The sequence below is a fragment of the Talpa europaea genome (genome assembly GCF_964194135.1).
Source record: "Talpa europaea genome assembly, chromosome: 7".
Classification (NCBI taxonomy): Eukaryota; Metazoa; Chordata; class Mammalia; order Eulipotyphla; family Talpidae; genus Talpa; species Talpa europaea.
The window spans coordinates 110,280,198-110,856,913 of NC_140074.1; the positions used below are offsets into that span (position 1 = coordinate 110,280,198).

Here is a 576,716-nt window from a genome sequence, read left to right on the forward strand (position 1 = left end):
GGCAGCCTTCCCATGATACCCTGGCATCACTTGAAGGAGCAAAGTTACAGCACCTGAGGGGGAGGGGAAGCAGTCACCGGGAAAGGTTGTGTATGTTCAAAAGATGATCCCAAAGAAAGGCGCCGGAGGTTACATCCTCCAGGGTGTAAACGCTGGTTATCTCAAGTGAGTGGACTGGGCAGAATAGATGCTAAGTCAAAAATTCTGTGTTGCTTGACTTGTTAGAATGAGCACAAACTGTTTTTGTAATTGTAAATAGTAATAACGTTTTTTAGTAGTGAGGAAAAGAGTTCAGCTGTGTCTCAGTGTTAAGGGGGTGAGGAACGATTCCTGCAGGCAAGTTCCTGAGTTCAGACCTATTTGTCCCTCCTTCTCTTCTATTCAAATGAACTAATTAAACAAACTCGAGATAGCTTTCATTTCTTGGTTAAGTGCACCGCCACCCCGGGATAAATTCAGCATCATTACATATGTAGTGACCCTCCCTTTATATCGGTGAACTCCGATAATAAATTAATTAGAGCCATCCAGCCCCAGTCTGCCTCCCCGAGGACACCTTCTTTGGGCGCATGCATCTGTCTGAGCCAGGCTGGGGGCGCGGGGTATTGTTAAGGCAGCTACCCTGAGCAGCGGGGTGAGCCCAGGGTCAGCTCCGAGCCTTGGAAGTTGTTTGAGCACTTTCCTCACGTCTCTAAGGAGAACCTAGTTAAAAATTTGCCCCAATGACCGAGGAGAAGGCCATTTGCATCGCAGCTCCAGCTTCTTAGCCACACTCAGGGAAACTCTTTCTTCTGAGCTGGAGCTACTCTGAAACTCTGGAGGTCACAGGCCCACGGTCACCATGACAACGCCCTTCAGGGTTTAACTGAGGGGGCTGAGGAAAGGAGTGAAAAATTTACCAGGCCCCCACCTCCACCCCAAAAGCCTCTTTCACAGGGGAAAGATTTCAAAGTCTCAGTTACTGGGTTGGTATTCAGGGCACGGCTTTATATAGGATATGCTATTTCTGAGAAAGTTGCTCTAGGTCAATGTTTTGGGTAAAATTTTGTAATTTTATTTTAAACACACAAGTGGAACTCCCTATATTTAGAACCCTGTTGTGAATTCTTTCATAAAGTGAATGAACATTCCCCCATCCACCCCCGGGAGTATACTTTCGTACAAGCATAGATGTTCAAGTGTAACTTGTTTTATTAAAATTTGGCACACCTGTTTGGGGGGTTGGAAAGTGGGGGATAATGGTGCAGGTTAAGAGTTGGGGAGACGGTGGCGCAGCGGTAGAGCGCTGGGTTGCGAAGCTGCCCGCGGCCTCTGGGGCGCCGGTTCGATCCCCGGCTGCTCCCCGGCCACCGGAGGAGGGTCCCACATGGCGCGCAGACCTCTCCTGCCGCCCGCTGCTCCCCTCAGCAGTGTGCTTCGGTCCTTCTGCCTGCTCTGCTCCCCGCTCTGGCTCTGGTGAATTCTCTCACCCTCCCGCGCTTCTGACTGTATCCAGTGCATGTATAAACCAAACAAACAAACAAATAATAAATAAATAAATAAATAAATAAATAAGACATGCCTCTAGAAAATTAAAAAAAAAAATAAAAAAAAAGAGTTGGGGAGAAACCGATTTCAAGTAATACTTTGGGAGGTATTTGGATTCTGTCTTTTTTTTTTTTTTAAGATTTATTTATGCATGCAAGAGCTGGTGTACAGGCCAGAGATGGGGGAGGGGGGTGAGAGGATTTACCAGAGACAGAGTGGGGAACAGAACAGGCAGACTGACTGAAGTACACTGCTGAGGGGAGCAGCGGGCGAGTCAGGAGAGATCTGATGCACCATATGGGTTGCTCCCTGGCCGAGCCGGGGATCAAACTCGTGCTGCAGAGGCTGTGGATTGCTTCATAGTGCAGTGCTTAACCCCTTGCGCCACCAGGGAGGCCCCCTGGATTCTGTCTTAAGGTCAGGGTGGTACCAAAAGAAGGACTGGGGCAAGAATTCCAGTGCAAGTGATTGATAAAGGAGCTGCCCTAGTAGAAAGGGTGAAGGGAGAGGCAGGGTAAAAGGGGAAGAAACCAAGTGAAGCTGAGATTTTAGCTCCCAGATTCAGCCTGATTCCATTGGGAGCTCTGGAGTGTAAACTGTGCCTCTAGCTTATACCTAGAATCAAAGGGGCTGAGCTTTCATCTCGTCAGTGAGTCACTTATTGGCTAGAGACTGCCTAGGGGAAACTGTAAAATCCCCAGAGTGAAGCTGTGCCCAGGGTCAAGCCTCTGCCAGTCATCAGTGGAGCTGCCAGCAGCAGAGCACAGGAGGGGCAACCCGCATGCGTTCCTGGTGAAAGGGATCTGAGAGGATCCAGGAGTAGTTTCACTGGCAGCCATTACACACACAGAGTAAAACCTGCAAAGGGATCTCTAAGGTCCCCACCCCAGTGAAATGTATTACCTTCCCACAAGGTATTTAGAATGATGCTAAAGGAGAAAGGTGATGGTATACTGAGGTGATACAGAGCTGGTTAGACAAGCATTTCTGAAGGGCATGGAATGAACAATTCTTGGCTGGAGGAATAACTCCAGGAGTAGCCCAAGGGCACCTGTATTGTGAAATGTTTATATCTGTTTCTTAGAGAAAGATGGAGAGCTTGCTGTGGGTTCCCTAAACCAAGATGAAAGATATTAGAACAAAGGGGAATAAGTTGAAGAGGAGATTCCAATGAATGGATATCTATCCATGAGATTAAAATTAAAGAGATAAATGTAAATGTAATGTGAAGTTAATTCGTTATGGTCAGCCAGACAGTGGAATATTATATGACTACTAAAAATATTTTGAAGCATAATAATGACATGGAGAAGTGTTCATAATTATTTTATTTTAAAAAGCTCTTCTAAGGTATGTGGAAAATATTTTGAAAGAAGTTCTAAGATGGTGAGTATCTATTTAGTGTGGGACTACAATAGATTTTTATTCTTTTGTTTTTGTTCATCTCTATTACTATTGTTTAAAATTAGAATCTATTAAAAATACAGTGATATATGTTTTTGCTTGTTTTAATGGTAGGAAAAAGTATACAGCATAAAAACAATTTGAGATCAGAGCGAAACTAGTAAAAGAATTTCAAACTACATGAACCAAAAACATACAGAAATAGGGCCTCCCCTGGTGGCACAGGCGGTTGAGCATGGCGCTGCGAGGCTGTCCACAGCCTCTGCAGCGCCGGTTTGATCCCGGCCGGCCAGTGAGGGTGCCACATGGCGCGGCAGACCTCTCCTGTCTTGGCCGCTGCTCCTCTCAGCAGTGTATTTCATCAGTCTGCCAGTCTGCCTGTTCTGTTCCCCACTCTGTCTCTGGTGAATCTTCTCACCCTCCCATGCATCTGGCCTGTACCCCCTGGTTCTTGTATAAAATAATAAATCTTAAAAAAAAAAACAGAAATAATCATTGGCAATGATTGGTAGTTGATAGAAAGATATACAGAAAAAGCAAAATCTCTAGAAACATTATTAACCAAATCAACCTAATTTGTGGAATTCTGTCCTGAGCAAGAACACAGAGGTCTTCACCAAGATAGACCAGACACTGGGCAATAAACAATACAACAAGACTTGGTAACTTTAAAGGCATTGACATAGAGTATGTTCTCTGACCTCAGTGGTAGTTGAATAGATTTCAATAATCAGAATCATCTGAAATATATCTCCAATACTTGTTAACTAGACAACAATTAAATAACCTTTGGATCAAAGAAGAAATCTCAAATATTTTGAAGTGGTTGATAATGGAAGCAATATATTAAAATGTCTAGGAAGCAAGTAGCTATCAATAAAACAAAGCTTAGAGAAGCTTTAGAACTTTAAATTCTTATGTTAGAAAATAAGAAAAGTTTAAAATAAATAACTTAAGTGTGTACTTAAGAAGCTAGAAAAAGAAAAGCCAAAAAGATTCAAAATAAACAGAAGAAATCAGAGATGAGAACAGAAATAAAAGCAATAAAAAACAAATGTCAGAGAAAATAAGATGAAAACTAAGCTATTTTAAAAACAATAAATGAAAATGATAACCTCTAGCTAGAATGATCAAGGAAAAAATAGAGAAGACACAAATTACTAATATCAAGAATGTTAGGGCCTCTCCTGGTGGTGCAGTGGTTGAGCGCTGGACTGCGGATCTGCCCACAGCCCCTGAAGTGCCAGTTCGATTCCCGGCCAGCCAGCAAGGGTCCCACATGGCGCGCAGACCTCTCCTGCCGCGCCTGCTGCTCTCCTCAGCATTGTATTTCGTCGCTGCCTATTCTGTTCCCTGCTCTGACTCTGGTGAATTCTCTTACCCTCCCACGCTTCTGACTGTACCTAGTGCTTGTATAAATAAATAAATAAATCTTTAAAAAAATCAATTAATGTAATATTACTAGTAGATTAAAGAAGGAAAACTACATGGTCATCTCAATAGAAGTGAAAAATATATTCAACATAGTTTTCTCACTTATGATTGATACATATTCTCAGGCAATTATCAACAGAAGAAAACTTCCTCAATTTGATAAAAGTCACCTAAGAAAATCCTACGACTATCAGCATAATTAATTGAAGTCTTTCCTCCTAAAATTTAATAACTTTGAAGGGATGGACATAATACAGAACATGTTCTCTGATTACGATGCAATTAAAATAGATGTCAATAATGAGTTATCTAAAATATCTTCCCAATATTTGGTAATTAAACAGTAATTTTTTTCATAGAAAGATTTCTATTCAACATGTAGTAGAGGTCCTAGGAAGTGCAATGAGGCAAACAAACAAAACAAAAAATCGTGCATACAGATGAAGAGAGGAAACAAAGCCATCTTTGTTCACAGATGACATGATTTTTTTTAATGTGGAAAATCTTAAGAAAAGCTATGAGAACCAGTAAGTGAGTTTTGAAAGGCTTCAGGATACAAAGTCTATTAAGTATAATAGTACATAAATTGTATTTCTATGGTCTAGCAACAAAAAACTGGAAACAGAAGACTTCAAAAACATCAGATATAATCCCATCAAAATATTAAATACATAGGGATATGTTTCATGAAAGATGTGAAAGACACTGAAAATTGTGCTGGTGTGATGAAACACCAGACACCGGGTGGTTCAAACAGCAGAAGTTTATTTCTTATGTTCTTTAGAACGGGCTGGGAAGCCCAAGAACAAGGTGCCTTTTCTCAGCTTGTAGACAGCTGCTCTCTCTGCGTGTGCTCATCCAAACTGAGCTGTAGACTCAACACAATGCTATTTAAAGTCCCAGAAGACATTCTTATAGAAATTGGCAAACTGAACCTAGAAAAATTAACCTAGAATAACCAAAACAATGCAGAAAAAGAGCAAAGTTGGAAAACTTCTATTCTCTGATTTTAAGAGCTTATTCTACCGCCACAGTAATCAAGGTTGTGTGCTACTGATTAAAGATAGCCACCTAGATCAGCAGGTCATAATGGAAAATCCAAAACACACTGGAGCAGTCACTTCCTCACAAAGGTGCCTTCAGGTGAAGAACTGTTATTCACTAAATGCCACTCTCAAGAAAATGTAAGTCAAAGACTAGTCAGAAGACAGAAATAATACTGATTACATGACAGGGATATTTAATATAAAGAAATATAAATAAGGGCCTCCCTGGTGGCCTAGGGGTTACATCTCAGGGTTACCACCTCGACAAACCTCCACTCCTACAGCCTGAGTTCCATCCCCGGCCACGGAGGTGACTTACATGGCGCAGCAGACCTTTCCTGTCTCGTCCTCTGCTCCCCTCAGCAGTGTATTTCTGTCAGTCTGCTCCCCACTCTGTCTCTGGTGAATCCTCTCACCTGCCCTGACTCCCCACCCTGCATCTCTGGCCTACACCCCAGGTCTTCTATGCAAAAATAAATAAATAAAAATCTTAAAAAAAAAGAAATATAAAAGAAAAGGGAAAAGATGACTCACTATTTAAGAAAAGTAAAAGAGAATGTTAAGATATAATAAAAATAGTAACTTCAGGAAGCAGCTACCACCCTAGGGCTGTGGGGAAAAGTGAACAAGAAGATTCAGATCTCCGAGTAGGGGGCATGGCTGCCACAAAAACACCCCATCTGCCACTGCAGAACAAAGGAAAGGACTGGGGAGCACTGCCATTGAACCGGGAGGGCAGGCTACCCCCGGGGGAAACACAGCTGGGACCCTGCATTCCGCTCCCTTTGCTGTTCCATCAAAAACAAGACAGAAGGAAAAAGCATCTCTTCCCCTTCCAGCCTTCCTTGCCATGAGCCTCCAGTATCTCCCACTGACAAAGCAGATCATCCATCCAGGTAGCAAAGGAGAAATACCATCTTCAAAGGCCAGCTCTAGAATCACCAAACAAAGCAAAGAGATTTACAACTGCAACAAAAGTGAAAAAGCAAACCACAGATAGTAGAAGAAAATCTTTGCCATCTGTCTATCTGTCAAAGGACTCACATGTAAAACATATGGTGGGGTAGGGAGTAGGATCAAAACAAGGGTGGTGGGAATTGTATGGGGATGATAACCAAGATGAAAATGCATACATTGTGCAAAAATGAAAAATGATGTAAAAATATATAAAATAAAAAAAAGGAATTCTCAGAAATCAATAAAAAATACGGACAACCCAATAGAAAATGTGCAAAAGACTTGTATAGGCACATTACCAAAGAAAACTTCCAGATCGTCAATAAGTATAATAGTATGTCATCCTGGAAATGCAAATTAAAACTGCAATGTGATACAGTATATACCCACCAGAAGGATTTTAGTAGAAGAGTCTGAAAATACCACTTGAAGATACAAGTAACCAAAATCTTCATACATAAAGATACCTATGCTTCCTTTTAGAAGCTTAATTCTTTTACCAGTCACATTTACATCCATATTTTGTGTATATGTATTAGAAGGGGTCAGGTTCGCATTTTCCCCATATGGCTATATAATTAACTCGGTGCCATTTTGGGAAAAGATCTTTTTTTCCCTATCATAGTACTGCAGTGTCATCTTTGTTGTAAGTCAGGTGATCAATTATGTATGTGTGGGACTATTTCTAGAACTTCTGTTCCATTGGCCAATATCATATGGTCTTAATTAGCTTTAGATCTTGATATCTGATAGGGCAAGTCCTCCAAATTTGTTATTCAAGATTCACACGATTACTCTTGACCTTTTTATTACCTCAATACTTTTTTGAGTCAGCTTGTTAATTTTCATATAAATAATGCACCTGCTGAAATTTTGGTTGGGATTGCATTAGTGTCATATAGCTATTTGGGGGGAAATGACTTTATAACATTCTTTTGATCCCTCAAATATGGTATAATTCATAAATAATGTTTTCCAAATCTATCCTTGTTATGGTCATCGTTTCCCTGCCTTCTTGAGTATAGGGAATAATAGCTCTTTTAATGCCCTGTACTAATTCTATCATCAGGGTCACTTTGGATCTGTTTCTGGTGCTTGGCTTTTCTCTCCATTATGGGTCATAGGTTTTTGTTCTTTTTGTGATTGGTAATTTTTGAATTCTTCCCTCTACTATGTCCAAGCCTGATTCTTCAAACTTCATCTTGTTGATTCTAATTCTGTCCATTAGAATTAGGTAAACACTGTAGCACCTTTATTCATAACGCTTCTCAACCTTTTTTTATTTTTATTTACTTATTTTTTAAAGAATTGTGTTTATTTATGCACACAAGAACTGGGGTGTAGGTCAGAGGTGCAGGGGGCTGAGAGGATTCACCAGAGACAGTGGGGGGTAGAACAGGCAGATCCACTGAAAACCACTGCTGAGGGGAGCAGCAGGTGAGACAGGAGAGGTCTGCTGTGCCATGTGGGTCAGCTCCCTTGCTGGGGATCAAATTCATGCTGCAGTGGCTGGAGATGACTTGATAATGCTGAGATTTTAACCCCTGGGCCACCAGGGAGACTGCTTTACAAACTTTTAAAAGTCACATTTACTTGCTTGATCATGTAGCAATGGCTGCCTTCCTTGCCAGACTCCTTCTATGGCACAGGCTCTAGGCTAGATCTTTGTCCTCATCATAGCCCATTGTAGGGCACGCCTAGTGCACTTGAGGTCCTTGATAAGTATTTGTCAAATGAATGAATAAACGGATGCCTCGCTGTGATTTTTGGCATCTGCTAAGACTGCCAGTCTACCTGCCCTAAATTCAGATGTTTTGATCTCAGAATTTGCCTTTTGTCTTGAGACATGAAAATCAATCACAATTGTAGGGTCCTTATTTAACTTGACTCAATTTTTAAAAAAATATAGGAAACAGTCAGGAAAAGTTAAATACTATATGGATATCTGATGTTATCAAGGAATTATTGTTAGCTTTTTTTTTTTTTTTGTGGGACTCTCGCTGGTGGCCGGGGATTGAACTGGCGCTGCAGAGGCTGTGGGCAGCCTCACAACCCAGTGCTCAACCGCTGCGCCACCAGGGGAGGCCCTATTGTTAGCTTTTTAAAGTTGAGCATTACAATGGATTTTTAAAAAGCTTTATCTTTTTGACATCTATCCAAAAGTCTATAAATGAAATGATGTAATGTTTGGGATTTGCTCCAAAATAATTGATGGGGAAGGAGAAAGTGGGTGGGAGTACAGAAAAAACAAGGTTGTCTGTGAATTGATAATTATTGAATATTAGAGAAGAATGCATGGGATTCATTACACTTTGAACATTTTTTAAATAAAAATAAAAGTAATTTTAATTAAAAGTTAAAATTCCAGCTCTTTGATTGAGCAAAAGGTAAATTGGAGGGATGGTGTTCAGGCTGGGAGGGATGTGAGTGAGGAAAGAAGTCAGAGAGGTTCAAAGTCTCAGGATCCCGGAGCTGCCAAACCAGGGGTGTCCCTGAAAAAGGGCAGGGCTTGAGGGCAAACCCCTGTTGCTCATTTGCTTTGTCATGCATTTATCAATGATTCCCTTTCATTTTAATAAACAGAACGGTCATAATTAAGAGACAAGTCTTTCAGACTATCCAAAAACAGGATGTGAAAAAGTGCCCTTTAAACAATAATTCCCTCTGCCAGGAGCTCCCTCACCAGACTCCCGTGACTGCGACTTGCTGATTCTTCTTTGACAGAGGGCATTAGCCCTTTGGAAGAGGAATGCAGAGCAGGGGCTCAGGTGCACTGCTGGGGCTTCCTGTCTCCATCCCTCTAGTTACTGCCTGACAGCAGCTCAGTATCTCTAGGATGCGAGGTGGTGGGGGCCAGGCCTTCTCGCTGGTGTTTTTCCTTTTAGCAGGGGCTATGGGAGGTTCAGACCAGACTCCAGCTGCTCTCAGCACACAGGGCTGGGGCTGTTTTCCCAAGGCCGAGGGAATGATTTCTCATACTCAGAACCTCTTCCTTCCGTACCTGCCACCCATCGCTGCTGGCCCAGAGCACAGGAGGGAACTGCTATGAGATGGGACCAGGAGAGCTCGGTGTTTTAGGCAAATCAGGTCATCCCCTGGAGGATTTTATCTTAATTTCAACATCCTCTCTGCTTGGATGTAAAAGCTAAGTGATCACCGGCGTTTTGAGGGAGCAAAGATGCATTCATATGCTTGCAGTGGTAGAATTTTACCACTCATAGACTATAACATGGAATTAAAAAAAAAATCTGGTAAAATGACCTCCATATAAAACATCTCAGTTTGATGTTAAAGTAAAAAACTCGTGATGGTTTTCTAATTTATAGACCAATAATTATTTTCCACTTTAAAAGTGAAACATTGCATTGAAAAACTTATGGAAAATAGAAAAAAAAAAAAAAGGGAAAAACTGTAGCCATGATCCCATCACCCACACACAAGCAAGTCTATTTTTTTCCACTTATTTTTTTTTAATGCACAATGACAGCTTTGGTAACTGTCATCTCCCACGTTGCTAAGAAAAGCCTCTGTGGTGCCATGTCCTCTTCCCAAGAGGCACAATGCTAGATGGTCCCCCAGAAGAGGTGCCTGATTTTTCTTTTTCTTCCCCTACAAGTGGATAGCCAAGTTGTTTCCATTGTGCTGTTTTGCTTTTGTGAATATAAATAACACCGTAGCAAACATCTTTCTCTGTATTTGGAGCAATCGCTGTAGGATTCAACCCCAGAAATGGAATTTCAGAGTCTAAGAGGTTGGATACTTTTGTGGCTCCTGACTCAGTGGCCAATTTGCTTTTCAGAGATTGTGTGTGAATTTACACTCCTGTGGGAGTCCTAATTTGAGTCTTCAGATTTTGAATGACATTGTCCCATGTACCACACCTCCCAGAGTAAATCTCTTCCTGCTTAGATATAAACTTAAAAAAAAAAAGATTTATTTATTTATGCATACAAGAATTGGGTTGTAGGCCAGAGGTGCAGAGAGGATTCACCAGAGACAGAGTTGGAGCAGAATAGGGAGACTGAAATACACTGCAGAGGGGAGCAGCAGGAAAGACATGCGGGTCAGCTCCCGGGCTTCAGGTCATGCTACAGTGGCTGGAGATAGCTTGATAGCACTGAGACTTAACCCTTTGGGCTACCAGGGAGGCCCCATGCTTAGATATCAATATTAAACGAGCAGACACCCAAGGCTGTCTTCTATTTTAAGCCTCTGACTCTTCTGTAAGTCTGGTGCTGCAGTCTTCCTGGTAGTCCATCCTTGATTAGCTTCCATTCTCATCTTCTAGTGGCCTTCCTCCTAGGGGCAGTTGCCTTCACTGAAGACTGCAACAATTCAGAAGCCAGCTGCCCATGTCCAGGTCAGTCTGTGGCCACACTGGAGATTCCCTGGCTCAGGCTCCTGGTTCTCAGAGTCTGGTGGAGCCAGTGAGGAGGGATTAGCAACAACTAAGGGGCAAGGAGTTCAGTCTAGTTTCCTGGCCAACTAACTTACCATGTCCCTATTCCCCAAGGGTAGGAAATAAAGTTGTTTTCAGGTGCCAACTTTAACTCTGCCCGGAAGGGAAAAATCCCCTCACCACTCTCTGCTTCTTTTGACAATAGGAAAGAAAAAGAGAGATTAAAATATTTACAAGTAACTGATCACCCCCCTCTGTTGGAAGGCACTTCCTAGAGGAAAGCAGACAGACATCTGCGAGCATTTAGAGAGTGGAATAAACACCAGCAGGTTTCAACCAGAGTGGTCAGGTGGTTGGTGCTGACTCCTGGGGGGATGGGGTTTCTGGCCTGAGCATACTGTTTCCTTCTGCACCCAGGAGAGACCTGAGACTGGATACAGAAGGAGGAGAGTGCGGGGTGGGGGAGAGTGGGGGACTCAAGGAGGGCCCTCAAGTCTAATTCAACTTAAAGTGTGAGTTAAAATCTTGTGATAAAAGATTCTCCATTGTAGAAATTTGAGGTCTTGAAAACACCAGAAACATGAAGCTTGAAAAGATGCTATATTGTGCACAGGCCTGGAGGTGTAGACCCAAGAAGTGGTGAGAAGGGAAGGAGCACCTAGAGTTGGGAAGGAGCATAGGGGGTTCAGGGTCGGCGGCCGGGAGACCAAAGATGATGATGATGATGATGATGAGGAGGAGGAGGAGGAGGAGGATGAGGATGATGAGGATGATGATGAGGATAATGAGGACGATGAGGAGGATGATGAGGATGATGAGGATGATGAGGATGATGATGAGGATGATGATGATGATGATGATGATGATGATGATGATGATGAGTGCAGCTAACGTTGCGTGAGAGCTTATCACATCCCAGGTACTGTCCAAAACACCATACATGGACTAACTGTCCCTCGCTACGAACCTCTGTTGTCCCCATGTGTGGATGAGGAAGCTAAGACAGATGGTGTGTGAGGAGGTTGGTAGGCTGATCTGTGAAAAGCTGGGGACAATTAGGTGAACTGGAGCCAGAGCCATGGAAAAGAAAAGAGGAGTGATGGCAAATGAATTTTTGGATGTTCAGTCATCTAAGCCCCTAATCTGGGAGTCTCCCCACATTTACCCCTCCCCTTCATTATGACTCTCACTCTCTTTGGTTCAGTCCACCCCAGAGTACCATCCCCACCACCCAACACTGCTCTACCAGTTTCTGACCTGGACCACAGCAGTAACTGCCCAACTGAGAGTCACCTTTGGCCTGATCACCCTGATCCATATTTTATTTTATTATTTATTTTTAAAAAGATTTATTTATTTATGCATACAAGAACTGGGGAGTAGACCAAAGGTGTGGGAGATGAGAGGATTCACCAGAGAGAGTGGGGAGCAGAACAGGTGGATCTGAAATACACTGCTGAGGGGAGCAGTGGGCGAGGCAGGAGAGGTCTGCTGTGCCGTGTGGGTAGCTCCCTGGCTGGCCAGGGATCGAACTTACACTGCAGTGGCTGGAGATAGCTTTATAGTGCTGTCTTTAACCCCTGCGCCACCAGGGAGGCCCCTGATCCATATCATTCACCCTCTCAGAGCAATGTAGTTTTCCTTGGCACCTTGTAAATACCTACATTTAGTATTTCACACACTAATGGCAACTGCAAGTTTTTGTAGTTGTCTATCCAGTCCCGTGTTTGTTGAATGAAAGAATTAGGTCACAGCCAGAGAAAGGGATTTACATTTGAAGCTGGAGAGAGGAAATCTGGGGCCCATGTAGGAAAGGACTTTGCATTCCCAGGGCCAAATTCCCAATAAGAAATAAATCAGGCCTTAGCCTGAAAAAGGGTGAACTAGCAAAGAGAGAAGCTAGGGATAGAGGAACCACATGAATCAGGAGATTGCAGGAAGATGCCAAGCTTTTCGCCTATGCCAGTAGAGGTGAAGAACAGAAGATACTATTCTGACAAGTTAAAAGTGCCGTGTGAGTATCAGGAAGAGCATCTTCTTGCATAATGGCACCTCAGGGTGCTCCATAATAAACAGAAGGGGGAACCAGTTGAAACACAAGCTATCTGGAAATGTCTCCCTTTCCTAAAGACTCTCCCTCTTTCCAAGGTGGATCTGGGAAAGCGATTGTGCACATACTTCCTGGTTGGGAAGTTGATTGGTTCTAGGCAGGGAGCAATTTGCGGAGCAGGGGATGCTTATAAGCCATTCTCTTTTGTCACTAACCTCTGTATATATTCTTGGGCTTTCTGCAGCACACACAATTCTCTATTTTTTTTTAAAGATTTATTTATTTAAGCATACAAGAACTGGGGTACTGGCCAGAGATACATGGAGTGAGAGGATTCACCAGAGACAGAGCGGGGAGCAGAACAGGCAGACTGACTGAAATACACTGCTGAGGGGAGCAGCAGGCGAGGCAGGAGAGGTCTGCTGTACCATGTGGGTAGCTCTCTGGCTGGCTGGGGATTGAACTCGTGTTGCAGTGGCTGCAGATAGCTTCATAGGTTGTGAACCAACCCCTTGCGCCACCAGGAAGGTCCCCACACACAATTCTTTAGTTGATTTTCAGGTGAAACAAGAAAGGAGATTTAGACTTAGAAGCATTGACCCCTTTCCTCCCAAAATTTGCTGCAAGGTCACATGCATCTCTTATTTTAAGAACATTATTGAAAACAACCAGGACTACCCTGACCCAGCTGCCATTACTCTAAATCTTCATTTCATTGAATGTATGTTGGAACAATGAAGGCTAGAGATTGATGGCATGATACAGCAGAGAGGAAATCAGGGGTATTCTGCAGGTTTGTCTCTGTTTCGTGATGAAAAAAAAAAAAAAACAGCAAAGGAGTGGAAGAGGCCAGTTATCGCAGAAACTTCAAGCCTTCTGTAATCATTATTTTTTGAGAATGAAAAGACAGGCATTATTATTGCTTCTATTCCAGACATAGTCCTGTCTAACAGATTATTGATGCCCAGGAAACTGCAGAACCATGAACACATCTTTGAAATCAGTGCTGAATCAGTGCTGAGGTTAGCTTTGGGTCTTTTGCCTCCTAAGCATGTGAAGAACTAGCTAGTATGAGCTGATTCATTCCTGCAGTTTACATATGTTTACTGAGCAGCTACTATATGCTGAGCACTGTACAAGTAAGTGGGGGTATAGCTGTGAGCAAAACAAAATCCTTACACTCATGGTGCTTAGGAGCTAGTTGGAGAAGACAGAAAATAACTATTAAATTTATATGTCAGGTGGTGATAAGTGGCTACCAAAACATCACAATAAGAAGTAAGGGGTTTGGTGGAATTTCTGTTTCATGAAGAGTAGTTAGGGAAGACCTCTCTGCTAAGATGAGCAAAGACTGAATAAAGGAAGGTACTCTGTGGTGGCCAGGGATCAGAGCATTCTGGGAAGGGAGAACAGCAGGTGCAAAGGTCCTGAGGCAGAATTGTGCTTAGCACATTTAAGCAACAGCAAGGAAGACAGCGTGGCCCAAGTGAAGTGAGCAGAGGGTAAGAGATGAAGTTGGAGGAAAAGCCAGGGTAAGATCACATGAGGGCCTGGAGGCCACTGCGTTCTATTTTTAACAAGAAGGGAAATCTTCGGGGGACTCAGCAAAGAAGTGACTTGATTTGACTTTGGATATAAAAGACTGTCTGTACTTCTGTATGGCGATATCTGTAGGAAAACTTGAGTAGAAACTGGGAGACTAGGCAGAAAACCATCATGGCTTAGACTGGGAGAAGGAGTAGAGATTTCAAGAAGTGGTAAGATTCTGGAGTCATCTTGAAGATGAAGCTGACTAGAGTCACTGACGGATTAATGTAGGATGTGAAAGAATGAGAGGCAGTAAGTGCCTCAGTGTTTGACCTGAGCTGCTGGAAGTGCGAAGTTGTCATTTATTAAAACGAGGAAGAGGGAATTAAGAGCTCCACTTGGACATGTCAAGCTAGATGACTAGGGGACCTCCACGTGACAATGGTGAGGAGGCTGCTTGGATGTGCACGTTCAGAGACAGAAGGAGCTAGAGACACAAAGGTGGGCATCATCAGTGCACAGTGGTGAAAGCTGGGGCTGATGGGCATCATCTAGAGAGTATGTATGAAGAGGACTGAACAGTGAACTTAGAATGTCCCAACATTTGGAGGCTGAGAAGATGAGCATCCAGCCAAAGGAGACAGGACAGGAGAGGCAGGAGGAAAGAGGGTATTTCAAAGGGGTGGGAGAGAGGTAGAGTAATAAGCCTGAGAACCCATCCTTGGGTGAGCTGTGTGGAGGCTGTGGGTGGCCTTGATAAGCGGAGTGGGCACAAGCAGCTGAGTATCTGTCAAGAACTAACAAAAGGAGTGGGAGTAGAGTGGTTGTTGAGAACATTTGAAGAGTCTGGTCTTATAGGGAAGGAAAGAAATTTGGGGTGGCGGGCTAGCTGGAGGGGTATGAAGTCAACTTTTTTATTTTTTTGTAGGAGGTGTTTCAGCATGTTTGCACTTAATAACTATAACCCGGCAAAGTGGGAAAAATTGATAACGCAGCACAGAGTCTCCCCAAACATAACTTTTCTCCCTTTCTTCCCGGTATCGCTTGGAGCGCTGATCAATGTGCTTAATAATCGTTTATGGTTGATGTTTCTGTGAATGTCTCTGGCATTTATTTCCCCTTTAGGCAAAGTTGTTTCCCTCAAATATGCCCATGGACCTGGATCAGATCTATTTAGTGATGAAAATACTTTGAACAAAAACAAATCCCTTGACTTTCAACCATGGGATCTTGTCAGTATTCTCTCATCACTGAGCTGGAGAAGTGTCAGTTGAATCAATACTAATAGTTACGACGACTGAAAGCTTACAATGTGCTTTACATGAATTATCTCCTAAAAACATCTCTGCGAGGTGCAGTACTATTGATGATGTCAGATTAACGATGAAGAAGCTGCAGCTTCAAAAATCAGACCATAGGCCCAGAGTCTGGCAGGCAGTGTGCTGTGGATCCAGGTTCTGAACCAGACACCAAACCCTTAGCCACGCCACCCTAGAGAACTGCCACCCAGGAGGGGCCCCTCGGAGGCGGAGGCCGGTCCATAGAGACTGGACCCTCTGTCTAAGCCCCTGCAAGGCTGCTCCCCGCGTGACACGCAGCCCTGCCCGGTGCCGCGGCGCGCGCAGCGTCCGGACTCGGGCAGCAGGGGGCGCTCTCCTGTCACGAGAGGCGGCCGCGCCGGCCACAGGCTGAGAGGAAAACTGTGCTCCCTCCCCCAGCACCCCACTAGCCACTAGCGGGGCTTTCCCCTCCAGGCTCATTCCCCATCAGGACATATTGCTGCCGTTGCTAGCAAAGCTAACAACAGGATCAGGAAAAACCGTCTCTATGGAGACTCGTGAATAACCTCAGCCCAGTGAAAGGGTCAAGGGTAGGAGGGGGGTAGAGGTGGGAGGAAGGTGCTGGCCCTTGGCTGGGGGGTGTTGATGTTAAATAATAGGGCGGAGGGTGGGGTGTGGGGGGCCAACAAGCGGAGCCCTCTTCTGGCCCTGGCGTTCTGCTAATAGGTGTGGAGTCCAGCTCCAGCAGTGGTGTCTGATGCTCTGCAGGCACTCAACAAATATCAGATTTCTCCCCCAAGTTCCTTTCTGAGATCTCAACCACTAGAACTGCTGAAATATGAATTCTCATCCGGAAAAAGCAGATTCCCATGACTGCAGGATTCAACAAAGAAAGGGAAGCGCAGTCCTGTGACTTTGAAGTGCATGTCACAAGAAGAAGGCGGAAGGGGGGCAGGTGCTGTTAACCCTTCCCCACCCTCCCCCGCCCTTTCGTGAGGACCCCGCTGGCCATTTGCTGTGCTGGTGAGAGGTGGGGAGTGCGGGGTGGGGGAGCAGCCAGCCCAGGGGAGGCCAGAATCAAAAAGGAAGTCATGTGGTTGGCGCCTGAGCCGGGGCACCCCCACAGCTGTCAGCTGCATGTGATTGCTCTGGCCCTGAATGGGGGCCTCCAAGTCGCACAGGGAGGGAGGGGACACAGCTGCTCCCGCTGCTGAGCGCATGCAGTCCTTAGCCCTCCCTGCGACCCACAAGGCCAGACCAGGGAGCAAAGATGAGAGGGAGGGGGAGGAACCAGTCTAAATGGTTCCAGATCTGCCTTGGCTTCCTGGCCCTTTATCCCCTGTGCTTATGGAATATGTTTGGCTGCCTCAGGGCAGCCACTCCCTGGGACTCCTAGAAGCCGCTGTGGGTGGCAGGAAGCAACCAGTGTCCTGGCATCACCCCAGACATAGATCTAGCCTTTGATTTGGTACCACTGGCTTCCTCCCTCCTGCTTCATAGTCTTTACCTCTTTGGAATTAGCTGGCTCCAGAGCGTTTGATAGGGCCACAATTATTCCACCCCATACCAGTCAAGGGTTGCTGTACTTGCTCTGGGCTAGACCTAAAGAAACACAGAAATCTAATGTGGAACAAGGAAGTAAAATTGCCTACTGAAGAGAGAAATAGAGCAAGAAATAGAGGAAGCAGTCTCGCCCTCGAGGGGCTTGTAATCTAGTTGAAGAGATGAGCTCCAAACACAGGGCGAGTTGGTACCAGGGAACCGTGTAAGTAACAGTTTCAACAGCAGGAGAAGAGATGTCACAGGTCCCTACGTGATTAATTACCAAACGAATGGCTCCATCTGTAATTGCTTTCCTGGCCCAGGGGGAGAGAGAATGCTTCAGACCTGCTGGTCGGGAAGGGTCTAGGGAGGGTCCTGGTGGGGGACGGAGACCTAGATTTGAATTGTTTCTTGAAGTCTGAATGCATCAGATATTAAAAGAATTCATGATTCTTTTTGCTTTGGAAATGATATGGGACTAAAGGCTAACCATCTTTTCTAGACTAGTGCCTGGTTCCAGGGCACTGCCTTTACCTCTTCAGAATACCCAGAAAATGTAAGTATATTAAGAATGACATTTTATGAGTACCAGCTATATGCCAATCATTGCATGGGGCACATTAAAAAAATTATATCTGATGTTTACAACAACACTCATTGAGAGATCACCAAATGCAAGCACACAGGTCTCCAGGGTATAGCCATCCTGTCCCAGATTGTGGTGCTGAGTCAGCAAGAAGCCAGCTTTGAGACCGGTTCCATGGCGATGTGCAGAACAAGGCCAGCCTGTAGCTGCTTTCTGAGGGGTTTCCCATACGTGTGCCTGCTTTCCTGCGTTTGACATGACCCGGTTTCTTGGAGTCCTCCTAAAACACTGCGCGGGCTAGCATCCAGCTTTGATATGACTTTCTTGACACTGTTTTAGGATAAGGGAAGAGATATTTTGCTGCTAAAAGAAAGCAAAACATTATGGAGGAGAGTGTCTAGAGGTTTCAGAACTGGGCAGAGGGTCTGAGCCAGAGGAGGGCATTCAAAAGGCAGGGTCTCTGACTCAGAGGCTGCTTGAGGGAACATGAATGACTCTCTCCCCAACTGCCCGACCCCCAGTCTTCCTGTCTATCTTGGGCACTCTCTGCCATGGATCTCTGCTGATACACACAGAAGCAATGCTGATGAACTTGACCTCAGCTCCTGGAGGAAACAGAAACCTCCCTGGAGATGAAAGAAGCCAATCCTTCAAGTCCTTGCCCTCCAGGTCCTAGCAGGGAGGATGGGCAGGGGCAGACGGTACCCACCCACGCACAGAACTTGCTTCTGACCTGACACTTTGGGGGAGTGGAGTGTTAATCTCTCCCCTCCCCATGCTCTGCTTTCTGCCTCTACAAAATAATGTGATTAACTCCCACCTCCTTTCTGCTCCCATGGAACCTCTGGTCCACTTGGCTCACCATGAATCTTTCAAAAGTCCCAATAGTTTAAGATGATATACCTGTCCTCCATTATGAAAATAAAACCAATATGTTTGTTCTACGGAAAAAAGATATGAGCATAAAGAAGAGAATCATGAATCATCCATTTCTCTCAAGACAACTACTGAGACATTTGGGAATGCCCAGGAGGTGATGTTAAAATTTTTATATACAGCTGTGATGAAACTACTCTCAACTGTATCCTATTTATTTACTTAGCATTTCTCTGAGTTGTTTATAAATTCTTTGTGAATATCACTGTAATGATTATATAAGATTCCAGCATATGGATGCATCATCATTTATCTACCTCTGATAGGACTGGCTATCTAAACTGCTCTAGCTTTATGTTACTATTAGTCATCACAATGGACACATTTGTACCCAAAGATTTTTGACATTTTGGTTTATAGCCTTAGGATGGATTCCCAGGAGTGGAATTATGAGGCCAAGAGTATGAACATGGTTAAGACTCTTGATCTGTTTATCCAAATTGCTTTCTAAAAGGGTTATAATAATTTGCACTTTATTAGGAGTCTATAAAAGTGTTAAACAAGTCACACTCTTTCCAGTAATCAATGTACTCTTAAAAATTAGATTTTAACTACCCAAATCTATTCTCCTTGTCGAACAAAACATTACAGCTTTGGCTGATTTTGTCTGTGACCCTGTTCTCACTCTGTTCCCCCTCCCAGCAACACAGACAGCTCCCAGATACTGCCAGTTTCAACTTTAAGTTCTTGCAGACCCTTCTCAGCGTCTTCACAGACATCCGTTCAGTGTCCTGTTTGATCACATACATCTGCTGGTTCCTTTCCTCCTCTAGAGTAGAGGTTGGCCAACTTTTTCTGTAAATAGTGAGCGAATATGCTAGTAGGCTTTGTGGGCCCGCTCAGCCATGTGTGCCAAGGCAACCTCAGGCCATAAGTGGGTGAGTGGCTGTGTGTCAGGAAGACTTTACTCACCAAACAGCCCTTGGCTGGGTTTGGCCTGCAGGCCATAGTTTGCTGACCCCTGTAAAGTGGATGTCCTGAGCTCTTAGAATGTGATTCCGCAAAACTAGGGTCTTGACAATGACTAGATGGGACAGTTGGTATTTTTAACGCTAAACTTGGGGTTAAGGTAGGTAGAAAAGGGCCTCCCCTGGTGGCGCAGCGGTTGAGTGCTGGGCTGCGAAGCTGCCCACAGCCTCTGCAGCGCCAGTTTGATCCCCGCCCGCTGGCGAGGATCCCACATGGTGCGCAGACCTCTTCTGCCGCGCCCGCTGCTCACCTCAGCAGTGTATTTCATCGGTCTGCCTGTTCTGTTCCCTGCTCTGGCTCTGGTGAATTCTCTCAACCTCCCATGCTTCTGACTGTACCCAGTTCTTGTATAAATGAATAAATAAATCTTTAAAAAAGAAAAAAAAAGTAAGTAGAAAGGATGGCAGGTATCATTTTGCATGAGCTCCTCTGTAATCCTGGCACCTTGGCCCTTCTAGGGAGAGAGGGAAATGAAGGGACTTGAGTTCCTTTGGCCCTGGGAGTGGGAAATTAAAGAGCTGCCCTGCAATCTTTCTCTCCCCTCCTTCTCCTCAGCTGACCACAAGCATGCTTCCTCTCTGTGGCTGGGTGGAAAGCTGCACAGCAGGCAGGGGAGCAGGTGCGGCATGGAGACTGTACAGGTAGAGGAATAGCAATCATCTGCATTTGTCGAGCACTTACCACCAGAGCTCTGCATATTCCCAATAATTGAACACTAATAATATGGCCAACGATGAGATCAGGATAATAGGCTACTCCTATGATATACATGAGGCCTGAGAAGGCAGAGAGATTAGGCTATTTGCTCAGGCTCTCATGGCTGGTGAATTAGTGGAGCCAAGGATTTCAACTTTGGTGTCTGACATCAGTCTACCTTCTTATGCCCACTGCACTGACCGCCTCCAGGACAGAACCTCCCGCTTGCTTGCTCAATATCCTTTCTCCTCTTCTACCAGTGTCAGGACCCTGGACAATATGTCCAGCTGGCAAACCAGTTTCCAGTCTCTTTTGCAGCTATATGTGGTTGGTGAGCTCTAAGTGGAAGCTCATCAGACATTCATTCAATGTCCTATTTGATCACATACATCTTTGGCTGGTTCTCTTTTCTGCTGTTTGGGATACAAGCACGATGACTGGAGCACCAGCAGCCACAATGAGGAGCTGTCCTTTGGATGGGAGCCACTTGGTGGGGATGGTGGAACAGAAGCACAGATGGAAGATGGAAGCTACCAGATCAGCTCTGAGATGCCTTATTCTGGATTCTTTGTGTGTGTGTGTGTGTGTAACATGAGAAAGATATAAATCTCTATCTTGTTTAGGCCACATTGATCAGGTCTCTCTTACAGGAAGATAAATGTAATTCCTAAGTGTTAAAGCCTCGGAGAAGAAACCAGAGCTGCTCTCATAACACACAAGAGATTCGCTAAAAGGAGTCCATCTGGCAGGGCCCAAGCACATGTCTCTTACCCCGTCCCCCAACTAGACAGTCATCTAATGCAATTGTTGATATATGTACCAGGGCTTGAATAGGAGTGCAATGAGGAAAAGGGCAGAAATGCTCAAAAAGGAGAAGAACCCTTCCAAGGAGGGAGGGATTTTCCTCATCGGCTCTGACAGAGGTGAGCAAAGAGCTGAGGTGGAAGGTCTTGTGTCCTTTAAGGAGCAAGAGCCCAACTTCTCAGTGACTCCTGCACACATTATATAATGCCCCTTGATCCTGTAACAAAGGACTACGGCTTCTGTGTTCCAGATCCCTGTGGGTTGACCAATAAGGCAGCTTAACCAGGACGTGCACCCTCCCTCCCTTCCATTGTCCTGCACACTAAAACTGAGGTTACCATTTGGTGGAAATTAATCCCGAGCCTTCCAGCCTGAGGCCCAGCTGAAGAATAGCCATGCATTCTCATTACAGGGGCAACGTGCAGAATCCATGTGTCAACAAACCTGTGCGGCCCAGGGTTATTCAGCGAGGCCTCCACTCAGAAATTTAGTACAGCATCCTGCTATCACTTTTACAAGAACAGATTTTCCTCTGTCATTGTCTCCATGTGACCAAGGGAATAACACAGTCAGAGGAGAGACTTTCCAATTCAAGCACCTCAAGATTCCAGGCAGTAGAGACAGGGATTTTCTTTCCAATTGTGATTTTAGGATTCCACTGGGCCATATTTGCTTATTTCCAATTAATGTAAAAATGGCATGGTGGTGTCATGCAGGGAATCTGAAGCTTAGGCACTCAGTGGTCAGTGTTATCTGAGTCCATGTGAGGGCCAGGTGAGGGCCTGACCAATTCTATGTACAACTGAGACAGTAGAAGGTTTGGTTCTGAACTGAAACAAAGAGGAGGAAAATCCTCACAAGTGCTTTTGGAAGAGGCCTGCACAATGTATTCACCTTGAGGAGAAAGTCACTGACTGAAGTCACACATTTGGCGGTGTCCTCTGGCAAGCGTCACTCCTGAGTCTTCCCTCAGATGGTTCCCTATCAAGACGATCTGTAGATTTCCTTCCAGTCGGCATATTGGCTACAAAGATAACATAGGTATTTTCAGACAGCCCGGAGCAGGAAAGATAAGGGAGGAGAGCTGGGGAAAAACTTGATTGAATGTCCAAGATAAATTTACTGTACCTCAGGAAATCGAAATGCAAAAATAAGAATCAGGAGCATCTGAAATATTTAAAAAGATAGAGCAGGGCTGGCTATCTCAGGCCTCACCCCTTCATCGCCTGAGCTCCTGAATATTGCAAAAGATAATAGGGTGGACAAAGTCCCAGAATAGAAACTGGCCATTAAGGGAGACAGAATGACAGGGTCTGGCTTATAAATGGGATTATAATTAAGAAAAGAGGAGAAATAAGAGGAGTTTAAGGGTTTATTCTTCTTCACCTCTGGTCTCACTTAGGTTATGTCTTACAGAGAACTCTCCCCTATATTGTGGATTCAACTTCGAGAGACTTCCTCTTCTGATGAGTGAAGGGGGGAGGGTGTTCTTGGTTTGCAGGCACGAGCAGGCCACTGGTGAGGAGCAAGGCCTGGCTGCGGCGACCCAGACACCCAGCAGTACCTGAGGAGCATACATGAGATCAGAGTTTTCTCCTCTGTTCTGTCACAGTTTGGGGGGAAGCCATATTCCTGTCCTCAGGCCTTGGTTTTGTCTCCGGGGTTGAGATTGGGCTGCTGTGATCCAGCCACAAGGGAAAGGAAATATCTGGGGGCTACAGATTTGGCTCAGGCTGGGCCCTGGGGGACAGCAGTCTCTGGGAGAGCTGCCCCTCAGCCTGGGGTCCAGACTTCCCCCTCTGGCAGTGGTGCCACAGTGGACAGGCAGAGTCTGGCGGCAGAAGCACTTGGCAAAGGTCTGGTAGTGACTGTCCCCAACTCCTTGCAAGTGACTGGCCAGGAACCTGAGCTCCAGGAAGCTGACTGTTCATTTGCACTTAGATGAATGGGAAGTGTCATCTTTACAGTCTATCTCTTATCCTGCCTAACTGAGGGTAAAGCCTAGGCTGGAAGGAGCTGTGTTTAGCCATCAGCATCTAACAGGGACTATGCTACCTGAACCGGCCTTTCAGGAGGGGAGTAGAGGTCCCTGGAGCAGAGGCCAACCTTGAAATCACCAGCGAGGGGGATGCTCCAGGCCCCAGTCAGCGGAGAGCCAGCCTGCTCCTCCTCGGCGGGGGCGCCTGCAGGGGCCTGGCCGGGCACATGCGCGTGGGTGTCAGGCACTGGCCACCCCTGCCAAGCCCATGGCTTTGGCTTAGTCTTCACAGTTTCTTTCCCCCAGTACGTTGGCGCCACAATCAATATGTACACTTGATGAGGAACTGGCTCTGGGCAAGCCAGACCTGATGGCTTCAGCAGCTGCTCCCCTACATAACCTAATCCCCGCTCTGTTTTTAAGAGTAAAATCAATGCACGAAACACTCCAATGATACAGAGGGCGTGGTTCAGCTTATCTGTTTTTCCCTTTCCTATCATCAGGTTGGCATTTCTTTAAACAATGAAATTATTTTATTTCTTTAGACATGAAACACGGCCTTGGAGACCTTGACTTGCAGTGAGCCACTCCTGACTCTCCTGGGGTCTCCAAGAGAACCCATTCTGGCTACCAGTGGGTCCTGGTAGCAGCTGAGTATGCCACCCGGGAGCAGCTGAGTGCATGTTTCTCAGGAATTTGCAAGAAAGCTCGGCTGCTCCAGTGTTCTATGAGTTGCCAGCTACTCCAGTGAGCCTGGATCCCAGGTTCCGGGCAGCTCGTGCATCCTCACAGCTGAACTTGTTTTTCCTGGAATCTGTGGTCTGATTCAGATTCAAAGCCTTGAAGACACCTGCTTCCCAAGTCCCCAAAGTCTAACTCATCTCCTTCCTCTCAGGCCTCCTCACCCCAGGTCCTGTTAGGACACTTTGTCATTGATCTGGACACTTCAAGATGTAGAGCTCCAAGCTCTTTCTTTAAAAATAAAACGAGTTTGGGCCTCCCCGGTGGCGCAGCGGTTGAGCGCTGGGTTGCGAAGCTGCCCGCGGCCTCTGCGGCGCAGGTTCGATCCCCGGCTGCTCCCCGGCCACCGGAGGAGGGTCCCACATGGCGCGCAGACCTCTCCTGCTGCCCGCTGCTCCCCTCAGCAGTGTACTTCGGTCCTTCTGCCTGCTCTGCTCCCTGCTCTGGCTCTGGTGAATTCTCTCACCCTCCCGCGCTTCTGACTGTACCCAGTGCATGTGTAAACAAAACAAACAAACAAACAAATAAATAAAAACATGAAAAAAAAATTTAAAAAAATAAAACGAGTTTATTTTTCACTCTTTATATAGGTCACAGGTTCAATATGAAAAATGGAGAGTAAGGAGGAACAGGGGTTTGAATGAGCTGGGCTGGGTAGGGGCAAGCGGAACACAGCTTTCTTGCCCCACTGTCCTTGTGTACTGCCCCAGTGGATTCACGTTCCCTTTCTTTCGCTGTTTACTCCCAGGTATTAACAAAGAGTTTCATTTATCCAGGTAATAAAATGTCAAGTCCAGTCTCATATCAAATTCTCATGCAGTTTGTAACTTCTCTCCCTGAGTCTGGCCTGTGGGTGCAGGGGTGTGGTCGCCCTTTCTCTGATTTCTCCCCTGTTCTGCTCCCCCATTTGCATGACTGCTGCTGCCTCTGCCCCAGCTGGTAGGAGACAACGAGGAGGAGACGGTTAAGAGGCTGGCAAGGTCCCGGTTGACAGGGACACTTGTAACTTAGTGTCCCCTGGGTGCACTTCTCTTTCAGGCCCTTGGGAGACACCGGCTCCCCCTAGGGCTGAGATGATCTAATTGCCTGGGAGGGGCTTCCTCCTGCAGATGCTACAGCACTTTCCAGTGGCCCACTCCTCTGGCATGGTCATCTCACTTCTCCAGAAGTGAGCACCCTTTTCTTCTTTTAGGGGGTCCATTCTGATCTGTGTGAGGCACCTTTATGGAGGGCAGTCCAGGTCTGGCCCATGGGAAACACACCTACCTCCTCCCACCTCCAGCCTTGCTCCCTCCACTGCTGTCTCTTGACTGCCCAGTTGGCACTTTGTGTTTGATTTTTAGGCATGTGACAGGTTGCATCCCTGAATCCCCCAAGTTTCAGGAACCATGGTTCAACTTCTCTGAGTGGTTCTCTCTACGATTGCTCTCCCCTTGCATTTAATAACTCTCCTTTAATAACTCTCTTTTCATTTAATAACTCTGATTCACAAATGTTAAACAGGACTGAGGTCAGTGACATTCTGATGCTGACCAAGCTGGAAGTCCAGCATCTTGCTTTACGGCACCTGTTATTCTCCACTTTGGGGCCTCAGTAGAAACACTGAGATAAGAAACCCGTTTTAACATCTATTTGCAGTAGATATAGGAGCTTTTTTAAAAATGACCTCACATTCGTTCCAACACAGGTTCATGGTCCTTTGTAATAGAGGGTTGCTGCTCCCCCCATGCAGAGATGGTCTGCTTCTTTGCTCATTGCATCTGGATTTGCTTTGAGATGTGCTTTGTCCATATAGCATGGGGCAGAGAGAAGACCATGCAACTCTCCTGGCTAGGTAGGCTTTATAAGTCCATTGCTTTCTTGGAACACTGCCCGAAGACACCATCCATGAAGAAAACTGGGATGAAAGATCACAGTAGAGAAAGGTGCTGTTATCCTCCAGCACTACCTACCAACAGTAAGAGGGGAGCCATCTTGGAGCTCCTGCTCCAGCCGAGCCTCCCGCTGAGTGTGTCTGCCTGAGAAATTCCAGACAAAACAGCCAAGGAGCCAGGCCACCAGCACATAGAATCAGGAGAAGTAATACATAGTTGTTTTCACTCACTAAGCAAAAAAAAAGAAAATGAGATATAATAAGTTGATGTAGGTTAAAGTCTCTGGTCTTCAGTTATACAGTTATAGGAGCAAGACAGTAGAATATCAGAAAGAATCAAAAGTCACCCATAGGCCCATTACATGAAGATGACAATGTTAAAATTTCTGAGCCATTTCTTTCAGACCCTCTTTTGTACGCATATTTTCACAACGTTTTTTTCCCAAAAAACTTTCAAACATAGGTAAAAATGGAAAGAATTTAACAGTAAATATCACATACCCACCACAACTTCTTTTAAAGGGGCCAGGCTGACATGGGGAGCATGTGGCTTTTCTCAGGACCTCAGACTCTAATGCTAAGTCTTGCTGATTTCATCGAGGTCATTGTCTTCACTGTTATCTTCATCATCATCATCATCATCACCACCACCAAGAGCATCTTAAAATTCTGGAACAATGAGACTTTGTGGTATTAGGACACCCCCACAGAGCACCCCCTTCCCCACCAAGGTTACATTTGGTTATTCCTTACTCTTGCCCCCTAAGGAAAGGAACATTTTGGGCCTCAACTATTTTGTAATATTTTCTTCTTAGAGGACAAAGCGGTTGGAGGCCTCTTTCCTGTGAGTCGCCCAAAGGGGGAAGCTGTACTATAACTCTTCTCCACCTTTATCTCCATGATTAATGGGAAAGAATCAGAATTTGAACTCAACATGGCACCATTTAGAAGCCTTTCACTTATTGTTAAAAAGGCAGAAATTCCTCTTCTCTGGGATTGTCTTCTCAAAAATTTTAACACAGTCACATTTATTAGACATCCCAAAATTTTGAGCCTTAAGTAGCAACAAAACTCCAACTTTCCAGAGAGAGTTAGTGCTTTCAACCCAGACTTCCTCCTTTTTCATCCAAATTATCCAGAGGACAGAGTGGGGATAGGTTAGAAAAGAGAGATCAATCTGAAATGTTGAGGCTGATGGCTAATGGCCTTTAGATTGCAAAGATTGGGTAAACAGATTTAGCACACTGATTCAACATATTAATTGTTTGTTAACCTTTGCATAACCTTTAGGAAGCCTCTGAATGTGTGGATTTAAAACCCAGAGTACACTCGAGGTATTCCCGTGGCACAACCCACTTTTGCAAGGTGTTAAAACTCATTAATTTTCTGTTGAAGCTGGGCAGGAAAGGGGGGTTCGGGGGAACAAAGCATACCAAATAGAGAACTAATCAAGCAAATTAATGCATGCAAAAGGCTCTCTCCCAGGCTTGCAGAAATATCCATTTGTTACCTATATAAGCTATAATTACATAAAATGCAAGCGATCCCGAGATGGAGTGTGATTTAAGGGTTGAGAGAGCAAACATAATAACAATAGCGCGATACTAATAGCCCTCATCACTCTAATAATGTTGGCCCCTGGCTAACGCCCTCGTTTAGGGATCTCCGAGCATGTTAGCCACATTAATTAATCTTCTCCCTGTATGGCTGTGAGGGTTGCTCAGAACCATTAGCCTCTTTACCTTCAGGAGGAAGGAGGGCATCAGAGTGGGGAAGAAGTTGTAGAATTCCACTCCCCACCTCACTGCCCTGTCCCCCTGCCTAGCCAAACTCTAAGCTGGAAGAGATCTGCCAACCCAGTGCAGATGACTTGGATGAAGGAATGACTCACAGATGGTCTTCTAGTAAATGGGTCAATCAGCCATTCAACAAACACTCTTCAGGTAAAGAAAAACCCTAAGAAGCCATCAGATCTATCTCATTGTCTGTAGCCTTCAAGCTTTCTCTAAAGACATCGTATACACTGTCCATCAAGTCTTAGAAAAACAGATTGCTGATTCTTTGGGTCCCTTGGGCATCTCTGTGTGATATCTGAGACCATCTGCCTCTTTTCCAATCTAAATCCTACCAATTGCAATTTCGTCTTAGTCTATCCTGCCCAGCTGACTTGAGGTTGTCAGTCTTCCCTGCCACCCCCAGGAAGGGAGTGATATTAACACCTTATACTGACTCCCATCAATTCATTTCCCCAAAGTTACCTGCCATATAATTAGCAATCATCAGGTTGTTTTTACTGAAGCCGGGCCTCTGGAGTCTACCCCATGTGATCTGGCTTCCCAGTCTATGTAAGAGGTCTTGTTGGGTCAGAGCGGCTTCATAATTCTAGTTGGTCATTCATCTTGATAATAATCCTATTTTTCTGAATAAGTCAGATGAGGACTTGGGTCACTTTCCCTGTGCAGATGGCAAGAGCAGGCTCCGCAGTCCCTTCCCTGGAGAAGCGTTCTCTTCCAGGCTCTCGCTCCCTCTCCCTGCCTGCCTCTCCCTCCCTCCTGTGCAGGTCTCTTTCCCCTGAACCTCACCTCTTTTAATTCTTTAATCATTTGCATAAAACCTGGCTCAGCCCCTCCCTAGCTGCGGTGACTTTGAGTTTGATTCTTTCTGCCTTGGTTTTGTCTCCTGCAACACAAAGTATTCGACTGAGGTGACTTCCAGGGCTGCTTCAGGCCCTTGTTGTAGTGCCACAGGGTCTCCTAGAGCGGCCTTGCCTGCGTCCCACCCTTGCAAATGACAGCCTGCCCTGTCTGCACACAGGTGGCACCAAGTGGCAGGGCTTCTGGCTCTCACAGTCTTCAAAACCAGCAGCAGCTCATGTGGCCTTTGGGACCTGGGGTGGATCACCCTGTCCAGTCCAGCGTCCTGCACACCCCCCAATACATCACCTCTCCCCCTTTCCATCAACTGAGACCTCCCTCTCCCCATATATGACTTCAACACCCTGTATGGTGATGGCTTTTCAGCTGCTCAGTCAGGACCTGGGTCCCCTTGGGCCCCTCTGCAGTCTGGGACCTTCAGAGGAAGACCTTGACCAACATAAGTGATGAGACGAGATCAGCTTCCAAAAAGCTCTACCCTACCTCTTACTTAGAAAACCAAACAAACAGCAAAAACCAAGCCTAAAACACTGAAAAGAAAACAAAAGGAACGCTGTCTTCTAAACTAAACAGAAGTCTTCTAACCAGACATGGACAGAGCATGGGGTGGGAGTCGGGAAGCCAGCTTGGGGCGGTGGGGCCTGGGCTCCCTTCTTGCGTCTTCTCAGCCAGATGACTGACTGCAAAGGCTGCCTGCAGATTCAAGGTCAAGTGAGTTAAGGCAGGGAATTGGAGGTTGCCCTTCCATAGGAGCCACGAGGGAAGGGCCTGCTGTGTGCCAGCCACTTTGCAGAGGGCTTGACACACACCATTTCCTGTTCTGCCCCCAGCCGCCTTCTGAGGTCAGCAGCAGCCTTGGCACAATTAGCTTCCCTAATTTATAGCTGGGGGAATCAAGGCCCAGACAATAACTTTTCTTCAGTCACATGTCAGTGTGGGGCAGGGCTCTCTGTTCTTAGGCTCCCTAACACGGAATCATGACGAGGCGGTTGACGTTTTTTGCAAGGCTGTCTCGGGCTTGCATTGTTCACTTTGACTGGAGATGAACAAATAAAGGCTCCAGCTGTAGGTGGTGGCAGAGACACAGGAAAAGCAGCAAACACAGTGGTGTCCTTCCCTGGTGAAGCTCACAGCACTCTCAGAGCTGGATCCCCTGCCTCAGGAAGAGGCTCCTTGCTGTTGCTGAAGCTGCTGTTGCCTGGTGAGCTGGCCAGGTCTTCTTTAGGGCTCAAGCAGCCTCAAATTCCTGGTTGTTTCCTGCTCCTGCCCTGGCTCAGCACTGTCCTGCCTGTGGCTACAGCTCTTTGTTGGCTCATTTGCATCAGTTTCAAGAGCTGTGTCTCCCGGCTGCCCCCCAGTGCCTGGCCTGGCCTGCTACTACTGGCTCACCTTCCACCCCTAAATTTGGATGTTTTTTTTTCTCAACTCCCTGGTCCACAGCACTAGCCCCTACTCCAGCACGCTGCATACTGGGATCGCAGCCCAACCCTCCAAGGAAAGGGAACTGGCTGGAAGTCGAGAGCCTCACTGTCCAGTATGGTGGCTACAAGCCACCAGCTCAGAGCACTTGACATATGCCTAGTCCTCCCTGAGGTGGGCTGGGAAATAAAACACAGATTTTTGAAGTGTGAAAAATGAGACTATAAGCTCATTTAACTTTCAAAATGGAGATCATTTTTATGTAACATTGTATGTTTTAAGGATAACATAATGATTTGATCAATATATCTACTGTGAACTGACCACCAGGATCAGATTAGTTACACTCATCATCGTATGCAGTTGCAAACTTGTTCTCTTATGATGAGGGTTACTCTTTCAGCAATTTATTTATTTAAGATTTATTTATGCGTACAAGAGCTGGGGTACAGGCCAGAGGTGTGGGGGGTGAGAGGATTCACCAGAGACAGAGAGGGGAGCAGAACGGGCGGATTGAGTGCAATACACTGCTGAGGGGAGCAGCGGGCGAGACAGGAGAGGTCTGCTGCCGATGGAACTCATGCTGCAGTGGCTGCGGATTGCTTCATAGTGCTGATGCTTAACCCCTTGCGCCACCAGGGAGGCCCTCTCTCAGCAATTTTAAATATACAAGACTGGATTGTTAATTATAGTCACTGAGTATCGACCGTATGCTGAAATAATACCTTCGATATAGTGTGCTAAACAGAGTCTGTGATTAAAACTGCTTTCACTTGTCTCTTTCTCCCTTTGTTATTTGGCCACTAGAGGATTTTAAACAACATGCTTGGTTTTCATGGCAGATCTCTTGGACAGTTCTTGTCTGGAGACTCAGAATCATACTCTGCTGGGTCACTCACTTGCTGTACATCTCTAGAACCTTTTCTGGACTGGAGTAGGAAGGAGAGACCCAACACAGGCAAGTACCTTTCTCCCTGTTCACTCTGAGAGGCCTCCTGTGAGAATAGCCAGACACACCTGGCTTTTTTTAGGGGTGAATCTTAGTCCTTTCTCTATTTTTCACTCAATCCTTCATTATAGACTGAATAAACACCAGCTATGACTGTGGATCCCTCTGTCTGCTCAATGGATAGATATGGTGGTGGCTTTACCAACATAATATTCTTTTGGGACACAGCAAGTCACACCAAATAGGAATGAAACCCCATGACAGCCAAGGACCTATGTTGTCCTAAAACCTTACCCTTGGGAGGTCCCTTGAAAATACAGAGGTATCAGTCCCCCTGACATTGCTCTGGAAGCCCAGAATGCCAATGCCTGCTGCTGTCCCCTGAATTCAGAAGACAGGGTGGGAGGAGATCCACCCAGGCCTGTCTGGCATGAGACAAAGAGAAGTCAGTAGCCCTTTTGTGTTAACCTTTGCATAACCTTTGCAGGTGTTTGCAGGTTCAGTTTGCAGGTCTCCCCAATTCCTCGCAGATTTTTGCTCTGATTGGGTGGGGTGACTGCCAGGCTCCTCTTGCTCTCCTGGCTCTCAGCACTCCCGGGAGCAGTGGGGCCTAGGACACCCACAGCTACTCTTTACTGAGAGCTAAGCAGGTGTGAGACATTGACCTCTGTGCGTAGCTCATCAAAATCTTTCAACAACCCCTTGTGGTAGGTCCTATTCCTGCCCCAGCCCAGGGGAGGCCACTGAACCTTAGAGAGACAGAAAGTCATAGACTGAGAGAGGCCTTGCTGGTCTCAAGCCTCAACAGACACGAAAACATGCTTACCAAAACTGACATTGTTCAAATGTATATTTTAATCCTCTACCCTCCCCTGATATTTTAATTTTTAAGTTACGAGAATGGTGCACAGGTATTTTGCATTGAGAAAATTGAAAGTTGAAATGTGAAAGAGCTCCTTTCCCACCATTCCTTTTTTAAAGATTTATTTTTATTTATTTATACAAGCACTGGGTACAGTCAGAAGCGCGGGAGGGTGAGAGAATTCACCAGAGCCAGAGCGGGGAGCAGAGCAGGCAGAAGGACCGAAGTACACTGCTGAGGGGAGCAGCGGGGCGGCAGGAGGGGTCTGCGCACCATGTGGGACCCTCTTCCGGTGGCCGGGGAGCAGCCGGGGATCGAACCAGCGCTGCAGAGGCTGCGGGCAGCTTCGCAACCCAGCGCTCAACCGCTGCGCCACCGGGGAGGCCCTTCCACCATTCCTTTTTGCCCAAAGGCTCCAAAGGTGATGGGCTATGTATTACATAGATTGCTCTCGTGTCCATATTTAACTACTTGTTTGAAATACATGTTATCATACTAGTGTGTCATTTTTTGACCTGCTTTTCTCCTCTTGACAATATGTGCATTCACTTCATCATGCTTTTAATTACCACAGAGTGTTCATTGCATGGATGTGCCATAGATTTCCCGAATGCTGATATTTAGGGCTGCTTCTCTTACATTACAAAGCCTGACGCCATGAACACCCTTACACCGCCAACATGCATGCACCGGTCACGCAGCTGCAGGGTGGATGGGGGTGGATCTGGGGACTGCAGGGTCAAAGGGTGTGGATGTTAATTTTTGGATTGATTTTGAAACATTATTTTGGAAAAGATCTTTTTTTCTTTCTGCTCCCTCCACATGAGAGTGCCTGTTTCCCCACATCTTAACGAAAACTGTGCATTTCTCAGCTTCTTTATCCTCTTCTCCAGCAGGCTCTGGTGTTGCCCACTAACCCTCCTGCCCCATTTGCCTGCCTTAAACCCTTCAACTGTCCCACTGAAGATTTCTGTCATCAGCAGGGTGAACAGGTCCCAGTCCTGGAGCGGGCTCCAGCCCCTGGGGGTGACATGTTGTCCCCTCCAATGAAATCTGGACTTATCCCTGGCATCCACTGCTGAATATTTATTGGGGCCTGCTGTGTGCTGGGCCCGCACAGCTACCAAGAGCTTTGGGAAGAAAACATGCAGTGATTTGAAAGGCAGAGATTACTTAATAAAAAGTGACAGCCCCATCAGAGGCCACAGAGATGCCACTGGTTCCCTGGGCGTCTGTATGTTCCCAGTGAAGCAGGTGGGGGTGTGTACCCCTCTGAGAAGCTGCATTAATCCAGCAGCTGGTCTCCTACAGGATGTCTGCGTGGACGAGGGAGCGCATCACTTTTCTGTCTATGAGCAATTAAACTGCACCAGGAAGTGCTGTATCTTTATATTGCTCCTTAATGACTTGGGGGGAGGGGTGACCACAAAGAATTCACCTCTGTGGTTAATCAGCAAAATGATCACCTTTCTTCAGGAGCCAAATGTCCAATGCGTTTCCAATTCCTCTCCTCTTGCCAAGACCAGAAAACAACTGGCTTTGTCCCTGGCGTGCACCTCTGGAATTAAGTGTCATTTGTAAAGCCCAAAATTGCTGGAACAGCCAACCGTTTTGTTTTTTTTTTTTGTCTTTCTCAGACTCTGCTACCTTTAACCCGACCCACTCCCACTCCAGCTCCTCCCCCCCCCCCATAGACTTTTGTTTCCCAAGTCCCATCCCAGAGCCTGTCAGATTACATTTTTTATTGCAGTGAGACAAAACGCCATCTGGAGCTCCCGTTCTCCACTGTCAGTGGGCAGCCGTTCTCAGGGTCTCCTGCCAGGTCCCCACTAAAAGCCACCCCCCACACTGGCCCTCTATTTCTCGCCGCCTTGCTTCCTTCTCCTCCCCAACCCTCCATCTCCAGTGCTTTGTCCCTGGGCTCCCCTCACCCCATCGCTGGGATATGGCATACCTTGTTGGGGCCGAACAATGCGGGCTGTCATCTTGGATTAAGCATGTGGGGGAGAGCGCTACAATTCCAGGAGGCTGAAAACTTGCAGATTCTTCATTTTGGTTCTATGAACCTGGAGTTCCTCTTGTGGCCACTGATATACTTATTTTGGGCCTTAGCTATTCCTCTTGTCTTTCCTGCTTGACCCCCACCTAAATGGCACATTAGGGAAGAGGCTTTGTAACATGGAAGCCAAGGATGGGAGGGAGGTGACCTCTTTGTTCCTTGGTTCCTACCCTTTGGGGGCCAAATCTGAGAAATGCTGCAGGGTGATGGTGGTGGTGAGAGGCCACTACTCCCTCCCCAGGTGGGGTAAAGATTTAAGCATTATGCTTAGCTCATAGTACATGCTCAATAAATATTGGTTTAGAGCCAATAAATATGATTACATCCAGGCCCCTCTCCCTTGATCCTTACTTAGTGGTGCTGTCTTTCTTCTTCGTGCTCCTGAGGTTGATGATCACGCTTGGGAACTTTCCTCAGAGTGGGAATAATGGGTCAGCGGTTCCCCCACTGGGCTGCATGGTGTGTGCTCCCAGAAAGTTCTCCAAGGTCTAGTACCTCACCCTAAGCTGGTTGTCAGGAAGCACCCCCCACTCCTTGCCCTTTGCACAGCATTTCCAGGTGGTGGAAAGATTGCAGAAAGGTCAATAAATTCAAAAGAACATGCCTAAACAGAAGCTCAGTAAGGTCTCCAACTTCAGATTCCAGAAAGTTCCATGGAGAGTGTAAACACTATTTAAACAAACCTACAATTGGCATTTAGAAGCTTAAAAGGGGCACAGAGCATGAATGCGTTTGTTCATTTTTCTGGCCTCTCGTGGGATGTTGATCTGACATTGACTCTGAGATGGCCACCTGAGCACGTCTGGGTCACTGTGTCCAGACTGGTCCACTGATCACATGGCCCTGCTCCCTGTAAGCAGTGGTTCTACAGGAGCACAGTGAGGTAGGAGGGCACTCTCAGCTCCTGAGCACATGCATTTTATGCCTAATTCTCACAAAATCCTAGAAAGTGGTCTTATTACCCGAATTTCACATATGAATAACTGGAAACTCAGAGAATTTAAGAAATAAATTCATGCCCTTCAAGTCAACTCAAGGGTCAACATCTGTCCCCAAATCGATCTAACCTCAAATCTGGTCCTTCTACTCCACACCAGCAGTCTTTAGTTCATCACCTAATAAAGGCAGATATGATACCTGTCACGTTTCATGAACAGTTAACATGCTCACGTGTTCAATTTTCATGAATGATCAACTAACTTGGCCACACTGCTCCAGTGTCTCTTCCCAAACCCTGAAATTACACTGAGGCTCATCCTCTCACTAATGATCTCCAACTGCCTTGGGAACAATCATTTTTAAAATGAAGCTGGTCACAAATTTGCAGTGGACAAATATGGCTTTGAGCTGGCCCATAGATCTTTCTTTGATGAACTCAGGAGTGGGGATGTTATAAGGTGAAGGCTACGATCACATTGATGAAATATTCAGGAGCCCGAAAGTTTGTAGGGCTTTGTTTTTAAATCTGTGTATAGTAGAAACTTTTCTTATTTTTAGCAAGTTCACAGTGGAAAAACAAATGGTGACAGAAGCCATTGGAAGGAGGGAGAGTGAGCTGTGTCTATAGGAAAGCAGAGGTTTTCATGGGTGCGTGTTGCAGAAAATAAACTTGTCCAAAGCTGGACCTGCAATTCTTTCTATGATTAGGCAATTGTTCTAGAACATTTCTAAGGTTCCTTGCATACTTAACATCCTGTATGTTCACTCTCAATACAAGCCACCTTTGGGAATGGAATAAAATGTGATTATGCAATATAACAACAGCAACAGTAGCCACAGCCCCCCCCACCACTACAGCCATGGCAACTGACTGAGCATTCACCACCTGGCACACTCTATTCTGCGCCACTTTTAATCTCCACAACAAGCTCCTGATTGATAAGATATTGTCATTCTCCTTTTAAAACACAGAAACTGAAGCTCAGAGAAGTTGAGTAACTTGCCTGAGGTCACACAGCTTATAGCTTGGCAGAACTAGGATTGGCTCCTGAGCCTCAGTAATTTGCTGTGGACAAGTGAATAAAACATGCATCAGAGTTCACAGCCTGAAGCCAGAGAGGGCCAGAGAGCAGTCCTCCTTGACTTCCTGCCCCAGACCTCTAGAGCACCCTCACAGAGAACACTCAGAGTCAGCTGGTATTAAAGGGGCAACTTCTCATTTTGTAGTAAAGTTGTAGGATCTAGTTTCTCCTCTTAGTTCTGATTAGTTTTATTGCCCATGAATAAATGTACCTGTTTACTGATTACATATGTGTTCATATATTTAGGTCTGGAGCAGAGAGCACTGGGCTGGGCATCTAAAGAACCAGGCTCTCAAACAGACTCTGCCTCAAACCAGCTGTGTGAACTGGCAATTCCCAGCCCCTCCAGGCCTCATGGTTCATTTGCTCTGAGGCAGGTAGATTAGATCAGTGTCACAAACCCCAGGCTCAGGAGCCAAACTGGACCCACCTACAGGTTCTATTAAGTATGCATAGTGATTATACTCGAATAAATTGTCAACACTTAAAATGGAGTATTCACATAAAAACCCAGGTCTCCAGAATCTCACAATGGATTATTCAAACTCCCCTTCCCAAGAGGGAACCGTGGGCAGAGAATCAGGCCATGCTGCCCTTTGGGCTGGCCAGGTGTTCTCCTACAGGACTCCTTACCTCTCTCTGGGGGTTTACCTCCGCCCCCTTGCTTTCCTTGTTGGATTCTAGTCTAAGCCCTGAGCCCTCCCACCTCTGGCTTACTAAGCTATTCACACTTCACCTCATCTCTACACTCCAAGAGGCGGGCGAGCACCCTCCCTTCCCTTCCGATGTCCCTCAGGGGCCACTGCGGGAGGGCTCGGTGGTGGTTGAGTGGCCGAGTCCAGTCACAGAAGGGGGGAAGTGGGGAGCTGTGTGCTGAGCCCCTTGGGTGTTTTGCTTTGTGCTGCTGCTGCTGTAACAGGTAGGCAGAAAGTTAGCAGAAAGCTTGGAAGCTTTTCACTCTTTCAGCAGCAATTATCAAGCTGACCCCGCTGCAGACAAGGGCTGGAGGCTTGAGGCTGGGTCATGCCACTCCAATGTGGCTCTCCAGAAGCCCCTGGACACATCTCTGCCTGGTGCTTTTTACAAAGCCCCTGCTTTTCAGAGATTAATTGTTGTCAAATGCAACTTATTTTCTAATCCTTTCAGGCGCTGTTTAAAACCTTCTGCTTTATTTTACCTTTTTTGATAAAGTCGGCGAGGTTCTTTTTTCTTTTTTTTTATGGCTTTGCCAATGATTGTCCAGTTTGACAAATTGGATTCCTAAAGCTGATTCTTTGAAGAATAGGATGCAGTGTGACAAGACAAGAAAAAGCTCATTCTCAAATCAGGAGGATAAATAAAAAAATAAAAGCAACCCCATTCTCTGGCTTCCCTGTGACTCAAAGGGTGTCCCAGTTGTCACTGATAATCTAATCTCTCTATGATAGGTGAGGAGCAGGACAATGGCGGCCCAGCCAGGCTGCGGGTGTGATAGGCCTCTGATTAATAGGACTGTCCAATAAGCCCCCAGTCCCCAGGAAGATGATTAATGACATTTGATGTGAACTCTGACCTCCCCCCGGAAAGAACAGAGGAAGAAAAGGGAGCTGCCCAGACAGGATGGTGCACTCTGCAGAAATTGATTGATTCCTGAAGCCTTTGTTAATCTGAGGATGTGCGAACGGTGGGGGCAGGCCCTGCACCTTCACTACCTGTTCTTGGTAGATGTCCTGGCTTAGGATCTCACATTCTAGCCTTTCATTGCCCCAGAGCACCGTGTCTCAAAGGCAGTTCCCTGTGGAGTCTTGGCCAACCTGTGCTGACCTGTCATTCCCCCATGTTAACACCACCCCAACCCCAATGCCTCGAGTCAAACCAAAGAGGATTTGGAAGCCAGCCCCTTAAGCCCGGGGCGGGGCGGGTGGGGGCTGGTGAAGGGGGTGGTGGGGGGGGTGACCTAGGGTGGCTTGCGGTTACTTGTCTCAGGGCAAAAAAAAAAAAGTGTTTCCATGCAGACAGGGTGCAGCTGCAATACCCCAGCCTAGAAACCAGAGGGCAAGGGGATGCGGCATGAGGTGGGCGTTTTAACATCTAGTTGCAGTAGATATAGGAGCTTTTTTAAAAATGACCTCACATTCGTTCCAACACAGGTTCATGGTCCTTTGTAATAGAGGGTTGCTGCTCCCCCCATGCAGAGATGGTCTGCTTCTTTGCTCATTGCATCTGGATTTGCTTTGAGATGTGCTTTGTCCATATAGCATGGGGCAGAGAGAAGACCATGCAACTCTCCTGGCTAGGTAGGCTTTATAAGTCCATTGCTTTCTTGGAACACTGCCCGAAGACACCATCCATGAAGAAAACTGGGATGAAAGATCACAGTAGGGCCTCCCCGGTGGCGCAGCGGTTGAGCGCTGGGTTGCGAAGTTGCCCGCAGCCTCTGCAGCGCCGGTTCGATCCCCGGCTGCTCCCGGCCACCGGAGGAGGGTCCCACAGGGCGCGCAGACCTCTCCTGCCGCCCGCTGCTCCCCTCAGCAGTGTACTTCGGTCCTTCTACCTGCTCTGCTCCCCGCTCTGGCTCTGGTGAATTCTCTCACCCTCCCGCGCTTCTGACTGTACCCAGTGCTTGTATAATTAAATAAATGAATAAAAAAAATGAATGAATAAATAAATCTTTAAAAAAAAAAAAAAAAAAAAAGAAAGATCACAGTAGAGAAAGGTGCTGTTATCCTCCAGCACTACCTACCAACAGTAAGAGGGGAGCCATCTTGGAGCTCCTGCTCCAGCCGAGCCTCCCGCTGAGTGTGTCTGCCTGAGAAATTCCAGACAAAACAGCCAGGGAGCCAGGCCACCAGCACATAGAATCAGGAGAAGTAATACATAGTTGTTTTCACTCACTAAGCAAAAAAAAAGAAAATGAGATATAATAAGTTGATGTAGGTTAAAGTCTCTGGTCTTCAGTTATACAGTTATAGGAGCAAGACAGTAGAATATCAGAAAGAATCAAAAGTCACCCATAGGCCCATTACATGAAGATGACAATGTTAAAATTTCTGAGCCATTTCTTTCAGACCCTCTTTTGTACGCATATTTTCACAATGTTTTTTTCCCAAAAAACTTTCAAACATAGGTAAAAATGGAAAGAATTTAACAGTAAATATCACATACCCACCACAACTTCTTTTAAAGGGGCCAGGCTGACATGGGGAGCATGTGGCTTTTCTCAGGACCTCAGACTCTAATGCTAAGTCTTGCTGATTTCATCGAGGTCATTGTACATATGAGTGGAAGAACGACCGGCTAAAGTTACTGTTATGGGCCTCCTGCACCTAATTCAACCCAGATGAAGAGGCCTGGGCTTGTGGGTCCTCAGCGTCCAAGGAATAGTGTGCCCAAAGTCCCTGGGCCTGGCAGGAAAATACTAAATAAGTGGCAGGAATTGTTATTTTTTCCCCTTTTAGTAAATTGTTAATAAAGTGATACTCATTGAATGATCATTTAACAGTGTGCCCAGTTGTGAAGAAAAACAACCAAATTCAGGAGCATATGTGAAATCCTGAAAATTATTGTTGAAGGAAGTATTTGAAAGAGGAGCTCTAATTAGGGATTTTATAATTTCTTTTTTAGTTAACTGACCATGGATCCCCCTCACAACGTGAAGTTTGTTATTCAGTTTCTGTCAGCTGGACTCTCACCGGGGTTTTGACCAACTCACTATGTGGAGAAGTAGGGGATTACCTGGTGTATTATAGGCCAGGGGAAGCAGGGCTTCCCTGGGGAAGGAAGAGAAACTGGAGCTGCCAGGACCTCCCATTACCCACTTTCTGGCAGCCTGCAACCCTGCAAGCGTGCCTGATGGGAGGTGTTCGTGGAGGATCTGAGTGCTGCCCCAGGATTACTGGACAGGGGTGTTGACATCTATTCTGCCTCCTTAGCCACTGGGTCTATTATGTCCTCTCCTGCTCTGGTCAGGCCTGGCCTGGCCTATCCACTCTTATTGCTGCTTAATAACAGCGGCTAGTAAATCTGACCTACGGATTAAAGAAATTTCATGCAAGAATATCTGGGGAGGGACTAGGGAAGACAAAGAAAAATCACAGAAGATGAGAAGACATACTTCTTCATTTTCCAAGTGATGCAAAGAAGCAGAGGTAACATGAGTTAAGTTTAAAAGTCTCATCTGGAAGGTTTTTTTTGTTTGTTTTTTTAAAGATTTATTTATTTATGCACACAAGAACTGGGGTACAGGTCAGAGGTGGGGGGGGTGCGAGGATTCACCAGAGGCAGAGTGGAGAACAGAGCAGGCAGATGGGCAGGAGTACACTGCTGAGGGGAGCAGCAGGTGAGTCAGGAGAGGTCTGCTGTGGATGTAGGTTGCTCCCTGGCCGGCCGGGGATGGAACTCGTGCTTCAGAGGCTGTGGATAGCTTCATAGGTTGCATCTCAACCCATTGCGCCACCAGGGAGGCCCTCATCCGGAAGTTTTTTAAGTCTGGTATTAGTCAGGGAATCTCAGATATTGAATAACTCACTGATTCTTAAGTTTTAGCAGCCATAGGAATCATCTGGAGGTCTTGTTAAAATAGATACTGAGAGTGACTGATTTAGAAGTTCAGGTGGGGCCTAAGAATTTGCATTTTTAAAAATTTTATATATTTTTTACATCATTTTTCATTTTCATGCAATGTATGCATTTTCATCTTGGTTATATAGACCCCGTAAAATTCCCACCCCACTTGTTTTGATTCTACTCCCTTCTCTCCCCCTGTAGTGTATCTCTGAGGGTTTATAGTTGCCTGTTGACTTTGATTTTTGCTTTATTATAATTAGTTTTTTCCCTGGTCCTGTATTTGGGAGAATTTGCATTTTTAATGAGTTCCCAGGATAGCCATTGCTGCTGGTCCTAGGACCATACTTGGAGAACCACTGGATTAGCTTGTTTGGCAGATCTTATTTTGGGGAATGATTTGGGGGATCTTGTTTAAAACACCAGTTTCTAAGCCTTTTGTAACAGTCATAATTGGCTGCAGTGAACAGAATACCAGGTGACCATGGTTTGAACAAGAAAGACATTGAAACGCATAGCAACTAGACTGGAGGCAGATAATTTAAGGTTTGTGGTAGTGAATTGGTGACATTAACATTGTATGTAGAAGCTCTTTTTATCTTTAACACAGCTGAATTTTCAACCTTAAATTTGTTACCTCATGACTGCAGAATGGCTGCCACAGTTCCAACCATCATGTTCCCCACAACTACATCCAAGACATTAGCAGGGGTAGGCATATATCTGTCTCACTCTTTTACATTAGGTGCGGTCCTTGTCCATAAATCTCTCAGTGGTGTGAAGTGTGTCCCCTGCCCACCTTAAACAACAGGTTTTCTGAATGCATCCAGGTTGTTCACCTGGGACTGAGTGAGGGCCCACCTTCCCTGAGGGTGTTACTGCCTGATTAAAATTAGGATTCTATGACTCAAGGAAGAAAGGAATGTTAATGGGCAGAGACAAACAGTGACTTGTCCTGATTTCCCGGGACTCTCCTGGCTGTAATGGAAAGTCTCACATTCCAGGAAATCTTTGGTTCATTTGGGCAAATCAAGATGGTCAGTGACCCTAACCCCAATCTCCCAGGATTCTGAATTAGAGTCTCTTGGGGTTGAAATCTAGAACTTCACAGTGATTTTTAACATTCTCCTGAGATGATTATAATGTATACTGAAATCTGAGAATTATTGAGCTTAAGTTTCCATGAAGGCAAAATAAGGAACGCAAGATTGTCATATTCCCAGCTACTCACAGGGCAGGAAGCAGACCTGCTTGAAGGGACGTGCGTATGATTCCAGACTGGGGTATCTCAGGGGTCAAACTGAACTCAGCTTGAAGGTGGGAGGACCTCCAAACTCTACCCCAGCTGCCTGCTTTGTCTCCACTGCAATAAGGGACAATTTAACTTAGATTTGCCCTGCTCTGGGTGGTCTCGACACCGGGCAGCTTCCTTTTTCAGGCCCTTGCTATGCTGGACCTGCTAAACTATCTCCAAAGTAGATTCTAGCCCCCTTAGGGCAGAGGTCCCATTTTTGCCATTTCTGATCCTGAGCTGTTGGCACCATGCCAGTCTTACTGGATAGACGTGTGACAAATACAGGAAGGAGTGAATGAGTAAATGAATGGGAGGCTGCATTTTTGAATAAAAGGTAAACTCTGGCTACTAGACCCCAAATCCACCTTTGTGAGCAGCCATGGGCCTGGCATCTGAACCCTCTGCCTATGAGTGAGTGGGTAGGATGATGGGTGGGCCTGGGTGGGAGCGGGGTCCGGCTCTGCCCCAGGACACTGGATAATTGTCCTGCCATCTCCCTGGCCCTGGCTGGCCAGGCTTCCCAGGGAAGTGGTGTGTCCCCACTGCTCGGCGCTGGGTAACTTTCCGATAGTTTGAGCTCATTACTCATCATTAGGAGTCCTGGTGTCTGGAGTTTTCCAGGTGATCAAAGCTTCTCTGTCTGGAGCAGCCAGGCAGGCCCTGGTGTCTGTCACCAGTAATCCCCTGGCCTTGCCAGGCAGACAGTTAAGTAACCCAGGAAGGAGAGGATTTGGTTTTTAAGCTCACATAATTCAGCTTGACACCCCAACAAGCGGGCAGGGGCTCTGGCTGTGCTCTGAGGAAGTTGTCCCTGTTGGGGTGGGTGCGGGGGTGGGAGCAGAGAGAGCAGCAGCTTGTCTGATCACAGGGTTACTTTAGAACCAGCAGTGCCCCTCCCTTCCCTGCTCTCCTAGAGGGGCTGCCAGCTGGAAAGGGGATCACTCCACACTGGGTGACCAGCTCCCCTTCTGCAATGCTGTCTATTCTTCCCAGAGAATGACTTCTAAGCAGCACCTCTGTCCCTTGTTCCCCTGGAACAGGTGCTCCCTCAGGGCTCTCCTTGGACCCTGGTTTCTGGCTGGGCTCAGGGTCTAGTTGGTCTCCCCAAGCCCCTCAGCATTCCCCATAATCTATGTCAGCACTGAGAAGGTGCAACAGGTCCGACCACAGCCAGGATATATGTGCCCGTTCTGACATTTCAGTAAAAATCAGCTTCTTCCACGAAGCTGGGGTGGGGTTGTGGGGGTGGGGGGTGCACTGCTTACAACAACATAGTTCTCAATTTGAAGAAAACAAGGTTGGTATGGAAACTCTGCAACTGTATAATTTTTTTCTGATTTGGCTTTTGTGCAAAGTTGTGCTCGCTCTAAATAGCACACAGCACCTACTGCTTCCTCCATCAGAGAAGGCCGTCTGAATGAGGGGTAAACTCAGTGCTCATGAGTTTGGGGAGTGGACATGGCTTTGCTGAAGAGTCTATATAAATGTCTAGGTGCCAACTGCACAGTGCGTTGTGTAAGAAGCTGGGTGCTGAGAGTGAGGACGGCATATTCTAATCCCAGGACTAGCAGCTGGGGTGATGCTGGGCCTTTCCCGACTTGTCCTTGGGGTCACCGTGCCAGCCAGTGGCCTCTGTGTGGCTCTGATTTTTCGCCACGTTCAGCCCCAGCCGAGTCCTGTGCCCGATGGAGTGGGCGAGTGGTGCAAGTCAGCGGTCACCATGCCCCAGCCTGCTTTGGAGGCCCTCCTGGTGCGGTCCTAGGCTTCCCGGGCTGGAGAGGGGCCAGCTCCCCGGGCTGGGCCGGCCCACGCTTCTCTGTCCAAGCACCGCTCCCGTGTCTCCAGATCCACTCCCACCAGGATGTTTTACATATTTTAATTAAAGTGCCGCCCTGGGCTGGCAGGGCCTCTGATAGATAGCTCTCATCCGAGTGCAGGGTTGCAGTGGTGTGAAACATGGCATCCGACGATGAACTCCTGCTCCTGGAAAATGCTTTGGCTCCCACCCCTGGAGGCGGGTCCACCCCGTTCCGGAAGGGGAGGTGAACCTGGCAGGCGGTGGGCAGGTGGCAGGTGCAGCCAGGGGTGGCCCACGCGGGGCTCAGGGGTGGGAGAAGACTTCACGTAGGAGCGCGCCATGGACAGTTTCCGAGGACCAGCTGGCTAGTGGGCTGTGGATGAGCCCGATTCTTGCAGACACACAGCCCCGTGGACACTCCTTATCAGTGTCAAATTATGACAAATGGCAGTGGGTAAAAGTTGCTGGGTGGCAGCTGCCGCATCGCAGAGGGAAGCAGGTATTTTTAGCACGGTGCCTTGGGGCTCTGGCTCCGGGTTAATTAATCATGGTGAACAGTGCCGACTTTGATTCTTGATGCTGGTCACCACCCCATCCCAGTGGTGCCCCCATTCCCCAGACTGGAATACCAGCTGCAGAAGTAGAAGCCATGCACAGTTAAGAGTAGCCCTGGAAAGTCTTCCTTCCCTCCATAATTCTGAGTCATGGGGAAGCTGTGAACAGCTGAACTGGACCAGGGACAGAGCAACTTCCTGACAGTGGCCCCCCAGAAGTGTCTTACAGGAGATGTTAGAAAGCTTTTCTCCTGATAGCTTGAAGTAGACAAATCGATTTGCTGTCTTACTTTCCTAGGATATGTAGAAGGACATTTATGAGGAAGACTTCTAGAACATTCAGAGTGTGTGCCCATGCCGATGCCCCAAGTCTCGGGTCTTCTGCTGACATGGCTCTCCTTTGCCCTCAATCTCTTCTGAGAAAGAAGACTGCAGAAAGACTGTTCTCCCTAGCTGGTTCTGAAACCTCATTAAAAACACCAGAGAAATTGAAAAATTATAAATCTGTTTTAACTTTTCCTGCTTTTCTTTCATAACTTTGGTTAAGACTTCCACCATTCTCTGTGAGAGATAGACATAGGGGGTACGGGGAGGGAGTAGAGAGAAAAGACAAAGAGGCAGAAACAGAAAAAAAACAGAGAATGATAGAAACCAGAAGACAGAAAACATTCTTCTTTGTGCTGATTCAAGAAATATTGAGAACCTACTATGTGCCTGACCAGCACATCCCCTAGTTATTACTCCACAAGACCATATGCTGTTTATATCTTCTCCCATTCCCATCAGCATCTTAGGCGGGGGAGTGAAGAGGGTGCTGTTTCCGTTCAGACCAATAGGTGTCAGCCTGTCAGAGGGAAAGCTAGGGGCGCCCAAGAATTTGATAGCCACCTACAAAAATAAATTCTATTTCGTCTAGTTATCAAGTGCATTATTTGCAGGTTATCAGATGGACACTGAGGGCACATATGATGACAAATGCACAGACCCTGTCCTCATGGGATTTACTGCGCCACTGGGGACCTGGAAGGACAAGATCCTAGGTCACAGAAAGAGGGAGAAGGCGCCAAGTGCCTTGGGGGACACTTAAAGGGACAGTGTGGTCTTAGAACACCAGAGACCTCAGAAAAGCCAACTCTCACCTTCTTTCCTTATAGCAGAGCAAATAAGCTCAGAGAGGGGAAGTGACTGATCTGAGGTCACACAGCATTTTCAGACTCCAGATCTCCTGGCTCCTGGTGCCTTTTCTCCTGGGATGAACAGTGCTCTTCCCACCAAACATTGTCTCAATAATTGGAGTTGCTGTCCCCATCTTGAGATTCAAAATTCCACTTTAGTTCAGCCATGAATCTCCCTGAAAAATGCCCTCTTTGAGCTGACTGCAAGGCACTCTGAATAGGTCAATCTGTATCTCAAGAAAGGCAGCTGTCCACAATGTGGTAGTATTTACACCATGGAAATCAGCAACAGGTATAAATCAGAGCTGCAGTGTCTGTGCACCATTGACTTAGAATCCCTGCTTTATAGATGAAGAAACTGAGGCTCAGGGAGCTCAGATATTGTGACAAAGAGATACAGTTTGTAAGTGGGGAACTAAGACCCCAACCCAGTCATTGGACACTAGAGTGCTCATAGCTGGTAGAGCCAGTAGGACTCAAACCCATTGGATGTGGAGGGCTTGAGGTGGAGACCAGGCATCTTGTGCGGGCACTGGCATGGTTGCTGCCCCCACGTGTGGGCGGAGGCTTGTTATTCATCTGATGGCAACATTCAACTTTGGATGGGTTGAATTTGAGGCACATGGTTGGAAAGACATTTGGATTTGGAGACCAGGAGAGAAGTCTGGGCAAGAGATTGAGATCTGCAAGACAGAGTCTCATTCTTAACCAACTGTAGGTGAGCTAGGTACTCTTCCCCTTGTTATGGTGATCAGTTAAAAAGTACAATATCCATCCTGTTTTTTCTCATTTGGTTGAAATTTAGACCTGATCCCGGAGGGCAAGGAATGGGCACCAAGCACTCTTGCTGACACTTGTTGCCTGATGCATAGTTGAGTACCAACTAAGTACTTACTGAGTTAGCGAATGAGTGAACCCAGCATATACTGAATCAGCCACTGCTATGGGCCACAAATCAAAACCTAATTTCATTTCTCAAAGTTCCCAGAATTATCTAGAATTCTGATATCATTATAAGTATGGATTTGGAATCAGAAAAAAACCCTTTTAACATTTGAGAGCTGGAAGTGGGATTTGGCAGTATTTTTTTTATAATGTCCTAGTTTCACAGGGGTGGCACCAAAGCCCAAAGACTCTTCTGAGACCATCTAGACCCCTTGCAAGTGTGACAGATCCCCAGACTTGGCCAAGCGAGATCCTGGACTCACTTGCTTTGCTCTGGCCCCTTTACTTCCCTGTTCTGGGGCTCAAGTTTGTTCCTCAGATTTTTTTTTTTTGGCATGTTTTTATTTATTTGTTTGTTTGTTTGTTTGGTTTATACATGCACTGGTTTATACATGCACTGGGTACAGTCAGAAGTGCGGGAGGGTGAGAGAATTCACCAGAGCCAGAGCGGGGAGCAGAGCAGGCAGAAGGACCGAAGTACACTGCTGAGGGGAGCAGCGGGCGGCAGGAGAGGTCTACACGCCATGTGGGACCCTCCTCCGAAGGCCGGGGAGCAGCCAGGGATCGAACCGGCGCTGCAGAGGCTGCGGTCAGCTTCGCAACCCAGCGCTCAACCACTGCGCCACCAGGGAGGCCCTTGTTCCTCAGATTAAAGGAGAGATTGAGCTCTGGTTCTGGAAAGGTGATGACTTACTCAGAATCCACATCTCGGGAGAAGGAGCTTGGGTAGGTGAGCAGATTGGTGCTGGGTAACCAAACAAGGGGGCTACAATATGCAAATGAATGGATTGTGGCTTTCTTTCTGGTTGGCTGCAGGGGACTTGATGTCACAATGGGCAGGCTGTCTGTGCTCCTAAAGACTGTGTTTGTAGAACCCCACCCCCCAAAAAAAAAATCCACTGACCTGGCCAATCTCTTAACTCCTTCTCTTTGCAGGATGGAACCACTCTATCAAGCTGGGTCTATTCTCATGAAGGTGAATACCTTACAGGGGAAGAAGATGGTGGAGAGTGGCCTCCACTCTGGAGACTTTTCCCTCCCCCCATCATGGCCCTCCTGCCTCCCACCACCTGCTGACTTGGAGATCTTGCAGCAGAAGGTAGCTGGTGTGCAGCAGGAGCTGGAGGACTTTAAGAATGAGGCACTGAAGGCCATCCGCTATTTGGAAGACGCTTTCTGCGAGATGAATGGGATCCTGGCACAGCAGGAGGAGCAGGCGGCCCGCGTGAAGCAGCGACTCAGGGAGGAGGAGGACAGGGGCATTGTTCGAAATAAGGTCCTCACCTTCCTGCTGCCCCGGGAGAAGCAGCTCCGGGAGCACTGCAAGCGGCTGGAGTGCATGCTGCTGGGCCGGGGCCGCGACACGCCCTGCACCCCCAGGAAGGTCCAGGAGCATTGAGGGCTCCTCTAGCAGAAGTTGAGTCTCTAGCTGCGCAGTCAAGTAGGAGACTTTCTATTTTCCAATGGAAGGACAAATCCTTAGCCCCATCTGCTTCTCCCCCCTTTACCCATTTCCATCACTTTCCTTCTACCTAAATAACACCTTGCTGAGGCGAAAAGACCCTGTATGTTCTTTTGGTGAAGCTCCATTTATCCAGCATCATCAAAGAAGGAAGCTCCTTTATACTCAGTCTTTCAGACACTTGTAACGCTCACCTTTTCCTGCTTGTAATGGTAATATTGCTCCAATGTACAGCATCTTTGGTTTTCTGTATACTTAAACCGTGTTGAACAGATTTACCTTTCTTTTAATGACTTAAGGCGTTCATGATTGTTCCTTAATGCAGAATCAGCGCTCATGGGCTCAAGGGCCCTGGAGGAGTGGACTTCTGCAGGTCTCACCCTGGCTTCGTTGGCTTCTCTGCTTGCACTGTCAGAGGGTCGACCTCACTTTTCTTTTCTGCCTTTGCCCACCTTCCTTCCTCTCGATGGACTCTGCAGACTGTCAATTAGAGCGAAGAGCTTATCGGGCTCTGGTGGGTGGAGTCTGTGAGCTCAGTGCTGATGGTGACACCTTCAATGTGGGGCTACAAAGTAGTGAAACTGACTTTCCTGTTTGATGGAGCAGTGACTGTAATGGGCCCTGGCCATTCATCAGGCATGCGCATACACCAGCCCACTCACGTCCCCGTCCCCAGGCACCTGTGGAAGCAAGGGTTGTTTTCCCATGGAGCACAGGGGGCAGCTGATCTCAGGAAATCCGTCTTTCCTAAAAGTTTCTGTGCTAGAAAGTGGCAGAATCTTGGTTGAAGTTGGGTCACCTGTGTCCCTCTGGAATCACCTCAGGCTATTCATGAACCTGTGCTTCTGGGAGGCTGAGAGGTCACCCAGGTGACTTTGAGGTTCCTTAGCTGTCATTAGTCATATGAATTCTTCATCCATTCATACAACTTCTCTCTTGCCTCCCCAAACACTGCCATGCAGAAGGGATTCTCCACTAAAAGGCAAAAGTGAAGTACCTGGAGGCCAGAGTCAGCACCTGAGCCCTTCTATTCCCTCAGCCCAGACTTTCAGTCTATGCCATACCCTCTAATGTTCTAGATCAAGCCTGCCCTCTCTCTGTTGCAGGATCTCTCCACATAGGATTTTCACTGAAACCATATGAGGCTATGGGTGTACTAGTGACAAAGGATGGATGTGCATGGGGGCAGATGTCAGCCCTATGTAAGAAATACAACATGGGTGCTTCTTATGTGCAGTAAAGGGGGCAACTCAGCAGGCCTGGGATGTTCAGATCTTGTACATTTCAAAGAAAGGTCTGGCCCTTGACTGCCTCCTGGGAGATAACCTCCAAGCTCTTGCAATATGCTGCCTGATAACAAGTGTGTTTGTTTACCTGGGGCCTTGGGCCACGCCAGTTAGTTCACAATCTCTGTGTGATTTATGCAGAGACCCTGGGTGAGACCATATCAATTTGGCTTCTGGAGGGGCTAGAGATTGAGTATGGTCAGCCATGGAACTAGGTACCTCATGCCTAGTGATAAACCACCAAGATTCTCCCTGTTTGACAATCTTTTGTATATATCACCACTGCTGGGAAAATTAAGCATTGTCTATACATTTCCAGGCTAAACAATTCCTGGCTGACTGAAAGCTCCAGGCCATGAAAGCTCATGCCTGGTCTTCATTATATTCCTTTGCATAGATCTTAATCTGTATTCTTTAGCAATAAAAAACTGTCATCATCTGTATGACAGTTATTCTTAGTCTGTGAGTAGTTCTAGTGAATCATTGAACTGGAGGGCCCGTGACACAGTGTCAGGTACACTTGACATTTCCTTAGTGTCCTCACAATAACCTAAGGGCTGGCACCACTGTCCAGAAGAAGTTGGGGCATAGAGATGACGCATGACCGTGTGCTGCTAATCTTCTTCTCTTGACTACCACCCACACCAAAGGAAGGAACTTGGGGTGATGGATTGGGCTCCCTTTGCTGGAACGTCCTGTGGGGGTGGCCCCATGGTCCTCCTACCCCAAGGATGATGTCGAGGAAGTGCTGGAGGAGGAAACTTGTGAATTTCCTGACTTGGAGAGTTTGGGCACCCACGATGCTCATCTGTCAGGTTGGGCTGGGCAGGTGTCTTACCTGCACAGAAGGTGAAAATCTAAGTGTCCTCTCATGACTTTCTCTGCTGCAGGACTTCAAGTTGCATCTTCTCATCCTTCTAGAGTGCTCAGTTGCAAACCATAGGATATCCATTATGCTGACTTCTTAAAGAGGAGTCTAGTTTTTTTCACATAAGACATCTGAAGTAGAGCGTTCGTTCAGTAACTCTGCAATGACAGGGTTTGGGTTGGCTCCTCTGTAATCCTCTTTCCTTCCTTCCTTGCTGTGTGCCTGCCCCTGACCTTTCATGCTCACACAATTATGACTGAGAATTCCAAAATTTTCTTATCACTTCATGACTTCAAAGCCAGGGAGAAGTGGCAGAAGTTTCCTTGCAAGCCTCCTTTTATCAGAGAGGAAAACCTTTTCCAGAATTCCCCCAGAAGATTTGCTTTGACATCTCTTTGGTCGGGCCTGGTCAGCTGCCTACCCTAAATCAGAAGTGAAGAGGAAAGCAGCTGCCACCGCTCAGTGCCTAGGGCTGGCCATCTCAGTTCTGCATGCCCTGAGGCTGGGTAACTGATTGGTAAATCAAACTTCCTTTAGTGAGGGTGGCCTTGGGAGGTAACTAACCACAGCAGCTATACCCAAGCCTTACCTTCTCTAGCTAATTGATACTGAAGAGAGCTCTGGGGGATGGCATGTCTGGGCAGGGTTGGATAGTGCAGGTGGCTGTCACACAGCTATAGACCTGGGAACTGGGAGATGGGCTGGGTGGAGATGTGGAGTGACACTTTAGTGCTATGGGTGCAATTCCACTGCTTTCACTTGCCCCACCCTCCCCTGTCCTATACACGGTCTTCACCCTTGAACTCTGAGACCTAAGATATCCAGAGGATGCCAGGGAGACTTTCAACCCCTCAGTTCTTCAAATCAGTGATTACTCTTGGAGAATCAACCCACAGGTTTTGGTCATCACTACTTGGGGTGGCCAACTAGTTCTGGTTTGACTGGGACTGTTCCTGTTTCAAAATAACACACCAGGAGCCCTCTTAGTCCTGGGAAAACTGGGGTGTTTAGTCACCTTGCATTAGATACAAACTTCCTTGGGATGATCCCGATGAGGCTGTGGGTGCAGTGAGTCACAGGAGGTCAGGGCAGGAAACGAAACTGGTGGCCTTCTCTGCCAGGTCTTGCTTTCATTTCCTACCAGAGGCCACCTGGCCTGCCTGTTCTGTGGCAGGAGGGGCTTCCCCTGGAGTTGATTTCTCCTCATCAGGTCCTGGCCTGTAGCCTCACATTGGGAAGGAGATATGAGAGGTAGGCCTTTTCTGAGCAACTTTTGAGATCCTCGTGTAGCTGTTTGGGATTCCTGGCCAGGCCACACCTCACAGCTGCGACTGGAGTCCTGTAGGAGAGTGGACTCCATGGTAGATCAAAGGCCCAGCATCTAGAGCAATGCCAAGAAGAGAAGCTTCATGTAGCTTTGGAAGATGGAGTTCCTTTTTCCCAATGCTTCTCCTCCTGACTGAGAATAATTAACGTGAGCAGCCCAACTGCTTATTTTCTTTGAAATTCTATAACAAATAGAAGATAAAATAACAGTTTTCTCCCCATCAATGGCCATAGTTCTCAGAGGTTCTCCCTAAGCCGTCATGCTCCGCTTGCTTCTCCAGAGGACTCCCCTCAGGCTGAAGGTTGCTGAGACCTTAGGGAAGCCCGTAGTGCCCAAGCGAGGCCATCTGAGACCCCCAAGCCCTGCGTCTGCTGCAAGCTGGGATGCTTTGGGGTGAGGCAGATGCCTGAGGTGCAGGAGAGCTGAATACACAGTGTGCACATGGGGAGGCCATGGCCCCCCAGTGTCGCAACTTCAAAGTTATCTTTACTACTAACTAGATGTGCAGGGCCAGGAAGGAGAGCTCTGGGGGACGAGTGGCTGGACAGCGTTGGTGGCATGTGTGGGAAGCAAGGGTTGGGGCCTGGGAATTGGCTTTATTCCATACAGAACTTTGCCTCCCAGTCTGATCCAATCCACTAGTAATTCTTGAAGTGTTAAGAGCAGCAAGCCCTAGAGCTCTTTCCTGACATCCACCAGGTGTGGGTCTAGACTGACTTTCCCTGGAAAACCAGCTTGGCAGTCTCTTGGCATCTGGAACATAGAGTTACCATGTGACCCAGCATGCCACTCCTAGGTCTAGACCCAGGAGAATGAAAACACACGTCGATACACAGCTTGGGCAGGAGTGCTCACGGCATTACTCCTAGCAGCCTGGTCCAGCAGCTGATGAATGGGGAAGGTGTGATGGGTCCATACCCATCACAAATGCTATTTGCCAACACAAATGAAATGCTAACACTTGATAAAATATGATGCCAAACGAAAGAAGCCAGTCACAAAAGGTCACATGTTGTCGATACCATTTGTGTGCGATGTCCCATGGAACAGGCTCATCTGTGGAGACAGAAAGTGGATGGATGGTAGCGGGCAGGGGAGCTGGAGTAAGGAGGCGGACTGCAGATGGGTAGGAAGCTTCTTTTTTGAAATGACGAAGGGTTTGAAAATTATCATGCGCTTTAAATAGGTGAATTGTATGGTGTGTGAATTATAGCTCACTAAAGCTATTTAAAAAAATAAAGTGTAAGTTCATATCCACAGTGCAAAAAAAAAGTGATGCTATAATCTGTAACTCAAATCCCTTTAACATTGAAAGGTAAAGATCAAAATAAATTATTTCAAATTGCTTTTAGTTCATGAACATTCTGGAGCCACATGGGCTCCAGAATTTAGATTATATATGTGTAAAGCGCCTAAATCAGAGAACTGCCCAGGAGTGTCATAAATGATAATCGACTCAAAACTGCAAGTAAAGCACAAAATGTGCTCGGTGACCTTGAGTGACCTCAAGTGACCGCCACCATCCCCAGAAGTCTCGGGCTTGTTAGCTCATAAGACATTCTTTTGAGCTCAATGGTGCTTGAGCCCCCTCTCCAGGGGCATAGGAGGCGGGAGGGCCGCAGGGAAAACAGGGCCCAAGCCTCCCTCCCGGCTGGGAAGACATCTCCACTGGGGTCAAGGGCAGCGTCAGGACCAAGTTGCCCAAGGTGCCGTGGCCAGCAGCCGTGTGGTTGGTGAAGCCATCTGGTCTCTGATGTGCCTCCGGAAGACTTCACTCCGATGAGATCTCTTTTTCGACCTCTCGTTCATCTCATCGCTTTGCTCTCTGAATTACTTTCAACAGCAGGCGAGGGCAGTGGAACGGCTTTTGGGCTCTGCTGACAAACTGGCCTGCTTTAAATGCGGATTCTGCTACTCCGTGTCCGTGTGGCTTGGATGTTACTCTGTGCCTCTTAGAGCTGTCCAACAGAACTTTGTGTGAGGATGGAAACGTCTTATGATTCTGCACTGTCAATATTGTCACTGGCCACGTATTGAGTATTGGCGTGTGGGATTTAGGAACTGAAATTTTCATTTAGTTCAATTAGCCTCAGGTAGCCAGTGACTACAGCCTCCTCATATCTCCCGGTGGGATAGTGATACCACATACCTTGTAGAATCGCTGACTATATTAGCAGAGAAAATGCAGGTATAGCAGGGTAACAGGCTGAGATTTTCATTACAATTTGGTTTCCTAATTCACAGAATAAGTTGTGTCCCCTGCTGCAGGGACTCTGGTCTGTAGGGTCCCACACGGATGTTGCCAGAAATTCGAGAGGGAACTTTTGACTTTTGTGCGTGAAAGCAGAGATCATGGAGATATTAAGTGGGGTCAACCCAGCATGCAAAGTGATGGAAGCAAGTGCTTCTGAGTGTGGAAGGAGGAGGTCAGCTCCAGGGATGGGCCGGACAAGGAGCCGGGTCTTCTGACCCACCTGGTGCGTGCACAGGCTGTGTGGGGACGTGTGGCTCCTGTCCCCAGCGTGTGCCAGGTCAAGTCTATTTGTGGGAGTCATACTGATAAGAATAAACAGGGCTTCCTTTAGGGGACATGCAGTGTGTTGTCATTCAGAAAAGCTATCAAGTCCAAGTTCACTGGGGCTGAGGTTAAAAACCAGTGTCCAAATGGAATTGTCACCTTCCTGGGCCAGAAGCAGGACTCCAGGGAGCGGCTGCAGACATTGAAGGTCAGAGAGTTTGGGAGCAAGTGCCCCAGAATGTGAGTACACTGGGAACAAGCAGCAAAGGCTCCAGCAGTTCACTTCACAGACCCCTAGGGCTTGAGGCTGTGGGTGGGGAGTCTCCCTAGCACAGAGTGGACACTTGGACTGTCAGACATCCCTCCTCCTAGGAAGGTTCTCAAAGATACTCAGACAACCTGGTGAGAGGGAGACCAGAAGAGCAGGCCTGTTCCTAAGCTCAGAGGGTTGCCGTGTCCTTGGCTTATCTGTCACTATCCTAGATGGTTATTGCTTCAGGAGGGGCATGGCCCCATTTCTGGGTTTGACAGTTCTGGTGGAGTTGAACCTGTCTCTACTAAATAAATTAGATTTCTCCAGGGCAGATCAATATTTAATGCAGGGTTTAAAAAGCCCGACTCAGGAAATGAGTTTAAAACTGGAGAATTTGCCTTAGGTAGCAATTTCTGAAATACAGTAGTATCAGGGGACAGATTATTCAAACCCAAGTTATGGATAATAATAAAAAAAACAGTTGAACAAGCCAAATGCTGCTTCCTGTGTATTCCTGGATTCTGAATCCCCTGGTTTTCTGTGTGTTGCTCACAGAGAATCAGTGACAATTTGCAAGAAACCATCAACTACTTGAGAAGAGAGCATCTCCTTACTTCAGTGATGGAAAACTCCTCCCATAGCTTCTACCCTCACCTGTGACAGGCATCACTAATCAATCCCAGGCCTCTTTCCTTTTGAGTTGGCTGCAAACATATATTTTTCCTCAACACCACAATCTAGGCAGTCAAACCACCTATCTGTCAGAATGTACTTGGTGTGAAATTTACTTCCTCTCCCCATCTAATCCAAATTCTTCATTTAACAGAAGAGAAGCTCAAGACTAGACAGTGAGTTGGTGACTGATCTAGGATCAGGGCCCAAGCCTTTTTGCTCCTAAGATGGCTTTTTCCCCACATGAATGTATAAGAGGTTGCAGTTCCATCAGGGATCCTTCTACTGAACTTTCTGTGAATGACACAGGGATTCCCTTGAGTGGCATCAAGTTCTTTGTTATAAAGATAAAATTAGAGCATTTCCGAGCTAGAAAACTGCTAGGAGAACACCATCTCTACTCATTCTATCATGGAGAAAAGAAAACTCAGAGAGGTCAAGTGACTTGCCTGAAGACACACGGGTGGTCTTTTATTCTTTTCTCTACATCAGTAATATGCATTCCACCCCTGGAGCTCTCATCTTGGGACTTTGGACAAATCACTCAAATGTTTGAACATCCACTTTTTGGTTAGAATTTCAGTACCTAAGAGTGTGCATTCTAAGAAATGTGCAACATCTATTTTTGATATATTTTGATGTTTACATATACACCCTCAGGTTTATGTATATCTAATAATATTTTGTCTCGCTGATGCAAAAATTGCTCACACTCACTCAGCCAGGAGTAAGTGGGAGCCTGGATTTGTGCTGGATCATAGAGAGGTGTCCATTTTGTGTGAAAATCTTTTTTTTTTTTAAAGAGGCATGTATTATTTATTTATTTATTTGTTTGTTTGTTCGTTTACACATGCACTGGGTACAGTCAGAAGCGCGGGAGGGTGAGAGAATTCACCAGAGCCAGAGCGGGGAGCAGAGCAGGCAGAAGGACGGAAGTACACTGCTGAGGGGAGCAGCGGGCGGCAGGAGAGGTCTGCGCGCCATGTGGGACCCTCCTCCGGTGGCCGGGGAGCAGCTGGGGATCGAACTGGCGCCGCAGAGGCTGCGGGCAGCTTCGCAACCCAGCGCTCAACCGCTGCGCCACTGGGGAGGCCCCATGAAAATCTTTTTAATGACTTTTTGGTGTGTGCGTGTGAGTAGAAAATGATAGTCTCTGAGACAGGAAAGAAATGTCCACTCCCTGGGGTGGGGATGGGGGGGCAGGGAGGTGCCTCTCCAGTCCTAGGTTCAACAAGACTTCTGTGGCCTCCATTTCCTCATCTATAAGAGGACAATAGTTATGACGCCTGTCCTCCCAACTTCAGACGCAGATTGTAAAGGTCAAATGGAATAGCTTCTGCGAAGGAGTTTTGAAAAGTCAGGGATTATTGTGACAGGCAAGGGGGATGGTTCTGGCAGACTGAGATGAGGTTCCTGGGAGTGGGGTGGAGGGGGGATAAGATGCTGCCTTGGCATGAAGAGGCTGGCAAGAATTTCTATGCCCTCATTACACTGGGTGCTCCTGTCAGATTTAAACCAGCTCTGCTTTACTGCTCCACACGCTGTGATATTTTAGGAATGGCAGCCCAAAGGAACGCCATGCTCAAAAAAGGTCTCTTTCCTGAATTTGCCACTGGTTATTATTTTTATGCCACTGTTCTGTTACCCAACTTCAAAATATATATCATATTTATATTGCCTCTGCTAAGCATATATTTTTATTTTATTGCTTACCATGTGGGTGACATTTGGTTATTGAATGTCTGGAGAATTGGCCCCGGTTGTTGTTTTTTTATTCTTCCTTTCGTAAGTGCTTGCTCTGATGTATTAATCTTTACAAAAGGAACGAGACAGGGACACATAAGCATTCGCACTCACACACACACACTAATCACATTGCCATTTTATCTCACTTTGCGGGTGTGTGGCTACATTTATAAGAGCCGACAGATCTGAAATAGGTGGTCTGAACTGATTCAGGTGGGGAGCGATGAAGCCAGCAGCCTCCTTGGGGGAAGCGATGAAGGGAGGGAGGGAGAGAGCCTTTTGTCTTCTGTTTATGAAGGACACACCAGGCAAGAAGCAAGGATGGAGCCATTATGAGTCTGAGCTGGAAGGGGCCCTGGGGATAGATTTCTATGTCTATAAAAATATAGACATGTGTTTTATAGATATTTCATATCTTATGTATCCATATATCTCTATCCAGAACCTCACATAATTCCTGATCCTGGGCTCAATAAATGGTTATTGAATTAAGGAACAAAAGAATAGTTACACGACCATGTATTGAGGTTACACTCTGTGTAAGACATTTTGTAGGCACTCTCTTTGAGCCTCCTGGCACTCCCCAAAGTAATTTTATTATCCCCCATTTAAAAATAAAGAGAAATGGGTTCCTTACATAATTAAATGTGGAATTTGACATGTAACCTAGCAATTCCATTCCCTTTGGCGGGGGGTGCGTATACCCAAAGAAACTGAAAACAAGGACTCCAGCATGGATGTTCCGGTAGCACTCTTCACAATATCCGAGATGGAAACATCTCCTATATCTACCAGTGGATAGATGGATACACAAATGATGGTCTCTTTATACAATGGAATACTATTCAGCCACAAAAAGGAATGAAATGCTAATACACTACACGCTAGAACAGCAGAGATGGACTTCAAAACATTGCAAATGTTTTGCCTGCAAACACAAAGGATCACATATTCCATTTATATAAATATTCACAACAGGGTATTCCAGAGAGACCTAAAGCAGATTAGTGATAGCCAGGGGCTAGAGGCCAGGTGGATGGGGAATAACTCCTTAATGGATATGGGATTTTATTTTGGCGTGATTAAAATGTTCTGGAACTGGAGAGAAGTGCTGGTTGTACAATATTGTGAATGTACTAACTGCCATTTAATTGTTCACTTAAAAAATGGGTAATTTTGTTACGTGAATATCACCTCAATTAAAATAAAAGGAAATGGAGCTTAGAGGGTGTGGTAGGTGAATTACATTGGCATCCCTAACTACTTCCTGCCTTGTACCTTCTTAAGCCTTGGCCGTTCTGACTCAGGCCTTGGCCAAATGACTCTTGGGCCAATGGGACAGCAGCAAACTTAATGGAGATGCTTGAAAAGACCCACATGTGTTTCTCCTCACTCTCTTGGACTTGAACACTACCATGAGAATGAATCTGGACTGGCCTTCTGGAAGATGACCCAGGTGGAACAGAGCCAAGTTATACCGCCAAGGCCATCCTGGACCCGCCAGAGCCCAGCCGACCTGCCAGCCGCCAGCAGATGCATGGGTGACCTCGGCCAAGCCTGGCTCACATCAGCAGAACCACCTAGGCTACTCAGAGATTTCTGAATAACTGATGGTTGTTTTAAGCCATTAAGTTTTGAAGTGACTGGCTGTTCAGTAACAGCTGGCTGGTACAGAGTGTTTGCATGGCTTGTTGAGGTCTCACCTCTAGTAAGAAAAAGGACAGCTGCTTCCAAAACCTGGTCCTCAAGGGCCTGTCTTTCTCAATTCTTGCCTTCATTTTACAAGTGAAGAAAACGAGACTCAGAAAGGTTGATGGTGGGCGCGGGGACAGTGGGAACAAGAGCATCACTGTCAGGGTGGTGGGAAGCATGGGGTGAGAGTCCTTCCCTGTGCTTGGTGATGAAGGAAGGGCACATTCAAACCCCTGTGCTTCCTCCAAACCTCAAGCCACTATCTCAGGAAAGTACTGAAATGTTGGTGTCTGTTTCCAATGTGTGGCTCAAGCAGTATCTCTCAGAGTTGTCTCTCTTTGGCGAGGCCCACACTAGGAGCCGTCCTGCCCTGCACTGGCAGGGAAGTAAGAAGGATTGCTTGTCTATGTGTATCCTTCTCGAAGCTGTGCCAGGCATTTTCATGGCTCTTCAGGAGACTTAAATTTTGTGAAGCAAAATTATTGCCTTAACAGCTGTGGAAACAGGGTCCCGGGGAGAACATGCAACTCACACGGGCCAGAGAGCTTATAGGGTCAGGATCATGATGATGAATGAGGTGCTGTCCCCAGACGTCCTTCTCATACAGAGACTACTGAAATTATCAGTGCACCCCACCACCTGAAAGTGTGGCTTCTTGCAGGAACAGAGGCCAAGTTGATCTCCACAAGGGAGTGCCAGGAGGCAGGGAGAGAAGATGGAGGAGTTGATGGGCTAAGGGCGAAAGAAGAGCTTTTCCCAGGATCAAGAAGAGTCACACCTGAGCTGAAGAGTAAGAGGAGAACGAGAAGTGCTGTTGGGTCCATGAATGTGAGTCTCCTTTAGTGGACTGGGAATGGCTGGATATGCTCTTGGCCATCAGACTGCTTTGAGATAAGTCTCACAAACCCAAACTTGGGATGGGACCGAGCCTACTGAGAACCAAAGCGGGAATTCTCTCTCCAGCTCAAATCCCAGCCACCATCCTGGCTACCTGGGTTGGGAAGAGACAAGGGCATGAGATTTGCTCAACTACTGCCCGCTTACAGCCAGCAGCACCCTGCCCACTCACAGGACTCTGCCTGTCTTCTCCTTGTTGGCACAGGGGTCTCGGGACTGAGAAGCCCTCCCGGTTCTGTTTAGGCTCCACCCCAGTGTCCCGTGGGCAGGCTGGAAAGCAGTGTGGCATCTCAATGACGAGTCTGTTCTTCCAGCTACATGCGGAATATGGCGGCCTAGGCCGGTGCGCTGCGGACAAGTAGGTCTGCTCTTCCGCCACAACTGCCTCTCCTGCCCACGCTCCTTTCCCCACCAGCAGCAGTGCTTGGGGTCTGGACGTATGAGAACCTGAAACCCGAGCTGCATGTGATGTGACACTGTGACAGTGTGGCACTGTCAGCGGCCTCCGAGAACCCAGCTTTAGCCCAGGCAAGGGTTGGTGACCTTTTTCTCCCTGTGCTGGTGGCCTAGGACAGTGGCTGATACTACTCCCTCTTGCCACCTCTGTTGGGGATCAAGAGGCAGCTTGTGTCTTGACTCTGCAGTGGTAGCGTGTGCTGGTGTACAAGTCCTTCTCCTCTGCCAAACAAGGGTTGGGTCTCACTGGTCTGATCTACTGACTTGCAGTAACTGGGAGTACAGCCCCGTCTTCTTGCTCAGAGGCTGGGTGACACCACCCCAGCGAGCCAGATTACCCAGTGAGAGCAGAGAGGCCACACTCCACTCCGATACCAGGACAATCTTGATGGGGAGCACAGATTCTCCAGGATTTACTCCACTGGTTCTTAGGGTTCTGCTGAGAAATGGACAAAGCTGCTCCCTCTCATTGCCTCTGACCCTGGGGGCAGAGTGGCCTTGGTCTGTCCTGCCTAAGGGCTGAATCAGAATAGAATGCTCCCCTGGGGTCTTTGCCTCCTGCCCCAAAGCTGATGGTTGCACAGGACAGGCCAGGTCACTGCCCTAAGGCCCGAGGCTTGGGACACCCTGCTTTCCTACCATCTTGACAGCACGCAGCGCCTCCCAGCATCCCCTAGTGTTCCTCAGGGCACTCTTCTTTTGAGGACAAAGAGTTAGCAGTTCCCTTGGTCCCACCCAAGCTGAGATGGCCGAGACAGGTGGCAACCCCACTCTCCCCCGACTCCCCTCCCAAACAGATGCAATCAAGCCATCAGCCTGTCTCTCTTTCTCTTTTTTAATCAATTCCCATGACAAATGGGTCTGTGGAGGAGGGCAGTCTGCCCCGGGCATTCTGCACTTCAATCGGGACAACAGAAGGAGCTGGATTCATAAAGCTATTAATGCACGGTTTGAGCATATTTCCCAGTAACTGGACCCTGCAGAAAGGGAACTGCCAGGGCCTTCCCTTCTATTAGGGGAGGCAGTTTAACCCTTCACCCCAAGTGCAGATGGAGCAGTTCATGACCTCCTTATAGGACCAGGAGTGAGTCTGTGTGCTCAGTTTATCAGAGGGTGCTTGGGAGGGGAAGAGGCAGAGGGAGGGGTGGCAGCTCATGTGGGAACTTGTGGTCTTTGGAGCTGGGCGAGCCTTTGTCTCCTGCAGCTGTGTGGCCTAACTTCTCCGGTCCTTGTCTATACGATGGAGTTTGTAGTACTTTTCCTTCTGGGTGCTGGGGAATGGGCAAGATGAAGAACATGCCTGGGACAGATTGAGTTCAAGCCTCACACAGAGTCCTTATGAAAGACCTGAGTAAACTGGGCTCAGCTCTCCATAAAGGCCTGTCTGCATGCATAGGCTGAGCCTGGAAGCTGTCCTTCTGTCCTAACAGCACCTGGAAAGAGGGACAATTTGAAAATCAACAATTCTTCTTGGGTCTGTCACAGAATGGAAGTCACTGGGCTAACTACCGTCCCTTGCCCCCCAAGCTGGAAAGACAGATGGGTGAACACACACACTCATCTGAGCAGAAACTGCCGCAGGAGCCAGCGTCAGCGTAGGGAAGTGACCGAGGCATGTTGGAGGCTCAGTGTGAGCAAACTGGAGAAGAAGACCCGAGTCTTAGGAGCCCCCACACATATGTGAATTTTACCTCCAGGAGCTTACCAAGTCCTTACAGCGAGGGCTGGAGGACAATCTCCTTTTGCTTTCCCCAGGGGGAGGGGAGAAGGAGCCATTTTGAATTACTTTATTACATTCTGTTCTTAACCAGTCTGGCCCTCAAGAGTAAGTAGTTAACCAGGGCCTAAACTGCTGGGGTTTTATCAGAGCCTGAGTGACCTGGGAAGAGGGAAATATCCAAATGCAGTTTCTCTAGCCTTCCTCAAGGGGTGGAAACCACTGAGAAGCACTGTGAAGACCACTCCCAGGGGCACAGGCTCACTAAAAGACTGGGGCCTAATCCTAGGGCCACCCCTAGACCACTTCCCCTCTCCCACACTTCACTACCACAGGCTTATGCTCTAGATGCATGACTGGCTCGATTCTGCAGGAGGCGCTGTCGTCACTGTGTACACTGGAGGGAGCTCAGGTGCACAGGGATTAAGGGGCCTGCCAAGGGCCCCATAACTAGCAAAATAGGATATTGGAGTTCTCATCCCCAGATCAAGGGCAACAAGGAGACACCTGCCTGTCTCCGGCCCACACTCCATCCCCCTTGCCCTGGAGCATCTTAGAGCAGAAACTGCTCCCTTCCCAAACGTGCACATCATGGCCACACAGGCAGCCCCAAGCAGCTTATTCCTGTGTGACTCTGGGAAGCCCCTAGTGATGACCCTAGTGGATTTGGCTCTGCTCTGGGGTGTATGTGGCAGGTCACACCCTAAGCTCCCTTGGGTCACATTTGCCCCAGGGAGCAGATGCATTATTCTAAGTCCCTTTTGGGCCTAGCCCAGCTCCATCCTGGATGTGCAGCTGAGGCCTAGGGGCTGAGGGGTATGGGATACTCAGCCAGGGCCCTGGGTCTCATGGCCAAGCTGCCTAGAGCCAGCCCCCCCACCCCCAGACCGCCCCCGCCCTGCTGCCAGCACACCCTCAGGCTAAGATTCTAGGACAACCCTCCCCCTGGGACCTGATGCTCAGAGTCCCTGCCAGGGCTCAAGGACAGCCTGTCTCCTGACGAGGGGGATACCCTTGTGAATGTTTCCAGAAATAATGTGTTTCCAGAAATAATTTGTGTTTCCTGGCAGAGATGAAGGCAAAGAACTTCAGGGCTCCCACTTCCTATTTATTTTCTCTCTAGATTGGAGAAACCAAGGCTCAGGGAGGTTAATTTTCTCACCTGAGGTCACTGTTAGGCGAGGCGGGGCAGGATAAGAGCCCAGGATTTGCTGGGGTCTGGGTGTGAGCCCTGGTTCCGGCTGGCACATCTTGAACCAGCTCTTAAGCCTCTGCTTTGCCTTGTGAAAAGTGAGATTATAGCCAGATTCATGGGTGCTGCCTTGAGGAGTAAGTACAATAGTTATGCAGCATTTTAACTCCTGGCACCAGGGGCTGATAAGCAAACGGTAAGTATTGTTATGGCTGGGAGCCTTCTTCCTGGGAAATCTTCAGACAGAAAAGAGTTCACAATAAAGCAAAGCTCAAGAGTTTCCCCATTCCACAAGCCCTCTCTGTTGGGTGACCTTGGGCCAGTCACTTGACCTCCCTGGATGGAGCTTCTCCATCTGTGAGCAGGGAGCGGCCTTTTGCAATGGCTGTCTGACAAATGGGCTCATTGGCAGGAACTGGAGAGGGCCGGGGAACCCGCTGAGCCCTCGGGATGCTCCGCGCTGCCACAATTCAAGATATTATTGTTTGTGAGTTTGAAATTTCCTGACAGACAGAATGAGCCATCTGAAGCGAGAGTTTCATTTCCGTTGCCGTCCAGCCCGGTCATCTCCTGGGGAAGGCGCGTGAGTGACAAGCTATAATTAAAGCCTCAGCGCTCGTCCAAGTCAGAGAAGGACGGGCTTTTGGTCATGCTCACTGGCGAGGCCCGACCATCCCATCTGTGTCTTGGGGGCCTTCTCCCTGGTGGCGCTGTCCGTCTGCCGGGGCATGTTGCCCATCCTTGCGACCTTTACTGACCTGGCGGAGTTCCCCTCATTCTCTGGCGCCGGCCCATCTGCCTGGTTTCCCTAGAAACGTGCGCTGTGTGGCTCTGCTCTGGTCTTTGTGCTGATGTCCCGGGAGGCCGCCTTCCCTGGGGTGGAGAAAGGGCACAGGACAGATGTGGGAGCTCTGCAGTGGGGAGAGTGAGGCCTGGGTCTGGGGAAAGGAGTGCCCCTCTGGTTCCCATCTGCCTAGGGCTCTGGGGCCTGCCTTGTTTGTGTGTGAGTTGGTGGTGGGGGGTGGGGGGAGTGGGGGAGCACTAGGCAGAGGGTTCCGGGCTCCACCCAGAAGCCCCTGTCATCTGGGGCTGCCTGTCTGATCTGCCCCCCTCGCACCCCACCCCCCCAGGTACACCCAGCCTGTGACTTCTCTTTCTCCAGGCACCTCCCTCTTGGCAGTGTTCCCCCTCCCCCTCTCTTGGGCCTTTTCATCTGTTCAACAATATTTATTAGGGAGCTGTGCTATGCCCCAGGAAGACAGTGTGAACAAGAGATGTTTCCTCCAGCTTCGGAATGGATGAAGAGCAGCTCGTGGCCCACACAGAAACCCCACATAAACCAGGCCTCCTCTGAGCCTGATGGCTGAAAGGAGGCAGACAGCCGCTCCCTCCACCCAGCTGCCCTCTCTGGAGGCTTGCTTCCTGCTCCAGGGCCCTGCCTGGGGATCCCCACCCTCCACCCCAGAGAGGGAATTTTCTCTCTCCCTCTAAGCCTGAGAAAAAGTGTCCAGTGCTAATGTTTAGTTCACCATGATCCCATCCACACCGCCTTGGCCAGTCCACCTCGACTGCTGACCTTTTCTGCTAGCTCCTCCTGCAAGGAAGCAATATACCTGTAAGGGCCAGGACTGGGCACAGTGCAGGTTTTCTGATCCCATGCAGACCGGGTAAAGGAGGAGCCAGAGTCCTCAGTAGTTTTGCAGGTTTTTTATTTGGGGTTCACCAGGCATATGGCAGGCAGGGGTGCTGGCTGGGGGACTGGGAGGCTGGCAGGCCTCCCAGCCCCCAGCAAGTCTTCACTCTATCTGGGCTCTCTGGAGTTGGTTCTGCTGCTTCTCGGCTTCTCTTTCGGCTTCATGCTGCTGCTACTGCTGCTGGTGCTGCTGGCGTCCCCCCGTGACGCCGCCCTTAAAAAAGCACAGTCTTAGCTCAGCTGAATCCCATCTACCTATGCCCACACCCTATTCCAGGTGCCCGCCATCAGGCATGCATTCAGGACAAGGATCCATCATCTATCCTGATGGTGGAAGGGCAGAAAAACCTGATATTTTCTTTACCCTACAATACCCATTTTAGGGCCTCCCCGGTGGCGCAGTGGTTAAGCGCTGGGCTGCGAAGCTGCCTGCAGCCTCTGCAGCGCCGGTTCGATCCCCGGCCACTGGGTGAGGGTCCCACATGGTGCAGCAGACCTCTCCTGCAGCACCAACTGCTCCCCTCAGCAGTGTATTTCGTCAGTCTGCCTGTTCTGCTCCCAGCTCTGGCTCTGGTGAATTCTCTCACCCTCCCATGCTTCTGACTGTACCCCGTGCTTGTATAAATAAATAAATAAACCTTTAAAAAAAAAATACCCATTTTATGCCGAAGCAACAGGGATCACATAAGGAGGTGTGGGAAGGGGTCTCTGGCCACTCTGCCTTATGTGAATCACAAGTACTTATTTGTCTCATGTATTAATACTCTTGTGCTTTTTCATGCATTTATGGGGTCCACAGAGTCCCCAAAGAGCAGAAACTATTCCTTCCACTTTTCAGGGTCCTTTCCTGAAGCAGCCCGAGGCGGGAGATGTGCTCTGGGTGTGGCAAGAGAGTCTGCTAGGCGGTCTCCATGGCTCCTCCCGAGCCTCACTCCTGCCTCCAGCGCTTTCTCTCTGGCCCAGGGAGCCGACAGCGGCTAACTGTATCACCCTTTGCTCTCTTGCCTGCTGCTCTTCTTTAGGATCAACTGTTGGGCAACACTGCAGGGAGGCTTGGAGAGGAGAGAGGGGTTAGGGCTTTGTGTGGATGAGGGGTCCTTCCTTTAAGGACTGTGATGGGCAGTGGCTGGGTTTCTGCTCCTGTCAGGCAGCCCCTCTTCTGTGGAAGCTGCTGCCCGTGGACCCCTATAACACATGCCCCCAGAGGGCAGGGTGCCCACCACTGCTAGGACTGCAATGCACAAGTTGGTTAAGCAATAGAAATATTTTCTCTCATGTTTCTGGAGACTAGAAGTCCAAACAAAATCAAGGTGACAGCAGGGCCCTGTTCCCTTTGAAACTTCTAGCAGAGAATCCAGGCTTCCCTCTTTCTAGTTCTGGGGGTTCCCTGCAGTCCTTGGCATTCCTTGGCTTGCAGCACACTACTTCAGTCTCTGCTTGTCATTCCACGGCATTCTCTGGGTCTCTTCTTATAAGGATTCTGGTCCTCTGGTTAAAGGCCCACCTTCTCCAGGGTAACCTCACCTGCACTAACTACATCTGATGAGCTTTTTCCAAATAAGATCACATTCTGGGGGTTAGGGCTTCATTAGGGTGCTTCTCACTCCCAATTAGTTCCCTTAACATTGCCCCAAGCTCTTTAAAGATTTCCTTCATTGAACATGCTTCAGTGACACCTGTGAATATGCTATTTGTTTCCTGCTCGGACCTGGATCCCTGCTCTGATCCCTAGCTGTATGACCTCAAGTCATTTAACCTCTTTGAGTCTTGGATTCTCTACCGCTAAAGAGAAAATACTTTTTTAAAATTTTTTTTTTAATAGAGGCATGTTTTTTATTTATTTATTTGTTTGTTTTTTGTTTATACGTACACTGGGTACAGTCAGGAGCGCGGGAGGGTGAGAGAATTCACCAGAGCCAGAGCGGGGAGCAGAGCAGGCAGAAGGACCGAAGTACACTGCTGAGGGCAGCAGCGGGCGGCAGGAGAGGTCTGTGCGCCATATGGGACCCTCCTCCGGTGGCCGGGGAGCAGCCGGGGATCGAACCGGTGCCGCAGAGGCCGCAGGCAGCTTCGCAACCCAGCGCTCAACCGCTGAGCCACCGGGGAGGCCTAAGAGAAAATAATTTTAAGTTTGAAATGCTGTGTTGCTGAAGGCTCTTTGCAAGTCAAAGAGGCCCAGAGCACTAACTGGGCTCATCATGCTTTGTGTGTTGTAAAGCGGGAAGGGCTGGATCTAGATTATTCTCTTTGATCTGAACCTAGCACCACGTGCCAAAACCTGCTGCCTAAATGCTTCTTGATGCTGTTGACGATGCACCTTGTTCCTCCTGGCCCAGCCTGGAGAGGTTAGACATAGTTGTTCCCCAGAAGACAATTCCTCCAGGGCCATTTTTTAGGGTCCTTTTGGTTTGGTCTTCAGCTAAATCCTGACATCACAGACTCCTCCATCACCAGTCCTTGGAGAAGCCAGTGTCCCCCCTGAGCAGAGCCCTTACTTTTAGTGCGACAGCTATTTTATCTGGGCCGCAGGGAAACAGAGATATTTTAAGATGAGCGTGTCAGCTGGGGTCAGTTTCCGCTCGGCTATCACTCGCGCTGTCAGGAGGAGAGAGGTTTCAGCTGTCCGGCGGGAGCCCATCAATCACTCCCGACAGCCCTTAATCAGACACAGGAGCCCTCGCCATGGTGTTTCAGAGAGGGAGACTGTATTATTGTTCACACTCAACAAATAATTTTGGACAGGAGTTTTAGGCCAGCGAATAAGATTCCTTGTATCTTTCAAGCATTTGGATCCCCAAGGTAGTAGATGGCCTTCCTCGCAGGTCTGAGCATCTCACACTTCTCTCAACCCACCCCTTCTTTCCCAAAGTTGCTTTCATTCATTCATTCAACAAACCCACGGAGCCCCTCTGATGTGCCAGGCCTCTTCAGGACCTGAAACAGTCCTAGAGAGGTGAGAGCCTTGTAAGCAAAAAATTTCAATGCCTGGAGAGGTGCGGGGGACAAAGTGGGGTCATTCTCAGTAGGAGGGGTGATTGTTTCGGGGGGAAGGCACAGGACAAAGCCTTCCCACAGAGGAGCAGAGAAGCTGGGCCCTGAGGACTTCTGCAGGTGGATGAGGGGAGTGAGGTCCTCCAAGGAAGATGTAACAGCAGTTACAGCTATGGGCAAAACACTCAGGGTTTTGAGTGGCTTAATAGGTGGGAAGGGCCTCCCCTGGTGGCGCAGCGGTTGAGCGCTGGGCTGCCAGGCTGCCTGCAGCCCCTGAAGCGCCAGTTCGTTCCCTGGCCGCTGGTGAGGGTCCCACACACACACACACACAAAACCCAAACAAAAATATGTGGGGAGTGGGAGGCGATGAGGGTTTGGCTGAAAAGGCCTTGTACACTTGGTGGAGTATCAGCTCTATGAAGGCAGCATCTCGTCTGCTTCACTCATCACGGTTTGGCCCCGTGCCTGGAATGGTGCCTGGACGTGGGAATCGCTCAGTAACTACTCCCGGTCTAAATGAAGGAATTGTGAGTGCCTGCTAGGAGGCTGATGCTGAGCCCATGAGTGAGCTCACCATTCTCCAGTGTAAACATCTTCCAAGGTTCCCAAGAACCATTCAATAAAATTCATTTTTTTCTCTGGCTGGTACTCAAGGCTTTACTTAATCGATTTTCCACCACCACCTTCTTCACCTGAAAGCTCTAAGTCAGGAGTTGGCAAGCTATGCACAATGATCAAATCTGCACCCCACATGCTTTTGTAAATAACTCTCAGGGAGCAAGGCCATGCCCTTTGGTTACATATTGCCTGTGGCTGCCTCCTTTTGCAACGCAGAACCAAGCAGTTGTAACAGAGACCTTAGGACCTGCCAAGCTGAAAATATCTGCTACTTGACTCTTTCCAGAAAAAGTTTGAAGACACCTGTGCTAGTCTTTGGACCTAGTGCACTGAACAGAGTGGATGCTTGTGCCAGCAGGCACAGGGCAGTTTCACTATGGATTTGGGCAGGTGCATAGAGGAGAGTCCTACAGCCTTCGGTGGATTTTTCAGGCCTTCAATGCTCTCTCAGGGAACCACATACACAGCACACCAGGCAGAGAGGGTGGCATGCAAGGAGGCTGAGGCAGGGGACCTGGGAGATAGGCAGGCAACGGAGCCTCCCAGCCCCCTGAGAATCTTTTTGCTTTCTTTTCCCTAAGCTCTCTCTGTCATTCTCTTGCGGCCCTGCCTCTCTGTAGTCACATGTCTTCTCGTAGAGGTTTCCCGTCTCTCAGTGACGCTGCCCTTATATCGCTGACCTCTAGGCTCATGTGTGCACACTTACGCATGCGTGCATACCCATGCTTCAGGGTCCACTCTCAGTCTTACGGGCCCTGTGCCCAAGCTCCCAAGCCCCTTCTGCATCAACACGATCAAGGCCGCAGGTGACAGTCACAGAGGCCAATGGTGTAAAATGCCTGATCAACTTCATTTACCCTACAATGCTTAATACGTGGTTGTCGAATAAGGAACAAATAGTTTAGTGAGTGAGTCCACCTGTCTTTTAGCTCAAGCGCTATCCTGCATGCTCTCAGGTCCAGGCACAGTGCCTCCTGGTAAACTTTCAGCAAGATAGATTGGGACTGGACAACCCACACCGCCACCCGCCCCTGCCCCGACATAGACACACACACACACACACACACACACACAGCGCCTGGCATCCATCAACATTGTGCCTGCTGATGGAAGGTTTTGGGGACCAGGGCAGTCATGTGGCAATGTGAAAGGCTGGGCTATCAAGCAGGACCCTGAGCTACAGCAGACAGAGACCTTATCTAAGAGCTTAGGAAAAATGGGGATTCAGCAGCAGGAAAGTGGGGGTCAGTTTTCAATGATGAGAAACTACAGGCAACTGGGTAAACCCAGGCTCCAGAGCAGAGGAGGCCATGACTGGCTCATTCTCTAAATAAATTCAAAATGAATTAAAGATTTGGATGTAAGACCTGAAGCCATAAAATAGAAGAAAATTTAGTGATACATTCCATGACACCAATGACTAGAGATGCCTTTGGGGAGTTAACCCCAGTGGCAAGATAAGTGAAAGCAAAAATAACCAATTGGAAACATATCAAATTAAAAAGCTTTTTCACATAGAAAGAAAATATCAGCAGACTAAAGAGACAGGTTACTGAGTGGGGGGAAGATATTTGCACATCACGTATCTGATAAGGGGTTAATATCAAATGTATAGAAATACTCATTCAAATTAACAACAGCAATAAAACAACCCAGTTTAAAGATGGGCAGAAGATCTGAATAGATTCTTTTCCAAAGATGTTATACAGATGGCCCATAGACATATGAAAAAGTGTCCAGGGAAATGCAAATCAACCACAGTGAGCCACCACCTCACACCTGTGAGAATGGCTTACATCAAAAGGCTGCTAACAAGTGTTGGCGAGGATGGAGAGAAAGAGGAACGCTTGTAAACTGTTATGGGAATGTAAATTGGGTCAGCCATTCGGGAAAGCGGCACGGCCCTGCTCAACAAACTAAAAATACAACTATCATATGATCCAGCATCCCACTTCTGGGTATCTAGCCAGAGAAGAGGAAATCATTGACTCAAAGAGTTACGTGCAGCACAATGTTCTCTGCAGCCTTATTGACAACAGCTAAGTAGGGAAGCAACCTTCGTGCCCACTGAGATGCGTGGGTTAGGAAGACGTGGTGCGTACACAGAAGGAATGCTCTTCAGCTGTAAGAGAAGATGACGTTTTGCCATTTGCAGCAAAGTGGAAGAACCTGAGGGGATTACAAAGTAAAATTAATCAGAAAGATAAAGACAAATACTGGATGATTTCTCCTGTATGTGCAATATCAGGAAACCAAGTGGATAAATGGACAAACCGATAATAAAAATTAAGTAGTGGCTATTGGAAACTTAAGTGAGGTTTACGAGGTGAAGAAGGTGGGGGGGTGGCAGTATGTGGGGAGGGGTATAGTGGATGGTGGTGGGTGTTTTGTTTTTACAAAAAGTAAAGCATTCAGTACAGATCCCGGGACACTTAATGAATGTTATTTTATTTATTTTTCCCCTCCCTTGATCTGACTACGAACCTTGCCACGCTGGCTTCTACCTAGCTATCGTTTTTGCCTTTAAGCCCGGGTTCTCACATCTGATGTTTATGAAACCTTTTTTAAAACCTAAATGCAGGAATTTACATTTATCCCTTTTACATGTTTTCAGCTCATTATTTCAACCTGTCAAGATATTTTTGAATCTCCATTCTGCCGTCCTTTCTATTAACAATCCCTCCGGCTTTGTGTCAACTGCAAATTTGATAAGCGCATCTTCTGTTCTGCTTCATCCAAGTTGCTGAGAAAAGGGTTGAGGCGGATGAGGCCAAGGGCTGAGTCTTGGGGTATTGCTGGATAAGTCTGCGGGCTGACCCCTGGGCCCCATCTCTGCTTCCACAGCTCCTGAGCCACCAGGCCAGCCACACTTCGCCTGAGAGGCTTTGACGAATGTCTTAGGCGATGTCACGTCAAGCCTTTGTCAAGGCACCCCCTCATCCCCAGGCCCCCATCCTACTTGTTCCCTCAGGGCCTGAACCCAGTCGGGCGTGGCTCCTGCTTGGCGAGCTCCTGCTGGCTCCCATATCTCGCCCTCACACTTAGGAATCTGCCAAGCGACTGTTATCAGCTCACCAGCCCGTCCTTACCAGGATTTAATGTTTTGTTTTGTTCTAAAACACAGTATGTGGCTGTCAGTGGCCCAGCATGTCTTCACCCTGTAATGCCTCACAGATGCCTGTCAGGGTGTCTATACTCGCCCCTCCGGGGTTCAGTGTCTGGAGAGCTGAGCTCCCCGAGGAACCAAAGCCACTCTGACTGTGTACACGTCCAGTGCAATTTCTTCCCTTTTTTTTTTTTTATTTTCCCTTCTTTTCCTTCCCTCCCTCTCTCTGCTCCTTCCTTGCATCCTCTTCTCCCTATCACCCTCCCTGTATTTCTTGAAGTAAGAGTTTTTAGATTTTTTTCTCCCCAATATTGAATAATAAAGACATACCTTCTGTAGATAATTTGGAAAATATCCACCTTGGAGACGTTACCTAATTTACAATTCAATGCATTCTTTCCCCATTTTCTAGGCATAGTCTGTTTCAGATCATGGTAAACATATGGTAATATAGTTCAGCTATACCTTATAAATATTTTGAAATTCTGTGTGCCACAGCTTTTCTAAGGTAAAGGTGATACATGAAAAAGAACACAGTCACAGAAAGCATGAGAACTGTATAAGCAAGTTTGAGGCCTGTTGTTTTGTTTTTTGCTTCGTATGTCAGCCTGCATTTTTCAGGCTCATACAGACTCTGAGGTTTTGACGACTTTCTAGGAGTCCACAGGCCAGATTCTCCCTCGTTGCTTTGTCTCCTGTCTGGGGTCCTCCTTTAACTTGTTTGAGGTTTTTCTTTGAATAGTGCTGAAATGAACATCTTTGTGTGTCTCTTCCTTACTCTATTTCCATTTGCTTTCTTTGCAAAGAGTTCCAGGAAGGGTCAGTTCTCTCTTAACTGTGTTTGAGCCTCTGATGTCTGAAAATATACCTCCTCTATGACAGAGACATTTGGAACAAAGCAAAAAGTTGGGGTGTTCTGCTTACTCTCTACCCTGCAGCCCCCTTACATCATCTGTCTGAGCAGGCATTCTCCTGATGTAGCTCAGAAATCTCTGGGTGGTGGACCACAGTTTTGCATGTTTACAAGGGCCCTGATTGAAATCTCCTCCCCCCACCCACCCCCGTTCCTCCTGATTTTATTCTCCATGAAGACCTGTTTAAATAGGTCTTGTGAATGCAGACTTCATCCTTTTCCTGCTTATTTTGAACAGGAAATTCATGAACAGAAATACATTTTACTAAAGGAATTTCAAAGAAAATTTTCAAAGAGAAACAAAAAAATCTTATGGTTGATGTCCAAGAAGCCTTGGGGGATGAAAGATAATTGGAGGTGCTCTAGCTCCTGCCTCCTGGCACCAGGACTTGAGCTTAGGGCAAGCGTGTGCCTTTCTGTGACTCCAGATTCCTCACCTGACACCCCTGGACAACCCAGGTAGGTCCCACCCTTGACATCCACCAAGAAAGGTTGAAATTCCACTGGCTCTACAAGCTGGGGCTTTTTTAGATTCCACATAAAAATGAGATCATACCGTATTTGTCTTTCTCTGTCTTGTTCCACTTAGCATAATGCCCTCCAGGTTCATTCTTGTTGTCACAAATGGTAGAATTTCCTTTTTACTCAGGCTGAATAATATCCCATTGCGTGTGTGTGTGTGTGTGTGTGTGTGTGTAGAAAGAGAGATCGAGTAACATCCATCTGTCTCTATCTGGCCTCACAACTTCTTTATTGGAGGGCAGGGGAAATAGGAGATGTTGTTCAAAAAACCTAAACTTCCAGTTAGAAGATAAATCAGTTCTGGGATCTGTCTAATAACAAGCAGAACGATTCTAGTTAACAATACTATACTATATACTTGAAAGCTGCTGGAAAAGTAGATTTCAAACATTCTCACCCCTACAAAGCAATGATAATTATTTGATGTGATGGAGGTGTTCATTCACTAGCACAATGCATGATCATATCGTAATATATGAGTGTATCAAATCAATACATTGTACACCTTAAACTTAGGCAATGTTGGGACTATTTTATTTCTAAAAAACTGCAGTAGCGCGTGGGGTGTGTATGGAAGGTCTGATATTATTTTCTCTTCAGAGTATAGTCATAGGATTGCAAAAGGTGGTGGGTAAAACCCTCCTGAATGAACTGACCCAGACCACCTTCACCATGGGGAAGATGTGACTGAACTGGGGTATGTGTGCAGATGAGGGCCAAGGCAAGTCGTCCCTAACAAAGAGTGCTCCCTGATGCTTTCCACCATGGGGATTATGTCTGTGCCATCCTCTGCCAGGTTTGGAAATCATCCTACCAGACTGTTCTGCCTCTAATAGCACCCCCAGTTGGTCCTTCAGCACCAGGTACTCTGCCTGAGCCCTCACTGCCAGCTGCCCTCTGCATGACTTCAGGCACCCCTTCCTTTCTCCAAAGCCCCAGTTTCCTTACTTTTGCAGAGACGACAAGGGTAGACCCAGGAGCACACAAACTTCCCTTCACCCATGCTGTGTCAAGGGGCAGCCCCCAAGCTTGCCCAAGCCTATAGTGGCAGACTGGGGACTAGTTGATCGATTCCTCCATGGAACTACCCATTGCACGGAGCCCCTCTCTGCCAAGCTGGGGCTCTGGCAGCTTTATTATAAGTTTATTACATGCTAATTCAAGCAAATAAATTTGCCCCAGCTGTGAAGCAGAGGAGATTAATAACCTCAAAGATTACTTTGCTGCTTTGATGAGTTTCTTGAGCAGAGTATATTTAGGAAGAGCAACTAGATTAGTCAAAACCCCCTTTAATTATTAGTGACACTGTGCAAACGACTCTATATGACTGGAATACCAACTACTTAACTCCCTGACCTTCGTATTCAAATAAACACATCTTATTATAGCAACATGCCTTCTGCGTCCACACACTGCTCTAATTGCTGGCCGAGGACCTGGCGATGGCACAGCTGTCATGAGGACTCCATTAAAGGTGGGATGACACACTTAAAGGTCTACATCTCCCTTTCCCTGTCTTCACCCTTAGACTGGGCCACAGAGAATGCTCTGGATGTCCAGGAGCTAGAAGGATCAGTTCACAAATATTGGGAAATGACTTGCCCAAAGTCATACCATGAATTAGCCATAAGGTCTCTATAATTCTGCCACCTGGATCTTCCACTCCAGAATCAGTTTTGCAGCAAGAGGCCAGGTCTGCCACGATTGGAAACTGAACCTACCCAGGTCCAATTGCAGGGACACTCTTAACCCTCATTCCTACCCGTAGAGGGGAATTTTGCTTGCCTCCATCTTAGTGCTTTTCCTCCAAGAATCCTTAGCTGCTTGGAAATCCCACCTCCTGGTGTTCAGATAACCAAGGACAAAGGAGTCATGTAACCAGGGATGCTGGCATCTCCTATTAGGGAAGGGACTAGCACCCTTATGTTGATCCCCTGTTGCACCACAAACCCAGATCAAGACTCTTGCCTGGCCCCATACCTGAGTTCCAACAAAGAATCCATGAAGGAAACACGAAGCCTGTGTTTTCTAGATGAGAAACCAGGATTCAGAGAGTTCAAGCAATTTGCCCTGAAAATGTCCTTCCTCCCCTTGTCTACCTGGAAATTATTCCCTGTTTTTCCTGCCTCAACTCATGTGTCACCACCTTTAGAAGATTCCAGGTTTGTGCCTTGCTCCAAGCTGATCCTGGCACTGATTACACCCAATGGTACTGATTTTCTTATGATTTGTCTTCAATATTCAATTGCCTCTTAAAAACAAGAACTGGCAGAGATCCTGGGATATACTAAGTATTCAACCAACATTGACAAAGACATTAAATTGTTCTGGATAATCTGGGTCCTATGGGCACTCCATGCAATACCATCTGTCCCATGCCTGACCCTCCTGATTGTCAATTTGGAAGAAAATGCCTGTAATTCCCTGATACTATTCAACAAAAACTATAGATATAAAATTTAAAGAAATGACATAGAAAAACAACTACAGAAAAAGGGTAAACATATATCTCAACTAAGTGGAGTCTGCCTTTCTCAATACATAAACAAAGGTAAAATTCATAAAAGATAGATTGGACTATGTAAAAATTCAGAGTGTTCCTTAGGCAAAGCATAAATTCCCTTCCCTTGTTATCTGCAAGTGTTCCTGGCCAGCCACTTGATTTGTCCCAAATTTAGAAAATCATAATTGGGGTGAAAATTCACTGGCAGAAATGTTTGGGTTATATGATGCTTTGACTTATTATTACTGGAACATGTAGCAAGGACAAGCCCACAATATTTTATTCATTCCTTCCCTTAGTAATGGAACTCCGAAATTTTAGCTGATCACCAGCTTTCCAGCAAACTACTATAGCTCCTAATTTTCCTTGCAGCTAACTGGTTGACAGAACATAAGTGCAAGTTGTGTGTGCAACTTCTGGGTCCTGCTCTTTCTACTTGCTATCTGGCAAGAGACAGGGTCTGGAGCAGCTGGCTAGATCATAAGGAGGAAATGTGTTGAGGGCAGTGGAGTAACTAGTCCCTGGCACCACTGACCCATTGCATCAGCCCCGGAGAACTTACTGAGGATTCAAGATTGTTGTTATTTTAGAGTCTTTGTCACAGTATGGAGCCTACACTGTTACTACAGAACACTGTGATATGAGTGACTGAGAACAGAGTATTGTTATCACAGAACATGGAGGATCTGGTGCCTCCAACACTTTGAGCCTGTTGAGGAGTTGCTGAAGAGCAGACTGCAATTTGAAGACTTCTTTTAAAATTATTTGCTTTAATGAAAATGCATACATTGTGCAAAACTGAAAAATGATATAAAATTATATAAAATAAAATAAAAAATTAAAAAAAACTGATAAGACAAGCGAAATATTTAAAAAAATTACTGGCTTTGTAGATGTAACTTAGAAAGTTTGTAAGTACTTATTACAATTATAAAAAATTAATAAAAACCCTAATCTAGAAACAAAAAGAAAATAATCTAAAATTGTGAAAACAAAGAGACCTGTGTATTAATTGGTTTGGTAGCATAATTACACCGAGAGAACTATTTCAAGTGACTTAAAGACAAATCAGTTTGATTATTATCCCAAGGGGGCCATGTTGTAACATAAATAACTGCAAAAAATTCTTAAATTGTTTTTCAGTATGTATATTATTGATGATAGGGCTGGAATTGTTCATTTGAGACTTTTTAGTGTATATTGTGAGATAAGGAAGTGAGTAATTATGTTGTTTGGTGATGACTGGGGTGTTTAGTGTGAAAGAAAGGATTATATGAATGCAAGACTGATGAGATTAAGTAAAAGCCATATAATTCAGAAACTAAACTGGAACCCACAATATAAATTCAGGAGGTATGGTGTCAATTTTGGCTTTGTCTGTTTTCTTCCTTGCCAACCCAGTACCCCTACAGACAGATTATGGCCTCTAAATACTATTATCCAAAAAAATAGGAATCCACGCTTTTTGGAGAAATGACAGATTCCAGTTCTGAGCACAAAATGTAGAACATGACCCCATAATGATTTGTCACATCAACAGTTACAACATGAAAGAATCTTGAAAACATTATGCTAAGTGAAAAAAAGGTAGTGGCAAGAGGTTCTTATTGACCAAAAGTGGACCAATTTGATCAGCAATAAAAATTATAACTGCAATGATTGAGATGTACTGTATTTAGTCATAGGGATACTCTGTCCCATTCTGACCCCACTGGTTGACAATTTGGGCAGAAAATTTAGATATGTTTCAATCCATGAGTTCATATCAGACACATTAGATATTTCAATTCACAAGTTTATAATAAATTTTGGAAGATCTTAGGGAAATGACTGATAATTTTGAAAATAGACAAATGAAGAGAAAGAATCAACTATTTATCTGCATTTCCTGTATGATCTGCAGGGTAATAAAATGGTTGATGAGAGGTCATTCCTCATATGAAGAGTGAGATATAGAATTAGAATAACATCATGATGAAATGATGAACAACATGTTCATCACATGAAATGATGAACAACAAATGATGAACCAGACATCATGTGCTATCTGATGGAAGAACACAGCGTTAACCATGAAAGCTTACTGCTAAAAAAGTTTTATCAGATCTCTGTATCAATCAATTTCTATTGAAAGTCAAGGAAAGACATATTGAAGGACACTAGGGGGACACAATCAGAAAAATCCCAGCTGTGAAAAGCCTGTAGAACCTAGAACATAGTCTTTTCAATAAACAATGTCTATGTGTGGGGTAGGTCCTAGATGGCATCATTTTGCTATAAAGAACATTCTTGAGACAACTGGTGAAAGTAGGATTGGATGGTTGAAATGATTCAATGTTCATTTCCTAATTTTGATGGTTGCATTGTGATTATGTAGGAGATTGTCATTGTTGTGGGAAATGCACACTAATGTATTATATGTGGAGGGGGGAGTTATATTAGCGTTGATTAGACAACATCTCAGCCATTCATTCTCATATGGTTCATTAAAAATATAAGTTTCTCATAATAGCTCCAAAGCAGAACAACCCAGATGTCCATCAGCAGATGAACAGATAAATAAAGCGTGGTATACCTATACAATGGAGTATCATTTGGCACTAAAAAGGAATGAAGTACCAATACATATTACAGCATGAATGAACCTTGAAAATATTATGCTAAGTAAAAAAATCTAGTCATACAAGGCTATCTATTGTATCATTCCTTTATAGGAAATATTCGGAATAAACAGAAAATAGGTTAGTGGTTGCCTGGGGATGGTAGGAATGGTAAGTGGGACATGACTGCTAATAGGTTTGGGGTCTCTTTTGTGGGGTGATAAAAATGTTATAAAACTAATTATGGTGGTAGTTGTATAAATCTGGAAAGATAACTAAAATCTATTGAATTATACACTTTAAAAGAGTGAATTGTCTCAGATATGAATTATATCTCAATAAAACTGTTACCCAAAAATTTTTAAAAGTTAAGTGTATACACTTGATGCACTGATAGGTAAATTCTGGTATAATCCTAATCCGGTGAAATTTATTTGGGGAAAAAAATGAAACTTCTATCACATTCAGTTAAATTTAACATGTGTCTGTGGGGTACCTACTACAGAGTTAGAATTTAAAAAAAAAAAAAAAGTTAACTGTAACCAGGCTCCATGTTGGCAGCTGGAGATTCAGAAATAGGAGATATTCAGCACCCATGCCCTTCAGAAGCTCAGGCAGGTAAGCAGTTCCACTGCTATGGATTTCTCCTGTTGCTGAAGAAAACAGAGGCAAGGGGATATGAAAAGAACACTCCATCCACTCCTTCTAGAAGGTTCCCCATGACAGAACTGTGTGGAAAAACCCGAGGGAGGGGTTTTGTTCAGGGAGGGGCCGGCACCTCCATCTGGAGCATTGGAGCTACACGGAAGCCCACAGGCTTCAGTTGAGGAAGAGTTAGCCAGGTGGAAGAGGCAATCAGGGACACCCGATTGAGGCAGCAACAGGGAACTGATCCTGCATGGTATGTCCTGAAGCTACAAGGAGTTAGGTAAGGGCTGGGATGGAAGGTGGGCAGGCGCCCCTAATGGAGGCCATTGTGTGCCAAGGCAAAGGGAGGTTGTAAGTAGACTAAATCCAGCTAGTGTGAGCTTCCAGAATGCTCTGAGCAGAAAATTAGGAGCCAGTTGGCCGTGCCCAGGAGCGGAGAGCCGCAACCCAAGCCCTAGACTGTCCCTGTATGGGTTAACTGCCCACCTGCCAGGCTCCCAGGCCGGAAGCCTTCCCTGTCACTAAGGATCACTCCACAGAATTGGTCTCACCAGCCTGGTTCCCTGGAGTCTGGCTGTCACTTGATTCCCCTGGAAGCCAGCTGCCATGCGGGTGGGAGGGAGGGGAGCAGGCTGAGGACCATCTTTGTGTGGGCTTCAGTCCGGCTCCCTGCTCCAGATGGAAGTGCTGGCCCCTCCCTGAACAGAAGACAGGCTCGAAGCTGTCAGGCCAAGTTGGCTCACCTTAGGGGCTCCTGGGAGCCGGAGTTGGAAGCGAAGAAAAGAAGTAAACAAAGGACCCCTTTCATCCTGCTTGGCAAGATGTAGCTCAGAGTGCTCCAGGTCAGGGGTGGTGGGGGTGAGCTGTGGGGGGCAGGAGGAGTGTGTATCTCAGGATCCATTCAGATGAAGATTCTGGAAAATATTTACCTTCCAGGGCCCTTCTTTCTCCCTCCAAAGCCTGTGCGACCAGTAAAAAACCTACCCCATCTGTTGTGTGTCGCTGGCAGTGGCACGATTCCTATTTCACAGAAGGATCAGCTGAGGCAGTGCAGGGAGGCGAAGTATCTTGCCAAAGTCAAGAAGCTGGCTTAGCCCTGGAGTGGCTGGTTCCGAAGATTGCATAGAGCAGGCCTGGGACAAACAGGCTTGGAGAACCTCCTGGAACTGCAGAATCAAGAAAGGGGCTCCCCGAATAGGCTAAAAGGCCAGAAGGTCCATCATCTGTCCCCTCTGTACATTTGAATTTAGGGTCTGCCATGTTACAGCTGGCCTGCATGCTCGCAGGGACACAAACTTGAAATAAGTGATAGTACTTGCCTCTCGGCTAGATGAGAAATGAATGTGTAACTCCCAAGTGCAGGGGCAGAAGTGGGTGCTGCTCCAGTGAGAAGGCCTCGGAGGTGGGGATTCCCAGGTCAGGCATGCATTGCCTGGGGGGTTATCCTCTCCTGCACTTGCAGGGTCTGCACAGGCCTTGTGAGCACTCTGAGGTGGGCCTTTTCTCACCAAGCACACAAAATGGAGGGACTCATCTGGGACTACCTGGAGGACGGATTACCACCAGGAGTGCTGGGCATGTTTTCAGAGCAAGGGAGCTGAATGGAGTGAATGTTAACCATGTCAGCTAAGAGAGGTCGAGGCCTCTGTCTCTCAGCAGGGCAGGGGCGAGGGAAAATACCAGGAACCCATCAGCTCAGTACCTGCATCTGCCCCCATCCTGCATCCGCCCTGCCTTGTTTAGCGCTTCCTGTCCCCACGAGATGAACCAAGGCCCAACACTCCGGTTCATTCCACACGTCCAAGGCTGAAGGATGTCTGCACCCACTTCCCAGTTTACAGTTTAACTGGAGGGAGATCTTGATGCCTTCTCTTGCAAGCACTTCAGGAAAGTAAGACTTTCCTTTAATGATTTACTTAAGTAAATCATTATGAAGTTCCTGAAGTAACTCATTTCATACCAACATATCCCATAACCAATGCATCCAGTGGGCCCACTTCACCAAGCTACTGAATTTACCCATTCCACACACATCCCTGGTTTCTTTTAGATAGGAGCTTGACTGCAATTCTTGGTGAAAGAAAGTTGTTCCACATCTAGTCTGGGCAGGGCAATTCTCCCATCACCCCTCACTCCAAATCTGCACAACTGAGATTCAAATCGGCAAAGACCAGATTCTCCCTGGGAGTCATGGGGGTGGTGGAAGCTGGGGAGAAAAGTGATTTTTTCATAGGTTCATTCATTGAACTTGGTGACCTCAACATCAGCAGATTAGACTTATCACGTCACGCTCTCACGTGCCCAGATACCCATGTCTCTCAATTGTTTAATGTGACTTCCTTCACCTAATTCTTTTAGGGATAATTTCACTCTTCTTCAATACCAAGTTCTGATATCATAACCAAGACGCTGATTAGTGCAAGACTTCAAAGTCTTTTGAATGATTAAGGAAAGATTAAATTATGCTCAGGATAGTCTCAGCATTAAGTGCAGCTGAGCTAATTCAGACTCTTTCAAAACTGGATAAATTGCAACTTTAGACAAGCTAGCGTATTTCAGTTAGATCCCCCTAAAAGCTAACAGAGCTGGATCACTAGGCCATGAGTCCACAGAAACCCATAAATACACAGGCACATCTGGGCAGGAAGCGGGGCCAGCATGCCATCCAGCCAAATGCTGTCACTACCCCGTAAATCTCCCAGAAATTCCAACAGCCGTTAACATTCGCCGACGTTGTAAGTGATGTCTCATAATCACTCCCATCTATCTGGGCTTGGCCATGGATAGGGTCATTTGGTTAATGTAGGATTCCATCTTCATTGCTTTGTAACTAGTTTTTAATCAGCGATGATGGCTGAGCTGGGATGCTGCGGGCCGGCTGCTCTCAGGCCTCCTTGGAGAGTGCCGTCCGTGTGTCACGGCAATTAACCACAGACCCAGGGGAGGGTGGCCAGGGCACCCAGAAAGCCAGGTTGCTTCATGTGGCCACAAGTCCGTCTACCTCCCTCAGGGGACTTTCTGGCCCTCATTCATTTTTGGGGGGGTTGATGTTGGGCATCAGCAGGTAATGGGTGCCTCAAAAAAGCATCTATTCCAACTGTTGCTTCTGATGTGCCTGATGGTTTAATCTGGGGGGTGGGTGTAAAGGAAATGACCAGTGCTCTGGCCACTCTGAATTCAATTCTAACCATCAAAGAAAAATTGAATGGCCAGTGGAATGATATGAATCCTGGGAAAAGAGTCTTGAGGGTATTGTAGCTGCAACAGACCTGGTGGAGAAGCCTTAGCACATGGAACTACCCCTTACACTAGAGAGAGGCAGAGCATATACAACATTCAGAAAATAATAAGGGAGGATGGTGTGAGGCGAGGGAAATGTTCTTACAAATGTACTTCTGACTGGGCAATCTTAATGATCTGATCAGGAGAAGGTAGGGATGCCCCTCAAGTTTCTGATGATAGCTCAGTAAGCTTACCATGTTCGTTCTCTCTCTCTCTCTCTTGCTCTTGAATTTTGAAACACATCAATGATCACACATACAAATAAATGCAAAACATGAAATAAAATAATGGACATTCATAAAAGCTAGGAAGAAGGGCACAGATCCAAGGGAGAATCCAAGGGAGAATGTAAGAGGACAGTCCATATACCTAAGAATAGACCAGCGATGACCGAAGTCCCAGCCAGGAGAGGCATATTAACGATCTCCTAAAACCCTTCAAGCCACTTGTCTTAGTCTGGTCCGGTTCCTATAACAAAACATGGCAGACTGGGCAGCTTATAAACAACCAAAATTTATTTCTTGGGGTCCTGGAAGCTGCAATGTGCAAGATTAAGGCACCAGCATGATTAAGTTCCTGTGAGGACCCTCTGGGGGTTCACAGGAGGAATCTTCTTGCTACTTCTTCATGTAGTAGAAGGGGCTGGGGAGCCCTCTGGGGTCTCAAGTTACTAATTCCATTCATGAGCATGCCACCCTTAGGATAATTACCTTCAAAGACCCCACTTCCTAATAGCGTCACCTGGGGGGCTAGGATTTCATATCAAATGGTGGGGGGGCACAGGCATTCAGTCCATGGTAGCACCTGGTTAGAGCCTTGGGTTGTTCATTTTAACAGCTGCCTTCTATCCCATGATGTGGACACGCCATCCTTGACGCAACAACTTCCTTCCTGACAGTGATGATGTTTTTTGGCACTCTGAACAATCAATACTGGAAAAATATATATACATCCTTACTTTTACTTCTCTGGGATAGGTATAGAAGCAATATGGCTGCACTAATGGCATGGGATTTTTTTTTTTTTAACAAGTTTACATTTTTTATTGAGGTAGCATTTGTTTATAAGTTTCAGGTGTAAATATAACTCAACATCTGTAAACACTACATTGTGCTCACCTCCGAAAGTCTAGCTTCCACCACCATACTATTGACCCCCTTTATCCATTTCATTCACCGCCCCCCAGCTCCCTTTGGTAACCACCAATCTGTTCTCTGTATCTAAGTTTGGTTTTGTTTGAATAAGTGTTAATTTTTAATCAAAGTAATACATACATATGTGGTTTTTTAAAAAATCAAATACAAAAAGGCATACATGAAAAGCAGTAACCTTCCAACCCATTCTCAACTGTCAGCTCCCCAATCTAGAGACAAAAACTTTTCCATGTCTTTTGGTGGTTACCTCCATTTTCCTTAATAATATGCTTTTATTACTATTTGACTTTATGACATAAGGCACTTCCTGCTGGCCCCCTCCAACTCTCCTCCCATATGGTTGCCTCACTATTTGAACTCTTCTGTTGGCTACTTGTCCATTTTAATAATATAATCCCTAAGCCTGTCTTGTTCCTTCAACCAGAGACTGTATCTGGACTTCCTGCTGTATGAGAATCACACCACTACTCCATTCTGGTATGGGAATTTTTAATATGGGAATTATAGTAAGATATGGCCAGAGTGCTTTCCAGAAAGACCAATCACCACATTTTAATTATTTTTAAATTTATATACTTTCCACATTGTTATTCATTCTCCTCTCAGGTATCATCCCCATAAAATTTCCACCATCGAGACACCCGCCAAACACATTTTTAGCAGAGATATGTGAGCACCCTTTTCCTCAAAGCAACTAGAAGGACAGCTCTTCATTTTTTTGCCAGACCAAGTGTAGCTTTAATTTTTATTTCCCAACTAATTTGTGAATTTGAGCCTGTTTTCATGTTTCTTAAGTCATTTGGATGGGTTCTCCCATATATCACCTATTTCAATCCTTTGCCCATTTATCCTTATCTTGTCAATTCATAGCACTGTATATATTATATACATGAGCACTGTATGTATGACCTTTGCCCTCTGAGTTACAAATATTTCCCCTCAACTCTATTATTAGTCTAAGTTTCTTCATTTTGTGTTAGAATATTAGATATTTTCTCAGTCTTCTGTAATTCTGATTTTACTGAAAAGCTCCTAGATTATACATGAATGGCCTGGATTTTCTTCTAAGAGTTTGTTTTACATTTAAATTCTTAACCCATCTGGAATTTATTTTTGTGAATGTAAGTTGGAAGTAACTTTTATTTTTCTCTAGTTGGAAAGGCAGTAGTGATTGCGTATTAAAGGCATATATTAAAAAATTCACCCTTTTCAACAGACCTGAGCTCCTCATTATATTTATTATAGTTATTACAGTCTTTTTTTTTTTTTAAAGATTTATTTATGCATACAAGAGCTGGGACACAGGCCAGAGATGCAGGGGTGAGCGGATTCACCAGAGACAGGGTGGGGAATAGAACAAGCAGATTGACTGAAACACACTGCTGAGGGGAGCAGTGGGCGAGACAGGAGAGGTCTTCTTCACCATGTGGTTTCTCCCTGGCCGGCTGGGGATTGAACTCGTGCTGCAGAGGCTGCGGATTGCTTCCTAGTGTGGTGCTTAACCCCTTGTGCCACCGGGAGGCCCCCCCAGTGTTCCATTCTTAAGTATTCCAAAATGCATTCCTAGGTTGATGATTGTCCACTAATCTTCTGGGCTCTTTCTACACATCTGCACACTGATGAGAATAAAACGACTTGGGGCCTTGGGAGTTTGCCCTCCATGAATTTATCTCAGTTCTTTTGCTCTCAATTATTTGATAGTGAGGAGGTGGGAAATATTGTAGATGATCTCTCCTTTACTTTTAATTTTGTGACTCTACAAAAGTTTTCATTAGGCAAAACTCAACCACCTGAGGGCAAAGGAATGTGGTTCAGAGCCTTCTCCCTCAGGCTGCTGCTAACTAGCTGAGCCACTTAGCTCCTTCAGCCACCTGGATCCTACTTTTCACAGGACGCTTGGTACTTATTCCCTGAGGACTGCCCCACAGGCAAACACACACACGCATGCACGCACACAGGTTCTGAGGTGTCTCTGGCCTGTTCTTTCAAGGCCATGTTCTCACCAGTGCATAAAAATAGTTCCATAAACTCCCTGGGGAGAGTGAAAGGGCTTCTTTTCTTTCTTTTTTTTTTTTAATAGAGGCATGTTTATTTATTTATTTGTTTGTTTGTTTTGTTTATACAAGCACTGGGTACAGTCAAAAGCACGGAGGGTGAGAGAATTCACCAGAGCCAGAGCGGGGAGCAGAGCAGGCAGAAGGACCGAAGTACACTGCTGAGGGGAGCAGCGGGCGGCAGGAGAGGTCTGCGCGCCATGTGGGACCCTCCTCCGGTGGCCCGGGCGCAGCTGGGGATCAAACCGGCGCCGCAGAGGCCGTGGGCAGCTTCGCAACCCAGCGCTCAACCGCTGCGCCACCGGGGAGGTGAAAGGGCTTCCTTTCTGTTGGAAGCCTGTGAGCAGCTTTCATGCTGAGGGGTGAGGGAGGCAGGCATGATTGATGACAACCCCCAAACCGAACAACAAGCCCCACTCCAACCCCCTCCTGAAAGTGAAAGAACACCAACAACTCTGTTCAAAACAGTTTATTTTATTTTATTTTTTTTTTTTTGTCAGACAAACACATTGATTTCTGGACCACAGTAGAGGATGGAAACCTTTCACAAACTTATTTATTTGAAAATACAAATATAAAATTATACTTTCCACATCTGTGATGTGAGAGACTGCCATCCACATAGTAATTTTTTACAACAGGGCTTTAAGAAAGCCACACACAAAGACCTGAAAGATGCTTGAGATATATATATATATAGATACATATATATGTATATATATAAAAAAAATACTCACTACCAAAGTTGTCATCAGTTTCATACTAAAGTATAAAAGTAAGGGTGAGGTCAGCCACAGTGCTAGGGAAAGTTTTATTTAGATACATTTATGTCCACATGAAACGTTTAGACTTGCATCCTATTACATATGGAATTCCGAGTTTACAATACACCATGAACGGCAGATTGGCTAGCCCACGCTACGCAAGAGGACACTCACAGATTCCACACAGGATGGTACAGTATGTACAGAATACAGTAGCGGAGAGCCTTCTCGGGAGGCTCCGAAACTTCTGTCTCAGTCCCCATCCCCCTCCCTCCTCACCCCCCTGCCTCCCAGAAATGAAATCCTGTCCGAGACAATACATTCTGATTTTCTGAAAGCCAAGTGTTTGGATTAAGGTTACTTCCCCAGAGGGGTGGGCTTCATTTATGTATTTTTTTTGTGTGTTTTAGTTTACGGTTGTTTTTTTTTTTTTTGGTTAAAAAAAAGAAAGAAAAAGAAAACAAACATTACAGTATTAAAGTATTGCTTAACTTACAGCGTTTCCTTGTGTAGTGTCTTTGCCCAGGACTGGGCTGAGCTGACTTCTGCTTCTTTTCTGCTTAGGGTGAGGGTGGGGAGGCCCTCGGTGTCTCTCTTCAATGTGCTTGCCCCTGTCTGTCCCTCTCTCCTCCCTTGCTTTTGCCTTCCTTGCCTGACTTGCGAAGCACATTCAAGAAAGAAATCTCTCTACTCCTACCCAACCCCCGCCCCCGTCTCTCTCTATCCCTGCGTGCCACTCCCAACCGATAAAGAGAAATATGAGTTAGTGTTTCTTTTGTAAACAATTTCATATGCAATATAATACAGAAAGCATGGCTGACCTTCAATAAAAAAATGTAGTAAACTATATTGCTTTATTCTTGATTATGCTGCAGTGAGTGAATGGCAGAATGAAGCAGTGTGGTGGTGGTGGCTAAGTCCCTAGCCCTCGTTTGCACTAAAGATCAAAATAGGTTCTGCTTTTCTATTTGGAACCAAAAAAATAAGTTTTTTTTTCTTTCAAAATCCCCAAATGAAAAAGAACCCCAAAGGAAAAAAAAAAAAAAAAACAACCCAAAAAACAAAACTGAAAACAGAAACTGAACACCTTTCAGGTCATTAGAACCAACAATTACCCAATGATTTTTATACTAGTCTAGCAAGATGTGTGTAACATTCATTGGCTGTGAATCGCTGTGCAGTGAAACATTAAAATTGACAGCAATAGAGCCATGCTACCTTAAAGTCCAAGCTACGAGTTCAAATTAAGATGAAGGTTATGAAGGATAGAAACGCAAAGGCCTGTTGGGGCTTCGTTTGAATCAAGCCAATGAGCGACTGGGACAGAGCACGAGGCTGTTTGGTTTTCCCAATGGGTGTGAGGAAGGCCACAAACCGGGTCTGCAAGCTCTGGAGAGGACGCCGAGAGCTTGGTCATCCCCGTCAGCTCCACGTCCAGGCAGAACCAGGAATGGTCCAGGAGCTAATGCCACTCACTCTCCTCTGCTTGGGAGAGGAGGAGAGGAGTTTGGGGGGCCCCAGGCAGATGGATCTGGAAGCCAGAAAGTCACCCGGTGGCTATTTTATGATCCCGGGGAAAAGCCATCAGCCAAGAGGGTTTCTCCCCCAGGGAAGGCTAAAGGTGGTTCCCACGTTCGCCATTGAGCTCGACTGAAACGAAGACGAGGCTGAACATCCGAGCTAAAATAATTTACAAAAATCTTTCAAAATGGACTTCTAGATGAGTGGGGGACTAACGTGAACCTTAACCTAGGTAGCCACATTAAAACATATCAGATTTCCACGAGATTTGTGCTATGGGCTACTGGGTCTCTTCAAAAGGTATTATAAACATCTAAAACATATTCACACAGATTATCAATTTCTTCTGAGCATTCTTAAAAAAATATTTTTTTTCTCTTAGTAAAATCATTTTAATATACCATGCCTCCCTCTTTTAAAAAATAAATTAAAAAAATCCAGTTTTGCATATCTAGCATTAGCATTTAAGGTAGTATGGCACACCCCTTCACAGTTGGGGGGGGGTGGGAATCTACAAAACGCCGTTGAGTCTGCCGGCATTTGAACATCGTGACACCTTGGGTTAGTTGAAACCACATCAGATCAGCAAAATTAAAATCAAAACTTGAAATTGAAAAAAAAAATTGAAAAGAAAAAACTGCCCCAAAATTATTAGCATTTTTTTTTTCATAAATAAGAGAAAGTTCTATCCTTACTGGTCCTAAATCTGAATAACTATGTCTAATTTTTTAAACCTTAATTACGTTATACCTATCAATATGTACTAGAAGAAAGAGGAGAAAAAAAGTCACTACACTAGTACCAGGACAGCACGCTTACGAGATCGCCATTTTATACATTATTAACAGACAATGATCAACAAAGAGTCTTCTATGAGGTGACGGGATGCAGCGAAAGGAAGGTAGTACATCACCAACATGGACAAAATAGTCATCAAATTCCCTAGTCTAGACACTGAATTTCTGGGAATTTATTGTCTTTTTTTTTTTTAGATTAAATTTCTATTCTGTTATTTTATTACTTGAACAAGTTTTGATATTTTAAAAGCGCCCAGCATTTTACTTAACCTGGTTGTTTGGAAATAAAAAAAGAAAACAAACAAACAAAAAACCCAAACCAAAAAAAAAAAAAAAATCTTACCAAACAACCTAACATTTTATTGGAAAAACAAAGGACATGATTTTTCTTTTTTTTCAAATGTTGTTGCTGTTTAATTAGAATTGAAAAAGGCTTTTTTTTCTTTCTTTCTGCGTTAGCATATTGGAGCCTTTTGTTTGAAGATGCTTTTGCCCTACCATGTCTGTGAATGCCTACATCAGTCTACTTTGTTAGTAAAATTTATAAAAATAGGAGTGCAGCAGCTCTTTATAATAAATGTCGCATTCAGTGTCTCATACTGGCTGTGCCTTAAGTACCAAATTTATAAACGTAACAATTTAAAAAATATTAATAAAACGTCAATATCACATTTTAAAAAAGAAAAAATATATATCCACACTACAATATGTTTTAATGCCATCTGTCGAGTTGTACTTCTATAGTTGCTGTTGCCGACCTATTACCAATATTAAAAAAAAGTTAAATTAAAAAATATCCTTCATCATAAGTATCTTTCCCCAACCGAGGACCATATATTATAACAGCCAAATGTTCAACATGTGCAAACAGGAAACTGTCAGTTTTTCCCACCAGTCACAGTGCAGCGATGTTTATACTTTTTATTTTTAAAATTCTGTTTACATCTACAATAAATTAAAAAAAAAATTCTTCCATAGCCTCTCTGATGATACTTGCAGCACTGAGGTATTGAAAAAAATATATAAACCAAAAGTTTGATTTCCTAATTTGTAAATAGAAAGTGAATGGAGAAAGGTTTCATGAATGCAGGCTTGTCCACTCCTGGCCCATGGGTCCCCAGAGTGGTGGGGGGGCGGCGAGTGGGGGGGTGGGGGGGAAGAAGAGAGGCCAAGTGTCCTAGGGACCTTTGGAGGTGCTGAAATGATTGGACAATAGAAAATGATCAAATATTTAAAAATTAAGACTGAAAAAGAATGTCCCCCCACCCCTCCCCACCCAAGCCAAACAGGTGTGCTTTGAAACTTTAAATATGTTAAATATTAAAATTGTAGCTTTGTTTTTAAAAAACGTCTTGGGAAAAGCAGTTTTTCATATTTTAAATAAAAATCTAACTAGACGGTAACATTTGAAGCTGTGCACAGACGAGAAGATAATATGCTGGTATGACACTAATACAGTTCTTAGGTCTATCACACAGACGAAAGGAGCTAAACAGTGTTCTAACTCTTCTGGGGTCGGTCTGGCAGCTGGTGTTCTAGACTCAGTAACTGACTTGGTTATAGTTCTTTCCCTCCTCCTTCCACAGAGCATCAAACTGCCCGGGACCGACGCCCTCACAAAAATATTTTTGATTCTCTCTTTCTTAATAGTTTCTATGTAGTTAATGGAATTGTATTTACAACATTTCTTTTTTTTAGAATTCACAATTTCAAAAAACCTTATAATATCACCTCTTTCAACAGAAAAAAAGCACTTATAGAAAAGGAGGACACTCAAAACATTGTCGTCCTTACCTTATTGCCGAAAATAGATATACTTAGGTTAACAAAGAGACATCACAAAAAAGAACCGCTATAGAGTCTGTTAATTAGCTTACTACATCTCACTTCTTATACAATGCAAAGTGGAAAGTTCATGTCCACCTCCCGCTCCACACTTCACAACTTCGCTTCCCTGTGTGCTAAAGTTCCACCTGACAGTTCAGACAGTCTTGGAACTGGTACCAAAATATTGAGAGTATTCATTTTACCATCTCAGCATCCTTTAAAAGTGAGAACAGAATCATAACAAGCAAAAAAATTTTAAAGAAAAAAATACCTTAATAATAACAATTATACTATGGTTAGCTTTGAACTAGATATTAAAGCTATATGACTACTGGACTAAGTCAAAATCACTACCAAATGTGATTCAAAGAGATTTAAAAGGAGAAAGGGGAAGGGAAACCATCAAGAAAAAATAAAACAAAACCAAAATCATGGGTTATATACACATTTAAAAGCTGTTGTCTTATATTACAGCAGATTCGTGAGATGATGAGATGTAGTCAACCCTCGATCCGAAGTGAGCCATCTCTGGTTGGGGTGAGGAGTGAGGCTGGTGGGGGCCCAGGTCTGATGACATCACCTAAACAAAGGGCCACTCAGAAACTTCGCCCAGTCTTGCCTGGACATCCAGGTATGCTCTGCAGGGTGCACGAGGTTGGGGTGTCAGGAAGAGAGCAGAAAAGTGGGGGTGGGAGGAGAAAGAAGAAGTGTCAGGCAAGCAGACAACACATTCCAACTTTTTAACTAGCGCTTTTAAAGTGTGACTACATCGGGCTCCTGGCCTGGCTAGCAGCTTACTGGGGTCACAGCTGGGGACATATGACATCTAAGCCATGCCCGATGCTTGGCAGCGGGTGCCCTATAACCCTTTGTTTGCTGGTTTGCTATTTTGCTGATTGAGACTTATAGAATTCTGGAGGAAGGGGCCGAAAGGTGGTCAGCAAAAGCGGCCACGCTGAAACTTATTTTCAAAGCTAAATGTTTAAGAAACTTCTGCCTTTATTAGGTACCCACCAATGACGGTCAACTGAAAGTGTACGTTTCTACTAAAAACATCATCTGACGTACTAAGGATTTAAGGTCAGGACACTTATAAAACCGTACACAACAAATAACCAGGGGTGGCCCTGGAAATGAAAACAGGGTACCCAGGCTTGTTAACGGAAACTCCCAGAACTGACGCTGAGCCTGGATGGCACTAAATATAAGAGGGTCACCTCTCTGGGGAACAAAGTGTATGTTGTTGTGCCACCAGATGACTCCATTTGGCTCATGACCCCATTTGGCTGGGGGTGGGCTGATAGCTCCCACTGACCCCCCCTCGGCTAGCTCACCCTTCTCTGGAAATTGAGTCCTAGAGCTGTAGAGGGTGATGGGCTGGGAGCACCCCTTCTCTCCCCACCCCACGGAAAGGCCCAAGTGACCTGGAGGGCATGGCAGGAGGGAAGCACACCTCACTTCTCATTGTCCCGGGGGCAGGGGGAAGAGGGAGGCAACACGGGCAATCCCAGCATCTGGCTTTCCAGGGAGCTGCTGTGCCTGGTGGCGATTAAATCCCCTCAACATCTGACTCCACAGAAGGCTGGAGCCACCTTCAATCCCCAAAATAATTGGCTAGATCAGTCCACCTCGCTCTCAGAGGAACATTACTTCCCTGGGCCCCCAAACCCAGTCTCATTAGTAGTGAGTAGCTCTCCTTCAGACTGTTAGTGGCCTCTGGCTCTGGCCAGCAATGGCTGGGTCAGTGCTCGAAGGGAAGTGGAGGCGAAGGGTGGGGAGATTTCACACACGGGGTTTATTTGGTTAAGAGAGGCAGTTGCGTTAGTTGAGGTGATTCCTTAGCAGCAACATTAGAGAAATCCAAGAGATTTATGGAACTCAACTCAAGTCGCTCCCCTGACTGGGCCCAACCTACAGGGCCCGAGAGCTGGCTCAGCGGGGAGCCACCCCTCCCTCTTCAGGAGAGGCACCCTACTGCTGTAAGCCAAAGTGGCAAATTCACTTCCTTTGCTCCTCCTGTGTCTCAACTCCAGAGTGGAAGGCACCCCTGCCGTGCTGAGATTTTCCCAGTGGGACCTACCCCAGGCCTCAGCTATCCCCCTCCTTCTTCCAAAGACACAGACCCGTGTTTCAAGCCCCCAAACTAATGCGCTGACACATTTTGTTTTCCTTCGAGAACCCTTCTCCCTTCTTGGCGTTCTTCCCAAGAATGACAGATAGGATTTTCAAATGAGAATGTGGCGAGAGGCTCCCTCACTGATGGCTCAACCTCCCCTCTCCTCCACTCCACCCCTTCCATATCCCCATCAAAGTGATTAAAAAAATGTTTAATTAACTTGAGCTCAGTTTAAAAGGTTAGGAAACTGGCAGGGATCCAAATCCACGTTATGCAGGTGATGTCGTTAATTTAATTTGCTTTTCGTGTGGTAATCTGGATAATTACTCAGTAGTTACTGGCAAAAATGTTTTCTTTTCACTAAAAGATGGAGTCTGGCTGTTTGACTGCAAGAACCCCATTGGCTGAACCTGGTGAGCTCAGAGGAGCTGAAGGGACCCAGCAACCCACAAGGCCTTCATGCAAGGTCCTGGAGAGCGGCCCTGGCCCTCGCCCCCAGGTTGGCAGGAGCCCAGCATTTCCCTGCCTCCACCCCCCAGGGACGGGCACAGCATGAGGTCGCCTTCCAGTTTCCCACACTCTTGATTGTATTTCAAGACAGAGAGAGATGAGGGGGTGGAGAAAATAAAGGGATCAAAAGAACCAAATCAAGAAAGAAAGAAAAAAGACAGTAAAAAAAAAAAAAAAAAAAGAAGAAAAAGTAAGGGGTCATGATTAAAGCTGGAGAAAGGGATGAGAGATTAAAAGGCTTTTTTTTTTTTGCCCCCCCTCCCCCACCCCGAAAAGGGGTCTGGAAAGAAGAGAGAGAGATGTTGGCGCGATGAGGCCAGGCCGTGCGTACGTGCATGCCCAGTGCGCACACAGGTACCACAGGCCCGCGGGCGGGAACACATGGCAGAGAAGGTAATACCTCAGAGTGAGATGGCAACGAAAGCACCTGCTCAATGGTATCCATTTGTAAAGGCCGTTGCAATCAAAGGTCCCTAAAATTGCACAATTGTTAAGGTCATCAGCACGCTATACATGGGAACAGATTGTCATATTCTGGGAAAGGAAATTATCTCTAGGACTAGACTGTGGTTGCCAGCATGAATATGTAATTCTGAGACACTGTGCCATGGGGGGCCAGGATGACACCCTCCCCAGCTCCAACCCCTCGGGCTTCACTTCCCACCCAAAGCCTGTCTGCTCAGCCAGAGGAAAATCGAGAGCCAAATTGGGGGAGGGTGAGTGATGGGCAAGGGTGGCTCTTGCCCCCGATGACAGGCACTGCGGCCCGGTTCCCCGGAGGGCAAAGATAACAGTGTCTCTGTCCATAGTCCCATCTGCTCCAGCGGGGGAGAAAGCCCGGCCTGTGCTGACAAGATGTGATGCTGCGTGGTTATTTCAGAAAACCATCACAGCATGCAGGTCAAAAGACCCAGGTTTTTAAGAACAAATAGGGTCTGTATTTCTGGGCGCTGAAAATGGAAATGAGTCGTGTTCTAAGTGGTGATGGACGGTCTCCCAAACTGATGCAGCTCAAAGCTGAATAATAGTTGGGATCGGGTATTCTGTGGATCCAAAGTGACTCGACTCTTCAAACTACTGACTGAAGTGATACTAGCTTCGGAGTGCAGTGAATAAGGACCCAGTCCGCATAGGCCAGGGCTGGCAGAAGTGTGTGTGTGTGTGTGTGTGTGTATGTGTGTGTGTCTTCCACTGCTGGGGTGCAGCGATCCAGCTGCCCCGGGGGTCCAGCCTATCTGGACCAGCCTATTTTGTTCTCCCCGGTATAGCCTCTGAGGCAGGCTCTTCTGCTTTCTCCCCCAAGCAGAGTCTGACAGGTGTATGACCTGGGACAGCAGACACTCCCATCTTAACTCAAAACTAAACTGCCTCCAAAATGCTGAGGTTGGCCAATTTTCTGTTTCCCAAATGGCAGGGACGGAGAGCGAGTGGGCTCAGGCACATTCATGCTCACACACACCGGGAGGGGGAAGAACAATACAATCTGAAAACAGCATGCAAATCTGTTAAGCAAATTTCCATTGCCTGGATTAGTCAGATTATAGAACCACAGAGCAATACAATTATCAAATGCATCTGGCCTTCGGGGGGGCCACAGCTAAAGAATGCACATGGGAACTTACTTGAACCTGGAAACTGCAAGAAATATTAGCGGAGGGAGTTTCCTGGGAGGGGGCTCGCACCACCCACCGTGCCCCTGGCACCAGTGTGGCCGCTGGGCCTTAGGTGGGGACTCTACCCACTAAGGCTGCTACTGTCAGACCCCGGCCTGCATGGCAGTCTCCCGATGGCAGGAGAGGGGCTGACATTGAGGCCCGAGTACACGCCAGCAGGTGACAGACCCCATTTCCACGAATTCTATCTTTCCAGGGAGGCATACTTATTTCATTCTGCAGCCAGGGGGTTCTAGAAGTGGCTCAAGGTCCCATGGGCTGGAGGGGTGGAGGGATGATCTGAACCTGACCTGCCCACGCTCCTTCCATGCCATCACCTGGCCACACAGCGTGCCTGGCCTGCTGGTGCTCAGGGACCATCCAAGCGAGTAGGCATCAGCCCCAGCCTATTGATGTGACCTTGACAGGACCTACTGCCCTTTCCTTGGCTCCCAACTCTGGGTTTTCCTGGCACATCCTCCCCACAGACCACAGGAGATGGGCAGGAAGGAGGCAGAGGGAGGGCAAGGGAAGGCAGGTACTTACAGCTATGCCGTGGCCGAAGCCCGAGCCTGGCTGTGGGCTGGCCGCACTTATGTAATTCCCCACTCCGGAGTCCTGGCTGGCAGGGCCGTAGAGATCGGCGACAGGTCCTGGGCTGTTGGCCCCCGGGAAGCCTCCGGGCCGCGCCGGGTTGGAGCCTGCCGGGGAAGCGGGCGCGCCAAAATTCGGTTGAGCACTGTAGCTATTCAGGACTGGTGTGCAGAGAATAGAGCTGGGTATGAGGCCAGAAGCCAGGCATGCACCGGTCATTACAAGCCAAACACTCGAGAAAAACAGCTGAGGCCCAACTTCTAACACTCAACCAAGGCCATGCGAAAACATCAGCAGGGACTCAAGAATACTCAGCCCAGGCTACTACTAAGAAGCTTGGAGCTCCAAAAATAGAGAATAAAAAAACAATCATTCAACACACTACGGCAACCAACCGGAGGTGCTTCACTGCCCACCAAATTATCACAATAGAAATAGAGATATATATGGAAGAGAGAGAGAGAAAGAGAGATTTTTTTTCACATCTGAATTGATGCTCATGCAGTCTTGTCTAGATTTGGGCACGTTGAGACAGCATTCACATCCCATGCAAACTACAAAGGAACTAGTTTTAGACTACACATTGTGTTAATATTGATATTAAAACGTGACAGGAAACAAAGCAATTTGTGTCCAGGAAAAAAAAAAAATCTTTGGGGAGGGGATTTTTTTTTTTTGGTTTGGTTCATTTTTTTTTGTTTTTGGATCCATTAAATGACAAATTTGTTTTTTTTTTTTTTTAAAGACAAAAAAAAGATCTCCATTCTCCAGCCTCCCCCCCACCCCAACCACTTCCCTCTCCCCACTGGCTACTCCCTCCCTCCCCACCCCTCCCGTTTTACATCCCTGCATGGAAGTCGTCAATACTGAACGTGGCCGTGGTCGGAGGATGGGATATGTCATGAAAATCTGGGCATCTTAACAGAACCGTAATGATGGTGGCAGAGTTTCCCTTTTGGGGTGGAGAGCAGGGGATGGAGGGAGGGGATGGGGTGGGGATGGCGAATCTGGAGACAGGGGCGGGCCAAAGCCGGTGAAAGCCAATGAGTCTAGAGGATACCCACACACTCACCTCCTGCAGTGGAAGGAAAGGGGGGGTTTAAACTTTTTTTCCTTTTGTTTTTTTTTTTAAAAAAAAAGACAAAGAAGTATGAATGCAGAGCATACTCGCTGAACCGACTTATAGGTAAGCAAAGATCCTGCAATGCCTGCTTTCTGTTAGTTTTCCTCTCATAGAAACTCCAGACTGAGAAAAAGAACTAGGAATGCACCTTTGCTACAGAGATGGGACTTCGCACCCAGGGATCCTGACAACACTGGGGGGAGGGGCAGTGGGAGGAGATACTTGGGTCCCCTCCCTCAACCTCCCCCCAAGTCAATCGTACCTCCCCACCATGATGCCACCCTCTCTCAACCAGATAATTTTGTCTCATCTTTGTTTCCCCTTAGTAGCTTTAACTTTTTCTTTTCCAAAATGGAAATAACACATTTAATTGTAAAAGTTAGTTCTCATTGATTAGCCTACAGCTAATCCATCTCCCAAAAGCAGACAATCTGTGCCCCATACATTTCCTGCTCCTTGCCATGATTTTCTTCACACAATCTCTGCTTCCCTTTGCTTTTCCCTTTCAGCTCCCTCCCGACCAGCTGCCTTCAATGGCAGAAGGAGAAAACATCTGTGCCCCTCTACTAGCCACGGTCTTGTCTCAGGGGCCCGAGGTTGGGGCCTCCCACTTCTGCTGAGGCTGGAAGATTTCCACCCACTCGTAATAGGGATGGGAAGAGCGTGATGCACCTAAGCTAGGCTGAGAGAAGGCCGTGAAAGGGGTGGTGAAGATACAAAGGAGACCAGAGCAAGCTGGGCCTGGCTCCTGACTGGGCCCACAAAAGGAAACTTCCATCTCGGGATGCCCTCTGGGGCAGGAGGCCCCAGGGTGAGGCCCCTTAAGGCATTCGCTGAGAAATCGGTAAAGTGACCTATGGAAAGAGCCAGTTAAGGAGAAAAAAAGCATTACAGAGGCTTAGAGTAAGTGAAAGGCTGATCTGGGAACGCACTGGCAGACAAAGGGGACTGGGATTTTTGAATACAGAAGATTAAATTGCAGATAACATTTGGCCCGTCTCACTCCTGGAGACAAATATCAAGCTGAGATATTCAAAAGGCAGTATTATCGAGGCCTAACACGTTCTTCCTCTGGGCCAGGAGAAAACAGAAAAACAGTGGACTCCTGGTTCACCCAGGCAGCTGACTCCCCACTCTACAGAGTAACTAACAAAGTGACTTGGCTCTTCTGTTTCAGGGTAACAGAATGGGCAGTTGTAGACAGAAGACAGACCGTGTTGGCTTCTTCTCCTCTGGCCAGATGAGGATTCCAGAAGCTGGTAGTCAGCCCGACCCATTGAGGGGCTGCCGAAAAGGAAGTTTGGGTCTTGGAGAGAGCCACCCAGAGACTCGTCCAAAGACATGATGCCGCAGGCCCACCAAAGGATGCTGTCCAGAGCGCACCCCTTTGGAGACTTAGAAGACAAAAGGACTGGTGATATTTGCCCCAACCCCAGCTGCTTCCCCCATTCCTGTGTGCCCAGGGGGCCTGGAACTTAAGAGTTGGCCTGTAGGGAATTTCATAATAAGCTGCTGTCTTGTGCTTATAGTGCCCCTCCCTGCCCACACTGAAATCACTGTGAAGGCGCTGTATTAAAATGCAGCTTTAAAGCTCCAAGTCTTGTATTATTACACACTTGTACCTTACAATGCCCAAGTCCTAGCTCAAAGACACCTTGCAAATATCTCCCCTCCCCCCAACCAGGGGCGAAAGATCAGAGCGCAGGTCCCCGCCAGAGGGCGCAGTCGGCGGCAACGGAACCCAAGTCCTGGGTTGTTCCCCTTTCTCAAGGCTTCTGTTCAAGGACTGGGAGCATATAGCTGGTCTGTGTTCAATAGTCAATCATTCCCTCCTTCCCTCCCCGTGGATAGAGCACCGGCACTCCAGAAAGCAAGTTAAAGTCCCCGAACAAGCCACCTGGAAACCCATGCATCTCTGGGAAGACCCACAGCCAGCAAAAAGTGCTGCTGTGTAAGCAAGGACCAGGAACGCCGCTTTGCACGTAAACATGTCTAACAGTGTAAAGGCACTGGGGACAGAGTTATTTTCTTTCAGAAAGCTTATACTGAACATTGGAGGGTTATACACTACAGAGAATCATTTGAGGAGCCCCCTCGCCCTCTAATCTGTGACCTCAAAAGGAAAGGAGGTAAGGAGTGGGGTGGGTGAGGATAAAGCATGACGTTGCTTCCCTGGTTTGAGGGTGCTTCATGTACAAGTCACCCTCCAGTCAATTCTCAATGATGGGCCTTGATGGAGGGCACTTTCCTCCAGGCACCAAAGCTCATTTCCAGGGGTCAGGTCAGGTCCCACGTGCCAGCATCGGGTCAGGAAGAGGGGACGGGCTATCACTTGTCATGGACAAAAGCCCCTTGTCTACTGCTGAGCTGTGTGTGCACACGTAGGGAGCGAGGGGTCTTACTACATGTTGCTAAGTAAACAGTGCTGAGGTTTAGACACTGAACATTGTGATTCCTGTCCCAGAAAAATCACAGAATCTTGCAAACACCTTGACATTCTTGCAGCAGAACCTAGAGTAAGCAGCCAGCCCTGTACCAGGTTGGCAGTTTGGGGACTCACTGTGAGGAGTGGGGTCACTTCTCTATCAGCTGCTCTGGGCAGCACCCAGAGCATTTTAATCTTGGGCGGGCTCTTCTTTATTCCTCACCACCGCCCCCAGCATCCTCTGGGTTTTCTGAGTACAGGTAGCAGGTATCCTCAGGGCAGCTCTGACATGGCGGGAAGAAGCACTGGACTTGGAGTCAGAAGACCTGAGTGTGACCCTGGTCCTGACTGACCTTAAGCAGTGTGCTTAGGTATAAGCCCGTTCCCTGGAGGGATGCCACCCCTCCCTCCCCCAGAGTCCTCCTCTGAAACATGAATGCCTTGGGCCTTAGTCTCTCAGTGGACCTCAGTGAGAGAAAAACAGAAGCACCCTGAACTTGTTACATTTAAAATGAATGCACCGATTGTTGAAATAGTTGTGTATGCTGAACTCTATAAGGCAGGCATTTGCAGATTTAGGAAAATAGGATAGAGGAAAGCACAATTCACTCCCCCCTCCCCATGCAAATCAGAAGGCCATTTACAATAGGATCAAATTCATCCACCTGGTACATTTAATTATCTTGAATTAAGGATTCCAGGAAATGAGGAGCATGAAAATTCATTGAGGCCAGCAATGATGGGGGAATTTTGCATTGGATAAAAGGAGGAACTTCCTATCCATCAAGGAAAGCCCCACCTGGATGACTGGCCTACGGTCAGTCTATGAAGGGAATGGAAGTCCAGATATGTCCATCTGATCATTGAATGATGTCACTGGACCTGAGACAGAAAGCTAGAGTCCAGAACTAGGGGGAGGGGCACCCCCAGAAGGCACCTCTGGCTCTCAAGACCAAAAGTTGGATTATTACTGATCCAGAGAGAGAAACTGTTTGCAAAGTCCCTGCCAGAGGCACTCAGCCCACGTAGCTGGGATGAGCCAGGGCCCCTCCAGTGCTAGCACTGGACCAGGGCCTGGCTTAGTGGGTCTCATGTTTCCCCCAAGGGCAGGGCCAGCCTTCAAGACAATTTAAATCATGAGCTTTCTCGAATTATCTGTGGCTTTCAGATTTAGTCTCAGGCAGGAGGCCCTGGTGGCCCCCGGCCCATCTCTGGGAGAGAGCCTCTTCCCTGCACCCGCCCTCCCCACATGTCGCTCTGGGGGAGACAAACAAAATGGTGGCCCGTCCTCACCAAGTCCCATTCAAAATTCATCACACCGTGCATTTCAGCGCCCGACAGAAGGGAGTTTAGGCTCGCTGGTGTCATGGCCTGCATTCTCCAACCCCAGCCCCAACACAATAGAGGACGGAGGGCTAAGCCTGGATGGTATTCTTTATGGGCAGGGTTGTGTTAATTCATCACACTGAATTTTAGAGTTTTTAGTTTGTTTTAGAGACACGAAAGAAACTGACTGAAAAAGGAATGAGTAGACAGGCTGGGCGCGCTCAGGGTGCTCGCGGGACCCTCTGTTCCCAGTCAGACAGCACGTTCTCCATTAGACCCACTGGCTGTCCTCAGAGAAGCACACGCTCACTGGTGTGTGCCCTCCCGACAGTCAGCCGCTCCTTGCTCGAGGACTCTGAAGAGCTGGGTAGCCAAAGGCCTTCCTGAGAACAGAGTCAGGGGGCCCCAACCTGCAATCACATTCTGTGACCTCTGACGGTAGTGCCGGTATAAATTAATGCAGATGGTCAAGTGGGGGAAAGTCAGCATGAAGAGATAAACCTGTTCCTGAATCAGAAGGAGAAACCTTCAGCTGTGAATGTTTATGGCCAATTTGGAGCAGAGCAAGTGGGGTTACGCTCCCGAAGTCTGCCAGGCCAGCTATGTCCCCGGGGCCCTAGGCTCACACTTTTCTTCTACAGCTCACTTGGCCTGAAAGAGCGGGGAGAGAGGGGGCCAGTAATGACATCCAACCTGGGAAAACTGTATGACACATTAAATTAAAATTAGTTCAGGAACCCAGATGCAGGGACATTCAATTTTATATACTTCAAAAAAAAAAAATCTGCTGAGATTCAGGTGTAGTGGACAAGCAGACATCCCAGGCCGGGCAGGTAGGCCAGGGGGGCTGGAAGGCTGGGAGGCAGGCAGGCAGCTGAGCCTCTGTAGGGTAAGGAAAAATGTCAGGCTTTTCTGCCCTCCTGCCATCAGGATAGATGACGGAACCCTGCGGTCCTGAATGCAGGCCTGATGGCGGGCACCTGGAGTAGGGTGTGGGCCTAGGTAGATGGGATTCACCTGGGCTAAGACTGGGCTTGTAAGGGCGGTGTCATGGGGATGCCAGCAGAAGCCGAGAGAGAAGCCGAGAGAGAAGCTGAGAGAGAAGCAGAGAAGGCCGGGGAGCCCAGAAAGAGTGAAGACTTGCTGGGGGCTGGGAAGCCTGCCAGCCTCCCGGCCCCCCAGCACCCCTGCCTGCCATGTATCCGGTAAATCCCAATAAAAGCCTGCAAAAGCCACTGAGGGCTCCAGGACTCTCCTTCCTCTTTTACCCCAGTCTGCTGGATCAGGAAAACTTGCCCTGTGTCATTCCTGCCCCTACAGCCTCTCAGCACCGCCCCCCAAATTTTACACTCTTTCTCTGGCGTTCTCAGTTTCGGGTTATATCGTGGTCTCACCCCAGCGTGGTCCCCCCCTTCATAGTCCCATCTCGGAGTGACACCACCCTTTTATCCCTGGCCTTCGGCCCAGGTGCCTGCATTTACACATGCGCATGCCCATGCTCTCTGGGGCCAGGTATCCACAACTACAGGTGCACGGGCCCACACCCCTCAGCCCTGGGCATCCATGCTAGTGGCACAAAGACACCGGATTTTTAACTTCATTTACCCTCCGTCAGGCTATTTCAGAGGAAAGGACACTTTAAAGCAGGAAGAATTAGGAGAGCAATGTAATGGTATTTCTTTTTCACTCTCTCTGTGATTAACAAACTTACTACTGAGAAGTACACACTCAACCTGGTGTTAACAAGTCTGGACATAGCTCCGGGCCCGGTTCTTCTGAAATACCGCCCGGGCCACGTGGCGTGTTTTGCTCCTCCGCTGGCCTGATGGGGAAGTTGGTGTCCACACACAGACACACGGGTGCCAGTTGCAGAGATCACAGTCCTCTAAGCCTGAAATTTCCACTTGTTTTCTCAAAACCAGAGGTGCTGATGTCTGCCAGTTAATGTTGGCACATTTTAGCAGGGAATGGGTGGGTGGTGGCTCCTATGACTTGGGACTGATTATTTTGTAGAATGGTCTAAGTTTCTGGTCAAATCACACTCCCCCTAAAGAGAGAACTTGGCTACTGGCTGGTTCTAAACCTCTCTGGTCATGTGTTCATGGTGGACCTGGGGATCCATGCCATCCCACCCTCAGATCAGCGCAAGGAGAAAACCCCGACACCCAGAACAGACCCTCCCGGACAGCGGTATGGTTGGGACTCTACACATGTGTCAACAGTAAACAGCTCCTTCTTTTTCCATCTTGATGCTCTTTTACAATGGCCTTGGTTTGGGTCTGTGGGTGTGTCTCCTCCTCACAAGGACCAGATGGGGTGAGCTGGGAGGTGGGAGAGGGGAGGAGGGTAGCTAATGGTTGATGGCCATCAGCTCACAGTGTGAATCCTGGGGATGGAGCAGCCTTGAGTGACCTCAGCTGGTGGTCAAAAAAAAAATCAGGTTTTTGACCTGAGGGCAAACAAGAATTTTCTGGCGCCACAGTCAGTTTCCTGTTTCTCCCAGACTTCAAGGGTCCTGAGGGATTGACCTTATTTGCTTATTTCTACGGAAGGAAAGATCAAGAAGGGCCCCAGGAAAGGCAAGCCACAGTGTGAATCCCTGGGGCATCATGAAACACCTGGCTGCCCAGGCAAGGGTGCTGCTCTGCTGGTGAGAGCTGTCTGCCAGGCCGCAACTGCTTCCCTAATGCAGGGGCCGCCACAGCAGAAGATGAAGAGGAAATCAACCCAGGGGACAGATGTTTACGGTCTGGCTGAAACAGGTGATGTTTCAGTACTCCTTTCCCTAAATTAACCTCTTTCAGACTCCAGGCCCACACAGGTGAGAACTTGCAAGGGCAGCAGAAAGGAGATCCAGCAGAAACTACCAGCACCCTGAGATGCTACGTAAGGACAGGGAGAGTGGGGTCTGGGAGTGACTCCCCCTTTCTCTTGAACCTGTGGCTTGGTTGCTACAGGTGTTTGTTTCCTAGTTTAATCCCGAGACCACCCCCGCTTTGTTTTGATCTGGCAACTGACATTGTCCCAGAGGTGTATCCATCTGTCTTTCCAACCAAGAGATCAGGCTGGCTTTCCCCCTTGTATAACCAGTCACCCTCTCGTGCTGCTGCGTGTGTTCACCGAATCCCAGCCTGATCCCCGCTGCCCCCTGGCCCCCACGAGAGTCAGGTCCCTGCTTGTAACTTGGGCCTCCCCTGTGCTGTGTGCTGTGACAGAGGACAGCGCTGTGAACCCCACGGCCAGGTCTACAGAGCTGCAGTCATCTCAGTCACTGTGAGCTTTGTCAGATTTAGATAACCTCTAACTGTCTGATGACAGTGGGGCGGGGGCAGTCTCACACCAGTGGGGACCAAACAGAGTCTGGAAACAGGAGTTCTAGAAGCTTCTGGAGGTGTTAGGCTAGAAAAGAACTAGTATTTGTTGAATACCTACTGTGGGTCAGCTGCATTAGTAGGTATATAATACCACCTATTTCATGCTCCTAACAACTTGTAAGAGTGACTTTATTACCCCTGGTTAAGATGGGAGATGTGAGGGTTGGAGCAGTGAGGAAATAACCCAACATCATACCATGCCTCAGAAGGCGCTGACCCTGCCTCTAACCTGGACATCCTGGGAGCCCCCAACTTCTGTTTAATCATAGTTAGACACTGTTTATTTGGATTTCTCTTTACCTAAGAAAGGATGCAAATTCAAAGACAGGGAACTCTCCATTCCTGGAGTGGTAGCTCCCAAGGGCATGGACCTTGCTACCCTTTCTAAACTGGAGCTCCCTGGGGCTAGAGGTATTTCCCCCATTAGATTGGGGCTCCCTGAGGTTGGACCATTCGTATCCCTTGAGATAAGGGACTTTGACCCCAAGGACCAGACCATCCTCCTCTCTGCTAAGTCCCTGAGAACAAAGCTGGTCACAAAGCAGGTGTGCCATAGTGCTGGGATCAGGGTGAGGTGTAGGGGGCACTGGCAGTGAGAAAGGGAGCCAAGGAAGCCCTCCAGAAAGTGCAACTAGAGGTTTAGTTCTCAGCCTGACAAACCACTTGGTTCTGCTGAGGGTAGTCCTATGGGGAGCTGGAATGTCTCAGCCCATCAGTATTTACTGTCCAATCACATTTAATGGAAATTCAGTGCCCAGGGCTCTAGTAGCCAGGGGTACAGTCGGGAGGATGCCCAAGGGGCAGCCCCTTGAAGGCCTGCACAAAAGGCTTTTCACTTGTACAGCCTGTCTTTAATGATTATAAAGGCACAGGAGTTTAATCCATTTTTGATGTAAGCACTAATAGCTCTGTGTCCTTGAAGTTCAAAGCGGGCGCATACATGTCACTAATTAGCCAAGCACAGAGCCATTCAGCTCCCGCTCATGTTTCTAATTAGGTCTTTAATAACAAACAAACTCCGACCTTACCAAAAGGCCCCCATTCGTCAGACAGTCAAGGAGAGCTGACTGTTTACGGCTGCTCTGGGCGGCTGGTTCTGAGGACACACGCTTAATCTCAGCCAGGGCAGGCCTGTTCTCAAGGTGGGGGGAGACTCATCTACGAGGACAAAAACCCCTTCAGCCCCTGGCCCTGGAGGGGTGGACTTATGGGCCTTGTTTTGGGAGGGGGATGACTAGCAGTGGCAGGAGAGCCCTGAACTGCAAGACTGTAGGATAAAGATCCTTGGCCTCTTGCTGTACATTCAGCTCTCCTTACGTTAGAGAAGGCTGCGACAAGCTGCCTGGAGTGGTATTATTTCTCCATTTCTGAGGTAGGAATGTTGATGACAACAAAGTCACAGAGAGTGTGAGATGCTACATCTGGTAAGAAGCTGGTGGTACTTGAGTCCACAGTCACACATTAGACTTGCCTGGGGAGCATTAACTTCTACTGAGGCCTGGGGCCTACCTGGTAGATTTTGATTTGATGGGTCTGCAGTGCGTGGCCTGACACTAGAAATTTTTAAAAATCCCCAGGTGATTCTATCATGCCACAAAGTTCCAGAACCATTGCACTGGCCTCAGACTTAGGGCTGGTCTGTGAATCAACAGCAACTATGCACAGGCCCGCCTTTATCAATGGCTACCAACCAGAGAACCAAATTCAACTCTACCGGAGGATGGAAAGCTGACTATAGGTTTTTTGAAACGATGCTCAATTCTGTAATTATTTCTGTCCCTCTCACTTCCTTCATGCATTTTAAAAATGCCTGTCTGTTTTCCAGTGACAGTCTACCAAGTTGCATCATGACTTAGAAGCCCCTGGCTTTCTCTTCAGTCACTTACCTCAGATCTTAAGTCATGGTAACTACCACCTCTTTTACACGCAAGGACAAGGGGTAGTGAGCTTTGGAAGCAGCAGTAATACTTAGCAGAATGGTCCCCCAGATCTCTCTAGTCTGAAATCTTTTGCCCCCAAATCACCCAGTCTGTAGGTGCCAAAACCAGACTGAAATCAATATTCCTTCCGTACCCTTAATAGTGCCGCCCCCCTCCCACCCAGCTGCTTATCCTTATCTGATTAATCCCTAGGAGGGAAAGGGACATGAGGGAAGCCTTGTCTCAAAGGCCAGGGCACTGAAGTGGAGGGGTAACTCCAAGTAACCCTCCAGCCAGTCCTTCCCAAGCTGGATTTTTCCTTCAAGTTAGGCAAGCGGGGACACACTGAAATTGCCGGGTCTACCGGAGAAGAAGGTCTAAAGACTATTTTATGCACCTGGAACTGCAAAGTCTAGGTCCCAAAAAGTCAAACAAGGGGCCAAGGAGCTATTACAGAACCGAATGAGGGGCTTTCTCCAGCAGCGGGCCCATGGATTCTGTTTTTTGCTGATATGTTTCTGGTCATTTCTCTGGAGGTTGGGTGGACACTGCCAGAGCCTATGTTGTGATGAGCCAGTCTTCTTCCGCCCAAGGGCTGGAAAACCAGGTACTGTCAGGAAAAACTTCCAGAAAGCGTGGCCAAACGGGTTGGGCCGCCGGTACCTCCCACAGTGGGCTCTACCACAGACATACAGGTTTGCATTAATTGTTTACCGCAGACCTGGACAGACCATTTTATTAATATTAATAAGTAACCAGGAACAAAGGCTCTTTTATTTTTAGCTTTCTCTAATTGCGTAGTAATTACTCATCTACAAAACAAATGAGCCCCTGCTCGCGGTTGCCATGGTACCGGGAGCCCAGCCTCCGTGAAGGCTGATTGGTTGAAGAGCCCCTGGCTCCAGCCTCTGCTCCTGCCCCTCCTTAGCCATTGGCCCAAGGCACAGCCCCAGCAACCAGATGGCCAATCCCCAACCAGTCCTGCGACGGGGCTGGGCTTCCCGGCGACCTTCCAGATAAGTCCTCACAGCTCACCGGAAGGACTGTTGACTCATCTCTACAGAGAACGTCTATCTTACCAAAGAGGCCCCCCCTGGCTTCATTGCCTAGTGTCTTTTGAGCAGTGGCTAACTTCCTGAAGTCTTGTTTGAGCTAAAGGCTCTTCAAATAATTACCTTCAGGATGGCTCCCTCTAACCCCCTCCAGCTTCCTCTGCGCCCCTGTTGTCTGACTTTGGTCTGAAAGGATTCAGAGACCAGAAACCAAACCAGAAATGTCAACCAAAGCCAGACAGTACCGTGTTGTTCAGTCTGCAACAGCAGAAGCAGGTGCAAAAATAAATACATATAATGCCTCCAGAGGCCTCGTGCAAGTGACTTTAAGCTATCTCTTCCTGCAGGGATATGGAGAATGGAGTTGATGGCAGCTGTGGTTTCGGGGTTATATTTAAAAGGGCATGTATTATAGATGCAGAGCTTTGCCCAGGCATTTCAGGGCTGGATGATGAAGCATCCGTTGATGGTGATTGAAAGCACAGATCAGATGAGACAGACCTGGATTCAAATCTGCTCTCTGTCACCTCAGGCAGCCATCTAAGCCACAGTTTTATACTCTTTAAAATGGGAATGGGTGTGCTCATGTCACAGGCTTGTGAAAATTAAATGGGACAAGGTGGGCTGGTTTAGCAAAGTACTTGGTTCAGTCATAATACATGTGAGATACTATTAACATTTTTATTATCGTATTAAATCGGGGGCTGGGAAGTGTCTGTAGCATTCGATTGATTACTTGCAAGATCTCCTTCCTCTTAGGACCCCCCAGGTGGGTGCGAATTTTTAAATGCTGGCTGGAAGATCCATGCCCTAGAGTGGATTTCACCACTGCACGCTCATCCTCAGAGGTCTAATTCCAACAGCCAACCACAGCTATTTGAAAGCATTATTTGCCCACCTCTTGTTCTGCAGGATCTCAAGCTGGGAAGGGGGAAATCCTTTTATTATATAAATAAATATTAATAAACCCCCAAGAACAAAGGGCCCCTTTATTTTCTGCTTTCTCTAATTGCACAGTAATTACTCATCTATACAAGAATGAAGGTGACTGTGCCTAAAGAGAGAACTAAAGGTTTATATTGCTGGGGGAGGTGAGTGCTACCCTGAGAAACAAGGCTCCCAAGGGCTCAAAGCCCCATCTTTTATTCAGAACTCACCAAAGAGCAAGAGGACTGGGGACAAAGTCCAGCCAAGGAGGTAGACCAAAGGAGGGGGGCATACCAGGTAGGGCTAATCAGCTGTGGCTCTGGTCGTCTGAGCCAGATTTAACAAAGGAAACAAAAACAGAAGAGGAAGGGATGGGCAGAAGGGCGGGGCAGTGGCTGCCATGAGGGCACAGGAGTAGGAACCAACAACCTTAAGCAGGGAATGAATAATTTGTTGGCAGAAGCAAAGGAGAGTCACAGGAAACTAAGGTGGCGCCCCAGCGATGGAATGTCCTCTCATGGCTGCCTTCTGGCTGCTCTGCTCTTCTCCCTTTGCTCTAGGTCACAAACCCAGGCCCAGGCCCAGGTATTAGGGGTCAGGCTGTGCTTTGTGGGGCACCTGCCATGTTGATCTCCCATAGCTAGTTCTATCCTTACCGAGCCCCACTGTCATAAAAGTTATGAACCTTTCTCTCCTACCAACATGATTATATTAATCTGCCTTCCGAGAGCTCCCAGAATCTAGTCTGTCTCTACCTCTTTCAGACCATACCCCTACTGCCCAGTAGAGAGCCTCCCACTGTCTCCTCACCATTGACCTGTCCATCCCATTGTTATCCCTTTCTCCAAATTCTCTCATCTGACATGAACTTTTGAATCCCAGTCCAAGTCCTTCAAGGCCCACTTCAAGTCTCGCCTCCTGTCTGAGCTTCCCTGCCTGCTGGGTACTCTCTGACTATGCAGGAATCTAGACTTATTAAAGATTGACTGTGTGCTGTGTCTTCCCCATAAGATCTAGAGCTCGTTGAGGGCAAGCTCCAGGCCCTGGCATTCTGTATCCCACCCAGAATGTGATATTAATCAACTAATGGGTAAGAGCAAAAGGCTACAGCATCTCTCATTGGGCAGCTGTATTGGAATATTTATGGACTGTATACAATGTTCATGAATTATTTGTCACTCATCTTACGACCTTCAGTCCCATGTCTCAAATCACCCTGGACATTGTAGTCAAGGATTATCTGACATACAAATCTGATGTCATGTTCTGGTTTTAGGCCTCCCTGAGGTGCCAGGCCCCATTGTGAATCCAGGCCCCTTAACATGGCACCGACAGCCCCCTCTGACTCTAGCTCTGCCCAGATTTCTAGCTTTATCTGCTATTGCACCTCCCCTTCTACTTCCCATTTTATTCTTCAGCCAGAGAAAGCCCATTTGCAAGGCTTCAGATTTATTGTACTGTCTGTTCTGGGCTTTGGTGGCTCTGCTAATGCTGTCCCACCTGGTGAATTTCCACGTGTCCCTTGAAAGTAGAAACACTCAGTCCCCTGTGAAACCTTTTCTGACTTCCCAGACAAAGCTGATCACTTTCTCCTTTGTTCCTTCTGTTACTGGGCTTATGGAATCATACTGGGAGGACCTGTTAGTCTCCACACCAGTCATGGGTCTCACAACTGGCCTCAGTCAAGCAATATAGAATCTGATCTTTTGCTAGAAATCTGGACCATTTGATCCCCCCTCCTTCTAGACAAGAAACTGTTACAGCCACTTTGCCACTCCAGGAAACCAACATAAAGACAATATTGAAATGAGATGGAGGGCAAAGCTAGAGAATTGCAAAGAGGCCTGAATGTCTCTTTGCTTCTTTAGGAAGCATCTAAGACGTCAGCCAATAAATCCCTTGTCGTTAACCATGCTGAGATGGTTTTCTGATATAACCAAAAGCACCCTGATTCAAGACCTAGGACAGTGCCTGCCACATATAATAATTGTTGATAAACCATAAACATCTGCTGAATTAAACTCCATGGCAGCTGTGTCCTGAGCCCAGTTCTGAAATAAGTCTGAAAGATCAGTCTGTGAGGTCTCAGGCTGGGCCAGAGTCCTCGGCTGACACAGCGCTGGCAGCAACAGCCTCTCCTGGCACATCTCCTACTCGTGTGTGCAGAGCGCCTGGCCGCAGGCAAGTCCTCCCGAAACAAATATGGCTACTTCACAAGGCTATTTGAAAGAAACCTGGGTTCAAGTCCATGGTTCTTCACCCTGGACCAAAGCCTTGCTTCACAGATAACCAACTGTGTGACTTTGGATAAGTCACATTCTGCAGTCCAGTTTTATCATAAAAACAGACATATAAAACCAGGCCTCCCTGCCTGTCTTTTGGGGTAGATGTGATAATAGCCAAGATAGTCTAAGCTCTATGCAACTATGACGTACTCAGAGATGTGCTCCTCTGGTGGCTCTCACCAATGTGTGGCTACTCCTATTTTCAGAGCCCCTCAGACCCTGCAATGCTCCCACCAGCCCAGGGTGCAAGAACAGGGTCCCTCTGCCTCTCTCTGTCATGTGCTATGCATTCTTGACATAGTCCATGGGCACCAGCACACTTTCTCCACCCCTGTTTCTGAAAGCACCCCCTCCTGAGCCAGCCTGAGAGTGAGGGCCAACCAGCTCAGGGGGCAGCCACGGATGTGTCATCCACTGAAAATCATTCCACTGATTTAAAAGACCATTAACATTCCCCCGCTCCATTCACTTTAGGATTAACTCATACTTAGGTCTGGGCTTCCAGGCTAGTCACTAATTGCACTAGAGTTGATTTATCAAGTGCATGGTATTTCTATTACAAAATTATTGATTAGAGCTGATGTATTTTATCCTCAACAGGGTTGGTCTGAAAGCCCTTGGAAAATGAATGAAGCTGAGGTCAGCGGCGGGCAACTCTGCACATTATTATAAATTCACTGGAGTTACTGAAATCCAATGCTGGACTCTTTATGGTACAAGGCCTGCCTTTCCCAGAAATGAAAATTTTAATGACAAACTGAGAAACAAGGTACCATCCCCAGGACACAAGGCAGTGGACGGACAAAGATGCGTTTGGGTGAGTCTGGCTGGCTGCTGCAGCTGGTGCTCACAGGTCAGACTTGCTCTCCCCCTGGGCTACTATGCTGGCCTATTCCATAGCCACAGCTGGGGCCCCACCCCAATGAGTGGGTGTCCCCCGACCCTACCCATAGATGTGATCTGGGGACGCTTGCCGCTAGCCCAAGGGAAGCTGGGTGGGAAATGACTGCAGGTCCTGCCGAGGAAGGTGCAGGAAAAGCCATCTTCAGAAAGGAGGCTGCAAATCGATCCATTTTCCTTTCACTAATGAAGCGGACTGTGCCAGCAGCAATGCACTTTGGGAAAGGGCTTTCAGGAGAAGAGAACAGGATCCTCAGGCCTCTGAAGGCAAGAAGTGTTACTTGTCTTTATGTCCCTTGATACCGGGCACAAAGCAACCTCCAATGAATGGTTACTGCAGGCAACACTTGAGAACCCGGCTTATGCCCCAGCTGATGCCAAGAGTTCCTGGGTCCCTCTAGAAGGTGGAGGAGCATGCGGGGGACAGTCTTTGATGTCCCCAGCTCCTCACACACAGAAGGCAAAGGGGGTGATTGGGAAGGCGGAATTTCTTCTCCAAAACATTTTCTTTCATGGTTCAAGTTAAACTGTTTATTCTGTCCTCAACCTGAATTTTACTCTTGCTCATTTTACTTACTGGAACCAAAACTTTTAGGGTGTCCAGTCACAGGGCAGCACACACATTTTCCCAGTGGAGCCAGACCAGGATTTAGGTCCATGGGGGCAGGAGTGTTGCTGCTCCTGTTGCCTTCTGTCCTCACCTTTTTCTCCTAATCCCCAGCCCGGATCAATCTGCAGCTTCAGCAGCCCCGGACCCTGATAGTTCCCACCATCTCCCTCTACCCCTACCCTGTGAAGGCCAAGCCGAATGACAGCTCTTCCTGGATCTTGGTGGTGTCATTCTGTCTGGTGGCTGACAGGCTGAGCTCACATTCAATCCTTGTTCACTCAACTGCTACCTCTCCACGGACCTGGCACTTTGCTCTGACACTTAGTATGCTGTTGAGGACTTCACAGATTGTGACTTTCTGGGCTTCTGTCTCCCATCACAAATAACTTGCTCCCTGAAGGTTCCGATCCCACCTGTGACCTCCTGCAGTATTGAATCAGCACCACCAACCAGCCTGACTTAAAGAGCAGGTCCTGGCAGCTCTCACCATCAACTTGTAAAGATGAGAGATGCCTGCAAAAGTTCTAAGACATCTGGCACCTGCTTATGGCTTGTCACCACACATGTAGGGGAGACAGCATGTCCAAAGTAGACTGACTGCATAAGCCACTGACCCGAGGGCTGTAGGACTGGAAATCTTCCTGGGGAGATGGAGGAAAACTGTGGCTTCCTCTTTGGATATTGCAGAACCACCTCCTCTCCCCATGGAGTCAGGCTAACTTAGCATGGAGAGGCTAAGAATGCCACCACCCTCTTCCCACCTGCCCATACTTGCTTAGAGAGCGCATCTAAAGATTTCTCCTTTACCTTCACCGACAGTAAGAACAAATGCCGACCTTCGCTGGGACTCAATGCGTAAGATCGTAATCCTTTCCCTATCCTGTCTCATTTCCCCTCCACCCCAGGAAGTAACCACACTGAGAGGCCCATCGACCCCGTAGGGACCTGTAACCCTGAAGGGCTGGACGTGAGCTGGCAAAGGACTCAAGGTGTAGAGGGGCACGAGGGAGCCTTGGTGCTCGATTTTTAGAAAGAAGATGATCTGTTCTGTTCACGACCCATACGAGGAAGACAAGAACAAGGAAGAATGTTTAGATTCTTTCCAAATCTGGTTCCACCCTCTTTCACTGTAGTTGGATGCTACTGACAGAGATCTCAGTGGGGAAGGCTAGAGCTGAGGCTGGACTCGGGGAGCAGGGAGTGTGAGGGGAGGTGGTGGTGGCTGATGGCGAGAACATGGATCCAAGCCCATTGGCAACATTGAAAATATGGAGCCCTTCTCTCCCTGGTCCCCCACGCTATCCTTCAGACAGCTGTGCTGTGCTGAGCTGAGCCGTCGGAGACCCTGTAATATCAACTCAACAATGCATGTTCTACAACTACAGCTACAGCTACCAGTACATCTACTACAGTGCATGCATTTAGTTCAGTCCCACAGATACATACAATCTAAGAACAGGCAGGGGAGGTGTGAAATGTTTTACTGGACAACAGGTGTTTTGGAGTTGTAACTAATAAAAAAAAATCGAAAACGAAAGTGTACAAAAAAAGACATTTCTCGAGAGTTGGATATGAGTTTGTTTCTTGAACTTTTTCATCTGAACAAGCAAAAACATGCAAACCAGCTGGTACTAACAGGAAGCTGGACACTGAGAGAGGATTAATAGGTGTGGACAAACCTTCCCGCTGAGCGTGCTCAGAAGAGTGTTTGAGAGGAGGTGTGCAGATCCTAGTGTAAGAGAGGCGGGAAAGTATGCCTCAGAGACACTCTCTCACCGCAGCCCCAACCAAGCAAGAGAAAAGACAACAGAAACATGACTCTCACACTCACCACCACCGTCAGGAGCTCATGCTACTAGATTGGAATAAAGCTGGCAAGTATAAAGTACAGTAAGGGGTCCTGGCTGGGGCCGGAGATGGGCTGGGGGTGGGCGGGGGCTCCAAAGCTCTAAGATTGATACACAGACCCACCCGGAATGTCACCCAGAAATAAACAGCCTGAAAACCCGAACCACTTCCCTCACCTGTTGGGGGACTCGTTTACCAAACTGGATTTAGATTTGGGTGGAACATGATGGGGCCACTGGAACTGAATGGATACGATCAAAATAAACAAACAAACTCTCGACTGAGCACAAGAAAAGATGACATCTCAAACTACCAGGTGAAGGTAAAAGAAAAGTGACCACTGATAGTGAAGTTATCTAGGAGTTGGCAGGGATCGCCCCTGCTGGGGTCACCTGAGCCCTGCTCACCTCAGGCCCTGGGTGAATTAGGCAAAGGGGGGCCAGCAGGCCCAGAAGAGGCAGCTGAGGTAGTGCAGAGCTCAAGGCCGCCCTGGCCCTCCTACCCTGACACCATAGCCCTGACAGATACGAGTTGCCAACCTGAGAAAAATCGAAGCTGCTTCCCACCCCACCACCCTCAGCAGGTGCTTCCTCAGCAGGAAGCTCCCCCAATAAGTCATCATGGAAGCAAAAAAATAGCAAAACAAAACTGTGGAGTTAGACAAAAATGGAAGGCAAAAACGGGCCTCCCATAGGATGCCTACTCCCTCAACCGAGCCCCGGAGTTTCTGGGGAGCACTGCTTTGAGTCACCTGTACGGTACCGAGCTCGAGACTGGGACTCCACAGCCTCTCCCTGAACCAGCTTCTCCCTAGAAGAAAATTCAACTGAACTTGTGATGACCTCCAGGTGACCTCCAAAAGCCAGGCTGCCTGCTCTGGAGGTGGAAAGAGCATCTCTGTCCCCTGGGGAGGAGCTGGGTGAGGTAGAGCAGGGCTGTAGGAGTGGGTAGAGGGAGAACCTGGCAATCAACCTCGGTGAGCCACGGTGGCCTGGGCTGGCACACGAACCCAAACAAGGCTGTGTAGCGCTCTTGCATACATGCCAAGGTGCCAGCCAGGGGAAGCTGCACCAGGAAAATAACTGGCTGGTCTTGTTCTAGAGGGAGGGAGGGAGGAGATAGTCCTCACAGACCAAAAATGGACTGAAAGAACGAAAGCAGAGGTCTTCTTTCCCCAACCCAGTAACCCTGCTGCAGATCCGGAGATGGAGGAATGCTCCATCTGGGCAGGGGTGAGGGGTGGCTACCTTGTCTACATGCGGGCAGATGGGCAGATGCCTGCCAGCCTGTGTGGTGTTCTGACTTTGCCTGGTATACCCCTAGTTTCTGACCTCCAAGCAGCGCTGTGCTGTGGGTCGCCCTGCAGCTTTCTGGCTGAGCCTGCACCTCAGGGGGTAGGCACCTCTTTGTTGAGGATTTACTCCTGTACTAACCCAGGCTGGTGTGGGGCAGGCGGTCTGGGCACACACTCCTGAATACAATTCACTAACAGTGCAGCGATGAGCATGGCTGACCTAGAATGGGCTGTGGGAGACTTTGCTCCCGATGGAAATGGCTACAAATAAAACACCACTGATCCTGAAAAAAAAAAAAAAAGCGTGGTTGGAGATGGCTCTGACCCTTAGGGTTAGAAGTTAGAGGGGATGGGTGGGACTCCCACCTGCTCTGGGGGCCGTGGGCGGGGATGGGGTGGCAGAAGAGGCATAGGCCATGGGGAGACCACTCTCAGACTCGCAAAGAACCCCATGCTGCCCTTTAAACTTGCCATGAAGTCAAGGAGAATGGGGGTGGGGAGAGAGGCAGGGTTAATTTCTGGTTAAAGTTTAGTTTCATAATCCAAGTTATCATAAGAAAGAAACTGAACGGAGAAAACAACAACCAACAACACTCAAAAATCTCAAGATTTTTCTTTTCATGGTCCCCTCCCCACACCCCCAACCTGGCACAGGTAGAACAGAGGCTCATTTATAACAATACTAAAAAGCACTCAAGTTAAAAAACCAAACAGAACAGGGAGTCACGAGGCGGCTGTCAACCCCGCTTCCTGGGTGGGGGGTCGGGGGATACCGAGGGATGCTGGCCAGAGCGGCAGGTGGAGGCTGGGGAAGTGCCCAGCTACCTGGACCCACCTGCCAGTCCTTCCAGCTTGCAGGCCAACTGCCCCTCTGCAGCCCCCTGAGAACTCCTTGCCCCTCCAAACAAAACCCCAGTGGGTGATTTAAGGGAGTGAATCCTTTGTAGCTCAAGGCAGTGCCAGTTTGCATGGAACGGATTTTTACTGATGGTTCTAATGGGCCTCACTGTGCCAGTTTCTTATCATCGAGGGTTTGGGCTTTGGGTATTTGCCCTCTGGGGGTTTAATGCCCCATTTCCTGGTACCCTCACCATACCACCCCCCAGACCCGACCCTCTTCAGAGCTGTTACAGCAAACTAATTGCTTCTCTGGGTACTCCAGTGCCCTGCCCACTGGGTGTGGGGGGAGAGCTATAAACCATGACTTCTCAGCTTAGGAGGAATGGGGCCTTTTGCGGGACCAGGCTGGGGGGGCGGGGTGGGGGAAAAGAGGCCTCACTGAGAGTCCAACACACAGCAGAAGCCCTGCTTGCTTAGGAAGGCAGCGAGCCTCTAGACAGAGGGACAAAGGCCCCAGGGCCTGGACGTGGCCCAGTTCCACCCGACCTCTGGGAAAGTGTTCCCCCCTTACTTGAGGGGTTCCCTGCCTCCCAAAAGGTTGGATTTGGAGACCAAAGGATCAGGGCAACCTCACGGGAGAGAAAATCCCGCTTCCCGTAGCAATGGGAGTCTAGCGGCTCTTAGGCCTCTGCTAAGAAGTGAGCCTGGGATGCAGCAGGGACCTGAGGAAACAGCAACTTCATTCATGAAGGCCAAGGCTGGCCCCACTTTGGGTCTTCAGGGACTGGGGCCAGATCAACAAGCCCACTTGCCAGGTGCAGCAGGGGCCGAGAGGGCTGGTCGAGCCAGGTCCGAGACTTGTGGACGGGCTCTGAGCTCCCCTGTCATGACCTAGAACTTCCGAGGCTGGGTCAGAGACCAGAGGAAGGGAGTCCTGAACCAGCAAAGGAAGGGAAAGGACCACAGGTGCCCTGAAGCCAGTTGTCAGGTGAAGGGATCATCCAGAGTCAAAAAGAAATTCATTTTTCCTTTTTCACTGAGAGGAGAATCATCTACTTTGGACCCATGACTGACCCCCTCTGGGAGTGGCCTGCACCTCCCTGCCCCACCCTCCGGGCTGTGGTGGGAGTAGTGGACAGACGCAGCCACACAGATCCAACAGGGCCTTTACCTTCCCCTGCACACTGGGGCATGCCTGGGAGCCGCCTGTCCCATACACCTTCCTACCTGATCCTCTAGCCGCTGCCACCGCCGCTGCTGCCACTGGTCCGTAAGCCGCTGCCGGGAAGCCTGGGGGAGAGAGAGGAGCTGCAGTCAGGAGAGACCCTGGAAAGGCCACGGACAGACTGTCCACCTCCCCCCCTCCATACAAAAGATGGGTGTGGGGAGGCATCTCCCAGGTCAGCTTTTAGGAGGGACATGAATCGGTGGCTCTCAGGCTTCTGGAAGGCACAGCAACTGTAGGTGTGTTTGATTCCCAAGCATTTGTCCCTCCAGAAACTAGTTTTAGAAGATACACCTAAATAATTCAAGTGGGTTAGGAGGAACTTCTGGGGGTGTGTGTGGGGGGCACAACCCACTTGTTCAGAGCAGTGCTGAGTGGGAATGTCCTGAGGAGCCCTGCAGGGATCCCAGAGGATCGGGGTCCCGAGTCACAAGCAGGACAGAACAAGCATCTCAGCTAGGAGACTGAACTCCAGCTGTTCTCCAGAGGTCTGCAGGCTTGCTTGCTATCTTAACTCCAGACTGTCAAAACTTCATGTCCACGGCCCCACAGCCCCAGGCATAAGGGGGAAGCATTCTGGGGGTCTCTGCTGCAGGTATACACAATGCAGCCCCAATGGGGAGGGCTGCAGGGCTGTGGGGACCTACATGGCGTGAGCCTGAGGCTTTTTGTTATCACTTTCTGTGTTTTCTCTCTCACAACTTGTCCCTGGCACACTACGGGGACCGAGATGTGGCTCTTCTGTCCGAGCTCCTCCATTCTAATGAAGCACCGCACTGAAGGGTCTCCTAGGGGTCTTCAGTCCTCATGCTATCCAGTATCGCACCAGGCGGCAAGGCTGTCCCAGCTACGGGAGTAAATGACAGAAGGCCAAGGTGACCCATGGTGACTGCAGAATGTCCAGGTGAAGGAAGAGGTGGGTGAGGCCCCTTGCCTGGGCTCCTCCTGGCCACCAGCAGGTGCACACACAAACCCTCAAACACCCAGGCACAGAGAAGGACAAACACCCTCTGCCAACTAGGCAGACGCTTGGAGGCCTGATCACAAGCTCCATTTCCAATCTGTGTTTTTGAATGATGTGCCAGAAGCCAGCAGCACTCAACAAGCGGCCTGGACAGAGCTGTGCTGCTTCGGCCACTGAGCCTTCCAAATCAGGAATCGCTACAGGATGAGAGGGGGAAAGACATGCACCACGAAGGGCAGGGAGCAGAGAGGAGAGAGAGAGCCAGCCCCAAACAGAGCAGACTAGAAGCCCACTAAACTCTAAGACTATTGTCCTAGCTACATAGAGCTACTGGGGGGGTGGGGGAGGGAGAGACCGGGGAAGTTCAAAAGGGAACAAGCTACTCTAAAAAGGTCACGCTAAGCTACTTAAAATGTCAATGAAAAGAGACATACTTGCATTTAAATATGGTAATAGGGCTGTTGAAGGGGGAAAAAGAAAGATCCAGGTGAAATAAAGGTACAGGTCGTCCCTGGCTCCCATGAAGACCACGCGCACACGCCTGGTCCCCCCGAGGGTAGCAATGACCCTGCCGGAGACCAAGGAAGGGACTCCCCCACCAAGTCCTCTCCCCATTTCTTCCATGCAGGATCTAGATGTGGGTGCTGGCGGGAAATGCTGAAGGAAAATAAGGAAGAGCAAGTTATTTTTCCCTGTCCCAACTTTCAGCAGACTGGCCCCCCCCCCCCCAACAGGCAGAGAGTAGGGTTAAGGGGAGGGGGCTGAAGGAGGAGGAAGCAGGAGTGGGAGAGATAGATGGTCAATTTCTTTATTCTTTTACTTGAAACAGAAGGTTTCCTTGGAAGCATGAAAAGGTGGGAGGGGGCAGGGGCACAGAACTGGGAGAGGGGAGTTTAGTCAATAAAAAGACTTTAGCAAAACGTCTATTTTTCTCGAGTTGGGTGTATTTTGGACAAAAAGTCCAAGAGAAAAAGGAAGGGAAAAAAGCTTATCCAAGAAAGGAAATCCATTATCCTTAATCTCAGATAAAGGCTCCTGCTGGAGACTGAGCATCAGACACTGCTCAGAGCTAGAATTTAATCTCAGCCATCAAAATGGACCAAGCAGTATCAGGTGAGATGAGAGGGGCCTGCGAGGAGAGTCACCCCACCTGCTCCTCACAGCACAGTCCCATGGCTACCTCCCCCACTCTGCATCTGCATCCTCCTTCTTAGACACCTGGACCATAGCCCCCAGACCTAGGCTGGCCTCCTTGGGGATCTCCCAGAGGAAGGAGCTAGGGCCTGCACCAGCACCTTGCATGGGCCTGTTGTCCTGGCCAACTTCCCCAGCTCTCTGCCACCAGCCACCTGTCCTGTTTGGCTACCTGTCCTCATTGGTTACCCCAAATATGTTCTGTAGATGACCTGTAGTCAGAGATCTTGAAGCTATTTCTAGGGCCAGGGGTTCTTCTTGGTGGCTGGGTTTGTAGGGGATGGGCCAGCACAGATTCTGGAAAGGGGTGTGTGTGTTAGGGTCGGGTTGCCCCACCTGGGGGCTGTCTGAGGCCATGACCCTGCCTGAAGCTGTCCTGGAGAGGCTGGAGACACAGGAGAAGCCTGGTAAAAATGAGCCCTCCCTGGCTGGACCTGGAAGAGCTGGGTAGTGCAGGAGGAGAAGCACTTGGCATTCTTCACCAGACTGGAGGCGCCAAGGGCAACTTCCTTGGGGAACCCCTCTGCTCTTATTTTGAGGGGACAAAGTCTGGGCCAAGGAGCGAGGTACTCAGGCAGGGGGTTCAGGGGAAGACCTAGGAAATTAGTCAGTGTCTGGCTGAACTCAGGGCTGCTTGCTAGGGCTGAGGCCTAAGCAGAGCCGTGGCAGAGCTCCCTGGCCTGTGAGTGCCGAAGGCTGCCCTAGCACCTCACTGCTCAGAGTGGGAGATGACCATTCCCCACCGGCTGCTGGAAATGTGGAGTGGAGATCCCTTCTCACACAGCCTGCCACGTGAAGGAGGCGACCAGGCTGCTCCTTGGGAGGCAGGTGGGGACCATCACAAAATGCACAGACAAGGAGCCTGTCTGGGCTCAAGTCCTGGTTCCGTCACCCACTAGCTGTGTGATTTGGGCAAGTTGCTTAAGCTTCCTGTGCCTCGATGTCCCCATCTATAAAGGGCATGATGTTATCAGCGAGGGATGAATAGGTGTCAAGAGCTTAGATACATGACTACAGGGCATAAGTGTCAGTGATAGTTGTCATTTGATTGAGATCATCAGGGCTCTGCCCAGTCATCAGCCCTCCTTCAAGACAGGACACCCCTCCCCGCAACCTGTGTGCTCCTGTGGACATTTGAGTTTGTTCCCCTGGGATGGAGGACCCAGGGGTGGAGGACCTAGGGAGCAAGAGGCTACTGGGGCAGGCAGTGCAGCCTTTCAGCTGCAGTTCGGCCCTGGCGGTGTCCCCAGCCTTGTCTCTCATTCCCTGCATTGGGGCATCCTGGGCACCATCAGCTGATGCTCGGTGAGAATCTTCTGTGGGGTGGACTCTGGGCTACATGCTAAGTAGGACATGTGACTCAGTCCTGCCCTAGAAGAATTTATCACCCAGCAAGAGAAATAAATGTGCATGTAAAAATAACTGTGCTTAGGTAAGGCAGATACTGGTAAGTGCCACAGACACAGTAAAAAGTAGGTGTGGTGTCATATAATTCTCAAAAAAAGAAAATGAAAAAATGCCATTGACTTCTGACTTGCAATCAAGAGGAGGCGAGAGGGTCTGGGGTCAAGAGCTCCAAGGTTGGCGGCACCCACAGCAGACGGATGGCACAACAATTGCCCCTCCCTTTTTAAAAAAAAATTTTTTTTTTAATAGAGGCATGTTTTATTTATTTGTTTGTTTGTTTATACAAGCACTGGGTACAGCCAGAAGCGCGGGAGGGTGAGAGAATTCACCAGAGCCAGAGCGGGGAGCAGAGCAGGCAGAAGGACCGAAGTGCACTGCTGAGGGGAGCAGCAGGCGGCGGGAGAGGTCTGTGCGCCATGTGGGACCCTCCTCCGGTGGCCGGGGAGCAGCCGGGGATTGAACCGGCGCCGCAGAGGCTGCGGGCAGCTTTGAAACCCAGCGCTCAACCGCTGTGCCACCGGGGAGGCCCTGCCCCTCCCTTTTAATTACAATTGTTTAGTTTAATTTTATAAATTATGTAGCTCTTTGACTATTTCAATGGGGGCTAACAGAATAGCATGCAGCAACATCAAACCTTTTTGAGGTTTTATGAAGTTTTGTGGTTGGAGAACCTTTGTCTGGAAAGTTTTGTAGAAGCATAAAAACAGAAGGGACTTGCTCCAAGAACAAGAGGAAAAGTCCCAGAAGAGGCGAGCTCCGACCCAGTCTGCTGGGCCGTGAAGGGGAGTCTACCATACCCCCTCCTGCATCATCGTCTCAACCTGGCTGGACTCTCCTGGGGAGCTAAGGGAAAAATAACAATGCCTGGGCCTACTCCCAGAGATGCTGAAATAATCTGCCTGGGGGTGGACTGACAACAGAAACTTTTAACAGGTCCCCGGGAACACCAGAGCACAGCTGGAGCAGAGAACATGGCTTTAGGAAGTAATTCCCAGGGATCCTTGGGAGGCAGACAGCTCTGTCTGGGGACTCTGGCCCAGCACTCTCCTCCCTGGGCCTCTCTACCTCTAAATTGCTCATTCCCTCCCAACAGGGAACCAGAGCCCAAGTACCTAGCTCACCTAGAGCTTCTGCCAAGAATCATGTTAGATCCCTCCTTAACTCCATATAAGACCCGATTTAAGACCCTTAACTCCTTAACTCGATATAAGACCCGAATATATAAGACCTGATCCTTATATATTCACTGAGCACCTACCACATACACGCCAGGCACTGCACTAAGCCCTGGAATCACAGTAGCCAACAAAACACAGTCTCTGCCCTCACAGAGCTTACATCAGCTGCTCCTGGTGGGGTCCTGGGCCCCAGGACCAGGCTGCACACAAACCAACTCCCTGGGATGGAGAAAAAGTTGGCTAAGATAAGCTTGAGATAAAGGGATGCTCTCTGGGACCCCCCCCGCCCCCCCCCAACTAGGAGCCAGGTTCCAGCCTATGTCTGCCTTTGGGACTTCTCATAGCTAAGCTTAAGAGCTGGGTGTGGCTACTCTAATCCTGCTTGAAGATGGAGGCAATATCAGAAGATCCAGTCCTGAGGGTCAGGGGAGTGGAGGGGGTGACCATCCCAATTAATTCTCTTCTCCAAGATCGAGGAAGCAAAAGGACCTGCAGCTATGGTCTTGATCTAGCCCCCTAAACTCTCACTGCTTCAATTTGATTCAGCTTAAAAAATGACCGAGCTGGGCCCCGGCACACATAAACTTGACACAGGTGGGTTCCTCAAAATTCTTTCAGTCACTAGCCAATGAGTTGGGGGCATGCCTCTTGGGATTCTAGAGAGCTGCAGCTTTGCTAATCCTTGGCCAGGGGATCCAGGGTCTTGGGGTTGAGATGAAATTTCTCTGCAGAGCTGGCCAGAGGGCCACCATCAGGAATGGCTGACACATTCCGCACACTCTGGCACTGGCTCCTGGCTGCATGGGAACACTCTGCTCAGCATCACTCTCTTTCCAGTAAGACCTCGAGTACAAGACTGGCCACAGGGACATCACTTCAAAGCCAGTGGCACTGCCCTGTGCCAGCACTCTCTGGTTCTCGAAGGCTCAGAGAAGCCCACTCATTCACAGAACAAACATCGGCTGGACTCTCTGAGACCAAGAGCAAGCCTTCAAAGGCAAGAGACTCCAGACCACAGTTTCGATGCAGTCATCAGCAAAACTATCTTGAGAGTTTCTCTCTTCATATTGTGCATGGGGTCCTGTTACCCAAATCTGAATTTCTGCTTTTGAGACACTGTCCCATCCACCACCAACAGGTAAGAGGATAAACCACTGGTCTGACAACTGTCTCTTTTAGAGCTCACTGATCAGATGGCTTTTACACTGCTCCCTGTTTCCAAAATTTCAGCTGCCCAATTGCCAGAGAAAAAGTCAAAATTTTGCTTCCCCAGCTTCATGCTCCACAGACTTTTGCAATGGTCTGCTGCACAATGATTCTAAACACCGGCCCTAGGGCATCTATCTACTCTGTGGGCCAGAAAGAAAACACTCAAATCTTGAGCCCCCCCAAGACTTCTTGCTGAAGGACCCAGGCCCCATTGTGGCCCTAACCACCTGCTGTCAAATGATTTAACATCTGTGATCTCGGCTTCCCTTCCTGTAAAATGGTGGCGCTGCCTCTTTGGGCCTCACATGTTGCCTGACAGACCACTGCCATGCTGGGCATGTGTTGGTGGATGGTGGGATGGTCAGGGTATCCCGGGGAGGGCACAGTACTTTGGGGAGGTGGTCTGGGAGCTCAGGGCAGCTGCTATTTACCAGTGACAGGTACAAACAGATTTAAAATCTTAACACAGAGTAGGTCCTATCATCCAGACCAGCTCGAGCTGAAAGGGGGAGCTGTAGGACAGTCTTTCTGGGCCGTTGCTTCCTCACCTACAAAATAAAAGAGCTTGGCCTGGGTGGTGAGAAAGTCGTCATCACAATGACGACAGTAACACAGTCACCACGGGAGCCTGTACCTTGGCCAGGAAGTGTCCTGCATCATCTCAAAGAGCCTTCACTATAACTAGGAGCAGGAAGGTATCCAGTTCCACTGAACACATGAACTCGTGGTCCAGAGAGGAAAAAGCACACAGCACACGAGGTGGCTAAAATCCCCGATCTCATGCTAACTAGTTGTGTGACCCAAGACAAGTTGGGGAACTTTCCCTCAGTCTTACTGTGCTCCTCTGTAAATGCAGCTAAAGATGCCTCCTTTTCAGGCTGCTGTGAAATTGAATGAGATGGTGGCGCTGGGCGCTCAGCACGGTTCTCTGGCACTCAGCAAGCACTCAGTAAGTGGAATAATAACTTTTATTTCTATTTTTATTATTATTGCCCAAGGTAATAACAGTAGTGGAGCTGAGAACTCCCTTTGGTGCCTTCCTATTCTAAAATCCTATTAATTTACATGACATTTCACATCCAAAGGACTTTAATAGATAACATTTATAATTTGCTTGTGAGTGATAAGGGTGCATTTTATTGGAAATGCAAGCTCTAACTCTGGTGAGGTAATGTGACAGCAGGAGGAAAGGGGCTTGTAGGGGCTTAGGCAGGGTCTGGCTGGGGGCCACCGCCCTGTGATGTGGTGACCACAGCTGCAGACGTGGGTCCTAAAGCCCTGTGCTTGTGCTCGTCAGCTGGACTGGCAGCCATCTCTAGTCCTCTGGCCCTGAAAGGCTATCCTCAGGCTGGTCCAGCTCCTCCAGCAGCAACCTGGCTAGAGGGATCTTCCTGAGTCCTTCCAAACAAGTGGATCCTGTTTGTTCCTCTGCCCCCTACAAATACCCTATAGAGGAGGGTGCTCCTTTCTGGGTCACCACTGGAGGGAAGACACACAATGCTTTCATGCCATTACACCTCATGGTCCTATGATATGGAATACCCCTTTCTCATCATCTGTCTGGTGAACTTCTATTTATCCTCCAAAATCTCAGTTTAGATGTTGCCCTTTCCCGAGAGCTTCCCAGGCTCCTGTTGCATACCTGTCAGACCACACAGGAACACATCTGGCCAATGTGGGATGCCCCTCCAGGCTCCGACCTCCTTGCTCAACATTCCCGAACCCCGAGAGCCCCCAGCCTGGGGCAGGTCCTGATGTCTTTCTCTGACACTGCTAAGAATGTTCTTGCCCATTCTTGTACAAAAGGAACAGGGAGCAGAGATGGTGACTCCCACTGAGTGGGGTGTCTCGGGGCAGCAAACAAGGTGACCTGGACTCAGGGAAAACATCTGCAGGACTCTGCTCTTCTTTCCTTTGTGTGTGTGTGTGGGGGTGGGGTGGGGGGGGGGAGAGGCCAGGCCACCCCTTTGCCTTTGGTTTGTCCTTGGCTGTTCTAGAGGCCATGAGCTGCCCTTTCCTTAGGCCTGGTAGTGCCTTCTGCCTATGATTTCATCCTCTGTAATTTGTTGATGTTGGTGGTTTGTTTTTAAGCTGTAACATTTCGCTTGCTTTTGCTGATGCAAATTAAAACTGAAGGGCTTGAATGTTGATTAACTTTGTGCTGGCAGGCTGACGGGGGTACAGGCACCTAAAAGGTGTGAGGGGGAGCTGAGGATGGCAGTGCTGGGGGAGATGGGAGCCAGTGGGCCTGGGGCTCAGGCCACATCCACAGCCCCCTCACTGCTGCCCCTACTGCAGCTGGCTGGACCCTCTGCTCTCACATGGGGCTTCCCAGGACAGGACACTACCTTTTCTCAAAACACTAGGTCATCCTAGGTCACCCTCTCAACTACTTGTGAGGCAGAGGGAAAGGACAAGGGTCAATAACCGCATTTGACAGATCCATTCGGTAGATAGGAAAACTGAGACTAGGAGGAGGCTTTCCTCTCCCAGCCCTCTTGGGGCAAGAACTGTCTCCCGACTTCCTGCCTGAGGATACAGTGCTCAGGGCATCAGCACTGGGAGCTGAGCCCGCCCTCTGCCACGTTTCCCTTCATTTATGCAGAGGAGCTTCGAGAGCTACAGCAAGCTGATCGAAAGTGAAACCCGCAATTCCCGTCAACTCAGATTGCTCCAATTCATTTCCACAAACATTTATTAAGTGCCTATTAGGCATCTCGCTCTGCTCTCATCTGGGAATAGAGTCAGCTCCTGATTTTCCACGCCAAGGGAGGCGTGGAGTGCATGGCCCGTCCACAGTCCCGACAATCCTGCTGCCAGGATTTGGGGTGTGCTGCTGAATTCTACTTTTCCATCTTCTTTTAAAGCAGGGGATAGCTTTCCTGACTAAGCTTGCCTTTAATATTCAAATGAGAGGATAAGCCCCAAGTACACAGGGCCAGGTGGCACTGAGTGGGCCGGCCACAGGAGGAGCTGGCTGGTGAATTAAAATCTGCCTGTGGATCCAATCTGCGAAGGGGGTAATCTCTAGAGACAGGCGGAGCTTTAGGGCTCAAGGGATGTACAGATTAGAGGGCTGGTGATGAAACAGATGTGCAGGGACTACGTTTGTCAGGATGGGTTCCCTTTACTCTGAGGTTTCTGTTTATGGTGCCCAGGTCAATGGTTATGTCATGTACCTGGGAAGCCAGTCACCCTGCCCTGGCATCTCAAGATCAGTTTCCCTGGCAGGGGCACTGGCCGAGCCTGAGGGTTTGCCACTTTGGGGGTCCATAAGAGTTCTTCTTAAGGGCACTTGCAAGAGCCTCCCTGGTGGCACAAGGGTTAAAGCACAGCGCTATGAAGCAATCTGCAGCCTCTGCAGCATGAGTTCGATCCCTGCCAGGGAGCTACCCACATGGCACAGCAGACCTCTCCTGTCATTCCCGCTACTCCCCTCAGCAGTGTATTTCAGTCAGTCTGCCTATTCTGTTCCCCACTCTGTCTCTGGTGAATCCTCTCACCACCCGTACCTCTGGCCTGCACCCCAGTTCTTGTATGCATAAATAAATAAATCTTTAAAAAAAATTGAAGCAGGAGGGAGAAATCCTGACATTTAAGTTTATATCCAAGTGAGGGGTCATCCTAAGCCCTGGTCTGCGATTCCATCACAATGGCCTGGAACTGCCTCCCAGACAAGGCTTCAGAGACTGGGGGGAGGCTCCTCTCCCTCCAAGAAGAGGCCAGAAAGAGCAGCACTTGGGAGAGACCCAGATGGAGGCATGAGCCAGGGATGGCCTCTCCCAAGTGGGGCTCAAGCAGTCTCTGCCGCTTGAGCAGGCTGGAGGGGCGGCTGTGTGGAAGGGCCCTCGAACCACTGCCCAGGGCAGCCCAGGTTACCAACACTGGCAGAATCCTAGGCTTTTGGCACCACAGTGAGAAGCATTTCTGAACACTCTGCAAAATGTCATGAACCGGACAGAACTGACGGTGGGTTACGAGCTGGCGCAGGAAGTAGCCCCTTCCCTAAGGTCAAGGACAACTGGGATCATCCTATAAAGACAAACTCCCTCTCCTCTTGAGAACTTGAACCAACTGCATTCTGCTTTCCACATTCAAGCCACTCCCCTGAGGATAAGTCTCGACACTAACTCCTGGTCTGTGCTCAAAGACCAGATGACTTGACAGCCGCTTACCTGAGCCTGCCGGTACAGCAGCCAGGCTCCGGTAGCTTCTCCTCCAGGATATCCCCGAGCTATGGTATCTTCCCTGAGGCTGTGCCCCTGCCTCCCTCCCTCCACATGAAACAAAACAGTCATCTTCAGAGTGACCCAAGTACCATCATCACACTGGAATCCGAAAGGCACAATCTGTGATTTGCCCAGCCAGCAACCGTGCAGGTACTGTGCATCAATCACAGCCCTTTTTCTGCTGAGCTAGGACTTGGCCTCAAAATCATTCTTAAGTCAGTTCTCCAGGAAGCCAGTACTGACCAGTCAACAATGGCCCCTGACATGAAACCGGTTCCCTGTCGTTGAAGAGATAGGAGGACCAACTGGCACCTCCAGGCCCAGAATCGAAGAATCCCAGGTCTACTGACGTGGGATGTGCACTGCCCAGCTATTGAAGGGTGACAGCGTCCTGGGAGGGAGGTGTGAGCACTGGGCCATGGGATGCCACCTGCTGCCCCAAGTGCCTGTGTCTGAGGGTTACGTCAGTAGCCAAGGCTTTGGCTCACAGCCCTTTCAGTGGTTGGGGCTGTTTTACCCAGTAGAGCTGAAAGACTCCAAGGGCCACCAGGCAGCCCAAGGCAGGGGGAAAGGAATGGAGTGAAGAGAGGGTGAGACAGGGAGGAGAGGTGGTGGCATGCAGAAAAGAGACAACAGTTTCTGAACCCACCCTTGCAGTTTCTTCGATGCCCCCCTATGTCGCCAGACCCCTCTGACTTACTTTGGAGATCTGACCATATCATATCACTCCTCTACTTCAAATCCTCTAAGCCTTTTCATCTGGGTTGACAGTCAAACTGGAATTCCTGAACCTGACTCACAAGGCCTCCATGACTGAGCACAGTCTCCTGCTTTAACGTTGTCTCCCCCCAGCCCAGACGCTCCTGCAAGCCCCATTCATAGGCCTGCTCATCATCCCTGGGGCCTGCAATGCTTCCTCTCTGCTTTGTGCCAGAGACTGAGGTATTTCCTAGTATCTGCTGTACCCTTCTTCAGCTGGGCACATGGCTGCCCAGGATAAAGGCTGCCCGGGATAAAGGAAACCTTAGAAATGCCTAAGGCTATGAGACTAAGGTCTGACCAATGGGGTCTATGCAGAATGTCACATTTGGCTTCTAGTGTTACTAAAGGGAAGAAATATGCTCTTCTGAGATGAATATGTAATGGCTGGGGCTTGAGCAGCCTTTTTAGACTCTGAGGTAGAGTCTATGTTGAAGAGGATAGAATAAAAAAGAAGATACCCAGGGCCTCCCTGGTGGCGCAGGTGGTTGAGCGCAGCACTGTGAGGCTGTCTGCAGCTTCTGCAGTGCCGCTTTGATCCCCGCCGGCCTCGGAGCAATCCACTTGGCAAGCAGACCTCTCCCGTCTTGCCTGCTGCTCCCCTCAGCATTATATTTCGTCAGTTTGCCTGTTCTGCTCCCCACTCTATCTCTGGTGAATCCTCTCACCCTCCCATGCATCTGGCCTGTATCCCAGCTCTTATATAAAGTAAATCTTTGGGAAAAAAAAAAAAAGATACCCAGATTCCTAATAAACTGATGCCACATAGGCTTATTTTACATGGGTGAGAGAAACAAATTCTTATTTTGTTTAGGCCATTAGTTTCCTTTTTTCTTACTTTAAGCAGGTCATTTCTCTGAGATATACTTCTTTCCCTCCCTTACCTAGGAATTCTATTTGGCTTTGCAACACCCAGTTCTGGTATCACCACCAGCAGGGGGCTTTATCAGGGTGACAAGGAAAAGAAAACCACTCTGGGGGGTGATATAACAGCATCGGAGCCCAGTGTTTCCAAAACTCCTAGTTGTTTAGCATTGATCAACTTTCAAGGCATATTCATATGTACACATTATCCTACTTAATTCTAACAAAACAACTGAGCACTATTATTACTCCAGGACTTTATCCCTCAAGGTCACATGGCTACTATGTGGTCACATGGGGCCTGGAAACCAGGTCTTAGAGCTTCAGGTCCAGTTCCATTGTCTTCTGGTGCCTCTTCCAAACTGCACTGTTCAGGGCAATAGGAAAGCAAGGCATGGGCAAATCATGTGTAGATGTACACAAGCACGGGCTTGAGCTCACATACACCTGGTGCTCAGATGAGAGGTCAGACGAGTGGGTGCCAGATGTCCCAGTGGTGTTTTCACGTGAGGGCACCAGTGACCATAGAGGGGAGGGCTTTGGGGTGAATGTGCAGCTGCTGCACACAGATGCTCTGTCTCCTCAAGAACAGACCACCCGGAGCAAGAGAAGGGCACACCACGCAGTGAGAGGCCGCCAGGCGGCAGCCACAGTAAGTGCACATGCTTCAGACACTGCACTACGCTGTTGTGGGTACCAGCTATTCAGTGCATTCACCTCCCCCGAGTGAGAGCCGTCAGGTTAGAGACGGCAGTACACAGCATGTCCGTGGTAAACAATTTATTTTTCTACCTCAGTTGCTTACAGGAGGAAAAAATAAACGTCATCAGGGAGATGCACAGATGAACTATTTACAGAGATGCAGAAAATTCGTAACAGCTAAAACGCTGGTGAGGCAGGCCGACTAGGACAAGTTTACCAAAGCAAAGTGATTCACAGCAGAACAAAGTCGGATTTAAAAAAAAAAAAAAAAAAAAAAAAACAACAAACACCATTCATGAAAAAGTCTGTGGGAAAATAAAAGTAAACTAACCCATTATTACATCAAGCAACTTTAATGGGATGAACAAACCGAATAGTTTGGGTCTCAAGGACACTGACATTCAAATGGATGGATTTGTTCATGTCAAATGCATCCTAGGGAAGCAGGCGAGTCACTTCTCACAACTGTGGAGTGTGAACAAAGGGGAGACTCCCGAGGGCCCAACTTGGCTGTACTTCAGTAATCCAGAGAGTGGGGGTACTTTAAATCGGGAAGTAGATGAGTCAGGATGGTGGGAAAAGATGCTTCTGTGGGGCCACATGGGGGTGCTGACATGATGGGGATGGGCCTGGGTTCTATCTCCTTTCATTCCAGTGGGCCACGAGGCCCTTGGTGCCAGCAGGGAACACAGAGCCCGCATGGGCAGGGAGGCGAGGGTGGGGGTGCTGGGGAAGGAGGGGTTGGCCTGGATTGGTGCCCACAGTGTGGAAGACATGGCAGCACCCGATGACCCCACTGTTCCCTCTTGAGGCAGATGTGTTTATTATTATGGCAACAGCCACTGAGGGCCTGGCCCTCAAGACAAACCATAGCTTTACATAGCTGCTCTTCCAGACTACATTTTCCATGTTAGTATTTACAGAACAACCTCCGAGTGTGTGTTCACTTTTCACCCTGCGTTCCCCATGGGACATAGGTGCCACATGTCCCCAACACTGTGGCCAACAGCATTTAAAATCCTACCCCACAGGTCTGTTTGGTCATTATTTAAAATAACCGGATCCCCCTGGGGAGTCACTAGAAAGTTTTGAGGCCTTTCCTCTGGTCCCAATGCATTCTGGGAGAAGGGGGCACGTGGGGGGAGGGGGGATGTTCCCGGTGTGCACAAAAAGCAGAGTGGGAGGGGACTGGAGACTCAAATAAACAAAAAAAGAGTGAAGCAACGAGGGCATGAGTCTTTTCCCAAAAAATGAGTAAAGAACATTCGGTCAAACAGGCAGCAAGGGCAGCTTCAGTGGGCGCTGACAGCAGCTGGGGTAGCCCCGGCCGGGACTGTGTCCTCTCTCTAGTAATGGTAGCAAACCCCAATTTGTTATGCCTCTCTTAAGAGCTAGTTGATAAAAATTATGTCTTGTGAAATCGGCAAATAGTCTGCAAAGTGAAATAAGAACAGAAATTAACAGATTAAGTGGAAACGAGAAGCCCAGAGGGGTAAAGAGAGGAAGCGGCAGGGCTGTGGGGTCACACTCCTTCCTGCTGGGGGGGCAGGTGCGGGTGGGGAGGGGCACACCTTCCGACCCTGGGTCTGGGAAGACGGAGCCATTTCCACCATGGCTGGTCATCGCTCCTAGGGGGCAGAGGCAGGCGCTGCTTCACAGCAACTGCGTGGCCTAGGCCTGCTGCAGTGACCCCACGGGACAGGGTGATTGGGAACCCACTGTGAGGGACAGTGGACACCCTGCCAGGTGAACAGGGCATTCAGAGGGCCAATTCAGGTGAAAGGGGGGAGTCCTTCATAGCAGGGTAGACTGTGTCTTCTTGAAAGGGGGCCCAGGAGTCATGGTTTGAGAGTGAAAACACACAGGATAAAGAGTCTCAGAAGCTCTGAGGACTTGGCGTCCCCTCGTTCTCTCGGCCAGCTTCCTCTCGCTGTCCAGAATCAGGGCAGATTCTGAAAGGGCTGGGAGAGGTGCGGGGTCCACCTGCATCACAGGAGGGGTAAGAGGTGGGGACTGGGTGAAGTGGGCACCTGGAATGTGGCTAGTGTGACTGAGGAAATGAATTTTTCATTTACTTTTGATGAATTGAAACTACATTTTAGTAGCTACATGTGTGACTGCACAGAACAGATGAACAATAGCGGGGTGAGGAGTGTGTCAGTTAAGGCCCAACCACTTAGGAGCAAATCCCAGTCCAGCCCCCTGAAAGACTCAGGGAAAGAAAAACCACAAAGGAAAGCAGGACAGCTGGGTAGTGGCACGAGAGCTCTGTGGGTATCTGACTCACAGGGTCCAGACATGGGGAGGGGTCAACAGTCAGCCTGACACAGTTAAGAGATCACAGGTGGTCGGGCTGCCCCTCATCTGGGTCTCCCCACTACATCCTGGTCCTCACAGCCAGATCCACTGGAAACATTCCTTCCGGGCACGAGGCAAGAGATGGCGGTCAGAACGTTTTAAAGCTTTCATGACCTGGGGCCCTGCCCCTGAGGTCCAAGCTCCAGGAATGTCACATCTGGCTTCCAGGGAAGCCACCACCTGAACTTCCATGACTGGAAAACCACAGAGGACACCTAGGTTTTGAAGCTGGAAATCCCAGGCTGCTAGGAAGGTGTCTGAAACAGCGGACAGAGCCACCACTCCACAAGCTGCAGCTCCTCCAGGAGTGAGGTCTCCAGAGCTTCACACAGGTGTGAGGTCCAGCCACAGGGGCCACTCCACAGCCTGACCCTGAGAACAGGCAGCTACATGCCTGCGGCCGCTGATGGCCCCTTTCTGAAGATTGGTGGGGACAAACAAGAAGCTTCCAGGGGAGGAAGGGGAAAGGCGAGGAAAGAGAGAGGATGAGTCCCATGGCTCCGGGAGCCCGTCTGTACAATTTCATGCCTGATTCCTGCCTCCTCAAACCCAGCTGGTTGTGTGAAGCTGTAGGAGCTGGCGACCGTGATAAACAGCTGGGCTCTGGTCATCGCTCCAAGCTCACTGCATGCTCTATCACCCCTTCTTCCTTGGTCTATGGTAAACGACTGGGTATTGGGGGGCTCTGTGTCATTCTACCCAGGCTCGGTGGTCCCCCATGCAGGGCAGGTCCCTGAGAGAGTTCTGCCAGATGTTTCCTGGCCTGGCCCACAGGCAGCCAGAACAAGAGCACAGGGCTTCTGTCACCTGTTGATGGTGTCCCCTCTAAGCAGGGCTCTGTCCCAAATGCCTCCTGATGTCCCTGTCTCACCCCAATGCTCAGTCTAAGGCAAACACTGAGCCAAATCCCTGAGCCTGCACTTCTCTCCCCACTGGCTTCAGAATAGCGCCCTCACAGGCTGCATCCTTGCTCCCTCCCGCCTCTTGGGCCTGGCACTGCCTGGCTGCAGGTCTAGGCAGGATGGCCAACCAGGAGTGACTCAGCCTGAAGCCCAGGACCCTACAGGGCTTCCTCCCTCAATACAGAACCTAAAAAGACAAACCTCCCTTCTTAAAGCCTGCTCCAGAAACCCCAGTTGTCCTTTGCGCACATCCTCCCCTCCCCTCACCCCGAGTACCTCAATATAGTCTCAGGTTTGGGAAAGGCTGGTGATTCGCACAGGGGAAAAGCAAAGCCCCATAAGACATCCTCCAGCACCCCTGGCCCATCCCTACAAGACCGTGCCTACCCTTGCTGCCCAGGCTCAGGCGGGGGTCACAGCCTCCCTGCTACATCAGAGCTGGAGCAGCCTGGGTGTGTGAGTGGGCATCACCCTGGAGTAATGTCTGGAGCCTCTGCCGCCCACACAGGGGAGAGAGAACGCAACCCCCCACCCAGAACAGAGAGCAAACCCAAGCCCCAATTGCACCCCACCAACATACACCAGAGGAAACCAAAGCCAGAGCCGGGAGCCTCCAGGGATGCTGAGGAGGGAGGGGGAGTGAGAGAAGCTGATACCAGGCAGAGGAAGCGGAGGCAGGTGAGGGGGAGGAATGAGGAGGAGAAAAGCCTGGCTGGAGTCCCCAGTGAGAAAGGTGGAGTAACAGGCTTCACGAAAAGCAGCCGGCCCACCCTCCCCGCCCAGCATTTCCTTCTCTCCCTCAGATATCCGTACAGTGACCTGCTTTAGTTAACCAGAACTGAGGTACAGTCAAATGGACTCTATAGTCAAATGGACTCAAAACTTATCACATCCGGGGGGCTTCTCAAACATGTATGGATGATTTGTCTTCTCTTTAGGGGTCCTCCCCTCTTGCCCAAAATGCAGCCCACCTCCCATGTTTCCAAAGTCCTGGGGGGACAGTCACTCACCTGGAAACTGGTAGCCATAGCTTGGAGCAAATCCGGGGTAGCCGCGACCATAGGTTGCCACAAAGTTGGGGTAGCCTGGAACACAGAGATAAACACCACAGTCCCGTTAGTACAGATGCCTCAGGTCTGGGGAGGGCAGGAATGAGAAACAGCCAAGTTCTTTCCACCACAGAAATGATTTGTCTCCCGTGAGGGTCTTTACTCAGGACTTGGGTCACCTCTCCCTGGTGGCCGGGGGTGCTTCTGTCGGCCGGCTGGTAATTAACCCATATTTGGGCAGAGAGACCCCCACAGCCCACGCGCTTTCTCAAACCGGCAGAGTAAATGCCACGCATTAGCACTAGACACAGGGCCTGCGCCTGGCTCTGACATTTGGAGAGCTTACCCTGAATGTACTTTACCTTAAAGGTATTGACAGTAGGAGATTAAAGTCCTTGTAATGCCGCCTCCCAAGGCAGCGGACAGCAGCTCCAGCACCAGACAGAGCATGAGACTCAGGGATCACCCTTCAGCATCAAACCCACGGCTGACCCTGCGCTTCTGGGCCACAGCCAAGTAAGGGTGCCGACCCTTCCCAAGGCCCCTGGGGAATGGTGAGAGACTGCTGGTCTTCAAATGTGCCCTGAGAAGCAAGGCCCCACGCTCTGCAGTCTCAAGCCACGTGTTTTGATGGGCGCCAGAGCGAACATGTTTTCCCCAGCAGACAAGCAGAGGGTGACTGGTGAATTGAGGGCGCTTGTGGAAACTGTTGCTGGGCTGGGTACGGGTTCAAGTTCCAGTGCTGTTGTAGCTTCTGTGGGCTGCTGGGAACCCCCAGTAAGGGTCTCAACCCTTCACTGCGCCTGCTCAGGCCACCTTACTCTTTACATTCCTGCCTCTTGATTCCAGCCGCAGAGAAGCCTTCTTGGAGTGAAATCCCACAGGCCACCCTGTTTCCACCCTGCCAGGCCACTATAGCCCCCTCTCCTCAATGTATGGTGTCTTGGTACATCATACTCTTTAATCACCGCTCTGGCCACCACCCACAGGCTTGGTTTGCTTCGACCTCTGAGTGGATGTCTCAGGCTGTCTTTTTATTTTTATTTTTTTAAAGATTTATTTATGCATACAAGTGCCGGGGTACAGGCCAGAGATGCGGAGGGTGAGAGGATTCACCAGAGACAGAGAGGGCACAGAACAGGCAGACTGACTGAAATACACTGCTGAGGGTAGCAGTGGGCGAGCCAGGAGAGGTCTGCCTCACCATGTGGGTTGCTCCCTGGCCGGCCGGGGATTGAACTCATACTGCAGAAGGTGTGGATTGCTTCCTGGTGCCACCTTGCACTAGAGAGGCAGAGCGCAAGGTCTAACCCCTTGCGCCACCAGGGAGGCCCTCTGGCTGTTTTTTGGCTCCCTGCACCTGAATCTTCTCCCCTAGGTTTGAGAGAGGCCTGCCTCTCACTATGGAAGCAGAAAAGGCCTCCTGATCTCTGAGTTAAGCATCTGGGAAACAGGCAAGGAAGCTAGGCTTGGCCAGTGGAAGCTTTCTATGTACCTAGGGTGAGTGGGGCAGAGGAGAGAGGGTGGCTCAGAATTTGTCCTGGGGGCAGCAGCAGAGTCCAGCATCCAGTGGTGGCAAGAGTGGACCTGGCTTTAGCTATGGTTCTGACCTTCCCGATACCAGGTTCCTGTCTGTTCTCCAGCCTCCTGACAAGTCTGTATGCTACCCACACCCCTTCCAATAATCTCCTTTGCTGCTTAGAACAGTCAGAGGTGCTTCTGTTGCTTCCTACCAAAACAAAAGCTGGAAGAAAGCTGCTTTGAAGGGAGGGTTTAAGACAGTACTCACACCGTTAGCCTTCAGGGCAACAAGTGACAACTGTCCACATGTGTCTCTGTGGTTCCACACAGTCCCTTCCTTATACAGCCCTGAACTCCAGCTCTTGGGTCTCACTGTCCACCTCCTCAGAGATTCTCATGGGTTACAAGCTTTCCCTGACCCTGCAGGCGAGGTTTAAAGAAACAGGATCAGTTGCTAAATTTCATCTGTGCATTCTGGCACACGAGTGAGTATGCTGGTCATCTTGTTTCCTATTCATAGAGCTCATGTGCCTCAGAAGATCAGAGGTAGATCCCAGCCTCCCTCCCTTTCCTGTGCTTGTGGTAACTTCTGGCCTAATTAGTGGAGCCGCCATTAAACCCAGAATGGAACCTCATTGGACTGGACACCCAGACCTGGGTTCCAGCCCTGCCTCTGGACAGAGAGCACACCCTTGGGGTCTTCCCTTTCCCCCAGGAGCTTGAGCTCTCCTCTTGTCTCCTGCAGCACTGATGGACACTAATTCTCAACTGGGACCAGTTGTGTTTCCTTTCCCTTGCTTTAGCCACAGCCTTTCCAGACTTGTACTCATAACTCACTGGTCAAATGACCTGTTTCTGTCTCAACAGGGTCTGGCTACCTGCTCCTTCACTGCGTGCTTTTTCCCCAGCACTCAAGTCTCTTCAGCAGAGAGGTGCCCAGGTAGGACAGGATGATGGCCTGGCAGGTCTATCCTGACTGCTGAGGAGAGGACCCAAATGTGGCCTTGAGCTCTGGTACCTGAGGGGGGAAGGCGGGAAGGAAGAAGAGGGAAGAGGCAGAGGCCAAGATTAGATTTGGATGCCTTAGTGCTGGCTCCTTCCTTGGTGTATATTTCATGGTGAGGCAGCTCAGTTCTCCTCCAAATTAATCACCTGCTAACAAATCAGATCTTTCAACACTAGATTTTTTCCTACCATTATTTCAACAATATTGATAAGCAGATTATATGCAAACTGCCAGATCACCGCTGCCTCGGGGTTTTTCTCATGAAAAATGACTTCTTTTGCTTCTACTTTCAGCACTGAGGTCTTAAATATTTTAGGTTAAGCTGCTAGCAAAAGCAGAAGTCCATGGGTCACCTTCAAGACCACCTCAAGGGTGGGTGTGGACGGAGGACGCCCCATCCCTCTCTGATTTGGACCACCTAACATTATATGTGCTCCCCTCCTGGCACACTCAAAAGTCTTCAACAAGAGGGAAGAAAAGTGTGGTCAAGTTCACCCCAATTTGGGGCCTTACCCCTCTCTTCTGGGACGGGTCAATATTGACTCTGGAACAACAAAGACGGGAATTTGGCATCTGCCAGAAGTGGGGGATCTTATCTCCCAATCCCCCCCCCCGCCCCCAATCACCGAACATCCTCTGGGTCAGGCAGATGAAATCATAAATTTATAATACAACATTACTTCAATTTTCCTCTTCATTTACTGCTGTGCAGCCCAGCTCTGCTCCAGCAACTCACAGCCCCAGCCACACGGGGGAAATTGGCTGGCTGCATATCAATAGCACATTACAGCAGACCCACGTGGAAGCGCCATCAAGCCACATTAGGGTGAGATGACCCAGCCACTGCTTCCATTAGCAGCCGGACCCCTCCTGCACTGGCCGCTGCACAATTTATTTGCTCCAGTACTCTGGACGCCTGATCAATCCCACAGTAATTATCTCTTGTCACTAAAGAAAAAACCAAGCCTTCTGCCTGGGTGACTACCTTTCTTGCAGATAGGCTTTCCATTGTGGAAAAAAAATTCAGAAATCAACAACAGAATTTGAATTTGCATTTGCCACTCGCTCATTTCAGGGCCCTCTTTTGGAGATGCTTGGCAGAGTTCTCAGAACTGTGGTTCTAAATCTTTGCTCCAGCCCTAGAAGATATTTGCATTCTAGATGGGCACATGATTCATCCTCTCCTGGGCTGTTACTCAGCTAGCCAGCGTCATGGAAAACTGCTCGCACCGGGCCCCTGACTTGAAAGAGACGAGAGACAAGGGCTGTTTATCCAGGGAGCTGCCAGAGTGTGACGTATCTGCTGCACGGTGTGCAGAGCATGGCCCGGGCATCATGTCAGCTCCGTGAGGTCTGCAAACAGACGCAACACCGAGTGCCAGGAATCCTTCTCAGGCGAGGATGTGAAGGCCAAAGGCTGCAAAGACATTCAGCCCCCAGAATCATCTGGAGTCACATTTAATTTCAATGATATAAATTGTATAAATTGGAATTAAATGCTGTAAAACAAAAACTTCAGTTCCTCCATCACACGAGCCATATCTTAAAAATGCCCAACAACCACATTAGCTAGAGATCGCCATCTTGAGCAGCACAGATAGAGGCTATTCCCACCACTGCAGAAAGTTCTACTGGGCTGTGCTGCTCTAGAAGAAAAACAAAGAAGTGAATTTTGAATTTCCTCTGAACACCAGAAACAGCTGAACCAAAAGAGACCTCCTTGGGAACGACCTCAGCAAATAATTTTTGGGGACACAAATCCCAGCTGAAGTTACAAATGGGTCTTGACATGTCGCTTTCCATTCCAGCCAATCTCCTTTTGATCTGTTAGTGGATGCCAGCAGATTACAGCTCCCTTTGGCTTTCAATTCGGAGGGGCTTAATGGCAGGGAACACTGGGTCAGGACTTCACAGGGGCTTCTCGGTACGGGCACTGGGAAGAGCCAAGTCTCTGGCTTTCTCGCGCTGATCAGTAGTGCATCTCCATTTCTGGGGCTGCCAGGGTGAAGCTTTTCTTTTAGGCTTTGGCAATGAGGTATTTATTTCTCCACCACTGGTATCAAACAAGTTAAATAGTGTGTGCTCAACAAGGTCAAGAGAGTTAAAGGCAGTGGGATTATGTGGCTGAGGGCAGAGAAGGCCAAGAGGAATCAGATATATCAACTATAATCATGTTGTTTGCTTTTATTAAGTCCACTTTCATTAAGAAAAACCAAGGAGATTCTAGTGCATGGAGAGAATCACTGCACACCCTTCTGTTGCTGCGAGGCAGCAGGACCAGGCCTGAGGGCTGCAAAAGGATCTTTTCTAAGGGTCTTTGTTGATTTTGGTTCTGCGCAGCTCAAAGGCAGGGAGACCCAGACTAAGGATGACCCTCTTCTTCCTATATTAATTTTTTTTAAAAAAAGATTTCTTTATTTATTAATACAAGCACTGGGCACAGTCAGAAGCACAGGAGGGTGAGAGAATTCACCAGAGCCAGAGCGGGGAGCAGAACAGGCAGAAGGACCGAGGTACACTGCTGAGGGGATCAGCGGGTGGCAGGAGAGGTCTGCGCGCCATGTGGGACCCTCGCCGGCGACCGGGGATCGAACCGGCACTGCAGAGGCTGTGGGCAGACTCGCTGCCCAGCGCTCAACCGCTGCGCCACCAGGGGAGGCCCCTTCCCATATTCATTTTAAGGAATTCCCATTTGGCAGATTATGCCAAGATCCTGTCATAGGCTGTGAAAGCTAAAACCAAAACAGCTGTAGTTCACCCCTAGGATGTTTGCCACTCTATCAAGAGAGATCAAGAAAGATAACTACAACTATATGCCCATCAGCCTCCCTTTGATGAGCCCTCCCCAAGAATGGAGAAAATTTTACAAGATGCTTAAAAATTAGTTCCACCATTTCCAGCGTGTCTGTTGTCTCACCAGAAGGTCAGCACCCAGAGATCAGAGACTTTATTCTCTGCTATTCTCAGTGTCTAGAACAGCGTCAGGCACTTAGAAGGCACTCAACAAATATTTGTTGAATGGATGAATTCAAAAGCTTTAATGGTTTATAGTCTCATTTCTAAAGATCTCTATAAGGGGTATATAGCTTTCTGCTCTTTGAACAATACCAGTTTAAATCATTGAAACCTCATCTCAATCTATTTATTAATGGATTTTAAAGATGTTTTTCTGCATGAGCAGAGGCCATCAGCCAAACTGTTGCTGGGGGTAATGGCAGTGATTCTAGAGCTGACATGAGGCCTGGAGCGCATGGAGCATGTGAGACAGGTGACTGATGGTGACAGGTGAGGCCATCCTACTGCAGGATTAGACTCCACCTGATGCCACCACTGTAGAGGGAAGAAGAGGCAACGCAGCTGGCATTCTTCTTGTCCTAGGAGCCTGGAAGCCCAGGGAGTGAGCAAAATAGAGGGCAGTTCTGGGAGTGTCTGGTGAGGGCAGAGAAGGAAGGGCAGGGGACTAGGGTCTGGCAGGGAGGCAACAGGCCCACCAGACCTTGGACTGTGAACTTATCCCCTGGAGCTATGCCTGGTTTATCTCTTCTCCCTGCAACTCAGGTTGAGCTGGATCCTGGCTGGGGGCACATTTTGGGCCTCCCCTGTAGGCTTCTGGATGCCTTACCATAGCAGCTGGGGAATTCAGGAGCACAGGGGACTGACAAAGTCCGGAGTCCAGCATAGGATCTTCATTGAAGGGGAAAATGCAAGGCTCTCTGTCTCCTTAGGCTGGGGATCTGAACCAAGGTAGAGGCTGCAGTCACTGCAGCACAATTCACCCCATGAATCTGGCTATGCTCTTAGCCACCCCCCAATTGAGAGGGTGTCTGGGGCTCCCCAATACCTTATGAACAACATCTCCCAGTGTGAGCACATAGACATGACTGTATTTTGTTGCTTGTAAGACCTGCATTTTTATCTCTCCTAGTTTTCTATCTCTGGAAGTGGGCCCTGTCTCATGGTCAGGCAGTAAAGAAAGCCTCAGTGTGGCTCAGTTAACAACCTGTACTTTCTCTTTCTGAATGGCACATGAAGGTATGTCTTACTTTTCATGGGAGCTGGGATTTGACAAAATACAGCAATTGCTGGGCATGGTAATGGTTTCATTTATCCTCAAAAATCCCAAGAAGTGAGATTATTATCCCATCTATGGATGGGGTAACTGAAGGACAGAGAGGTGTCACTTGCCCCAAGTTACACAGCTAACAGGATGGGGAGTCTGGCTCTCCCAATTCCAGTGTCCCCAACCCAAAAGGTCCCCCTGCTGGGGGCAGGGCTGATGCCATCAATTCCACCTGAAGGGCTCTCTGCTTGGTTGGGGGAAAGAGGAGAGCTCTGTAATCTGAGGGGGGCTGAATGAGGTCTGGGGGTTCTGCCTGGTGGCGGTCTCAACCAGATTATGTGGGCAAAAGGCGAAAGCCTTAATGGAGGGAAGGGGTGGGGCTGGGGAGGTTATAACTCAAGAGTCAAGAAGTAATAGTTTAAAATGTCATCATGGTTAAAGTCTAACAGTTACTTCTTCATGGTGGCTCAGGGAGGTCAGAACTTGAAACTTGAAAGGATGGGGAGGAGTAAGCATGTGACATTCATCTCGCATCTGGGTGATTTCTGTTCAGAGATCTGAGTTTGGGTGGCTGTATAGACCTGGCAACAGGTCCTGGCGTCTGCTACTGAACACAGCTGCTGTACTTCTGTCTTTGGCAATTGACACAAGGGAGCAAGCTTCATTTCATACCTCTGCTTCCCCCTAAAGAGTCAGCTCATTCTTTCTAGCATGTAAAGGGTGTCTCCAGTTAGACTCAAAGGTGGGGTGGGGGCACCTCCTGAAGATTTGGAGCCTATAAAGTCTCCCATTTTATGTACTAGGGATGAACACAACCCATTATTTAAATTTCAAGGGCCCAAAAGTCAGCAGGTAGGAATGGGCTCAACTTTTTTTCTCTCTAAGGTTTGGTTTTAAAATTTAAAACTATTAGTCCATTCAGAGTTTCTTTTGGTATACAACATAATGGCCACATTGAAATGATTTTTAAAAGCAAGAGCCAAATGTGTCTTATGGTCAACCAGGAAATAATTCTCATTGATTTAAGATAATAATTTTATAATAATTACACTCTCAATAGAAATTACACTCTTAAGCAGAAATGTAGTTTAGTCTCTAACTTTTTCTATCAACAGATGCATTCCAATATGCCACTCTATTTTAATTACTGCAGCTTTGTGTTATGCTCTGATGTCCAGTCAAAATGGTTTTCTCTCATTTCTCTTTTAAAGAAATTTTCTTATTCTCATTTGTTTATTCTTCTAGGTAAGTTTTTAGAACCATTTGTCCAATTTTTAAAGAATTATAAGAGAATTTTCCTTAGAAACTCTGTGAAACGAACAAATTAATTGGAGAAGAATGAACATCTCAGCCATTTTCAGTATTCTCCTGGCTTCTCTCTCCATTTTTTAAAGTTCTTTAAAATAACTTTACCTGCCCATGTTATTTCCTCAGATAAATAGATACAATTTTTAAAAGAATTTATAAAACCAAGAAAAGCTTTATAAACTTAAAACTAAGCCAGGAATGATTTAAACAGCAGCAAATCTGAAAATACATAAAGAGCTTATCAAACAATGTAGAAGAGCAACTCTTATCCGAAGCAAATGAAAACCCATTAAAACTAGACAGATCATGTGCCTGAATGGAATTTTACCATTAACTACCATTTATCCCATTTAATTAGTATTTTCTCGAAACACAATAACTTGCACTAAAATACCGTTCTCTTGCCTTGAAATTTCTAATTATTGTTGCGACCCATGCCATTACGCTTCTCCACTGCTTTCTCCATCTTTCATGCCATTTAAGCGGTAAGATTTTCAATTATCTATGCAGGACGGACAGAGATACCTTTAAGGAAGGGGCATAATATGCAACTCAATTTCTCTAAAAGCCAGGAGAGATCATTTTTTGTCAGAACAAACACACTTTGTCTTTCATCATTTTTTTTTTTTTGCAAATAAAGAGTAAAACAGGCTATTTAAAACATCCATTTAAATGCAAATTTTGATATCCCAAGAGAAAAATGTTAATCATTTAAATAGACAGGATTATCACCCACTCTCACCACTACCCCTCCTCTTTCAAGTTTTAGAAAACACTGCCTTGGCCCACACAAGTTAAGCCAGCAGGAGTCTTTAGGTCTCTAACTCCAGTCAGCTGAGAGGGCTGATGCAGAGAGGGATTTGTGAAGGAGAGAAAATAATATCCACTACATCTTATGAGCCAGGTATGGGACAAAGAGGTGTCTCTCTCTCAACCTCAGTGGTCACAGTCGTTCTGCAAGGAGGGTTCCATCCTCATCTAAGTTGAGGAAACTGAGGCTCACATAGGTAAAGCAGTTTGTCCAACTGGTAGTTGGCCCACTTGGGTATACAGGCCTCTACAGTCCCTAGACTACAGTCATTCTGCTGGGTCCCCAGGATCCCATCTAGACTCACCCAGCATCCCCATGCCAAGCATGAACGCATCCATGGTGTAAGGCAGTCCCCGGGCCCGGCCTCTCGTCCCAGGTGGGAACATGACTTCTTTCGGCTGAGCTTTCTTACATTCTACCTGTTAAACAGAAAGGTGAACAAATGAGATGTAAATGAATTCCACGTAAATGTCAAATGCAGAACCGATTTGGTTACGAGCTAAGCTATTTTTAGCCTTGCTCCTTACTCACTGTAAAAATAACCGTGCGGAGTAAATGGCCTGCAAAATAAATATTTAAGAAAACACACCACTTGTGCAAATCCAGCTTCAGAAAAACCTACAAGGGTGAAACTGGGTTTGGAGGGGTGGTGAGGAAGTAAGCTAAGATACACAGGCATGAATGGGAGCTGAGGCTGAACTTGTGCAGAAGGCATAAGGGTTAAGGAGGCAGAGGACAACTGTTTGATGAGTCTGGGAATAATTACAATAGCAGCGCTAACAGCCCCTCACTGTTGGTTGGCCCTTTACAAGTTTACAAATTCCTTTAACGTTCCTTCAGGTCAGAGATTGGTCAGATCATACCATCTGACTGTACCTCTTATTAAACAGACAGGTTAGTGAGTCTTAGTTCCATTTCACAGATGAGAAAGTTGAGTATCAAGGGCTTGTGTAAGGTGCTACTAGCCACCTCCAGCAGGTGCAGGTTTGGAAGCCGGATTTTTAATATTTTTAGGTCAGCAATGCCCCTAAATCTATAAAACCTGCCCCAGCACACTCTCGAGGGAAGTAATAAGATTAAACACTGATTCTGTTCATCTGGATTGCTCACTTCTCATTTGTCAGCTATGTCATTAAGTGGCTGCTAATCTTTCCTTTATTCCCCTTCCGTCTACCAAGCAAATTCTGTTTCTCTTGAATGTCCAGTAGTCACTTATTTTATAACCTCAACTATACATAATGCAACACCCAGGAAATAAGTGAAACAGCTACCTGCTGAAGTTCCTTCACTGCTTTTTTAAACTAGAGTTTTCTTAGGCTCTTGCTGGGCACTTACTTGCATTTAGTCACAGATCAACTTAACAAGCATTGTTAGTTGGTAATGAATCCCACTGTTGATGAAGATGGGATGTTGTAAGGTAAGGCAGGGCTCACAGCAGTGAAAACTAACTGCACAATAACAGCCTGGTAGTGATGGGGAAGGCAAAAATCGGGTATCTTATTTAAAAACCAGCCTGGGTCCATATGGTACAGGAGCCAAAACTCCATGTAGATCAACAGCTGTTGAAGTATCACTACCACATAGAGTGAATTAGTATTGTTCACAGAGTGAGATATGAAGGAAAAGTTGTGGAGTATACATTGTTTTAGAGTGGATCTACGGAGTAGGGGTAGGGGTGAGGAGTGCATGAATTATTCTCTGCAGAGATATCCTCAGCCCAGACACTTCAATTGGAAAAAAAAAAAAATTAGTGATTGAGGTTGGGGGGAGTTTTTGTTACCTAAAATATTAACTTCTTTTTCTTCAAAGGCACCAGAGAGCAGATATTATTTACTCTTGCTCGTTACAAAATGACAATGATAAATGCTTTTAAAAGTGGTCAAAATGGTTCAACATTTATGATGGAGATGCTTAATACAGAGTTTTCACATATTAAAAGCAAAGAAACATGCATCCCAAAAGAGAAATGGTAAAACATGAACAGGCAATTCACAAATGGCTAATAAACACACATCTGCAGATATCTTCCACCTACAAGGCTGGCTGTGATGAAGGGTTTGGTGGCCGAGTTCCTGAGAGTAGGGGACAGAGGTAGAGAGGCACATATTTTTATTTTTTCTGGAAGGCAATTTGACAATATATCAAGCCATACATGTACACATCCTTTGACCTAATAATCCCATTTGCAGGAATTTATCTTGTAAGGGTGTCTGGAAGGGGCTATTTGCAAAATGCAATAATTGTAATTAAAAACCAAAAACCCTAAATGTCAGAACTGGGAGTTGGGTTTGGCTGAGTGTGGTTACCTAAGCTGACAACAAGACTGGACTGGGAAAACTTCAGCCTCAGGCAAGCTGGGATAGGTGTTCACCCCAACTCCAAGAAGGGGGAAAAAGCAAATTACAGTGACTTTGTGGGAGAAAAAAACCCCAAGTGTATATAGCCTACACAGAAAAAAACTCTAAAAGAAAGTACCAAAGTTCTTGGTTCTTTCCATTCTACATTTTTTATTGTTGCTAATTTCCCAAATTTTCTGTTTTGGGTATTAGTGTGGCAAGTGGGGGCGGGGAGAGGTAATTAAAAAGAAAGAAATTCATCAGAATGGGGTCTTTTAGATTTCTCTGATAAGCCCAGGGGTAACAATTTGCCTCTCTATCCCAGACTCCACCCCCAGGACTCAGAGAGAAGCCAACTGAGAAACCTCATTTGCAAGAGCCTGCCAGAGCCTGGGAACATGGGTGTGTTCCGCAGAGGCAGACAGATAATTACCTAACACCAACACCAGGATCCGGAATAATGCCGCTAACCAGCTCACTTCCTAATAGCCCTATCGGTGACAATCTACTGCATTGTCTTATGAAAACCTGCTGCCTGTTCCTAGGCAACCTGATCAACGAAAATTTCAGGTTTATACAATTTTCATTTAGGGAACATAAAGGTTAACTGACTGTAATGGGAGTATTTTAAACAAACCCACCTACTCTTCCTCTCACTGAACAGGGCTGGCAGCTCCGTTTAATTCTGCTCAGTCTTTGCGGCTGCTGTTTTGGGCAGCACAGACTGGTCTGTCAACCACCTGCTGTGTCCACCCTGAGTGCTCCCAGAGGCCAGAGGTCTTGGCATACGCACTCCCTGGGGGACCCTGGCAGGTCTTGGGCACTTGAATGACAGGGAAAGGCAGCAGTCACACCAGGGAGCCGGGCCTGGCCTGCAGTGAAGGCTTCTGGAAAGATTTCTGGGAACCAGAAGGCCGATCTACCCAGCCCCCAACTCCTTTGATGATCTTGTATGAAGAAAATATATAAAAGGGGAAAGAGACACGGCTATAGCCTGCCGTGTCCCAAGGCCTTGCTGAGGACGAAAACCACAGCCTTCACCTATTAGACAGGCAGAAGCCCCACCTCCCTGATCGGACTGCAAGTGCTCAGTGCAGGGTCTGCCCCTGCTTCCCTGGTCCCTTCAGAGTGTTCCATCCAAAGCATGGATTGATTTACATGCTTGTCAAGGTCAAGGAGACCCAGTCTACTTAATTCAGCAGTGTGATGATAAATAAGGCAAGTACCACCGCCAAGAGCTCTCACTCTGTTGGAAAGAACAGGTATCTGCTGTCTTATTCTCAAGTACATTAACTCAAGTACTCAAAAGTCAATCTGCCCCTTGTTACTTTGCTCAAGTCCCCTCACCCTTCTTTGCCACCCACCCCGCCCCGAGATCTCTCTGGGCCCTGTGCAAGCCACAGAACTTGACACGAACAACCAGAGTTACAATCAGAACCTAAATTGGAAAAGGCAGGCTCTCTCTGTAGCTCTAGTCATGCACTTAGGTCATCTGGTCACACACTATGTCCTAGTTATCTACTGCTGTGCAACAAACTACTTCCCAACTTAGTGGCTTCCAGCCACAATTTATCACTCTTTGCTGTGGTTGTGAGAGTTGACTGGGCTCAGCGGGGCCCTTGCTTGTGGTCTCTCATGTAGTTGTGGTCAGATGGTGGCTGGGGCGGGAGCCAGACAAAGCCTGGGCTCAGCTGGAGGTCCAAGATGGTTGCTGCACTCACATGGCAGGCAGTGTGTGCTGGCTTGGTTGGGGCTGGCCAGGGGGTCCTCCTCCTGCCTTCTCCCTGGCACTTGGTCTTCTCATGGCATAGCAACCAAGCCCCACGAGGGAATGTCTCAAGCACGAGCATTCTGGGATACCTAAGCAGAAGCTGTAGGCTTTCTGATTGCCTAGCCTTGACAGTTGAGACTCCACATGGGAGGTGAACACACAGGGGTGTGACTCCTAGGAGGTTTTGCTCACAGAACTTTCTCTGGAGACCAACGACCACATGAGACCAATGACGAGCAGTGAGCAGCCAGGATGGAGGAAAGCATTCCTCCCTCACTCGGTGTTGACTGGTTGAGTTTGGGGGCACAGGGTAGGGCATGGGAGCTCCCAGAGAGGTTTGTCTGGCTCCCCATGATGAACAGAAGCAAATGGAAGACCAGGCCTTGCCCCAGCTATTCCAGCACTGCTCCCTAAGGCCCGCACGTCGTTGCCACCCACAAAGCGCTGTTCACAGTGGCCCATGTTCAGGGCAGAATCTGAGGAAGGAACATCCTCAAGTCTTGGTCCTTAAGTTTCCTCAATCAACAGTTCAGACTCCACCATAGCAGCTTCTGGTAACAGCTGCTAATGCCACGGTCTCAAATGGCAGCAGGAAAAAGCAGTCTGGCTGGACTGGCAAGAGTTTGTGGGAAATCCTATTTGGATCAGTGCTTGTAAGACGCTTCAGAGGCCACTTGTCACCAGCTACTCACACTGGGAAGATGAGGTCTCCATTTGTCTTTTTTTTTTTTTTTTTTTTTTTTAAGATTTATTCATTTATACAAGAACTGGGGTACAGGTCAGAGGCGCCGGAGGGTGAGAGAATTCACCAGAGACAGAGCGGGGAGCAGAACAGGCAGAGGGACCAAAGACACTGCTGAGAGGAGCAGCGGGCGGCAGGAGAGGTCTGCCGCGCCACGTGGGTTTCTCCCAGGCCGGCGGGGAATCAAACCCGCACTGCAAAGGCTGCGGACAGCTTCACAGCACCGTGTTCAACCTGCCGCACCACCGGGGGGCCCCAAGGTCTCCATTTTTCAAGTTCCATGCTGGCAGAGTTCATCCAGCAACAACTGCCAAGGATGTGTCAGGCCCCCCCGGGCCCCCAAGGTAGGCTGGAGATTAAAATATGAAGGACAATCCCAATAGGCTGCTCTGCTTGGCAAACTGGCCTTGGAGGAGAGGGTGTAGCTTCCTTCTAGCCCCTGTGGTGATGGGTTCAGAACAGTGACCCACTGGACCCCCCTTTAATGACAGGAGAGGTGGGAGAGGAACTTTTTCCCTTTCAGTGAATCTGAGGCCTGAGACCCTCTGTGCCAGCTGCTCTTTGGTGAGATGCCTCTTCCCATTAGCACTTACAGCAACGCAGCAAGGAGGCCTATTGTTTCTAACTCTTTATTCAGAAATAACTTCAAAATTAGAGAAAAGTTACAAGAATAGCACAAAGAAATACCCTTTAACCAGATTCACCTATTATTAACATTTTGTCCCTTTGACTTTACCATTTGCACACTCTCTGGGTCTATATTTATATCTTCCCTTGAGTCTTTTTTTTTTAATATTTATTTTTTAAAATTTATATATATATTTTTAAAGAGCCATGTATTTATTCATTTTATTTGTTTGTTTGTTTGTTTGTTTATACAAGCACTGGGTACAGTCAGAAGCGCAGGAATGTGAGAGAATTCACCAGAACCAGAGCGGGGAGCAGAGCAGGCAGAAGGACCGAAGTACACTGCTGAGGGGAGCAGCGGGCGGCAGGAGAGGTCTGCGCACCATGTGGGACCTCCCTCCGGTGGCCGGGGAGCAGCTGGGGATGGAACCGGCGCTGCAGAGGCTGTGGGCAGCTTCACAACCCAGCGCTCAACCGCTGCGCCACCGGGGAGGCCCTTCCCTTGAGCCTTTTGAAAGTTGCATACATTATGATATGTGTTTCCTAACCATAAAGACGTTTTCTTAGAGAACCACAGTATCTTGCCAATCTCAGGACGTTCAGTACTTACAAAAGACTTTAATCTAGTCTGCTTTCCATATTCTTATTTTGTGAGTGGGCAATGATGTCCTTATCACTATGTATCTATTTTCTAGAACAGGGAGCTGAGGCCCAGGGCTGTCAGACCCCTCTCCTGTGGTTGCAGACCCAACGCACCGTGGTAGAGCTGAGTGTGAACCCTGGTTTGCAGGATGCCATGGCTGATGCCTGGGAACGGGGCCTGTGCTACGCCCTCTCCCGAGGGGGAATGCTTGGCATTGGGACTGCGATGGGGACTGCTTCCTTGCAGCTACTCCCAGCAGCCGTGCTGCCCAACTGGCCCTAAGCTCTCGCTGAGGGCACGCTCAGGGGCAGGTGTCTTTGGGAAGAGGTCTGGGAAGTGAAAAGGCTTTTGTTTTCCTGGTCTCCATACAAACAGCCCCAGTCAGCACACAGCCTCGGGCTGGGAGGGAAACTGGGTGCAGTCTCAGCCTGGGGAACCCCAAGCCCTGCGCCTGTGGTCTTGATTTACTGCCTGGACAAGGCGACTCTATGTGGCCTGAAGAAGCCAGTGTTTGCAGCCTTATTTCCCACCTCAAACAGGCGATGTTAGAAACGATTTAGTCCTTCAGGAAGAGAGGGGCCTATTTTAGAGGATAAAATCCACCCTGCTCTTGTAGAGATCCATCTAGACTATGTGTCCTGCTGGTAGGAAGGAGTGGAACAGGTGAGTCTCTAGGGGCAAGATCTTACGGCTTCCTTGGGGCGGCCTGTCCTTCTGGAGAGCTTTCTGGAAAACACAGAGGCCTTACTTGGCCTTGCCCTGAGATCAGCTCCTCCTCTGCCTCAGCTGCCAGATGGTTCTGGCAGATTCCAGCCAGCGCCTCTTCTTGAAGCCCCAAGTTGATCATCTCTGAATGCCTTCCAGGGGAATGAGAGGAAGGGGAGACAACAACCAAGTGTAAAGACTCAGGGCTCCTGACTAGAACCAAGCAGCTCCCGAGATCTCTCCAGTGAGGTGAGGTGGGGGTGGGGGGAGCATCCTGGAAACAACACTGCTCCCTGTGCAGCCTGGTGTCTTGGGACAGCAGCTATCCTTGCTCTTGCAGGTTCCTGACCAAGGTTCAGAGGGGGCCTTCCCTCAAGGAACCAAGCAAGGAAGACAAACACAAGGGGAGACGGTTGGGGGAGATGCCTTGTACGCAGTGCTGGAGTTGCACGGCGCAGACAGAATGTGTGGGCAGCTGCAAAATGATGAGGGACCCCTTTGTTCAACCATTGCTAAGACTTGCAAGACACAACTGCAGAGCATTAAGCTAAGGTGAGGCCACGCGCAGGGTCTCATAGCTGCTGAGACCTCAGACCCAGGAAGCTGGTTGAATGAGAGTTGAAGAAAGAGACCAACGCAGGTCATAGGCGGGGGGATAAAAAGCACACAAATGGCCACTGTGGAGAGGCCCAGAGGGCTGGCGGGACCAAGGCTCTCCTCTAATGAGTGCTCACAGCATCACTTGAGTGACCTTCACAGTCAGGCTGCCTCTTCTCAGGTCTAAGGTCTAAGGGTTCCCATCCCAGTGAGTTGCTCTACTCGACCCTGGCCAGTGTCAGGAAGGAGTCCCCGTCAGCAAGAGTAAGGGCAAGGCCTGAGACACCATCAAGGGCAGGGGCAGCCACCACACCCAGACATCCTGGCAGCTGCACAGGGAAGACCAGCCCTTGAATCCAGCATCATAGGGAGCCTTGCCACCCGGCCACCCCTGCTTACACCTGCACCAGCCCTTCTGCCCTCAGCAAGCTTAGAGAGGCCTCAGCTGGGCGTTGTAGATACTGGAAAGTGAGTGGAAGAGGTCCATGTTTCGTCCCCCTACCCTTCCTAGACATCAGGCATTGTTCCTACAGACAGGGGGTGGCCAGGTACCAGAGCACCCATTTGTACATGGGGTAACTTGCAATATGGGACACCTCACCCCCATCCATGGAGTCTACAGAAGAAGGGGTTACTGCACAAACCAAAATGGATATGTCAGCTTAGGAGGCAGGGGTGCCAGGGGAAATATCTACCTTCAGAGGACATGTGCTTGCTACCAACAGCCCAGACCGCTTGTGAGAAGCACCAAGTGTCCCCAGGACATAGTCTCCCCCCTGGCATCCCAGTTTAGCAGGACTATTCTGAGGAGTAGGGAACATCATTTACCAAGCACTCCCCATGCTAGGCAATGTCAGAGCACCTTCATGTGTGCTAGTGTGGAGGGCATTTGGTATGTACATCATGACATGTAATGCACACACAGCATGTGCCTGCACACATGCCCTCAGAGAACACCCTGTCGTAACACCCTTGCTGAACTGACTTCCAATTTCCTCTGTGAATAGCCCTGATTGGCCAGTTACAGTGGAAAGGGTAACAGACCCTGAGGGTTGATTCGTCCAAGGTCATAAAGCTAGGTGACGACAGCTGGAATGCCATCCTAGGTGCCCCGCACTTCAAAACGTCTGTTCCACCCACCTTTGGGTCTCTGGCCTTCCAGGTTCTTCTCTCACAGGGTGGCTTCCCTGCCATCCCCGATCCAACCCTCATGGCCCTTTGGATGCTTCTTTCCTTCCACAAAATCATCTCTGATGCTAGTTCCAGAATTTCCCCGCCATTTCTAGAATTAATTTCATCCACTGTTTCCTCTGCTCAGTGTTTTATTAAAATCAGCGATGGCAAAATGAAGGAGGTCATAAACCAATACCACTTAGTATCTCCTATTTAGCAGGCAGGGAGGGGTTGGGGGTGGACAAGTGGATAAATGCAATGAGAGATGGCTGGGCCTCAGAGAAGCTCTGAGTCTGGGCAAGGAGTGCAGAGGAGCTGGCCCCCACACCCTCTGACACAGCCAACTAAGGCCTCTCACCCCAGAGGCTGGGTTGCCAGGGTAGGGCCTTGTCTGCCCCCACTCCTAAGTCTAGCCTGGAGGCTGAGGCTCCTAGCATTTGACCTCTGCTCCACTGCTGGCTCCTGGCTAGGAGCAGCTGCCAGGCTTCTCTGCACCTCAATTTTCTCATCTGTAAAAGAGTAAGAGTAGTGCCTACCACCCAGGGCTGCAGTGAACCAATAAATTAAAGCAGCTAATCCTGGTTTAAGTTGGTTGAGTCACACCTTTCTCTCCTCCTCATGGAGCCTGGCCCAGGGCCTTTGAAGGTGACAAAGCCAGTTCCTATCTGTGCTGACTTATACCCCAAAGACCAAGGACAGAGACCAGTCCTCCCTCTCCCCCAGCTCTGGACACCACTGGCAGCTGACTGCCTCCCTAACCTCCCCCACCCGCCAGCCAGGTATGGCCCATTTCCTGCTTTCTTCAGCAAGGTGTGCAAAGGAAGCTTTGCGCTGCACTATTTGGGGAAAAAGCTGATGGTGGCAGCAGCAGCCGTTCTCCTTCCTTTCGCAGGAACCTGCAAGGACATTTCAAAGTGAAAAGAACCCGCGGCCTCCAGCAGGTGCCCAAATTCTGTCACAGGGCTGGCTGCTTACCCCAGGCGGAGCGAGCTTGCCAGAGACCCTGCATGGGGCCTCACTTCTCTATTTAAAAGAGTGAGAAAATAAAGGGTCCAGCTTGAGCATTTGCTGGTACCTCCCAGACGTCAGGCAAAGAGCTGCTGAATAGTCACCGAAAGAACAGGCCCCAGAGAGGACACAGGAAGGGAAGCAGCCTCTGCACGACCCCTCCCCACACTGCACCTGCGGGTGGTGTGCAGGGGTATGCAAGGTGGAGCGGGCAGCATGTGGAAAAGCCCCAGAGGTGCCGGGCACCCAGGCACTGACAAGATGCTCCGCCCTCCCTGCAGTGACCTTGCCAGGACAGACCAAGGGCAAATAAGCCAGAATTCAGGAAACTGGGAGGCCACCTCCTTATTGGCCAAATTAGCTCTGCCTAAAGAGCAACAAACATCTACCACCCAAACACGCCAGCCTCCCCACCCCAGCATGCAAATCCCTCTGTTCTCATTAACAGAAGCAGCATGTGTGTGACGGGTGGGGGGGCAGGACCTCTCCCCCTCCCACGTCAACACAAGATTCATTTATTAAGTGCCTCTGTGGCATTTCCTTTTTTGCCTTCCTCCTGCTTGTTTAATATTGCATTTGACATTCTCATTTTATAAATGGTAACAGAAGCAGAATGGATGGCTAAAATTAGCTTACGAGCAAGAATGATGCTACAAATAGGACAGTGAACACAGAAGCAGAGTTAATTCCATCCACACCCCCTCCCCCTTTTAGGCTGGTTCCCTACTGAGCAATGGTGCGCAGTCTTTGAGCTGAGGAGGAGCAGCCTGAAGGAGGGAATGCAGGCCCAGTCCCCGGGACACCCCGCTGGCGGCAACATTTCATTCTGCCCCTTGCCAGGCCCTCGGTGAACCCTGGTACACCCTCCTGCCAAGTCCAGCAGGCCAACCCAGGATTCCTCCTGTTCTCTCTCACTTGCATCCAGAAGCCCCTGTGCTGGGGAGGTGGGGGTCAATCCCCTAGGTGTGCCCAGGGCGAAGGGGGGCAGACCTCAGATCCATCAGGCTTCGCTCTCAAAAGTGGCAGCTTCTGGAACCTCCCCAAAGGATGACAAAGCTCAAGGGTCTGAGTCACTTTCACTGGGACCTAGATCACATCTGTGAGCGCCGGCTGCTCAGTGTGGCAGGCTGTGCGCCTCTTCCCCACAGTACCCCCTTCGCACTGGAGCATGAGGGTGTCCCTCTCACAGCTCTTCCCTGCCCGAAGCCTCAGGTCCCAGCCTTGCGCAGGACCCGACACCTGCGTTTCACTGACATGTAATCTGTCCAGATATGTAATCTTGTGATTACATTTACTTTTCCAATAAAAATGATTCTAAGTATAATGATAGTGATGGTGATACTAATAAAAAGACCTATCACTTTGATGGCTCATGCTACGGCCTGGTAAAAGCCCTCCACAAGTCATACCTCAGGATTCTCCGAGGTGAGTGCTATTGTTTCCTGCCTTAGAGAAGCTCAGAGACTGAGTAACTTGCCCAAGGTCACAATGCGTAGCCACGAGTAGCTCCACTGATTGAGGCACACCCTGTCAGGAAGGCCTCTCAGGTTCCAAACATCCCACTCTGGCCACTCCTTAATCCCCTACCTGCTCAGTGCTTGGGGGTGCCTAAGAATGAAGGCATTGATAGGATACTTTCTGCAGCCTGCTCTCTGTATGGAGCATCCCCACCCTGCCTCTGATGAATAAAATGCTGACTCAATACTGAACCTGGGTGAACATTTGGCTAAAAGTCTTTCCTTGGGTCCCCCGAGACAAGCAGAACATGCCTGTTTTGAGCTACATTAACTTCAGCCAGGAGTCAGAAACTCTGGTCCATAAGCCAGATACAGCTGCCACTTGTTTTTCTAAATAGGGTTTTATTTGATCACCGCCACGCCCACTCATTTACATGTTGTCAGCGGCTGCTTTTGGCAGAGTTGAGCCAGTATGAGACCTTAGGGCCTTAAAAGCTGAAAATATTTACTATCTGGCCCTTGATGGAAATGTTATTGGTCCCTGGGTTAGGCCAAATGGAGGAGACCTGCAATTACCAAGGGGGTTTGTTTTCAGAAGGGCTGATTCCTCCAAGGCTACCAGATCATTTGCCCTGCAAAGCAGGCCACGCCTCCCAGGGCCAGGAGCTGGCTGTGCCAGGGCATCTATAAGCTGCAAAGGACAGTGGGCATCACCCCTCCCACCTCAGAAGTGCAGACCGCTAGGGGACCGTGGTCACCAGTTAACCAGCGGTGGGTCTGGGATTCAGGATCGGGTCCATGTGCCCCGAAGCCAGGGACGCCTAAGTGACAGGCACACGTGATTCAGAGGAGGCAGCCCTCCAATGGAGGTCCCAGCCAGGGATTGGTAAAGAGGGATGCCAGCACCAGGGGGAGTCCCTAGCACTGAGAGCTCCATGGGAAAGGAGAGCTGGCCCCTCTGAGCTGGTGATGAGAGCACCAGACTGGCCTGGGACCTGGTGCTCTTGGGGCCTTAGTTCCCTCACTTCTATGTCTGACATGGAAGATTTATGACCTGTAGCTCCTATGTTATCTCTCATTAGCAAGGACCCTCCCGCGCCACTTCTGACTTTAATGTGCATGCGAATCATTTAGGGATTTGTCAAAATGCAGCTTCCGGTTTGGTAGGGGTGGGTGGGGCCTGAGACTCTGCATTCTTAAGCTTCCAAATTGCTCAATAATTTCCACAACTCAGATCCCCCCCAAAATGAATAACGACCATTTAAAGGATCGTAGTGTAATCCTGTATAAGGCAAATAAAATGCTTCGTGATATTTCACAAGTCGAATAAATTCATTTTTTTCAACCATCAGGTTTTCTTAAACGATAAAATGGGAAGAATACAGGGTTCAAGTCCGAGCACCAGTTTTCAAATATGGATCTGCCTCTCCGAGCCGTGGGCAGTGCAAGCCCCTTCACTGCTGAGCTCCAGCATCCCCGCCTGTAAAACAGGACACGCACCTCCACATAAGGACAAAGGGAGGTGGCCTGCATGCGAAGCACCAGTGCAGAGGGCCCCAGAAAAGCCCATTTCTTCCTGCTGAATGGGGGGTGGGGGCATTTTCTAATGGCCCACATTCTCCCCTGCTGGCAGGGGTAGCCTCCCCACCTGTTTGAGGTGGGGACGAGCCAGGCCTCCCAGGAAGCGGGAGCAGGTCTTTGTCACTCCAGCCTCCCTCCCTGCGGCTGTCTCGCTCGCAGGGAGGCTGTGCTGGCGACTAATCAAGCAGGTGTCCCTGCTGCTCGGGGGCTGCTTCAATCAGGGGCGCGCAGTGGGAGGCATTATTAGCTGTGCCCGCACTGGGGCTAGCCGAGTGGCCAGAGCGGAGCCCCTCTTGGGAGGGTCACCAGGTGGCTCCACATGTGCTTTTGTGTGTGTGTTTACTGATAAAGAGCAACATCTGTGCTGGCCTGTGCCAAGGAGGAAGGGACTGAGGCTCAGCAATGGTGAGTTCGGCCCTGAGCGTGGGTGTGGGCCAGGGGCTCACCTGCCTGGAGAGCCAGGGCCAGCAGGGACCCCTTACACCCATGCCTGGCCCCTGGCCCCAGTCGGGTGTCTGGTCCCTGAGCGAATCTATCCACTCTGCCCTCACCTAGGAGAACATGGGACCTCATGGGCCACATGCTGGCTGACTTGGGAGGGGGTGGTCAGCTGGCAGCCCAGCTAGGTGACCTTCAAAGTTCCTGTCTGTTGGAGGGGAAATAATGTTCTGGGTACAGCTGTGAGCTCTGGGCTTGAATCTGGTGCCACCACTTGCTGCCAATGACCCTGGGCAAGCTGCTTCACCTTCCCTCTGCCCCATCTTGCACATCAGTAAGATGGAGGAGATAATTAGTACCTACACTGGACAACGTGTGCTGGTCAGAGGAGAGAGGTGTGGCGCCCACCACATGTAGCTGGCACTCACAGATGTGGAAAGCACCACATGGGGCCTTTTTGTGCAGGCAGGGCCTGTGGGGGAGGGGCGGAGTTCCTGGGACCTGCCTTCCTGACCATCGCAGTCCTGCTCCGGAGGGGAGGCAGCAGCTCCGCTCTGCTTCTGGCTCTCCAGACGGCGGAGAAGGGTACTCATTTTTCAAAATGCCCAGAAGAGTCACCAACCAAATTAGATAGGAAATGGCTTTGGGAGCGACGGTGCGGCTGCCACATGGTCCCTCCCCTAATCCCTTACTCATTCCACAATGATTTATCCAGGAGCCACTGAGTGCCAGGCACAAGGGCACTGGATCAGGGATCAAGTCCTATCTGGGGCTAACCAAGTGGGAGACCTTTCTTATCTGTGACTATGAGAAAACAGTAGCTCCCCAATAGGGTGGGGTGGGGTGGGAGGTGGTGCGGCCACCTGCGCCTTGCTGCCCATTGACCAGGACAGGAGACGGGTCTTCAGTTCTACAGCACGGTTTCGCTTACAACAGTCCTCCTGACCTTCTACAACTGTCCATGCTCCCGCTGGGCTGTCTGAGCGCTCAGTCCTTCCGGATCTCTCATTTGAATTCTGCCCATAGCACACAGTTTAAATTCATTTCCTTTCCTTTGGGCTTTGGAAGTAGAAACCGGCATCACAGAATCTAAAGCAACTAGGGATTCAGGCTCCTCCACCATCACACTTTAAACTCCTTCCTTCTTCAGAGTAGTGGGCTCACTGAGGTCCTTTTGGTGATGATGGTGATGGGGATAACGACAGAGTCTATCACACCTGGCCCTGGGCAGGCCCTGAGCCAAGTCTTTGTTTGCGGGGTCTCCTCTAGGCTGCGGGAACCCCACAAAGTGGCCCCTACAGGCCTGGTTGTTCTGGAGCTCAGTGTGACCCAGTGTCCTCTAAATTCCCCCAAGAGCTTCTAACTGGTGGGGCTGGACTGGGCACCTGAGTGATACCCCCAGTCTGTGAGCCTACCCACACACCCTTACTTCTTCCTCCTGTCTATTTCCATGTTTGCTTATTCTCTTAAAGAACAAATATCAGGCCCAGATTAAAAATAAAACAGAAAACCTCATACCACGAACACGGCTACCTGTACCTTCCAGGCGCAGCCTCCACGTGGGTGGATAAGGCAACAAATGGGACACAAGTGGGGACAATGGCTGCACACCTCTCTCCCTGGCTTTGAGACACTGGTCCAGCATTTTTTCCCAGGGCTGCCACACTACCTTCTGATTGCCCCTGGGGCCATCTGGGACTCACTCTCCCACCCCCAGGCTCAAACAACAGACCCTATAATTCATCCGGCAGTCAATAAGCTCGAGACCTTCAGTCACTGTGTGGGTAGCACCGGGGCATATCCCAGGCCTCAGTTGCCCCATAGGAACCATGAGGAGAATGAAGTCTTTTCCACTTGTATCTCAGACTTGTCTCAAAACTTATCAACAGTGACTCCAGGCAGCACACAGCGTGGTCTCTTGCCAGTCTACTGGGGCCTTCCCGATGCACCACTAAGGCCTGGCAGGATAGTGGTGCTCTCAGCTGCCCAGGCGGGGTCCATCAATGGCATGCCCTGACTAGGACAAACATCCTTTAAAGCCCCATCTCACTAGTTTCAGAAATAGCAAGTGGTAATTTACTGAAAGAGAAAAGCACCAACTGAAACGCACCAACATTGGGGGGTGGGGGGAGAGCAGAGAGAGCCTATGAGGGGATCTGTTATTTCTACACACTTATCTCCTCTGTACCATTTTAATGCCTCCAACCTATAGTATGCAAAGAAACAATATTTTCATTTCAGATGCATATGATGGCTAGGAACAATATGAACAATATTATTTTAGTGCCCTGGGAAAAAATTAGCAAGTCAAATATTGAATCAGGCCTGTAGCACCACATGCTAAGCAGATTGCTTTGATCTTATCCACACTAAAAGCTCTATTATTGAATTTAAAGTCGGTGAACACATATCAGACCAATACACAATGCATATCTGAATGCATGTTTCAGAAGCAAGGAATGCTTTGACTAAAGGAAGAAAATATCGAAGTTACAGCTATGATTGAAACACAAATTTGTCCTCTCTCTTCTCTAGGGGCTGGAGGCTCTGCTGGCCAACCAAAATATTTGGGCTCCAAAGGACCTGCTGAGGGCCCCAGGAACTTGCCGAGCTCCCATCTTTCTGGAACCAATAAGAGGTTTGCCACCCACCTACTCAATTTGAAGAAAGGCATTTGATATGCTGAGCATCAGTGTGCACCTTCTGCACATGGTATGGCGCCCTCTGGTGGCCATTTCTCTGGGTGGCCCACCTGGCTCCCCAAACTTTCAAGGATCCAACCTCCCTCAGGGTTGAGGGTGCCCTGCTAAGAAAAGGAACTTCGAGCCATAGCGGGGGACAGAAGCAGCCGAACATGAGAGTAAAACCAGTCAGGTGATCATAAGGGTATAGTGTTAATTACCCAGTAGGATCCAAAGAGATAATTTGGGTGGTAAACTTCCTATCTAGAATCTACCTCTTAAAAAGCCAAACCAAACAGCAAGTGCATTCATATGCGAAGTCAGAGGTCAGCAATCTAACTACTTGCAGGCCAAGCCTGGACTCCTGTATGCTTTTGTCCAGCCTGAGTGTTAAGAATGGTTTATACATTTTAAAAAGGCATTAAAAAAAACCAAAACTATTTAGTCTATGGATGCTACAACAGCAGAGTTAAGTAGTTGCGACAGTTATATAATGATCTGCAAAGCTAAAAATATTTACTATTTGGCTCTTTACAGAAAAAGTTTGTCAGCTTCCTGCCGTTCATAGGTCTGAACTCCTGAGTCTGGTCCCCATGCTTACCCCGCCCACCATCAGCATGAAGGCGGAGTGGCCTGCCTGCCAAAGGTGTGTATTATGGAGGGAAGCATCACGTTTTGGCGTGACCCTCTACCTAGACTTACCATTTTATTATTGATTTCATGGAAATGAATCTCACAGACTTTCTCCACAACGTCTTCATTCTCAAAAGTGACAAAGCCAAACCCTAAAGGAGAAAGGGAAAAAAGAGAGAATGGAGAGGTGAGTTTGGCTTTGGACACCTGCCTGCTTTCTCTGATGTCCTGCAGAGGTGACAGGCTCCAGATTTGAGGGTTGGGGCGGATCCTGATCCTGGGAAGGGCCTCCTGATAGAAGAAATGGCTTCTAATTTGTTCGGGGCACCCTTCCCACAGTGAGGAAAAGCTAGTGATTTCACCCCTGAAGCAAACAACTTACTTGTCTGTTATTTACCAGGGTCAGTTATTTACCAGGGTCAGAGCCTGGGGCTCCCTGCAGGAGGCGGGCGGGTGGGTGGGCTACCCAGAGTGTGAGGGCTCCCCACAGGGCCACACTCGCCCTTTCTGCAATGAAACGGCCAGCCCTCTGGTCGGCCTCCAGACAGAGGCTGTTATTTGTCCTTTTCTTCCTGAATTACTTCCTCTAATACCTCATCAGGACATCCTGAGGCATGGAAGAAACTATTAAAAGTTTCGGGCCTCTGTTCTGCGCAGGCATCCTTTTTCTACTGCTGCTTCAAAAGCACTGTGGATTTGGGGCAGTTTAAGACTGTTTGATGCCTGCTGTCAGCCCGTCAGCTATCCACTGTATTTACTCGGCTGGAGACCGGCTTTGCTAGACAAGCCGCACTGAAGGATTTTGGCAGCCGACCGCTGCTCAGCATCCTGAGTTCCTCTGCGACCCTCCTGCCCCTCTCTTTCTTCTCCTCTTGCCCCCGACAGGGCTTCCAGCATGCTGCCCCAGCTGTGACCACCCCCTGGGTGAGCCCCGCTGTCACACATGGGACCATTCATGGAATGGCACCCTACCTCAGATGAAATGCAATTGTATGCCAACCCTAACACCAGGAGGGACATGCGCGGTGGGTGCAGACACCCTGGCGGGGAGGCAGCAAACCTGGGTTCCAGTTCTGACTTGGCACTAACTTATGTGTCATCCCTGGAAGCCCCTTTCCCTCTCTGCACCTGCAAATTGAGATGGTGAGACTGGATGATGGGTCCCACATTCCATTCACAGCTCACATCCAGAATTTGCGAGGCTCTCTGCAAGGGACGGAGAGACTTAAGACCTTTCTGTCTCCAACTGTGACACCACCCTTTTCTGAGATACATGGAGCCCCTAGGTCATAGCTCCTGCTGGGTCTAGAAGATTCCTCGGGAAAGGAATTGAAAAAGACTACTTTTTCTCAATTTGCAGTAAAACAGAGGGTTAGGACCAGCCCATAAATGACAATCATGATCTTTATGATGGTATATAATTTAGCCCCACATCAAATATTGACCGATGCTCTCTGCCTGCACTTCCTGGTCTATTATAGACACTGAGGGTGAAGGTCAAAAGCACCATTAGGGGTACACGAGGATTTGCTGCAGGTGCTCAAAGTTGCCGAGTTTCTCCCAGCGTCATCCTGGAGAAACCTGGTTCAGACAGTGATGTTTTGTTTGGAAGAGACGCGACTAAACACCTTTCACCAAGTTTTTACAACCGCCCGCCCCCAAAGCCAGGTCCCATGGAGAGTGCTATACCACCATCCCTGGGTTCTGTTTGGGCATCTCCTCTTTGGCCCTTGGACCCATTTATTATGTGCAGTAAGAGGAAAGCCATAACCAGATGTGTCTCCAACGACTGCTCTTTGGGCTCTGGTGTGCTGCCTGCCCATACCCCCCTTCAAAGGGGCCTGAAAACCACCAGTTAAACTTCTCACCCAGGCAGGGCCTTTGCATGGATTTGATTAATCCCCTCCTTCCTGCCCACCCTCTAGAGCAGATCCTAGCAGCCCTTCTTCAAGTAGGGATTAAGATGCAGGCCCCACAAAAAGCGCCCAGGGGCTGGAGGGGCAGCACGGTGGAGGATGCAGGAATCACAAGCACTGATTTCAGGGATAAGGACAGGGCCTGGCCTCATTCAATCTGGGTCCCAGGAAGCAGGGGATCTTAACTAGAGTGCCAAGTGGCTGGTAGCTGACAATAGCTGAATGACTGAATGAACTCTTTCTGCTCCTCCGAGCATTAATCCATCTGCATTATTACCACCTGCCTCAAAAAGACTGACTGGACCCTCTCTTCTGGCTCCAACCAGTGTCAGGCATCATGGGGGATGGAGCATCAAGCAATTTGCTCTCTAAAAGGCACAATACAGAGGTCCCCACTCAAGGACAGCCTCACCCCTTTGCAGACTGCATCCCTCTCACAGCCCTCATTTCTAGCTTATGGGTCACTCAGGTCTCATTTCTCTCTGAAGTTCATCCCTCTGGCCTGGACTAGGCAACATGTGAATACCTAAATAAGCCAGGATGGGCCAGTCCTCAGGGGAGACCTCACTGCTAATTAGGATTAGCATAAAGGGTTGAACAGTGGCCACCAAAAAGAACTGTCCCTGGGACTTAGGAACATGGCCCTATTTCAAAAAAGGATTTTTGAAAATGTAAAGTTAGGGATGTCAAGAAATCATTTGGACTTAGGGTAGGCCCTACCTCCAGCAACAGGTGCTCTCCTAAGAGAGAGAGAGAGAGAGAGAGAGAGAGATTGATTCACTGAGGGGCAAGTTCACATGAGGCTGGAGGAGGCCGGGAAAGATTGTCTCTACACTGTCAGCAGGAACATGGCCCTGCCCACACTTTGATTTTGGACTTCTGGTCTCCAGACTGTGAGAAAACACATTTCTGTTGCTGTATGTTACGCAGTTGCCGGCCATTTTCTATGGCAGCCACTGGAAACCGATGCACAGCAAAGCCACCCAAGGGGGGCGGTTCCCACAAGTTCCCCAGCCGGGCCAAGCATGTGCTTTGGATAGAAGACAGGAGAGAGTGCTGACGGTGGTGCAGACCCATTTGCACCATCGGGAAAGAGCATGAAAATCAGTGCCAGGCCAGGGCACCACTCCACATATCAAAGAGGACAGCCCTCAGGAAACCATCCTGCTGCTGAGCTCACGCATGCACGCATGGATGCACCCACCCACGCACGCCCTCCATCCTGGAACAGGGCCCAGTCAGTCAAGTCGCCACAGGGGTCTGGGGCCCGGAATTGGCCTTTCCAATGTGACCTACTCCTTCCGGGTCAGCTGTGCAAATCGCTGTGTGAACTCCTGACCCAGCACCATTCAGGACTCATGGTTGTCCCAATTTCCCACTTGGTGCTGTGGCTCAGAGACAGCCAGAACGCGATGGAGCCAGGAGACAGGAATTAGAATGCAGACTGCTGCACCGGAAGGGTGGGGGCAGGACTCAGCATCATCTCCAATTCTGACTCTGCTAGTCTCCCTGCTGGTCTCTTCCCTAACCCCACAGGACTCAAAATCCAAGTATCACAAAAATGATTTTCCTGATCAAAGGAGATGGCCTGGATTCAAGCCTGTGTATCTTGGATGCATAACAATTCAGCAATGTCAAGACTCATTTGCAGGATTTTAAAGATCTATATTGTTTCAACATCCCTGTCTGTTTGGCCCGAACAGAGAAAAACAAACTTGATTATGTCTAAAATATTTATTCCATTTGGAGAAAGCAAAGAAGCAATGAAACAATTATCAATAAATGTTATTCCTTAACATATAATCATTTTTATCTCACAGGTGCATTATCATTTACAATAAATTAGTAACTCACTGGCAAACAACCCCCTCACTAAATGAAACTGAGGACTGAAGGACAAAACACTTAAGGTCAGAAATTTGGGAGGGACAAATCCTTCTTGGTCTCAAAGTCCTTTTCTTTTTTGTAGTTAATTTATTAGGTAAAATATATATCCTATAAAATTTGCCATTTTAATTGGGTGCAATTCAGGGCATGAAGCACATTCACAGTGCTGGCAGCCATCACCCACACACATTTCCAGAACTTTCCCCCCATTTCCCTACTTTCTGTCTCTGTGAATTTGCCTATTCTAGGTACCTCCTCGAAGTGGAATCTCACAGTATTTGTCCTTTTGTATCTGGTTTATTTCACTTAGCATGATGTTTTCAAGGCATTGTTTTTTGAGCAGTCTGCTGGGTGTATACATTCTACAGGAGACTCGGAAAGGCTATGCCTTCCTGAGAAGGGGTAGAAAGGACTGATGATTCCCTGTCATTTGTCCAAAAAAGAATTCCACAGAGAATGAGAAATACAGTCTCAAGTAAGTCCATCAGAGGTGGAACAGCCAGGTGAAAAAGCTGGCTCCACACTCCAGAGCAAAGGTATAATATGAGCTGTGTACCCCTGAAGAGTTCCCTCACCGCTCTTGGTTTCTAAAAGAAACAGGAAGGACCCAGTGTGGTGTTGGCTGCGGGAAGGGAGAGGGTCAGGGCTGGGAAGGGTGGGCAAGAACTTTGAGCCACACTCCCTCTTCAGCTTCTCATTTCCCTTGGCCCTGAGACACCAGCCCAGACCCAGAGAAGCCTTCCCCAGGTATTTAAAGTCCCTCAAGATACCACCCAGAACAGAGAGGAGCTCATGGGACTGACAACTGGGGTCGGAGCGTGAAAAAGGCCCAGAACTCGGGACACAAGAGACAAGTTCACCAAAGGAACCCTTCTCACCTGCCATTGGCCAAATGGCACCTGACCAGCCTCTCATGGAGCCCCCATCTTAACTGCACCCTGTGCTTCTGAGGGGCTCTAGGAGCTAGCGAAACTGGGACAAAAACAGTGGTGGGAAAGCTAAGTCCCCAACAGGGATTTAAAAAAGACAAATAGGGTAGCCGTTGACAGGGAGCATTGAAAAATGAAATTTTACAGCATTCTCCTGAATGAAGCTATTATTGGAAACTAACAAGTAAGCTCTATTTAAGAGATAAGCATATAACAGTCAAACCTTTTCCCCTCTTTTATTCAAATGCACAAAACTGAATATTCATCTGAAAAATACAAAGCTATATAAAACACACACACGCAAGCCCAGAAGAGAATAGGAATTTGAAAACAAGAGACATCAAAATTACAATGACCTGCTCCAAGCACCGTCACTGAGGAACATGGGGCAGTTGACTTACAAAGAATTTTTTTCAGGTCAGGGAGGGCAAGACGGGAACAGCCTCCTCATAGTCTCAAAATGTTCTTTTCTTATCATACGGGTCACTGACCACTCATAAGCAATCACACAGGTCTACTGCATTGTTGGTTAAACAAAAAAAAAAAATCAACGCAAGCCAGCAGTTAACATACTTGGTTAATGGGGAAAAAAAACGAGGAAGGAAAAAACCCCTAGGTTGTCAAAGTTATTCTGAGTATCCCATAAGGAATTTAAGGTATGTGTACGCAAGTCTATTTATAACTCACGCAACCTCCCTCTCTCCATAATAACCCAGCATTGGGGGAAGCGGTGGATCTGTGAATGTGAGTTCCTCGGGTTTGGGTGTGAGGAGTACTTTCTGGTTTCAAAATGCTTGTCATACATCTTCCTACTCAGTCACCACAGCAAGCCTGCGAGAGGCAGGGCAGGCTCCGCCATTGTCACGAGCTCAGATGCCCTGCACAGTTAAGTGACCCATTCATGGTGACATGTGGCCATGAAGCCACAGCAGGAGCTGAACCTGCAAGTCCTGCTCCAAGCCCCCTTTCATTGCCCCCACCTTGCTTCTCTGGAGCAGGTTGTCAGGGACGCCCTTGGGTCAGCACAGGTAGATTTGAAGGCCTTATGGCTCAGCGAGGGTGATGGGCCAGGCGCGAGGTGACTGGTCTGTTTGCTTCGCTACAGAGCCAGCCCCCACTTAGCTGTGTGCCCATCAGCCCCTCATTAACTTGGAACATCTCTGGGTCACCTCTATGGTCTATAGCAGGTTTAGCAAATCGGGTTCATCTGCCTAGAAACATCTGGTCATAAAAGGTCTGGTCCATCCACTGAGAAGAGCAAAGATGGGTAGTACATTCAGATGCATGGGGGGTGTATATGTGTGTTTTCACATGCTAGGTTTGCTCTAAAAAAATATAACTCAGAAGATTGATCTGTTGTAAGAAAACCACACAGGTGTCTTTCCAAAAGAAACAAGATGCTTCTGATTATTGATGGCCACTTTGGGGCACTCACTGCACATTACCTGGACACGAGGAAAGCCCCACCTGAGCATCCATCAAACTTCCCTGAGAATCTTCAGATTTCAGGTTTCAGGCAAGGCAGGGGAAGGAGTTCCACTTCTGCTCTGGCTGCTTTCATGCCACTTCCCACCTTGCTAGTGGTGGGATCCCTGCAGTTCTCTGTAACGCCTGGTGTCCCCTGGGCAGTTGTCAGTCCACACCCTAATAATAATCTTAGAAAAAGCTTCATCTCTATTGAGCAGCCATTCTTTAACTCCACCTTAACCTAAACTCAGCCTTCCCCATTGTTCCCACTTTACAGATGAAGAATTGAGGCCCAAATGGGGGCCTAGGTTCTCTCCAGCAAACCCTTCCACCTGCTTTGTTCAAAAGAAGGTGGGATCTTCTGAACCCGGTATCTCCGGGATTCTAAACCTGCCCTGCTGCTTGGCTCTAAAATCCTAGCTCATTTCTCTGCAAGAACCTCACCAAATGAGCAAGCAGCCCAGCATCTGGATGACCCAGCAGAAGGAGGGCCAGGCAGGTGTGCAGAAAGACGTCCATTGCTGTTAAACACCAGCTTCCCTGCTGCCTCATGTATCTTCCACATAAAGGCAGCTAAGGGGATGCTGTGGGTTGTTCAGTGATAAACAAAGATGACTTTTATGACGAACAATAACTAGGGTACCGAGCTCCTAAGCCACTCTAACCTAGAGTGGGCACAGGGCGGGTGACTTCTCCGGACATTTGCAGACCCCAGGCATGACCTGCCTCCAATGGGCCTGGTGACCAAGCACGATGCCAGAGACCTCTTGCAGCAAAGGGCCTTTCGAATGAGGGCCAGCTGCCCAGAGGGATACAGAGAAAGAGTCTCTGGGCTTATAAAGAACAGAGAACAAGGACAGGCACAGTGACCTGTGATGGACACCAGGCTCAGCCCCCGGGCTGGTCAGAACAAAGACTAGCGGGCCAGGAGGCAGTCAGAGGCAGATGCTGCAGCCACCTTCCCCATGGCCGACAAACAAGCCTATAATGGATTGAGGGGTCTGCAGATAGCCTCCTCTTAGCAGGCCCTCTCTCTTCCCCCATGCCCTTCCTCCTCCCTGACCCTGAGCCAATGAGCTGCCTCTTTTGGGGGCACTTTCTGGCCCAGGCTTTCTTCCCTGCCATGTCCCCTTCAAGGTGGCCCTGCAGTCCTTCCCATGATGGCATCACTCATGCACCTGCTTCCTCGTTTACACCAGTAGTTTGGCAGCTGGTTGCTGTAAACTATAATAAAATGCCTTTCCAAAAAATGAAGGAATGTGACCAGACACGCCAGACATCATGATATTAAAGCCGTGTCAATTAATTTCTCCCCCTGCTTGATAAACGAGCCCCATTCCATCTCTTAATAATGAGAAGAGAAACAAGAAAAGTTGACACTTAGTTTAATTTATTTTCTCAACTTGCCTGGTCATATTTCTTTCTGCCTTGCAGAGCTGACTGGGGCTGTGGGGAATTACAAGTGGCTCACATGCAGGCAAGGCATAGATCGGTGCGAATCGACACGGGTCTCCTGTATTCCCACACAACACTTAATCAGGAGGGGGAAGTGACTTGGTGAGCCAGCTCACACCTGCGCCTCTCCAGCCACCTTTGGGGGCTCGGTTGGGGGAAGCTGTGTATGGGGAGGGGAGCGATCTCAGGTGTGTGGGGAATCAGATAACAGAAATGGCACTATCAGATTTCCAATCTAGTGGGGAGGAAATGCAGGAGACTGAATTCCCTAAATTAATATTAAGCTATGTTGGCGGCATTTGCCAGAGAGGTGCCAATTTCTCAAATGGAAAGGCGACTTTCTTTCCCGTTCAGCCTGAGGATGTGCTAGCCAACACCTGACCTTGAAATGTGAGCATCAACCTTCTAGAACTCAGATGCCAGCTGTGAACCAGCAAGTGTGTTATTACAGCTTTAGTATCAAGTAATTTTTTCATATGGCCATTGTGACCTCAGGACCGTTTAAGAAGGCCCCAAGACCATAAGCCAAGTTGGAGGGTGAGAGCAAAGTGTGCTCCTAAACCAGTGCTTCCCGTTGCAGCCCTGCATTGGTCTTCTGATGGGGAATGCCCCCACCCCAGCTCTCTACCCTCCCTGCGCCGCCCCCCCCCCATGTGGGCTGTTCGTGGCCCAGGAGCCTGCATTTTAACTATCTCTCTGGTGACTGTATGCCCACAAGTCTAGCTCTGCTCCGTTTCCCAGTTCAGGGCGAGCTGAGTAGAGACCACTTGGTACAAAGGAACACAGAAATTTCCACAGGCATGAAAATCTTGGCACCTCTCACATGAATGGGGAAACTAAAGCTGCTTTTTTTAGGTTTTTTTTTTTTTTATGAGGGAACATAGTTTAAAATGCAGCGTATGATTCAGAGGTGTAAGTTCATACCTCTTCAGATGTCACCCCGGCCATATCCACCACCAGTAACTAAAGCTGTTTAAGAAGGCTCTGAGAGAGAGCTGGGTCTCTCAGCCCCGTGGGTGGCCTTCATCCAAGGGAAGAGGAGAACAGGGCAAAATGAAGCTTCTTTCTCCTGGGCTCAGGAAAGAAGCGGAAGCCTGTTCATACTGAAGTGTAAATAGCTGATCTTGAGCTTCCACCCCCAGCAGTACTGGTGAGTTACCCAGATCAAATGAATTCCAAACAGGCATTCAGGCAGTATGAGAGATATAACTTTTTCCAGTGGGGGTGGGAGAGTTTTTTTTTTTTATTGACTGAATCTGAAATTATATGTATAGAGAGCTTTACAATGTGTGTGTGTGGGGAAGGGGCAAGGGGGGAGATCTGGAAAAAAGCACCCAGAAAGGAAGATGTTAGAGATGGGGAGAGTGGAAGGGAGAGAATAGGAGTGGAAGAGATTCTGAGAAGAGAACTGGATTGAGAAAGAGAGACAGACAGAGAGAGAGAACGCTCTAACCATCCCCAAACCATTTTTCTAAGAGAGAAATCTGCCATGAATACTGATAGTGTGATTTGAAAGTGCCTGCAGCTTCAGGGAAAGGGTGTCTCATCCCAGACTCTTGTTAACCGAGGGGGAAAAAGCACCTGTGATCCACGCCAGAAAACCCCAACCTCATTTCATTCCGAGTGCGCTCCATAGCAGTGATTCTGTGAATGACACTTGTCAGGGCAGCAGATTAGTTCACAAACCTATTTTTTTGTGCGTGGTGTTCCATCTTGGTCGGGAAAATAGTCAGTTCTTGGCGAGAGAGACACATATTACTGCTGTTAAGTGCCAATATAAACTCTGGGACGCAGTGGTAAATTCACCAAATTAAATCGCTAGACAACTGGCTGGGATCAGGACCCCAGCAGAAGGTGCCAGGACTGCAGCGCGCGCCCAGCGGGCAGAGGCGGCTGAGGTCGTGCACGCAGCTGGAGCAAGGGCACGAGGACGCACTGCCTCTGCGTCTGCTCTGGAAACCAGAGCCTGGGGCGGCTTCAGCGGACTCTACAGGCAGGAGTGTGTCCTTCAAGTTTAAAATGCAGAGGCTTTCTGGACTCAGGGTAGATGGGGCACCAGATGGAGGCATCTCCCTTCAGAGGTGGGTATTTGGGTTGGTACCCCCCGGAAAGTAGGTGTCAAATCTGTCACCTTTACTCACACATTCTCTAATCCAACCCATGCATTTTGCATCCTGCATGGTAAGAGGGAGTTTGTCTACTCTTAGGGTGGAAATAGGATCGGGCTTGAACTTTGCAGGTAGATTTGGGCTCAAACTCTGGTTCCAGCAAGAACTGGCTGTGTGACTCAGCCGGTCATTCAACCAGCCTGACCTTCAGCTTCCTCCAAGATGAGACAGAAATAATAAGAAAACCCACATCGTCTGCCAGCAAACAAGAGTGCTGAAAACACTACACTCTTCCACCAAGCAGAGGACACTTTTATGGCTTCTCCCCTGTTCCAACCTCTGCCTTGGGCCTCACTTGTGAGAACTCATTTGACAAAAAGATGTCCACGGTGCTTCATCTAGACCACAATACAAATAAGCTTCAGGACAGGCAAACAAGTCACTTGATAAACCCCTGGGTATTTTCATTAACTCAGAAAGACTACTGTGCACCCTTTAGGGTGGAAAACAAAAGTACTGACCTGCAGGGGTCCAGCCCTAGGCTGGGTGAGCAGGCAATGGCCATTCTGGACCTTGCCTGGACCACTGATGGACCGCTGGCGGCGGCTCCTGCCTTTGCACCAAGGTTGGGAGTCTCTAGTTTGGCTGCCAACAAAAAAGGTCAGGGCCTCTGTTCCTGAGGGGGTGCCCTGGGAACCCTCTGAAGAGGGAAGGTAAAGGAGAGAGATGAAAACCAAAGGGCAGGTGGGGTGGACAGTGATAACAAAACCCGCTATGCCAGGAAGGGCCAGAAGCAGCCCTGCATCCCACTCACCCTAGTGCCAAGAGAACCCCCCAGGAAAGCTGCAGCCTCCCCAGATGGCCACCCTCTTACCCCCAACTAGTTCTCGGGGAACTGGCCTCTGACAAGGTTCCAGAACTCCATCAAAAACCACTATTTGGATGCCGCTTTTCAGCGCTGCCACAAATTATGGCTTTTATTATGAGGCATGGCTTTAGAACAGTCCCAAATGACAGAGCGCTGGCTGCATGCCCGCAGCCCCGCCGCCCGCCCCGGGCCCCTGCCGAGGGTCACTTCTGCCAGCATCGCCATGACTCCGGCTGGCCGTGCTGACAGAGAGCCTGCATGGAGTCTGGGGTAGGTGGCTGCTCACCAAGGTGTCTCTGCAGGAGACCTGGGCCTAGTCAATATGTGTGTGTGGGGGGGGCCTATTTTACTTTCGTTTTTCTGGTTGTCAAAGGAACTATTCTGAACACCTGGAGGCCAGATCTCTCCAAGAAGCTGAGACCAGCAGCCACAGCAGCCCAGATGGGGCAACAGCTCCGCAGGGAGCCCCTGAAGAACCACTCTTGACGCACCAGACAACCCTCCGGCGGGTGGGATGGGGGTTGGGGGGAGGTGGCGTCTGGAGGCTTGCTCCTCAAATGTTCCACTAACCCACCACATGGACACTGCCAGGGCTGGCTGGAATGCTTGGTCTCAGGCCCACCCCAGACCTCTTGAACATGAACCTGCATTTTTAACATATCCTCAAGTGATATTTATGCAAATTAAAATTTAAGAAGCGCTGATCTAGAACAGTGATTCTCAACAGTGATTCTTACATCAGAATCCTTTGGGAAAATAATTTTAAAATATGGATGCCAGGGTCCTACCTGTAGAATTAAGTCTGGGGTAGCACCCCAGTATCTGCATGCTTCCAAATCTCTCCAGTTGATTCAGATATAAAATTAGAGTTAAGAAACATTGGGGAAAAATATATAATGCCTAATTTTTGTCTTTTCATCTAAAAATAATTTTAGCACCACTAACATTTAATATGTAGACTGCCTGGTCTGAGTGCCCTCACACATCTGGGTGTCAGAGACACACACTCCTAGGCAGTATTTATAGACCACGGGGTGGTGAAGAGGAAATGCTACAAGGGGGTGAGGTCAGAGGCCCTCACTGACTCACCTGCTGCTGCAAGTGTATATAGCTGGCCCCTCGGGCTGTTTAGATGTGACCCAGAAAGGGACATACAGATTATGTTCGGGCTCTGAGAAAAGCAACCCTCAAACTATGGGCACGACAGAAAAAACCCAGGTAGGACGTAAAGCCCATTATAGCTTAATGCTATAAGCACAAATCACAACCAGGAGATGGCAAGCTGACCCTTCCCTGCCTCTCACAAGACACCTACTTCTCCCCAGCCACATCACACCCCCAAAATGTGTTCTGATCAGATGGGACAAGAGGCAGCCGAGGGAGTGAGAAAGAAGCTGCTTTTCAACAGCAGCCTGTGTTGGTTGTAGAGAAAGCACCTGGAAAAGCAAACGGCTGGGAAATATTTCTGCTGTGATTTTGTTGCTGAAAAATGACAGGACTGGGTCATCTACAAAAGCGCTTGTATCTGTTGAAACAGAACTGGTTTTAAACTTATTTTAAAAAAATGAACCATTTCAGTGGATTCTGAACCCATTTGTTAAAATTATAAAAAATGCAACACTTGATTAGTTTGCATGAAAAACTGATTGACATCAGGGAAGATGGAAATTTACAAGCTGAATTTCAACAAAATCCTTTGCATAATTGGAGGATGGGATTGAAAAATTAGTATCATGATTTAGTCAGCACAGTGAATGTGCTTCTTCCACTGGGATCCGTGTATCGCGCGAGGTGTATTTTTCAGTTATGACAGGTGTTTTAACCAAGTATCAAAATAAATTAAACTTAGAACCCATCCTTTAGAGCTGGGTCACAACATGTTAAATCAAGAATTAAAGGGAAAAAAAAATTCAATCACATGGCTCTCACTAAAAATATTTTAATTATTAACATTAAATTCTAAATATGGCTTATTTCAAATGTATCCTATTATATTCCTATTTATATAGGTCTCAGAATAGACATGACATATTAGCACAGCGGTACATGTGTAGAAACTGAAAATTAAAGATACATTGGAGGGAGTGTGCATTTTTTTTTTCCTGCTCTAGAAGGAAAAGGTATGGCTGTCATGAATTCTGGTTCTGAAGTCAGAGACTATTAAAAACAGGGACAGGGTGGGAGTTGGTGCCTTCAATGACTGCCAGCTGGTATGGACCCCTGCCAACCCCTCCAGAACTGCCTTTGGGTGAGATGCTCATGGGAGTCAACAACCAGCCAATTCCAGGAGCTCCTGGGTCCTCCCAGCTTGGTGCAGAGTGCTTACAAGACATCCAGGGATTCACCCTTCAAACGGAGACCTCTGTCCCCTATGTGTTAATGGCAGCGATACCTGAACTCCTCTCAATAAATGTTTCATAGCATTGTATCTTCATTAAAATTTTATTCTATTAGTATTCTGAATCCAAACCACTAAGTACATAATTGCTAAAACATGTGTTAAGCGACGACTTACGAAATGCCGGTTTTATCATATTGTTAATTAACAGAAAGTAGGATTAATACATTCACAGATCATTAGGAACATTCAGTTCAATTTCACCAGCTCTTCAGCGGGTGGGGCGGCTGTTGGTGGGCAACCCTGGGAATTCACAGCAAGGGCATAAGCGTTCTCTGTGGCTCAGCCTCACCCAGCTCCTCTGCAGGTTCTAAGAAGATGAGTGGGGAAACTTAAGAGACAGTGACTCAAGGCCTATTTTACCCAAAGGAAATGATTGTGAGCAGACATCACGCAGAACAGGCTACTCACAAGGGGTGGCGTGGAAGGGTTGGGAGAGAAAGAGCAATTACACTCTTTTCTGACAAACCAGTGAGACCCATGGACCACTGGGAAGGTTCGAGTCTTGCACCAGAACATGTGGATGAGCTGCATGGCTGTATGCAGAGCAAGCCATTAACTTCCCTGACCCTGTGTCTCCTGCAAAACAGGAGCAACAGGAGGAATTCATGGGGCTGGAGTGAGGACTGAAAGAGATAATGCGTGCTCCTGTTATCATCTACTGGACAAGTTTGTAGTTTTAGGTAAGGATTTTTGTACCCAATATGGCTTCGAGCGAGTGGGCCGCCAGCTGAAAATAATTTAGTTACCAATAAATGCTGACTGCAGTGGGATGGGCTCTGTTAAGGTCTATTGTTTAGTGCCAAACCCATGTGATTTGGAGGTGGATTTGGATTCACCTTGCTGCCATCTCCAGTGGAAACCAGGTCATACGATCCCTAGGCCAGAGGGGTTTTAGTCACAGCTCTGCCCACCCTGTCCTGGGAATTACAGTGGCATTCATTCAGGCATGAAATGGACTAAACACCGTCTCTTTTCTTAGCCATCCAAATTGCTTTAGCCTGGCCCATTGGTGGTACTTCCCAATTCTTCATGCTTAACAATGAAACAGCCTGGCTGGGCAGCGTGTGAAACCAGCTCTGGAAGCCAGGGCTGCAAGAGCGACAGCAGGACGGGGTGAAGGAGAGGGGCAGGCATGGGCAGTGAGGCCACACACGGGGTTTCCAGGAAGCTGGGGGGTGAAGGCAAGTTTTGCAAGTCAGAAGTCAGGGGTAAAGGTGACGTCCCAGGTGAGAAATATAAAAGCAGCCAGAAAAACCAAACAGGTCCTGCCTCACATTCACTGGTAAACTTTAGCCTGGACAGGGGCCCTTCCCAGATGGTGATAAAGGCAGGATCAGGATAAACTTTGAGAGTGATGATGAATGTGCTCACTTAGCTAGAGCCAGAATACACAGATCAAAGCTAAGGGAAAATAAAAATAATAGCTGCAGACCAGCCTCTGCCAGGCCCAAGTGGGAACAGAGAGAAGTCACCTGGCTGCATTTTTTTTTTTTTCCTGGAGTATTCCTTCCAGACTCTAGGTACTTAATCAATTAAGTTTCCCGTGGTGAAGCCATCTCACATGTGGCTTATTATTTGTGGGTTGTGACTGGAAAGAATTCCCTTGTTTGTAGAAAAGGTTATGAGTAGGAGGTATCTGGGTTTTGGGGTTAGATGTGAGCTGTATCCCCACTTCCATTACTGACTGGCTGTGTGGTATCTGTCTGAATCTGTTTTCTCATCCATAAAATGGGTATAATGATACCACAGGGTGGTAGAGTTGAAACCAGACAGTGTGCATAAAATTAGTCCCTGGCTCTAATCGGATGCAGAGGCACTCATGTTCCTCTGGAAATCTAGTTTTAATTCTAGTGACTTGCTGTGTTGATTAATCATCTGACTGTATGGGATGAGGGTTCCAGAAAATGACTGCCCTTAAGGAGAAGTGGCACAGGATTCTTGTGTTTTGAGTTACACCTTCGTCGCTGACTAAATAGGCAAGGAGCTAGAGACTGGTGGAGAGGGGACGCTCGCATAGGGAGGGGTCCTCAGGATGCTTAGATGGACACCTGGCACAATGCTGCCCTCAACTGGAGCTGGGCTCTCCCGCTGCCCAGGGCACACACCTCCAGGCCAGGTAAGAAGCACGGCCCGGTTCTCACACCTCTTCCCATCGTCAAACACGAGGCTCAATGTTCCCTAGACAAGGCACCTGGGACAGCAGCGCTGTCCTCAACTGGAAAGTCAGAGAACCGAGTTGTGGCCGTTCTGCCACTTGGCTGCAGAGACCAGAAACTTCAATTTATTTGTGTCTGGGGCCTTAAGGAAGCTCAGCTGTCATCCCTTCCTTAGTTTATTACCAAATTTCTAAAATATTACATTCTTTATTATATCCAAATTCACTTTATTGCACTTGACAATACAGATAATCACATACCATATGCTCTAATGTTTTGAAACCAATGCATGTTGACAGCGGTTTTTATTCATGATGCATAATTCCATCCCGAGCTCACAATGAGGCCTCTGAGCACCCAGGCTGGTGTTAAGACTGTTGCCTAATAACAGATTAACAATACAGCGGGTTTCCGAAACACAATCCATTCCTTGCCATTCTCCATTTACAATGGGAAAAATGTACCTGAGCTGAAAAGATGGATTTATCGAAGAGAAGGGAACCCCCTCCCCCCACCACCCACCCACCATTCCCGGAGGGTTTATAATGATTTGTTATTGTTCCACGCTTATGAAACTTGATATTGAAAAGAGGGATTGGTCTGGTGCCAAGTAGCAAGGCAACTAATCATACCAACCCACACTGCTGGCCCCTGAGGACTGAAAGCACAAAATGCCCCCAAAGCTCTCATTAAGAGTCTCTCTTGTTTTTACTCTTGTTTGGCTACAAGCAAGTATTTGTCACTCCTCTACCTTGGCAAGACCCTCCCCTGCTCTCGTCCCATCCCCTCATCCCCTGGGCATCCCTTCTGTTCCCAATTAGCCCCAAGCTCCTGGCAAAATGAACACAGCTGGGGATGATTCCTACCCCCAGCACCCTGGCACCTCTCAAGCAGAAAGGCCAGGATGCAGGAACCATCTTCAAGTCCCTCGGATAATTTGAAGATGATCCTCCAGCTCTGCAGCGGCGCCCGGAACAAGCCACGCCATTTCACGGCGTCCCTAACCAAGCACTTTAATTTGCTTTGGAGAAGCCCTCCTACAACAGTGAACCCGTTAGATCATGTCAGAAGTGGTGGGAAAGAGCTCGGGCTGTCACCAGCAGAGAAGTCAGATCTGTAGATCCTTAAAGCTTTAATATATAGATACCCGTGTTTGCCCTGCAGACAGACAAAGGGACAGGGCCGCGGTGGAGGGAAGGGTTGCCCACCGCTCGGCTGCAGACAGACTGGGGTTTCAAGAGATGTTATCAGCAACACTTCTGGTATGCCCAGTGGTCTGCTGTGAACAGAAGCCACGGGTGCCAACCAAAGAAGGGATGGAGTGAGAAGATGCAGAAACACTCGGTCACCTACAAAAGAGACCCAATGAATTAAGAGGCCTTTGACTCCCGTTAACTGCTGTGGTCCGGCACAGCCAACGTTAGGATGCGTTTACCTAAGTAACAGCCGGTTTTCTCTTTGGCTTTATGGCACGACTCCAAGCAAGGCTTTTCTTTCTTTATTAATCACCTTTAAGAGGCAGGGGCTCCTCCCATTATCTCAAAGGATTTGGGTGTTTATTATTTCGTCTTTTTTCCTTGCCTGTCTAGCACATAGCAAGTGTGGAAGTAAAGAACTAGTCACTGAGCCAGAATCAGACACCAGAGCTTAAAGACATGATTTCACGAAGAATCCTCCTAAATGCTATTGGTTGGTCTTGAAATGCAATGGTTCGGGCCACTTCATCAAGACCACCTGTGGTCCAGAGTGAGCAGGAAAGACACTGGTCCCTAGTCCCATCTCACCCCATCAATTCTATCCTGACCGGATATTCCTGGAGAAAGGGACACCGCCCCTCATCACTCCCCAAAGATGGCTTGTTAAAGACCTGGACACCTTGAGGCCTCAAGATCAATCTTCCTCTAATAACCTCACACACAGTCATCTATAGACAGACAGGTGCCCAGTCCCACACCCATTTCTGGGGCAGTCCTTCAAGGCCTGGCTTCCTCATCTGGTTTCTCGAGTTTTAATCGAGTCTTTTCCTGCATCTCTCTAGTCTCCAATCAGATCTCCTTCGAGCTTGGCAGTGTCCCCCTGTAATGCGACACCCAGAATGGAGGACGATGTCCACACAGGTGCAGAGGCTCCATACTGGACTGACCTTTTCTTCACGCGGCTCCTGTTGCTTTCTCAGCCACTCCATCATCCTGTTGCTTCAAAGAAAGCTTAGGTCCATGGAAAATCCAGGGCTTTCTGGAAACCATTATCAGAATCTCTCCCTGCCCAACCTTCGTTTGTTTTCCTTTCTTTGGACTATAAATTTTCAGTGTCATTCGATTATAAAAGTAACGCACATTTTAGAGTCTTAGGATGAAAAACATTTGATGGGATACCTACTAGATGAAAAAAATGTAAGCAGGCCTTTCAGAGACAGCAGAGAATGAGACCTAGACTCTGCCTTCCAGGTTGGGAGAAACACACACCATCATCCCCACAGCGAGTGTGCAAAGAATGGAGTTGAGCATGAGCTCCAGGACAGCTATGAGCCTTTTCACTCAGCCCCTTTGATTAGAACCCAGCACACACATCCCCTTTGATTAGAACCCAGCTCAACAAATAATGGCTACAGGGGTGAGTGGCTCTGGAGGACAGCTCCAACAGCAGACCAGCCTCTCTGTAGGTACAGATGATTCCCCAACACCCCCCCCCCCCAACCAAAGATCTAGTCAGTTACCACCAAGGCAGTAAGGACCAGATCAAGTTTTAAGTAAAGAAAAGGAGCCTTGGGTCTGTCCTCAGTCTGCAAAGGCCTCCTTTTCCAATTTTCACCCAGGGCCTGGCCCTGAGGACAGAATCTGCTGAAGTGATGGTCTTAGGTGGAGAGAACAGTAAGGTGGAAAAGGAAAAAGAAAGTCAAGTCTAGAGTCCCTGGGCCTGGCCAAACAAAGCCATCTTCCTCTGGAAAAGCCCCTTTGCAAAGGCTTAGGTGAAAGTTCCATTTCTCCAGGAGAGCAGATGGGAAGAGCATGCAGAGACTGAAGGATGAAACTGGAGACATGCAGCATCCTCTCTGCTCATTGAGCCAAGTCAAATTTGGTTATGCCATTTCCACCAACAAGACAGGCTATATGAGCATCTGGGGCAAACAGTGCCATGGAAACAACAAGCCAGACAAAGTCCTGGACCAGATCTTCCAATCACAATGCCCATCAATGAGCTGCCACGGAGGGGACAGCACCAGCCAGCGGGCAGCCAGACAGGAATCTGCTCTGCTGGATCTTTGTTACAAAACAAAACACAGCATTCCTGTCTCTTTGAAGAATGGCAAAGCTGGCTACCCAGCTCATTCCTAAGGCTGATAAACTAGAAACTTGTGCACGAAGCTCTGCTGTAAAAGACAAAAGGCAGAAGACAGGACAGAACCCATGTTCAGAGACCCAGCATCATCTGTTGCTGATGCGTCTGGAACACCGTGCCCTCTGCGTGCACCTGGCCTTTCCTTCAGAATGGCAACCTTCCAGACAGGCTGGGGGTGCCTTGGAGGTTCAAGTATGGGGAGAGGATAGGACCTATGTGCTTCACCTGGGATCTCTGGAGCCCAGCCTCTTTCCTACCTCAATTCAGGACCACCCCTTCCCCCACAACCCATCCCTCAAAGGAGAACATTCCTATCCAACAACTTGTGGTGCAGACTTCTGGAGGCCTTGCCTTCTGGTTCTTCATTCTTTGGTTTTCTGCCAGCCAGAAAGTATAATGGACCCACTTATTTTATTTCATTGGCTTGTAAAGGAACATAACCAAATTATGATGAGGAAAGAAGTTGGCAGTGGTGGAAGCCTCAGCAAAGGCTGGAGACACACCAGGTGTTAAATAATGCCTTGGCCATTGACTCCTCCCTGCCACTCCCCTAAACCCCAGACTGCTGGGCAGGGCTGAAGTTCATGTCCCAGTCTCCCAAAATCCCAGTCCAATGAGGCAGGATGGGGTTACTGCCTGACTTTCCTTCCAGAATGAGCCATCTTCCTTTCCCACCTGACTGCTGCTTTTTATGGGGTTATCATCATTATCATCACAACCACCACTACTGATTAAGTATGTGAGTCTGACCAAGGCCTTTTGTAGACATTTTTCTAATCCTTCCAAGCTGCCCTCAAGGTAGTATTATCCCAATCTGACAAATGTGGAATGTGAGGCTCAGCAAAGTGAAGCCACTTGCCATGATCTCTCCATAAGTGACTAGCTAGGCCTGGACTCCCCTCTCCATCAGCCACTGGAAAGGCAAGCAGAATAAATGGACGGTTTAGTGCTTACCCAACCTAGGTTAAGTCACCATACAGTGGAGACCAAATGACTTGTCTGAGATCCTGGCTGGTAAGTGTGGTGGTCAGGGATGCTCAGAGTGGCTGCAGTGATGGGGACCAATCTCCAGTTTTGTCCTCATGGGCTGTATCACCCAAGCAACTCACATGACCCCTACAGATTCTGCTTCCTCACCGAGGCCTGAGATTGCAATGTGCATTGTTCACTGCAGAATTCCCTGTGCCTAGAACTTGCACTCAATAAAAATTTCTCAAAATGAGTGAATCTGAAAAACGGAAATCCTAGTAACATTTGCATCTCCCCATCTTATTAATAACAGAGCACTTTGCACAGGGCATGACACATACCAAGGGATCAATAAGTAGAAGTCCCTGGTTATCAATACTATTATTAAATGCTCCTATTATTGCTTCACAGAGATCAATGCATTTGAGAACGATAAATATAAGCCACTATTGTGACCATAACTAGTAACCAATGAGCAGACACTGATAAGTGGCCATGGTTAGTACAGAAGCAGCCTGCACGGAGGCATCCCAGGGAGTTGCCCTGGCCTTCCCAGAGGACATGTGCACTCAGGGCCTAGCAGAGGGAGCTCGTGCCCCAGCTCTGTCCCAAGTCACTGTGCCCAGCTGGGGTCCTCGGAATGAGCATGTCCACACTTGCTTGGCGATTCCTGTATAGAGGCCTCCTGTTGCCACTGCACAGGTCACCTAGTGGCCGTAAGTTACAGCCTCCGCGGCAGGTCTTTGCTCAGCTTAGCTAAAAATAGTTTAAAACAGACACCAGGCTCCTTTAAATCAGGGTGGCAGGGGAGCAAGTGCAGCACAAATGTGGCGCCGTGCTGACGTGCAGAGGGTGATGGTCTCCATGGCAGGAGGAACAGCTCTGGGGCAAGGAGGGCTCTTTACACAGAAGGTACCGCATTCCCTTCGAAGTGCCAACTCTTTTGACTCAGTCAATATTGGCTTAGCACCTGCTTATGTGCCAGGAGGGACCTGAGGTTGACTCAGCCATGCCTCAAGGTGACAAAATGGACTGAGATAAGCAAGCACAGAATAACTCTAATTCAGGACAGGTTTCCTTAAAGATAAATAGATTGGTGTTTTTTAAAAAGGCAACTCTGCAGAGGCTGGCGTTCTGAGACTGCCCCATGAAAACTGCTGGTAGCTGGCCTTGGGCTCTGGATCTTTGCACGCTTCCTTAATCCTGGAGGCTTCCATGGCAAGTGCTCACTCTTTTCCAGGTTGCTGGTGCCAAATACAATCTTATTTAGCGAACCCAACATTTCCGGAACAGGGTGAGCTCAAAATAATTCTCACAGTTAGACTCACTGGGACCTAAATAGCTTTGCTGATTAAACCTCTGAATCCTTATCCGAACCTGTGCATTCCTCCTTGGTGATGCCAAATCCTTTACTGCTTCCCAGCAAGCACAGGTCCGAGGGTCTGATTCCGCTGCACCTACCTCATAAGTTCCCCTGCCATTAACTGCCCATAATCTACTGGTTGATTCTTTGGAGTTGCTGGTCAGCTTTCCAGCTCCCCCATCACACCCAGAAAGCAGAAAGGAACAATTAGTCCTAATTCTACAGCAACCTTCTTTGGGAATATGGAAAACAAGGGCAGCTATAGATAGGTTGGGACGATATGGGGGGAAGCAGGCACTTGCACGGGGGGTGGGCTTGGAGCCCTTTCCTGATTCCGGGGTAAGAGTAGCACATGCTCAGCTTTCCTACTTGGTGTAAGCCAATCACCTGCCCAGCTGGTAGCTGAAAGAAAAAGAACTGATGAGTGTCTGGATTTGTTCTGGATGTGTCATTATTATAATCACAGTTATTTTACCACTGTCTTTTCAAAGCCATTCCCATAGCTTATTTCACTTATCTTACAATCATTCAATGAGGTATCTCAAAAGGGATTATTATCCCCACTTGAAACCAAGAGGAAACCGAGGCAAAGATTGGGTGACCCTTGACATTGGCCCAATTCAGGGTAAGGTAAAAGTATCAGCCTTTTCTGCCCTCCCGCCATTAGGATGGATGACGGAACCCTGTGTCCTGAATGCATGCCTGATGGCGGGCACCTGGAGTAGGGTGTGGGCATAGGTAGATGGGATTCACCTGGGCTAAGACTGGGCTTTTAAGGGCGGCATCACGGGGATGCCAGTAGAAGCCGAGAAGAAGAAGCAGAGAAGCATGAAGAACCACGAGAGCCCAGAAAGAGTGAAGACTTGCTGGGGGCTGGGAGGCCTGCCAGCCTCCCGGCCCCCCAGCACCCCTGCCTGCTCTATACCCAGTAAATCCCAATAAAAGCCTGCAAAAGCCACTGAGGGCTCCAGGACTCCTCCTTTACCTGGTCTGCATGGGATCACAGAAAACCTGCTTTGTGGCCATTCCTGCCCTTACACCCAAGCAGGAATCAAATGTCAAGGACAAGAGGAGGCATCCTCCGTCTTCCTTCTGACCAGTATTCAGCAATATCTGGGGTAAAGAAAGATAAAAACCCTACCAGGCGGACTGGAAACGGGCCTCAGGGACAAGGCAGGAGGGGAGGCAGGCTCCTTGGGCCCTGGTGTCTGAGGCGTGTCCCTCTGAGAGGGCTGCTCACTCCCATTCTACATCCTTTCCTCTCACGGTGCCACAATCAGGCCACTAGGCCTGTGACGTGAGAAGATTTAACAAGCGACCAAAGCTAGCGGCGGGTTGATTCTCCCATCGCCGGGGGTGGGGCAGCCCTCCTCCTCGACTGACAGGCAGTAAAAGGTTAGTGGTGTGCCCTGCCGCTGGTTCCTCAGAGCTAAACGATAAAATGATGTCAGGACTGGGCGAAAGCTCGATTCCTAGTTAGAGCTGCTGCGGCCTCGGAAATGAAACACTGCTCAACATCCTGTCCTTCTCGAAAGCTCTGAGCGAGACCCGATACATCAGCAAGGCAGCCAATTATGGCTGATTGCACACTCCTGCCCTGGTCTGCACCAACGAGATAGCAGCCAGCCTCCAGCCACAGCAGGTGGAAGCCCCGGAACCCACCCTGTGGCTCACGCTTCACCCTTATCTGCAGGGGCGAAGGCTGAAATCGCTGCCCTAACCACCTGTCCCGCAAAGGACCTTCTCACACGAGTCCCGGGAAGGAAGGCTGAGCCGAGCAGGGCCTCACCCACCTGCCCGGCAGGCCTAGGAGAGGAAACCTCACCTTCTGCAGGGCTTGCACCCCAAGCTGCCCAACTCTGGTGACACCTTTTTGAGCAAGGGCAGTGGGGACTGTGTTGGGTTCCCCCTCTGTCTTGGGTTGGTTTTGGTTCTTTCCCTTATAAACATCCTAAATAAGAACTATGGCCTCCTTGTGCAAAGCATCAAAAATAAATGTCCAAAGTCAACAGAATCTGAAGGACATGGGATAAGAAAGAGGGGAGTGGTCTGATGGGTTATGGGCTGGCAGGGGCCCTCATTCTATTTATGGTTCCTGTATTGCCCGTATAACTTTGGAAAATTCAGGAATGATCAAAGCACAGACTTAGAACCTACCCATAAATCCTCTTCTGGAGAAAACCACTGGCAACAATTTAAAGAGTTTCTCTCCTTCCACCAATACTGCTATTACACTTAACTTTCAGCCTGGGCTACACATTCTGATCACTTAGGGAGCTTGAAAACATACCGTGTGCAGGCTCCGCCCTCAAACTGATTTCCTTGTCTGACTGCGGTCTGGGAATTGGTATGTGCTAAGAGCTCCCCAGCTGATTCTGATTTTAATGTGATTCATCGTGTATACACATTTTATCACTTTTTTCATGTAATATGTCATCAGCATTTCCAAATGTCATTTAAAAATTCCCTGTAAACATCACTTTAATGGATGTATAACCCATCACACGAACGTCACACCATTTCCTTTCAGTTGGCTTTTGTAGGAGTTCTCCTGGGTGTGTCCACAAGTGACCTGGGTCCAGACTGAAGACTCCCCGGCCCTCCCAGTTCTCAAAGAAGCCACAGCACGCCCCCAGCTCTGAGTGGGCTGAGAGGTCACTCAGCCTGGCCAATGGCACATACACCCAGGGACATGGGGACTGGGCTCCCACACAGCCATCCTTAGGCTCCTGTCCTGCACCCCGGGGTTCTTTACCAGTGGGGTAACTTGACTGTCTCTGCCAGGAGCAGGATCCTGGTTCCCAGGTGTAGGGTAAAGAAAATGTCAGGCTTTTCTGCCCCTCCGCCATCAGGATAGATGATGGATCCTTGTCCTGAATGCATGCCTGATGGCGGGCACCTGAAATAGGGTGTGGGCATAGGTAGATGGGATTCAGCTGAGCTAAGACTGCTTTTAAGGGCGGCGTCACGGGGAGACGCCAGCAGCAGCAGCAGCAGCAGCACCAGTAGCAGCAGTAAAAGCAGAAGCAGAAGCCAAAAGAGAAGCCGAAAAGCAGCAGAACGAACGCTAGAGAGCCCAGATAGAGTGAAGACTTGCTGGGGGCTGGAAGGCCTGCCAGCCTGCCAGCCCCCCAGCCAGCACCTCTGCTTGCCGTATGCCTGATGAACCCCAAATAAAAAACCTGCAAAACTACTGAGGACTCTGGCTCCTCCTTTACCCAGTCTGCATGGGATCAGAAAACCTGCACTGTGTCCAGTCCAGCCTCTACACCAGGGGAGGCTACACCTCAGGCCCTATGAAGGGTTGCATGTCCATTAATCCCTTGTGAGAGCCTCACGAGTTTCCAAGGACTCACTGGTTTAGAAAGTGACCATCTTAAAAGACTTTTTAAATCTTTTCATTTGGGGCCAGAAATCCAGTCAGGATCCGATTCTTCGTTTCCCTGTACCCATTTCTTTTATTGCTTCTTCCTCTGAGCATCTTAAAAATCCTGCATCTCTTCAGTAACACGTGTCTTGTCAGCACAGGCATGCAAGATGCCTTGTTCTGGAGCTCGGTCCTGAGAGTTTGAACTTTGAGCTGGATAAGAAGGGGTCCTTTTGGGGGGTTCTCATGGCTCCTGTCATGAGCAGAATGTCCAATGAGACAGGTGACCCCCACGATGCCAGGCTGAGGCAGAGAGGCCTCTTTACCCTCCTTTCTCCAGATGTTCTAGGAAGGAGCAAACACCTGGCAAGCAAACTGGGGACCATTTCCAATTCCAAGCTACTTGTTCCCCATCAGGGAACTCTCAGACAAGGCCCCTCCATTTCCCACTCCGGGAACATCTGGCAAGTAGATGATTAGAAGCACATGCTTGCAGTTACTACATGCTTCCCCGCGAAACCTAAGCTTAGTCCCAGGAGCCCTATCTTTCCTCCTCTCTCTAATCTACCGCCCCACCCCATTTACCTCCCCATCCTAGCTTTGCTGAGCTTTACTGCAAAACAGATGTTGCACCTGACCCAAGCTCTCCCAGGCGCAGGGCCAACTTTTTAAGAGGCCGCAACATGAAAGTTTCCCCAGTCTAAGACCACTCTGGGAATATTGTCCTCTGCCCTCCCCCCTTCCCCATCCTCCTCCAGTACCAGCCTGACCCAGGAGTGGTCCTTTACAGCTCCCAAACTCTTCTCACCAATCAACACCATCACAGCTCTCCAGCCTCCTAGAGGCTGGCCTTGGTGTAAAGCCTGTCATTCCCACTCAGCAGGCATTACAGTAACCAGGCTACAGGTATTCCCCTTTGGTGGAGAGTCTGTCAAGTTCAACGTGAAGGAATGTGCTGAAAAGGACCCTCCAGGAGTTTAATATCACTCATTTCCAGTAAACCAGGTTTAGTGTGAAGGTTTCTATCAAGAAAAAGAATCAACAGGGAAGAAGGGAGATTAGAGGCTGGAGCTAGGTGTTAACAGTTAAGAGTTGAGCCATTAGAAGTTGCTAAGAGAGTTCTAGAATCAGAATGACTTAAGCGCCTCCTGCTGTGCTCTGTGGGAGCCTGCCTTCTACCAGATTCATACCCTTAGTAACAGACGGCAAGGAAGTCTTTGCTACTGACAGGCTGGGAAAGGTCCTCCTGAATTTGGCCACTGGATTATCCCAGCCTTGGGGTCATTGATTTATATCCTGCACTCACCTTGCAGATCATCCTAACTCATACCCACCATGTCCAAAGGAGTAGGAACATGGGGAAGTGATTTGGGGATTTACGCCCCCTCCCCAAATAGCATTCCTGTGTGAACGCACAGGCCTCCTTCCAGAATAGGGCGGATTCCTGATGTCCTCCCTCACAAAGCACAGGGGGCTCGTCCTGCATCCCTCCTCCTTCTCTAGTTCCCCTGCCTTTCAGTTGTCTTCCAGACAAACACTGAAAGAATACAGGTCTGGGGGGGGGGGGGGAGATACAATCAGTTCCCAACCTCCCACTTCTTACAGGAAGCTATTGAATCTCACTATGCCTCAGCTTTTTCATCTACAAGCCCAGAACAATACTTCCCTTACGGGATTGTTGTGTGGCTTCAGGGAAGGTATTAATCATATGGCTGGCACACAGCAAGGTGCCCAAGACCTCTTCTATATCTCCCCTGCCCCTTTTAGTGGTCCTGGGTGGCCCTGTGGAGCAAGAGGGATGTTTTCGCCGGCCCCTTGCCCCGTCCTGGGGCACCGTTAAGCGGAGCGTGTCTGCGGCACCAGGCTCAGGCAGACAGCTGACTTCCAGTGGTGTCCGCAAACCACGGAGGAGTTCTGCCACTCTGGCATGTCCGTGGCACAGCCCTGCCGCGCGAGGCAGGCAGGCACGCCCCGCCGGAGAGAGGGGACCGGCGGTCGCTGGTTAACTGCCGGTTAAGGCAGCTGTACTTTACAGTAACCCAGCGTGGACAATATTATGAATGACACTCACAAGCTGCCAGCCTGGGGACTCATTACAGCCAAGGTACAACACGGCAGCCTGCCAAGCCCCCGGCTTCCACACTCGCTATGCCAGAACATCCACACACAATTTAATTGCATTATAATTTCAAAAGTGCTTTTCAAACTGGAAAAAGGCATTCACTGATTAACCAGCGAAGAGCAAAATTGTTTATGAAATTGAATACAAAAAGCTACAGAAATGTAATTGGGTCGTTCTAGCACCTAATTTTCAAGCCATTTTCCCCACTTATTTAATCACGAGATACAAAAGGAGCGACTGAATTGACTTCATACTAATTAGATTACTCCCTGCGATACTCCGGGTCTATATTCCAACTGGTTGATAGCAATGTTCTAGACGGAAACAGAAATGCTGCAGCAGCGTGTCGGCGGGACAGATGGATTGTTTTGAATAGACCCTTCGGTCCGTTCATAGGAGGAGCGTTTGTCCTGAAAACCTGCCAAGCAACTCGTCCAGGTAAGTGTCCTTGAGGAAACATCACCCCGGGGGCGGCGTCAGGGGAAGATCTTCGGCTTCTCCTCCAGCATCCCTGCAAGAATGGGTCTGAGCATGTCCCTTCCGCTAGATCCTGCCACCTCCCCAGCAGGACACTGCCCCGGCTGAGGTGAGCCGAGAAAGCCAGGCAGTGAATGGCCCCAGTCCTTGGGGGAGCCTCTCCACACTTTTCCCTCCACTGTTCCACCCAGAGACCGGGGGCCCCAATGGGATGCGTGGCGGCGTCACGGGCAAGCCGAGTTCTTTGCTCACTTCTGCCCCGAGCTCAGAGAGCTGGACCAAATAAATCCTCATTCCCTCCTTGACTGAGCCGAGTGAATAAAACCGTTTTCCTCTTGGAGAGCAAGGCCCTGCGGCATTCTCACTGCAGGCCTGCCCCCTGGAGAGGCGGGTGAGTGGGGGTACACGAGAGGCTTTCTCACAGGTAAATAGGGCAGAGGCCCTGCGGGTCACCCTGGACGCGACACCCCGCTCACTGAGGAACAGGGCTTCCTCACACCCATCTGGAGACCTCTTTTTTTTCTTTTGCTATATGGTGCGGGCTTCTCGTGACTTTTTTAAAGCTCATTTTAAATTTTATTAGGAGAAACATAATTGATTATATAATCAAATGTAAAATGCACATTATCAAGATATCTCAGCACTTCATAGGCCATTTAATCAAGCTCTCTGGGGCCGTGCCAAAAGGAATTAACTTACACGAAGCCTCAAGTACGTATTGCTCTGCCGCCTCGGCTTCCACCCTGAAGACGGTCGTGGTGCTCAGGCTTCAAGGACTGAGCCGCACGCCACGTCTGGGGCTGAAGGTCCTCCCTGCCGCTTCTCACTTCTCCAGACAAGGAGAAAGCCCAACAGGCCACTCAACGGCAAACCCTATCTGCCGATGTGACATCTTCACACAGCCCCCAATTTCTCTAGTCTGTGAGGAGGTCTTTGGGGGTCTGCCCGAGTGCCCCAGCAATAGGCAGGCAGTGAAAGAAGAAAAGGGGCTTTTTCACTTCTATCCAGTCATCATCAATTGCTATTCTCCCTGGGAAAGTAAACAGATGTCATTTAGGAGGCAACAGAGGTGTTTCAAGACTACAGCCAATTTTCACCAAGCCCGGGGAGCCTGAAAGAGAAGCGAGTCGAAAGACGGGGACCTCTGCCTGAAAGACCTTTTCCTCCCTCCAGTGTAGGAGCCGAGGCTCAGCTGCTCTTCGGAATTCACTCCCGTCCAGAACCCTCTGCTGAGTCTGGGATGGTGCTAGCACTGGGGGTATAAAAACAGTCCATGTCCTCAGCGAGCCCTGCCCTGAGCAGGAGGAGGAGAAAAACACCAACAAGACTGCCACCGCTGAGACAGGGCTGGGACAAAAGCAAGGAGGACCGTCTGCAAGAAAGATGGCTTCCAGGCAGGTGGTGCCCCCTGTTCAACCGTTATCCTGCACCAAGAGGAGCCTTCCAGGCACTGAGGGGCACAGGACAGCATCCGGGTGGAGAGAAGGGCAGGGACCAAGGCAGAGGGCGGGTTTGCAGGATCATGGTGTATTGGGAAACAGCAAGAAGATGTGGCTCAAGAACCAGGGATAGTAGCAGGTGAGGTTGGGAGGACTGGCCAGAATTGGACTAGGAGAAGCTGCAAATGCTGTGCACTAAAGCCATCAGCCCTCATCCTACAGAAAAGAGGAAATCCGCCATGATGTCCCCCTCCTCCTGAACCATCAACACTCTCCAGGTGCAGAGCCAGGACCTAGAAGAAATCCTAAGACACCAAACAGGTGGCACAAAGCCTAATGCCAGTTGCCCCGGCTCTCAAATCAGATCCCGTTGGGGGCACAATGGGTGTGGTCTTGGACAAGAAATCTTATCGCTGCGCATTTTCTCATCTATCGAAGAGGAGCTCTGTGGGAGTAAATAAGGCAACACATGTGGGACAGCATCTAAGGTGCTCTAGAGGGTTGCTAACAGGTAAAACACGCACATGGAGCCAACAACCCCTGGCGCCATGACGGCCACCAGGAGACAGATGAGAGCTGGCAGGGAGCACGGCACAGATGTGTAATAGAATTGCTTGTACCTACCGTGTGCTCGCACCATTTATTGGATAAATGAGCAAATGAAATAGCATAAAATCAAGCAATGACCACACGTTTAATGATACCTTTAGTTCTTGAGTTAAGGACCACACTTTATCTTCTGGTAAGTCCTGTTTACTCCGTAAATGCAGCAAGTGGTTTCCCATTAGGGCAGGTGCTGTGGGCAGCGTGGTCTCTAGAATCCTACCAGCATTCGGGGGGCAACAGTCTTCCAGTGTCCATGAGGTGAGTGAAGATGGGCTCAGAGGCTCCAACCTCAGGCCTGTCATCACCATCAGTACAACCTCCTGGGCTTACTGACAGTCTTTAGGCCACCCGCTTGGCTCCAGTGAGGCCCCCAAACACTCCTCAAGCAGTGAAAGGATCTATACACCCAGAAATTTTGCAGTGAAAATAAAGACACACGAGGGCACAAGGGCAAAGGATGAAGCTCAGGCCACAAGACTGTAGTCATGTGATGTTCCTCATAGGTGACCCTCAGGCTGTTCCACAAATGTGCCAGCTCCTGGACAAGTCTTCATTATTGCTACATCCATGCCCCCCATTCAGCTGCACAGGCAGGGAGGATGGGGAGCCAGGGACACAGGGCCTTTGTGTCTTGGGCATGAGTCAGCTGCACAGCAAGAAGCATGCACTGGAAGCAGGGGCACCTGCCATGAAGGACGTCCTAGGCACTGGGCTGTGGCCATGCTCCACATCAGTGGAGGCACCAGGATAGTTCTGGCTTAGGTGGTCTGTTCAGCAAAGCATGTACAGCCAGACCATGGATCTTTGCAAACTTGCTAACCAATAGCATCCTTGAGGGGTGGGGGCAGGCCTGAGGGCCAGGAAGTGAGGAATGCAAGGAAAATGCATTTCCCATTTTGGGGACGGGCCACCTGTACCCAGAGGGGTGTGTGTGTGCATGTGTCTCACACTAACATATGGCTGTTACTGGGATACTAAATTCTGGGAAGGAAATGGGCTTTGGGTTCAGGAGTCCTAAGCTCACTCCTAGCTCTGCTGCTGCTGCCTGGTTTAGAATCTTGGGCAAGTGGCTTAACTAATGATTCTCATCTACAGATGGGGTCCCTGTCTCACAGGGTTATGGGACGCCTGACCAGCTAGTGTCTGAAGTGCCCAGCAGTGAAATGGTCCCCAAGTGTAGGGCTGGAAAGGAATAGAACTTTCCATGGGCAATAACATGAGGCACAATTAGATCACTAAAGAGAACGAGACTGTAAAGCCTGCAGCCATTGGTATGAAAATGTTGCTGTGGCAAGGCTTCCCTCTCCGTGAGTGCCCACCCCAAGGCTCTGGCTTGCTGGCCACCAGTTTGCGTGACATCACCTGAAGTGATGGCATTTCTGGAAGCTAGTGAAATAAGGACAGGAGTGCTGGCCAGCACATGAGGCAGCAGGTGCCTTTCACTGCCCAGCAGTCACTGCTCTTCTGTAACCACAGATCTAGGGAAGGGCCACATCACACAGCTCTCTACTTCCACTCACCCAAAAGACTCCCACAGGGAAAGCAGGACATGTGGCATCTCCCAGGGCAGAGTCCAGGGTGGATGGACTTGGGACCAGCAAGTAATGAGGTCCTCCAAGAGCCGAATGCTCCTCTCTGGGCAAAGATCCACAAGCAGAGACATCTACAGGCTGGGGTATGACCTGGGCTATACAAGCTCCTAGAAGAGGATCTACCTATGAACTTCGTGGGTGCCCACAGCACTTAGCATACAGAGGGGCTGAGTCACTTAGTGGGTGGATGGAAAGTGACAGCTGCCACTTTTGGACATCCCATAAATCAGCCTCTTTATACATGCTGCGTCCTTCCATCTAAGGTGATCTCCATCTGCAGAAATATTTGTATCCCCGTTTTACACATGAGGAAACTAAGGCTCAGAGGTTAAGAAGCTTATGCAGGGCCTCCCCGGTGGCGCAGCGGTTGAGCACTGGGTTGCGAAGCTGCCCGCGGCCTCTGCGGCGCCGGTTCGATCCCCGGCTGCTCCCCGGCCACCGGAGGAGGGTCCCACATGGCGCGCAGACCTCTCCTGCCGCCCGCTGCTCCCCTCAGCAGTGTACTTCGGTCCTTCTGCCTGCTCTGCTCCCCGCTCTGGCTCTGGTGAATTCTCTCACCCTCCCGCACTTCTGACTGTACCCAGTGCATGTATAAATAAAACAAACAAATAAATAAATAAAACATGCCTCTAAAAAAAAAAAAAAAAGCTTATGCAGTCAGTGGAGAGGATCAGAATTTGAATCCAGGACTCCAAAAATACATATTCAAATAATGAAAACAGCTGTCCTCTGTGGCCATCAGTTTCCTCATCAATTAAATGAGGGCATGGTCATCAGTGGGTGCCTGGGAGGGCAGGGTCCAAGCCTCCAAAGTTCTGATTCAACATGCAATCTGGGCCTGTATAGCAAATGGAACACTGCCACAGAGGAGCTGCGAAGACTTAGTGGCACAGGCTGCCTCTTCCTGGGGTACCAGGCCCTGCATTTGTCTTCCCCAGAGCTTTCCTGCCTTGACTTCAGCCTCATGTCTCCTCAGGGCACAGCCTCTTACCTAGAGGGGGGCCCAGTAACCAGAAGCAGCACCAGGCGGACAGCTCATGTCCGCAACCTAGACATGAGGCTGAAGGGGGTGAGGGTGGGAGAGTCTGACCCAGGGGCTCTAGTCAGAATCAACTGCACACAGTAGGGATGGAAAGCAGCAGCACTGGTGCAGGCTGAGTGGCCTCAGGGAACTGAGATGTGGGCAAAGCAGCTGCTCCCATATACCCAGCCCCACCCCCGCTGGCATTTCCCCCTCTCAGGCTGTAATTTCTTCTGGGACCATGGGGTCTTTTCATCACTCAGAACAGGCAGTGGAGGAACATGAGGTTTCCATCCTTGATGCTGCAGATGTGTGGATCAGACGACGCAGAGGGTTCTCATGAGAGGCCAAGCCACCTACCTCACTGCGTCATCAGCTAGGAGGGCCCTGGAGAGGGGCTTTCCATCATCCTACCACAGTTCCACTGGGGTTGAAAGGACTTGCCTCCTCCCCTGGAAGCTCACAAAACAGAACCCCACAGGCAGCCAAACCAACCTGCGAGGTACATGAGCTAGACAAGCACCCCCTCTGTGGAGCTCTGCCTGGGCCTGCTAGGAACTGTGCAGGACAGTCTGCATGAGGCCTCTCAAAACCCTAGAAAACAGATGTGACTGTTACCCCATGTTGCAGGAATCAGGCTCAGAGAGGTTGTGTGACTTGCCTAAGCTTGCACAGCTGGCACATGGTTAGAAGCAGGGATTTCTGGAAGTCAGGCAGTCTGATGATCAGCCCTTGTTTCCCAACCACCCTTCTTCCCAAACACCGTGTCTTAGAGTGGGTGGGAGGGAGCAGCACAGATAGAGTTTTGGACAACGTCCATGAAGCAGATCGTGTAAATCCCCGTAAATCCCCTTGGAGTCTGGTGCAAATCTTCCCACCTTCCCCCATGGTCCCAAGATACAATACAGGCCACTGCAACTTCCCACCCCTGGGGCTTCAGCAGAGGAACTCAGGACACAAAAAGTCTCCTCTTTTGACCACCACCCCCAAAATTATTTTAAAAGAGCAAAATTCCCCCAAAAGACTTGAGAAAAGCCAGCTGGCAAGACAAGTTATGAAGATGTCATTACGCAATGAACCGCTTCTGTGTACTGTAATAGCTTCTCACGTTTGCTACTGTACTGGGATACCAAACAGCAATTTTAAACTGTCTCCTCCACTGCCCCATCTCGAGTCTTCCAGAACCACACATGTTTCTACTTTAAAACCTGTTAACATGGTATGTTCAGCGTACAAATCCAGATGGCCAGGGGCCCTTAGAAAGCCCACTTGGCATCTTGCAGAAGTGATTTTACAACCCTACCTTCCTGCCTTCACACTGAAAAGATGGACCGGGCCCAGTCCCGAGTCCCTGCTTTATTGTCCTACCTCCGAAGGGACGCAGGACAGCCCATGGAGGTGCTGACCATTGGGTCACTGCAGCCAAACTCCAGACCCCGGCTGCCTTGGCCCCTGAGGTGAGACAGGCTGGTGCCGAGCAGAAGCTGGAGGGAAAGTGGGGACAGGCTGTCATCAGTAAAGCTGGTCCCTTCAGTTGCTCTCAGCCCAGGATTGACCTTGTCACTGGCCACAGGATTGTACCCCCAAGGTCTGTGTGGCTTGGGGCAGGGCGAGGCAAGCCCTGGGGTGCAGGCACCAGACTGCCTGTGCACATGTCCAAGTTCATCACCTTCCAGCCAGTCCGCACCAGGGAAGCTTGCATGTCCCTCCCCACCATATCCATCTCTGCAGCAGGGCAGCACCAGTCTCACAGACGAATCCTGGGAAACCAGCTCCTTATCAAGGGCCAGGTGGGGAGAGAAGAGGTAAAGGGAGCCAACGAGTGGGACTTGTCATCTGTCTCCCACCACCCTCTCCTTTCCTCAGCTTCAACTTTTCCAAACACTGTCTTCACATGTGTGTCTTTTTAAAAAAAATATTTTATTTTATATAATTCTTATATCATTTTTCATCTTCGCACAATGTATGCATTTTCATCATGGTTAACATGTGTGTCTTTTAGCCCTAAGTTTCCCTCCGAGGCAAAGAGAGCAGAGGCAAAGAGAGCAGATATCACTCCATTTTGTAGTTCTGTGGATTGCGTGGGTATTTTACATGGTAAGGAACGTTCCTTCTGTGGTACATGAATTAAAATGGTGTCGAAGAGCCTCCAAGTTCTTGTTATACACCAACCAAGAACCACTTGGAAGCTCCTGGGACTTAGGAGTGCCACAAAGAGCTGGTAGGGCCTGGGGGGTTGCCTTTGCTTTTGGCAGGGTCTGTGGTTCAGAGCCGGCAGAAGGGCAGGTCTGGGGACGGGGTGAGGGGCTTACAGGGTGGCTCTGCTGTGCCACCAGGAGAGCAGAGTTGCCAAAGACAGTGAACAGGCAGCTCAAGTCAGCCAGGGTCTTGAAGCGATGCTGGGGTCTCCAAAATTTCTTCGGGGAGGCTCCTGCACACCCACCCCACCCACTTACCCTAGGCCCACAGGCCCCAACAACAGAGCCTCAAGAGCCCACTGTCTTCAGTATTTGTCGGAAAGACTATTTATAGCTCCGGATCGTTAACTGCCTTTTAAAAAGACTGTTCTTGGGGCCAGTTTAGAGCACCCGTCTTCCCTCGGATGGCTGCGTGGTGACTAGAAATGGCAGTGCTGAATAGGTGTAATTATAGAGGCGCCTAATACGCTGAGACCATAACTGCGAGGAGTTTCACTTCGTAATCTAAGCATGTCCTTTTCCCCAGAGCCTTTATTTAAATATTTTGTCAGTTCCCTAAGCCAGCAGCAGGCAAGCTCCATCCCCCAGTAATCTCAGAAAATAGGAGGGGGGTTATATAAGAAATGCCACTCCTCTCGCAATTCTTAACAAAGTAAGTCATAAAAACCAAAGAGGGGGGTGTAAAAGGCTAAGTCAGCTGCCATCCTGGGGGCAGCAAAGCACCCAGGGAGATGGTGCTTTCTGGAATGCCGACAATCTGCTGACTTAGCTGCCTGGTTATGGACCTGAACGTTTAGAAGAAATGTTCAGCACCCAGAAAAACAGCTCTGCTGTTTCACCTCATTAACTCTGACCAGAATTGGGGCTGCTTCTCCCTCATCAATGGCTTTGTAGAATGAGGGACTCCTAAGGGACTCTGGGGTCCCTATCCCAAACAGGGAGTGCCTACAGACAGATGTCTGCAAACAGTTTTGCCTTGTGGTGGTTAGGGACAGAGGGAACACCTCACCCAGGGATGGGGGGACCTGCCCTTGGCCCCCAGCACCCCTGGGCAGGGTTCTCCTGTGGCAAAGCAGACCTCATGGCTTCTGTGAGGACAGAATTGAGACTCAGAAGTGAGCTCTGTGGTGTTGGCATTACCAGATTCATTCCAAACAGTATTCATTAGAGGCAGCACAGGGGGCGGGAAATAGGACTTGGGCCCAGGGCAGGGCCTTAAGACTCCATCATGATGTCTTGGAGACAAGCTTCCAACTCCCAGGTGACTCCTGGCCTTTTCTGAAACACTTCTGGTCTTGTAGCTCATGGTAAATTGGGGAAACACCCTGGTAGTAACCCTTCCTTCCTCTCTAGAGAGAGCATGACTCAGCTCCTCCATTGCAAGTCACCCAAAGCCACCCAGAGCTTCCTGGTTACCCAGGGGGCCCAGTAGCAAGCACCTCAACTTAGGAGTGTGTTAAGGAAGATGGTGTTCTGATGCGTCCCCTACCATTCCTTTGGCTTATTTCTTAACTTCTTTGCTCCGCAGGCAGACAAGGGGCACCATTTATCAGGCACCCTAACTATCCTAATCATGGGGTTCACACTCTACCCACTGAAACTTCTTGGACAGGTCTCCCTACCCACTCAAGGCTGTCTCCATCTGTGACACAGGAAGTCCCACATCCCATGTTCTTCCTCCAGAAGGCGGTCAAGATAGACAGTGCTGGACACCAGCTAAGGGTCAGATAATGTCCACTTAGTTAATTTCTATATAGTAGTATTGGGAGGATGTCAAGTTATCAAAAGTAAAAAGTGAAAGTCCCTTGTAGATGGTAAAACACTTTAAAGGTAAAGGCTAAAGAAACAAAAATGAAGCCCCTAGCCACTCACTGACACATAACCCCTCGGAGCCAGTCAGTCTACTTGGGAGAGCAACTGGGTGACCTTTGCTCCCAGAGGGCCAGATGGCCACTACCTAAATCCAGGGACCAGGAGGCTGTGATATCACAGGACACTCTGACCTCCTTCCCCAGAGGCTGATGTGTTAGAACAGACGTGTTCTGCCCCATAGCCTACATCCCTCGTCTGTCCACCTCAAGGAAGATGCATTCTTGCGTTTCTAACTGATGTTTCAGGGAAATAATTAGATGTCACTACTCCAACATTACAACTTCCTTGCAGATGCTGGAGGAAGGGGAAATGAGTTACGGTGAACAAACCCAGCTAAATACAGTTGGTAATTGAAAAAGTGGCCAAGGAGATCAGGAGAGGTAAAAGCAAGCCAAGTCGGACCTAAACGGATTATCAATCATTTCCTTTTAGGGCAAGCTCCCACTGCAACTTAATCAATTGCTATTGCTTCCCGAACTCAATAAGAAAATTGATACTGTGGGGAAGGAAAAAAAATTAAATGTTTACCATCACATTCTTGATGGATACTGGACAATTTCCCACATTCAATTCTAATCCAGTTCCAAGTTTATCAGCATAAAAAAAATTTACAAGCAACCAAAACTCAGATAATGCGTTTCCATTATGACCAAGGGTATAAAGTGTCTGAGGCATGATCTCTAGCACCACTGGGACAGGGATTTAACTTTTACCACAGGAAGTGGTGGTCTGAGACCAGGCAACCTGATCCTGGCTGCAGGGGGCAGGGGACTCCAGGTGGGGCTTGAGGAGGGCAGTGGTGTGACCTCTAAGGTCAAGTCACTTGACCTCCAGTAGGTTTGGAGCCTGTTGCCATAGCAATCTGGTGAGACCAAGTACCACCCCTTTATAGTTAACAAACAAGTACCAAGTACCTGCTACCTCTCAGGTACTGGGGACACGAAGACCAGAACCTGGTCTTCTAGTCTTAAGGTCCTTATACGTCATCTATTTGGGCAGTGGGGGGAGCATGAGCAATGACAGGTCGACTGGGGTGGGTCCAGGGCAAGTCTTGGAGACCCTCAGAAGTTTATCAAAGGAAAAAATGGGTGCAGATTAGTATGTGCAAAAGCTGAGAGACCCTGGTGGTTAAGGATTTGCAGGGGACAGGGGGCATTCTAAGTAGGTGGCCCAGACTGACAGGCAGTGGAGAGATGGCAAGTTTCAATCCTACAGCACCTTGGAGGGCCACAATAAGGCACTTGGCTGGGAAGCCATCAAACTTGGCATGATCAGAGTCACGGTTCAGAAAGATCCTCCTGCTGGAGCAGGAAGGGTGGATGCAGAGGACAGGGTAAGTTAGAAGAGGACTGTAGAAAGACTGGCCAGATGGGAGGGAGGCAGGACCCTCCCCACCCTCACCCCTGCCACTCTACATCTCACCCACAGTCCTCAGAACCTTAAAATACACATATGCTTTTCCAAGGAGCTCAGCGCAGTGCCCGAATGCCACGGAGGGAAAGAACATGAGAATAAGTCTTAGGTTCCCTGGTGATTCTAGGCACGTTTGGGCAGGAGATCCCAGCAGGAGCTGATCATCATCATTCAAGAATGAGAATTACAACAGCAGGCGGGTGGCTGTGAGCAGAGCTATGAAGCTCAGCCCAGGGGCTGCAAGCTCAGCCTCTCTGGTGACACCTGGGTTTAATCCCCAGCTCTATGACTGGCTGGCTGTGTCTCCATGGGCAGATCCCCTAAACCCCATTTCTTCATCTGAGAAATGGGCACAGTATCAGCTACTCCGCACAGGGTCAGCCGGAAGACACAGTAAGAGCAAGGAAAATGCCCAGCATCAGGCACGGGGAGTGTTTTCTGACCAGTTGGCTGTTCATCATCGTTTAAAATCAATACCATCCTAGGTGCCAGGCAGGTGCAGAACATCCCCTTGCAGCTCCCAGCACCTAGAAGCTTCTTTTACCCTCCCAAGCCAGGAAACCCACACCCTGATTCTGGAGAAGAGGAGAGGGAAGGTTAGGGTCCCAGGACACTGGCCTCACTGCTGCAACTGGCAGCAGATGCCAGTGGCTCTTTGAGGGGATACTGTTCCTGGTACTTGATGGAGGGTGACTTTGCAAGCAACAAGGCACTCTAGGCATGCTCCATGAAACTATAAATTTACTTTGAGAGCACCAAGTCTAATTACCTCGCCGAGACTCTCTGCATTTTTAAGAACCTTTTTTTTTCTCCTTAAACTCTTGATCATAAGGACTCTTGTTAGCAATACTCGGCATCGGTCTTGTTTCGCCTGTTGCCGTGGCAACAAAGCAGTGTTTACCAGCCTTTCCAAGCTGGTACATCTTTATTAGCACCCGGATCCCATGAGGAGCAGGAAGCAGTGCAGAGGTTTAAAGAGCATTAATCCCCTTAAGCTTTGCAAACCTCTCTAGTTAGGGAGCCCAGAAGGGGGGGGAAATTGAGGTCTCTGCCATTTTCAGGGACCTACTAGAATTGTTAAGCCTCCACAAAGCACCAAACTGAAAAAAAACTTATCTCTCTGGACTTCACTTTAAATTTCTTCTTCTCTTGAAAAAGAAACTTGTGGACTGCCTGTGCCTCACAAGAAAAGTTTGCTACCCATCCATCAGAGAAGGACCGCTGGCTCTTTCCTCGCTGCCCGACCAGGCTGCTCTCTTGTGATAAACAGACTTTCAAATGCGGTTATCTCTTGGCCAGAAGGAGGGACGGCCACAAAGGCCCACGGCTGGGCCACCCGTGCACCCTCCTCTCTGCCCCTCCATGATGAGAACCAACGATGATCTGAGACGAGATAGATTTCCAGCAATTTCAAAAAACCAGCCTCAGAAAGCAGCTTGAGAAAGTGCCCATCTCAGTCTCAGCCTCTCTAAGAAGGTTTTTTCAAAGTCTGCACCACAGAAGTGGGAAAGAGGGAGAAGAAACGGTTTCTTTACATCATTTTAAAGCAGTTCAACATCCCAATCCCCCTCCTACCAAATAAATGTCTTTCATCTTTCATCCCAACCTAGAAAAATCAACCCCCAGCCAGGGCCCTAGGAAGACCTGTGGCTGAATTTTGAAAAACTGCACAAGTGAAAGATGATCCCAACATTCATTCTGGCTTCCCAAACAGCTTTCAAATGGGTCATTTTGCACTGGCTGAGCCTTGGCATTCTTCAAGGCCCCTGGTCCAGTGTGCGGTGCCCATCAGTCCAGTTCAATCAGGACCGCTCAACTGAAACACAGGAACCATTAAGAGCTTGGCCTTGGGGGCAATGTGTGGCGGGGGATGGGCAACAAAGGGCGACCTTTCCAGATTCCAAGTTTGAAATCTTCCAGACAGCTCCCCTTATTCCCAGGGGAACTCAAAACTTAGGATCCTGTTTCTTTTAGTGAGATACACAGGTTGTTCAAAGACCAGTTAATCAGCCTCTCGAAGGAGACTTCCTGGCCACACATAGGACAGTTTGGGGCTCCAACTTGACAAATTCTGGGTGGCCCAGCAGTCATGTGATTGAGGTACTTTTACTGCATGTCCCTCCATGTTTTCAAAAGTACTTGGGGTGCCAATACTGGGATAAAAAAAAAAAAATCAAAGTTGTAAAAGATTGGCTATCACAGAAGAGACTGCCAGGGCTCAGAGCGGGTACTCAGCAGAAGGATCCAAAGGCCTATAACGGCTTCTGATTGTAGAAAAAATAGTAACATTAAGTTTTTCCATGGAGCCAAGGAAACATGTGAGGTGATCTCTAGCTGGAGTTGGCAACAGGCTTAAGACAGACACTTTTTTGGGCTAAGAAAGCAATCAGCCAAAACCAGATTGGTTAACAGCTCACACCTGGCCTGATAACTTCAGGTTTAGGGTAGAGAACGCTGCAGGTTGATAACCTGGGGGTGGGGCTGAGGCAGCAGGGTGTCAAATTGGGGCCCGGGATGCAGGGGTTGGCTGGCCTTCATTCTCAGAGACCAGGAGCAGGCAGAAGGCAGGGCTTCCCAGGACCCTCTCAGAAAGGGAGTTAGGAATTACAGACCAGTGAACATGATTCTGAACTTTAATTAAACCAGTGAAACTCCCTCATGAGTTATGCAGGTTATTCTGTGGCGTTAGCAATAAAACCTTATGACCAGATGGTGTGACTGATGGTGTGGGGGTCCAGGGGAGACCTGGGTATGTAGCCAGTCCTGGGTCAGCACAGGAACACCTACTGGAGGCCCACGGCTGGGCCGCCCGTGCACCCTCCTCTCTGCCCCTCTATGACAACAAACGATGCTCTGAGACGAGATAAGATTTCTAGTGTATTTAAAAAACCAGCCTCAGAAAGCGGCTTGAGAAAGTGCCCATCTCAGTCTCAGCCTCTCTAAGAAGGTTTTTCAAAGTCCGCAGCCACTGGAGGGTCACACAGCCTGGTGCAGGGCCCTCTGCATCAGTACAGGCCCTCTGTGTGGCAGGTGGAGAGGGGTGAACCCTCCTTAGGCCAACTCAGGCTGGCGGCCCAGTGCAGGTGCTACAAACCCATGGTGAGAGAAGGCTGGGATGGGCTGTGCACCGCAGAACTCCTGGGTAAGCGGCTCTTCGAACAGCAGCAGTGTATGAACCATCTCCCAAGCCCACCCTTGCCGCTGGCAGTGGATACCATCATTTCCAGCTTTGATATCTGTGGTCTCTTTAAATCTTTTCCTTTAGAGCCCAGTGAGAAGCCTCCCAACCAAGGGCCAACTGGGAAATATCTTGTTATTAATCCCAACACCTGCACTTGAAAGCTAAGATTTCAGCAGCAGGTGGGGCAAGGTCGGTGGGCTATGGCTGTGGCAGGTGGGGGGCAGGGTTTGAGGGCATGCGTACAGTGTGACCCCCGGGTGCATTCAGGAATCGACAGACTTCTCACAACAACCAGTTTGCCTCACGCACCTGAGTTCTACCCTTGGCTGAACATCAATTTCTAATCCAATTGCCACCTCGTCACAGGCTATGGCCCATGTGCCTCCCCCACCCACATGGAGCGCCCCCGGCAGCCAGCAGTGAGGCACACCCCAGGTTGAGTCTGTGGCCAATCCGATTCTCAGCCCTGGCAAGTCTGAGGAGGCCCTGACTTAGTGGGAAGGTAAATTAGCAGGCAGAAGTCAGGATGTAGTCGGGACACGAAAAGTGAACCTTTGTATACACATAGGTTCAGACTCAAAGAAGGAGGCTCTATTTAGTCAGAGATATTGCATTAAGGTGCTCCATTTGCCCCCCTATCCATTTACCTCAGGCACTGACAGAACTTTATTCTTTCTCAGTCCACGTGGAAGTCCTTGGTGTTTCCCAGAAGTGCAACTATTGTTTGAGTTCTAAGCCACTTGAACAAACAAAAAATCCTTTCCAAAAAAATAATCACCGGGAGGCATAACCATTCTTTCTCTTTAATTGAAACAAACAATTTAAAAACTTATATCTTCCCCTTTTCTCCAATTCCTGCTCTCTGGTTTAACTGAAAAATGGCTCCTGAAAACATTGTGAGGTGAGGCCAGGGGTGGAAGACGCCTGTCTGGCATACTCATTGGAAACACTCAGCAAAATGGATCTGATCAGGTGACAGACAGGAGACGTGTGTGTGTACGTGTGTGTAGGAAGAGAGACACGGTCCCAATCTCTCTTCCCTAGGGTGAAAATTTCCAAATGTCCACCCAGGCTTTAACTACATCAGCAATGGGTAAAAACAAGAGGAGAGGGGAATTAAGGAAGGACAGAGAATTGTGGATTTTTGCCTAACTTTCACTTCTGTTCCCCAAATTCTTTTCGGAAAAGGTAACAAAGAGGCAGAGGGAGAGGAAGGAGAGACTTCGTGTTCTTTTCCTATGACCCAAAAAAATCCAAACCTTGCTATTTTAAACAATGAAAAGCACAGTGTGTGAGAACAGCTTGCACACAGCTGAAGCCGGCATTATTTACCTCAGGTTTCCTATATCAACTCAACTTTTACTTCTTAAGCACTTTTGCTACAAATGGGAAGTGTGAAAGGCTCAGGTGAGCAGGTATGAGGCGGGCTGAGCTTGCATGGGTGCTGAAGGTTGCCCAGGACGTTCTCCAGCCAAGCTGGCCCTGACGCCTCCCCAGCTCCTGCTTCCAGCTGCGAGTCAGTGTCACCAAATCTGCTCTGCAAACAGTTCTGGAAGGCCCCACCCCCGCACCACTCACACTTACAATCGACAGTTGTCTGCAGCATTTATTCTAAATCCTGTTGAGATTTTTCCTCACTGGCTCAGAAAACACCACGTTCTCACACTGAAGCTTGGGTGGGGCAAGGAGAAGAGGCAGGCTGCAGCCCTCTCGCTTAGGGATGACCACGCCAGGGAAGCTGCTGCTCCAGCATCAACTGGCTTGTTCATGCTTGGAGGCCAGTTCCAAGAACTGGCCCACTAATGGACAGCCCCCGATCCTCTTTAATTTCTTACATCCTATAGGACCTTGAGCATCAGGTAACATCTTTGCCAGCTGCAGGTGCCTTGTTGCCTAGCACAGATGCAGAAGCCTATCTGGCTGTCAAGGAGCTACTGTTAAAAAGGATTCCTAGGTTCAGATCCTACCTCCACCTTCCACTGGCTGTGTGACCATGGGCAAATTACTTGACCTCTCTGAGTATCGATCATCTGTCAGATAAAAGGAGAGGCTGGACTGTAAGAACTTCGAGAATACACCAAGAAGCCTCAGCCTAGTCAGTCAATTAAAAAATAACACAGCTTTTAGTTCTTAAAGCTGAGGAGAGGGGTGCAGATGAAGGGAAAGGCAGGCAAAGCTAGGACAAAAGAAAAGCCACAGTGGTGAATGACCAGAAATGAAGACTGGAGTCTTTTCTCGTATACCCAACACATGAACTGCAGCCCACACCACACACTGCACACCACACACTGAACGCATTTGTCACAGCAAGGGAGGGGGCTGGTTTCCCTATACCCCGGGTAGGGGCCAGACCTACACACTAAGCAAGTCTTAGAAGGTGCCATACAAGCAGGTGTTAATACAGCCTCTTGAATATCTCTTTAGAAAAGTCGAAAAGCTCAGGGCCTATGGGCGGGCAGGCGCCTTCTAGAAGTGGGGAGAAAAACTGGAAATTTGAAAAACCATTTTGTTGGGAGCTTTGTTCCCCCCTTTAAGGAAACAAGAAAAGGTCAACACATCAAATGTGCCGAGCGCCTACAAGCCACTCATTAAAGGTGCTTCTTCCCTCCGGGTGACCTTAGGTGACTCCTCCAGGTGAAGCCGCTGGTCACTGACCCAGGAAGCTCTAGGCTTTTGCTTGGCATTGAAGCGGCATTGGAGAGCAATCCTTCTCCCTCCCTGCCTCCACACCTAACTTATTTGGTCCTACTGTTTACAGCTCACCACACCACAAATCTTTATTTCCTGTCACCCACTGGCCCGAGCTGTCCCCACTCCCTGTTTCTCCCAGACAAGTTAATAAGACGGAAGGCTCCCTAGAGGCCTGGAGCCGGCGAACATTATCACTTGGAAGCAAGGCAGAAATCCTGACACATCGGAAATGACTTCAAGCCTATTAATTACCCTTTCTTCTTTGGCAGATCTTTTGAAAGAAAGCCTGACAAATTGAAAGGAAGGCTAGCACTGCCTCTCCGCCCCAATTAAGCCCCCATTCCCAACCCAATAATGCAAATCTGATTTCCGTTTTTTTTAACCAATTAATTTGTCAGAGCTGAATCCACCCCAGGGAGTCCCACCTATGATCTGCATGGCTAGGGACACAAAGGGTGAACTCCTCTTTATGGTTTAAGTCTTTGAAATTTAAGACACCCGGGGGTTAGAGAAGCAGGGAGTGGTCAGGGCCTAGGGACCCAGGCTCTCTTCCTAGGATATTCACAGTAAACCCAGACCCCTTCAGTTCCTGTTAGGGCAGATGCAGTGAGGCTTTGATTCTTGGACGCAGATCCTTCCCGAAACCCTCTAGATGAATTGCTAATAGAGAAGCACAGGGGGAATTTTAATGATAAAGTGTTTCTGGGACCGATGACTCCAGCTTCAAGTTTCACTGTAAGACCCTTGCAGGCAGGGACTTTGTTCTGTTCTTAATATATTCCCAGTGCCTAGATCAATGCCAGGTGTTCACGATGTATTTGAATAAACTAAGTATACCAGGGATTAGCAAACTCAAATGGCTGTAAGGTAATGAAAATGAGGAAAGAGGGCCAGCGCTATAAATGACAGGTACACACTGTGACAATGACATCAACCCAGGGCTCCTCTGAACCTCCTTTGTGAGGTTTATGTAAAAACAATTGGTGGGTTATTTTAATTCTTTTTTAATTTTATTTTTATATTCCCCATACAATTGCAAACCCCTTATTTTGACCCGATCCCTCCTTTCCCCGCCCCCCACCCCCCATAGAGTGTCTCTGGTTAATAGTTATTGATTTTGATATTTTCTTTCTTATAGTTATTCTTTTTTCCTGGTCCCTTAAGTTTTCTAGATTGGGTTGTTTTAATTCTTGAGGCCAGTTCCGGAGTGCATTTTTGTGGATCTATGCAATGTCACCGAAAGGAACCAAATGGAAATTTCAGATGAAACTATTGCTTTTCTGCCTGAAATGTGTTCCTCCCACCAAGCAAGTCCCCATATCATTGGATACTCCGTCAAATGGCTGACCCAAGAACCCAGTCAGCCCCAATTTCATTTTTCCTTATAACCCACGTTCCCCCTACCAGAGAACATCATGTGTCCCCCTCTCCAAAACATACCCGAGCTCGCCGCCTCTCCCGTTGCTACAACGCTTGCTAAGATGCTATCGGTTCTCACCTGCCTTTCTGCAATGAACTCCAGCTGGCTTCCTTGCATCCAAAAGTGCAGCCTGCCCTCCTTCCTCAGTCCCAGAAGCCAGTGGAATCTTTCTAGCATGTAAATCACATCACATACTTTGTGCCCTCCTTAGCTCCTTCCAGTGGCTCCCAGACACCTTTCTTTGGTGCATGGGCCCTTCATGATCCCGCCCGTGTCAGCATCTTCCGCTCATCACCTAACTCTCCCTCTCGTCCCACCACCTACCAGCCCTTCAAACACGACACATTCACTCCGACAATGGGGCCTCTGCACTAGCCGCTTTCATCTTTGGAAGACCTTTTCCTCAGTTCTGCGCCTCCTGATTTAAACACTTACCCTTCAGGGAGGCTTTGCTGCTTATTTACCTAAATAGAGCTGGCCCTAGGCCCCCTCACCAACAGCTTCCTATTTTATCTTCTTTAGGGTACCTTGCAGTGCTGTTAGCATGTGACCAAGTGGCACTGAGGAACCCCCACACTTGCATAATCTAGAGGGAGCCAGCCATCCCTGCTGAGGTAAAGCAAACTGTCAGTGTGAAAGACCTTTGAGTTAGTGTGCATAAAGAGGATGATATTCCTAATAAGTTAGTTTCCCAAAAAAAATCCCTAAACCCATCCCTTCTTGATCAAATGCTCATTTAAATGGAGTCAGTCTGAAGCAAGCCACTGAGGTCCGAAAGCTTGCCACAGTCTAATGTACCGTCTTGCGGGGAACCATAATAAAGGGGTTTTGATGCAGGTCCCAAAAAGCTGGGGCACAAGCAGACACCACGTCAGCATTCACATCTGCTATTGTCAGTCTCCCAGTGTCTCTCACCCACATGCCTCTTTCCAAGTGTCTCTACATGTCTCTCCTTCACATGTCTCCGTCCCAGCAGTATCAGGGTGTAAATTGGGCAGAATAGGGGTCCTTCCTTGTCACCTGCTTCCCTGCATTATATCGCTTCACCAGATCCCAGTAGCTAGTCCAAAGCAGCTACATTTTAAGTGGGGGCAGGGAAACAAGGTACCTCCTCCTAACCGCACTGGAGATCGCATGATCTACATATCCTCTCCTAGAACTAGAACATCGCCAATGCACTGTGGTGCCGGCGCACAGCTGGCACGGGACTGGCCCATGAAGCCTAAGATCCTCCAGCACAGGCTGTGCCTTGACCGATACAGTGGGAGGGTGTCAGCACTCTGGCCCTGACCAGTCTCGGAAAACCCACAAGGAAAACATGGCTGGATCAGTATAACTGAGTCCCCCAATGTAGGGTAAGGAAAAAGTATCAGGCTTTTCTGCCCTCCCACCATTAGGATAGATGAGGGAACCCTGTGGTCCTGAATGCAGGCCTGATGGCAGGCACCTGAAGTGGGTACACCTGGGCTGAGAGAATGAGTTTATAAGGGTGGTGTCGTGGGGATGCCAGCAGAAGCCAAGAACGAATGGAAGCAGGAGAGCAGAGAAGCAGAGGGAACAGAAGAGAAGGCCGGAGAGCCCAGATAGAGTGAACGCTTGCTGGGGGCCGGGAGGCTTGCCAGCCTCCCGGCTCCCCACCACCTCTGCCTGCCATGTGCCTGGTAAATCTAAAAAACCTGCAAAAGCCACTGAGGGCTCCAGGACTCTCTCCTCCTTTACCCTGGTCTGCACGGGATCATAGAAAATCTGTTCCTGTCCCTACACCGAAATACCATTGACTTCGAACTGGAATAATGCCCGGGTCATGATAGTCTGCAGGTTCCATACTGCTCCCTGGGGTATTCTGGATTTGAACCTTCTATGCCTGAGGTTGAGAAAAGCAAGGCCACCCACCGGGGCCCTGTTTTTTTCTGAAGCATTTCCACCACACCTCATTTTAAACTCAAAATCTTTAAGCCATTACCCAGGAAATCATCATTAAATCATTTGTTCATTTTTATTAGTGTCACTGTAATTAAAGAGAATCATATTTCTGAAATCTTCAGCTGTACTTATCAAAACCCACCCTCCAACCAATCAATTAGTATTACAATAACTGCATTCCCTTGTTGCCGCCGCTATTAGCATTTTGATTGAATGTCTGTTGAAAAGTGACTGGTAACAGAAGATTGTGTTCAGAAAGTAATGTTTCTTTATTCGTTACCATCGAACCTTGTCTGGTTGTCTCCAGTCTCGACTCAAAAGAGACAAGACAGTTTCCAAAAGCAGTAATTTTTGGTGGCGGATTATATTTTCATGAGGTGTGTGATAGATTGGGCATAATTGCTCCAGCATCGCCAGCTACATATGGGGCTCCCACTGGCCGTGACCTCAGTACCCAGCAGCTGCCCCTCGGCTGTCAGTGCTGATGGGGTGCTGTGCGTCCCTTCCGCGGCTTCCCTCCCCCCACCCCAATAATCTAGGACAATAAATACCAGGTCTTCACACACGCCTCTTCAGAAGACTGAGATGTAATCATGCCCATGCCAGAGAAGTCAGTGGCCACTGTGATTCCTCCAGATCATCATCATTACACATCCCCTCCTCTGCCAGGCACTTGGGAAACCTGTTATTCTAACATAATAAGTTCTCCAGTCGTCATAATAATAAAAGCACCAGCCAGTAAAGAGATGGGTTAACAAGCTCCATTATGGGGAGAGAATGGCTGTCTTTCTCCACGTCACAAGAATTAAAGACAAGAGTTCATTAAATTGCTATATTAGAATTTAAATGACCCGCTAGTACAGACAGCTCTATTTAATGATGCCCCCCCATCACAGATGCCTTTTGTGGATAAATGGAGATCTCTAGACACTACGCAGCCGAAGTTTCCATTATAGCACACACCCTTATTCTAGCAAGGGGGCCACCATAGCTTTGTAACTAAAGAGTCTGTTGTAACCTGCCTTAAACAGAGCAGCACAGGAGCAGGGGAAGAGTATGTTGGGAGAGCATGTGCTCCAGGCTATAAACATGGTTAAATGCCAGCCAGCTGTCTGTTCGTCTGTCCATCAAGTTTCAATTCACAGCACAGGCTATGCATGAGTTTCATCTGCACAGATTACCCTTGGCCAAAGCACCCCCCTTCACTGTTCGATTTACCCACTTTCCACCCACAGTTCACTACACAATAGGGACAGACACTGGCCAGGTTGGACTAATGTTCCATTAAAAAAGCTTCCAGAATCCAGGGGGAAAACAGTACTAGACGGTGCCTTTAAAACTCTTCCCTTTTTCTGAACTCGGTCTTTTTCTCCCCCCCAATCTTGTTTCTCCCCTGGCTGCCAGCCAAGATTTTATAATAGTGTCAGGTAGCAATTTCATTTTTAAAATGCTCTTATCAAGGATTTAAGGTGAAAGATAAGAATAGCATAGTAAATCATCATAAAGGAGTGTAGTGTGAGGCATAGCATTTTACAAATCAAAACAGTTAAGATGAAAAGGCAGGGACAGGGAAACAAAGTAAGTTTAAGCTTTGTCTGCAAGAGAGGGCGGGGGCAAAATTAAATAGAAAGATCATCCTTTAGATTTCCAAGCTCCCTTTGGTAATGGTCTTGGCATATTTGCTAAGACTTGCATGAGCAGTCCAATTTCCATTTTAAAATAGGATGTTTTTAGAAGGCAGATATATTGTCAAACCATTACACACACTTAACTGGGGGCTTTCATCGAAGTCATCTGACCTGCAAGCATGTGTTGCTAATATCACTGCTTTATTATTTATCAAATCAATTTCTTCGTGGAATGACTAATAACACAACCACAGCTGCTCTCCTCTTTCTACCCCAGCTGCTACCGCCCTGGCAGCAAGATTTGCTAGGCTACCTGCAGTGCCTTACCCCCCATATTTTGCTAGAGAATCATATACATTTAAAAAAAAATGAAATGAAGGAACTGGAAAAGGAGGTGCCATTTAGGATTCAACCCACTTTATGGAAGCCACTTGTACCACACACAGGAAAAGTTAATACTGCTAATTGACTAGGCCAGCTTATGCATCCATTTTACTAGGGAACTTTAATTAGCTTCATAACAAAAGAACCACAAAACTAAAATAAAGTAAAATAATAGAGGACCTAGTTTCCTACTTTGATCATTTATATCTTTTTAATATTTGTTTTTTTTTTTTAAGCCATGCAGGAGCCACCTCCAAATCAAAGGGCACTACACCCCACTCATACACAAGCAGCTGTGATGCAAACCAAGTGGGACACCCAGATTTTAACTTCTGAAAATCAAGTCATTAAGATGATGGGTAACTTTTTCGTATGTGCTCACCAGTCTCTTCTGGGGCCTACCTGAACATTTTCAATAAATAAAGCACATGCAATTAGCCGATTTCCCATCTGCCAAGGAATGATTCAATTGTCCATTACAAACTAGAGCTCTAAAAAAATACATAAAGGGACATTATTAGGTATTGTTGATACACATGTCTGTTGTGAAACAGGATTAGTACTATGGGCAAAATGAAACTTTTTATAAATCCTATCCGTTTTTCAAAAAGGTAAGTCAGCATGGGGGAGGGAACAAATTCAACTATAATTTTCAGACTGTTTCCTTATTGTCACTCAGAAAAATTGCCAGGTGTTTCCAGAGTAGTTTATACATAAATATACTAGCTGAATCAGGAAATCTTTCCAGGGCAAATGAATCAAACTTAATTAAAAGACTTAAGATGCCAAGCCTGTGATTTTGGAAGCGGGGAGGAACTTTAGAAGCCCATTTGCAAGTACACCTTTTTCTACCTGGCCTCAGAGGGAAGCACATAGTGTTTGAAACCCCTGGCTAAGCACCCCTCCTCCCAGTTCCCCAGTCCCCACCAGAAATTATAGGTTGGAGGTAGGCGTAAAGGACTGATTTTTGCTTTTTAAAAATTAAAGTATTTTCAGTTTTTCAAGTCTGCTAGAAAGAGCAGCTATGCCACCAAAGGCAGTTTTTTTCCCTTTGAAGAATGAACTTGTTTGTGGTGATTGGTTTTCCCAATGCCTAAGAAAGAAAGTGTTCTGGACCCCTCTCAGCTCCCCAAAAGCACTTCAGCAAAACTCCTGTAGCTCCTATACTACCCTCCAGAGGAGACTGCTGCACTCCCATTTTGCTAAAGTTAAGTTTTAGCTTGGGGATGGAGCACACAGTAAAGAAGTTGAGGTGAGCAGTGAGGTTTTTTTTTTTTTAGTCAAATGCAAAGAGAGCAAGGTGAGGAGAATCTGCCTCCCACCCACCCTCTTGCCACATATTAATTCTATTTGCCAGCCACTGGGGATAAAGGGAGAGAGAGAAGATTCAAATAAGCAAATAGCATCATCATTAAGAACTGAGTAGAACAAAGCACATGAACAGAGTGGATAGGTGTTGAGGAAGATTTTCCCAAAGGAAGAACACTGAAGCCTAGTCCTGAGAGAAAGACTGTTCCTGGCAGCCCAAGGAATAACCTTCAGGGCCTAGGAGTTAAAGAGTTAAAGAAATGCCCAGGAGGTCAGTGAGGCTGACCTTTAAGGGGTGAAGCTGGAGAGGAGAGAAGCCTGGCCCCACAAATGCCACAGACCAGCAGCAGCCTTCCGGGCCTGAGCATCGTCAGCGCCCTCGCTTAGCCTCAACCCCCTAATGTGAGGGCAAGTCGGCAAAGCATTTTTGGTGAGGAGGAGCTAGATTCACGGCTACAGCGCAGAACAGCAGTTGTTTATCGTCCTATTCCCCACTGGCGTCACGGAGGCCTACTCATCTGAAGGAGCTACTTGCACCCTCCCAGCACCTCCCAGCCAAGCCCTCCACCCCATCGCCCAGTTGCAGGTCAGGATCAAAGACCTGGTCAGCTGAGCTGCCTTGGTGGGTTTTAAAGAGGGAAGGGTCGTGGGCGATCACCTGACCAAGGGGTGGGGCAGCGAGCCCACCTTGATTGTGCACACCAGTTAAACTTCTCAACCTCCAGGCTCCATCCTCGGGCTTCACTTAATTGATCTGAGGTGCACTGAACATCAGTATGTTTTAAAAACTCCCCAGGTGATGCTAATGTGCAACCAGGGTTGAAAACCGCTGATGTGGTCCAAACCTCTGACAAGACAACAGTCATCATCAGGGGCATCTAATGCTGGGCTGTGGGATGACTGATGTCACCCAGACCTTCTCAACCACCCCTGCCGCTAAGTGAGGCCATTCAAGTTAAGCAACCTTTGGGTTAGGGGTGAAATCTAAATTCCAACCAAAGGAACACAAGGGAGAGAAGGGACCTGGGGAGAAGTCCCCTTCTCTTCTTTACTGTGCAACTTCAACAGCACTGAAATAGGTTGCTGACTGCCCACTAAGGAGACTGGTCTAACAGACTCTGAGGGCCCACAAGCATCCTGCTTAGCAAACATGCAGCAGTTGGGTGTGAGGCCCGAGGGAGCCCAGGGCTGGCAAGAGTCACAAAACAGGGGCCACTGTTGCTTCTGTGTCTATTCTGGGCCCAAAATGGATGATGTCACCTCCAGCGGCAGTGAAAGCAGAGTCATGAATCATCTCAGAACCGGCCCAGCCTCTGAGATAATAAATCGGATGTCAGCATTGCGTACTTTGCAAATTTGGTGCAGAGGCACCGGGTTTGCCTGGGGTGCTGGAGCACAAGCACCAATGCTGGAAACATTTGGAGAGAAGGAGGGGCTTTCAATTGTTTCCTGATCTGAAGATGGAGTGGCAAGTTGAGGGAGACATTTCAACTCTGCAGGGAGTGCTCAAAGGCACACAACTTTGATTGTTGTAAAATCATGGCAGTTACACACGGCTGGGTCTGCCAACCAAACCTGAGGGTTAAGAGCAGCACATCCACATGGGTGCTGAAGTTATTAATTACTGCTGTGCCCACAGGATCCTACAGCCGTGACCTGTAGGTGTTACCACTCTGACCCTCAATCACATTAATTTAGTTCAGAAACTCACTCTAGGGCTGAATTTGGCAGATATTCCTGCCTAGAAGGGTTTCTGGGACAACATAAAGAAACCAAGAAATACGTTTGGCAGGTTTTGAAGTTCAGTGTTCTCTTGCTGTGCTTTCTTATTTTTTTTCCAGGGTGGATGTCAAGACAGGAATGTAAGGATGGCAAGACTTTTGTTATCATTCTTATGGGCTCTCCTGGTTTCCTCATTTTCTTTTTCTTTTGTCTTATTTCCCTAAATAGGCAAGTTGAAGGAATGAACCAGCTGGAAACACTGGTCATTAATGAACACAGCTTGCATTCTTGGAGTTGGAGGTACTGACACCTTTAAATGGATTGGTTCTTCCTGGGCTTATAAAGAAATGACTGAGTGAGCCCCAGAGGTCACTAAGTTGGAAATTAAACTTCAGAGATGCTCAAGTGTCTCCCCCAAAACTGTCTTGAATACCCTGAGGTCAGTTTCAGGGGCTTCGCCTAAACTAGACTCAGGTAAGCCATAAATTCTGTCAGGATTTGGGGGCATTGTTCTGAATTAGGCAAAAAGTCATTTCTCCTATTTCTCTTGCTTCTAATTCTGCCAAGGGAGCAGGTGTTATGTGGAGAGGACGCTGCAGAGAGTAAAGGCTATGCTTGTCCACTGGCGCCCCACCTGGTGGTCTGAGAGAAAGCACTGCCCCACCAAGCACTGGGGTGGGAGGCTTAAAACAACAGAATGTTCTCTCATAGTTCTGGAAGCTAGGAGTCCGCAGGGCTTCATTGTCTCAAAGGTCCTAGGATAAAATCTGTCCAGTGTCTTTTTCTTAGCTTCTGATGTTGCCAGCAATCCTGGGCTTACAGCTGCATACCTCCCATCTGTCTCTGCAGCCACACGACACGCTCCCGCATCTGTTCTCATGGCCTCCCTCCCCCCCCTCCCCCCTCTTAGAAGGACACCGGTCACATTGGATTAGCCTCTTCCAGCATGACCTCATCTTAACTTGATTACATTTGCAAAGACCCTATTTCCAAATAGGGTCACATGCTGAGACACCGGCAGTTAGGGCTTCAATATATTTAGGAGGAGGGGATACAATTCAACCCACAATACCCTCCCTTCTTGGAAAAGTTGACAGCATCTGCCAACAGTGCTCTTAGAAGTGGACATTTCTCCAGTCAGCAAGCCTGATCCTTCATTCCTCAAGTGACGACAGTCACAATCTTCTTAGGAGTAAATGACTGCATGATAACAAAGCTAGCATTTTCAGTCTTTTCAATGTCAGATGCTTTGCACAGATTATCTCACATAAACCTCAAATCCAGAATTTAGTAACACTAGTCCCATTTAACAGATGGGAACCCCAAGGCCAGGAGATGTTTAATAACAGCTGACGGGGGCTGGCACTGGAATGTGAACCCAGCAGCATGCCTTTAGGCCTAAGCTCTCTAAGCAAAGGCCTGCCTTTGCTACAAGACCGAGACATTTCATAAGCTTCAAGAACTGGGCAGTTGCCATGACTCTGAAGCTATAAATATCAGGACATGGGCGGATTCTGGATTTGCCACATGGTGTAAGGTCCCAACGTGTTTATTAATAATAACTTAGGAAAATGCGTATAGCTTTTTTCTTTAAAAAGACTCCGAACTGGAAATGGAGGGTCTACCTGCTCTGACATCTCTCCCCTCCGACCTGGGTTTCTTTTCATATGGGGGCCAGCCTGGCCAGTCCATTTAACAGTATGTAGTCTGGAAGGTGCAGAAATGACTAAGAAAGCCCTCATCTATCTATGTTTATGTAAAAAAAAAAAGACAGAGGTGACTCAGAGGCAACAGAGTCTCAGCTTCATAGAGTTCTGTCTTGTGGTCCTGGAACACCTCGGTCCCCCTTTTGGAAGGACAGAAAACTCAGATGAGGCAGGGCCCAGACCTCACTCAGCAAAGTGCGAGACAATATACGCACCCCAACCCCATGACAGCCATGGTTTTAAAATACGCACATGTCAGGAACAAGGTAGAAGTGAAAACAGCTATTGTGTTAGAGTGCTGGGGAGGGTTTTTTTTCTTTTGAAAATTTCTCATGTTGTCATATCATTACATTTACAATTCAAATTGACATAAACTTTAAAAGCTTGCACTGAAAAAGGTAAATATTTAAATAGGTAGTAACAAATGCACATGGTACAAAAATTCAAAAGGTAAATGAGTCTGGCCACTTAGTTGTCTTCCCCAGAAGCAGTGCTGTTTTTCTGTTTATGTCTCTGCGTCCATGAGCAGATGGACATGTGCATAAAACACCCAGGCTTACTTTGACCAGAGATGGTGCCAAGTCCTTTGCACTTATTATTAATATCAAAATAAGCTTCAGGCTAATGTGGTGTCACCCTTTCTATTTTATGGATGAGGAACCTGAGTCTCAGAAGGGGTAAGTAACTTGTCCAAAGTCACGCGGTTATTAAGTCAAAGATTGGATTCAGCAGACTCCAGAGTGTGTGCTCTTAATCACTGTTCCGTTATGACTCATTGTTGCTAGTTTTGTGGGGTCCCCCTGCAGAGATACCTGTGCACATTGGAGCATCTGTGTTGATGCAAAAGGAGAGGGAAAATAGCCACAAAAAACATTATTTTTCAATAAGAAAAAGGAGCCTTTAGCTCGGTGACGATTAAATATTCAAATACAGATTGCCGATTGTCAAAAGTTTAATGAATGGTCTTCTTTAAGGGGGCAGGAAAGAACTAAACTACTGGGCTCTGCCCATGTGCTGTGGGCAATACCAAGGAGACTCATTAACTCTTACAGAGCAGGTGTGCTGACCTCCACAGGGGCTCAAAGCCCTTCAAGAACTTGCCCGAGCTCAGACCAGGGGAAAGCTGTGATTTGAGATCAAGTATGAGATCAAGTATCAACCCTATGCCGATAAAGAGGTACAGAGAGCTTAGGTGTGTCCCCGGATCCTCAAAACTCGAAACAGAAGCCCAGGTCCAGAGCTGCATGATAACTGGGGCTCCGCTGGGAACCTCAAGTCCCAGTGGAGGCATCTTCCCCCAGCTTCTGGCTCCCCCAGATCAGCCCTCTGTAGCCCCTAGCAGCACCTCAGTACTAAGAAAGAGGGAGTTTTTAATCAAGTCACCAAGCTAAAGTTTCTTTTCTCTTTGGGCTCCACACTCCGCCCTCACCAAGATCTGAACCATGTCATGAGAGCCAGAGTTGGGCCTCTCTGGGAACTGGGCTGAACAAAAGCCTCATTGTCCCTCTCCACAAAAACCATTTCTGGGTCAATGAAGTTGCTGACCCCGGGGCCCACTCCCTTTCTGCTTCCGCGGGCCACAGCCAGGAGGGAGGCAGGAAGATCTATTAGCTCACCACCCTTTCAGTGCCAAGGCTTTTATTCCAAGGAAAAGAAGTTTAAGATTTATGCTTTGGCTAAAGTACACTACACACCAGTGCATCCAGGGTGCCAAATTCCCCTGGTTTTACCCGCCCCCGCTGGCACTGGGTACCCTTATCCCCTGGCCCTGTTGCTAGGGAGTTGAGAGCTTGGTGTTCTTATTCTGAGTCAACAAAGGAAAGCAGGTGAACAGAAGCCATGCTATGTGTTGATTCATATCTCAAGAAACAGCACCAGAATGGGCGCTTCTGGAATTTAGTTAGCTCAGGGGGAAAAAAATTAAAGTGTGCTCCTCGCTTTCCTGTCAGAAATAAAATTAAGGTCTTAGATCGATGTTTCCAGGGCTGGGGTATCTACAGGAATCTTTAATGGCTCCTCTACATGTTTTCAAATTCACATTCCCCTTCAACCCTGCCCTTTTAATTGGTTATTTGCGAGGTCTTGTTTGCATCAATTCTTGGGAAGGCTAATGGTGTTTATTTAACAAGAAAATAAAATGTGCTGACAACTCCAGGGGCTGGTTTCTGAGAGAGTTCAGGGTGGGGGGCCAGGCTCTCTACCCAGCTCCTCTCCTCTTCCTCCATGGCCACACAGTCCTCAAAACTGGATAAGTCCTGTTGTGTGTCAGGTGACGGATTAGGCCTTAAAATGAATGTGTGTGTATGTGTGTGTGTGGTGGTGGGCAGCGTGGTAAGACTGCATGGCCTTTGAACAAAACCCCACAAGGATGTGAAGAGGCCGGGGTTGTCCTCATGGTAGGTGCGCACAAGCATGCCCACCCCCGCTTAGCCTGGCTTTGGAATGAATCCAGCTAGAAATACAGAGCTCTGGACTGGCTTCTAAGAATCAAGTGGCAAGAAAGTGGCTGTCCATTTATACCACTGTTGGATATTTCTTCCTCAGTCTAACTGCAGTGTGTACCCCACTTCAAGCTTGCACATAACTGTTTTGTAATACGATTTTTTTTTTTTTGTGGGACCCTCGCCGGCAGCCGGGGAACAAACTGGCGCTGCAGAGGCTGTGGGCAGCCTCGCAACCCAGCGCTCAACTGCTGCGCCACCAGGGGAGGCCCGTAATACAATCTCTTCAAGTACCCAAAGGCAGCAATTGATGCCCACAACACAGCCAGCCCCCCACCCGCCCCTAGGTGCAGGATGTACTGGGGAAATTCAAGCACTAAGTTTCTACCCCATTCTGATGACTGTCTCCTATGGTTCTGGTTTATCAACATCTTTCTTAAATAGCAGTTCACACTCTGGAAGGAAAACAGGTTATCACCTAACCCAATTCTACCCTCTCTAGTTGCATTAAAGAGCCCAGCCGGCGTGCTCCGTGGCCATAGCACACTACATACCAGGAGACCTCTGTATAGTCAAGACCCTTTGGCTGCCGCATCTATGCCAGGTTGGCACTTTTCTCTCACCTGGCAGAATCCAGGTGCAGAATTAAGATCAATACCAATAATGATCCACTATTGGTTTACAGGTTTCCCATAAACCTTTTATCACATCTCAAAGTTGAGTAGAGTGTAATGGGCACCTAACATCATCAGTAACTACCACAGGGGAGGAGAGAGCAGACTTGAGAGGTGGGGAAGTGGCAAGAGCATGTCTCCAGCAGGACAGACCCCAGCCACCTGTCCTGCTCTGGACCCTGACCCTGCTGGGTGCCCTGGTGTCACATCACCACTCATGTCATCATCACCAACTCCGCAAACCCTACCCAACAACCCTTTCCTACCCAAAGGGACTTGGCCTCCTTGACAAACACACTTCTTCCTCCATCCCAGTCATACCATCCCATTTCCCTAGGAAAAGTCTGAATTTTGAATCTCATTAGGAAAAACATGCACACATTATCCTTGACATCATTTAATTTATGCCTTTTTACACCCCCCCACCCCTTTTTGGGGGTAAGGAAATAGGCACCAGTAAGTAAATAATTATAGCGAGATTCTTAATCACCCTGAGTGTACATGAAAGAGTCAGCCTGGACTTCAGAGGTGGATTTCAAAAGTGAGTGTCTGGCAGATAGTCAGGACATTAAGGGTTGTTTTCTAGAGAAGCATTATCTTCTATCACAGTCTCAGCTACATCTTACTGGCACCATTTTAACAAATAAACTGATTATGCAAATTACAGAGACCTTAAACTCCAGCCAGCTGCTTTTCTGGAGCAGGAGCTGTGCGGGCTTTGAAAAGCCCAGTCGGGCCCCACTGCCTTGAGGTGGGCCTGCAGAGCCTTGCTCTGGCCGCAGGCACCCACGTCGGTGCACAGACCACAGTCACCCGGGGAAAGGGCCCTCTCTGTCCAGGGGTCAGCAACGGTGCTTCTGAGGTTCACAAAACCACTGGAAGCTGAGGTCAGTACGCGAAGGGGCCCTGTTGCAGGCCGGCGAATGTCTCAGAGCTGTGGTTCCTCTCCAAAGTCATTAACTTTACACTTAATAAGCGACTGCTAACCATTGAGAGAGGACTCATCCATCACCCTGATCTGCATTTTGCTCTCAGTCTATCCTGTCCCTTTGCCTCTAGCCATGTTCTGGAGCAAACAGGCCTGCTGGGTAATGGAAGCCACCGGGAGTGAGAAGGCGTGCCTCCAAGTCTCCTCTGCCAAAAGCCATTCCCTCCCCAGCTGACCCTTGCTGGGGGAATCCAATAAGCTTCAAAGACAGCTCATTTTCCACTGGGCCCCCAACTGCCCAACTCTCCCCTGAAAGGCCAGACTTGGGAGGACCAGCAGGGCAGGGTTCATGATCCTAGAGCCCTGGAGTGAGAGGGAGAGATAGCTGAGGTTCCCCTGGGAAAGGCTTTGGGAGCCTACCTCACCCCCTAAGGAGGGGAGCATGAGATGTATTTCAGCAACAATATCTCCACATTCCACTTTTTCTTGGGACTGAAGTGGAAGGAGAGAGGGAAGAGAGCTCCTCCCTTACGTCCTCCCTTCCTGGGCCCTTGTCTCTTCCTGCCCTCCTCCTCCCTGCCAGCCCCTCTGGGATCAATACCGAATGCTGAATTTAAGATCTTATCTGAGTTTTGCAAGGACCTACAACAAACTTTCCCCCAATGATTAAATCCTTTGACGATCAGTCCAATATTTTTCAGACCACCTGGAGCAACTTTCAGAGAGCAAATGAAATGACTAAAACAAACTGGAACGCTGCTACTCTCTCTCTGACCTTGGGCACAAATAATCTCATGGCAGGTCACCAAATGAGGGGATGGGTGGGGTCAAGGAAGACACCAGCTCTACTGGCATCTCAGCTCCTGCCTGGCGGTGGGAACCTGCCCTGCAGTATTCCCAAACTCGACATGCCTCAGTTTCCCCATCTGGAAATAAATGTGCACAATAGTCCAGCAAGAGGGCATATGCTCTGGGTCAGACAGGCTGGGCGTGCGTCCAAGTTCAGTTCTGACTAGCATGGACAGTGGGCAGCTTGGTTCACCCATAACTACCTGCCATAAAGATTTGACAGTGCATGCACATACATATAGGATACTTGGTATAGAAATTGTGGCTGTTTCTATTGAAAGTGTTAACCAGGGTCTCATTAGCAGAACCCATGATAGCATGTTGTGTCTGGGAGCCCGGCCAAAACCTGGGATTGAGGACAGGCAATGCCCCAGGCAGCCCGGTGGAGCCTGGTTAGAAGTTTGAGAATTGCTGAGCAAGGGCTGTGGCAACTGAGGGGTTAATAGTCTGAGCCTCTTTGAGAAGAAAGCTGGAGGCAGTGCCAGCCACAGAGGTGTCCTCAACTTCTGCCACTGCAGCATTTTCCTCTTGATAAGATAATGGAAAACAGGAAGCTGAGGAGGTGAAGGTAAGGTTGAGGCTAGGTGGCTGCAGAAGGATTTGATTTTCTTGTGCTTATCACCTGACTCCAAACACACATTCCCCAGGCCAAGGATGTGGGCCCATTTGCTCCACATATATGATCTGAGCGTCTATTGTGACAGGTTTTTTTTTTTTTTAATTCTTTCCTCCCCCAACTGCTCTGAATCACTAAAGTTTTAGCCCAGCTTTTGCACCCAGTTCAAAAAGAAACTCCTTCTTGGTTGTTCAGAGGAATGGGGAAGTGTATACAGGTCGGGCTCCCACCAAGCTCCACAGAAAGCACAAGGGAAGCAGAGTTTTGGACAGGAAAAGGGAGGCTGAACCTCCCTGGCACACCTCTCCTGCATCTTTTCAGCCCCAGCAGCCTGCATCCACGCAGGAGCCTTCCTGGGCGGGTGACCTGTGCACACGGCCCCACGCTCAGTAAGGCTCCGCTTGTGGTTGAATGCTCTGCTGTCATCTTGATAGTCTTTAATAATGAGAATAAGAGACCCTGCATGGCATCTTGTCCTGGCTCCAGGAATTATGTCAGTGGGCCTGCATCCACCACAGGCGTCTTAACTCTGGAAGGCAAAAGGATGCTTGAGCAGGCCTTGCCTTGGCTGGGGGCAGGACCCGGCATGCACCAGGGACTCTGCCCCACTCCTTCCTGCTAATGCTTACAAAAAGCTCCGATGTGGGTTGTGAGAAATGATGTCCCTGAAGCCATCCCAAGCACTGGGTTGTAGAAGGGAAACATCTCCCTTGCCCAGTCACAGAGGCATGGCCTACCCCATCACTGCACCCTGTGCCTTCAGAAAGAGGCTTCACACATAGTCAGAGGCATCTGGGTTAGAAACAGGGGAGAACTTATTCTGGTGCCTCCTCTGGGACTGTGCCCAGGGAGCCCGAAGTCCCTAGCCTGAATCCACCTCTGTCGCTGACTAGCTGAGTGATCTGACACTGAGTCACTGGCCCGCGTAGCTGTGAGAGTAAAAGGAGATGAATTATCATCTCCTCCAGCGCAGGGCCTGACACAGAGCAAGAGATCAAAACACCTTTATTCACTGATATTCAAAAGAGAGTGACAAACACTGCCTGGAGCCGCTCAGGAACCTTCCTGGGTTACCAGTCCTAACACTGAGCACAGTGCCACTCCAGAGGGGCCTCGCCCACCCTGCAGACAAGCAGCTAGCTGAAAACACTCTTCTTAACAAACCCGCCTGCCCTCTGCAGAGACAACAGAGGGAAAGCAGAATTTGTAACCGTAACTGGCAGTCCTGGGGCTCCTTCCTGCTCTGACCACAGGGGAGTGTCTGCCCTCTGAGCTTTGGCTACCTCAGAGGCACAAGGGAGGTGATGGTGATGATGATAAGAGGAAATGTTGCAAAGCAGACCATGTGGTCGGCACGCCCCTCCCCAGATAATCTCTTCAGGAAGGGGTACTGTTATCATCCACATTTCATAGAAGAATCATTTGAGGACTTGCAAGGAAAATGGGTTAAATCAGGCTATTTCGTCTTCCCACCGCTGGTCATGATGGCTGCCACCTGCGGCCTTGTTTTCCCGCTAGGTTTTGTTGCCCACACGTGATAACGTGTTGTTACAAAAAGTGCTTGGGAGCACAGGCACGGGGCATGCACACCAAGGAGCGTGAGCAAGGAGCACGCGTGCTATGATTGCAGACACCGAGAGCACGGGGCGCATGTACTTGTAAGTGCGGAAGCCTGGGCCAAAGAGTTTTACAAAGGAGAGAGAGAAGTCAGAGAGGGATCATGGAGATCGTGGGGGCCGGGAGGCTCCGTTGTTGCCTCCCTGCCCCCCTACCCGTTGTTGTGCCTATGCGTCCTGCCCCCGCCTCAGCATTAAAGACCCATTAAAGACTTAATGGCTCCATGATCCTTCATCCATTTGCCCGAATCAATCATGAACCTGCCCTCCCTGGGACATCTGCCATGCAGGCATAAGGAAGTTAGACAATTTCCCCAAAGTCACAACAACCCTCCAGGGGGCTGCTGTGAGAACTAGTTAGACGATGCTATTGCAAGCAGCACTTGGAAAGCCACAAAGATGGACAAATTTGGATAGTGATGGAGGACAATTCTGACTGCCCCTCACCGGTGACACCTTCCTCTCCCTCTCTGGGTTGCGACTCCAGAGCAATAGAGAGGACAAAGGCAAATCATCCTACACCTTTTCTCTCTCATCTCTGCACCCCTCAGCTTCCACCCCTCCCATCCCTTCCCAACATACACATCACGAATGCCCAAGTTTTCTACCTAATCTTCCTTTTCCCTCTTGAGTATGCTGCAGATGGAAGCAGAAGTCAGTGGCCAGGCACACTCAGGACTGTCCTCTCCTCCCCCACCCCTGTAAGCAACCATGCCCGCCCCACTGCTGCTTCCCTTTCAGCCTGTTGTCCACTTGCAGCAGAAGAATGTACAGCCAGATGGGTAACTGCTTCTAATCACAGGTGACAGCAAGAATGTAAACAACACTAGAAACATCTAAATGCAATCCAAAATGGCAAGGAAACACTGCTCACTCGGCTCCGTCTCTCAAGAATGCTGCTTCCTGCCACCCCATTTTGGAAGCTTTGCTCATTAATACCCTGTTAATAGTAACCCCAGAAACCAGGAGCTTCCGGAGAACAGGAGAGTGGAGCTAAACCATAATCTTTGCTTCCTCTGGGGACGGTTTTCCAGATTCATCCAATTTTCTATTTAAAGTAGTAACTTGAATGTGTTCTTTTTTTGGAGGATGGGGTCAGAGAACACTTTGCGAATCTGTTCAAAGCTCAGGGTTCTCTTCCAAGAAAAGTGCAGACATAAAGCATTTTGTGTGTCATTTCAGGGATTCATGGAGCCCTAACTTGAGACCCATTTTCTAAAACATGGGCGGGGTAGGAGTACAGAACACACCAGTAATAGAGATGCCTTCCACACACTCGGGAGGCCACAGGGCGTTCCCACGGCTGTAATCAGAGTGCACAGGGATAAATCTACAAGGCTTGTGCTTTTTGTTTTGTTCTGGGGTCCTTTAGATTGGCAGTCTGTTTCTAAATCACCTCCTTCCATGCAAATTGAGAACTTAATTGAGTAATTGCTATGAATAATTTCCACTTGGATCACTTAGTGCTGAGGTTTAGCAAGGACTAAGGAAGCCAGGATTGGAAAGGTGCATCTGGCATGTTGGGTGTGGCTGCAGAGTCAAGTACAAATCCCCAAGTAGAAGGACATGGCTTCCCAACTATCCCGGATCTGGACTCTGTGCAACTGTGGCCCTCCACTAATATATCTTCAAAAGATGGTCAACTCTGCCTGCTTCATCCTGGAGCAGTCACTGTATCTTTTACTTGTGGGACTGACGGCTAAGAAGGGATGAAAGCCAGGAGAGGATGAATGGATAACCTTCTTAAACTGGGGTCTTACCTCTGTGCCTGTTGGTCGTCTTATCAAACATCAGCATTGCATCCTCCACCTGCAAAACAAACAGGATAGAGACTGCTTTAGGAACTGTGACATGATATTTAAAACTCTTATCTATTTGGTGGTGGTTTCCATTATAGAAGTCATGGATGCTTATTTAAAACTATTTGAAAATACAAAAAAAGCAGAAAGCCACGAATCACTTTTCACCCAGCACAACCATAGTTAATGTGGTGTATTTCCATCCAGTTTTTCCTTTAAAAAAAAACTTTACGCCTAGTTTAATATATTTTGAATAACTTTCCATATAACTTAAGTTATATTGTATATGGAACTTCCCCCATTCTTTATTTTTCAACGTTTTGGGCAACATTACAATATTGCAAATGATTCCCAGTTATTAGATGAATACTACCGTTTCTCCCCAATTTTTAAAGTTTGTGGTAAAATACATATACATCATGTAAAAAAAAAATCAGCTTAACCATTTAAGTATATCCATAGTGTTCATTACTATCTCCACCATTCATTTGTACCTCTTTTTATCTTATAAAATGGAAACTCTACCTGCAAAATAAATCCCCGTACTCCATCCCCGCTCAGTCTCTGGCAACCACCATTCAGTTTTCTGTCTCTGCTTTGACTGTTCTACGCACTTCAATCTAAGCAGAATGGCATGTATTTGTCTTTTTGTGACTAGCCTGTTTCATTTAGCATGATGTCTTCAAGGTTCACCCATGTTGTGGCTGTATCAGGACTTGTTCCTTTTTAAGGCTGAATAATATTCCACTGTTTATCTTTACCCCGTGTTTTGCTTATCAATTTGTCTATCAATGGATGCTGGGTTTTGACCATTGTGAATAATGCTACTATGAACATGGATATAAATATCTCTTTGATACCCTGCTTATAATTCCTTTGGGTATATAAATTGCTGGGTCATATGATAATTTTATTTTGAATTTTCTGAGGCACTACCATACTTGTTTTCCACAACAGCTGTGCTATTTTACATTGCTACTGACAGTGGGGCAAGGCTTCTAAGTTCTCCATATCCTGGCTAACACCATTTCCTGATTTTGAGTGATTTAATGCATGTAAGATATGGCAAATGCTATCTTGACTGTTCCTCCATATTTCATGGAGAAGCTATGGCTTACTTAATTATCCTTGTAATGGATATTGTTTCCAGTTACAAACAATGAAACTAACATTATGGCTATGGGTGGAACTGTGTCTCCTCCCCACAAGGCATATGTTTAGTCCTACTCCCTAATATCTCAGACTGTGAGCATATTTGGAGATAAGTCTCTTTCTCGCTTTCTTTTTAAGATTTATTTATAGAAGAACTGGGGTACAGGCCAGAGGTGTGGGAGGGTAGATGAAAGGATTCACCAGAGACAGAGTGGGGAGCAAAACAGGCAGATCTACTGAATTACACTGCTGAGGGGAGCAGCGGGTGAGACAGGAGAAGTCTGCTGTACCATGTGCATTAGTTCCCTGGCCAAGGATCAAACTCAGGCTGCCAGGGTGGTGACACTGCTGAGATTTAACCCTTATGCCACCAGGGAGGCCTCTCAGATAGAGTCTCTTAAGAGGTAATTAGGTTAAAATGAGGCCATGATCCAGCATAACCCGTGCCTTTCTAAGGAGAAGAAATCTGGAAATAGGTATAGAAAAGAGACCACTTGAGGACACAGGAAGGTTATCGTCTGCAAACCAAGGAGAAGGGTTTCTGAAGAAACCAATTCTGCCTTAATCTCGAACTTCAGCCTCCCAGAACTGTGAGGAAATAAATTTCTGTTGTTCAAGCCACTCAGTGTGTGGTAATTTGTTATAGCAGCCTGTGTAGGCAAATCCACTGATGCTAGAGTCTTTTCAAATACATCAAACAGAAGAAGATACCAAAGACATGGTCTGTTTTCCTGATCCCTTCCTCAGCCCTCCCATGCATCCTGAAACCCTTCTGGATACTTCTTGCAGCAAGATATCAGGATTCACACTCTAACCATGTAGCTCTCAAGAAGCTCACACTTAGTGAAATAGACCTGGTCTCAGATTCCACTCTTTTATTTATGACCCAATTCTCTGCTGCACAAAACGCACAGCTTTTGGCTACATGTGTCTGTCCTAACCAATGAGCGTCTCACCTGGGTAGGCCAGGTAAACAGCCTGGTCTCTTCGTTTCATTTGTGTCCAAGGTTGGCAGTAAAAATACAACCCAACCCACATAGCTGCGGGCAGACAAGACTGTTAGCTGGAGCTTGGAGCAATTTCAGTGTGTGTATGAGGTTGGGAAGGACCGGCACTGTTCATTTGAGCTCAAAGGCGCACAAATGAGTTTGGGGCCTGAGCTAAGCCAGCTGAAAAAAGGAATCTTCATTCCTCTCTCCTCCCAGACTACAATCTCTGATAGAGGGGAGGACACAGGGAGAAGCAATAAACCGGGGTTTAAAATGGTGCCTACTGACAAATCTATTTTTTCTAAATGCTATCAAATATAATAGGGAGTAAAGAAAGTCAAGGTAAGAACGGAAGAAGGGGGTAGGCCAGCCAGACACAAACCCAGAAGGTTCTGGCCTAGCTTAAAATTCCCTTCTGGAGTCAGGGCCCCCTTTTGTTGCTAAGCAACCGAGCCTGAACAAACAGACTCCTGGGGCCTTCCCCTTCTGGTCCCCATTTCTGAAGTCAGTGACTGGGAGGAAAATGGCCTTGCTCGGTGACTGCTCCTCCTGGGCACCAGGCTGACGGGAGTAAGTAATGCTAGTTTGGAGATGGGGGCGCCTTCACCAGACCCCTTTCTAGCCAGGCAGGGTTGACAAGTCCCCCAGGCACCTGCTGAGGGCATTACACAGCCCAGCCGTCTGCCTTGCAAGCACCACTCGAGCAAAACCACCAGAAGATCAACTGGTTTGTTTGCACACAGAGTAGTCACACTTGAGCATATGGTATCGCAGACTCAGACCCAAGCCTCAATTAGAATTCCAGTGCCTGGGGTGCGGGTGGGTGGGGGTGAGGCCTGCTGGGTATCGTGCAGGTAAATGTGACATCTGTTTCACACCTATCTCCATATTTTCTAAGATATCTGCCAAGTCCTTATTTTGAGCTGAAAATGCCTAACAGTAAGAAAAACAGCCTCCCTTCTGTGTTGGCCATGTTTTGGAACTGAAACTCAGATCCCCTTAGGAAATAAATATTTTGAATTGGAAAAAAAAAAAAAAAGGATTTCCAAGCCCCCCTTTCAACAGTGCGTAATTGGCCCTTCTTTCCTTCCGAAGACTGAATGTTTTCTGATGCCCCCCCAGCATTTGTTCCACCCTGGCGAGCCGGGGGAGGGTCCGTGGCTGCTTTTTAGGGCAGCCATTGTGGTAGAGAATAGCGCTCTTTCCTCTCCAGTCCCGTCCTACAATGGGACTTGCAAAGACGCCCTGAATAGATAAAGTGTCAGGGAGAAAGAAAAATTCTATTAACACTTTACAAAATAAAATATCTAAGAAGTAGTGATGAGAGGCAAGAGAAAGAAAGAGAAAATCAATATGGATAAGTCTCAGTGCTTGGGGGGAGAAAACTTTTCAGCGATTGCAAAACACTTATTAATTCAGAGAAGCCATCAGTGCGATGGAAATCTGGCAGAACAACAAGAGCTGAAACTGGAAGAATTTGAATATACAATGACTGAATAGAATGAAAAACACGGCCTCGCATACAGGGCTGTTTCTCACGGTTCTATGTGAATCAAACAGAAGAGGCTGTGTGAGTCTCCGCTGCGGACAAATGAGGGGCACGGGGAAGGTAACTGGTATTCAACCCTGAGCAAGCAAACCGGCAACTCTCTCTGTCTCTGTCTGTCTCTCTCACGCACAGGAAACCCACACAGAACCATCAACTTCAACACGTAGGCCAGGCCTTATTCAGGGTGCTAGAAGAACACAAAGGGTAGGGGAGCTAGGCTTAGGAGTTTTTTGTTAACTGTGTGAAATGCCTTCCACACCACCCGCTTCCGCTTGATTGGCACTGGTATGTCGTAGGGTAAATGGACGTTATCAGGCTTTTTCCACCCTCCTGCCACTAACATCTATGACCGGCACCTGTGGTCCTGCCCATGTGCCTGATGGTGGACACATGGAGTATGGTGTGGGCATGCATGAATGTGCACACCAAGCCTGGAGGCTGAAGCTGTAAGGGCGGCAGAAAGGAGCGACGGCGGAACGGCTGTGAGAGGGAGAGCAAGAGAACGCCAGAGAGAGCCCAAAGAGCATACAGACTTGCAGGGGCTGGGAGGCCTACCAGCCTCTCGGCCTCCTGGCCCCTCTGCCTGCCCTGCACCTGGTTGCCACCCTACATATGAATTTTGTGTTGACAGTGCCCTCACCAGCCTTGCAGGTTTCCTTGCACCAGAGGTGGGGGCCCACAGGCCTAACAGTCTTGCAGGTCCCTGGAGGGGTCCAGAAGGAGAGTTGTCTAAGCCTCAGCACTCTGTCCCATGTCTGGTCTGTTTCAGAGATGTGCCTTGTACTCTTCAGCAGGTTTAAAATACTGTCCCAACATCCTCAGTGGTGGATTATGTGATTGAAAAAGCAGGGAAACTTTTAAGTAAGATGATGGGGATGCTGCTGCGGCCCCCAAAAATCTTCATCTCTTTCTGCATGCCACAGGTTCAAACTACACTGTAACATCCTCAGAGGTGTGTACTACATGCATACTCCACATCAGAGGGTCAATGATGGGGATTTACACTGTATCTATGGCCCAAGGGGGTTCAGATAGGCGTCTCAAACTTCATTAGCATCACCTAGAGGGTTTGTTAAAACACAGGTCTGGACCTCACCCCCTGAGCTGCTAATTTAGTCACATTTGCATTTCTAGCTAGCTTCTGAGCTGTGTGGGTGGATGCAGCTACTGGCCCCTGGGCCCCACTTTCTGTGAATTGCTCTAAGGGATGAGAAATAAGAACAAAAGTTAAAGACACTGGGTGAAGGCCGCCTTTTCCACCTTAGCATACACTCAGCGCTCAACACGGTACAGGGAACAAAATTTCTCTTCCAGAGAAAGCTGATGTACTTTGGTGTGTCAATAGTTCTGTTTCTCTTCTCACTGACCGAAAATACCAACAGTAGAACCCATGTCAGAAAAGATGACAAGAGGAGGGGTTCCTTAGTGGCAACCAAGCTGTCCCTGCACCCAGTGCAGGAAAATGTAAACTTTTTTTTTGCATACTGCCAGGATAATGCAAACTTTCCTTCTAACTGATTAACTCCTGTAATATCTATACCATTTGGCCAACTCAATCTTGATTAGAAAATAACTAATGTTAACTTTATTTGCTTTTATGTGACATATATTTATTAGGCACTATTAGCAACGCATCAGCCTAAGTACAATTAAGAGGCAAATTATATAGGTTTGTGGTAGACCTGATTGCATTAATGGCCCACACCCATTATCCTATAATTTTGCAGTTCCTTTTTCAAAAGAGGTGGAGTCTATGTCCCCACTCATTGAATCTGGACTTGACTTTTTACAGTAAATAAAATAAAGTGGACAAAATGGGATGTCTATTTGGGGTCTGGCTTTGAGAGGATGTGAGTGATTGTGCACATCTTCTCTTGCACCTTGCCACAGGACATACCCAGGGCTAGCCTGCTGAATCAGGACAAGAGATATGTGGAACAGGGCCAAAGCCACTCAGTTGCCCCAGCTGCAGCTAGTTTAGATGGGCTGACAGTTAATCAACTCCAAAACATGCAAGTAAGCCCAGCCAAGATCAGCAGAACCACTCCCAGTGGACTCCAGACATGTGAAATCGAGATTGTCCACCACTGAGGTTTTGTGGTTGCTACATAGCATTCCTGTGACAACAGGTAACCTAAATAGAGTCCCTGTTCTAAAAAAAAAAAAGAAGAGGCAGCTTTTAATCTATCAGAAGATACACAATCCCAGCAGAGAGTGAATAAAGGCAAGGAGCAGGAAGTGAAGAGGAGCATGTGGATTCAGTAGTAACCTATCTGGGTCCCCATTCCAAGCAGAATACCTGTAATAGGGTGTGAAGGGACTTCATCTACATCTCACCCAGCAGCAAGGTTGGAGACAGAGCCTGGAAGCGCCAAAAGAAATTGGCAACATGTTCCTCACTAAATGAGCACCATGAAAATCAGCAATAATTAGCACTCAAGTCAGTGGGTGATGCCTCTCTAATCCTAATTCATTTAATGAATGAGCAAACCTATTTTATAATGAGTCAAAAGATTTATTGTGAGCCAAACACCCTTGCTGGGTGACTGTAGAAGTAGCCAGATGGTACTGACCCTATCCAGAGGTTAGACTGTAGCCAGTCCGGCCCATGGCTAGCTAAAGAGAAAACCTGGTCAAGTCACAAATTTCCTATAGTGAGATCCAATGCAATTCTTTGTCAAGTTGGTTGTGCCACGGTTCTCGCCCTAGAGTGCCCCCAGATCACCGTTTCTTCTGCCTGCAGATTTCACTCCCCGAGTACAAGGTGAGTGAAGTCAAACTGATTTGGGGACATAGTGAACTTGTCCTAGGACGTGGCTGGGGATCACGCAGGGCTGGGAGGCAGCTGAGCGTGGCAGGTGGTGTTGCACAGAGGTCATGATCCAGGTTCTAATCCCAACTCCACCAGGATCTCACGGAGCGAGGACAAGTCACCTCCCTTCTCTGTTGTTAGCATCTCATCTGTGAAAGGAAGGAACTGTAAGAGCCATCCGTAAACACTCCCTGCCTAGAATGTTAAAATGAACTGCAGAGCCCACTGGGACAACATCTGGAGCATCAAATTCCCCACTGGTCTTCTGCAAACTCTCTGCTCTTCAAGGATATTCAGCGCTTTCTGTGGCCAGCACACCCTGAGAATATCTAGTCCTCTTGGGACACAAATACACACACCCACATACCATACATATCAAGAACAAAGCAGGAAATGGTACTTGAAATGATCCTTAAATTATCTGGTCAGACATAAGGAGGGAGGAAAAGGGGGTGGGGAGAAACCGATGTTTCAGCCTCCCCCAGAACACATTCCCTTGAATCTCTCTTCCTGTTCCCACTCAACACTGCAAGCGTTAGTTTAAACAAACGCCCTTAAATGCAATACCGTGATACTATAGTGCGTAGGGCTTAACAGGCCTTATTATGCGCTATAAACTCAAGCACTCAAGTCACAGATTGGAGACTCGTACACGAGGCAGGGCTGCCCAGAATCGAAGTGCCTGGAGTCTGCGCTGGAGACACAGGCTGCCCTGTCCTGGCACTGTCTCAGGACGCAGGATGACACTGCTCTCCAATTATTCCCCCAGACAAAACCAAAATCGGGTCCTGCCCCAAAGCTCAGAAATGGGGACTAGTTTATTGAAATAAGACTTTTTAGTATGCTCTGGTCTTGCAATGAGTGAGCCCTATCTTTAATCAGTGCCCAAAGGGAAGACTGGAGGAGGCTGGAAAATCCCATTAGTTCTCACTGAAATCCAGATCAGTGGTTTTCAGCCTTGACTGCTCACCAGAGTCACCTGAAGAACTTGTAAAAATCCCTGCTGCTCAGGCCACACCCAGACCTGAGAAATCAGCACTCTGGAAGGCAGAGACAGCGGAGGAGTGTTTACAGCTCCCCAGAGGTTCCAGGGTGCAGCCCAGGCCAAGACCCCTATTCCACATGGTTGAATACAACTAAGTTTAGCCTTAATCACAGTGTAAGTTGTGGACCCTAAATAAAAGGGGTGTTACTAGGGTTTTCGGCTGCCTGCAGGGGGGTGAGAGTGGGGGCCGTTGACCACCAGCCAGTAGTCAGGACCGGGCAGGCCACTCACTTGCTCTCTCAGGGCAATCCTCACCTTGTCTAGGTCTTAAGACGAGAGAGCCACAGTTTTGCCCTGGAAGTAGCTCAGAAAGGCCAAAAATGAAACACAGGACTCTTTAAGAAACCCTAATGAAATGCTCATTTTTCACTGAAACGACCGCCAATATTTTCCCATAGATTATGGCTTTGGTCCTCATACCACCCCAAGAGACAGATTATTATACATCCTCTGAGCCTCAGTTTCCCCACTGGAACCGGCAGGGGTTGGGCCCAGGACTCAGGATCCAAGAGTCCAAGACTCACCCCGACTGGCTGCCCGCCTGTCTCAGGTTCTGATTGCCTCCTTGCTAACAGTTTCCTGGCCACCCCACGCCGGTGCATTCACCCCTGGAGGATACTGCGAGGTGCTCATTCACCCCAAGAATCAAGAATCAAAAAATTCTAGTTTGCATCCACCTGAAAGTTTGTTTTAATTCAAACTGATACATTAGTTGACTAACAAGAGAAATCGTCTGTTTCGTCTTCTTCTAAATTCATTTTATTGAAGTAAAATATGCATAACAAAGCTTATGATTTAAATCATTTTTGGGGTATACAATTACGGTTCCTAAGTGTTACTATGGCCAGAATGTGCTAGTTCCATTGTTAAGACTGGGCCCTATTTTTTCCCACCTTTTTTTTTATTCTTGTGGAGTCATTCCATTTTCCCATTTAACTAAAAAAACAAAAATCCCTGAACTGATGTTCATCAGATAGCAGTTATGAATTTAACAAACAGATCCTTGCCTGTGGGAACTGAGAGGTGACTCATGCCATCCCAGGGAGTCCAACATTTTACTTACCTAAAGGCAAAGCCTCCTGCTCAGAGATTCTGATTTCCCAAGGAAATATCAGGCTCTTAGTTATGAAATACCAAGTCCCCCGAAATAATGGTTATTATAATAGCTACTATTTACTGGAGTTTAATAGGCAATTTGCAAAGCTCATTTAACTATCAGAATAGCTCTGAGTCAGATATTATCATACCCATTATAGAGGTGAGGAAGTTGTGGCTCAATGTGATTATGTGACATGTTTAGGACCCCACCTGCAGTCAATGGGGAGCCAGAACTGACAACCAGAGGTGTTCCTATGTCTCCCTACTGGCCTCCCTTAACTGTCTTCTATTTCAGACTTAGCACGGTGCAAGCACTGCCTTAAAACTCAACCATCAAGTTCAGAGAGGTGATGGGTCCCCGAGTAGACAGTCATATATTGGTGGGCTCACAAGAGGAGGCTGATCATAGCAGCAAAAGGAAAAGGAGGATGATGGAAGGTCTCTTCCATCATCAGAGATCACCTAGCAGCTCCATGTTCACAGAGAAGGCAGGCAGCAGAGCTGGACATGCAGGAGTCACAGAACTCAGCCTCAGGCTGGACTCACAGGTGCCCCTGCTGTGCGGGAGTGCTAAGGATGTAAGTCCTCTGTGCTGGCGCTCTCAGGAAGCCTTAACTGCTTTCAAGCAGAGACTAACTCAACGAACATGCTCATCGTCACAGGTATCTTCCCAAGTCATTGTCCACCCAGGCAATCCCCTTGGGGAGCCTGTGCACTTACGTGTGTGTGTACCTTGAGTACACGTACACAGAAACACCATGCAGTTAAAGCGGGGAGTCAATACAGTGCATCTTTCCACTACAAGTGGGTCATTCCAAAGGACAGTCACAAACAGAATGAACATGTCCTGGGAAAGCAGTCCCAGGAGGCTCATCTCAACGCTGATGGAGGAAAGCAAGAGCGGGCCTGCGCTGGGCGTGGTTGGGGCAGGTGCTCCTTTCTAGATGTGCCGGCAAAGCCCAGGGTCCCAGGGCCAGCTCAGGGAATATCTGAGCCATGGCTTGGACAGGCGGCCAGGAAGGAAGGGAGGTGGCAGGAGAGGGAGACCATGAGAGGACGGGCATGAGCTGCTGGAGGAGAAGCAGTTGGTTCTGGCAGGCTAGACAGCTGTCACACGGAAATGGCATCTGGCCTAACGGCCTCTTCTGTGAGGCGCCTTCGAGTGGCGGCTGCTGTGCCCAGGAAACCCACAGCCCGTTTACAGCCTTGGTTGTGAGTGCGTGCGTGCGTGCAAGTGTATGCCGGGGGCAGGGGGAGAGGCAGGCAGGCTGCCTAATGTTCCTGTCTCCCCGCTTCCAGCCTCTCCCCATCAGGCCTCACCTACCGTGAAAAAGGCCCAAACCTGCCAGCTCCAGAGGAGACAGGCAAATCATTAGTGGAGCACTGATGTGCCGTAACACTCTCTTGCATTCCCATTAAACAAATACTAAACTGCTAATTGCCAAAATAGATCTCCACGACTCTGACCGAACAGGGGAAGGATTTATAATTACCAAGTGTGAAAATGCACAGCCTGTAAATAACCACCTCATCTGTCCTAATACGGGCTGATATTGATGGGCATGAAATAAACATCAGGACCAAATGGAAAAATCATCCGCATCTCCTGTGGCCAATGCAATCTCGAATGGTGACAAGCGTAGCTGCAGCCATGCGCTCAGCGAGGGGAGGGGAAAAGGGAGCTTTGTAGACTTGAAAAGTCTAGGTTCCAATCCTGATGTCTATCCCTCAGGCCATTTGCACCTTTCTTTTGTGTGAAAAACAGTAAGAGTAAACGGCATGGCTTGATGATGGGATGGAAAGAGCGTGTGCATCTGGAAAGACAGGAGTCCTGGATGGGGATTGTGTGTCCTTTAATAGATAGGCTGGTGAGGACGGAGGATGCAAGAGGGAGAATTTTGCCAAGATGACACAAGTACTCATTTACCAATATTTATCAAGGCGCCACTGTCTGCCCAACACACAGAGTTGGTGGAAAGAAGGTGGATTTCGAATGACCCTTGGGCCTCCATTTCCCCAACTGTGTCCTGCCACTGAGTGTCTAGCATATTGCAGAGCCCCATATCTGCATGGGAGACAGCACCTGGGAGGAGCAAGCTCCAGCCCTTTGCTCTCCAGCACTCTGAGAGTCTAGGGGTTTCAGCTGGGTCTCAGAGTACATGTCCAAAACTGGAAGAGAGGAAGTTTCATTTGTCTCAGAATCACAGATTCGGGAGGTAGAACTGACCCAGAGGTTACCTGGCCACTTCCCACCCAGTACAGGAATCCCTTCTCCAGGCTCCTTTGAACCCTCTCTGGAGCTTCAAAGACACAGAGCATTGCTGCACCATCTCTGTGGGCTCAGCCCTGCACCCGGCAGCAGTAGCACTCAGATGCCCGAAATAGCAGCTTCCTCTGATCTGAAGCCCAATTTGGGCATAGGCCAGACCTCTGTGAACTCCACGGCACCAGCCACCCAAGTTGGGGCACTAAGTACTACCCACCCCAAAGCTTCAAAGTTTTATGGGCATCAGAAAAAGCTCCTGCCCTTTCGGGCCATCTGAGAGCCCATCTCCTGGGTCCCCTTGTCTACAAAGGCACCCACCCAGGATCCTGGGTCAAACACGCCATTGGTTGTTCAGTTCAAGCCTTGACCCAAGGCTTTTGTTAAACATCAGCAAAGTAAAGGGAGGTCTGAAGTACAGGCAGCTTTTAAAGGAATTCCACTCTGTTACTTCTAAATTCCCAAAGCATCTTCCAATAAAGGTTAATAAAATGCTGCCGAGAACAAAGTTCAAGTGCAGCAACAGGCTAAAAGATTCAGTCACTTGGCCAAGTTACTTCTTGTTCAGAAAGGATCATAAAATCATTGCACCAACAAGGCCCCAAAAGATATGAGACCAGCCCACTCTTCTACCAGAAGAGTAAACTGACTCTCCGTGATTCTGCGGCTCAGGCAAAGCAGGAGCGGTGGTGAGAAAGGAGCCTGATGTGGCATCAGAAGTTGCAAGATGCTGCGCATGGCTTGGCAGGTGAGCTGGGTCTCCTGGTGGGATGGTCACTATCCACCTCATCCCAGCCTTGAGAAGTAGGAATTATTGACACCATAGACGGGAAAGCACTTGACCAGTGGTAAATGCTGTCACCAGTACACAGCGCACTCAGGCACTCAACAAATACTGGTTAGGCGAGAGCTGGATAATGGAATAACAGACTTTGTATCGATTACCACAGATTCCAATTTAGTGCAATCAGTATGGATGAGTGAGGTTTATTCTCCAAAGGGTTCCTTGCTTTATGTCCTATACTGTAACGAGTTAAATGCAAATAAACCATAGTTTAGAGAGCAAGGGGAATAAAAGAGCAAACCATCTGATACATCCCACGGTGGGATAAATACAACTCGATGAAAGGAAACAAACTACTGGCACATAATTTGGCTGGATCTTGAGGGAATGATGCTGACTGAAAAAAGTCTGTCTCAAAGGCTTATTCCATATTGTATGATTCCATTTCTGCAACATTCTCAAAAATGACAAAATTACAGTGATGGAGAACAGATTAGTGTTGCCAGCGGCGAGGGATGGAAGAAAGGTGTGTCTATTTTTTGAGTTTCTTGGTGGTAATTCAAGATAGTTCGTTATCTTGAATGTGGTCACTTGCATTTTGATAAAATTTCAAAGAACTGTGTGTGTGTGTTCACACACAGGTGTGCACATGCACACATGCAGGTGCCCATTAAAACTCTACCAACATCAAGTTCCAGTTTTAACAACGTGCTTTGGTTATGAGATGTATCACCATGGAGGGAAGCTAGGTGAAGGCTACACAAGAGCTCTTTGTACTGTTATTTTCTACAACTTTTCATGAGTCCTGCACTATTTAAAAATAAAAAAATTATAATAAATTTTTAAAAACCACAAGAAGTCATTATTTACATAAACTCAATAGCGGATCAGTCCATGATACAAACAATTATGTACTGATTTCTCTTGATTGGGATAAAGCAGCCATAACTAAAATATAGAGTAGAAAGATCTGTCCCTGGCCTGTGTCTTGTATTTGGGGCAGGCACACAGAGCTCTGAAATACTATTTTGTCACATGAATGTCTGTATCAGTAGCCAGCTCCCACTGCCCCTGCCTCATCATCTTCCCTGGTCCTCAGGATATTTCATAGACAGCTCTACAACCCCACAGCCCCTATTAGAGTATCTAATACAAAAGGGAACACACAATACATGCTTTCTGATAGTGTTTCAGGAAGATTTTGCAGGAAAAGAAAAAAAAATCAGCTAGAAAAGACCCTCACTGCCTGTGGTTTCCAATTTTTCTTTTTTAAGCCATCATTTCATTTTTGAAACACTGATGTTATGTTTGGAGAGATTTCAGCTAACAAAGTATGCTCATTATGACACTGGAGGTGTGAAAATCTATCAAGCCTTGTCCTAAGTACAAACTGGGGTTTTTGGCAACATGGGGTGACCAGGGAAGATTAAGTTGGGAGCCACTGTCTAAAGCAAGCATGCCTGGCATTTTAGTGGCTGGCATCCTGTTTGGGGTGCGGCAACTATGATGCCTGGTAAGTTTTTTGAAGTAATGGAGTCAACCCGAGGGACCCACATTCCTTCTATTGACCCTGAGGTTGGAAATCTCTGCCCTGCTCTTTTTCAAATTTTCAAATCATAACTCATATCTTTGCAAATTGGTATTGACAGAATAGCCAACCATCCTTCTTAATCCCCAAGTCACAAAACACCCTAAAAGGGGACAAGACAGGGGAGAAAAATCCTCCTCTATTCTTAAAAAAAAAAAAAAAAAGGAAAAGAACCAATTCAAGCTGCTTCAAGACCCAACAAGCATGTTTTTCTTTCATTTATTTCTACATCAACACTCTGAAGGATAAAGATCTTTCTCATTTCAAGAGCTGTCAATTTGCTTTAGTGCCATGTTTTTCATCTGTTTGAGGTAAAGAGGAATTACAAAGCAGGCAAATGAAATAATGCACTGCAATCTAACATATTTTGGCAATTCAAATTGGGACCAGGGAAAAAGGAAATTAAACAAGGATGACAGGCCACACAGCACACCTGTGTTGTACCCCACGGGCCACCCCTGCCTTCCCTCTACCAGCTAACTTTATGATTTGATGAAGTCTTCAGTGCTTTGCTGAAAATGGTACTATTTGCTGCACCCTAATTCTTCAAATCATTTATACATGTTGCACAACTCATACAATATTTTGCTTTCTGAAGCAGAAAAACCTCTTAGCTGCTGGTAAACTGTCAGGTGCTGTTACTTTAAATACCCCTGTGAAATAGCACAGAAGCCAGCAGCATGTCCCATAGATGCACTACCCTTACCCATAAAAATTAACAAAGACAAATGCTTGCTACACACCAGACTGTGAGAGAGTCTTCCTTTGTCAAGTCTAAGGGTTCCACTGCAACAAGAAATACAAATAAATAAAAGGAAACTTCCCCTCTTCTCGTGGCTCTTTTCTGCCAAGGTTGATGCCCCATGAAGATTTTTGGCAAATTCATGCATATATTTTTTGCCCTTAAGTAAACTGCTCTTTAATTGCTCAGATGTGAAATTTTCCCTCTTCAGCTCCAGGCTGGGGATATTCTGAGAAAATGATAGGAATGTCCAAGCCAAGATGCTTAAGCGGACCTCAGGTGTGATGTGGCATTCAAGAAACTGCCCTTGACCATGTTAGGTGACCCACAAGCAGTCAGATGAGGTTGAGAGCCCAGGGGCTGAGCTCCTCTGAGATACTAAAAGGCCCCCTTCTCCAACCCTTAGCCCCCAACCATCACCAATTTGAAATCAAATGATATGTGATAGTGGGCCTATGATCCTGTCTTAGATTCTAGTTTTACACAAGCCAGCACCATTCTTATACCAATGATACAAGTGCACACTAAAGCAGTGTTTGCTGGGCACCTGGGCCTGGGCCCCAACTCTGCAGGGCAGTACTGATAAGTGGGAAAGGCCAGAATCTCTGGAACCAAACTCCCCAGGCTCAGATTCTGGCTCACCAGCTATGTGGACCTTGGGCACAGAGGGTGTGCCACTGTCAACCTCTCTGTGCCACTGTTACATCACCTCTAAGTTGGTTCCTCCCTTGCAGTGCTGTTACAAGCATTAAGGAAAATGGGTTCGGGGCATCATTCTGGCATACATGAAGAACTAAACAGCTGTCATCCACAATCACTCTCACCTCAGTGAGCTGCTGGTCAGGAGAAATAACCAGGCTTGTTCATCATACCCGAGCCCTTCCTATTTCAACCGTTAGGATGTTGGCATCAAGTGAAATTAAAACTAGGGGAGAGGCTGGCTTTACCAGAGCAAGCAGTACCTAGGATGAAATGACATGCTTGAGCTAGCCGCTTCCTCAGACACCTGTCCGGCCACATGTGGGGCAGCCACGCTCCACCATGAGGGTTCAGAAGGATGAGAAAACCAGCCAAGAGAGAAACAGGCTTGTGCTAGCATGAGACTGCTCCCAGAACTTGCCACCAAGTCTTAACTCATACTCTTCTGCTTCTAATTCTAAGTTCAGTTGTGAGTAAATTCACTCCCCAGGTCACCCCCTGGATCTGAGTCTGAAGCCCAACACCAACGATGATCTTTCTGTGCCAGCCCGGGCAGAGAGAAGACTCCGCCCAAAGTGCAGAGGCTGCTGGCAGCAGGGCTTAGCAGGCGACAGGACTTCAGGGTGTAATTTCCACCCTAGGCCAGCTCCTATCCTAACAACTGGACTGGATGAGCTCCTCCTTTTCAGCAAATGGGTAGCCCATAACCTAGAAAAACTGAGTGTCAGGAGTGTGTCACCTGCTTTAGACTCCATTTACTCATTTTCACTGAATGTCTGCTATGGTAGGCATGAAGATGTTAAAATAAGGAAGACTTGATTTCTGCTCCTGAGGTTCAGATGTAGAGACAACCACCGCTCAAACGTGACAAGTGATCTGAGAGAGGGGTTGCCTCCTGGGGAGCACATACATTCACTCGTGCCCTCAAGGGCTCTGAAAGCTCATGGTAAAATAAAAACCACTAACTAGGCGGAGGTTTGTCATGGAAATGCAAGGCATCCCAAGTCCAGAGGCACAGGGGCCTAATGCTGCTGCAGCAGGTGTGGGGTGGCAGGGAAGCAGAGGAAGCTGGCCAGGGAGTCAGTTGGGAGCCCAGGCCACCATCAGTGAGGGCCAGCCTGCGTGAGCCAGAGCAGCTGGGCCTCCCTCCTGAGGGTGTGGTCCCAGCGCTGCAGAAAGGAACCACAGGACACAGAATGAAGCCCGAGAGCCCACACTCAGATCTGCTGAAATCAACCCCTTCAGATGGTCTGGGGAGCACCCATGTGCCAGTTGGGACTGAGGGCTCAGAGGTTCAACCCTGTGCTGCCCAAGGTTCCACAGTGGGTCAGAGGCTGTGGCAGTCATGGGAAAGGGCATTGCTGTGAACAAGAGAATGAGGCAGAAAGGAGCCTGCCTCCTCAAAGCCAGACCAGACCACCTGGCATGCCTCGTGGGTAAGCGATGCTGGCTCTGAGCTGGCAGGACTGTAATGTTGGGAAGCCTACCTCGTGCAAGCCCCATCTCGAGGCAGGCAGGACAGAGAGGTGATTATTCCAGCTCATTGAGCCTTCCTAAGTCTCTGGGGGTGCGTGATGGGGGCCGAGGGAGAGGAGCCTACTCAATATTTTGGTGAGTGTATCACCACTCCTATGACTTTTCTCATTCTGAGGCTGTTAACTTGCATCCCTTACCCCACAAATCATTACCTTTACATCTGCGGGACTGGGATGTGCTCCTACTGGAGGGTAAGTTCCCTGAGAGCAGGTGCATGCCCTCTCCACCTCCCAGGCTGTTTCTGGGGCCTTGCTGTGGCATTCAGCAGGCCATGCTGGCTGACCCACTTCTGGCACTAGGCTGGGAATCAGTGTAAATCACAGTGGCTCCACCCCTAGGGGCCTGTTTGTTGTGGTGATGTCCCTCAAAGGATCAGAGGCTGAATACCACCCCAGAATTTTTGATCATCAAACAAAAATGGCATCTAAGGCTAAAAGCATCTGACTTCTGGATGCAGCCGCAGGCACACCTCCACCCCATCTCCTGGAGAGCGGAATGGAGAGTCGAAGCTGGAGGAGAGCGACTTTGGGGATTTAAACTGCCTGTTCCTAATCCCTGTTTATGTGCTGAGGCTAAAGCCCGAGAAAAATGCAATGTGCCGTAATCCTATTTTTAAAGGTATTTCCGGAAGCACATACCTGTCCCAGCTAGCTCTAGCAGCCTCTGAGCTTGCAGGACTTTTAAAACTGAGAAGTGAGAGACAGAGCTTGCTGGCGTTTTGTCATAAAGTATCAGGCTAGGAAGAAGTGGGGATGGGGACACCACTGCCAACATTCCCTCCATGCTGCCTTATCAAGAAGGCCCCAGGGACCCAGGACCCCACCCCCACCCCCACCCCAGGCCTGAGAAAACCCAACCAACCAAGAGACTCCAAGTTCCCATTGACTGTGGCAGAGGAAGAAGAAAGAGAAGCCGCAGAACAGAGTAAGAATAAATGGATGCTCCACTACCGGCTGCAGGTCCACATATGTCTACCTCTCATGCCCAGTTTGCAGAGGCAAACTGAAACAGGCATTTCCAAACCAAAGGACAAAAACAGTGGCCTATGGTGGCAAACTGAAGTGCTGGAACCAGGGGAATGGAGAAATCACCATGTGACCAAAATTCAGGCACAGCTTCCCAGCAGGAGATGGGAGGAAGCCAGGTCTTGAAGGATGAATAAGTTTAAAAAAACAAAACGAAACAAAGAAGACCTTGGGGAACTGTTTCCAAGGAGGGGGGCGACTAGTGAGTATTGCTGGGGTTGCATCTGGGGGGAAATGCTGGGGGGTCTGAGTGAAAGCTGGGCACCCCTGGGTGGGAAGGCTCCCTGGCACGCATCCTTTGACTTCCCCTTCCCCCCCAGCCCCCCCCCCATGGGCGGGAAGATGCGGGGGGGGGGGGGGGGCTGAATGCTCCTGCCCAATCCCTCACTCCTGCTTTCCACTTGAGAGAAAAATATTTAAGAGAAACACTCTCTAGACAGCTTAAATTTCCCCCTCGATAGCCCGATTTAGTTATTTATCAGAATGCTTCAGCGAGGTTATTTTCAGGCTTCCACATGAAATAGTAATACTTAGCACTTCAATTCATCTCCCAGGCAGTTTTCAAATGTCAGCTCATTAATCCTCAACACACTGGCTTCTAGAAGCAGCGCTTTACCCCATCTCTCAGACTGGAAAGACAGAGGCAGGGTGCCCTAGGATCCCGGTCGGCTCCTGAAGGGCCTGCATGCTGATCTGACACAGGTGTCCCCTCTCGTGCACTGAGTTCCATGCAGATGGGGGCCTTCAAGATGGAAGGAATTTGAGACTACGGCCCTTTCCACACTCTGGCCAGGTGCAGGCCTCCCTTCACCAGGGTCTGCCAGCATCAGCAGGGGCCCTGCGTCTCCCAACCTAGCTTCCTCTTCTCCAGCCGTGTGAGCTGTCCTCTTGTTTTCCTGTGTCAAGTCCATCCCACACACATGATGTCATTTAGAATTAAAACATCACTTTCTGGGACTCTGGAGTCTTCAGAGAAGGCCTTCTAAAAGAGGACTTTTGTCCTGTAGTGTGGTTTTTCTTCTCTCCCTAAAGAAGATACCTCTGGACATCTTCACAGCCAGCATCAAAACCATTCCAGCCCTACTGAGGACCTGAACTTTAGCCTTCAGATGGATTTTGCACTCATCACTTCAAAATGAGATTTACGGTTGCTGCTGTTTGAGTCTTCATTTTATTAGTCATTCCTGTAGCAAATCGGCTGGTTTTCCCAGGGGCCTGATGAGGAAGAATGGGCTGTCATTGTTGCTACTTCAACATCTTTGCTCCTTGGGGTCTGAGGTCTGGGCCATCCGTGAGGGCGAGAACAGCAGGTGAAGGGCGAGAGTGCCAATGTGTGGCCTGGCGGCACAACTAAGTGCCCAGCCCACTGGAGCGGCCTTCCCAGAGCTGCCAGCCTCTCACTGCCCTCAAGGAAAGGAATGTGTGATGTCGTGCTCACATCCTGGCTTCCAAACATAGCCACTGTGACCTACAGTGGGAGTTCCCAAAGGTCGATTTCTGCAGCCCACATGCCCTTGAACTGGATCTTCACTAGCTCATAAAGGCCCTGGCCTTTTATCTCATGTCAGCTGGCTTGGTCTGATGTCCACTGCTCAGCAAGGATTAAGTAAAAACAACCTGTCCTGTTGCCTGATAAACGAACACACCAAATGGTGATTGTGCCCTCCCTAGAAGTCCTTACCATAGAAAGCCCTTATCTTTATTTATTTACAGTATTTGGGTTTTTTTTTTTTTGTGAGGGGAAGGAACTTGGGAACTTTCAGTCAGTTCCCAAGTCAGGCAAGACATCCAGTCTTAATATTTTGTAGTCTTGCTGCATTTGGGTCCAAAAACAGCATAATCAATTTGGCCACAAGTCATTTGGAGCTAAGGCTGGTGAGGGTTTCCAAAAATCACATCCACTTTCAAAGGCCAAAGATTTATCACTGGTGAGGATATTCAGAAGAAAATGCCACAGAGTCTGAATATGATTCCACAGTGAAGACTTTGAAAATGCTCAAAGCAAAGGCAAGATCTCTGGAATAAGTACACAGAATTCTGCTTTGAAGAAGACGCACTGCATTTGTAGGAAAAGGCCTGGTCTTAATGCTTCTTGTCATTGTGGGGGCCGCAGGGGCAGCAATGCAGACAGGGAGACGGAAGGTGACAGGGACACGCAAGCAGAGAAATACAGACAGACAGGGGAGACCGACAGAGAGACTGAGAAAGACGTTACCATCAACAGAATCCTGGAGAGGAAATAAAAGGAAGATAAATAAGACAGGCTTTTCCACAGCTAATTCCAAATAAATTATGAATCCAAATGTAAGAAAACATTCACATTCTCAATGCATGTTAGCATCCTCAGGGTGTGCTTACCAAAGCACCGGGAGGTTTGTGAGCTAGACTGGGCCACACTTGCTTAAAAATCTCTCCTGGGTCTCCCCTCAGCCCAACACACACCATTTCCACGCCTTTCCTTGCTCTCAGAAATCTGCCTTCCGCAGACTGAAGTCCTGTTCCTGCCCAGCCAGCCTCTCTCTCCCTGCCCTATAACCTGCGCATGAAGGAGGGGACCGGAGGGTTTTCCCTCAACAGACTTGAAAGACAAGCTCCGGTTTTGTTCAGCTCTAATCAAACAGGCTGAACACATCCAGATGTTCCAAGAGCTCAGAAGAGCAGGGCAGCGCCCTGAGAGCACGCAGCCTTCTCCAGCAGGCGGCTTCTCTGCACTCCAAGGCCAGGGGAAAACCTCCTCGGGCAGAACGGCCGTTCCTCAGAGAGAGAAAAATGACCACCAACGCTCCCAGGGAACACGTTGTCATGAGCAAACCAAAGAGAGTACCTGCAGCCAACCAAAGAAACGATGCTTACCCACTCGTGAGACATCTGGAAAATGAAAGAGGCTACAAGCCGTCTTTATCACATCTCTGTGCATACAAATACACGTGGAAAATTACAGATTCCGCTCATCTACCAAATGAGCCATAATCACCCCACAGGTTTCCCCCCAGTCCTTAGGGCTCCTCCACTCCTTAGATCCAGGCTCAGTTCGGAACGAGGGAGAAGCATCGAGAATCTGTGAAAAGGAAGGAACTGGAGCACTGAAGCTCTGGACGCGGTTAATTGCCCTGTCAGGGTCTCGCCCTGAACAGACCCAGGTGAGAATTTCTCAAAAGGAAATGTCCAACCTGCCCTCGCTGTGGAGATATCTAAGGCTTGCCCACTGTCTTTTTGTAAATGCCTGCTGGGTAAGTGTGAAGATAAGACGAGTATTACATTATGATGCTTCCTCATGCATGAAAGTCTATTTTAAAGAGTCTGGAAGAAGGAGGGGGTCTGGCAGGAAGGGGGACAAGGCTGGAGGAGGGGAGGTTAAAAGGAAGGCTGCTTTATTTAGAAAAGTCTCAGCTATAGAATAAAATTGTGCTTTACCTGCAAAGGAAAACTCATTAAAGTCTCTCTTTGGTTCCACAGAAAGAAATCTACAACCACAGAATTTCGGAGAAACTGCTTTTATTTCCTTATTTGCTTTTCACCTCATTCCCCATCCCACCCCAATTTACAAACTAGCTCTTGAATAAATATACAACATTCCCAGCCCAAACCAAGATGCGCTCTAACCATGCCAAGTAGGAACAGTTTTTAGTTTAAATTTCATTCTCTCTGGGTTCTACCTCCCCATGCAAAACAGGGCATACAGACTACAAATTTGCACCAATTCCTCTTTAAGGACCTCTGGTGAGGCTCTCTTTTGGGAAAGCAAGAAATATCTGCATATATTAGGGAATGATGGTTTGCTTTGTTAATTTGTTCAGATAAATCCGGACGGCCCTACTCCTTCTGACTAAATAGGAAAACACCCTGAAAACTCGAGTTTAGCCCAAATCCAACTTCTGTTATGCACACCTGCAGACTTTTGCTTCCAGGGTTTCAAGGCACTGCATGCTCTGTGCCTCTCTCTCTGAGGTTCCACGGTTCCCCTTTCTGCTCCCAGTCCATACATCTCCAACTTGTCATCGACCTGCCCCATGGAACCCCCCACTTCTCCATCTGAGCTCTTGTCCATGCAGGAACATGGCTTCCATAGTCCCCACACCTCTGACGTCTCCTCCCACACCTGTCCCCAGAGCATCAACCTCACTGCTCTACCCATTGTAGGTTTCCTGACACCTCCAGAACCTCAAATTCAAATGTGTCTCAACACGGATGTATACACCAAACTCCATTTCCATGAATGGGGCACCCCTTCCCACCAGCTGAGAACTTTATGCCCTCAGTCACGTGACCCCTGTCCCTGTCCCATTCTGTCATATTTCCCTTTGATGTGTCCTTCCTCAGCCTTTCCTAACTTTGTCTATATTCCTCTTACTTTCAGGACCTTGTCATGGCACAGCTGGACCTAACACAGGTGGCTGCCTTCCTACCATCATTGACCAGACTTTCTCCCCGAGAATTGATTCTACTCAATGCAGCCTGGAAGGTCTAAGTGCCCACAGGGAAATTTCCAAGAGCTCATGGCCCAATACCTGGCTCCATCTTTCCTCCCTCCTTGCTACAGGTGCACATCCCAGGCCGGTTCCCCTGTTAATCACTCTGTCCTGAGTTTCCTCCAGCCCCTCCGCTTACTGGGAACATGCCTTCATCAACCTCCTCGGTGGGGAGAAGAGAAGAAAAGCCACAAGGACATCCAGATGAGATTCCTGGGGAGATTGTTCTGAGGCCATGGTGGCTGGCTTGGGGGCTTTGAGCAGGGGGCTGGCGGTGAGCCCACCTGAAGGGAGGGGACTGTGCAGGAAGCAGCAGGACGGAGGGGACAGCAACCAGGCATCGGCTACCTTGAGAGCATCATGAAGGAGAAACCAAAGTCTGGGGCAGTGTAGAGGTCAGAGGCCCGGTCAAGAGACGAGAACGTTTCCACAGAAACCTCTCCTCCGAAGCCGAAAGCACCTTGTGAACAGGAACCACGTCATAGGCCTTCTCTGCCCCGTGCCCTAGAGCAAGGGCTCAGGACTATTTTCTAACTGACTGACAGATGAAGGGCAGCTCTGGGGACTGAACAAATTGCTCTGGGACTTTAAAGACCTGGACTCTTGCTGATGTGTGGGGTGACCTTGGGCTGGTTGACAAATGTACCGTGCCTAATCTGTTATAAAGGAGGGCTTGCCAAACATTTATTTTTTAATACATGTGTTCATTATGTGTACATAGCAGGAACTGCCAGCTAACTGAAAGAACACACAAATCACCAGGGTTAACACGTTAGTGTTTATTTATCCTAGCAACATGTCTGTCTGTCTGTGTGTAACAACATTTTTTTAATAAAGAAAAGGAATTAATGGGTAAAAGAGAGTCAAGAGTACTTATTAAAGTAATTTGCGGACGGCTCATGTCCTGATTTATTGAGATTTCATCCCCAAGCATGTATCACTATTTGGTAGCTGAATATAACAAAACTCCCAGTCTGTTCTCTTTGATGCCTTAGACTTACATCAGTCTCTAAGCCACCCCTGAACTGTGATTTATATGACAGCTTGGGAAAAGCCAATTGGGGACAATCAATGGAACAGACGGAGACAGGCCTGGCGAATGTGCATGAATTAAAAGGAAAACTCCATTGTAATAGGGACAAGATTCTAATCACTACACCTAATTACAAAGAGGAGTAAATCACTGGGAAAAAAAATTAAGTGTCTCATACAGAACAAACAAAGCAATTAGTCATAAACAGAAGCTCAGGGTTTGGTGAGCCAGCCAGACCAGAGCCCGGACCCAAGCCACCAGCTACACAGCTGCTCCCAAGGCCACAGGGGGACTGAGGGTGGGCTGGGAGGTAGACTGGGGAGGGCCGGGTGGCTGGCTCCCCGAACACTCACACCCATACCCGCACGGGCACAGCCTCAGCAGAAACTTCTGTCCACAGCAGTGACCCACTACTAGATGTTAGAAGGCCTAAGAGTAGAGCCCACTCTTCCCCAGGTGACAGAATAATGACTGGTGATTTAAATTTAATGTCTGACAAAACCTGGCCTTCATTCCCTGTCCCCATCCCTCAGGTTGTTAATAATAATAATAACAATAGCAGTTAATTTTTATTACACAATTACTGTGCACCCAATACCATGCTTGGCATTTCACAGACTGATCTGGTTTATTTCTCACATTAACCCTTTAAGGGAGCTGTTATTACCATCATTTCCATTTATAAACAAGGAAATGAAGTCTAGAGAGTTGAGTAAGTTGGCTAAACCCACTGTGTTTATGCAGAGCAGAGCTTGGATTTAAACACAACCATGCACTTCAGGCCCACACTCTTCCTCTATCCTGTGTTGCCTGAAAATGGGAAAGTAATGCCCATCTCTCGCCGAACTACAGCAGGAAATGAGGTGTCCGAGGTGCCTGTGTGTGCACAGGGTAACAATGCGGCGACTGCTGAATCTCAGCCCTTTCCTCTTCATTGCCCCACCTACCCTTTCCCCTGAGGTCTCCCTCCCAGAGAGCCCCAGACAGTCCCAAAGCCACAGCAGACTCCTGCATGACTTGCACTCTACAAGGAGCCTTCCTGAAAAACCCAGGACAGGCGTGGATGTGCCTATAGGCTTTCTTGAAGCTTCTGTGGAATAAGATGCCTAGGGGTTATGGCTGCTCTGGGTCCAGCTCATTGTCAAAAGCTGAACTCAGGCTTACCCTAACAAGCTGGCAAACTCACAGGATGCTCCCATGGTCATTTTCCCCCAAGCATACCAGTTTCTGTTAGCCACCAGAGATAGATCTTCCCTAACAGCGTGGTGAGCATGAGCAGAGGGCAGCTGCGGTGCAGGTGCCTGGAGGCAGGGCCACCCTTTGGGCTGGTGCAGCCATCCGCTGAGAGCTCAAGGAGGCCTGGCCTATGGCAGTGGAGGGAGGAGGCAGATGGAGAGTGAGTCAGGTCCTTGTGGATGGAGTGTCCTCCCCTCTCTCTAAACCAATGATAAAGAGCTTCTGGCTGAGTGTGCGGGGCAGCAAATACATAACAGCACGTTTGGTTTTGACACGTCTTACAAAGGAGCTCAACTCAGCACAGCAAACACTCCCATGGATATCCCAGGCCAGCAGGTCCTTTGGAGTAAGGCCCAGCCATGGCTGACTCGGACACCTACAGAGTGGTGAAGGGGGCCAGCTCCGGGGTCACTGAGATGAGGTGTTACATCTGCCCCTCTCGGACAAGCCAGGGAACTCTCTGAGCCCCAGTTAATAGAATGTTCTAGGAATGAAAGATTAAATAAGACGGTGCCTTTACAGACAAAGAAACCCACAGACGGCACTAGCTTCTGATGCTAATATTATGGTGACCATTTGTAGTAGCAGCAGCAGCAGCAGCAGCAGCAGCAGCAGCAGCAGCAGCAGTAGCAGTAGTAGTAGTGGTGGTATTTTTATTTAAGGACCACAGATGAGATTGTCTATAACAGAGAGCACTCATGATAAGCATGGGTAGGACAGAGCTCTGCGTGAGGTCTGGTCAGTACACACACTGCATGTGCCAGGGCCCTCTTCTTCACCTAACAATGGTCATCTAACACTGTCTATTCTACCAAGCAGGTGCACCTGTCCTCCTCAGCCCCCACCCCAGAGCCCCTGGATCAGTTCCTTAGTACTGCGCCTTTCCCCTTCCCTCCACCTCAAGCAACCTGGAGAGTGGGAAGAGACAACTTAGTAACGAAGACACCTCAGACAGGCCACTTGATCTTTCTGGGTTTGCTTTCCAAGTTTGTACGTGGGTTGGCAACACCTCCTAAGTGTGGCAAGGTGACCTCATGTGACAGACTGTCCTTTCCACAGATGGCCAAGACACCCTGGCATCCCACCCATGATGGACCATGTGACTTCGCTACTCCTCCATTCAAGGGGTAAAGAGTGTATCCCCCCCACTTAATTCCAGGCAAGTTTGTAACTCCCCTGTGTTCTTGAACTTTTAAGGGTGGATCAGAAGAAGTGAAGCCACTTCTGTGGTTTGCTTGCTGGGAACTAGTGCTGAAGCCCAAAGCTGCTACATGAGGTGTTCAACCTCCCCAAGATCACCACGATGTGAGGGAGATCAAATAGGGACAAGAGACCACGTGCAGAGGGCCCAAGACCACCTGGAGACAGATGCTCGCTAAGCCCCCCCGCTGCTGCCCCCAGCCAGAACCACCCAGCCAGGCCTTCCCTAAGCCCTGATCCACAGAAGCCACGAGAGATAATGGAATGATTGTTGTTTTAAGCCAGTAGGCTTTAGGATATTAGTTATGCATCAATAGATAACTGGAACACCACGCATATGAAAACATGCTGTAAACTGATGGGTAAATATTAAGAACTACTAATGCTATCATAAGTTTTATGATTATTTCCTCTCCAAGTCTGCCCTTGATTTTGTCTTTGGAAAACATGTGTGTTGGGGCTGGAATCAGGAAAAGGCACACAGATTTGCCTTTCTCAGCTTCTGAGAGAAAAAGCCCAACTGTCACCAAACAAATTGTGTCAATATGCAAAATGACATCTCAATTCACCTGGTGGCAGGGTTTAGAAATAAGGATTCCATGATCGAGTTAAAAAGTGACATGCAACAGGAGGATTTCTCCCAACAAAGTCAAGCTAATTCTATGCAAAGAGCCTCAAAACCCCATCCTGTGTTGTGCAGCGGAGCTGAGTTCCCTATGCAGAGAAACACGAGAAGAGCCCCCCTCATCCCAGAGGCAAGGAGAATCCCTGCAGAATGCGTAAGAATGTCTGCGTAAAAGGCTGGGTCTGGCCTTTCACCCCACACCTCGATACTGGGTTGGGGAGATGTTCTCCAACCACAGAGAGAGTGTGCTGGGTGGCCAGATGCCTCACAGTTCAGAAACCATTGCTTTCCTGTTCTCTTTGCTGCAGTTCCTGGGAGTAAATTGAGATTGTAACACCGTCAGTGGCCTAGGCACGCATCATCTTGACAGATACTTAGCTATTCATTTAAAAACAAGCAAGAGAACAAGCGTCAGCTGTATTTTTTAATTACTCCTGGATAGGACTGGGAATGCTTTGGCATAATTGGGGTATTGAGATTTTTTTTCCCTTTGAAGGCCTTGTTGCAGCAAGAAAAATACTGTGTTTGTTCTAATTAAAACCAACCCTTCTTTTAAATCATCTTAGCAATGGAAAGAGAAAGGGTGACGGGCATTTATTTTTTATAGGGCAGCGGGCGCAACAATCAGGGTCCACTCTGCCATGAAACTTCTACTTGGAGTCTCAGTTCTCTCAGTGGTAAAATGGGAACTGTGAAGAACATTCCACATGTTCCATTCGGTTCTAATGTAACCTGCGGTCCTCACCCCCACTCCCTGTCACTGCAGCCTAGCAGGGTATCATAAACATAGAGCAGCTCTGCAGGCATGGAGACATGGCCAAACTCAGCCCTGGCATCCAGGGCCACCCCAGGCTGGAGCTACTAAGCAGCTTGTCCAATGGTCCCCATCCAGATGACTCGGATCACCTGGCGGCCTTGTTAAATGCACAGGCTGCTTCTCTAAAGAACGTGATTAGTAGCTCTGGGATGGGGCAGAGGGATCTACATTTTGGATAAGGGAGCAAAGTTATCCCTAATCAGGTATTTAGAAGATGATGCTTTTTAAAAACACAGGTCTAGCTGAAAAGCATGGCCTTAAGACTCAGAAAGACTTGCGTGTCCCATCCCATTCTCTTCATTTTCCAGCCACGTGATGTGTCCTGGAGCCAGGTACTCCACCTCTGGGACCTCTCCCTTCTGAAGGAGCACAGCTGGAGAAAACGACCCAGAGTCTCCCATTCACTGCCTGCCACACACAGCTGCCTCACAAAGATCTGTTCCCTTCTCCTTCTAAAAGTGGGGCACTGTGGAGTGGCCTTTCAAAAAGCAGGAGAACAACAACCTCTCAGAGGACAGGCTAGGCAGGAAAAGCTACACTGGGAAGGTCCGACTGCAGCTCTGTGATCACCTGTAGCAGCCACGTGGCTTGCTGTTAATAGTAAAGGTGAGGGTGAGGCTGAAGTCAGCCAGACAGAACGAGCTGTCATCCTACATCTGGCAGCTGGGGAATTAAAAAAAAAAAAAAGATTATGGTCCATACAATGAGCATTCTGATTGCTTCTGGGTGCCCCACCCCATTCAGTACTGAGCTGCGTGTTCCTACCCTCCACTCCGCCGAGTGAACTCCAGTCCTGGAGAGCTAGGGCTCATTGGCCCGGCTCCGTCCTCTGGGGGCAGATGGGGGACGCCCCTTACCTGAGCGTGCCCACTTGCAGCCAGACACCTGGGCTAGCCTCAGTCGAGCTTTGTCACCAAATGGCTGACAGAGCACATTAGCTCACCTCCTCTGCTTGTCAAAACAATTAGGCTCGGGAAGGTGGTGGCAGCACCACAGCTGAGGAAATGCAATCAGTGCCTGAGCCAGTTCATCAGCCTCATGGGGGGTGGTGGGGGACAAGGGAGTGACAAGGGATCGGGTTTCCATCCTGGGACAGGGGAGTCATTAAATACATCTGGCAGAAAGATTATAAAACCTGGAAGCACTACGCAGCCACGGTCGGCTAACGGCCCGCATCTCTATGGATCTGGACGATCTGGTGGACAAATGGCCAGCGCTGGGCTTGGGAGAAGGGGCAGGAATCTGGCATTCACAGGTGATTGACAAGCTGGCCCTCCTGCACCTCTACTCTGCTCCAGTGACTACCCGTATTATGCCGAAATGACACAAGCGACAATAATTAAGCCCAGATCTCTGTGGATCGTTCGCAGTGATAATTCCACCTTTGTAATTCAGCTTCAGATAAACCCCTTTTGTTCTGCCTTATAACACAGATTCTAGTATCATTCAAGTATATTAACTGTAGCCTATTACTGTCACAAAAAATGCTCCCTGAGCCATAGCAAAAGACTCCCCAGACAAAACTTTATGTCATGTTAATCCAAGCTTTAATAACTATGAGGATATATAACTGTATTCTAATTGTGCTCCGCGTTCCCGCATACAAAAACAGAAGATATCAAAAATGACAGCAGCAGATCTCTTCAAATAAAAAAGCATTAATTCCCCACTCAGGGTTTGATATGCTAGGTGAAGGGATGTGTGTTTATAAGGGGGAATGGAGATTTGGGGATTCTGAGGGTAGGGGAGATGTTGCGGCTGGCGCGGGACCACCAGAAGTCAGCGGCACCAAAGCCACAGAAGGTGATGGGAGTCGGTGGAGACAAGAGACTGGGCATGAGAAACAAGTCAGATTCGAGCAGCGCAGACAAGGTCACTGAACAGGGATTTCCGAGGTGGCTTTGAGAATCCCTGGGCTCCTGACCTGGTCTGGACACTAAGTCAGTGGGTGACCTTGGCCAAGTCCTTCCCACTCCCTGGACTCCCCTACTTTCTGAAAAAAGGGTGTCAGGTCAGACCCAGGTAGGGATCTGGTATGGCTATTCCCCACCTCCTTCAAGCCCTCCCCCTCACCAACTATCTAAAATTGCAACCCACTCAGGTCCTCCCGGCCGCCTTTATCCCGCCCTACTGCTGTTCCTTTTATCTCCTTTTTTTTTTCTTGTTGGCTCTTCTCCTTCTCGAACACTCTGTGACTTACTGTGTATTGTGTGTGTGTTGTTTATCAGCTGTCTCCCTCCACTGGAAGTCAGCTCTCTAAGGGCTGGGGTTTGTATCCTGTTTTGTTCCCCGATGTTTCTCTGGTGCCCAGGATGGAACCTGGCACACTGTCTGTGCTCAATAGATGTTTGTAGAATGGCCGAGTGGCACTAGCACAGATCGGGAGAGTGGTGGGGACAAGTTTCTTCAATTCGCTGAGCCTCAGCTTCCTCAACTGCAGAAAGAGGTAAATCCCTGCCATTGCTGAGAGGATTAAAGTTAAGAGCAGATGTGAAAGCACCTGGCACGGTGACTGGACACCGGAGGAGCTCACAGCCTGTGATTTTGTGGAGAAAAACAAAATTCCCTTTAAGGCTAAGGATGCAATTTTCACCACTCAGAACCCAAGGCAGGTCCTTATTTAGTCACTGGTCTCATTATCATTATAACATACCCTAGAATCTTCACCTCCTCTACTTCTCTAGCCCCTAACCCCACTCCTGGACTGCTCTGGCAGCTTTTGTGGCACCAGGAAAAGAACAGAAGAGCATCAGGCTTTTGCAAGGCATTGCTACATCTGGAGACTTCTGGACTCGGGAGTCTTAGGACTTTGGGAAATCCTAAACCTCATGGTCTTAGAGTTACCTTCTCCAGTCAGGACACTACCCTTTAATGGGTCTCTCTTACTGCAGGTGGTGAAGAGGAAACACCGCAATATGCACACACTCTGAACAAGAATTTTTTGTCTCTGTTGCTTAACCTCTCTGAGTCTTGCTTCCCTTGGTGAGCTGGGACAGGCCCTTTATAGCCTGCCAGTCACTTTTTACACCCACATGCACAGGGCATAGAAATGCTCCTTAACTGTAAAAAGGGGCACTTTAATAACCCTCCCTGGTATAGCTCATGGGGTGGCTGTGTAAACTGAATGTGCTAGTGGAGGCCTCTGCTGTTTCGAGAGTGACCAGAGGCAAAGGGCACGAGGCCAAAAGCAGTTCATGGCGGGGAGGCGGGGCCAGGGTGCTAAGTCCCAGGCACATGCAAACCATTTATCTTTTCCAAAGGTTGGTTTTTTTGTCTGTCTCAGAAGGTTTCAACTTCCTCAGCTCCACCTGCCTCCTGGTGCTGGGTGGGGCTGGGACAGGTCCTTCAGAGCCTGCCAATCACTTCCACATCCACACGCAAAGAGCCTTGAAATGCCCCCAGGGGTAGGATAGCAGGTCCTATCTCCTCACTGGGGTTTGGGCAGGTGACAAACATTCTACTAACAGCAGCCAGGAGATTGGAAGATCCCAGAACTAATATTTTTCTTTCAGTCAAGAGACAGCTCTTCAGTCAGTTCCAAGATTATTTCCCCCCTAACTTGGGATCTTAAATACCTTCGTCTGGTGGAAGGGACTGAAACAGAAATTTCATCAAATAAGTTATGACTACACACAGGCAAAGCTCCACTGGGGAGCTCTCCTCATGGGGCATTCCCTGACCCAGGAAGGCTCAAGGACCAGCCTCTTTATTGATATTTTTGCTGCAGTTAACAACCAAAGAATAAAAGAATCAGGAGGTGGCAAGTGAGGATGGTGACTTCATTCATCTTTTCCTTCTTTTCTGCTGTAAATGACTATGCAACTAGATTTTATCATAACAATTCAGAAATCCCCCACAAGAGGACCACTCCTTCCACCTTCTGACAGATGCAAATGATAGAACTGCCTAGAACCCCCCACCCCCAAAACTCCTAAAAGGCAACATACAGGCAGAGTATGGAGGAAAAATGGTTGCTCTCTGAGTGTCCATGGTGTCTACTAGTCTTTAGAACCACCACTGTCTAGTGCAAGGATTTCTGGTGGCCTAGTTGGGACCAGAGCCAGGAATCTTTTTAGAACCCCAAGTCTCCCAAGCACCTAAAGGGCCTACATTGGGCTTCACTTCTTAACGTGTTCGATACTGACTCATTCCACTCAAATTTTCATTTTCCCAGAATAGAAAACCAGTAGAAAATGGAAGAACAAATATATTCCAAAAAAGGCCCAGAATCCAAAGGCACTTTCCCTGCCCCCCAGAAGCTGGTCCAGGGATCTCAAATGTGGGGGAAAGGCACTGCTTAACAAGCTGACACTTATTTCTTCAAAATTAACTAGTTTTTTTCTAGTTAAAAACTGTTAACTAGTTTTTTCCCCCCTTGTCTACCCAATATTGGCTGCCAAAAACTCTTATCTATTTGCGAACCCTCAGTATTGATTAGGTCAAATGCTATAAGATTTTTATTCTCTGATTTCTTGACCTTAAAGGAACAGACCTCTGAGACAGACCTCTGAGACAGACCTCCAGAGAGGTTACTTAATATAGTGATCTGAAAGTAAGTGTAAGGAAGACAGATATTTAGTAATTTATGTTGTCCTGGTTTTACCTGTCCCTCACCACCAAAGCTCAGGCAGACTGTCTCACAAATCCTTCCCCCGTTTTTCATGGGGATTACTGAGACCCTGACAACAGAAAGAATGCCTCGCTTTACTAGAGAGATGCTGTCGAGAAATACAAATGAAGGACTTAAGCAATTCAGAACATTATAAATCAGAAACTATCTTTTCATCTTTGTTAATATGTGAACTTCAGGCAGCACACCTGGTTAAAAAACAAAAAAGAGAAAGCTTTTTAATCACAGTAGGTTTAGGTGGTATCAGGAGCAAATTACAACATTAATATAGTCCTCAGAGAAAGAAAAATAAGTTTAAAAAGAACAAAATGATGACTTTCAAAGTAATGTTCCTCTTCCTTCTGGGCAGCATTATGAATTCATCATTATCAAGGGAGGAAACCAAGGCAAAGACAGTAGACTAGAACGAACGAATGAGTAGCAGGAAGAAGGTTCCATACCCCTATCACTAATCAGTTGTGAGGACTTTGGAAAAAAAAAAAAAAGGGCATATCTTCATCATCATCACCATCATCATCACTGTCATCACAGCACTGGCCTTCCTCCACAGAAATGCTCAGTGACCCCTGAACTGGGAGTTAGGGTTGGCAGGTGCTGGTCTCCCCTCTTCTCCCTTGCCCTGCAAGAAACAATCTCAATCCCTTCATCCCAGCAAACTTCTCTGATGAATTCAAGCCCAAATGCATACCCACCCACTCCCCAGGCACCCCCAAGGAGTGCTCCCTCCAACACACACACACAATGGGCAGGACTCTGGCTGCTGCCAGAGGTCTATCTACATCAGATGTATGCCCGCACCCCCCTGCTCTGAATCAATTTATCCATACTCTATGATCAGTTACAAATCAATGTTTAACTCCAGGCTGACTGCTTCTTTGCCTCAAGAGCTCTGCTGGGCTGCCTCTGGCACCTCAGCTAGCCTAAAAGTTACTTTTGATGCCCGGGCCAACCTTCCACTGATTTACCACTACTAGGATATGGTATTCTAAGAGCTGCCTCTCTAAAACCTCAGGGTTCCTTCATACATTCACTTCAAGTCCTGTCTTTTCCAACTCCCTACTGCCCACCCAGCTCTGTGCCTGGCACGTGTGTTCTGAGAGAGAACTCTGGTCAGGCAGAGAAAGGAAACCGGAAGAAGCAGGTTAACCCCTTCCATGACAGACCTCGGGATAAACTGACCAATGTGGGAATGGGCAGGCCACACTCCTGAAGTCCTGAGAATAAGCCAGTCCCGGTGCCAGGACCATGGTGAGCTGGGAGCCTGGGGAGGGGTAGGTGGCACCTCCCACCCGGAACCCTGGCCAGGTGCTTGGCAGATGCTGCCGGCATGCACCTTGGCTCCAAGGAGTCTGAGCCATTCTATGTTGCTGGTTCCAAGTACTAAGCTGCTGCCGCTGGCTAAGGAGAAAAATACAGGCTTGGGGGAGGGTAGAGCAAAATTTCCCCCAGAAGGCACTTCAGCCACTCTGAGCAATCTGGAAGGTAGTTGAAAAATGGGGTACACCAAAAGATTTACCCAACTTCTTTTATTCTACACTTTTATTCTTTTATTCACTTTTGTTCTACAGAAGCAAAATATCCGGGCATCTCACCAAGATCATGGCCACTTCTGGGCCTCTGCTATCGTGAAACAAGAGCCATAGCATTTTATTCCAAAAGTATCCCCTTTGGCAAGGATAATCCATTTGCTTTGGAACCAGGACACACGTGTGAATCCAACTCAACCACTGCCCCCTCTGTGCTCCCTGGCCAGTCCTAAAGGCACCACCAGCCCTTCCTGGGTGAGTGAGGGCAGCTTTCAAAGGCAGAGGTCTGTCTTCAGTGGGCGAAACATTTGAAATAGCCTGCAACTCTCCAGGCTGTAATTAGAGGGTGTCTGCAGAACCCTTGCCAGAGATCTGAGAAACTGAAAATGTGGTACATGCCAAGGACAAGCGTTCTGGGGTGGTAGCTACCCTAGACACTGGGCAAAGTTATCGGGTTTCAAAAGCAGATCTAAACATACAGGGCTTAAGAGAACAAAGAAGAGGTCCTTGTGATGCCTAAAAGGAACTCCTGTTGCTGCACATCCTGAGCAAGAAAAAGAACCAGAGTTTCCTGACTGCTGTGCATCTTATGAACTTTATTCCATTCACATCTCTGCCACAGCCATTCCAGAGAGCTTGATGATCCCTACTTTGCCGCTGAGGATGCTGAGGCTCAGAGAGATTGAGCTGCTTGCCCTGGGAGAGCTCCAAGGTCATGGTCTTTCTGCCATTGTTTTCTAGCAGTGGGCGCATTCTTGTTTGTCAGAAGCAGAAGCGGCCAGGCTTTTCCAGATAAGTTCTTATGTCTTTGAGTCTTTCATTATATACATCTGGTTGTATTTCAGGAAATACAATTCATTCTTAAGTTTCCATCACCCAGACATAACAACCACCGACTCTTCACCCTCCTGCTCACCCCAATTTCTAGTCCTTCAGTTCCTAGTGCAGAGTTACAGCGTGGCTGCCAGCCCCAGAGATACTTGGATGTATAGGCAGATCCATCTGTTGCCTCTGTCCTTCCCCAAGACCTGTTTCTTACAAAGCTTTACCATCTGCAGGGTGGAGCTGTCAGAGGGCAGAGGTCAACCATTTCTGGGTGTCCACTCCAGTGAGGTTAATGGTGTCCTCTGCCCGTGCACCCAAAGATAATGACAATTAGAATGGCCAGTGTGGGCTGCTAGGCAGGATAAGGAGCACACGATGCTTTCGTGGTCAGTATCCAGCACCACTCCTGGCACAGCGGGCTCTTTACTGACACTGCTGCTGATAAATAAGTGAGAAGCAGCGGCAAGTGTTAAGACAGAGTCACAGGAAAGACAGTTCAGGAGATGGAAGAAGGCCCACTACTGACAATCCTGCCAAGCACCGGAACCAAGTGGTTCTAGGACAGCCGCTGGTGGCGCCTGCTGGCCGCACAGGACAGGTGCACACAGGGGCTCTGTCTACTGAGAAACTGGCTGTGCAGGAGCCTCCCTAGCCAATTTGGAATTCCAACTCTTGTGTGCAGAACCCCAGAGCTTTTCAGCTCATGTTCAGGGGCTGCTTCTTCACTGCCTCATAGACTTTCTCTGGTTTGCCTTCCCTTCCTCTCCCTCACAAGCACCAGAGAGCATCTCCCGCTGGAGCTCCGCATTCCCCAGTCCCCACTCTTCTCGCTCCCCTGCCCTGCTGCTGCTCACCTCACCCCCTGGCACACTCTCCATTAAGGAGTTCCATCAGGTCCTGCTGCCAATTTCACACCCTGAGTTTTTCATAGATTCCAGAATTGGGAAGCTGGAAAGACCCTCAGAGAACTCGTCCAACTCCTCCCTGTGACAGATGAGGGCTACCTGAGCCCAGAAGCACATGGCTTTCCCAAGGCCACTCAGCCAGTTGGCAGCAGAGTTGAGACCAGAACCCAAGGCTCTTAATGGCCCGTAATGACTCTGGTGCTGCATAAATAAACACGAAGGGGCTGCATTTTTGGGCAAGAATTGAGAGCGAGGGCCTCAGGCCACTGCCTGGCTCCTGGCTGCAGGCTGCCTCTCAGACAGGAGTGGCACGTGTGGGAAGGGCACTTGGGAGCGCTCTGCCAGCTCATCTGTCCTCCCTCTTGCCATATTTGCACACTGCCGGTCCTAACATACACATTTCTAAGCTATGCCTCTGACTGTGAAAGGTGCACAGCACACAAGAATCCCCCTCCAAAACTAAAGGGAAGCCAGACCCAGGCCACAAACAGAGCTCCAAAGGCCTAAGGGGCAGGTAGAGACAGTTAACTATGATCATAGGAAGAAAAGGATCTGCCAAGGAGAGGAAATTTCAACCCATTGCTGATTATCTTTCATTATTCAACTGAGCTTCCGCAGAGGCTGAAAGGAGACGGATGTTCAGGATGCATGGAAATACCATTATCTCCTGGAACAAGGAAGGAGGTGGTGTTGTTATATACAAATGAGTTTCTATTGGTTGTTTTCTCCAGTAATCTCACTCCCTGCCTCAGGAGAAATGAGACAAACTGTAACCAGCAAGAGGGTGGGGACAAATGAAGGTGGCCTGGGCTGCCGCCCTGGGCTTCAAATGGCTCTTTCCTCTTGCCAGCTCCTTCTAATCCTTCCTGCACACAATTCATGGGCCTAGCACAGAACCTGGCACTGGAAGGAGCTCCCAGTCCAGTGGGCAGGCCACGAAATAATGATACAGCGCTGGCTGTCTGCAGAGGGTCACAAAGTGCCACGGGAAGGCTGGGGAAGGAGGAGGAGGCCGCGTGGACTGTAGATGTCTACTGACTGGAGGATGGCGAAAAGGGATGTGGGAAGGAAGAAGCTCTGAGCTGAGGACCAGCCCAGTGGAAGAGATAGGAGAGAGGAAATGCTCAGGACGCCCAGCTCAGTGTGGCTGAAGCTGAGTGTGTGAAAAGGCAGGGGCATGGACAGCACACCTTGGGGGGGCCTTGAAGGGTCTCGGGGATGACAGGGACACTGAAGGGTACAGAGCAGGGGATGGACGTGGCCAGGCCAGTCTTTGAGAACCACTCCTCTAGCAGCATGTGACGAAGGAACCAGAGGAGGACAAGCTGGGGATCAAGAGAATTTTGCCACTTCAGGAATTGCACGGATGAGTGACGTGCGACAGGAAGCAATGGCAGAGCAGCCAGAGAGACGACAGGTCAAGCAATGTATACAGGAATGGAAAATCGGTGACCGTAGATGTAGAGAGTAGGGCAAAAGGTAGCATGGCAACAGTTCTCCGATTCCTGATGCAGAGCCCACTGGAATAGGATCTGACCATTCCCCTCACTTGCCTGGACCATCCTGGTGGTCCCTCTAAGTGCACTTAGAACTCCCCAACTTGGCACCAAAGCCTGCCACTGTCTGGCTCTGCAGTCTCCTGAGATGCTGCCCCACAGCAGTCCCATTCTCTCACCACTCCTCCTCACATACCTGGGGGCCGGCCTCCACAAGTCCTTCTGCACATGTGTACCTTGGGGCATAATGCCCCCTCACCTTGCACAGATGCAACCTTTTCTTCAAGTCTAGCTCAAATGTCAGCAACTCCCCTCCGCCTCTGGCAGGTTAGCTCCCTCTCTTGCACAATCCCAAGGCTGTTGCAGGTACCCAGGATCTTTATAGGGTGATGTCTGTCACTGTCTCATGCCCTAGACTCTGAGTTCCCTGTAGGCAAGGACACAGTTTGGTTTATCTTTGCAGTCCACATGGAGTTTGGACACAATGAGTATGCAATAAGCCGGCAATCCACTAAAATATCAGCCAACAGGAAAAAGTCTAGGTAGCAGAGATAAAGGTGTCCCTTTTTCTTTTTTTTTAAATATTTATTTATTTATTTATTTATACATGCAAGCACTGGGTACAGTCAGAAGCGCCGGAGGGTGAGAGAATTCACCAGAGCCAGAGCGGGGAGCAGAGCAGGCAGAAGAACCGAAGTACACTGCTGAGGGGAGCAGCGGGCAGCAGGAGAGGTCTGCGCGCCATGTGGGACCCTCCTCCAGTGGCTGGGGAGCAGCTGGGGATTGAACTGGTGCAGTAGAGGCTGTGGGCAGCTTCGCAACCCAGCACTCAACCGCTGCGCCACCGGGGAGGCCCAAAGGTGTCCCTTTTTCAAACTGGTTCTCATTCCTTCACTCAGGCTGGACCAACATTAGTATTCTCCCAACTCGAAATGAACCACAGTTTGGAATTTATTGCCTAAGAGACAACTTACCAAAAGAAAAATAAGAAGTCGGCTCACCAGGGAATAAGCTTTCCAAACACATGTACATGGAGGCTGAGCTGGACAAAAGTCAGTGATACAAATCCCATATATTTGCATATAATGTAAGGAAATCACTTTCAAGTCCTCTGCAAGAGAGAGGTTATATAAACACCATTTCTCTCATGATTCCAGTGACCCAAACTATTTTCAGAGACCAAGTCTGGCAGTGAGAAAGCCTGTTTTGCTGGGTTGGATTTCTGTTTTGTTTTGCCCTTCCCTATAGAAAGGAGACTCAGCTCATTTGGATTAACTGAAGTGAAAAGAAAGCAATATCTCTGCTCTAATTCCACAAGCTAGGAGTGCCCCTTATAAATTCATTTCTGCTTCTCAGACAAATGCTTATGAACCTGTTGATCAGAGGAAGGGTATTATCTGCATTTGCTAGGAGAAAAAATATCCTGGCAATATTCTTTCAACACCAACTGGGCGGTCAGAACACTCCCCAGCCACCAGTCTCAGCCTGCTAGTGTGGAGGGGGCTGGGAACATGGGTACGGGCTTTGCTGCCACGTTCCCTGACACAGCTTCACCTGGGGATGCTCCTTCCACAGCCAGAGTTGTGGGTGTCTGGCAAAGCCCCATCTGGGTTTCTGCTTCCTCCCTTTAACAGACGTCATTACGGCAACAGGTCTCATGCACGCGCCAAAGAATGCAGTCCCATAAAGCTATACTCGTGCGGTCCAATTCACTTCCTTGGGGGAACTCAGGTGCACCTGGAGATTCACTAAGCTCATCATGACAGATTAAAGGCTCTGAGAAGGCCTGCAGGAAGGCCTTCATTTTCCACCTTTCCCACACTGACTGGACCACAGGCCCTTTCTTCCAGAGAAGCTTCAAGTCTCACAAGGAACAAGCACAAGGGCTATCAGTATTTCTCCCTTCTGTGGATGGCTCCCGGAAGCAAGATGCTTTGTTCCCATTTGTGCAAATGGGTGTTTTTTATCTAGATACAAAGGCAAGTGGAAGAAATTAGCAACAGATCAGCACAGACCAAGGGAGCTTCACACTTTAGCCAGGCCATTTTCAGAAGTGAAAGGGTTTTAAAATTTCAGTTTGATAAATACTGAAGTAGCTCAACAGAGACAACTGAAGGCAAGGTCCCCATCCCTGCTGGCGCAGGAACATGTGCTGAAATCAGCAGTGTGGCCTGTGGCCTTACACTTAGACCAGTTTTCCTAAGACTAGAATCACCCAAGCCTGCCCATTGGAGGCTGGGCAGGAAGGCTGCTCCTAAACTGGACACGCACTCTGGGCTCACATACATGAACTGGAAACACGGCCCCACATTGAGTCTGCACTCAGGGATAGGCCCTGACTCAGAAAGAGAAGACACAAGCCTGCTGGGAAGAAGGACCACCTTCCCGCAGGTGGGCACCAGTGGCAGAGGGCAGCTGTGTAGAAGAGGCACAAATAAAATGCTGTGGGAGGTTCCAGAAAGAGGAGATAATGTCGCCTGAAGAGAACCAGTCAAGGCAGCTAGGAGCGGTGTCATTAGAACTGGGTCTTCAACGAGGATGAGACCTCTGATGGGTGCAGATAATGGCGAGTCTGACACCGGGAGTGGCACAACCACCATGGTGTCATGGAGAGATGGGAAAGAGTCAGAAAAGTCTCCCTGGGGGCTGAAGGTGTTGGAACATGAGGAAAAGGAGATGGAGTCCTCCCACCAAGCAGGAAGACACTCACTCTCTGAGAGGCCTGGGTTTTGCCCAAAAGCCAAGCACAGGCACAGGGGTGACACAAAGAAAGTTGTTTCTAAGGCACATTTCTCCCAATGTGGTCTACTGGATAAACTGGGTGGAGGAGACACAGGGCAAGAAGGCACTGAGTCAGTCTAAGTTAAAAAAAAGTACTCAGGGGCCTCCCTGGCAGTGCAGCGGGTTGAGTGCAGGGCTTTGAAGCTGTCTGCAGCCTCTGCAGTGCTGGTTCGATTCCCAACCAGCCAGGGAAAGTCCCACATGGCGCGGCAGACCTCTCCTGTCTCACCCGCTGCTCCCCTCAGCAGTGTATTTCGGTCCTTCTGCCTGTTCTGCTCCCTGCCCCATCTCTGGTGAATTCTCTCACCCTCTGGCCTGTACCCCAATGCTTGTATAAATAAACAAATCTTTAAAAAAAAAAAAGCATTCAGAATCTGAATTAATCAGAAGGGGGAGGCTTTCAAATAGACGGTACCAAAGCCAGAGAGAACTGGATGGCAGAGGTGATCACATTTTTTATTAATGTGGGCAGGGAGAAGGGTTAAATGTAAAGGGAGAAGAAACATTTGAGGTTCCTACAGAATATCCCAGAGTAAATGTCCAGCAGATCACTGGACTTCCAGGCTTGGCATCCCAAAAAGTAGTCCAGTATAGAAGTAGAGATGTGGACCATTCACATAAAGCTGGCGTTGTGGGGAGGAGCAGGGGATGGCCCCTAAGGGCAGCTACCTTATGGGTAGGAAGAGGACAGTCAGGGAGAGGAAGGAAGGAGGAGCTCCAGAGTCCGGCATCCTGTGTGCAGGAAGTCAGACTTGAATACCAACTGTCACCTACCAGCTGAGAGACCTTGGGAACGTTTGTTAATGGCCCCATGCCTCAGTTTCCCCAATCGCAAAGTTGGCTTTCAGTCCAAACCCACTCATTTTCACTCGGCTTTGTGGCTAAGCTGGCACTCTGCAATCCACATACGTTTCTGCTTTGCCACTGGGACCCTGTGCCCAAAGGTCGGGGCGGGGGCACTAGAGACAGCCTCCAAGGCTGGAGGAGGAAGGACTTGCCCTTTCCTGTCTGCTTTTGGGGTGCTTCCTTCAGCTTGTAGTTGGGTGAGCATCAACCCAACCATGCTTCTTAATCTCGGTGGCAGATCATCCACTTGGTATTTCTCCCAACACCTATAGACCCAAAGACATGGCACCTCCCCTCTCCCTCCCTCAGAAAGCCCCTCCTCAGAGGTCTGGGGGCCTCCTCTCCCAAACATCAAAGTCTTAATAAGTCTGATCTCATCAGTCCTGGTGGCTGCTGCCTGCTGCCTGCAGTTGCTATGGTTCTCAAAGTGTGGCACCCAAAGTGCATTGGCATCACTTGAAAATGTGTTAGAAATGTGAATTTGGGAGCCTATGTCCGACATACTGACTCAGAAATGCTGGAGCAGGCACAATAATCTATGTTTTAACAAATCCTGCAGGTGTCTGATGCACTTAATGTTAGAGAATCAATGCCTCAGTTTTCTTTTCACCTTCAGTAACCTAGTTAATGTTCTGTCCCATTAACAATTCTTTATTTTAACTGTGCAGATTATAGATATGGTTTCTGTCCCTTGACTAGACTCTAACTCCTACAACAGGGATAACAGTATCTACTTCATAGTAATAACACTAATACATACCAGCATTAGTATATTAGGTCACAGAAGCCAACAGCAGAATTAAGAGAGGTTCTGGGTAATAGAATCAAATATAAAAAAATATAGGATTAGGTCATTGCTATTGCCCTTTTAGAGCAAAGTTATAAAATTTGATTAGGGGGGAAAAAACCATCCTAACATCCACATACAGCCAGGATCTCCTAGAAAATACTTCCTTCTCCATCAGTCCCTCCATGGATGCCATGCAAAACCACTCCATCTATCAAGCTGTCAGAATGAACTGCAAAATCCTTAATAGTCTCTCCACACAGTCTAATGTATTGGTGGGGCCTGGCCCTAACTTTCTAAATGCAGGCACATTCAAAATGGTTCTCAAAAGTCCTAAGGGCACTGCTGTCTGTAAACTGGAAACCAATACAAGGTAATAGCACTGAGTCTCGGCATGCTAGAGATGGAGGGACCCATCCAAACATCCAGCACAAACTCTTCATGCTTCAGGTGAGGCTGCTGAGACCCCAGAGATAAAGAGACATGTCCAAGGTCAAATGGCTACCAATGTCCCATCTCATCTCACATCAACACCCAGTTTCCTAACTCCCCTTGGGGCCACCTCCCTTGAACCCCACCAAACATGAGTGACAAGCTTGTCCATAGCCTTCTATTTCAATAAGTACAAGTATTTAACAAGCAGCAAGAAATCAAATTGTAAATGGAAAGAGGATGTCTACAAAAGGCAGGCTGGGGAGAGCTGAAGAGCGAACTTGGCTATCGGCAGGCAGCTTTCTTTGCCCATCAAAATAATAAATGAAGTCAGGCATTTACTGTAGTGTGGACGCCAAAGCAACTTTGAGTCTACGGCGTGCTCAACATCTCGGGAGACGTGCAAGTCACTCCAAGACAATGCATTCTTAATGCATTCTTAAACAGATTCTGACTCAAACCCGGAGACAGTTGGGCCTCTTCCAAGAAACGTTATCCACTGTGAGATATCTCTTTCAGTTCTCTCCAGTAGATCTCCTTGGAATTTGCCAGATAAAGAGGCAATTTATCATGTGGCCGAAGGTTGTACGTAATGCATTATCTGCCTTCCACCAGGATTTGTGCAACTGTGTATGGCCCCTGGTTGGGGCCGACGACTGATTTGCCTCCATCTTGAGGTGCCATAGCAACGTGAAATCAACAAGGAGCAAACTGTTAAATGAATAATTTACTGATTTCATAAGAACCTGTCTTGCAATTTATAGTTCTATTATCTTTCCTACCCATGTCTTAACTCCTTTGTATGAAGGCTGCAATCAGGCTGAATAATGTTTGAGAGCCTAATAAGCATATACGTTCCTGTACTCAAGCCGACAGGTATAGATTGGTTCTGATGGCATTTATGGTCCTTTGAGGCCAAGTCCTGCTACTGATGCGTTTTCCTCACCCCTTCTGCAAAAGGCTAAAAGTTAGGGAGCAAATGACCTCCAATAAGTTTACATTTTCAAATGGAACATTTTCTTCCTTGGGATATTTGGAGCCAATCAACAAAGAGTTGAGTGGCATTCAGGAGTATTATTATGTGGTAGAAATATCACCAGCTACAATCTACCAATTGTCACTTTAAAAATTCCCCAAAGAGACAAAGTTACTAGCAAAAGAGAATAAAAAAAAAAGGCAAAGTATAGTTTCAATGACAATTGTGGTATTTGAAAAGCTCTTTCAATATCATCAGTGATACCATTTTAGTGGCAGAAGCACATCTTGTCACTCAGCCTCAATTTAAAGGATATGTATGAAGAAGACAATACAATGAAAGCAGACTTATTTGCTGACTTATTTATTTGGGTGGAATAGGTTACAGATTATTTTGGTTCTGTGCTTTTCAGCAGAAGGGAAATATCCTTCTGAAACGCATTACCTGCTGCCAGCTTCGCTGCCGTCTCCTCAAGGAAATCAACCCAGGAAGCAGCAACCACTAACTACAGGGAATCACAGACTTAACGCTTTGTCACCGAGAGCCCCGCTTTGCTTCTGTGTGTGGTTTCCAGCTTGTGAGCCGCGCAGAAGTGCCCACTTCTCATAACCCAGGAGGAGAGGGGTCTCTGGTTCTGCAGGGCCCCATGAACTTTACCACCCTTGACAATGAGCCACTGAAATCTGGAAATGCTATCCTTTTCCCTATCAAGGTCATCTCCAGTCTTCAAATCCTAAACCCGCCCCTTTCTCTTAGCAGGAAGATGCTTTGTGAAAGGTCATCGCGCTGCGGGCGGAGGCTGAAGTCATCTCCTTGTTGACGCTCTCCTATGATTAAGGAACCGTGGTTCTGTGCCTGGAGTGTGGGGTCGCATGAAAATGAACTGGTACAAGTAAGTTGGTCAACTGCATGGCCCCAACACCAGGACAGCGTGGCCCCAAAGGCAGAAAGTGGCAGTTCTGAGGACACAGGATTTTTGCACTAAATCTCTTCCCCTTGTCTATTTATAGCACATCGTCTCTACAGCTGAGGTCTGAAAGCCAGCCAAGCACAGGCAGAGGTAGGCCTGTTAAGTCCTGCTCACATGATTCAATCTCGAAATTCTGAATATATTACTCAAGGGCTTAGGGTAAGGCAGACATTCTGATGAAGGTGACAAGAAATCTCTTCTCTAGCTTCAAAACCCTCAAGCTGCTGGTGGGAGCCTAACCTCAGCGAACAACAATATGGGTCCTGTTCCATGGCTTCGGAAACACTAAGGAGGTTAGACCCTCTTTCAGTTTTCCTTCTTGTTTTTTTTTGTTTTTTGTTTTCATTTATTCGTTACGTTGACAGATGTGAATGTTAACTCTTTCTATGTTGCTTTGAGAAAGCTGGTATTTAAAACAAGTGTTTTTCTCTTGGCAATTGGACCTTCATGGTGTGCCGTGGAAGGAAGACTGGCACGTTAGCTGTCCTGACCTGGGCTGAATGCTGGTGGGACCTTGGACACAGTACTTGACCTCCACAAGCCTCAGTTTCCCCTTGGGTGAAAACTAGATTCTCATTCCTCAGACCTATCGGAGACTGATGGGTGAGATACACAAAGGGCCTGAGAAGATACTTGCCCAGGTCACAGCAGGGCTCAGGCATGGCATGGGTGTAGTGACAGTGGACCTTGCTGTCCCAGTGACACCTGCCACAAGGCACGGACACAAATCCCAAGTTTTTCGGCTCTGATTAGCACAGACATGCCTGAGCCTTTCACCCTGCTTTGCCTTCACTTGAGATAAAGCTTCTAATCCTAACACACTGGATTTGTCCTCCCTGTTCTTATTTGGGGAAGGAAAAGTTGAATTACCCATTATTAAATATAAAGTGTTTGGGATTAAACCTTAAATGTAAAAAAAAGTAGAATTTGGCAGGTTTTACCCAAAGCAGGGATGAGAAAACAAAAACCATTCAGGAAAAACACCATCAGGACCAGTGAGTCCAGAAGAAGGGCAGGTTAACTCCCTCCACCCCAGGAAAACCTCCCTTTCCCCATCTCTATATCCCAAAGCAGGGGTGAAGAGGGGCTGCCTCTCCTTCTGCCCCATCTCCACTCAGTGGCTGGAGACCTCAGGACTAATCTGAGTGCCCTTTATCCCTGTGGCCTTCGGCCCAGTAGCCCGGGGCCTCCCAGGTCACTTCACAAGCTCCATGGATGCACTCTGCCCCTCGCTGTGGAACTTTCTCCATATCCCTCACCCCGTCTCGCACACATGTCTGGCTGTCAGCTCTTCACCAGAATGGAAGCCCCCTGAGGGCTGAGTTTCATCTGTGCTGTTTAGAGATGCACCCCAGGGCCAAGAACAGGGGCGAATGGCAGGCACTCAACGACTTTGCAAGGAATAAATGAACAAGCGAGTAGCAGCGAGACCAAGTAGCCCCTCTCTCTAACATCTGAGTCCTTGCTTGTTTTCTAAAAAGAAATCTGTGTTTCAGCAGTGGGAGAAGGGAACAAAGCAACAAATGGCTTGGCCTCCTGCCTGCTCAAGGTCAAAAACAGGACTGGCTCGTACCAGAACCTAGTACAGGATCCCTAAATTCCTTCCAACTCTGAGAACTACTCTGTACTTCTCCCAGGGCGGTCTGGGGCCTCATGGTGGCCTTCTGCAAATCTCTGGCTCAGTAACATGAGAATTCAGAAACCCAGTGACATAAGTGCTGGCCTTGAACGTGACTGAGAGACGTCAGAAGAAATCTATCTATCTCACTTGGTTCTGTGGGGCAGAGAGTCTTATAATACATGCCTCAGAAGCCTCTGGTCTTTTCTTTCTTGAGAAAGAAACAAAAATATTTGGCAGTGCATCCTGAAAGTTTCAAGTCCTGTAATTTGAAACAAAACACAAGAATTAAGTAACAAAGACTTCTCCATCAGAGATCAAGCCTGTGTTTTTGTACTGAGAAAATATCTTCAAGGACATAAATAGGAGCCATCAGGGTATTGAATCTGGATCCCAAAAGGCACCAGTGGTTCTGATTAGCTGATGCTGTTGAATGGCTCCTTCTCTTCAGCAGAGACCAGCCTCACCAGAGCTAAAGAGGGGCCATTTGGGTGGACTCTGCTGGCTCCTGCAGTCAATGGGTCCATCATGAACAGCACCGTGCAGCCCCTACTAAAAGGCTGCAGAGCCAGCGAGGCCATGCCACTGAAAGACTGGGGGGCGGGGGTCCTTCATAGGACCAGACTGGGCAGAGGGTCTGGGGCATGAAACCTCCTCCCTGAGCTGCAGCCAGCATCCTTGCAGGGAGGAGAAGGAAGCAGAACTGTGGCTCCCCCTCTCTGCTCCGGGCTGCTGTAGGAGGGTTCCCTTGGATGGACTAAAACAGGGTAGAGGCAGTCTGTTGCTTTCACATCTCTCAAATGCCTCCCACTCTGACTCCTACATAGTCCTGGCCAGGAATCACCCAGAAGGACAGGGATGCCAAATTCCCAACAGCGAAGGAGAGAAAGCTTTCCCCAAGAGCCCTAGTCTTCAGAGGCTGTTCTTAAACCAATACCCCCCTCCACTCCCCAATCTGCCCCAGTACACAGAAGGTCTCCTTCTGGGACCCTCCCTAGGTCTACTTGTCTTGGTGGGGTTTATATCAATGCACAACCCCTTTTAGAGGGGTTCGGGAGGCTGTGCAGGGGTGTGTACAGCCCTGCAGGGCTGGTGGGGAGGCAGGCCTACGTGGGGGTGCTCCTAGGAAGTGCCCAGGGATGGGGTATGGTTAACCCCATCTCTGTGATCATTGCTGAGGCAGTGCAGAGCTCCCCTTCCTGACCAGCAGTGTCAAGCGTCTGCAGCAGCCTGGCTCATTGGCAGTCCGCTTTAGGCGGAACTGCCAAACTCAGAATGCATTAATGGGCAGTTGTGTCAGGAGAAAGCCCGGCTTGTCAGCAGAAACTCCTTCCATGGGGCCCACATGCTGTGCTGACCTCTCCAGAGTTCAAACAAACAGCTCCCAAACACACACAAACCTGACACATGTGAGGCCGCCCTCTGCTCCGGAACATGGGCATGGGCTGGGCGCCTTCTCTCCACCCTCCCCTGCCTTCCCCAGGTCAGGAGCAGCCTCCACTTGGTGTTCCCACTCTGAGAAAGCCCCCACGCTCACGCCCTGCTACACAGGTCTGGAGAGCCACAGGAGGCTGTTGAAAAATAACTTGGTTTTCAGGATTTAAATGGCGAAGGGGGTGAGGGCACAGATGTAGCAAAATGCTGTGTGGGGGTGGAGAGGACCAGGTTTTTCCCTTCTGGGCTCCAGAGCACCTATGATGTGCCCACGTGATCCTGGAAAAAATGACTAACCTCTCTGAATCTCATCCTGCTCACCTGTAAAATGAGAACACGGTCATCTCCTAGGTGTTGTGAGGATTAAATGAGATGACACAGCCAAAGCACTTAGTTCCTCACTGTAGCAACTCTGAGGCCCTGAGGGACAGCGAAGCCTGGATCCCTAGGTGGCCACGTGGAAGAAAATCAACTGGGAACCTCCAGACCGAATCGCAAGTGAACAAGAAATAAACTTCCATTGTGCTAGTAAGCACTGAAGCTGAGGAGGCCAGTTATTTCAGCAGCCAGTGTTACCCTTACGAATACAGATAGCAGAAAGGACAGCTTCTTGTTTGAGATTTACTTCCAGACCCCTCGCTCATAACTCCTACAAAATAGTTGAAGGCTTCCACCCAGATGAGCTGCATTCTCCTACCCCCTGGGCTCAGAGGAAGGTGCCAGGAGGTTCTGAATACCAGGAAGGCACTGAGGATACAGAGGCGGGGAGCCTCATCTTCCTAGGGCTTTGGTTCAGGGGGCCCAGGAAACATACAGGGCTATTAACCAGAGGAAGCTGCTGATGCAAATCAGCTTGGAGAGCCCTATATGTTGTGAGTGGCAGGCACTAACCGTTTGCATGACAAACCTCCTACAAGATGCCGGCTAAACTGCCCTTTTGTGCCAATTAAAGATTCTCCAGAACACAAAGATTACACACCATTCTGCAGCGCTGACAACAATAAAACAATTTTAAAGGCTATTCAGATCTTCAGTTCACAGCTGACATTGTTGGGAGGGGGAGATCCGCTGTGGCTTTGTTCTTTGTTGTTGTTGAGTCTTAAGACTTACCAAGGATTTTGAGGGGAGGAGGGAAGGCTGGCAGACAGGAGTTTGAAAGGCATTCTTGGAGTTTTTAAAGGAGAAAAAAAGAACAACCTGATGTTCTTTTCAGGGGTGTGTGTGTGTGCAGGCACCTGCGTGCATGTACAACCTTGTATGTGAGAGTACACATGCACACACCATCTCTCTCCCTCAGAAATGTTTGGCTGATACACCCCGAGATACGGGGTTATGGATGGCACTAGCAGCTTTTTTTTTTTTTGGCACCAATTAATTAAACCTGTAAGGGCCAAGGCCCCATAGTTTCCTCCTTGTGTATTTGTTTTAAAGGCAAATGTCTAACACAGTGACAGATTTTTTTACAAGTCTTTGGGTTGTTAGAAATGAGAAATGTATGTTGGCTAGGTGACCGTATCAGGTCCTATGAGGAATGACTGGAGGCCCCACAGGTGTCACATGAGCTTCATTCTCTCCACTTCTATGTGGTGCCCCCAACACTTACGCAGGCTCCTCACCCATGAACCAGAGTGAGCACAAGTCACCCAGCATGCCTGTGAGTGCCCCTCCCAACTGGGCCGGCTTAGAAGGCAGGGAGCCCTCTCCTGGCCTTTTGCCCTTCAGCTCGGGATTGTACTCTCACTCCCAGCCCTTTACAGTGCCTGCCACACATCATATATTCACTAGCCAGTGACTATATATTTGTTGGCCACATATAGACAAATTTGGATCAGGCAGCTCATATATCCACTAGTCACTTTGTTCAATTCAAAAGCATCCACAGTTGAATTCCCATGCAGGGCAACAGAACATGGGGTAGAAGAATGAACACTGGTTTAGTCAGCTTCCCAATTTTTCTCTGCAGTATCTGGAGGTTTTTTTTGTAGTTTTGTTTTATTTTGGCATAGAAGAACTGGGGTGTAGGACAGAGGTGCTCTGGTGAGAGGATTCACCAGAGACAGAGTGGGGAACAGAACAGGTGGACTGACTGAAACACACGGAGGGGAGCAGCGGGTGAGACAGGAGAGGTCTGCTGTGCCATGCAGGTTAGCAACCTGGCCAGGGATTGAACTCAGGCTGTCGTGGTGATAGCGCTGAGACTTAACTCCTAGGCTACCAGGGAGGTTCCTGGAGATATTTTTGATAGTCAGAACTGGTGGGGGGAGGAGGAGGCTATTGGCATCGAGTGGGTAGAGGCCAGGAGTGCCAGAGCTGCTTCGTGGGGCTGGGGAGAAGGCACTGTCCCCTCGCCACCCTTGGGTGTTTGCCCAGACGTGAGAGTAGTAGCTGCATTCCAGGAACACCCTGCGATCCAATGCTCTCCAACACTGCAGAATCATCTGGCCCAAAATGTCAGAGGTACCCTGGCTTAAGGTCATACCTGCTTGAGAACAGCTCTGTCACTTACAGGTTTTGCCTCCTTGAGCAGGATAGTTGACCTCATTGAGCCTTGGTTTCCAGATATACAGAATGGGATACAGTCACAACTACTCTGCAGAAGGATTACATGAGATGTTGAATAAATGAATATATCTAACACCACTGAGCCCACTGCCATTAGTACATGTCCTGAGGCCTCAGGAAACACTAACACTGGCCCAGATTTAAGGGGTGAGAGGGAAGAAACAGAACCATCCTTGATGCTACCGATCAGCAAATAGACCGGCTTCGCGTGAGAGTCACTGTATCTCATCATCTGCCTCCATCCTGAACTCTGTCCCCTGAAGCAAATTCATTCAAAAGAGAAACATCTTCCCCATAAGAAAGAGGAGGAAAGGAAAAAACAAAACCCAAAAAACAGTCAAATCATAATAAGTCTGGGTCAGCTCCCATCAGCTGGTTGTGATCAAAACCACATTCACATTCTGTCTGCTGGGCTAAACAGAAGGCTCAGACCATCTCAGGAATGCAGGCTCCCAGTGCCAAGCCTCCTCCCAAACTTTTACAAAGAGCTGCTTCGTGGGGCTGGGGAGAAGGCACTCTCCCCTCGCCACCCTTGGGTGTTTGCCCAGACGTAAGAGTAGTAGCTGGATTCCAGGAACACCCTGCCATCCAATGCTCTCCAACAGTCCCCTTCCTCACAGGCATCAATGGCAAGAGTAAGGTTCCAGAAGAGAGGCCAGTGTATAGCTTCTGCCCATACCCTCCCCACAGAAACAATTAAAGTGCTCAGTCCATGGCTGCCAAGTTCCTCCATCCAATTTGGTGGATATTTTAATAGAAGAGGAGAATTCCCAGAGGCCCCCAACGGAAATGCCCCATGTCAGGGAACGTTTGTTTTCATTTCCTTTTGCCGTCAATGAATTCTACTCATGGCAACGGCTTGGGGCTGGATCAGATCCACACAGAAGCTAACCAGAAGCATTTGTTCCCTGAAATAAATCTCTCTTTGGGGAATGAGTTATATATACATCCGTTGGGGGTGGGGGGACCATGCACACATACTCACACATGCACATATATTATGCATTACAGACAAAATCCATGGTGAAACCCCAGACAGGCAGCCCCGAGCCTCTGGGAAGAGACGGCGATGCACTGGTTTGCTTCGAAGGGCATTTGGAGGAAAGTGGCTTGAGTGGAAACTCAGGGTAGTGCCCTGTGAGTGGGGAAAAGCGTCCTGAAAGCAGAGTCCTGGAAGGAGCAAGGCTGCCCCGTGTTGGGGGACAAGTAACAGCAACAAGGACAGCAGCCAGACAGTGCTGACTGTAACCTGGAGCCACGCTAAGTACTTCACCTTCATTGCCACATTCCAACCCCCTCCACATCCCAACGAGAATAGATGTCGTCATTGCTATGATTTGTTATTTCCACTTTACAGAGGAGCCAAATAAGGCTCAGGAAGATGAAGGGACTTGCTGAAGTTCGTAAAGCAGCAGAAGTAAAGTAGCAGAGCTGGGATTCAAACCCAGATGGGCTCATCTCAAAGCCAATTCCCAGCCTCTAACACACAGAAATAATCTTCCTATCACCTTTGATTGGAGGTCAGAAGGCCTGCCCTATCTCCTCTGTCATTTGCCTTTTGGGACCGACCCCAAACACCACTCCTCACTAGTGGGATCTGCGGAGCTTCTCCCTAGAAAAGCCATTGGGGAAAGCTCAGAGCCACACTCACTGGGCCCTTCTATCTCCACCTTACGGTGCCTGTCCCCAAGGATGGGTGTTCCTGCCAAGCGGTATGTGAACCAAATCTACTTGGGATATTTGTGGGTACATTTCTTCTGTCAGATGATAATCCTCACCTAGTTGGTCTTTTGTGGGACTTCATCATTTCAAGCTCTCACCTTGCTAAGTAAGGCAAGATCTGCTCACAGGCAGATCACAGGGACAAGCAGCTCTGAGGCTGTGCCTTTCTCACCTGTCCCAGCCCAGTTCTCTCCGGGCACACAGCAGCCTCTGTCAGTGAGGGTGCGGCCAAGAGCAGGGCAGGCCCACCCTACAGCTTCATTTCAGCTCTCTGGCACCTATTCCCTCTGCTTCTCAAGATCTGGAGAGGACAGGGCCCTGCGGTTTTGTTTTGCTTTGTTTTTTTAAAGAATTATTTATTTATTTATGCAAGCACTGGGTACAGTCAGAAGCGCGGGAGGGTGAGAGAATTCACCAGAGCCAGAGCGGGGAGCAGAGCAGGCAGAAGGACCGAAGTACACTGCTGAGGGGAGCAGCGGGCGGCAGGAGAGGTCTGCGCGCCATGTGGGACCCTTGCCAGCGGCCGGGGATCAAACCGGCGCTGCAGAGGCTGCGGGCAGCTTTGCAACCCAGGGCTCAATCGCTCAATCGCTGCGCCACCAGGGAGGCCCAGGGCCCTGCAGTTTTGAGAAAGGGACCCGGGACAAGGAGCTTTGTGGTCAGGACACTCCCCCTCTCCTCTTCAGCCATGTCCTTTCCCCGGGATGCTGACAGCTTTCCAGGAAGCCCCTGCTCTCGGGCATGGATGGAGCTCAAGACTGGCTGCTACAGCACCGATGGCTGACAGGACTAGGTGAGTCAAAAGGCTCAGCAGCAGATGGGGGCCAAGGGAGGGGTGGCCCACAGCTGCACTGCCTCCTGCCACTGAGCAACACCCTGGCTCAACTTCTTCATGTGGAAAAACTGAGAACACTAGCCTGACCTGCCTCATGGATTAGAGCGAATGTGCGCTGGAAGGCATTTAGGGGACAAACAGGTGATCTGAGCATGGCACTTGCGCAGAGAGGAGCACCATAATGCCTCTGATGAACCAGCCTGGTCTATTATCAAACTGGCTTGATCCGAGAAAATGTGACTAAGTTAGTGCCGAACACAGAGGTCACAGGTGCCAGTGCCTCCTTGGCCAGGCATGTGGCATAAATGAGAGAGCAGGGTGGTGGCATAAATGAGGGTAAACTGCCCAATGGGGGTCTCCTGTGTGGCCAATACTTCATGCAAACACATGAGGCTAAGTACTTCACCTTCATTGCCACATTTCAACCCACCCACAACCAAATGAGAATAGATGTCATCATTGCTACAATCTGTTATTTCCAAGGAGCCCCTCAGAAGGGCTTGCAGCCAGCTGGAGCACAGCCAACAGGCAGAGGCCCCTGAAGAGAATGGCATCCAGACCTCCTATGGTGCGCACTTCACACCAGGCTCTGAGCTGGGTGCTTCACAGACTGAGGGAACATGTTTTATGTTCACAATAGTCTAGGGCCTCAGCACCATGACCAGCCCCATCTTGCAGGTGAGAAAAACAGAGTAAAGAGTGTGGAACCCAGACAGTCTGGCTCTGGGGTCCACACTCTTTACTGTGTTGCTTTACTGCCTTCCCCAACAGTAACTGCCGGGCACACTGCCATCCCCACCCTTGCCAGGGCCAGCAGGGCTGAAGCCACCCTGGTGCTCTCTCACCCTACTCCCCTAAGCAGATTTGGTGACTCATTTACTCAACAAATATTCATCAAGAAGGCACCTGCTGAGAGCTGTGCTGGGACACAAAGAAGACAGAGGTTCGCCTCAAGGAGCTCACGCTTTCCCAGAGAAAAGAGGAAATACAGGGCAGCATGGGACAGGCATGATCCAGCCTCGGGACAAGGGTGGACTTCCTGGGGGAGGTGGCATGTGAGCTGGGTCCTGGAATTGAAAGGACATGATGCCAGAGGAAGGAAGAGACGGGAAGAAAGTTCTGGGCGGCGGGGATGATGCAGCACAGTGTGGTCAGGGAACAGCAAGGGGGTGAGTGTGGGAGGAACGAAGAAGTCCAGGTGCACGCTGCAGGACACACGGCCACATAGCCTGTCCAGGTTTTGCCCCAGAGTCGCAAGCAGCAGAATGCAAAATCAGATGTGTACTTTGGAAAGATTCTCAAGCAGAACCACCTGGAAGAAGAGAGGCTATAGGTGGGGGTACTGGAAACAAACCATGTCGTACCAGTTTAAAGCTGACTTTGAACTCTTGCCCCTCTCATTCAGCCCAAGCACCCCCCAACTTACCAGCTCTGGACACGGGAGGCTCATAAGTCATGATCCAAAGATCAATACAGCTCTGGAGCCAGGAGGTGACCTCTGGATAAGAAGTGAAATCCCCTGTAAACCTTAACCCCTTCCTTACCTCTGACCATGGTCACAAGCTCCCCAGCAACTAAAACCTGCTCAGGGAGACCATTGACTAGGCACCCTCATCGTCATCATGTGTGTCTAAGTGTAATGGAAAAAATTGACTGTTTGCTTGGTGCAATAGGGCATGACACTGTTTACACAGAAATAATAGCCCAACTGTGATGGATTCTAAATCTCCATTACAGTGAAAGATTTGAAGGAGTAAAGCAGTTAGAAAAATAATTGGTTTTCTTGTTTAGTTTAAAAACCCTTTATGCTTACAGATCATGGACTTTGTACCTCCCCTCTTAGGAGCTTTAAAACAGAAAAGAACAGAAGCCAGGGGAGGAGGCAGAAAGTCAAGAACTTCTGTTTTTTGGGAAGACTCTTTGAAGGGACAAGGCCAGAACTGCTCTGGATTTCAGAGCACAGAGGGGTCCCAGCAGAGCTGGTCACAGTTTCCTGAGACTGTTACAACTTGAAAGCCCTTCTCTTAGGCAGAAGTGGAAACAAGAGCAGGTCCCTCCTTGCAGCCTGTGTCTGGGGTCCAACCCCAGTGGGATGTGCAAACTGACTACTGAGGAAACACTGAGGCCTCTGTTTTCAAGGGTGGAGAAATTGTCATTTAAAAGAACAAAAGGTACAAGGGAAAGACTATGGCCTCACAGAGAGACAAGGAGCTAAGGAGTCCTATTCTGCCACCTGATAGTATCTCCCCAGACCACTCAAGCCTTAGCTGTTTCCAGAAACAGCAACAGTCATGGAAGATAGCCAGATGAGGCCTAAGAAGTCATAGTGTGGGCAGCGGCTAGGCTGCACTGATGGTGTCCTCTGCATTTGCAGACACCCTGAGACACCCATGTTTTGGGGTGAACAGGATCCAAGGTGCTGATGGCCGGTGCCAGGATGTTCTTCCTCAGGAATCAGCAGCCCCCCACCCTCTGTAATAACACCATATGGTACATGTATTGGGTACAAGTACAAGGTGCTTATTTAAGGACTCTGTTTACATCACCTCACTTAATGCTCTCCACATTCTTAGGTAGAGACAATTTTACAGAGGCAGAAACTGAGAATCTAAGAGATTATATTCTGCCATTTTACAGAGATAGAAACTGGGGATCTAAGAGATTATATATCTTACCCAAGGCCACACAGGTAGCCGGTGATGGCACCAGTGATTCAAACTCAGCTCCTAGTGCCTCTAGAGCCTCGGTTCTCATCCACTATGCTTTATATTCCTGCACTTGAAGCACCTGCTTTAGTTAACAGGTCACTGTGGCAAGGAGGTGACATTGCTGGCTGGACCCAGAGAGGACACATCTTGGCTTTGGCAGGGGACTGCCAGATACCTCACCCATGTGCTAGAGAGTGTGCAGGCCCTACAGGAAAGAAGTGAATCTTGCAGGTAGGCAGGTGGAGGGAGTGTGAGCACAATAACATCCTTTTAAAGGAAAGAAACTCTCAGAATGGCTTCCTAAGGAGAGGGAGCCAGTAATGCACTGTGAGTGTTAAAAGAGGATGCGAGTTGTAGGGATTCTCTGGCACTAGTGTTCTCAATTCTCTCTCCCCAGGTTCTAGAAGCAGGCTCAAGGAACGCACTCTAACACTGGATGAGAGAACAGCATTAAGGGGGAAACATGTCCTCACTTAACGTCGTTAATAGGTTCTTGGGAGCCGCAGCTTTAAGCAAAACATACAAGGACACCAGAATAACATCAACTCATTCAATGTTGACAGGGATTCCCCCCCCACCCCTGTCACCATTATAAAGAAACAATGTTGAACAAAATGACCTTTAGTTGAGGACTTGCTGCACCTCTAACCTTTCTTCCATCCTTCCAACCATCCATCCTTCATCTGCCCTCTCAACCACTGCTCCATCCTTTCACGCAGCCATCTATCTATGCCACCACCCAAAACCTGTCTCTCCATTCACCTGCCCTTCCAATCACTCATCCATCTACCCATGCATCCTTCATCTGTCCTGCTATCTGTGCATCCGTCCTTCTTGCTCCCTTCCGTATCTCCTCCCATTCCTCTTCCTTCGGTTTTTCCCATCCATCTGATGCTGAGTATCATCATGCCCCAGGTGCAATAATCTCCACCTGATCATCCAGACGCCTGGAATTAGACTTCTGGTCCTAGGAGACCCAGAAAATCACACCTACTGGAGAGCTTCCAGGAAGAACCCTGTAGGCAGGGGTAAGGACTAAGTAGCGTTAAGGCTTCTCCCAACCACGCACTCTTATCCCAGCCTAAGCCTCTGGCTGGGCAGAAGTCTACCACCTCTCTCCCTTCTCAAGAAAAGCAGGTGAAGATTGATGGCCCAATTACGGCTGATTACATGTCTAGAAGAAACGTCCTATAGAAGACATCACTTCCTTCTTACAAAATAAGGGGCCCCTTTGGAAAGAGTTAACAGGGTGAGAAAAATCACAACAGCCAAGATTCACTCCCCTGTCTCTTTAAACTGAAGAACAGGGACCTAGAGCTCAGGTGAACAAAACAGACCTTAGGTTGGTCTGACTTAAGACCAATATCTTAAAGATGATTTTTATTTGAAAGTCAGACCAAAATGTTGCCGACAGCTACCTTAAAAAAATTCAATAAAGAAACGGGGAGAAAAGAGTAGAGTGAGAAAAATGCCGACACTTATGAGTTCAAGACCCAGTGGGACACTCCTGAATATTTTAAATATCTTGGGGAAAAAAATGAAAACAGTTTCTCCCAACTTAACCAGAGAAGGGAGTCTCTTTCTAGTCTGAAAATCCTTTGAGGCAATTCTTTAAATTATTTACTAGCTTTTTGATTATATTTTATGGTGGCGGGGGTGGCAGGGGAGGAAGAGAGGGAAAAGAGAGATGGGCGAGAAGTAAGTGGGAGAAACCTGCTGCTGACATTTTCAATATCTGTCTGGAATATTTTAAAAGCCGAGTGTATGTTTGAAATCGCACAGTCTCCAGCAACAATGGACCACTGCCTCCGGTACTTCTTTAGGTCATATTTGCATACAAAAGACCAGCTGCTGAGCTGCTATTATGCCAGGAAGCCACAGTGGGCCTGAGAGAGGCCAGGTTAGCAGCAAGTGTGAAGAACCCACAGAGACCCCATTAATTTTTCAGGAATTCTCAGGCCCTGGCCTTTTAAAGGCCAGTGGGGAGAAATTCCAGTCAGAAGTCTCCCCATAGTCGCTGCCACTAAATTGGGTCCAAACTGAAAAATTAAGAGTGACAGAGCCTCTCTCTTAATTTGGGGATTCTTACTGTCCGTGGCCAGGTAAGGAGCCCCCAAGTCTCCCTCAGAGGTCCAATTTTGAAAATTTATTCCAATTGTAAGGCATTAGGAGTCAATTTTTCAAATCAACCTTATGATTCCAAAGCTATGAGAGTGTTTGCTGCCTCCTAGACTATAGAAACCATCTATGAGGCTCAACACCGAGCAAACTTCTTTAAAAGCATCACTATAAAGGCTCACATTCTCCTGTCTTAAAGGAAACTGGCACTCTGCTAAGCATGGCTGTGTTTCTGGGCTGTTCCAACCCCACAAAGGTGAAGTGGGGAGTGCTGGAAGCAGAAAGACTGGAATGGCCACTCAGGCAGGACATTCCTAGTCCCCAGCCTGGTGGCCTGTGAAAGGGGCGAGAACATCACCCTCCAAGGACCTTGGATAAGATTTAAATCATACATTTAGAACTTTTAGCCTGACCCCTGACATAGACCAGACCCTGACTATACACCGGCTTCTGTCCCCTGCCCTCCACTCCACCCCAGGCCCTAGTTTGGATCAAGAACGATTCATTTCACAGGAAGAAACAAAGTGACTTCCGATGAAACCCAGACTGGGCTCTTACCTTGTTTTTCCCTCATCGGGAAAAAGAGCCCCGGAAGACCGGCGCCAGCGGCAAGGCTGTGTGTGGAGTGACTTGGGGCTGGCTCTCGTCTAAATGAAATGCCTCCTCTGTGCTTTCATCGAGGCTTTCAGAACACATCACCGAATTGTGTTAAACAAGAATATGACAGTAATGAAAAGGATCGTCACAATATCACATGCTCAAAATTATTCTAGGTGGTTCCATCAAACACATTTTTTTCCCTATCTATAGGAAACATCCTCGTAGCTCAAGGGTGGGTGGGGGGGTCAGGGGGCATCTCTCAGGGTAAGTATAGATGGAGCGTGGCATCAAGAAGCAAAGTCGTGACACCCCTTGAAGGAGAGGCTGCAACCCCCTCTCGCCAGTGCTACCTCATGCCTGGCAGGCACTGTTGACAGGCTCTGGTGTCTCTGACAGTGGAGAAGAACTGTTATCAGCTCAGAACCAAGGACCATTCAGCCAGGTCGGGCATCTTCCTGCCAAGCTGAAGCAGGGGGTTCTGAGACTGCCCGCTGGGCCAACCTCAGAATAAAGGACGAGATGGCATGGAGGAGCCTACCAGCATCTCTCAGGCTCCAAAAACTGTACTGAGACACAGGGCGAGCTAGGAATTAGGCAGTTTTAGGGACACTGCAGGAGGGGACCTTGGAGAATTGAGGAAGGCTTCAGTGAGGGATGGTGGCTTCTGTCCCCTTTCCTTCCAGTTGACAAGGATTGCCCAGAGGACAATCAAAACTCCCCTTTCTTGCTTCCTTCCTCAGAGTAAAGAGTCAACCGCTTTCTCTGACTAAAGGCTTGAGATCTGACCTCTTTCAGGAGATAGCCAGTTTCTCAAACCCACTTCTCCTCCTCAGACTGCGCTGTTCCCTTTAGATCTCTCCTTCCCTGCCTTCCGCACTCAACTTCCCCCCCACTCCCCACAGTATCAACCAAGAAGGTACATCATTCTCACTCCAGAAAATACTTATGGAACACTGTGTTTGTTAAACTGAACCCAACTTGCCAGGCGACAAGGTGGAGCTACCAGGAAGGGGAGGTGATAGATGTTGAGGATATTCAGGATCTACTGTGTGTGGAACAGACCATCTAAGAAATGTCAACCGAAAGTACAAAAAAGGGACATTTTGCTTGGATGATGACGGCAGGTGAGCGAACAGAAATGACATGGAAGGCTGGGTCAAGTTTGACTAGATGGGGTTGGAGGTTGGGAGACCAGGCCACACTGGGCACATCTGACTTATTATTTGGAGTGTGGGGTCCTCCAGGGGGCTGGAACTGGAGTCCACACTGTGAAACCCACTGATAAGAGGACAGAAAGGTCATTGGACTAGACTTGGGGAAAGGATGGAAGGCCAGGTAAGAGGACATATTGCAAATTCTGTGAAGGCAGCGCTCCTGGAGAGACAGAAGCTGCAGGGGGAGGAGACCAGTGGGGGAAAGTGGAGCAAAAGCCCTGGGATGGCGGATGATGGGGTCTAGACCAGAGATTAACTCAGAGGGATGGAATAAATCTGGGCTGAGGGAAGGGAGATTTTACAAACAGGAACTGGTGACAGGTTTGACGGTGGGTGGCTTTCTCAACACCTCGAAAATCCTCCAGGTTTTACTCACTTTGGAAATTCCCCAATATCAAACTTTTCCAAGTCATTTCAAAACCACTCATGCTAGTCAGACAAAAGTCCTCCCCACCACTGTGCTCATCACCTCAGTCCCCATAAACAGTGCTGGGGGATCCTGCCCCACCCCACCCTTTCAAAGTGGGCTTGACACTTCAGATAGAAAACCACCCATCCTGGGAAACTGAGCAGGCCAGGGTTCTCGCAGAAGGGAGATAGCCAAGAGTCTGTCTACGTCCCAGAACTCAGGGCCCGGTCAACCAAACTGTAAGTGGGGGACGGAGGCCCTTGCTGCAGGAAACTGTAGCTCCATTGTCCTGGTGGGAGGGACCCGAGGGCCTCCACAGAGATGCAGGTGGAGGAAGACAGGGGCCGGGCGCTTGACTACACCCCAGTTTCTGCTATTGACACAGGTACACAGGAAGGGAGAATATATCTGTGTGCTGGTGGGTATGACACTGAGAGGAGCAGAATTAAAGTGTGGCGTCCCTACAATTAACAAGGAACGAAGAACCCCAGCTACCCAGAGGCCTCTGCTACATTACAGACTTAATGGCCCATAATGCTTTGGGGGCCAACAAGCCCCTCTTGTTGAATATCAACTGAGCTAGCTCTGCACTTCGCCATAATTGATTGCCTTGGAGGAGAAAATGCTTTAAATGATAAGGCTCATTCAGGGAATGTCCCTGCCCTGCACGGGAATATTTCTAATCAATAGAAGGAAATTCTCTCTCAACATGCAGGCTCACACAGACACTTTTTCTTATCCCCCTGCTTGGACCTGAACTCTGGAGGGGGGGGTTTCTTCTAACTCTTGGAAGAAAAGCCTCACAGTGGGGGTGGGCAGGCCAGGAGGCAGCCATCCCTCTTTCTTATGGCCTGAATTGTGAGGTGAATCATGAAGGACTAACATGGGGGAGACAGAGAGAGAAAGGTCAAGGGTACTGAGAGCAAAGGAGTGTCAGGGTGGGAAGAAGGGAAAGAGGTGTTATAAGATTGAATGATGTCCCCTTAAAGTCGTCAGGTTGAAGACCCACAGCACCTCAGAATGTGAGCTTATTTGGAAATGGGGTTGTGGCAGATGTCATCAGCTAAGACGAACTCATGCAGGAGTAGGGTAGGTCCTCAATCCTACATGACTGGTATCCTTATAAAAGGGGGAGATTTGGATACGTCCCCACACACAAGAGAAGGTAAGGACGGGTGGTGTGCCTGCAGGCTAAGGAATGCCAAGGACTACCAGCAGACTACCAGAAGCTGGAAGGTCTCCCTCACAGCCCTCAGCAGGAATCAACCCTCTGACCCCTTGACCTCAGACTGCGGGCCTCTAGAAGTGTGAGACCAGAAATGCCTGTTGTTGAAGCCACCCAGTCTGTGCTCTTTATTACAGCAGCTCTCGGAAACTAGTACCGAAGATGGGAAGGAGAGGGAAGCATAAAAGAGAAACTCTGCTGGTGCTGCCATCGTCCTGACTTCATGGGAGCTCAGCTCTGGGCCCTGCTGGTCCCAGTAGCAGCAGCCAAAGAAGTTCCCTGCTTCCTTACACATTCCCCATACCTTCCCTCCTTTCAAGCCCTCCAAGTACAGCAGCCCCTCTCTGCTTTCCCTTGGCCGAAGCTACATCTTAGGAGGATTAATTTTTAATAAATCAGCACTCTGTTTTTCTGTACTTATTAAAATTTAAGACAATGAGTCATGGAACCTGCAAGGCTTGGGTTGACTAATTACCTCTGAACAGCTGCCTGGGCTGACCGTGCCGCCCTCGGGGAGCAGGCAGAGTGCTGTCGGCGTGTGGCTCAGAGAAGACTGGGTGACGCTCTGCTTCCCTGTGATCTGTGCGGTTCACCATGCGGCCGCCAGGTCAAGGGCAGGGAGCCATCAGCAGGCCCTGTGGGCACAAGCTCAAGCATCTCGGGAGTGTCACCAATTCCAGCACTTCAGAAGAGACTCCAGCCCCTGCTGCTGGCTGACAGAACATTCAAATCAAACTTCCACAGAAGCGCCTGCCCAGACAGGGGTGCGGCCTCTGCAATTTCAGCACTGAGCCTGGCAGAGAGATATAGCTTCCCGCTGCACCTCCGCCATCCAGTCAAGCACATGCCCTGAGCTGGCCAGAGACTCCCTACAAGGCGGCCTTCAGTCTTTAGCCCTACTAAATGCCCTTCTCTCTTTGCAGCTCAAAGGTGACCTCTCCCTCCCTCCAAGACTCCCCTCTCCTCTTGGATAAAGAACAAGCTTCAGCCCTATCTACCTCAGCCCTGTAGCCATCAATCCTTCCCTCTGCAGGCTGCTTGTAGTTCTCCACATTCCCAGGCAGTATTACCCCTCAAGGCATCTGTGTGCACAGCTCCTTGAGTCTGGAACCCTAGCTACCCCCTCTCTACCTGATTATCTGATTTGTCCTCCCAATCCCTACTCAGACCTCATGTCCTCCCCACCATGTGACCCTCTTCCTGTGCTTGATTCTGCTGCCATGCAGGTGGTTTTATCAGGGCACACGTCATACCATAATTACTTGTTCTGCACAACTCTAGCTCTCCAGGGGATCCAAGCTCCCGTATCTACCACCTAGCACTTTCTGTGACCCCCGGTCAGACCGGATGCAGGATAAATGCATGATGGTATTTACTAAAAACCACTGGAATCAAGCCTCAAGGTTGCAGTCTAGCAGCCCCTCCTTTCCCTGGGAACCACCAGAGATTTATGGAGTTGGAGTCAGAGATCAAAGGGTTAGGGCCTTGTATCGTTCTGACGTCAGAGGAACAAAAGTCACAGCAAACGATTCAAATCTCCCCTTCCCACCACTCGAGCACTAGATGCCCTGTTCTAAAAAAGTCTGACCATGAGCGATAACTGCATTGCAGCACTCATGTCCTGCTTCTCCTCTCACCTCCTTTCCCATTCCTGCCTTCCTCAAAAGAAAGCAGGAAGCACCTCAAAAGAAAGCTGACAACAACCCAAGTTCAACACAAAGGCACTTTAAGATGTCACAAGGACGTTTCTGAGACCATGTAGCCCAAGTCCCCCAAAATGGCGAATGGCTTAACTTTTGTGTCACATAAATACTCTGAAACTCAAATTTTATTCAATGCTCATTAAAATGGGAGAAAAAAACATGAAAAAGTGTAGACCTGCCTCTGCTAAGCTTCTATCCAACTCTTACAAAGAGGTAAGCATTCTTCTGAGCGGTGCAGCAAAGCAACCAGTGCCAAGACTGAACTGAAATTATTTGGTGGCAATTGAAAGGAGCTGCCATAGTTACCCAAAGCAAACAACCCAACACACTTGCCCAGCAACCACAAAGCAGGGATGAACAAGGGAATTCTCAAATTATCCTCCCATGGCCAACACAGGGCGCCCCACGCATACCATGCCTGGTTCAAGAAGAGGGATTAGGAGCCATTAGGGCCCAATTATTTTCTGGAGTTATATGATGGGTGATCTGAGTTATGGGCTGAGCAGCCAGGCCTCCTGCTGATCATTCAGAGGCAGGGAATATACATAACATCAGGTTAGAGTAAGGGCTCCTCACCTTTGTATTTCTAGAGAAGATATCAGCAATATAGCTTTGTTGGTATCTAAATGCCAACCTGAAATTGCATAAATTGAGTCAAAGTTCTCTGCTTCTGACTACAACTTGCTAACAGCGGCTGGGGCCAAACTCTGATGACCTGTAAGAGATCATGTGTGCATATAAATTATATATGTGTGTATTATGTTATAAATGATCATTTATAACATTATATTATGTAATATAGAACATATTAACTATATCCATTACACAAATGTATTTGATTTTATGTAAGATTTTATTTAGATGTGTCTATGTATATATAACATACAAATATGTATGTAATACATGACATTGTATTACATTACATTTAAATAACTCTATTTTATATATGCAATATACCTAATAGAAATACGGATATCAACCTGATATATAAACATATGACTTGAAATCTATTAAGTCAGAATTCACCTGATTTCCCAATATCTATGGATTGATTTTTAAGAGAGAAAAATATTCTTTCAGGACATAGGGTCCACAGGAGAAAAGTAATTCAGAAAGTGAAGATGTTAGAGATTTTCTAACAACTGATATAATTTTATAGCTGAGGAATCTGAAGCCCTACACTGGGGAGTGATTTCAGAAACTTTTTTTAAGGAATGTTCCAAGACACATCAGTCCCATGAGAGTCTCCTTGGAGTAAGTTCAGTGGCTAAAGAAGTTCAGAGAACACTGCCTACGTTCACCTAGTCTTAGAAAATCAAAACACCTGTTAGCAGGATAAAGGCTCTGAGAAGTCCTGTATTCAGGGAATATTTATTCAGTGGCTAAACTTATTCATACGTAAATTTATTCAGCCACAGAGTCCTTGTGTCACCCAATATTTCACAATGCCATGGGGGGAAATGTCTCTAGTGTTCCATCTAGAGTTCATCATTGGCAGGGCCGGTCAGCCTGAGCAAACTTAAGAACTCTAGGCCTTGGAACATGACGCCACCAAACTTCTCATTCCCCTCCCCTCCCAAGAGTCAGAAATTTTCCAAATGAGATGCCAATAATATCACAGGGTTTGCAGAGATTGGTGAGGCAATGCCTTGTTCCCATCTCAGAGAGACTTGGAAGATAAGTCTCCCCAAGATACTTCAGTGGTTGAGAATGACCTTAGAAGACAACCACCTGCCTAAAATAAACTCTAAGATGATGCATCCCTGGGAATTGCATCAACATTTTGCAGTAAAGATTTGCTGACCCAAAGGAAGTAGACCTGAACTTTAGGCCTGGTTGTGCTCCTGATTGCTGCCCTTGACCAAGACTGGGTGCACACCCATCCCCAAAATGGCATGTCAGCTCTGTTGCCCTTCACCCCTCTCAGAGGTGTTATGAGGAGAGACAGATACAAAAGTGCTCCAGACTATCCCTGTCTGTCTGCCTTTTGCCCTGCACCACGAGCCCTCTGCCAAGGGTAGGAATAGCTCTTGACCATCTTTGCATCCCCAGGGACCGACTCAGAAACAGCGATTACCGCTGCTGTCAAGCCATGGTGGTTGTTTGATGGTTTTCTTCTGCTGCCTAAAAATCCTCACTTCGCAGCTTCTGCTTTGGGTGAGTTCCACGGGGGTCATCTCTGTGAGGCAGCTGCTCCATCTTCTCGTCAATGATATGGCAGAATCAAAGCTTCCTGGTCATGTTTCTACCAAATCTCTTCCCCATTAATCTGCTAGGTCCATGCTGGGTGTGTGTGTGTGCACCAGTGGGCATACGCACGCGCATGCAAATCCCAAGTTTTCCCCAGGTCACAAGCAAATCAGCATGAGGCAGGGTGCTGAGCAACAACGCCGCCCTACTTCTCAGAATACAAACAGAAGGCCAACAATGCAAAACTGCAACTTGCACCCTTATTCCCTGAGCTGCCCTCATTCTCCTGCTGCCTCAGGTCCCAGCTCTCCACATCTCTCGAGAACATCTCTGCTTGTTTTGGACTCACTACACAAAAACTTAAACACTCAGGGTGGAGGGCAGGGGGTGGGAACATGAGGAGAAGGAACTGTGCTCGTTTAAAGACCACTTCTTTTTAATGACTGTGATCTTTAATTCATAACGGTTCCACAGACCAGGCAAGCAGTGGATAAGGGCTGAGGTCTTCCCCCGTTTTAGGATATTTAAACACAAACGGCTGTACAGGAAGTTGGCTTTCACAAAGGCAAGAGAGAGAAAACACATGCTAATTTACAAGTAATGCCTTCAAGCACCCCACCCCAGCGCCTCAGTTTTGTTACGGTTGCCAAGTGGTCTGACCATGACCACAGCCCCCGTGCATGAGCTGGGGCAGGGGCTTCGCTGCATTATTCAGAGGTGACCACATAACCCTCTTTTGTGCAAAGTTACTATAGAGAAAGACAGTTTCCGATACGAGTGAGCAACAACAGACATCTGGCTGTACTTTAAAGAGCAAAAGAAGTTCTAACACAGGCCCCACAGCCACATGAAGAGGCATGAGGAGGAGACTCAGTCACTGAGCAGCTCTCGTGGGCCTGGCATGTGCTGCAGGGCTTTATGAGGTAGCTGGGAAGCCAGTTACTTAACAGTCTCAAGGTCATGAATGATGGCAGGAGTAGGGATCCAGTGGACCTGGTTTTCAAACCTCACTGCAGGAGCAACCGCAGCCAGGGTCAAAATGGAAATGGGTTTTAAGCCCCAGATGGAGTCGCCCCTGCTTCATGGGGCAGGGCCAGACTACTAACTCTGTTGGCTTTAACCTGGTGAAGAGTTCAAGCGCCACATGGGATAAATGGCTATGAAAAACTATTCTATTCCATGACCACGGTCCAAAGCCATAGCCCCAGGCAGGTCACACACACACACACACACACACACACACACACACACACACTGCCATTGGCAGCTATAAGAAGAGGTGAGGCAGGCTGGAACTACCCTTGACTGCCCTTGAGAACAGCACGTGCACATACAGGGCACCACATACCTGCAACATCATTTTGACCCCTGAGGGAGGGTGCCTTGGCTGTCCATGGCTCCTGGATGTATTACTCATCCCTCGGCCAAAGGCCCCTTCAGTTCAGTAACACACTTTTTTGAACATGCTCAAGATCTACACAGAAATCTTAGGGGGAGACACTCCCCTCTACTCAGCCCATGGGTGACTATTTATTTCACTAATGGCCATGTCCTATGAATAAGGGTCCCCTGGAGGTGGCAATCTAGGGGGGCAACTGGATAAACAGAACACAGGGCATGCAATCCTTTCTCTCTGGCACAGGAACTCATCTGCCCAGAGGTTTTGATAAAGGCCTGAGCCCTGGGGCCAGAAAGTTTGAATCCTGGCTCCACCAACCCCCAGATTTGTGACCTCAAACAAGCCACTCAACCTTTCTATGTGTTTTCTACGTGTCCTTCATTGTGTACAGTGGGAATAATAATGGTTGCTGCCCCCAAGGATTGTAGCGAGTGTTAAATGAGTGAATACAGGAGCCTCAGCGCAGGTGATGGGACCCACAGGGATGAATGCTGACGCCTGCTCTAGCTGCCGTTTGGATGGCGGCCAGAGGCGTCCTGTCTTGCACCTCGATCATGCTGCGAAGAGCAAAGGAAATCAAGTAACCCAGGACACTGAATGGCTGAGAATAGAGGGATGGGGCCCAGCCTCAAAGCATCAGGTTACAAAAGCAGCCTTTGGTGCCCATTACTCAGACAGGAAAATAAGGGCGCAAGCCTCACGAACTGTCAGGAAGTATCCTGGAAATCAGGAAGGTAGCATCACAGGGATTGTGTGCCTGGGTGAGAAACCCCTGGGCCAGGACTGGCCAGGTGGTCCTGGTCAGCATCTGGTGGGCAGAAGCTTCCCCTACCTGAGATTAGACCCTCCTGTGTCTCCTGGGGATGGGATATGAACCTCATCTCCAGTCCTCATCTGTAAAACAGGGTAACAGTACATCCTCCTGGAGTGAGGAAGAGAAACAGGTAAGACGGCGCCCAAGAAGCGCTTCGCTCAGTGCCTGGCACTCAGCAGGTGTGGCGTAAGTGGTAGTTGTTCTAACAGCTCAATTAGGGAAGTCAGGTCTGTGCGCAGGCTGGAACTGTCTCAGAAAGCGGCCCCTTCAAGTATATGGTTCACCCCACTCCCCTTTATTCTAAGTTTAGAAAAGACAGTCCATGTTTAATGATCCTGATCCACAAAGCCTGAGAGTGAGCAGATGGACTGAAGGGAACACTGCAGTCACTCGCTGCCCCCTCAAGAGTCCAAGACACACACATGGGGGTTCTGGCATAGTGTGGGGCTACCACGAGGCAGATGGTCTGGCTCTGTCACTGGCGGGCAGGGTAGTTCTGGGTAAACTGCTGGTCCCCTTTAGCTGACAGTGTAAACTTGGGGAACTCCAGAGGAGAAGGTCCCTGCTGTCCCAGTGATGAGGCAAGGATGCGTTGCTGAAAGCTGAGATGAAAACGGCTGGCACCTCCCCGCCACATCTGTCTCACGCACCAGCTGGACGTCAGCTCTGGTGGAAGAGCTGGCCGCCTCCACCAAGCCTCTGAGGAAGCTGCCTATTCTGGTTTGTATACAAGGGACACAAAGTTGAAGACCTTTGCCACATCACCAAACTGGAGCCTGATGCATGAGGGTGAGGTCAAAGATGGCCATCCTCAGGTCAGGCGGATTTGAAACCCAAGAGGTATTCTTCATCAAAGAAAGAAAAGGGACACCCTTCATGGTTACAGTCAACAGAGTTTCAAGGGGTCAGGGCTTCTCGTTTTTATGACTCTCTGACTCTTCAATGTTCTTCTTCACTAAGGTTTCCCTTTTGGAGCCAGAGAGCCAGTTGAAGGAAGGCAAAGCTCGTACCCTGTCCCTCCCTGTTTCTGAATGGTCAAAGGAGCCCCTGCCGGGCAGCAGTTGTGAGGAGTTTTAAAGACTGCAGCTTTATAGGGAGGTGAGAAGGAAAGCTGGCCAAACCAGACAGCTGGGCCAATTCACTGTGATTCCCAAATCACACATCTGCTTCCTAAGGCCTCCATCTTCAACTTCCCACCTTAAATCTCAGAGAGCAGCAAAGCACTAAAGCAATTTTCTCTGCTGGCCTCAGAGCAGAGGTACAAGCAGGCGAGAATGAGATTAGGGACCCCTTCTCTGTGAAGATCCAGCAACAGCCAGGAGGCTGTGCTCTTGGGAAAAGAGCAAAGTGTCTCACTGTCCAAAGACTGGTGCCTCCGCTGCAGAAAAGTCACAGTGCAGGCAGGGTGCAGGTAACTACCTTCAGAAGGTGTCTGGAAGCCCACTACGGGCAGTTGAACCTGCTGTTTCAGAAATAACCACCGAGCCTTTGACGATGTCTTCCTCGCGCACCACCACTATCTGTGTCGGGGGCATCTAAGGATCTAACTTGTGCATTCCAAGACACGAGTATCTGTTGAGGAGATGGAGGCTTCTTCACGAAATCCCCACCTTAGATGTGTGCCCACATGCACACACATACCCACACTCACACACTTACATGCTCAAAACCATACGCGGACGATAGCATCTTGCAAAGAGTTTCAAGCACCCCTGGTTCAGAAGGGGGTCAAGATACAAACAGAGGCACAGGAAACAAGTCTGAATACCTGGCGCCCAGTTAAAAGCAATACATTGCTCCTTTTGGGCACTTAACTAAATCCTTCTCAATCTTAACCTGGATGATTAACAGCGTAGGAAGTCTGTTCGGGCCAAGGACATTAGGAGGGTAGAAGTCCCACCACTATGACCCCCTACACTGACTCATCCAAGCCCCCTCACCTCCCAATTATGTGTCAGGAAAAGACAGAGGAAATGGTGATAAGTGCAGGGAATGTGGAAAACATATGAAGACAAAACAAAACTCCATTCTTTTCTCTGAGTATATAGGAAAGTGTGCAAATGCACAGAAAAAGCTCAGCATGCACACTCACCAGAAGAGAGACTACAGGGGTGAGAGAGGTGGGGAGCAGGGAGGAGCAGTGAATTGTCCTAAAGAAGGGCCACCTTTTCTGCAGGTTTTCATTTTGTCCAAAGAGATGTCTCCTGTATTACTTTATGTAATTTAACAAAGTTTTCTCTCTCTCTTTTTTTTTAAACCAAGGGATGCCATTTCCAGTTGCTGCTCTGGCCACAGGAGGAGATAAATCTTTTCCCATCTCATTTTTCCTTTTGAAGAAAGAAAAGAAAACCCTGCTCCCCTCCAGTGTTGAATTTGCTGAAGGTCAAATTCTAGTGCCTATAAACTTTGATAATGTCTCCATAATTTACTATTTTTTTACAGGCTCTATGGCTTTTAATAGCAAATGCGAGTAATTTTTCACTGTTCATTTGCAGCATGAGAAGGGGGAAAAATCTGTCGCGTCTGACGTGTCTAAGCTAAAACACTTCATTTTCCTTTCCAGTCACTAAGGGAACTAAAAATTACTCTTTGCAAATAGAGGCATGTGTCTATAAGGGACACACAACATATGCGTCTATGACCCAGCCTGGGGCAAAACAGAGTGTAATGAGGAGAACTATCCAGAGAGCAGCTACCCCATTTGCCAACAAGTTTCCTTTGCGAAAGTATCTCTGTTTGAGAAACTGCTGCGGTACACAGCAAAGACTCTTTGGGTCATCCACCAACTTAAAAAACAAACAAACAAAAACAATGATTCATACACGTGAAGACAATTCCAAAGTAGGCAAGATCTGTTACTCCAGGGCATGGATAAATAGGACGGGGGTGGAGATGAGACCAGAGAAAGCATGGCAGTCCCAACCCTCTGAAGCCTGGCTCCACCAAACCCCGAGCAGACAGGGTGAATGCATTTCCATGCTCACAGTGGCCTCTAAATCAAGAACCGTGGCGGGGGGTGGGGTGGTGGTATAACACGGTGGGTAGAATGGCATTGTCCCGGGAGTCAGCCATCTGAATCTTCAGTCAACAAACCAGTAACAACGTCCCTTCATGATGACAAGGACTGTGTAACATTTACTGCATGCACCAGCTTGAGGATCCTTGCTCCAATTCTTCATTCACTCCCAGCCATAACTGCTCAAAGCAGTTATGCAGAGGCCAGTCCCAGATCCACGCTAGTGAATGGCTCATGACACCATGACAGTGCCACCTTAACCTCTCCACGCTTCCTTTTTTTGCTCCTTGCCTGGTTTTGAGAATCCAGAGCTAACACAAAACTGAAGTCCTTACAAAAACAGGCAAGTGTTAGCCGGGAGGGCAGGCATGTCTCTGTCCCAGGGATGTCAAAGTCAACCAAGTCAGAGACGGTTGTCCTGGATCCAGTCCTCACTCTTACATGCATCGCCCTCCCCTCAACCCCAGGATAGAAAACAGGGAATCAGCATGGGTGAGAGACAGTTCCCCAGCAGAAATTCATGCTTCCCGCCATCACGTATGGGAGGAGGAACGGCGCCTACACCCACGGGCAGGCTCCCTGCCAAAATCCGCCACACACCGTCTTCCTGTTCATTTTGCCTCATGGATGATTTTTAAAGCTTTTTAATTGTCCTTAATAAATTACCTACATGTGCACGATTGTTACAATAGTTTCATTAATTTTTCTCCGAGCATCTAGGCTGTTTATCACGGAAGTGTTAATGGAAAAGAAAAACATGTCAGGCGGACTCTTGCTCACACACTCCGGGCTTGGGCAAATTAATGCTTATGGGACGCTTTCCTGCACCACAAACAATTAGGGACGTATTTATTTCATCCTAGCAAATCATCTTTCAGCAAGGCCAGGAAGAGTGTGCCCACCAGAGAGCCCTGCAACCGCCCACCCAGCGTCAGCACACAATGTCTGCCTTGTGTCCGGTAACTTGTAACTTTATCTCCACTCCTCCTTCGGCTGAAATCTAAACTGAGTCTTTGGGGCTCAAAGCCTGCTCTGCAGCATCCAGGAGAGACACGTCAGGGACATTTCAGATGAAGTGCTTCTGGGTATTTAAGCCTTTTGGCCAAAAGGAAATTATTAGGGGTGAGGGTTGGGGAGACCAGGAGGAGAGCACAATGAGGTTCTGGAAGGCGGTTCCAGAGCACATGTGGCAGAGAACGCAGATACTAGTGTTGGAGTTGGGCGCTCGATGGGGGACTGAGTGGCCTTCCAGGTGCCCAACTGTGGTCATAACGCCTGAACCTGTGAACGTTGCGCCACAGAGTCACCACTGACCAAGAGCTTGACGGGACAGCTGGGTCAGCTGGACCTTACTCATTTAACTGTAGGAGGCCTGGATGGAGACAACACCCAGATGAGATCCCCCACAACTGATCCACTCTGTGTTGGGGTCACCCAGCTCAAGCAAGGGACTTTCAAATCAGAAACTGAAACTGGGGCCTCCCCAGTGGCGCAGCGGTTGAGCGCTGGGCTGCAAAGCTGCCCGCAGCCTCTGCAGTGCCGGTTTGATCCCGGGCCGCCGAGCGTCCCACATGGCGCGCAGACCTCTCCTGCCACCCGCTGCTCCCCTCAGCAGTGTACTTCATCAGTCTGTCTGTTCTGCTCCCCGCTCTGGCTCTGGTGAATTCTCTCACCCTCCCGCGCTTCTGACTGTACCCAGTGCTTGTATAAATAAATAAATAAATCTTTTTTTTTAAAAAAGAAAAAGAAACTGAAACTGTGGCAGCTGACTTCAGAGCTGCTCAGGGTAACGGTCGGTCTCCGTGGAGCATCTGGCTTTTTGGATTCAATTCTTGTGAATCAACCTGGCATCAGAGCCTTTATGAGTGCAGCTACACAATTCAATTCAAAACTTCAAGGCCTGCCCCAGCCTGACCCCAGGTCTTCTTCCCCAAAGGCTCATTGCTTGCCACACCAGATTACTTGGCATTTCCCCTAACACACTTTTGCCTGAGTAGATACTCTCTGCCAAAAAAAAGTTCTTCCCGTTTTCATCTGTTCTACCAAACTCCTATTCCTCCTTCAGAGTCCATGCCTTCTGTCCTCAGATGGAGCCAGTCAGAATCAGTGAGCACATGGAGACATCTTGTATAGCTAGTGGACACTGTAAGAGCAGTCCCTGAGTTGGCTGACCATCCTGTCTCTAACTAGTGCTTCTCATGGTGCTGACATTCCATTAACTGAATCGATCGTGAAGGGGAAGCCCCAACCGAGAGCACTTCTGCTAGGGCCAAAAGGGCTCACCTCCATGGAGAAGTCCTAATCTGTGGGCTTGGTACCTTTGACGCTAAGACCATATGGCACAGAGACCCAAAGTGGGCCATCCATACAGGAACACCCACAATCCTTGCCACAGATCCCACTATTTCCACCTTTCCAGCCCAAAGAGAGTCAATCCAAATTCAGACAGCGCCCCTCCCTCCAGTCTCACCTCCCAACCCTCATTCCCTTGCTCATTGTCCTCCAGTTCCAGCATCCTTCCTCCTGTCTCCTGGACTCACATGGCTGTTCTTACCTTGCACACTCCAAAGGCTGTGCCCTCTACTGGAGACCCCCGTCCTTCGGTGGGCCCATGGCTTCCAAGAGGCCTCTCTGACCATTCTGCCCAAATCATCACCCTCACGCCCCCACCCCATTCCCAGTCCCTTTCCAAGCCAAAACTCTGGTCCATTTCCTCTCTGCACTGATCAGTATTTGTTTTTTCATTTATAGTCTGTACCCCTCATTAGATTACATCATGAAAGCCAGGAGCTTGCTCACGCACCTCCACAGCCCCAGTGCCCTGGACAGTCCCTGGCACAGAGTAGGCATACCTAAACATTTTGTCCTGTGAATGGACAAAACTCATCTTGCTCTAGAACAAAGTTTGGTCTCCTCAGTCCCTATAGAAAGGTTCTGTGTTCTGAAAAATGGCCTGGTTCATCTGAGGGAAGTCCAAGAAGCACAGAGGGACTAGGAATACTTGGGAATTCGGGGAGACACCTCTGGGGAGCACTGATAAACACTCAGCATGAATTAACAAAAACTAGTTGCATGTTAATATATGCTGCCTCCTCCTTAAACAGCTTATGAACACTATAATTTTCTTCACTAAAACACTGTCTAACAGAACCAACTCCCCTAATTACAGACGTTTGTATGCATTATAATCTTTATACAATTAAGCCCCCTTAAGAGAATAAATAATTAAATGCCCCCCTTGCCCTGTCACTAACCCATTCCTCCCCTAACCACCACCACCAAAAAACAAACAACACAACAATGACAAAATACAAAGGCGCCGAGAACACCAGGTTGAGTGTAGACAGACAATAATCCCAGGAAATCACCATCAAGGCTCACACAGAACTTTGTAGCTCCAAGGGGGGAAGCCGGCTTTCAACTTCAAACCCCGCATCTGACAGACAACAACATCCGAGGAAAGGCTTTTGGATGTGGTGAACAAAATGTCTCATTGCAGGAGCCAACATCTTCCCTCACCCAGTTTGTCTCCAGACACAAACACACAGCTCGGTGACCGGTACAGGCTTTTCTGGGAATCATTTCCTGAATATTTCATAAATGCAGCCCTGGCCTGGGGGTGTTTATCAGGAAGTTGGTAGTGAGTCCTGTGGATTCAGGCAGGTTTATATGATAAATCTCTCTTTGGGACACTGGCTGTGCATTCTGGGGAAAATACCCACCGTGGAAGGCCCAGATGTCAGCCAGCCATCTGAAGCTAACACCCCTCTTTCTAAAACTTCGGTCTCATGGGGAGAAAAAGGGGCATGTGGAGAGCTGAAATAGGTTCTCCTGTTTCAAATACTGAAAGGGCCTGAGCACAAAGCCGTGTTATCTGAATCCCTGTAAAGCTGGTGCCTGACAAGGAGATCAGGTGAGGTTTAATTACAGACACAGAGTGGACGTGCTCCTTTAAGGCCTCTTGTCACTCTAGACGTGCCTTGAAGAACCTGCTCTTCTGCCTGGACCACGTTTAATGCCAGGCTACCCAGATGTGGTATCAGAGGATAAGCCAGGCCTCGAGGGCTTCAGACAACCAGAGTCATCTTTCCTGCTCTTCCGCGGACAAAGTTTCCAGCACAGAAGCAGGATGGCCCAGTGGAAAGATCTGGGTCACCTGGTGGTTCTGCAATGAGTACTGCTGGGGCTGGATCTGAGGACTCCCACACTGGGCCTCTGCGTTCTTGTCTGTGAGCTGGAGGTGACAGCAGAATCTGCTACTTAAGGCCATTGAGGATGTCCTGGAGAAGTTCCATGAGTAGTTGTTGTGATTACCAGCAAAGGATGCCTGGCTTTGTGTCAGGAATTCAGTAATGTCACTAGACTCTTGATAATGCTTGACCCTGAAAGGCCACTGGGCTCCCTTCTACATGCTACTTAAAAGCAGAGAGGTTTGGGGGCACAGGGAGGGGCAGGAATCAGCAAACACTTTGGCTCCCCCATTTCCTTTCCTGTCTCCTTCCCAGGCTCTGGGCCTTGCACACACTCTAACCCAAGTCCTGAAGCATCCTTTAGGGCGCCACTATATGATGAGGGAGACAAACGTCAGTTCAACTTGGGGAGTGGGAAGGTGAGAAAGAAAGGTGCACAGCAGGGCATGTTCACCTGGTCGCATTCTGCTCTCACAGCCAACCTATGAGGACAATCACTACCCCATTTGGTCTCTGAGGCACCTAAGGCTCAGACTGATGAAATGCTGTGCCTAAGGACACACAGCTGTGACAATATTCAGCCTGGAGCACCGAGGAGTTAAGCCCCATGGCCTGATTCACAAGGGTGGCGTAGCCTAATTCAGAGGTTAGAGAAGAAATGAGTTCAAAGCATCAGCTCTGCCTCTAGCTTGTCCTTTGACCTTAGCCACCCTCCTGGGCACCAATTCTTGCCTCTACACAATGGAGGTCGTCCTGTTCAACCTCACTCTGTGGATTCATACATCACACAGTTCTAGGGTTTCCCTTCATTAGCAGCCTCTCTGCAGTCAGCCTTCAGGCACCTTTCTCAGGCCTTCCACAGACGGGGTGGAGTAGGGAGGTGAGGAAAGGCAGTCCCTGCTGGAGCCAAGTGTGCCCAAAGCAGCTGCCAGGAAGTCTCATTAGTCAGCACTAACAGCTGCTGCCACATGTGGCACCAATGGGGACGCACCCAAGACTCAGCTAAACCTTAGGGTGGCTGGGAAGTACAGCCAAGCAAAAGCAGGATTCTGGAACCTCCATAGGATCTCATGTGGCTCCGCACCCCATCCATGGCTCAAGTCAGCCCACACATCCCTGAGCCCCATAAATGAGGTTGGTTGAATAGTCTAGTCAGGAGTGAGAGCCCAGCATAGTCAGCCAGATGGAAGGAGAGGCCGTTGGAAGCAGTAAGCTGTTCCCCAGGGCCCTGTTCCCCTGCCACCATGTTCTGTCTCGCCAGGGCTGGGAAGGAGCTGTCAGCTGGGAGGAGACTACTATCTCTCTGAGGCTGATTTGAAAGAGTATGAGTCTCCTCCATCACCACTTTTCCTCACCCCCTCAAATTCTGATGAGCGCAATTTTTCTAAGTGTTCTGGGGCTCTCTTGTCCTCAGGAAGAGTCTGAGCATCAAATTTCTGGCACTGTCTGCCAGAGCTATCCCAGGCCTCATGAATGCCAGCAGGAGATGCCATTATGTACACCTGTCGGGAAGGAGGAAAAGGGAACGTGGCCCCAGGCCAGCACCACCTTCCCCACTCCCACCGCACCCCTCGTCTGGCCCTTCCACTCTCTTTTCAACATCCTCTCCCAATTTTCACTCAGCCTCACCTTGGGCAAAAGAACCCGGTCTGTGGGTTATTGCCCACAAAAAGGAACACACTGAGGAGAGGCCAGTGGAGAACAAAATGCCCAATTCTTCTGGGGAGCGGAGGTGGCTAATTGGACAGGCTGCACAAAACCCTACAGAAGCGAGTCCCCGACTATTTAAGGAAACTAAACGTCCCAAACAAAAAGCTCTCCAAGTTCTGAATCTTACAGTGATTCCCCTTTAGGGAAACGAAGTTATTCATGCTTGAAAACCAGGAAGGTAAATGTCTCCAGAAGCTTCGTCACAATTGGCAGTGCTTGAGTCTAAGACCATTTATGTGAGCTGGAGCCCAGTTTAGAAGTGGAGACTTCAAGGAGGCACTGGGGGGCCTGGAGAGCCTCACTAAGATCCCTCCATCCTGGAGTTCTCCCCCTAAAGCAGCTGAGCTGTCAGCAGAGTGAAAAGTTAATAAAAGAGACCCTGCAGGGACCACCTATGCCAAAAACAGACAGCTATAAAGCAACGACTACTGCTGTCTATGGACCTACTGTGTGCCAGCAGCCTGCTCAGTACTTCTCACATTCCAGTTGATCAACATAATCCCCCTGAGGAAACTGAAATTAATGAGTAAGTTCAGATAACAACAACAAAGAAGGAAGGAAGAACAGGATTAGGTTGAGAGAAAAGGAAAAAGAGGGCAGCCCTGATTGGGCATCACATAGGGACTTTCTTACAGATCCCCCTTTACCGAAGATGAAACAGACTCTGAGAAGTTCTGGGACTTATAAAACTGAATCGTAAAGCTGAGATTCAACCCAGTTCCACCTGACTGCAGAAGTCTGTCCGCATGTTGACGATCCTCACTTGTCTCTAAAAAATCTGCAGTTCCACCAGGCCGGTGGAGTGCTGCTGTAGCCACATGAGATCCTATGGAGGTTCCAGAATCCTGCTTTTGCTTGGCTGTACTTCCCAGCCACCAAAAGGTGAGTGATGAGTGTGACCTGATCGTGAGGTGGGTGCTTCGTATGCACACCTGACTCTAAGGGGGGGGGAGGGGTAAAGGGGGGGCAAAGCAGATGGCCAGGCTTTACCCATAATCCAGAGCCTTGGGGCTGAAAATTAGTGCCAAATGTCTTAAGACTCAGCCTTGGGTCTTGGAGGGCGTGGATGGCTCTCTTTCAATGCAGGCATACTGAATGAGGAGCTGCATCCTCTCTGGTGGAAAGAGAGACCCCCTCCCTCTCCCTGGTCAGCCATCTTGTGCACATCAATCACCAGGACCAGGCAAGGGTGTGGGTGGTTCTACAAACCCATCCCCATCACTGGAAACAAAATACAGGCTCCATTCTCCCATTAGTGGGCTACCAGAGTAGCCCACTGCTTCCCACCACGGGCCACACTGCCTGAAGACCGCCCATACAGTCTTCTGAGCTGTGAGGCCCGCAGACCTGACTGAACAGCAGGGGGCAGTGTTGTCAGGAGCAAGCTGGAAAGAGACAAAGTCTCCTATCTGGGTGGCCCCTGACCCCGAGCCAGTTCTGAGGCCTGGTCACTCCTCTCTGATCTGTTTCCTCCATAGTAAAGAGAGATCACGCAGACTCTTCCACTCCCTCAAAGGCTTCTCCAGCTCCCAATCCCCAAAGATGCCAGCTCTCCGGGCATCAGCTTCAGCCTCTTCCTTGCAAAGCCTACAGCCCCTAGTCCCTCCACTTCACTCTGGGCAGCTAGGAAATCACGTCCACACCCACAGCACAGAGGCACATAAATGAACAAACACACACTGAGATTCTGTACACAAAGTGTGTGCGCCCGCACAGACTGCCATTTATTAAAGGCCTGTGGCTGCCAGCCAAATTATAAATAGACTGGCTCATTTTTAAGATGACCTGCTCTTCAGCAAAGTTCTCTGGCCTTTAACAGTGGTGTGAGTCCTGCCTCCTCTTAACCTCTTTTAACCAAATGCTCGACACAGAGCCCAGTCCTGACCCAGACGAGTTAGCACTTGCATGTGAGTGTATGTGCGCACACGCACGCACACACACACACACACACACACACACCCCTCCCCAAGCCCCAAGTAACACTGATAAACAGGATCTGATTGAAGCCAAGCCCAGAGATACAGGATCCAAAAGGTCTTCAAATCATAGAAATGACAAATACAAAGCTGTTTAAAAAAGGAATGAGGGCACAGTGTTGGGTGCCCCGCGAGCGCTAGGCAGAAGGACCCAGCTGGACAGCAGGCTCCCCTCTCAGACCTCCATTAGCGCACGGTGCACCCATCACCACCTCTTCAGCGTTGCCTCCTCCCAACCCCAACCCCCTCTGCGCACAGTTCAAACTGCTGTGCGTGACTTCTCGGTCAAGAATGCTTCAGTCAAGAACGCCCAAAGGTGATCTGAGGTTGAACAATCACCTAATCATCTAACTCTGGGGAGACCAGCCAGTGCAGACGGCTCACCCTTCCCACAAACCATGACCACGGGGTTCCTACTGGTATTGAATCTTAGCCAGAACAGACCCACCCCTCCCTACCCCAAGCGTCACAGGGGTGAGTTTATAACGTGGTTCTAATTAAGGAGACAGGCATACACACTTTCACCCAGCTGTCTGCATGCAACCACACTGATGACAACAAACAGTACATGAACACTTTCTATTCCGGGGTGCCGGCATGCGAGGGTAAGGGGATTTGGGTGATCGGTATGGATTAAATGTACATACCCCCCCCACACACACACCCCCTCTCTCAATGCAGTGATATTCAGAGGGGAGGGGGTTTTTCTCTGAGAGGTAACTAGGCTTAGATTAGCATCTGAGGATGGAGCCCCAATGGTAGAACAAGTGTCTTTGTAAGAAGAAGAGACTGGGGCCAGAAGACTCTGCCTTGTGAGAACATCTGTAAGTTCTTGGCATCTGTAAGTCAAGAAGCGGAACCCCAGCAGAACCCAGCCATGCTGGGGCTTACAGCAGCCCCAGATGATTAAGACCATTTTAAACGCACATTTCTCTTCGTTGCCTCAAGTTTTCCTTGGCCCTCAGAAACTAGCCCAGATTTGGGGCTACCCCCTAACAATCCTGGAAATTTATTCACTTGTCAGATTCCTAGGAAATGCCCGAAGTCTAGACCCTCTCCCCTGCTGTGAGCTCCTTCTCCCCGGTGACAAAGCCTTCTCCCCAGTGCCTGTGCAGGGCCTGCAACAGCTTCCCTTGCTTTAAGAGTGAGTCTCCTCAGGGTAGGCCTTTCTGGCACTAATGGGGGAGGCCTGGGTTGGTCAGACCCTAAGCTGCAGAGAGCCCGTTCTGTGGCAACAAGCAAGAAGGCTCTTCCCAAGGCACTTCATAGCCTCACATTCTAGTTCAGAGTTTGACTAGAAAACTCCACAATCCCTGTCAGATGTGAACCCTCCCCACACCTACAAACATCTTGGGACCTCCACACTGAGACCCATTAAACCACACAAGCTTCACCACAGCAGCCAGAATTGCCAGCATAGTCGAGACCTCCCAGCCTCACCAGCAACACAGGGGTCTGGGCCTCAAATTCTGCGTCAGGAAACTGGGTCCTAGCGACAACTCACTGACACTGCAACTAACTGACATCCACTGCCTGTCTGAGCCAGTCTCCGGTGACTGCACTGCACGGCTCTCGTGGAAGACCGGATCTCAGCCCTGGACTGCAGACAGGGCTGGGCTTCCCATGGCCTGACTTAGCCCATCTCCCCTGCTCCTCTAATTAAACCTCTCATCTTGACCTACTTCCCCTTTCCCCCTGAAATATTAGATATTTTTTTAATTCCTCGGGGAGTCTTTTGTTTTCTAACTGAACTGTGGCTTTCAAAACAGTCCTGACCTTCCTGCTCCCCCCACCCCTTGTCACACAGCAACAGAAATTAAATTGATTCCCACTATCAGCATTCTGCATCTCAGTGATTATGCCACCAGAGAAGGCAGCTCTCAGTTCCATCCCAGGAACAGAAACCCTGTTGCTACATCCCACCCCTCAGGCTCAGAAAGGAGGTGATGGAGGAAGGGAGGGTAACGGAAGGGCACAGGTAACAATTTATGACCCTCTTGTCACTGTGGTCTTATCTGCGGCTGGCTCCTTCTGAGAAATGGTGCCCGTTACTGAATCCCCCAGAGGGCCCCCTGCAGTGACCCGGATGTTTGGAACAGGTGGCCCAGCTGGGAGTGGAAAGATGGCTATGGACGCCTAAGCAATCTTTGGTCTAAGGAGGTCATCCTGCCCTCCACCAAGTCCTCTTCCTCCCCTCCACATGTTGCCACACAGGCGTCCCAGCTCAAACCCCGGGCCGGGGAACAGGAGAGGGTGAGGCTGTAGCAAGAAGTGAAAGATAACTCAGGGAGATTGTCTAAGATCACCCAACCCAGCCGCCCCCCACCCCCAGCCAGAGACAGCACACTTGAGCTCCAGGCAGAACACCTCGGGCAACTTGCAATTGTTGTGTGTGTCTCTAATGTTGGTCTCCCCATCAGATTAGCTCCACGATGAACCACCACTGCCTTCTTCCCTACAGTATCAAGCACACAGTAAGTATGGATTGGATAAGTGAATAAAAACAAGCGGGGAAAAATGTATCCCTGTCCCACTCAGAAGCCAAAGACAAAAGTTGCAAAGCTTCATTGCAGTGAACACTGGAAATCCTCCTGGGAGTGGGTGAAAACAGTTTTTCCTTCCTCTCCCCAGCACCCCATGCACACTCCCCCGATTCAATTCCTGATTTGTTCCATTACTGTCCCACGATCATGAGGAACGGTGGCTCCACTGTTGCCCTTCCCTCCACCCCAGCTGGAATTCAAGTTTTGTCCATTATTGGCATCAAACAGGTTTGGCTCATAGAGTCATCTTTCTGATGACCCAAGAAGAAAAGCCAAGAAAGCTCATTCATTTTTGTCTACCTCACTTTTTGCTCCAAAAGGGACTAGAGGGAGCTTACAAAAATACCAACAGCTCGATAGAAGTAGATAGAGAGATGAGTTAGGATGGGAAATAAAGTTAATCCAAAAATACGGCTACTGCTCAAAAATATACATCATCCCTGATGAAGGCATTCTCGAGACATGAGCTCCCAGAAGGGAAATATTTCCACTGACATTCAACAGACCTGTTACCCACCCTAGGAGTGTCTGGGCTCGGCCTCGGGATGCATCAACAACGCACACGCCAGGCTGCAGGCCGTACATCTCTCTCGTGTCCTTGCATTCCGTGTCAAATGCTCAGCTGGGGAGAGGCGAGGTGCTGGAGTCCACCCAGCAGAAGGGGCAGAAAGGGTAGGGAAACATTTTCCTCTCAAACCTGAGCTCCATTGGCACTCAGCTCTGCTTATGAAGTAGACCCTGTCTGACCTTGGGCAGGACTAGATGCTCTCCTCGGTCCTTCCAATTCTAAAACTTTTATGATTTTATGATTCATGGTTGTCATATTCTGAGAAATGTTTTTATTGGAACACCTACAGCAATCGGTAATCTTTCACTCCCACAGACACGTTCGCTCTCGGCAATTCCGCCTGCTCTGACTCCTCTGTCTCCAGGTGAGGCTGGGCTGCCCCAACTCAGGGGACCCTCTGTCCCAGTCTCTTGAATGTCCCGACTTCCATTTCCCTTGCCTGCCAACACCCATCTGAACGCAGCAAGGCCCATACGGGCCCTCCCCCTCCATTCCCCCTACAAGCATCAGTTATCATTTGTACTTTTCAGAGAATTCAATACCCAGAACACAAGCATAACAGTTTTTCCCAGAAAATCTGTAAACAGGCATTCCTCCTTCTATAATCTGTTCCTAGTCCTTGTCATAACAGGAAATATTTACTGAGTACATATTTTGTGCTGCACCCGGTACTGAGCCTGTTCCTGAATTCTCGGCGTCCTTGCCACACCCCAGGAAGGCACTACCTAACTATTAATCTTCCCATCTCACAGTCCAGCACACTGAGACTCCAGGAGGGTGAATCGCTGGCTCAAGGCCAAGCCAGGTTGTCAACCCCATTCTAAAGGGCCTCTCACTGCGAAACTGGAGGAGTGCCTGCTTCCACCACTGTCAGGAACTTCCCCAATCACCACCGCCTCGTCATTCAGCTACAGGTTTCAGACACGCGTTCCTTCCAAGAGCAAAACCTCCACCGGCAGTGCCGCGGGACAGGGAAGCTGCGGTGAGCATCGTAGTCCTGCACACCCGGGCTCCAGTCCCTCTCCAAGACCCCAAAACCCTCAGAGTTTCAGTTTCTCATGTGCAGAGTAAAGCTAACAATTCCCAGGTCTCCTCAAGTCACAACTTGGTTATCAGACAAATATGGTACATCCTGGACAAATAAAGATTTTCCTAGGAGGGATGAATGTGCCCTTTGGGCGCTAGACAACTCCACGTAAGACATGGGTCCATCATTCAGGCTCATCTGAAGAGCAATTAATCCAGCACCAATGCCACGGGCAGCCAAAGGAGACACAGCCCAGAAGCACAGCCCCTGGCCCTTGCTGGCTGGGGAGGCTCTTTACCATGCAGAAGCGATTTTCTGATTAAGTGCTGAACACTCTACATTAAGTGGAAGAATAACTTGGGGGAGGACAGAGTGGGTTAGGGTCCACGACAAGAGAATCAAGCTGGAGCATCAAGGCCACACCACCTCTGGTGCCCCAGCCTCCCCCACGCAGGCTTGACAGAACAGTCCAAGTGATGTTTAAAAACGCAGATGATGTTGTTTGCTTAAAACCTTTCAAAGGCCTTCCGTGGCACTTAGAACAAAAGGCAAACTTCCTTCCACAGCGCGCGAGGCTCTGCGTCACCCAAACTGCCTCTTCCTCCACTCCCCAGGCTCCATCGCACGTGCCTGCCTTCTGGGTCCTGAATCACTGGGTGAGGTCGCACAGGGCCTGTGACTGCGGGCTCCCCTCATGTCCCAGGGTTCGAACACCACACCTGGCATACTGCAGACACTCAATGCATTTGCTGGGAGAGGAGAAGGAATGGGGGTTGGGGGTGAGGGCCACATTGACAACAGAACAAGCAAAGAGCAGGAGGCCCTGGGAACGTGGCACATGAAGAAAGGTGCTGCTTTGGGGCTGATCGTCTGCAAAGACCAGCTGGGAAGCATCGTGGTTAAGATTCCCAGGTTCCCATGAGGGGTGACTGTGAGGCCGAGCAGGTGGGTGGCCTGACACAGAGAAAAGATCCCTCGACTCAGAATGGGGGACCTAGCTTCAGAACATTTCCCCTATTTTCACTGGGCCACCATAACAAAGTACTGTAAACTGGGAGACTTAAAACACTAGCAATGCATTCCCTCACAGTTTTAGAGGCTAGAAGTCTGAAATCAAGGAGTCAGCAGAGTGGGTTCTTGCAGAGGATTCTGGGGGAGAGCGTGTCCCCTGCCTCTCCACTCTGAGGCCCCCCAGGCTCCACAGCCCCTGGTGCTGCTGGCCTTGCAGGGCATGCTCTCCAGCTCCAGCTCCAGCTCCATCCACACTTGGCACTATCCCAGTGTTTCCTTTGTGTCTAAATTCCCCTTCTTACAAGGACACCAGTCACGGCATTAGGGCCCACCCTAATCTGGTAGGACCTCCCACTAGTTAATTTTATTTACAAAGACCCCATTTCTAAATAAGGTCACAAGTCTGGGGTTCCAGACTTGTGGACATACATTTGGAGGGCACACTACTCAGTGCAGCACATCCACCAACTCCATCCAGCAACCGCGAGGCCCCTGAAGTGTCCCAGCCTCCCTTCCCCAGTCATTCAACTCTGGTCTCCAGCCCTTTCCCTACAGGAGGCGGCAGTCTGGATCCTGATGTCTGTCACATTGGAGGGCCTGTCTGCCTGAGTTGAGTTGAGGGGGAATCATAGAATGTCTGAGATAGAAAGGCAGGGGTTCCTGAAAGTAAGGGGAGTAGAAGACTGTCAGGTTAAGCTGGATTTAAGGAAGACAAAGGTGGAGATTCGAGCAGGCAGGGATGCTGTGATGGGGATCAATGGCATTAGGAAGCACAAGTGATTCTGCTTGGCTGGGCCAGGGACAAACAGGCAGGGAAGACAAAGAGTGAACAAGGAGCCACTTTGCAGATAAACATCAGTCTCAAGGAATGAGTCAGAAAGAACCATCAGGAAAACCACTGTTGTCCCAGACAGGAATTCAAAGCAGAAGACCAGATCTCCTGGATTGGAGCAGGCGAGGTCACTCTGAGGCGGTGGAGCAAGAGATGGGTCTGGAGCATTCAAATGGAAACATATGGAAGACGAGGCTGGGGAGTCAGGCAGGGAGAGGCCCAGGCTGCAGCTGCAGGTAGAAACTGTGGGGGTACAGGGTTGGCACTGAAGTCAAAAGCAGGCAGGAGCATTTCTAGAGAAGGGGCCAAGGTCAAGGACAAGGCCAGGGAGCTTCTCATCCCAAGAGCAGATAGTCTGATTGTAGTCTGGAAGAAACAAGCCCTCCAGATGGCTGGGCATGGCTTTCTTCTCCAACTAAACCCAGCTGGAGCATCTAGACACACTCACACAGCAAATATCCAAGGACCACACCCCTGGGGTGCAGAGCCTCGGACACAGGAGGCAGCAGGGTCATCCACCCACCTGGAGGGAGCCTGTCATCTGCCCCAGCCCCCAGGGCCCCACAGCCCTTCTGTATCACCGACAAGGAAACTAAGAACCTGCCTGATTCTGAAACTCCGTGATTCTCAGCCACCAGAGCCACATTAAGTGCCTGATAATTCAATAATTCAATTAAGAAAGCTCGATTTAAAAAAAAAAAAGCTTAATATTTAATGGAAGGGTTATGAAGTGTGACACAACTCAGGGTGATTAATAGTCATAATTCAAGGCTGAACATGTTGAGGGGAGAAAGGCAGGCTTAGTGGAAGCACATCTGTACTGCAGAGGAAACATCACACCCACGAACCAGGGGAGCCTTCCCTCCCCACTCTGCACCCCAGCCACGTATCAGCAGGTCTGTGCTCCAAGGAAGGCCCCTGTGTACAGAATTACCTGGCAAAGCAGCACAGGTACAGCTGGACACCTGGGGGCAGAAGGCCCCCCAAAATCTGAGCTAGTCGGCCTACCCCAGAGCCAGTGCAAGATCAACTCTGACCCCTGGTCCCATCCTCTTTCCACCACAACCAATGGTTCTGTTACTACTTCCAGAAGGTAGTAAAGGCCAATGAAGGAATTCCATCAGTGAGACCAGGAGAGGGCTGGATGAGCTCTGACAAACTACTTCAAGGGCAGCAGGGGATTATTTTGGTATCTCAGCCTTCTCATGTCAGGAAGCTCTCACTCGTAGATCACTCTGGACTCCAGTGACCCAGGTGGAGGGTACAGGAAAAAGGGCAGGTGTGCTGCCCACACTACACCACACTTCGTCCACAGTCTCCCAACCTGGTCTCCTGACCATTGGCCCTCTACCTCAACTTTGTCATTTACAAAGGCACATATGACATCCCCAAAGCTGTTCTCGGGGGCTGGTCCCACCTATGACTGCCCAGCCAGGTTGTCAGCTCAGGACCACACAGCTGGTGCTGTACTACATCCAACATGGCAGCCGTTTGGCACCACGGGCTTCTGACTGCATGGCTCTGAACACCAGGAGGGAAGAAAAGCCTGATCCCCAAAGCACAGGCTAGGTTCCCAGGATGTGAGTCTGGGTCAGATTTAGGAAGGCCAGGCCTTGGAGTTTTGAAGAGATGACCCTTCACATCAGGAGGGTCACAATAAAGGAATGGGGTGAAGAGACCCAAACCAAACAGGAGGAAATAATGAGCTGTTAGGTTAAGTATCAGCATGAAAATGTCTTCCAGTTCTGAAGTGATAGCAGAAGGCCTCACCCATTCTATGGTACACAGGGCTTAAGCCCACTGGGGACCATGTGCCAATCAGAAATGGAAGCTTTACAGCTGCAAGATGTCCAGAGCTGGGGAGGAAGCCCTGTGGAAAACAGGGAGCAAGTTTAAGGTCACCTGTGATAATAATCTTGTATTATCACAGATTTCAATCTTTCACCCTTCCATTAACTAAGAGGAGTCAGTTAACATTAGAGTATGGGGGATGGGGGGTCAATTCTAGTGGGTAAGGAGGCAGAAGTTCTACTCCCCAGTTGAGCCAAGGTTAGCTGGAACTGTCCATGAAGGCTTTAGGTGTCAGGCATGCTAAATACCCCACCAGGAGGGCTTGATAAGAAATTATTTACTGGGCATCTACTGTATACCAAGAGCACTCACTGGGGTTTTGTATAAAGTCTGTCCTTTTTTTTTAAAGATTTATTTTATTTATTTATACAAGAACTGGAGTACAGGCCAGAGGCACGCGAGGGTGAGAGAATTCACCAGAGACACAGTGGGGAGCAGAACAGGCAGATGGACCAAAAACACTGCTGAGCGGAGCAGCAGGCGAGACAGGAGAAGTCTGCCGAGCCATGTGGGTATCTCCCTGGCTGGCAGGAATTGAATCCGTGCTGCAGAGGCAGCGGACAGCATCACAATCCTGCACTCAACCTGCTGCACCAGTGGGAAGGCCCGTAAATTCTGTCTTTTGAGTCTGATCCCTGCATGGGATGGAGGAGACCACTAGCCTTTCAAAGGGAAACAATGGAGGTCAGAGGAGTCAAGTAACTCAACCCAGGTCTCTTATCTCAGAGTGTGAGCTCCAACAGGGAGGAGGCACCTAACAAAGATTTCAAGGTCCAGGACAACTAAACGTGACAAGCAAGGGTTGCTGTCCCACATTCACTTGGGGGTGGCACCTCTAAAGGGTCTTGCAGTGTTAATTGGAGGGGCCTACCACCAGTTACCATATGATGCTGAATGGGGTTCAGCAACTGGAGGTCTTTAATCTCTGAAAGTAGAATAAAGCACATCATCTTCAGGTAAACCCTTTACAAAGGCAGAGCCCATGGAGTTGCCATTTGTTTATGGTTCTTGGAGGAGCCTTCTACATATTCCTGAAATAATACCCAGGGTGAAGTTCAGGAAGAAGAGGTAGGCAGGACAGGCAACCCAGATCCTCTCCAAAGCCAAAGTGCCTTTACCTTCGTGACCAGGGAACCAGAACCACTCTCTATTCTCTTTCCCCAACCATCTTGCCCCACTCTCCCCAACTTGGCACAACTCATGGGTAAGTAGATGGGTTGTGGTCTGGACCCTCAGGGCTGTTGGCAGCACATGGGCTAAGGAGGGGGGCCGAGTGGGTGCTCAGAAACCTTCAGCCCAGAGGAGAAACAGACAGATGGACTCAGGTCAGTGCGCAAAGTCTCTCACACAGGAAGGTGAGGGATGAGGAGTTTGTTTCCAATGGAAACAAATCTGTTTTCTTTAGGGGTAGATGTGTTAAGTGAAGGCTTTGGAGACAATGAATGAACAAACAGACAGGTGGCCAGGATCACTGACATATCTTATGTCCCTATGTGCTAGATAGTTGGGGTACAAAGAAGAAATGGCCATCCCTGCCTCCCAATGGCACGTCCATGGGGGCAGTATCAACAAGTACTACTAGAACTCTGGAGAAACACATGAGAAGACAAAGCCAGCAAGCGTGGATTTGGCTGAAAAAATATTTAAAAGCAATACTAATTATTTATAATCACTGATGTGAACTGCTTGCCATTCATGCCTAATTACTATGCAGCAAAATGATGGTGTTTACCATTAAAAGTGCATCACGTTGACTTTGGGGTGAGTTTTCTTTGGTGGCAACAGAATTTCCAATGAATGGGTAAATGTGTAGCTACTTTAATCCACGGCTGTCTGCTAACAAACTCAAGGCCTTGGAAAGAATCCCTTGCTTATAAATAATAATAGAAGCATGCCTTAAATTAACATTGCACTGAGCACTCACTGTGTGTGAGGTCCACTGCTAAAGACCTGCATGTGGCTTTCGCCTTGAAGACTTCCCATCTATAAGATATGTTCTACTACACCACCATTTTATAGATAAATTAATTTGCCCAAGGTTGCGCAGTTGAGAAGTGAACAGGCCAAGAACTGGCAGCCAGGCCCGCATGCCTCCAGAGTCCATGTTCATCACCAGTATGACATTTGCGGAAAACAAGCCTGGAAGGGTACACAGCAAAATGTTAACAGTTGCCAGCTCTCAGTGATCAAACTAGAATTTTTTTCCTTTTGCTTAGCTACATCTATGAAAGTTTTTAAAAGTCCCATAATGAATATGAATTATTGGGGGTGGGAGAAAAGGAAGGGGGAGGTGCGACTGTTCTGTTGGTTTGTTTTTTAAGAACTGCAGCTCCACCAGCTATGACTCCCCCAAATGGAAGCTTAATCAGAGATGGGGAGGTGGGAGTCCAGGCACACAGGGCCTGAACAGGCCTTGCTGGTCACGGAGACCAACCTTCAGTATGCTGTAGACATCCTTGCTGTCTGGCCCTAACAGGTGGGCCTCACTTCATCACAGCTCCCCAGATGCTGGAAGAGTGGATGGAAGCTCCAGAAACATCCAGCCAGGAATGACTGTGGCAGCAGAGTGGCTGCATGGCCAGCACAGAGACTGCCCTATAAAGATTCCTCTCTCAGGATCAGCTTTCTTTCTCTTAGTAGGAGGGCAAAACTACTGGTAGTCATCTCTTAGACACACACACAAAAAACAACAACTTCCCAAACTCAGGCCAGTGTCTTTACCCAGGGACCAATGCTGCCGATGTGGTGATTGTGCCAGCCAAATGCAGGGCTGCCTTGCAACAGTCTAGGCGCCATGTGGAAGTTCCCACTCACCTGAAACCAGGTCTGGAGGGGGCTGCCTTGGCTAGGACACCTTTCAGAGCCAGAAAGGTCTGCTCCTACTTTAGGAAGAGCCAGATATGCTGGGCAAGATCCTGATGGCACTACAGACAAGGCAATGTCTATCTAAGGCATTATGTTTAGGTTGGGAGTCTTGTCTGAACACTCATCTCTAACGCCTAACTCACTCTTTTCCTGGCCCATAGATGCATCAGGACTGACACACAAATATATACCGAGTGACAAACATGGTCTCTCCTAGGACATGGGGGGCACTCAAAATCTTCAAATAGGAGAACTGAAGTAACTGTGGAGGTTTACCTTAGATAATAGGTGTAACTGTGCTTACACATTAAACTCCCTGATAAGTAGACAAAACATGAGATTCAAAGTCAGAAGACTTTAGTTTGAGACCCAACTTTTTGCTACTCAATTAAATGCATGTGCCCCTAGAAGGAGGGATTGCCCTTATTCTAAATATAGAAACAGGGAGCCAATAGGTCCCATCCCAGTTACAAATTAGGGTTTTTAAAAATAGACGCCCAGGCTTCATCCTCATCCTACCATCTAATCCCTAGAGACAGAGCCAGAAATTTGTATTTTTTTAAAGATTTATTTAATTATGCATACAAGAACTGGGGTATAGGCCAGAAGTATAGGGGGGTGAGAGGATTCACCAGAGACAGAATGGGGAGCAGACAGGTGGATTGATTGAAATACACTGCTGAGCGGAACAGCAGGCATGACAGGAGAGGTCTGCTGCATAGCACTATGTAGGTGCTATTTTGACTTTTTGAGCTTTACAAGGAAGCAGCTCTGTAGCCAATGTATTTTGAACAGTTATTATGTGTATAAATATATAAACATAACACAGCTATAGCTACATGGGTACGTACATGTATAGATAGATCTGAGATAAATATATAAATCAGTATCTGATATATATGTGAGAAGTAATTTGGAAGGTATACCTTAGAATACAGAACTGTCATTTAGAATATAGAACATGTTTTTCTCAAAAATGGCTCTGTACCAGAATTCCCTAAAGAGTTTTTTAAAAAATACACACATTTCTGGGGCCTCCCTGGTGGTGCAAGGAGTTAAGACGCAACTTATGAAGCTGTCAGCAGCCACTGCAGCATGAGTTCGATCCCCTGGTCAGGGAGCAACCCACATGGTGCAGTAGACCTCTTCTGACTCATCCACTGCTCCCCTCAGCAGTGTATTTCCATCGATCTGCCTGTTCTGTTCCCCACTTTGTCTCTGGTGAATCCTCTCACCTCCCACAACTCTGGCCTGTACCCCAATTCTTGTATGTATAAATAAATAAATCTTAAAAATAAACAATGACACCATAGCATTTATTTACCCCTCTGGGGGTGGCATTTTACATAGAGGCCTCACTTACTCCTTAAAACCACCCGATGAGGAAGAAAGCTGTACAGCTTTTGCTCATCAGCTAGAGAGGAGTGAGGTCTGTCATCCCTCTACTCCACCCAGGCTAGTTTCCTCACATCCAGGAGGCCCCAGCACAATGTTGCTTTTGCTCATGCTGTTAGAGGGGAGGATGTCCTGAGCAAACTCCATACAGGCTTTGTGAACTCCACCCCTACTCCATCAAGACACTGGAAACTACAAATCCCATGATCACCAAAGGGAAAGTTGTGAGGACCTGAAGGCGGAGTTAAGCAACTATGTTCTCTGTTTGACTATTTAACCGGCCATGTGGCCAGGGGTCACTCTCTTGGCCACGTGGAGTGCTTCGTTTTTCACCAGCTCAGCGGGTCATTGGGATTCCAGGTCAGCAGAATGGGTAGGACGCATTTAGGAACTTATCTCCCTCTTTTTCTCCCTGAGTTACTCATTTCCCCTTCCCTGGTAAATAAACCTTTTATCAACCCGTTGTGTGTGTCTACAGTTTAGCATTAATAAGTCCCCTTTAAGCACGCGGGTGAGGACCCACAGCCAGGCAACCCGTTTTATATCGGTGTTGCTCTCTAACAATGCCAATCCTGCCCATGAGAAATTTGGAGCTTCTCTCAATCAGAATCCCACAAAGCAATCATGGTGCCTTTCCTGGATCCCCACTTCCGCCCAGCTTGAGCTGAGGAGGCACTGATTTTAGAATTTGCGAGCCCTGGGCCCTGGGGAGCACCTGGTGCTGCTTGCTTTCCATCTGATAGAAGGAGCCAGCTTCCTCATAATCCATTCCCCAAACACTTCTCCGCCAGGTCATGCTTAACTAAAACCTTCCCTCCCAGTGTGAAGAGTGCGGACCTCTATGGAAATAAGGGTTCTGTGGACTCTGAGCCTTTCTCTGGAGAAGGCTTTCATCAAATGTAGATGTAAAAGGTAAAGAGAGTTGAGAAAGCAGTGTGTGCCACTCAGCTGGGGGCGCGGCCCCAACCCGTACTCCCCGACCCCTTGTGCACTGTGGGTGCTGTACTGAACACCCTTCTGTGTCTGCTCCATGAAGGATGGATTCTCAGTGCAGTCACCTCAGCACTCGGCATATCAAAAGCCCGTGACAACTATATATTGGGTGAAAGAAGTAAATTAAAATGGGCTAAAGATCAAAAGCATGTCTACATGGGGAAAAAGTTGACATTCAGAGACTTTCCAATGCTAAAACTTTGTTATTGGGGAGAAGTCACCATATGCACATTGGCCATTACTGAGTGCAAAGCACTAGGCCACGGGCCATGGGGACACACACAAAAGCTGCAGTCCACAGTCCCCATGGAACTGGAAGGAAAAGATAAACAGGTAACAAGCTGAACCTTTATCTTAAAAGAGCAATGCAAAATTTAAATAACAATGGTTACGCTTTTACAAGGCAGGATGTAATTGCCAAATGTATTCTAGGAAGGAAAAAAGTTACTGCTTGTCTTCAGTTACATCCTTTCTAGGACAAAACCTGTGCAAAGCTGGGAACAATGATCAAAAATCCACTAAACATCACAACTATGCATACCCAGTTGAAAACATCTTATCTGCCACCATTTTTGTTTCAAGATGACAACATAAAACATAAACTTGACTTGGCTCTATCTGAAACCCTCCTGATGTATCACACTCGGTCAAAATAATTCCAGACTTCACGGATCATCAGGGAACAGACAGGCAGTGTAAAGCATGTAAAAGGCACGGTGAAACAGATGCCTCGCTCTTCAATATAGTTTTTTTAATGTTTCAAATGACAAATTTCAGAGGAATGTAAATTTTAGGAAAACTGGGGTACAGAATTCAGAACACCAAAGCTTGGGATCACACTTAGCCCAGCTTTCACCAGTAGAAATGTAAATTAATACATCCTCCCTGTGGGGGCAGTTTGGCAATAAATGGCCACGTTGTAAAGTGTATTATTATCTTCTTACTGTAAATTCCTAGAAATAGAAGTGCTGGGTCAAAAGTATGGGACAAGCAGGAAAGAAATGCATGCACAAGGGCAGTCCTGACAGCACTGGTTAGAAGACCAAATGATGATAATGATACTGAAAACAACCTAAATGTTCTTAACTAAGGGTTTGAGTCAATCACGGTCCATGGATGTCATGGAAACAGTGTGGGCATCAAATATAATCCAACAGAGGATGCTAAGTGGAAAAATGTCTTGGACGTATCATTGAACAGAAAAGCACCTACCCACCAACCACCGGACCATATTTAGGTAAACGTGTATGCCACCACATGCTTACCTATGTGCAGACAGACCTCTGGAAAGCTGCACCAGAATGTTGTTATGGGTTATCTCGGGGCGATGAAATATAAGGGAAATTTTTAGCTCTTTGTTTATTTCTATATTTAACTTTTTTCTAGTAAATGCCTTTTGTTATTAAACAAAATCATGAGTGTTAAAAATAAACTTCCTTCATTTAGACATCACCCAATTCTGTGCAAAGCGTTGCAATGATCTCCCCCCACCAATCCCGGCGGCTGACTATCGACTCTAGTTTTGGAATATTCCAGAACATGTTGTTGTGACTCAATGATTACTCTGGCTTTCCTCATGAAGGATGCTGAGTGGGATTGAATGTGAGGACAATGCAACTCTGCCAGTCATAGTTTCAAATGGTTGCAAGGGCTTCCTGACTCTCGCCACACATACCTCCTGCGGGGCCGGATCCTGCTGGATGACTAGTCCTGCTGCAGGAAGGAAACAGGGCCTAGCGGAAGACCAGGATTTGGACCTGAGTATATTGCAAAGATCAGGTGTCAGTTTCCAGGCACAGCCTCCAACACACACCAGAGGGTCTGCTAAATCCAGCCCAACCCCTTGGTTTTCAGGCCCATCGCCTCTGAGCACCAGGATCTGCCGCAGCACTTGGAATCATGAGAATGGAGGCCAGAGGCAGCCCGAGGGGGAGGCAAGGCCAGCTGCCCCACCACCACCACCAATTCCCCCCGCCCCCCAGGAAGCACTTCTATCTACACGGCAGGTGCGCAGACCTTGGAAAACAGCACGAAGCCTCCAACCCTGGAGCACACCAGGAGATGTAGCGTTCAGCAGGTTATCAACCCTCTACAAGTGATGTGTTAATAGTTCTCAAGTCTCGCATCACACAGCCTCCAGAAAGCCATGAGGCAGTGCTGCCAACCAACTTCTGGAGCTACGAGAAAGTTTTCAAAGGATCCTCAGAAGACAGGGAATGAAAGGGAGAAATCTACAAGTCAGAGAGCCTACTCTGTGCCAGGCACAGAAGTCCTCTTAACAAGCCCCAAGGCACACAGAACTTAGGGAAGTTAAGAGACTGATTCAAGGGCACAGAGCCATGGAGCAGAAGAACTTCAAATGTACACCTGATTTTGATCTTCGTCCCACACAGCAACCTTGCTGTACTGGAGGGGCAGCATTTTTCTCCTAATTCACTTAGTCCTTCATGCTTTGGTTTGAAGAGTTCAACAGAAGACAGCTACTACACATGGCTCTCTTTCCATGTGAAAACGAGCTCCGAGAACATCCCGGAGAGTTCAGGGTTCACATTGCCCTGAAGGATCTGTGGGAAGAACTGGTCCTCGACAGACACAACCAGCTGGAACATCACAATGATTGCCCCTGCAGGAGATGTATATAATAAAAATTGAATGCTGCAGCATGAACTTCATACATACTTGTCCTCTTGGTTTATTCATCAGAAATAATTATCTGTGCTTGCTTTCACAAGAGCACATATTTTATAGGGTACATTAAAATTTAATGGATTTTTAATAATATTGTAAGTACCACAAGAGAAAAACTGGAAAAAGCCACACCACATGTCTTTGCTGCGTTTTGGTGGTTTGGCTCTAGCATTACAAAGGAAGCACTAATTTGATGGGCCGGAGGCAGGAAGGGAGGGTTAACAGCAATAATGAAGACTTGAAAGAATTGAAAACACTGCACAGGTATGAAGTTTTCAGGCAACAACTGGCACAGGAGATCTGGCTGCCAAAGAGAGGTGGAGGGAGCAAAGATGCCAAATGAACAGACCACCCTTAATGGTCAATTCTGCTTGATTTGACTGGGTGTTGGGCAACACTGACCTAGTCCAGGCACAGAGGGCAGCTAGCCACGGTCACGCATGGAAGACAAGTCAATCAGAGACAACCAGGAGTAGGTCCCAGCCAAGAGATGACAACTCTAGGGTGGGAACAGATCCAAAATGTCATTTAGTCCAACCTGTTAAGCAACTGTCAAGTCCCACTGAAGGTCACCAAAGGAACTAGCAGGCAGGTTTCTGAATACCTGTGTGGGGGCTTTTTCTAGTGCCTTGTAAGGTCCACTTTAAAAGAATATACTTTCAGCAAACTCCAGTGACAAAGACAATTCTCAACTCTTAAATAATCTGCTGGATGTCCAAGTTCCACAATTTTTGTCTTTTCTGAGATCTATTATTTTTCATGAGTCACCGAATGGTTTTTATGTTGATTGGCATCACAAAAAACCACTGTTAATTTTTCAGGGAATGTTTTCTCTCTCCCTTTGATATCTGAAGAATTCTTTACAGAAGAGGTGTCCCATCCAGGGGTCAAGAGGAATTGGTTCCCCTTGCCCCTTATAGCAAACTCCCACCCCCGAGTCCTTGTGCACTTGTCCAGGGCCTCCTGATGTGTCACCGGCACAGAGACCAGTATCTATTTCTGGCCAAGGAAAGAAACACGTGGTGTCCTGCCACCAATGACACAGCCACAGCCAGGCTGACTCACCCATTTGTAAACCCACTGCCAAAAATAACGCCTTGCCAAAATTACGTTTCCTAATCTTTGACAAAGTAATATCCAAATTAAAATAAAAAAAGGCTTAAATGTCAAGTGATGCTGGTAATTTATCTTGTACTGGTTTATATAATGCACTGAATCTCGGAGGGGCAGATTTTTCCATGACATCAATTCAAACAGCAAGCAGGTTTAAGGATGACAATTACGACTGGACAATGAGCCTAGGACTGGAGTTCACTGGCCGTGGACTAAGTTTTTCTCTTTTCCTTGGCTGCTTTGTGCAAATGAGCATTGATCTTCATGCCCGTGAGTGTCACTTTCCTCATCTGTGACAACAGACATAAGAATACCTACCTGGAAGGGACACTGTTAAGAATCACAGATTTATGTTAATAGAGCAATCAGCAGAGTGTCAAGCACACAGTGTGGACCCAATATATGTTATTAAAAATACCCAATATTTACTGTCCTTAAATGATCTCATAGTTCCTTTCAATTTTCACATACAGTTATAGTACTAAAAATGTCTAATATTCAACAATGTTTAATACTATTTAACATTGTATCATTTAAACTGTACATTTAATACTGTATCATTTAAAACCTAAAATATTAAATATTGCAGTAGCAAATGTCTCACCAACCTCCAAATCCCTCCAAATGTGGTTTTTATTATGTTTTACTTTGAATAAAAGTATATTGTGCCTTCTTAAATGAAGGAGGAACAGAAGAATGGGGAAGAGGGAGAGAAGGAGAAAGGCCAGCAACAGTCTAGAAGGTTCTAAATGCCCAGGCCTGGTCCTCTACAGCCTCTCCTTCTCATCTACTCACTGCCCTGGATAAGCACCGAGCGCCCCCCATGACCCAAATTCACTCCCGATGTAGACACAGGAGCCATAACTGTCTGCAGCTGGAGTTATCAAGGTCAGATTATCACATGACCTCTCAGTGTCAACATGCGCTTGGACAGAGGGTGAGAAGGACGGCCACGGGGCCATTAAGTGAGGACATTAAAAGCGCTGATGTAGCTACAGCACATTAACCTGTAGAGGAAGCCAGGCTATGAGCTGCAGCTCCACCAACATAATAAAAAAGAGGCCTCAGTAATGGAACCAATATTACAGCCATTGATATAAATTATACCTCAGAACAGGGGAGAAGGGGGCGGGATGTAAAAATGGAACAAGTTCAAACTTCTTTTATTGTAATAGTCTCCAGTTGAGCATAATCACCAAAGCTATAGTGCGATCCGATTGCCAAAACTAGACAAACATCTGTGAGATGGATTCGTCTCAGAGGGGAGGCCAACAGCTTGCTATCATTAAAGCGGCAACGCGCGCTCTGCGATTGAACTGCAGGCCGCCTTGTTACTGCGTTTGCGGAGGCAATCGTACCAGATGTTGGCAACTATCTTCAGATAGATGACAGGCACCTGCTGTTGAGGAAATTAAGCTCCTAGTTGGCCTCCCCGATTTGGGGGGAGGGAGGGCGAGAAGGAGTGACCCTTACAGACACCCCGTGGTGAGGCGCGAACCAAAAATGACCAAGAGGGTAAACGAAGCCTGCCAGATGGCGGACCTCCCATCTGTTCCAAAGCAGCTCCTTGTGCCAAAGATGCAAGAAGGGTCTGCAAGGTGCTGGAGGGGAGATGGCTAAGTCGAGAAGGAAGCTAATTCGGGCAGAAGTACAGAGTCTACGCGATCAACTCCCTCAGCAGGTTGCTCTTGGTAACGGTTTGAGACTCTTCAAGGGATCCTAAATTTGAAACATGGCTATGGACATTAATCATCATTAAAAGGCAAACAGGCAATTTTCAAACCATGTCATGCTGACTCAGATGGAGACAAAGGCAGCTCTGGAAGGGGGAGAGTGAGGACAAGAGAGATAAATACCACCCATGCCACCATGGACAAATAAAAATCATGAGAGCCCATAATTCATTTTTCAGAGTACCCTGAACATCAGCCGCTAGTTATTTGGTAGAAATGATTCACTTCCAAGTCGGCAGGGCTGAGCCAGGTCTGCCTTGGGAGGGTGGCCTTGCAAAAGGATACCCATAAAACGTAACCACAGATATCCCGGCTCCTTTTTAATGCAGTGTCGTCAGCAGAACCACGCAAGGACGCCACGGATGCGGGCGGACTGGTTTCTGCTAAGATGTGTCAAATCGAGCTTGCCTTTGTTAAAATGTTCAGCTGCTCACTGAATTAGGGGTGCTTCTCCTTCCCGGTGGAGTTCAGAGATGAACCCGGACACCTCAGGGTTGACTCACTGCTACTACAGTTGCTGAGATGACAACAGCAGACAGTGACAGAGCAAACACCACCTCAGAGGGAGGCAGCAGCTGGGCTGCGGCAGCAGAGGCAGTGCCCGGCCAGGACCAGGTCTCCGAGAGCCGAGACCAAAGTCACAATATCACCGTTAGTCCTGAGCTCCCATCTTCTCGTATATAAAAAGTCATTAAAGCTCCTTCCAGGCCTACATGGCTACTAGCCCCAAACTGTTCCAGTCACGGCCAAAGTTCAATACTTGATCCAGAGAGTTCAAAACTTGAATAGACATGTTAAATTCTAAGTTTTCTACATCTACCAGTAGCCCAATTTGAGCTTATTCTGATATTTAGCCACAAAACAAAACGAAACATGCCTCTTTAGCCTGTAATTAAAGCTGTTTCATGTCCTTAGCCAGTAAGAACTTCTTTGCTCTGTTAAAAAACCAAACAAACAAAAACCCATACTTCAAAGTTCCTAGGACGGAAATGACAAATTTTCAGAGAAACACTTACTAGAGAATACAGAAATCAAGGCATCAATTTAATTTCACACTCTACCTGCCTTGGACTAATTTGTGTAAATTACATTTCATACTAAGAACCTCAGCCCACGTGACCACAATGGAGAAATAAGCAGCTTGCATCAAATTGAGTTTTTCAGGTATAAATATGTAGCTCTTTTTAGTGTGTGAATGTTTAGCTAAGATTTCAATGCAGATTTTATCTATAAATTTCTAACTGTTAATTTCCACATTTTCATCAACACATCAATGTTAGGTAGTTTTTACAAACTAAGGAGTGCAAATTAATCCACATGGACTGGTTTTTTTTCTTCTTTTGGAAAAAGATTATATCAAATTCTCAGCTTATGGGTGTGAGTTAGGAGAGTAAAGGATCCACTGTGTGAAGCTGCACAGAAGTTTCCACATTGGCCTTCCACATTCAGGAATGTGGTCAGACAAGTGGTACACCATGGGCAAGGAAGAATCTTCTAGCATGTACCTGCTGTAGCCACACAGAACACCTGCCCCTGAGCAGCCCAGGATCACTGGCAGAAGCAGCAACAAGATCTCAGGATTGCTGCTTGCCTGCCCACCTTCACACTCCTTGTGTGTTCAACTCTCTGTAGTCAGCCTTTTATTTGTAGCTACTTACTTTGAAAGCTTTTTCTAAATGGATTGGAGGAGTGGCATGAAGCACCCTTCTCATGCATGACTACACTAAAAGGGCCATTCTTCCAAATGACTATACACCTGCCCCTCAAATCAGTTTATCCTACTACAAGAAATCATTACTTTCTTTGAGATAGAAGTTGGCAACTGAGAATGTCTGCAGCAGGAGATAGCAACTTATGGCCTACAGGCCAAACCTGGCCTATCACCTGTTCTTATAAATAAAGTTTTATTGGAATAGTCACGCTTACTCACATATCATCTATGGCTGCTTGGGAGCTGCCGTGGCAGGACCAAGCAGCTGGGACAGAGAACATACAGCCCAGAGTTGAAAAAACTGACTCGCCCAGTCAGTTTGTCAACCCTTGCCCAACATGAGCACAGTGCCAGGAATGAGAGCATGTATAAGGAAGTGAGTCTATAATCCCTAGAGATTGAGAGAACCCAGTGCATATAAAAATAAATGGTATTTCTTTTTGTTGCCTTTTTTTTTTTAAGAGTATCCAGAGTCAACACATTTGATTTGGAACACTTTATAACAACTTTCACTCTAGCAGTTACAAGTTTTGGGTTTTGTAGAAAACCACTAACTTCAACTATCATTTTGTCCAGACAACTATGAAGAGTCATTTTTGTCAATTTCCTTCCTTGGCCTGCTAATCCATTCACTAGCGGAGCCCATGTGCAAAGCATTGGGGACTAATGCTGGGGCTGAATATAACTGAGACACCCTGACCAGTGTTCTCTGAGGTTTTCTAGCACTGAAAAGATACTGTCCACTACCCCGCCCCTGGGCCAAACAAAGTTGGCTTATAGCTTCTGGTGGTGTTGAGGGGTAAGATCTCGGAGAAGAAATTTAAACTTGGCAGGAAGGGGAAAGTCTTTAAAATCCTGAAACACATCCTCAGCAGTTAATATCTTTGGGTACATGGTGACTGCAGGCATCCAAATTGAACTCTCCTCCCTCCCTCCCATCCAGCTGATGACAAAGACAAACTCATTATTTCAAGGTTTCCACTGAAGTGGACATTCTCCATTTGGTTCTTTCTGACCAGGCATGGCTGCTCTATCCAGGATACAGTATGGGGGCAAGATACGTGGTGGGCTTCCGCCTACTCTCCATGCCAACTGTGATGGAACCCAGAATAAATGCCTATCAAGCACCTTTTCTAGGTCAACACTTAGGTTGGTGCCGAGGCAAACGAAGACACTCAGCCCTCAGTCAAAGACCAGCAGAGGATAAAGAAGATGGCAGGCATAGCGACCACTGCCATCATGGCCCATCAGTGCTGACTGACAGGCTCCTGGCTCACCCACTGCTCTGCAATTCTGTTTACCAGCATCTGTTCTCTATGACTCCATGCCCCTGCCTCACTGGTCTCTGACTCCCACATGGGGCCTAATAACCAGCAGGCACTCAAGAACTGGGTCACTGAATGAATGGGTGGTTGGACAAGCGTAACTACCTGAAGGCCTTTGAACAACAGTTGATGGAGACCTCTTCTGTCCCCCTCCAGCTGGACCTGTGGCCCCAGCTGGTCCTTAGTCTTTGAAGCTCCCAAATACTGCCCAACCCTCCAGGAATTCCCCTTACTAACCTAAAGGTTTCACTGGCAGAGGCCTATGAGTCAGATCATTTACATTGAAGAGGCAAGAGGAATCAACATAAAGCACCCCCAAAAAGGCACTAAAATCTGAGAGGCTCTTTGAGGAAGTGGCATTCAATTAACTACAACCCGACATGCCCTTGTCGAGAAGGGATGTTACAAACAGACGGTACTAGAAATATCTCAGTTCATGAGAAAGCAGAAATTTCTATCAGAACAGGCGTTGTGAACTAACTTGCAAGTGAATTACAGCAGCTACTTCCTATGGGAGGGGAAATTATTTTGGGCGGCTTTCCAGTCCCATGTGCTCCTTTCATCTGAGTCATATACAAGAAATATTTATGGCAGGTAGAAGTCTCCCCATAGGTGTGTTTTAAGTGCAAGCCACAGTGGAACTCTCCGGTTAGCTCTCTTAAGCTGTCTTAAAAGAACATATTTAATGCACTGTCTCATTTGCTTTAAACTGATTTCCCACTGCAAACAAACCCCCTATAAGTATCTGCTTTCCTGCACCGGCAGCCTCTCTGCCAAGCATGCACCGAGTACTTGGGGACGCCGCCATTAAGATGGTGGTTTTCAATAGAAACTTGGCATTTATCATAGTGAGAGCATTATCTTCTCAACAGAAGCTGACAATTTGTCCTATTCCTCCCTTGAGAGAATCCAGTAAGATCACATTTGCTGCCTCTGCATGCTGTTTCTCCTACTACAACATTTCTTTGCCTGGAAAGAAAATATTGTGACTCCTTGCCATATTCACTTCATTAGCATAAGAGGAAAAGAAGCCAAACCCTCTCATCGGCCTCCCCCCACAGAAGCCCCAGCTGGGTTAAATCTAGCAGGATCTTAGCTGCAGGACTTTGGGGGCTGGGGATTTGTCTTAGAGTGGATGGTTACAGAGGGATGGGGGCAGAGACTGGGAGGGGCCGAGGAACCAGCCCCTTGAAAACTCAAAACCCCAATATGACACATAGGAAGTACATCCTGTAGATTAAGGTAGAGAGTTTACAGGAGTAGGTGAATCTGGTGAGAGTCGGCAGTCTGGAATTTCAGACGTGTGTGTGTGTGTGTGTGTGTGTGTGTGTGTGTGTGAGAGAGAGAGAGAGAGAGAGAGAGAGAGAGAGAGAGAGAGAGAGAGAGAGAGAGAGACTACCGTTGAGTGGTCTGTGGCAGACACTTGGAAAACCGGTGTCTGTTAATTCTTAACAGTCCCCTTCTACCTGAGAATGTATCTGCACTTAAGTGACAAGAAACCAGTCAGTGAATCACCAGCCTAAGGTCACAAAGCCAATAGCAAATGGTGTAGTCCAGATTCAAACTCAGGTCCACCTGATTCCAAGGTTCAGAAATCTCTCTCCCCCACAACCCAGACAATTCCCAAGAATCTGAAACAAATGCCAACAGCACCTCTGTTCTTCTGAGAGGAGAAAAAAATGTACCCACAAATGTGTTCTCTCTCTGTCCACAGCCAGATTTCCCAGCATCCGAAATGTTTGTGCTCAGGCTTAATGTTGTTGGGCCTGTTTTTATTCCCCAGTCTGGTTGATCACAAAAGGGCAAGTATGAGGGAGAATCTGCCCAGCACCCGCCTGGCAGCCCCACCCTGGGAAGACCCACGGTCCACTGGGCTGAAACCAACCAATGCCCCCACCACAGGCCACACTGGACACCCTGTTCAGCAGGTCCACTGCTTTTCTTAAAACAAAGACAGAAATCAGGAGAGACGGTAAAACAGGAAAAGCCATACCCCACTTTGGCCTCCTCTTGCCCGTCCCATATCCAGGGCAGCCGCGTGTCCCTGCTCCACACTGAGACGTGAGGCAGGCGAGCTGCCCTGGGGCGGAGGGGCCTTGCTGGCCGCCCCACCCTGCCCAGGAGCCCTCAGTTCTACGAAGCTTTTACTGCTGAGTGAAAATAACTCATTTATCCCCAGCTTCAGGGCAATAATGGGTTCCACATAAGGAAATGCTCCAGATAACTGAATATATTCTCTTAAAGCCCTGCTTTTAAAAAGAAAAATCATTCATTTCAACATTTGAAACTCCTTCTGTGAGGGCTGGCACAGCCCTGCCCTCTGATACAGAGGGTCCATTCATTCTGCCACTATTTACTGAGCGCCAACGATGGCCCAGGCGCTGGGCCAGTTCTAGTGCTACACGGTGAGTAAACAGACCCAGCTCCACCCTGGTGGAATTTACAGTCTTCAAGGGGCAGAGCAGCTACAAATATTTCACTTTTTTCTCGATAAGCCAAGATTCCCTTTTTCATATTCCCATGATGGATTCTCTCTGCTCCTGGTTTGTTCTCTAATTTATGACACAATTTGGAACTACTTTACTGTTATTATTTACTTGCTCTTGGCTGGTGGTCTGGCCTCTCCTTGCCCGAATTCATCCCATCTTAAGACTTAAGGTACAAGTAAGTAGGGATAGTGTCTGTTTCCTCCACTGATGTGTCCTTGGTGCCTAGCTCAGTGCCTGGCATTCAGAAGATAATCAAAATCTGGTGAATGAATCAATGAACAATGTACGATGCCTGAGGCCAAGATGCCTTCTGGAGTTAATGCGGAAGAATACTGGTCCCCGATAGAGCCCTACCATGAGGTACTTTTTGAGATTAAGGGCTTTGGGTTTTTATAGATTTTTTTTTCTCCCTCCTGATTTACACTACGTTTATTAATGTCTTTCACCCCATAATATTTGCTATAAATTAAAAAACCAGAAAATCAGGCTTATTAGAATCATATGTAAAGGAAAAGGAAAGAAAATGGAAATAAGGTAAAAAATCCTCTCAAGAGGCTAGAGAAATTCAGTAACAGATTACATATAAATATATGTTAAACACATTGGCTAAATGATACTGGAACACTTTTCAGACAGTATTTTCTACTTCCCCCAACAACAACAAACAATTATTCAAACAAGTTTAAAGAGCTCACCAACAGACACTACCAGATGAGCTCTCTTTGGCCTATGCTGTCCAACTTGAAATCAATTCCAGGGGCCTCCCTGGTGGCACAAGGGGTTAAGATGCAGCACTATGAAGCTATCGGCAGCCACTGCAGCACAAGTTCGATCCCCGACTAGGGAGGTGACCCACATGGCGCAGCAGACCTCTCCTGGCTCTCCTGCTGCTCCCCTCAGCAGTGTATTTCAGTCAGTTTGCCTGTTCTGTTCCCCACTCTGTCTCTGGTGAATCCTCTCACCCTCCACACCTTTGGCCTGTACCCCAGTTCTTGTATGCATAAATAAATCTTAAAAAAAAAATTAATTCCACAAACTGGCAGTATCGAATTAGCTGGACTAAACCTGAGGTATATGCTGTCAAAAACTAGACCGAACTGAAACTTCATCTTTATGCTAAGAGGATCCAGGAAGGACTTTTCAAATTTGTGTTATCCCCAAGGGGGATGGAAGACTTGAATGGCAAGTCCTCCTGGAGAACAGACAGGAAAGATGGAAGAGGAGGGAGGAGAGCTACTGCTGGACAGAACTGGAGAGGCAACTCCAGAGGCCCAACCTGGGTCTCAGAGGATGAAAATAACAGCAGCTAATGATTTCTAACATTTATTAAGCGCTTACTCTGCTTCTGGCTGGATGCTAAGAACTACATAATCAATAGTTAATTTAATCCTTATGTCAACCCTGAGCATTAAGCAGCTTCATTAACCCCCATTCTGTAGATGAAGAAACTGAGGTGGAAAAAAATTCAATCACCCACCCTAAAGTTACAGAGTCAATAAATAAATGAGTCAAGTTTGAGAGCAGATATCTAAGTATAAAATAAGCCATGCCCTTATCACCAGGCAATATGCTTTAAGGGGGTCAGCAAAGTAGGGCTCAAGCCCTACTCTGGGCCAAACTCCCCAGCATCCTGCTTTTATAAAGTTTTGTTGGAACACAGTTGCAAGGCACTCACTTCCACATGGTCTAGGGCTGCTGTCGTACTACAATGGCAGAGTTGAGTGGTTCTGTGGAACCATCTGGGCCACAAAACCAAAAATAGTCATTTTCTGGCCCTTGACAGAACAAGTTTGCCAACCCCTATGTTAAACAGTAGTGATTTTCAAAATTTCTATCCAAGTTCGCCTAGTGGTCAAGTACATCATAGGACAGCCGAGAATGACCAGGGACAAGGGCTAATGCAGCCAGCAGCTATCCTGTAAAGTCGCCAAGTCTTACAGATTTTTCAAAACAATTATGCAAATGTTGAGTTCTGAACCATAATATTTGTTCTAATATAATATGCTTTAAATAAACAATTGTAAAGGCAGAATCAGCTTCCTGGTAGACGTGCCTCTGTACCCCTGTGACACACAGGTCACAGCACCGCCTCCTCCTGAGTGAGGCGGCCTCAGAGGGAGCAGATCAGTGGAACAAGACACCCGGGACTTCCCCCAAGGGCCAGGGGTCTGAGTCTGCACCACAGGCCCACCGCTAGCTGGCTGAGGGGTCCTCAGCAGGTCATTGCTGCCCTCCCATTTCTGCTCCCCCATTTCTGCCCTGCCTTCCTCTCCTAACTTTAAGATAGGAACAACCCTCCTACCTCACAGGGCTGCACTGGGATGATTATAAGACAAAGGAGGCATGAAAGGTTTGGGCAAACAGGAATCTCAGAATCTGAACACAGATGCCAATTTGGTTGGAATGGAGAGCTGGTCATCAGTAAATCCTCCTTTTTTGCTACCAAAACCCATTTATCAATAAAGGAAATGGGCTGGTCTTTTTCAAAGATAAAAATCTGAAATATTTTTCTCCTCGTCAAAGAACGGGCAGGCCACCTTGCAGACCCCTTCAGCGTGTATCGGATGTGTTCACCTGCCCTGCCGCTGTGCCAGGAAAGCAGAGTAAGATCAGGGAGACTGCCTCCGCTCACTCCACACTCGCAGCCATGTTTCCTTCAGTGAAAAGCACCCTAAGTTAGGTTTTGTTTTTTTTTTTTTTAATATTAACAGTCTATACACAATAAGCAAGTCTGAAAATATTTACCTCTGCCACCAATTACAAAAGACCGTTAACGACCTCAACAACCAAAAATCTCTAATGTACAACTAATCTGATTCCACAAATTACATCTTCTGCTACAGACCACCTAAAAACTACTTCCTGTAAACAAACCGCTCTGCTGGGCCTTTTAATCTAATTAAATCCTTATTTTGTTCTTTTAACGACAAGAAGCTCACTTTTCACTATGCAGGCAGAATTTTTTATTTCTAAGAGCTAAAAATAAATCATCCCCAAACAGGAGAATCCCCAAATAGGAGCCCAAACAGGAGCCCGAAGTGGTCCGACATCCAGGGATGATGAGTCACCCCTGGTGCTGGGGAAGGCGGGTCTGTCTGTCCTGCCTTCTACAAGCTACTTACTCATTTAACATGTAATGGTTTGTGGGTGTGCATTCCCATGTGGCTCCTGCCCCCAGTGGCTGAGTTAAATCAGGGGGGCAGGCTATAAAGAGGTATGAAGTTCAGTGTTCTGGAACACACAGGAAGGAATGTTTAGGAGGTGGTCAAGGAAGGTTTCATTCCTTTGAGAGTTTCAGGCCAAGTGTCTCAACATTTCCTACCTCCAGTTTATTTAGGGTGACCAAATGCATTGTGGCCTTGCCAGTCCCGAGGTCCAGGAAACCCCACTCCCAAGCAAACCAGGAATGGTTTTATCCTGTCCAATTCTCCCTACAATCAGGGATCTATCAGCAATGTTCATTGTCTGCCTGCCATGTGTTGTCCCCCTTCTGCTTCCTACCCTCCCACTCCATCCCACTGCACCCAGTACTTGCAAGGGAAATCATCAACCTTCCCCAGTAACAACCCCTCCACTCCATTCTGGAAACATCCCGGTGACACAAAAGTCCACACAGGGAAAAGGACCACCTCGCAGGCTCAGGAAGGTCTGTGGACTTGAGGCAAATCAAATTCCACTTTGCCAGTAACTCAACTCTAGGAAGACAACACGAAGCGAAGCAAAATGGAAACAGCATATACAAATCCAATCTATCAAATCTCCTATTTATTTTATGCAAAGTTTTCCTGGTGCTTATTAATGCCAGCTTTCCCTCTACCATTTAATCTCTGCTTCCATTTCATTCTTGGAGGCCTGTGATTATTCTAATTCAGCATGTGGATGACTTCATTTCCGCTCAAGTACACCCAGGTCAACTTGGATAGAAAAGAAAAAGGAGGAGAAGAAAAATAATCAGCTAAAAGCTATTAAATATCAGCCGTGTGCCTCGTGATTGGTTTTAAAGGCAGTGGTGAGGTTAGCAACAGTCAGAAATGCAGCCCTTCTGCCTCTTCCTGCATATTAACATTTTTTCAGGGGCTCTCACTCTTATGGTTTCGAATGTAAATAGAGTGCCGATTGGCAGCCCACTTTCAGCTAATTCACAAATACCAAGTCTGAACATACAGAGCTGTAAAAATTTAGAGAGTGATAACTTGACAAATCCGGCCATTCTACAGAGACTAATTCTCAGAAGACAAAAGCAGGGAAGGAAGGGGGGGAGGGCAGAAGAAAAAGAAAAAGAAAAGCATACACGACCCATGTAATGGGGTGTCCTATTGAAGGGGTGGGGTGGGAAGGAATCTCCATATCAATGTTCACTCCATGAAACAATGGAATTCAAATTCTATGCCAAGTCTAAATGAACTGTGCTTTCTCTTCCACAAGAAGCACTCCTTGCACCCACTGGCACAAGCTTGAACCGTGATTTCGCAGACACTTTCAGTTCCCACTGAAGTACATCCAGGGGGAGAAAAGCTTTCTTTCTCATGCTAACGACTCCATTGTAAGTGATGTCCTCAGAGGCTGCCAGGAGGGCTCTGGGAAGGTGAGCTGGTGGAAGCCCGCCCTTAATACCCCTCTCTCTCCTCCTCCCCAGATCCATTAACTCCTTCCAGCGAGGGTTCCCCAGCCCTGGTCTTCCTCTTTTTGGCCCCAAGGAGAATTAAAGCTAGACTATACTGGGAAACACATCTGAAATAGCCAAGCTACTAAGTTCAGACGGTGTTCCTCTACCTACTATGCAAATGTACACAGCATCTGATTAGCACAATTTCAAAATTTTCCCAGCTTGCTACCCAGAAGGCATCCTGTTTTTTCTATTTGTATATTTTAAAACACTGTTAACAGAGCAATAATAATGTCTGATGCATTTGCCTAACAACAGCTGGCTGTATTTTATACACTAAGAGGGAAATGGGAAGTTTTCCTAGAAACCCACCATCTATTTAGGAGAAGTGAGGTTGGGGTGCTCCGTCAGTTTCTAACTTGATGCCCTTCTCTGGCTGCAAGAGAAATCAGTCTCTGAAGGAAAAAATTCACCAGGAAAACACAAAGCTGTTCATTGGGAAGGCTTACACATAAAGCCCAAGGATCATATTACTTGCGGGCACCGCTTGTTTGTTTGCTGCCACCTGGCCTGGGACACCAGGTAGGCAGGTGAGGCAACATGCTCCTGTTTGCTAACTGCAACTCTGAGCACTGAGCAGCTCTACCATAGGTCAGAGGGCAAGTAAAGCCTAGCCTCCACCCCCAGCCCCCACCGCATGACACACTTCCGAAGGGAGAGACTGACATAAACCAGACAGAGAATTAATAAAACATGAGGACAGTGTTGGCCTTGTTCTGAGCTATTACAGGAAGAAAATTTAAACACAAAAGTAGCCTTCAGCCTGGCCAGCCAGGAAGGGGAGAGCGAATGGGGGCCTTTCCTGGTCCACTCTGCAGTTAAAATGCAAGGTCTGAGGAACATCGAGACTCTCCAGGGCAAAGGCAAGCAGACGCCAGGCGGGGCCTGAGCATGGCAACCACTTTCCAGTCAGCCCACCTGTACAAACCACTTCAGAAGACAAACTACTCCTGGGAGCTTTGCTGCCCACAAAGGACAGACAGCACTTTTGTTTTCCAGGCCTGGTCTGAAAGAACCACACACCACACAGAGCTCCATTTATCTACAACACACATTTGGAAGTGATAAAATTTTACCTTAGGATCACAGTCCACTCTCAGGAATATGATAACTTGCTGATTTATTTCCTCACAAATCTCTTGCTTTTCAGATTCCAAAGGCTTTATAATATGTTTATTCTGGGTCTTACTCTCCTCACACATACACTATCAAAAGGAGTATCTGAGCAGCAGCCTTGGGTGCCGCCTTGGTACCTACACATGAAACCTGGAGTTAGAAAATAATAGGTGTCAAATGCTTCCTTGGAGAGCGTTTTTCGGACACTCCCCCCCACAGGGGGATAAATGAGAAGATCTCGCATTAAAAAGTCAATTCATTCTTGTTTCCAGAAAAAAAAATTTCCCAGAAAGCTTCCAAGAGCCATTCTCTGTAGCTCGAGTTAACTTTTACAGGCCCACACACAAGCCCAGTCCAACAAAAAGCTCAGACCCTTTTCACCTCACTTCCAAGCTGCATCCCTTTGATGAGACCTAAAGAGCTATAACTTTCCAGACCGTTTCCTTTAAGATCTTTTCTTCCCATCCACCACAATGAGAGCCTGGCCCAGGAAGGGGTTAAAGCCCTCATGTCAAACCACAAACTCGGGCACTCGCCCAGAAGGGACATGGGAACCAGGGCAGCCGAGTGATAAAGGCGGGATTGTAGCAGCCCACTGAATTGGAAATGACTTGTAGGCCTAATGAAACAGAACTTTGGCAGTAAAACAGAATGAAAGGAATGAGACAATAAAAGGCTGGAACAAAGGGTGCAGAGTCGTTTCAGCTTAGCAAAATAAGCTCACTTTGTTGTTGGGGAAAGCCAAAGCCGATTAGGATAAACCAATGACTAAGCGTAAGTCTTCCAAACTAATTACACAGTTCACCATGTGAAGTATAATTGGAAGCCTCCAGATGCGGGCTGCTTCGCTTTCACAGGAGTTATATAAAGTGAGAATTACCTAGCGAGCTCGGCACTGAGCAGCCCTATCGTGGAGGTGAACAGAACTGCTCCATCCGGGACGAAGCCGAGAATTCATTCCATTTAAAGGCCTCTTTTTGATCTCCCAAATCCTATAAGTGAGAATTTAAGAAACCAGTATTGGAAGGAGGGGCTTCATGGGGAGGAGAAGGAAACCCACGTACATGGAGTTTCTTTGATCCCAGTGCTTTTTAATTACCAAACTGGGCTATTCCAGATGACGACTCAGGGAGAACAGCGGAGGAAAGGTCGATTTATTGTTTGGGTCTACGTGTGCATATTGAGAGCATCATTTATGTGCCATTTTGGGAGTTGGTCTATATACATCATTCCTGAAGGTATGAAATCGTAAGCACAGATAACGTCCACTAAGAAATCTAAAGCAGTAAAATAAATTACTGTGTATCAATGTTCTTGACAAATGAACAAAACCTGCTCCCTCTGAGGAAGGGGCTGCCTAGTGGTAAATTAGAAGGTGGTGTTTTTCACGCACAGTGAAAAGAGGGGATGGCCAGGCTCTACCCAGCATGGGCTGTGCAACCTTGGGCAACTCAACATCAGTTTTGTCATCTACATATCAATGGTCGCCTTTCTCACTTGACATCCTTGAGGATCAAGTATTTTTAGATGCATTAAAAAGTTTAGCTTAACGCACACACACCTCTAGTTCAGAAACACCAACACACAGTAGAAGAATCTTCATAGTAAAACCTGAACCTTCAAAACTTCTGAGTCTTCATTAATACAGATCTAGCACATGTAATAGGGAGCTGGAAATACTCTACAGATGTTCTGGATCTTACTCATAGGATGAAGATTTCAATTTATAAATAGCAGCTTTTTCCAAAGAGAGGCTCACCTCACTGTTCCTGCATCAAGAAATCCAGAAATTAATTCCACCCTGGGTACAACTGTTTTGCTTAGTATAATATGTTCATTTTCTATTGATAATATCTAGTTTTGGTTACAGTCAACAGACACCTGTCTATCTACCTACCTACCTATTCATGTTTACATAAACACATTCTAAATTACTGAATTTTCAAGCTTAGATGTAAACTTTAGGAATAATCCAATCCAAGGATTGGCCAATCAAATGTGGCCCACCACTTGGTTTTATAAATAAAGCTTTACTGGAACATAGTCACACCCAGTTGTTTACATGTTGGCTATAGCTACTCTCCCCATATATCAGCAGAGGCAAATAGTTCTAACAGACTACGTTGTCTGCAGGGTCAAAAATACTTACAACCTGCCCCTTTATAAAGTTGTCCAACTCCTCCTCTGAGGTAAGAAACTGAGGTCAGGAAAGAAATGACCTTGTTTAGGTGTTATAGTAGGGTCACTGCACAGCTGGGCCAGCATGTGAGTTTGGACTACCTTTACCTTACCTTTCTAGAATGAGCAGAATGGCTGCCGAGGAGGTGAGGACAGCCATCCAAGCGAGCAGAGGCCTTATGCCAATGGCCACACTGCATGATCTCATCTTAAATAGAAACAAGTGACATCCTAACCTGGGGAGAGAGCTAAATCTTCTGGGAGGAAGGTGGAAGAAAGCACAAAAGGGTTTATAAGCCTCCAATTTGAGTTATTTAAAGCTCTCGGTGTATCATTCTGCACCCACTCCACTTACAGTAATGACATATTTAAACTCCCTTAGCTCAGCCCCATGATAGCAGTCTTACCCATTTTGATTGCCACCTGAAATAAACAGTTGAAGCAGCTGCCACCTCAGGCAACATGGGAAGAGAGAATGGAGAAAGGCATGACAGTGAGGGAAACCTAAAAAGTGAGTAGTAAACCCTGAATGAGGCACTGGAAGGATGGAAAGTTCTAGGCTCAGAGGAAGAGGAAGTTGGATTTTCGTTCTAGCTGTTATACTGCCTTACCCAAATGATCTTTGCTGAGACTTAACTGCGCTGACCCTTACTGTCCATCTGTGTCAAATGCCAAACAGGCTGGGTGACACCTATATCCCCTGTAGGGATAAAATGAAGGGATATCCAGCCAGGTTCCTAGCACTGTGTTTGGACACACAGGACGGGCATTATCATTTGCTTTCCTCTGCATGCTTCCCACCCTAAGCCCACCCTGTGGATTGGTCAACAATCAGAACAGGGCCCAGAGTTCAAGTTCTGTTATCAAAAGAGTTTGAAGAGGAAGTCTAGATCAGCTTTACCTTTTAGAGGCCTGAGACTACGTATGAGTCAAAGATTCAGTCCTACTGAGACTCCACTTAACAATCTACAAGGTGGACACTATGCCCCACCAGTGTCCCAGACAATCATGACTATCAGTGAATCAATCACCTGGCCTGATAGTCAATATACCTAATAAGCACTCATTAAATGCTAAAACTACACCCTGCTAATTTGTATCAACCAACTGAAAATAGTCCCCACACAACTTAATACAGGAATGTGTGCAGCTGTGTGAGCGTACTTCGTGTAAGAGTGTGTGTAGTGTGTGTGTGTGTGTGTGTGTGTGTGTGTTCTGTTTCCTTCAACCAGAATGTGAACTACCCAGGGTAGAGTCAGTTTGTCAATTTATCTGTTACCTCCTTTCACAGCTACTGGAGTTACTCAATGCCCCTCAGGCCCAGCAGCAAAGTCTCCCCTCCTTTGATCACTCTGGAGTCAAGTGAATTATATCAGAATCCTGAGAGGCAGTGGGGCCTGCCCAAGGGGACACCAATGCAACACTAGGCAGCCATCAAAGGAGGAGACGGCTGAGATAATACACAGGCCTACGTATGAAACCAGCGAGGGAAACACGAGCAGAGCTAGTGTGAAGGCTTTGAGACATCCAAAGACATCCTCGTAGCCCTTTAATAAAACACCTGATAGGTTTACCCAGCCTGCCGGAATCCACACACAGTACTGCAAAGTGAACCAAGCCGCTTCAGCCCCGTGAGTGCCAAGGCAGGAGCCATTGTCTGTGACCACCTCACAGACGAGATAGCAACTGCTCCCAGGCAGCTTGCTGCCACGGGCCCAGCCAAAGCCTGTAGAGCCTCCCACTGCTGGCGTCCTGGCTCACAACTGTGAGCGTTAATGAAAAAATGACAGAAAGTCAAAGAGAAAGGAAAAAAAGACCGAGGAAGCAAACCGAGAGTTGGGAATGTGCAGAGATGTGGCAAGTATAAGCCTGTCTGGAATATTCTCACAGCCTATCCAGGCAGCAGCAACTTCCCTGACACTCGCAAATAGGCCCTTGAGATTCCAAGGCAGGTTATGGCTCGAAAAAGAAATCCCACCTCATGTTTGCAAACACTACCCCTGGCCTTGTTTTAAAGGCAGGCCGGTAGCAAAGAGGGCTCACACTCCAGAACCTTCCATTCCACAAGCTGGACTTGTCTCGTAATCATTTTCAATCTCTCTCCCTAGGCAGGAGGGGCTGGGTGATGGACAAATTCCCCTTTATGCTTTAAATCAGTCTGGACTGTAAAGTCCATGATCAGCAACACACTTAACTATTCTTTAGAACTGGCCAGAATGAATCAGCTCCAATTGGCCGTGCCAGAGAGTGCTATGGGGAAGGCATTTTTCATAACCAACCTGGAAGGGCAGTTAAGTGCTATTCTGAATGCAGGGTTGGGCTGAAGGATGCTGGTTTCTCTTTGTTGCATGGCCTCCCATTCATGCAGAAATTGATTAATTCCAGAGACAGGGAACTCTCCATTTTGAAGCTAAATAGAGGTCATGGCACTCATCCCAGACAGTAACTCACATCTGGACACATCTGGGGATAGGGTCACAGCTGCCCATCACCTTGGGCAAACAAATAAAAGCACAGAACCTCCACACCAGCCAGAAGGCAACAGCGACTTTGTGCTACCCAGGGTGAGCATGATAGCCAGTGTCACAAGGGGAATTGAATGATGAGCTTAGATAAACAGGTGCAGCATCCTCTCAGGATGCCTGAGCAGCCCTGGGAGACACACACACACACAGATGCATACAAGTGTGCATACACACAGGCCTGTACAGAAGGAGACCGTCCATACTCAGGCTCTCGGGACAATGCCCACAACTACTCAAAGATGCAGGAAGCTGAGCAGCAGCCCAGCCACACACCTACCAGCCTCCGGACACATGGAAGTCAGAAGAGGGGTACTATGCAAACCCAACAAGGGCCAGTCCCCTAAAGCCACCCAACTCAAGACCTGGGGAAACACAGCCACCTGAGGACTGTGTTACCTCAGGAAGAACCCATTCTCCAAGGCACTGGCTCCCGGATGCCTCAGAAAGAGGATAAGTACGTCACACACAGGGTTACACAGCTTATCTGACTGTTGTCTATCTGTCTGTCTGTCTGACTCCCTCTGTCACACTTACACACACTCTCATTCCATTTCTTGACTGATTTGGGGCATTCTGTGTTGCTCCCAGCCTGCTTGAGTAGCAGAGCCCAGAGAATAATTTTACCACTGCCTCAGACATTCTGACAGGTACACAGGCCCAGCATCTTTGCCGAGTTTCCTTGGGCATCTGACAGGAGAGGGCTCAGTCAAAAAGGGCCCCAGGGAGACTCCCTTAAATGCAGTTTCCAGAAAGGCACAGAATGAAGGACAGCACTGACTCACAGCTCCCTAGCATCGCTGTGGGGGCTCCTGCCCCGTGACTCAGAGCTCCACATCCCTCCCCAGCCACAGCTACCGGCAGCTCCCAGCCCAGGCTCCACGTGGCTGGCAAAAGCAAGCACAACCATACTCAAAGGCCACTCTGTCTGCTCCTGCAGGCACAGAGGTCACCAAGTCGACCACAAGATGGGCTCTTCCACCTCGGCTCCTGCCGAAATTCACTTAAATCTTGACAGCAAGTTCAAGGACACAGTTCTTGAGGACACAGCTGTGGCAAAGGCAGAGGCTGTGGCAGCCACGTCTAAGGACTGGACAGGTGGCTCTGCATGTGCTCACCAGCCCCACACACCACTTACCTTGCCAAACTGCTCGAAATATTGCTTTACATCTTCCACCACTGTGTTTGCAGATAATCCGCCTACGAATATTTTCTTTGTTCTTGTGACCATCTGTAAGAAATGATAAGAGGAGGACACGGGTTAACCAGGTTATCTGAAACAATGCTTGCTAAGATGCTACAACAAGCCAGACTCCGCATTTCTCTAGGAAGGCAATTTTACATTTATTCAAGCTGTGCAGAGAGGGCCCTTTAGATGGCTTGGGGAATTGGAGACAGTCATTCTGGATACCCTAAAACTTCAGGATGCAACCTAAAAGCTTGAGTTCCACACAGAGCGGACTTCAGAACTTCCCTGGACATAGCACACACTTATATTCTGATGTTTTCATTCAACAAGAAAAGCCACATGGCAATGCTGTATTAAAGCTAAGAGTGTAAACACAGCAGAGTTATGTGCATAAAAACCTGCTGCCCAAAAAGTATCCATAAAATCTGTCAATAAGAAACTCACATGTAGGGTCTCCCTGTTGGTGCCAGGGGTTAAGTCTCAGCACTATGAAGCAATCCGCAGCTACTGCAGCGCAGCACAAATTCAATCCCCAGCCAGCCACGGAGCTCAGCAGACCACTCCTGTCTTGCCCACTGCTCCCCTCAGCAGTGTATTTCAGTCAATCCGCCTGTTCTGCTCCCCACTCTGTCTCTGGTGAAGCCTCTCACTACCCACACACCTCTGGCCTGTAGCCCAGCATAAATAAATCTTTAAAAAAGAAAGAAACTTGCATGTAATTCAAAAATAGGCATGGACTATCTCTAATGAGCTGTGGGTGCTGATGTCTGCCAACAGAACCAATACTCAGTTAAGCCCATCAAATTCCCAGGTCTCCACACCTTTGTCCACAAGGTCCTTCTCCTTGAAATGCCTCTCTACTGCTCAATCCCTCATGGCAAGTTGTAACCAGCTTCCAAGATCCAACCACTTTCCCCACAATTAAAATTATCTACATAGTTGCCCCAACCAAAAGCTATTCCCCCCTTTTCTGAAATCCCCAACGCTATACCCACCTGCCTCTCAAGACACTCACTACTCGCCATCTAGTACTGACATCACTGATAATCCCCACAGTGAGTCCCTATTCCTCTTGATACCCCCCCCCACAATGCCAACAAATAATAAAACAAGCCCCCGCACTATGTTATTTATGTCTATGACAACTCAATGTAGGATGTTTAGAGCCATGGCTGCCTGGGCCACTCACTTATCCTGGGTCATTACCAGAGGCTCCTGACACATTTGTTGAGAGAATGAACCCATCAACCCACCTCCAACAGGAAAACCCAGGGCAGAGTAATGCCCAGGGACACTGCGGTTGCAGGCAGGCTGTGCTGAGGAGTGCAAAAGGCAGTAGAAACCCAGCCTCTATCTGAATTTGGGTGTGACCCTGAACAGAACTCACTCCTAGGGTCTGGGTTCTGTCCTCTGCACTTGAAGTCCTGGACCAGGCCTCCAGGCCCCACCTAAGCCTGAACTTGCATAAATCTGCACATAAGACAGACAGGACCAACGAAGGTGCCCAGACTTCAGGGAGCTCCTGCTTTAGCTTAGCAGCTCCCACAGGGATATATGTCGGTGCAGCCCTCTGCTTGAGCCCAAACTGGAATATCCTTGTAGTGGACTTTCTGCCCTGTTTGAAAAGGGCATTGTGCCACAACTCTATACACTTCCTTTGGGCTGTGAGAGTCTGGCAGTGACTTATATGCGGGTTTAAGCTGTGATTTCCCATTTTCCCATCTCTTCAGATGAACGGGAGATTAGATGATTAACATGAGGACCTTCAATGAAGATCTCACCAACGTTCACATCCTCGGAGCTCCAAAAATCTCTACTTTATGACTGGGCATCTTGTTCTGCTCCTTATTGCCCATGGCCCTTCTTACTTATTTAAGGATCAAGGTCACCTCTACAGCGAAACTCCATCAGGTCCTCTCCAGGTTTAAATTTCTCCCTACACTCACTAATCACCAATTTTTACTAACCTAACTTTGTTAATGTATTCATGCAACAGACAGAGTAAGTGCTGGATGCTGGAACTTACATTCTAATATGATGTGGAATTTAATCCACTATAAAATGGAGATATAATAATTAGCCTACCACACAAGGTTACCCTATTAGGACTAAATTTAATAACATATGCCAAAGTGTCTAAGCAGGACACTGGGTAGACGCTAAGTAGATGGTCACTCTAAATCCAAAGTCAATTATAAATTCATCCTTCAAGCTCAGAATAAACGTACAGCAGAAAGACATCTCATACAGAAAACTCTGATAAATAAACTTATTGCCCCATTTTCTTCCACTATAATTTCTAAAACATTTTCCTGCATCTCTGCATGATTTCAGATGGGCAAAGGCTCCCAATAGTTTCATTTTAGATTTTTCACTTCTTTTTTAAAACCCCAACCAAGTAATTAAATATTCATAAAGAAACACTAATGTGATCTGCAAACATGCTCGAGTGTAGTGGAATTCTCGACTTAAAGAAACTCAGGAGGAGCATTCTATAAAATGAACCCCATGGTCTCATTTATACACTGTTTAGAGCCAGGCGGGTAGAGAGCAGGCCCTTTTTATATTGTAAACGTTCACATGAACCCAGAGAACAACACGACCAACATGTCTTCATTCCAAATAACAGAAGTCAACAGAATGTTCATTCCCCAGCAACTGGTTAAATGAAAAGGTCCCCTGTTAAGACTCTGCTCCGTTGCTTCTAGCAGTAAACCTGCCAAGACAGAGCCCTAACCACTGGGGCAGACACCCAGCGATAAATCTACACAGTCCCAGAAAAGTCTTTACAACACTTTTTTTTTTTTTTTTTTAAGCATGAGAAATTCCAGGCCTCAGACAATGCACCAAAGTATCTAAGTTACCAAAAAAAAAAAAAAAAAAAAAAAAAAAATCCCCTCCCGGAACCAGCTAAGATACAGTGATGGATCCCACTCTTGAGCAAATGCTAAAAGGAAACTGGTTTAATCAAAACCTTCCAAATGTGGAAAGAACAGCGGGAAGATGTGCAACACTTGCTTAGCTGCTCACCAACATCTCAGCTTCAGGAAAGAGAAGCGCGGCTGGGGGCAATGAGGCCCTGTAGGGTGACCACGGCCCCACCAGGGGCATCCTGGGAGGGATGGAATGATTTGCTTTGGGAATGCTGATGGCATTACTAACTGGACTATAGACTGCTGGATGATTTGCATTCTGGAGAGGAACTCGGGAGGCAGGCGTAGGACTCTAGAATCACACATTCTTCCCTCCATTTCCCTTCCATCTCCATTGCTACTGAGAAGGATGGAGAGGGGGCAATGTGGGGGTGTTGTATAAAGGCTCTCAGCAGGACTAAACGGAGGTCCTCAAATCCCCATCAGTACTATCTCTGTGTGTGCATGCATGTTGGAGTAACTCTATTCCTGATCCTTGAATCTTGGCTTCCATTTGACGCAGGAACCACTCAGGACTCCCAGAACTTTAACCCTTGCCTGACCTGGGACACAGCAAGCAGGACAAGTCACCCACTGGACCCCTGGTTTTATCTTCCTTTGTGTTAAGAAAAGTCCTCGTCACCTCCAGTGGAGAGAGCCACCTGTGTTTTCTTCCTGTGGTAGGCCCTTCGGGTAACTGTTTCCTAACCCACAGCCTTCACACCAATGCAGAAGTTAACCACACAGGGTAAGAGAAGCAAGCTTCTGCACACCAAAATGTCACATGACCCCACTCCCACTGGGTCCCACAGTGCTCCTAGGTAGATAGAACCATCCATCCATTCCAAAGAGCTCAGCCCAAAGTCCATTAGGAAACTGATGTCAAATGTCCTCTTCCTGGAGTGTCTGGTAGGGGCGGTTGCAGAACACACTCTGGTACGTGAATGCTTTTCGCTCTTAGATAGTAGATATCCACCAAGAACCCTGAGCCACTTGGTGGGTCAGTCCCTCCCCTAAGAGATGCCCCTTTCCTTTTTATGATTTAAGGTGGCATTCTGGGAAGTGGGGTGTGTGTGTGTGTGTGTGTGTGTGTGTGTGTGTGTAATCATTGCCTCGCAGTTTTGTATTTAGACCCATAATTTAACTAAACACCACAGCTCTCCACATACCTCTTGGCTCCACCAAGAAAACCCCAGCACCCGTTCCAGGTTGGAAAATTGCTGTTTACACATAAGAACTGGCCAAAGTTAGCTGCTAACTCGACTGCGAAGAATACTCCACCTTCTTGCTTCTTACCAGGGCTAACTTTTTTTTTTTAAGTTTGAAAAATTCCCTTTTAAAAAAGTGTTTTCTTCTAAAACTGTCACTCAGAGTGGTTGTATTTTTATAAAATAGGATAAATCAGATAAGGGTGTATGTGTGTGAATAGGTACGTATGTGTGTATTTGAAATCTGGAAGGAGGTTAGAAAAGATAAATCACCTTTAAGAATGAAATTGAAAGGGAAAACTTAGCATTGATCCAAACACATTCGTTGTTATACAAGAAAACATTTTTTTTTTGAAGCTGGAAATATTACCTTGTTTTTAAATATAATTTATTATTTTTTATTATTTAGTACCATTGTTTTACATCCTTGTTAATATTTTGACAGTATGGCATTTCTGCTCTCAGATGTGGTCACCATAGTTTTCTCCCGCCACCAAAGCTCCATAATCCCCCATCATAGTCCACTGTGCTGCCCCCTCTCTCATCCCTCCCCCTCATTCCCTTTCCCTTTCTGGAGGCCTCAGATCTGTGGCAAGCTTTCTAGGGTTGGTTTTATTTTTTTTTTAAAGATTTATTGATTGATTGATTTATACATACATACATGCAAGCACTGGGTACAGTCAGAAGCGCGGGAGGGTGAGAGAATTCACCAGAGCCAGAGCGGGGAGCAGAGCAGGCAGAGGGACTGAAGTACACTGCTGAGGGGAGCAGCGGGCGGCAGGAGAGGTCTGCGCGCCATGTGGGACCCTCCTCTGGTGGCCAGGGAGCAGCCGGGGATTGAACCGGCGCAGCAGAGGTTGCGGGCAGCTTCGCAACCCAGCGCTCAACCGCTGCGCCACCAGGGAGGCCCTAGGGTTGGTTTTAAACTTTGTCTTTGTCTGAGACTTTACTTGGTTTCTCTATACTGAAGTGACACCATTCAGTATTCATCTTTTTCCTCCTGGTTTATTTTGCTTAGCATAATCCCTTCCAGCTCCATCCACATTGCACACATGGCATGAGTTTATCTTTTTTGATCACTAAGTAGTATTTCATTGTGTATGTATACTACTTCCTCTTGATCCACAACAAATATTTCTAAATCCTGACAAATGCATGGAAACACAAGAAATGGCTCTAAAGAGTCTTAAATGGGTCTGAGAGGGGCCCAGACAAAGATAAGTCAGCTCTTGCCATCATCATGTTCCAGAAAAAGAGTTTAAATTCCCGTTAGTGAAAAAATATAAGCCACCGTCACTGCCCAAGAACAGAGGCTCATGTACAGATTCTCTCTCATCTGTGAGACCCCAAGATGGAGTGAGCCCGGGAAAGGTGTCACAAAGCTAGTACCGGGCAGGCTCCACTGACCCATTACACGGATGGAAAAATCAAGTCCCAGATGACTCATGACATGTTGGCAGAGATCATAGGGTTTCATCTCAGATTCTGAATTTGGTGAGTATTTTGTTCTTTAGAATCTAGGATGAAGCCGTCATATTCTCCCATGTCACTCCACATTGGAGAACTGTATGGCAAAGATGCTCTAGCCAGGTGGACAGAGATGACAGAAGTCCCTAACCTCACGGCACCATTCCCCAGGATGGCTCTTCCAAGGGAGCTGCGCTCTAAAATTCCTGTTTCTCTCAGTAATTTTTTTCATTCTTCTTTCTTCCCCTTAACTAGCACTCGTTACCACCAGCACCTGAATCCAGTGGCAAAACCTCACTTCACATACAAAACCCGAATACAGATCAGGTGTTGGGCATCTTTTCCAAATATTTCTAGAAACACATTTAGGAAAGACTGTAGTGGGTTGACTAGAGTCCCCCCAAATTTATATCCACCCAGAATCTCAGAATGTGATCTTATCTGGAAATAGTACCCTTGCATATAAAATTATAAGGGAAATGATTAAATCATCCTGAAAGTAGGGTGGACCCTAAAGTCAATGATTGGTGTCCTTATAAGAAGAGGAGAACACACACACGCACGCACACACACAGAGAGAGAGAGAGCGCCATGTGAGGGTGGAGGCAGAGACTGAAATGATGTGTCTACACACCAAGGAATGCCAAGAATTGCCAGTATCTCCCAGAAACTAGAAGAGAGACATGGGATGGTTCCTCCCTCACAGCCTCCAGAAGGAAGAACCCGCCAACATCGGCTTCAGATTTCTACACTCTTGAAGTGGGAGAGATGACATTTCTGTTGCTTAAACCACCCAGTGTACAGTCATTTGTAATGGCAGCCCTGGGACACTAATAGAGACCAATTTGGGAGGGACCCCAGGACACCCAGGTCACCTTCCCTTGGCGAGATCAGAGCCACAGTTTGCTGGAAGCCACCACCAATCTTGGGGAAGGAGAATGTGACGTAGAGAGAATGTGACGTGTGACAAACTGAACCTGCCATCCCCAGAAGACAGGTCACACTTATCATACTCATCAAAACATCCCTGGACGGCAGGGGCCCAGAAACAAGACTCTGCCTCACATGATCAGGTGATACCTGTGAGGAGGTGAGAGACCAAAGAAAACCGAAAGGAGAAACAAGCTCAACACTGCCCAAAGATTCATGTTCCTCTGATAAAATACATGCTAGGGCCTCCCTGGTGGCGCAAGGGGTTAAGCACCGCACTATGAAGCAATCCGCAGCCTCTGCAGCATGAGTTCAATCCCCAGCCAGCCAGCGAGCAACCCACATGGTGCAGCAGACCTCTCCTGTCTCGCCCGCGGCTCCCCTCAGCAGTGTACTTTGGTCAATCTGCCTGTTCTGTTCCCCACTCTGTCTCTGGTGAATCCTCTCACCCCCTGCATCTTTGGCCTCTACCCCAGCTCTTGTATGCATGAATAAATAAATCTTAAAAATAATAAAATAATAAAATACATCCTAAAATGTGGTCCAGGGTTTATGTGTGGGTAGGTTCCTAGTTAATAAAATCAAAAGCTGAGGAAGGTCCTCCTTCCCCGTGGAAAGTCCTTATACTTGTGTCTCCTTCCAGGCTCAGAATTCTCTGCCCTCGCTGTGGGCCAGGCCCTGTTCTGGGTCCTTCTCATGAGCTGTCCATCGGCCCCAAGTCTCTTTAGCAGATAAGGAAACTGTGGCTCTGAGATGTAAAATGTCCAAAGTGTACCACAGGTAGGGAATGCCAAACAGAGAGTCAAAGTCTTGCCCTTTCTACTCGCTGAAGCCTCTTCACTCGGGGCTGGGTCATCTCTTTTTCTTTCCAACAAAACACAACTGGGCAAAGGGGAGCTGGGAGGGCTCTAAGGGGACCAAGTCTGCTCTGACCTTTTCAATTTCGAATCAAAGACGTAAAATGACAGGCCAGACACTGCTGGTGGGAACACACAATGGAGCAGCTACTTCAGAAAACAGTCTGCAGTTCTTCAAATGATTAAACTAAAGTCACCAAAGGACCCAGCAATTCCACTCCCAGGGATCTGGCCAAGAGAAATTAAACCGTGCCCCAAAACCTTTTATAGACAATGTTCACAGCAACACTGTTTGTAAGACTCAAAAAGTGGAATCACCTAAATGCCCATCAGAGGATGAAGGGATAAATCAAATGTGGTATATAGCCACATAATGGAGTATTATTGGGGCACAAAAGGGATGAAGCACTGATATATGTGGCAGCACAAGTGAACCGGAAGACCTGTCAACACAGAAGTCAATCGGAAAGACCACATATTCGAACCGGAAGGCCTGTTAATACAGAAGTCAATCGGAAAGACCACATATTCGACGATTCCGTTCCTATGGAGGTTCACAATGGGGCAATCTACAGAGACAGAAAGTAGATCAGTGGTTGCTCAGAGGAGGGGGAGCTGGAGGGGGGTTGAGAGATGGAGTCTCATTTTGCTCCGATAAAAATACCTTAAAATTGACTGGTGATGGTGCACGTGTGTGTGAATATACTAAAAGCTACTGAACTATATACTTAAACGGGTTAATCGAATGGTACGTGAACTCTCTCTCAATAGAGTTGTTTTTTGTTTGTTTGTATGAATGACAGACCAGAAAGATCTCTAAGTCAAGCATCTGAATGCAAAAAAGGACTTAAAATCAACCCCAGAGCCCAGAAAAGCAAGGCCCCCTGGCAGTCCCCCGGTCATCCACCAGTTAATCCCGTGCGCCTCCATTCACCGCCGGTTGACCACTGGACAGAGGTGTGACAACATTTTATGTTACCAACTGCAAAAATTAATTTAGCTTCAGAGGAAACTAATTAAAAATATGACCCGAAATGCTTCTCAGAGCTCTCTCTCCCCATCTATAGCTATTAGCCAGAGAGCACCAGGGCTCAGCCACAACTTGGCATTCCCTCTAAATCGCTTTAAAATTGGAAGGAAAAAAAATAGCCTTCATCTATATGGCGCTAGAATATAATTTACACACAATTCTCCGACATCGTCAGGTTACAACATTACCTCTGATTAAAACAACAGTAACTCACCTAAAGGAGAATGTGATCTTGTAATGAAATGATCAGGCCGCTTCAGCAGGCTGCCTGGCCTCATCGCAGGGCCCTCTCCCAGGCTAATTTAAAAAATACTACTTCCTTTTACCCTTGGGGAGGAAGCTGCAGTCGGCAAGGGTGACCTGTCCACAGATTGGTATCAGAGAGTAATATCCTAGACAGTGACACTCAGACGGGGGCTAGGAAAGGTAATGGAGAAAAGTGCAGAGATGGAGTGCTGTCTTGGAAAGCACAGGAAATTAAGGATCGTGACCCATGCATCAGCTGACTTCGCTGGCCGTCAGCTCCAAGCTGCTCTGCATCCACAGGTAGCTTCTCCAGCACCTCACCCTTCTCAGAGCCTCTCCTACCTTCCCCCACTTCCCATACTCACTACTCACTATGCAGGAGGCCACAAAGACTTTCTCCAGTGTTCAAATGATTACCAATACGTAAATGCAATTAAAACCCATAATTTCTTACAGCAGTGGTATTAAGCGAAATTAAATAAGTACCCTTTACTGTTGCAGAATTTGTGAGGAAGCCATGCATTTCTGCATACGAAAGAGGCCCCAGCAAGACAGTGAAGGCAGATTCTTAATAAAGTGCAGAAAGAGTGGGAAATAAGGGATCAGACAGGATGGCAGGCTGCATGAGCTCAGCTCTTCCATTCCTGCAGTGATTCCAGCTGTGGGAGCCCTATTCGCCCATCCTTGGCCCAATTTTTCTGAAGGTATAGAGTGACTCATGGTGACATGGATGGTCTGGGGGCTCCATGGCTGACACACAGGTCTGCAGTGATTCTGCCCGCAGAAATGGTCCAAATGAAACAATGAGTTTAGAATATCTTCTCTCTGACCACCCATTTTTGCATTCTCAAGCACAGCTGTGTATACTGAGACATACTCACTGACCCTGGTTGGCCAGATGAGGTTAGCTCACGTTATATAACTGTTTTGGGCCTCTCAGCCCCGCTTTGAAAAATCCCAGGTCCTCCATCAAAGGCAAAAGGACAACCCAGCCCTAGAGCCTAAGTCTCTAACACAGAATGTCTCACCCTGGCTCAAGTCTCCCCAACACCTATGCCCAGGCTCAGAGGTGCCTGAGAGCCTCCCTGCTGGCCACAGCTGGGGTAAATGAGGTCGGTTTGTGTGCAGGAGGCAGGATTTATGGGCAGAATTCCAAGCATCCCCTCCTACTGCCCAAACTACTCTTCTCCTAAAACATTTTAGATCATGGGTAGCAGCGACCAGAGAGAGGGTTTCTACTCAGAAGTTTACCTTCCATCCTGGAGGGCTTCTGTGTCCTCCACATGGTGTTTACAAAACCCCAAGGGTTGGACTACGTGAAATCGTGTCATAAAGGATGGTCAAGAGGACAGACCATTGCTTCAAGAAAACCAGACTTCAAAGGTACCACTGTATTCTGGGGAAGGGTGTCCAAGAGAAAACTTTTAGAACCCTCCCCTGCAAGACAGAGGCCTCCTCTCATTGGCAACAACAAAATGCCTTTTCTTAGGAGAGAAAGGATAAAAACTTTGCAGGTAGACTGGATCTGAAGCCAAGCCCCCATCCCCCAAGCCCTCCAGTTGATTTCATGAAAAGAACAAATGGCAGCCTTAACCCTTAGCCTTGATTACCTTCATTAACCTATTTTAGATGCACATGGCAATCAGTTCTTGATGAGCAAGTTTTACCTAATCCTCGGAGCTGAGCCAGTCTGCAGGTTCACCGCACTCCCCGTAGTGCAGCAGCTCAAGCCCGGGTATACCTTAGACTCTCCCCGCCTGAGGAGTCCTTCAAATCCACTTCCAGCTTTTAAGGGCCCCACCTCCAGGGATTCTGGCTTCATTGGTCTACAATAAGGCCCAGGAATCAGTATTTTTAAACATTCTCCAAAAGATTCTAATGTGCAGTGGGAGCTCTAACAAGAAACTGCTTCTGCCATCTTAAGGGAGAAAAGATGGGGGTGGAGGCTTCAAACGAAGCAAAGGTTCTTTTTCATGATTACCATACTGCACCAGCCACAGAAGAGCGAAGAAGCCTGGGACGTGATCCAGGAACACCGGGCTTGAATCCCAGCTCAGCCACATCCCTAGCTGTGCACTTGTAGGTGAGCCACGTGGAAAGTGGAGTATACCCGCATGTGACAACAGGGCTGCTATAAACATCAAAAAAGAAGGGTGTGAAAGCAGCTGGAACATAGTAGGTGCGCAAAAGCTGTCTGCTGAATTCCAGTAGAGTAAGAATGAAGATGGAGAGAGGGTAAGAGAAAAAGATCACATACAGTGGACCATTTCTGGTGGCAAGCCATGCATTCATTCATTCTCGCATCAAATGTGTTTTGAAGACCTACTATGTGCCAAGTACTGTGCTAGGCTTAGTGGATATTAAATCAAATGAGACACGGTGTCTGCACCAAAGGCCTTACATTCAAGTAGAAGGCTGTGTTACTACAACATGGTGGGACTTTGAGGGTGCAGGGCTCAGCATGACCTGGGTCTTGAAGGTCAGCAGGGGATACCCAGGAAAAAACAGTCAGAAGTACCTTCCTAGCAGAGGCTGTTGAATCTTCAATATCTGGCTAAAGGGCTGCAAGCGGATGTCAGAGTCTGCAGCACAGGGTGCCCCAGAGGACTCAAGGGGGCAAGGGCCAGGTTGGGCAGGGAAGGCCTTGCTGACCTCACCAGGGAGACAACAGAAACCTCCACTGTGTTCAATCAAGCTGCAGAAGAGACAAGCAGATCACGATAGGGGCGGGGACATCTCACTGCTTAGATGCTGGCAAGGAGGTGTGGGCCAGCGTGGGGAGAAAAGCATGGACTTGGAGGAAAGTGCCTCGACGCCAACCCTGGAGAGCAGCATGGAGGCTGGGGTCAGCTCCCGCATTAGCAGATCTCTCCCTGCTGTGCCACTTCACTGTTCCAGAAAGAGCCTCAGAGGCAGCAACAACGGCAGGGGCAGGTAGGCGAGGCAAAGAAGAGATAAACACATTGCACCCTTGGTGTGGCCGTCTTTGGTAACACACTCAGCCATCTGTTGAGTCATAAATTTTACCTGTCAAAGAAAAAAATGTCAAATTCCCCTCCAGGATGTGCTGGTCTGGTCTCTGCCACCAGCCAGCAGTAACTTCCTTTGAGGGAAAAGGGGGGACGCACAGGGGTGCTTGCAGGGGAAGAGGGAAGCCAAGACAATCGTGAGCAAGTCTCTCTACCTTTCATTAAATGCCTCGCCCCTGAGGAGAGAGGAGTTGATCTTTCTAAACCCAAGAGGCCCCTGGAAGCGGAAAAGATTCTGGAGATGCAAGGGCCAGCTTGCAATCCTAGTACCTGAGCGGGCAGAGCAATAAAAGTGGAAGTCAGGAACTTCAATCCTGTCTCATACACACAGAGCGACCCTGGCAGTGACTGAGCTGCTCTGCACTTTAGCTTCTCCTGCTACAAAATGGAACTAAAGAGCCCAGACCTGTGTCCAGTGCTTGGTGTGGGCTGGAAGGGCAGGCACACAGAGTCCCTCCCTCCCTGCCCCTCCTTCGGTCCCCAGTGGTGGCCCTACCATCTATGTGAACAGAGGCCGAAACCCCCTGCCTGCCCCGCAGACTAAGCAACAGAAGGAAGAGGCGAGAAGGACACGCCCTAAGCTCACACACAGTCTCGATTCCACTTTCCTCAGATTGCTCGGGATCACCAGACCGAACCAGGCCGCTCCAGCAGCGGAGCTGGGCACCTGCGGTCTTCCATGGGTTGACGATGTGCCAACAAAAAAGGATGCTATCTCAATGAAAAGCTGCCTTTATTAACCCACACACCCCCTTCCCCTATAGAGGGTATCAGATTGTTGCACGTTAGGAAGGTCATTCTAGGTAAGAGATAACGCAGGCCAGGCATCAGAGGCAGCATTTCTCTGCTACACCGATATTCTCATATGCCCGCGGTCTCCACGCCAGGGGCATATTTCTACAAACCCCACTAAAAGAAAATTGTATTTTCCACAAAAACAACAAAAAACTATGAACCAGAGACACTTTTAGGGGGGCGGAGGCGGGAGGGGAGGGATTGGGATCAGAATGGGGGGGGCTGCAATTGTATGGGGAATATAAAAATAAAATTTATTATTTAAAAAAAAAAGAAAGAAAATTGTATTTTCCAAAGGAATAAGCAGAGGGGGAAAGGAAACAACAGCCACAGCAAAACATCACCACAGAACTCAGTCCGCCAGGAACTTCACTAAACGTGTGGTGCTACAGACGCTTTATTGCCGCGATGTCTGTTCTATTTAAAATACTTGCACGACCGACCAAATATCAGAAAAGACAGGAAGAAAAGATGTGTCCCCCAGCATGCCCAACCCAGCTAACCGGTCTGGGCTGGCTGTTTATTGAGGCAAAGAGGCAACTGGGGACCCGTAGCTGTTGGCTGAAACGTGGAGGGCTCATTTTGTCATTCACTCTGGGGGGCTGTCAAGTCAGCCACATGGCCCAGCCAACGGCGCGTGGTTCTCTCTGAAGGACACTTCTGCCTGGAAGACCAAGGTCTTCTATGGGGGAATGGCTGTGCACCTGGTAAAAGCTTAATAAAATCGAGTTCCCTTCCCTCAAGGAAGAAAATCTGCCCCGTTAAACCTCATTTGCCCAACAGCACTCATTCCCTCCGAGAACATACATTTGCTCAGTGCCTGCTCTGGCACGAGGTAGGGCCTCACGTTCAAGTCAGCTGTGGCTATGATGCACTACCCCTCCAATCCCCCCCACACCAGCACCCCAGAAGGGAAGCGTCGCCAGGGGGGCTGTGATCCACACACCTGACAGAACATAGGCTTCATAAAGTTAAGGGCTCTTGTCTGTTTTGTTCACCACTGTATTCCTAGGAGGATGCCTGGCACACAGGAGGAACTCAATAAATATGGGCTGAACAAATGCGTGCATGAATACTGCCTGCTCTGAATTACCTAGTTTGCAGAGGATTCAAGGTCCCCAGGCACCCTACCTGTCTCCTCTCCTCCTTCTTGGGTAACTCCCAACATGGCTGGCGGCTAAACTGGGCACAGCACTTAAGGAGATAAAAGGTTTCATTCTTAAGAGGAGCTGGCAAAAGTTCTGTTTAAGAAGCATAGAAAACACAGACTAAAAGTGTGGCAATTGAAAGGTCCTGTTGTTCTGAGTCAGACCTTCCACTTGGCCACACCTTCCACTTCCACAGGTGATTTTGCTGGTGCATCTTTACATATAAAAAGGACAATTGGTGACTCTTGATAAGAAACCACTTAAAAGGTCAAGTGAAACAGGGAGGTCAGATTCAACTACAATACCCAATGTCTGTATCACCTACCATTCCATTCCATAGCAAATGTTAACAAATACCTAATCCCTAACAGGCCCCAAAGGCCCAACCTAAAAGATTCATTCTCTGCCCTTAAAGGTTTCAGAGATGGTGGTGCAAGGGATTAAGCACTGCACTATGAAACCATCCACAGCCTCTGCAGCGTGAGTTCGATCCTTGGCTGGCTAAAGGGTGCAACCTACATGGTGCAGCAGACCTCTCCTGTCTTGCCCACTGCTCCCCTCAGCAGTGTATTTCAGTCTGTCTGCCTGTTCTGTTCCCTGCTCTGTCTCTGGTGAATCCTCTAGCCCCCCGCATCTCTGGCCTGTACCCCAGTTCTTGTATGCATAAATAAATAAATCTTTCAATAAAATAAAAAAATAAAGGTTTCAGAGGCCTAAGGGAAAGAGACATGATGGCAGGAGCATGCAAAACAGACAGAGGGAAATACCTTGACCTCTGTCAGGAGAGGCACAGTAGGCTTCAAAAGAGATGTCCCACCAGGGTTTCAAAGGATGGGAGAGGATGTCTTCCAGGAAGACGAGAGAGAAAGAGAGAGACATAATGGCCAAGAACTATCACTGGTTATTTCAGACTCTAAAAGTTTGGCACTGCTAAGAATCGAGTAGAAAGGTGGGTTTGATGGGAAGATAAAGATAGAGATAAGGGCAAGAATGGATCACAAGGAGTCTGGCAGACCATAATCAAGGAGACTGGGCTTCATCCTGTAGACAAGGGGTCAACAATTTTAAAAAGAGGCGTAACATGACCAGTTTTGTGTTTTAGATAAGTCATCATGTAAAGAATAGACAAGAGGACTTGAAAATAGGGACAGTAGGCCTAGTTAGAAGCTTATCATCTACCCCAAGATAAAGGGACCCTTGAGTAATGCAAGTCTCCTCTGCTTAAGAAAGCAAGAAGAGATTTAAGAGAGAGCAGGAGACAAAATTATCAGAACTGGGTAAATGCCCAGATGCAGTGAAGAGGGAGAGGAAGGAGTTTTGAATTTGCTGGGTAGTGGCTGAGTGATGGTGGTGTCTCCAGCTGAGATAAGGAATGAAGAAGCAGCAGATTTGCAAAGGAGCGATAAATGTGTTCAGTTTGGGAATATTAAATTTGCAGCGCCCGGAGGACAATGTGTGTATCTGTTCTGGAGCTCAGGAGAAGGACAAATGACTCAGATTGAATTCACCAATGTCTAGGTGGCCACTAAAATCATGGGAGTGAATAAGAAGAGACAGTAAAGTAGAAGCAGGGATAAGGACAGTTTCAGAATGAATCCCAGGATCTTTCAGAAATCCAAAGCAACAAAGATCTGGGAGAGAAACAAGAGAAAACTGTTTCACCAACAGTAACAGACTGCACCTTGATTCCAGGCCTCTTTCTGCTTGAACATGAATAAGTTTGTGACGGCTTCAATTGATGCAGAAGGGATGATATGTGACTTCCAAGGCTGGGTCACAAAAGATGTTAGCACTAGAACATTCATACTGGGAGCCCTGAGAGACTAAATAAATTCAGTTACCCCTAAGCTGCCCTGTTATAAGGAACACCAGTCAAACCGATAAAGCAAATGCTGGAGCTACAGTCTGTGAGTCATCTGTGCCCCAGCGTCTGACACATGAGTGAATAAGCCTTTAGATGATTTCAGCCCTGTGCCATCAAGTTACCATGCCGATCTCAAGTCTGAGATCCTAAACATGGTGAAAGGGAAACCAGCTATCCCGGCTGTGTCCTTTCTGAATTTCTGACTTAGTGATTCCTGGGCACAGCTAAATGGTGCTCTAAGGTGCTAAATGTGGGAGTGATTTGTTACAGAGCAATGATAACTGTAACACTACTGTGATCAAATAGATGGGGCTGCTCCCAGGTGTCCTACCATGCAGAGGTGTTCAATAAAGTAAGGAGGCATCAGATCTCAGTTTCTTTGGATCCAGAGCTCAGCCACCCTTCCAATGATCCAAGTCTGCACTTGCCCAGCCGACAGTCCGTGTGGCTCTTCAACAAACTCTCAGCTGCCACATAAGCAGCTCTCTCAGATAGGCCCATGGGTGTGCCAAGCCTAGGGGTGACTTGGCAGCCTGTGGTTAGTTGTAAGTATTCATTTGGGGGTAAAATCTTACTATTGATGGCAACAGGCACTGAAGATTTACCCGTGAACGTAACTGCCCCAGGGTATACCACCATATGTTTGCTGTGTTCAACTATGCCTTTAGAAAGGGAGATGTCTAAAAAGTCAGCTTTTTCTAGAAAGTTTTCTCTTTTTTGTTTTGTTTTTCTAGAGAAGCAGTTTTTATACCTGTCATCATAAATATCAACTGTTCCAAGCAACTACAAGCTGACAAGCAATCTGTTTTGAAAGTCCTTTCTTGCCCTTGGCCAAAGGCCTGCCTCTCTTCCTGTGTGAAATCTGGATTCTTAATACTAAGGATATATCTGAAACTATGGTCATTTTATACAGTTGTTCTCCAAGCAGCATCAGCAACTCAGGACAACTCACTTCCCATCAGCCATCGAGTCTCTGGATCTCCAGATGTATTGGGAAATGTGGCAGTCCTCTCTCTGGCCACAATTGCTGTCCCATTAAGGGTCTGCGTGGTCTTCTACTCTATCCCTGCTGCTCACTGGCCCTGACTCCCCACCCCGCCCCTTTCTCTGTGTCCCAGAGATGATCCAGGTCAAAGGAATATGTTAAAACACAGGACTGAGTCACCTGAGATCCTGCAGAATACTTAGTCTGTACAAAGTGAGACCTAGAAATGAAATAAGAGCCAGTGGTATAATTCACTCAAATGACAGGCCTGCTCTACCTATGAGACCTTTTCTTTTGCAAAATTTCATCATAGGAGATTCAACTTAGTTTAACTGTCCCTTAATCAACATCAATTCTGAGCAGCTACTTGGAATGAAACCTTATGGAAGAGAAATGAGTAGCAACTGGGACCACTGTCATGGGGGCCTGGAGACCTGATATTTCAATTGGGGAGACATGACATCTGCAGAGACACTGAAAATCAGCGTGGTTTTCAATGTGTTCACTTTTGTCACAAGGTTCCAAACTTCACCTCCAGTCTCCAGTTCTCTCTCCACCCTGTAGCAGCTCTACCCTGCAGCCTCCAGCCAGCTGTTCTGACCCTGCACCCACCTCCATGCCCACAAGCCTTTGCTCAAGTTGCTCCCTCACCCGGAAACATCCTCCCACCTACTGTTTGACTATTATGACCTCCAAACCTCTAGGCCTCAAACAGTCTTTGCTCACAACTTACCTTCACCACGAGGTCTTCCTTCACCAAACTACTTAAAACCACAACCCCATCCCACACATTAGCATTTCTCGAGAACTTTTCCCAACTTATCATCTTCTAAAACCCTCTCTGATTTCCTATTGTATTTATCGTCTATATCCCTTTCACCAGAAAGAAAGATTCACGAGGTCAAGGATTTTATTTGTTGTTTTCACAGGCATATTCCCGGCACCTTGGTCATAAGTGACATTCCATAAATATTTGCTGCAAAAATGAACGAACATTTTAAAGCATTCCCTACCTCCCTTCAGGCACCAGAAACAACTCCTTCTCGACAATGCCAAAAGACTTAAACTGTTCTTCCCTCACAGTGGCACTTTATTTCATTCTACTTCCTATCATCACTAGATATTTACCAATTAGGTTTAAATTCCTTGAAGTAAGAGATCACATTCACTCATCTCTGTAGCCTACAAAGCATTGGCGGTCCTCAAGAATATGATCGACTGTATGTAGCTTAAAAATCAAATTGCATGGAAAATAAGCAAAGAACACACAGCTAACATAGCTACATCCCTAAGCTGCCCCTCGGGGGTATGGATGAGGCTTGTATTGTGTGCGGAGCCTCTGAAAATACCAAGATAAGCAAGATTCAATGTGACATCTGGGACACCACCACCAGCCACGTGGGACTACTGAAACGGGAATCCATGAAGGTGACGTGACATTAACCACTCAGTGCCTTGGCTGTGCAATTCCCATTTCAAATGCTCGGTGACTACATGCAGTGACCAGTGGGAGCGTATGTTACTTTGTGGGACAGTGTCCTACTGGGCAGACAGTCCCTGCTCTCAGGGCTGACCCTCTGGTAGGCCATAGGGCGGGAATGAGAAGGACCAGGGGAAATAAGAAGTTAATGAGTCATAAAGGAACCGGAGATGGCTTTGGAGGCTGAATGGAAGAAAGCAGGAAAGGTTTCAAGGGGGAATTGGAAACGATCCTTAGAAGATGGTTGGGTTTTTCTAGGCAGAAGAAAGGAAGGTCATCCCAGAAGCCTGGAGTGGGGAGCCACACACAGAGGGGCTGAGGAGCAGAGGAACCCGGGAGTCTGTGTGATGTGATGCTGGAAGGGCAAAGGTAGAATTCCAGGCAGAAGATCATTCTAGACCCCCTGGGACACTGGAAACAGGATACAGGTGAGTGTGGACTGGAAGGAAATCAGAGATGGGTCGCCAGAAGAAAGCCACAATGCTAATTAGGTGAGAGATCTTGGTGGATGGTGGCAGCAGAAACAGAGGCTGGCACGTGTGGGAGTATGTATGTGAGTTTGTGACAAGACAAAATTTACCCTTGGGGAAATGGAATGCTCAACTGCATAGGATCCAGGGGCTCACCAAAACAGAATCCCCCTTAGACCATAAGCAACTACAAAGCAAAACCCACATTTTCCTGGGATTTGGGGTTGGGGGCCCACCAGCTAACCTCTCAAGCCCCAGCTTCATCCACTAAAGTGTGAGGTCTGATTGGACTAGATCCTGTGCGTTTAGTGGCGCCTGAGCCTGCTCCCACTTTACTCTCACTGTTAGGAAGCCAGAAAGATATGGGGTCTTCCGAGCTTCTACCCTGCTGGCACTGGCAAGCACCGCTCCTAACCAAAATGAAAGTCTGGATGACTCCAGCTCAGAAGTTGCAGCACTCAAAGTGAGGGGTGCCGCTATGCTCAAGTTCAGCAGGCCAGCTTTCCTAGTCCCTCCCAGGCCACCCACTGTGGGTTAAAGACTTATTTATGCACACTCTGGGGGTTCAGCATGGAACGATTCCAGACACAGAACAAGGCCTTAACCAGGTGCTTAAGATGCAGGGCACAACTTGGCTACTGCGATTGTAGGCCTCCACAAAGACTCCCAAGCATTTTGGCAAACAGCTAATAACAAAAGCAGGAGGAGGGGAGAGGTGGGAAAAGTCAACCTGGCATTTACAGGGGATCATCTTCCCCACTCCCCCTCTCCCCCTGCCACAGGCACCTTTGTGACAACTTGCTTCTGTCTCCAATTAGCCTATTTTCAGCAGCCAATACCCAAAATGCTAGGCCTTCCATTCAAGAGCCTTTTATCTAGCATGCACATACTTTGCAGAAAAGAAAAAGAGGGGAAGGGGGGAAGGAGGGGGGAAGGACAGGATTTCTAAAGTGGCCAGGCCAAAAAACTAAGAGGCCTGGAGGGGGTGGGGGGAGGTTACTATTTCAAGAACAAAGAAAATTCTGGAAACCTCCTGAAAAGACCTGGCCTGCTTCTTGCTATTAAGCAATCAAGAGCTGACAGCACTGGACATGTAGCCACTGAGGAGTGTAGAAAGCCCAGGGCCACAGCAGGGCCACGCGTCCCTTCCCACTGCGTCCAGCCATCCCCTTATCGCCAGCCTGCAGAACAGAGAGGTCCTCTGCCTGCTTGAAGAGGGGACTGTAGGGAGAGCTAAATGGAGGGAGAAACCAATCCGAGAAATAACTTCCTGACAGGCCGACAGCTGACATTCTTAAGTGAACACAGGATGTGCCAAGAAATTATCAGGCCTGGCTTTTCTCTCCCTGATAGATGACAAAGCAAAAAAATAAAAAAGAAGAAGAAAAAGAGAAAACGAAAAAACCGCAGTCACACACATCCCATAAATCACAACTTTTATTGAATGCTTCACCACATTATAGCAACAGTCAAATTGAATAAAGACACCTTTCTGTAAAGTAACAGGGAGAGACTCGACATCAACCCCAGCCCAGGCTCGTAGGAGGGAAAACGGAACTTTGAGACAGCTTGGTTTGGGGAGAGAGGACTTAGCCACAGAGAAGAATGGGTTGTTGGTGGTGGTTTTTTTCTGTTGTTCTCACAACACAGGGAGCTAAAAGTGGTATAAACTGAAAGCAAAGAATCACACAGTAAAGCAAATGCGCAAGTGAGGGTATCAGGGTTTGTTCTGCAGGGGCAGGGTGGGCCTCAAGATGGAGAGAGAAAAGCTATGTGGGATGGATCTGCAGAGTATGCGAGAATGGGTCAGAGCAAGACAGGGCTTCCCACAGGAGGAACGTCAGGCTGTGGAGCAGTTTGCTGTGAAAACCTACCTGGAGCTCATTATGGAGACATTTAACACCTGAAGTAAGGCCAGCCTCTCACCGCAGGTAACCCTGTGGGCCCACATGGTGGGAGAAGAACACAACTTCCACTCACCTAACCACGCCACTTGCCTAGTCTGCTGCATTCAGGGAGGGGAGCAGTTTGGGTAACACTTTCCTTCTTCATACGAGGCTGGGTCACTCCAGAACCTTCTTCCTGACTGACCCACAGTCAAAGTTTGACAAACGGCTGCCCCCAAACTTGGTGCACTGCTATCAGAAATGAAGAACTAAGCTATTCCTCCAAAGCCTCAGCCTGTGAGGGGGCTGATGAGTGAGAGAAGAGGTCTTTACCTAGTTCTAGCTCTCCCCTGCCCTGCTCAGCTATACAAATTAGCTTCAGTTTTCTCATTGCGTTTATTTGTTTTTGTTTTGTTTTGTTTTGAAGATTTTTTTTTTAATTTTATTTGTACATACAAGAACTGGGGTACAGGCCAGAGATGCGGGGGGTGGGAGGATTCACCAGAGACAGAGTGGGGAACAGAACAGGCAGAGGGACTGAAATACACTGCTGAGGGGAGCAGCAGGAAAGTCAGGAGAGATCTGCTGTGCCATGTGGGTAGCTCCTTGGCTGGGGATTGAACTCATGCTGCAGTGGCTGCGGCGAGCTTTATAGGTTGCTTCTTACCCTCTTGTGCCACCAGGGAGGCCCCAACATTTATTTGTTTTTGAGTGATGGAGACCAAGATAAAAATGAATGCATTTCTTTCCTAATTTTGCCACTGGCAGAACCCAGAGAAATACACTTGTGGTCAAATAAACTTGAAGTACTTATGTTAAGAAAACTACTTGGTGGCAAGCTGCCACCATGATGGGCCTACAGCCCTAGCACAGTAGGGCCTGCAACAAACAATTGCTGAACTGAATGGTAGGAGAACCCTGTTCACCCAACCATGGCCCCAGATTCCAACTCAGGAGTCAGCTCCAGTAACGCAAAATAGGAAGGTGAAGCCACCAGGGCAGGAGCATTTCAGTGAATGCCATGGAGAACTAGATGTGCTGACTCCAGTCGGAGTTAACGATTATCAGACTAAGACCTGAGGTCAGTCTTGAGTCATTCCTTCCTCTTCTGACTCTATCTCAATCACCTTAAGAAAGGCACTAATGGGGCCTCCCTGGTGGCGCAAGGGGTTAAGTTACAGCACTATGAAGCAATCCACAGCCTCTGTGGCACGAGATTGATTCCCTGGCCAGGGAGCTACCCACATGACGCAGCAGATCTCTCCTGACTTGCCCGCTGCTCCCCTCAGCAGTGTATTTCAGTCGATGTGCCTGTTCTGTTCCCCACTCTGTCTCTGGTGAATCCTCTCACCCCCACACCTCTGGCCTGTACCCCAGTTCTTATATGCATAAATAAATATATTTTTTAAAAAAGGCACTACTGGGCAAAATGGCACGCAGAGTGACCACCTGTTGTTTCCTTCCCCGGAGTAGAAGGGTGGGATCTCAGTCACTTGTAGGTTTTCATAGCAAACATATGATAAGGGCAAAGGCAGAAACTTGATTGTGGAAAGTAATGGAGAAGCCACATTTCCCTGAAAGATTATGGGCATCATTTCTGCTCCTGCATAGACACTCTTTAAGAAGACAAGAATGGGGGCCTCCCCAGTGGCGCAGCGGTTGAGCGCTGGGTTGCAAAGCTGCCCGCAGCCTCTGCGGCACCGGTTTGATCCCTGGCTGCTCCCCGGCCACCGGAGGAGGGTCCCACATGGCGCGCAGACCTCTCCTGCTGCCCGCTGCTCCCCTCAGCAGTGTACTTCGGTCCTTCTGCCTGCTCTGCTCCCCGCTCTGGCTCTGGTGAATTCTCTCACCCTCCCGCGCTTCTGACTGTACCCAGTGCTTGTATAAACAAATAAATAAATCTTAAAAAAAAAAAAATGCAGATTTAAAAAAAAAGAAGAAGAAGACAAGAATGGCCTCAGGATGCTCGTTTCTGCTATCTGAAACTTCAGAAGCATTAAAAATTACAAACTAGGGCCTCCCCAGTGGTGCAGCGGTTGAAGACCGGGCTGCGTAGCTGCCCGCAGCCTCTGTGGCGCCGGTTCAATCCCCGGCCGCCGGCAAGCGTCCCACATGGTGCACAGACCTCTCCTGCTGCTCCCGCTGTTCCCCTCAGCAATGTATTTCATCAGTCTGCCTGTTCTGCACCCCATTCTGGCTTTGGTGAATTCTCTCACCCTCCCACGCTTCTGACTGTGTACCCAGTGCTTGTAAAAATAAATAAATAAATCTTAAAAAGAAAAAGAAAATACATTGAAAAAAAATTACAAACTAAAAACTAGACTGCCAATGGATGGACTCACCTAATGGAAGTTTCTCCAACTCCAGAGCAAGGGTCATGGAGAGGTGAAGTTCCCACATGCCCATATGACTCTGCCTTTCAACAACTGCCTACTCAGGGCAGGGATCTGAAAAAGTGATAAGGTATAGTGATGCTGGTGTGCCAGAGTGTGCTGTAGATGCCAACAGTGGTTTCAGGACACATTTATTGAGTAGAACTGAATGAATAGCAAACCACATTGGAAACCATGTCTAAGTAGACACTGTAAGGACCTGCAAAAGGAAGTAAGAAGCGAGATCCAGACTGGCTTACTGTGAGCCAGACACTCCACCTCTTTGAGCCTCAGTTTCTCCATCTACAAAATGGTATAATATACCTGGTGTTTTAGAGCATTGCTGAGACATCCAATAAGATTACATGGAAAGTGTTCTGTATGCCTGAAAAGGCACTGGAGGCTGAGTCTCGTAGGCTTGCCAAGAGACCTACCCATCACTTGCACAAACGTGATTTTTCTATGGCGGACATCCTGTAACAAGCCCTGCAGGGGAAATGAGAGCAGGAACACTAATCCCACATTGGAATCAATAGCTGATCACCTGAAAAAAGAAATCTCCCAGGAGATAAGGGAAACCACATATCATCTAATTAAAGCAGGCAGGTGAGTGCAAGTTCAAAGGCAGGACAGCCTTGTTCAACCTGCTGCTCCTGGGTAGCCAGAGCGAGTCAGAAAAGGGGGTTTGAAGTGCCTTGCTTTGGGACAGGCATCCTTCAGCGGTGAGGGCCACCCATGTGGAAGGGAGAAGGAAAGGGGAAGGAGAGCACAGCCAACTCTCATCTCTAAATCTGTCTGCCACTTGTACCTTATACCATCAGGGCTCCCCAAACACACCACTCACAATGGCCCCCCCTGCCTCTATGCTTGCTGGATACACTCAGTCCTTAGGGTATCCTTAAGTAGGAGCATGTGTCCATGTTACATCGTCATATTTTTGTCATCATCAGTATGTTTAGGAGCCCTCTATGTCAGAAACTATTGAAATCACATATTGACACATTCAGTTCTCACCACAATCTTATAAGGTGAGAACTGTCACTGTATCTTTATTTTACAGATAAAAGAAAGAGACGCACAGAGATGCAGAGTAAAGGACTGGGCTAGAATATGAGAGCAGGCATTATGGTTCCAAATTCTATTCCCCAGCCCTCAGTCACCTCTTGAATGCAGTACACAGTGTGTCTTACCTTCTCCACCAAGAAAGCAACAACACTGGGTGCCATTTTTATTTTTTCAAGTACAGATCAAGTATTGGAAACAAACTGAGGGTCTGCTAAGTGGAGAAAGGGGAAGGAAGGAAAAGGAAGGAGAGTGCAAGATAAGAAAAGCAGAAGGGAAGTGGAGAGGAAAAGAAAAAGCAGAGAGAAGGGGTGTCATGCCCAGGGATCAGGAATTCAGAACTGGGCTCCTGTTGAGGCAAGTGTCAAGGGGTTAAGTCCCACCCCAAAGACTGGGATGCTATGAAGGTCACAATCAGAGGAATAACAGCAGCAACCAAGGCAGGTTCCATTTCTAGAGTGTGACCCGTGAGTTCAGGTCCACACTAAGAATTTCACGTGCATTATTTCACTTAATCCTCCTCAACAAGCCTAAACTAAGGTTAATCATTACCCCCATTTTACTGCAGAGAAAACGGAGATCCCGGGTGCTAAATCACTTGTTCAAAGCCAGACACCTAATAGAGTTGAAAACTAACCAACCCAGTTCAAACATAGTATTGACATCTATATGACTTTTACCTAGAGCACAGCACCCCTGCTTCTTCTAGCCCATCCAGTCTGTGTGGATGAACAGAGCACAAGCTATCTTTTAACACCAAGCCACCCATTCTTGGGATACACAAATCAAGAAAGGCCTATGCCCAGGAGGTGAGAAGTGTGAGGAGAAAACTGAAAACAACAAGGTATCCAGGTGACACTCCAGATAATGAAAGGCCTGTTGATAAGACAGCATTCATGTTCAGCAGAGGCTGCCACTGCTTCCCAAGGAAAGGCCAATTCAGGGGATAATGGCCTTAAATTAAATGCCTTTTTAATGGCCGAAGGGAGTTCCAAGTCCTTGTCAAAGGCACCTGCCCTGGGACCAAAGACCAAAACTAAAACAGCAGCCTCCTACTTCTCCCCCAGTCTAGTCTATTCCTTCTTTCAAGTCTTTGTTCAAACCTCAGAAATGCCAAGAAGACCTGGCTGGCTTAACAACTCCACTCCCCATCCCCTGAACTCCTGCCTCCAAGGCAGCTCAAAAATCTACCACATGTCACCTGGCACATGGTCCTGTATATTATCACTGTTTTTACATGATCAGAAATTGTTTTCTTGCAGGACTTAACCAACTGAATAAAAAAGTAAACTAGTCTGAAAATAGAATCATGTCTTTACTTTCTCCATTTTCCTCTCCCCAGCTCCTACCTCTAGCGCACCAAGACCACGTTCAACAAGGAGCCTGTCAGTAGAGTCGCCGATATACCTGACAAGCTCCAGGCCTGTGTGGTAGCCTTGAGACTTAAATTTGCTAATCACTAAACTTCATGTTATGCCTCTCTGTATTTTTGACCCTGTATTTCTCCCTTCCTTCTTCTCCCATAAGTTTTATTTTCAGTGTAATCATGCTCTTGAATAAACGTCACCACATTAGCCAGCCAAGCTGAAACTCAGGACTGGGTAACACTAGAACCCAACTGACATACCAAGAAGTTCCAGATGATCAAAGAATAACAAAGAATGTTATTTGATCAGGATGGGGAATTTTCAGGAGTGACATTTAGTCCTAGAAGAGCTATTAAAGATAAGGAAATTAACACAGAGAACATGCAGGACTTATGTTCTGCTTGCCATCTTGCCAAAAACACTTCCCAAATGTCAACTGAGCAAAGAATAAGTGCCTAGTGGTTATGATCCTTGATAGATCATAAACAATCTTTCTAAATTTTGGATTTTCTGAGGGAATGTCGGATTTCCCAATAGTATAAAGGAGTAACACCAGAAAAAGGGCAGGAAAGATTACTTAGAAAGTTAAGGTTCTAGTGACAAATATCAGGATACAAGTTCAAGGGCTGGATGGGAAACCTTCAGTCCTCAGGGTGGATTTGGGCCAGAATTTAATGTTAATCAAGGCAAGAACTAAATTACCACATACCACTTATACCTCTGCTTGCAAAAATGCAACCATAACTTCAACATATCCCAAAACCACACAAGGTAGTACTGCCACCCATGACAATATGTTTCTACACATAGCTTCTTTATCTTTTATATTTTCTACAATCCTCTTGCTGTCCTTTGCTTTTTGCTTCTCTGCTAATAAAACATACATGATCACATCATAGAATACAAGCCTGTCTCTTATCATTTGACCTGTTTACTAAATTGCTGAGTAGACTTGGTAAACTGGGGTCCATCAGTCATCCCGACCCCTACCCTGCAAGCCTTTCAATTATGCAAGAACTGGATAAGTGAGGCTTACTATTTCAGACTCCCTTGCAGCTATATGTGAAAGGGGAAGCAGCCAATTCTGTGCTTCAGCTGTTTGCTCTGGCAGCACAGCCAGGGAGGTGTCTGGTTATTTTGTAGCAGACTGTCTCTCAGGGGACTCCTCCAAGAGAATCTCTTTTGATGGAGAAGATCACAACAAGTAGTGGTGCTTCCTGACAGGGGATAGCCATGGTTCTGAACCCCAAAACTGTACTGTCAGCATCCCAATTTGCCACATGGCCTATAGATGATAGAAGAGGCAGCAGCTGCTTGGAGACCCATATCTGCTGTGTGAGTCTGAGAGCTGTTCAGCTGTTTCTGACAGCACAACATAGAGATTTTTCTAGATTTCCAAATGATTTCTTTAAGCATTTTGGTGCCCTCTGGCAAATTCCCTTCTGCAACTGAAACCAGAGCAAAATGTGGCCTTTGTTCTTGTTTGTTTTCAAGTAGATCAACAGCTATTTTAAAAAGAAGAAAGGTACACACCAGAATCCTCAAATTTCAGTTCTGTTTCTAACTGGCTGACTGACCTAGGACAAGGCACTTCCTAATGTTTATTAGTCTTCGGTTTCCTCTTCATTAATGAGAGTAAGAGAAGTCTCTGATGTCCCTAATAAACTTCACAATACTCTAAGCCCACATGCCCTCTACTTACATAATTTCAAATTTATTTTTGCAATGAATAAGATCAATGTGCCTTGGTAGAAGGAAAAAAAGGACCTCATGCCCTCATTGTTATACTCTAATAAATCATACCCTGAGATACCAGGACTCCTAGTCAAGAAATTCAGGTTTCAGCTAGAACTTAACTTTCCTCCAAAGAAAGGGTCTACAACAGAAACCACACGTCATGATTTCTCTTATTTTTTTTCTTGGAAAACATTTCTATTTACAGTAATTAGTTAATATGTAAATACTGTATATATACTGATTCTGGAGTGTTTGTTATTCAATGTATATACTTCCACAACTTGCATGAAGAAATATCCTATATCTACTGATATTTTGTTGTAAACAGCTAGTAAAATTGTAGGGTGTATGACTGTCCAATTGCAAATACTGTGTTCACCAAATAAAAATGCATTGTTAAGAATTAAAAAAAAAAAAAAAAAAAAGGCCTCCCCGGTGGCGCAGCAGTTGAGCGCTGGGCTGCGAAGCTACCCACAGCCTCCGCAGCGCTGGTTCCATCCCTGGCCGCTGGGTGGGCGAGGGTCCCACATGGCCCGCAGACCTCTCCTGCAGCACCCGCTGCTTCCCTCAGCAGTGTGTTTCGTCAGTCTGCCTGTTCTATTCCCCTCTCTGGCTCTTGTGAATTCTCTCACCCTCCCGTGTTTCTGACTGTACCCAGTGCTTGTATAAATAAATAAATAAAATCTTTTTTAAAAAAAGGGTCTACAACAGTGGGAGTGGTAAATAATGTTCCTTCATAATTTCTTTTAGATAGGACAGTGGCAGTATTGGTTTTGGTGATGTTTATATTTTTACAACAGAAAGTACTTGTAGATTTATTGTATAATAAAATAAATAGAACACAGGCAGAACTTGCTTTCAAATTTCTATTTATCTGTGTGTACTATCCCCTCCCCCAACCCCCAAAAAAGAAATCTATCAGTATTGACCAGCTGACCATGATTACCTCTCTAGACAATGAGATTTCAGAGATGACCATTTTCATTTTATCCTCTTTTGGTATTTTCTATACTGACCATATTTATTAACTTAATGGGTAAAGAGGACACTGAAGAGCCTCTTTAGTCATTCCCTTTCCCACATCTGTGAAGGCGACTTCATGGAATGGTTACACCTAATGTCTGATTCAGAAGAAAGCTATTTCCATCGTCAAACTTGGATAAATTGTTAACCAAGTGAGAAAGACAGGTGGTTAGGTCAGCATGTTGAACATAAGTAGGTAGACAAAGAAACTCTGAAGAGAAACTGTACCAATCTGCACATAAGAAGGGGAACTTTAAAAAATCAATTTAGTCCATTTAGTCAAGAAACACTGATCTTTTAAAAATGAAGTCTTACCCTGCAGCACAAGGAAAAGTAGTTTTGTGTCAATAAATGAAAGAAATACAAACACATTTTATAAAAACTAGTTAATTTTTTTAAATAAAATAATCTCTCAAACTTCCAGTGAGGGTATAAAGTACTACCATCCTCCTTATGGGATCAGTGTAAGGCAAAGAAATATTTTTAAGAGTCATATATATATATATATATATATATATATATATGGATTTTTTAAAGACAATATACACAATTACATATACAAGTAACTGTTATATATAAATTATATACATATAATCTCCTTTAAAATATTCTTAAAGCTTTAATCCAAAAATTCCACTTTTAGCCATAAGTTGTAAGAGCACAGAGGATTTGTTAGGGGGTCATATACAAGCATATTCACCATAGCATTATTTATAATAAATCATTAACACATTTACTATTCAAAAGCAGACTTTGGTAAAATAAAGTATACTTATAAATCACCATACCACATACCACACAGACATTAAAAACTATGCCACAAAAAATAATAAATTACATGTGGAAAATATTCATGATACAGTTATACAATTAGACTAGCAAATAAAAATGTGTACGCATATTTTTTCACCATGAAGGAAGAATGGAAGAAAAGGCACTGAAGTGTTAAGAATGGTGATCCGTAAATAGTAAATAATAGAGTTAAGGAGATTTTTACTTAATTCTTGTGGTTTTCCAAAATTTTTCCAAGTTTTTGTAATTGGAGTGAGGCAGAGCAGTAATAAATGTTCTAAACAAACAAATTGCCCAAGTTTCTCCTTTCTGTAAACATCCAAGTTGGAACCAAAGGCAATTTTTTTTTTATCATGAACCAATCTCGTAATTTTACCCATCAACTGTCTGAACAGGACAAACATTGCTTGTTTGCCATGTTGGGGCTGGAGCAGTGTTGTATGCTGTTTTGGTTGTTTTTTTTTTTGTTTGTTTGTTTGTTTTTTAATTAATTTGAGTCACAAGCATTTGAAATTAGACTATTTCGTGGGGCTGAAATTTACATTTATCTCCCTTTTTAAAGCCCATTTAGCAAATTAACAAGAGAACAGCAACACTAGGGAAGTTACTGCACCCACTCACATGTGTCATATATAAAACAGCAACCACAGATTCTCAATCTCAAATAAGATTGTCTTGTAAAGCGTTCTGGAAATAAAGTAACTGCTATATAAGTAATAGAGAAAATACTATTACTCTCATTAAAAGTCTGACTATTTCATGACTTTAACCGGGGGTCTCTTAACTCTTCATGAGCTCCTGAGCACCAAGTGATCGCTGAGCTCCAACCCTCTGTGCAAAGCTCCCTCTGACCTTAGCTCCCAGCATCTCTCTGGGTAAAGGGCCCCTGACCTACCCCATGTGATCCTTGACCCCAGATAAGTTAGCAATACAGCTTACAGAAGAGAAATCCATGCAGCTGCTTGCTGATGAGTTTTATCTATAATCAAAGCAGCTCCAACAGAATTTTTCTACTTAAAAACTAAAAGAAACAGCTTGTGGTGAACTGGCCATCACTGAATGCCCCAGAGGTCTCACGGCCAAGCAAACTGTTTTGGGTCTAAACCCTGACAACACGTATCGCGGGCCCTTGGTCTCTCTGGGCAGAAATGAACACCTGTGGCAGATGCAACATCAGGATCAAATACTTGGAGTCAAAAATCTTTCTCCTCCAGGTACTCCCTTTATTGAAAAGACGGAACTGCATTTCTTCCACTTGGAAAGATACATGTAATCAAACCCCTTACTGATTCATACTATCCTTCCCCACAGTCACCTGAATTTGTGAGACATGCCTAAATATTTAAGATATTTCGACTCAAACTGAAAACAGCAGCTATAACAAGACCTTGGGCACCAAGGCAGGCCTGAGCAGGAAAGGGCACAGAATCCCCTCCCACGGATGGCAGCTTCGGCTCTCACAGCTACCCAAACAGATGGCTTGAAATTAACTTGCTCAGTTAATAATTCAAATCTACAGGTTGGGCAAGTTTTGACGTTTCAATGTTGGTCTACAATTTACCCAGCAACAGTGTTTTAAGGTGTTTGATTTTTAATTAGTTTATTGATTTACCAGTCTGGTTAACAATACTTTATTCCTGTGCCCTTTATTCTCCCTTCTATTCTCATTAAGAGAGGGGGGTGACTACGCTGGCTCTTTTTTCCTCTTAACAGTTCCAGACTATGGCCCTCTCCCTCCCCAGAGGCACAGAATATGGCATTAGGAAGGAATAAAGTCTGAAGGTTTAGATTCTGCATGGCCTTTGGCAAATTAGGGTAACCTGTCTGTGCCTCTGTTTCTTCATCTATAAAATGGAAGCACAGCAGCTACTCGCAGGAGTGGCGTCACCACTTCATGAGATGACTCCCAGAACACTCACATCAGCGCCTGACACAGTAAGCACTCGGGGCGCCTTGGGCCCCTCTTTTCCCTTCCTTGGTGGTTGACAAGCTGTCTGAATTGTTAACCTGAACATTTCAATATCTAATTCTTTCTCAGAACAAAACCAGAATGAATTATTCATCAGCCAGAGGAATTTAGGCGTAGCTATTAAATAAGGTCTATCCACATGCTTTATTCCTAGGGGAAAGACAGGCTCAGAGAAGTCAAAATCCTTCTCAAGGTCACACTGCTCAGCAGCAAGAGGCAAATGGTCTCAGAATGCAGGTTCCCTGAAGGGCCCTGGCACCTACCAAATCAACTGGGGCTCCCCCTCATTGAAGAACCTGCTCAAGACTCCATATCCTACCCAGCTCCAGGTAGGAAGGCGGAGGGTGTCCCTGGCAAGCTCCGGGTGCTTCCGTGCATAGGACTAAGCTATGGAGACTCGTTCCTCTCCCAGAGCAAGCCTCTGTGCAGATAAGCAACCTGGGAGATGAGTACTCATGACATTTATTTATAAAAGGCTGCTCCCTGGAGAACTCAGAATACCTTTCGGGCAGGGTTTTAAAATCTTCTGATTTGCTTTCCACCAATCCCCCTTAACAAGCCTCTGGGGAGGGACCCAGGGGCTGGGTCCTGTGGTTCCTAGGTTACAGGAGAAGCTGGAGGCAGCACTGAGGAAAGAATGGATTGTTCCCCAGGTAGGGCAGGCCTGCCCGCAAACCAACACTCTCCGGGAATCCTCAGCCAAGACAAAGCCTTCACGGTGACCAGTCTCTTAAAAACCCCTATAAAAATCTTCTTCTTCCAGCCACCCCCATGTCCATCTACTACACACAGAGTATTTTCCACCAGCCACCGGTTCCTCCTCTTCTCTCATCATACAACTGAAAAATCACGATTCAGGAAAACACACCCACACATCTTGCTCCCAGAGCATGAAGCCACCCCCTCAGCCTGGCTTTGTCTCTGTTCTACAACTGATAGTTGTAGAGTTCCTTAGAAATAAGGAAATGCCTCATTTATACCAAAATGCTGCCTCCTTCCCACCCTCAACAGGCCCCTACCTGGGTGCGTGTTTGCAAGTCTAATGTTGATACCACTATTTGAATACACACTCCAGCCGGGAAAACAAGCCAATAGCTCGAGGATCCAAGGCAAACTCAATCTGACAGCCACAGCCCCGCCGGCTGCCAAGTCTGATTGACTAGTTGGCTATATTTAGATATGGGGGAGGTGGGGGATAAAGCACTGTTGTGCCACTGAACTCAGGAATACTGCGTTGGGAACGACAGACTCGAAAATAAGCAGCCAACAGCCATTCAACTCCATCATCTGGTGTTGCAGGCACAGAACCCTCGCCTCCGTAAACTACACAGAATTTCAAAAGCCACCCACACTACTGCAAAAAAGAAAAAAAGTAATTAGAAAGGGTTCTGCTGTGGCATTCCCACAATTATGCTTTAGAAACAAACACACACATAAGTAGATATGATCAGTCCCTTTGTCCTCCATGCCCCCATCCCCTCTGCTGCCCTGGTCTAGAACAAACAGAATATTAAGCAAGAATGGGGCCAAGTTACTCAGTTAAGCCTTGGACCCCGTGTCTTTTTTTTTTGCAAAGGTTCTGTTTTAAATTTAGTCCTCTCCACTACTAACGGCTACATGTGCAAATGAAAGTTAAAGTTTCTTGGGCCTCCCTGGTGGCGCAAGGGGTTAAGACACAACCTATGGAGCTCACCGCAGCCACTGCAGCACAATTTCCATCCCGGGCAGGCCAGGGAGAAACTCACATGGCACAGCAGACCTCTCCTGACTCGCCCGCTGCTCCCCTCAGCAGTGTATTTCAGTCAGTCTGCCTGTTCTGCTCCCCACTCTGTCTCTGGTGACTCCTCTCACCCCTCAACACCTCTGACCTGTACCCCAGGTCCTGTATGCATAAATAAATGTTAAAAAAAAAAAGTTAAAGTTTCTCTTCTTTTTTTCAAGGGATGAAAACACTCAGAGCAGGGGGAAGGCCAGGGTTATTACATGCAGACCCCATCCCTTTAGGGGAAGAGAGAGAAGGGCCCCGGTACGGAACCAGAGAGAGCCTGGCACAGAAACCAACCCTACCAGAGTGTGGACTCACACCCCGCCAGCCTCAGTTTCCCAATTATTAGGCCAGGAGAATAACCTCCCATCTTCGAGAGGATGTGTTCCTTTATTCAACAGTTATTGAGACTCTACTATGTGGCAGGCACTACAGACGATGCTGATATACATCCACAGATTAAATAAAGGGCTCAACGACATGGGGTACGTGAAGCACCCCAACACTAGGAACACACATCTGGCAGCAAGCCTGCTGACAACCCCCCTCTGTTCACTCATGTCCAGCATCTCCTCCCTCAAGTGGCCTTCCTTCTGTTTTTCCAGTCCACGGAGCTTTTGAACTGGAACACACACACACACACACACACACACACACACATACACATACACATACACATACACACACACACACACCCCCCTTGTCCGGAAGGCTCTTTCCACCCCTCCTGATCTAACTCCATTCCTGAGAAGTCACTCCTGGATGCCTCCCAGCCCATGCCCTTGCGCTCTCGTGTCACCCTCCACTCTTCCCACAGCACTTACGCAAGTTGCACTGATGCAGCTATTTGTGAGGCTATTTTAGTATCTTCCCCCCACAATTTTCTGCCAGATCCATGCAAGTGTCCTCTCGCCACTGAACTTCCCCTTAGCAGCTAGATAAGCATGCATCTAATGCATATGTGTTGGTGAAACAGATGAATGAATGAATAAATGAATGGATGAACAAATGAATGAGTGAATGAAATAACCATTTAATGGAGGTAGCCTAGGTGACCCTGAAGGTCTCTCCTGCACCTCTAGGAACATGATTTCACAGGATTACTCCTAAGACAAGGCATATAAAATGTACAAGATGAAGGTCTGGTAAACATTCAAGGTCTTTGGACTTTTTTTAAAATTAAGTCTCCACACAGGATGCAGTTCTCTGAACATGGTTGGATCTTTAAAGACACCAAATATTTTCTTATGAAATAAAAATAAGTTGGGTGTCAACTGTTAGCAGACAGGAAGTGCCACAAGGTCTTGAAAACAGATTCTTTTTTTGTTGCTGTAAAGAATAAATAAATTGAGACTTTTGTTTTGGGCAAAATCCTGTGCTATGAAGGATAAAAGTCAACAATACTAAAAAGGAAAAAGAAAAAAAAAAAGAAATGAATAATCCAGCATCTCTGAGCAACACATCCGGGTTAGCAGAGCAGAAAGGACACAGTGGCCCAAAGAAATCCTAAGGTTTCTGTTTCTAGGACAAGACACAGACCCAAACAGGGGCCTCGCGCTCACAGGGAGAACATGAGGCCTTTCACAGCAAATACTCAAGAGCGGGGCTTCCTGCTCCAGGGTGGGAGGTGGGGGGCTGATGTTTTTTTCTTGCAGGGTGAGGGAGGTGATGGTTATTGTATGGGTGGAGAATGGGCTTAAATGCAAGCCCATTAGAGAAGCAGAGCCTTAATTTATCAATTAGACGCCATCTGTGGATTGTGTTCCTTGAAATAATTGTTGAATTTGACAATGCACTGCAGCTTTACAAAGTTTCTGCCATCCTTGATGCCGTTTAATTAAATTTCTGCACTTAACTTTGATTGCGCTGAAAGCGCTGATGCCTTCCACAGATTGAGTTCCTCGGCCACCTGCTGTGAGTGAGCCAAGCGCCTTTCCAGAAGCCAGAGAAAAATATGTATTTTCTTTTATTTCGAAGTCTCTTCTTTTCTCAGTCTTCACCCAGAGGGAATGAAGTCTCGTGCTGCACAGAGAGGCAGTGTCTCCAAAGCCTGCAGTCAGGCCTTCAGTCCCTCACCACCTACATGAAGTCTTTCTGTTCTTTTCTTGTGTCTCACAGAGAGAGTTAACAAAACAGAATCCCAGATAGTTGGTTACCAAATGCAGAGAAGCGGCTTAAAATAGAACACAATAATTATCCCAGAAAGCAACCAGAACACAGGTTTCAGGTGGGAGTTGCGTCTGCTCCCAATTTCGCCACGCCAAGAAGGAAAGGGGGTTCAGCACAAGGCTAGACCCCCTCCCCCCCCGCCAGGAGGAGGGGTAGGACCTAGGGGCGCAGCTGGCTGGTTCAGGTAGGTGGGCCTGGGCTCACCTCCGCATTTTAGGAAGACATCTCCAGGGCAGTTTGTCACCTGCCTGGTTTCAGAGACAGAGCCCTCCACCCACATAGAGCTTCCCGTCAGTCTTCATTTTTTTCTTTCCCATGTAGTAAAAGAATAATGCAAAACCACCATACTACTTTCTCTATGGATTTGATTCCTCATTTAACATAATGCCTTTAAGATTCATCCACGTTGAAGCACATGTCAGAATAATATGCCGTTAGATTAAGGCCAAATAGTATTCTGCTATGGGCATAGACACATTTTGTTTATCCTTTCATCTATCAATGGACATTTAGGCTGTTTTCACCTTCTGGCTATTGCGAATAATGCCGCTATGAACATTAATGTGTAAATATCTGTTCAAGTCCTTGCTTTTTGTTCTGGGTATATTAGCAGAGGTGGAATAGCTGGATCATGTAGTAATTTTATGTTTAATTTTTTGAGGCACCGCCATATAGTTTTCCATTGCGATTATATCCTATCATTCCCACCAGCAATACGTAATGTTTCCAAAGACTTCATTTGTAAATGCAAACTTTACAACTATAATTCATGTGCTTGGACTGAACACTGCCCTCTCCAGATTTTTTGAAATACAAGTAATCTTTTTTTTTTTTTTTTTTTTTTTTTGGTGGGACCCTCGCCGGCGGCTGGGGAACGAACTGGCGCTGCAGAGGCTGCGGGCAGCCTCACTGCCCAGCACTCAACCGCTGCGCCGCCAGGGGAGGCCCTGAAATACAAATTTCTATGAGTGACATTACATGGGGACGAACAGATGAACATGTCAGTATGGATTTTTTTTCCAGTAGGAAATACCAGTAGGGTGGCATGTAAAGCAAGAAAGAATGTGAGAAAGGCAAAGCTAAAAGGTATGAAAAATAAACTTGGCGCTTTTTTCTTTTCCTAGAACCATATAGCTCCTCTAACTTACAACCTCAAGTTCAGAAAATTTATGGACTGAGACTTCAGAAATGTAAAATAAAATTCTCAGGAAATGCAGTCGCAACAGTCAATGGATCATTACAACAGCCACTTATGCAAGCCATAAACCCACGGGCCAAACAGAATTGGGTCAGATATTAATTTCCACAATGGGCAGGGTAACAAGACACAAGTTGCTTCACCATTTCCCTTTTCAGATCATCCAGTGATCCTTCATGTCAAGAAAGCCATAGAAAACACAAGTGAAGACTTGCCATTATCATGCTCTATAATGAGATCATAAAGCAAAATTTACATGGAAATGTACAAACTACAATCGTACAAACTACAATTTGGTTTCCACATTCATCCTCTGACAATTGAGAGTCAACCTGATTGTGTTTACAAAATCCCGCCACTACTGGGTTCCATGGGATACTATGGGCCATCCTCACTGGTCTGCTCAGTTCCAGAAGGGCAAGTCAGCATTGACAGGTCACCAAGGTATACCCACCTCCTAACAACCCCATACCCCAACACCAGAGGTAAATTCTGGCTTTTCTGAGAAAGCACAGATTGTATGTATTTTATTATTTTCAGCAAACATAAGTAAAATATATAGGAAAATGGAATTTCATCATCCCACCTCTGTTAGACTGACCATATAGATACATAGCCACTGACAAAGGTTAAAGATCCTATGTGAGGTCACATGTTCCAATTTTTGGTTCAGAAAGTTTTCTAACTGTCCACAACATACACTATCTCCTCCAATCAGTTCAACTGAGATCCCTTTAGGAGGGGAGCAACTGGAGAGATACTCCGAAACTCCCCCACAGACTGAGTTAATATTCCACTTGTTACAATCCGTAGCAAATTTTATGGACAGGTTATAAACCACCAGCATTAAGCAGTTCACACAGAAATCTGGTCTTCACCTTAGCCATGTGGCACCTTAGCACCCTGTAATTAGCCTCTGCTGAATGAATATTAAATCCTGTGGAAGCATGAAGGGTCAATTATATCACCAAGTAAAGAAAGAGAAGACACTTGTCTTGGCCTCTGGTTTTTGTCTTAAATTAACTTTTAATATGGAACATAATGTTATATTCACTTTTCCTATATTCTACAATTTTTCTTCCATGGGAGCAATATGATATTTTAAAAATTTAAGAGAACTGAGACACAGGAGAAGAATCATTTCATGGGCATAAAATTTAGTTCTAACATTTTTTTCTTCATGGATTCGAAAGAAAAGTCCGAAACACCACCAACCTAAATGCTGACAGATGAAACTGGCTGTGTCCTGTGACCCTCACAGGCTGGAGGAACATTCGGGGACAAGGGTAGATCCCCTCTGCAGCTGGCCAGTGAGACCCAGAGCCCCTGTACATTCCTCTCACTGATGCCCAGACGACCTACTACTCGGCTTGTTAGTCTCCTCAGTGAACACAAACCCAGAAGGTGCAAGACCTTAAACCCACCCTGCTCAGCCTCTCCCAGAGATGGGAGGCTGAGGAAAGTTGGAACAAAATCGCTAGAGAAAAAGTTTTAATTGTTGCATCTCTGGGTTCAAAATCCTTGTAAAGTGAGGAGGTGCATTTGAATCCCACTGATAAATTAGACACAACAGCCCAGCTCCTTCCCCTAAGCCCATTGAATCTCAGGCATCGAAAGATGCCTGGCTTGTGCTGCCTGGCTGCAGGCATCTGGCTCCGAAGTCCAATCATAAGAAAATGTGGGTCTACCCTCCCATCTATACATGTTTCAGAGGTCCACAGCAGGCCCTCACCTGCATGAGGGCCAGCTTTCAGAAAATCATGTCTATAGGACTTATCTGGTGCTGAAGCCTGGGACACCCTGAGGGGATTTCCTAAGAGATCAGATGGAGGGCCAGGCTCCCCCTAGATGCCCATGAGGAGTTTCCCAGAATAGTCTAAATCACAAATAAAAGTGTGAATGATGTTACACGGGGTGGGGAGCTTAGCACAGGCAGCAGCCAGCTAAGGCAGTGACTAGGAGAACACTAATAAAGGAATTGAAAACTGTATTCACCGCAAGAAAAAGCAGAGTAAGTCAAATACAGAGGAAATGGTAGTGGGGTCCCTAGGGCCCAGCAGGGCTTTAGCTCAACAACAGGGATTTCCCAGGGGATGGCAACAGCATGTGCTACCTGTAAGCCCTGTGGCTTGAAGTGTCATTGGCTGACCACAGCCACCAGGGGGTAAGGGGAGCAGAGAAATCCCCCACCCATGACTGGGCACACACTTTGACATCTAACACTATTAGTATTGCCACTGCCAGCTTTTCTTAAAGGCTCACTCACACAACCTCGGCGGAGAGGCAGTACTGAGAAGTCCCTTTTACAGATGAGGAAACTGAGGCTACAAAAGCTGGGAGCTGGATTTAGAGTCCTTGTTTGCTAACTTCAGGGCCTAGTCTCCTCATTATCAGCTCATTTTTCTCTTCTCTGCAGATAGATTCACTACAACATTAAAATACCCACAGTGAGTCTGAACAAAGATTTGCCACCGTGGGAACCTGAACAGCATCTGACCGGATGACTGTTAAGCAGATACTTCCCCCCTCGCACCCAAAGCAGTGCAATCTCAAGGGCTCTGGGAACTGGGGAGGGTGAACAAGAAGCAAAAAGCTTTTTTCCTGCCACAGATGCCCAGCAGCAGGACCACATGATGACCTGGTCAGAGCAGCCGTTGCCTGGTTCTGATGAGCTGTAGTCAGGAGGGACTACTGCAGGGATAGAGCTCCCTCCACAAAACAATCTCAAAGTATCAGGACTCCCTCAAGGCGCCCAAGTAACCTATCTTCCTTGAGTGTACCCCACTGTTCTTGAGCATGTTTGTATTTCAACACATACAACACTTCAGGAATAGTAACTCTTCTCTGTCAAAAGTGCTATGGAAATCAGCACTTCTTTTATTTGCCCTAAAATTATCTTCTTCGAGCCTTGTACTTCTTGTGTTCACAGAATCACCAGGTGACCTTTTGTCTCTAGCCTCTCTGGGCCTACTCCCTTGCACAATGAGAGCTCTGACCTAATGAACCTCCAAGGGCACCTCCAGGCTGGAAGGGTCACGATCCCACATCCATATTTGCCCTCTGACGCCTCACTTTGATTCCCAACCCAGCCCTTTCCAAAAGATCCTTTTGGAAATGCTTTTCCAGGGATGACCACTAGGCCACAAGACATCCTTGTGTGAATTAGGAAAAGACACTACTTCTTCCAAACGGACATAGTCACACCTCAGAACCAAACTTAGCTTCCAATCCATAGTTAGTCAGAAGCCTTGTTCAATGAAACACCTCAACAACTGTACATGGCACACCTTGTATCTCTTTTCGCTGAACATTGCTGGGCCCTTTTGTTAGCCCTAACAACAAAAATAGCAATTACTATTTGCTGATTGGATAACATGTACCAGGTATCACAGTGACTTCTTTTTCGTTTGAAATGCCATTACAAAAAGACATCAAAAATAATATTAGGGGCCTCCCTAGTGGCACAAGGATTATTAAGCACCACACTGTGAAGCAATCCACAGCCTCTACAGCACGAGTTCCATCCCCAGCCGGCCAGGGAGCAACCCAAATGGCAAAACAGACCTCTCCTGTCTCGCCCGCTACTCCCCTCAGCAGTGTATTTCAGTCAGTTTGCCTGTTCTGTTCCCCACTCTGTCTCCGGTGAATCCTCTCACCCCCCCACCACATCTCTGGCCTGTACCCCAGCTCTTGTATGCATAAATAAATCAATTTTTAAAAATATTAATAACATATACGTATAGTATAAAAATAACACAGTCAGCACCTACCATACACCTATTGGCCAGTTGAAAAAACAAAAAGAAATATTAACTTTGCCTTTTCTTAACCCCAATCCCCTTCCCCGTTACTCAGAGGTAACCATTACCTTTTCCTACTTTTCCCTATAGTTGTGCCGCTATTACTTAATTTTTCATGTTTCTGAACTTGGGTAGCAGGAATCTCAGTGTATGTATTCATCTATGCGTGCTTGTCTCTTCCATGTTACTAAGTTTGTGAGGCATGAGTGTTGCTGCAAGCAGCTGTAGCAATGCGACCAAGACCACACACCATCAATGCCAACTATTATGATACTATGGACCCTAACAGCGCCATTTTGCAGATGAGGAAACTGAAGTTCATGAGGTTAAATGACTTATCCAAGGCCACTTGGTTATTCTGTGACACCAGTTGAGATTCAAGCTAATGCAAACAAAAAAAATGCAACCAGTGTTAAGCAGGCAGTGTTACGCAGTGGCAACGGGAGAGGGGTAAGGGGTGAACTTGGCAGACAGTCCTGCCCTAAAGGCACTTCTAGTCAGGCTTGATTCTGTTGGAATGACAAACCTGGATTCTTGACTCCTATGTATTGCTACTTCTTCACCTGTTTGAGAAATCAGAATTGTATCTGATCCTAATGGTGCGAGCAGACGGCTCCTAAAATCTGAAAGTGATCCTCTCCATCGCATTCTTATTCCAACACACACACACACACAAACACACACACACACAGAGTCAGAAAAAGCAAACACCCACTGAAGGACAATAGCTCTAAGTTTCCAAGAAAAGGCAGACTGTAGTTGGTGAGGCTCCAACTATAGACTCCAACTTGAATCATTAAACGTGTTACCTGGCAAACACTTGACCTTCAGCACCACTGCAGTATTCAGAAATGCCAATGTTAGCCCAGGACTGGAATCAGCCTGGAGAAAAACGCCCCAAGGAGTCTTTCTCATTTTGCAGGTATAAAATACCATCCAGATTTAACAAAAACAAACAACAACAACAAAAAAAACAAACAAACAAAGAAAAACCCACAAAGGGTTTTCATACTACCTTTACCCCTCCATTTTTCACTGAAGCTTTTCTTCAGGGGGCCAACAGTTGTCATGTTCTATAATGGAGAGACCCCAAACCCCCTTTGAGGTCAAGCCACCAAACTGGGGGTCCCTGAAACATCAGCCCTCATCAGCTACCTCCTGTGGAATACATGAACATACCATTCAAGGAAAAAAAAAAAAAAAACACAAACACAGGAGTGAGACCAGCTGACCCCAGAGAGAAGACAGGAACACAGAAACCCTGGCTGCGTTATCAAGTTGGTCAAAGTGAAAGGAAAGGCAAAGGTAAGGTCAGGCACAGACTTGGTCAAGAGAAGCAGCAAAATGCCTTTGGCTCATCAAAAAAAAAAAAAGATTAATTTATTAATCTGGACAGCAAGCATTTCCTCCCTTGAGCATTTTCTCTTCATATTTACTGATTCAAATCTTTGTGAATGAAAGCACAACCCTCTTACTGGATAAAGAAACACACACAAAAGCCCCTCAACTGAAAAATCAAGTCCAGCAGGTCATGATTTCACCTTTGAGTGAATAGGATGCGGCCACAAAGGTCTGAAAAGGGAGCTGATGGCGCAGCTCCCACTGGCGTCATCGTTAATAAGTAAGCGGCAGTGGCCTGTGCAAAGCTCTCGCCCTGGCAAGCACACTGACCAGGGCTGAGCAAGCACGCCTGGCCGGTGCCAAGAAAGCACAGGGTTCTGGGGCTGCGAGGGAAGAGAGCGGAAGGCTCTGTGCACTGCCCGAGTGAGACGGGCTGGCTGCATCAGCTCGGAGGCCAGGATCCCTAAGCAGCCTCTGTAGGCCACCCACTTCCTGATGTTTTCCCCGCCATTTGCAGGCACAGACTGGTGGCCTTGAAGGGCCCTGGCCCTTCAAGCTGTCCCTGGGGAGCCCAGCCATTCAGACCTTTTCAAGAGGCAGCAGGAGTGCAGCCACCTGGGTCTGCGGTTCCTGGCTGCTCGCAGACGCAGGAGGTGAAGGGGGGCCTTGGTGGCAGTGAACAAGGCAGTCCTCAAGGAGAAATGGGGCCAGGCCTGCTTTGTTTTCTCAGGAAGGCCTGCATCATTAGGGAGAGAACAAGCGCTTGAGCACACTAGCAGGGAACAAATCAGCCTGGAGAACTGGGGCAGGGTCCACTGAAGGGGGCAGGCAGCTGGTCGGGAGGTGTGCAGAGGGCCTAACTCCCTGCTCCAAAATAACCACACCAATTTGCACACGAATAAGCAAACACAAAACCCCAAAGCAAGGGCATTCAAAACGGAAAGCAGCTGTTAATCACCTGTTTAATTTTTTTTTTAAATTAACTGCAACTCAGAATTTTCCAACTCTCAAGTACAATACACAGCTTAACATTTTCATACACCTGTAAAACCACTAAGTTAAATCCCATTACAAAAGACTCCAACTTATAAAGGAGTAGTTCAAATACAGTTCTTATCAAATACAAACAATAGAAAATGATTTAGGCAGAGAACATCAGTCACTGGAAATTAACATTTGAAAAAAAAATTTTTACATAAAAACCATCTGTGTATTGAGACAGTGCACTCTGCTAAACCACAGGCCTAATTAAGGAACTGGGAACCAAGGCATTACAGAGTAATGCACTAAGTTTTGTGTGTTTTCTTTTTTTTTTTTTTTCCTCTGAGTCTTGCTGGAATCTTATCAATACAGAACGTGTTGTCTTTTCCTTTCTGTAAATTTAAAATGAGGTATATGTCAAATTGCCACGAGCATTTGTGGCTGACAGACAAAACACAACTTGTCTTAATCTGGGGTGATTCTCCCATGCCAGGATCCCCACCCAAGGATAACTGCTTTAAAGGCCAGCCAGGGCATAAAAGTATCAAGAAGATAAGAATGAAGATGCATGGCCACTGGGCAAGAAGTTATGCAACAAGGGGGGAGCTGGTATGTAGGGGTAAGAAGGTCTAGAATTTAAATATATTATCTTCCTCCCCGCCCCATCCTCCTCACCTCGGGCATTTTCTATTTCCTCAGTGAAGGATTAAAAAAGAACAATTAACAGCTATAATCCAAATGGCACTTTACATTTTACAAAGCACTTGGTGGATATCTTAGTCAATGCACACTGCAACTCCGTGACCTGCGATAAGGGAACGAAGTCTCAGAAAGGTTAAATGGCCTCATCAGGGTGACAGAGCAAGATAGTAAGAGACAGACCAGAGCCTGGAACCCAGCCAGGTCCTGTCTCCCCCTATGTGGCTCAAAATAGCATTGCCAGAATGAGGGAGGGGTTTTGGCCCAGTCCTTGGAACAAGAGAAGCATGTGGTCTGACCAATGGTAACCAAGAACCCGATGTGATTGCACTTCTTCAAGAGCCTGCGCTTTGAGGGTAAAGACACAAGTTTCACTTGAGTCTGGCATGCTCCCCAATAGATAAGTCCCAAGAAGAGAAGAAGACCAAAGGGAAAAAAGACATGCAGTATTTTGTCTATTTGGCGCTTCTATCTCCAGAAGCTACCCTCCACCACCCCACAGCTCCAATGGGAATCAATCAGAGACACGTCCCAGGCTGGATCCATGACCCACACAAAGTCAGTGAACTTCCCTGAAGGTGATATGCAGAAGCTGAAAGAAAACAGTAACATTTCCACTGGAGTTGCCAAGCTAATATGTGAATCCAGGATGCTAATGGCCCTCTTAATCCAACTCATGGGAAACATTTATCTACAAAAGGAGCAAATGAGGCCAATCCACAGAGGGAAGAAGGGAGAGACAAGAGATAGAGAGGGCCCTGACCATATCACTCGAGCCCCTGGAATTAACTGTGACAAAGTCAGGAAAACTGGAGTTTACATTACAAGCACCAGTGTATTCCCTTTTCTCCTTGAGCCTTAATAGGGTCATTTGAAATCAAAAGGGTACTGTCTTCAACATGGAAGGCAAGGTTATACTTGTTTTTCAGACTATCTCTACTTTCAGTACTCCGTTTTGTAGCCCTATGAAACCACTTCTACTCTTGTCTTCTAGACTCTACTCTCGGTCCAGCAGCTGGAGCAAGATCCCTTGACAGTTCATCGTATTACATCATTCTTTAGCTTAAATCCTTCCAATGATAGCCCTTCTCACGGACTTCCAGGTGCCTCTTCTCTGGTCTCTGCCTCTCTCCTCAAACTTGGCCCCACCTCTTCCCCATCATACTAACTCTTCCCCCACCACTCTGCACTTCCTGCTCTTGCCCACTCAGAAGTTTCTTCCTGCCAACACCTTCACATTTGCTGTTTTCTCGCCCAAAGCTTTGGTGGCTCATTCCCCCCTGAAACCCATTAGTTCAGATTTCTAGCCAAATATTCTTCTCTTTAAGAGGTGTCCCTTAAACACCTCCCCAGTATCACTTATGTATCCTCACCCCACGTCTCCCATTGCCAGTACCTAGAATTGTATTTACACTTATTTATATTTATCTCTGGTTAAAATATCACTTAGGATATAAGCTCTCCAAGGGCAGGGACCTTAATCATCTTGTTCGCTTCTCTCCCCACCCCACCCCCAGTGCTAACCCTCTCTCTCACTATGTACTGAATACACAAAATTCCAGTGTTCTGGCATCCAAACATCTCTCAACCACTGGCACAGGTCAGCATGGAATTCTACACCCTTTTCCACACCCAAATTAAAATCACCAGAATTATACCAATGACCAGGGGTTCAAAAGCTATAGCTCTCGAGCCAAATCTGATCTGCAGTCTGTTTTTCTATGACCTGTAAAGTAAGCATGGTTTTTACATCACAACATTTGTAATTGACTGGATGATAGGAAACAGTCACTCTGAACTCCAGTTCTGTAAAACATTATCTCCCCTCCAAAAAATATCCAATCTTCAATTAGCAAACCTATAGTACCATAAAACGAACTCAATTATGATTGTATTTGGGATTTTCATCAGTAAAAAAAAAAAAAAAAAAAGTACAAATTTTGTCCTGTCTCCAGTTATCTAAGTATTTATATAATATCCTCCACATTGCCTCTTAACCTACAGAGCCTAAAATATTTACTATCTGGTCTATAAAAAGAAAAAAACATTTGCCAGCCCTTGCTATAGACTACTATTTACCAGGGGATGAAAGGCAATTTAATAGGCCAGTCCAACCCAGGCATCATCCAGGACTGCTTATTAATGAACACACAGAAGATCAGGTCCTAAGTTGTTCTTAATGTCCTGGGCCCCAAGAAAAAAATAAATAGATTATATCTCCAATCTATAGGAAGCTCTTAAATCCAAAAACCCTCGATAGGAAATAGAAATTCTGGTTCAGCAAATACCCCTAAAAGAGAAATAAATGTATCACTTGCCCCCCTCCATTTCTACCTATCCCCTAAAAGATAAATAGTCCGTATTTTACCTTAGAATCACTGAGGGCCTCTCTATTTGTCCCTAATTGAACTAAATGCATTAACACACTGAGTCTGCCATTAGCCACATGCTCCCTGAGGCCCTCCAGGCCTTAGCATAACCCCAAGAAAACCCTGCATTTCAGAACCGCATCAAAATCTATCAGTCTGCCTCTATCTATCACAGAAGGCAGTGCCTGCTCCAACTCCATCCCAGAGCTAGTCCAAGGATCAGGAGCAAAGGCTAAAACTTACTCCCATCTTGGCCAGCAAAAGTCCAATAACGGTTTGAGGGAAACAGGAGCTCAGACTCTACTTAAGTTGCCAGAATCCTGAAGAAAAGAAACGTGTCCTTCCAGCTGTCTGGGGAAAGATGGGTCAGTGGGCTGCTGATACTCAAATCATCATTAAATGACTCAACTTTCCAGATATAAAAGGCCTCACAGCAGGAAATTCTCCATTTTGACTTTTCTTTCTGGTTCAGCATAATAAAACTGAGGAGCAGAGAACCAATTAATTTTTAAGCATTTCTTTAAAATTACCGGAGTCAGCCTCACCAAGTCCAGTCATTACTAATTTCCTGCTTTCCACACCCTGATTCTTAACACCACCCCGTAAAATTGCTATGTGCCTGCAACAGCATTGGTGGAGGCCGAGGAGGAGCCTTCCTGGCCAGAGCAAACTGGGTAGCCTAAGGGACTCCATCCAAATTAAATCCACATAGCAAGACACCAAGAAGCTTCAATACATGAAAATGACTCCGTCAAGACCTAAAACCTAGTCCTGGTACAGCCTTTGCAAGGTAATAGATATTCCGGGACTCACCCTCATTTATTCCACTGACCCTGCCCTTTGTGTCTGGTCCAGGGTCCCTCAATACCTAAAATTACAGACTCATGTGAGTCTGGGAGAGCAAGAAGAAACGCACCTCTACTCAGCCCTGGGCAGGGCCACCAAATGTGTTCACGTTAGGAAGGAGGGCTCTGCCCGTCATCACCAGGAGACCCTCCTCGGCTGCCTCTCTTCTCTTTCCCACCCAAATCTTGAAGTCCTATTTTTTCCCCTACTTCCTCTCCTAAACAAAAGGAGCAAATTTAGAGTCCTCTATTTAGACTTCTAACTTTGAGAAATCAAAAGAACTAAATAGGAAGGCAGCTATAGGTCTGTCTGCTTTGGAAAAATACCAAAGTGACCCCAGGTCCCACTGGTGGTCCTAGATGAAGATGCTGCGGACGGACCTTCCCAACAAGGAAGAAACCAGCCAGGTGTGCAACATCCAGATTCGTCTGGACAAATATTCATTGAGTGCCTACTGTGTGCAGGCACTGTGCTGAGAGCACCACAGTAAGCAAAAAGCAAGAAATGCCTGCTGTCCTGGGATTTATACTCAAATGCCCCCTGTACCACACGAAGTTGAAGGGAAAGCAAAGAGAAGTCAAGCACACCCTCTCTCTCAGAGTTTCTTCACACGTCTTCTCACTCATTCATTGTCTCACTCATTGTCTTACTCATTTATTCACAAGCCTCGGGTCAGGTGCTGAGCTAGGTGAGTGGGGCTCCCGCAACCACAGACAGAAGTGGCTTAGGAGCAGCAACTTCTGAAGAGGGAAAGAGAATTTGTCTGCAGCATCACAGCACCGTCTTCTGCTCTGTGGTGTACCTGTTTGTGGCTAGGAGGTACTGAAGGGGGTGGGGCAGGCACGAAGCCCCAGTCCCCGCGCTCGCTCTAACAGCCCCTTGCAGAATGGGAATGAAGAAGAGGTGACTGAGGGCCTCCCTGGGACCATGCTCCCATGGGAGAACGTCCTTATTCTCCACATGACCTCCCAGAACAAATATCTGCTCTTTTCCTCTCGAGTTTCTGTTTGGTGCTGAGCAAGCCTGAATCTCTAGAAAATGGGTCCCCTGGGTTCCCAAGGGTTTGGCCAAGAATACACTGTCTGAAGTGGGAAGAAAGGGTAGTCAGGGTATAGTCTAGTCCCTACTAGCTGGGCCACAGCTCCTGTCAGGGAGCTACTGCCCATCACTTCATTCCAGTATCTGCTCCCTCCTCTTGACCCTTTGGACCAAGGGGTGGTAACTCCCTGTCAGTGCTGATAACCCCTGGGTGGTACATCATTGCTCATCAAACTGTTAACTCCGTCTACACCTCAGTCAATAGTCCCCCCATTCACTCTTTTCAATTAAAACCTTTTGCAAAGTATTTGTTTCCTATAGGAACGCTGATGGAGATGACACAGTGGGTGAGAAGTCTAAAGAGTCTTGTGGGTACTGACCTAGATATGCACATCCTTCCAGGCACACAAGAAGGCAGCTAAGACTAGGACACACTCACAGACAAGGTGATGATTCAGCTGAATAAGCAAGATGGCAGCAGACACATTCCAGGCTAAGGAGCCCCATCAGCATCAGAGCCAACAGAGGAGGGGAGCTCAGAATGGTGGGGTGTGTGGAGGACAAGTGATGAGGCTTGAGAGGCGGGGGACCAGGTAACAAGGAGCCCTGTAGCCAGACTGAAGCATTTGGACTTTATGCGGGGGCACTGAACAGTCTCCAAATGCAGATCACATGGTGACCCCATCAGATGCTCCTTGTCTTTCAAGGCATTTATTTCCCTTTCTTGGACAAACTGAACACTGGCATTCACTTAGGACAAATAAACACAATCGCTAAAATGGCTATTCTGGAATCCAAGGCAAAAAAATAAAAGCTATCAAACCATGAAATATGGTTCACAATAATATTCTTCTATGAACACACACATACACACACACCTCTAATGCCGTTAACAACGGGCTTTGGAGCATTTACAACCTCAGGTGAAAGCACACCAGTCATTAACAACAGATTTTGAGAAGATTACAACCTAAATAACTATCATTGGAACACGTAAGTTACTTAATATAAAGTGGTTCCATATGGTTCATTTATAATTCACGTGGCATCAGTCAGCAAGAATCCACCCAGATGATATTACTAGAGTCGCCAGACATGCTTTTATTCCTCTGAAAAGGCAGCAAAGCAGGGTGTATTCAAGAGATTTCATATAGGACTGAATTTTAAAATATTCTTGGGTTAAAAAATTATTTCTTGGTTTTCCCCAACCCCCACCTTTGTGTGTTCAGGTATATATACATTCCTGAAACTGGCTTTCAAAGACTCAGAGTAGAATGATTTTTTTAAGCCCCATCTGCTTGATAAGCTTGCTGTGACCAGTGTTTTTACGCTTTTTGTTGTTTCTGAATTGAAAGGAATTGGGTTGGACACAAGCACGTGTGTACTAACTTGACCACTGTAATAAAACTAATAAAAGACAATCTATTCCTCTAAGTACTTATATTGCTATTTGCCACATGGTACTTAACACAAATGTACACAATTCATACTCCTACAATGGATTATTTAAATGCTTCATTTTTCCTCTCCCGTCTTTTTTTCTTCCCCTATGAATAACTGACTCAAATGTTAAAAGCTTTCCAGTATTTCTTTAATCACTGTCAGGATCACTCATAAATGTTAATTAAGAAGAAAATTTAAATGTTACTCCCCAACTGTGCCCAAAAGGAGAATCTCAGAGTTTGCCACCTCATTCCAGAAGCTTCCATTCACCAAGGGAGCTCCTGGAAGTTCCTGGACCCTCCAATGACCTCACACACATGCACAAACAGGTGTGCATGCACACTCACCAGCTGGGGCAAGTGCAGCAGTGACCACCAGGAGAGAGTGGCAGGCAAAGGGGAAGCCCAGCAGGAGGAGAGGGAGGCGTCAGGACAACATCCTGGACCCTGCCGCCCAGCGATCCCAAGCCAGGGCAGAGGGAAAGAGAGGCCAGCCAGGAACCCTGGCAAAGGGCCAGCCCAAGACTGCTCTTACCTCAGAAAGTTTCACTGTGCCCCCAGCATCTGCTTATCCTGTTGGCCAGGCCTCGAAGCCTTTGAAAACTAGAGGCCAAGTCTTTCAGTCCATAATTCGAGATTTAAAAAACTTGCCAGGGAGAGTTAACATGCATGGATGTATAAGCAATATCAGATCTTTCCTAACTGAGGTGTAGTAGAAAAACTAAGAAGCCAAAATACCCTGAATGTGACCTGGGGAGGAAAGGACACCAACTTTGGGATGTTACCATTCTCCCAAAGGTCATCTTCCCTGGGTACAAATGTGACCTCAAGGCTTGGGTTCCTGAGTGTGAACAGAGCCTCTAGTCGAGGGGGGCAACTCAAGCCACCATCATAGCCTGCCGACCTCCCCAGAGTCCTCCATTTCAAGGCACCCACTCCATAGTCCTCATGCTCAGCACAGCACCACACATGTGGCCAAGCCGCCGTGAGATGGACAAGTCACTCATTCCACTTGTAAAAATGCCAAAGCAGGCAAAGAACTTGGTACTTAAGAAGGCGGAGCAGATTCTCCATCCTTCTCAGAGTGTCACCTTCTCCCCTTCCTTCTATTGCAACGTGTGTGTCCATTAAGTAGAGAGCAAGGGCTGGACGTGCAGCCAGCACCAGGGACTATGCACACCTCCTGCAAATGAACCATGAGCCCCAGGAAGACAGACCTCAGATGCAGTGTCCTCCTCACCGCCATCTCCTCATGGCCAGCCCAGGCAGAGGGCAAGGCCTAGGAATGCAGGTTCAGTGACTAAAGGAAGGAAGAACAGCAGGACATTTGGAACCAAAGTCCCGGAACAGACTGAAAGAGCACTTAGACGGCTGAGAGACGAATGGATAGTGTTCATGGCCACTAACTCCGCTGCAGCAGGTGATGTGGGGAACCTACTCTACTGAGAGAGACCCCAGGGCAAAATTCCACTCTCTGATTCCCAGTGGGTGCAGGATGCTGTGGGTAGAAGCTCTGGGAGGTGACCTCCTTAAACATCCCCATGACTGTGAGGATAGAAAAGCCCCAATGAAAGAGCCATGGGTTTCGCAGGCATAATGCTGATCGGGACCAGCAGGGCCCACGGCCGTACATCTGCCTGACAATAAAACCTACACAAATGAGTGCACACTCAGGGGCAGGCAGGGAGGCACTGGGCCCCACACTCTTGGGTGGATGAACGTGTACCTCTTTTTCCCCTAGAATTTGAAAAGTGCTGCTATAATGTTGCATTCATTATTTTAAAATAAGCATGGTCAAGATCATTTTTAAAGAGCTATTGTGAAATAAAAGTCTCCTAATTCAAACTTGGATGAGAGATGATACTCCACGGAGGGATGATACTCTGATTGCCTCCTTTCTATAATGCCAGTCCAGAACACATCCCATCATCATCACCTCTGGCAATATAAGAACAAATGGGAAGGAACGTCTTGACCACCTCATTTCTAGGAACAACGGTTGCTTATGACAAAATGCTGGCAAATTTTCCACATGGAACTCTGTGACAGAGACCATGGCTGGTATGTAATAGATGTTAGGATGTGGCCCAGAACCTTTAACTGTACGTTTTCTTATTTCCCTCTCTTTCTCATACAAAAAGGTAGCATGGTATATCAATATATTCTTTATATCATCTTGTTATTTTTTAAAAATTGTAGTCCATACTTTGGTCCAGGTTTTTTTTTTACTGTCCTGCTTTTCCAGGAAACACCATTACCTGCGGTAGCCCTGTCTTCCAGGCTCCCCTTGAATCTCATTTTTTTTCTCCAAGATACAAGTGGTGGATGGAGGAGGAGAAAGAAGGACCAAAGGTGAAAGATGAAAAATGTTAGGTCCATAGCCCTCAATGGTCACCCTTCTCGTGTATCCACCATGTGCTCATGCTCTATGCATTATCGTTATTATTTACTTAATGCTTTTCCTTGTATTGATTCCTTTCGGGGCCAGGTTTGTTTTATCTTTACAAAAAGAATCACAAGAAGGAGGGCTCAGAAAACAAAGAAGTTGGTTACCTCCCAGGGTCTGGGAGAAGGAAGGAGGAAGGAGAGCATATGGGAACAGCAAAATTCTCTAAGTAAACTTTTAAATACATGTTAATGCCCCACAGAGTAAATAAAATTCTATTAACAACCTAGGGGGGGATATGAAACTAAAACCAAACTGAAGGGTGGGTGGTGGCAGGTGGGAAGAGAGTAAGACAAGTAACTTGTGAACATAGTAATTGACCATATACCTCAGTTTTTAGCTAGGGTAGGTCAGAGGGTGGGAGAAAACTAATGAAATCCTGACTCTTTTTGATAGGTTTATCTTTTTGTAGTGGAATGGACAAGCAATTTTGGCTCTATTTTAGATGTATTACTTGTATTAAGTAATTGTAGTATTAAGTAATTACAGTAAAATGTATTAAATAATCTAATAAGCAGGGCCTCCCTGGTGGCGCAGGGGTTAAAGACACAGTGCTATCAAGCTATCACCAGCCACTGCAGCACGAATTTGATGACCGGCAGGCCAGGGAGGTGACCCATGTGGCACAGAAGACCTCTCCTGTCTCGCCCGCTGCTCGAGCCCCTCAGCAGTGTATTTCAGTAGGTCTGCCTGTTCTGCTCCCCACTCTCTCTGGTGAATCCTCTCACCCTCCTCACCTCTATTATACACTCCAGTTCTTGTATGCATTAAATAAATAAATACATGAATAAACAAACAAACAAACTAGTAAGCATGCTAGGGTTGAGAGCCAGGGTTCTCACTACGGAAGAGAGACCACAGAGAGATGAAAAGGGGGGCAGCAAGAAAGAACCTTGTGAGGATGAACTAGAAATGGAAATATGGTATAATTTCTAAAATGTATATGTGCTTTACACATGCATATGTGCATACATGTGTGCTTACTAGATTTCTCCACCGGAATGACCTTGAGGAGGAGACACCTCAGTCACCATGAGCAAAGAACATACACCCTACTCTGATCTCGGCCTCTTAAATCCAGTGCCCAGTAAAAGAAACCATCTCCTCCGGGAAATGACTAATTTCAGGGCTGGGGCAACGTAGACACAAAATGAGCTTAGAACATCTTGTTATGCCAGAAAGCAAAGAAATGCTCAAAAAAACCGTTGGTGGCCATGTTCTCAGGGGCCAGAGTGAAAGGCCTCCCGCTGTCTCGTCGTGGGACGGCCTGAATACTGAGATAATAGGGTAGAGGAACGAATTAGAAACTCCTAAGAACCAGGACTCCGTGAGTCCAAATGTATAAAAAATATATTGAGAGTAATGGACACGAAGGAAGGGCTCCTGCTTACAGGAGAATGCCAAGTGCCAAATGGTAAACATGGAGGAACTGAAAGCACTTCACAAGCGTCACAGTGAAGACTAGATCAGGCAAATCACAATGAGCAGGGTCTTAAAGTGTCTCCCCCACAGAATGCTTATTAGTTACAAGGGATAACATCATAACTATAGAGTGGAGAAACCAAACAATACCTTGACCAAATGGGCAAAGACTAGGATCAGCAAAGAGGGGCAGATGAGCATCAAGTGCTCCCAGGATGCTGAGAAGGATGCAAACCTTTACGTGGCATCCTGGCCGGAAATGCCAAACGTGAACCCAATCATGAGGAAATATTAAACAAGAATGTTCTCTTGGGGGAAGAAGGATAATATTCTTTATAAATGGCAATGTCATAAAAGGCAAAGAAAGGCTGTGGAAATATTCCAGATTACAGCAGACAAAAGAGACATTAAGACACAAAATGTCATACCTGATGTTGCATTTTAGCCCATACTCAAGGGAAAAAGAATTCTATAAAGGACATATGGGTCAATTGACAGAATGGTGCAGTAAGGAAGTAGATTACCTAAGAGTATTGTATCAATGTTACATTTCCAGAAGATTATATATACTATATGTATGATAGTTATGTAAAGAAATATCCCATTCTTAGGAATGCTGATGTATTTTGGAGAAAAGGGTCATGATGTACATAATTATTCCCAAATGACTCAGGGGGGGAAATATGTCTAGAGAGAGAAGCGTGGGAGGTAGATTGCTGACAAAGGGCTGGCTGAGTGGCGCACACATGGGTGTTCTCAATACTTATTCTTAGTCCTTCTTACATATTTTAAATTATTTCCTAATTTTAAAAAAAAAGAGGGGAGATGGCTGAAGAGAAAGAAAGGGGGAAGAAGGACGAGAGGCAGATAAAGAGGGAGGGTGAAGGGGGAAAGGGGGATGGCAAGAGATTTGGTGGTTAAACCGGGCCCTGAACCCACCAGCTTGGCACCGAGTTCATCTCAGATCCCTCCCTCCACCTAAGCCTGACTCCATTTCTCCATCTGTCAAGTGGATCAAGATGGTTTAACCCAAAACCTATCTCACCATCTTTGCAGAAAGATAAAATAACAAACAAACATACAAAGAATTTATTATGATCACGTTTTCTGAAGGAGAATATTATGACCAGTGTGTCTGCTTATGTGCTAACAAATTTTGCAAAATTTGGGTGAACTCAAAAAAAAAATCAAGATCACAGAACTCTTTAACTGGTCTAATTAAGTAAATATTTGCCTAAACACAATCTCAAAAGTAATCACTCTACCCTAGGATCATTTGAGAATCTGTATTACACGTATGTGCGTGTGAGAACAGCAATTGCAAAAGACTGGGTAATACGCTAAAATTAAAAACAATAGTTGTTTGGAGCGATGCAATGATAAATCTATTTCAAAGTTTATATATTATTTCACTTTTTTAGTTTTTAAAGATATTTCTGTGGTCACTTCAACATGACTGCAAGTCTTCAAAACCTCACTTAATTTTCACAAAATTACATGATACCATCAGATGCCTGCAAACTCCAGCAGGAAGAGAACAAGACATGCGAGTTGACAGAGCGATTTCTGCACATAAAATAATGAATGGGCAATCTGGAGGTTTTCACCTGATATGCTGCCAATTTCCTAGTCCAGATTTAGATCTCTTCTGACCAAGGAAAAAAGTTACTTCCAACTTCGCTTTCTCACTAGAATACCGCAAATTAATGACTAGGGGTTTCTTCACTAGAAGTCAAACATCAGCCAAGGAAGTTTCTATTGAACTCTGCCCCCCAGGCATCCTTTGATCCCAGAGGACAGAGGCCCAACTGGAAGGTTTGGAGAAAGATCAAACTCTCCTGGGTGGCCTGTCAAAGCATTCAACTCTGAAGGTAAACTGAGTTTCAATACCACCTCTGACTGCCCAATCCTCCCACTAATAATGTGGGGCTAGGATGGATGTCCATGTCCCAAAGAGGTGTTTTGCCAACATCCCTCAGATCCACATCAAATACAATTTTCAAACCAATTAGCTCAGAAAGCATCACAACCAAAGCAGTATCTCCCACATTCTCATTACGGGGCCATCCTATTCAATTCCTAATGAGAGGAAAGACAAAGGCAGTAGATGCAATAGGGTCTACTTCAAAAATTCTTTTTCTTTTAGAAAACAGATCCTCTTTTGTTCTGGTTAAACACCAATTACTCCGCTCTCTAACATGCAAATCAGTCGAAAATAGGGCAATATGTAGCTCACTCCAGCTCCACCGCAAGTTTGAATAAAGAAAAGAGAAAGAGGACAGAAGGGAGAGGGGAGAGGGTGAAATGAAAGAGGCCCCTAAGAGGAGGGAGAGGAGGCAGAGGGGAGATGCGTGGCAGAGGCAGATCCCTCAGGGTCCTCAATTCCAAGTACTTTGTGCTCAGATAAAGCTCTTTTCAAAGGACTTTTTTTATTTGTATTATCTGTGGCAGTGCCCACAAGCGGTGATTTTGCCATTATCCAAAAAAATAAAGCAAGAAAAGAAAAAGCACAAAAAGGTCTACAATCTAAGCAAGAAAAGCGAAAGTGGCCAACAAAGCTACTTACCCACGGATCCCTCTTGCTACAAACACTGGCCCAAAAGGTCATGTCCTCAGCGTACCAGGGAAAAGGAGGGAGCCAGGAGGTGGGCGGACCCAGCCAGGAAGCACCAGCTCCCCATCTCACTCATGCTGGGGGTACTTAGTGCCCTATGTTTTGCTACTGTTTAGTTAAGTGGGACCAATTTCAATCTTCTAAACACTTAAAACATTACTTTTTTTTTTTTTTTTTAAACACAGAGGGGTATGTGAACTGGTGTAATCCTAGTTCCTCGCAGCTGCAAATAAAGCCCAAGACAGGACTTCTCAGGCTTCCCAGTGCAAGAATCACCTGGGGAGCTCTGAATAAGGCACAGGCTCCAACTGGGGGTGATGGGGGCGGGAGGGGGGGGGGCGGATGATTCTGTGCTTCTCATTTCTAACAAACTTCTAGGTGATGCTTGACCCCCACAGAGCCAAGTCACTCTCCCAGCTTCTCTTTCAGGTTACTAGTCCTTCCAGCCTCTGACCTGACTTGATCTTATTCCCTGACCCAGCCCAGCCCTGCTTCTGAGGAGGGACCTCTCCATGCGCCTGCATCCAACAAAGAAGAGGGCTGGAAGGTCAACCTTTTCACACCAGGCTGGTAGTTTCTCTGTCTCTCTCTGTCTCTCTGTCTATCTCTGTCTCTGTCTCTCTCTCTCTCTCTCTCTCTCACACACACACACACACACACACACACACACACACACACAGCTGCCCATGCAGGACTGGAATTTCTCTACCAATAACCACCAGTGTTCTACTCCCACCTGGCACCATCTGGGACAGAAGGGGGTATTTAGTGAGTAATGCAAATCCAGCCTCAGAAGATTTGCCCCACTCCTGGCATGACTGGGGAGCAGCCCAAGATGGCGAGAATGACCAGAAACCAGGCTTCCCTGCACTGATGAGGGCGTTTGGGACACTGGAAATCTCAGCTTTGGGGCTCCAGGGTCAAATTCCAAGCCCACCCCAGAGTCCAAGGACATTCTTAATCTCCACTGTGACTCTGGGTCTACCTGCGAAGACCTCCTACTACCTGCTCCTCTACAAGAAGTTTCCTGCCGCCCACCCCATGCCCCCAGTGCCACAGGCCAGTGCTGGGAAGCCGTCCACCGTGAAATGATCTGGCCATGAGGGCATCCCTCCTAACAACCGAGGCTGTGAAGCGGGGCCTGAATATCCCTCTCTTTCTCATGCCCTACCCCTAGTCCCAGGGGGACACAAAGAAAGGAACTAAGATGTGCTGGGCTCCTCCTAAGTGCCAGAAACGGAGCCGTTGCAGTTCATATCCTTTTAGCCTCAAGAGAACCCCGTGGTGTTGACAGTCTCTATGCTTCGCAGATGGTGAATCGGAGGCTCTGGCCCTTTGGTAGCGCCGCCAAGTCACAGCACAGCACTCGGGGTGATGCGGGGTGGTGGCCGTCAGGGCGTGGGATCTGGAGGCAGGCTCCCTGGGTTTGGTAGTGGTCCCCCACTTCTAGTTGAGTGAATCTGAGCCACGTTAACCGTGGGAGGAAGGGATAAGAGCAAAATTTTTCCCATGGGGCTGCTGTGAGGACTCAACATGACATCGTGCAATTGAGGTAAGCCAGCCAATGGCAAATGGTCAAGGAACGTTGGTTGTTCTCACTTACTTGTTGGATAGAATCTACATCAACAAGCTAGGAAGGGCTGGAACTAACACTTAGACATAGTGGTTACAGCTGGGTTACAACACCCTTGCTGTACATCAAGGGCTGCCAAGTTTCGGGGAGACCTACAACTTTAGAGCAGCAGAATTTATTCCTGTTACTATAAGCACCACACAGGGGACAGGGGACCTTGAGAAATACTCTTGGAGGGAACAGCTGCCTTCAGGAGACCATGGAAACCTGGAGAAGGCTCCAGAAGTCATGAGATCCAAAGGTCTTCAAGTGACAATGGAGAGACTGGTGGGGCACAGAAGCAGCTCAGTGGATTACCCAAAGCACAGAAAGGTGCCATTCGCATAGCCTTCAAAGATACTTACACAAAGCCTCTTTCCTGGCAGGGAAAAATGGACACATGGCATCATCACCAACTGCACAGGGAAGACTGAGAAACCACCCTCAATCCTGTCCCACCCGGAGCCATAACCCACAACAGCAGAACACTGAACACCAAAGGAGGCAAGGACCACGCACACCACGTCTGCCAGTTTTTAAGCCAATGGGGAGAAACGATGGCACGAGAGGAGGCGGAAGCCAAAGACTGGCCAGTGCAGATCAAACGCAAGAAAATGGAAATGACTCTGACTTTTTTAAGTGTGTGTGTAAGATGAAACACTTGGAAAACTAGTTGGCTTTGAAGAAGATCCTGAATCAATCCATGAGACAATGACCTAAATATGCCGACCCCCTGGAGGCTGCCCCAAAGCAAAGCCACCACTCCTTAGAACCGGCTGTGCCTGCTTGCCTTTCCCAGGAGTGCCTGTGTGATGGACAGTTCTAAGGAATACCCTATAATCTGCATTTATGCTATTTGTCTCTTTGATACATAAAATACAGATATTTGCATCATTTATTTTAACATGTGTGATTTTCTTCTGAAAGTCACAAAGACAAAGTCTGATCTCCAGCCCCCACCCCTCCCCCCCACCCCCTCCCCCCTCTTTTCCAGAAGCCTAAAAACTTATGCCTGGCACCCCTGACAAGTCAAATTGATCTGGAAAGGATCTTCAGAGGCCAGTTGCACTCAAAGAACAAATACAGGACTCTGCAAAGGAGACAAGGAAGACAAAGGGAAGTCGAGGGGAGGGTCTCAGTCCCGGCTCCTGGAGGTGACAGAAGGGAGGTCTGGAAGGAGGGCAGGAAGCGGCCATGTGAACTGCTCTTCCCACATTATCTGCCTGTGGTAGAACTCAATTATGTACCCTGAAACCGCAGCCTTGAGCAAAAAGCCGTACCAGAGGCCAAAATAAGGAAGAGAGGTTTCCCCACACCAGCAGGAAGGCGAGACCTACAGGTCAGGGAACTCAGGCTCCTCCAGGCCAGACTGAGAGTCAGGCGGCCCACAGGGTCCCTGAGCCACCGAAGTGGATGCAGCAGGTCCTCCAGGGGACTGCCAAGTCACTGAGTCTGTATTTATGCTCTCAAAGACACCCGAATAGAAATATGGGCAAGGAACAGCCACACACCCCATATTTCACCGGCAATGAACTTGGAGGCGCTAACATGACTATAGGCGGCACATCCCACCTTTCCCATGGGTCTCTTCTGTTTGCTGAATGACAATTGTTCCCACTACTCGGTGCCAAGTCTCCTGAGAGCACATGGTGTGGTGCATTATGACTGTCCCCTAGCCCCTCAGGGTGGATTTATCAACCTCACTCCTCTGAGGTACAAAATGAGACCAGAGTGACTGACCAGGACCCCTGCCTCCCCAAACCTTCCTACCCCCAACTCCTCCAGATGCCTGTGTCTGTGTTAGGAACCTTCTTTCAACCCGTACTTAGCCCATCTCACGTCAACGGCCTTTACTCTAGTTGGTCATCAGTCTTTTGGACACTCTCCTTTCCTCAGTCATGCATCTGACACTCATTTACTGAACACCTACTACATGGAGAAAAGCATTCGTTCTAGCAAACAAGAGAGGCCAGAGTAATCTTCTCATGACATCTACCCACAATGTTGAGATGGATACCAGGCCCAATATATGATGACCGTCTGGCACTGCTGCTCCTGAGCGCCCACGTGCCACTCTCCCTGTCAGCAGCTGGCCAAGAGGGACTCTTAATTTTTCCTTCATTTCTCTGACTCAAAACCTGCATAACCCCTGCCATTCACCTTTCTAGAGATACCCCAGCAATACAAAGGCTATGACTGTTCCCAGGATGTGCCTCATGGTATCTAAGAAGTTATTTCCCTGACCACCCCCCAATTCAAACATGACCTCCTTTAAAGAGTCTTCCAAGGACAAAGCTCAGAGCAAACATTCAAAAACCATGATTCCAAAGGTATTTGTGTGGGATGTTCAGAAGATTAATATGGAAGAAATGGAATCAGAGTCTTGAACAAAAATAATACAATTCGCAGTTTATAAAAAATTTGTAGTCATTATTCATTTAACCCTCACAACTTGGAGATACATAATATTACCCACATGTTACAGATAAGGAAACTGAGCCTCAGAATTTAAATAACTTATCAAAGTGGCAAAACTGGGACTCAAATCCAGGCCCTCTCACTTTCACTGCATCTTTTTCCTCTCCACCTTATTCTATTTTATGTGGTAGGAAATTTAATCCTTTCACATCTTGTCCTCAGCAGTAAGATATATTTAAAATCTATCTGGGTTTTACATCAAAATGATAGAATGTTATACAGCAATTAAAAAACACGTTCTTATAACCATTTAATGACACGTAGAAGTTAATACAAAGGACTATTAAATGAAGAAAGTAAAATACAAAACCATACACATACATACACATGTGCACCATAGCATGACTCCAATTCTGTTTGTTTTTTTTGTTAAGATTTATTTATTTATACAAGCACTGGGTACAGTCAGAAATGCGGAAGGGAGAGAGGATTCGCCAGAGCCAGAGCGGGGAACAGAACAGGCAGACTGACGAAATACACTGCTGAGGGGAGCAGCGGGCGAGACAGGAGAGGTCTGCACGTCATGTGGGACCCTCGCCAGTGGCCGGGGATTGAACCAGCGCTGCAGAGGCTGCGGGCAGCTTCGCAGGCCAGCGCTCAAGCATTGTGCCACCAAGGAGGCCCCCAATTCTGTTTTTTATGTCCAATTCTGTTTTTAAATACAGGTATCACTATCTTTTGAAAGTTCATATTACATAACTTCATTTTTAAGAAAGATCTACATGTTCTCATTAACTGAATGAAATCCAAAAAGAATTTTTTTTTATTTAGTATAAAAGAAGAACAACAAAAATAATGTTGAGCAGTTATTTTTGCATGTTGGTTTTGCAGCAGCCATTCTAAAGTCAGCGTGCATCCTGACCAGCAAGAATGCTCCCCTCTCCTAAGCTCACTCTCTGGAAACCACTTTATATGGCCTGTGCATTAATCCTATCATTCCTGTTTTTACTCTATGTTAGTGTTATTCAAATTTTATTTGGTAGGTACTTCTGGGTCTAGTGATGCTTGATTTTTTTTCCATATAATTTCACAGTAATTGTTAATTCAGTTTATGAAAGTTTCACAGGAATGCTCTACTTTCAGCTAGCAGGGGAAACCTGTATAGATGTATGCACAAAAAAATGATAATGCACCCAAGTATTAGATTGCTATTTTTAAGTAGCAAAATGGTGAACTTTTTCTTTTTTGTACTTTTTATGTTTTAAATCTATAAAGAGCAGGTATTCATTTTCAGATTTGGAAATAAAAAATATTAACCATTCCTTCTGGAAAGGAAGAAGTCAATTAGGGTTCAGCAACAGACCAACTCATAATGGAAAGTAGGACTCCCTGACCCAAGTCCCATCCAGCCACAGACTCAGCCGTGGTGCCAACAGCAGCCGCTTGTTGCCCAGGATGTAACCACCACAGGACAGCCACAGGGGACTCGCAGGCACCTGAGCACCACAGCAAGACAGTGACACAAAGGTAAGAGCCATCCCAGGGGAGAGAACCCAGTCTTTGAGACGCCCCAGTTGTGAAGGCTGAGAATCAGGAAAGAATAAGAATACAGGGTGGGGGTGGGCACTGAAGACAAGAGCCATCTCCAAGACTGTCAACAAGATGATGTTTAAGCTGTGACTACTCACACGGACCATACCAACACCAGCCAACAGTTGAAGTGAAACATAATGACCCCAAGGGGATGCTGGCATCCATCCTAGATCACAGCATTGGAAAAACATGAGCAAATTGTGGGGTCTTGGAAAAGAAAATGAGGCAGGAGTCCACCTCATCAGGGACAGTGCCTGGTCTCATCACGGGTTCCACTGTAGGCAAGTTTCCTGTGCCTCAGTTTCCTCATCTGGAAAGCTAAAGATAATTTTAAGAACTGAAAGAAAGGGTGACTGTTAAGCTGTGGGGGAAGTTAGCTGCGATATTTTGAGGTCACTCAGGCACCTCTGGAGACGCCCAGGTCAAGAGGAACTGGGGACTTGGAAGCAGACCCTCCAGCTCCATCCAGGATCTGGGTGACTTAGTCCCCCACAGTCACTTGACTCCAACCTCATGAGAGACCCTGAGCCAGAACCACCGAGCTAGCTGCACTCTGGATTTCTGACCCTCAGACACTGTAAGATAATAAATGTTCGCTATTGTAAGCTCAGATTCTGATTTGGGTACCTAAGAGCACAACAGACAGTTCCTACAATGCTTCCGCAATTCCTATGGGTTAAAATAACCTGAAGATGCAACACTGATTACTAACAGCTTTTTCAAGGGGGGGGGGGGGAATGCTGCTGTATTAAATATATACAGTAATTGTAAGATGTCTCCAGATTTTACAAACATTAAAATGTGAACAAGAACTATGTCTCAGAATGGAGGAAATGCAGTTTAGCTGCGAGTATCATGCAGGCTTGATTCAAAGTCTACGTGTAATGCAGAAAATGAACCACTTTCCAAATCCTGGGGCAGGCCACAAGCACACCGAAGGAAATGTCATTCCCCAAACTCTCCCCCAAAGAAAACGAGTAGAAGAGGAAGACAACTGGGAAAAGAGACACTGGAAAGCAGAAAAGTTCCAGGCACTGATTTTCACCTGCAAAGTTGTTCCTGCCAGTCTTCCTCATCAGAGCAAAAGGCTTTGAGTTGTTCAGGTCAAAACCTGGGCCTTTCTCTGATTCTTCTTTTCTTGAACTTCCCACACCCCAATATTCAGCAAATCCCATGGGCTCTACCTTCAAGACACATATGGATGGGAGGCCCCTCCTCCTGCACCACCCTGGCCCTCCCCACCTTGACCACTGCCCTCTGCAGTCTCCAGGTGGTCCTTCTAGGATATAAATGTCTCGTCTGTCCACTCCAGTCATGGCATCCATACATGCAGAATCAATGACCCTTTCAAAGGCTTTATGTGACCTGGTTTCCCTGCCTGTGCAACTGCAGTTCCTTGACCAGACCCTAATTCAGTACACACAGATCTTCTGCTATTCCTCACTCAATAGAGGCCTGCCCTGCCTGCAGGCCTCTGCCCTGACATACCATCCCCAGAGACCACCCATCAGCACTTACACACTGGCATTTCCCAGAAAGCCCTTGTCTGACAAGCCTATATAAGATAACACTCTCTTCCCCATCTCAGTGTCTGTGCCCATATTAGGCTTCCTTTCTCATAGCTCTTCTCACTACTCAATGTATTGTATGTGCTTGTGTTTCACTGTCAAGACTTTGCGAAGTTCATCTGTGGCATCATCCCCAGTGTTGAAAACAGCTACTGGAAAGTAAGTATTCGTTACATGGGTGAAAAGTCAGCAAACTTTTTTTATAAAGAACCAGTTAGTAAAGTACTTGGTTTCACTTGCCTACAATGTCTGTCACAACTACTCAACTCTGCCATTGTAGTGTGAAACCAGCAGCAGGTAATAAACAATTGAGTGTGCTGGGCTCCAATACAACTTTATGAAAATAGGTGGTGGACTGGATTTGAATCACAGGCTGTAGTTTGCCTGCCCTGTCACGTTTGATTACTTAATCAATCAATTAATTAATTAAAAAGATATATTTGCCTCAAATATGAAACTGTTTTCCATCTTCAAGCTTGACACTATAGGGAAGATGGGTTGAAAACACATCATTTAGGGATCTGGGTAAAATTCCTAAGAACTTCTCTCAAGGTGAAACAGTTAATAAAAATCCAAATGGACAACTAACATTCCTATCACTTCAGTCCTCCAAGGCAGATTTGGTGCTTTCATTTGGCTTAGGAGCTGGCTGATTTAAAGGCAGGGTGGTGGATCAGACTGCAAAGCAGGGACTGATCTAGGGTTCCAGCATGTTCTACCATTGTTGGAATGACATTAGCCAGTTATGACAATAGCCACTTCACAAGGCAAATCCACAGATTCAGGTTTGCTGGTTTCTCAAGGACAGGGTAGAGGATGAAGTAGGGGGTGCAGGAGGACACCAACAGAGCGAAAATATGTCCAGTGAAAAACACCCTGGCACTGATGGGTTCCCATGCAATGCAAAAGAACAGTCACGCAAATAAAGACATGCACCTCCGGCAGCCGGGTTACTAGACAAAGATTATGCTTATTTTAAATTAAACACAGAGAACAAAGATAGATAACTACAGGGCCCTTTTTTTTTTTTTTAATTCACACACTCAGTTAATTGCTGCTAAATTCATAGTTTAGTGTCTCCTACCAATCTCCACTTGTTTCTCTTCCCAAGCCCTTTTGATCCAGCTCAATCCATTGGAGGAAGCAATTTAATAAGATCTTCGGGAATGCTGCTTTCAAAGGTGTTCCCCAGCCACCCTGCCAACCCCTAAAGTGGAGCCCTTCTGCACATTTACCTTCAGCGCCGCCCAGACAGCCCTCCCAGGGAAGCGCAAGGCTTGCCATTTTTAATCACCACCTACCCAGATGGCAAGGGACCCTGATGGGCTGTTTCATTTTATCCAACTCTCAGATTTTATCAGCACTTTGCCACTGTCAAAGAGTAGGGAAGAAACAGGAATCAAAAACCCTTCCAATTGAGGTTACTTTTGACTTTCTAAACCTACGCTCATTCCAGTTATCTTATTTCAAACTCAGAAGAAATAGACAGGCAGCAGAGGCTTAAATCTGTCTATCTCTGTGTTCCACAAATATCTACCGAGTGACCAGCGTGTTTGAGGTGGAGCAGACTTGAGGCGACAGACAGTTTTTGCTTTTCTGCTAGAAGTAACAATGGGTGGAGCAGAGCGCCAGGGTTCCATGGGGAAACTAAGGCACAGAAAAAGTGACATTCCAAGATGTCAGCTGGGGATGCAGCCCTCACTGCTAATCCAAACAGTTACATCTGGGCAAGCGACAAGGTCGCTCAGTCAAGAGAAAACACATCACTTTTTTGTTGATTTTCTAAAAGAGTATGTCAAACCTAGAGGGCAAATCTTCTTTTTCTAATTTTTTAAACTATTTTAGGCCATACTTTTTTCTTTTAAACTTTAGCCATCCCTTGACTAATTACACTTGGAAAAAGCTGGCTTGGTAGATTATTAAAAAATTAAGTTGAAAGAATGGAGAAAAGAGATCAAATGCTATTGTGAAATTTCCAAGGTGGTAGAAAAAATAATGACAGAAAGCGGTAATCTGCTAACAACAGATAAATATACAAGTTGTTTGTATGTTCTAGGCACAGTTCTCAGGGTCTCGGGGGTTAACTAACTCATCTAATCAATACCGTTACCCTGTGAGGAGGAGATACTATCATCCCCATTTTGCTGAAAAGAAAACTGAAGAACAGAGAAGTTAAGTAATTTGCCCAGGGTAACACAGACAACAAAGCGATAGAGCCAGGATTTGAGCCTTTGCAGTCTGGCTCCTGAATCCAGGCTCTTTAACTAAACAGAGTCAGTTTTCCCCTTTCTCACTTGCTCTCTCCATAAAATTTTTACATTTTTCTAACAGTATGAAATCCTTGTAATTTCCATGTGTGTGTGTATTTAAAGTATTCTTAACCCATCTCTTTGCACACAAGCTCTGGAATGACTAACAACAGACACAGGAATGTAAAGAACATCATGCCCATGGAAAAGAGATAACAGGCCCATGACTCACCACATCTAACTCTAAGCTTCCTAGCGGCCCAGGTAAAAAGGGCACTATGATTGGTTACAGAACTTTCTTTATCTAAAGGAGAAAAGGTTATCAGTTTCTCAGAAATAACCAAAGGTTTCTTATTAATAATTTTTCACACTTTATAGTAAGGATATAATGAGGTGCTAGACAAATAGTTAAATGGACAAATGTGCAATTTTATAAATGGATGAACAGTTTTTAGTATGATTTTAAAATCCTCATCCTAACACTTAAAAAGCAACTCAAAAGAAGGGATGGCTATAAAGAACTGGGGTACTATTGTCTGAGTGTGTATCATTTGGGTGGGGCAATATTACCCAGATAATTTACCAGTATAAAGTTACAAAATGGAAAGAAATAGAAAAACTTTTCTGTGTAAAGAGGTATGTCCAGGTAGATACACCTCACTACTGTAAGTCACTGAGAAACTTAGAACAGTGAGCAAGATGTATAGGAAGGCTGGCCGCACACCAGGAACCCATCCCCTAGTGACGTGAAATGGGGACTCGGGAGCTATTGGGGCTTCCATGTGCCCATCTCAACTGGACAGAGGCATTTCTAAGAGCTTTCCAGCCTCACTCAGCAGTAGCAGAAGGAATCTACATCACCCGGATGTGATTCACCAAGGTAGGATGACAGTCTACTCATTTCATATATTCCCTTTCTTGACAGCTCAACTCTCTCAGTGAAGAAGCTGCTGGAGGGCTTCCCCGGTGGCGGTTGAGTGCTGGGTTGCGAAGCTGCCCGTGGCCTCTGACGCGCCGGTTCGATCCCCAGCTGCTCCCCGGCCACCGCAGGAGGGTCCCGCATGGCGCGCAGACCTCTCCTGCCGCCTGCTGCTCCCCTCAGCAGTGTACTTTGGTCCTTCTGCCTGCTCTGCTCCCTGCTCTGGCCCTGGTGAATTCTCTCACCCTCCCGTGCTTCTGACTGTACCCAGTGCTTGTATAAACAAACAAACAAACAAACAAACAAACAAATAAATAAATAAAACATGCCTCTAAAAAAAAAAAAAGAAGAAGCTGCTGGAAACCCAGTGCCTACCTCCTCAGCCAGCCCCTTCCCTGCCGCAGCGACCTGAGAGAAGAAGGTATCTGCATTTAGCTGCAGGTTCACCCTGTAACCTCATGGAAAGGTAGATGTGAAGACTGGACAGGGTGTCCTGAGTCACTTCTTTCAGATGTTTCTTTATTTAGTTTGAACAAAACTGCCTTGAGTCAGACAAGGAATATAATGCCATCCTTCCTTTACCAAGAACAGAAATCAAAGTCACATGCACTAGAAACTTGAACTCTAGGGTCCTGCCCTGGGCCAGGTGCTCCTTCTACCACATTCTGACGCTCCCTTGAAACAGAATGAAACTTTAGTGTTTTTTGTTTTTTTTTCCAACTCTCCACCTACTTCAAAGGTCTGAGAGACTTCTAGGGCCTTTGGATGAGGAACACCAGAAGGAAAAGTCTTACCTGGATCTGAACCATGTAGGTTTTCTTTACTGGCTTACAAGTCAGGAATTAATTAGAGACTTCTGGAGGTAAAGTGGGGAAAAGAAAGGCAATCCAGAGATACCCACCCACTGTGTGGAACATCCAGCTAAGCTGAGCCGCAGTAGCCCATGGCAGTGCTGAACGTTCAAGTCCACACTTTTCTCTGGACTGGCTGCCTCTGTCCAGTTTGCTGACTGAAAGAAGTTGGAAACTCTACCATCCGCCCTCCGGAGTCATTATTCAACAACAAACAGAAGCTATATTTAGAATTTTTTCCATGAAGGCGCCATAGGCAAAGGCCACCAACCTCTGAGACATAGAAAGGTTAAATAAGGCTATCTAGCCAAAAAAAAAAACCCACTTTAATAGGCAAGTTTCATTTCATATTCATCTGCTCAACACAGCTTCTAATTTTATAAATGGACCTTAAAATTAACAGGACAGGCAGCCTTTCCCCGGAGCCTCTGTGTCCGTTCTGCAAAATTACGTAACTCAGAAAACGAGGGTTCTGATTTGATTATGCTTTCAACAGTCTGCTGGTTGAGACCAATTCACTGTGCACACATCGGCTCCCCACAGGGGACTCAAACATGGAGAAGGTAAGCAGGAGGGAGGGTAGGAAGACAAACCCTTTTTCACTAACTCCTATAAATAAGTCTTTGAGAAAACTCTTTATACCTTCAGTGACCCCCCACTCCCAGCCACACTTACTCCCCAGTAAAACCATGCTATGGGTTTCTGGCCCACCCAGATGGCGTCTGAACATACCATGCCTGTCACCCCTAATGGAAGTTAATACATGCCTCCCACATAGGGGTATTGTTAGAAGAAATCAAGTAATTGACTGTTGAACACTCTAAGTTTAAAGGATAGAACATGGTCTTAGGAATGCAAAATATTATCATTTACCTAAAAAAAAATTATTTACTTGTCTTTTACCACCAAGCCAAAGGAAATACCACTTTTCCAACTATTAGCTGGAGGTGCTGAAAACCCCTTCTAATAATCCGATTTCTACAAAATGTAGAGCTGTTTTGCTGGGAGAAATTCAAATAAGCCCTTGGAATGCATTCTCCTTGCCAGGTGAGGTAACTTGAGTTCCCAGCATCCTCCAGGTATTTCATGGGGAGTGGGGAAGAGGTGGAGGTTACCAACCACAACACACTGTCTTCCCACCCCCTTTGTCTACAACAGATCTAGTTCTTAATCATTCACAAATATTTAAATGAGTTTATATTCCTATCAAAGGGTCCTAGAGCCAACTGAGTGAGGAATCAAGCAGGTAACTAACATTTAGTTCCATAATTTGCAAAATGTATCAAAAGACCACCCCCCCACCCCACCCCTACACTTTGAATCAGCCATTCCAGAGTAGAATGTCTCCTCAGGCAATAATCAAACAAGTGGGTCTTTAAAAAAAAAAAAAAAGGCTATTCAAGGATGTTCACTGTCACACTGTTTATACAGGCAAAGCCGAGCCACCCAGCTGTCCAGCCACAGAGGGTTAGTTGAATGAGGTCACATCCATACAGTGGGACTTTCTGCCAACCCTGAAAATGTTCACTCTAAGGTATATACACAGGCTGAAAAGAGTATTCAGATAGAGTAAGTAAACTGTGTTTTTAAAAAGAACTAGATGCATATTAGTAGGTGAAAGAAGCCAGGGTGAGGAGGCTACAGTGTAGACACAAAGACAAAGAAGGCAAAGTTAGAGGGGGGCACAGTGTGAGCAGGGGGCGCAGAGAATGTTTAAGGCCACAAAAATACTCTGTGATACCATAATAACAGATACGTGTCATTTTACATTTGTCCAATCCAGAGAATGTACAACATCAAGCACCCAAAGGTAAACCGCCAACTTGGGATGATAATGATGTGTAGAAGTTTCATCAGTTCCAACAGATACATCATGCTGGTGGGGGACGCTGAACAGATATACTCTCCTGGTGGAGGATGCTGAAGTGTCCTAATACATTTTTTAAATTGTGTAAAAGAAAAATATATACAAAGTTACATCTGTTTATACAGATGTATATATTTCTCTACAAGGAGAGAAATACAGAAAACAACTAGCTAGGTGGGTGGATAAGGGAATAGGAAGATAGAGATAAGATAGATAAATAGAAAAATAGATAAGAGCTGATAGTGGTATTTTGAGAGATTTTATCATCAGGAAGCAGTTATATTACTTCTGAGCCCAGTGTATTTTGCTTTTAGAAGATGAACTTTGGTAAAGGAAAACTGGCAGCTAAGACATAAAGAAAATTAGGGGGAAAAAAGATCTGTGTTCCCCTCCCAACGGCACAACCTTTGCATACTGAATTCTAAGTAGTTGGAGAGAAAAGGTCCAACCCATTCCTCTGTGTGTGTGTGTTTGTGTGTGTGTGTGTGTGTGTGTGTGTGTCTGTCTGTCTGTGGTTAAAAAAGGAGAAGAACTATGGAATTAATCAAGAGGCCTGGTAGTGGATTCCCAGTACAGCAACAGTCAAGGACAATTTCTAGTCTTGAACAGGAAGATGAGTGCACACCAGGTCCCCCCTACCTGATTTTCGTCATAAACTAGGGCCTCCCCAGACAACCCCTTCAGCCAGAACCTGGGGGAAATCTCAGCCCTCACAAGTGGCTCAGTTTTTCATCCTGACTATTAAAGCAATTACTACTCTAACTGTTGGGAGAGACACGGAGCATCCTCAGTTTTGTCTGCAAGAAGTTCAGAGAGGGCCTCCCTGGTGGCTCAGGGGTTAAAGACAGTGCTATCAGTGGCGCAGCAGACTTCATCTGTCTCTCCCGCAGCAGCATATTTCAATAGATTCACCTGTTCTGCTCCCCACTGTCTTTGGTGAATCCTCTCACCCCCTGCACCTCTGGCCTATACCCCAGTTCTTGAATGCAAAAATAAATAAATATTTAAAAAAAAAAAAGAAGTTCAGAGAGCACCCCCACAAGTAAGGTGGTCAGCTAGCAAGCTAACCGAGCAAGGGTAGAGTTTGCATGTTCTGGGCTGAACACACAAAGACTCAGTCCTCATCCCAGGGCACCACCCTGGAGCAAGAGACAGGCACTCACTGAGGGTATCAGATTTGGGTCCATGCAATACACAGAGGCAGTATAACTAGTCACTTTACCTCTCTGGGTTTCAGGTTTGTCATCCTTCTAAGATGTTGGACAAGATGACTGTAAAGACACTTATTTGCTGGATGGTCTGTTTCTGTCCATGCCTGATTCTGCATGGTACTTAGCAAAACACTCAACGAACATTGATATTTTTTTTTTTGTTTTAACTCCCACATCCAATCATTTGCTTACCCTATCAAAAATGCTCTGTGAATAAGTACTGTTCAAACTCTGACTCCAAGCAAGGGGTCCCTGTAAATGGAGCAAGGTGGAATCCTTCCAGTTGCTTTCACTTTCTCCTGCACCTTTGCCCAAACACCCTGAGGCCTCCAGGAAAACACAAAGACCTGCTGGATAAAATCTGGCTGCCTGAATTCAAATCCACTTCTCTACTTTCTGGTCATGTGATCTTGGGTAGCTGGCCTCAATTTTCCCATGTATAAAACAAAGATAAAATAAGTATCCTCTTGAAAACACTAATTTGAAAAGATTTATGCACCCCTGTGTTCATAGCAGCATTATGCACACAGCTAAGATGTGGGAACAACCTAAGCCCAGATGGCTGGACGAAGAAGCTGTGGTATGCATACTAGGTGGAATACTACTTAGCTACTAAAAAAAGATGAAATCTCGTCTTTCATGATAACACGAATAGAATTTGAGGTGACCGTGCTCAGCGAAATAATTCAGAAAGTGAAAGACATTTAGTGAACACTTTCATGTGTGGGTTATAAATTAAGCAAAAAAACTGCAGCAAAACAAGTATTAGACTTTGCGGGAAATATAAGGGTTTCTAGAGGGGAAAGGAAAGGGGGTATAGAGGAAATAGAGAGGACAACCTAGTAGCAGGGAGAACACCAGAACTTTGGCAGTGAGTGAGGACAGGCTTATAAGCACATAGAGGTAAAGATGTACCCCTAAAATTTGTATTGTTTTATAAATCAATAAGAAATCAATTTGTGACAGTACCCTCTTCGAGGGCTGTTATGAAAATTAAATAAGTGAAAATAAGTATTTAGAATGAAGCCTGGCACACAGTGAGTGCTTAATAAATGTTAATAAATGCTGGCTGTTATTATCCATTCATCCCACACACTCTTACTGGGTATTTATTCTAACAGTGCCAGTTATTCTTGAAGACTCTAAGGAGTCACAAAAATAATGAATAGGACATAGTCCAAGACCTACACTGTCTAGTGGGAGGAGGCCAACTTGAACCAGTAAATACAGGCTATGATCCCTTATCCAAAGCCCTTGGGCCAGACCAGTTTGGCTTCAGATGTTTCTGACCTCAGACAACTAAAAGGTACATGTACCATATATAGTGTGTACTGTACATCACTCACCTTCCCTTTCTTCTTCTCTACACCCCTTTTATCTTCCCCCCCACCCCCAGATCTGGAGCAGCACCTATGATCAAACATGTTGGGGTTTCTTCAGCAAAACCCTTGGGTAGCCACACTAAGCGCAATCAAGAAAGACTTCCCGACTTTGCAGCCAAATAAGCTACAAAAAAAACTTGATTTTTCAGAATATTCTGGTTATCAAAATTGCAGACAAGCGTCTACAGACCTATGCCATGTAGTAACAAGGTGCTGAGAATACACAAAGGGAGCAACACAAACAACTAAGTGGGGGAGACAGGGGAGGCATCACAAAAAAGTCACTGTTCAGACTGAAACTTGAAGGGAACACTGGCGCCTCGGTAAACTAGGCCAGGAAATATTTCTTGCAAAGGGACTGGCAGGTGCAAAGGTGGGGAGGTCAGAAGCAGCAGAGAACATCTAGTGACAGGCTCTAGGGTGCAACCTGAGATGTGCGGACAGAGGTGACAAGAGGAAAGGCCGAAAGTGAGGCCAGAGTCCGACCCTAAAGGCTACATGAGCCCTACTGACACACACCGTGCCGTACGTAGGCCACGAGCGCCCTTTAAGAATCTGACGCAGGGAGAATATGACCAGACGGGCATTCTTGTGGAATCCCCCTGGGTGCTGCCTGGCAAACCTACAAGAAGAAAAAGAGAGGGGAGGTGCCCAGCGGGGAGACTGTGCGGTGGTCAGGAAGAGATGGTGGTGATGCCAACTCAGGCAACACCTGAGTTTCAGGGAACGAAAGAGGGGGACTCTCTGTAAGCCAGCGCCGGCACTGACAACACTAATAGGTGCAGAGACGGCCCACACACATGCCGTCAAGTTCTCCCTTTCTAGAAGCCCTTCCTGAAATACCGAATGACACCACCATTATTTTACCAGCACTGGAGTCTGAACTGTGGCGGCACTACCCCTTCCCTCCTTCACTCTCCCTCCTCCAGGTTAGAGCAGGTTGCCAAGTACTCTGGTCAAGTGCACGTGAGGAGAGTCAGTCTAGCTCCTGAGACTCAGAAAGCAGGTCTAGGAAGACCAAGCAGTGGGTCACAGAGGTGAGGACGGCACCTGTCAGCCACAGCCCTAGCAGCCGGGCTGCTATGCCATGCAGTATGACTGGGAAGAGCCAGAGGAGAGCAAGGTCCAGGGTGGATCGGGGTTGGTCTCTGGGACTCATGAGGATGACCTACAACCATTCTTTCTGAATGGGTCGCTACTCCCCTGCTGCAAACAAAGTCAAGTAAAACAAAACACCAGGCTGAAGCTAGGGCAAGAGAGAAGCAGCCATTTCAGAGCAATGAGACAAATCTTGGGTTCGTGGGCCTTGAGAAGCAGCCCCTTGGGACACTGGAGCTCATCCCGCACCCACCTGCTGTTTCCTCCAAGAACTGAAAACCCACAGTCTCAAAAGGAACTGTCCACTGACACAGGATGGAGGGACTGTGACTGACCCCAGACTGAGAAGGCCTAATAGGGCCACTTACCAACTCAGCAGACCCACCAGTGTTCCCATTTCCAGCCTCAGCCTCCACCCACAAAACCTCAAGATCCTTTAGGACAGTGACTGCCTATTCCTCCTCCTATGTCCCCTAACAAAATACCCTAAACATAAGAGCAGGGAAATTATCACCTAGGAAATTGAGCCACCACCAAAAAGAAAATCATTTCACAAGAACCAGTGGGAGGAAGGCCCCTCATCAAGTAGTAGTCAAGGAGGGCGAGACGAGGAGGAATTGGCAGTCCAAATGAAGGAGGAATTGGCAGTCCAAATGAAGGAGGAATTCATAGAAGTCAAAGCACAGGAGTCATGTCATATTAGCAAACATCACCCCATAATTCACCTGGAGGCTTCCTCTGACCCTTCCAGTGGCAGAAGAGTCATCCATTCCCATCCTTCTTGCTCTGCCCATCCTGGGGATAAGAAGTCCCGCCTGCATGGTGCTGGTTTGAAAAATTGCTTCTTCATGTCGTCAGAGGACTTTGTCCTTGCTGGCCCTTCTGGGAGCCTGAGTCCTGGCACTGTCAGCAAACATGGGGCACCATTCAGAAAGAGGGGGCGTACTCCACAAAGGGCTGCTGGGGCAAAGGGCTCCACTGGAACTGGAAACTTGGATCTTTGGGGAATGTCCAGGGGCCTCTGCTTCCCTGGACATTTTCCGAGCTCTGTCAACTAGGAGCAGGGAAAACCCAAACTGCTTCTCACACATGATCTCCAGAAATCTAAGAGAAAAAGTAATGCTCTTAGTCAAAATGAGATAAAAGCCTGTCTTGCATTTTTTTTTTCTTTTGAACTCTCCTGCAGGACTTGAGACCAGGATCTTTGTGGAGTGAGTCAGGGTAGAACATAGGAAGACATAGACCTATACCTGACACAGGGGGTGATACCTTGGGGTCGAGGGTAGGGGTAGGGATGGGGGACCTTGGAATCAGCAGCTTCTTTTCTGACTTTTATTATGGACTTTTGCAAACATTCACAAAAGTAAACAGATTGATACAATGAACTTCCTATTATTAGAGTGATCACCCAGCATCAACCATTACCAACACAGAGTCCATCTTGCTTCAACTATCCTCTGCTACTCCCCGCACCTCCAGATCATTCTAATCTGTTGCTTCCTTTTCTGCTTTTTTCTAACACAACACACAAGTCCCAAATAGACTTTGCTCACTGCAGTACATCTCACATTTTCACCCAGAAACCTACCAGGTGTCAAACCCATTCAGAGACCTACAACAGGCACAAATGAATTTCCTACCTTGCAAACAGAGGGTGGGGCATGAAAGAGACAGGCAGGGCTCAGTGGCTGAGAAGCTGTCGAATGTTGACAGGTCCTTTCGAGAAGGAAGAAAGCCCAATACTCCCTTCCTAAGCAAAGTTCTCATGGGCAACATCTCCAGCCCAGCACAAACCCAACTGCTGGGAAAGAAAGTGAATGCTGCATGATTTGTTGTTTAAGTTTGATGAAGGGTTAGTTTATGTTTCCTTGGGGAGTTTTTATTTCTATGCTGTTATTTTACCCCTAAAATTTACAGTGCTTGAATTCTTCCACCCTTGTGAGTCAACCCACTCCCTCCTCTTCCTAGCCTGCAAATGGCCAGAAATAGTTTCCATTGTCATTGACTTAAATTTCCACTTTGATGATGGGAACAAATATTATTCTTGCCCTTTCCTGAAACAGGAATACATTTTTCCATTCAATAGTTCTAATCAGACTTGGTGGGCCAAACCCTGACCAAAAAGTACAGAGGACACGTGAATAACAAGACCAGGGAGGCCTGCCTCCTGGCCTTGGGGCCAAGGGAACTGGCATCAGCCCATGGCTACAGCACACCCAATACATACCCCCAATGCTGCTCTCGTAAATACTTCCTGAGCTCTGGTCTAGGTCACTCGGTGCAGCTGCGAACAAGACAGAGTCAGCCCTACCTTCATGGAGCTTAAAATTTAAAACCAGAGCAAAGCTTCCCAGCCCCATACTGAAGGATTTCTTGGGAGGCTGTTTCCCAAGACTGACAAATAAGAACAGCCAACAGCTCAGCCCTTCCTCTTATGACCACATCGCCCCTTCCAGCTCAACTCCTCTCCCTGAGTGCTTCTCTAGCACAAATAGGATGGCTCCCCGGGGGGGCAGACACAGTCAGAGGACAAATTAGTCCCCACCCCTGCAGGGAATGCCGAGGGCCTAGTCCAAGAGAAAGCCCAGAATGAATTCTGGTGTAGCAGAGCTCTCTGTCTCCAGAGAAACGGGGTATTTCCATAACTAATATTTTGGACAGTGTTAGAACGCTGGGAGATCACAGGAGGGGGTGGGAGACGAGACGCTTCCTTGGGTCGGTTTTTGCTCCTTCTCTAATTCTGATCTAATGTTCTGAGTCACCTTGCCAAGCGAGGCGAATGGCGGCTCTCAAAGTGTTTATAATTACCGTTGCTATCTGCTTGGTGGTGCACAGTAATAACTGAGAGATTAGGCCTGAAAGCCACGGGCGCGAGGCTTAACAGGAACACGGCAGTCTCGGAAGCTGAAATGAGAGGCTCCCAGTCACTCTTCCGAGCCTGCCTGGCGGGCCATGCTCAAAGAGTTCAGTAATACTTAGAGCCCATGGGAAACAGACCCCAGACTCTAAACCCACGGCTCCCCACTTCAGCCTACAATAGGAGAACCAGTGGAGTGTTCTTACACCCTCTTCTTCTTGGTCCAGGAAAGAGTGCAGAGTCAGAAGGCGCGGAAGAGCAGCGGGAGGGAATAAAGGGGACCCTGATGGTAGCAGGGCAGCACGGCAGGGAGCAGGCTAGTGACAGGTTTAGATGTCCCTTTGCCTTGTTTGGAGAACAGCTATAGGCTGAACAGCTCAGATAGTTGCCAAGCCCTTTATGGCCCCATGTCCCTTTTTCTCTCCCTCCCTGGATCAACCTCTGCAAGCCCCCCATGCTTGGCTGCAGAGACAGCAAGCGTCTGCTTAGTAATTCTTTCCATCTGCACCTTAAGGTAGGAGTTCGAGGTATCCCTCTACATGCCTGCCTATTTTAACAAGAAGCAGGCAGAAAGGAAAACTTGGGACTCAGAAATCTGGAAGAATTATTCATCCCCTTTGGGCATCACTTAGTTCTTTGATGAGACTCTAAGGATAGGAACCTCTGACCCTCGCTGACTGTCTTAAAATATTACCTCCGAGCACTTTGCAAACTGGTGAGAAGCATCTGACGGAGCCTCCCCCTCGGGTCTTCTCCCTTGAGGACCCTCCAGACAGCCCAGCATACCTAACCATCCCCTCTACTACCTTTCTACAAATTGACTTGCACCTCAAACAGGGGAGCTATCACCTCTGCCCTGATTTAAGCCCTTGCATTAACACCCAAATAGAAATGCCTCACCCCTCCCTGAGAGGAGAAAAGCTGACCATCCCTGTCCTGGAAATAGAGCCAAATGCCGTATAGATCATTCTCCACCCGAAGATGGCTTTCCAATCCTCTCAAGAGAGACACTCCAAGCAAGTATTGAACAAGAAGGCAGACTGCAAGTGTTCACAATCGCCCTCAAGCCTCGGAGAGTAATTGTGTTTCTTTCGATCGGAACACAGTTCAGCAGCGAGTGTCCAGAAAACTCGCAGGCGGTAGCTTGGTGACCACTCAAAGAAAGCGTTTTCATTCCAGAGAAGCTGAGAGTGAGACGATGCAGAGGGAGGGACGGGGCAGGGAGGGGCGGGAGGGCTCACTGGAGATGCCCATGAGGACACTGAGGATCAGGAGCTACAGGGAGGGAGCCACCCTCCCTGTGAGAGGAGATGGGGGCAGAGGCACAGCTTGGGGTTAGAGCCCTGCATAGCCCCTCACCAGCAGCTTGACTGGAAAGAGGACTTGAGACTGTCTCGTCAGAATGGGGTGTACAAAACCCCCCCACTCAATAGGGTTTGGTTTTACTTTGGATTAAATTGAGTAGACGTGCCCAAAGCAATTTGCACAACACCATTTTTTATGTGAAACAAGCTCCCGAAAAAGTTTCGAACATATGCAACTGACTCTGAGGCCCCGCGGACCACAAAGCTCACCATCCTGACATGGTGCCACCCATTTGTAAGACGCATCCTGATTTTCAGGTATAAAAGTGAATGAAAATGCAATGTGCACTGGTTTATTTCCAGTAGAAACCAGGATGTTTGAGTTTCCTGTCCTGGCTAGGCCACCAAATAACTTGTGTGATCTTGGGAAGGTGTCTTTGCCTCTCTGTGTCTCTGTGGGAAGTGAAGGGATCGATGACCATTTGGCCCTAAAAAATTCTAATAAGGTCCCCAACCAGAGTCAGCACAGGCTTTTGCATGTTTCTGAATATGCAAATCTTTCTTTACAACCATCTAAGAAATGTTCAGCACACCCAGTCAGGAAGCCTTGTTCTACATCACTATCCGCTACCCCCTTGCACCAGCTTGGAGGAAATAGCGCTCATGCCCTCTTTGCTGCAGGCACAGCATTGTCTTCTCAGGGCCAAGGGTGAGGAGAGGGCGTGGAGAGCTGTGGCCTGGGTCTCAGCTAATTCAAGGCTGGCCCTGGAGCCACATGCACCATATGAAGCCGAGTGAAGAGAGATGTTTCCGCAGCAGCCCCTCTGCTTCTCTCCTTCACCAGTTCCATAACCTACATTAGGAAATTTACATTTAACAAATCAGCCACGGAATCCTAAGGAGCACAGATGTTCCTGCTGTGCAGCATCTTCTTTGCACTTAAAAGGCAAAACAACACAAGAAAACAGAAAAGGGAAACCTTGCAACTCAGACACTCCCTTTACTCTGAGATCTGAATTCAGGGATCTGCTTGACGAGCTTTGATGTCTAGCTGCCTTTCCTCCCGGAGTCCCTGCAACCTAAGACCTCCCCCAGGCACCTTTTCTGACGTGGCTTTCAGACAGGAGGTCCCCACATGATCTCTGTTCAAGTTCTGTTGAACAGCATCAGCACCCCAACAGCTATTCTCCAGCCTGCCTGCAGGTGCTCCATTATAATGTAACCATCTCTCTCTGAACAGGTGAAGAAACTGGAGCAGCTCCCCAAGGCCAGGACCCAGGGGTGACCTCAGAGTCAGGCAAGAGCCTCACATGATCATTCAGAACAATGTCTCATGCGGAAGACCCACACAAAACCAGTAAAGAATCTAGAATGGGAGAACGGCAGCATTAAGAGAACATCCAGAGGAGACGCCACTGGGTAGCAGTGACAACCGTCCCTGGACCTCCTACCTCATCTTCACGGCCCTCCTCGCCATCTCCCGACATGACCACCCTCACCTGCCTTCGCTGTACATCACGAGCAGCAGCATGACTGCGGTCAGGGCTCCGTGGCTCTGAACACCTTGGACTCTGGGTTTACCAGCTGCATGCTGTCAGGAAATGAGTCCCTATCTCAATGTCCCAACTCTCATCTGCCATAGAAGTTCACTGCTGTCCTATCTAGTCCATGATTCAAAAGTTAAAATGTGATACAGTGGTGTAGAGTAGTTATCACTAAATTATGCTAATAGTGCTCACTGGTTGAGATTCTTTAGGCTGAAGTTCTCACTGTGCATACACTCTACCTCCCTGATGAGACTGTAATCTCCCCTGAAGACAGAGGGCATGCTGCTTTCTTTTTTGATCATATTTTCAGCTGGTGGTATAGGCTGAAGAGATGGAAATAGAGAGCAAACACACTGCCGGCATGCAAACATGCCCTGGCCCTCAAGCCATGGCTAATCCAGTGAGCACTCCACCCACTGATGAACAGCATCCAGGAGGCAAGCAGTTTCCAAGAGATCACAGGGAGCAGAGGGGAGAGCAAAGGGAACCAAGCCCCTAGTCTGGATGGCATCCATGACCTCTGACATACACAGATCCCAAGTCCTGACAGGCACTCTGTAAACAGTCTGTCTACATGGAAGGCTTTGGATATCCCAATGAACAGTGGAAACAGCCTGTTCTATCTACCGAGGTCCCCTTTCTTTTTTGTTCCCTCAAAGTCTTGTGAGACGATTAGCAGGATGTAAATTATTAAATTATGATTCCTGGTGTCATATCACTGCCAAGCAGTCTACAATCTCTGACACAGGAGAGGGGAACAAAGGACCAAATTTGTGATTTGTGAACCCCACACTGTCACTCAGTTTCTATAGCTGCCTCTCAAATATCCAGCAGTGAGATTAACCTCCCAACCCTCCTTCATGCCCACCCAAAAACAAGGATGGGGAGAGGAAAGGCAGGCACACGTGAAAAGGTAGAGAAGCATATGATTTTCCACACTCAAAAGTAGAAATGGGGCCTCCCTGGTGGCACAAGGGGTTAAGCGCCATAATGTGAAGCAATCCGCAGACTCTGCAGCATGAGTTCGATGCCTGGCTGGCCAGGGAACTACCCACATGGCGCAGCAGACCTCTCCTGTCTTACCCGCTGCTCCCCTCAGCAGTGTATTTCAGTAGATCTGCCTGTTCTGCTCCCCACTCTGTCTCTGGTGAATCCTCTCATTTGCCCCCACATACCTCTGGCCTACTCTCCAACTCTTGTATGCATAAATAAATAAATCTTTTTAAAAAAAAAAAAAGTAGAAATGGCCCCAGGCCTCCATTTCTTGGGCTTATAAAACGAGGGACTGGCTGAGATAACTCTTTAGTGCCTCCCCAGTTCTAAAAGGCTTGGGGATTACAAATGTATTCCCTCTCATTATCTACTACTTTGCATCCCCCCAAAACAGATTTCCCTCTTGTTAATGTCATAACCCTGATTTGACAATACAGCAGGACACCGGGTTGGATTTCGAGAGGCATGTAACCAGGCCACTGGGTGTCCATGTGACGCTCTTTCTCTGAAGAACACCTCGATCCACTCAGTGGGACCTCAGATATTCCATAACAATGACGATGATGACAAATGGTAATTTCAAACCCCTCTCCTGTTTACTGTCTGAAGGTCTCTCAATACCCCTGTGTGAGTCTATATTCATATATCCTGTGTACACCCTCCACCATAGCAAAGACCTAATTTAGACAGAGGCAAATTAGCTCTGTGGGGTGAAATGCATTAACCAAGTCTCCCAAACAGCACAAATCTAATTAACTGAAAATCAAAATTGCAAAGCTGCTGAAAAAGATTTCCACGGAAGAAGTCTCCTAAGGATTGAAGGAAAGTTGTGAGCCATGTGACCCGCCTAATCCAAGTCTCTCCGCTAAACTGGGATAAACGCTGTTTGGGTGTTTGGGTTTGTTTGCTTTTTGCACTGATGTTTGTTTTCTCTAGATCACCTTTATCACCAGCGGGCTTTAGAGAGCTTATCTGGTACAGGCCCCAGCCATGAAAAGCATCCTTTCCAAAGAGTGGGCCTGGCCGCCAAGAACCTTTGTTGCTCCAGGAAAGAAGAATACCATTTCCAGAAAACCTGGTTGGGAACTCCTCTCTGACACTTTCTGCCCAATCTCCCCCATGAGAGGCTGGTCTCCAGACACCATCACCAGAAATGTGGGCAGCACTGGGGTCCAATGGCCCTACTCGGGGTCCGTGAGCTGACTGAGGCACATCTGATAGGCAGGTGACCTGGGACTGGCTGTGAGCGTCATTCTTCCGACCCGCCCCAGCCAAGGCAGTCACTGCAGTAGGACAGGGCTCACTCTGGTTCCAAAATCTATAAGTTCCTGCTTTGAGGAAAAAAAGGCAAAACACAGTTTTCTTTGCCTTCTACCCCATACTGCACCCCATTTTAAATCATTACTTCTCAAATCTGAATATGACATGAATTACTTGGAGATCTTGTTAAAACACAGAAGCTAACTGAGTGGGTCTGGGTTGGGGCCTGAGATTCTGCATCTCATTTGGGCTTCATGCTGACACTGTTGATTCAGAGACCATTCTTTGAATTGTGAGGCTCTAGAATCAAAATCCAGACTCTCTGGCTTGACACTCCAGATACGCATGATCCAACCCCTCTGTTTTCTGTCCTCTGCAAGTGCCCAACTCAGATACGGCACAAAACTCACAGCTTCCAAGACACACAGTGCTATTTCTCTCCTTGGTAGCTGTGTCCCTGCTACTTAATTCCTTTGACAAGAACGTTGTTCCCAAATCTACTCCATGTCCCTGGAAAACCCCTACCATCTGTTACAGACTGAAATGTGTCCCCCAAGAAAATACATAGCTTGAGGTCCTAACCATCCAGCCCCTCAAAATGTAACTGGATGGAGAAAGAGTCTTTAAAGAAGTAATTCAGATAAAACGAAGTCTTCAGGATGAGCCTTAATGCAATAAGGTGTCATTATAAGAGGAGGAAATCTGGACACAGAACATGTACACGTGCCTAAGCACAGAGGGGAGACAGGGAGAAGGCGGCTGCACCAAGGCACAAGGCCTGCAGCAGATCCTTCCTTCCTTCACAGCTCAGAAGGAACCAACCCCACTTGGTCTTAAACTTCTGACCTCCAGAATGATGAGACTATAAATTTCCACTGTAAAAACCACCAGTACCTGGTACTTTGTTACAGGGGCCCTGGCAAACTACTCCACCATTTTTCAAGACCAAGTCCTGGTCTCCTTTGGGAGGCAGCCCTGACCGCCCAGCCGGCCCATGGCTGTGACCATCTTTTGTGCTCCCAGGGTTCCCTGTCCCATAGCTACCCGCTCCCTGACTCTAACCATATGCGAGCCCTTCCAGGGCAAAGACCTGGTCTCACTCATGTCTGGGCCACCAGCACCTCACACAGTGCATGGCACATGGGAGTCCTCAATAGCCATCAGCCAGACTGAACTGAAGGAAAACAAGAACCACTTCTCCAGTGACCACTTCCCCACGTTGCCCTGCCTGCCTGTGCCAAGGCACTCTGCAGCCTCCCCATCTCTGGTTTCCCTCTAGGCCACCAAGAATGATCACAGTTTTGAACAGGGTTTTGTTTTTATTGTGTGTGTGTTTTTTAAAACCACCATATTGAAATGCAAACTGCCAGGTGTTAAAAATGCTGCCCCCAGCCATAAGGGGCAGCTGGTTTCTACAGACTAGCATTTATCACATTTGCAATAAATACACAAAAGGTCCTCAATTCAAAACCAAGAAGAGAAAGTAATTCTTTTGTCAAAAGGCAGTGGTAACTAAACGCTGGGCAGACAGCAATGGCAGATCTGGCTGTTGCTTCACCACCCCCTCCGGGTGCGGATGTGTTTTCTGCTGGGAGAGGCAACCAAAGAAAGTCAGACGACACATTTGGAACGTGTGCTGAGTGACCAGCACTCTGGCAAACCCACTGTGTTTCAACGTCGCTGCAGTCCTGAATTAGGGCTGAGATGTCACAAAAGGAATGTCCACCTTTGCTAAAGGAAATCTTAACCCCTCTTTTGAACTAGGGTGCCCTGGCAACCTGTGCTCTAGAGAAACAGGATCCAAAATGGGTCTATTAATTCATACAAATATGTTCAAAGAACAGAGAAAAGAGAGTCAAGTTCAAAGTTACCATGCCCTCCAAGCCTGTGAAGAACAGCCCAGGCATCTTCGTAAATTTTTTTTTCCCTTTTCACACAGAACCTGGAATATGAAAGGGTCACTTTCTATTTGGGGTCGATTTATACTCCGAAGACTGCAGGGTTTGCTCTTTTGAAGGTTACGAGGCTGGCCAACCTTGAAACTCCAGCACAGCATTTTATCTCTGCCTCCTCGGGCACCTCCCTGGGGGGAGTCTTCCCACCCCACCCCACTGGGGCGCCTGTGGCTTGAATCCAGAGGTCAGGGGCCGCCCTGAGCTTCTTCTCCAATACCACTCCAGGTTTCCTGCACTTGGTAATTTGAAAAAGAAAAACCGGGAAGAGGGTGTAACGGGTAGGCAGGAATTCTTACACAACCCAACACAGTCTGGATTTCCTTCTTGCAAAGTTGCCTTCAGGCACAGAGGAAATCTAAGACTATAACTCAGGCAGCAAAGCCAGGCCCCTACAGGCCACCCCCCCAAACCCCCCGCCCGCATCATTGTCCATCCTGGCTGAGGGTGCTGCTGCCACTTCTGTTCTCCCCTCCCACTTGAACTCAACAGTCGCTCCCAAACGTGAGCATGGTGGCTCCACTCTTGAAAAAGCAGGAACCAAAGATACTAGAAGGCTTGAAGTCTTTCCTACAGCCTTTCCACTTCTCTTGAGCCAACCACCAACTCTCAGTATTTAGGGCTGTTGAGGGGCCTCCTAGAACATTCTAAAATAGTTTTGTTGCTGGTGTGGAGCTCCTGTGATTTCCCTCTTTTATCGCTTAACCCTTTACAAACTGGAACTTCAAAATTCAGGGAATCCTATACCTGAACCAACCCCGCAAAGAACAACTTCCTTCTCCAGGCTTTTCAAGGGCTCAGCACCCCTTTATCATCTGCTCAGAGGCCACCTCAGACATGACACTTTAAAAACACCACAATCAGTCTCAATGGCCACACTACACTAACAGTAACAAGGGCCACCAAGGGTCTACAGTGTTCTGGACACTACATGAATCTGACGTATGTTACATTCACTCATCGACCCATCAAATCATCACAACACTGTATCACCATGCCATTCAAACACTGTAATATTCCTTGTACATCAATAAGAAAATCAAGGATAAAAAATAAGCAACCCTGCCCAGGATCCCCAGAGAGTAAGAAGCAGGAAAGGATCCAAACTCAGGTCTGTCTGATCCGTGGCTCTTTTCAGAGGTGCTGTGTCACCTACGGAAGCTTTGGGGCCTCTCCTTATCCAGCCTCAATCTGCACAGGGGGCTCGAAACCCCCACTGCACTGGTGGATAGGCTGAGGTCTAATGAAGAAGCAGAGTGTCATTAACCCTTCAGCTGGAGGGGGTGGTGACAGGACAGGTCCTTCCCATGCCAGCGTTTCCAATATAAAAGGAAGAGTCTGAAGGGCCCCTCTTCTCCACTGAGCTCTGCGCTCCATACAACGGCTGTTCCCAGCCTCCAGTCCCATCATCACCCTCAGCCAGGAGCGAGGCTGAAGCCCAGAGGACAGAGAACGACTACCCATGTCTCTCTGCAGGCCAGGCTGCCTCTGAGTCTATTGATTACTAATAGCACTTAACTCTGGCCTCAAGAACCCTTCTGCCACTGAGTCGTGACTTCCCCTCTCCTCTGCTCTGGCTGTCATCAAGCAACACTCCCCAAGCAGGGTTTGCCCCGCCTCCCCTTCCCCAACTGTTCCTTCCCTAGCTGGGATCTCAGGCAACTGACACGTGACCATCTGGAGCTGACACCTGCTTTGCTGAGAAGGAATTCCCCTCAAGGACGACGAAGGCACAGAGACTAAATCCACATTTATTTGTGCAAACATTTCCTAATATTTATAGCATACAACCTTTCTTGCAGTACCGTACACATACGCACCCGTCAGTATGCACTGCATGTACAAAATCCCCTGACATACACGCATGTTTGACTGCATACTTTCTCTACGGTAGGGATCTGTAACACGTGGCAGAGGGAGGTTTGAAGCCATTTATCATGCAAGTTCATCCTGGAAACTGGTGGCAGAAGGGAATAAAAGCTGTCAGAAGACCCAAAGTCATTTCAGAATAAACTGGCACCAGGGGGCATGATCCAAGTAAAGGGGGGGCAGTGGGGAGCTGCTCTACGAGCTGTTCCTATGAAAGAGAGAAGCACAAGTTCCTTAGCCCCAAACTTAAGGCTGAAATTCCCTATGATGATTAAGCCCCAAAGGACAGATGATCTGTAGACTTGCTTATATTCAAAGACTGTGCAGTGCATTTTAACTTAATAAAAAGCATTCACAATTCTTTTCAGAGGCTTTCTCTGGTCCACAGAAAACTTGGGTTGACATTTCTCAGAACTCAGTCCCAGCCTGGATGATCACACAGGCAAACAACTGAGGATGAGGCTGCCACAGCATGACGGCAGTACAGGCAGCCCTCCAGGTGGGAAACCCGCACATGATAGCAGGCGACCTTGGACGAGTCACTTAGCTTGGCTCTCTGCTTCCATTTCCTCAGTGGTACCAGGGGATCAAAGAAACAGCCCTACTGGACCCCAGCCTCTGTCATCATTGACATTTCCTCCTGCTGAAGTCTTCAATGATGAACAACATAACCCACCCCCAAAAGGGCTCATCCTCAAGGACAAGATGGAGGTAGGATGAGAAGCCAGTGTTAGAGAGGAATCCTCAGGGTGGAGGGGTGGTGTCTGTGTCAGAGGAGGGCTGAATGGGATGAATTCCGGGGTAGGGGGTGGGGAGTTCATATCAACAAGGCAAAGGCGCGCCAGGGCCTCAGCCATGGTTAAGGCCCAAGGAACTGCCTGCATTGGATGCCCATCTTCACACCACCTGACAGTATGCAGTGGGCTGGGTGGAAAAGAGCCTTCCTCCCCCAGCAGCCCACTCTACACCCACTTAAACCCACTGGAGCTTAAACCCAATTCCCACTTCATCCCGAGCAAAAGGTTCAGGAGGAACCCGGGTTCAAAGGGGCCATCTTCTGTCCGCCCTTGTGGGGTGCCATAGAACCAAAGCATTTTTCTATATTGTCTGCACGGGAAAACTCATCCCCACTCCCAATAACCAACTTCTATAAAAGACCTTTTGGACAGAAAACAACCCGTTTTTCAGGCTGGGGATGACTGAAGTCACACAAACACGCAGAGCTAAGGAAAAGTGCATGCCTATCCACACCAAGAGGAAAGTGATGGCAACACAATGACAGAGTAAGACTGAAACTCGTCAAAAATTACACAGAGCTCCTAAAACAATAAGCCCAAGAGCAAAGAGGACAGAAAAGGGAGTCGGTCCCAAGTGGGTCTGAATTCCAAACATCACCGAGGTGCACGATAAACAGCTGCCTACTGAATTTTGGCTAAGTCCTTTAACTGAGATTCAGTTTTCTCATCATGAACATGGGCCAATTAAAACTCCATCACAGGACTTACACAGAAATTAAATTTAATGAAAATATGCATATGAAAGAGCCTGGTACTTAGAAGGGAACCGGCACTGATGACCCTCTATTATGTGCTAGAAACGTTAAATTCATTATGTTTTTGAAGCTTCGAAACAAGCTGATGATGGCAGTGGCAGTAACAATCAGCGCTGGTTCTATCTGGTTTACTCTGGCTTACGAAAATACATGGATGGACACACCCGCTTATTGATCCTTACAACTTTGGGGGGTGGGGTCGATGTCATGTCCCCTTGGTTACCAATGAGGAACTCACGATCCAACACCTAATAATGGTGGAGGCAGGACTGCCACTCAGGTCTGTCTGAGTCCAGAGGCCAAACTCCACTCTTACCAATGAAGACAGAGGCCTTCACTCAAGCTTCACATAGAGAACCACCTGCTGTGCGTCAGGCTCTACATAAGGCACTTGGAACAGAGCAGAGATACTGTCCCTACTTTCCTAAAGGGGAGGATCCAGCAGGGAGAAGATGACAATTAAACAAGTAATTTCTGTGACAGACTAGTCAATGTTCTCCAGAGAACAGAACCAATGAGGCAGGTGGTGTGGTGTGGTGTGGTGTGGTGTGGTGTGGTGTGGTGTGGTGTGGTGTGGTGTGGTGTGGTGTGGTGTGGTGTGGTATTAAAGAAACAGAACAGCCACTTCAAGGAAGTGGCTCGCAATGTTGGGAACAGGTCAGCAGAGGAAACTTGCAGAGGGTTTCTATGTCATACTTCTGAAGTAGAATTGCTTCTTTCTCTAGAAATCTCACTCTTAAACCCTCACCTGATTGCTCACCCATATTGTCAAGGTAATCTGCTTTTCTCAAGCTGGTTGGTTGTAAATGTTAACCACACCTATGAATCCCTTCACAGCAATATCTAGACTAGGGTTTAGCCAAGTAACTGGACCCTCCGCCTAGCCAAGCAGACACACGAAATGAACGATCATGGGATATATAGTGTTAAGAAAACACAGAGAAAAAACCTGAGGATTTAGAAAATGTTGGAAGACCTAGGGAATAAGCAGGAATCAGAAATTCAAAACAGTCCTCAAAAACTGTGAAAATTTATTTATCAAAGCCCAAGTCTTCATATAAATGTACTGGGGACTCCCTAGTTAAAGGAGTCCCACTGAATCCTGAGAATCAAAAGAATAACTTAGTTCAGCCATTTGCTTTTTATTATTTTTTTTAATGCAATGTCTTTTTTTTTTTTTTTAAGATTTATTTATTTATTTATTTATGCAAGCATTGGGTACAGTCAGAAGCGCAGGAGGGTGAGAGAATTCACCAGAGCCAGAGCGGGGAGCAGAGCAGGCAGAAGGACCGAAGTACACTGCTGAGGGGAGCAGCGGGCGTCAGGAGAGGTCTGTGCGCCATGTGGGACCCTCCTCCGGTGGCTGGGGAGCAGCCGGGGATCGAACCAGCGCTGCAGAGGCTGCGGGCCGCTTCGCAACCCGGCGCTCAACCGCTGCGCCACCGGGGAGGCCCACCATTTGCTTTTTAATATGATATGGGAGTATCCTTACATCCTTTTCCATGAAGTGAGTCACCCAAAAAAAGGTATAGGTAGGTATATCTATCACTACGTGCCCCAATTCCTAGGAATGGGGGGGGGGGGAGTGTTGAAGGGAACAAAATTTCCCTCCATCTAAGACAAACAGCAGCGTCCTCCTGAATCCTCCAACCCCGTCCTCGCTTAAGACAGTCACAGAACCGAGACCAGAACCCCTGAATCCACAGCTGAGGAGTGGGAGAACAGCAAGGTGGGGAAAGGTACCTCGAAGGAGACAGAGAGAGGTGGACAGGACTCCATTTTATTACTCAATCACTGTAAGGTCATCTGTCTGGTGCAACTGCAGACGAGTCTAACTTTTTAACAAGTATCTCAGTGGGAATCACTCTCTCTCTCTCTCATTAGCAGGCAGGAAAGCTGCTTCTCTATAGGCAGCAGTGAACTCCAAGCCCCAGAAGGCCTGCGGGTGGTAAGGGACAGGCAGAGTGGAACACAAGAGGCAGGCAGATAAGCTCTTCCTCATCAGGCAGAAGAACAGGGGGGCCTGATCCTGTCTCCCCAGAGGCCACTGCTGCTTCCCCAGCCATCACCCCCACCCCCGCCAAGGAAGGCAAGAGCCAGGCCCTCTCTACCCCAGGTGGAGGGATAGAAGGATCCCCACCAGGTTAGTATCCCTGTGGCTTTTACTCACATAGCAGACATTTAATAAATATCTGTTGATGAAGACAGGTCTCTAGGCCTCACTATAAGATCGGCATCACATTCTCCTTAAACACAGACAAAGCCAATGATCTGAAGTGCTCTTGCAGTGGAAGTCACAGTTCAGAGAGCCTTTTGCACGACTGTGTGGGCCTCGCTGCCCATCATAAACAGCTGAAAGAAGGTGATTAAGGGAAGCCCATGGAAATGGGAAGAAAGGAACAGAATACACATCCCTGGTCCTGGGGCCACCGTTCTAACACAAGTGTCAGAGTCCTCATCTGTAAAACGGACCGTCCTTCAAAGGGTTGAGTAGGGGCTGGCTTCACCAACCCTTACCTGCTTCTCCCCTTCCTGGACAGCACTGCATGCAAACATGGGGGCGGCCCAGAACAGCCTGCCCAGAACCACCTCAGCAACAACGCACAACGACCAGAGTGTGTTTTGACTACATTAGCCAAGTTTCTAGCCCGGGCTGCTAAAGGCCTTGCTGTCTGGCACTGCCACAGTTTCTTTTCCCAGAAGATTAATTTATTAACTCTTCCTGAAAGCTGTTTGTTTGGAAGAAGAATGCACCACTGGCTCCAGGTGAGTGTGTGTTGCTAAGGAAAAAGGGTCCAGAAAACAGCACTGCTCTGCCCTTATCCTCGATCCCCAAGGCGCCCAGACATCCACTTTCCCTCAGACCCAGGCTGAGGGCGAGCCTGGCCCCACAATAAGCAACAAGAAGGTCCACCGAATGCCTCAAAGGCTCTTTGGAGTTCTCCTGTGGGGATCGCTACCACGCCATCCCCACATTTTCCAGCCATGAATCCTAACTGTTGGGGGTGTTTCCTAGAGACTGAGGTCACAGTCCTCCCAAGCTTCCAGCCCGGCCCTTAGCGACACTCTCCTCCCTGTAACTGCATCCACAGGGTCTGTCCTCCCCAATCTCCCTGCTGGCAAAGATCTGACTGGCCTATTTCTTTTTTTTTTTTTTTTTTTTTTTTTTTTTTTTTTTAATAGAGGCATGTTTTTCTTTATTTATTTGTTTGCTTGTTTGTTTTGTTTATACATGCACTGGGTACAGTCAGAAGCGCAGGAGGGTGAGAGAATTCACCAGAGCCAGAGCGAGGGGCAGAGCAGGCAGAAGGACCGAAGTACACTGCTGAGGGGAGCAGCGGGCGGCAGGAGAGGTCTTGCGCGCCATGTGGGACCCTCCTCCGGTGGCCGGGGAGCAGCCGGGGATTGAACCGGCACCGCAGAGGCCGCGGGCAGCTTTGCAACCCAGCACTCTACCGCTGCGCCACCGGGGAGTGACTGGCCTATTTCTGCTGTATCCTCAATGCCCAAAAAACACCTGGCACACAGTAGGAGCTCAATACATGAGTGTAACACTGAAGTGGGATCCCCCAGGCTGGGCTACAGGGTGTCCTTTGACAATGTTTGCAGAGGCCTGTGCAGAAGGTGGCAGGAGCACATGTAGGTAACCATTTTTCTTAGAAAGTCCAAAGGTTGCATCGTATGCTCAAAAGAGGACCTCAGTAATATAGCCTAGGACAAAGGGTGAGCGTGAGGGCAGGCACTGTGGTGCCCCTTATCCTAGTAACCAATAGGTCCTTAATGTCCTTCCCCTCCCCCCATTTATCTTCCCTTTGGATGAAGGTCTCCCTCCCAGGCTGTCTTCCCTCTGTCCTCTCTTTGTTCAGATCCACCCACTTCAGGAGTTCCCTCCAGCTGCATCCTCTAAGAGGTCATGTCAAAAGCCCCCACAGGGAGTAGCACTACTCTTGTCCACCTGATTTGGGAATGACCCTAGTGCCCCCCCTCCCCCATGATGCCTATGACTCTAGTTCAATAATCCATACATCTCAGGTATTTGCACCCAGTTTTCTATAACAACCTGTAAGCTTCTTGAAGATAGGAACTTGGAGTCTTCTGCCTCCAAGTGTCCATCCTATTAGGAAGTCACTCAATAAATATGCTGACAGGCATTCAGAGTAGTATAATAAAATAACAGGGGCCAGGCTCATTTTTAATGAAGACTTTTTGTTGTAAAATGAAACAAAATTTTTTTTTATGATCCCACAATACAAACAAAATCAACAAGTATTATTGTCCCCATTCCCTCCCGGATCTTGTCTAAAACGTCAGGTAAGATTTATACGGTTGTGTTCATAATACAATGTTCATGTCTGGTATTTCCCACCTTAACGCTGTGTCTCTAAACATGCTTCCATCAGAGACCAAAAGCCTATATTCTGTCCTGCAACTCTCAGGGAACTACTCAACCAACTACTCAACCAACTTAGGTCAAGCTGTGCAATTCTATTCTTTTACAAGACCAGTGCTCTAACCACTGAGCGATGGAGCCCACTTGTTACCTAAGTTCATTCTTTCATTTTTTTTTCAAGATTTATTTATTTATGCATACAAGAACTGGGATACAGTTCTTGGGGGTGAGAGGATTCACCAGAGACGAGTGGGAAACAGAACAGGTAGATTGACTGTTCATTGCTGAGGGGAGCAGTGGACAAGACAGGAGAGGTCTGCTGCGCCATGTGGGCAGCTCCATGGTCAGGGATAGAACTCCTGCTGCAGTGGCTGCAAATTGCTTCATAGTACTGTGACTTAACCCCTTGCGCCACATTCTTTTATAACAGAAGTTTTTTTTTTCTCCATAGGCAGTTTCTCTTACCCAGGTGTTAAAGCAGATTTTTCTGGTTTTCCAGAACATTAAAAGTCTGTTTTCATATGAAAGCATTTAACTGACTTTGTAGCAAAACAGACTTCCCTCCCCCAGAAGCTTCACCCATGTATAGCAGGGTCTTCCTCCCTGGCAAACAGGTCCCTCATAAAGATTGGGGAAACCTGTGGATTCTCAGTGTGGACCCCTATACTCCAGTAATCCAGCCCAACCCTTCGGACCACCTCCTGGGAACCTCCCCTGATCTTCTTTCTTTACCACAAGCGCATTATTCCTCCCTCTCCCTACTCCCTCCCCTGAGAGCCAGCCAGTCACTACCTCCTGCTGATGTTTGCCGGGGCTATCCCCAGAGCCTCCCCCAAAGCCACTCCCCTGCTCAGGACCTGCTGTCACCAAAGGGGGGAGGAGGGCCCTGATTTATTTGCCTATTTACATTAAAGGAACAGCACACTCCCATCAAAGCAGGAAAAGGCGTCTGAACTGCTGTCATCCAAGTGTTTTCCATAAAATAAAGCATTCTCTTAACACAACACACAGGACCAAGAAAAGTGTTGCAAGTTAATAGATGCTCCCCAAACCCCCACAATAAATGAAAAAATACATCTGACTCTGTCTCAAGGCGAGAAAGCAGCATGTGGAATACACATCCTACCAAAGCAATGGTTCAGAGGTCACTGAACATGATGTTTCAGTGTCCCGATTCCTTTCCTAAAAGACAAGCAGGAGGTTCCCCCACAGATACCACAAGATGGACAAAGATTAAAAAATCTGGTGATTAAAAAATCTGGTAATACCAACTGTTGGTGACAACACAGAGCAATGCAAACACCTCTGTGCTCCTAGTGGACCAAGGTTGGGCAGTTTCCAGAACACTTAAGTACATGCCCAGCGACCCAGTGACTCCACTCCCAGATGGATATTCTGACGGACCCCCACAGACAGACACCAGGAGACGCATCCAAGAAGATTCAAGGCAGCACCATGTGAGAGCCAGGAAAATAAAGCCAACAACTCGAAGGTCCATTAAAAGGAGAAAAGACAAATGGTGGCCATGTCACACGTGAAACAAATAACTAGAGTCACATCAGCAACAGGAGGCAGCCATGTCTATGCATGGGCGCGGGCCAGCATCAAACTGGGACTAAGCAGCTGAGAGTGTGAAGGTTCCCCTCGTGTTCTACTGCTCAGTCACCTGGTGAGTACGTGGGTGCTGGTTTCACTGGTATTCGTATTCTACACGTGCCTTTCCCTTTCAGACGTTTTTTGAATATAAGCAGTATTTTATATTGGGGGTGGGGTAAACTCCATACAATTAAACACCTCTCCTCTCCATGCAATCCCTCCCTGGGGAACCTCTTGTTCTCTCTAAAGGAATTTACTTGTTGAGGACTTCCCACACTTCCCGTCACCCTTCTCCCTTGAGTCACAGCAAAATTCTATCAAGGAGATGCAAAACCAAAATGGAATGGAATCTATTCATACCACCAAGCAGAATTTACTCTAGAAAAATCTCTGAGTCCATGACACATTGTCAAGTGGGGAAGTATCAGCATATAGTGCCTTCAGGATGTTTTCCTAATAAAGCAGGTCCCTATTCCTGGGCACTCCACACACAGGAACTTCCACAGACTTTCTTGGACCCTATAGGTCAGACGCAGACTGACACCCCCCACCCCAGTGAGCATCTCATCTTATAGTCATTGTTCCGTTTCCTTCAACAGGCTTCTCTCCTGGAGTATTGCCAGAGGAAATGGCATCAAGAAATGCTTCCAAAGGCTCACCTACCTGGTCCTCTCTGGCTCAATTTACCCTTCAAGCTAGCAGTTTCCTCTGTATATTGTGTCCCCCTCAGCTTCAGGAAGCCCCAAAAGCTATTGGTGGCTGCAGGTTATCTACCCCTGTTCTGTCTCCCTCCCCACCTCACCCCATACCCTACCCTCTACCATGTGGTCTGATCGGTTTATACACCACTCTTGATGCCACTTACATCTCAAGTCATCTTCTTCAGTTCTCATGAGGCAGCCCCTGCACAGCCTCCCTGCTTCTACCAAGGCAAGCAATCTAGGATTCAGTATCCTGAAATCCTAATGTTGTGTCTGTCATACAAGCTGATGCCAGCAGTTAAGAAACTAAAGGTGTTCCCCTCCCAGCAAAACTAAAGCTCAATGGTACACATTCCTGTATTGTCTTTTACTATGTGACCTGAGTCAAGTCACCCCCCCACCATTTAATACAACAGTATTATAATAATGTATTATTAAAACAACAATAATAATACACACCTACTGCATGTTTGCAATGTACCTAGCACTGTGCTGGTCAATATGTGGGTACACAGCAAAGGAGACATAGTTGCCATGTGCACAGCTATGCAAAGGGATTTTGTTCACTGGAAAAGACATTCTGCAAAATGATACATACAGTAAGATCTCGTATTTGTAAATCATAACATATTTGTAGCATAAACCAGACTATGGAAAAATATATTCTAATTCGTTAACAGTGGGGGAAGGGGACAGCCTGTGGGGAACTTCTACTTTGGTGTTGCAAATTCTCTAATGCTTAATTTTTATTTGGAGTATTCTTAATATAGTAGAGAGGTTTTTTTAAATGAATTTAAAAGCAGGAGAGCAAGACACAATACCAACTCTTAGGAAGCTTCCAATTGGGTCACTAAAATAAAAGTGAACACATGTGAAATGTGAGTGAATGGGACAGCATAAAAAAAATCTAATTACTGGCTCTTTCCAGGGGATGGACAGGAAATCATAAGATGCCAATTGTTCATCTCTGGCAATGATGCCAATGGAATTAGGAGAGATCAGCTGGACCTAAATTTTCAGAAGGGTGTGTGGGCATGGCGGGATCTTCTATGACAGTGGATGGAAAAGGACAGGATGAACAGCTTGAAAAGGGGGACAAGCCAGAAGTAAGGGGCTTCCTGGAGACCCTCAGCCCTTAGTTTCCCAGTTTCCAAAGCAGCAATGGAATAATTTGCCCTTCTTCTTGGTAAATCATTTTGAATGCATGGAAATCAAATATAATTTCAACCAAACCAAAAGTAATACGCTAGATCTTTTTTTAAAAAAGCAAAACCTGGCCTCCCCGGTGGCGCAGCGGTTGAGCGCTGGGTTGCAAAGCTGCCGGCAGCCTCTGCAGCGCCGGTTCGATCCCCAGCCACCAGGCGATGGTCCCACATGGCGCGCAGACCTCTCCTGCCGCCCGCTGCTCCCCTCAGCAGTGTACTTCTGTCTTTCTGCCTGCTCTGCTCTCCCCTCTGGCTCTGGTGAATTCTCTCACCCTCCTACACTTCTGACTGTACCCAGTGCTTGTATAAATAAATGAATCTTTAAAAAAAAATAAAGGCAATCACTTTCTTAAAAAAAAAAAAGAAAAAGAAAAATCTTTATTTTGAAATAATTTGAGACCAAAAAAATGCAGATAGGTTGAAGAGTTCCCCTACAGACTTCCCCCACCTTCCCCTAATGTTAATATATCTTACATAACCAAACCAAGAAATTAACATTGGTTCAATATTATTAACTAAACTACAGGCTTTTGGAGGATTTTACCAGTTTTCCCACAGATATACTGGATTATTCCAGGATTCAAATAGGATATCCCACTGCATTTACTATAACTTATTTTTAAACCAGCCAGAGTTTTATGATTTATTCTCCCTTAGTAAGAAAATGTCCGGGCACTCAGGACAAAGACTTAGTCCTTCTCCTTGCCATCAAAGAAAGCAATCTTTGACACGATCTGCCAGCCTCCAAAGGGAACAGAATTTGATCTACAGTGAGATAAAGACCCAGACAATGACCAAACCTCTTAACCCTCTATAAGCAGCCACAACCCTGGCCTCTCTCCACGGCAACTAACTGGTATTTAAAAGTAATTTATGTTAATTGCAATCGGGCATATATGAACATTACAAAGCAAGCTGACTTCAAACAAAAAGGCTCAAGAGAGGAGCCTAACAAAAAAATTAATTTTGTAAAAGACCTATTTCTTATTCCAACTTGTTTTTAAATATATGTTCTGAGTCACACACCATTAACCATCTCAATTTATTAATAATCTCAGGGCAACGAACTATCTCAGATCATGCAACTATGAAATCTTGCGTAACAAAGAAAATGAATATCTACACACAAACATTAAGCAGGTAGTCAACTGTGATGACCAGAGAGGATTTTTTTTTTAACTAGAATTTGTGGTCAAGCAAAGAAAGGAGAAGGTGTATGAACTGGTAACTCAAACTCTGTATAAGGAAAAAATTTCTCCTCTGAACATGAGATTATTTTAAAAACAAGTGGTTCAAAGAAAGTTCTTTAGAATTCCCTCCCCTTGCCCCATAACAAAGGTTTGTGATGGGAGGAGAAGGCCCCAATATTCTCAAAGACCCTTCTTTTAGCTAAGGAAATGACGGTGCTGTTTTGGCATTTTAAAGCAAGAACAAATACTTTAGCTATAAAATCCACTTTGTAGATTGAATCAGCAAGACAGCTGTTTATACAGAAACCCTTTCCTCTCTCCCTCCAAGCCCCTCAGTGATTCATATCAGTAATAAAACACTGGCAGGAACAAAGGAAAACAGAGTTTGAAAAAGAGCAAAAGCACACCCCACCATCTCAATACCAACTTAGTCCTTTTCCCTGAACGAAGATTCTCAACCTACCCTCTGTCAAAGAAAAAACAAATCTCCCCTAAGCAGACCCACTTTTTGTTGCTGAGCCAGAAACTGGGTTCTTATTTGTGTAAACTGCCCAGTGGGTGTGACCAAATTCATCTTTTGATATGCCCTAGGCTTTGAAGTCCGCCTTCTCTTAGCCACAGGGAGCCTGGAAGGCTTACCAGCACCCTCTCCTCTCCTCTGCTCTCCTCACCTCACAACCAGCCAGCTCCCTAAGCATGCAGGAGAGCAGGACCACCAGCTCAATTCCCCGGAGTGACAAAGGCCTGTGGAGGGAAGGCAGGACCATCCACCATGGGAACCACCTCCACTGCCTAGAACTGTCTGCCTGGAGGGTGGGCACTGCCCCCCTCCCCCCCTGTTCTTTTCCTGTTCACTCCTCAAGACCCAAGTCACTTCTACTGTGAAGTCTTTTTCCATCTCTCCCGACACTGACTAGACTGACTACCCCCTTCAATGTCTGTAACACCTTTCTCATCCTTCACCTGTTGATTCAGCACCTAAGCCTTTGACTGTGTGCCTTCCCAAACAGACTGCACTCTCAAGGGCAAGAGAGGCCCTTTCCTCCTCTCCGTAACCCTAGCGCCATGCCCTGTACCCAGCCCAGAGCAAAGGATCAACAAATGTTTGTTCAATGAATGAGCACAACTCAACTACCCCCAGAAACCACATTACTAAATGCTAATTACCACTGGCTGCATGAATAATGAATGAAGAAATGAACTAACAAATGTTTCCTTGTTAGCCACATTGCCAAGTCTTTTGGGAACATAAAGAAGAGATCCAATGACTTGGGGCAGTGCTAGAACAGTTCAAAGACAAGATGGCTAGTCCTGAAGGGGTGAGAGAGGCAGGGAGGGAGGAACTGAGCCACACCCGTCCTGGGCAGAGTCTTTTCCAATCAAGTTCACGTCTTCACCTTCCCAGCAGGAACAAGCCCCCTGGAGCTGATCTCTGGTGGCTTAGGAATGTCAGCAAGAGAGCAGAGCTGCCCAAGGACAAATCAACCACACCTTCTCTCCCACAGCACCCAACAAGGCCCGCCTCCACTCGCTCATCTGCCAGGTCCCCCTTGGAGACGCCTGCCCCAGCACCTGCCAGCACTTCAGACTCAAAGCCAGATGCTCAAACAGCGCCCAACTGGAGTGCTGACCCAGAGCAAATGACCAGGCAAGATTTATGATCGAAAAGGCACCAATCTCTTCCCACTCGCTGGAATAAAAAGGTCACACAAATGAATATTCGATTTGGTGCTGGTTGGATCTGGATGCTCCCAAGTCTAGGATTCATTCTCTCTGCAGAAGATAAGCATGGCTGCCCCGGAAGCCTCCCTGCAGGTCATCTGTAGGACCGGTTAACCCTCCCAATCCCACACCTCTGGGAACAGGCCGAAAGAACCACAAAGACATAAACACGCTTGAGAGTGGCTCAGGAACTTCTTCCATTTTCCTGAACAAGCCTCAGAAGGCGTCAATGTGCACTGCCGACACCATCTACGACATCTAATATTCCGAGTCCCTTAAAATAATAATAAGAAATAATAGTAAATGGATTATAAACACTGTTATGCACTTGGAGGATGTGCTCTGTATCCAAAGGTAAAAATGATGATCAGATACTCGAGCCTTTTCTAATTCTACAAATAATCAAGTAATGGCCCTGCCACAGCGTGGGAGGTGGTGGAGCAGAAGGAAGGGCCCACAAGGGGCAGTGAGCTCACAGCAGGCTCAGCCCAACAGCCCCCAGGGCAAGGAGCTGCCCGCCTCCTGTGCCGGAACTCACTCTGCACATACCTCTTTTGGAGGTGCCGCCTATCAGGCGTGAAGCAGAACATGTCCCCTGGAGGCCTTCCAACAGTAGGACCCTGAGTCTCTGGCCCCAGCCTACCAGCAGCTCCCGGCTCTCCAGCCAACACCACTCCTGATTCCCCCAGGAGAGGCTCTGAAAACCACAGGCTCTCAAGGCCACTGACCAAGCTGGGGAGCATAAGCAGTCAATTGTTCAAACGACCTCAGTTTGCAATAGAGGCCCTCTACAAAGAAAACAAAATCTTATTTTTTGGTTGAAAAGATAAGCTCATTACTTTAAAAGGTCTTATTCTGAAAACTTTGGTACTGGGAAGCATTTTCTCTCTTTACCATAACTTGTTCCAGATTTCCCACCCCGCTATTCCAAAGTACAGTGAGCCTCTGAAACCTTTTGTGAGTCGAAATGGAGTAAAGCAAAAAAGCTGAATGCTATTTTCCCTTTTTGTCATAAAAGTGAAAAACCTCTTAAGATTTTTTTGAGTTATCAAAAACAGGTACTAAAGCAGGTCTTTCGTAAAAGTGAAATGGCGTTGCAGGAACTTTAGGAAATCAGGAGATGATGTGTGAGGCTCACTTATGAGAGAGAGGGTCCATTTTTCATGTGTGGGAGCACATCTACATTTCTTGTCCCAAAGGCAACTCACAGAGAAGCTGTAGGAACTTGTCCATCCTTCCTGGCCCCAAAGAACTAAATTCTTTGAGCAGTAACCCACTTGCTCCCAAGGGGACCCTGGAGCCACCACTCCAGGTGAGACCAAGGTCCACGGGTGGGGGCGGGGGGTGCGGGGGGGGGGGGTAGGAGGGGATCAGCATCCCTTATAGTCCCAGTCATCAGGGAACCCAGGCAGCTGAAGATCTGGGATTAGGGACAATCCCCCACCTCCGCTTCTAACAAGCATGCCTGGGGATACTCACACCAGCATAACTCAGTATACATTAACTCTCTCCTCAGGTACCCCCACTCCATAACACCCCTGGAAGTTACCCAGATCTACAGCATATGGGGGATTTTCAGTCTCTCCACGGTCTTTTCACACTCATGCTGCTCCTGCTCTCTTCCAGGCCCTATTCTCTTAGCTGGCTGGTCTCCCTCAATGCTAAGAATTTTCTTTCTAAAATATGAATCTGATCCTGCTGTTCCTCACAAGCCACCGCGATTCCAGAATGCCTTCAGGGACAGGCTCCATGCAAAATCGCCCCTGTTCTTGCCCCTAAATCACCTGTCCGGCCTCCTGTCCCACCCAAACCCTGACCCACGTTCTGCCCTTCCCCGCCCCACCCAGGGCCACTGCCCCACTGCTCTGCCCTGTACTTCCCAGCCCTCAGTCTACTCTTCAGGAATGTTCCTCCCTGAACTCCGCCCTCCACTCTTCTCCTGCCTCTGCCTCAATGGCAGCATTCTCCACTGTCTCTCAGCAACCTTGTCCATGAGCTCCCTTGAGGGTGAGGGCTATTTAATTTTGGTTTTCATCCCTATCTCCCCATCTCCAGCACAACACTCAGTCCATGCATCTGACCCAGGGGCAGGGGTGGGGGCGCATTCAATCAGTGAACTACTCCTCAAATCAATCCCTTCCTGCCTGCTGGTGAGTTAGGACAAGCTGCTAATGAGGTGGGGATCATTCGCTCATACTACTCCCTCTCCCCACCAACCTGCTCCCTATCCTTCTCTCAGAATAAGCCTGTTCAACGATCAGTCACCTGACTGCTGGTCACGGGAGTGGGGAGGCCAGGGTGCATGGACAGTGCCACACAACCCAGTCCTGGTGCCCGGAAAATAACTCAAGTGCGTGCCCTGCTGACAGAGGGTCAGGTGTGTCGCTTCGGTACAGGAGAGAAAGCGAAGTCGCTCCACTGTTCAGCATCCCCTAATGGTACTAAGCAACATGTTTAGCTGTTATTTCAATAAGCCTTATTAAGACCCAATTTTCTTGGGTCTTCTTTCAGATTCTGCAGCATTAAAAGCCTCACTGCTTAATTACATTAGGAGCACCTGTATATATTATGTGCAATAAATCAACTTTAATTTACCACCACACAAGGCTATTCATCTTCTCCGGGTTATTTATTGCTCAGTATTATTGGTGCTGAATTGTATCCTCTCCACTGTGAGAAAGAACAGTTGGGGTAAGAAAACCCAAAGCAGCATTTCAGAACACTCCGGGATGCTGATCACACATGTACACAGCAAAAAGGAAAGAAAAAGAAATATATAAGCCAATCTTGGCAATCTGCTCCTTGCTATTTTCCTAAAACACTCCCCAAACATTTTGATGTTTTCTTTTGCACACATGCACACACACATACCAGTTACCCACTGAAACGACACAACCTGCAAAACAGGCCCACAGCTCTCGCCGTCCAAGTGCGAGCAGGGTGTGAGCCACAGGCTCAGCCAGAAACGAATACTCTGGGAGGATGCCTTGCAGGCCAAGCAGTGGCCCTTGGCCACTTGGCCTGCTGCTGTGGGGGCACTGGGCAGGGCAGGTGGGACCTGATCCAGGAGCAGATGTGAGGAGCTTGCACACTCCTTCCACACCCACCACACCCACCCAAGCCCCACATCAGGCAACCTGGAGTGGGCAGAACTATTTTCAGATAATCAGATGGAGAAGGCACTGGCATGACATGAGGGACTCTCTTCCTCAAAAATTGGGTAAATATTACTGTTAAAGAGTCACAAGGTTCTCTGCAAATCCCCTACACTAGCACTACCCGGGCTGTTAAATGCAGTTTCCTAGGTCCCAAGACTGAAGCTCCAGTCTCAACACATCCAGGGAAGGACCCACATAACTTCTCTGAACGATGAGGGTAAGAACCACGGTCATAACATTTTGTGAGCAAGGCTAACCACCCATTCCAGAAGAATAGGGCTACTAATATAAGTAAGGGGGACTTCCTTCCTCTCTGCCAGGCTCACAGCCCAGCTCTTTATGTCTATTAATTCCTCACAGCTACCCACAAGTTAGGTATTATGATCTCATACCCATTTTACAGATGAGGAAACTGAGCCACAGAGTGATTAAATAACTCGTCCTGAGTCCCATCATAACTGGCGGAGCAATCTGTGCTCTCAACCACTAGGCCATACTCCCTCTCCAGAACTCCCTCTACATGTACTCCAACAGGACAATGAGCATCACTTGTTCTAAATAAAAGGGAAGTGAAGTCACTGAGATAGCACAGGCTATTGAACTGGTTCCCCCAAGTTCAGTATCTAAAGCCACTGCTTGGCAATTTGCTGGCAACATCCAGGTCTTGTCTCTTTGCTGCCCATCCATCCAAGCCTCTCACTTGCTCACTTACCCAGAGTTCAAAGACAAGACCATGGCCCACTGTATGCACAGCTGCCCTCAGCCAGCACAGCAACCAGACCCTGGAACACTCAGCCAACATCACTAACCAGCTCACGGCGCATCTCCTTCTCGTCGAGGAGCTGTGATAGACTTTATGGCATATAACTGACTTTTATAAGCACAGCCACCGCATTCAACTTCCACTCGATAATTGGCCTCTCAGCAGAGCCTAGGAAAATCCCTGGCCCACCAATCTCACCAGACGGTCCTTCAAGGAATGAAAGGGAAAGGAAGGAAAACAAAGTTCTGGCAAAAGAAACTTTTTTTTAATGAATTCATTTCAAATACAAATCCATTTTGTGCATGCAGAGAGTACACTCCTCTGAGTGACGAACTGGTGTGTGCAGAACATGAGAGGGTGGGTCAAACTTGTAACCAAAGTCCTGGAGGCCTGAAATGGGAGACTGTTGAGAGCCGCGACTTCAAAGTTATTCTGTGAAAGAACAGTTCCCCGGGAGAAAGGCCGCACAGAGAGGCTGGCCAGGGGGCAAACGTCCCTCTCCCTACCCTCTCATTTAATCACAGAGAAGGCTATTAGGGGCCTAGAGCTGTGACTGGGCTCAGGCTTCTCTTTTCTTGAAGCTCATGAGTATTTCATTACCCAGGTTCCAATCTACGCAGAGCAGAACCTCAGAAACTACACAAACCTTTCCCCTCTTCAACCTCATCTTTGGGGCTAGACCAGTGATTCTCAACGAGGTGTGACTGTGCCCCCAGGAGACATTTAGCAATGTCTGGAGACACCTGTCACAACTGGGAAGAGGATGCTGCTGGCATCTGGTAGGTAAAGGCTAAGGATGTGGTCAGGCATCTTACAATATGCGAGACACACCTCCCAACTCTTCACTCCAGCAACAAAGAATTTCCCAGCCCAAAATGCCAACAGTGCTGGGGTTGAGAAAGCCTGGGCTAGAGCACTGAAAATTAAACATTAACATTCATAAGATCTTCCCACAGCCTCCGTTCCTTCTCACACCACCCTCTCCCATCCCCCTAAATCAAATAAGAATTAGAAAACAAATCACGGCCATCTCTTATCTAGACACTGAGCTCCAGCCTCAGCCACAAGTTAGGGGGCCACAATGATTCGCATCCACCTCCCTGGGTCTGTGGTGTCAGTTGCTCTTGGAGAGGGCCAGGGAAAGGGAGGGTGACCCGGGAAAAGCTGGGACTCTGTCTCAAATGGACCCAAGGGGGTAGACTCGACAGAGAGGACACAACGAACCTCCCAGAACCTGGAAACCTTAACAGCACATTGGGGGTCCACAGTGCAAACTGGAAAAATTAGGGGTTAATGCAGCCTCCTGAATGCCCCAAGAGTAGCTGGACCCAACTGAGTTAGAACCTAATGGATATCAGGCATTATGCTAGGTGTTCTAGAGCCCACAGCCACTAGGCAAGTCTTAATATCCCCATTTGACAGATGGCTCACATGAAGCTCAGAGGTTATATAACTTGGCCAGGTCACACAGCCAGGATTCAGGCCCAGGCCTGTCTCCAAGAATAGGCCCTATCTACCATACTACATAACCTCTAGTCTTCCACCCATAAATCCCATCCCAGAGGGACAGAGAAATGAAAAAAGAAGGAAGCCCAAAATCCACCTTGGGATCCTCCCACTGATTTCAGTACTGCCCTGCTCTGCTCTCCCACACCCAGCCTACTGCTGTTTTCAGAAGGAAACCATCTGACCACATCTGTCTCATCTATAGGGTCACTTTGGGAAAATGGTACAGTACCACCCCATGCTGCTTCCACACAGGGTGACCAGGGCGCTTCCCTGGCCTGCTGAGAGCAGGGTGAGCACCAGAAGCTGATTTCACTCACAACCCACAGAAACCTACATCCTGCCTCCCCTCTAGGCAGAGCTGCGGATGGACTCCATCTGACTGCTCACAGTTCACAGGAGGCGGCGAAGATGCCGAGCTCGCCACACATGCAGTTGTGAATACTTAAACAAGGCCAGGGAAGGGCTTCCTAGTGCACCTGGTAACAGTGGGGAGGCTGAGAAACACCACACCTCTCTCACCTGAGTTAAATCCCGGGCTCCCAGCCTGTTTGGACACCCAAAGCAAAAGTGAACACCGAACACACACCAACAACTACAGAAAAGAAGTGTGCAGCCCCCTGAGTCCCCAGAGAACCAACTCACAAGCCCGTGGGACTGAGGAAGCAGGTCTAGACCGGATTTAGACACCCCGGGGTGTTCCATATGAAACCTGTCCTCAGGATGGTCCATTCTCACCAAACCCCATCCCCAAGACTAGCAGAGAAGGATCTGTGGAGGGATAGTAGGCCAGAAATCACATGGTCCCCAAACTCAGGGAGAGCCAATTCACTAGCCTCTAAGACACTCAGCGTGACCCCGCAGGGCTGGGCGTTCACTGAGGGACACAGTTTGTGCTTCCTTTTCTCTGGGCTGCACTAATTTCCCACACTTACAGTGCAAGGAGGCATTCTCAGCTCCTCAAGAGGCCCTTGGGAAGGGTCTTTTATAAAGGTTTAGAGAAAAAAAATAAAAAGGGGAAGAAAAAAGAAAAGAGCTTTTTAAGACTACTTATGTGCAGAGTACTACACAGTCTACGAATGTGCAGCCACTGGGGTTGTTGTGGGGGGTTGGTGTTGTTGTTGTTGCTGTTTTCATTCTCAATACGAAGAGAAATGTTGCTTTAAAAATCTCTACGCTGTCCCTCTCTTGGCATCCTGGGCCTGCTCTGTTCTCTGCAGGACCCGGGGCCTCCTAATAAGCCTAGCCCTACCTCGGCATTTTAATGACAGGCTACTGCTCCCAACCTTGCTTAGTCTCTGCTTGCCAGAACACACCTTTCCTAGTTCTGTTTGTTCGCTTTTTAAAAAAGAGCCAGGTTTACGGGGAGGTCATTTTGCCCCAGGAAAGGAACAAATTAAGTTGAGGCCCACAGTGGGTTGGGGACTACACTCTCCATCAGACACGCGACCTTGGGAGAGGTCACCGGTATGGCAGCCTGTTGTTTATGGAGCCCGGATACCAGCGACGTGGTCACCCTTGAGAAGCACAACTAGCAGCAGGGGCACACAAACTCTTTTATTGGGTACCTCTTAAACACTCCAGAAATCCGTCCAATTCCTTGCAGAATAGCAGAAAACAAAAGTGCCCTCAGCAGGAGGGGGAAGCCAGGACTTGATTATGAGCAATTAGTGAATCAATGATTCTCCAAGACACTGATTTAGACCAGCAGTTCTTATTAGCGGACCTCGAGGAAAATCTAAGGACACACAGCTTCAAGGAGAAGGGGAAAAAAATCACCACTAACCACCTTCAGAGTTCCCCCCTCAAACACTTAAAACTGTGCTCAATCTTAAAAAAAAAAAAAAAAAAATCTATGCTAAAGTTGTTCCCGTGATGCTAAAAAACCAGTGAAGCTACAGGCGCCAGTTTTGTTGATCCACATGAAATTACGGTCTCAATGTTCTGGAAACTGAACAAGAAGTTAAATTATCAGTTTGGGGGTGGGGGGAGAGAGGAGGAGGAGGAGGAGGAGGAGGAGGAGGAGGAGAGGGGTAAAGAAAGCCAGCTGTATGACCTTTCGCCTGCTCTCATTAGGAGGGTAGGGATAGAAAACAGATTCAATCCCCACTCCTGCTGCATCCATGTAGAATGAAAAGGTGTTGATTTGCAGGACAAAAACTACCCACTATTTTTAAAATATATATAACCACCTCTCATCCTTCCAAACACCTGTTCAAGAAATTAGAACTACATGACAAAAAGTACGAGGAGCCTTTACTAACTGATGGAAATGGGAAAAGAAAACATTTCTAAAAATATAATGATGCTTGCTGGGAAAAGAGAGTTCCATTTACACAGAATTTCTCAGGAATACCTCTTTGGGGAGATGTTCCTGTAACTGTTTTTATTTATTTATTTTTGTTTTTTCCTTCTACTGTTGTCCTGTCATTGTTTTCAAACGTTCAGTTCCATACCACGGAAATCAAAACAACTACTAAGAACACAAAAGCTTCCCAGCACGACTGTGGGTGCCCCAGTCTCCCACAGATGACTATAGGAAGGTCGCTAACAGCACCCTGGCCTCAGTCCTGCAGAGTGTCATACCCTCCCCCATCGGGTTTGTTGTTTCTCTGATTTGTGAGTAACAGGACAGGCCCTGTAAGAATGTGGTTCTACATGAAAATGTGAAAAAGCAGGGCCTCCCCGGTGACGCAGCGGTTGAGCGCTGGGTTGCGAAGCTGCCCGCAGCCTCTGCAGCGCCGGTTCGATCCCCGGCTGCTCCCCGGCCACCGGAGGAGGGTCCCACATGGCGCTCAGACCTCTCCTGCCACCCGCTCTCCCCTCAGCAGTGTGTCCTTCGGTCCTTCTGCCTGCTCTGCTCCCCGCTCTGGCTCTGGTGAATTCTCTCACCCTCCCGCGCTTCTGACTGTACCCAGTGCATGTATAAATAAATAAATCTTTAAAAAAAAAAAAATGTGAAAAAGCAAACTAGACCCCTACACCCTACACAGAGTCTTGCTTATGGCCATCGAAAACTTATTTTGTTTTTTTTGGTTTGGTTTTTGCTAGTTTGCCAATCCACTAACTCTTGTTGTGGCTAGTTTGCCAATCCACTAACTCTTCTTGTTGTAAGAAGATAGCAAAAAAAAAAAAAAGTTTCTTTCAAAGAGGAGAGAAAACAGGTATCCTTAGAACCAAAGAACTCTCCCTCGCTTGATACTCGCCACTTCTGGAAGTTTCTGCTCTCTAATCTTGAAAACAGTGCAGGTTCCTGGCCCTCCAGCAGCCCTGAGCTTAGCTCCGACAGCCATGCTGAGGAATCAGGCTCTGAAAAGGAAGGTCCCAGGTGAAGGAGGCACACCATTTTGTAAAAGTTGGAAAGAAGAAACTCTGGAGAAACTGAAACCTTGCCTCTCCGCTTCCTACCAGGTCTCCAAAAAGGGAAGGGGCTCAAACAAAAATAAATCCAAAAACTGATCACTGTTCAGCTCCCTAGCTCTACTAAATTGTTACCAATTTGTCTCTCCAAGGCAAAAAAGGAAGAAAGAGCGACCTCAATTTCTCTTCTCCCCTCCTCTACCCCATATGACACCAAACTTGGGTCAGGCTTCCCAGGAGGGGCAAGATGGCACCTTTAACCCCACACTTCTCATCCCTATGGCGACACTAGGATACACAGGAATCCCAAACTTAAGAACTTTCTTCTCAGTCACTGTCTCTTATATTTTAATGAAATGCTTTCTTAAAAAATTGGGGTGTTTCAGGGGCCTCCCCGGTGGCACAGCAGTTGAGCGCTGGGTTGTGAAGCTGCCCGCAGCCTCTGCAGCGCCGGTTCGATCCCCGGCCACCAGGGGAGGGTCCCACATGGCGCGCAGACTTCTGCCGCCCGCTGCTCCCCTCAGCAGTGTATTTCGTCTGCCTGCCTGTTCTGCTCCCTGCTCTGGCTCTGGTGAATTCTTTCACCCTCCTGCGCTTCTGACTGTACCCAGTGTTTGTATAAATAAATAAATCTTAAAAAAAAATTGGGGTGTTTCACATGTGATTATGGTTCAAACACCATTTCCTCATCTCCTACTTTCAGCCTTACCCCCGTCACTTAAATATAGATATATATTCCAGATTTCAAAACCAGCAGTGGCTGCACAGCAGTAGGCAACGAACTTGTCAAGACAAAATAAAAACACACACACAACTCTGAGATACACACATAGAGCACACAGGCGTATTTTTTGTTTGGAGGGCACGTCATGGGTCAGCAACAGCACTGCAAATGTCGAGGGAGTGGGGTGGGAGTGGGTTGTACCCCAGAGCCTTGAGGACAGCTGAATTGAGGGCCACCTCAGAACCTCTACAGCCAGGCGTCAACAGGCAGGGCCCACCGAGCTCTTTCATTAAAGAAGAGAAAAAAAAAAATTCCATAAGAAAGAAAAGAAACCAATACTCGAACACTGCTCAGCTCTGCAGGCCCCTTTTTAGAATTAAAAAGGAAAATAAACTGATCCAGAACATCAGAGCAATGGGCCTCCCTGTTGCGAGCCTCCCCAAACACACTTTCATCGCCTGAAGTTGGCTATTTTTGTTGGCACTATGTCCCCTTAGAGATTGTTTACAAATACAAAGCAATCGATATTTCCTAACTCAAGGGTATCCTGAATAGAAACAGTCCTGCTGAGCACCACGTGAACACTCCCTGTGCACCCCAAATCCGCTGCCTCAGCCTGGAGCCCAGGGCACATGTGGCCCCTGAACTCTGAGAAAACACCACCCCCAACCAAGACCCTGATTCCGGGTGGCCACGTGTGTGTCCTCTGCCCTTTTAACATCCTTCATAGAGCACCAATTTTGCTGATTCTGGAGCCAAACACTTTCCTATACTGTTTCAGGGCCCAGATGGAGATTTTGTTGCTGTATGTTGTCATGGGATTTGTCCTTTTTTTGGTGGGGGATGAGGAGTGTTTAGGGGATTTGGAGGAAGTTGTTTCTTTCTCTGTCTCTTCTCTTTTGTATCTAAATATATTTTCAAATGCTCTTTAAGTGGCTTAAGGCTTGGCATCCATCTCAAACACATCTATAATGGATCAGGAGCCTAAATCTGTTTCTGATTATCACAGACATATCAAGGCCCCCTGAAGTCAGGGGGTGGGAGTGGGGAAAAAAAGATATGGGCACTTTAAAGGGTCAGGGACACAAACCAGTTTCTGAGATCTGCCCACAGAGGAAACATTCAGCCCCAGGGGCTGACATTACTGACTGACCCCATTCGGCCTGTTTATAAACTTGCCAGACACTCACTTTGGAGTTCATGGGTGGGGATTCCACGCCTAGTGGAATAGTGCTTTCTAGAAATCCTGGTCAGTTTGAAAAGAGGGGAGCAGAATAGTGCTTTCTAGAAATCCTGGTCAGTTTGAAAAGAGGGGAGTGGGGAGAGGGCACAAGAGCAACCCCCCCCAAAAAAGTCAATCCTCCCTCCCCGCACACACACATAGAGAACACAGCTGCAGGAAGATGAAAAACATTTTATTGTTTAAATAGTAACAGAGAGAGGGCTGCTGGACATGGGCAATTGAAAATTAAACACAATCCCGTCACAGCCGTTTGCAGTTAAAGGTGAACATGTTATTTTAAAAGCAAAATCATCCCTGCCAGAGGGTTGCCTTCCACTGAGGGGCCAGATGCCTCCTCAATTATTAAAACTTTTATAGCTGGCCACCCAACTGCCCTCTATGGCAAGCCTCTTTCACAGACATACTTTCCTGAAGAAGAGAAAAAAAGTCTCACTCTCCCTCGCTCTACAGAGCATAAAGTAAACGCTTTAGAGAATCTCATGGCTTAGGTAAAAACTCAATTATGAAACTTTCAAAAAGAGTTTCAAGGAACAGCAATTTGTGTAAAACCAAGAGACACACTAAAATACATCCCCTCAGACCTCCCTGGTGGCTCAAGGGGTAAGCACAGCACTATGAAGCTGTCTGCAGCCTCTGCAGCCTCTGCAGCCCTTGCAGCATGAGTTCGATCCCTGGCCAGGGAGCTACCCACATGGCGCAGCAGACCTCTCCTACCTGTTCTGTTCCCCACTCCGTCTCTGGTGAATCCTCTCACCCCCCACACCTCTGGCCTGTACCCCAGTTCTTGTATGCATAAATAAATAATCTTAAAATAAAAAATAAAATATGTCCCCTCTACCTCTCTACCTACCCTGACCTACTCCTACCCCACAAGACACAAGAGGAGAGAAGGGAGCAGGGAAGTAAGTGGGAAGAGGCTGTCATTAAAAAAATCGATTTTGAGACCTGGGCACTCATCTGACCTAAAGCGACAGCCTACAACCCTGAAAGACAAGCTGGCCACACACACGCTTCTTTATCACCTCAGCAAGAATTAAGGCCCAGGAGGCCGGCACTAATTTTAGTATCAGATTTATTATGCAGCAGGGAGCAGGAATTCTTCAGGTCTGTCCCTCGTCTCTGTGAGGAACTCAAGCGCCTTCAGGATGGCTCCTCAGAAGAGGAGCAGCAGATTCCTTACATCTCGGAAACCTTGGAAAAGATGAGACCAGCCCTCCGGGAGGCTTTCTACTCCTCAGAGCCCTTTCCGGAGGTTTCTGTCTATGAGCGCCCTCTGAATACGAGACCACCACAGACCTCTCACTGTGTTTGAAACAAACCCCGTCATCCCAAGCGAACGAAACTGCAAGGTCACAAAGCAAGAAACAATCTGAAACAGAGCCCATGAGTGGCTAGTCCCCCTGCTTTGATCTCAAAAGAAACAGAAAAAGTCAAAACGCAGACACCTTTTCCAAGTCCAGGTCCTCCGTCAGCCACTTCACCCTGGCTCCATGGAACATCCTAAATGAAGACATGTTTTTAGGCTGTTTTATCTCACCCAAGCTTCCTCACCTCCATCTGCTGGGCCTCCTTTTGTCTGCTCTGGGGCCTCGTTTCATTCCAAATTATCTTATGGCGCAGGTCTGTCACTGGGTAGCTTTGGCAGTTGTCAGTCAACCCGACTGCTTAACTCCAGACAGTCCTTTTCACAACAAAAGGCCTCACTGAGGCAGAACAAGTGAGCTCACCTTTGATTTGCTCACCTCTCACATGTGCAAAAAATGGCTCTGAGGCCTCTACTGAGCAGGGCTGCACTCAGGAAAGACTGAAATGCAGTCTGTCAGGAAACAAGGCTTTTTAAAGCACTCTCTGGAAGACAAGATCCTAGTCTGGGTTCTGCTTGCAGGAAGAGCTAAATGGAGTGGGCTGGAATGGAATTAGCCTCTCAGAACCCAGGGATAGATTGAGAGCCTCAACACCAATTTGCTGGAAGGCACTAGGAGAGAAAACTCAGAGGACCATTTGGATTTGCAGATACAAACAACTCACTTTGTACATGTGGAGTTTACCAGAGAAGTATTATTGTCCGCCCACCAGACAAAAGAGAAGGAAAGGCCCAAATGGGCCCAGAATTGGCGGGCAGTGGCCCTGCAGGTAGCAAAAGTACCAGCGCCAGAATGTACGTTGCTCCTGCAATGTTTCCTACAAGGTCCACCTCTTCACAGACAAGTGGACTTCAGGCCCCTGGGCCAAGCAGGAGAGGTACCCACTGGAACACAAGGGAATGAGTGTTACCATATTCCTGTGGGATGAGCAACTAGCAAATACCAAGCCCCCAGGGTCCCTCACACACCTCCTGCCACCCCACCAAGACACTCCCTGGGGATATTACTCTGCAGCCTTATGGCCCCAATCACCAGGCCACACTTGGTAACGAGACCAGTGTGGACCCCTGACCTGCACAGAATTCAGGGTGCGCCATCCCCAATTGCCATCTGGACAGACCACCCCCACCCTAAAATCAGCAGAGTCATCATTATTGGCTCCCTAAGCTCTAAAGCTTATGATCCCCAAAGAAGGACCTGTAGGTAAAAAACTAGAACTTTTACTTGTTTTCAGCTTTTTTCTGCATCCATTTTTTTATTTTTAATGATTAGTCTATGACTTACGAAGTGCAAGCCATTTTAATAGAGCAGTACACGCATGTCACTTACACCCAAGAAAGAATATAATTGCACGTCTTAAGAAAGTTTACCAACAGGGTTAGTTCACCAAGTGTATGCACCTTTCCAATCATCGGGTTAATTTAATTCAAGCCCCGAGTCAGGCTCATACTGCCACTGGGGGCTGGGGACTCTGCCAACACCCCCACTGGGGGCTGGGGACTCTGCCCACACAAAACACCAGCCTACTTGCCTTTCGCTTTAACACCCCCCACCCCTCATAGCTCATCAAATCTCTAAGCTGCTGCTCCAATTTGCACGCATCCCCTTAAATCCATTCACTGGCCTCCACCTCCACATCCAAGAACTCCGTCAGGCCACCATGTTCTCTTGTGTTTGTCATTTATTGATCTCCCCACGTCTGCCTGGGACCCCAACAAGTAATTTCCATAGAGATCGTCAGAGTGATCGTTCTGAAAAAGGGCATTTCCATCCCTTCTTAAAACTCTTAAGTGGGGTCCCCAACCCTCTTAGGTTAAGAATAAACCCCAGCCCAGGAAGACATGGCCCAGCATGGTCCAGACTCTGTTCACCTCTCAGCCTCATGGCTCATCTCTCTCCTTCCCTCCCTCTGAATTCCAGCACTCAATGCACCCCCAACCCTCCCCTGCCCAAGTTCATGCTGATACTCACCCTTCAAAGTCAACCTCAATTTACTTCCCCAGGAAGCCTTCCAAAACCCACAGAAGACCTGGCTTCCCCGTTACACTCCCTGAAATATCCTATGCATTTTTGTAGCATTTATGTCAACTGCACTTCAATAATGGATCCCAAATAAGTTGCTCAAAGAACTTATGGGACAAGGTCATCCTCATCATGGTTATACCCACATTCCCCAACTTTGAGCCTGGCTCAGGATCAGGGCTCCAGACAAGTGTTTCATGGTGAGCAAACCAGTCTTTCACACTGACCTCTGCACCATTCACTTAAGCCCATCAGGAACAATTTGCACACAACCCCAAAAGCCAAGTCACCGAACTGCTCCCCTCTCGAGATTCAGCTTATGAGGGGCCTCCTCCATGAGGCCTGCCCTGTCCACTCCGTCCTCTGTATCCCTCCTGTGCATGGCAGACGCCAGCACAGCTACCTGTCCCAGCTAGCACGAGGCCTTGTTTGTCCGCCTGTCTCCCTGCAGCCTGGGAGCGGCTGCAGGGCAGGGTCAGTATCTGTTGTCTCTACAGGGTCTGAGAGTGCCCGGAGCGACTTTGTCCAAAACGAGGCCTAAATTGTGTTCATGTGCACACACCTTCCTTCACCTTCCTGAAAGATGCTTTCCACCACATTCCTCCTTCAAGGGAACAGCAACAGTAGTATAACAGCACCGCTGCCTCCCTTTTCCCACCTGTAACATCTTATTAGGCCGGCCCCCAAAAAGAAGCCAAGCTGATGGGTGCTGACCGGCCACAATGCTGGTGTCCACAGTCGAATGTTGTGGCAGGGGTAAGGAGTGTGGACCTGCCCCCCAGTTCAGACATTCCTGTTGCACATATAAGGCATGAGAAACAGGTGCTGGTTCCAATTAAAAACCATCTCTCAGGGCTGAGGGGGCAAGGAGGGAATGTAGGGAGGCTAGTGGGAGAGGAAGCAAGCAGACGACAAAACTTTGTCTACCAAACAGACTTAAGAACATTCTGAAATTGCAACGGGCCTTTGATCAGCCTTGCCTCAGTCAAGCAAGGCATTTGAATTTCAGATAGTGCCAGACATGAGCTTCTAACAACGAATATGGGTTTCAGTATCACTTTTCCCCCACCCCCCTACTGTAGTGAAGTGGCTAGTGTCTCCAAAGGGGGGTCCCCAGTAGCCATCACCCAAAAGCTGTCTGATGCCAGGGCAACTGGAGCCTCTAATTCAATATTGCAGGCAGGCTCACCCCAGACCTCCCTCTGTCTGGAAGGCTCCGAGAGAGGCCAGGGTGCAACACTGAGTCCCTTTCTGTCCAGAGTAGTTCATCACCTAAGTTCCAGACCCATTTCAGGCCTCGCCTCCTGCACTGCATATCTCCCTCTGTGGAGAGTTCTATCCAGATCAAAAAGTCACTCTGAAGGGTTCAAATGTTCTCTTGATATGGCCTTTCTGCTTCACACCTTGACAAAGGACTCAGGAACCTTAGACCACTAGAACACCGTTAACAGTAAAAGCAGCTCCTGTGTATAATGTGCTAACCACCTCCCAGACACTGTGCAAAGCTCTTTATGAACTGTCTTGTGCAATTCCTGCAGCCACCCTGCAAGGCAGAACTAACTGGGGACAGTCCCATTTTACAGATTGGGAAATTAACTAGCAAAGGTAAGCCAATTTTTCATGGTCACAAAGGCCTTACGTAATACCCTAAGACCACCAATCTCCTATCCCACTCTCATATCCAAAGCATTGCTGCTTTCCACCATACACTCCCTCATTCTTCCTCAGGCTACAGGTAGGGAAACTGAGACACGGAGCTGCACGGCAACTGGTCCAAGGTGACATTCAACTCATCAGCACTGAGCTAAGAACTGGAAGCCAAGTCTCTCCTGCCGGGCCTGGCACATTCCCCCACCGTGGCGAGTCATCTTCCTCATGCCCCAATCACCCACCAGAAAGAAAAACCAACCCAAACCCACAGGCTAAGGAATTAAGATCCCTAGTGTGACTCATGCTGGAGCGAGCAGGTTTCTTACCAGCTAGATTTCCTTTCCCCGTGTGTGCAGTGGAGCTCGTTGGTTTTCTCTGGCCTGGTCTTTTTGGCCACCCTCCCCGAAAAGACCAAATCAGCACCGGTAAAGTTTCAAAGCAAGAATCTTGAGTCTCAGTGCAAAATTAAGCGCCTCCCTGTGAGCTGGCACTAACGGGATTGCCTCAGAGAAAGTCAAGTTTCGCCCCATTTGGAAACTAAGGAAATGAGTCATGCCTCTTTCAGAAAGCTGGAGAAATGACCTTCACTTACAAAGAAGGAAACTGAGGCACAGAGCAGTAGCAGCAAGTTGGCCAAGGCCTCAGGCCGCTGGGGAGAGGGAATGGGTAGATGGAGGCAGGACTTCCTCGGTACCCAGATGCCCTGCGCTCAGGCGAGCTCCTCTCTGAAGAGCCAGGAGCTGCACATCTCGGGGACTCAGTGCCTCAACTTCTTCGTTCTCTTTATCCCTTTGGCTTCCAAACCCAGAAAACCACAGAAAGTCAGCACATGCAGGAAAGGAGCCACGTCTGTCACAACCGTTGAAGCTCCCTCATCAAGCAAGCGAGGTCTAAACTGGCTCCTAATTAATATTAACCCTCCAAATCAGAGTCATGCTCAGAAAACCTTGGATGAAGAGACACAGGGCGGGAGGGGAGTCTCCAATTTTCTTTTTACTTCATCTGGAAAATTAAGAGCACCGCTGATTTGAACAAGAAATCATCAAGGAAAGCAATCACAACTCCACACGGCCTGTAACTCGATGGACTTGGACGTGCAACCTGCCACTTTCATGTGCTGGAATTAAAATGATTGTGGCAAGAATTGCAATGATGGCAAGGGCTTGGCCCTCTCCTCCTTCTTCTTTAGAAAACAGGAAGGCCCCCCAAAAGAAGATTCTGAAGGAGACGGGGCAAGTGATTCTCCGTAGTTGTCAAAACATGCCAGCAGAAAACTGGCCCAAATATGCCAGCTCAGCACTACGGATGAGAATGTTCCCCCAAGACGCTTTACCTCAAAGGACAATGAAGGGGGCCGGGAACCAGGAGCACTGAAGGCAGGAGGGTGCCTGGAGACCCTCCACTCCAAATCCAACACTTATTTGCTGTTTCTGCATTAATTACAATAAACTGCTTCATAGCCTAGTGATCACTTAATGGAGCAGCAAATATGGCTTTCTCCCTATAATTAGTCAATGTAATCTCCTATTTCCCTCCTCCCAGCCGCCCCCTTCCATACTCTACACACGAACGTTCACGCACACCCCACCCTCTGCCCAAGATCCATGATCGTCATCATCGTGTTCCCCATTCCCAGTGCACCTGGTAAATTCCTCTCAACAGACACAGGAGGTGCAGAAGATTGATTTGCAAATGAGCAAGGAGAGCCACACCTCGGACGCCCTGAGGTGTCTGAGGCTTCTTCCAGTACAGAAGCTCTGCCACCTATTCCCATTCACACTGTGGGTCCCCTGGGCTTGTAGATCAAAACTTAATGTCCCGTGCCCCTGGGTAAAAGGTTCTGTGAAAGGCAATATGCACCCCCATCCCAACACTCTCCCTCCCTCCCAACTGTCCTCTTCATGGCTAGGAAGCTTTCATTTCCCTAAAGCTACTCCAACTTCCAAAGTACCCCAAACTTCTTCAACCATCCAGCCCTCTACCTCCGGTCACCACTCAGTATCAGAGGGACAGACCCACCCTCAGAGACTTGTGGATGACAGCTAAGAGTTCCTGACTAAATTAAAAGATTTTCTTCACCTTAGACACTCCGGTTTGTGAAATGAGGCCCTGGAGACAGCCCCCTTGTGTGTAGATCAAGGCTAAGACCTACTTTCTGTGGTCTGCTTTCCTCTACTCAGTCTTCTGAGGCCTACAGAGCCAACTTTAGGTATTCTTACCTCCAGCAAGAGTGGCACTCTTTGTATTGCTCTCATTTTCAAGAGGGGTTAAAAAAAAAATAAATAACTTCCTGGTTATGATGGTCAGAATGAACATGTTTTGAATGTGAACCACACACTAGGTGTCTCACAGCTCATACACACAACCATTGTGCCCATTTTTTAGGTGTGGAATTGAAGCTCAGGAAGGCCGAGATACCTTCCTCAGGTCACTGTTAGTGGCAGCACTAAGACTCAAGGCCCTAATCCAAGTCACGCCGCATGTCCACCCCAATCTTCGGTAACTCCTGCACATACACACACCCACATGTGCATATACTCTTTCTCACACATTATGTAAGGAAAAAAAATACATATGGCAGTAGACTGCTGTGCACACAATTCTCCAACCACCAAGTAAGGCCGACAGTCAGATTGTGCCAAACTTACCACAGGACGTCACTCTCCCTAACAATATCACAACTCACACATCCACAGTGCTCACTATGTGGCTGACAGTTCTTGTAGCATCTGATGGGCTAACTCCTTTAATCCTCACAGCAACCCGGTGAAGCAGATAGGATTATTAGCTCATTTCAGAGGTGATAAAACTAAGGCACAGACTATTGGGGTAACTTGCTCAAGGCCACACAGTAAGGATCAGAGCAAGGGTTCTACCTCAGGTAGCCTGGCTCAAGTCCATGCCTTTACACACCAAGCTACACCACTTCCATAGAAAGTAATAAAAGTAATTAAATAGGTGATTGATACAGACTGGGGGATGGGTGGTATCAGGTCAACATTTGGGGCTCTCTTTTCCCATATTTTCAGGCCCCAACTTGAATGACACGTCATTCACAAGCTGGTTTCATGATTTCTCCATCATGAACAATTGTTCTATTCAAGCTTTCCCATCAATATCTGAGACAAGGGCCAGAAGGACCGGAGGAACTGGTCTCTAGGCAGCTTTTAAAGCCCCGGGATAGGGGGAAATGTTTGAGGATGCTTGAGTTCAAACCCACAGAGCACTTCCCTCCACCTGGAGGTTTTGTCTGGCTAGCCCTGAAAATCATTCGCTTCCAATGAACATAATCAGGTCCTTTTCATGAGATGCCCCAGGGTTCTTTGCTCCATTATCTCTTGACCGCTTGGGGAAGAACTCAGGTGACTGTGTCCATGGCCCGTTCCACTCTCCTCCAGTGGGGTCACGCTGAAGAGGGGAAGCCAGGAGAGCTAATGTTGCGAATGCACAGGCTTTGAGCAAACAGGATGATGTGGCGATAAAGGCAATCACAACATGCTAACGTGGCAGCAAGCCAAACATAGGCTGCCCAGGCAGGACTTGTGCTCAAAAGAACTTTAATTGAATTCTTTCAGCAAGTGCAGCAGAAAAATTCATAATGAGGGTCCCCCACCTCCCATCACATCAGTGCTACAGTTGTGTGGATGCAGTGAAAATCATTTTTAACAAGGATATAGGACATTTGTGGATGCTAACCTGAACATTATGTGCTACAGGGAAAAACAATGACCAAACCCATAGATTTTTATTTTCAGGGCGACTTAAACAAGGCATTCTGCTATAATCAGCTTTACTGCCCCTATTAGTACAGGAAAACAAGTTCTGAACCTGGCTCCCCAGTGAAAAATGCAAAATTTGTATAATTAAAATTATACTTGTGAAATTCAAACACACTTTAATTTCCTAAGGGCCCCCTAATCAAGTCAGAAGTTCTTACTAAAACCAATTATCTGCTTTGAAAAGAGGAGAGGAGGCATATCCACGTAGCGGTCTTGTGGAGACTCACAGCCCAACTGCTTCCTAGGTTCAAGCATTCTAATTTGATCCTTCTCCCTAGGTGGGCTAGATGGTGAACCCATCGGTTGGTTTTTATTAAGTGTTATGTGTGTAAATTTAAAAATCTTTGTTTGCTGTTAGCTACAAAAATGACATGTTTGAGAGATATCCCAGAGGGAATTAAGTTGAAATGGATATTAAAAAGAAAAGGAAAAAAAAAAAAAAAAAACACAGACATGCATCAATAAATACAGGGTGGAGTTCCCCCCACCCCACCACTCCAGGCCCTATCTAGCTTTTTTTTAAAAATCTTGGAGGAGATTTTCAAACAGTTGCCTGTTACTGTTTAGAATAACTCACCCTAACACCCTGGTGAGGGAGAGCAGGAAGATGCCAGCCTCGTTTCTGAAACAGGCTGACCACAGAGCCAGGTATTCCCAAGATCCTATCCAGTAAGGCAGCTAGATCCAGGTTTCTCACCTCCTTACCAGGTAATCTACCTGAAACACAGCAGCTTTTCTCGAGCAACTAGAAATTCTCACACAAGAGCAACACAGAAATACAGAATACTCTCCGAGGCACTAAAATATTTAAGAAGCAGTGGTTTCAATGTTCTGGTTATACCGTCAATATGAATTCTTATCAAGTTAGGACCTTTGGGGGGTGGGGGAGAGGGAGAGGGCCAGAAAAAGCCATGTATCTACAGGTTTTCTCTTCCCATTTCAGAGATGAGGATATTGACTTTTGACACTCTGGCCTTGGGAGTTCCAATAGTGCCCTATGGTGTCAGCCTTGCATGCCACCCACATAGGTTCTAGAAGGTACCTAGATAGTCAAACAAAAAGCCAATTTTTCTTAAAACTTTACTTTTCTTCAGCAGGTGGGAAGAAAATTCCCCACACGTGGCCTCCCTAGGCTGCAGAAAGAAGGTTGCAGCCAAACTGAGGGTTGGTGTTAAAACACCCATGGAGAGACTTCGGAGAGCCAGCACGCGCGTGCACCGACACAGAAACTCCCACACACACACGCAGGAGGAAGCCCACTGAGCTGAGAGCAAGTCCTGGGAACTGCTACTTCCCTGGTTCCTTGTCTCCCTCCCACCAGAGCGGTCACCTCATTAATGTCACTCAGCATCACGTTTTGCTACACTAGGTCTTTCTGCACTCTGCTCCCGCAGGCAGCTGAGAGCCAGCTTCCATTGTAAACTTCTGTTCTTTGGGAAACTATCAAAAGCTTTGACTGGAGAAAAGAAAAACTTTATAGGGCCTCTCTGCTCACTCTTTCCCCTCCTCCAGTTTCTTCTCTTTGGTGCTTTATTCAAAATCACTACACATACAAACCCTGCTTGAAAGTCGTTTACAACATGCCAGTTTTAAAAAAAAAAAAAAAAGAAGAAAGAAAGAAAGAAAGAAAGAGAGCTAGTGATTGCAGTGCCCCATCTATTTGCAATTGCCCAAAGAGAATAATTCATTTCAGTGGAGGATATGGATGAAGCCCTGAATACATTTCAACACCGTTTTCTGCCCTTCAAAACAATAAAAATGTAAAAACCCAGTCGAAAGAAGGCCTGAGGTGGCAGGAACGAGAATCTCTTGACCCCCAAGGAATTTATTCTCCTGGAGCACTCTCTCCGCAGAATGCATCATCAAGACCATTTTATTAGATTTTTCTAAACCCTTGAAATTGTCACATAATTGAAACAGAAACAGCAATTTAGAGCTCTGAATGGATTTCTTAAAACGAAGACTCTGGGCTAGTCCAACATCCCCTCCTTGCCTGCTCTCCCCTCCTAACCTAAACTTAAGGCCCTTGCACACAAAACCCCATTATCCTTTAAGTCCATTCCCCCCACATTCACACCCCTCCTTATCATAAAAGTTACACATTCCCTAAGTCCTTAGATTTCAGGACATTTGGGAGAAACTCATCCCAGACAACAGGCTAAAAAAAGAATCCATTAGCATTAACTTGCCTGTCACAGCCAGTGACAAATAAATGAATGTGATGCTTTCAGATCAGTCATTGGTGGAACTACCCCCAGGCAGATAAAGACCAGGACTGGGAGGGAGCGGGAGCACAGGGAGTCCTCTCACACAGCAGTGCCGGAGCTGTCCCTAGCCGCTCCCCAGGACTTCTCTCTCACAGGCAGCAGAAACACAGGCATCAGATACAGAAGAGGAAATGAGTTCCTAATGCCCGTGAACATCCCCAAGATAAAGGAGGCCCACTATCTCCCCTTTCAGAGTCAGGACCCCAGAGTCAGACCAAGCCACTGAAAGATTTTTCCAACTCTCCACGACGCAGAGTAGAGAGGGCAATCCACCCTGCTAGGCCAAGGTCTCCTGCGGCCTGAGCCGGGCCATCGCTGACGACAGTAACAGATAACACATGCGTGCAGTGGCCCCACTATGTGTAGAATACACCTCAGGCCCTTTATACACATTAACTCTCCAATGCCCTTAACAATTCTATGATGTGGGCCTCCCTGGTGGCACAAGGGGTTAAGACGCAGCCTATGAAACTATCCGCAGCCACTGCAGCCGAGTTTGATTCCCAGCCAGGGAGCTACCCACATGGCGCAGCAGACCTCTTCGGACTCACCTGCTGCTCCCCTCAGCAGTGTATTTCAGTCAGTCTGCCTGTTCTGTTCCCCACGCTGTCTCTGGTGAATCCTCTCACCACCCCACACCTCTGGCCTGTACCCCAGTTCTTGTATGCATAAATAAAGAAATCTTTTTTAAAAATAAAAATAAATGAAACAATTCTATGATGCGGGTACCGTTAAAAGTCCCATTTTACAGATGATGAAATGGAAGCGCAAAACCATTCATGCACCCAAAATTTCATGGCTGGTAATGACATTTAATGCAGCTAAACAGGGTCTTAGAAAACAGGCAACAGAAATTAACCTGAAGCTTCCTTACCAGACTACAACAATTTCTGTTCTTCAGCCTGATTATATTATAGTCATCAGGCAAAGTACTAGAATTTAAAATCTACCCATCCATGCTAAAGGCAAATGGGGCTTAGTGGTTAAAAGAACAAGAAATTGCAATTTAGGCAGATTTGGTTCAAAGGTCAACCCTGACCCTTACAAGTTCTCTGGTCTTAGGGAAGCTGGCCTAGGCCTCAGTTTACCCATCAGCCCAATGGAGAAAACACCAAATACTCTAAAGCAGTATTGTAGGGATTAAATGAAAGGAGACTAAATATCTGAAGATTTAGTATGGTCTCTGGAAGACACTGACTCATAGTAAGTGACAGCCATTATTTTGAATTCATTTTTCTATTTGATTATTCAAGGTCTCAAAACTAAAATAGTATACAGCCAGGCACCCACCCTGTGAGTAACGTTCCAGAAGGCTGAGAGATTAATGCACTCTACCCTTGAATGGGAGGGAGACACATTGCTGTGCTTAGGGCCCAGCGGGATACCTGACTCTGCTGGACTACACAACCTGGTGATGCTACAATGTACTAAGGGTGTTTGCTCACACCCCTCATACCACACAGCAGGCAGAGGTCAAGATTCCAAAACATCATGTTCTTCATGCCAGGCAGGCACTTGGCCCAAGGTGACCCTAGGCAATCACAACCTATGAAGTCACAGGTCAGGCTGTTCTGAGCCACGGGGCACAAACATTGGTGTCATACCAGCAACCTCTGATTTCCATACCAAGAAATGACATCTCCCTGTCTGCACAAAGTTAAATCAAGATCACGGCTTGGACGAGGACAAAGTACAGAACTATGTAGTGTGGGCTCTACTGTGCTCCCTTATTAAGGAGGCACAGAGGTGCAGAAGGTAGAAACAAGAGAATGACAGAGCTCTCTGCACACTGCCACACAGCCCAGGATGTGCCCAGAACATCACTCCCAAAGAAGGACTGACAGTCTAAGAGAACACAGGACGAATTAGGTGGATGCGTCTGATCTAAGATGGAAAGTTCTCCACGAAACCCCATTAGTCGTGGTCCTATCAGTAAAATCAAAAAAAGCTCAGAACATCAAACAAGGCGTCCATGTGATCTGCACACATACAACAGGTTCCCCAGCACTGGCCAAATAAAGTGCCAACTCTCTGGCTTTGCTTGGCATTCAAGGCATTCTGCAACCCAGTTCCACCTACTCTGCAAGCCTCACCCCAGACCACTCTGCAGTGACACCTTCAGCTACAGCCGCACACTGTGCTGTCCCCTAGCCCCAGGAGGAAGCGCATAATCCTGCCATTCTTCCTTCCTACCTGCTTTTCAGAATCTGGGGCAAAAACCACTTCCTCCTCCAGGAAGCAATCTCGATTCTTCCTTCCTCCTCATGCTGTTCCTACCTCTCCTGCTGTGCTCATCTCATCCTCTCCTGTATCACCAGGAACAGTTCTCCTCCCAACCTGGAGGGATGATCTCTGTAGACATACTGTCTCTCTCTCGTCACTCTGCACTCACTCTATCGAAATGGAGATCGACGGCATGCAAAAGAACAGTAATTAAGAGCTACGGTTTTTTTAAAATTAGTGAAATATGCTTGTGCCCTTGGAGTTTATTGTCCAGTGAAGGTAATAAGACATGAGTCCAAATAACCATAAACTCAGAACAAAGTGCCTAACACAGTTCCTGGTGCTAAGCAGACACTTGGTAAATATCTCCTGAATCCTAGGAGTGACAGTGGGTTAGAGACCCCCACCTTCCAGTGCTCTTCCCTGTGCAGGCTTTCACCTCCAACCATGTGTTCCAGAACTGTCCACTGCTCACTGCTTACTTGCCCCGCCAGAGTGAAAACTCCATGAGGGCAGGAACTTTGTCTTACTGTTCACACCATCCCCAGAACCTCGCAGTTTCTGTGGGCATGTTGCAGGTGCCTGACAAGTTTTGGTGAATAAATGAGTGAGAGTGCCTCGCAGGACACCCCGCAATGTGTCAGTGTTACGGCAGGCAGGCCCACAGTCAAACGAGAGGCAAAGTGTTGAGGAAATCCAGAGAAAAGGTATTACCTTCAAGAGGAAGCAAGGACAACTTTATGGAAAAGGTTATGACTAAGTAGGGCTTGGACAGAGGGGACAAGGGTCTGTTTTTTATTCAAGAGAAAGAAGGCAGGGAAATGTGGGGGCGGGAATGCACACAAAGAGCAGCTATTTGAAGAAAGGCGAACACTCAGTTTCAAGGCAGCAAATGTGAGATGAGTCAGGAAATACCCCTCTGCACAGATCTGTGGGCATTCGGAAGCCACTGAGGGTTTCCTGAATTCCCCCCAAAATGGATGCACACGTAGCCTCAGCAACTGAAAGCTTAAATGAGCTCTTGTTAAATGAACAACTACATCTTCCTGTGTATTCTCAGGGCTTTGAGCCAGAGAACACCTGGGTTTAAAAAAATAAGGCAAAAAAACAGATGCACCCTCAAAGGGCACCAGGATGTTCACCTGGCTCCTCAGAGTGCCCCCCCCTCCTCCCTTCCCAGGGACAGAGGGGTCTCACCTGTATGCCAAAAACATATGACATAGGACGCAGGTGCTCCATCATCTCGGTAGACTGACCTTAACAATCAAACAAGAGGGCCTCCCTGGTGGCGCAAGGGATTAAGCACAGCGCTATGAAGCTATCTGCAGCCACTGCACCATGAGTACCATCCCCGGCTGGCCAGGGAGCAACCCACATGGCGAAGCAGACCTCTCCTGTCGCGCCCACTGCTCCCCTCAGCAGTGTATTTCAGTCAATCTGCCTGCTCTGTTCCCCACTCTGTCTCTAGTGAATCCTCTCACCCCCTGCACCTCTGGCCTATACCCCAGTTCTTGTATGCATAAATAAATAAATATTAAAAAATAAAAACAAACAAGAGTCTAGGAGGAAAGGACGAGGGAAAGGACATTTGTAGGACAAGGTGCCCTTCTTCCCGAGCTGACACCTGCTGCTGACTGGGAGGAAGGAGCTGTGATCGCCGAGAAGAAAGACACTATGCCACTAATCCCCAGGGTCCTCGATGTGGTGGACGGGTACTCAGACACACCACATCCCTGCTGGGAATGAGAAACCCACCAGCAGGTCAGTTAACTGTGGCTGCCCAGATGACAGCTGCAGATCATCCAAGATGGCAAGACGCTAGAATGACCTGACCCACAGCAGTAGGGGAAGGCCAGATGCCGAAAGCTCACCCCCTCGCCCTTGAGAAGCTGCCAAGAAACTGCTCCCCCGGAACAGGAGGTGCATGTGTAAAACGTTCGTGCTGCACTACACCCATCTGGATGCATGTTTCACGGAGAACCTTCCAGGCCCTGAGGCCTCATCAGCAACAGGAACAGGAAAACCAGGCATCTAGCTGAACCTTGCCATAACTTAGCTGTGGGGCCTAGGGCAACCAATGTAACTTCCCCGGGTGTCAGCTGCCTCCAAGGTGAAAAAGTCCAGCTCGGTTCAATTCACTGGTCTCACAGTTAGTGAAAACCTACCACCCACAGCTCCCTACCATCAGGCAGCTTACACTCTAGGATTTATGAGGTCGTTTTCACCATAAAAATTTTTTTCATTCCATAAAAATAATTCTCTAATAACATCAGCAAGCATTTCTGAGTGCCACTTGGTACCAGGCACCCAGTAAAGAATTTTGCATTCATCTTTAAAATCACTCCCTGTTGGGGCCTCCCTGCTGGCACAAGGGGTTAAATCTCAGCACTATGAAGCTATAAGCAGCCACTGCAGCACCAGTTCAATCCCCAGCCAGGGAGCAAACCCACATGGCACAGCAGACCTCTCTGTCTTTCCCGCTGCTCCCCTCAGCAGTATGTTTCAGTAGATCCTCCTGTTTTGCTCCCCACTCTGTCTCTGGTGAATCCTCTCACTCACCTACCACCTTCTGGCCTACACCCCAGCTCTTATATGCATAATTAAATAAAATAAATCTTAAAAAAAAAAAAAAAGAACTGAAAGGTAACACCTAAAATTAAAAAAAAAAAGAAATCACTCCCTGTTGGGCATTCTACTCCCCTTGTTTTAAAGAGAGGGAATTGAGGGAGGGGGGTGTTAGATGACCCGGCCATGGTCACACAGCTGTGACTGAAGGCAAGTGGAAAGAGGTCAAAGAAATGAGAGATCCGTGATTGGCACATAATGTTTTAGTTTCTAAAATGTAAGACTTTATTATCCACAAGGACAATCAGCATGGATGGTGAGTTACACCCAGACTCACTCTTGCCAGCAGATACCAGGCAGTCTCTTAGTTTGTCTACACAAGAAAAAGAACCCACGAGCTTGAGCAAAACTTGCAAGCAGCCCACATTTCTGCCCAAAAGGACCGAAGAAAGGATATGACAAGACTGATCTCAATCCCCATTTCTCCAATGGTTTCAAATTAAGCCATCTTTTCAGAGTAGCAGGACCATTTTAATTTTTAAAAAGATGGAGGGGAGCCTCTTACATATTTTACAAAATGAAATAATCATCTGGAGAAAGAGGAAGATACAGAACAGACCTATCTGCTTCTGATCAAACTGTACTTCACTCATTAGCTGCCGCTAGTCTCCCAAGAGTCGCCCCCTCGACTCATTAATAAAGCCCCATTATACTTCACTTGAGACGTCACATTTACATCAGGAAGGGTGGGATAAATGAAATGCAGGATTCAAAACCTTCCCTTTGGTCCCTCATAAAAATTCTGGTCAAAACAGATTTTTATTTATATGATACATTAAAGAATATTATGACAGTACTAACATGAAATCTGTTCTTCACTGCCATAGATTTTTTTCATATTAAGTTACAAATTCTTTCCACTAGTCCTGTTTTAACACCTCTACGGAATATTTCTCTGGCGAGTGTTAGCGAGGGACAGCCAGAAAGCAGAGAAATGAATTTTAACTAAAACACACGCTGACATATCATTTTCAAGCTCCTCACCCAGTCCACGAGGAAAGTGGGCACAGTTCACCCAGCCACCGAGACCCTCGCACGCACACAGAAGCTTTATTGAAGGGTGGTAAACAGTAAATAAATAAGGGTTGACTTAAAGTTCTATACTCCTGCCAGCCGGCTTTAGGCTGCCAACACTAACATCAGTCTGAAGTCGCTGTGGCCAGGCTCAAATTCTGTGGGAAAATAACCATGGATAAGGAAGGAGCTTTGTCCCCACTCTGCTCCAACTCTGGCCACCACACACCTCACCAATTACCCGGATGGCTCACTGAGGCTGAGCAACCCCAGACCCCTCTGAAAGGAAGCCCAGAGGGGTCAGATGGAGAGATATGACCAGACTGGTGCCCCACAAGAGGGTGACCTCATAGAAGCTGAGCCAGTTGCCTGGTCCCATGAAATGAACTTGGAACTTCTGAGCACTGCCTGAGGATCTGCCCTTCACAGCCTGATGGCGACTGAGCTGCCTCCAACTCCATAACTCAGAGACCACCCCCTGGGAGGCTCCCCCAATAGGGCACACTGGGAGAGAGCCTGTTCTGGAGCAGGCTGCTTGGGTGTGTTCCTTATACCACTTCTCAACCCATCTGCACCTCGCTTTCTCATCCATGAGGAATGGCGAAGATCCTAGTACCCACGTAATAGGGCAGAAGTGAAGACTGAGCGACTAATATACATAAACTCAATCGCTATCATTTTTATTGCTAGACCTCTCGTAGGACTGGTGTACGGGTCTAATAAAAATAACAGTAAAAATAGCAAGTAACACATATGGTATTGCCATGTGCCAGATTGGCTTTTTTTTAAGCACTTGTATTAATTTATTAAATCTGCATAAAACCCTATGAGATGGGAAAACTGAGGCTAAAGGAAGTTCAATAAGTTTCCCAAATTCACACAGCTTAGGCGTGGTACAGCCGAGATCTGAAGCCAAGTTGCTAAGCTTGAAATTAACAATAACAACGATGATGCCCAAACCAATAATGAGGAGGAGAAGACATCATGAGGCCCTCACCCGGGATCAGGTGCTAGTATTCTTCACAACCACCTTCTAAGGGAGTTACTATCCCATTTTGCAGGTGAGGAAACTAAGACTGCGAGAAGGCAATCTACTCAGCGTCATAGCACCAGGAATTCAGGTGGAGATAACGAACAGGAAAGTCCCTTGTGAAGTAGATCATAAAAGGTAAGATACTGTTATTAAATCTCTAGAAATCCAAGGAATGATGAACTCTCCCAATGGGTTTCATGTTAGTTCCCATCTAAAAGTCTGACAATTCGTGAGAAAAATCCAAGACTCTGGGATGGAGGAGGGGTGGAGGATGTATACACTTTGACGATCTTAAGAAAGAGTCGTCTCATTTTCAAGTTAAATGCATTGCTGAAAAACCAAACGCCAGAGTATATTTCAGTAAAACGCTGCCTTCCTCATTTAAAAAAAGCAAGGGGAAGGAGAAAACAGGTCAGACCCAGGGTTTGACCAAGTCAGGATTTTTCCAGTTTCCCTCTCGGGTAATCTGATCCTAGTTTCTGGGTGATCAAATGACTAACCTGGAAATTTGAAGATTCACACTTATGGAAGAAACAGCGATTCTTCCAAACCCAGGATATACTGCTAACGCTGGAAAGCCTTCTGAAATGTCAAGGATTACACACAGTTTGGAAAGCAATCTTTAAACAGATAAGACAGCCCCCAAGTTTGTGCTGAGGAAAGAAATAATATAACCTCTTAGGTTCATTAATTCCCATTACTTGCTTAAGCATTAGGAAAAAATGTCTTAAGAAAATGTATTGCTATTTTACTTAAGAGGTTCATGCTTCCTTTGAAAGAGAAGGGAGAGGAGAGGGGAGGGGAGGGGAGCAGAGGAGAGGGGAGCAGAGGGCAGGGGAGGGGAGGGGAGGGGAGAGAAAAGGAATTACATGCAAGACAGAGATTCATGTAACAGGCTCCAAAACTGAAGTTCTCAAACTATCACCTGCAACAGCCAACGTTTCCTTTATTAATGTACAAAAACATTCCTTCCTTTACACAATGAAAAGGTTCCATTTCTAGGAGGCGATGCTTAATAAAAGTAACTCAATTTGCTGAAGCCACAGTTCTTTCCCTTTATAACCTACAGTCAGAAGCTTCACGTTTCTCCCTTTCCCTACAAGTGCCAAGGCCACAGGATACAGAGAAAATGTTTCATCCAGCATTACTCAGGGAAGAAAAAAGCATAATTAAAAACTGCAAATTTAACATCTAAGCCACCATCCTTTAAATTTCATCTTTAGCTTCATGCAGCTGTGTTCGCATAGCCACACCTGGCAAGCCTAGTGAAAACTGTGTTAGCTCCACACTTGTGAGGAGGTGAAGGCCTATCTTAATCCATTAAGCAAGCCTTGTAGCACCACTCCAACATGGTTACAACATCTGCAGCACTTCTCTGCCCGGCACCAGTACTTGCACAAAGCAGTCGCAGCACTGTTGATTTCAAGTGTGTCTGATTGATCCAACCAACCTGAAGCCGGGATGGCCACTGCTGCTCCCGCCATATACAGGTCCCTACGAACCTGTAAGTTGTTGTCCCAAGAAAGGCGAAGTTGTTTCCTTAAAGCCCACCACCCCTCGCCATAAATCCAAAGTGCAAGGCCTCAAAAGAGTACCCTCCAAAAGAAAGTTACAGGGAAATGTCCAACTTCTCCCAATATGATCTCAGCAATGCTTGAAAACAAATAAGAGTGCTTGCATACACATTGCAACAGACAGAGCGCCACGTCGCCCGCTAAGGCACAGGCTTGTTGCTGGTTTGTCCCTGCTCCTTAACTGGATGCTCAGAACCCACCTTAAGATGGCTAACGTGGGGACGCCTGGTTATCTCACAGAGCTCCTCGCCTGGACTCTCAGCTGGCACCAGCTGGCACCCTGAAGGAACAGCGCGCACCAGGTCTCAATGCTTCATTGCTAGTGCTCTGTTTTGAAATTTGAAATCCTTGGCAACCATCTCTGAACGCTAAAATCCTATAACTGATTCTCCTACTTACCTTGGGTTGCGCTCGACGGGGAAATGCAACTTTGGGGTCAATCTGAGAAAAAAATGGGAAAAGTAGGAGTCAATTGTGGTGCTTTGAGGGAAGGAAACAAACTATGATTAATCACCTAATTATTAATCACTCATTTCTCAGGCTTATAACCACTCTTTTAGTAATTTCCCAAGCAACTCGAAGTTCCTGAAACTTCAATCTAAACATTCCTTATACCTCCCAAGATATAACAGATAGAACTATACTTTCTGAAATGCCCCACCATATATTTCAATGTGTAATGCTCTTAATAGGCCAGATCTCAGGTGCTCTTATTTAGGCAATAAGACATTGAATATTAAATGGTACCTGCATCTAATTTGTGTTGCAAGGCTAGAAGATGGGAACATCATCGTTGAAAAAAAAAAAATCATACCCTGAAAATTAAATGTAAAAATCCTCCAGCAGTAGGTAAGTGGCTGGTATTTCCTCCCCCTGAGGATAACTAAACAACACGGAAGGGGATTACAAAAATTTTTAAATCAACATCCCAAAACTCCCCAGACATCTAACACCATGCTCTGCCTGAATTAATTCACTCACTTTAGCAAAAACAATGTGCAATCAAAAAGATGGCTCATTCTGTAGTTATACCTCAAGAAAAAGCAGGTGTCAAAAACTATAGAGGTTGGCTGGTTCTTAAAAAAATAATAATAAAGAAAGAAGTGGAAACACACAAGCTAAATCTGCCTGGATATTGGGGGGGGGGGGGAATCGCAGGGGGTAAAAAACATGATCAACCTAAAATCCCAAATTAGAAAAGTATAAGAAAATCGTTCAGGAAAAGGTTTTTTAAAAAAAAAAATGAGACTCCAGTTTAACAATTAGGGCATTCCTCCTTCCCAACTCCAAGCAGAAGGGGAAAACATCCGATGCCCCAGACCAGTCACCAGTGGAACACAGGATTCTCAGTCAGGAACTGGCTTTCCATACAAAAACAATTCCCACAGAAGTATCTGAATCTAACAGGCTGATTTGGGGCAGGGGGCAGTGGAGGGGAGTTGTTGGGTAGAAAATACGGGAAGGGGAGGAATAAAAAAAATATTCCCAGGCCTCCCCTGGTGGTGCAGCAGTTGAGCGCTGGGTTGCGAGGCTGCCCGCAGCCTCTGCAGCGCCAGTTTGATCCCTGGCCACCGGCGAGGGTCCCCCCCCCACCCCAAAAAAAAATTCCCATTGTTGGTTTTCATTAGATTTCTAAATGTCACAAATCTTTGGGTAAAATTCAACACAGAAAGTGGTGTGGATGTTGCGACAAGTTATTTATTTATAGGCTTGGGCTTTCATATTAAAATGTTCCCCTTTTAAAATGTAAATCTGAACCTTGTTTTCAGTTCTGCCAAGGGAGGGAGAAAAAGAGGACTACCTGGGGCAAAAGCACAGAGGAGGGAGGAAAGGCACACCAGGGATCATTCAAATGTCCCCAGACTTCCATCTCCTAGGACCCTGGCCGCTGTCTCATACGAAGATTTACCACCTTTATTAAGGTAGTTTCAAGAGCTAATAGAAGCCTGCAGCCTGTTTTCTACCTTTAAACATCACCTGAGAAATGAGAGATTATTTTTCAAAAACTAAAACAGACAAAAATCTCTGATCTAGGAAACTAGCCTTGCATCAAGATTAACATTACCACATCTACAGGTGTATTCAGCACTGGCTAGAACTGTCTACAAGAGAGATACAACAGGTGTGGATTTTCCATTCAGTTGCCCAGACGTAAAGACAGACACGTCTTTTCATAAACACTCCCCTGAAGTACGTTTTTAGCTGACCAGCACACAACTGAAATCATAAGTCACCTTATTTGTGGGGTATAAGGTGAGGGGCATGTGGTGGAGAGGCAAGGAGTTGAAGGAAACAGAGCACTAAAAAAAATATAATATTGAAAATGACAAAACTCAGAGCCAATTCCGAATGCCTCCAAATGCCTATATTGTGTGTTGCTGAGCACGGTCGGAGTCCTCCAGTGTGCACTCACACCCAGTGTGTGCTCACACCCAGTGTGCATTCACACTTGGGGCTCTTAGAGGAGAGGAGGGTCAGCAAGTATGGCAAATCCCAACCTTTTGCACATCCCTGTCAACTACTTTTTTTTTTTTAAATGAACAAAAAAGAAAACTACCGAAAATAAAAACATTAGTTAGTTAGGTACAGCTCTACTTACTGTAGCTACAATCCTCTAGGAAAAGACTAGGGTACTATTTTGGATGTGAATGGCCGTTACCTAAACAAAGCTTTTAAGGTAACGGTAAACAAGATCCTCGTTTCCATGTCAATAAACCAACCGCTTCTGCCTCCTGCACTGAACGTTGAAACAAAGTCAAAAGCTACGTTATTCTAAATAATAGCGACCAAAACATGTCTACAAGCAATTAGGGAGGGAAACAGCAGGCTTTGTGCCTGATACCAGGGGTAGGACCCACCAGCCACCACGAAAACCAAAAACGCTATTATATCTCCTGCCCGGGTTAGGGAGAAGTAGTGGGTAATAAATGCCCAAATGGACGCTGGAATACTTTGGAATATTCCTCTTCTTCAATTTTTCGCCCTTTTTGGGGGGAAATGTCTAGTTGAAAATTCATGGGGAAAAAAAAAAATCCTTCAGACATCCATTATTACCCTACTAATGAGTGTCCCTGAAATGAAATTATCTAAAAGTACAAAAGGGCTGGGCCACCATCTATGACAAATCCAGCACAACTAATAAAGCAACTTAAGAGTGTGGGGGGTCTTTCCTTAGGGAGGAGGTGGTTAGAGATCTTGCACAGGACCTCAGATCAGCTAGTGAGGGTGAATTTGCAAAATCAACACACCAAAGGTGGTGGCCTGGTGTTTTTCTTCTCTTTCTTTCTATGCTCAAGTCCCAAAGGAACTTGAAAGATCACCTCATCACTCCCTTATTTTACAAAGAGGAAACTCAAGCCCAGAGGCAGGTAACTTGCCCAAGTTCCCCACGGGCAGCAGGACTAGGAACCCAATCCCCTGGCCTCGTCCCACTGCCCACCACAGAGAAGCGAAGTCCCAGGCAGCCCCACACTACATCCCAGTAGCACCTCAGGGCCCTGCTTAGGAGAATGTATAAACACTGCGGGCAAATTCTAATCCGCAAGAGGGAAGGGAGGAAGACAGTCACAAAGCCAACACAGGGGGGCCAAATAAAACACTGCGAGCAGCCCTCCTGCTCTCTCCCCATTCAATTTATTATTATACACCAGATTAGCTTTCTTCCTTTTCTCTCCTCCCTCAAAGCTCAATTTTAAAAGCTTTCAATGCTCCAAAAGTGTCCATACTCAAAGAATCTGAGTGGGGGAGGAGGGGTGGGAATCACTTTGAAACCCAAGGACTTCTCGGCCTTAGATTTCACGCCATCTGGAGTCACCCACTGGATGCCCAGCCTGGCTCTGGAGGTCTCCCTCCCTTCTCAAACCACACTCCAAATGCCAATGCCCCAGGAGGAACCTGTTGCCTGGGTCTGCGATCACTGCCCCTTCACCTCCCCTGCGCCCTCTCAGCAGTGGAGCAGGTTGTGCCACTGAACGGCCAATTCCCACAGTCAGTGAGTAACCTAGGGCTGTGCTGGGTTGACAAAAGTTGCATTTGCTCTGTGGTGGAGTTTCTTTGCACGGTCCCTTGGCCAGGAAGATCGCCTCTGCCCAAGACCACCCCTCCCCCCCAGTCAGATGCTTGGCAGGATCTGCAGCTGCAGTGGGACAGGCTCTAAAAGAAAGCCTCAAACCCAGCCATCCCAGCGAACTTTCCAGCCAACTTGCAAGCTCTGCCTGAAAGTACTCAGTGCTCAGCACAGCAGCTAAAGAAGACGCTGTCCCTTTAAATAGGGCTGTCAGTGCCCAAGATCGTTCCTGAAAAGGGGCGAAGAACAACAACAGGGAAAAGCAACCTACCGTCTTGGAGTCTAACTCGTGGTGGGGCTGACCTAATACTTTATCTACACTTGCTGGGTCTGCAAACGTGACGAAACCGAAGCCTCTGAAATGAGACAAAGGGAGAAAACACAAACAAGAAAATGGGACACCAATGAAAGCAACAAGGAGTGAGTCCTAATGCAAAACAGAGCCAAAGTTGCCCCCCACGAGCCCCCACTTTCCACACCCCCCCACCACCACCACCAATTCGCCTGCTGTCTACAACCTCCACTTCCCAAGAAAAAAACATCAAGGTTAATGGGGGAAGTGGCACGGGGCAGGGCGGGTGGAGGTAACTTGGAAAATGCTGGTGTCTCCACTCTTTCGCCACCTCAGTTCCCCCCCCCCCTCCTCTCCCCTTCCCTTCCTTGACGCTTTGTTTTATTCCGGAGGAAACCTCCGCCAGAAAAGATTCACCCCGCTGAGGGGGCTGAGGAGTTTGGAGTGTGGGGAAAGCATGCACTAAAAGGGGAAAAAAGAAAAAAAAAAAAAACACAACTGTGTAAAGTGAATGAAGCTGAATGTCATTTTAAACAGAAGACAAGGGAGCGACGGGGAAAGGACCTGGAGCGGAGAGACGGGCATCTCCGCACCCAGAGTTCGGCCCCAATTAACAATAACCTTTGGGGTTTGGGGAGGGGGGGGGGCCGTGCGCCGAGCGGCGTTCGAAACCAGCCACCGGCCTGAGCCCCGCTCTAAATCCGCTCAGCTACTTCTGAAGACACCTCCAAAAATAACACTTAAACTTTGTTCTAAAATAAAGACAAAATCCAGAAGGGAATGGTTTACCTGGAGCGTTTCGTAGTGGGGTCTCTCATGACCATACATTCTCTAATTTCTCCAAATTTGCTAAAATAGTCTCTAAGGCTATCTGTAGAGAGAGAACGAGAGAGATGGGGGGGGGGGGGAGAAGGTGTTGGGGGGGAAAAAAAGGCAATGCAAATTTTGATCAAGGACAAAAACCAAAAGTAGTTTTCTGTTGTTATTCTGTTTTGTTTTTGCATTTTGTGAACACGCGGGGGAATTCGGCAACAGAGGTCGCGTAGAGGGCTCGGAAAGGATTTGCTATTTAAAAAAATAACCTTGCACAGGAGAAGTGGGGAGCCAATGGCGCGGGGGGGGGGGCTCCTATACCGGGATAACAAAGAGCGATAAAGCAGCCAAGAAGGGGGGGACCCAGGCGCCCCCCCCCTCCCTCCCTTACCTGGTGAGGTCTGCCAGCTCAGTCCGCCGATAAACATTTTACTAGAGGGAGAAAACATAACAGAAGTGAGCACCGATGTCAGATCGGCCATTTTGACGTGTAACTTACAAAAGCTGAAGGGAAAGCGGGGGGGAGCGGGCGAGCGGGAGCCCGGGGGGGGGGGGCCGGGAAGGTGACGGCGAAACGCAGCCCCAAGGTGTGTAACTTCCCCGGGGGCGGGGGGGCGCGGGCGCGGCGGGGGGCGCGGGCGATGCCGGCTCCGCGCTCCGCCGTCCCCGGCGCCGCAAGGAGAGCGAGCCCGGGCGGCGCGGCGGGCAGCGGCTGGAAACTTACCCGGGGTCGTGCTGGGAGTCGTTGGCGCTGCCCGAGGTGCCTTGGCTCCCATTTGCCTCCATCTCTGAGCCCCCCCGCCCCCCCACCCCCAAAAGACCGAGCCCCACAGCGATCGGAGCGGAGCGGCGGCCGGCTCCGCGCCCCGAGGTCTCCCGCGCCCTCCTCCCCCTCCTCCTCCCCCCGCCCGGGCGGCTCCGAGTCTCGGCGAGCGGCGGAGCCGGGGCCGCGGCGAGACCGTCACACGTGGGCTCGGCTGCGCTCAGCCCCGCGGCTCGCACACCCCCCGTCCCCGCCCCCCCGGCCCATCCCCGCCGCTCCCCTCCCCCTCCCCACCCCCATCGCGCCTCCTCCCGCGCACGCGGGGCGGGTTCTAGAACGTCGTGTAACCAATGCCGGTGACGTCACGCACCCCGGCGCGGCCCCCGCCCGCCCGCGCGCGCACACCCGGCCCCCCGCGGCCGGACCCTCGGGGGCGGCGCGCGCGCCCCGCGGCCCCCGGGGGCCCCGCCTCCGGGCCGGGCGGGCGCGGGGCGCGGGGGGACGCGCCCCGACCGCCCCGGGTCACATGGGCCGCGGGGGGCGGGGGCGCGCGGAGGGGGGCGCGGGGAGCGGGCCGCGCGCGCCGGGCCGGCCGGAGACGCCCCCTCCCCCCCTCCGGCGCGGCCTCCCCATTCAAGTTCGCCGCCCGGCCGCGGGCTCCGGGGTGGCCCCGCCGCGCGCCGGCTCTGCGCCCTTTTTCCAGCCGCCGAGCAGAAATTTAGGTCAAGGACGTCGGGATCAAACCCAAAGCCCGGCGCGCCCTGGGCCGCCACCGGCTCCCCGCCCGCAGGGCCGGGGGCCTCGGGGCGCGGACACCCCCGCACACGCGCCAGCCACAAGTTTTATTTTCCCTTCGCGCCGCAAGTTCTCCGGCCGCCGCGCCGCACCCGCACCCGCGCGCCGCCCGCCCCGGCAGAGGTACGAATCCGTGCCCCGGAGACGCTCTTTTGGAACTTTACGCGTTTTCAGCGGCGACAACGTGCCCGAGAAAGGGTTTCCGCGCGAGTCATTGTGCAGCATTTAAAAAGCAGCGTAGGTTTATAGGGGTCAAGGTCAAATGATTGGGGTTTCAAGCAGATGTGGGGTACGGAGAGAAACAGTGTCGGAGCGTCTCCGGAGGGACTAGGAAAGGTGGTTATTTAAAGAAACCCCTTTCTAGCCTGTTCCTTACATTTTTTCCGTTTCTCTGCCGATAGTAAAATGCGTGAAGTCGGAGCAGGGCGAGAACCTTCTGGGGCGGGGGGTAGTAGCTGAGAGTAGCAGAAACTTCAGACTCACCCGAGGACCATCGCGGGGCCGCGCGAGTCCTGACACGCCGTGGGGGCTCAATAGTTGCCGGCTTCATCCCTTCCCGCAATGAAAACTCCAAAAAGACGATGTCTGTAGCTTCCCAGAGGCATTGCAAACTTCTCCAGCAGATTCCAAACTGACCAGATTCAGGCTGGATTCAATTTATGGGGTATTTAAAACAATAAGGATACAATTATCCTTATTGTTTTAAATTATTACAATAAATTGAGTTAATACGGCATAAGGGGCAACGTAAAGTGGTGGTTCATCAGTTACTCAAATTAATGTTAAGCATGAATTGATGTCCAATTAGCACTTTTCCATAAATTTCACAGGATTAGGACACAGTGAATACACTCAATACCAAAACTACCAAATCCACTCTGGGTCTTGGGAAAGTGGGATATCTGGAAAGTCCCAAAGCCAAAACCCTGGGTGACCAGTTTCTTAATCTCTAAACTGGGATAATTCCTCCCAGACAGGAGTGATGGGGTGAGCAGAGGGACTGAAATAAACAAATGTAAAAGTCCCCTTTTCATTGCAAACCGATGTGGGTTATCTTATTATGATTCATTACTTTATTTGATTTTAAGCTTTTAAACCACAAGTCCAAGCACACCAAGCAGCTTTTCCAATCATCCGGGGTCTCATGTATCTAAGAGCCAGTTGTTGTTATTATGATAAGTGTTTATTATGGTTATTCTCAATAACAAAATGCAGACAACAAAGCTAACGGGATTGTGTTTTGGACTTCAACAGAACCACAGACCATCAGAAGGGAAAAGGCCTTTCCTGATCCAACCCCCATGTTTTACATGAGGGTTCCAGAGGACCCAAGCTCCTCAGCCCCACCAGCCAATTCCTAAGAGGGTCTCTGGCTATGGCCCTATGCCCTTTGGCTCTGCTGCTTGCCTGTTTCTTCTGTCCTTCACACAACAAGAGAGTGAGGTGCCCTTGTTCCCTGTTGTAGACCTGCCCAAGCTGACAGTGAACTGAATTAAAACCCAAAGAGGGCCTAGGGCTGTGATTGCAAAGTCAGTGACCAACAAAGAACTGGATCTTAAATTTCCACTACCACATTGTTTTTATTTTTAATTTTTAATAACATTTACTCATCTTGGTCTGAAATTCTATGTGTTTTGACAGATGCATAGAATCTGAGTAACCATCACCATAACCAAGATGCAGAAGAGTTTCATTGTCCCCCCAAATCCCTCTTGTTGTCCCTTTGCACTATGTTTATCTGTAATGACTTATAAATATGCATTTCTTCTCCAGCTCACTTAATGTAGCCCTTGGGTCTAGACCATTCCAGCAGCATTGTCAGTCCTTCACCTTCTTAAAGTCTCTTCATGAAACCGCTGGACATAGCAGTCTTCCCTTGGCATCTTTGATGACCATTCTCCTGGTATTCCTCCTGCCTCTCCAGCCATTCCTTGTCTGCTCTGCCCCATACCTCCTCTGCCTTTCCTCTAAATATTGGTGTCTGTTCTCTCTCCCCAGCCATATACCCTTCCTGGGTGACCTTTTCTGTAGGATGGGTTTAAATAACCACCACAGAGTTCCAGGGTCTAATTAATTTCCTTTTCAACCTCTCCACCTTCCTTCCTAAAGGGCACCCTAATCTCAACATATTCAAAATCACAGGTACATTCTTTCCCCCTAAATCTGAACCTCTTTTAAGATTCCTTGTCAGTGAACAGAACCCCAGCCATCCTACAAACGAGACTGACGGCTGTTCAGATTGACTCCTTCCATCTTGAGTGTTGAGTTTTGCTTCCTAAATATCTTCCGAATTCATCGTCCCATTACTGTATCCGGGTAGCCTCCTAAGCAATTTTCCCACATCCTTTCTTACTCCAGTTGTGTACCTGGAAAGCTTTTCCTGATCTCTCTGACCAGATCAGATCCCCCTTGGTATGCACTGTAATCCCTGCCAGCATGTCCACTATGTACCTTACCCTATGTGATCCTTTGTTTTATTGCTGATCTCCACCAAACCACAGCGCCCATCCATTTCTGCACTCCATGTATTAGCACAGTGCCTACTGGTGCATGATTGACATGGATATTTGTTGAACGATTCAAAGGATGAAGGAGTGAACAAAAGTCAACATCTAATTTCACTGTGGGATTTTTTTTGTATCTGTATGCCTAAATATAATTGGCTGCATTGTTCTCTTTTATTGCCTTTGTCTGGTTATACTGGCCTGATAAAATAACCTGGTAAATACTTCTCTCCATTTTCTGGAACATTCCGTATATAATTGGAATTACATGTTCCTTGATGTTATGGTAGAACTTGCTGGTTAAAATGTTTGAGTCTGGGATGGGTATTACCTAGGTTGATTTTTTTTAAACTTATTCCATTTCCTTTAATGGTTATAGATCTCTTTAAGATTTTTATTCTTCTTGAGTCAATTTTTATCCATTTTTCAGGAAATTATCCACACCATGTAGGTTTTCAAATTTTCACCAAAGCTACTTGTAGTTTTCTCTTAATACATTTTAACCTATTGTATATGTATCCCCTCTTTTCTGGATCAGCTGTGCCAGAGAAATCCTTTTCTAACTAGTATTTCTTTCTACTAGTGTTTTCAAACAATCCGCTTTAGTTAATATTATTGCTCGGTTTCATTAATTATTGCTTTTATATATTATATTACATATCACTATATTTGATATGAGTGTATATATATTATTATTAATATATAACATTAGTTTCTTCCTTCTCCTTGGGTTTATTCTCTTGCCTATTTAATGATTTCTTAAATTCATGGCTTAAGTAATTCTCAACCTTTATTTTTAATTTTAAAACTTAAAGCTACATATCTTACTCCACATATACCATTCTGAATGCTTTCCATTAGATACAGAATTTCTATTATCATTCCAGAAAAAAGAATATTTAGATTTTAAATATGACTTACTTAGGATTTTTTTTGCTTTGATTATTAGTAATTTATGTCTAACTTAACTGAATCAGGGTCACAGAAGGTGGGCTGTATGAAGCAGATTCTTTGTTATTTGTTGAAACTTGCTTTGGTAAATGGTAGATTTTCATAAATATATCATGTGGTTTTGAAAAGAATGTGAATGCCTTAATGTTAAATGAAGCATTCTATAGGAGTGTATTAAAATCAGACTTATTAACTATGTTACTCAGATTTTCTATAGCCATGCTGGTCTATTTTATCATTTTTTTGTACTGGTACATGAAAATTTTCTTATATGATTGAATTTGCTCATTTCTCCCGTAAGTCTCTCAAATTTTGCTCTCTGTATTTTTATAAGTATGTGATAAGAAACATCAAAAAAAAAAACCTTAAAATCTTACTATGCTACTCAGTTTTCTATTTTTTTTTAATAGTTGATATCTCTTTTTGCTGTATGTATTTTAAAGCTATGTTATTAGGTGCATACAAACTTAGATAAGCTGTGTTTTTCTAGTGAATTTTTAACATACACACAGGTGATCTTTAACTCCAGTGCTATTTGCTTTTAAGTCTAGTTGCCAGCAATCAATATAATTACTCCAATTTCCAGTTAGCATTTGTCTGACATATCTTTTTCCATCCTTTTTATTTTCAACCTTTCTATGTCCTTAAGTTTCAAGTGAGTCTCTTATAAACAGCATACAGATGGATCTTGTTCATTTATTTACTTAGTTGACTAGTAAGTTTAGTCCATTTACACTTAATGCGATTGTTGATTTTTTTTTAAGATTTATTTATTTATTTATTTATTTATTTATTTATTTATTTATACAAGCACTGGGTACAGTCAGAAGCGCGGGAGGGTGAGAGAATTCACCAGAGCCAGAGCAGAGAACAGAACAGGCAGACTGATGAAGTACACTGCTGAGAGGAGCAGCGGGCGGCTGGAGAGGTCTGCGCGCCATGTGGGACCCTCGCCTGGCGGCCGGGGATCCAACCCGCACTGCAGAGACTGCGGGCAGCTTCGCAACCCAGCACTCAACCGCTGTGCCACCGGGGAGGCCCAATTGTTGATATTTTTAATGAAACTTAGGGTCACAAAAATATACTAATCATATTCTCTGGTATAAACATACTATAATCACTGAGTATATTCATGGCCTTATTTTATTTTTTGATATCCTGAACACCTATAAACCTACTATTCAACTAGAAAAATAAAGCAATGACAGTAACTTACAAATAGCTATGTGCCCCTCCCCATCTGAAGTAACCACCAATCTCAATCTTGTATGTATTGTTCTTTTGCTTTTTAAAATGTTTTATCAAAATCAGTCTTAATCTTGTATGTATTACGCTTTTTTAAATGCTGTATCAGGGCCTCCCTGGTGGCACAAGGGATTAAGACGCAACCTATGAAGATATCTGCAGCCACTGCAGCACAAGTTCGATCCCCAGCCAGGGAGCTACCCACATAGTACAGCAGACCTCTCCTGACTCACCCACAGCTCCCCTCAGCAGTGTATTTCAGTCAATCTGTCTGTTCTGTCCCCCACTCTGTCTCTGGTGAATCCTCTCACCAGCCCCCCCACACCTCTGGCCTATACCCCAGTTCTTGGATATATAAAGAAATCTTTAAAAAAAATTTCTGAGCCTTATTTTATTTTTTACACAACACAGTATTAACAGTCAACTAAATTGTTGCATCTGGTTGTAGTTCATTATTTCTCATAGTTCAGTAATATTCCATTTAACGCCTGTGACACTGTTTAGTTTGTCCAGTCTCCTGTAATAGGCCTTTGAGTTGTTCCAATTTTTTGCTATTACAAGCAGTGCTGGCAATATTTTTGTCTTCTGGTGTATATGGCAAGAATTTATCTTTGGAGTGATTATTGGGTCATGAGATATGTGAATGTAAAACTTTACAAGATAATGCCTAACATTCCCAAAGTGCTATTCCAGTTTGTACTCCCACTAGCAATGTATAAGAAACTCTACTAATCTATTGATTTCTGACATTTGGGTTTATGTCTTTAGTCTCATTTTGCACCTTTTATTCTACTTTCTCTAAGATTTTCTTTACTTCCTTTCTTCTAGTAAATGGATCAAGAATTATTTGTTCCCTTTTCCTTTTACAAATTTAGAGGTTGTATTTCTTTTCTCTTTGTGATTATAATTTTTAACATGTACACTGTTCCAAACCTCCTAAAGAATTCAATAAGGTAAGAAAGAGTCAACTTCAATTATAGCCTCCCTTTTACCTGTTATTGTTGCTTGCTATTTTAGTCCCACCTGCATTTTATACTCCTAAATTTAATCTCTATTTTCATTTTAGTTTTCTACAATACAGTCATTGTTTAGATTTGCCTATGTCTACCAATCTATTTACCTTTGTTCCTTTCTTCAGGTTAAACACCCATTTCCTTAAAGCATATCCTTTAGTAGTTCTTTCAGGAAGGTTTTGTGAGTGACTGTTCTCTCCATTAATGTAAAATTATCTTACTCCACTCTTACCCTTGAATGATTATTTCTCTGGGTGTAAAATTATAAATTGGAAGTGATTTTACCATCAACACTTTTTTGAATATATCCTCTCTTCTTATTTCTCTGTTTATTGCTGTTACATTTGCTGCCAGTCTAAATGTCTTCATGCCTTTGTAAATAAGGTCTTTTATTTCTGGCTTTAAGATTTTTCTCTTTGTCTGACTTCCTGCACTCTTACTATGTGGTGTTCAGATGTGAATTCCTTTTTATTTACCTGGTTCAAAATCTATTATATATCCAAACTCTCGGGATTCATGGTTTTGTTTTGTTGTTGTTTTTCAAATCTGGAAAACTCTCAGCCATCATCTAGCAATATATGAATCCTGCCTCCTTCCCATTTTCTGTTTTCTTTTCTCTGACACGCATATTGGGTATATAATGTACCTTCTATCCTACATGCACAGCTTTCTTTCAGATTTTTCCTTAATTTCTTCTATCCGTGCTGTTTCCTGAGCAATTTCCTCAGATCCACTGTGGATTTTTCTTTAGTTCTTCAGTGGACATAACTTGTCCACTGAGCTTTTCATCTCAATGACTAGAAGTGACATATATAATTCTATTTAGTTCTTATTCAGATGTGTCCCCTTTTAATAATATTGTTTTCTCATAGCTCCAAATGTTCCCTATGTCTTTAATAGTTTTTAAAACTTTTAAAGTCTGTCTGATGGTCCTGTCATTGAAGTTCTTGGGCTCTTGTACCTGCTACATCTTGCTTCTAGTGGGTTGTATCCATGTATGTTTTGTAGTTTGGTATTGAGTTTATAATTTTAGCTTCTTCATTGTTCAGCTTTAGGGTTCCTGGACCACACAGGTAGGGTAAGTTCCAGCCCCAAATTTACATGGGCTGTAATCCTGAGTTTTCGTGAAGACTTTTTTTTTTTTAAGATTTATTTATTTATTTGTTTGTTTATACAAGCACTGGGTATAGTCAGAAGCGCAGGAGGGTCAGAGAATTCACCAAAGCCAGAGCAGGGAGCAGAGCAAGCAGAAGGACCGAAGTACACTGCTGAGGGGAGCAGCGGGCGGCAGGAGAGGTCTGCGCGCCAGGCGGGACCTTCCTCCGGTGGCCGGAGAGCAGCCAGGGATTGAACCGGCTCTGCAGAAGCTGCGGGCAGCTTCGCAACCCAGCGCTCAACCGCTGCGCCACCAGGGAGGCCCTTCGTGAAGACTTTTTGTGTTCATTTTCAACTCATGCCAAGACATATTTTCTTGTCTCCCTGTACCACTGGGAGATTTTTAACCGCTGAGTTACTTGTATAGTTATTCATCCTTTTGAGGGATTCAGCTCTATTTGAGGCTCTCAGTTACATCTTCCCACTTTTAATCGGCCCAAACCACAGTTCCTCCCCACTTTCATGCTCCAACTTCTGGTTCTGAAGGCCCACAAATCTACCTAAGAACAGCTTCATCTGCTTACTGGCTCACAATGCTGTCATCTCCCTCTTATTTCTGGCCTGTGCTTACTGTCCATGAGTACTTGTCAGTGGATGTCCCTTACATTTTGACCAGTACTTCTAAATGGTTTATAGTGAAAGGACTTTTAATTTACTTACTCTGCCATATTGCCATAAATAGAACTCCTTTCCATTTAATTTTTAGTACTTCCATTTCAAATTTTTAATATTTTCCAGTTTATATTAAAAATTAGTTTTTTCTTGGAGTACTGTGGCATTTAAGATTTCAGTTTATCTGTTGATAATCTTTTATAGGTGAGGCAACATTGGAACTGTGTCAAATGAGGCAAACAGAGGACGACCCAGTACATGTCATAATCACCTGGGTACTTTAAAAAAATACTGATGTTTAGGGCCTCCCTGGTGGCACAAGAGGTTAAGACACAACCTCCCCACAACCTCTGCAGCATGAGTTCAATCCCCCTGCCAGCCAGGGAGCAACCCACATGGTGCAGCAGACCTCTCCTGTCTCTCCTGCTGCTCCTCTCAGCAGTGTACTTTAGTCAATCTGCCTGTTCTGCTCCCCACTATGGCTCTGATGAATCCTCTCACCCCCCATACCTCTGGCCTGTACCCCAGCTCTTGTATGCATAAATAAATAATAAAAATCTTAAAAAAAGAAAATACTGATGTTTAGTTCTACCCATGAAATTCTGATTTAACTGTCCTGGGGAACAGTCAGGGCTGTGGTCTTTTTTAAACTTCCCAAGTGACTCTAATGTGCAGTCAAGGTTGAAAACAAATATTTTGAAAGAAACTGATGAAACAAACCATAATGATCCCTGGGCTCCACCCCAGAATGTCTGATTGATTTGGCCTGGGGAGGGCCATGCCATAATTTTTTCTTTTTTATTCCTTGGATGATTGTAGTGAGGGGTCAAGAACCAATGATTTTCTTGGGTACACCCAATCAAAAGAAAGGATCTCAAGTTAATGTTAGGCCGGGAAGCATAAAAAATAATCCAGGCCAGAGGTTCCTGTTGTCTGCACAAAGGTCTACTGGACTCCCAGGGAGCTATTTCAATATACAGATTCCTGAAGATTGTGCTCTGGTAGATTATGGGTAATACTAGTGAGTCTTGCATTCCTCAGAGGATCGTGAGGGGCAGCCAAGTTTGGAAACCACTCAGTTAGCTCATTTTTTATTGCAAAAGAGGAAACCTTCCTGAGAGGTGTTTTTTTTTTTCTCTCCTTTAATGTCACGGAGCTGATGAAGGGGAAAGCTGAGTCCCCCCTCCCAGTTAATGTCCATTTCATCCAGTTGCAGACACAAAGCCCCCTGCCACTTGTAGAAGGCCTTGGCCATTTTAAAAAGAGAGTCTTTGGATGTGTACCGTGACTTCAGGAATGTGGGGTCTGCTCTTTTGCTTCATATGTGGAGGCACAGCAGAGAAGATATAAATTCCCTAAATGTAGGGTCTCACTAATAACCCTGTGACTTTGAGCCAATAAGCCACCATCAATCCCACCTGCCTCCATTTGTAAATAGGGGATCAAGATGATTTTAAAGTATGTCCAGAAATCCTTTAGTACTCTTCCAAATAGGTGGAGCCTAATTCCCTTCCGCCCGAGTGTTCTCTTAGTAACTGCCTTCTAATGAACAGAACAGGGTGGAAATGATGATAGGTGAATTCTGAGGCGAGGTCACAAAAAGCATTTGTGACTTCTGTCTTGTTTTCTTCTGCATGTGCATGCATGCTCTCTCTCTCTCTCTCTCTCTCTCTCTCTCTCTCTCTCTCTCTCTCTCTCTCTCACATCACTTGCTCTGGGGGATGCCAGCTGCCATATCGCAACAACGCCCAAGGAGCTCCCATGGAGAGGTCCATGTGGAGAAAAGTGAGGTTTGCTGTCAACACCCTGAACTTGACAGGGTGGCTATGTAGGTACCTTAAAAGAGAATCTGCCAGCCCCATTTGAGCCCTCAGATGACACCTACCCTCGCCTTAACTCCAACTTCATGAGAGACCAGAACCTCCCAACTCAGCCATTCTCTGTCCCTGGCCTTCAGACACTGTGTGAGAGAATAAATATTTGTTTGAAGCTACTAAGTTTGGGGGTAATTTGTTACACAGAATAGATGCCTAATATAGAGATGCTTCCAAATGCTCTAAAACAGAACTGCTTGCTTTAGAGGTCTGCCACAGGATTCATATATTAGCAGAGTACTCTAGTTAGACCTTGACCAAATGAACTGCACGTTAGATATAAAGTAGTGATTGCCTATTATTAATGTTATCAGATTGCAACACATTTCATGTTCAATTACCTAAACTGCTCTTTCTGGAGCATCGCTTTGCTCCTCTTCTTATCCCCACTGCACACTTATAAAAGGTCACTGTCAAAATATAAAAGTGTATATATGATTTAAATGTCTTCACTCGTTACTAACAACCATGAGCAGTCTTCAAATTGGAAAGGCAAGATTCATTTAAACAGGCTCTTTTTCATGCAATGCTCTTTGTTTACATTTTAGCAATGCATTTCACTTCCATGCTGAGTGATTCTGCTTAAAGAGTCTTGTTCGCTTTAGTTGTCTCCCATATTTTCATGAGCCTTACTTTTAAGAGCAGGCATGGCAGATTTTGCATCAAAAGGACAAATCATCATTATATCAAATAATATTTGCATGAAAATGTCATCACATATAAAAGTAAATGACCCACATATTTCCCTTAAATTATCTTTCCTCAAGAATTAGGCCTTTGGGCCTCCCTGGTGGTATAAGGGGTTAAATCTCAGTACTGTGAAGTTATCAGCAGCCACTGCAGCAAGAGTTTGATCCAGCAGGGAGGCAACCCACATGGCTCAGCAGACCTTTCCTGTCTAGATGGCTGCTCCCCTCAGTAGTGTATTTCACTAGATCCACCTGTTCTGCTCCCATTCTGTCTCTGGTGAATCCTCTCACCCCCGCACCTCTGGCCTGCACCACAGTTCTTGTATGCATAAATAAAAATAATTCTTTTAAAAAGAATTTAAGTTCAGGGCCTCCCCGGTGGCGCAGCGGTTGAGCGCTGGGTTGCGAAGCTGCCCGCGACCTCTGCGGCGCCGGTTCGATCCCCGGCTGCACCCCGGCCACCGGAGGAGGGTCCCACATGGCTCGCAGACCTCTCCTGCCGCCCGCTGCTCCCCTCAGCAGTGTACTTCGGTCCTTCTGCCTGTTCTGCTCCCCGCTCTGGCTCTGGTGAATTCTCTCACCCTCCCGCGCTTCTGACTGTGCCCAGTGCATGTATAAACAAACACAAACAAACAAATAAATAAATAAAGCATGCCTCTAAAAAAAAAAAAAAAAAAAAGAATTTAAGTTCAGGGCTAATTTGTTTTCTTTCAAGAAAGTGATAATAAGCACATGTGTGCATATGCTGAGGTGGTCCTTGTTCTACATCTGGATAATATAGGAAAGCCAGGATGGTAATATTGTGACAGTCACAACTGAAGGTATAAAATATGTGGAAAATGTAAAAGCATGAAAAAAGGCAGAGGGTGTAAGGCCAAGAGAGAGTGAAACTATTTTTCAAACATTTTTTTACTCATCTAATATACAAATATCTTTATGTATAATTTGTTTACTGCTAACATTTGTTTAATATATTGAAAGAGGTAAAGATCGATCTGTTTCCTTTAAATGATGGAGATTTGTCCTGTTTTTATTTCTTTTCCAAATGGGAGGGGGATTTAAAAAGCTCTATCTTGGAGGGGGAAAAGTGCTCATAACTTTCTCCTTTCTCATTTTCACACTGGGCACAGAAAACCGGTGGTTGAAGAGTTTTGCTCCCTTTCATCCTCTCTACCTTGTTCTTTCTACAACTTTAACTCAAAATTATCACACCTACCCAGCTAGCTTACAAGTCTAGCTGAATAAGAACGGGTCAGACTCCTAATTCATCAATATCATTTACTGAATGACCTCAGCCAAGGCTCCTTATAGGTAGCTGTTGGGGGGCAGGGGGGGGGGGCAGACACTGATAGGAAAGCTTTCATCTTCAGGAACTGCAAAAGATCCTCAGTAGCTTGGGGTTAGGAGCAAGGCTAGCTCCAGACTCCCTGGTGGGCAGATTCTTGTGCATCCTGGGGAGCCCTCACAGCCCCCAAAGCTCTTAGTTAGGTGTAGGTATTGTAACTACCTGAGGAATGAAACAAAGTTACCATGCTCCTTCAACCCACCTCAGGATTGCTCCCCCATGTACCTTCAAGCTATTTAACTATTGTTTGTCACTGTGTCATTTTTACACACATAAATATTTTATTAAATGTCTTCACTGCTTGGCATCTATGGAGCCCATGACCTTCTAGATCTGGCTGTGGCTCAGTGCTTCCTGGAGGGTGAGAGAGCAGTGGGCTACTTGCGCACTGGACGTTCTTAACAGAGCAGTACAAGGGCTGCCATTTTGCCCGTCCTTTCTACCTGGAAACCATTTTCTCTGGTTCCTCAGGCTTAATCTTCCTTTTCTTCTTTTTTAATCACTTACCAACTTAGTCCTAATAAAAGGTGCTAGGACCCAGAGAAAATGGCCATGCTTTTTGACTGCACCTGGAAGTGGTACAGTCACCTTCCCTTTAATCGCTACACCCACTTGGGGCTCCCTCCCCATTGTGACCTGCTTGCAAACAGAAATCTAAATGTCACAGCTGGAAATGGGCAGGGCCTGCACTCAGGCCTCCTCCTGCACTCAGGCCTCCAAACATTCTGAGTCTTTTCCACCCCTGAGCTGTAAAGCCCCATCAGCTCACAGCAACAAGCTCATAGATCAGACTCACAAATCCACTCATTAGCTGGATCAACGTTGGATCTGCTTCAAAAGACTTTGCTCATCACCATTTACACAGTACTGAAAGTGACCAAAGCAGTAGTAAGTAGCTGTAGTGTCTCCTCACCGTATCTCTGCATCTTCAGGAGGCCAACCGGACAAGACTTGTTTATGAGAAATCCCAATTTGGAGGCCCAAGGGTACGACGCCCTCTTCTGGTAACTGGAGGGAACGCCTACTTGCGCCCATGCATTTTAGCTCCCTCTACTGGCAGAGGGGAGAGCTGCTGTTTCTAGCCTCATGTCCCCACATTTGAGAGGTCAGGGCTCTGCTACAAAATTCTGAGACTCAAGCCCCACAAATCCACAGCTTTCTTGAAGTGAAAGCCACGGTAATCGCACACATTGCAATTTCTACAATTACCAGTCAGCTAATTCCAAGTGTTTGAAAAAACTTTAAAAAGGAAAGAGAGAGGGCAAAAGCACTGTAATCTTTGCAGGGGGGACTCAAATAAGTAGACATCAAATTTACTTAACCGGACATGATAGTGACACGTAGACAGAGGGAGGAAAAGAAAAAAAAAGATGAAATGGGAAGACAATAGAGAACACACTGGAGAGTAAATTGCTGAGTAAGACACTCCTGCTAAAAATAATACTGCTTGGAGAGGGCATAAGAAATAAGTGTGGCTGTGCCCATGGGTGGGAGGAACAAGACGCTCTGGATATAAACACCCAGAATTAGAACAAGATGAAGAAAGGACCACAATCCAAGAAGAGAAGGAATGAACATAAGAATCATTTGAAGTCAATCAGAAAATTAGTTTTGTCACCAACCTCTTGCTTCAACCTCCGATGAAGCCGGAGGCCCCCTCAACAGTGGCTGGCCACACCTTTGGATTCTAAACAGACCCCAAAACCCCATCACCAATGCAACAGAGGCCATGCAAGGAAGAAAGGCAAGACCTGGGTTTGTATCTTCTAGTTTGGGTCATAGATAATCATAAACATTCAAAAAATCAATTGCCTGAGTGGCTAATGGGGAGGCCTGGCTTGACAGAAGGCGTTTGCAGGGAAGACCCGGGGGGCTTAGCTGATCACAAGCCTGATGTGAACCTTCAGCACAAGGAGGCTGTTGAGAACCCTAATGCAATCTTCAGCTCTATTAATAGAACAGCAGAGTGGGGAAGGAGGGAAGCAATAATCCCAGGGCGTTCTTGCGGGTCAGGCCACATGCAGTTTTATGCTCAGTCCTGCAGGCTATATTTTAAGAGAGGCACTAGCAAATTCAATCCTGTTCAGAGGGCATGAAAAAGATTGGACACCAGTATTTAGAAAGCATCAAGATTAAGTTGACAGTTCTTTTATAACTGGCATTATTGCACAGAATGATTTTTGCACTGAAGACACGGAGTCTCAGTGGCCAGTATCAAAATCAAGTGTTCAATGTTTACTTAACCTCTCTGAGTTTTGAGGGTGTCTCATCCATACAGTGGAGACAACAGTCTCTATTTAATGTCCAATCTGAAGGACAGGATCTGCTCGATGGTATTGTGCGCACGGAGCATGGGCCGAGTGCCCAGCTCTGAGCCAGGCACCAGGGCAGCAAGAGTAGGTGGTGTCTGATTGGATTAACAGGCCCATAACTTGGCATATAATGACAAATGACAGTGGACACACGCATTGAATTGAAATGAGTTGCAAGTGATTTCTTAGAGGGAAGGAGTAACAGGAGAAAAAAAAAAAAAAAGGAACTTTCATGAGATATGTATTTGCAGGTATGAAAGGAGGAAAAGGAATCACTGATGATCAGGGAGGAGAAGCAATGAGTAAGAAAAGATTAGAATCAGGAAAGTTCAGCAAGACCAAACTAAAGGGTCTCAATAGCATCAGATGCCACCAAGCAGTGCAGAAGAAAGAAGAGGAAAGCTGAAACATGTCCAGGCCATTCCCTGATGTGGATGTTAGGACTTTGTCCTTGGCGGTCAAGAAACACATTTTAGGAAAACGATGGCAGTAGAGACAGGCTTCAGTAGGACGTCTGAGGATGGATGCATTTATTGGACACATCCTATTCACCTAGCATGGTGCTACACGCTGCTGACGCAAAAACCGTAAGACTGGGGCCTCCCCGGTGGTGCAGCGGTTGAGCGCTGGGTTGCGAAGCTGCCCGCAGCCTCTGCGGCGCCGGTTCGATCCCCGGCTGCTCCCCGGCCACTGGAGGAGGATCCCACATGGCGCGCAGACCTCTCCTGCCGCCCGCTGCTCCCCTCAGCAGTGTGCTTCGGTCCTTCTGCCTGCTCTGCTCCCCGCTCTGGCTCTGGTGAATTCTCTCACCCTCCCGCGCTTCTGACTGTACCCAGTGCATGTATAAACAAAACAAACAAACAAATAAAATAAATAAAACATGCCTCTGTTAAAAAAAAAAAAAAAAAACAAAAACCGTAAGACTTTGCTGGAGCTCACTTCCATATCAGTTGCTGAGTTAAGACTACCTACTAAAGTGGCCTCCCTGGTGGTGCAGCAGTTAAAGTCTCAGCACTTATCAAGCTATCATCAGCCACTGCAGCATGAGTTCGATCTCCGGCCAGGGAGCTGACCCACAGTGGGCAGCAGACCTCTCCTGTCTTGCCCACTGCTCCCCTCAGCAGTGTATTTCAGTCGATCTGCCTGTTCTGTTCCCTAATCTGTCTCTGGTGAATCCTCTCACCACCACCCACACACCCCTGGCCTATACCCCAGTTCTTGTATGCATAAATAAAAAATAAATCTTTAAAATGAAAGACTAATACCTACATATTCACTAGGGAAGAGTGAGTGAAGCAGATGGCCTGTTGGCCCACCCAGGCTGACAGTCCCTATGCATAAGAGCGTATGTTCCTAGGACATATGAACACCTTCGCAAATGCCAAATATGGTCAACCCGATCCTTTCCTTAACTTCTTGGGAAGTTTTCCTTTCCTATAATTGTTTGGAAATACAATTCTTATCTTAACATCCCTCATGTTTGCTCCCATTTTGTTATTTACCAGTGAAATTAATATCACTCTTTACCCTGCTCACATTCCAGATCCAACATGCATTTTTTTCATCAGTGGGTTTGTGTTTGGTTGATTAGTTGTTCATGTATAATGTAAGATGACAAGAGCTGTAATACAGAGAAATGATTGTGGAGAATGCAGGCGTACAAGCTCTGGGACTGGCTTCGTTTTGGGGGGTTGGGGGTGAGCAGGAAGGCAGGTTAGAAAGACATTTGGATTACTTGCAGATGGTTGACCTTCTCCTCTTACCAAACTGGTGACTGAAGCAAAATAGGGGAAATTAAAATAAATTGGTATTTGCTGACACATCCCCCTACATCTACTTGGTCTGCCTCAGGAGGCTCTCATGAATTTCTGGATCTGTCCTGGACAATTGCTCAAGTCACTTGACTTGAATTTCCCCATCTGTATCATGTCCAATGTGTCTGTTGTATGTTGGCTTCTCCCACGGGTTGAACTTTTCTTGCTCTAACTTGCTTCTGGGATCCCCAGGACATATTCCCTCACAGTAGCCAGGGGGACCTTTATGGGACGCAGATCAGATTCCTTCGGTGGTTGGAAACTACACTCAGTCTCTTTGGTGTGGCCTAAAAGGACCTAAATGTTCAGATCCCAGCCTGCTTTTCCCACCTACATGATGTCATCATTCCCTACCATTTTTCAAATAAAATGAATGACTTTTGCCCCTCAGCCTCTCTGCGTATGCTGTCCCTTCTCCATTCTCTAGATGCAGTCTCCTTATTACTTTCCAAATCTTAGTTCTAATACCACTTCCTTTGAAAATGCCTTTTCTGATCAACCTCGCTGAAGTCACCTCCTCACCTCTAGCTCCTTATTCAACACCTTCATCAGCTGAAGTCATCAATTATCCTCAACTTGGGTCTTTCCATGTAGCAGGATGGACTTCCTAACAGCAAGGAGCTGGATTCTAAGAGGCAGTAAGCAGAAACACCAAAATCTAAAATATTCTTCACCTATCCCCAGATTCTTTTCCATCATACTATCCTATCTTCTTAGCACTTCTCACTCTCTGAAATTATTGTGTTAATTTATGTTTCCTTGGCAGTAGCCTGCTCCCTCCCCTCCTGAGGATATAAAATCCACAAGAGTAGAAGGCTTACCTCTATCTTACACTGCACATGTGCAGCACACATCAATCCCCAGGAACGTCTACTGAATAAGTGGTTGTTAAATGCTTAGAAATAAAAATAATTAAGACAAACATGAAATGCAATGAAATATACAAACACACTCACAAAAAAATCAGTCTGCAGAGAACTTTTCAGGAAGAGCGCCGAGAGCTGAAGACCCGGACACCTGCAAGGGAGGCAGCTCGGGGGGCTCACATTCTGCTGGCAGCCCCTTCCTGTCTGCTGGTAGAACTCATCACAAAGAAGACAGGAGAGCAGTGACTCAGGCACAGAGGACCCAGCAGGTGACCAAGGTCAGAAGCACAAAGCTGGCCCTTAAGGGGCAGTAGTTAGTCTGTGCCCAGAAACTGCAGGTCCCCAGCAGGATGGTGTTGGGGACAATCCCTAAAGTCCCTTGCCTGGTTAGGCTCATGCTTTTCATGAGTCTAAGCCTGCAGAGGAAGATGATCTTGGTTGAGCCTAATTCAAATCAGTACTTACTATATGACAAACCCTGTGCCGGATGCAGTGGGTAAAGGGAGAAGTGAGAGGCGTGGGGCCTGTGGCCAAGCTGAGAACAGCTGACAGGTGGACCAGGCAGATGCAAAGATGCCTCTTCAACAGGGTGAAGGGGTAAGCAGCAGGGGAGGAGCCAGCAGCCCCCAAGTTACAGGCAAAGGAGCAGCAGGCGGTTTTCCAGAGGGGCCAGTGCTAGAGGTGACTGGCAAGGAAGGCCTTCCAGAAACAGGAAGTCAGTGCATGTTTGGGTACCCCCCAAGAGCTCTGATAGACCGGAAGAGGGTAGAATGTGCAGGTGAGTGTAAGATGAGAAGTTTATTACCAAAAGTCTCTCAAACCAATGCCTGGAGCCAGTGGCTGCAGTCAGGGACCAAAAGCAAAGTGGTGCTGATTTTCCAAGCGGAAGGCCAGAGAGTAGTTTTGCAGATTTACCAGAAGAGGGGAGGAAGGTTGGGCAGGAAAAGCCATAGGTGGCACTGCAGTGATGGAAGGTAAGTCCGGAAAGGTAGCCAAGACATGTTGTGATAGAACGAAATCATAAGTGACTATTAGGAGATATGTCCAGGGGCGTGGGGAGCACAGGGTGATTATGAAGGCAATAGAGGGATATTTTGTTTGGAGTAGACGAATTGATTCTGAAATTAATGTGAGGTACATCCAAGGTCATGGTAGTATTACAGCCAATGAGTGGTAACAACCCAATGTCCATGAACGGATGAATGAGTGACCGAATGTGACACGTCTCAGCAATGGGATATTTATTATTCATCCATAAAAAGAAATGCAGAAGTGCTATGTGGTACATTGTGGATGACCCTGGAGGAATTTATGCTAAATGAATGAAGCCAGATACTGTGTGATTCCACAGTAAGTCCTCAGTTAACATTGTCAAAAAGTTCTTAGAAAAAGCAATTTCAAGTGAAAGAATGTATAATAACAAGACCAATTTTACCCTGGGCTGATTGATAGAAATAAGACGTAAGTCCTTGCAGCCTCTTTCTGGTCACAGAAACACTACCAAATTCCTAAATAAAAACCCAACACTTCTAAAATTAAACCATAATTTGTATTCATTCATCCATTCATTTTCCGATCCACTTGTTCCAGTTCAGCATCTCAGTGGCAGAGCCTCTGCCAGCAGCTCAGGGTGCAAGGCAGGGACCCCAGCTTGGGTTGCAAGGCAGGGACCCCAGGTCAGGATGTAAGGCAGGGACCCCAGTTCAGGGTGCAATGCAGAGATTCCAGCTCAGGATGCAAGGCAGAGACCCCAGTTAGAGTTGTAAGGCAGGGACCCGTCCCAGGCAGGACACCCTCCCAGCACATCATGCACACCCACACTCATGCAGACCGGACAACAGACACCAAGGAATCAAACATGTACATCTTTGGGATGCTGGAAGAAACTAGAATCCCAGGAGAAAACCACAGACGCCTCCAGGAGAACCTGCAAACTCCACAGTGGCCCAGAATCTTTGTTCTCTCATCAACATTATAATGAAGCAACTTTATGCCAGGGTCTGCTGTACTTAGAATAATCAAATTCAGCGAGGAAGGAAGTTGAATGGAGGTCACCAGGGGCTGGAGCGAGGGGAGAACGGGAGTTATTTTTGAATGAGTGCAGTGCTTTGGTTTGGGATGATACAAGAAGTTCTGGAAATGCTCGGTGGCGGTGGCAGCACAATAACGTGAATACACTTCATGGCGCTGAATGGAATACTTAAAAAGCGTGAAATAGTAGGATTTGTGGAATGCTTATTTTACCACAATAAAAAAACATAATGTGGAAAAATAAACAAGCTAAGAATATTCAGGATAGTTCTGAGAAAAACAAGCAATGAGGACATGAAGCCCTGCCAGATATTAACACAAATTATAAAATCTCAAGAGCTAAAACAGTGTGGTGCTGGCCCCTGATGGCACAGGCAGACAATGGAACCGAGAGAAAGTCCAGAAATAGGCTCAAATCAATCAGGACTTTCATGTGCGGGGAAGGGGCCTCTGGAAGCAGCAGGCAAACAGCTCTGGGAACAACTAGAGCCATGAGTGAAAAATGAAGCCTGAGCCTCTTCTCACACTTACACAGCAGAAAGAACACCAAAAGGAGAAAAGATCTGAATGTGAAATACGACACCCTGCAAGGACTAGAAATAAATAGGAGCGAACTCTTTTCACCCTCAGACAGGTAAGCAGCACCAGCGGGGCTTCTGGCTAGTCCTTAAACCTCTCTGTGCCCATGTCACGGGTGGATGCGAGCCCTGTGGGAGTTCATATGTGCAAGGTGCCTGGAATGACATCTCGCACACACAGCAAGTGGCCAAGGCCAACGTTACCCCCCGCCCAGCCCTCACCATCGCGTGTCAAGTCTATTATCAAGTGGGAAAAGGTGGCATGGGGCAGAGCAGCATGCACAATGCATTAACCTTGGTTGGAAAAAGAGGGCAGTGGGAAAAATAGACACACCTATGTACCTGTATGTGGTGTTAAGTGTATTTTTATACACTCACATGTACCCAAGGCACATCTGTGGTTGGGTCAGGGCACCACCAACTCCAGGGGGCACAATTCATTGAATTCAGCAGCAGTGGCATCCCAGGGGCTCACGATAAATGGAGTTGTGCCCCACGTGGCCCTGCGAGCTCGGCTGACATGGTAACGTGTCTCTGGGAGAACACAAGGATCCAAGTAACACAGGCTGCCTGTGGAGAGGAGACACGGGTGGCACGGAACAGAGGTGGGAAGGAGATTTTCATAATATAGCCTTTGTGCCTTTTCAATCTGCTACCATGTGCGGGGGTGACAGAATACTCCTCCCGCCATAAAATACATAAAAGGAGTTGTAAAATTAAAAATAAAATGTACACATATGAAATTCACACATAAAAGTAACGATGCACATTAGAGAATTTAGGAAATACAGAAAAAGATGAAAAGAACTACAAATTAAGCATGATTTTTCTGGTGGTGTCTGTGTGTCTGTCTGGAGGGCTTTGGAAGGCTGGAGGGTGTAGGGCAGGGGGTGGGCAAATCAGGCCCTATCTGGTCCACCGCTTGTTTTAATAAAGAAGTTTTACTGGAAAACAGTAACACATACTAGGCTATGCGTCATCTAAGCTGCTTTCCTGCATCACCGTGTGGTTGGGATAGAGTCCATATGGTCCTCAAAGCCAAATATATTTATTACTGGTCCCCTATCAAAGAAGTCTGCTAATCCCTATTATGAGAGAGCATGGGCTTTGGAGTCAGCCATGTCTGGGGTTCGGGTCTCTACTACATTGCTGACCAGCCAATGAAGCAGGGACGGGGCATAAGTTATAATGTGTTTGAAACATCACCCCCAAGGTTTGGTCCATGCTGAATGCTTCATAACTTGCATCATACAATCTAAAAATAACATTAAAAACATGCTGTCTATCTCTACAAACCATATATAGAGTTTGGATTCCTTTTCTTTCATCTAATATTGTACCACGAGTATTTTCCGACATCATTAAAACTATTCATATTATTTTCTTGCTTGCCCTTTTTTTTTTTTTTTTACTTTTTATTAAGGAAGATTTCAACTACACAAAAATGTAGAGAAACGAGGATATTAAACATATGCCTATCTTAAAGACTTATCTATACTTTTGTTGAAGTATTTTTAAGTAAATTGCAGATATCACAACATTTCAGTTTTATGTTTTAAATATTTCCACCTACGTTCCAAAAGAATTTCCTATATAACTTCAGAATTAAGAATGTCTCAATATCACCAAATATCCAGTCCATAAGGATCCAATCAAGAACCAGGTCTTGAGCTGTCTTTTATGTCTCTTTGAGCTACAACAGTATCTGCCTCCCCATTTTTTAAAAATGACTTTGACTTGTTAATGAGACCAGGTTAGATAAATGGTACATCAAATAGCTCGAAGGAAGCAGAACTTGTGCACTCGTTTTCTTATTATTGTTGGATGCTTCTGTAGATTCCAATGCTTCCCCAGCACAAACAATACTGCAGAGAACATCTTTTTAAGCCTCAGTTTGCCATGAAAGAAAAACACAAAATTCTTTGCCACCTGGCGTTATCGTTTCTCTGCTTACTCATCCTTTCTCTGATGTGTATCTAGTAACTTGTGGTATCAACCCCGGAGCTTTCCTCTTTTGCCTGGAGTCATCCTGTTCTCAGGGATTTGAGAAGCAGCCACCTGTCTGCTTCTCCTTGGGCCTTGGCTTGAGCGAAATGAGTTGTGCCAGCTCTCTGCTCCTCAACCTGCCCTCCCTGACCCACCCTTCCCCATCCTAGCCATCCTGCAGGTCTGGCCCCAATGCCACTTCTTCTGTGCACCCATTCTTCCTGGTACCCCAGCAGAAGTGGCCCCCTGCCCTGCACCACTGTGGTGACAGTGCTGCTGGGTTGAACTTAACTCTGAGCTTCTTGGTGTCTTCTCGCTCCTCCTGGGGAGTGGGGCCTGGAAGGGATATGTGTCTGATTCTACACAGCACTGCAGCCCGCAATGGCTGCAGTGGAAGGCTGGAGGGTGTAGGGTAGGGGGTGGGCAAATCAGGCCCTATCTGGTCCACCTTGTGGATATGATAAATGGACATGTGGAAAGTGAGTGATGTGATGAGATGGGGCAAGGCCTTGTAATCAAGCCTGACTGGAGAGCTGGGTGATCTCTGGCAAGTCACTGCACCTTTCCACACCTCAATCTCCTGCCCTACCAAAAGGAAAAAAAAAACTATCTACCTGATAGGGTTTTTAGGAGAATAAAAGAGAAGGGAGACCTTCGGTTTTTCACTCTATCCATCCTATCAGATCTAACTTCTTAACAAATATTTTTGTAGTGGCTTCTTTTACTCTATTAATATGACATTCCATAGGTAATATACCTAAAGACATAATTCCTTAAAAAAATCAAAGTGCTGTCTGAGGCTTAGTGTAAAGGACAGATAAATATATACAAATTTGTAGTTCCATCTGCAAATGCCCTCACATGATTCCAGTAGAAGCACAGTGAAGGAGGAAGAGGACAGCAACTAGTCATAACAAACACATTAGTTTGAGTTTCAAACTTAAGAAAACAAGGAGCAGAGGTACCAATGTTCACCATGATGAGACTAATATTAAGATAAATGATAACAAATGATGTGTGTGCATATGACAAAAAACAGGGCTATCATCTTAATGGAAGTAGGAATGATGAGCCAAAACAAATTAAAGATTATCCAGTTGTAGAAAATGACATGTTATTCTCACAAATGAATCAGGCCTTATGAGGAAGTGTAGTCTCACAATAATTTCCTAAATTATGACACAATGTGAAATAGGAGAAAAAAATACACCTTCTATGTTGATGTCTCACCAGATATTTACTCTCAGTGTCCATAGAAACATTCAAAAGTCACATAAGACACAGGCCAATTACCCTTTGGGCAGGACTGTCCTGTGCATTGAAGAAGTCTAGCACCCCTGGCTCCCCACTAAATGCTGATAATGGGCCCATTCATAATGACAACCAAAACAACTTCAAATTTTCAAAACTCCCCTGAAGTGCAGTACCACCCCCATTGAGAACCACAGATACATGTGAAAGCAATTTGAAAAGTTGAAAGTGCTTTTAAATACACAGTATGATTAATCTACAAGAACTGCAGTGGACTCTTGGTGGATACTATGTATCTGCTCTATTTAAATGAAGACTGTTGAATGATAAAACAGAGCATTTTATAAAACTAATTTCCATTTCTGGAAACATGACACATGAATCAGTATACTTACTGAAACTCAAAACTCTGAATTAAAAATAATTTCTTGGGGGCCTCCCCGGTGGCGCAGCGGTTGAGCGCTGGGTTGTGAAGCTGCCTGTGGCCGATCCCCGGCTGCTCCCCGGCCACTGGAGGAGGATCCCACATGGCGCACAGACCTCTCCTGCCGCCCGCTGCTCCCCTCAGCAGAGTACTTCGGTCCTTCTGCCTGCTCTGCTCCCCGCTCTGGCTCTGGTGAATTCTCTCACCCTCCCGCGCTTCTGACTATACCCAGTGCTTGTATAAATAAATAAAAATAAATTAAAAAAAATAATTTCTTGGGAGCAGAAAAGGTAAGAATTCTAGTCCAGGGATTGAGTAGCTACAGCCTAGAGATGTGAGTAGAGCATAGCACTCCAAGGACATTTGCTGAACTTGGTGAACTTGAATTTTGGCATTCATGACTCACATGAATGAAAAAGAAGACAAGACCCCAATACTACCCAAGATGAGGAATCTTCCAACATAAAGAAGGGACATCATCACAGGTTATACACATCATGTAGGGATTAATTTAGAAACACCTCCTACACCCTCTTGGACATTTCAAGGAAAATCTGCCTCAAATTTGCACTGAAGAGGATAAGATGTGTGTGTGTGTGTGTGTGTGTGTGTGTGTGTGTGTGTGCGCGCGCGCGCGCGCGCCAGGAACCACCACAAAATATTCAAGCCACAAATTGTCCAAGACACAGTTTATAGCAAAAACAAAAAAAAAAAAAACCACACACTTTCTGGGTGGTCTGAATACCCCAAATGGAGAATGTAACTGGAGTCATCCCAAGAAACAGTAATGCCTCTAGCACCTGGTAGAAGCAAAAGTGAATCTCCATAAAGGAAGTCAAATTTTTTCCAGACCTCAAAGTATTCCCACATATAAAATGTCAAGGAAAATTATCAGATTAAAGTTGGGGGGGGCAATAACTAAAGAAAAGAAAGAAAAAACTCACTATCTGAAATAAGACACTAAGAACTAAAAACAAAAAGCAGCAGGTAGCCAGAACAAGCCTTTAAGAACTTCAGATCTTGGAACAATAAAGTGAAGACTAAAAAATACTCATGTTTAATATATTAAATAAAACCCATGCATGAAAATATCTATATTTGTGAAAATACGCAGTTTGGGAAAAGAATCAAAAAAGAACTTCTAGAGAAAAAGAACTCAATGGACATATTTACTAGAATAATCACATGAAGATAATGAGTAAACTGGAAGGCTGACCTCAAAAACATAATGCAGCAAAGAGACAAAATGAAAAGAGGCGAAAAAGACATGGAGGATAGACAAGGGATTTAGTAAACACCCAATCAATGTCCTATTAGGAAAGGAGAAAGAGGACAGGGCCCAGGCAATATCTGAAGAGATATGGCTGAAAATGTTTAAGACTGATGAACTATGTCAACCTACAAAATCAAGAAACAGTAAAATTACAGAACACCAAAGATGACAAGAACATCTTAAAAGTAGAGAGAGAGGGCCTCCCCTGGTGGCGCAGTGGTTGAACACTGGGCTGAGAAGCTTCCTGCAGGCTCTGCAGCGCCGGTTCAATCCCCGGCCACCGGCGAGGGTCCCACATGGCGCGCAGACCTCTCCTGCCGCCCGCTGCTCCCCTCAGCAGTGTACTTCGTCATTCTGCCTGTTCTGCTCTCTACTCTCATCCTCCCACGCTTCTGACTGTACCCAGTGCTTGTATAAATAATCAATAAATCTTAAAAAAATAAAAAAATAAAATTAAAAAAAAAAAGTAGAGAGAGAGAGAAAAGATAGGTTATTTTTAAAGGGGTAACACAGCTTACAATTCACTACCAGCAATAAATATCAAAAGACAATGTATGATATCTTCAATGTGCTGAGAGAAATTGGTATTCATTTGTAATTCTATATTCATAATGAAAGGGGGAGAGTCATTTTTAGACAAATGAAAATTGAGACTTAGGTGCCAACAAAGCACTACTCTGGGGCCTCCCCCAGTGGCGCAGCGGTTGAGCGCTGGGCTGCGAGGCTGCCCACAGCCTCTGCAGCACCGGTTCGATCTCTGGCTGCAGGTGAGGGTCCCACATGGTGCAAAGACCTCTCCTGCCCCGCCAGCTGCTCCCCTCAGCAGTGTATTTCATCAGTCTGCCTGTTCTGTTCCCTGCTCTGGCTCTGGTGAATTCTCTCACCCTCCCGCGCTTCTGACTGTACCCAGTGCTTGTATAAATAAATAAATAAATCTTAAAAAAAAAAACCCACTACTCTGACAGAAGGAAAATTAGTCCTGATGGGTGATGTGAGGAGCAAGAAGAAGTAAAGTACACAAAAAGTGAAAAACAGGGCCTCCCCGGTGGCGCAGCGGTTGAGCACTGGGTTGCGAAGCTGCCCGCAGCCTCTACAGCGCCGGTTCGATCCCCAGCTGCTCCCCGGCCACCGGAGGAGGGTCCCACTTGGCGCGCAGACCTCTCCTGCCGCCCGCTGCTCCCCTCAGCAGTGTACTTCGGTCCTTCTGCCTGCTCTGCTCCCCGCTCTGGCTCTGGTGAATTCTCTCACCCTCCCGCGCTTCTGACTGTACCCAGTGCTTGTATGTATGTATGTATCAATCAATCAATAAATAAATCTTTAAAAAAAAAAAAAAGTGAAAAACAGTGAACTGCTGAGAACAGAAAGCAATAATCACAGACTTCTGTGGTTTTGAAAGAAAATTGATAGAATTAAAATGCACAATAATAATATATAAATCAGGAATGTATAAATAGAAGTTGTAAGGTTTTTATACTTTTCAGAAGAGTAAAGTTATTAGCTTTGATTTTGCTAAGTTATTTGCTGCTGTTTCTAGAGAAACTATTTACATAATAGAAACAGAGTTTTGAAACCAGTAGAAGAAAAAAATGGAAATGAAAGAAACAAATAAATCTAAAAGATGGTAAAAAGGAATAGAAAGGGAAATGGAACTTGCGTGCGCATGTGTGTGTGTGTGTGTGTGTGTGTGTGTGTGTGTGTGTGTGGTGGGGGGAGAATAAAACAAAACATATAATAGTTATAAACCCAAGTATGTTAGTATTTGTGACAAGTAAAAAAGGAAATCCATACAAAGGTTGCCAGAATTAATTAAAAAAAAAAATCTAACCACACTCCACCAAACATCTTAAACAAGAGTACAGAGAGTGTTTGAAAGTAAAATGATGGAAAAAGACATACTAAGAAAATGTTGGTCATAACTTAATATTAATGTTAAGTAAAATAGACTTAAAGTGAAAAACTATTGCCAGAGACAGAGTTTCACTTGAGTATGTTAAGCACTTCAGTTGAACAGAAAGACATGTTGATTTTAAATTTATATACTCAATAACTTTCTAAATACATTCAGCAAAAATTATCAAGAGAAATAAACTAACATTCATAATGGAACACAATTCACCTTAGACAGGGAAAAAGGTCTTCAGTATGGATATAGATAAATTTGAACAAGGCATTTAGTACAATTGACTTAATGGACATTATGTCAGTTCAGGAAAGAAATGCCAAGATGGGGTTAGAGGTGCCAGGGGTTATTAAGAAAGTTGCCTGTGAAGGACAAAGAGAAGGAAGCAGGAATATGTAGAGGGAGTCTTGTGACCACAATTCAGATTTGAAAAGAATGGGAGAAGGAAGGAGAACTGGGTAGGAAGTCTCAGATTATAATGTGGTTCCATAAATGGTTAGGCTAGACTGATGGGATGGTCTTGCGCCAAAGTTGCCCATTAGAGGACTTTCACATCCCACAGAATGGATCTGCACTAATATTCCCAATATGCTTAGGTGTTGACTGGGAACAGTCCAGGAGAAGAGGGGTCATACACAAATGTGTGGGTGGATCCAGAAGAACAGCAGTTGAGGTCTCCAGTCCACTACACTCCCCATACCAGTAGAGCTGAGTTTGCACATGTTAGTAACCACCATACACATGTTTAGCAGAGAGTTGAGTGCAATATTTTCACTGTGACCACAGACATAAAAACAGCAAAACACATTCTTCTCATGTATATACATTTATAAAAATTAATTATATACTGTATCATAAAGCAAATCTCAATAGATATCTTAAGGATATACAAACTATATTCTCTGACAATGATGAACTTAAATCAACAACAAAAAGCAAATGGAATCTACCACCCTGTGGTATATGTAGGAACTCAGAAACATTTGTTCAAATATCCAGAGAGTGACAGAAGAAAGCACAATGGAAATTAGAAAATAGTAAGAATTGACCTACAGTGAAAATCCATAGGAAAAAGTTGGGTATAGAACTAAATAAGGCTGAAAGAAGTGATTGGCCTAAAATATTATCTTATAAAAAAAGAAAAACTGAATGTTAGTGACTAAGGTTCACTTTATGAAGTTAGAAACAGATAAGTAAAGCAAACCCAAGAAATATAGGAAAGGAAATAAGGTAAGAGTGGGAATTAATAAAATAGAAAATAAACACAATAGAGATTAACAACCCCAAATGCTGATCCTTGGAAAAGACTAATAAAGGTAACAAACCTCTGGTAAGATGGCCAACAAATAAATAATATCAGGACTGAAATAATGATGTAACACAGAGACAACAGTCAAACAAAATAATAAGAGCAAGCACATTGTTGAAAATTTTTATGTCATTAAATGTTAAATCTTATATGAGACAGTCTCAGAAAATCCATCTCATTCAAGAAATAGAAATCCTGAAAAATCCTTTAACCATGAAAGAAATTGAATGTGTAAATTAAAACCTTCCTACATATTAAATTCCACACCCTGATAACATCACTAGCGAGTTCCAGACATTCAAAGAATAACTAATTATAATCTTATATAAGCTATTTCAGATAATTTAAAAGAGCTCCCATTCCCTCAACTTATTTTATGAATCTAGCATTAACTTGGTGCCCACATTGACAGTAAAAGAAAGTAAAATTTCAGACAAAGTTCTCTCATGGTTGTAGATTTAAAAATCACAAGTAAAACTTGAGCAATCTTTGTTGGCAATATAGGAAAAGGATAATAATGAACAAAGTAACATAATAAAGGAGAAAAATCATAATTTACAAAAGCAGAAGCATTTGATAAAATTCAACATCCACCGACTTTAAAAACACTGAGAAAACATGAATGGAAGGAAATTTCCTTAACCTGATAAAGGTTATCTACCAAAAGCACTGTAGAGGAGAACCTAACAAATGCAATAAAGCAAGAAAAAGAAATTAATGATAGAAAGATTAGGAAGAAAGAAATTGTGAATATTTGTAGACAACATGGTTGTGTACATAGAAAATTGAAAGGAATTTGCACATCCTATCACACTATGAGAGTTAATAAGTCAATTTAGTAGAACTGCTGTATACAAAGTAAATATCACAATACCAATAGAATTTCTACCATCTAGATGAAAGTACATTGAAACGAAATTTTAAAAGGTATTTTACAATAGCATCAAAAAACATCAAAAATCTAGGGAAAATCTTCATTAGATGGGCAAGATTTCTACACAGAAACTATAAAATACTATTGATAAATATTAAATCAGATCTATAATACATATGGGAGGTTATATTTTATTCATGGGTTAGAAGACTCAAGTTAGTAAAGATGTCAATTTCCTTCAAATTGATCTATAGAATCAATTTAATTTGAAAAAAATCCCATCATAATTTAAAGTTCCAATGTCCAATTTTATATTGCTAAACACATACAAATTGATTTTTACATACTGAATTTATAGTTCATGACATTACTAAGCTAATTAGTCGCTTTTCCACAGATCTCTTAAGATATTCTATGTAATCATGTTATCAGCAAATAAAGTCAGTTTTATTTCTTCCTTTCCAATCTGTATGCCTTTTATTTTTCTCTTGTTTTATTCTCTTGTCTCCATTAAAATGTTGGATAGCGCTGGTAAGAGCACACCTATGGGCCATGTTCCTAATCCTAGAAAGAAGGCATTAAACATCTCACCATTAAGCATGCTAGCTATAGAGTCTTTTGAAGACAACCTTTTATTAGGTTAAAGGATTATTTTTATTCCAAAGTTTCTACCCTGAATAGATGTTGGAATTCAATGCATTTTCTATCTAGATGATCGATCTGACTTTTCTTTTATAATGTGTTAATATGAATTACACCAATTGATTTTCAAAGACTAATCTTAAATTCTTAGGATAAATCCTAATGATCATGATGTATTATCCTTTTTACATATTGCTGGATTCACATTGCTAAATCTTTGTTAAAGACTTGCTTCTTTAAAAAAAAATTTAATTTTATTTATTTATGCATATAAGAACTGAGGTATAGGCCAGAGGTATGGGGAATGAGAGGAGTTACCAGAGACAGAGTGGGGAGCAGAACAGGTGGATCCACTGAAATACACTGCTGAGGGGAGAGTGGACAAGAAAGAAGAGGCCATGTGGATTAGCTCCGTGGCTGGGGATCAAACTCATGTTGCAGTGGCTAGTGATAGCTTAGAAGTGCTGAGACTTAACACCTTGTGCCACCAGGAAGGCCTAAAGATTTGTGTCTTTATAGATGCAAACATCCTCAGGAAAATCTTGGCAAATTGAATTCAGTAACACATTAAGAGAATCATAAATAATAACTAAGTGGGATTCATTCTAGGGATGCAAGGATGGTTCAACATATGCAAATCAATCAATGTCATTTCCACATCATCCAAAAGAATGATAAAAATCAATCATTTCAATAGATGCTGAAAAGCATTTGAAAAGGGTCAACACCTATTTATGGAAAAAAAACTCAATAAATTGGGAGTAAAGGGACATATCTCAACATAATAAAGGCCATATATGACAAACCTACAGCTAATATCATATTCAAGGATGAAAAATTGAAAGCTTCTCCCTAAGATCAGAAACAAGGCAAGGATGTCCATTCTTACCACTACTGTTTAATGTAGTATTATAAATCCTAGCAAAGACAATTAGACAAGAAAAAGACATTAAAGAAATCCCAATAGGAAAAGAAGTAAAACAATCACAATTTGCAGATGACATAATGATTACATAGAAAATGGTAAATATTCCACAAAAAAACTACTAGAAATAAGAAATGAACACAATAAAGAAGCAGGATACAAAATCAATATATAAAATTCAGTTGCATTTCTTTATATAAACAGTGACTTCAAGGAAAAAGAAATTAAGAAGACAATCCTATTTAAAAATGACACCCAAAAGGATGAAACTTTTATAAGTTTACTTGGAGTAAATTTATCAAAGGAGGGTAAGGACCTATATACTAAAAGTTTTAGTGTTTATTCTTTCAGTTCATGAACATTTCTATTTCTTTGTGTCTTTTATTTCTTTTAACACAAAGAAATAGAAAGGTTCATGAATTGAAAGAGTAAACATTATTAAAATGGCCATATTACCTAAAGTAATTTACTGATCTAATGAAACTCTATCAAAATCCAATGAAATTATTCAAGGAAACAGAACAAATAATTCTAAAATTTTTATGGTTCACAAACAGCCTGTGTAGCCAAATCAATCCTGAGAGAAAAGAAGAAAAATGAAGGTATCATGCTCACTCACTTTAACTATATTACAAAGTAATTATAATTAAAACAGTATGGTATTGGAAATAAAACAGAAATACAGACCAATGAGAATTGAGAATACAGAAATAAGCCCATGCATATTGGGCAATTAATCTATGTCAAAGGAACTATGATTATACAATGGGGGAAGGAAATCCTCTTCAACCAATAGCATTGGAAAACTTGGACAGCCACATGCAAAAAAAAAAAATGAAACTAGATCATTACTTAACTCCACAAAAATTAACTCAATCTAGAATAAAATATAGACAACACACTCCATGACATCTATCTCAAAGATGTAGTTGGGGACTCAACTCTAACGGCAAGGGAACAAAATCAAAAATAACAAATTTCACTTGATCAAATTTAAAAGATTTTGTACAATGAGAGAAATTTCCAAAAGCAGAAAAGTGACCTATACATTGGGAGAAGGTATTTGCACAGCACACCTCTGATGGGGTTAGTTTCCAGAACATATAGAATTCATACAGCTCAACAACAAAAAACAGACAATGCAATCAAAAAATGGGCAAAAGACCTATATAGACACTTCTTCAAAGAAGACACAAATATGGCCCACAGTCATATGAAAAAATGTTCAATATCACTTATTGTAAGGGAAATACAAATCAAAACCACAGAGATATCCCCTCACACCTGTGAGAATGGACTATATCAAAAAGAGTGGAAATAACTAGTGTTAGCAAGAGTATGAAGGAAAAGGAACTTTCATTAACTGTTGGTGGGAATGTAAATTGGTAGAATTTTTGTGGAAAACAGTATGATGATTCTTTAGAAAAGTGAAATGGAAATATCATTTGATCCAGCAATATCACATCTAGGTATTTATCCTAAGAATATGAAAACACTAACAAGGAAAGATTTATGCACCCCTATGTTCATAGCAGCTTTATTTATAATAGCTAAGATATGGAATCAACTTAAATGCCCATTGATAGATGACTAGAAAAGAAAAATGTAGTGTATATAGTGGAATACTGCTCAATTATTAAAATAAAATAAAAGCATGCCTTCTGTGATAAGATGGCTGGACCTTGGTGTGCTTATGCTAAGTGAAATAAGTCAGAAAGTGAAAGACAACTAGATGGTTTCATTCATTTGTGCAATATAAATATTGAAGAAAACAAACTAGTAAAACAAAATAATAATAACTCATCGACTGCAAAAAAATATGGTGGTTACCAGAGGGGAGCAAGGAGAAGAGGAGACAATGCAATAGTGTTAAGTGGCTCTAGAACTCTGGTGGCAGGTGTGTGAAGGGTATGCAACGTCAAGGTGTGACTACTCCTGAATTTATATAGTTTTATAAATGGTTTGGGCTTTTTTGTTTCTATGTTCATGAAGAATATTGGTGTATAGTTTTCCTGTAATGTTTTTGTCTGGTTTTGATAGCATGGTAATGCTAGCCTCATAGAAACAAGCCGGGAAGGATTCCCTCATCGTCTATTTTCTAAAAAGACCATGCATAACCAGCATTATTTCTTCCTATGTGTTTGTTAGAATTCATTAGCGAAGCTTTCTGGACCTGGCATTTTATTTATGGGATATTTATTTCTATAATAGATTTAGAGATATTCAGGATACCTATTTGTTCGTGTGTGCTTTGATGATACATGACTTGTCCTTCAATAAATGTATCCATTTCACTTAAATACTTGGCTCTATTGGCATCAAGTTGGCATCATATTCCTTTATTATCCCTTAATGCCTATAGGATACATCATAGTAATTTCTACTCCTGGAAGTCTTTTATTCCTGTTGATAATTTATGTCTTCTTTCTCATTTTTCTTCATTAGTCTGATAAGTTTACCAATTTTACAGATCTTCTCAAAGAACTGGCTTTTGGTTTCATTGATTTTTCTCTATTGTTTATTCACGTTGTATGTCAGAATTTCTGTTCTTATCTTTATTATTTCCTTCCCTCAGTTTACTTTGGATTCAATTTGTTCTTTTTTCTAGTTTCTTACAGTGGAAGCTTAGATAATTGCTTTGAGTTCTTCCTTCTTTTCTAACATAAGCATAATGTTGTATATTACCTTGTAAGCACTGCTTTAGCTACCCTATACATGTTGAATTCTCCAAACAGAATGGTGGATTTGCTTATTTCTTTATTCAATTTATCAGCTTGTAAAACTAGTATTTTTTTATTGAGGTAACTTTGATATATGGCACTGTGATGATTCAGAGGTACACCTCTTCAGGTGCATGTTACCATAGCACCCATAGTACTCCACCATAGTTCACTGTGACCCTTCTATATATTCTTCTCCCCATCCTCTACCTAATTTATCAGGTTTTTTTTAAAGATTTATTAATTTATACAAAAACCTGGGTACAGGCCAGATGCATGGGAGGGTGAGAGGATTCACCAGAGACAGAGTGGGGAACAGAACAGGCAGACTGACAAAACACACTGCTAAGGGGAGCAGCAGGCAAGACAGGAGAGGTCTGCCGCACCTTGTGGGTTTCTCACCGGCCAGCAGGGATCGAACCCATGCTGCAGAGGCTGTGGACAGCTTCACAGTGCAGTGCTCAACCGCCTGCACTACCAGGGAGGCCCTGTTCTAAAGTATTCTTAATCTGATAGTAATATTTTCATGATATTTCTTCTTTCATCTATTTACTCTTAACCTATCTTTGTATTTAAGAGGATTTCTTCTAGATAGCATAGTTTGGATCTTAGCTTTTTTCCCCCCAGTTGAAAATCTCTGTCTTTTAGTTCAAATGTTTACCATTTATATTTAATGCAGTTATCAATGTGCTTGGGTTTAAATCTAGCTTCCTATTTGTCTTCTCTTTGCACAAGCTTTTCTTTGTTCTTTTGATACTCTTCTCTTGCCTTCTTTTGGACTGCTTGATTATTTTTATTTTTATTTGTTTTGTTAAAAATTTATTTTCATTTATTCATGCATACAAGAACTGGGGTGTAGGCCAGAGATGCAGGTGGTGAGAGGATTCACCAGAGATGGAATAGGGAGCAAAACAGGCAGATCTACTGAAATACACTGTTGAGGGGAGCAGTGAGTGAGACAGGAGAGGTCTGCTGTGCCATGTGGGTTAGCTCCCCGGCAAGGTATCAAACTAATGTCACAGTGGTCAGTGATACCTTGAGAGTGCTAAGACTTTAATCCCTGTGCCACCAGGCAAGCTCTTTGATTATTTTTAAATGATTGCATTTTAATATAAACTACTGTCTTCATAGGTCAGTCTGTCTATCTATTTATCTGTCTATCTATCTATCTATCTATCTATCTATCTATCTATCTATCTATCTATACAGTGATTCACCTGGATTTTTAATGTATCTTTAGTAATATTAATTCACTTCCCATTTAGTGTAAAAGCCTTTTAACAGTATACTTCCATGTCTCTCTTTCCATTATGTACTATTTTTGTCACATCATTTACTTTGACATATACTATAAATCCAATTTTTTTTTGAGGTAAGATTGGCTTACAACACTGTAAGTTTCAGATGTACATGTTAACACTTCAACAGTTGTATATACCACCTCATACATACCACCAAAAGCCTCATTTCACTACATCTGCCTATTCTGCTCCCCACTCTGTCTCTCTGCCTATTCTGCTCCCCACTCTGTCTCTGGTGAGTCCTCCCTCACCCCACATCTCTTGTATGTGCCTTAGCTCTTGTAAGCATAAATAAATAAAACTTTTTTTTAACAATCTTTTTTTTTTAAAGATTTGTTTATTTATACAAGAACTGGGGTACAGTCAGAGGCATGGGAGGTGAGAGAATTCACTAGAGAGAGAGCAGGGAGCAGAAAAGGCAGATGGACTGAAGACACTGCTGAGGGCAGCAGTGGTTGAGGCAGGAGAGGTCAGGGGCACTATGTGGGTTACTCCCTGGACAGCCAGAATCAAACTCCTGCTGCAAAGGCTACAAATAGCCTCACAGCATGGTGCTCAACCCGCTGCACCACCAGGGAGGCCCTAAATAAATAAATCTTAAAAATAAAATAAAGTAGTATGTGTCATGATGTGGTTGTTATTGAGTTGGAGCTTATCAGATCCATGGATTTAGAGTTTTCTTCATATTTGAAGGAAAAATTTAACATCTATTCAAATATTTCCCCCTCTTGGTGCTCTTCTTTAGGGACTCCAATTGCATGCATGTTAGGTATCTTGATATTGTCCTATGGTCTGATACTTTTTCAATTTTTTATTTTACAGACTTCATTTTGAACACTTTCTGTTGTGTCTTCAAGTTTATAGACCTTTTCTTCTTTCTCTTTAATCTGCTATAAATTCAATTCAGTATAATTTTCATTTCAGATAAGCATTCTTAAAATTTTAATTTTGTTGCTTCTTATATTTTCTGTTCATCTTTTCCTGTATATCTTTGAATACACACACATGCACATATATATAATTCATGTTTAAATGTCTTTGTCTGCTACTTCCATCACTTCTATTATTTATAGGTATGTTTGCATTCATTGATTAATTTTTCTCTCCTGATAGTGGGTCCTATTTCCCTGAATCTTTTACGCCTGGTAATTCTTTATTGAATGTCAGACATTGTAAAATTTATATTGGGAAATGCTACATTTCTTATACTCCTTTAAAAAGTGTTAATTTTTCTGGCATGCAGTTAATTGGAATCATTGAATCCTTTTGAAGCTTGATTTTAATCTTTGTTAAAGTACATCAAGAACAGTCTTTAGTATAAGGTTGATTTATGCCCATTACTAAGGCAATGAGCTTCTGAGGACTTCCGGTATGTATTAGTCAGGGTTTTCCAGAGAAACAGTTACTATATTTGCTGAGTGATGCCAGTCAAAATATTTAGGATATACTTAGACACACTGTGGATACATACAGGTAAGATTTTTTTTTTCTTTCTTCCCTTTTGCATCCTAGGTCTGAAGCCAAATGTCATGGGAGATGAATTAACACTAAGAGAGAGAGTCATAGATTATCATGCCAATACAGATTAAACCAATCATCCTTCACTGGTGGGGAGAACGCCTAGTGGAGGGTGGCTGCACCCAGTGTTATGAATGATCACAGGAGACCTTATCTTGGGGATGACAATCACAACAGCAAGAGTTAATTTAGCCTCTGAGATGTATTTCAGCACAGGCTTAGGGAGCCCTTGACAGAAAAATTAAATCTGACATCAGTCCTCAGGTCAACATTGTTACTGCCTCCCAGTAGAGTGATCTCAGACACTTGAGGACCCTCTCTCCCTGAGGGTTGAAGTCACCTTCTTCAGCTCAATTAATGGGGCCTGAGCCACCCCCAAGAGTGACTGAGCTTCTAGAAGACCCTCATCACGAGGGACTAACACAGCCCTTGGAAAGTGTGGAGTAACTTACATAAGCTCTCCATCAAGCCACAGGCTCAAATCCACCTTGCTTTAATTCCTTGACCCCATTGTGATCTTGTCTTCACTCCTTCCCTATACAGGTTCAGAAAGAAATTTACCTCCCCATCTTCTATGTTAAGGTCAGACTTCAGAATCGGCATGTAGCTGATTAGACCACTAACATTCTTTTGACCAGTGGGCATGAGATCATGCCGGAAAGTCATGTATTTTTTTTCTCCATTGGCAATGATGATTTGTCATTTTCAGGCCGAAGAAGCATAAATTTATTCTTCATGATAGATAAAAGAAGGATGTAAATAGCACAATGTTTAGCACCCTGGCCCATGGTCAGTTCGCCCATAATTAAAGGTGACCATTACACTCAGCATTTGTACCACGGAACAAGATGAGTTCATACTTCTCCTCTAGACAAGATAAGAGACAAAAAGAAAAGGGAAACAAAGGGAAATAAACGTTTCTTCTCCTAGATAAGTTTGAAGCTAAAATAAAACAGAATTTGGGTCTTTGTTGAATAATTTATGCTTATCTAAGAGAAAAATAATGACTTTCATCATATTTGATTTCCTTCTTACTGAATTCTAGAAATTGATATACTGGAATGGAGCTTCCAGAAATCCACAGCAAGTGTGCCTGTTGATGTCCCCTGGAGAGCATTTCCCATCACCTCTACCCGCATGGTAGGTTCCCTTTGGTTCCTCTGGGATAATGGAGAGAAAAGATGAAGGCAAAGGGCCAGAAAAATCTGATCTGACAGTGGTGCCACTAGAGTGGCATCAGAGCTGACAATTGTGTCATGGTTTTCCAGGGGGACCTTGAGATTCACCTCTGGGTCTCTACAACTGAATCATTTGATTGAGTCATAAGTCTCTTAGGCACTATTTCTCTCTCTCCAAGCCCATATATAAAACTAAGATGGCTAAAGTATTTCTAAATTTAATTTAGTCATTCCAGAAGACCATGTGACGGCTAACAGAAGAAATCGTGTTGTATTTGTCCTCCAAATGGCCATGAAATAGTAATCATCCTGTATCCTAAAGCAGGTGCTGAGGTCAAAAGCTGACAATCTCTAATTATCAACACTGGTCCCCTCAGGTCTTCCTTGAATAATCTAGACAGGAAATCAGGATTGACAATACAGATCCTGTTTTAGTCAAGAAATTTGACCATATGTCTCTAAATCAAGTAGTCCAAGCCAACTCACCCCTGTGACTACTTCAGAAAACTCAGGCTCCACCTGGACATCGCTTCATGCTAATGAGAGGGAGGCAGGTATTAAGTAGAAGTTTAGGATTGAAATTGTTCCCGCTAAAATCACAAACTAAAAGGAACACAACTACTGTCATTCATTATCTTAGGCAAGTGAAGAAATCTTTTCATTGTTTTCACCCAAAAGGCTTTTCCTTTAAGTTAAAAGGAGGTGTCTCCATAGTTTTCCTGGTACACATTCAAAGAATTGAAAACAGGAGCTTAAAAAAATAAAACCTATACATCAATGTTCGTGGCAGCATCATTCACAATAGCCAACAAAGTACAAACAACATGAAAAGATGAATGGGTAAGCAAATACAGTACATCCATATACTGGAATATTATTCAGTCATAAAAAGGAACGAAGTACTGACACATGCCACAGCATGGATAGACCTTGGAGATATTATGCTAAGTGACACAGAAGTCCACACATTATCAGATTCCATTTACACAAAATATTCAGAATTGGTAAATCCATAGACACAGAAAGCAGATTAGTGGTTTCCAGGGGATAAGAAATGGAGGAATATGTGACTGCTAGTAGATATAGGGTTTCATTTTGAGGTGATGAAAATTCTGGAATGAGAACAATGAAAGTTTTGGAATGAAGTAGTGGTAACAGGTGTATAACTCTGTGAATGTACTAAATGCTAGCAAAAGATATGTTTAAAATGGTTAATACAGTAAATTCTTATGGGTATTTTACCACAAAAAAAAATGTATATTTTACCACACACAAACAAGAGGGTTCTCTGCCATAGAATCAGGATATGGTTGTCTAGCCAAGTTATTTCCTGAAAAAGCTCTTTTGCCTAATTCAGTCCCTCATCATATCCCACCAGGATTATCACAGTAACAGCCTCCTACCTGGTTCCCTGGCCCCAGCTGACCATACTTCTACTCCACCTTCCACAAACTTTTCACAATATCAAAATGAGTATGTCATGTCCTTGTTTAAAATCTTTCAACAGTTCCTAGTCTCCCACTGCAAAAGGAGCACATCGCTTCACACAGCATCCAACAGCACTTCATGACATGGTATTGATTCTCTCCCTGTGGACCTCCATGAAGGGTGTACCCTGATACCCTGAGAAGGTAAGGACCCCAGCGGTTTTACCCACTATCATGTCATCTCTGGTGCATTGTTGGTGCTGAGTAAATATTTGTGGTATGAAGTAACCAGGATACAGCCTCTCTCTCTAGCGCCAGCTACTGCTATTCCCCCAAATACCCTGCATTCTAGCCAAACCAAGTCCTCCATTAAGTCATGCTGAGCTGTGCATCGGAACCTTTGTACACACTGGTCTCTCCATTTGGAACATTTTGAACCCATCTGTCAATCTGGGCAAACTCGGATCCATCCTTGAAGATTCAGTTCAAGTGTGCATTCTTCTGTGACTGTCAGTCACTTCCGTCTCCCTGTTCCCATAGCACCCCGCTCAGCCCTTTGTGGCAGCACTTAACATGTCGTCGTGGGACCATTTATTTACTTCCCTGTCTCCCTAACTGGACCGTGGGGACTGAGGAGCTCATCTTAACCACCCCTCTCCCCCCACCATGTGGTGCTCAAGGAATAAACAAAAAGTAAGTAATTTGTCTTACAGGATTGACCTGGGAATTATTTATTCATTTATTTATTTTTGCACAGGAGGAAATGTCTGAATTAAACTGGAGGTGGAAGGCAGCTGTTGCTGAATCTCTCCAAGTCGTTTTATTTACTTGGCTGTAGTGAAAGACAAGATGGAGAGGAGTCAGACACCAAAGCAAGTGGAAGGGGTAGGAAACTGGAGCAACCTAAGGAACATTTCTCCTTCACCGAGCATCTTTCTTTCTGAAGGACCCTACTAAGCATTCACCGATGAGATCAGAAAGTGAGCCTGAGTTTTTGAGGACCCACCCTGAAAATGAAACTCGATTTCTTCACATGGTTGTTCCTTTATTGCTTCATCCCCTTTTGCCCATTATGCCCGGAGGAATATTCCATTATGACTCTTCTTAATAATGTTGCCTTTCCAGTTTGGTCAGAATGTGTTGTCCGTTCTATGCCCTATTAAGCTTCTCCGGTTCCATGCGCCCAGGGGCGCCTCATGTCTGCTGCCCAGTGCTCTTGGTCAGCGCCGTCCGTCCTTTTCGGCACAGCCCGATGGCAGACAGGACCCAAACCGGGCCTCCCTTTCCTGGCTCTTTCTCAGTCTGTGAGGCACTTGAACTCTAGACTTCAAGCATCAATAGGGCAAGGGAAAAGAAGGGGAAGGAGAAAGCTAGGAACGGGTCAGGATCCCAAAACAGAGGGGAAAGGAATTGATACTGTTCTGTACATTGTTAGGTGTTGTCACGTCCTTGGTCGTGATGGTGCAGCAAGGGTTAAGATACAGAAAAGTGGCACTAATAATAGTAGCAAAGGAAAAAAAATATGTTTATGATAGAAGGTAGACCCTTAAGTTTTGACATGTTGCCTCTCAAGTCCAGGCCATTTCTGTAAGCACACCCCATAGGGGAGGTACAGGTCTCTTCCCTGAGGTCAAGACCACCTCTGTGGGCCACAGGAGCAGCACCTGTTCATGCCAGCATGTGTGCTTGGCGTCATTCTCCTTTGTGCTGCTCATGTATAGGATAAGAAGTCAAACCAAACGAAAGTAAGTTAACAGGATCAGAGGATTATTCTTCTCAAGTCTTGAACTTGGGCTAACCTCTGTTTTTGGCCTAGCATACATGACAGTGTTGTTCTGCCCAAAGAGTCGCTGGGAGATTTCCAAGGTGAAACTTCCACTCCCCTGTGGCGTCAGGCTGAAGTTCCCTCTGCAGGGCCTTGGAGAAGACTGCACTTCAACCTTCCCCGGGCCCCCTCTCCTGTCCTGCACTGCCTTTTTTTCTCATGTGCTTATTAGTAGCCCCTGGGGGTACCTCTTTAAGTAGATTATTTGCACAGGAATCCTCATCTTAAGATCATCTTCCTGGGAATATAACCTAAGACATTTAGCTTAAGGAGCAAGGAAGAGAAGGCTGCGCCTGCACTTGGTGCTTACCAGGGCCACGTAATGACTTTCCTGCAGCAGTGCCAGATTTAGCGAATAGAAATTTGAATTTCAGATAAACAGGATGCCCAGTTAATTTGAATTTCAGATCACAACAAACAGTCTTTTAGAGTAAGTAGGCCCTATGCAATACTTGAGCAATATATACACATTGTGCGTATACACATATATATATATATACACATATATACATACATACACACTATATATGTAAAAAATATTCATTGTTTATCTAAAATTCACTTCTTTTGCATAGAAGAACTGGGGTGTAAGCCAGAGGTGCAGGGGGTAAGAAGATTCACCAGAGACAGATGGGGAGTAGAACAGGCAGATTTACTGAAATACACTGCTAAGGCGAGACAGGAGGGGTCTGTTGCACCATATGTGGGTTAGCTCCCTGGCTTGGGATCGGAACTCAGGCTGTAGCTGAGATTATGCTACGACTCAACCTCTAGGCCACCAGGGAGGCCCAATCTAAAATTCACTTTTAACTGGGCATTCTGTATTTTTTTTAATTTATTTCTTTATGCATACAAGAACTGGAGTACAGGCCAGAGATGCGGGGGTGAGAGGATTCACCAGAGACAGAGTGGGGAACAGAACAGGCAGACTGACTGAAATACACTGTGGAGGAAGCAGTTCGGGAGTGACAGGAGAGATCTGCTACACCATGTGGGTAGCTCCCAGGCCAGGGATCGAACTCATGCTACAGTGACTGAGGACAAACTTCATATGCTGAGATTAACCCCTTGTGTCACCAGGGAGGCCCTGAGCATTCTGTATTTTATATGCCAATCCTGATAAAGAGCCCTAGGTCAGCCTTCATGGGTCCCTTCATTTAAGAATGTTTTTTAAAAGGCTATATTTAAAATATGATTTCAAATTTAATAAAAATGAATAAAGTTCTGTCTCGATTTATTTTCATCTATTCATTATTATTATATTATTTTTTCTTCTATTTTAAAAGAAATTAAAACACGTTCAAGGCCCAAGGCACCATTGTACCATGTCTAAACGGTATGTCTGCCTGTCACCAGCTTATGAAGAGCCTTGAATGCCATGATCAGACCCGCCTGGACTTTCTTCATCAACCATGATGAATAACTTAGAGCTTGGTCTTTCAGGAAGCTAGTTCTAGTTGAGAGTGTGGAGAAGAAACCAAAGAATGGAATTTTTGGAATAGGGAGAAGACAATGGCCATAACTGAAGCAGAACATTTGTGGATACTCAATAAGGCAGCTGGTGAGTTCACTGATTTGATGGTCCACATGCTCTACCACTCCAGGTCTCCGTCAGGGAAAGGTGTGGCCTGGGCACAGAGGGATGGTGCAAAGGTATTACCTAAAGGTAAGAGCTATGGCTGGGCTTACCAGCTCCTCATAAAAGCAGGCAGGGCACTCTCACTCGACAAACTATGACCTGAGGCCCCATCAGGTGAAGCATTGAGAGGACTCCAAATCAGAGGACCAGGTTCACTACCTGTTCTTTCAAACAAAGGTTGATTGAACACAAACATGCCTATTTGGCTCCGAGTTACTTACGGCTGCTTTTATGCAGAGTTGATTATTTACAGCAGGGCCCAAATGTTTCACAAAGTCTGAAATATTTACTATCTGACCCTTTACAGAAAAAGTTTGTTAACCTGCTCCAGGCTATGGAGGCGCATTGTTGAATGGGATTTTTGTCAGAAACTGATGTTTGTGAATAGGTGGAAGCTGAAAACCCCACCCCTCAGTCTGTAGGCAGCACACCGCCTGGCTACGCCACCCTTTCCCCACACCCACCAATGGAAACAAAAACCTCAATAAATGCTCTCCAAGTTGCAGGAAAGGGCTTGTTTGGGGACTATTGGGGAAATGCAGGCGAAAAACTTGCCCAGATGGTATGAACAGAAGTGAGAAACCACCCCACAAAGATCAGGGTGTGTGTTCCTGGTGGCAGCGACACAGGGTTAGGGAGAGGAGGAGGAGAGGGGCTTGAGGAGAAGGTGGCAGAGTGATCCAGAAATCCCTGCTTGTCCTTTTGCAATCATTTCAATAATCCAAGGTGCTCAATGGGTATTTTACCTGACCTAATTAAAAACTGGATTGCTATTTTGACTGAGAAAAATTGTACTTTCAGCTGTTTTAGAAAGAAGAAAAGAATAAACATTATCAAGACCGTCTCTTAGAAGATTAGGACAAAAAAATCCAGGAAGAGAGGCTTCAAAGCTGTTTTTGTTTTCTCTGGCTTTGAAATAGACAGTCCTGATAATTTTATCTTCCTCTAAATATAGCAAATAAAGTCTATTTACTACTCCTGGGCAATTCCTTACATAAATTAAAACACACACATACACACATACAGACCACTTTAAACAAATCCTCCTGCGGTCTCAAATCCCTCACTTCACTTCCTGTGGCGAGGGCTTTATGCCACAGATCAATGCAATATGAAAGTTTTGGGGGTGATTTTGTTTTTCATACCTTGCTATTTGATGAGTCTTCAGATGGCCATCTAAAGAACAGCTTACATGCTGTCTCGCGTGGATCTCAGGAGGCTTCAGATGAGCTGACATGTTGAGAGATGATGAGTAGAGATATAAACATATTTTTATCTAGTTTCTTTAAGTCAGCTTTTAAAGTTAGTTCGAATACACTATTTAGTGAATTCATGAAAAATCTTTATTTTAAGCCTGAGAATATTTTTACTTCTCGTCTTCACATGTAGTAGGAGAGCTGCTTTAGGAAACATCATCCTTCCCACAAAAAAGGCTTTCAAGGGACAAACTATGCCACAAAAAGCACATGAAGAAGACTGGCTGCAAATACCCTTGGAGTATATTTTTCAATATATTGGCTTAAAAATAAGATAAGATATTCTGATAGCCCTAATTAGAATTATTTCAATCAGTCAGAGAGAAAGTTATTCTGTGGCATTAAGTGATCTACTCTTGGTAGGACATGCATTTAAAAATAATTTTGTATACAGTATAGTCTGACTGTCTATCTATCTACCTACCTATCAGATACTGCTTATGAACTAGACCTTATTCCAATCTTAGCAATACAATTCTTGCCATTGAATTGTTCATAGTCTGGCAGGGAATATGGACACAGAAAAAGAAAATTAAAATATAAGACAAGTTTGACCATACACCATCTCCTTAGAGTTACCTCTTGGTACCAATGGCATGTATCAAGGAGACTGATTAGTTGTCTGGCTGACTGATGGATACCCACGCCTCATTCCTAAAAGGGACATTATCAAAATGGCTAATCAAATGGTATAGCAAAAGAGCAAATAGATAGATTAGGTAGAAGTTAGCTAAATCTCTCACTTTCGCCAAAGAAGATAAATTCTATCTCAACCCGTCCATGAAGAGCAGATACAGAACACTGATAGAGCTGCGATAGCTTCCTTTTCCATGCCAAAGAGAGATATTAGTTTGCCTTTAGCCTGCCTCCACCACTTTTTATTTTCACCATCTCAGGGAGATAATGTAGTCCCCAAAACCCTCTAAGTAAAATACCCATATATATAGTTCAGATACAACCATGATCCCGAATTGCATCAAGATGATTTTGGCTTCAAGCAACTGAATATCCAATTAATGTGGCTTACACAGTAGGGCTTATTTTCATTACATAACAATAAATTCAGAGATATTGGTTCCAAGAGAGGAGCAAGGGTGAGATTCAAAATACTTAACCATCAATATGGCGCAGGGGCTAACAAAACAGAACCAGTGCCTGATAATCAGAGCAAAACCCAGCTATAAACAATTGCTGCTGCGCCAGCATATCTGGCTGAATTCTTCCCCTGGTTCCATGTTAGTGCCACAGCTCAGTGACATCTGAGACTAGGTCAGCTTCAAGAGATGCTCTTGGACCAAAGACACTCTATGGGGGGTGGGGGGTGGGGAGGGGAGAGATTGGGGTCAAAATAAGGGGATTGCAATTGTATGGGGAATATAAAAATAAAATTTATTAAAAAAAAAAAGAGATGCTCTTGGCCTTCCCTTTGCAATAAATTGACTACCACGTCTCCAAATACTACTGCCTCATCTAACAATGAAATCTAAAAGCAAGAAGGAAGGAGTGAAAGTTTATTGGGTTTCTCTTAGTGCAGCTCCCTTTTCAGCAGGGGGATATCGCTCCCAGAAACCCTCAGCAGATTTTCTCTTAAGTAATACTGACCAGAAACTGGGTTGCAGATCCTCAAACCAAACATTAGCACAGGAGAAGAGAAGTACACTCATTCTTTGCTCATTCTCTGGGACTGAGGAAGGTTCTACTTTACCAAAACACATTGCTACCTGTTCTAGACCCAAATTAGGGTTCCACGGGCACGGAAGAATGTAGAATGTGAGGGGCAGTGAGGAAGTTTTTAGACTGGCAACCAGCAATGTTTGCCATCGTGATTTTTTGGTGAGAAGCAGCTTTTCATTTTTCCACAGGATCACCTTGGGGTGGGAATGGGGTGATCAGGACATCTGGTCACCCTAATGCTGCTCCCTTTCTCTCAGAGATGGAGGTATCATTAGCCAGTGCCTAGAGATCTTCAAGGTCATGACACAAGACTAACTTGTACGTCCAAGCTGAGTGCTTGACAGTCCTGTTAGGGCCAGGGCACGATGGTTCACTAATATAACAAGTGGTAGCACTCTTATGCCCTAGATTGGTGAAGTTTGATTTATAGCTCTTAAGCCACAAAGCCCAGGTCACTCCTCCCACCTCTTCCATGTGTGCAGCTTCTTAGGAAGTCAGAAGTAACGCAGGAAATTAGAGAGCAGACATACTATGACCAGGTTTTCAAAAAATAGTTAGTTCAAACATGTTTCCCAAAAAAATATATCTGTGGGGGAAAAAAAGAAGTTCTGACTTTATGGTCTTCTTTCCAGAAAGTGCAGGATGCACTCATAGAAGTATTGAAAGGGGAAACCCTAGGCAATATTTTGAATGCACAAGACCTTTTGGGCCCTACAATTGCTTGCTTAGGGACATCGCCTCACTGAGGTCAGGGTTGTGAGTCTGATTCCTCTGTGCACTACTCGCTTCACCCAGAGATGGGCTTGGGTTCCAGGTCACACATCACACCCACTGTCCGGGCCAGCCACCTCACAAATACAGTTACAATCTCCTTGTGGAGGCTGATTACAAATATGGTCCTGACTCTGCCTGTGCCATCCCCATTGACGGTGTGACTCTGTAGCTCCTCCCATCAAGAGATGAAGCCAGTTCCCCAGTCCTTGAATCCAGGCTGACTTTGCGACTTGTTTTGGCTGATTAATGTAGTAAATCTGAGCCAGTGCTCAGTCTTGAGTCCCAGGTTCTTTCACACTTGTGCACATTCTCTAGGAACCTTGCCACCACCAAACTGGATCCAAATCCAACTTTTTTCATGAGCGATTCATGAATCGGTCGCACCCCCACTGCTGCAGCCAAAAGCCAGTCAATCACCTAATATAAAGCGAAGCCATCCTAGAACGACCAGCCTCCAGTGAACCCACCAGCTGACAAGAGGCATGAACATGATCTGCCATGATCTGTCTCATCTAGCCCAGACCAGAAGAACCACAGTTTTCCATAGACTTATGAGGAATAAGTAATCGTTGTAAATTGTTGAGCGCAGTTACACAACAGTTAATGTCCTGTCAGTGACAGAGGTAACTGAGCCTCTTCCCAACCCATCCTTACTTTCAGAGAAATGCCTCGGACCCCAGGGGCAGGGGACATTACCTTTTCTGTTTTAGGACAGCACGTGATGATGAGTCTCGCTAAAAGTCTCACAGGAGGTAGTTGAGTTCTTATGCCTTTATGAAGCCCACGACTCTAAAGAAACCCATGCTGCTAGCCTGGATTAACTTCTTAATGCCAGTGACCCCCATTCTGTAAATCTCTTTGACTCTACTTAATGAGGGTCAAAGGCTGAACATGAAGAGATTAACCCTTGCGTTCAGGTGAGATGCTATTCAGAGCAAACCCGCTCTCTTCTAGGCTCTGTGAGTCAGTTTGGAATCAGGACTCCAGGTACCTTCTAGCATCTGACTGTCCAGGACATTTCAGAAATCTTGAGCCAAATCCAAATGGAGATGATGCCCCATCCAGGCGATGGCATCCACCTCTCCCAAGGGTGAGCCAGGAACACTTCCTTCTCCAGTGTGCAAACAGCAACCCACACACTGTGCGTGATTCATCATTTCCAGGGGCATCACTGCCATGCTTGGCACATGTTTACTTTACCCCTCTAGCCCACCAAATTTCCTACCTATTCCTTACATGAGGTCTTTGCCCAAGTTGGGGGACAGTGGTCCCTAACTTGCACAACTCCAAATGGGCATGTATGTTACAAAGAGATTTGATCAGAAAACAACACACAATCCCTCTTTCACAGCAAACTTCCGAGAGATGTAGGAGGCAATAAATCAAGTGTGGAGAAGCGGTTAAGTGCATGCCTGGTCCAAACCAACTTTTTTCATCATTACACATTCCCCATTTAGGCCTGGAGATCCAGAAATCCACTTACATAAAAGCTTACGTAGGGAGACTGTCAAGATAAAAATAAACGGCCTAGTCTATGGGACTTTGGAGGATTTTCCCTGCATCAACTGACACTTGTACAATTTTCTTGTTCATGTCCAGAATCAAGTTCAAAAAATTCTCTTCTCTCTTCTGCATGTGTCCCTCCTTTTTCATCTCCATCCCCAAGACCTGTGTAAAAATCTGTGCGGGAACCTGAATGGGTAGGTTTATGCTGGTGGAAGGATTTTGGGGTTTTTTTTTTCCCCTTCATGAAAGGCGCCCTTGAAAAATTCTGCTCTGGTCTGGGGACCGCTGCGTTTCCTGGAGGAGGTGGCCTTTCTGCTAAACTCAGTAGTGTGAAGCTGGGAGTCGGCATGTCCCAGGCTCCCAGATAATGGGGACCCTGTTCTACTAAGTACACGTCCCTGAGATCTGAATCTAGCAAGAAGCCTAGAATTACCACACAAAGGTGAGAGTGAGGATAACCTCCCTCTGAATGGCTTATTCAGGCCTCTAGTTCAGAGAGTGTGGAGGGCTTAACCTGAACAGTAATTTTCATGCCCAGTTTAGCAGTGGGAATCAGGCATGGGCAGTTTTTTTATTTGTTTGTTTTTTAAGTGAGGGTGATTTGGGGGCTAGAGAATCCTGAGTTAGTGGTCAGTGAGTCAGACCCCATGGGTGACAGTCAGAAATTTAGTACCATGTGCCATGCTAGCTAAAAATGGAACAGAATGAGAAAAACCCACACAGGAACCATAGTCCCTCATGCACTTTGGCTGTGACGCCAGGGAGGCTGCTACTGTTTCGTGTGGCAGCTTCTTGAAGTAAAATGAGCAAGGAATTTAGTCTTGAGCTTGAAATCTGGCTCAGCTCCCCTTTCTGACTCGAAGGTTCTGGGAGGTGATCTGGTCTCTCTATGTCCCCATCACTCCCTGGGAAAACAGGGTGAATGCTAAGTCCCATGTGGCAATTGAATATTAGGTGGCATGGTGCATTGTTAAGTAAAATTGATTTTAGGAATAAACACCAGCAGCGAGGACTATGTTTGACAATTGTATCAGTCTGAATAGACTGGGTTACGTGTGTTAACAACTAACTCCAACACCTCAGGGGCTTGCAAGATTAAGTCCTTGCTCACACTACTAGTTCACTGTCAGATGGCTACAGCTCTGCTCCGTGTCCTCTTCCCTGGGCTGTCATCTCTTACCCTGGGCATTTCTGGAAGATGGCAGAAAAAAAAAAGAATATAGTGGGATCACACGGTGATTCTTAAAGTTAGATGTGCAGAGGACATGGCTGCTTTCATTGGCCACATCGTCATGGGGTCACGTCTGTCCTTAATAAAGTGGGACTATGTAACCCTCCCACAGGGATGGACAGGAAATGTTTGAACAATATACCTATCACTGCTGCACCTAACAGAAAATGCCAACTACCAGAAGCAGATATGGGAGCTGCTCCTCCTTCCTATAGCATAAGCCCCCAAATTGGCAGCCTTGGGTAAACCAAGAAGCTTCTAGGTCATCGGAGACCTCCACTTACTATATTTCTGCTCTGTCACCCTCATTTGACATGTTATTTTCAAATTTTAGCAGAGAAATGTGTGTCCTTTTAGGAATGGAAGGAAATGGAGGTTTCCTCATTTAACTGCATTTCCTAACTTGCATTTAGGAAAGTGCAATCAAACTCCTTAACTGAGCAGGCGAAAAATGAGAATGAAGAGGAACCCGAATCCAACCAGTCAAAGTCAGGGAACCAAAAAAGAGGAAACAATGATGTAAAAAAGTGAGACAGAAAATGGGAGCAATTGGAGGCCTCATGAGGATGCTGGCACTAAGAGGATGCCCCAGCGAAGAGAAGGTGGACAGGAGGGCCTCCCCTAGTGGCGCAGGCGGTTAAGCGCCGCGCTGTGCAGCTGTCCACAGCCTCTGTAGTGCTGGTTCGATCCTGGCCGGCAAGGGTCCCATATGGTGAAGCAGACCTCTCCTGTCTCGCCTGCTGTTCCCCTCAGTAATGTCAGTCTGCCTGTTCTGTTCCCCGCTCTGTCTCTGGTGAATCCTTTCACCTTCCTGCGCATCTGGCCTGTACCCCAGTTCTTGTATAAAATAAATAAATCTTAAAAAAAAATTATTAAAAAAAAAAAAAGAAGGTGGACAGGAGCTGCCGTACCCACTATCTGAGGGACTCGCACCTTGCATGCCGAAGCCAGCAAGACTTGGGGCTCACTTTGTGTTCCTAATTCCCGAGGTCCCTAGTGGATTCATTTGTTGTTTTATCAGAGTCTTTCTCAAGTATTTTTCACCAACAGGGAGGTGAATGATGCACTGGATTTTTGGGCCTCTGTACACATCTTTAGAGCTTCTCCTGTGTCTTCTTCAGTGTTTATTAATTTAGCTAAAACTGATGCCTGTCTCTATTTCACTGGTACAAATTCTGTGGATTTGGGTTGATCTTCCCAGGAAGACCAAACCACCAGCCTACCCACACAGCTCCAGTCTGGTTTGGGTCCATCGCGTGTAGACAGAAGCCCAGGGAGCCTCAGATCTGAGGGCCAGGCTCTCCCCAAGCCTGTGGGGGCTGTTCCTCACCATAGGCTATCTGATGCCAATCTCCCACCTCTCACCCAGCCTCTTCCATTTCTTCCAGAGCCCAGAGTGTCATCTCCAGTGGATCTCCCACCTCCCCAAGGAAATTCTAGCTCAGATACACAGGTAGACAGGAGTTGGGGGTGGCAGGGCTAATAATCTTGGTTAGTTGTCATCTCTGCAAGAGACATTTCTGAACATGAGTTTTGTCCTTCAAGTTGCACACAGAAGCAGGGTTCAAATATCTACAGAATGTGACTCCTACAAAGAGATGAATCAGTAACTGTTCTCACTTCTTGAGGCAACTTGCTGAGCAACCTGACTGCGCCCCTAGGCTGGGCAGACAACTCCCTAGACACCAGCTACAAATCTGCACTGTCAAATTCAGGCCGTGGGTGTTCTTTTCTGGAAAGGATGATTAGTAAAGGTGACCTCAGAGCCCACGAGATGGTGCCAGTTACTGGAAGGGCAGACCCACCCTGGCCAGGTCTTTGCATGGCCCTCAGTCGCCTGCAACTCGTGAAAGAGCCCATTGTCCTGGGTAATCTGGGCAGAGACTGAAAACCCCTTTTTAAATGGCCTCACACAGCAGCCCGTGTTGAATCAGCTCTGCACAGATCTGACTAGACACACACACATTGAACAAGGAAGAGGAGCCTTCCCACTTTTAGTCCCTGCACATCAGGTTATGATTTGGGGGAAGAATTATGCAGGCGGCTCTGTCCTGTGGTATTGACTTTTCAGTGTCCTGCTCAGTGAAGTAGAAAAGCTGAACGTAGCTAAGACATGCGGTGCTGTCCAAGTACATCTGGACTTGTGGGGCAGACATTAAATCCCAGCACTGAAAGCCAAGGTGAAATGCGCCCTAGAAGTCCAGCACTACCTCAGGCAAACACCGTCGTTATAGAAGTACAGATTCAGGTCTCAAAACACTCCCCTCCCCACATCCGATATCATTAGGGCACATTTCTTGCTAGAGCCAATCCTCTCATGTCATGCCTTCATCCTAACTCAGTCTCCACTTGCCTAGAATGTCACAGGGCAGGAGGACTTCACATGCTTCTGATTATTTTTTCAGATAAAGAATGGATTGTGCCTGGCTCCGCTGCATGTCCTTTCCTGTCAGAAAGGAGTCCAGCCCTTTTCCAAGAAATCAGGCTGCAACTCCCAGGAAATTGCAGAACTTTTCAGGAAGATCCATACACAAGGCACAGGCTTGAAGGTAAAGTTCATGGCGGTATGCATTTTCTGTGCTGTGTAACAAATCATCACAAACTTAGTGGCTTATGACAACACATTTTTTTTTTAATCTCATAATGCCCTGGGGTTCAGGAGTTAGGCATTTCTACTTATCCCTGGTCTCAGGGTCTCATGAGACTTAAATCAGCATAATCCTCATTCTCATCTGGAGGTTCAACTAGGAAATCACTGGCTCCCCAAACCATGCAGTTAGTGGCAGAATTCATTTGCATGTGGCAATATAAATGAGTGCCCCGACTTCCTACTGGTCATTGGGGGGAGGCAGCCCTCAGACCTTTTTTTTTTTTAATGTAAATATCTACCTATATATTTTTTAAAGATTTATTTTATTTTTACAAGCCCTGGGGTACAGGCCAGAGGTGCGGGAGGGTGAGAGAATTCACCAGAGACAGAGTGAGGAGCAGAACAGGTAGATGGACCGAAAACACTGCTGAGGGGAGCAGTGGGTGAGACAAGAGAGGTCCGCCACACCATGTGGGTATCTCCCTGGCCGGCTGGGAATTGAACCCACGCTGCAGAGGCTGTGGACAGCCCCACAGTGCTGCACTCAACCTGCTGCGCCAACAGGGAGGCCCAGCCCTCAGATCTTAAGAGATCCACACAGTTCCCTGCCATGTGGCACAACAGAGTGCATCCTTCTGGAAGGTTGTCAAGAAAATCTCTCTTGCTGCAGTTGGCCAAAAGAGAGTTCTGTATAAGACAGCATAACCAGGAGAGTGACATCCATCTGCTTGTACTTTCTATGAATTAGAAGCAAGTCATGGGTTCTGCTCACACTCAAGGGAACAGGATTTTGCAGGGACATGACTCATTAGAGGTCGCCTTAGGGTGTGTCCACCAACTGCTGTCTGAATTTGTATCCTACCTCCTCCATCTATTAGTAAAATGACCTTGAGCAAGTTGCTTAGCTTCTCAGGCCCAAGTTCCTTATTTGTAAAATGAGGGTTAATCCATAGGATTCTTGAGAAGAACAAATAAATTATTCTATCTCGTGTTTTTCACAGAGTGTCTGGCACATAGTAAACACTCAAATGTTAGCTATGATGATGGTGGTGGTGATTAATATTAATATTATTAGCACTGTGAGACTCCGAGGTCTGTCTTGGATGTTAAGAAGCAGAAATGTAACTCAGACTAAAGCTACCTCCAGCCCTGGTTACATAACCCTCTGTGAAGGCCAGACCCATACTCTTTGCCACTCCAGAAATCTCAAGAGAGATCAGCTTCAACCTTGAGTAGGAGCCATGGCATCATGGAACATCAGGCACCAATGTCAGCCTCCCCCACCACTGGAAATCTGTCGGCGATGAGTCACGCTCAGAAGATGCTAGGGAGCTTCAGCAGGAGGTTCTGCTCATCTCTTGTGAGCCCCGGGGGCAGCTGAGCTCAAGGGACGGTGGGACAGGGCAAGCTGAACACCTCACTTGGGCTGGCTATGATTTGTGCCTCACTTAAAGGAAGCTCTGGTCTATCCGAATCATCCCTACACCTCTAACTCTATAACCTGTTCACACAAAATATCAAGAGCCATTGTTTATTCTAGTATTACCAGTATGCCATAAATTCCATGAGTATTCAAAAATAGCATGTAGGAGCCTCCCTGGTGGTGCAAGGGTTTAAGTCACAGCACTATGAAGCTATCCACAGCCACTGCAGCACTGTACCGAGTTCGATCCCCAGCCGGCCAGGGAGCTAACCCACATGGCACAGCAGACCTCTCCTGTCTCACCTGCTGCTTGCCTCAGCAGTGTCTTTCAGTCATTCTGCCTGTTCTGTTCCCCACTCTGTCTCTGAAATATCCTCTCATCCCCCACACCTCTGGCCTGTACCCCAGCTCCCAGCTCTTACATGCATAAATAAATTTTTAAAAATAGCACGTAAAATACATACTCAGCTTTACCATCATGGCAACAACGCAAACACACATCAACCACACAAGCTACAAGTACTCACATGAGTAATAACAATAACCCACAATAAATATTTCAAGTTCAGTGCTAACACTCTGACCTGGATGTAGGTTCACAGGGACTCTCCTAGCTGGACCCCTTCTGAGAAGTGCATTACAGGAGCTCAGTTGTTCTGTGGCTACATCCACACTCCATGTGTACAAGGCTGTCCTGAATGGCCTGGAGGTCTTGCTCAACATCAGCCCTCGATCCCATGGTGTCCCCATGCCAGGAACACATACGGGACCCTCAGTACATTTTGTTTCTTTTAGCGATTTTGGATACTTTGAGTTATTTATATATCAGGGAGGTAATTTTTCTAATTATTTCCATTTTTGAAGGAACAGCTGTATCTCCAGTAGAACTTGAGAGGGTGGCTGTTTTGAGGCTTATAGACTTGAAAAATCCCATCTTGTTTTATTTCAAAGAAGTCAATGATCCTTCAATAACATCCAAGAGAACTGGATGGGTGATATCATTCGTTCTTTTGGCATCCTCAGGCAGTTTTGTTGTGTACGGGGCAAGGGTCTACAGTCTACTTAGCTTTCCATTTGGGGAAGTTTCCGCTAGAGGATTTTCTGTAGATCCTTAATGCTCTATGTTTATGAGGCATGGCATTGTATACCAAACAAGTCAGGACACACAGTTGATGGCTAAAGCTTGGGTTTCTGGCTGGAGAGTCAAGTCTCTTCATCCTCCCAGTCCACAAATGCTCCAGGCACTCCTCATGCTTCAGGTCATGTGCCAGCCTTTGGCGACAGAGCCACAAAGCCATGATGGAAATAAACATGGCCCCTGTCCCACCAGTACTATCAGAGAGGACAGACAGGTCCTTCCCAGTAAGGTACAAGAAATAAACTAGGGGTCGCACAGAACATTAGACAAGCATAGAGAAGGGAGGGATGCCCAACCCAGCCTCGGAAAGGGATGGAGGAAGGCTTGGAAGGCTTCCTCGACATGTAAGTTCAAGAAGGACAATAAAGACTGTAGGGGTGGGGTCACAGCAGTCTTCCTGGAAGAGCGAAAAACAAGTGGAAATTCTCTAAGTCCGAGAAAGCAAAGAATGCCAGGAGTTAGAGGAAGTTCTGGTCAGCCGGCGAACAGAGATGGGGAGCGGGGAAGGTATCCTGTGGAGAGGCACTCAGGTGCCACCTCACAGCCCTTCCTCAGAAAGCTACCTCAGACTGCTGCCTCTGGAAAGTCTTCAGAAAACTAAGGTTCCACTATGCTGAGGGTTAAGGATAAAGTTAAAATCTGTAACAGAAAGTTTCCTTATTTTTATACCATTAAGCTTTAAAAAATTCTTTGTTTTAATTTTTTTTTTTTTACAAATTCAAACAATATGTAACTACATGAGTTAAAAAGAGAAAGCGTGCCTCCCTCCCTCTAATTGTTCTGCAACAGAATTCCCTGTTGACAACTGATGGACTTTCATTACAGACTGTTTCCTATGCATAACACATATCTGGATATCGCTGTTGTTGTATAAATAACAGATATCTATCAGGTACTTAACAGTGTTCTGAGCTTAGAACTGAGGGTTCCAAGTCTTTTGCATATATTCTCATTTCCTCCTGATAGCAACATGAAAATGATCACTCCTCAGAGAGGAAAACCAACACAGAGAGATTAGATAACTTACCCAGGGTCGCACAAGTGATAAGTAGCAGGACTAGGTTACACACCAAGCAATGTTACTTGAAAGCTGTTATATCTAACCACTTGCCTCCATACACGTATTTGTGTATACACACACACACACACACATACACACATACACACACACAATATATGAGGGGTTTTTTGTTCTTTACCAAATGGGATCATATTATACATTATGATTAAATACAATATATTAAGATACATCATAATTATCATAATTTTAGGGGGAAAAGTATTTGAACAGATATTTCCCCCAAAGAAGACAAACAGCCAGTAAGCACAGGTAAATATGCTCAATATCATTGGTCATTAGAGAAATATAAATCAAAATCACAATGAGATACCACTCCATACCCACTAGGATGGCTATTTTTTTTAAAAGAGAAAATATTAAGTGTTGGCAAAGATGTGGAGAACTGAGAACTTTCGTATATTGCTCATGGGGATGTTAAATGGTTCAGTCACTGTGATAAAAGAACTTGGCAGTTTCTCAAAAAGTTAAGCATAGCAGTACCATATGGCTGAGCAATTCCACTCCTCAGTATATATCCAAAGAATCACAGAGGTATGCAAACAAATACACATTACACATGTCCACATTATACACTATTCACAATAGCCAAAAGGCGGAAACAATGTCCATCAACTGATAAACCGTTACCGATCTATAATATAAAATGGAATGTGATTCAGTCATAAAAAGAAATGAAGTGCTGACACTTGCTGCAATGTAGATGAACCCCAAAGACACTACACTAGGTGCCAGACACAAATGCTCATATGTTGCATGATTCAATTTATATAAATTATCCACAACAGGTAAATCCACAGAAACAGAAAGAAAACTGGTGATTGCCATGAGCTATTTAATGGGCACAGAATTTCATTCTATAGTGATGCAAATGTTTTAGGACTAGATAAGAGCAGTAGCTATACAACACTGTGATTATATTGAAGACCACTGGGTTGTTTACTTTGAAATAGTCTATTTTATATTATGTAAATATTACCTCAATAAAAATTTATCATGGAGTTTCCAGTTTCAGATGTGACTTGCTCCCAGGTATCAGCTTTAATGTTCCAGTATAAATAACTATACCAGTAAACAGAAGGTAAGAAGCAACTGACACCAGGCAACTGATACCAGCAACTGGACAAGTGCTGAACTGCTCCCCTGAGAGAGGGTAGCAAGGAGGAAAATCCCATATTTGCTCCAACTTTCTAGTAAAGAAAGTAATTTTGAAGCTTTGGAGAGAGGAGTGGAACCCAAGCATAAAGCAGTAGTTGCATAGTTGAGTAGAAAAGCAGGGGCTTGGTGGAGAAGTCAGAATTCAGTGGCTGGGACTTACATGGTATAAATGAAAAGGAACTACAAAAAGTATAACAACCACAAAATACCAAAAAACATTAAAGACTTAGGGGAAATTTTAACAAATATGGCTAAGACATGTATACCAAAAACTACAAAATTGCTGAGTGGAATTTTAAAAGCACTACGTAAGTGGAAAGATATGCCATCCCCTGTTCATTGGTTGGAATACTCAATATTGTTAAGATGTTGTTTCTCCTGTAAATTGATCTATAGAATCTAACTAAAAGCTCAGAGAATTTCTGGGTAAAAATCAACACACTTATTCTAAAATATAGATGGAAATACAAATGACTCAGCATAATCAAGACAGTTACTGTGTCTGACACATAGGAGCAAGCAAGACTGGAAATCTTATTCCACTGCTTTCAAGACTTACGATGGTATTGATCTAAGTATCATCATAAACAGAACAGAATCTAGAAATAGACCAATGCACATATAGTTTCAATAGAATTTTGACAAAATTTCAAAGGCAATTTCAAATGACATTATTTTCAAGATATAGTGCTGGAACAACTGGATATCCATATGGAAAATAATGAACCTCCTATCTTACATCACACACACAAAATAACAAAATGGCCTGGAGTTGAAAGCTAAAACTATAAAGCTTCTAGACTAAAACAGGAGTACCTTGTAACCTTGAGGTAAGCAAATATTTCTTAGGACATAAAAGACAATAACCATTAAAGAAGCAAAGTGTACATCATCAAAATTAAAAACTTCTGTTCTTCGGATTATATGATTAATAAAATGAATAGACAAACTACAGACTAGGAAAATACTTACATTTGCCTGGTAAAACAGTCATAATCAGAATATTAAAATGCCTATTAAAAAAGACAAAGTAATAATAATAATAAAAGTAAAAGAGTTAAGAAAACATTTCAAAAAAAAGATACCTGAATACCCAGTAATGATGTGGAAAGGGGTTCTACAGCTTCTGTGATCAGGGACATACAAATTAAAACCACAATGACATAAACTATTATCATACACTTAAGTGACTGAAATTACGGAAACTGAACATAACCAGTGCTGGCAAGAACACAGAGCAACTGGAACTCTCATTTATTTCTGGGAGGAATGTGAAATGGTCCTACCACCTTGGAAAACAGGCATTTTTTTAAAATAAAGCTAAACATACATCTATTGTATGACACAGAAATTCAATTTCTAGGTATATATATCCAATAGAAATTATACATATACACATAAACACAAGACTTGCATAAGAATGGTCATACAACTACATACATAGTGGCAAAAAAAACCCACAAAAACCCTGGAACAACCCAAACCTCAATCAATAGAGAATAAACAAAACATGGTATCCAAACAAGCAAGGGAACACAACTAAGCAAGTCAGCTGAGACTGCCATGACAAAATAGCAGACTGGGCAACTTAAACAACAGAAGTTTATTTCTCATGTTTCTGGAAGGTGGGAAGTCTAAGACCTAGATGCTTGCAAAAGTTGGTTTTGTTATGATGGGGCTTCTTCTCTTGGCTTGTAGGGGGCAGCCATATTGCTGTGAACTCGCATGACCTTCTCTCGCTGGGGGCGGAGGTGGGGTGCAGGGGAGGTGGCACTCTGATGTCTCTTTTTTAAGGACACTAATCCTATCAGATTGGGGTCCTACCCTTGTGACCTCATGTAACCTTAATTATTTTCTTAAAGGCTTCATCTATAGATAGAGCCATGCTGGGAATTAAAGCTTCAACATAAGGGTTGGGGGATAATGGTGGGGAGTAATGACATAGCACATATCAACATGAATGAATATTTTTAAAAATATATAATAAAAACCCTATAAAGAGACAAAATGGACACATGGGGTTAGAAATCAGAATAGTGGTTGCCTCAGTGTGGCTGGGAGATATTGATGGAAAAATGACATAGGCAAATTTTTAAAGGATGAAAATGTCATTTATCTTCATCACAGTCATGGTGATAAATGAATATATTTGCCAAAATGTGTAGAGCTGTAGTCTCAGAATTGGTACATTTTATTACATGTCAGTTACGACTAAGTAGAGTAAATATTTCTATGTAACAGCACATATGGGTTTACCTGTACCTTTTTAACAACCATATAGGCTTCCATTTTATGAATGTATCATAATTTATTACACTATTTCCCTTTGGATAGATATTTGTATTTCTTTCCAACTTTTTGCTATCATAAGCAATGTAATGGTGAACATACTTGAAGGACTGACTACTAAATGGGATTGGTACAAGTGAATAATCTGAAACCAGAAGCGAGAAGAAACTTCTCCAAGGCCTATTGTAAATTTGCACTATGAGTTATGGTGGCAGAACCTGCAATGAAAGAGGTTTGTGTTATTACTCAGAAATACTGAGGCAGAGTTAGGCTGGGCTTCCAAACATAATAATATGAACCATTTAATCTATTCCTCTTCCTTCTCTCACTCCTACTTATCCTGCCAGCATTAATGTTGTTGAGCTTCCTTCATTTAATTTTATGCTGTTAATTCCTGGAATCCCATAGTACCCTAGGCTTAATAACCATGTGCCAAGCAATGTGTGAGCACTTTATATACATTATCTCATTTAACCCTCACAGCTCCATAAGGTATTGCTGTTAGTAATTCCATACCCATTTTATAGGTAGGAAAACTGAGATTTACACAGTTTAAGTAACTTGCCCAAGGGCACACAGCTAAAAAGTGGTACAAACAGGTTTGAAACCCAGATCCCTAATAAAAAAGGCTTTACTCTGCACCATTTCAAGCACTTCCACTCCAGCTCAGTACTTCACGGGATGTCGTGAAGGTTGCACAAAATGGCTGCAGTGTTGATTACTGGCCTCTCAACAACTTGAAGGCGGTCACTGCATCTTTATCTCTGTCGTCCTAACATCTGGCACAGAGTGGAGTTCAAAGGGCTAAACACTGTGCCTGACACATAGTAAGCACTCAATGAGTGCTAATTATTATCATTATTGGAACTCAATAAACGTTTGTTGAATAAGTGAACATGTGCACGAATGACTCATTATCTAAAGTATTCTTTCCGCAAATAAACAATGAACAGAGGGACAACAGGTTGCAGCCCTCCTCTCCTGCCAAGCATCTCATTGGGAGGCAGCTGAGTCGAGAAGGCACCGCCAGCCCTCTTCTGTTCACATGTCTGCTTCCCCGCGGGACATGGAAACAGGAAGGGTATCCGGTTCTGTGTTGGTGCCTCAGCCCCACTCAGCGCCAGCAGACTCAACATACTTGTGAATAAAGGATGAGTTGGCACAGTGTTGGGGGTGTGTGTCTTGTATGTTGGGGGGGGGGTCTGTGTGTGTGCTGCCTCTTACTCCCCTCATCATGAAGCCTCACTGCAAGTGGGTGGGGCCAAGAGGGTGTTAACACAAAGAATGAACACAGGCTTGACGGTCAGTCAGGCAGAAGAGTGGAAGAACATCAGAAGGCCCTTGAATTTCGGTGTGTCTTTCTATTCTGTAACTCATCTTCATTTTTTAAAAAAAGATTTGTTTATGCATGCAAGAACTGGGGTACAGGCCAGAGGTGTGGGGGGTGAGAGGATTCACCAGAGACTGAATGGGGAACAGAGCAGGCAGATCTATTGAAATACACTGCTGAGGGGAGCAGTGGGGGAGACAGGAGAGGTCTGCTGTGCCATGTGGATCACCATCCTGGCCAGGGATCAAACTTGTGCTGCAGTGGCTGCGGATAGCTTAATAGCTGAGACTTAAGCCCTTGCGCCACCAGGGAGGCCCACATCTTCATTAAAGGAGGGCCCTGCATGGAATTTACAGGATTGAGTTGGAAAAGAGCCTGGTCAGCCCCACAAAGCCAGTGAGTGCCGTTTCTCTTGACCCACACAGTCCATTTGTCTGCCTGGCTCCTGCTTCCCCCTGCCTAGCTCCTTGATTGGCTTCTGTCCTTGGCAGAAAGACCCCTGTCCTCACCACAGCCACCTTGTTCAGGGAAGAGCCCATCACAGAACTGGTATTTGACCCTTTCTGCTCCTGTGCCTGACTTGCTGACTCTTCCCACTCCTTGGCAGGGGTGGGGAGCAGGGGGTGAACTGCCCAAGAGTCTGGTGACCTAAAGTTTCACCTGAAGCACTTACTAAGAGCACATTTTTCTTTTTCTTACTGGCTCCTGCCACATCTAGCCTAGTTACTGCAATCTTCCTTTCATACCTCTAAAAGCCCTTACTCTGACTTTGTAGTTAAGTTTTCAGGGCCTTGTCCATTTACAGCAGTTTTGATTTATGTTTTATGGTAATCCTTAAACTCGTATGTGAAACTTGTTTGAAATGTCTGTTACTCCAGTTACAGAAACAATACATTTACTATATTTAAACAAAAATATATTTTCATATCAGACAAAAAGTCAAACTATTCTCAACTTTAAATACACTTGCATGATTTGAAGATGTCAAGACAAAGAGATGAGAGGAAATGAACAAATGGATAAGGGAAATACGGATCAAATCAGGATCCAACCAATAGGCGTTTCCAAAATAAAAGTGGGGGGAGAAAAGGGGGGAAGAAAAGAAACAATCAAAGAAATTATACAGGAAAATTTCTCAGTGGTGAAGGGAATAAGACAGCAGAACAATGAATGAAATAAGGCCCACACCCGCGAACAACACTGAACTAACAGGTCAGTAAGAATAAGAGCGCTGTGAAAGTTTCCAGTGAAGGTCAGGGTTCTTATAAAGGGATAAGAATTAGAATGACTTGGAGCTTCCAATAGGAAAATCAACATAGAGGGCAAGAAATCAGTGTTTCAGAGTTTTAAGGGAATTTGATTTACAACGTAAGATTCAGTGCCCAGTCCAATTATCAATCAAGCACAAAGGCAGAATAAATTTCCAAACACAAGAGATTCAGAAATTTTACTCACCACATAGGATATGTGGCATAGGATATTTCTGAGTGGTATACTATAGCAAAATAGGAAGAAAAATCAAGAATGCCATCCCAAATCTCATACCCTGTGGCTTGAGTCCAGGAAATCGGTGAAAGGAAGTTCCAGAATGATTGCTGTCCAGAGAGAAGCAAGAGGACAGAAAGCTCTAGAGGGTAAATTGTAGGGAGACTAAAAACTCAACAGAAAGCCTATTGGGATGGGAAGTTTTGGGGGGAAATTGAGAATATAACGAAGTCCAAAAGTGCAAGGTAAAAAGAAATGTCATGGGAGATTCCAGATCAAAGAAAAGTATCACAAGACATCAAACTTTAGCAGGTCTGTCACTGGCTGGAAAAACCACCATATCTGGGTGTGTAAGTTTCAATAATGTAAATACTGTTTATTGATTTTTGGGTCAATCTTTCAGCAAAGCGTGAAGACTTAATTTCAGTTAGGAAACAGAATGAGGATGCTATCACTTGAGACTGTGTTAAAGTAAATGTACCTATGACAGAAACATGGAGGTAGTGCCAGGGAGAAGGGCAGAAGGGGAGGCCTTCTGCAGGGATGATGCTGGCTGGGACTTCACTCCCCAGTGTTCAACAAAGTTAGTGGCCTTAAGGACAGAATTCAAATAGAGGCTGTCCCCATACACTCCCCACACCAATTTTTTTAAATCATATTCTTACTGTAAAAACAACATAACGATGACTTCAAAGGAATAGTTTCAATCACCCACAATCCTCCCCATGCCTGTGCACCATAATCACATTTTTTCCATGATCCCTTTTATTTAGTCTTTGTCTACATTATACATAATTCTGCATAGTTCTGATGCTTGTCTACATATAATTTTGTAAGCATTCTACCTCTCATAAATGGTGTTGCTTGTTCCTACATAGTCTGCATAATTATCCATTTTAATGGCTGCATATTATGCAGGATCACTTTTAATTAGCAACAGCACCCTGGTTAACAGTTCATCATTATGCCAAGTATTTATTTTTTAATCTCCATTCTACTTTTGTATTAGGCTGTTCCATTTACAGAATGCTTGCTTATCATCCTCATGACTTGACAGTGTGTAACAGGGCAGGTGTTATTACCCCTGCTTTATAGATTAGGGAATTTCGATCCAGAGACCCCAAGGGTCTTGCTCAAGGTCATACCAATAGCAAGCACGAGATTGAATGGAAACCTCCCCTGGGTGGTTTCTCTCCAAGTCCAGGGCTCCTTGTACCCTGATGTGGGACATCACTTAGCCCAGTCTCATTCAGCCAGGTGTCCACACAGGAAGGAATTAGCATCACTTTATTTGCAGGTGAGGAAGCTGAGGGAAGGTAACTTGCCCAAGGTCACATGGTAGAGCCAGGTATCAAAACCAGGCAGGCTGGCTTCAAAGCCAGATCTCTCTCCAATACTGTATACCGCCTCGCCAGGTCCCTAAATTCTCAAGAGTGAATCTCTTGAACCCCTTGGCCTAGACCAAGGCGTCCACATTCTTGTCCTGTCCCACCTACTTATTCTCATGTCTTGGCAAGTGGGGTCCCTGTTGTCACACCCATTTTAGAAGAACCCTTGGGCTGGCCCCAGGCAGCCAGCCATAGGGAGGCATTCTTCTTGACCACAATCAGTGAGTGAGATTTTTGGGTTTTTTCTCCATATTTTTGCATTTGGTTGTGGTTTTTTTCCCGCGGTATATATACCTATGTAAATATATTGGCATACTTACATACAAATATAAACATATTTTTATATACCATATAAATAACTCGAGTTACCATTTGAACTACTTCTTAATGAGATATAAGTGACATATTATATTAGTTTCAGGTGTACAACATAATGATTCAATATTTGTATGTATTGAGGAATCACTATTACAAGTATAGTTAACATTGGTCACCCTACATAGTTGCATTTTTTCCCTTACAATGAGAATGTTTAAGATCTACTCTCTCTTAACAACTTTCAAATAATAATGCAACATTATTAATTATAGTCATCACTGCTATTTTTTTAATAAGGTTTGGATTTTTAATTATTTATTTATTTTTTTAAAAAGATTTATTTATTTATACAAGAACCGGGGTACAGGCCAGATGTGTGGGAGGGTGAGAGGATTCACCAGAGACAGAGTGAGGAACAGAACAGGCAGACTGACGAAATACACTGCTGAGGGGAGCAGCGGGTGAGACAGGAGAGGTCTGCTGCACCATGAGGGATTCTTGCCAGCCGGCCGGGATTGAACCCGCGCTGCAGAGGCTGCGGACAGCTTCACAGTGTGGTGCTCAACTGCCTGCTCCACCAGGGAGGCCTGGATTTTTTTTTTTAAAGATTTTATTTATACAAGGACCGGGGTACAGGCCAGATGTGCGGGAGGGTGAGAGGATTCACCAGAGACAGAGCGGGGAACAGAACAGGCAGACAGACTGAAATACACTGCTGAGGGGAGTAGCGGGCAAGACAGGAGATGTCTGCTGCACCCTGTGGATTGCTCCGAGGCTGGCGAGGATTGATCCCACACTGCAGAGGCTGTGGACAGCTTCACAGCGCTGCTCTCAACCGCCTGCACCACCAGGGAGGCCCTCATCATTGCTATTAATTGTAATGTAGAGTAGCTGTAAATAACTTGTTTTATAAATTTATATATTTACCCACTTCCCATCCCCCATCCTCCCCACATGAACCACACTGTGTTTCTTTCATTTTCTTGAAGGCACTAACCTCTTAGCTACCATGATGTCTTTCTATGTGCTGTTCCTTATGCTTTCCATGGAAACTCTGCTGCCTCTAAACTTTTTCTCTGCTCCAAGATTTCTTCTTATGTTTAAAGCAGAACTTATGTGTCACAACCTCAAAGAGATATCTTTCCAACCACTGAATCCAATTAATTCTTCCCATATTGTTCATTAGCAAAAGGGTCTTATTTATTTTGCTCCTGGTACTTTACAAATCAAGGGTCTTTATTTGTAATTTTTTGTTTATTTTATTTTCTGTTTCTTTCCCTACTAGACTTCAACCTTCATGAAGGCAAAGGCCATGTCTAGCTTGTTCACTGTTGTATCCCCAGCCTTCAGCATAGCCCCCAACACACAGTAGGTGCTTAACACCTATCTACTGCTGACTAAAGGAATATAGGATTAAATGCAAAGGAATAAATGAACGAATGGCTTTCCCTCTGCTCAATGACAAAAGACAAAGAGAGAAAGGTAGTACACATCTCTCTTCACAAAACAGGGAGCCTCTTCCTCAGGGTGACAGTTGCCAGCTGGTGCTAGTGAAAGGGATGTGACCTAGAGAAGACTCCTTCTAGTTTTTTCTTAGGTGCATGGACTTTGTCATCATTGCTTGACTTTTTCTGATGAGGATTTGCTTCCACAACTCATTTTACTTAGCACCTACTCAGAGGAATTCACATTCTCTGCAGTCTCACAAGCAGGTGACCAGATGTGTACCAGGTGGCTTGGGATCAAAAATATGTCACCATTAACTGTCCAGAGGGATAGCTGACTAGGGGAAATGTAGATAAATGGAGGTCTGGTGTGCAAACCACAGCTTGAGAGGTGGAGATGGTGGTTTTATATGGCAGCATTGTTCTAACCTGCTGAAGGGGCCCACTCCCTTCCCCTCTTAGCGTTTTCATGTGTGGAACTTTCTCAGCTCTCCCACACAATCTTCCAGGCTTGTCCTTTGTCACCCCCACAAATTGCTGAATGAAGGAAAAGACTCAGTCTTTTGGGCCTAGTCCTTTGAAAACATATGTACCTGTTTAAGGAAGCTCTGTGTAGCCTATCAGCCTAGAGAATCAAGCACAACTTTGAGGAAGAAAGTCAAGTTTCTGAGTCCCATTTCTTTCTGCCCCTTATCAACTGGGTAACACAGACAATTCAACCTCAGTTTCCTCAGCTGACACCCAGTCATTGCCAGACTTTAGTGAGCAGTGATGAGGACTGGTTGAGACAAGATCACATTAAAATGCTTCTTCAGTTATGAAAGACAATTCAAATGTTAGTGGTATTACTTACCTTCAGTGAAGGAGGGCTGTGTTATGGTGCATTAAGGGTTAAAGATTCAGGAACCAAAAACTCCCTCTATAACAAAAGAAAAGAGAAAAATAATGCCCACTTCCGGATGCACTTGAAGGACAGATTGCTTAGGATGGGATTGCAATCGGGTCTCCAAGTGGGAGAAATGATTGCCATCCTCATCAATATTACTGCCGGCTGAGTCTACATGGGACTCGATCAGGTAATTGAGGTCCCAAATTTAGTTTTTTCCCAGACACCAAGATTAATAGGAATGACTTCTGGGAATTAACTCTTTGTAGTTTTCTAAATGCACAATGCACTTAGGATTTCACATTAACATTTAGACCTGAACATTTGGAAGGCAAAGATCTATTGTCTGGCGTATCTAGCCCAAATGTGTAGGAGGTCAAGGTCATAGGATTGCTGTAGAGTTGTCAGTTCTAGTTTGATCTGAGGAGGTTCAACTATCTGCACCCTTAGGCAGCTACTTCCAAAAGGTTGTTGTTCCAAAGGGACCTTGGGAGAGAGAACAGTAACAACTGGGGGCAATCTGCCTCAGATGCTATAGAAATGACAACCGACAATACAATATGCAGCTAAAACATGCACCAGTACCACTCTGCTGTTGTTGGAGCAGAGGCATTTATATCACTAACTTTATAAATATTTTTTAAAGATTTATTTATACATACAAGAACTGGGGTACAGGACAGAGTTTGGGGGGCTAAGAGGATTCACCAGAGATAGAGTGGAGAACAGGACAGGCAGACTGACTGAAATACACTGCTGAGGGGAGCAGTGGGCGAGTCAGGAGAGGTCTGCTACGCCATGTGGGTCACCTCCCTGGCTGGGATCAAACTCGTGTGTACTGGCTGTGGTGAGCTTCATAGTTGCATCTTACCCCCTTGTGCCACCAGGGAGGCCCCTAACTCTGAGTGCAACAGTAATAGGACAGGGGGGCAGGGAGACCTATGTTTCTCACTATTGAGTTCATTATATCAATTGAAAAAAAATCCAGCACCCTTTCATGATAAAAACAATTAACAAATTAGGAGTAGAGGGAATCTCTTCAACGATTATTAAGGGCATCTATTAAAAAAAAATCCTCTGCTAACATTGTACCTAGACTGATGCAAACATCAGTCACAGAAGCCCACTTTTGCTATTCCTATTCAACACTGTATTAGAAGTTCTTGCCCAGAAAATCAGGCAAGAGAGAGCAAAAGGTATCCAAACTGGAAAGAAGTAACACTATCTCAGTGATATGATCTTACATCAGAAAACCCTAAAGAATTCACACATCCCTCCCCCAAAACATTAGAACTAATAAACAAATTCAGCAAAGTTGCAGGATCATTATACAAAAATCAGTTATAATTCTATGTTAACAATGAACAATCCAAAAAGGAAATTAAGTGAAATAGTTCCATCCACAATAGCATCAAAAAGAATAAGAAAGTTAGGAATAAAGTGAACCAAGGAAGCATGAGACTTCTATACTGAAAATGATAAAATGTTGTTGAAAGAAATTAAAGAAAACATTTAAGGAAAGGAAAAGACATTTTGTGATCATGGATTGGAAAACATAGTATTGTTAAGAGGTAATGCTCTCCAAATTGATTTATAGCTCAATACAATCTCTACCAAAATTCCAACTGTTCTCTTTGCAGAAATGGACAAGCTTACCCTAAAAATTTATATGAAATTGCAAAGGACACTGAATAGTCTAACAACCTTGAAAAAGAAAAAAGTCGGAGGTCTCACACTCTCTAATTTCAAAACTTATGACAAACATTGATATTGTGCTCACATAAGGATAGATATCTAGATGGATACTACAAAATTAGGAATCCTGAAATAAACCCAGACATGCATGTATAACCAGCTGACTTCTGACTGCCCTTGTGGAAAAAGAATAGTCTTTTCAACAAATGTTGCTGGGACATTTGAACATTTGAAATGCAAAAGAATGAAACTGGATCCCTACCTCATATCATATACAAAAATTCATTCAAAATGGGTCAAAGACCTAAATGCAAGAACCAAAACTATTAAACTCTTAGAAGAAAACATAGATGTAAATTTTTGTGATCTTGAATTAGATGTCAGTTTCTTAAATATCACATCAAAAGCATAGGAACAAAAGAAAATACATATAAGTTAAAGTCTCTTAAAATAAATCATTTTTTGCATCAAAGGATATCAAGAAGGGAAGAGACAACACACAGTATGGGAGGAGACATTTGTAAATCATATATCTAATAAGGATCTAGTATCCAGAATATATAAAGAGCTCCTACAACTCAACAACAAAAAGATAATTCAATTTAAAATTTACAAAGGACTTAAATATACATTTCTCTAAAAAATATATATATATATAATTGGCCAACAAACACATAAAAAGCTGCTCAACTTCATTAGTCATTAGCGAAATGAAAGACAAAACCACGATATACCACTTCATATATAAATAACAAAGATTTCTATAGTTTTGCCAACAATAGAAAAGGCCAATAATAGCAAGTGCTAGTGAATATGTGGGGAAATCCGAATCGCCATACACAGCTGGTTTGAATATAAAATGGTTTAGCCACTATAGACAATAATTTGGAAATTCTGAAAAAGTTTAACATTGATTTGGAATTGCCATTATGTCCCTGCAATTTTACTCCTTAATATATCCTCCAAAGAACTGAAAACAAGTGTTCAAACAAAAATAAGTACACAGATGTTCATAGTTGCACTATTCACAGTAGCCAAAAGGAGAGAACAACATATGTGTCCATCAACTGATAAATGAATAATCAAAAGGTGATGTAACTATAGAATGAAATATTATTCAGTCATAAAAAGCAGTGATGTACTAATATATACTATGACATGGATGAAACTTGAAAACAGGTAAGTGAAAGAAGCCAGACAGAAAAGGCCATATACTATATGATTCCATTTATATGAAAAGTCCAGAATAGGTAAATCCATAGACAGAAAGTAGTGCTTGCCAGGGATTGGGGGGAAGAGGAAACAGGGGTGACTGTTTAATGAATATTTCTTTTTGGGTTAATGAATATGTGCTGGTGATGGTTACACAATATTAAAACTAAAAGTCACTGACGTGTACACTTAAAAGTGATTTAATAGTGAATTTTATGTTATGTGAATTTAATCTCAAATTTCTCTGTTCAATTTCAAAGAAAGAATTGGCGCACCTCAAGACGTTTTCTACTGAAATCAGTTTTGCCAGCAATAAAAGGTACTGAACTCTTCACTTTCTGCAAGGTGCATCCTGAGGCCCCCATTTTTAACCCCATTGTGGCTTTGATCATTTCATAAGACTCTAAGCTTGATATGAGTAGGGATGGAGTTTGGATCCCAGAAGTCTATCCAGGTGCCAAGAATATGAAAACAGTAGCAAAATAAATAGATAGATAAATAAATAAATAAACAAACAAACCAGTGGGATGTGAACTCCTAGAGAAGTCACAAAGACAGTCCAATCAACAAATGACCCAGAGAGGACCTAAATGAGACACCCTTTATTCCTGTCCAGATATGGCCGTCCCTCTTAGAGTAACGACATGAGCAGGAAAAAAAGACCTCCCCCCAAATAAATGATAGCACAGAAAAACAGCCTGTTTCCTCTTCTTCCTCCTTTCCTACAAAATTCTAAGGCATCACAACTGAAATAAGAAAGCATCTCTAGTCAGGTGCAACGAACGCCAAGGTTACCAAAGGGAAATCACGTTGATTATTGAAATGTGAAGATCCATCCACTCAAAACCCTGGGAGCTGTTAAAAGCAGAATGAGCCATTTCCACGGAGGAATCAGGCAGCTTTTCAGAGGTTATGATGACAGAGCTTGGAATGCTCATTTCAGAGCAAGTAGAAAAAAAAATAAAAGCCCAAACTATACTTTATCACCTAACACTGTTACCCTTTTCTCTGGGCTTGGCTAAGTCCCACACTCGGCTTCTCAGACAGTTAACTCCTCTTCCTGCACCGCAGTGGGACTCATCTTGGGATATGGGACTACAGTTTTGGCCATTGTAAAATCTTTTTGCTCGACCAGCCTGGACCCTTTCAGTTTCGGGACTTACAGTCTTAGAATGTCTTGCAGTTCCCCAACCATACATGCATCTGGGTTTCTGCTGAAGTTGTGCCCCTTCAGCCTCTGGCTGACACCATTCCTCTGCCACGACTCAGTGGAGAACTCCTTCCAGAAGGAGGCCAACCGGATCCTGTGCTAGATAGGCCACCCGTTCTCCATTCCTTCTCCATCCTCACTGCCTCCTGGGGCTGCTCCATCTTAGCCCACACCAGGCCCTGCCTTTCCCTCACTAGTGTAATCACCTTGAAGGCAGAGAGCGCTGAGCTGACCGCCTTGATTTAAATCAATAACTGAGTAAACCCTCTAGAGCATGTTTCCTCCACTATAAAAAATAGGGTTGGATAAGACCACCAATGTGGTCAGAACCCAGCCCACAGACCTATTTGGCCCACACGATATTTATTGTAGTTAAGCAAGCATTTTTAAATTGGGAGAGTTTAGATTAAAATCTTATTTTCTGATGTTTCCTGAAAATGCCGGTGATTGGCAGCAATGTGCCCACACCTATGGGAGGAACAGCCAGCCATTCTTGTCAGGTGGGGCTTGTGCTGACTTGAGTCCCCACTGTAGATGGCATATCCGGTCCAAGCCTGAGGTTTCACCGCCCACGATTCCAATCTCTCTTCCTCCTCCATCAGGTCAGCATCATCAATGAATTGAGGTGTTCAACTTCCCTTTTTTGTTTGTCTTAACTCTCATTGTAGTTTAAGACAGTAGTCACCAGTCTACCAGTTATTTCCTAATCACCAGGTAAGATTTAATCATCCTTAGCAACAACACCAGCCCCCTAAAAGCGCTATCACTTTTAGCTTATACAATGCAGCCTCCTCTTTCTTAGCACTGAACTGGGAACAGCAAATTCCAATTTCAAAAGCACATTTGAAAGGTAATCCAACTGAATACAGACCTCTTAAAAGTACATCAAATGCTTGAGCAAACCCTACCTATATATAACCATTTAAGTAATCTCAAATACATTTCCATTGCATCATTAGGACCAAAGGACTTTGGTCACAAAACATGCTGCTGCAAACTTAAGTGAGATCACCACAAATTATTATTTGTAAGAAAAATGCCCAGTCGCAAGGAGGTGACCTGTCATCAGCTTCTCAGTGGATTTCCATCTTGTCATTTCCCACCAACCGACTAGTCCCAATCAGTACACACTTAGGTGGTTGGAAAAGCCACACAGAATAAGCACCCAGCCCAAAGAGGAAACCCAACTAGCACCTAGCTGGGCCTGAGCAGATTGGCTCATAATGCAGGAGATTGGAATGGAGTTGAAAGCACAAGTCATTATGTTTCTGTATATTAGTGAAAAGGGACCATTATTTTCCTCCAGAAACCTGCTATTCCTCCCTATTCCCTATTGACAGAGTTTACAGCAGTGGTTCTCATCCTTGGCTGCAAATTAGAAACACCCAGGGGGCTTTTTTTAAAAGAATGCCCAAGTCCACAGACCACTGCAGGCCAATTCAGCCAGACTTTCAGAGAGGGGAGCCAACTGGCATCAGGATGAAGTGCTCCGGTGATTCCACAGCAGAGCCAGGGCCGAGAACTACGAATTCACTGGGACATAGTGGTTCCCAAAGTGTGGTCCCTGGATGCATTAGCATCACTCAGGAACCTTTAGAAATGCAGGTTCTCGGCCCTCCCCACCCACCTCTTGGAGTAGGGCCCAGCCATCTGTACTTTAATAAACAATCCAGGTGATTCCGATGTATACTAAGGCTTACGAACCCCTGGTGTCAGGGATGCAGTCAGACTTGGGTCACCACCCCAAATCCACCATTAACAAACTGTGACCTGAGGCAAGCGCTTTTCTGAGGCTGTTTTTACATCTATAAAATGGGGAAATAAATGCTTAGTGCACAGTGTGTATTTAATATACTATCTGACACAGAATTGGTGCTCAATTAAATACCTGCGAGTATTATCCAGGTGCCCACCCTGAAAGTTGTCCTCCATTGTCCTTCCCCACCATGCCCCCCACCCCCGGCAATCCTAAAACAAGTCTATTCACCCTATATCCTTAATATTTCTTCCCCTCTTCTCCCTCCCTTCCACCACTGCTTTGCAGTCCATATTCTCATCATCCCCCATTTGTGAGAGACGCAGATTCTTCATATCGACTAAGAATAGGAAATGATGTGACAAAGGAAATGAGAAAAAGGGAGCTCAGAGGGCTCCCCAGGACATGAGTATACAACGTCACCACTCACAGAGGCATTTCTGAAGAAGAGGGTAAACCACTGTTAGTTGAGTGCCAAGATTCCTTCTCCTGGCATTTCATGGAGAGTGACAAGCCTGGCCCTAAAAATATGAGAAAACCCTGAAGACTACAGGCCTCCTGTTCTGTGGCAGAGTGAGTCCTGGACCTGCCTGTGTTGAAGCTCAAGGCACCCTGGAGACCTAATGAAAATGTCTCCTGATCTGTCTTCAGGGGCTACTCCCCAGGAAGTGAGGATGCCATGTCCACGACCTTGGCCCAGAAGCCTCAGTTCAGGAAACCCCATCTGTTTACCCACGAAGCAGCACCCTCTCTCTGAAAGGCATGACTGCCCGTAGAGAGAAACTCCTCATTAGTCATTCTTGGATGACTATTCCCAGACTGTCTCCCCAGGCAACAGCCACATGACTGGCATAAGGAAGAAAAGGGAATTGGGACCCAGAGGCTTAGTGACACTCATCCCAACCCCACTGGCCTCTGTACCGTTCCTCAGGCTTTGGGTGTCCTAAGGTATGTCACCAGTGCTGAGGTGGTTCTGTCCCTCTCACAGACAGCCCTGGAAAATTCCAGGAACCTGCCCAAAGCTGTTAGTATGGACTGGTCTGTTATGTGTCCAATGCAGTCACACAGGGACCCCCTCAAAGGGGCCCTACCATTGATAATGAAATTCTTTTTTTTTAAGTCTTTTTTTTAAAGATTTATTTATTTATACATACCAGAATTGGGGTACAGACCAGAGGTGTGGGAGGTGAGAGGATCCACAGGAGACAGAGCGGGGAACAGAAGAGGCAGATAGACCAAAGTACTCTGCTGGGGGGAGCAGCAGGCAAGTCAGGAGAAGTCTGCTATGCCATGTGGGGTAGCTCCCTGGCCGGGAATGGAACTCGCGTTGCAGAGGCTGCAGAGAGCTTCACAGCGCTGTGCTCAACCCCTTGCACCACCAGGGAGGCCCTGGTTAATGAAATTCTTAATAATTAGTGAATAAGGGGTCTCATATTTTCATTTTTCCCCACAAATCTGATGATGGGTCCTGGAAGTACTGAGGATGGGGTGAAGGCCAGGGTGTGTGTTCTAGTCCACCTCTGCCTCTGCTGATTGGGCACCCCAGCCAAGCAGTTTTACCTTATCTGTAAAATGGGAGTAACAGCAACACATTCAGAAAGTGTTAGAAGAATTAAATCAGCCTTACACATGCTCAATAAAGTTTCATGATTCGCGGTAAGATGATTGAGGATGAATTTCTGAGGTATCAGTCTTGCCTGGTCTGTCTCAGAGATGCCTTTTTCTACAGGCAGGAGCCAAAGAAAGAAATGTCAAGATTAACTTTTCCAAAATAGCAAATGTTCTCTCTTCGGCAGTAGGTCTAACACCAGCTGCATTATTACACCTCAGGAGAAATGTGTCCTCATCAAGTCACAAAAGCCTGGTTTCAACCCACAAAGGGAACAAAAAAATAGTCTCAAGTCCTGCAGAAGCCAATAGCATCACATGTTATCCAGGGCATCTTTGATTTGTGGAGGGAGGTTCACTGAAGCATGATTGACACCAGATTATCTTGGTCCTATATGTCGCCTTTGTAAATAAACTTTTGTTTAAAAAAATATTGACTGACTTGGAAACACTGAAAGAAACATGAAGAGCAGCAAGAATACTTTTTCTCTATATTCCTCCCCCCAAATTTAACAGGTCTGAGAACTGCAAGGGTTGCGGCTATTCACACATTAATTATTCTCTTGTAGTCTGCTCCTAGTCTCGTACGTGGCAGTACACAGCAGAGATCAGGCATGCAGATGCTGGAGTAAGACTCCAGAGGGTGTTTTAACACACTCATTGCCCAGTGCGTAGCCTGGGACCAGTCACGGGCCTCTCTATACTTTCTGCTTCTTCATCTATAAATGGAGATAATAATCCCAACACTGGGAATCCACCTCCCAGGGTTCTAGTGAGAATGGAGAAAATATACATAAAGTATACATAAAGTAAACATAAAATATGCATAAAGTGCCTGGTACACAGTAGGTACTCAATGTCAGCTGCAGATTAGGAGCATAAAGCACCAGTCATATTCATACAGTATAACGAGAGAGTAGATAGTAGCTATCATTATTTTTTACTTTTTTTTTTATTTTTAAAAATTAATTAATTAATTAATTAATTTTTTTGTGGGCCCCTTGCTGGTGGCCAGGGATCGAACTGCCGCTGCAGAGGCTGCGGGCAGCCTCGCAACCCTGCGCTCAACCACTGAGCCACCAGGGGATGCCCCTGCTATCATTATTTTTATCTAGACTGCCCCAGGAACTTTGATTCCTGAACTTCCTCAGGTGCTTCCTGAAGAAGCTTCCAGAAGGTCAGATACCCATGAGGTCAAGGCCTAGGGTAACCTCAACCTAACTAAGGTTTCAACCTCTGCTCTCTGGGGGCAGCAACCATAGAGCTCAGAGTAATTTTAATGTCAGAACAGAGAAAGCTGAGGTGAGCCAGTCCACATGCCTTATTTATAAATGAGGAACTGAGGCTCAGAGAAGGCAAATGACCTACCCAAGGTCACACAGCAAAATAGGAGCAGAACTGGAGAAGACAGTTCAGGATTCACGACTTGCCACAGTCCTGCCCTGCTTGTTCTCTCCTATGGCTCATTCTGCCAGAGCTTCTGGCTCCTCACAAATCCTCCCCACCTCTCTGTCTCCCTGGTGGGCTTTCTATCAGGCTATAAGTTCATCTAATTCTTGGCCACATCCTGCTGGAGACCTATTTTTCTTACTGAATCAGGCCGCCATTAGGTCCTGAAAGCCCCATAAGTCTTCTATGGATGAGCAGATCCTTTAATCTATTATTCCAGAGTCCTATTTATATATATTTATCCATAAGGCTATATAAATAGGGCTTTGAGACATATATGTGGCAGGTTATTGCTGTAGTATAGTTGTTCTCCCCAAGAGGAAAACAAAAATGATGTATGGCTGAGGCACTTTTCCATGCAGAAAGCTCCCGTCTGATTTATTAAGAGTTAGGTTGCAGCCACATGCTCTGAAGGTAGAGAATCCATTGCAAACTTATCTAAGGACAGGACACTCTGCTCCAGATCCAAAAAGCAAGCCCAGGGTATGGCAGGCGCTCAAAGAATCTCAAAGCAGTTGCTCATAGGCACTTGCCATGTTCCATTCTATTCATTGGGATTCCTTGGGTTGAAAGCTTAAGCAAAGAAGAGAAGTTTATTGTAACGATACTGGGTGTCTCTAGGAACTCAAGAAGAGGAATGTGGCCAGGTCTCAGGGATAGCTGAGCCTGGGAAGATGACTACCAACAGGTCAGTCTCTCTTTCTCTCTCCCCCTCACACCACTGCTTCCCTCTGGGTCTTAGTAGCACTCTTCTCCCTCCAGAGTGACGCTCTCCATTTGGGCAAAAACATGGCTCCCGAGTTTTCCTCTTAACGGTTTCCACTGGCAAACTTTGTACTTCCTCTGGTCCCAAGTACAAAACCCATGGAATGGATCTCATGCTCCCTGCGTGGCTCCAGGGTCATGTGCAGGGTCAGGAGACCAGCTGCTGCAGACAGCATATGCACAGACTGGGTGTGGGGTGGAGCAGTTCCCAGATGAAGGGGGATGGGGGGTAATGTCAAGTGCCAGAAGACAAAGTAACCACCTTGCTTATGATGTCCTATTTTTTTCCTCTGTGCACTGTGTGGACTCAGAAAAGGCACTTAACTTCTCTGTGCTTCCTTAAGAGTAAAATCAGGACATATGTGTGTTCCATAAAGACAGAAACTTGCAACTGTTTTGTTCTTTGATATATGGCCAGTCTAATCAATACCTGAAACTTGATCATGTTCAATGAATATCTATTGAATTAAAAAAAATGTATAACTTGAATAAAAAATGTGTAACTTGAAAAAAAAATGTATAACTAGAATCTATTGAATAGAAAAATGTATAACTCCCCTGCAGGACTTAACTCTGGAGGCTTAACTGAGATAACAGTAAGAGAGAACATTTCGAGGGCACTTGTGTGCCAGGAACTGTTCTAAGCACATTGTGCTGGTATATGAAGTTCAGAATAGCGCCTTTTGCAATGTGCACACACCTAGGAAAAATCTAGGGCCCAGGAAGTTAAGCAACTTGCCCAAGGTCCCACAGCTGCTAAATGGCAAATCCAGACTTCAAACCCAGAGCTTTCTGAAGCCACTATGCTATCTTCATCTTTCATTAGTATCCTCCTGCTCAGTTGTTTCCAGTAGTAGAGAGATGGGGACGTATGAATAAATTGGAATGTGTCCACATATGTTTAAAGCACTGTGGGCTAACTGAATAAGTATGTTGATCACAGATAAATGAATGGCCATTTCAAAATGTATTACATTACAATGTTTAATGAAATACAAATTCATTGCAAATCATTACTGAACTCTAGTAGCCTAGGAGTTGTATTTTCTCAATCAGTGAGTACTAAAAGTACATCTGTTTTATGGGGGAGGTTTGTAAAATTTATTTTTGAGTCAAAATACTCAGATGAGGAACCCTTTAATTTTGAGTAAAAATACTCAGATGAGGAACCTCTGTGCTAGGCTTACTCCTTATGTCACAAATGAGAATAGTCAGGCTGTGGGTCGGGGTGGGGAGGCAAGGCCTTTGGGTGAGTTAGGACGGATTCAAGGCTAAACCCAATCCCAGGTCCACCAAGGTCTCACACCAGAGAGATGAGGACATGGCCTCCTTCCATTAGATAATACCAACTCCTGGTGGCACTGGGGAGCTGCAGGGAGTCCTGCTTTGCTGCTTGGAGAGCAACCTGATATTTTCTAGTGAAGCTGAAGACATGCACACCCTGAGTTCCAGCAACTGCACCTTTAGGATTATGCCCTAGAGAAGTTCGAGATGTGTGAATTAGGAGACATATTCAAGAGAGTTTATCAGAGCTTTTAAAATGGAAAAACCATAAATGACCATAAGAAAACAGACAGGCTGACGCACTCAATGACCTTTCATCTAGCAGTCAGAAAAAAATGATCCAGTTACATCCACCCACAGGACTAAATTGTGTGAGTAGAAATATGACCACCTGGGCTTGTTCTGAACCCCATCCCCTCTCCATGCCTCAGTTTCTTCCTCTGTGAAATGGGAACCTGTGATTAGACCAATGGGTTCCAAGCCTTGCTTGACCAAGTCCTTAAAGACGCTTCACAGTTCTGCAAATGATTGATTCCAGTTTCACCTTTCAAAAATATTTTAAACTATTTTAAAACTGTGGAATACAACATGCACACTCCAGTGAGCTTTGTGCAGACTGTCAGCCCAATTGCAGACTGGCGTTGTACTAACACGTAATGTCTATTTCACTCATATTCAGAATGGGCTGCTCCCGCCCTCCTCGGTTTAATTGGAGCATATCCCGAGACCGCAAGGCAAGCAGCTGTTAAAATCTGCTGCCATTTTCAACTGCTTAGCTGAGAGTCAAGATTTTTTTCAATATTGTGTAACTAAAGCAAAACATTGCAATAATTTATATGTTGTGGGAGATGATAATTATCATCCACAATTTCAAATTTGTATCTTTGGTTTATTTGTTAAATTTTATGTACTAATGCAATAACAAATTTTAAACAAACTCTTTCTTCTGGTGATTTTACATTCGCAGAAATGTGAAGATAATCCTGTTCCTGAATATCCTTCACCCGGCTTCATTTTCTTCTAATATTTGCTGTCGTACATTACCATGGTACATTTGTCAAAATGAAAAAACCAATATGGGTATATTACTACTAAGTAAACTCCAGATTTTATTCAGATTTCATCATCTCTCCCCCCTCCCCCCGCCACTAAAGCTCTTTCTGTTTCAGGATTCAATCCAGGAAACAATATTGCATTTAGTCAAATTTGTATTTCCATCCATCTCAACGTCCTCACTTAATATGTAAAGGTTCTAAGTGTAAACTTGTAGTTTTATACGAACAAAATATCGACTATCTACCTTGCACAATGAAATTCCAGGAAGATTTCTTTGGGGAAAAAAGAGGAAATCCACTCTTTAAAAAAAAAAAAAAAGGTTGCAAACAGCTCCTGAAGGAGTTGTTCCTTCAGGCCAGTGCAGAGCTCCAGCGTGGAGTCAGGCCCCTCAGGATGTGCTAAATTGAGCCACATGTCCCAAGTGCCCAGTAAGGGAGCCTCACCTCCTTTTGAGGTTGAAACTGCCTCTGGCTATTCATCCTGGAGGGCTTTGGGATGCTCTTCTCCAACAGAATGAACATGAGCTAGGTGCTCACTCCAGCTTCTGACAAGCGTTGAAGCACCTGCTAGGTACCAGGCATCTAAGAGCTGGCACTACCAATGAACTGAGTACAATTATTGCCTTCATGGAACTTATATTCCTTCTTTTTTTAAAAGATTTATTTATTTATTCATTTATGCATACAAGAGCTGGGGTACAGGCCAGAGATGCAGGGGGTGAGAGGATTCACCAGAGACAGTGTGGGGAACAGAATAAGCAGACTGACTGAAATACACTGCTGAGGGGAGCAGCGGGCGAGACAGGCTGGGTCTGCCTCGCCATGTGGGTTGCTCCCTGGCCATCCGGGGTTTGACTTCATGCTGCAGAGGCTGCAGATTGCTTCACACTGCGGTGCTTAACCCCTTGCGTCACCAGGGAGGCCCAGAACTTATATGCTGATGAGGAAAGACAATGATAAACAAAAGAGAGAAGTAAACTACAAGGTGTTTAGATGATGATGCATAAAGAAAAAACAAAGCAGAAGTGGGAAAGAAGAAATGATGTTGGTGGGGATGACATTTTCGATCAGGAAACAGCAGCCATCCAGTGGAAGAGCGTTCTAAACAGAGGGAACAGCAAATGCAAAGGCCCTGAGGTGGAAACGCAACTTGTGGACTTGAAGAAAGGCGAGGGGGCCAATGTGGCTTAGTCAGAGAGAGAAACCAGTTAGTAGCTGCCCAGGAGGAAATCCAGAGCCTTCCAGAAATAGCTGGAGATCCTGCAAGGCAGCACTGAGCTCCTGTCAGCAGCAGGAGCTGAGCATTCAGCCATGTGAGCGTGATCACGTGCACATGGTGTGCAGCAAACTGGATGAGTAGGGCTGGCCTGGGCACTGTACTTGGAGACCTCCAGGGCCTTTCCTGACCCCGCTCTCTGTGGAACCACAGACACAAGGAAGGTGCGGACACGAGGCTGCCCATGAGGATGGAGCCACCAGGGGCATAAGCGAGAGCAGCACACAGGTAGGACTCTGTGCTGGTAGCAGATTCTGAACTTGGCGACCCCTAGAGAAAATGAACACCGTAGCCCTGGGAGCTCGTGAGAAGTAAGAGGAAACCAGGGATGAGAGAAAACCTCATGGTATTGGGGGTTGAAGATGTTGTTGTTGGAATATTAAACTCAACTATCAGATAAGTGTGGAACAGTCATTCAATGGAACTCAGAGATAAAAAGGAATGATACAGGGGACACGGGCAAGTCTCAAAAACTTAGGCTGCGGAAGGTGAGGAAGGGCAGAAGGGACTGCAAAGAGGCTTGAGTAAGCTTTTGGGGGTGATGAGTGTGCTCACTATCTTGCCTGTGGTGCTGGGTTCACAGGCATGTTCCTCTGCAACAACCAGCCATGTTGTATACTCTACATATGTGCCTCTTACTGCACGCCACCAGTTACACACACTAGTTGAAAAATGTGAATGGATTAAATATTCTGAATAAGTTAAGAGACTATGAGAATAGGAAAACTGAAAGATGTGACTTCATATTGTATCCCAAGTTTTTTATATATATATATAAAAATATACACATACATGTATGTATGTATATTTAAAGCCTACTTATTCTTTATTTTATACATACTATTATATACATGATTATATGCTATAATGTGTATTTCCATATATTCTATTTGTCGCATGTAAATCTATTTGATATTATATGTTTTATACATTTATAAATAATTTATGTATACCATATGTAATTTATATATGTTGTATATTATGACTTTGCACTATACCTTTTATATATTTGGGGTATATGCTTGTGTGTGTGTTTATATTGAGAATTCCAGGTGTCAGCTGGGGTCTCTTACTTCCAAAAGGGTTAAGGCTGATCCAACCACCCCAATCCATGGGTCAATTTATGTTCTACCGAAGATTTGTCTAAATCCCCAGCAGTCTGAAGTCCTAGACTTTCAGGGTCCCCCAAACCTGCTGTCGGCCCTGTGTCTACTGGCTGTGGCTTTATCTTCCCCCTGCCACTAGTTCACAAATGAGACATGCATCTTCTCCACCTCCCCAGCCCTGCTGCCCTCTAAGCAACTCAAATACAAAGCTGATGCCTAAGAAAAATGAATTTTCTGTGAATACCCAGGAGTCAGCGCAGACCTCACAGCAGAAAGATGAAAATGGCCTGGTATTCCTCAGGCCCCTGTGGGTGGGGGTTTCTCCGGCTACACCAACCCAGCCAGCCTTGCTCTCGGCTACTCTTCTCCTCCTCCCTCTTGAATCAACTTCTCCACCCCAAATTCTTCTCCTTCAGAGCAGGACAATTCTGGCCGCCAAGCACCTCTTCCTAACTCCCAAAATGCTCAGCAGAACAAAAGGTAGACACATCATTGTGGCCACAAGAGCTTTTTTCCTGCTCCCTAAATATACATATGTACTTGCATTGTAAGAAACTACAGCAGGACACTGACCCAAAAAGCAGCGCCTGAGAACTGGCAAGCCTGCCTCCTAGGTGTCTTCCTCCTCCACATGCCCACATCCCAGGGGCCCTCAGAATTTCTGCCTCGCCCCCTCTCTCTCTGAAGTGTCTTTCCTTCCTGTCCTAAACTGTTGCTGGCCTCCCCACTCTCTCCCTCTGAGGGCTGCATTTCTTAAGTAGCTAGCCAGCCAGTACAAAGGCTGAATAAACAGTCGGTAGAAATTAACTTGAATGTTCAGGGAAAAGAACAAAGACTTTCGCTGTGAGCTGGGAAAGGAATCATAATTGCCAGAGAGAGAGGAGCGGCCCTGAGCCGGCTGGAGGAGAGGCAAGAAGCAGGGATGTTGACAGTGGCAGAGACAGGCAGGTGCGATACTGATTTGATAAGTGGAAGGGTGAGAATTCTAATGTAATGAAGATGCTGATGGAAAGGGGAATTGGGACTGAGAGGAGAGAGGCGGCTGAGGGTTCCAGAAGGCAGGCAGCTGAGGACCCTGAGCTAGATGGCGGTGGGGGAGGGAGGGGGGCGGGCGCAGATCTTGCCACCCCACCCCCACCCCAGTCTAGCTCAGTAATAAAGGGCATCTGGGAGCAGAGGCCTGGGCAGCAGGTGTTTTGATGGTGGCATCACGCTGGAGTCATAATACGGCTGAGAGAGCATTCTGTGGTGATTCCAGGGAGGTGAGTGGAGGGTGGGGTCTTCTGTGGGAAGGAAATGATGGCCCCTACTGGACCCTGAGAGAGTGGGTAGTCTTCCCCACCCAAGCATCCACAGAAACAGATAAAGATGGACTGTTTGAGAGATTCCTGCCAAAAAACATTAAGTAGATCTTGTCTCATGTCTAACCCACGCAGCAGCAGAAGGGCATAAATAGCAAGCAAAATATTTATCAAGTGCATCCTGGCATCGAGATGGCACAATGGTTCTTGACCCTGCTTTACAGAGGAGCAGACTGAGGCTCAGAGAGGTTAAGTAACTTCCCTGAGTTCACTCAGCTCTCAGCTGATATGCCAACATGGAGATATCCACAGATGGAGACTGTGCCTTTGCACACTGAGAGGTTTCAGTCTTAGAAGTACACACTTGCGGTCAGATAAATCATATTCAAGGGTCTCAGACCCAACAGAATATGGCCTTTTCCTCACATGACCTCACACCTGTCCTGCCAGAGCTCACCTGGAGCCACCAGAGGATCCCACACAACCTGTTCCAAATCTCCCTGCCACTGGCGCGAGGACCTGACAAGCACTCTGCAAGCGTATTTTTTCATTTAACCTCCTCCAACTCTGTCTGAATGTGATTGAATGTGGCTTAACAGGGATCTAAGAAAGGGCCTTCCTAACCCAGAGTTGTGAGAGGCTAGAATACAAAAGCCCAGGAAATAGTCATGGAATTCCAATTTGGGCATTTCATCCTGTTAACTGAGTTTCTGTGTCTGCTTGAGGGCAAACACAATAGTCCATTCTACCAAATCTCTCTGAGGGCCTGTGATGTTCTGGGTCCTGTTTCATATACTAGAGTTAAAGAAATAATAGATGTAGCCTTGTCCTCCAGGGACTCATGATACTAGGAGGTCATGCCACAGCAGAAGGTATGCTCTGGGAATGAGGGGGGCTACCATCTCACACCTGGGGGGGTAGCTGTGGGTAAGGGTTCAGAAATACATCCTGGAGGATCCTCAGTGAGTCAGAGGAAGAAGGGAGATAGCCAGCCCAGGAGGCTGTCCAGGTAGAGGCGTGGAGATGTGACAACAAGAACTTTCCAGAGTTAGGACCAACTGGAGTTGAAGTCAGAGATGAGCCAGATCAGAGCAAGTTAGGAAGCTCTGGGGGCCCAGGGGTACCGAAAGCCTTTCTGGATGGCATCAAGGGCCCCTCAAAGCTGAGGGAACGGCTAGCTTGCACCCTTATCCAGCCCGGAATTGGGATAAAAGGAACCTTCCAGAAGTGTTTCTTTCCCTAAAAGAAATGGAGGAGACTCTAGGACCTTGGGTTTAGTCTACTAAAGCTAGTCTGCCAGGATCTGAACGGGCACCCTCATCTTCAGAGGAAAACTATGCAGGGCACCTTTGGAACCCCAGGAAAGGACAGGAGGGATGCTTAGTGCCCCTGTTGCTAAGTCACTGTGCTCTAAGTGCTCTCAGGTCCACAGGCATGTCATGAATATTCATGATTGGAAAAACAAGGTGAGGTGCCTCATCCTCCAGCAGAAACCATCCAGAGCACCTGGCTTTTGTCCTCAGGCAACTTTGCCTCCTGTTTTTATGCTAGGTCAAAGCCTGAGGAAGAACTACACCTTATAAAACCTGGCTTCCTTAATTTGTTTAACAAAAGACATCTCTGTGCTCTGTGGCCTCTTAATTTCTGTAGATGTTAAAGTGCAGAGAATTAAAGAATCAATGGGCAATTAAGGAGGCACTGGCAGGTTCTGGCCAAGAGCATATTATTTATTTATTCAGCCAGCCACGCTCATTTTTAAAGCACTAACTTTCCATTTTGTTTCTGACATCAAAAATAAATCAAACTAAACTGTTACACATCATAGCTAGAAAAAAAATATTTGCATGATGCATTGCCCCTTTGAAGGCTGAGTAGCCATCTGCAAAAGGAATTTTTGTCTGTGTCAAAAAAAAAAAAAAATCTAAGAGTTCATTCTGACATTGGCCTTCCCTTAGGTGATAGTTGAATTGAAAAGATAGAAATAAGATTTCTAGTCATTTTTCCAACTAGTCCCAATTTTCTTTTATACTTCTGAACATCCATTTTCCTGGATCATCTTGGGAGGGTTGCAAAATTTTAGCCCATTAGCATGGTGGTGCTCTGGTGAAATTTCCAAAGAGTCAGGGATAAACAGCCATAGTGGGGAACATAAGCTGGCAGAGAGCTCCCTGCTGTGCTCAGTCTGTCTTTCTAATTCTGCTCAGGTCTTTTACCTAAAGTTGGGGTCCCCAGTAACCCTCTTTTTCCTCCATCCAGCTGACACCATTTGATATGTTTTACACTAGAGAAAAATGCAAAATCACTACCCAGTCTCCAGTTTCTTAATTGCTGTCCCCCCTGCCCCCCACCCGAAGAAGCAGCCCTTGGAGAAGCCCTGTGCAAATGTGGATGAGGTGGAATTGTTTCTTCCCCAGGGACCTCCACTCTCCCTCTGCCCTAGTCTTCCTCCACCACATCCCAGCCAACACTCATCTCCAACTAGCCCTCTATCCCACGACTTTCTATTCAAGTCTACCAAGCGACCACAGGATACATTCTAGAGCAGTGATTCTCAAACTTAAATGTGCATCAAGACTACAGTTTCTGATTCAGTAGGTCTGGATCAGGGCCTGAGAATGTGCATTTCTAATGAATTCTGAGAATAAGACCAAAGGTGGAAAACCACTGTGGGGGGAGGGCGGCGGGGGGCGAAAATGGGACACTTCCAGAAACTTGTGCTGTGGCGCCATCTAGTGGTCAATAATCACAGTGGTGCAATCAGTACAGGGTGAATTGTGTGACCCTGAACAATCACACCTCCCCACACAGTCAGAATGTCAAAGCAGGCGTGGAGTCCGTTCACCTGTCATCGCTACTTCTGTCAGGTAAGCTTTTAGTGAAGCTTCATCCTCTGAACAACCACACCGCCAAACTAAGACCACGGGCTTGAAACAATATAGTGCAAACAGACCTTGGTATTTGTTCTCCAGGTAACACAGTGCAGACAGCAAAACAGCTACCCCAGTTACACAATAAGCCCTCATTTATCCCAAAACATAATTCTGAATGTTTCCTGGCAGTCAAATCACTACAGGAAATAAGTGCCTGATCTTTTCACAGCCTAAAGCAAGGAAGCATGCCTATTTAAGAGGAAATTCAAATTGTCCAAGTTCTAGGAGCAGTGGTTCTAAAATCAGGAGTAAAAGAGTTTAACTTGGGGTAAAGGGATACTGAAAATGCAGGTTCCTAGTACCACTCTTTAGTGTTTCTAGGTGGGGCCCAGGACTTTAATTGTTAACAAGCACTCTAGGTAGACTCTGAAGCAAACGGCTGGTGGCCCTAATTTGAGGAACACCATCTCGAAAGGGTGAGGCCAGTCATGGTGCTCCACCCAGCACAGCCAGCAGAAATGATAAACAGCATGAGTGACCTTCCCACTGCCACTAGACACCCTTTAAAGACAGGTGGGACTGGCTGCATTTTATTTAATCCACTATATTATTTCAATCTGTAATTGTTCTTTTTGTCAAAAGTGCATATTTTACATTTACAACACATCTCACTTTGGACAAGTCCCATTTCAAGAGCTCAGGAGTGACAGGTGGCCAGCGGCTAACATACTGGCCAGCACAGCTCTGGATCAGCGCACTCCCTTCAAACTTGGAGTAACAATGGAAATGATCTACTTACTTGCATGTAGGCATCATTTATCGATCATGTTCTACCAGGCCCCAGGCAACGGACTTGACATGCTTTGTGCCATTTCAGCCTCATGACAACCCTGTTAGTGTTCTAAAGAGAGGATACCCTGAATTGTCCACTATCACTATGCCAGGTCTACACGTCCAGGTGCCCCAGAGGGCACAGAAGGAAAAACCTGGTCAAGTCTGAGCATGTACTGAGGGCTCTGACAGGGGAGACAGTGGGTTGAGGCTGGATCCAATCAACTGAAATGATGGGGACAGTATTTGCACACTGAAGTGGCTCAGGAGTTAGGGGAATTAGACTGAAACTACACATCTGTTTGGATAGGCCTCACTGGTGGCAAGCAACAGAAACAGATTAGGGATTTGTTGGAAGAGGACTGGAGAAATGGACAGACCAGCAGTTGAAAGAACTCAACAGCAGGTCTCAGAAGGGCAGCTTGACTATCTTAGAGTTGTCTCTGACTAGGATTCTTGGTCCCAGCAGTACATCAGATTTACCTGGTAAGTTTTTTAAAATCCCAGTACACAAATAACTAAAGCAAAGGCTATTCCTACACTATAACCCGGCAATCCTCTTTCCAGGTGCTTGCTCAAGAGAAATTATTACATGTATCCACTAAAAACACAATGAACCATAGCAGCTTTATGCATTACAACCCAAAACTGACAATCTAAATGAACATCAACCAAAGAACTGGCAAATAAATTATAGTATATTCACACAGGAGTACACACACAAGAGCTGCTAAAACAGACACCCTCAGAGATGATGGTGGTGGGAGCAGCAAGATGCAAGAGAAATTACTGGATTATTCCATTTATATAAAGTTCCAAAACAGGCAAAACTAATCTTATAATAACAAAAGACTAATGATTACCTAGGGAGAGGGCACTGTCAAGACTAGGGCATGAGGGAAAATTCCCAGGGTCCTGGACATGTTCCTGTGTCTTCATTAGACAGTGGTTACCAAGAATCTATCTATGTAAAAATGTATATTCAAGATTTGTGCAATTTAGCAATTTAGTGCGCATATACATGATACTCCAAAAGTTAGACTTTTAAGAACAGATTCCAGACATTGGTGGTTTTAGAAGTGCTTTCAAAATGCAGCCAGGGATTGATACTCTGCCCTTCTCAAATTTTTCTGTGAACACAAATCACTTGGGCATCATGCAAAAAGATATGAAATTCTGTTCCCAGGCTGCCAGCTCTCTTGTTTGTAGGCCACACTTTGTAACCCAAAAGAGGGTCTTCCTGCCCTATCCTGGATTCTCTCTGTGGGGTTGAGGGTGCTATGCCCAATCACTCTACCAGGAACAAGGTTTCTACCAGGAGGGAGTCTATAAGAAGTTGCCCACTACAGAGAATTCTCAAGAAACCCAAAGATTCCTAATTTTCAGACTAAAGAATTCATGACTGGGAAAGACTAGAAATGTAAGGCTGCATTTAAGTTTGATAAAACAGGGCTGTGGTGGGGGTGAAGTGCACAGTACAGTAGGAGTCAGCAATCTTCTGTAAAGGATGAGATATTTGGGTCTTGCAGAGCATACAGTCTCTAACACAGGTACTCAACTCTGGCTGTAGCACAAACACAGCCATAGATAGTAAGTAAACAAATGGCCCTAGCTGGGCGCCAATAAAACTTTATTTACAAGCACAAGCCTGATTTGTGGTCTGTATGCTATCATTTGTGTGTGAAGGTTAAGAAGGGATAATAGGAAACACCAGAAAGTGTGTTTCCCCTGGAGAGGAAATGTGGATGTCTGAGGAGATAGAAGATGTACTTTTACTGGTTGACCTTACATATCTGGGGAATCATATATTGTGTATGTGCATCACTGATTAAAAAATGAAAACCAAAAAGGATTTTTACATATACTATATTTGTAAATAGCCTCCTATGCAGACATGTCAGTTCTCACTTCCACCATCTCTTTTTACAAGTGTCTGTGGGCCAGACTCCCAGGGCAGCTCCAACCCCCAGGATAGCCCTCGCTGTGCAGCTTCTCCCTCACCCCATCTCAGCGTGCTCCTTGGCCTTCCTTCCCTTCAAGCAGTGAAGTGAGTCCTACAAGAAGCCCTCCCAGGAGTACGAAAGTACTGACCTCGCTCATCTTTCCTGTCCACACAGCTCCTTGGCACTCGGGCGCCACAGAGAAGCAGCAGTGCCATAAGCAGAGAGGAGCACAGTCTGGAGTCTGGAAGGTCCAGGTTCCAGTCTCTGCTCTGCTGACTGAGCCTTAGTTTCCCACCTATCAGCAGTTGCCTGGATCCTATAAGGAAGTGATGCGAGGCAGCGCCACAGGAAAGTGCCATTTGCACAGATTAGCCTGTCCACCTCCCCAGATAGGCTTCCTGAAGGATCAGCATGCATCTCACCCTTGCAGCCACTAGCAGGGTGTTTGACATACAGCAGACGGCCAGTGGAAAGAGATTCGTGGGAGCGTCAGAACTCCTGCCTGTGATCAAGCCAAAGAGGCCAGGCAAAGACAAGAAAGTTATCCCAGGTGGAGGCAGGAGGTGCCTGCTGCCCTGCAGTGCTGCTGGGGCTTCTCAAATGCCATCCATCCTCACCAGATGTCAGCTGGACCTATTTCTAGCAACTGACAGCCAAGATCTCTTGGAGACAATTTGCTTAGTAAAAATACAAAATAAGACAGCCTGGTTAAGAAGAATCTTCAGGAAGGCCCTATTTACAAGTCAGTCTACAGTCAAACCTGGCCAGAAGCTCAATATTTAATTCACTCCTGTGGTTTATAGCTTGAGGGTTATGGAAGCGAAGAGGGACGGAACCTGCCCGAAGCCACAAGGACAGAGCTCCGGGTGCTCAGGGGAATGCCGCCAGAGGGGAACAAGAAATTCAATCTTAGGGCAATAAAAGAATACCTGGAGAGAGGGTACAGAGGAGAAAAGGGCAGGAGGGAAACTCCCAAAACATAGTAACCCCAGAACTAGAGCGACCTACAACAGACCTGCTATGCACACCACATGCGTGTCGGGGTCAACTGTAGCTCTGTTCCACATCATCTTCATGCTGGGACTGAGGCGCCAGGACAAGCCCCCACCTGGAATATGGCCAATGCTGGGCTAAAGGGAGAGGACAAGGGAGTCACACACTGGCTCTTGAAGCACCTGCCTGGGACATGCGCCACCTCTACTGTCTTCCACGCAGGAGCAGCACGAGGATGCGCAATCCCACTGTGGGGAGGAGGATGGAATTTTTGACAAGTTTTTGTTATCTGGCAGAGATGTGCAGGATAATACTGATGATGTATCAGGACAAAAAGAAATATCCGAATGTACAAGGTCTCACACATGTCCTGAAAACAATAAAATTCGAGGAAATACGCCAGACAAATTAAAAGCAAATAAAAATGAAGAACTTAGGAACTGGTGTAGAAGCAATAGGTAAGTAACATAGCGAGTGAAACAGGAAACTGGGCCAAAATTCTTTTTTGAAATGTGACTGAAGTTTAGGGCCTCCCCTGGTGGCGCAGCAGCTGAGCGCTGGGCTGCCAGGCTGCCCATAGCCTCTGCAGAGCTGGTTCGTTCCCCAGCCGCCGGCGAGGGTCCCACCAAAAAAAAAAAAAAAAAAAAAGTGACTGAAGTTTAATGTCACCAAGATTTTTTATTTATTTATAAACGCACTGGTACAGTCAGAAGCGCAGGAGGGTGAGAGAATTCACCAGAGCCAGAGCGGGGAACAGAACAGGCAGACTGACGAAGTACACTGCTGAGGGGAGCAGCGGGAACGGCAGGAGAGGTCTGTGCACCATGTGGGACCCTTGCTGGTGCCCGGGGATTGAACCGGTGCTGCAGAGGCTGCAGGCAGCTTCGCAGCCCAGCGCTCATCCATTGCGCCACCAGGGAGGCTCCACCATTAAGATTCTTGAGAGGCATATGGGAAAAGTAGTTTAGAATTCTGAACCAATATTCTAGATAATTTTTTTAAATTTTTTTTTAAAGATTTATTTATTTAGGGCCTCCCTGGTGGCGCAGTGGTTGAGCGCTGGGTTGTGAAGCTGCCTGCAGCCTCTGCGACACCGGTTTGATCCCCGGCTGCTCCCCGGCCACCGGAGGACGGTCCCACATGGCGCGCAGACCTCTCCTGCCGCCCGCTGCTCCCCTCAGCAGTGTACTTCGGTCCTTCTGCCTGCTCTGCTCCCCGTTCTGGCTCTGGTGAATTCTCTCACCCTCCCGCGCTTCTGACTGTACCCAGTGCATGTATAAACAAAACAAACAAATAAACAAATAAATAAATCATAAATAAATAAAAATACATGCCTCTTTAAAAAAAAAGATTTATTTATTTATACAAGCACTGGGTAGTCAGAACACAGGAGAGTGAGAGAATTCACCAGAGCCAGAGCAGGGAGCAGAGCAGGCAGACTGAAGAAGTACACTGCTGAGGGGAGCAGCGGGCGGCAGGAGAGGTCTGCATGCCATGTGAGACCCATTCCCGGCGGCTGGGGATCGAACCGGTGCTGCAGAGGCTGCGGGCAGCCCCGCAACCCAGCGCTCAACCGCTGTACCACTGGGGAGGCCCCTGATATTCTAGATAATTTTGACAAAATTCAGGAGGAACGCGTACCCGCACACTTGACCTTGGATAGGTCAAGCTGAGAGAAGAAAAATTCAAGTATATCTAAAATTTTAAAGTTATCCACTAACAACAGAGGTATGAGATGTTGAGTGCTAAATTTATTAGAGGGAAAATCCGGTCAAGCAAATAACTATGAAAGGAAAAAAAAAAAAGAAAACATAATAGGAAAATGAGCTAAATGACAATAAACAAGTCAAATATCACAATAAACAAGTTAAATTCACTTATTAAGAGACTGTCAGGTTTCACTTAAAAAATTCTAGCAGTGTTTACAAGTCGTCCACCTAAAAAGTGACAGAATGAAGGGTATACAAGTCAAAACAAAAAGCAAATAGGAAACCAAAGATATTTACATTGATGAGGAAATACCACTCATCAGTTTTTCAAACGAAGCAACATTAAAACTGATATTTCTAAAAGCTGTTGAGGGCCTCCCTGGTGGCGCAGGTGGTTGAGCGCCACACTGTGCAGCTGTCCGTAGCCTCTGCAGCGCCGGTTCAATTCCTGGCTGGCCTGGGAGATTCCCACATGGCGAGGCAGACCTCTCCTGTCTCGCCCTCTGCTCCCCTCAGCAGTGTATTTCGGTTGTTTGCCTGTTCTGCTCCCTGCTGTCTCTGGTGAATTCTCTCACCCTCCCGCGCCACTGGCCTGTACCCCAATTCTTGTATAAATAAATCTTTAAAAAAATAATCAAAAAAATAAAAACTGTTAAAAAAAAAGTGTTGAGGAAAACGTGACAATACTAGCATCATTCAATGTAATTTTCTTAGAACAAAAAGAGTTGAGGGAGAGGGAAAGTGAAACAATAGATTTGAATCATTTGCAAGCCTGATTTAATAGTTTACATAGAATGTTATACCAAACCATAAAAATGCATTGTTTTTAAATGTCAACACATTTACCATGATAGCCTCCTCCCAAAAAGCATTATAAAGTTCATATGGAAAAATGTGCAAATGAACCTGGAACTTTTTGAGTGAGACAAGGAAGACATGAAGACCGTGAATGTGGGTGATGGGGTAGCCCAACCCCGGCTGGCTAGATGGTGAGCACAAGTCACTGTGACAACTGAGCACCCGAACTGTGGTTAGTCTCCAGGGAGACAGGCTGCGAGTGTCAAGTAGACACATCAGATTCCACAGACTTACTACAAAATATTTCCAGTATTTATAATGTCCACTACATGTGGATGTGAATGATTACACTAAACAAGCCACATGAAATTAATTTTAATGTTTCTTTTCTCCTTTTGCTATGGCTTCTAAAAATTTTAAATCACAAATGGCACACTATATTTTAACTGGACGGTGATCAAAACAAGCCCAGGTTTCCTATTTTCTGTTCCTATTCTTTAGGACACTTTTGCAATGGAGACTTAGTTTTTTTTTTGTTTTTTTTTTTAAGATTTATTTATTGGGCCTCCCCTGGTGGCGCAGCAGTTGAGCGCTGGGTTGCGAGGCTGCCCGCACCTCTGCAGCGCCAGTTCGATCCCCAGCCACCAGCGAGGGTCCCACACACACACACACAAAAAAGGATTTATTTATTTATGCATACAAGAACTGGGGTACAGGCCAGAGGGGTGAGAGGGTTAGACAGAGACAGAGCGGGACACAGAACAGGCAGACTGACTGACGGAAATACACTGCCGAGGGGAGCAGCAGGAGAGATAGGAGAGGTCTGCTGTGCCATGTGGGATTCTCCCTGGCCACCAGGTATCAAACCCCGGCTGCAGAGGCTGTGGATAGCCTCACAGTGCTGTGCTCAACCCCCTGCGCCACCAGGGAGGTCTGAGACTTAGTTTTCCTTTTAGCTCATGAGAGATTAAAAATGTTCACCCTTTGGCCTTGCTGCTACAAGTTTTTCTGGCTTTGTTTTTCTTGAAATTTTTCATATAAGCAAAAGGATTGGTCTTTCCTCTCACAGTATTTTTTCCATTGTAAGTGCCAAGCATTTTCTAAGGGCTGATCACTGAGCCACTGTGGCATTTATTTGGTGAAATGGAACGATGCACAGTTGAGCCTCATGTTGCTTTCAAGAGGAGCAATGGTTAAGAGAACCTGGCGTGGGAAACAGCCTGGCTTTGAATCTCAGTCCTACTCCATTCACACAGCACGCATCTCCTATCTCTGCCTTTGCTGGGTTGTTGTGAAGACCAAGTATTTCCTGTCAAACAGCATAGAGTCTAAAACAGTAAGCGCTCTAGCTACTAATCTCGTTTTATTTCCAGTCTGGGATGGTTACATACCAGCTTTAAGTGACATAACTCAGGTTGTACAAAGTGTAGTAGTAACCCCAGAACCCAGCCTCCATGCTGACACACCACTTGGACCAGCCACTCCTTCCATACCCAATAGGACCCACTAGGGGGGGAAGTTCAGCCTCCTGCATCCAGCCTTCCACTGCCCTCTCCCACACCCCAGGCAGGTTACCAAGTCTCTATGAAGGCCTGGCTTCCCCTGAATGGCCCACAGTTAATTCAGACATGTCTGAAGTGAACTTGCCAGAGGGCCCATGTCCAGAATGATAGTGCTGGACCTCTACAAGTCCTCTCCTCCAAAAAAGCAACAAAATTACTGGTACAAAGGTTAAAAATCAACTTCTCAGAGCTATGGAAATAATTCAAGGCACACAACAATCTGAAAAGGATTTATTCAGTGTGTGTGCCCTTCACTAACTTCTAACTTGCTTTTCCTGCCATATACTAAACATTTTAATGAACCCATCCCTGAAGGTTAAGACCTGAGATACAAAGAACAGCTATTTCTCCCACTGCCGCCTCCTCCACCAATCCTGGAGGCATTTCCCAAAGATCCTGACCCCATGACTTGCAACCTCTGAAGTTACTGTGCTCAACCCCCTGAAGATCTCTGCTTGTTCACCTTCCCCGCCTGCCTTCCTGAACCAAATCTTGTGATTACCTCTTTCAAAACTCTTCAGTGACTCCCAAAGATAAGGACCAAATCAGTACACCAGGCTTTGTGAGCTCTCCCCAAACTAGCTTGGGCTCCCCATATATCCTTTCCTGCTCCAGCAATGCTGAGTTGTACAGAAAAACCTACAGTTAGATGCAACACGACTTGGCTAAGGTCATACTCAATTACCACTGGGACTTAGGGCTAAGGGCGACTAAGACTTGCATGAGAGTTCACTGTGGCCAAACTCCATACATATAGTGAACATTTCTGTGGTTTCCTCTCATTGCCCTGAGGCTAGTATCATTATCTAATCCCTTCCTAATCCTACAGATGAAGGGAATGGAGGCTTTTAATCACTCACTACCTGCATACATGAGAGCTAAGGCCTGGAGAGCAAGATGTAGCACCCCAATACAAACAGCAGCTCCACCTCTGGGCACAGCTGGGAGAACAGGAAGGTTAACAGAAGCCTGCTGAGAAGGGAGTAGGAGGAACTCCAGGAGGGGACTCCCAGCCTGCCTGGGGTGGCAGGATGGGGTGTTTGGCAGCTGAGTATCCACAGGTTACAGGATTCCTTCAGTGTGAAGGGCCTCAGGTTACTTCCACTCTCTGGAAACCCCTGAAGGCATCCTGGGGTGCTCCCAAGGAAGGTCTGAGATAAAGAGTTTGAAAGGAGGGGCCGCTAAGTCAAGAGGTAGTATTTGCTCTCATCATGTGAATGTATGTATGAATGATGTATATCAACCTTGTCCCTATGATTAAGCAAAACAATATCTATTAATGCACAACCACCTATTTCTATGTCTGCTGGAGGACCAAGCGCGATAATACAAATCAAATACTTGCGTAGCACAGTACTCACAATGGGATTCATAAATTGAAAATAATGAAACAGCCTCACTTCAACATAAACAATAAAACCTCCCAATTTTTGTTGTTGTTGTTGTTGGCAGGTTACAATGAGTCAGGCGTCTTGCACTTAATCCCCACTGTGACAACCAGAGATCGGATTTGCCCTCTTCCCCACTTCACAGGTGACCAAGCTAAGATGGGGGAGTGGGGACTTGTTCAAGGTCACAAGCAAGTAAGTGATAATGCTGAGGCACAACCCCTGACAGCGTGAGCCCAGGGTCTGCGCCCTGACCACCGCGCCGTCGTCCCGTCAAACACCCCATGGGTCGTACCGCCGCTCCTGCCGCTGGGGCACTCCTCCCACTGGCAGGAGCCCAGACCACCTCTACCTGGCTCAACACTCACCTCCCACAGCTTGAATCTCCTCTCAAGTGGTCAGCTAGCAACTTGCTTGCACCACGCATGCGCAAAAACCATGACTTCCGCTCCAGGGCAATTGCCAGCGGAAGTGCCCCGGGCCATCGTCCGGGTGGGGACCGGTCTCCAGCTCCGAAGGTGCCTGCGGTGCCTCCGCTGCGCCAGACCACGAGGTAGCCCTGTACTGTGTGCTGCCGCTCGAAGGGTGGTCAGTTACACGTGCCTCAGTGGGAAATACACACAGGATGCAGAAGCATGCGAAGTGTCTGTCCCACCAGTAATTTTGATATTACATGCTGAAATAATACATGGGCTACGTTAGGTTAAACTATATTGTTTAAAGTATGATTTAACCACTTATATCACTGAAATCTAACAAGGAATTCCCATTAGAGCTTATTTGTGGGTAAAGAGGTTGGAATTTGACTGTGCAAGACTTTACGAAATTTAAGGGAAACCTTTTTCGAAGCGCAACCAAAGAATTCTTTAAACTAGTACTTTAAATAAACTCAAGCCTGGCTATTTGGAACATTCGGGTATCTCAATGAGGGAAGCCAGAGGCAGTCCAGCTGCCACCACGTGGGGTAAACAGGGGTAGGGGGGATGGGAGGGACAGATGAAAAGTTCTGCCTAAACTACCCTCGGTTGAGGATCTCCTTTGAATGGGACATTTCAACACCGACCACACCCATAATTACCCTCTTCGCTCCCCACCCCCAGCTTTTTAACTTGGAAAGAAAAAGGACTCAAAGCTATAGTGTGTACAATTCAAGATTTATATAAGTTACTTAAGTTACTTATTTTAAATTGCACAATGCTGAAGCCAGTCTAAAAAATGACTCAAACACACACCACTGCAAGGTAAATCAATGAGTTGCTTTTTTTTTTAACAAATTTGTACAGAAAAAAAAAAATTCCCAGATCACAATCTATACCATACAGTCACCCCATCCAGTATACAGGAAGCCATAGGGAACTATGGCAAGAGGAGCTGGGATGTACTCTGCAGAAGCAGCTTCTGCTCACAGATGACATGTGGTATGGAAAAGTCTTGAGTTCCCTTTGTTCTCCAGTGTATCTTGTACAAAATATTACATTTTTTAAACATATTTACAGAATTTGCACAAGTAGAAAATGATTACAAATTACAACCAGGCTTGGCAAGATAATGGTTCCCCTCCCCCACTGACCAAGGCCAGAGGTGTGATTAAAAAGTCTGCCTTCTTAGAGACCTAGATGAAATTTATAAAAACTGGTTAAATATCATAAATTCATTTATGTAAGCTGTACATATAATCAATACCCATTAGTCAGATCATGTCTTGCTCCCTGAAGATTCTGAAGTAAAAGAAACACTCTCAAGCAAGCAACACATACCTTGGCCTGTCAGCTACAGTTGGTTGGGTTTTGCGTAGGGGGGATGTGGGAAAGAAGGAAGAATGGACGGGGGTGAGGGAGCAATGGAACACCTGTTTGAAACAGTTTTTCTTCCCCTGTTCATTTCGTTTTGTTTTTTTACCCCTTTGGAACCAGTTTAAACCCCTTGGCTTGTTAAACACCATTCTACCGCTTTACAAAAACCCACAGTTCCTTCCTCATCTCAGAGACAACTTTTCAACAGGACTACAGTATATAAAATCAGGAGTTTCTGGGGAGGACAATGTTTGTTATTCTGTTGTAAAGTCTTTGCCTTGTGTGCCAAGCCCAATTTCAACAGTGCAAAAAAGACTTAAGAAGTGGCTGTGGGGAAGGGGGAGTGTCAAAGGCTTGCGTAGTAGCTGTCTACCCACTGAGCAAGTCCTCGCTCCACCAGCGATCGGTTTATCAACACCACCTAGAAAAGAAAGTTCCTTTGAGAGTTTTGCTCACTGCAGAAGGGGCCATTTCTCAAGCCAGCATAGGTCCTCCCTCTAAATAGTCCCAAGGCCACTGCAGGCAACAGCACAAGAACAATGGGGGTGGGGCATTTCGATAAATGTTCTGTTGGCACAGGGATAGATTTTTCAGTAACCTAAAGACACCTAAGCTTTAGTACCATGACATATAGGAGAGGAAAAGCCAACAGACAGAAGGTCCAGGAAGGTCCTTCTGACTTGACATTCTGTTGTGGGTACTGTCTTGTGCATTAGAGGATATTAGAGGATGCAGCATTGCTGGCATCTACCCACTAGTTGATACTGGCATCACCCACCCCCAACCCCCAATGTGGCAACCACAATGGTCTGCAGTCATTGCTAAATGTGCCCCTGGAGGGCAATAGTTATAGTTATATCCTCTGATTAGCTCATGAGGTGACAGTGAGAATCAGCTCCAACTTGCTCCTGCTGGCTAGTAACTTAGAAAGAAAAGGTCAGCACTTACTTCATCTCCAACCACACTCCACAGCTGAATCAGAGGAAGGCCAGTTGGACTGTAATTTGTCACCTGAAAAAAAACCAAAAGCACCAAGCATACTTAAAAGCTACCCCATGTGCCCCTCTTTCAAAGACTGTTGGTCAAGCTACCCCACGTGCCCCTCTTTCAAAGACTGTTGCCATAGGAAGGAATTCAAAGATCAATTCCATGAGCCCAGAATTGAGTGCGAGCAGAAGCAAAGCAGAAGCTAGGCATGAGGTTCCTCAGGTAGACCCAGTCCAGCCTGCCCCATCTCCCACCTATCAACCACCCACCTGAGCCAGCAGTGCTGTGTTTCCTGTCATCTCACTCATAGCTGCATCCGCTTCAGGTGAAAAGTGGTCGTCATCTTTAGAAAGAGAAGGAAAAGCAGCGGTAAGACTGACACTAAAGTGAGGCATGGTTGTCACGTACACACCGCGCATTTGCATTCCAAGTAGGTGCTGCCATGGGAACTTTATCTGAGAACCACTCCTGCCTCCCCATAACTCTAAGCAGATACACCCAGGGTCTCTGCTACATGCTCACTACCTATTGGGGGACAGAAGATCAAAGGGACAGAAATTCTGCCTGCAGGGCCTCCCTGGTGGCGCAGGGGTTAAGACGCAATTGATGAAGCTGTCCGCAGCCACTGCAACATGAGTTCAATCCCCAGCCAGGGAGCTACGCACATGGTGCGGCAGACCTCTCCTGACTCGCCGCTGCTCCCCTCAGTGTATTTCAGTCAGTCTGCCTGTTCTGTTCCCCACGCTGTCTCTGGTGAATCATTTCACCCCCCCATACCTCTGGCCTGTACCCCAGCTCCTGTATTCACAAATAAATAAATCTTAAAAAAAAAAAAAAAAAGAAAAGAAATTCTTCCTGCAGTAAAAACATCATCACCTATTTGGGGGCTGACTGGGCTGAGCACATTTATGTATTCTTCCACTGAATCAGCATGCCCTAAGAGATGCAGGCATTATCCCACTTTACAGGTAAGAACAGTCGAAGCTAACACACAGGTGACTATCAGTGTGGTCCTCACATTGCTGAGGCCTAGCTGAGCAGTGCTTTGGACCTCAAAGTCTGCCCTAGATCATGGGTGTGAAGGCTCAGTTTCGATTACGGTCTGGAAGGTACCTGTGTTAGAAGTCTCTCAAAATTGGGTAAAGTCTAAAGCAGTGGACCCAAAAGGGAGTTCCATGGACCAGCACTATTGGCATCACCTGAGAACTTGTTAGAAAAGCCAGTTCTTGGGCTTCAGTCCATACCTGTGTTTGCTTAAGTCCTCCAGGTGAGAACAAGTCTCTCAAAGAGCAAGAACTCTTAACAACTGCCCCCCAGCCCCCTGAGCCAGAGGCCCCCCACCGTTACCTGACAGGGGCATCACGCTGTCCAGAAGGACTTCTGCCCCCTGGAATGGCAGGGTCACAAAGTCAGACCTAGAAAGGCAAGAAAGGGCCAAGTTTAACACGGACTTGAAGGAGAAATCCACTGCAGGCCAACATTTCCCTCTTGCTTAGTACAATGGCACCCAAAACTCAGGATGAAGCAAAAGAGAAGTACATGTGAGTGACATGCTCCAGGCACACCCGAATGTGGGCATCCAATCCTGCTGCTAGGCTGAGCTCAGAGGGACTTCCTGCATCAAGCTCCCAAAAAGGAAGCCTGCTTTCACTGCTCTTGCTGTACGATATTTGGGAGTGCGGGGTGGGGAGTTGTTCCACACAACAGACCTTCTAGTTCAGCTTGGCTGAGGCTAGCAATGGAGTTTGTTTATATCAGACTCTTCTAAAACAGAGTAGGCAGCAGAAGGAAAAATTAACCCACGCCCCAGTCTTGGCAGACTCGGGCCAGCTACACAGAAGTCCCAGTCCTCTCATACGGCATGTGCCTCTGTCTGAGGCACGGGGACTCACCGGATTTGCCGGAGCACGTCGACTTTCACTCTTTTATAGCCACCATAGTCCACGTAGCGAATCTCCACTTCATTAGTATCCTCATAGGAGGCCACCACTTGAGCTCTCCACCAGGCGCCGTCCACGCCGGGAGCCGCACAGATGACAGTTACTGCAGGGCAGGAAGAGTGTGTGTGGACACGCCTGGCCCAAGACACCAGGGCCACCCAGTCAACACTATCTACCTCCCCACAAAGTTTGCCAGAAGCCCATCCCTCCACCATGCAGAAGTCAGCGAGGAGCCCCCAAAACTTCCCCAGAGACCAAGAGTGGATGTGGGAAATTCAGCCTTGCATATGTGCCCCCCAAAAAGTAGTCATCCAGATGTATATACTTTGAAACTGACTGAAGACCGAGACAGACAAAGACTACCTGGGATGAACCGTAACATCAAAACTCAGGGATTAGGGATTCATAGTCTCAGAGAAAGTTCTGGAAAGACGAGAACCTCTGCATGCAACTGGTCTCAGTGGCTGGTAACCTGGGCCTGTTCCAACTCTGACAACTCAGATCAAGGGCTCGTTAGAAGGAAACTCCCAGGCTTCCTCCCAGCTTTTGCTTTATGAAGGTGCTGAAAGCACACACACCCTGGGCAGCCAGTGAGGCAGAGAGTAGGTGCCCCAAGGGTCACCCACTGCACCCTGGGAGCAGCAGAGACAGGGCTGATAGAATTATAGGATGGTGTCACCCAGCAGTACCATTAGCAGCTGCCCCGGCCCAGCTGGGATAAGGGTCTACAACACATAACTGACCACACTGTGCCCTGACTCTGACACAGGGCACCAGAGCTCCTGACGCGGTTACCTCTTGGTTTCCAGTTTGGTCTTTATGCCAGGTTGAGGCAAGGTTAGGGACTCTGACAAAAAGTAAATCCATAGTCCTTCAAAATAAACCCCATACACAATAACATCAAAACATTACTTACTAATGTCTGGAACATACTTGGAAGAGGGGTGAAGTGGGGTTAAGTGAAGTATTATTACCAGGCATTCAATTCCCAGTAAGAAGTGCAACAAAGTTAATAATGACAAAGGACTGGCTCAGAAGCACAAGGAGGTTCTGTTTCTAGCTCCTGCATTGGAGCAAGTCATCTGACTTCAGAGGCTCAGTTTCCTCAGCTGCTAAACAGAGATGGCCCACCCATTATCAGGACATGCTACAAGCAGGAATCTTCTGTGGGAACCAGTATTTGCATCAGGTACTTTACATACAACGCAAAGTATCCAACCCTAATTCCTGGAACAAGGGGGTGGCAACTCCATGCAACAGATAAGTGGCAAAGCTGGGATCTAAATCCATGTGTCAAAACTCAACTCCACAGCTCCATCAGCCAATGGAAACAGTATCTTGGGCTAGCCAGGAAAATCAGCCCACAACAACTCCTCCGCAATGGCAAGAACACAGGGATTCTTTTTCCATGAAAGATGTGAGAACAGCTTCCTCCTGGTTAAGACCAACAGCAGAACAGGCCATCCACAAATCTTCTTCCCCTGATCTGGCCAGAGCCCAGGACTCCCCTCTGATCCCCTGGGGAGCACTTACTTTCCACTGGGGTAGGCAAGGTGGGGATTCCTGGCTGAGAGTAGCAGAGGTACATCTGCTGGTCCAGGCTGCGCAGTGCATGGAAGGTAGGATGTGTGTGCTGCTGCACAAACAGGTGCCCGGCGTTGACCTGGTTGACCACAATCACCTCCACAGTGATGCCATCGGGTAGCATGAGCTATGGAAGAAGGGGAAGGGCGGCAGGCGCTGCAGCAATCCTTCTCATGTTTGCCATAGCCCTGGGGTCCCAGGGCCAACACTCTGGACTGGCACATCTTTGAAAAGAACATGGCTACCCAAAGCAGTATGGCACCCAGATGACAGAGGTTCAGGGAAAGCTACTTTAATGGTGTGAAGTGCTTGATGCCACTGTGGCCCTTGTTCTGCAACCGCGCCAATACCCACTAAAGGTGGCCTCACCACAGGCCTGGCAGGCGCCCAAAAGCCAGGTGTGAACACGGTGCTGGGCCTCCAGCATGCCTGGGTAGGGTGATCCCCAGAGCTTCCCCTCCCTCCCACTTCTCTTGATGTGTCTACTAAGTCCCATCAAAGGCAAAGGGGAATGAGGTAGTCACTGAGAATGAGGTACCCAAGAAAAAGAGGCTCAGACCCCTCAGCCAGCTCCTTTGGGTCTGCAGGTGACCACAGGAACTATGGTTTGACAACAATTCTCTATCCCGCCTCCCCACCAGCAACCACTGGCCAGAAGTCAGGTCCCACTGTCAAGGCAGATGCACTACATTCACAATTGGCTTCTGTGAGTCCCTGCCTAGTGCTGCGGTGAGACTACCTCTACTGGTTACTGGTGTTACTGCAGGACACAAATGCCATAATGGCAACAAACTTTGGACCATTCAAGTAGTTTTCCCTGAATTCAATTAAAAGTAAAGGATGAGGGGCCTCCCTGGTGGTGCAAGGGGTTAAGTCTCAGCACTATAAAGCTATCAGCAGCCATTGTGGCATGAGTTCAATCTCTGGCCAGGGACTACCCACATGGCACAGCAGACCTCTCCTGTCTCGCCCGCTGCTCCCCACAGCAGAGTATCTCAGTGGATCCGCCTGTTCTGCTCCCCATTCTGTCTCTGGTGAATCCTCTCATCAGCCCCCCTGCACCTCTGGCCTCACCCCAGCTCTTGTATGTATAAATAAATGGAATAAATCTTTTATTTTTTTTTTTTTTTTTAAAAGGGTGAGTCTGTGGCTAAACCTCCAGGGGAAAAAAAAACCTCTATGATTTAGAAAATAAGAATAGTGTGCTTCAGCCCATTCCCAAATAGCCACAGGAAAGGAAAGGGATGGCATCCCTTCCCCCAAGGAATAGGGGTGGAAGAGGGGAAGACACAACCATGAAGTCCTAAACAAAGCCAGGGAGGCAATTCTTTTGAAGCAGCACATTCAACTCACGTGTGAAATGCAGCTGTTTCTGGACAACAGAAGACTACATTTCTACTCCCAGTGACAAAAGGGTCAACTAGGGTCGGAGGCACACTACAGGATAACTAACTGACCCCAGAACAGAGGGACTCCACTCCAAGATGTCAGCTAACTCCAGGGCAACCTCCACCTGGCTTCCTATGACTGGTGGTGGTGGAGGAGGAGGGAGTTTGTGTTCTTTCACAATCTAGGAAGAGGGAAGGAAGGGGGAAAAGAACCCTTCACAAAGGCCACCCCTAGACCAAACCGAACTAGGAGGAAGGAACACAAGTCCACCTAGACTTGGTGTCAGGCTGTGACTCTAGTCCAGGAACTAGCTTGGAGTGCCTAGCTAATCTGAACACACCCAGTCTCCTGGATGAACTATTAATTCTTTCTAGCAAATGGCTTAAAAACACAAACAGTGCCCAGGAGACACGTTTAGGGGAAGAGCAGTCCTTCTAAGTGCTTCCTTCCAGCACACCAGCCCTCAGGGGATGTAGGCTAGAAGCAGAACAGACCAATGGAGACCAGAGGTAAGAGCACACAGACTTCAATGTGCTCCTGGCTTTCTTAGCTGATGGTCTTAGGAATTTCTGGTTTGGGAGACAAGGGTATAAAAAGTCCTGGTCCCCCTGGTGTATGCTCACCCAGGAAGTCATCGGAAGAGAAGGCAATGCCAATGAAGGCAGCGGAGGGGCGTAGATATTGGTGAGGTTCAGTTCCTTGAACTTCTTCCCAATCAAGTTCAGCGCTTTGTCTACATGATGCTGAGAGCCTAAATGGGGAGGTTCAGGAAGCAGGAGAGAGCAGGACACACAGTTACTATGGGTAAGACAGAGCAAACAAACTCAGGCACGCACCCCTACAGGAATTCTATAGTGCATCATTAAGGTGCTAAAACTCTATGCTTGTCTTAGGAAGAAAAGCGTCTAAAGTTTTTTGACCCTTCAAACGATACCTCTTCCAATGTTATCCATGATTTGAATATAAAAGGAAGATTGGGAAAGGCCTGGTCCTCATCAATTAGAGAGGAATCACACTTCTGTTCTGTGAGGGAGCCCCTGTGGTGTGTACTATAAACCCAGGACCCTGGGCCTCTACCCTCACACCACACCCCCAATCTGAGTGCAGGACCAGCATTTCCTCTAAGCACCTTAACTGGAAGATGAGGACTGAGAAGAAAACACTCAATGCTCCCTTGGGACAAGCACAGGATTTCCTATTCCAATACATACTCCAAAAGGGTAGCAATTAGGGCTCCAATGCTTCCATTTACTTACATTTCAAATAAGAAAGTTAAACACAGCACAGCAACTGCCACTGACCTTCTATGTGGCAGATCTGAATGTTCTGGGTATAAGGCAGGGTTGAGATGTAGATCTTGGCACCAGATGTTTGCTTCAGAAAACTCACATACCGCCCCTGCTTGCCAATGAGCCGACCGACTAGGTGCTGAGAGAGAAGGGGAAAAGGAGGGTTAGCTAATTAGTTAACAGAAAAGCAATTCCCTACACTCCCAAAGACCTACCTTTACAAGGCCGAGCTCAAACATTAAGCATTCATCTGCCAAGCATTGTTCTAAGCACTTGCATTTAACTCATAGTACCTATGAATTGGATTACTTTATTCCCATTTTACTCCCATTAGGTGAGTAAATAAACCCAGGCACTAAGTAATTCACCCAAGGGTCACACAGCTACTAAGCAGTTGAACTAGGCAGTCTGACTCCAGGGCTCAGGAGCTCCCATTTCATTCCACAGTTTGGTCCAAATCCAGAAAGCTGCAAAGCAGGGTCTTCTCCCAAATGTACACTATGAGTTGATTTCCGACTCTCTCCTCCCACCTCTTCAGGCCTAGTTGGTATGGACATAAAGAATTCGATTTGAGGGCCTCCCTGGTGGCGAAGGGGTTAAAGACAGCACTATCAAGCTATTGACAACCACTGCAGCATGAGCTCAATCTCCAGCCGGCCAGAGACTACCCACATGGTGCAGCAGGCCTCTCCTATCTCTCCTGCTGCTCCCCTCAGCAGTGTATTTCAGTAGACCTGCCTGTTCTGCTCCCCACTCTGTTTCTGGTGAATCCTCTCACCCCCCACACCTCTGGCCTATACCCCTATTTTTGTATGCATAAATAAATAAATCTTTAAAAAAAAAAAAAAAGAACTTGATTTGAAAACAAAAGTCTAAGAAAGAACCTGTGGACTTCTGCTGCCAATGGACAGCCTTCAGAGCATGAGGCTGGCAGAAGTTCAAGGCAGATATAAGAAGCCAAACTTTGCCACAATATAAGACAAACTCTAAAATAAGTCCAAACGACCCTATCTCAGCAGTTACTAGGGACTTGGTCCCTTTGCACCCAGAGTTGCCTGGCTGTTGCCCTTTGCAAGCACTGAAGGAGGAGGCAGGACTGCTATCAGGGTCACTGGGGGAGAAAGCAATTGAGGGAGCCAGCAACCTGGGGTCAGAGCAGCCCGCCTGACCCAGAGTTTAAACCAAGCCAAGTCTCCACCTCCGCAGGGAGCTAAGTGCCCCAAGAGAATGCAGTAGGCCAATTATTTCTAAGCCTCAGAGATAAACATCAAGATCAAGCTAATAAGTTGTAAGTTATATCAGCAAGAAGTAAGAAACCACTGAAGCACCCTGGAATTGGGGACTAGTGAAGTAAATTGACATTCACACAATGAATAATGCAGTTAAAATTACATTTTCAAATAATAATACAGGAAAATTAAATTGTTAAATATTTAAAAGCATTAATTAAAGCAACATAATCTCAGTTTTGTTTAAAAACCACAGGGTGCAAGACAAGAAGGAAATAAAAGTCTTCTCAGTCATTCTCTAGGGTAGGATTACAGCCGATTTTTATTTTCTTCATGCATTTCTATACTTCAAAAGACTTCTAAAATATGGATTTATGCTGTGCTCAATTACAAAATACACTCTGCATGGGAGAGCTTGTGCAGAGCACAGTGAAGTAATTCCTGGTTGGCCCATGTCCTCAATTTGGTTTTTCGCTAGCATCCATGAACAGATCTGAGGTTCAGCACACACAAGGAAAGCCAAAGGGAGACAAGTAAGCCTGTGAATTTGAAGAGGACAGGAATAGGACGCTCCCGAAGGCAATGGTGGAATTTTCAGGAACCTCTCCGAACAGTGGCAACGTGTAGCTTTCCCTTTCCCTCTTGCCTCTGGCTCACTCAAACTTCTTCTGCTGGGTCCCCTCCCCCAAAGCCCAATGCCCTGGGCCCAAAGGGACCTTCAAGCTTACAATCCTTACCTTCGGTACCTCAATCTCCCAGATGATGAGGTCGACCTTCTTAGGATTGGCGCCTGCCTGGGCATTCTGGAAACTGTCAGTTTTCCTGGGGCCACAGCAGCCATCCACTGAATCCATGCTGTTCCCGTCTGAACCTGCAGGGGAGGAAGCAGCGTGCACAGATAGAGACACTGGCTCAGAACAGTTAACACAGAACTTCTAAACTGGCATTCCCAGGAGGCCCCCGCCCCACGCCCCCTCCTCAAGCTTGGCAGGTGAATGTCAACTTGCAGTCTAGAAAGCTCAGAACAACCCCAATGAAAGGATGACTGGGGGTGTAGATACAACTAATTTTAGCCTGTCATTTACAGTCCCACTGGCTTAATTGGCAGCCGCACCCAGCCACAGCTGCTGGAGCAGAGACAAGTGGTGAACTGGGAAGAAACAGAGGCTGGCCCAGGAAGAGAAGTCCACATAGCGGGGTGAGGGGTGGGCCAACAGGTCCACATGGTCCCAGGAGCTGGTTATTGGGGGCAGGTCTCTACGGAGACCAACCTGTCACAACTGATCCATACCCTCCCAACTATGCCAGCCCCTCAGATGAAGGGTTTCTAATTCCCAAGGCCCCAGGCCTGGGCCCACAGGCTGTAGGCAGGTTTCAGTAAAGCAGAGCTAGATAGAGCCCTCCCTCACTGGCTTGTCTAAGGGGCCCATTCTTATCCCTAATACAGGGCCCAATGGACTGCGCATGGAAGACGGAGGGCCTCTCTTCACTCTGCTTAGGTCCAACTTTTGCAGCTGAATGCACTTCTGAGCTAGTGGCAGGTCTTTAACTGCCTAGTCTAAACTGAGCTAAAGTTCATCCCTAAGAGGACAAGCAGGCAACAGGCTTCTGGCATGGACCTGAGCTAGCCACTCTCACTAAAGAATATGTCAAGGAGACCATCACAGAAAACAGGGATCTAGACCAGCTTAAGGGAAGTGGTTCTGACTTAAATATGGACCATTCATTGCAGAAATTGATCACTCCTGAGATTCTAATAATTAGCTTATTTTCTAAATGGTTTCTCAAAATTCTGGGCCTAATCCTTTGCTGAACAATTCATATACCTTGTGGATACAGAGGTATATGGCTTAATGGAGCCCTAATTACAGCGAAGGAAAAGTCACTTTCAAAGCAACCTCTTACTCTCAACATGAGGGGCCCCAAGCTCTGCCCCACAGAATGGGACTGGCCATTATTTATCACCCTTATGTCACCCAGGAGTGGCTCAGACCACACTCAAAACAAGCTGCACTCCAAGGTCATCTCACTCCCTCAGCCAGTGGTCACTGGCCCTCCTACTAAGCTCCAACTTCCTCACACACAAGCAGGCTAACTTACGAATGCTTGCAGACAGGAGCCTGGTGCTCATACACCAAGAGCTCTGGTGAGTGGTACTCCTAGGCTTCAAGCTGCCGTCCCTGCACCTTTCCCCTGTCACCAGGACTTAGTCACAGCCTTCTTTGAAAGGCCTAAACCCAGCAGCCTTCAATACATCGGAGTAGCTACTATCAGTTTAGAGCTGGCATGCTGAGAGACAGCGGACAGGGAAATTCCTTTATTCTTTGGGGGGAAAAAAAAATTTACGAAGCACCCTCCCCCACCTTTCCCCTAATACTTTTACATCCCCAAAGTTAGGCTGCATCTTGCTGTCTCTAGTCTTGCATAATCATCAACAGCAGCACTTTTAAAAAAATCTTTTAGAGATACATAAAGCAGTAGTATCTTAGTTGACAAAATGTAGCGTAAGGTACACACCAGATGCTGGCTGAAAGTAGTAGAACTCCCCAGAAAGATTCCCAACCTTCCTGGAGCAGATATGGCAGGGGCAAGGCTCCAGGACCCACACAGGGACTCCGTGGCATCTTTCCATAAGATAAATGAAAATACCCCAGGGTAGCTGCAAAGGCAGCGTCAGGAGCTGCTGACCTGTAAGTTAGCGGTCTGAACTGTCTACGCTGGGGTCAGCACTCGAAAAACCCAGTGGACACTTCGTTACAAAAGTGCCCCTCTTTCCCAGGGGGGTGGAACTGCAGCTGCACAGAAAGAAAGTGGCTGAGGCTCTCTGCGAAGGAATAGGTGACAGCAACAACTCAGGAAAGCACGGGCCTCCCACAAGTATTCAAAGCTGTGGCCATTCTCTGGGCACTTACCCGGTAAGAGCTTCTGGAGAAGGAAAGCAGGTGAAGACATGGGAACAAGCACATGATTAAAAGGAAATAAACCATTAAAAAGCTCACACTCATTCTTGGAATTCAAGGGAATTAAAGCTAAGGAGGCCTCTCCATTTTAAAGAATTATTAAGAGGTTAGTACTTAAAGGAGAGAAAAAAGCACACCGGTTACCCAGTGACTCCAACTTTAAGCTGGTTCCTTCAGAAGGACTAGGGAGGGTCATCGGCTGCTGAACCAAGTTCCAGGTCCCATAGCTTTGGGGTTCAGGACAACCTAAGTTCTCAGTTACCCACCAGCTCTATGCTGTAGCCCGGCTTTCTGCAGGCCAGTTGGGACACAGACTTGAAGAGCACCGTCACTGCAGAAGTAGCAGCAGTGGGAGAAGACCGCAGTCCTTCCCTACCAATAAAGGGAGACCACTCCTCCCCAGTCCTCTAAAGGAGGAACATCCAAGGCCCTCCTACCTCCCGAATGATCTGCTTCCGCATCCATGGTCCATCCATCCTCAGTCCCCAAGTCTGACAACTCCTCCTTCAGCACCCCATTGCTGAAGAGCACAGTACTTTCTGGCAGTGGTGGAGTGCTAGCCTTGTCGCCAGGGCTGGAGTTGGTCTCTGCACAAGAGTCTTCGAGCCCTGAAGTGCTGATGGAGTCTGAGCACTGCCCAGAGGACGACACTGAAGGGGCACCCTGGCTGTTTTCAGAGATACAGGGGACATGGCCAGCATCTTCCACCGGGACACTTGCCTCATCAAGCGACTCTCCGAGGGGAGTGGCTGGTGATGGGCAGGGGGCCAGGGAGATGTGGTGCACAGAGTTCTTTGGCTTCCCATTCTTTGTGGGGCTGGACAGAGGGCTGGTCAGGCAGCTCACGTAGGTCTTTGGTGGTGGTAGGTCCTCTGCCGGCTGGCCTAGAGCGCGGAGGGGAGCATCTGATGGGCCCACGGTTGCTTCCACTGTGGCTGGAGTGGGCTCCGTGGCATCTTGCCCCATGGCAGTTTTCTGGCTGGCTGGGGCACAGCTCTCCTCCTTCTGCCCTTGGACCTGACCAGCTGAGGCTTGACACATTCTACCTGCAATCTTGCCCATTGTGGTGGCCAGCACCTCTTCGGTCGCTTCCAAGATCACTTTAGAGATTATCTGCAAAGCAGCCTGCTCAATCTCCTCGTTTTTACCTGAGGTCTCTTCTTTGTCCTCTTCTCCTGTGACTTCTCCATCCCTGGCTTTATCGCCTCTGGCCTGGGGAGCCGACATGTCATCATCCTTCTCCAGCGCTGCGTGAGCCAACTCAACGAAGCTACTCAACTTCTCTGCTTTGTGCTCTTCCATCTGGGGTGGGCTGCTTTTCCCTTTCTCTCCCTTTCCTCCCAAGGGAGCCAAGCTGGGTACCTTGCTGTTCTGCAATTCAGAGCCATGCTGCCGGGACAGCATACCTTCTTCCATCACATTTTCTCCTAGAACTGCATCGCCAGTTCCTTCGGCACCACCTGTCTCTCGTGCCTTCTCCCCAGGGCCATGCTTCTCTGTGGGGGCTGCAGACAGGCCTTGCTGGCCCTGACCTGGCATCCTGTTCAATATTAACTCTCGTTTACATACCTCAACTGCTTCATGGGGGAACGGAACACCCTTTTGGGATGCAAGGGGACACTCTGGAGGAATAGACCTGGCTTCATCACCTGTCAGGGCTAGTTCCACCTTTACACTGTCATCTTTACGTGCTCCTGGTCGAAATCTCATGTCCATGCTGTTAGGAAGGTTGCCTGAGGATTCTGATCTCCGAAAGGGTGGCTGTGGCCGCAGCAAGACTGGGGGCTCCACAGAAGGCTTGCTCACAGTGGACAGCTCCTTTTCTAGTGGCTGCTTGATGCTAGAGGGCATGGACACTACTCCAGGACAGGTCTCTTCCATGGGATGTGGTTCCACGATGGCAGGATTGGCCCTCAGCTCCACGGTGCTGGCCTCTACCTGTTTGTCATGGCTGCTGACATGTTCTTTTTTACGAGAGAAAAACCACCACCAGCCGAGGAGTGCCAGCATTCCAGGCAATGCCAAGGGGAAAAGTGAACGGAATTGGATGGCCATCCTGGAGGCTTGAAGTAATTAAACCTGGGAAAGCAGAGGAGAGAAGGGATACTATGAAAGCCAGGTAAGAGAATCCTGATGCAGCTGTACAGGAAACATAATAGGTCATAGCAGAGATGTCTGCTCTCCCTTTCCCTGCCTTAAAATGCACAGCCCTACCCCCTTCACTCTGGGTGATCCACTGGAGGTGGGTATGCATAGACACCTCTGCTTTTCTGCTCCCCCATCCACACATACTCCCTTGAAACTAGCTGAGTCTTTTCTTGAATTCAATCCCCTTGATTTCAAATTCTCCCTATGTCCACTGCCCCTATACCACTCGCCCTCACTTCCACCAAGAGGCTAGTCATGTTTAACATTTTAGTTCTGTAAACCCAGAGTTCTTATTTATTCAGGTGTTGCTGGAACATTTTTAAATGTCCTTGGATGACACATGTACAAGTCCCTCACATATATTCATAAAATCATGAGTCAATGGAACAGCAGTTACACACAAACAGCCCAAACAACACATTTCAAAAAGCATGAGGGTGAGAAAACAACAAAATAACCACAATGGCATGAAGATACAGATCATACTTGGAGAATTCAGGTGTTTAGTGGGGTCAATGAGGGTTCTGCAGAGTCTGAAACTTAACCAGCAGGCAACAGAGAATCAGTCTGTTGGAAGTCTGCAAGGAATGTGTATACACACACACCTGTTTCAGGTGATTCTGGGAGCAGTATGAATAGTAAACTAAGTGAAAGAAATCTGGAGACATAAGTTAGATCCAGGCAAGGAAAAATAATAAAGGCCTAAAAGAAGCTAACAGACATGTAATGGAGATAGGAAACTCAGTTTTCCTCATCCATAAAATCAGGACGCATCTCAAGGATGGTTGGTATAAGGTTAGTTGCAATATATATTAAGTATTTTGCAAAGCAAGGTTAGCTCTCATTAGAGGCCTATGGCAGATGTATTCTCAAATGCTTATCTTTCTCCCATGGCAGAAAATTTTATTGTCTGCAAAAATTAGGAGTCTTAAAACTAAAGCTCCTCCACTGATGTAGTAGGGAAATATATCTTAATTTGGGTTTACGCACTGTGCAAAGATTAATGTAAATATCTTAACAACTCTTCTCGGTTTCATTTATTTTGTGCTCTCTAGTAAAATCAGACCGTACAGTTCCCTGGTGGTTCTAATGTTCAGCTGAAGTTGGGAACCCCCCTACCCCTCTACCCCCGGGGTCTTGCTTCTCGAAGTGCAGTCTATAGACCAGAAGCACTGAGCATCACCTGGGAACCTGCTGGAAATACAGCATCTCAGTCCAACTGTTACGGAGCAACCCTGATATAAAACGGGTTGCCTGGCTGTGGGTCCTCACCCGCGCGCTTACAAGGGACTTATTAATACTCCACTACAGGCACACACAAAAGGTTAATAAAAGGTTTATTTACAAGGGAAAGGGAAATGAGGAAATGTACAACTCAGGAAGAAAATAGGGTATAAAGTCTTTAATACATCCTACGCGATCCACCGACCTGGAAACCCCAAAGGCACTCTGAGAGCTGCCTGAGCTGCAAGCTGGCGGCGAGCCAAAAAAAAAAAAGGGAAAACCCCCCAAAGCCCATGTGTCTGGTTTTATACCAAACCTGGCTGCTTAACTCCACCTTCAGGTTCCAGCAACCTTCCCTTTGGTGGTGATGGGATTTGTAGTTCCCAGTTGTCTGGATGGCTTTGGTCTGGAGTGGGGGTGGAGTCCACAAGGCCTGTATGGAATTAGCTTTAGGACATCCTTTTCCCCTAACACTACCTCAGACTTACTGAGTAAGATAAAGGAGGACTGATGAGCACATTGGTCTATGAAGGTGTGCTACAAAGAGTTTTGCCCCCAAAGTGATGAGAGTAAAGGGAGCGGTAGGGAGGAGGTCATCTCCAGAAAAGACCCTCTATCTTAAAGATAAACCTTCTCACTAATATTTGAAGAGGAAGCAATGGATCAAAAGGCACAAAGCTGACCTAATCAGTGGCTAGGTTTCAAAAGACTTTGCATCAATCCTTCCACGTAGAAAGCATCAATGGTGTACATTATAACTTCAGATTCAAACACAGAACCTGACCAGATGCTTTCCCCAACATCACCTAATCCTCAATCACATGGTATGGAATGTATTTCCCTCTTAAAGGTCAAAATAACTCAAGGTTGAAAAAAGCCAGGGGATTGGTAATCAAATTATATGCCGGACCTCCCCGGTGGCGCAGCGGTTGGGCGCTGGGTTGCGAAGCTGCCCGCGGCCTCTGCGGCTCTGGTTCGATCCCCGGCTGCTCCCCGGCCACCAGAGGAGGGTCCCACATGGCGCGCAGACCTCTCCTGCCGCCCGCTGCTCCCCTCAGCAGTGTACTTCGGTCCTTCTGCCTGCTCTGCTCCCCGCTCTGGTGAATTCTCTCACCCTCCTGTGCTTCTGACTGTACCCAGTGCTTGTACAAATAAATAAATAAATAAATAAATATTTAAAAAAAAAATTATATGCCACATTAAATACAGAACCCATTAATTAGTGGGTCTGTGAGGGAAGATAGATTCTATGGCCCAAGTTAAGGGAGATCAAGTTGTTCTTAAAACTTTAAGACCATACCCATCCTCTGATCCAGAAACGCTATACTGGGAATCTTTTCTTCAACAAACACAACTCCCCATAAGCAGGAGGCTCCTGTAAGAATGGCCTCTGGGGGGCCTCCCTGGTGGCGCAGCGGTTGAGCGCTGGGTTGCGAAGCTGCCCGCGGCCTCTGTAGCGCCGGTTCGATCCCCGGCCACCAGAGGAGGGTCCCACATGGCGCGCAGACCTCTCCTGCCGCCCGCTGCTCCCCTCAGCAGTGTACTTCGGTCCTTCTGCCTGCTCTGCTCCCCGCTCTGGCTCTGGTGAATTCTCTCACCCTCCCGTGCTTCTGACTGTGCCCAGTGCATGTATAAACAAAACAAACAAATAAATAAATAAAACATGCCTCTATTAAAATAAAAAAAAAAAAGAATGGCCTCTGGGAAATCATTTGAAATAAAATTCAGAGGGATCACTACTAAGCATACTGTAGAATTCATGGACATGGAAGTATTAGGGAAGCTGACTTCATGTACTGATGTGGAAAAACTATTGTGGTACAAAAAAACAAAAGCTTTAGACCACCATTTGTGTGATGTCTGTGTCCACATAACCCCATGGAAAAACTGGAAAGGATATACATGAAGTCTTCTGATTATGGGAGAGGAGACATTTCTGTACTGGATCTTGCATCCTGCAAGCTCGTGTGTCAGTTCTAATAGTTTCTTAGTGAATTCTGTGGGATTTCTTACCTGTGAACAGAGATAGTCTTGCTTCCTTTCAAAGAAAAACTTTTAATTTCGATAACTGTGGTTCTCCAACTTAGCTGCTCATTAGCATCACCTGGGAAGATTTAAAAGTCCCAAGGCCAAGGCAACACCCAGATCAATTAAATCAGATTCGTCCAGGGTGAGACCTGGATACCAGGGTGGTGTGTGTCTGTGTTTTAAACCCCGGTGACTCCAATGTGTAGTCAGGTTTAAAAATCACTGTTCTGTAACAATCTATACACACCCAAAGATGGTAGCTTACAGATTTGCCTTGTGTTCAATGTTTTTCACATAAAAATTAATATTTGAGAAAGAAAAGAGGCTGTGGGGGAAAGGTACTCTCAGAATAAGGAGTATATCCCCAACCTTTGTCAGGAGATCAAGTCACACCCAACAGAGTACATGCAACAGAAAGTGGGGCTGGGGTCTGAACACATTTTTCTTCCTCTCGGTAAATTCAGACTGATTCCTCATTATACCAGGAGGATCCTTACCCAAAAAAGGTGCTTTATACTGGTACCCTGCAGCTGTCACCCAATCCATGGCATCCTGAATGTCCCACCAGGATACTCAGTGCCCATCGCTCCCTGCGCTTAGACTAGAGCCCAAAGACCCTATGCATAGGAACCAGGAGCCCAGGATCCAAGTACCAACTGCTCCTCCAAGAAAAGGCTTTCCCACCTGGACTACCTCTAGGGACGGGAAATACCAGAATGAAGTGTTCCAGGTGCTTGTGAAAAGATGAAATCCCCAGACAGGAGGGGAAGACATTGTTTATTTTTCCCCTTGCTACCAGAAGATTGTGACTAGAGAGAGGAACCATCTCTACCAATAATGGAGCGAAGAGCCCCTGGGGTCAGCCACCCCAAAGATGGTGTGTTAACAGAGCCCAGGTGGTTTCATCAAGGCTGCCAGCTGCCCAAGGGCACCTCATGGCGAGCTCCAGGTGACTGGAGCCCCTACTTCCCACCAGTCAAAAAAATTCCCTTACTTGCTTGGCACTTCACTTCCAAGAGCCATACCAGGGTCAACCTACCTCAAATAGACTTGGAAATCGGTATGGTGCCAATTTTCCCCAACTGACATGAACTGATAGGCTTAGACAGGTGGTGTAGAATGCACCGACCTTTCCTGAATTCTCAGGGTCCCTCCATGCTTGCACACAACACTCCAGCATCGCAAGGCCCTCTGGGGCCTCCCTTCTCTAGGCATAACCCTTTTGACTTGTTCTCTTTGCAGAGAGAGAGAGAGAAAGAAAGAGAGAGAAAGAGGGACATATTGAGATTGTTGTTTTTTAACCTAAACCTCTCATGATGAAAGTGGCATTTGACACTGTGGGTCTAAAAGCCCCAGACTCACAACTCTAACTGAAGGCTGCCTCCTCGCCTCAGGCCCCAGACATTCAGGCAGGAGTGCCTTCCAGTCAGGAAAAAGTTTCACAAAAGAATCCAGGGCCCTGCCTTAGGCTTGGTGGGGAGAGACTTAGCTATTTTGAATCTGTTGGAATTAAATAGCTGCCTGCTTATTTTTAGCAAGTTCACTTGCCTGGGAATAGATGCATATTGGCTGGTGGCCAAGTGGTCACAGAGCTGTGGCAGGCACGCGCCACAGCCTGACCAGGCCTCAGCTTCACCTGCTCACTCCAGGTTCTAAAAAGATTCCTTCTTTCTCCCAAAGAAAGGCAGCTTCTCAAAACCGCTTACTTCCGAAGAAGTAATGACCTCACTCCCCACCCAATCACTGCAGTCTAGAGCATTCTGCTAAACAAGAAAATAAATTTCTGGGAATAGTAGAGTGTTGGCCCCAGTGACTAAGCCAATTTGGCTGCATGTTATTGTAGGAAAAGAGCTGTATGTAATTAATCAATGTAAAGTCGATCAAATTGCTTTAAGAGCCAAGAGCATAACAAGTCCAGTCTGGGTTTGGGTCTGGCTAGTGAGGCCACATGCACTCTGTTTTACACACACTAAGATAAAGATTTGAACATTTCTTCTATTATATTTGGGTTACATTTTGGCATAGTCAAAGATCATTGCTGGGTCCCATCACCAACAGGAAGGGTTTTCAAAACACTCTATAACTAGACTGTTTATACATTAAGTTCTCGCTGAGGGGCTTTCCCCTTCCTTGAAAGGGGTCTTCCTGAAGGGGGAGAGGGAATAGCTACATGATCCAGAACCTAAAGCCCAGCACTTGCACTTAGAGAACAGCAGGCTGTGGGGCCAGTACGAGGCCCTCTACCCCCAGCAGTTGGCTGAAGGAAGACCACACACACAGTGGTCTTTGCAAGATCCCCAAAACGCCGCTTGGTTAGTATCAAATTCATTTACCTAACTCCTCACCAGGTTAAGGTTTCACACATAGTCAGATGTGCTTAAACTGCAAGAAAAATACACTGTCCACTAAAAGCTCACAATCCAGATGGAAGGATCTGTGTGTCTCTCACACACATACACCTATACAAACAGAGGCCAGGAAGGCTGTCTCGATGACCAGAATTTAAG

At 46.8% G+C, this 576,716-nt stretch overlaps 3 protein-coding genes across 7 annotated transcripts; 1 reads left to right on the forward strand and 2 right to left on the reverse strand.

Moving 5' to 3' along the window:
• Positions 1-46,958: 46,958 nt before the first annotated feature.
• Positions 46,959-47,420, forward strand: CCDC182 (coiled-coil domain containing 182; the record flags this gene model as incomplete). The annotated part of the gene is made up of 1 exon (XM_084237569.1): positions 46,959-47,420. The coding sequence occupies one exon, from the start codon at positions 46,959-46,961 to the stop codon at positions 47,418-47,420; it is 462 nt and encodes a 153-aa protein (XP_084093695.1).
• A 42,276-nt stretch (positions 47,421-89,696) lies between these two features.
• On the reverse strand, positions 89,697-462,905 carry MSI2 (musashi RNA binding protein 2; the record flags this gene model as incomplete). 5 transcript variants are annotated; one of them, XM_084236677.1, is made up of 14 exons in its annotated part: positions 92,158-92,199; positions 93,925-94,079; positions 115,123-115,185; positions 116,519-116,542; positions 131,897-131,971; positions 140,946-141,060; positions 157,103-157,185; positions 218,846-218,894; positions 330,928-331,020; positions 457,348-457,389; positions 461,286-461,370; positions 462,096-462,177; positions 462,511-462,551; positions 462,844-462,905. In XM_084236677.1, 14 exons carry the CDS (start codon positions 462,903-462,905, stop codon positions 92,158-92,160), a joined length of 1,011 nt encoding a protein of 336 aa, XP_084092803.1. The 5 variants fall into 5 exon arrangements, with proteins under 5 accessions (XP_084092802.1, XP_084092803.1, XP_084092804.1 ...); XM_084236676.1 differs by lacking the exons at positions 92,158-92,199; positions 116,519-116,542 and adding an exon at positions 89,697-89,738 and having other exon boundaries at positions 93,925-94,133; XM_084236678.1 differs by lacking the exon at positions 116,519-116,542.
• A 94,872-nt stretch (positions 462,906-557,777) lies between these two features.
• On the reverse strand, positions 557,778-570,864 carry AKAP1 (A-kinase anchoring protein 1; the record flags this gene model as incomplete). The annotated part of the gene is made up of 10 exons (XM_084238831.1): positions 557,778-557,852; positions 558,380-558,442; positions 558,688-558,761; positions 559,766-559,833; positions 560,311-560,461; positions 561,892-562,069; positions 563,955-564,082; positions 564,633-564,759; positions 566,587-566,720; positions 569,247-570,864. The coding sequence occupies 10 exons, from the start codon at positions 570,862-570,864 to the stop codon at positions 557,778-557,780; spliced, it is 2,616 nt and encodes an 871-aa protein (XP_084094957.1).
• Between the last annotated feature and the right edge of the window lie 5,852 nt (positions 570,865-576,716).